At 41.6% G+C, this 560,810-nt stretch overlaps 65 protein-coding genes and 2 long non-coding RNA genes across 105 annotated transcripts in view; 28 read left to right on the forward strand and 39 right to left on the reverse strand.

The window, feature by feature from the left end:
- Positions 1 to 469: 469 nt before the first annotated feature.
- Positions 470 to 84,449, forward strand: side-VIII (sidestep VIII). Of its 20 annotated transcripts, XM_086828019.1 has the most exons (22): positions 652 to 688; positions 20,649 to 20,780; positions 30,556 to 30,913; positions 33,764 to 33,784; positions 63,500 to 63,632; positions 65,821 to 66,026; positions 68,139 to 68,252; positions 68,841 to 69,050; positions 69,149 to 69,300; positions 69,914 to 70,058; positions 71,012 to 71,142; positions 71,793 to 71,952; positions 72,394 to 72,608; positions 73,004 to 73,085; positions 73,888 to 74,047; positions 74,418 to 74,554; positions 74,847 to 75,011; positions 76,095 to 76,529; positions 76,615 to 76,904; positions 79,123 to 79,269; positions 81,416 to 81,766; positions 83,385 to 84,449. In XM_086828019.1, the coding sequence occupies exons 3-22, from the start codon at positions 30,760 to 30,762 to the stop codon at positions 83,493 to 83,495; spliced, it is 3,519 nt and encodes a 1,172-aa protein (XP_086684145.1). In that variant the 5' UTR covers positions 652 to 688; positions 20,649 to 20,780; positions 30,556 to 30,759; the 3' UTR covers positions 83,496 to 84,449. The 20 variants fall into 20 exon arrangements, with proteins under 20 accessions (XP_086684159.1, XP_086684152.1, XP_086684145.1 ...); XM_086828032.1 differs by lacking the exon at positions 30,556 to 30,913 and having other exon boundaries at positions 653 to 688; XM_086828021.1 differs by lacking the exon at positions 20,649 to 20,780 and having other exon boundaries at positions 670 to 688.
- A 1,113-nt stretch (positions 84,450 to 85,562) lies between these two features.
- LOC110182939 (uncharacterized) lies at positions 85,563 to 86,247 on the forward strand. The gene is made up of 2 exons (XR_002319591.2): positions 85,563 to 85,944; positions 86,020 to 86,247. It is a non-coding gene; the product is annotated as an uncharacterized LOC110182939 (long non-coding RNA).
- Positions 86,248 to 128,915: 42,668 nt separating this feature from the next.
- On the forward strand, positions 128,916 to 129,506 carry Obp57c (Odorant-binding protein 57c). The gene is made up of 2 exons (XM_020951059.2): positions 128,916 to 128,973; positions 129,035 to 129,506. Exons 1-2 carry the CDS (start codon positions 128,920 to 128,922, stop codon positions 129,446 to 129,448), a joined length of 468 nt encoding a protein of 155 aa, XP_020806718.2. The 5' UTR covers positions 128,916 to 128,919; the 3' UTR covers positions 129,449 to 129,506.
- LOC110182901 (general odorant-binding protein 57b-like) lies at positions 129,229 to 130,101 on the forward strand. The gene is made up of 2 exons (XM_020951058.2): positions 129,229 to 129,594; positions 129,652 to 130,101. The coding sequence occupies exons 1-2, from the start codon at positions 129,532 to 129,534 to the stop codon at positions 130,081 to 130,083; spliced, it is 495 nt and encodes a 164-aa protein (XP_020806717.2). The 5' UTR covers positions 129,229 to 129,531; the 3' UTR covers positions 130,084 to 130,101.
- A 7,535-nt stretch (positions 130,102 to 137,636) lies between these two features.
- Positions 137,637 to 138,245, reverse strand: LOC110182940 (protein transport protein Sec61 gamma-1 subunit). Its single transcript, XM_020951119.2, has 2 exons — positions 138,009 to 138,245; positions 137,637 to 137,949 (listed from the first exon to the last, which is right to left on the reverse strand). Exons 1-2 carry the CDS (start codon positions 138,059 to 138,061, stop codon positions 137,685 to 137,687), a joined length of 318 nt encoding a protein of 105 aa, XP_020806778.2. The 5' UTR covers positions 138,062 to 138,245; the 3' UTR covers positions 137,637 to 137,684.
- Positions 138,246 to 154,332: 16,087 nt separating this feature from the next.
- GNBP-like3 (GNBP-like 3) lies at positions 154,333 to 155,019 on the forward strand. Its single transcript, XM_020951111.2, has one exon. The coding sequence runs from the start codon at positions 154,420 to 154,422 to the stop codon at positions 154,867 to 154,869; it is 450 nt and encodes a 149-aa protein (XP_020806770.1). The 5' UTR covers positions 154,333 to 154,419; the 3' UTR covers positions 154,870 to 155,019.
- Positions 155,020 to 157,108: 2,089 nt separating this feature from the next.
- On the reverse strand, positions 157,109 to 158,223 carry LOC110182924 (uncharacterized). The gene has a single exon (XM_020951090.2). The coding sequence runs from the start codon at positions 158,179 to 158,181 to the stop codon at positions 157,402 to 157,404; it is 780 nt and encodes a 259-aa protein (XP_020806749.2). The 5' UTR covers positions 158,182 to 158,223; the 3' UTR covers positions 157,109 to 157,401.
- Positions 158,224 to 162,006: 3,783 nt separating this feature from the next.
- Positions 162,007 to 163,191, forward strand: LOC110182937 (uncharacterized). The gene is made up of 2 exons (XM_020951116.2): positions 162,007 to 162,720; positions 162,808 to 163,191. The coding sequence occupies exons 1-2, from the start codon at positions 162,657 to 162,659 to the stop codon at positions 162,966 to 162,968; spliced, it is 225 nt and encodes a 74-aa protein (XP_020806775.1). The 5' UTR covers positions 162,007 to 162,656; the 3' UTR covers positions 162,969 to 163,191.
- Positions 163,192 to 164,191: 1,000 nt separating this feature from the next.
- On the forward strand, positions 164,192 to 165,681 carry Bbd (Bombardier). The gene is made up of 2 exons (XM_020951077.2): positions 164,192 to 164,714; positions 164,956 to 165,681. The coding sequence occupies exons 1-2, from the start codon at positions 164,648 to 164,650 to the stop codon at positions 165,618 to 165,620; spliced, it is 732 nt and encodes a 243-aa protein (XP_020806736.2). The 5' UTR covers positions 164,192 to 164,647; the 3' UTR covers positions 165,621 to 165,681.
- Positions 165,682 to 165,761: 80 nt separating this feature from the next.
- Positions 165,762 to 168,529, forward strand: LOC110182913 (bleomycin hydrolase). Its single transcript, XM_086828036.1, has 3 exons — positions 165,762 to 166,785; positions 166,828 to 167,449; positions 167,517 to 168,529. Exons 2-3 carry the CDS (start codon positions 166,907 to 166,909, stop codon positions 168,333 to 168,335), a joined length of 1,362 nt encoding a protein of 453 aa, XP_086684162.1. The 5' UTR covers positions 165,762 to 166,785; positions 166,828 to 166,906; the 3' UTR covers positions 168,336 to 168,529.
- A 487-nt stretch (positions 168,530 to 169,016) lies between these two features.
- LOC110182960 (uncharacterized) lies at positions 169,017 to 169,482 on the reverse strand. The gene has a single exon (XM_020951151.2). It carries the CDS (start codon positions 169,368 to 169,370, stop codon positions 169,017 to 169,019), a length of 354 nt encoding a protein of 117 aa, XP_020806810.2. The 5' UTR covers positions 169,371 to 169,482.
- Positions 169,483 to 169,604: 122 nt separating this feature from the next.
- LOC110182936 (uncharacterized) lies at positions 169,605 to 170,561 on the reverse strand. Its single transcript, XM_020951115.2, has 4 exons — positions 170,374 to 170,561; positions 170,277 to 170,306; positions 169,861 to 169,929; positions 169,605 to 169,787 (listed from the first exon to the last, which is right to left on the reverse strand). Exons 1-4 carry the CDS (start codon positions 170,467 to 170,469, stop codon positions 169,713 to 169,715), a joined length of 270 nt encoding a protein of 89 aa, XP_020806774.1. The 5' UTR covers positions 170,470 to 170,561; the 3' UTR covers positions 169,605 to 169,712.
- Positions 170,562 to 178,680: 8,119 nt separating this feature from the next.
- Positions 178,681 to 179,729, reverse strand: LOC110182875 (gram-negative bacteria-binding protein 3). The gene has a single exon (XM_020951018.2). The coding sequence runs from the start codon at positions 179,727 to 179,729 to the stop codon at positions 179,358 to 179,360; it is 372 nt and encodes a 123-aa protein (XP_020806677.2). The 3' UTR covers positions 178,681 to 179,357.
- Obp57d (Odorant-binding protein 57d) lies at positions 178,681 to 181,051 on the reverse strand. The gene is made up of 2 exons (XM_020951145.2): positions 180,992 to 181,051; positions 178,681 to 180,935 (listed from the first exon to the last, which is right to left on the reverse strand). Exons 1-2 carry the CDS (start codon positions 181,049 to 181,051, stop codon positions 180,597 to 180,599), a joined length of 399 nt encoding a protein of 132 aa, XP_020806804.2. The 3' UTR covers positions 178,681 to 180,596.
- On the reverse strand, positions 179,905 to 180,417 carry Obp57e (Odorant-binding protein 57e). Its single transcript, XM_020951148.2, has 2 exons — positions 180,361 to 180,417; positions 179,905 to 180,308 (listed from the first exon to the last, which is right to left on the reverse strand). The coding sequence occupies exons 1-2, from the start codon at positions 180,415 to 180,417 to the stop codon at positions 179,961 to 179,963; spliced, it is 405 nt and encodes a 134-aa protein (XP_020806807.2). The 3' UTR covers positions 179,905 to 179,960.
- Positions 181,052 to 181,412: 361 nt separating the features above from the next.
- Cpr57A (Cuticular protein 57A) lies at positions 181,413 to 182,299 on the reverse strand. The gene is made up of 3 exons (XM_020951026.2): positions 182,162 to 182,299; positions 181,740 to 182,096; positions 181,413 to 181,663 (listed from the first exon to the last, which is right to left on the reverse strand). The coding sequence occupies exons 1-3, from the start codon at positions 182,180 to 182,182 to the stop codon at positions 181,478 to 181,480; spliced, it is 564 nt and encodes a 187-aa protein (XP_020806685.1). The 5' UTR covers positions 182,183 to 182,299; the 3' UTR covers positions 181,413 to 181,477.
- A 117-nt stretch (positions 182,300 to 182,416) lies between these two features.
- LOC110182881 (trypsin 3A1) lies at positions 182,417 to 183,426 on the reverse strand. Its single transcript, XM_020951025.2, has one exon. The coding sequence runs from the start codon at positions 183,424 to 183,426 to the stop codon at positions 182,623 to 182,625; it is 804 nt and encodes a 267-aa protein (XP_020806684.2). The 3' UTR covers positions 182,417 to 182,622.
- BORCS7 (BLOC-1 related complex subunit 7) lies at positions 182,417 to 184,203 on the reverse strand. Its single transcript, XM_020951027.2, has 3 exons — positions 184,003 to 184,203; positions 183,897 to 183,940; positions 182,417 to 183,837 (listed from the first exon to the last, which is right to left on the reverse strand). The coding sequence occupies exons 1-3, from the start codon at positions 184,094 to 184,096 to the stop codon at positions 183,658 to 183,660; spliced, it is 318 nt and encodes a 105-aa protein (XP_020806686.1). The 5' UTR covers positions 184,097 to 184,203; the 3' UTR covers positions 182,417 to 183,657.
- A 5,492-nt stretch (positions 184,204 to 189,695) lies between these two features.
- On the forward strand, positions 189,696 to 192,894 carry lms (lateral muscles scarcer). The gene is made up of 3 exons (XM_020951110.2): positions 189,696 to 190,043; positions 191,607 to 191,755; positions 191,822 to 192,894. Exons 1-3 carry the CDS (start codon positions 189,809 to 189,811, stop codon positions 192,572 to 192,574), a joined length of 1,137 nt encoding a protein of 378 aa, XP_020806769.2. The 5' UTR covers positions 189,696 to 189,808; the 3' UTR covers positions 192,575 to 192,894.
- On the reverse strand, positions 192,594 to 195,777 carry Mgat1 (alpha-1,3-mannosyl-glycoprotein 2-beta-N-acetylglucosaminyltransferase). Its single transcript, XM_020951109.2, has 7 exons — positions 194,661 to 195,777; positions 194,176 to 194,606; positions 194,006 to 194,110; positions 193,840 to 193,930; positions 193,690 to 193,772; positions 193,486 to 193,573; positions 192,594 to 193,426 (listed from the first exon to the last, which is right to left on the reverse strand). The coding sequence occupies exons 1-7, from the start codon at positions 195,126 to 195,128 to the stop codon at positions 193,313 to 193,315; spliced, it is 1,380 nt and encodes a 459-aa protein (XP_020806768.2). The 5' UTR covers positions 195,129 to 195,777; the 3' UTR covers positions 192,594 to 193,312.
- A 205-nt stretch (positions 195,778 to 195,982) lies between these two features.
- On the reverse strand, positions 195,983 to 218,920 carry qsm (Zona pelucida superfamily protein qsm). Of its 2 annotated transcripts, none has more exons than XM_020951033.2 (11): positions 218,857 to 218,920; positions 218,437 to 218,808; positions 217,423 to 217,569; positions 217,187 to 217,357; positions 216,708 to 216,798; positions 199,084 to 199,310; positions 198,824 to 199,014; positions 198,140 to 198,248; positions 197,796 to 197,917; positions 197,454 to 197,728; positions 195,983 to 196,651 (listed from the first exon to the last, which is right to left on the reverse strand). In XM_020951033.2, the coding sequence occupies exons 3-11, from the start codon at positions 217,507 to 217,509 to the stop codon at positions 196,404 to 196,406; spliced, it is 1,521 nt and encodes a 506-aa protein (XP_020806692.2). In that variant the 5' UTR covers positions 217,510 to 217,569; positions 218,437 to 218,808; positions 218,857 to 218,920; the 3' UTR covers positions 195,983 to 196,403. The 2 variants fall into 2 exon arrangements, with proteins under 2 accessions (XP_020806692.2, XP_086684163.1); XM_086828037.1 differs by having other exon boundaries at positions 218,437 to 218,768; positions 218,857 to 218,898.
- A 3,081-nt stretch (positions 218,921 to 222,001) lies between these two features.
- On the reverse strand, positions 222,002 to 223,018 carry Nnf1a (kinetochore protein Nnf1a). The gene is made up of 4 exons (XM_020951108.2): positions 222,755 to 223,018; positions 222,485 to 222,697; positions 222,319 to 222,427; positions 222,002 to 222,251 (listed from the first exon to the last, which is right to left on the reverse strand). The coding sequence occupies exons 1-4, from the start codon at positions 222,883 to 222,885 to the stop codon at positions 222,078 to 222,080; spliced, it is 627 nt and encodes a 208-aa protein (XP_020806767.2). The 5' UTR covers positions 222,886 to 223,018; the 3' UTR covers positions 222,002 to 222,077.
- An 811-nt stretch (positions 223,019 to 223,829) lies between these two features.
- HnRNP-K (Heterogeneous nuclear ribonucleoprotein K) lies at positions 223,830 to 244,719 on the forward strand. Of its 6 annotated transcripts, none has more exons than XM_020951001.2 (9): positions 223,830 to 224,063; positions 232,727 to 232,833; positions 232,903 to 232,959; positions 234,733 to 234,776; positions 235,726 to 235,798; positions 235,872 to 235,967; positions 242,537 to 243,478; positions 243,548 to 243,717; positions 244,303 to 244,719. In XM_020951001.2, the coding sequence occupies exons 2-9, from the start codon at positions 232,738 to 232,740 to the stop codon at positions 244,331 to 244,333; spliced, it is 1,509 nt and encodes a 502-aa protein (XP_020806660.1). In that variant the 5' UTR covers positions 223,830 to 224,063; positions 232,727 to 232,737; the 3' UTR covers positions 244,334 to 244,719. The 6 variants fall into 6 exon arrangements, with proteins under 6 accessions (XP_020806660.1, XP_020806661.1, XP_086684172.1 ...); XM_020951002.2 differs by having other exon boundaries at positions 223,833 to 224,063; positions 243,548 to 243,742; XM_086828045.1 differs by lacking the exon at positions 223,830 to 224,063 and adding an exon at positions 230,524 to 230,800.
- A 1-nt stretch (position 244,720) lies between these two features.
- Positions 244,721 to 261,219, reverse strand: Hil (peptidase hillarin). Its single transcript, XM_020951000.2, has 9 exons — positions 261,066 to 261,219; positions 255,604 to 256,073; positions 254,215 to 254,356; positions 253,951 to 254,150; positions 246,551 to 247,545; positions 246,006 to 246,492; positions 245,750 to 245,863; positions 245,512 to 245,675; positions 244,721 to 245,433 (listed from the first exon to the last, which is right to left on the reverse strand). The coding sequence occupies exons 2-9, from the start codon at positions 255,790 to 255,792 to the stop codon at positions 245,265 to 245,267; spliced, it is 2,460 nt and encodes an 819-aa protein (XP_020806659.1). The 5' UTR covers positions 255,793 to 256,073; positions 261,066 to 261,219; the 3' UTR covers positions 244,721 to 245,264.
- A 37-nt stretch (positions 261,220 to 261,256) lies between these two features.
- LOC110182920 (DDB1- and CUL4-associated factor 11) lies at positions 261,257 to 264,263 on the forward strand. Its single transcript, XM_020951084.2, has 7 exons — positions 261,257 to 262,207; positions 262,274 to 262,541; positions 262,609 to 262,755; positions 262,809 to 263,351; positions 263,414 to 263,569; positions 263,629 to 263,735; positions 263,802 to 264,263. Exons 1-7 carry the CDS (start codon positions 262,019 to 262,021, stop codon positions 263,940 to 263,942), a joined length of 1,551 nt encoding a protein of 516 aa, XP_020806743.2. The 5' UTR covers positions 261,257 to 262,018; the 3' UTR covers positions 263,943 to 264,263.
- On the reverse strand, positions 264,117 to 266,410 carry LOC110182919 (uncharacterized). 2 transcript variants are annotated; one of them, XM_020951083.2, is made up of 3 exons: positions 266,186 to 266,410; positions 264,652 to 266,129; positions 264,117 to 264,509 (listed from the first exon to the last, which is right to left on the reverse strand). In XM_020951083.2, exons 1-3 carry the CDS (start codon positions 266,256 to 266,258, stop codon positions 264,486 to 264,488), a joined length of 1,575 nt encoding a protein of 524 aa, XP_020806742.2. In that variant the 5' UTR covers positions 266,259 to 266,410; the 3' UTR covers positions 264,117 to 264,485. The 2 variants fall into 2 exon arrangements, with proteins under 2 accessions (XP_020806742.2, XP_020806741.2); XM_020951082.2 differs by having other exon boundaries at positions 264,117 to 266,129.
- Positions 266,407 to 271,520, forward strand: FAM21 (Family with sequence similarity 21). The gene is made up of 4 exons (XM_086828038.1): positions 266,407 to 266,644; positions 266,708 to 266,902; positions 266,965 to 267,104; positions 267,161 to 271,520. The coding sequence occupies exons 1-4, from the start codon at positions 266,543 to 266,545 to the stop codon at positions 271,383 to 271,385; spliced, it is 4,662 nt and encodes a 1,553-aa protein (XP_086684164.1). The 5' UTR covers positions 266,407 to 266,542; the 3' UTR covers positions 271,386 to 271,520.
- Rcd6 (Reduction in Cnn dots 6) lies at positions 271,378 to 277,618 on the reverse strand. Of its 7 annotated transcripts, none has more exons than XM_086828041.1 (5): positions 277,443 to 277,618; positions 276,853 to 276,901; positions 273,726 to 273,870; positions 273,030 to 273,269; positions 271,378 to 272,941 (listed from the first exon to the last, which is right to left on the reverse strand). In XM_086828041.1, exons 2-5 carry the CDS (start codon positions 276,864 to 276,866, stop codon positions 271,808 to 271,810), a joined length of 1,533 nt encoding a protein of 510 aa, XP_086684167.1. In that variant the 5' UTR covers positions 276,867 to 276,901; positions 277,443 to 277,618; the 3' UTR covers positions 271,378 to 271,807. The 7 variants fall into 7 exon arrangements, with proteins under 7 accessions (XP_086684167.1, XP_086684168.1, XP_086684169.1 ...); XM_086828042.1 differs by having other exon boundaries at positions 273,726 to 273,875; XM_086828043.1 differs by having other exon boundaries at positions 273,726 to 273,875; positions 277,439 to 277,618.
- Positions 277,619 to 278,014: 396 nt separating this feature from the next.
- Positions 278,015 to 292,802, reverse strand: rig (gem nuclear organelle associated protein rigor mortis). Its single transcript, XM_020951004.2, has 8 exons — positions 290,922 to 292,802; positions 282,797 to 282,959; positions 282,576 to 282,729; positions 279,366 to 280,273; positions 279,139 to 279,304; positions 278,923 to 279,073; positions 278,604 to 278,861; positions 278,015 to 278,545 (listed from the first exon to the last, which is right to left on the reverse strand). Exons 1-8 carry the CDS (start codon positions 292,637 to 292,639, stop codon positions 278,350 to 278,352), a joined length of 3,714 nt encoding a protein of 1,237 aa, XP_020806663.2. The 5' UTR covers positions 292,640 to 292,802; the 3' UTR covers positions 278,015 to 278,349.
- On the forward strand, positions 280,217 to 282,808 carry LOC110182863 (cilia- and flagella-associated protein 206). Its single transcript, XM_020951005.2, has 3 exons — positions 280,217 to 281,244; positions 281,401 to 281,750; positions 281,812 to 282,808. Exons 1-3 carry the CDS (start codon positions 280,608 to 280,610, stop codon positions 282,553 to 282,555), a joined length of 1,731 nt encoding a protein of 576 aa, XP_020806664.1. The 5' UTR covers positions 280,217 to 280,607; the 3' UTR covers positions 282,556 to 282,808.
- Positions 292,765 to 293,639, forward strand: LOC110182865 (mitochondrial inner membrane protease subunit 2). The gene is made up of 2 exons (XM_020951008.2): positions 292,765 to 293,006; positions 293,067 to 293,639. The coding sequence occupies exons 1-2, from the start codon at positions 292,913 to 292,915 to the stop codon at positions 293,480 to 293,482; spliced, it is 510 nt and encodes a 169-aa protein (XP_020806667.1). The 5' UTR covers positions 292,765 to 292,912; the 3' UTR covers positions 293,483 to 293,639.
- A 3-nt stretch (positions 293,640 to 293,642) lies between these two features.
- Positions 293,643 to 294,631, reverse strand: Tcs1 (Threonyl-carbamoyl synthesis 1). The gene has a single exon (XM_020951006.2). The coding sequence runs from the start codon at positions 294,629 to 294,631 to the stop codon at positions 293,873 to 293,875; it is 759 nt and encodes a 252-aa protein (XP_020806665.2). The 3' UTR covers positions 293,643 to 293,872.
- On the reverse strand, positions 293,643 to 295,020 carry Polr3K (RNA polymerase III subunit K). Its single transcript, XM_020951009.2, has 2 exons — positions 294,880 to 295,020; positions 293,643 to 294,816 (listed from the first exon to the last, which is right to left on the reverse strand). The coding sequence occupies exons 1-2, from the start codon at positions 295,018 to 295,020 to the stop codon at positions 294,631 to 294,633; spliced, it is 327 nt and encodes a 108-aa protein (XP_020806668.1). The 3' UTR covers positions 293,643 to 294,630.
- Positions 295,021 to 295,267: 247 nt separating this feature from the next.
- Positions 295,268 to 297,156, forward strand: DMAP1 (DNA methyltransferase 1 associated protein 1). Its single transcript, XM_020951072.2, has 5 exons — positions 295,268 to 295,526; positions 295,587 to 295,976; positions 296,035 to 296,624; positions 296,690 to 296,844; positions 296,916 to 297,156. Exons 1-5 carry the CDS (start codon positions 295,426 to 295,428, stop codon positions 296,979 to 296,981), a joined length of 1,302 nt encoding a protein of 433 aa, XP_020806731.1. The 5' UTR covers positions 295,268 to 295,425; the 3' UTR covers positions 296,982 to 297,156.
- A 469-nt stretch (positions 297,157 to 297,625) lies between these two features.
- Positions 297,626 to 314,090, forward strand: Lrt (Leucine-rich tendon-specific protein). Its single transcript, XM_020951061.2, has 6 exons — positions 297,626 to 298,442; positions 310,739 to 311,147; positions 311,216 to 312,403; positions 312,480 to 312,626; positions 312,695 to 312,780; positions 312,842 to 314,090. The coding sequence occupies exons 1-6, from the start codon at positions 298,426 to 298,428 to the stop codon at positions 313,449 to 313,451; spliced, it is 2,457 nt and encodes an 818-aa protein (XP_020806720.2). The 5' UTR covers positions 297,626 to 298,425; the 3' UTR covers positions 313,452 to 314,090.
- On the reverse strand, positions 305,631 to 306,176 carry LOC147644349 (uncharacterized). The gene is made up of 2 exons (XR_015270564.1): positions 305,983 to 306,176; positions 305,631 to 305,912 (listed from the first exon to the last, which is right to left on the reverse strand). It is a non-coding gene; the product is annotated as an uncharacterized LOC147644349 (long non-coding RNA).
- LOC110182908 (lysozyme) lies at positions 306,222 to 308,422 on the reverse strand. 2 transcript variants are annotated; one of them, XM_020951067.2, is made up of 4 exons: positions 308,092 to 308,422; positions 306,892 to 307,040; positions 306,679 to 306,831; positions 306,222 to 306,480 (listed from the first exon to the last, which is right to left on the reverse strand). In XM_020951067.2, the coding sequence occupies exons 2-4, from the start codon at positions 307,037 to 307,039 to the stop codon at positions 306,311 to 306,313; spliced, it is 471 nt and encodes a 156-aa protein (XP_020806726.1). In that variant the 5' UTR covers position 307,040; positions 308,092 to 308,422; the 3' UTR covers positions 306,222 to 306,310. The 2 variants fall into 2 exon arrangements, with proteins under 2 accessions (XP_020806726.1, XP_086684175.1); XM_086828049.1 differs by having other exon boundaries at positions 306,892 to 307,066; positions 308,092 to 308,240.
- LOC110182910 (lysozyme) lies at positions 308,937 to 311,360 on the reverse strand. Its single transcript, XM_020951069.2, has 5 exons — positions 311,239 to 311,360; positions 309,876 to 310,293; positions 309,409 to 309,497; positions 309,276 to 309,339; positions 308,937 to 309,190 (listed from the first exon to the last, which is right to left on the reverse strand). The coding sequence occupies exons 2-5, from the start codon at positions 310,027 to 310,029 to the stop codon at positions 309,057 to 309,059; spliced, it is 441 nt and encodes a 146-aa protein (XP_020806728.1). The 5' UTR covers positions 310,030 to 310,293; positions 311,239 to 311,360; the 3' UTR covers positions 308,937 to 309,056.
- LOC110182909 (uncharacterized) lies at positions 314,057 to 315,761 on the forward strand. The gene is made up of 3 exons (XM_020951068.2): positions 314,057 to 314,899; positions 315,024 to 315,242; positions 315,298 to 315,761. The coding sequence occupies exons 1-3, from the start codon at positions 314,764 to 314,766 to the stop codon at positions 315,390 to 315,392; spliced, it is 450 nt and encodes a 149-aa protein (XP_020806727.1). The 5' UTR covers positions 314,057 to 314,763; the 3' UTR covers positions 315,393 to 315,761.
- Positions 315,473 to 320,573, reverse strand: Fem-1 (protein fem-1 homolog B). Of its 2 annotated transcripts, XM_020951064.2 has the most exons (7): positions 318,584 to 318,751; positions 318,401 to 318,500; positions 317,824 to 318,106; positions 317,005 to 317,747; positions 316,530 to 316,945; positions 316,246 to 316,472; positions 315,473 to 316,189 (listed from the first exon to the last, which is right to left on the reverse strand). In XM_020951064.2, the coding sequence occupies exons 1-7, from the start codon at positions 318,601 to 318,603 to the stop codon at positions 316,026 to 316,028; spliced, it is 1,953 nt and encodes a 650-aa protein (XP_020806723.2). In that variant the 5' UTR covers positions 318,604 to 318,751; the 3' UTR covers positions 315,473 to 316,025. The 2 variants fall into 2 exon arrangements, with proteins under 2 accessions (XP_020806723.2, XP_020806722.2); XM_020951063.2 differs by lacking the exons at positions 318,401 to 318,500; positions 318,584 to 318,751 and adding an exon at positions 320,059 to 320,573.
- Positions 320,574 to 320,662: 89 nt separating this feature from the next.
- exu (maternal protein exuperantia) lies at positions 320,663 to 324,864 on the reverse strand. The gene is made up of 5 exons (XM_020951065.2): positions 324,402 to 324,864; positions 323,931 to 324,099; positions 323,713 to 323,865; positions 322,009 to 323,306; positions 320,663 to 321,614 (listed from the first exon to the last, which is right to left on the reverse strand). Exons 2-4 carry the CDS (start codon positions 324,081 to 324,083, stop codon positions 322,032 to 322,034), a joined length of 1,581 nt encoding a protein of 526 aa, XP_020806724.1. The 5' UTR covers positions 324,084 to 324,099; positions 324,402 to 324,864; the 3' UTR covers positions 320,663 to 321,614; positions 322,009 to 322,031.
- A 61-nt stretch (positions 324,865 to 324,925) lies between these two features.
- On the forward strand, positions 324,926 to 326,330 carry galla-1 (cytosolic iron-sulfur assembly component galla-1). Its single transcript, XM_020951066.2, has 4 exons — positions 324,926 to 325,501; positions 325,564 to 325,676; positions 325,868 to 326,018; positions 326,080 to 326,330. Exons 1-4 carry the CDS (start codon positions 325,201 to 325,203, stop codon positions 326,175 to 326,177), a joined length of 663 nt encoding a protein of 220 aa, XP_020806725.1. The 5' UTR covers positions 324,926 to 325,200; the 3' UTR covers positions 326,178 to 326,330.
- A 19,340-nt stretch (positions 326,331 to 345,670) lies between these two features.
- Gr57a (Gustatory receptor 57a) lies at positions 345,671 to 347,003 on the reverse strand. The gene is made up of 2 exons (XM_020951149.2): positions 345,846 to 347,003; positions 345,671 to 345,787 (listed from the first exon to the last, which is right to left on the reverse strand). The coding sequence occupies exons 1-2, from the start codon at positions 347,001 to 347,003 to the stop codon at positions 345,671 to 345,673; spliced, it is 1,275 nt and encodes a 424-aa protein (XP_020806808.2).
- A 6,781-nt stretch (positions 347,004 to 353,784) lies between these two features.
- Positions 353,785 to 354,855, forward strand: LOC110182876 (uncharacterized). Its single transcript, XM_020951019.2, has 2 exons — positions 353,785 to 353,863; positions 354,290 to 354,855. The coding sequence occupies exons 1-2, from the start codon at positions 353,794 to 353,796 to the stop codon at positions 354,853 to 354,855; spliced, it is 636 nt and encodes a 211-aa protein (XP_020806678.2). The 5' UTR covers positions 353,785 to 353,793.
- A 466-nt stretch (positions 354,856 to 355,321) lies between these two features.
- On the forward strand, positions 355,322 to 356,049 carry LOC110182877 (uncharacterized). The gene is made up of 2 exons (XM_020951020.2): positions 355,322 to 355,382; positions 355,481 to 356,049. Exons 1-2 carry the CDS (start codon positions 355,322 to 355,324, stop codon positions 356,047 to 356,049), a joined length of 630 nt encoding a protein of 209 aa, XP_020806679.2.
- A 5,698-nt stretch (positions 356,050 to 361,747) lies between these two features.
- Positions 361,748 to 414,251, forward strand: dpr1 (defective proboscis extension response 1). The gene is made up of 8 exons (XM_086828052.1): positions 361,748 to 362,616; positions 393,642 to 393,808; positions 401,950 to 402,027; positions 402,097 to 402,229; positions 409,353 to 409,472; positions 409,567 to 409,663; positions 411,092 to 411,189; positions 412,005 to 414,251. The coding sequence occupies exons 1-8, from the start codon at positions 362,532 to 362,534 to the stop codon at positions 412,322 to 412,324; spliced, it is 1,098 nt and encodes a 365-aa protein (XP_086684178.1). The 5' UTR covers positions 361,748 to 362,531; the 3' UTR covers positions 412,325 to 414,251.
- Positions 395,132 to 397,845, reverse strand: LOC110182980 (uncharacterized). Of its 4 annotated transcripts, none has more exons than XM_020951172.2 (6): positions 397,664 to 397,845; positions 397,081 to 397,603; positions 396,400 to 396,534; positions 395,897 to 396,116; positions 395,779 to 395,840; positions 395,132 to 395,721 (listed from the first exon to the last, which is right to left on the reverse strand). In XM_020951172.2, exons 1-6 carry the CDS (start codon positions 397,680 to 397,682, stop codon positions 395,313 to 395,315), a joined length of 1,368 nt encoding a protein of 455 aa, XP_020806831.1. In that variant the 5' UTR covers positions 397,683 to 397,845; the 3' UTR covers positions 395,132 to 395,312. The 4 variants fall into 4 exon arrangements, with proteins under 4 accessions (XP_020806831.1, XP_086684176.1, XP_020806832.1 ...); XM_086828050.1 differs by having other exon boundaries at positions 395,897 to 396,128; positions 397,664 to 397,817; XM_020951173.2 differs by having other exon boundaries at positions 397,669 to 397,810.
- A 560-nt stretch (positions 414,252 to 414,811) lies between the features above and the next one.
- Positions 414,812 to 416,035, forward strand: LOC110182981 (uncharacterized). The gene is made up of 2 exons (XM_020951174.2): positions 414,812 to 414,869; positions 414,933 to 416,035. Exons 1-2 carry the CDS (start codon positions 414,812 to 414,814, stop codon positions 416,033 to 416,035), a joined length of 1,161 nt encoding a protein of 386 aa, XP_020806833.2.
- A 516-nt stretch (positions 416,036 to 416,551) lies between these two features.
- LOC110182982 (uncharacterized) lies at positions 416,552 to 417,584 on the forward strand. Its single transcript, XM_020951175.2, has 2 exons — positions 416,552 to 416,613; positions 416,678 to 417,584. Exons 1-2 carry the CDS (start codon positions 416,552 to 416,554, stop codon positions 417,582 to 417,584), a joined length of 969 nt encoding a protein of 322 aa, XP_020806834.2.
- A 32,417-nt stretch (positions 417,585 to 450,001) lies between these two features.
- Positions 450,002 to 451,569, forward strand: LOC110182991 (uncharacterized). Its single transcript, XM_086829151.1, has 2 exons — positions 450,002 to 450,059; positions 450,121 to 451,569. Exons 1-2 carry the CDS (start codon positions 450,002 to 450,004, stop codon positions 451,377 to 451,379), a joined length of 1,317 nt encoding a protein of 438 aa, XP_086685277.1. The 3' UTR covers positions 451,380 to 451,569.
- Positions 451,570 to 452,140: 571 nt separating this feature from the next.
- On the reverse strand, positions 452,141 to 452,666 carry LOC110182992 (uncharacterized). Its single transcript, XM_020951184.2, has one exon. It carries the CDS (start codon positions 452,627 to 452,629, stop codon positions 452,171 to 452,173), a length of 459 nt encoding a protein of 152 aa, XP_020806843.2. The 5' UTR covers positions 452,630 to 452,666; the 3' UTR covers positions 452,141 to 452,170.
- A 1,381-nt stretch (positions 452,667 to 454,047) lies between these two features.
- LOC110182983 (uncharacterized) lies at positions 454,048 to 454,821 on the reverse strand. Its single transcript, XM_020951176.2, has one exon. It carries the CDS (start codon positions 454,819 to 454,821, stop codon positions 454,048 to 454,050), a length of 774 nt encoding a protein of 257 aa, XP_020806835.2.
- A 1,476-nt stretch (positions 454,822 to 456,297) lies between these two features.
- Positions 456,298 to 457,761, reverse strand: LOC110182984 (uncharacterized). Its single transcript, XM_020951177.2, has one exon. The coding sequence runs from the start codon at positions 457,476 to 457,478 to the stop codon at positions 456,330 to 456,332; it is 1,149 nt and encodes a 382-aa protein (XP_020806836.2). The 5' UTR covers positions 457,479 to 457,761; the 3' UTR covers positions 456,298 to 456,329.
- A 366-nt stretch (positions 457,762 to 458,127) lies between these two features.
- Positions 458,128 to 462,627, reverse strand: LOC147644350 (uncharacterized). Its single transcript, XM_086829159.1, has 10 exons — positions 462,015 to 462,627; positions 461,697 to 461,927; positions 461,379 to 461,609; positions 461,069 to 461,183; positions 460,731 to 460,999; positions 460,407 to 460,643; positions 459,881 to 460,103; positions 459,449 to 459,811; positions 458,679 to 459,379; positions 458,128 to 458,507 (listed from the first exon to the last, which is right to left on the reverse strand). The coding sequence occupies exons 1-10, from the start codon at positions 462,625 to 462,627 to the stop codon at positions 458,128 to 458,130; spliced, it is 3,363 nt and encodes a 1,120-aa protein (XP_086685285.1).
- A 706-nt stretch (positions 462,628 to 463,333) lies between these two features.
- Positions 463,334 to 464,305, reverse strand: LOC147644351 (uncharacterized). Its single transcript, XM_086829160.1, has one exon. The coding sequence runs from the start codon at positions 464,303 to 464,305 to the stop codon at positions 463,334 to 463,336; it is 972 nt and encodes a 323-aa protein (XP_086685286.1).
- Positions 464,306 to 464,673: 368 nt separating this feature from the next.
- Positions 464,674 to 465,330, reverse strand: LOC110182987 (uncharacterized). Its single transcript, XM_020951179.2, has one exon. It carries the CDS (start codon positions 465,328 to 465,330, stop codon positions 464,674 to 464,676), a length of 657 nt encoding a protein of 218 aa, XP_020806838.2.
- A 401-nt stretch (positions 465,331 to 465,731) lies between these two features.
- LOC110182988 (uncharacterized) lies at positions 465,732 to 466,460 on the reverse strand. The gene has a single exon (XM_020951180.2). It carries the CDS (start codon positions 466,458 to 466,460, stop codon positions 465,732 to 465,734), a length of 729 nt encoding a protein of 242 aa, XP_020806839.2.
- Positions 466,461 to 467,138: 678 nt separating this feature from the next.
- On the reverse strand, positions 467,139 to 467,901 carry LOC110182989 (uncharacterized). Its single transcript, XM_020951181.2, has 2 exons — positions 467,218 to 467,901; positions 467,139 to 467,147 (listed from the first exon to the last, which is right to left on the reverse strand). The coding sequence occupies exons 1-2, from the start codon at positions 467,899 to 467,901 to the stop codon at positions 467,139 to 467,141; spliced, it is 693 nt and encodes a 230-aa protein (XP_020806840.2).
- Positions 467,902 to 468,748: 847 nt separating this feature from the next.
- On the forward strand, positions 468,749 to 469,414 carry LOC110182990 (uncharacterized). Its single transcript, XM_020951182.2, has one exon. It carries the CDS (start codon positions 468,749 to 468,751, stop codon positions 469,412 to 469,414), a length of 666 nt encoding a protein of 221 aa, XP_020806841.2.
- A 30,968-nt stretch (positions 469,415 to 500,382) lies between these two features.
- insc (spindle orientation adaptor protein inscuteable) lies at positions 500,383 to 517,554 on the reverse strand. Its single transcript, XM_020951163.2, has 4 exons — positions 517,229 to 517,554; positions 504,766 to 505,001; positions 502,777 to 504,597; positions 500,383 to 502,040 (listed from the first exon to the last, which is right to left on the reverse strand). Exons 2-4 carry the CDS (start codon positions 504,997 to 504,999, stop codon positions 501,498 to 501,500), a joined length of 2,598 nt encoding a protein of 865 aa, XP_020806822.2. The 5' UTR covers positions 505,000 to 505,001; positions 517,229 to 517,554; the 3' UTR covers positions 500,383 to 501,497.
- On the reverse strand, positions 507,067 to 517,574 carry sktl (skittles). 2 transcript variants are annotated; one of them, XM_086828053.1, is made up of 2 exons: positions 517,229 to 517,574; positions 507,067 to 510,163 (listed from the first exon to the last, which is right to left on the reverse strand). In XM_086828053.1, exon 2 carries the CDS (start codon positions 510,153 to 510,155, stop codon positions 507,705 to 507,707), a length of 2,451 nt encoding a protein of 816 aa, XP_086684179.1. In that variant the 5' UTR covers positions 510,156 to 510,163; positions 517,229 to 517,574; the 3' UTR covers positions 507,067 to 507,704. The 2 variants fall into 2 exon arrangements, with proteins under 2 accessions (XP_086684179.1, XP_020806823.2); XM_020951164.2 differs by lacking the exon at positions 517,229 to 517,574 and adding an exon at positions 511,808 to 513,607.
- A 13,262-nt stretch (positions 517,575 to 530,836) lies between these two features.
- Positions 530,837 to 532,753, reverse strand: LOC110182975 (luciferin 4-monooxygenase). Its single transcript, XM_020951168.2, has 4 exons — positions 532,393 to 532,753; positions 532,130 to 532,322; positions 531,942 to 532,064; positions 530,837 to 531,888 (listed from the first exon to the last, which is right to left on the reverse strand). The coding sequence occupies exons 1-4, from the start codon at positions 532,736 to 532,738 to the stop codon at positions 530,913 to 530,915; spliced, it is 1,638 nt and encodes a 545-aa protein (XP_020806827.2). The 5' UTR covers positions 532,739 to 532,753; the 3' UTR covers positions 530,837 to 530,912.
- A 233-nt stretch (positions 532,754 to 532,986) lies between these two features.
- Positions 532,987 to 534,928, reverse strand: LOC110182971 (luciferin 4-monooxygenase). The gene is made up of 4 exons (XM_020951165.2): positions 534,506 to 534,928; positions 534,251 to 534,449; positions 534,070 to 534,189; positions 532,987 to 534,011 (listed from the first exon to the last, which is right to left on the reverse strand). Exons 1-4 carry the CDS (start codon positions 534,846 to 534,848, stop codon positions 533,042 to 533,044), a joined length of 1,632 nt encoding a protein of 543 aa, XP_020806824.2. The 5' UTR covers positions 534,849 to 534,928; the 3' UTR covers positions 532,987 to 533,041.
- A 13,512-nt stretch (positions 534,929 to 548,440) lies between these two features.
- Positions 548,441 to 551,726, forward strand: CAH14 (Carbonic anhydrase 14). Its single transcript, XM_020951169.2, has 2 exons — positions 548,441 to 548,582; positions 550,714 to 551,726. Exon 2 carries the CDS (start codon positions 550,716 to 550,718, stop codon positions 551,592 to 551,594), a length of 879 nt encoding a protein of 292 aa, XP_020806828.2. The 5' UTR covers positions 548,441 to 548,582; positions 550,714 to 550,715; the 3' UTR covers positions 551,595 to 551,726.
- Positions 551,727 to 553,582: 1,856 nt separating this feature from the next.
- Positions 553,583 to 553,912, reverse strand: Dso1 (Daisho1). The gene is made up of 2 exons (XM_020951170.2): positions 553,778 to 553,912; positions 553,583 to 553,709 (listed from the first exon to the last, which is right to left on the reverse strand). The coding sequence occupies exons 1-2, from the start codon at positions 553,845 to 553,847 to the stop codon at positions 553,657 to 553,659; spliced, it is 123 nt and encodes a 40-aa protein (XP_020806829.1). The 5' UTR covers positions 553,848 to 553,912; the 3' UTR covers positions 553,583 to 553,656.
- Positions 553,913 to 555,521: 1,609 nt separating this feature from the next.
- On the forward strand, positions 555,522 to 555,797 carry Dso2 (Daisho2). The gene is made up of 2 exons (XM_020951190.2): positions 555,522 to 555,612; positions 555,684 to 555,797. Exons 1-2 carry the CDS (start codon positions 555,546 to 555,548, stop codon positions 555,755 to 555,757), a joined length of 141 nt encoding a protein of 46 aa, XP_020806849.2. The 5' UTR covers positions 555,522 to 555,545; the 3' UTR covers positions 555,758 to 555,797.
- Ipk1 (Inositol phosphate kinase 1) overlaps positions 555,694 to 560,810 on the forward strand; it is a 9,170-nt gene continuing 4,053 nt past the window's right edge. Inside the window, exons 1-4 of the mRNA XM_020951186.2 lie at positions 555,694 to 556,095; positions 557,080 to 557,781; positions 558,468 to 558,620; positions 559,442 to 559,542. Coding sequence (XP_020806845.2) covers positions 557,442 to 557,781; positions 558,468 to 558,620; positions 559,442 to 559,542 — 594 coding nt within the window. The 5' untranslated portion in view covers positions 555,694 to 556,095; positions 557,080 to 557,441. The remainder of the gene's footprint in view (positions 556,096 to 557,079; positions 557,782 to 558,467; positions 558,621 to 559,441; positions 559,543 to 560,810) is intronic.

Consider the following 560,810-nt stretch of genomic DNA (forward strand, 5'->3'; position numbering starts at 1 on the left):
AAACACAGCTGAGCAGCAAACTTGATTAAATGTTGCGGAGCAAGACATTCGCTCGCCAGACTGTCAAAATGCGGGCGACCAAAGGACTGCGATGTCCTGGCCCAGGATGACAGTTGCCACCTTGACGTTGACTTAACCGCTCGCTGGCAGCTGACAAACAGGTGGAAAGGCAGGTGCAGTGTGATTAAGCTGTGGTTCCTTGGCGCTCCTGGTATCTCAATTAGGAGTCACACTGAAGGTTCCTCCGAGGGGCAAAAGTTAGCCTCCATAAATAATAGTTTTTCAGAGAGAGAGAGAAAAAAATAAAGCTACACCGACTTCATTTAAAACTAATTATGCCACTGCATGCATTTGCCAGAGAGTCGGCATTTTATTTAGCACATTTAACTGCATTACGTAGGCAGGCAGCATTTTGCATGCACACGATTTCAATCTAACCGAAATCTACTTACTGTGAAAAGTAGGCAGTCGTCTGCCGTCTTCTGGCCCGGCTTAATGGGTAATTACACAGCACAGCAGCCGTTAAATGAGCCAGAGCCATGTGCAATGTGAGTGTGGATGTGATTGTAAATGCTTTGGCTCTGGAGTGTGTCTCAAATTGCACTCAACTCGATCCTGGATAGAGGATGGAGGATGGAGGATGCAGGATGGAGGAGGAGTGACAAGTGGCAGCACAAAGTGCAGACAGGTTAGTCAAGAGCTGGCAGTTTATTTTAAATGATATTTATTTATAATGCCTTCTTGTTTGCCACACGGCCTTACTGGCAAAAACTCATTTAAGTTGTAGATTACTTGCTTCCCAGTCCCTCTGAGCAGAGTCCTTATTCGACTTGACTCCGCTTGACTGTGTGCAGTTATAAATTAAGCAGTTGTGGGTATTTTTTGATGGAATTAGATCGAGATGATTGCGAAATGGCAATTTCCTCGGTTATTTATGCATGATAAACTGGCCTCCACTTGGCCCCGATACATGGAAAGCATAAACTGTTTTGTTTTCTTGGCCAAATTAATGCACAGTCAAATGTGAGTTAACACGCGTTCTGCCAGCAAATGGTGCTTCCACCCAAAATGTCCTTAAGTGGAAAATATAATTACCACAGCCTGCAATCTATTTTTATTCTATTTTCAAACTGATAAATAAAATTTGAAATATGCCCATTATGCTGGCACTAATTTCCTTACAGACCCCCGGCAATTATCTTTTTAATATTCCGGCAAAAGTCCCCTACCTCCTTAAATCTACTTAATAAATTTCGTTAGAAAATAAAAATGTGCAACTTGAGGAGGAGCAGGAGAAGATCTGACAGCACCTGTGCCAAATAGACGCCGTCGGGAGTGGGAGACGGGAAGTTGGTCAAACAAAGTTGGTCGCCAAGGGGCATTTGTTATGTTTACAGCTACAACGAAGTCCGATTTTCTCCCCTCCAGCACTGGCACTTTATTAGCGCCCTGACAACCTGAGATACAATAAATAACATTCTGTGCCCGCCATTTTGTGTCCTGCTCAATCTTTCTTTGTTTGCTGACTTTTGTCCGAGTCCAAAAATATAATGTGTAGGCAATAAAAGTCGGCTATGTTTCCGTCAAATGTATAGATGGTAATATGATCACGTTTCCTGGACATATATTAAATGAAATGCAGACAGACTCGGTCGTCTGACTAATTCTTATACTTTAAACGTATAGATATTTGGTTTGTGGATTAAACTTTTCCCTAGATGTTGTTTCAAGAGCTACCATCATTCCTAAGCTTAAATAGAATTCAATACGCAACTCTCTACACCTTTGTTAAGACCTTTTCTAGACTCACTCTCTCTAATAGACATTTTCGAGTTGAAAGATCAAGCGAGTGACTCGGATTACTTCCACTTTTCCATGGCTGGCTCTCACCCATCTCTAATTTCGTTTTCAAGTGGAAACACACTTTTTCCCAGTTTCATATTTGCAAACGTGGCCGCAAAACTGTGGTGCCGTCTAAGCCAGAATCAGATGCAAAGCCGGGCCAATATGACATTTCAATTTCCATCAACAACAGGACAGCAATACCCGGCGCAGGGACACCTGCACAGTCTGCGGGGAAACAGAGAAGGACTTGGACGCACTCCTAATACAATACAAACGCAATAATATCGGATTTCCGTTTCCGCATCCGTTACGCAGCTGAGCTCTCGGTACCCAGTGAGTCCTGTCTGGGCCAGGGGATTCTTTCTGCTTTTTTGTTCCAAGCCGCTCCACCATTCGATACAATTTGTTGTGGGGCAACAGGCAATGGTAGCAGCTAGCATAGCAATGGAAAAACAATTTAGAGTTCCTAGCTTTCTGGCTTGGCTGGTACTTTTAAGCACGCCGAAGCAATAAAAACTTGTCGGGCATTCGCACGAACGTATGAGCATATGAGCGTGAGTGTGAAAGGATTTCATGAAGTTGCCATGGCACACGGGCCCGGAAAAGTGAGAAAAGCGTGCAGATTGGCGGTGGGCGGTGGAGTGCTGCCGTCTTGCAATCGAATGCATGTTGACAATGACGGCAATCTGCACAAAGTTCAGGCGACAGCAAAGAGTGCCGTTGTGCCGGGCTGAGCGCAATAAATCGCGCCTTGCCTTCTAACCCGAGGGCTATAATGGATATTGATGGAAAAGTTTGATTGATTTTCTGTTTCTCCGTTTGAATATGTGAGAGACCGAGCGAGCGAGCTAGCGTTGGACAGAAACTTTTCAATTGAATTCATTACCAGCGATAAAATCACTACCTCTTCGAAGTCCCAGCATTGCAATCAGTTCGCGGCTGCTGACGGTTTTTGTACCGTGTGTGCGGCAACTAATAATGATCCAAAACGAACTGCAAAAGCCACTCAATTACAAGTAACAAGGCAGAGTGTCCTGAAACCGAGACCAAACCCCGAACCGAATGAGAGCCGCAATATACAAAATGTTTTTTTAATTGTTTTCCATGTCGACCGAATGGGCCAGGGTTTTATTTAACAAATATATGCATGTGTGTGTGTGCCGGTCAGAAAACAAGAGATTTAATTTCATTTGGTTTTTAAAATGGCAGCAATTTCCATATGCCACAAATTGTGCACTACATTTTTGTACTCCTTTGCCGGTATATGGGCTTTGTCGTGGGACAACGTGACGTATACGTGATGTGGCCTGGTTGAGGGGGAGTAAAACTTTTAGTTTTGGCTATGGGTTTATGGCCTGCTCTTAGGCGCCCCAGTGAACTTTATGATTAGTTAGTTTAGTTTTATTGTTAATAAATTTGGTTTATTTTCAATAACAAACAAAAAGCAAAGCACATAAAATATTTCCGAAAAAAACACAAAACAAACAATAGAAACTTTTGTGTGCCGCTGTACCGATTTTTATGGCATTAATTTGTTTAATGCACAACTTTAGCCAACAGAAACTTGTCTTTATATTCAAATAGGAGTGGTTGGGGTACATACTATATGTGGCATTCAACTTTTGCCCTATCAGTTGCTCAATTTCACAGAGACCAAGCACACACACGCGCTTTTGGGCCATTCTCCACCCTTCCCTGAAGATTTGGCCCGGTTTCCATGCGTTAAATCAGCATATAATCCCAAAGTATTTCCAATTTTATACTCACCCATACCCACGCACTCCGAGTCATGTCAAACAAACTTAAAAACACACAAAGAAAGGCACTCGGGCACCCACCCCAGCAGAGACACAGACACAGTCACAGGATATGCTGACAATTTGCAAGTTCTTTAAGGTATGCGCCAAAGTGGAAGCCACTCCCCTTTGGATCCCTGGAACCCTCTGAGTCCTGCATTTTGGGATCCCTGAATGTCTGGATCCCTCGGATCCCTCGCATTTCTTCGGGGGCGTAGAGCTCGAGCTGAAAGGCAGCCTTTAGATTCGGGTATCTCGGTATCTGCGTATCTGCTTATGCCTCGTCAATCTAAGCCCCAGAATCTTGTCGCTGTCATGTTGTATAAATTAAATGTGTTTATATTAAATGTGAAAAAATACAAAAAAGTAAGAAGCCAGTCAGACAGAGCCCTGTTGTTTTGATTTTTCCCGCTGCCGCCCACTCACCCACCGATATATATATTATAATAGGCAGTGAAAGTTCTGAAGGCTGAGGGTTATCTCTGATAAATATTGACATGTGGGGACTGTTTTTGTTTCGGGAGCAGAAAAAAAAAGAAAAGAGGAGCCGGGGCGAAATGTTGACACGCAATCAGTTGAGATCAGTTAGCATTTTGTGTGGGGATTGGCATCGGGGATTGGCTGTCGTGTTTGGTTTATGCTGACAGCCAAGTGACATGCACTGCGAAGGCGACTCCTGATTGTGTTATTAGATATGATATTTATGCGAGTCCTGCGACAGAGATGGAGCCATCGATACCTTAAAGTTTTCAGTTGCCAGGCAACCTCTGGCCTCTGCCTTTAATATTTATATTCTCGGACAGTGTCGAAGCGCATTACGGAATATATATTCGGATAATTCCGTTTGCTCTTTTCATATTTACCCGCTCGATTTCGCTTTCTTTCCGACACGCTTCGCTTTATTGGCCATCGTTGTTAATGTTGCTGCGCTCAATGATTACACGGTCGATAATGTTGATAAAAGTAATAATATTGATGATAATGATGTCTGCTTTTACGAAAAAGTCAGTTTCACGTGGGAACAGCAGTAAGCCTTCGGTATTTGCATTCTCCACTCTCCATGTGTGTTGAATGCAATTTTTCTCTGTTACGAACTGAAGCATTTTAAGCGGAAGTTTTCCCTTTTTGTTTTGTATGCTTCACTCGATATATATTTTCCTGCTTTGTCTGGTTGTTGTTCTTGTTGTTGTTCATATGTAATTCCTGCTGCCCAGCCCGGTAATCCATGGCAGAGATAATTAATTACTTAACAGCCAGCAACCTTCCAAGTTTGCCATACTCTGTACATTGTGTATACGCAATGTGTGCTGGGTCGGAGGTCGTAATGCAATATATTTTCACATTGCCAGAGCTTGGGGTTAGCTCTCGCATCGAAATCTTTATTAATTTGACCGGGAACAACATTCAACCCTTTATACCCCGTTCAATTTCACCTCATTAGGGAATGCCGGCGATGAACAATAACCTCGAGCTCAATCAGAAAGCAATGCCAACCAAAACCTGTCTGTCAGCAGTGAGGAGCCGAGTGAACCCAATGAAATTGAAATTGAAATTGAAATATCATGGGCGAGAGCACTCTGTGTGTGTGTGTGTGTGTGGCACAGTAAAAATTTGAATTTAATTTCTGGCAATTGAAGGAGAGACGAGAGACAGATGAAAAGTGACCGCAAAATGTCGGCTACAGTCAGCGGACCGGAAGGTTCCGACCAAATACCGCTTCCGTTGTCTGTCCGTGCTCCCAATCCGCATCTGTATCCGTGTCCGTATCCTATGACCTGCGTCCCTATGTCCTGCTTCCTGCTTCCTGCTCCCTGGTGTTTGTTGTTGGTCATGACGATGCCGTCACCGATGACCATGAGCGGGGAAATTGTGACTCGCAGCATTTTGTGGCACGCAGCACCACTCTCCTTCTGGGTTCACAGAGCTCAACTGGCACGGGTCACATGCATATTTAATGCCGGCAATTTTTGGCCATCGCAGCTCCGGGTATTAGCAGCATATTTCGTCAAGTTTTTGGCAGCTGCTACTGGCTGCTACCCCGACATATGCAATTGCCGCGGTCCAGACTTGGCACCGATCAGCACACAAAAATAGAAACGTATATAATATTCGCATGTGGAAAGTTTCGCTCAGCGAGATTTGCGCTAAAACCACTTTGCGGTGACGCCAAAACTTCTAGCCAAGTTAAAAACTATTGTCATTCTCTTAAGTGGTCACATTTAACACTTGCGGCGCTGACAACCGATGCGGAGGGGTGATGGCCTGGCCCAAACCAATGAGTTATGGCCGCTGGCTTGCATTCTGCGCTTTGGCCAGATAAATGAGCGCCTTCCATTGCTCGTCCACTCTTGTTGGCTTGTTTTTGCCGCGGAGCGTATGTGTGATATTTAAGCTGGGAAAGACTTAAGTAAACCCTGGGGAGCTAATGCTATCCAACCGCACTTAATTTAAGCCACATATTTATGAGCTTCATATTAATATTTACCTATTTCTCGGATATATCTAATACCGTTTCATAATAAAACTGAATTAAATTTGCCGATTGTCAACATGGCAACGAATTCAATTTGCTTTTTGGTCAACTTTGCAGCCTAAGCAAATAAGTTCCAGGCCGCTTGACTTCCTGCCTAATATCTTCGGTGGCCTCTTAACCAAATATTAGTTTAAGATTGTGAAAAAATCTCATTTCACGCTTAAATGGCAAAGTTGCGAGAATCAAACAAAAGTCAAAACGAAAGGGCTTGATCGCTGAACTTTTGTGTTCGAATTGGGGATGCCCTACGCTGCGTTCTCAGTTAATTATTTCATGGGGCAATCAACGGCTTTATTAACTTCACTTTGTATCGAAGGAGGCAGGACTTTACGGCCAGGATAATCCCCTCACACACACGCACAAGGACAAGGACCAGGAACCAGGAACGAGCTGGCCATGCATAGAAGATGGTGCCGTCAGCGGGCAAAAGTGACCAGGAAGTGCAAGTGCCAACGGAAACTTTTAATTGTTTCTGCCGTTGCCTTTGCGCTTCCGTTTCTTGCTGCACGACCAAGAACAAAAAGCCAGTGACTCCAGAAAAAACATGAAGCCGAACGATGCAAAAAAAAAAAAAATGGAGGAGGAGGAAACTGGCCAGAGGGCTTGGGGTGGGAAAGCTCCTCCAAGCCGCACATTGTTGCTCGCGGTTATTTGGCTACTTCTTTTGGCCAACTCAGCCAAGCAGCAAGCCCGCGCATGTCGTTCCGGCTTTCTTAACTTTCGTCGTGGCCATTGTCACCGCCTTAACCGGATACGGAACCGGACTCGGCGGAGAGTAAGGCGACGGCGAACGAACGAACGCTTTACGAGGTTATTAAAAATCTCATTATCATTGTCGCTGCGGCGTAAATTTTAATTGTCCGTTAAAATTGTCCCTTTTTTTTGTCCCGTTTTCGCTGCGAAATCAATTTAAAGTTGTTTGACCAACCTGATTAGACCGGAATGAATTTGCTTAATAACTGCCCGGCTCCTCGGACCACGACAGGACCTTGACAAACTGCACGCAGGACTAGCAGGAGTGCCTGTCCCAGTGGCATTTTGCATGTTAAACTGTGCATAATGCAAATTGTTCGTACACGAACAACATCGCCCCGTTGTCCACATCCCTCCAGCTACATACATATCTAGACATCCGTCAGGTATCGAGCTATGGGATTTGCCGGGCTTGGCACCACAGCGCAGCTTAGCTCCGCTCCGGATAGCCGGCCGAACGTGTCATAACACACAAGCTGGGGGCTCAATGGGAGAGCTCCTGGCTCCCGGCTCCCGGCTCTTGGCTGCGGATCCTGGCTCCTGGATCCACACTCTATCGCAACAAAGTGGCACGACGTGTGCATAAGAAAGCAGGTAGAGAGTGTGAGCCACAAACAGCAACAGTCCTAAGCCCCGGCTTCCCCTTTTTTGCCCAGCCCCTCAGCATTTCACGAACTTAACCCATTAAGCGCACGCAATAAACCGCTGAAAATTTTGCAATATGTAAGGGGATATGTTTAGCTCATTTTCAAGGGAATGAAATTTCTGTGACTTATGGGGCCCATCCACAGTAGAACATGTTGGCCGAGCATGTTGAGCTCGACGAAATTTTCACCGTTAGTGCTAGTGCTCGCGTACAAATTTCGTGTTCGTCGAGCCGCTCGAACAAAATAGAAATCATTCTATCTTGCTTGTGTTCGCAACAACATGCTCGACAATGGATTGCAACGTTGGCACGAACATCATTTGAAGCAAACGTTTGAAGCGACAACACCTAATAGAGCAGCTCTAAGATGTCAAAAAAATTTATTTATTTTAATTGAAAACTTTATTTTCCAGCCAAAGGCGCAAACATTAATTGCCAAATGTGCAATTAAAGTGCAAAAAAAGTGGCGCTGTCGTTGTCCGTTGCCATGTTTGCTTCTCAAAGATTTGCCAGCAAATGATGTTTGCGAGCATGTTGCCACTAGTTGGTGGCAAATGAAATTTTTGCTCGACGAGCGGCTCGGCCAACATGTTCGACTGTGGATGGGCCCCATTAGTAAGCTGCAGCAAGACTTGACAAGTTATTTAGTTTGTATCAAGGGTTTCTCTATGGATGTATTAAGTTGATTTAAATTTAGGAGTTTCTTACGTTCTATGTTTTACAAAAGAAACTATTTGTTTAAGTACTTTAACTAATAATGAAGCCGTGAAATTAAGAACCATAAAGTACTACTTTTTGTGTACAAATAATTTTTAATTCATAGGGTTATGTCTCGCAGTTAATTTTCCATTAAAAACCAAGATCTCTTATAGTTATATATAATAGATTACATTTAGCACATTCAGTATAATATAATTAAAATTAATAATCTCTCCCAATCCTAAGATGAAATCTCCAGTGACCGTCTGGAGCTGATAAGATCCTCGAAGAAATCTCTGGTGTAACAAAACTTCCCCTGGGAATTAATGTGCAGGAATTCTGGCCAACTTAACCCATATAATTAAAGAGTTTGATGCTGTAGAATCTAACTCGGCCCATTGGCCTGAGGGTTTCATAGCTTGAGAGCCGCCAGGGTCATTAGTCAATTTCCATGCAGGCAACAAAAACAAACTGTTCTGGCTTCCGAAAAGTCACGCAGCTTGGCCTTTTGAACTGATTTACTTTGCCACGGCCTAGACAATGGCAGCGGCCTCAAGAGAAGAGTTGGCCGTGGCAGGCACTTGAGCACAAAATAATCCTTAATTACACATTGGAAGCACGTAAATGTAATTTTTTGTACACTGCCCCATTGTGTGTGTGTCTGTGTGTGTCCTGGGACAGGGCGGCTCTAAAGCATAAGAAAAATTATGTTAAGACACGCTTTGGTGATTGGGTCTGCGAGGGCAGAGGGCAGGGAGGGATATTCGGGCTGATTGGCCGACTTCTGGGCCTAAGCCGGCCATAAATGATTGTGTCTGCCTTTTTGGCTTTGGTGATTGCCAGCGATGGGATGCTGGCCAAGTGGCCTGTACTGGCTAATTTGTACGCATTTTGTAAGCTCCTCGGATATCCTCGGGGGAGTCTAAGCCACCCTTTTGGGTATTTATTGTCTAGGTAATGGCTACATGTGTTGCCAATGCCAATTGACTGACTTTTTTTCCCCCCATTGGCCATCTTTAAGCCTTTAGAGTGTGCGTTTTCGCGAGCCTAGCTGATTTTTTTCCCGCTAAGTGGGAAACTTTTAGCCGGCTCGCCACACCAATGGACCATATTTGTTCAGCTGCCTTCATATTTTTTATGCCCACTGGGCAATGTGTGCTTTTTTTCCCGCGTCCAGGCAATTATGTTGTATGATAACTATTTTATTTTTTCGCTGCTCTGTAGAGGGAACCTTAAATGAGAGAGGGCGATCCGAGGTCCTGGCTCTGTATTTTTAAGCTGGCTGTTTGCTTTGTAAATTAACTTTAACAAAAGTGTATGCCAAATAAAACAAAGAACGAAGCTCCACTGCTTGCTGCCACAACCTTCTTCTACTCCCACACTCCTTCCTTGATTCCAATGCGAATGAAAATCAATATACATATGTATATAGGAGGGGAATTGCATATTCAAAGCGAGCATACAGATTGGTAAATTGTGAGTTATGGCATGGCGATGCGGGCTTCTTCTGAACTTTTCAAATTGAATTTCAAATGAGTCGGATCGTAACATATAGAAATCGGCTTTGGATCCGACCACTGGCAATTATGCCGTTATTTCTTTGCGAGCCTGGTTTCCGCTTTCTTTTTTTTGTGTGTGGAATTAATTACTTATAAAAAATGCACGGCAATGAAAACCCGCATGCAAACAAAGCTCACGTAGTGAAAACATATTGGAGTGGATCGAAAAACAAACAGATAAAAAATTAGCAACCGCATACAAAGAATTTACAATTGTCCATCGATGGTATTCCACTTGCAGGTGCAGCCGGAAATGCACATAGGCAGGTGAGCAGGAGCAGGATCTGGGTGGGGGCAGGGCAGGCTGGTATCCGATGGCAAGTGGCATTATTGTTGGTCTATTTGTTTAAGGCAATTGGCCAATCGAGCGCTTCAGTGGCCGGCAGGGGCGCTTAACATGGCCCCAGAGGCGGGTGACAGGACGCAACCCTTATTCTGTGCAATCCCTCCGATTGCCTCTCCTCCTGTTCAAAGGGGGGTGGGGAGGTGGGGACTGTTGTCATTGAGCATAATACCGTTATCTCTCTGTGACAGCAGCGATGTCGCAACTCACATGCACGCAGCAGGGGACACGCACACACGCACACACACTGGTGGGCATGCATGGGTTAAAGCCGGCAAACGATGGCAATGGTCAAGCATATTAAGCGGCGCCGAAAAGTAGGCAACGAATTCCGGGCCGTTGCCATTGATGATTTTTAATACCCTTTCGCAGGAACGGGGGGCATTTAAATTATTCGTTTGGGTTTGTGAGTATTTCGAAGCGGTTCTTATAATATTTACATAAATACATTTATGATGATTAAATTACAAAATTCTGATACTCGTAGGTAAGTGCATACATTGTTTACAATATTTCTAATAAGGTTTTTAATAGAACAACAAAATTATTGGAAATTATACTGTTTGTAAGCCTGTTTTAGGCCTTTCCAGGGTATTCCCATATACAACAAGGATTCTAGTTCCTCCACTCCTTGTTTGGCTTGGTCTTCTGGTCACCTACCGGAAATTGTTAGCCAAATCGAGTTTACGGAGCTTTAGAGGTCAGGCAATTGTGATGCTAATGGCCATAATCTAGACATTCCCCTTGTTTATCGAGCCGTGTGTTCATCCCACTGAGCCGGGCTCACTGACCCGGCCGGCCAGCTTCATTGGTGGAAAGCTCTAGGCCGACACACGCCAATATCAATATAAAAGCCATTTAACTTATGCTCTACCATTTTCCACCAACTCACTCTCTCTCACACACACACACACCATTTTCCAACCCCATCCAGGGGCCCGGCGGAGTGGCGAGCTCAATTTATTTGGACCGCACCGCGTTTATTTCAACGCTTATTAGGTTTAAATTTATTTTCAATTTGGCCTGTCATTAAATAATAATTTACGAGCATTGTGACAGAGCTACAGCGCCATTTCCTTGGGCGGCTGCACATCCAGACATTCGTTTTCAATTGCTTTACGTTCAATTTAAAGCCATTTGCTTTGTTGACCTGAACCTGAACCTGGACTGGGACCAGGACCTGGAGCAGGATTTGGGACACTAGACTCGCTCATTGTTGTTGTGTCTGTGGCTATTGTTGCTGCAAGGATCTGAGATCTAAAGCTATATAGCTACACTGACTGCTTATCGACATCTCCGGTCTCTGGCTGCTCCTTGCTCCTGACTCCTAGCTCCTGGCAGCGTTTATTTGTCTTCGCCAATTGAATTTACGCGCTCGTCGTGTAGACAATCGCAATTGCGAACAGAACGGACTGAAACGGAAGAGCGCCCCCTCGGAGCGTTTGATTATTTTAAAGCTTTAAAATTATCGCTGGAGGATTCTTTTTTGTGCTTGTTGCCAAATTATAAACGAATTTGTTTTAGATTAATTGCGCGTAAAGTTGCAAACAACAAAAATGTCAGCGACTAGAGCCCAGTCCCTGGTTCCATTTCCAAAAAACAAGAGCGCAAATTTGTTCATTTTAAATGCGTCTCCGGCTTTGAGCATCAAATGGTATTATTTATTATTTCACCAGGCACTGGGCCCCCTCAAAGTCCTTTAGTGTTGTTTTAAGGCTTCTGTTGTCTGTTCCCCTTCCAATTTTCCGCTGTTTGTTGTCTTTTGTTTTATGTTGCGGAAAATAATCGGAAATTTTTTCCCTTACTTATTTAATGTTAATAGTTATCTCGACGCGGTCTCTGTAGCCACCAGAATTTTCCTTTTTTTTTGTTGTGGGGTTTTCTGTCTTTTTTTTGGGTGGGCTTTGCGCTTCAATTGTCCTCGACTCCTGGCTCGGTTTATTTGTAATTTATGTAACTATTTCAGTTAATCGAGCGTAATTGATTTTATTTTGAGCTTTATTACGGCGTTTGGCGGTTGCCATTTTTCTCGCTCTCATTTCCCCGCTCTCGATGGGAGTTTGACTTTAGTTTTGTGGCGGCGAACCATTTGTATTTGATTCACGATACGAGCATTTGACATCGAGGCTTGGCTTTGATGATTTGCCCGTCGCATTAAAGCAATTGCTGGTTGAATTATGGCATTACATCGCACTCAGTGTCGGTCTCGGTCTCCGGCAGGACCTTGTCTATAACCATCGCCGTTGCTAGTTGGGTTCGCTTCATAAATCGCCCGCTCGACTGATATTTTGCCCTCGCACTCGGACATGCACATGACTTCATATCCCCGTCGGGCCATAAATATTTTAGGGTGCACTGGAAAAAAGGTTATCCAGAAAATAATTAATAATAAATGTTAGGAAAAGAAAATAGTAATATATTTTGTAGAGCTCTTTAACACGTAAGAAAACCATTATGAATTTCGAATTCTAAGAATGTGTCCTTAAAATATTATTATTTCTCCAAGTGTCGAAAGAAGCTCCCTGCCGAAGGTCCCCTGCCAATAGCAAGTGCTGGCCACTGGACGCACTTACTGGCCCCCGGGCTGCTTAAATGAAAAGCAACTTGTGGCATTCCACCTCATTCTACCCCTACTCAAAGCCACCCAATATCCTTGCTATGCGCAACAGCGTGAACAGTCGAAACAGAATTTGGCATTAGCCCCGTCCAGGTGTCCCATAGACCTGGTGTCCAGGTGGCAAGTACTTGCCATGGATGTTGCGCCATATTAGCGCCGCGTGTCTGGTAATTTATGAAGCGACATCGGCCACAGCAGGCTGCCAAGGATCCAGGACTGAGCCGGTACTGTGTCCTGCTCCGGCTGTAAATATCTTTAAAAGGCGCTGTTAAAACAAATTACTGTCTGGTTGCGTGTGCCATGTACCTGTGGGGGTGGTGGCCCGCTCCGCCCCCACCCCAGGCTTGGCTGGGAAAGTTATTAAGCGAATTTCTTGCAGACAAGGAGGCATGAAAATTCCCGCGGGAATTTTCAACACTCCCCAGAAAGAAAAGAAAAACTCCGGTGCGTGTGGATTTTCCGTATTGTTTTCCTTTAAGGGGGTACTCGGTGGGCGAAGTTCTGGGGTCTGACAACTTCCGGGGTCCCCCCAGTAATTTTTGTGCGTGCGTGACAGGAGTGTAGGCGGGTAGACAGCTACTCGACAGTGTTGTCAATTTCATTTTAAAGTTGCCCCATATGCAACCATCATTTTCCACGCAGATTTTCCGCCATCATTTTCGACGCAGATTTTTCCTCGCCACCTCCCCCTGTAAGGGTCAGGCATGCTGAATGTGGTTTGATTATGCATAGATGAAGTTCCCGTTCGTCCTCAAGGGAATGAAGCGGAACAACTCCTGGTGGATGAGAGTCTATTAATAGCAAGGACAGGAACTTGAACTTGAGCAGCTCTCGAGACGAGTTGCTTCGACAGGCGGTGGGCGATGTGGCTGTAGCCTCCATCTCCACCTTTAGACTCAATAAATTTAATGCAAATTACGAATTTGTGCCAGAAATTAAGTTAAATTATGCCAGAGACGAATAAACCCACAGAGCAAGGAATACCGCAGAATGTGTAGAGGCAACGCCCAGATAACTGCCACGAAGACAAAGACGGGCCCAAAAAGGAAAACAGCAATTTTTTGTGGCTCCCTCAAATTGAAAATGAAAAGTCAGAACTTGAAAATGATAATCAACGTCAACAAATTGTGGGTGGGACCCGAAACCAGGCTCGGCACGAAGGCAGTATGTATAATGATCTAATAAATTTCATTACCGCAACAAAGCGAGAGCTGGGGAAAGCGGGAAATGCGGGAAAGCTGGAAAAAGCTGGCTTTTTATCTATTAAAGGGCCATGTTCGGGGCGTTCATTTATCCCGCATATCTGGGCCAGGTATGGAAACTGCTTTGCTCACTTGAGAATCAAATTGGCGGCAACTCCACCCCGGAAAATGGGAAATGGTGAAAAAGCAAGCGGCGGAAGCGGAGAACGAAAGTCGCGTTTGCTCACTTCAAACTTGGGAAATTTGCTACTCGGAACTCTGTCATCGAGCCACGAACTTTTGTGGACTTGCCAATGCCTGTCCCTTCGTCCTTCGTCCTTCGGCCCCGCCATCCTGCATATGTCAGCAGTTTTCCATCCCGTTTTTTGCGCTCTTGCTTGCTGCTTTCTGCTTTTGGCAAAGGATTCGACGAAGGCTTCCTCTCCGGCTTCCTGCAAATGTTTTGTATTCATTTTCGTTATTTGGTTTATTGCGGAAATTTGTAAATTTGCTAAAGGGGTTTTGTTGTCAGTGAAGTGGCTCAGGTAAAAATAGAATATTGATATTGTTATGGGTAGTGAGTGAGTGCTGTTGGCACTGCGGGATATTCGATTGAAATTTAGAGGAGTATTCAAATTGTGTGCGGTGATTGAGGGAAGCGCACTGAATGGAAATTGTGTCCGATTTGTGTAGATTTGATGGTGTTTTGTGCTCTGTGCAATGTATTCCTTTGATCCCCCCTCCAGATGCGGGTTTATTAACAAATTGAGAAGCTCCCCTGGGAGTACCTAGAGATGTACCCAATCTTCCCGCTGTAAATTCCACTTCCGCCTCAAATTCGAGCCGCTAATTAACCGACAAACCGAACAAATAATCACTTCCTGCGCGGAAAATCCCCAGACTATTTAGACAATTTGTTGTTCGCCGGGACCCACCATTAGGTGGAGTTCATAAATACATGGCAATTCCCCCGGAGAAGGCTCGAAGGCAATTACGAGTATCCTTGCCAGAAGGGTGGGCTCGAGGAGGCCATAAATAATGTCACTTAATTGTTTTACAAAGCATAATTTTATCCTTTCGCAAATCCAGTGTTTTACAAACATTTTCAAACAAAAAATATAAAAAAGTAGGAAAAGTATGAAGGGCTGAGGAAAATGGCGCCTTTTTCTTTTGCCGCACCAGCTTAAATATGAATTAATGGCCAATAAAGATAATCTTTTACACATTCGCGTACGCAGAGCATTAAAAGTTAAATTTATGCGGCACACACTCACCCATCTCACAAACTCCAGTACGAAAATACTGGCACTAAGCTGGTTTTTATTTTCGCAACCCTAGCTTATTTTAAGACCAAGTTATTATGCTTAAAAAATATATATATTTAAGAAGTTTTGGTGGTGATCAATAACTTCGAAGAACTCTGCCTCTCCTTGCATCATTTGCTGCATACTCAATGTTATTGCGTATACGCAATGTGATACAACAAAAAAAAAAGGCCACAACCGCTCATTAATATTTCATGTTCGAATGCGAATTATTCAAAACAATGCGGCGAACCCAAATGAACGCGAGGAGCATAGCCAAAATCTCGGACCAAGACCGCAGTCCTTGGGATTCCTCGAGTGCTTCTCAACCACCTCCCTCTTCTTGGGGGAGAGAGGCTGACATCCTGACAGAAGACTCTGGGTCAGCGAAGATGACTTGGAAACTGGACTCGGGGCCGTGGCTGTATCAATATTTGTGTTAATCTGTCATTTTTCGTCGTTTATGAATATTTGAGTTGGTCCACTGAAGAGGGGAGTCATGAAATTTTCATGTGACTTGCGGATAGGTCCTCCCTCGCTCGAGTGTTTGCGGAAATGTGATGATTATTGGTTGAACAAACAGCAGTTCGGAGTCCGTTTTTATTTGAACAACCTGCCGTCGGAATTTCAGGCGAAATAATATCAAACGGATACCACGGATCCCTTCGCTTATTAATTTCCTCCGGCTGATGGTGTCACTGCTTGGCATTCCCATCCAGCACCGCACTTACTTACGACAATTTGCCTATCTCAATTCCCTCATTCTAAGATAACGGCCCATCTAAAGGCCACATTAAAATATTTTACACATTCATTTTCTTGACCAGACAAAAAACTCGTATCGGCCCACGCAAAAAATAGAACATGAGAAATGGGACAACAAAAGTAGTAGTTCCCTCCCGCACATCCAAAATATTTATTATATTTGCCAAATGGAGTGTGCAGATGCCCCTCGAGTGTGTGGCTGGTCCGTCTCAGATTATTTAGTTTGTTTTCTTTGGGTAGGGAAAGCAATGAAAAGGGTTAAGCGGGAGAATAAACAAAAGGCAAGAAGACACCAATTTGCATATTTTTAATATTTCTCTTACAGCCGGAGAGAAGGACAATCGCCGAATAAATTTATGTTCATGCGTAGGAAACACTTAACTAAATTACATTCGAGTGATTGCGAGGGTTCTCTGAATTTTATTTGATACTCTTAAAGATTTCTTTGTGTAGAGAAATGTAGGTAAAATAACTTACTTTTTATATGTATATATATAATTTTTTTAGTTTGCTTTACAATAATGTCTTGTATACCTTAACAAAACCCTTTTCGGTTATTTGTTATCTTCCCCTCTTATATTTATCTTACCTTTACGATAAATACTTTTTCAAACAATTCCCTTATTCACAATATATGCTGTGTCCATAAATTTGTTAAAAAGATCATCCAGTTACGCTTTTCACGCTTGATTATGGTCAGCATAATATTGAACGAAATAATATTTAATCTGACAAAAAAAAATGATATAAATATGCACACGAAATTGAACCATTTAAATAGTTGTATGCTGATATTTTGCAGCCTAATAAATCCCGCAGAGATGAATGCATAAGCGGGGCAATATGCAAAATTGATTTCGCAACAATTAAAAAACGCATCGTCAACAATCCAGAACACTTAAATATTTAAGCATTTTTTGTGGCCCTTGTGCTGATTTTTTTATTTTCACAGAGAGAGGAGAGAGAGCCAACTGTCGCCAATGGAATTGTCATGGTACTTCCATTCACTGGCAGTTTTTGTGGGCAATAAACAAAAATTATTATGCTCAAATAAGCGTAAATGCATGCGAAATACAACGGGAGAGGGGAAAAGGGTTTGCATTGTTGCCAAAAAGTGTCTGAGTGACGATGATGAAAAATGCAGCAAGGCAGCGATGCCAGCGTGTATTATGGGATGAAAATGAAATGAAACGGAAGTTGCGAGCTCTGAACACGTTTTATTGGCACACACACACTCACACACACACCAGGCTGATTTGACAACAAATCTGAATCCACACACACAGTTCGGGGGAAAAAAAAAGAGAGAAAACCTCGTCGCTCGAGTAAAAACGATTGCAATGAATTTTTATAACCGCCAAACGGCGAGCAGGCAAATGAAATCAATCGAATCGAATGCAGTCAACAGCGCCACAATTGAAATGGAAAATGTTATAAATCGAATGTGGCGGATAGGTGAGGTGAGGCGAAAGCCAAGGGGGAAAATCTGTGGGAAAATCGGAAAATCTCCTACTCTGACGCCAATCGTTTAGCGGCTTTTGTCTGAGATTTTTTTATTGTTGCGCAAACTTTGAGCCCTCCGCCGTTTTACGGCTTGTCAACACTGAAAACTCAACTCGACTCGCGCGGCGCTCTAATTAAGAAACCCTGATTAATGACGCTCACTACGATTTGACTACGAGCTTTGTGGCCAATGCGCTGGCTCCTGGCCAGAGCTAGTGCCCCCATCAATCATCAATCATGCATTATGTCTGGCAACGTCACAAACTGAACTTGTAATTTGATTAGTGCTAGTTACGAACGATACTCGATATTCCCTGTCAGGCGGGGCGTCTTAATTCAATTTATCAATTCATTAGAGAGTGTCGCCGTTCGCTTGCGTCACCAGTAATCAAGTAGATTTTTTAATGGCAACTTAATGCATAATCATTAAGTTGCCGTTGTTGCCACTCCCGGGCTCCGGGCTCCTGGCACACCCCGTATTTTGGCCAGCTGCTCTTGGCCAACATAAATTCCCATTCGCCGCAGAGCAGTAATAATTTTTATGCCTACTCGAATGTTTACACTGGGACAGGACATTTATATTGAGTCTATTATTAGAACCAGAAAAGCAGAAAAGTTTGGGAAATCGAAGAATTAAATACCCTAGCAGTATCGAAAATTACTTATTAAATCTCTTATTAATACTATTCAATATAATATTTCATTTATTTAATTTTATACTTGAATGAAGAGTTCTTATTTGATTTATTAAAGGAAATAATATACAAATGGATAATATATAATATACCTTAATTATCCTTCATTGTATTACAAAATTTTGGAATAAAGTAATGATACCCTAAAAACAATAGGACCAAAAGGTGGTTAATATCAAGAAATAATTGATAAGTAAGGGAGTAGTAAATTCTAAAATTTTTCTTAAGTACATCCTAAAGAAACCTTTGAAATGTATAATAAATTTCCAACATAATGTTATATACTGTATAGGAAATACAATAACATTATGTCCAACTTTATTTTCTCTGTAAACATGTCCGAAAAAGGGGATTCCTTTTCGGGGGCCATATTCAAAGTCACATAATTTTCCAATCAATTAGCTTTTGTATTGACTTTAGCCGGCAGCAACAGCCGGTCTCTGCCCAACGGAGCCCCGAAAACTCAATTTGTATTTCGGGGGGCCTAAAACATGCGATTCCACCCTCAGAACAACCCATTGACAGCTCAATGGAAATGGAAGTGGAAAAGCAGGACAACATTTGACCGGTGAACCTCAGTCAGGATGCAGTGACTTACGACCCCAATGGCCAGCCCTTTTCCATTTGAATACACCGAGGGGGAAAGGAAAGGACTGCAGAGTGTGTTAAGATGACTGTGGAAACGAGTCCTGGACAGCACTAAACTAACTGACACCGAACTACTTACACTACTCGTACTATACAGATGGAACTCAGCGTTACTAATTAATACAAGCAACTTCGACCAATTAATTAGTACTCGGTGGGGCCAGGTGAACTTTAAGCTAAACATGACACGTGAAAAGACCAGGACCAGGGTTTTTGGGCATTCTCATATACAAATACATATACTTTTGGCCGGCTATAATTGGCCTTCGGTTCGGTTTTCCCTCCCCCGGCATGCGGATGGTGGGAATTTATGGCCTAAGCTCGTGACATTTGAGCCCGCATCCTTCGTCAGGACGAAGAGAGAGCGAACACATAGCATTGGCCTTTGGAGGGCGTGGCCGTTGCGATGACATTTTAAAGTCGTCTTTAATAAGCTTTAACGAGCACCATCCGCATTCAACTTTTCCCACCCCCCTCCTCCGGCGGAAAAGCGAAATGCGAAAAGTGAACGCGCGACTGTGAACGCGAGCCTCAAGCGTATTGAATGACAGCGCTCGGAGAGCAAAATTTGAGGGCGATCGGTTGACAAAGCTGCAAAAGTCGCTCCAAGGACTCGACTCGGACACCCACGGAGGTGGACACGGGGAGCGGGGTCTCGGTTTCCGACCCAGGGAGCGACCTCGGCTCCGAATCAAGGTCCACCTCCGGACTGCCATCAGCTTAATTAAGCGTCCAGGGCATTTACGTGTTTGCCGCTATTCTTTTGTGTGTGCGTCGTGTGTGTCGCGTTGTGCCAATGCTTTTGCTCGTAGTTTAGTTTACCGCAATTACAGCAATTAACACTAAGCAATTAAAAGCAACAACAATGCAAATTACGTGCAACATGCAAGTGCTCAGCGAACCAACAACACCAAAAGCACTACAGAGGAAAAATAATCAAATGGGGGCAGGAGTATCGACTTGACGGATACTCTTGAAATTTGAGTTGGATGAGGAAGGAGATTGAATCAGGGGTACTTTAACTCAAGAGCTTTTGATTGTAAATGTTAATGAGTGTATAATGAAAGGAAAGGTTTAATGTGGAATAAAAATCAAGTAAAGAAATACATTTTATATCGAAATTATCATGATGTCTTATTCAATATCTTTAAAAGAGCGTTTAAACTAGCATCTAACAAAAAACGGTGTTATTTTAAGTAAGTAATTATAACAAATAATAGGAGGGTTTATATATAGAGAAAACATCTCGTGCTCATATTGATATGATGAAGTTGGATACCTGAAATAATTACAACTACCCTACATATTTGTTAACTTGTTTATATTTAATTCCAACAATAATTGTATAAACTAGACCTGGCTCTTCTTTAAAACAGTTTGTTAAATATATAAAAAAAGTAGTATATAGATTTATCGCAATTAATTTACATTTAGATATTCTTAATCCATATATAATATATTTTTTTGTCCGAAAATAAATAAATTCTTTTTGACATACACAACTATTGTTAAATTAAATATTTAGATTAGATTTAGATTGAAACTATTTCTAGACTTGTTGCTGTTTCAGTATTAAGAATTCTCCCAAAGTTTTGCATATCTAAAGTTGCCATTGGAACAGTTTACTTCTGAACAACAAAAACTTATGTTTTAGAATTTTATCTCTTAGTTTATATTTAAAGTTTAGCCAAAATCCTGAACGAAAATCTTGACACAGCACAATCTTATTTATATCAAACAGTTGTTTGCGAATTTTTGCAGGGTATCAAAACAAATAAACAGCTTGAAATGTTTGGCTAGAGCAGAGCGACAGCCTCCGGCCCTGGCGGAAATAGTTGTATGCAGTTTTAAATCTGCGCCCGCGGAGACAGACGCCGGCTGGAGGAAGCGCAGGTGAGTGGCGGGGGAGCAGCAGGGGAGCAAGCGGCTGACCCAAGGCAGGTGAGCTAAGGTGAGGTGAGATTAGGTGAGGTGAGGCCTGAGGCCTGAGGATTGGAACGGCGGATCGGTGGGGGCCCCATGGCCCGTTGGCTGCGTTAAATGAAGACCACAAAATGCAGCGCTGCGCAGCTCTAATTAAGTTAAACCCAGACACTGGCAAACAGAGGCCAACGCACACTCGTGCATAGCGGGGTGTACGTGCTCGTGGCTCAATAATTAACTAACTGGCAATATATGCAACGTACCCCCACCGTCCCCCCCAAAGCCCACCCACCCGGCAAGGACATCCAAATGGTGCATACCAGGAAAATCCCTGCCAGCCACTCCCTACGGGATGCTGTGTCCTCACACTTTGTTTACTGACAAGGACTTCAAATGGCATTGCACTTGAACTATTTGTGCATATTTTATTTTTAAATTCCCAGAACCCAGATTGCAGATTGTTTGCCTCTCTCTGTGCGCCGGCAATTTGTTGGTGAGCAGGCAAATTGAATTAAATTTAAACAATTTCATTTTATTTTCGGACCGTCCGACCAGAGCTAGTTGTTCCAGGCAAACTTGAGCGGAGACAATGCAGTCATGTTTCCGTCGAGACTGCCGTTGGTAATTTTAATTGCCAGCCCGCCCAATCCATTTGCAGTTCCCAAAAACCAAGTCCAGTTTGGTCTTTAAGTCTCAAAGTGGCAGACAAGCATTTCAAACCAAATAGGTGTGTGAAAAATTCTTGAAATAATTTCTGGAATTTAGAAAATAGTCTACTATACGTAACGTTATTATTTCAAGTACTTATAACTAGAGCTTTGTCTCTTATTAGGGTTTGATTAAAAAAGCAGGAATAGTACTTAGAGGACCTAAAATAATGTCTAAAATAACTTGAAAACAAATACAAATCTACCATAAAATAGAGAATCATTCTAACATAGTTCAGTCTCAATTTATACGCTAAAGTTAACGAGCTAAAAATATTCAGAAATCCAATTCAATACGAACAAAGTAAAGCGAATGTATTCAGCTTATTTTTATATATTGCAAATATTTGAAATCTATTCAGAGCTGTATACTATAGCATCTGCATAATACCCGTGTATTAGTGGATTTACCGCCATAAAAAACCGGACGAAACGTGAGCGGGCATAAAAAAAGGACGTTGCCACAATATGACAATCCATTGAATGACCATGGATCCTCCTCATATCACAAACAATAAACAGCCACAAACGCCAAAAACAATGGAACATAAAAATGCACACACAAAAAGATGAATGAAAATAAAAAGTAAAACTAAAACAATGTCACGGAGGAAGAGAGTTGGAAAAGAGTTGGCCAAAAAATATAAATCGCCTGCCAGCTAAGCAAAATGTCAGAGCCATAAATATCATAAAAAATATATTATCAAGCGACCATGATTTCAAAATGGGAACCAGCCTCTGGTGTATACACGCAATATCCGTATATATACGTATCCGGGGGATATATATCTACATATATAGTCCTGGCTACAAATTGTGTGTTAACAGACACTCGAAGGAAATGCAGGCGGGTGACAAAAAAAGAAGAAAATATTTTAATACGTGCAATAAAATTAGAACAAAATACGCAGTAAAGCTAAATTGAAAAGAAAATCGTTATGGTTGACACAAACTGTGCCCATAACCAAATAAAAGCAGGCAAAACCAAACCGAAAGCGATTCGAGCGCGTTAAGCAAAACGCGTTTTAGTGGCGGCCACAACCAAAAACTACACACAAATATATATATCTATGTGTAATCGGAACGGCGAGAAAACTCTGGCAAAAACACATTTTATATGCTTGTTGTTGGCTTGCTAACTTTGGAACAATTTTCGTATTTTTTATGCGAGATTTTCCCCCTGCTGCTTTTCACTCCCTTGCTCTATTTTTTTATATTTTCCATACGAGTTAGGGGAGAAAACTTCTTGGGTTTCCAATAATTTGTTGTAGCGAACTTGTTTTGCATGTGTGCGTGTGTGTGGAGGGAGTGCGAATGTTGTTAGCCGCTCTCCATATATATCAAAGAGCGGCAAAAAACGAGGCAGGCAAGGAAAACTCTAACAATACGGCGGGACGAGAATAAAAAAGGGGAAAAATCCTAAGCATTTTACCAGCAGTAGCAGCAGTTTGTAAAATATATTTTTATTGCTATTGCACACACACACTATATACACACTATACACACACAATACGGCGGCAGGACCAGCGACTCCTTTGGCTGGTCGACGTTTTGCCATTGACTTCTTCTCGCTATTAAAGCGCTAACAAAAACCAACAACAAGCACTGCGGAAATAGCGAAGCTGTAGCATGCTTTTTGTCATATTTCACCGCGAAGAGCAGGAGACTCGGCGGAAGCAGCAGCAGGAACAGAACAGGACAGGGGAGCAGGAACGGGAGCAGGATCAGGACACGCATGTTGCGTACGAGGATGCGAACACTTCATAAAAAACACTTTCATTACAACTACAATGGCAACAAGAGAGAGAGAGGAGAGTGTGTGAGCACAGTGGATTCTACTTTATTAGAGAATATAATATTTACTTTTATTTGCAAATTTAAATAAGATATATATAAACGAAGATTAGAAGAAAGCAACAGTATATCAAAATCTGTTTAAACTTATTGTAAAAGCCTAAACTAAAGAGGTTAAAGTTGAGTTGAAATGTCACTTTAATCAATCATTATAGACAGAATAGAAATAATTATATTAAAAGAGTCATTTAAGCTTTTTTCGCAACTAGTTGCCTTTCAGTTTAGATTCTATATAATTTGGATTCCGTTCAAAAGCTAGTTTAAATTGGCTTTTAGCATTGAAGCTTATAACAAAGCGCTTAGGATTGGCTATTTATTTTTTGTAACATTACAGTTTTTGTATAGATTGGTTACTTTATTTCAATTTCTGCCATTACTACATACATTTATAAATGATTTCCTCTAAAAGTCCATCAATATGAGCTCAGTGTGGCTGCCTTGAACCCTTAGAAATTAACTGTATAACTTCATTTATTTTTAAGCTAAATAAGCCTGCCTTTCTGGGTATTACATCTAATCTTTTAGAGGAAAAAAGCGTCCAAGGACCAATAGTTCTTACCATTTCTCGGACCTCGAACCAGGGTGCGTCATCTGTTTGGGTTCGGTTTTGACCGGACTACTTACTACTTTTGCCAGCATTATTTCATGTGCAAAAGTCGCTGCGTGTTGTGTTTGCTATTAAAAATGTCAGCCAACGAGAGTGTGTGTGTGAACGTGTACGAGTGTGTGTATGCTGCAGCTGTAAAATGGACACACACACACTCACACACACATGTGTGTGTGAGGGAAACACGCTTTTAACACCGAAATGAACTTGTTCGCCATGTTTATGAGCTGATAAAAAACAGTTGACCAACATTTGCGGAAGTGGAAATTGACTTGAACGGAGAGGGGGGTCAATTAAGGATATTTTAGAGGGGCTTGTGTGGAGAGGGTGGAAGCGGGGGATTAAAATAGTGAAAGCATCGCCTGTCTCTTAGTTTCGGGCGGGGACTTCCCCAAGGAACACTCTGTTTTGGCCTACTTACAGTGCCCAGTTAACATTGCCTTACAGAGCCATAAAAAGCTCAGCAAGAAGTCTGACAATTTGGCACACTTTTCGGCCAGATTCGACTCTCTTTATAAAGAGCACAAGGCTGTTACGTACAGAGCTCTGTAGTAAACTCGCTTAACAAATTGTTTATGAACCTATGTATGTGCCATAGAATAATGAGTAAAATTGGATAAATATTTATTGGAAATTTGTATTTAAAAACGTAATTTTTTGTTTAAAACCTATACATTTTCTCTCCGTTCATGGTTTTTTAGTGCACCGCCAACTGATTGATGTTCCTATCCTCAAAGAGCAACAGGTTGTTTTTTGATTGATGTTGAAAACCTGTTAATAAAATGCTGACTACAATTTTACATAAATTATAAAAAATATATGTTATATGTATATTCGTTCATTATGTAAAATGATATTACTTTACTTATTATTAGCTTGAAAATAATAGTTAATAACATAAGTTATAGCTACTCGTTCCTAAGCATTAATTTACTAAAACAATGTAATCTTTACTTAACTTTAATTTGCTCAACATTTAGTTACTTCTTGGCATCTCTTTACTTACTTCAAAATTAGGCAGTAATTTTTAAATTCGCGCTTTGTCTAAGCAGATGACAAATTTAGAACATTCATCAGCTGGTTTTTAGCACAAGCTGCGCCGCAGAGAGTGCAGAAAGTGCTCTCGGGAAAATGCTCCCGAAAGCGTCATAACGAGAGAAGCCGAGAGAGTGAGCCAGAGAATTGCCGCAGGCTAATTTGAAATGTAAACAAGATTACCAGATGCCATAAAGCATCTGCAGGACAGATAGTGTCACAGGCAATAGTTCATGGTATAGATGCAAAAAAAAGAACACTGGTGACTAAAGTCCAGTCTTTTTAAGTTTTTGTCATTTCGAAAATTCTTTTCCCAAAATAAGCTGCAGGAAGTGTGCCCCCAAAAGCCTGCTATAAAAACCGTAAGCCGCCTTAACAGACCTCTGTTATTGTACAGCATCCGGTGACAGAGTCGCTTCGGGCGACCACATCGTGTGCCCTGAGATGCTCTCTCTCTCTCGGCTCGCTCGGCACCCTCTCGCCCATTGGATGGCCGTGAGCGACTTCCGATGGTCGCTCGTAACCGAGCTCGGCACGGATGCTGCCGAGCGGCTCTGCATGGCGCTCCAGCCTCTCGGTTCCGGCGTGTGTACCATAAAAATCGGTTCAGTGAGAGTTTGCGATCCCGCGGGTACGGTCGGAACTGACGGGACTTGAACAGCGTGACGCGAGCAGTGCGAATTTGTTTGTGCGGCCAAAAAAAAAGGAAAAAAATCTGCGGAAAGCCAATCCAAAAACGCAAACCCTTATAATTCGTTTCGGTTCAAGTGTGCAGATATTAAATAATGTATGTAAATTTCCAACCGGTCAAGGGATAATGCCAAACTGATTAGTGGAAAAGTGCGTTTAGAGAAGTCGCAGGCTAAAAGTCGTGACAACAACGTAAGCAGCTGCCCAATGTTGTTACTATTTAAGTTGTTTGTTGCCGCTGCCGCTGCTGGAACACTAAATCCGCGATTTGAGACTGATCTGACTGCAGTGCAGTGCCCTCAATGAAATCATTTCCATTGAAAAGCGTCGTCCGTCGTCGTTCTCGTTTGGATTATTTCGCCAGTTAGACGGGAAAGGGGGGATGAGGTGCCTCTACTTCTCCGGCTATATGCTATGAGCTATATCTAGCTATATGGCCGAGTGCCTTGGTTCTTGCTATGCCGCATGGCCGGCAGATAAAACGATTTCCCCGCTCAGCTGAGCTCGTTTCGGCGCTGGTTTTTTTTCTCGTGTTGTTTCACTTGCTGTTGGAATAGATTTTCGCATACAAATTGCACGAGAATGGTTATTGTTGAGCGCTTTAGTTATTTATATGAGCAGCAGCGTTTGGTTGGTTTGTTTTTTGTTTCGCAATGCAATGCTCTTGTGGTGGCCATCATATTTCACGGCACTCGCACATAAGTGCAAAATTGCTGGCCTTTGACGGCCATTAAGGCCCCGTACAAAGAGCAGTGAAATGCGAGCCATAAACTAATAGATAAATAAATCCCACACCCTTGTTGTTTAAATTGCTAAATTGCTGAAGTGTGCGTGTAATGAAATTACACAGATGAATGCCACTTGAAAGGCAAAACTGTTGAGGTCTTTGATGCTGTTGGTGAGGAATTCAATGTGCTGCAGTTGACGAACTTTACGACTGATTAAGACGAGTGCCCTGCGACATGAAAATTGGTTTAAGGAAGTGTGAATCTCTGAAGCTAGACAAGATTTTGCAGCGTAATCACATCACGGCAACAAAATTAAATGTAATTGAATTTGAAGTCTCAGATCTAAGTTTTGAGAAAACACTTTTGTTTTTATGCTGGCGATAAGTAAACGTAATAAATCAATTGATTAAATCAGTTGGGAATGAGTACTTTACACTTGAAGCTCACTTTTCGGTGTGAATAATTTATTTCCATTATAATAGAGTGCCTGGAAACACATTTATAAGTGTTTTAGTTTATTTAATTTATTTGCCATATAATCTATAAATAAAGATATTAATTTCTCTGCAATAATAATTTTAGTTACTTATCTTTTGAGTGTGAATGTAAATATTTATTTTCGTGTTTTGCACCATATATTAAATATTAAATTTAATACCTTTAAATTGATGACAACATATAGTACTCGTTATTATTATAAATTTCCCTTTGATCAGCGCATATATTTCAATTGTTTTCATTTCATTGTTCGCACATGAAACCTAATCCCCGCTGCTCTAATTTCAAGCCGAATCAAAATTGCTGTGCAGACCATTAATTGCAAATTCTGACACAAATTCGACAGACGAACATGGGCAATTGCAGGGAACAATAACCACACGATTTGGCGACAAAAGCAATTTATAAACGACACACGATACAACATAAACAAACTTATTGGGGCCGTTGAGAACAAAGTGCATCAATTCGGCATGGAAATGCGAGTGGAAGTGAATTTTAATATGCAATTAACTCTGCGGACAGCTGGAGACCGAGCGTTTATTTGCATATCAAAACGCTCATCAGTTGGACTCCGGGGCACTCCACGGGGATTGGGTGTGAAGGCCAACCAAGCAGGATCACCCAAGTATGCAGCACAATTAGCAGAGCCCGAGGAGGAAACAGCTGCTGGGGCGATGATGATTACGTTGATGATGCTGATGATGGCGCCAAGTGTTGAACGCTCTGATTGCTGCCCAGTTCAGTGCCCCCTCCTCCCTGAGCACACACACACACACACACACACACACACTGGCGGCCATTAGAATTTTTAGTATTCATAAAATTGCACTTGAACCCTTGCGAAACGAGGCAGCCATGCATGGCTTTTTATAGGCTCACTTAGCGCACATAAACCGCGCGCGAAAAAAATGCCAGGCAGGTATCCTGCTCAAGGGCTCTCCTTGATGCAAGCACACACACATACACTTGTAGATGCCATAATAATATTGTAACTTTGCACTTCAAATTGCATTTTAATGCAAACACACTTCATTACATTACAAAATAAAAGAGAGCGAATGGGGAATAAGAGCGGTGGGGGGTGGTGTAACGCAAACTTGCATGCCGGAAATGGAAAAACGTCGACACACTTTGCCGCAGCTGCAGCCGGAAAACTCATCGACACACACACAACACACACACACCCCACACACACACACACCCACTTCCCGCTCAGATACTCACACAAGTTTGTAAATTGAAGTGCATGTCGATCGTAGGCGAAACTGGCACAATGTGCCCATCGAGGTTACGTATACGCAGCGTTGTGCTGGGGAAAAACCCTTCACCTTCGGCCCTCGGCTTGCATTAGCTAATGTGACTCACATTTTATTGGGAGCGCCTTTTATTGGCTGCACACAAGTTTTTCCATCCTTGCATAAGCCATTCGGTAAACTGATTTCCAGAGTTTGGCCGGGACTCTGGGTAAATGGATTTTGAGTGGCTCATATTTAATTTAAGACCGATTTCCAACATTAAAGGCTCTCCCATTTGAATGTAAATTTAATTAACTCCACAAGAGCATTTGTTTAGCATGCGCTTTTAATTAAAGCTTTCATTTCTCGATTCAATTAAAGTTTTATCGCATATCCCAAACTGCATCTCGAATGTTTGGTTATTTACCGATTAGATTTTTATACGCATTCGGGCGTATTTTATTTTTCACTCTGCCACAGGACTTCGTTATGAAATACATACCACTCCGCCTCTATTGACAAACGATTTACAAATATTTTTACTTTATCGGCATGAATATCCATTTGCAGGCACTGCGCTGCGTTGTAAATACATTTAGACAGATTTATTAACGCCGCTTTAAAAAAACAAGATTAAGTGGGCACTCCGCCACCTGTCAGCTGCGGTCGCGGGGTCACCGCTGTCCCAATAGTTTATTTCGGTTTATATTCACGTCCAACCTGAATGATACATAAAAAAAACTTTGGGAGCTGAAATAAAATTAGTGCAGCCGGCTAAAAGCATTTGGTCCTGTAATGTTGTCGATAAAAACCGTGCTCGAGCAAGTCAATATATCATAAAAGCACGTCGCAAACCCAAAGCCTCAATTCTGTGGCGACGAGTGTGTGTAAATGCAGAGGAAAAAATAATTATGAAGAATATTTTTATTGGAATAAATCTATGACACATTTTTTAGAATGTACATGTAAGGGATCTTTACTTACAATTAAATTTACTGAAGTGATTATGAAGTATCTTCATACTTTGAATCCTTTTTCTGTAAATATTCTTATATAAGTTTTTCATGAAGATAGCGTTTGTAAATTCTCAATTATTGCAAAATATAGGCCACAGTATATCCCTTAAAGACTAAAATTTTCTTCTTAAAGCCCTTATATTTCCAGTGAGTGTAGTTATTTGAGCCAGTGTATGTAGTCTAGAAACATGAGCGTATACAGTTTCCGATTTCCGCTTTCCTGTTTATCGTTTATTGGGTTTTCGCAACGTAAAAGTAAAAGCACTGCTGGCAGACCGAGGCGGGGAAAAAAGAACAAGAAATCCGAAGAGAAATTTGCACTCGTTAGCTCTTCAGCGGGAAGCTTCTTCTTCAGCTACTGCCATCATCGTCATATTGAACTTTGATGCCGGCACGTTCCTCCGGACCCGAAGCCGAACCCAGAACCCAGAACTCAGAACCCAGAACCCAGTACCCGGACTCGGCTCCCCGTTTAAAGATCTACACGCGCGGATACTTTGGCACATGTTTCGCCAGGATGCCAGAATGCCAGGCTGCCATCTATTCCACATCCTTGTTCTTCCATTTCTACTGCCATCTCCTTGGCGCGTCCTTTGCCAGTGGGCCGTGTGTTGTTAGTCATTTATATGGGCCACATAAATTATAACAAATATGTACGCAGGCGGCATTCGAAATGATTTCTCACTGTTCGCTGCGAGTTATAAATAATCTTTAATTAAAAGAGCCTCGCAAACGGAAGAGGGAAATATGTTTTAAAATATTGAGGTGTACGTGCTGTCGTGCGGTTGACAAAACGGCTAAATGCGATGTGATTTGTAGCTGTCTCCCCCCAAGACATAATTTCTACAAATTTATTTCCGTGTCCAAAAGGCCTGGCTTTAATTGGCCAAAATTACTGCCGCCCGGCGCACTGCAGTTGATTGTGTAATTCGATTTGATTTTACGGCGTGAATTAACAATTGCAGTCGCATAAATAACGCTCGCTTAAAATTGCCATAAATATTAAAACAAACAAATTAACCCAATAAAATTTGTAAAAATCACATAAATTACATTTCGCATGTTTTTGTGTGTCGGTAAGAGAGAGAGAGTGTGTCTGTTTGCATGTTGGACTGGGCGAAAGTGCAATGAATTTGCTTACAAATTTACCAAAACCGAAAATAAAGGCAATTAAATGAATTTCCAGCAGAGAAGCAACCAGCAATGGCAATGGCAACAAACTGCAATTACCCAAAATGGCATGGAATTGTATTTTATTTTGTTTAACTCGCCTTTGTTTTTACTTTATTTATTGACATGTCAACAAATTTTTGCTGACTCTGTCTATCCCTTTCTCTCTTTTTCCCACTCTCTCTGTCTCACTCACTAGCAGCCATTGCGAAACAATTTAAATCAAATTCATGCATAAATAATTCCCTCGAAAGAACCAAAAATGCGCGCAGTGCCAAGTGTAAAAGAGTTCTGAGCCGGAAAGTAGGCAACGTCGGTCGCGCCAGGATCAAGGATCCCTGCAGTCACTGCCCGCATAAGCACCTCGTTCATACACACACACTTTCACCTCGAGGGCTGGGCCACCATGAGCATGAGCCGGCCCTGCAGCCGCTCGCTCGTCCTGCCGCTGTTCCTGCTCGTCGTCCTGCTGTCCGCACTGAATGGCCAAGCGGCAGCGGCATCCCGCGTCCGCGTCAGCTCCTCGACGACAATGACACGCAACATTGAGGAGGAGAACGGTAAGTGTCATTCTTTATATATTTATATATATTGCAGCCATATTCATATCTCTGGGATTTTTTAACGGCATCTGAAATCGATTGAGCCTGGCGGGGAAGTGTCCTTTCAAAATTGTCAGCTTTTATTACAATGTATAGGTCCTGAAAAGAAGTACAAAAAATATTTTAATTCATGCTGTGAATATATGTGATGAAGGACACAATGTTAAGATAATTCATTTAAGTTTTACACAGGAAATATATTTTTGGAACATTTTTCAGATAATAAACTTAAAAAATATAAAGGCTTGGAAATCTATTTGAAATAAATCAAGTATTCTATTGGAGTAGTAGAAATATTGTTTAGATTTTACTATAATAAACTACATCAATTCGAAGTATATATTCTATTATAATGTAAAACAAAGATAGCTTTAGAAATATTGCGGTTGTTAAACCCTAAAAGATGCGTTCCAAAGTATGCTATAGAATTTGTATTAAAATTCTCTATATACTGTAATGATATCCTGTAACATTCCTTTTTATATATTATTGATTATTGATTAGTAATTTCAATACATATATTTAAACTATAAGGACACAATTATCACAGATCAATGAAAGAATTTTATATATCCTACGGTTTCCGTTGACTACTAATAGTATCATTATTTCTCTTTCATAATAGTTATTCTAATAGTTCAAAACATAAAAAATATCACTTTGCTGTGCCCATATCGAACTAATGATGTTGTCAGTTTTTCCTTTGTGCTTAAAAGTTAATTTAAAATGAAAAGTTTTACTGCCATTAGGCAACTCTCTCTCGCTCTTGCTCTATGTATGCGTGTTCGTGGTTGTGTTTATGCGAGTGTGTGTAACTGTGTGTGTTTGTGTGTGTGCCTGAGGCAACTTTTATTCAATCAACATAAAGTTTATTGAGTGTAAAGAAATTGCGTTTGCGTTTGCCTTTGTGGGCTGACAAAGAGAGGCCTTTGTCGCTGCATTATTGAGTAAATGAAATTTTCGGTTTTATGCGTGCAAATTATGCCAAATTGTTATGGATTTGAAATTGATTTCACTGCGATCCATGGTGGAGTCAGAGCTTTCGAAAATCCTTCTAATCGTCCCCCCTTGGTGGCTGAATTGTGGCAAGAACTTTCGTTCAGGGCCATCACTTTCGTTGGCAAATAATAAAATGTTGCTAATAAATAAGCCCAAGGCAGTGGCTCCAACTCAAGTGCGATGAAAGCCACAGAAGAGCGAAACAAACTTGGCAAAGTTTTTTGCCCATCGAAAAGTTTTGCAACCAGATTGGACATTTGGGCCTGCTGTCAGAGGCACCAAAGGAAAGGAAAGAGTGAGTGCTCAGGTCTTGAAATAGTTATCTATTAGCTGGTTCCGTTTCCATCTCAATTAACCCAGAAGCGATCCGGCAGATCACGCATACGCCATGTGTAACATGAACAATCTTTCGAGTAGAGAAACTGTGCAGCATTCCGGCATGCCTTGGGCGGAGGTCCTTGGTCCTGCTTGGTCCTCAATCCCGAATGCATATTGTTCCAGTTGCTCGCTCGGCCTTTTTGATGCCAAAGTTTTCGACTGACGCAAATTGCCGGCCTGGGCATATGGGGCGGGGGGTCTTCATAAATTCAGATTTTATATGTTTTCAATTGAATTTCGTTGTTGCGCCAGCCAGCCAGCCAGCCGAAACTTTTTACTTTGGCATTTTAATGTTTTCCAAGTTAACTTTGCCACACGCCGCCACTTCCATCTTCACTTCCATGTCCACTTGCACTGCCCTTGGCTGTGTGCCTTTGCCTTTGCCTCTGCCTCTGACTTTGACTTTGGCTCCAACTCTGCCTCTGGAGTAGTTCCGGCCGCTTGCCGGCTAAGCCAGCTAGGAAAAGTATTTATCGCATTTCTGCGAAAAACAACCTACTCAACATTTTGGGCAGAAACTTGGAAATTATGTTTGGCTTGCCGCTCCGATTCCTTGTTGTCTGTTTTTGGGGTAAAACTTTACCAGTGTTCAGTTGGGTTGCCGCATCGCAGCTCTATAAATGCTTATTTAGAGGCATATCTGATGAGTTAAGTTTCGGCCCAAAACACTGTAAACTTCGATTCAGATGTCTATATCTAAGCTGGTGTCTTGCGAACTTTCGCAAAAGGATTTAACGCCAGATTTACAGGATCTTTCAGCCCGTCAAGTCGGCCTGCTAACTGGTTTTGTTCATCGACCACGCACTGGATGAAGTTGTTTCCTCAGATTTCCCAAGACCATAAAGTTCTGCCTCCGACAAGTTTTCAATTATGCTGGTTTTTGGCAAATCTTTGGCAAACTACAAAATATTCTCTACACAGTTTGGCAACTTGATTGATTTTCATTTGCAATTGTTGATTGGAGTCTTTTCAAGTGGAAATATTTTATATAGTTCTGAGGGGCTTTTTATGGGTTTGTGTTTATGTCACTCAAAAGCTTATTTAAATTTATTTGACTGAGGATCAAGTGTTTGCAGAGGATTTCTTTTATAAAGTTATACGTACTTAAAAACAAATAGTTATTCTAACACATTCAATTTAACAGTTTTCTCAATTAATCATTTATTTATATTTGAATTTTGAAGTGTTTCTTAAGCCTTATTTAAATTTTATTATATGTATTTACCAATAATATAAAATAAAGGTGAATTGAATTCATATTTCATACTTTATTATTATAGTATAACCTTCTTCTTTAGTTTACAAATGTTTATTTTCCTTTCATCATTTTCTTACTTTAAGTTGTATTAACGTTACATAATTTATTGTTAAATATACCTTTGGTTTATTATTTCTTCATTAAACGTTTATTTTGTTTTTCTTTATTTACAGCCTTACTTTTACTTCTAGCTGGTAAGTTGATGACCCATTTAATTTATTTTCAAAGCACCTTTTTTTTGGGCAGCCTTTAAGTTAGGAAAACATTGTTGGTCTTTAAGCCAGGCCAACCCAAACAATTTGGCCATCAGATTGACCGGGCCAAGCGGAAAGGCGGCGGCAACAGCTGCGACCACGCCCACAACATGAATACAAACACGAAGGCCCCAGTTAAAAGGCATCAAAGCAGCTAAAAAATCAGCTTTGCAGGGCTAGAGGGCAGTCGAGGGGAAAAAGTCAAGATTCAGCGAGGATATATCTCACTGAAGCCAAGGAGGACACAGAGGAGCAGAGGAGAAAAAAAGTATACCAAAACAACTTTCAGCTGGTCAAAGTCCTTGGCCATGGCTATGTGTGTGTGTGTGTGTGCGTGTAGTTGACCGAAAAAAAAACTTTCCCTCGAAACTTAGCCCGAGAGACTGAAAAATTCCAGTGCAATCCAGGAAGAGAGCTGACAGCGCGATGAATGACAAGCAGCGCCAGTTCAGTTTGTCAAGAGTTTTCTTTTGCTGCTCGATTTCCTTGCTTTTCGTTTTTTTCCCCCTTTTTGGCTTCGTTTGGTTTTGGTTTTTGCCGCTTTGGCGATTGGCTCTGAGTTGGCCAGAAAGTCCTGGCCGCTGGGTGAGTGGCCCACTAGTCCGTGGAAGTGTTTCGGCGGCCTCAAAGAAAGAAAAGCGACTGTCGCCAGGACAAGAACTCCGCCTCGTCCTGCTCCGCCTGTTGTGATTTTTGGTCTCCCTCTCTCTCTCTCTCCCTATCTGTTGTCAGGTTTCCTTTTTGTTTGCCCGGGAAATTCTGCCTGTTTGCCTTCGGCCACACATAAATGCGTGGCCATACTTCATTCATTTCATGGCTTGGCAAGGACATTTATCATCTGCCCCTCGAGTGCGTCACAAAAAGGCACAGCTTCTCCTCCATGGCCTCCGTCCTTGTTGATATTTCTATATTTTGCGGGAAGGCTGAGTAAATACTCGCCCCCAGCAAACAAAAAAAAATTGCGCAAATTTCACCCAAAATGTTAAATAGAATTCGTTTTACTTACTCACTCGCCCCCGCGATTCCCCGATGGCTTTTCCCTCGACCGCATTTCCTTCGCTGCCGTTATTCATGGCACTTTTTGCCCTCTTATCGCTCGTGTTATTTTTGTATATGAATTTCTGCGGTTACATCGAATGCTAAGGAGCAATTGCCGGGGCGAAAAAGTGGAAAATTTTAAGCCTACTTGAAATTTATTTGGACTCATTATGCCTGACAGTTTGCAGATATCAAGGCGGTGTGAAAAGGCCGAGATAAATTCATTTCGGAGCTGGGACGCTGGCTCGACTGGCGGCGAGCCATTAAAGAGTTTGCAGTCCCAGTCCTTGGCCGGCTTATGGTTTAAGCCCATTGAACGGGATCGAGTCGGGCTTAGGCGGTGAGCCTCCTATGCTATTTTCAATAGAATCCGACCCGGACCTCGACAGACTCACTAATGAACAAATAAAGCTTAGCGGGCCAGGGAAATAAAACCCAAACCGCATTAATAAATCACGCCGAGAAAGCGAGAACAGAACACAAATAATGCAAATGCCTAGCGACTGGCGGCGAGAGGGAGGTCCTTCTATATCTGTTTGTAGAAATGACAAAACACTTTTTCCCTTCCAATCTCCATGTCTGACTTAAGGGATTTTCCACGCAAATTCCGCAGGATGCATAGCATGGCCTGGCATGGCATGGCATGGCATTCGTTGTCCTCATTCTAGAAACACTCCCCACTCCAACAGATGAATATGCCATGGAGTCGTCACCAGTTCCTCGGCAAAGTTATGTCTGCTATCTGCCCCAGAAAATCAACAGAAAAAATCAAACAACTTCGTTGGCCCAATCCGGGGGAAGTTTATTGTCGGCAACTGGCAACTATTATGCCATGCTAATCGGCTTAGACTGATTCCGGACTCCAGTGTCCCTGGGTCCAGGGTCCTGGGACCTGCATCCTGACCAGGTCTGTGACTCGAGCAAACACGGTTGGCCAGCCACCGAAAGATGTTGCCATGTGGGGCAGCCTGATTGTTCATTTGCCACACGCGCCATAAACACAAGCCACACACAGGCACACAGGAAAAACAACAGATTGGGTTTGGGTTTATTATCTAAGGAAAGTTATGAAAAATTTGAGGTATTTTTGCTATATGAAAATATATTTATATCTAGAAAAATTTATAAAACCTATAAGATATGTTCTTCTACTCTGGGTACAGTAAATTACTAACTTTAGATGTCTTTACAATAAGCAATTTTCTCCAAGTATTTCTGGTCCTATTCTTACATTTCTTTCTAAGATCCTTTCTACAAAATTTAGCTTTATTTTTTTTAGTATAGAATTTTCTCTTGGTGCATGACCTCAAGCTAAAGAACTCAAGCGGATACCTGCTCCGTAGCCGTGTGTGTGTGCTTGGAAAATTGCGGCCTGCCCTCATTTGGCTGACAGCTTAAGACGGCAGCCATCGCAGAGCAGCCCCAAAAACAAGGATTTCTCCCTTGTGGCTGGGAAAAAATCAGGGGGGTGTATGTGAGTGTGCTTTCGTTAGCATTCCGTGTGGAATTTGATACTTGATTATTTGTTGCTGGCCTCAAGCGTGCATAATATATCAAAGTGGCGTCAACGTCAACCGGAGATGTTCGGCCGAGTCCTCGCCCGCTCGGTGGCTCGATCCTTTTGGCCCGACATGTGTAGACATCGTGTGTTGGCTGGAATCTTGTTTTTAGTTACAGTTTAGTGTTGGCCGCATAATAAATAAATAAACAGTTGACTCAGACCTGCCGCCTTCTCCACCTGCGGGGCATTGGGCTAGCCCACGGCTCCTGTCAGCTCCTTTCGTGCATGTCCTGCCTCGTTTCGTATGCTAAAGAGCCGCCTGCCAGGGATGCGGGAATTCCTCTTAAAGCTTTCCCCTCACTCTCTCTCTGTTTCACTGGCTGCAAAATCAGATTCAGCCCATGAAAATTTTTACCCAAAAAAATGCCAAAAGTTTTTCATTAATCTTTGGCAGTTGTTGTCGCTGTCGAGGATTTGCATACTTAAGTTGTTGCTGACTTTATAAACAGGGGAATTTAAGAGCATTTTTTATGCCGGCCAACAGCAACAGTTGAACTTTTGAAAAATAAAATCCGACATGGTATGTGCTTATTTGCGAAATATGCATGAATTTAAAGTTTTTCTGTGCAATATCATATTTATTTTAAGGCCTTTTTATATGCAATTAAATATATATAAAATAGATGAAGAGCATCCCCATAATACTGATATAAACACATTGTCTGGCAGCAAACATAACTTCCCATTGATTTCCTACATAATCCCTGTGCACTTGCAGCGGGGATCTGAAGAAAATTCCAGACAATTAGTGCTGGAAAATCCTATTCCTGGCTGCACTAATCATTGAGTTTCAGTCCTTCAGGCCTATGGCTGAACACTCAAAGAGGCAGACAAGCCTCCTGCTGGGCCAGAATCCTTGCGGGCTTAAGGCTCTAAAGCCACGTGATGCCATGACATAGTTCCGCAAATGGCAACTGTAACTTGCAATTGCACATGTCAGGCCTAAGGACTAAAGGACTAAGCCCCGGGCACACAAACATACATCTCGGTCGTAGACACCCGCACACATTCATAACAATTTGTCGACCAAGAATGTAGCCAAAAATCTCGTACTCTCTCTCAATTGTTATACAACATTTAGGGTCATTTGCATACAGAACCTAAATTAAAATTTGACCGAGCCGAGCTGAGCAGCACACACATCCTTTGATGTGGCAGCAGCTTTAGCCTTTCGCTCTGCAATCTCGCCCCGAACCCCTTGGCCAGCGGGTTATTTAATTCAGCAATCCAACCGACAGTTGTTGCACTTTTCTAATTAGACGAGCCAGGACCAGAGAGGTGGGGGAAGTCGAACCAGTGGCCAGTCATAACAAAAAGTTAATTAAACATGTAATTGTTGCACAAAGCGAGCAGCGAGCAAAGATTTCCCCATGAGTGCAGCGAGCAGATTGGGTTGCCGGGATCGAACGAGAAGCTTGTCCTGGATAAGCTTGGAGTTATTATTTGCGAGATTTTCCAGTTGGCCATTTGATTAAGTTGCAACGGTGCAACGGGGTCCTGAATGGCGGCCATTGTTCTACAGGACCAGGATCGAAATGAACGGGAATTAAAACTGGAACCCGGCTAATGGCTGCGACTAGAGCTAGCTAGCTTGAGAGCACAATAAAAATTTTACAATTCAATTTCGCTTTTATTTCCCAGATATTATGCCCCGCAGTTGCGCCAGTCCCACCCACTTCATATGCTCTCTTTATTTTATTGCCTCAAATTGTTTGTTGCCATTTCGCATTTGTGCCGCCCGGCTGCGCAGGAACATTTAACTTTGTGCAACATGACGACGGCACAAAGCAGTAGAATCTAGGGGGGTTGGAAAATGAAAACATAGCGGAGCAGCAACTAAAACCAACTATACTTAAAAAACTGAAACTAAAACAGCGCGGCGACAGCGACAAAAAAAAAGTTGTCAACTCTCTCCAGTAGCTGTTTCGGAGGAGTGGAAGGTGGCGAAGGACTCCAGATTGGGGGTGGGAGTGGCACATAGCTCCACTTTCTGTTCACTTTGAGCTCCAGTCGAAGTAAAGTCAAGTTACGCGTAGAACTCGGTGGCCACGGGACACGGGTAGCCAAGTAGCCAGGCACACACAGGACACTAGTAGAGGATGCACACAAAAAAATGGAGCAGGGAAAAGAACATAGAGATTGTAGGTTTTGACCAAGAGATGCTCACTAGTACTCCATGTCGTACAAGATTGTATGTTATAAATAATGCAAAAGCAAATTTAGTTATATGATTTAATACTTTAAAGTATAGTTTTGGGAAAATCATCCTTTTATAGTTTGCCGAACTTCTTTAAAGTTAAATACCTTATTATCTTAACGAAAAGTAAACTCATTTTCCGTGAATTTAAATTCCAATAAATTCCCATATATATTAACTATATAAATATCCTTTTTTTTGCAAAATTTCTTATCATCTATTACCAAGTTTCTCATAATTCCATCATTCCTTTTCCTCGAACAATTACTGAGTACCAAGAAGACAGCGAAGCGGAGAGTAAAGAGTGGCGAATGGCAAAAGCACATTTCAGCTTGAACTCCCACGGAGACCCGGGCGAAATGAAATTGCCAACGTGAAAAGTGTAGAAAAATGCAGGCAGCGGGAAATGGTACTATGTAGGATGGGGACGAGGAGCTGTTGCTGGGATTGGAATCCTGGTGGGAGTTGGCCCAAAGGATTGGGGCTAACAACAGACTGCTCCTGTCGTGCGTCTGCCGCCTGTTAAACTGCAAAGTAAACGGACAAAATGTTAAATCAAAGCCAAACAAAAGAGGCGTAACGCGCCGGCAAAAGGTGCAGTGGGGGAGGAGCAGGAGAATCCTGGACAGGTGGCTGTTGGCCAGGCCAAGTGGGATATCCCTTGAGGAAAAAGTTTTGCGTGCACTTTTGATAAGTTGAGTGCGACTCTCGGGCTCTAGTTCCAGGCTTAGATGATATTCAATCCAATAAACTGATAATAAATATTAAAGTTTGGCAGCGCATATTGGTGTGTAAAGTCATTTCAGTTTTCAGTTTCAGTAGCTGCCTGGAAAATCCTTTAAAATTTCATTTCACGAAATGTATGTCAACCTGGCATTTGCCGAATGAATCTTTTAGTGGGGCATTAAGGCTGCTGTGGCATTATTAATGCGGCTTCATTATGAAATTGTGCAACAAATAATAAATCGATTAAGCAAATATTTGCCAGTGCTAAAAGCGTGAATTTTTACAAATGTGTAGCAGTTGGTCCTTTTTTTTTGGCCTTAACTGAGGGACAGGATGCGGAAGGGGTCTCTCTCTCGGTCCAGCCATATGCATTTTCCGTGCGTCATCCATTTTAATATTTCAACAAAACCAGAAATGACGCTGTAAAACCGACGCGGTTATATGTCAAATATTCCCCCCAAATGCATATGCATGACAGGGGTTGTGACAGTGGGTCCGGGCGGGCTTTTAAATTTTGCATGTAAATTCCATCGCACACACATGAGAATATATATTTTGCTTTATGCCCCAGCATAAGAGAGCGAGGGGAACTGGGACCCCGCTGCTGTCTGGTGCATTTTAATAAATTTATGATTTTATTTTGAATTTTTTACCCCACACGAATATGTGTCATTCGCTTGACAATTTCCCTTAAACCAGAAAAAGGAGCACCAGAATCGAAACATACAGAACAGAAAAAAATAGAGGAGAAAGGTCCATAAATAACGAAGCATTTTACTTTGTATTTGCTGGATGAGATTTATAAATGCGTTTCTGTTTGCCGTTGTTGTTTCGCCAAATCGAGGAGAAATTTCATCGCGATGCCCGTGCCACATTTCATTGAACGAAATGAAAAAATAATTGAAATATTTGCCAATCAGCAGAGCGAACCAATGCCAGAGAGGAGAGCAGAGAGCTCACAGCTCAGAGCCCAGATAAGGCGAGCATTTCCCAGGAATTCCCAATTGCTGTCTGCGGCACGTTAATAAGCTCTTTGTTGACACGCACACAAACAGCCAGCTCCTTCGCAGCCCAAGGACTCACGTGCACGTGTGAGGGTGAGTGTGTGTGTCTGTGTGTGTGTGTGGGCAAGGACCTTGTGTTATCTGCGCTGACATTGTACTGGCCCTTTCAGGCTGTCATCTGTGGCACGGGTCCTGGCGGGCTGTCGATTATCGAGTCGAGATTATTAACCTGTCAGTTTAGCGCTTTGTCTTGCCAATGCCACTGCCAACTTGGTCCTTTCGTCCTCGGCAACACTGACAGCTGCAGAGCATTAATGTAAAATATTTGTTTTATTGGTAACAAACAATTTTTTCCAATTCTTTTCGGTACTAATTTTCGTTCTTTAAGGTTCAAGGAAATATTTTAGCCACACAAGTGAATAGGGTACATGTTGATATTACAAAGATTAGATTTTAAAAATGGGTTTTTATATTTGAAGTAAACTAAATCATTTAATCCAGAGTTGGCCAAGTTAATCTCCTGAAAACTCTTTGCAAAGAATCTGTAGAGTAAAATTGTTCAAGTTAGAATTCATCTAATGGACCCTGAAGCTTCCTCCACTTGGCCCTGAAATTTAATAACAACAGAATGCAAATAACTTCCCACCCATTAATGTAAATTATTACTTTTATTAGGAACAACAGTTTTTCTTTCCACATTTATTCCGTGCTGTGTTTTTTTGTTGCCTTTTTGCTCGCCGGGAATCGCATTCGAAACGGCGGATTGTGAAACCTCGACACCGCCACTGGCCCATAACAGTAACAGTAACAATGGCCGTAACAACGGTGGCAGCCATTCCAGCCATTCCAGCCCTTCCAGCCATTCCAGCAGCCATTGCAGCCATAATAGTAACAGTTACAGGCGCACAACTTGTACATGGGTACATTGTAGCCGGTACATGGCAATTGCAATTGCAATTGCAATTCCCGCACGAGTGCGGCTGCTTTTAAATTTTAATTAACTCAGCGCGCCCGGCTGCGAGCAAAAACAAATCCGAGAGTCCGCCGCTGTCGTGCAGAAAAAGTTATTATTTATTTCATGTTATTTTGTGCTGTTTCAACGCGCCATAAACGAGCGTCCGACTGAGGCCACTGACTTGGCCCAAAACTGGCCAAACAGAGAAGAGGGCCAAGTGCCAAGGATGAGGTGATGGACTGCAACTAGGCTGGTGGCCATTGCCATGTTCATTTATTTATGAGCATTTTACACAGACACACACATCCAGAGAGAGAGAGAGCGGCACTTTGAGGAAACTTGTCTGGAAATTATGTAAATTTTTCAGTTATTTTTCGTAGATTCCTGCCAGAGCCGGGTTCGGTTTAGGTTCCATCTCGTTGCCCATGTCCAGCATGTCCTTAAAAAGTGCCACCGTCGCCTCTGGCCGCTCCCTTTGCCTGCCATTGTTGTGGCTGGGGTCAAAAGTTCAACTGCTGTTTCGTAGGTGGCCCTTGTCAACGCAGCTTTTGTGTCTGTGCCTAGAATATATAACCCATTTTTGGCTTTTCACAACAACCGGCCAGGCCAGCAACAACAAATTGCCATCCTGCGGTCTCAGGCACATGCAAAATTCTGGGCCACTTCCTGATCCTCGTTCCCGTTCCCGGTTCAAGTCCTGGTTCCTCTGCAGGAACCCTCCCGCACCCATTGTTGTTCAGGCAAGCGAATCCCGACAAGAGTTGACTCAAATTGCATTCGGTGTTTGCTTTAGGCCCCTCCAGCTGACATTTACTGCAGGACTCAGCATCAACATCAGCTGAAGTAGTATTTTTTGTTTTTGGTTACTTAAATGTACATCATTTCCATTTCAATTTCATAATTGTATTTGCTTTTTACCTGTACGTTGTGATGTATGAGCCGGGCCGCCAAGGAATGTGACAAATGTGAAAAATGATTGAATGTCTTCCGCTCGTAATTTGAATTTGAACTGGCCGACCTGGAGCCGGAAGGAGACGAGACAGAGAGACACGGGCTTTCGGCCTGATTAAAGTTCGGGTGAAAGGAAGAAGAAGGGGGGGAAAAGGCTTTAACCTTTGGCTAACCCATGTCAAATCGCCCACGCCACACTTGTGTCTGGGCCCTTATCCATTTAATTTGCCTGACTTATTGTCTCGCAATCAAATATAAATTTCCTTAAATCGAAATTAGACGCACAAAGGCCATTAATCTTTTGCCCTCGCCCCCCATTATCCATTATCAGGGACCGACCAGAAGCTCTGGCTGGAGTTTGTAAGCAGCTAATCTGGCGAATGGCGAATGCAATCTATACGCTCACACACTCCACGAATTATTTATTTTAAATTGCAAAATTGTCTGTGGCCAAATCGGTTTTCATATGCTCTCGCTCCTGCCCTCGCCCCCTGCATTTATGGCTATTGTTTTATGCCATTTTGTTTGTGTTTTCAACTAGACAATAATAATAACAAATACAGGCAGTCGTTTATGGCCGTTTATGTGACTTTATTTACGGGTTTGTTGTCTGCCGCTTTTTTGGTTTTTATAATCTTTTAGACGTTTTTTTTTTCTTCCTTTTTTTGTGGCATTTTTAATTTGATATTTATCAATTTGGGTTTTATCTGCTTTTGTATTCGCTTTGATTGTGTCCCACATAAGTATGCTCTGCCGTCTGGAGTTTTTCACTGCCAATTACATTAGTCCTTTGGCTTGTTGACTTGTCTAGAAATGCGTCTAATGGCTCTTGAGTTGACAAAAGAAAAATCACGGGAATGGGAAGGAAGTTCGACATCTTCGATACCCTGTAGGTGAATATTAACAGGAAGAGATTTAATATCTTTAAACTTAATTAAATTAATCCAATCTGCAAGAAAGGGAAGATTTGAAAGCACTTTACATGTTAATAAATACTCAAAATGTTAGTAAAATGTTTATAAGCTCACAATCATCTCACTCTCTTTCTTCAAATTACATCTTTATTTCCCCCGAGTGTTTATTTAACTCGATGTTAAACCAACCCAAGTTAAGCTGATAACCAGACATTAGACACAAAACATTCGAGGCACACTTTCCCACAGCTGAATCCCGGCACTCATTCATTGTTTGGCACTAGTTTCGCCCCCAAATGTCATTCAGATTAAATTTGGCGTGAAAGTAGCATTTTAAAATTGTACAAAATACTTAAGACGAAGGCGAAGGGTTCGTTGTGTGCGTGTGAGCTCGCGCAGAACAACGGGAATGGATGCTGGTGTTGTTGTGGCTGACATTAAAGGCAAAAGGCGCGAGTGGTGAAGCAACAGTCGGGCTCAGGACGTGCCACACACATACAAATGCCACACAGCTGTACCATAACTTTGTAGTCTACTTTGGGGCGGGAACACCCACATGGATGTTTATGAGAGGCAGCACGTGACGGGAGGAGCGAAAGGACTCGCAGCTTGGAGCTCACAGCAGCTCAGTATGGCTCAGGACTCAGGACTCAGCACTCAGGACTTTGGGCTCTGGGCTCTGGGCTCAGTGGCGGGCTTTCCTTTCTGCCATTCCTTTGTGGCGCACGCACTTTGCCTTAAACAATTGTTTGCACCACCTCTCTCTCTTTGTGTGAGCCGCCTTTTCCGGCGCTTTTCCCATGTGTCCGTTTCCAGCTGAAAAGGAAGGTCTCCGTGCTAGCCGTGTCCTGGGCCTCATTTTGCTTTTTTACGTAAGTCGTAAGACGGCGGAATCTGTTGTTTGTTTTCCCTCGGTGGGAGGGATTGCGTTGTCCCTGCCCGGGACTCGGTTTAAATCAATGCTAAGGATTTGCCGCCGTTTAGGCGTCCAGTTTTGTGGATTCTCTGGATTCTTTGGGTTCCCAGACTCAGCCAGGCCTAATTGATGCGCTTTTACCTAATGATCGATTCGAATTATTGAGAAATTTTGTTGTAATAACCCTAAAAAGTCTGAACCGTCAAAGCAGATTTATTTCAAAATGTTGACGGAGCGCAAATCCGATCCGATATCGAAAGACACATCAAAGCAGTTGCCTAGTCAACCAGCCGCAGAAAAATGGAATCGTTCCGACCCGCTCCCTTCAATAATTCGGGATGCCTGCCTGCCAGCCTCGCCATCTGTTGCGCCCGTTGTCCTGGCTGCCACATGCAAATGTTTTGGGATAAAGGAGACCGAAAAACCCCAACACAATACAACACAACAAAACTGAACACAAATGTGGGGCTACTTTGTGTCTGATTGTCGGGCTGTGAGCGAGTGTTTGCGGGTTTATTCCCCTGCTTTGTGGGTTTATTTTCGGCGAAAAATAAGATGAAAATATTATGTCACGGCAGCTATATATATATGTACCTTTTTTTTCGATAACCATATTTACGCCACATTCCGCTCCAGTCCTTGTACCCCTCAAAGCTGAGAGAGCTCAGAGAGAGTGTGTACATAAAATATGGGGCCATGTTTTGGCCAGCCATCGGCATTATTTATGCCGCCATCCGCCTACGTGCATTGTTTGGCTAATAAAGCAAAAAAAGGATGGGCACGGAAGCTGTGGGGATATTTTGGTGAATATTTTCGCAGCTAACAACCGGGGAAACGACACCGATACACCCGCCTTTTCACACCTAAACGAATCCGTACACACGGGGCACGGTTACACACACCCCCATCAGTTGCAATAACAATGCACAATGTCAGTGAGGGGTGTCGGCGATGGATTGAGTAAACAATAGAACGCTTTCGATCGAGGCATGCCGCAGGGATCATTGCATATTCAGCTCCCGAATAGCAGCAGAAAACGCTTTTGACGTGAAATTCAATCTATTACAAAACGCCAACTTCTCGCTCAATCATGCTCGATCATTTACCTGGCGGCCATCAAAGGATATCGAGTCCTGCCTATCCTGCGGAACTATCGCGCCCTGTGCCGCACGCATACTAAGGAAAGCCCCGAAACGGAAGTGCGTGCTCACGTAAGTGTGTGTTGTGCTGCTGTGTGGGTGAGCGAGCACTGACGACATTAGCGCCATTTTGTCGTAATTAATGTGCGCCATATTAGTTGCTATTTGGCCATTTTTCACACACACACAAAAACGACGGCACAGGCGCTCGCAAAACAGTTTTGTGGGGGGAAAACTTTTGCAATTTTAGTTGAAGAATTTCGCACAGCTGCCTGTTTCCTGTGGCTATGGGGAAAACTGTGTGAAAGCCGGGCCCAAAATAGCTGTCTGCCTGTATGCGGTAGAGTGTATGTGTCTCGACATCCATCTTCCTACAAAAGGAGCCACCCACGACACACTCACAGTCCCATATACACAGCATTTTGAGACGAGTTTTTATTGCCGGCATAATTAGCCAAACTGGAGCAGGAGGCGCCTGGCCAAAAGTCAAAGAAAAACACCAACGAAATGCCAGCAGACTGCGGTCGAGTGGCTAGATTTGGGACGGAGTTTACTGTCCTTGAAACGTGTATCTAATCCACAATATGATTCAGGCCGAGGGGAGATATCAGCCCACAGAAAAAAAAATAAGAAGAAAGGAAAATATTGGTATTAGGGCAAAAATTGAAAGGGAAAATCTAGGAAGCATTATTACTTGGCTTTAATTAATCTTATAGGGAAAATTTTAAAAGGTTTCTGTAATACCTCTATTTTGTTATTTAAAAATGTCAAATTAATCTTAAAAATTTGTGTGAAACTAATCCTCACAAAATACTTTTTAGGATTTAGATATATCTACTTCGAAATTGACCTTATAAAACCATTTCCAAATGATTGATTAACTCAATCTTTATATTATTTGTATTAGCGTATTGTAATTTTAGTCTGAAACTTGCAATTCAGTGAAGGAGTCATTTCCGATCCTATATATCATATAAATTCTTGATCAGCATTAAAAGCTGAGTCAATCTAGCCATGTCCGGTCGAAAAATAAATTTTGAAAATTTTTTTCCAATTTTCTGAAAAAACGATAAGGGGTTACATCATTAAAATTCCCAAAATTTGGCAAAATTTTTGATGTTCCAAAATTTTACATTAAGTATGCAGATTAATTAACCTTCTAAAAACTAACATCCGACAGCTTTCCGAATTAAAATTAATGCATTTTTGGCTTAGCTATGAGATTTTTAAACTTTGGTTTGTCGAATAATTTTAATATATAAGTATTTATAAATATCTTAAATTTGAAGCTCATGTATGATCGATTTCCCATTTGATCTTAAAATTGAATTTCTAAACTTGCTTTTTAGCTCGAACTACTTATTTTTATACATTTTTTAACTATTTTTCCTTAATACACACATGGCGTATACTTAATTTATGGGTTTTCATGTTAAGTATACGCCATGTATGCTAGCTATATCTTAAACCGAAGATTATTTTATACCCTTTCAGGGTATTATAAGTTTAGTCAGAAGCTTGAAACGCTGTGAAGCAGTCATTTCCGACCCTAAAAACCATATATATTCATGATTAGCATCTTTACCGATTTAAAGACTACAAATAGTTTAAGCTTAATTGCATACTTCAAGAGTATGTAAACATCGGTTTCCCCTAGTTTGTTTCCCTTCGGATTTTCTAAGAATTTTCCCAAAGTTCCGACTATACATTAAATGAACTCCTTCCTGCTGGAAGAGAATCCTGGAACCGCCCTCGCCGGATGCTGCTATTCAGGCTGTTTATCTCACGCTGCCTTTCACAAGGTTAGTTAGCCAGTTGGCTCTCCTCCACCCTCCCTCACTCCTCCTCACTCCCCCAAGCTGCGTATATTTAAATGATTTGCTGCTAATGCGTCTGTTTATGTTTTATGTTGATGTTGCCAGAGTCTGCGGCCCTTTCTGGGTCTGCTGCTGATGCTGTGCAGGGCCTATCCTATTTGACTTTGTGCAATATTTATTTGCGGCGCTCTCACAGACACACACAGATACACACACGCACACACTCAGCGGCCACACCGACAGCGCCACAGTGTTTATGTTTGAGCAAACACACACAGGCAGCGGAGCGGGAAACGTGGTCACATGTGCGTGGTGCGCATTTAATTTCTATGGCCGGAAGTTGACTAGACAGTTGACTGCCTCCTGTGTCTGCCACACACACATACACTCTGTGTATTTGTGTAAGCGTCTTTTTTTCCATTTTTCCATCTCTAAATTCTGTGCTGTGGCCTCGATTCCACCGCTCAGTGTGTCAATATTTGCCGATGGGCTTTAGAGGTCGCGGAGAAAGACAAGCGATGAGCTCGGCTAATTGCCACCAAAAGTTGTATTGGATTTGCCAAAGCCACAGCATAGATAGTTCAAGTATAAAATCAATTTTCCAAAGAGCCATTGAACTTGGTAGGTTAACCTGAACGTAGTTCATATTTTTCAAATCGTAAAAGAAGAGCTTAATTTATATGTTCTAGAATGGTTTTCATACCATAGTTCCCATTAAATCAAAGAGATCTACATGTAAATCTGTAAACTTTAATTCACTTACTCCATTATATTTAACGATGCTTAAATTACGTGCTTACCTTTTTCATCCTTTTCCAATCATCCTTTTGAAAACTCTCTCTCTCGCAGTGCCTTTAGCTGCCCACTTGAGCTGTGAGCTTTAACGACCCACACTATCGATTCGTTGGTTTCAACCGATTTATAGCCACATTTATTGCCATTACTGAAATATGCTGCATTAAAAAATTGGTGACTTTCCCCAACCCCCACGGTCGCCATAAATCAACAGGCCAAGAGGAAAACTACTTAAAGCGCCATTACAACAAATTTAAAGCAATTTCAAACTTAGGCCAGCCGCACACGCCCCGATCCCAATTCCTCTTCCGCCTCCAACCCGAACATCATTTGGTTTGGAAAGTTGTGCCAAATAAAAAGGCCAGCAGAGCAGCACAGAGAAACCAAAAAAATGAAAAAGAAATGAAAAACCAGGGCCAGGAGGACAAGGCAAAAAGAAAACAAATGTTTTGGACACTTTATTATGCGCATTATTCACTGCTACAATGTTTTATCCCTTTTCGGCGCAGGACTGTTGCTGCGGCCGGTGATTTCTACTCCATTAACTTGACCCAAAGGTCCACTCAACGGGAAGCGCTTCAAGAAATCACTCTCACTCCCACGCTCCTGCTCCTGCTCCTGCTCCTGCCTCCCTTCAGCCAAGTCCTGTATAAATGTCAAAGCAGGAGGAGGCCCAGGAGTTCACCATTAGCCAAGTATTATGATTTGATGTGCCTCGATCCCGATCCCAATTGCGATCCCCTTTTGTGCCAAGTCACTTGTGCAGCTGAAGGCTTTCGGGGCCAGGACTCTGAACACGAGTTCAGTGAGCCTGAATTGCAGGCTCAGCCCCGTTTCCAGCTGAAGTCACCGCCGAGGCCGCACATCATGTGTAAAATTAGCTTATTCTGTTGGATAACCTGCAAGCCATCCTCATCCTCCAAGTTGGTCCCAGCCGCTGGGCATAGAAATAGATTGCTCCGGTCGCTGTTGCATAATTCTCGGTGCGCTTAATGCAATTTTTATGTAGCCTGTGCATTAAGTCATAGTCAGGAGCCGGAGGAGGACACATTTCTTTTGCCTGTTGGCGCATTAAATTTATATGGGAATTGCTCTGCCAGCCATATGGGACACCGGCAGGAGCTAGAGCACCAGGCAGCAGCAGGATAGCCCCTCTACACCCACAAACTTTTACCTCGACCGCAGCTCCTTCCTATTTTGACTTGCTGCCAAGCATAAATTTTACAAAACTCAACAAATAACCCTCGGGGCCGCACGGATAAGGCAGGATATGGCCAAGAGGGATCCAAGGACGGTTGGGATGGCTAGCGTGGACTCCTGGACACTGCCAGGTTTTTCCCCTGATGCCATCTCCATGCCCTCGCTAAATTTATTTTGTGGGCGTGCAGTTTTCAATTTGGCAGCTGCCTGGGCCCAAAGTATACGCAGAAAAGCCTGCCAAAGGCGTGTGTTCAGCAAAATCAATAAAAACACATTTAAAACCGCACCACGACACTAACACGACACAAAAACCGGCAGCCCCATGGATGTGTTTTTATGTCGAGTCAGCGGGACTGCAGTCCGTTGGAGTCCGGAGCACAATGCTAATTCCAAGCGGATTTTGTCGTGCGCCCTGATGATGTGATGGTGGTAATGGTGTAGAGAAGAAGGCTTCCCGGTCAGCATGAAACGAATTACTGCCTCCGGGCGAATGTTAATTCCATCAAGCTTTCCCACTCGCTCGCTGTTTGCCCAGCCCGATTGCATTAGGTTCTACCTCCTACCTCCACTCGTACACCATGGCGTATACGCATTGTTGCGACTTGAGTGCGCTTTCGATTTACGTGCCACGCTTAAAAGTTGTTTGACCCATTTACAGGCCATATCACACCTTAAATGCATTCTCATCATGAAATCTAAGGCTGCTCCCCTGACTCGTGGCAATAGGAGTTTGTCAGGCATTTATGTTTGCAATTTAAATGCTTTTCTCCCAGCTGGCTTTTCATTTCAACCCGTTGACATACTCCGAGGCCTGCTCCTTGTTCTTCTCGGGCGAACTTCCACCTGGAGGGCTCTCGCTCCCCGGGGCATAAATACTTTCGTTTGTCTCCAGATGCAGATGCAGATGCGGATGCAGATGCGGATGCGGATGCGGATGTGTTGCATAGTTTCGAGTGCCATTCAATGGAGTGTACAGCCCCCGAACCACTCCACTTATTTATGCATTCGTGCGCACTTTTTCCCTGCCGCCTCTGCCAACGTTGTAGTGCATTTTAATTTCGTTTGCATATGACAGGCAGCGCCCGAGCCATCGTCTCCCATCGGCCGCCCATGGAATCCAGTGAGACTTTCATTCATTTGCCTGACGCTGCTTAAATATGCACGAATCCCCGCTCCCGTTCCCGTTGCTGGGCCCAGGTTCAGGCCCACTCACTTTCCCATATTTGCAGCATACAAAATTCATCGAATTCATAAAATGGATTTATGAAGAGCGCTCTCGATTCGATTCGGCTTCGACTCTGTCTGGCCTGCCTGACGTGGCGAAAATTCAAGAGATGCCAAAAACAAATTCGAGTGGATACATTAAGGCTTTGCAAATGTTGTGTAAGCGTTGGAGATGCTCTCGCCAGCCTTTCAGTTCAAACATTTAATGTCTGCCGTTGATGGAGAATGCAAACGATGCCAGCTGCAGCCATTATTTTTTCACGAAGTATTGACTCGCCCGTCGAGAGGCGGTAAGGTCAGGGGAGTTCATTCGGCCTTCGAATTACTGTCAGGACACACACACAGACACGGCCTTAATATGGAGTAATTATACTGGAGAAGATAAAGTCAAATAAACTTTAAGTGTTTAAAATAATTGGTAGAGTAAAGTTTTCTTATAATTATTTTAAATCAATTCAACTACAGTAGAACTTATTCCATTCACATGACCCTCTATTTTTATATATTTAAATTAAAAATCCATTGCTCAGTTATTAAAAGGATTTTTGTGTTATATTTATGTGTCTTTATTTTCGGTTCTACTCCATTATTCAGACCCTCAAAATGCCTTTAGTCTTTACAGCCAAAAGTAGATATATACATAAAACATAAAGACTTGAGAGCATTGAAATGTAAGCACCAAGGCTTTTATAACCTTTTTACAATCTAAGAACCCATCTGGTCAATTATCCACATCGGGCCCCTTGTTAGTCCCAATAAAAATGATACAAATTAATGAAACATAAGTCAAAAGCAGCGACGAGCAGACATAAAATGCCAATCAAAAGCCTATCTGCCGAACGGAACCAGACAGCCGCCATCCTGCCCGACTGTCCGGCGTGGTCCCAAAAAATGTTTGAAGGCAAGGACTCCTTGCCCCTCTGGCAGGATACCACTTCAAAAGGCGTCGCAACGTTGCACAGTCAATTTGCGTTCGAGATTTATAACAGTCACAATGCGCTGTTCCATGGAAACAGTTGACTCGGCACCCGTCAGACCCTGCGCCCACTCGAAAGGAGCACAACCAAAAATGGGACCAGGAGAGACGTGTCCTTGAAGCGGGCGCCCATCGAATCATCAACTGGGCCGCTGGTCCCGTTTCGGCTAGCGCTTTGCCATAAATATTTTTTGCTCGATCAAGTGTACTAATTTAATGTGTTGCCATGGCTATATATGCCATATACCTAACTATGTGTGTATGCATGCGAATCGATGACTCGACTGACTTCACCAAGGCTCCCTCCCATCCACTCCCCGCGCGCTATCAGCGCTGGCAGGACATTCAAAACAAGATTTATGACAGGCGTGCGCTAACTGGAAGGCGATGGGGGAGCGGGTGGCCCGAGCAGGGCAGACGGGCAACAATAAAATGAAATCAACGTTACGAAACAAGAGAAATGACAACGTTGCTAAATGGGCTTATCTGAGCAGCAAGCGGGTTGGAAAGAGAAAAAGCCAGCCAGCTTGGACCGTGCAAAGTTTTTCGATTGTCTGCCCAGCTCAACTTAGAGAATTTTTCGCTTGAAAATTTGATTAATGCTTTGCTCCTCTGACTGACGGCTATTAACAACGAAGGGATAGGATAGCCAGCGACAGGGGCCAGAGATCAGGAGTGAGTGTGTGTGTGTAGCAGGTCATGATTTGCCGACTGAGATTTATCTTCTGGGATCCTATTAAATTTCCAAAAGAGCAACAAGCCAACGGGGTCACTTAAAAGTCCATGATGAGTGTTGTTTACGCCGCAAACTGCGAGGAAATGTTGTTTGGATTACACTGGGGAAAACAAACAATATTTTTTTCAGGGTTTACTCAGGGGATTTTCTGAATTGACTCATTTTTTAAAAAGCATATAAACAATTCTTTATATCTCCTCAAAAATAAATCAATTTCAAAGAACTTAAACTATAAGTCTGCGTTTTCTGTTTGTGTATTTTCCAAGATTTTTCATTTCACCTTGCGCTTCTTTGTCTGCGTTAAATTAAGCCTTCTTTTTGGGCAACATTCTCCTTTTGTGTTTCTTCTTATGCAACATCCTTGTGTGCGGCGGATCTGGGTGCACGGTGGCAGGTGCAGTTCAAAGCAATTTCATTGCTGAAACAAAAACCCGATCCTCTGTGAGCTCCTTTCCACCCGTGTTAATTATGTGCCCTGTGCAAGTTTCGCCGAGCATTTGTCTTTATTATGGGCTGAGCCTCGAGCTGATGATGCCAGGTAGTCACCAAGCAGGCAGCAAGGACATCTGCCGCAGCTCCTTGCCATCCCGAGCCTGTCGCCTTTATTATCATTGTTGTGCTGCCGCTGTCGCTGTCGCTGTTGCCTTTGTTTTTCCGCACTGACATTCGGGCGAGGGACAATGCGAGGGAATGGGGCAGAGGGTGTGGAATTCCGGGAGCATAAGCTCGGTAAGCTCACTGGAATGGAGAGGCAACAATACATCATGTATGCAAAATGATGTATGCATGTAAATGACGACGACGACGACGACGCACAAGTGTTGCGAATTAGGCCAAGGAGAAGCATTAATAAACGCATTTAGTGGGCGCTGGCATACGCGTCGTATGCGCAATGCCAAAGAAAAGGCAACGTGGGAGGTGAGGAATAAGCTTAGATAATCGCAGGCGCAGGCAGCAGAACAAGGATAAGAACAAGAATAAGAACAAGAACAAGAACAAGAACAAGAACAAGAACAAGAACAAGATGATGATGATGATGATATAGACGACACATGCAGGCTTATAATTTGCACGTGGCAGTCAGGCAGGCATTCGCCGCCATATTTTTCCCTCTGAGCATGCTATATAGTAGTAGTATATAGTGTGTGTGTACTTATTGTGTCACTGAGCTTGACATACTTTCCACTTAGGCAGCAGCAGCAGCAGCCCCCACTCTTATTTCTCCCCCATGCAAGTTTATCATTTGCAGCCTTAGTTATGCATAGTGTTACAGCCCGCGCGGCACTTTCACCCGCCAGCCAAGTCATCATTGTCGTCTCTCAAGTTGCTTGCTCAGTTTTCTTCAGCGACTCGAGCTGATGCTGATGCTGATGCTGATGCTGAGGCGACATTAGTCGTAATATGTCAGCCTGTTACTTTTAGCAGCCTAGTTTTAAGTCTGCTATCTGCGACGAGCGACGAGCGGCGAGAGTGAAAATAGGAGAAGGCGGGATGCTGCGGTCTCGTGTGTGTGTGTGTTTGCGCACACATTTCATTGCATATCTTGAGGCGCACTGCAGGCAGTCCAGGATCCGCTTTCAGGCCCCGGATCTATCTCCTGTCAGCAGAGAAACCATTATAATTAACGCCTCTCGCTCCGCTTTAATTTGCCCCCTCCAGCATCCCGTTCGCCCCCCACTCAGCCACGCATAATTAACGTATAAATTACTTATAGTGTGACGTTAATAATCCGGGCGTTAATAGATTTTTCCTCTGTTTTTCCGGCCCATTTCCATTTGTTTATTCTGGCTAACGCACACGCAGGCTGCCAGCTGTGGCTAAAACGGAAATCTCCTCTCCCCCTCTCGGGTCTGACGGCCTAAATTATCGATAATCAATGAATTTGGTCCTTTATTGTGCTTTCCCAATCGCTTTCAGGGGCAGTTCCAGTGTGTGAGTGTGTGTGTGTGTTTGGGTTCGGTGGAATAATTGTTTATCGAAATAATGGAAGCATTAATTTCCGCTTTATTGCAGTTGGCTTTTAGTTTATACTGCTATACCTGCGACTATGTTTTATGCTCCAGTAGGCCAGACAAAGTGATGCTGGAAGGATAATTAAATATTCAAGAGGCTCAAGGGAACCCAAGCTCTTTATTAAAATCCAGCACACACACACGGATGGAGACTCATTAAAAATCCTCACTCAAAAGTCATGTTGCTGCCCTGTCAAACATTTTGTAAGCAATTTAAGTGCAAAATCATGCGACAAACTATAAACCAACAAGCCGCAGACCCTCCTCCCGTCCCCGGATCCAATGGCAGGGGCGTGTCCGACAACTAATGAGACCCACAATCCTGGCCGGGTGGAAATCCTGAAGTCCTGCTCCCTTAGCCATTGTCGCTGAGCCGCAAGGCATTCGAAAGGCAAACAAATAGACATTAAAAAAGGCAAAACCAACAGCAATAATCAGTTGAGGGTCTGGCATTCTGATGCTCCCTCCCTCACCCACTGCATTATTATCACTATTCCGCACCGAACCGAACACCCCGACAAATGGCACCAAATTGTAGAGGTTGACGTTTAATTTGCCACTTTTATTAACAGCGCTCATATTAGGGACTCATTTATCAGGTCCACTGTCTCTCTAGCCGCTGTTGCTTTTGTTGTTGGACCAACAAAAAAACGAAATGAAGCCCTGGAAGTGGCAAGGTGGGTGGGTGGGGGGATTACACCCTCCACCGCCAGCAGCAGACATGACACACAGTGTAGCAGTTGTGGGAATTATTTAATTTAGACACTGCATTGCTCTTGGAAATGGGACGAGCACAGTGGAATGGATAAATCAAAAGTGCTCTGACAGTCTTCCAATTTATATTATTGAAATATTTCTTAAAATAAAGCAACTTTGTCGTATAAATTTGCTGATGAGTTAGATCAACTATAAATAACACATTAAAAAATGTAAACTAGTCTTAAATTTCATTATTTTCCTTCCCCAAAACTTCTTTAAAATTCAACTGACTTTAAAATTGAGGTCAGTTTCTGATACTTTATACCCTTTAAGTGCCAACTGCTCATTCAAGCTGTATTGCTGTTACAACCATTGTACAAGAACTCCCAGAGCTGGGAGCACCCATTTAACTGGCAAGTTGTTTTTGCACTCTCATGATGCCACTGCCGCAGACAAGGACTAGGAAGAGGACCGGTATCTGGACCGGCAAACGGGAACAGGAACCGGCCCGGGCATAGACCAACTCCTCTAAGCTATTGCTTTGAGCCCGAGCCGGGCCAAATTAATGACAATGACTCTGAACGCCGGGCCAACGGAATGGCGGAGTGGGATGTCGGTGTCCGTGTACCCACTGATTGTTCGGTGGGTTCTCCGGCCCCCAGTTGCTCCTCCTCCTCCCTCAGCTACTTTTTCAGTGTTTGTCTGCATTTGCACTGACACATGACAGAGCGTTTCATTTGTTGTGCGGCACTGGCAGAGTGCCGGAGCATGACGCGGAGGAAGTGGGCTCTGATGCCTGGCCAGGATTAAATATTGCATTGCAAAAACTCAAGGGTTCGAAAGGGCAGTTATGAAGTGCCTGCTGCTGTCTCCCCGACTATTCCCCAGTTAATTGAGAGGAAGGAAGGTGGTGGTGGTGAAGTCGCTTATTGGCTCGCAAACGATTGGGCCAAGACACGCAACCCAAACGCGGTTAACGCTTTACTTATGAGCCGCTGCGGATGCTGGCCACTGACCAAATGTAATTGACTAACCGCTCACGTTCCGATTCCTCGTCCATGGACTCACATTCATCATCGCCGATGCCGAGCCGGCTAATTGGCCTGGCTGGCCAGCATAAATGGTTAGTGGCTAGGCTACCAATGAGCCCGCTAATGCCAATGTGCAGGCCCATTCTGCGGCTGCGGCTAATCAGTATTAAGCTGCGGCACATGTCGAACAGGACTGATAATGCGCCAAACTGGGAGACGTGAGAAGATCTCCCTCCACGTTAATGGGAATTAAATTCGGAAATTAAAAAACTTCCTTTGCGGATGCCGAATCGCTTCATTGGCCAAATATTTGCTGCCTGCCAACAGACGCATCATCAAAATGTTTTTCTTCTGCCGTATTTATGGCCGTGCAATGTAACAAACACATCATAAATGGGGCACAACACATACTTAATGAAATATTTATGTGCCCTCAGTGCGTGTGAGTATACGCATGTGTGTGTGTATGCAGTGAGCACATATTTGCCATACATTACGCACACATTACGGTCTGCTGTATTTGTATTTGCTTTACTCACAGCAGCACAGGGATATGAATTTTTTCTGGGCGCCAAAATAAAACAAAAGATGCTGGGGAAAAAACGTGCTGCATACTTTGCTGCGCACTTTGAGGCCAGAGGCTACTGCTACTCTCTCTCTACGGTTTCATATTTTTTAATATATTAGCTAGGAAAATATTATATTATATTATGTCGTACGGCATAGAGGGAAAGATGTATGCGCAACGACTGCCTTTAAATGGGCATGTAAATTTTATTTGTTTTTTACGAGCGCATAAATCAAAGAAAATTGTTTTTATACAAAAAATATGTGCGTTGCCCCTTTCAATGGCCGGACATTTCATATTTTATGCGGTCGGCGACCCTTTTCTGCAGGCATTTTCTACCAAAAAAAAAAAAATAATAAAAAAGGGCAGCACGAGTCCCAAGAAATCCCTGCTAAAATTCCAACCATTCGCAGTCGCTTTTCATGCAGCGATTCCACCTACGATCAACTGCAGTCGATAGGAGGATTTTCAATCAATACTCGAGTACAAAATAAACGCCTTCGGGCGTCGTTGCTCCCATTTGAGACCCTACGCATCTGGCAGTTTTCTTCGCCCGGGCCCCATTTGGATTTTTTCGTCTTTGTTTTTCCAAAAATTGATTTCATTAATTTCTAATGCTATCTGAAAATATACAAGGCACAACACCCGCGGGCTGTTTGCACAATGAGAGAGGAACCGAGCTGGCAATACATCAATGGAGAATAAAAAAATACAAAGCAGAGGGCAACGTATTTATTTTTTCACAGAAAAACGAAAAAGCACATTTTACTCCACGAATTATATCAAAAACGAAATGAGCAAATGTATATATGAACAGGAACAGAATGGAGGCGATAACAAATCCTGTATACCCTATAATATTAAATATATATAACACAAATTAATTAAAATAGTTCAATTGATGAATACCATTTGGTCACGTTATTTAAAGTAATTTCAAATCATTTGTCATCACATCAAGGTCCCATAATTATGAGTATTCCGGGGGACTCTTTCAGTTCTCTCACAGAAAATGGCACAAAAACGTATCAAGTAAAAATGAGATGAGGAATTAAATAAAATAAGATACTCTTGTTGAAAATTTCATTTGGAAATTCCTTGTGCAGCAATTAGGGGAAATTCGTTTGGGTTTTTTCCCTTAATTTGCGTTGTTTGTGCCATCTTGGCTTTTGGCACAAGAAAATTAATTTAGCCATGTAATTGTGTTTCTCTCTTATTTTTTGTTTTGTGTCCTGTTTCATAAGGACACTACAAATCCTTGAAGTCACTTTCCATTTGTTCTTCTTCGCTGCTACGTTTTCATTATGTAATTATTTCCACATGCTCACGTTCGCACATCGAATTCATTTCTGGCTTATCAGATTCACCTTTTTGGAGAGGAGAAGAGAAGAGAACTAAAACTAAACCCCTGGCCGAGCGTTTGTCGAGTCAGCAACGCATTACCCGATCCCACTTTTAGATAAAAGTAAAAGCAGCGACACGTAAACGGTCACGGCTTCGCACACAGACAAACCCTGCTCCCGAAAACTCACACAGATTCGCACACAATCGCTCTAATACACGCAACGTGTTGGCACCCCTTTCTTATGCAACAATTTTCGAACGCTGGCTGAAATCACAGTCTCTCAGACGGGCACAGAGAGCCGGCTTAATGGCCTCGGCGGCTAGAATGGGCCTGGATAGAGCCGAAAGGACGACGGACGAGGGACGATGGGCGAAGGACGAAGGACGACATAGAGACCCGCATAAAAGGCTCTCCAAATGCAGGCGGCCCTTTTAAGTATCTATAAAATGAAAATGTTTATAGAAAAAGTGCTCAAGTGACTTGATTTGTGCATTAAAGATATGTGTATATGGGTTCCACCTGACACGGAGTATTTCCTCAGCCATAAAATGCAAGAGATACCGTTGAGCCCGGTGCCCCGTGCTTGTATGTATCTTCCAGATACTTATGCTCGGTGGATGGCATAATGTAAATGCGAAAAAAGGGTAGACCGGCGCACACACTCACAATGGCCACTAAAATTCGGCCGTTAAGAATCCTTTAAGGGGCATCGGGACCGGAAGTGAAAGTTTTCCGTAGTCAGTCAGTCTGTTACTCAGCCATTTACTGCATTTTTATGTGACCGGAGGCGGGTCAGGAGATGATAGGGGATAGGGGCTGGAAGGACCGACATATGGAGATTGGCCCTTGCCATTGATGGTTTATGTAAGAGCCGGTTGTGTGGCCGAGAGTATGGATCGTTATAGTTATGTATGGGATGTAAAATGAACAGACGACATGGGAACTCTCCTCAAGATGGGCCACAGTTCGTAATGAAATGAAGTGTATAACATTTTATTTTACGATTGCGTATTCAGTTTGCTGAAATATAATGAATACCATTTGATGGAGTCAATAAAACTATTGATTTTGAATCGATTTGATGATGGTTTATCAAGATATCAGCAACTTTTAAGGCAATCATTCATTGCTTTAACAAATTCTATATGAAGGATGCTTAGTTCAGGAATAGTTTCTGTAGAGTTAAGTAAACACAAAATCATTTGCTTTGCAACTAAAACATTAATTAAGCTAATGAAAAGGATATACTATACAGCTTTATCCATCCATGAAAGAGTTCTTCCTGAAGAAATCCCATTTTAAAGCAATTGTCCTGCTTAATATTCCCTTAAAGTAGCATCCCTATTTCCGTAATCCCATTGCTTCTCGCCCGTGTTAATGGGATACGAATTAAATTTAATATAAAATTCATTTGGCCAAATCAAGGAGACCGAGACAAAGCGATTGCTTGTTACACTTTTCGGACTGGCCGAGAGCGAGCACTTTCAATAATTGCCACTTTGGCGCCCATTAAAGCCAACTTATGCCCACGATTGACTGCTGCAACAGCCGAGGCCTATCCCCCGGCTCCTCCTTCCTTCCTCGAGTCCTTTCTCTAGGACTCTGTTTCTGGCCTGCTCCACCTAGAACGCATAATCATTATCGTTACAGTTTATTGCACATTAAAACTGCGCCGCTGTCGCCCTTTGCTTTTATGCCACCGTCGCTGGGCCAAACACTTGGCATTACATAAAGCAAATGGCCATAAAACGGAACTGGGAACATGGCCGAATCGAAAGGAAGAAGAGAGAGCGAGAGCGAAACTCGACCGAGTCTTGACCGACTCGTAATTGTCACCCTCAGCGCCTTTTGTTGGAATTTACACATGAATAGTTGCCGGACCTCCTGCCAGTGGGAATTTAATTTAATTGCGCCTGAAATTTGCTTCCATCTCGAGCGCTCTCTCCACGGTTCGTCGTCGTTCGCCTCAATTGTATTTGGAGATTTTTATTTGATTTTTATTTAATTTTTAAGTACTCCCAAGGGGACTTCCGAGTGTTTTGCAATTAGCGGGTGTGTAAGCGTTTCAATATGATTTGCAGTTGGCCAGAATTTGCGAGTAACTGAAGCTGAATCCTTCCGTTAAGCCAAGACTAAAAACCAAATCCAATAAAACGGGGTTAGAGATGTCACGCTTATTTTATTTGATAGCTCCATGATTTTAGCAAATTATGCAAATGTTTGCACTTATTTGAAACAACATTTTTGTTACTCATATTGAGTCGCACTCGTTCTCGCCCCCCTCTCGGTCGCTGGCAAATATTGACAAGAGTTTTATTTAAATTTGGCTGCCAATTCCTTGGCAGGAGTTTCCGGCAATGTCACTGAGCTCCTTGGCTTCCTCGACTTCCCCTCGTCTGCGCATATTTTTGCGAAATCAGCAAATGTTGCCGTTGTCAACTGAGTTGGCCCCGGCCATGTCTCGATTCGCAGATTTTATTTTTTCTGCCGTCTTCACTTCTGTTGAAAGTCGGAGCGGGGCAGGCAGAGCGGTGGCAAATGCCACTAATATGAAAGCAAATTTGCATAATAATTTTTGCCAGATTCTTTTGCTAGCTGAGCTGCCGTCATATTTAAGTTGAATATCCTTTAGTTTGGCATCTGAATATCCTGATTTTGTTCCACTTTAATGCTGGAACCCGTTTTGTTTATATTCACAGCGGTCAAAGCACTTGCCACTGCTTATTATATTAATTGAATTTAATGGCATTTAATGAGAAAATTAATTAAACTGCTTTATTTATGGCGTCACATTAAACGAATATACTATTTTTTTCTAGCCTCTGACAAAGTGAGTGGTTTTTTATGGAATTTGCCCTGTGGCTGTGGTAAATATGACAACTGTTGGGGTAAAAAAACTGGTCTTTTTTCTTCTATTCATAAAGTGTGTATAGTTGGAGAACCAGGAGGTTTTGATAATTTATTATATAATTGCATTAATCTTAAAGCTTAATGCAAATATGGGAAATATTTCATAATTAAATCGCCGCTTTGGAGGATTATTGAGCTCAAGATACCTATTGTTAGTGCAATAAAATAAATGTCCCAATGTTAAAGTTCATTTATCTACACACCTTACGCCTGTTTGCCCCTTGGCAATAAAAATAATTGGCTATAAATGCGCCAAGAGTCAAAACAAAATGCCAATTGTCAAGGAGCCAGGGAGAGCGCACCGAGTGCCTGTCGGAAAAGGAAACTGGGAAGGAATAAGAAATCAACACATTGCTTTTAATTAATGGAAGCTGCACACACACACTCTACCAAGTGGCAGTTACCGTGGCGTTTTTATGACTTTTCGCCTGGCATCTGGAAAGGCCATCAAATCGGAGGGAAACTGGGGTGAGAAAGTCACCGTGTCGCTTGTCAGTTTCAAGTGCGTTGAGTTATAATTTTATGTGCAATTAATTTGCCACCACACACATACACACTCGCTTAATGTATTCTCTGGCTTGTACGTGGGCCAACTAATGAGCCAAACAGCTACTGTTTTGGCCTGTCCTGGCTTGTTTGAGCTAGAAATTGTTGTTAAGCCAGGACCCTGCAAAAGCAATTTTAATGGCCGCCGTGTTGTGGCAATTAATGTTGATGACTTTTTTATAGTTCACAGCAACACGAAAAAAAAGAGAAACAACCTTAGTAGAACCGCTTTAGATGCATTTAGAATGAAATCCATTCGAACATTTTCCGATAGCTGGAAAACAAATCAGCACAAGTGGACAAACGTGGCCGAAATTGCAAATTCCAGCACAAAACCACGCACAACCAGTGGGCATTTTACGATTGATTTTTGTTGGGGCGGCGAAAAAAAGGGCACTGCGTTCTGGGCTCAAAACGAAAATCTCTAATTAGCTAATTGCTATAATTAAATGTTTTGCCAATGTGAGCATTCGTTTCGTTCATTTCGTTTAACTCGGACGCAAGGATAATGTAAATTCTGAGAGCTGCCCTCGCTCAGCCAGTGCCTGTGTATGTGTGTGTGTGTGTGCTTGTGCTTTGTTGTCCTTTCCCCTGCAAATGTGTGTGTGCGTGTGTGTGTGTTAGGGGCCGACGTCATCATCATTACCATCATTGGCATTGTTATTATTGCGGTTGCCCTCGTGCCTCGGCACTGCCTGTGCTCGTTCCGTAATGGCAAATCGAACATATTTGCATATGAAATGAGCGAAAAATCGAAACATGGCGGCAGCCAGGCCCGGGCCATGTGGAGCCCCAGCAAAACAGAGAAAAAAAAGAAACCAAAAGAGGAACCCGGCGATTTCCGGCTTAGGAGCCATCACATTTTAAACGAGTCTCCTGCCCCCCTCCCGATTATTATGCAGAATCGAAAGTCAGGCGGCAGCACAAAACCATTTATAATCATCATAAATTATGCATTGCATTATCGCTACTGCCGGAGTCCTGCTTGCTTGCCTTTTTCCCCAGCTGATTAGCAACTAATTCCGCGGAGCGGCCACGGGGCGTATGAGTAATATGCGCCGCCTGCAGTTGAGCTGTGAGTTGGGTTCGCAATTAAATCATCGCTTGCGGTTGGCCAGCGCATGGGGGACTCTCGACAAACTGTAATAACTTTGTTTGGGCCACGTCAAAACGCTGAGCCTACGAAATGCAAATGAGTTAACAAGAGAATTTAAATGAGATACAAACAACGTGACGAGGGACCGACGCCTTTCCTTTACCAAACAACAAAAGGGCTAACAAACTTTTTCGGCAAAGAAAGTCTACGGGAAAGGAAAATTTTAAACAGGAAAATTAGACCGGCTCTCTGGCCCAATCTTATAAAATTTAAATTAAAATCAGACCAAACCCAGTTGGAATAAGCCTCGGTCTGCGAAGAGTCCCCGAAATTAATGTCAACTTCAAACAGTAATCTCTCTCTCCGTCTTTCCCGTTCGGGGCTTTAAACAAAGCGGCAAAAATATGAGCGGACAAAGCAACTGAGAATAATGAAAAGGCAAACGAATCTTAAGTGCAGGCCAAAAATAACACAAATAAATGCCCAGCCAAAAGGGAAATTGTTAAGAGCAAAGACTCGGAAAATAAGCCAAGCCAAAGGACATAACTCAAAAAATGGCTGTGCAAAAGTAACACACAAAAAAAGGGAAGGCAGCAAAATAAAAGAAAAGAAGAAGCCGGCGAAATGAGGAAGAACAATCCCCGCTGCCGCCTTGAAAGCCGGACGAAATTAGCATAAAAAAAGGATTTGCTCGCTAATTTCACTTTAATGTGAGAGGGCGAAAGAAAGAAAGGCGCAGGACAGTGCGATGAAGACGTCGCGCCCATTACGTCACTTTTATCTCACTGACTTTCCCCTCGATTTTCCATCCCCCCCTCAAGTCTTTTCGCCTTTATTTATAGCATTATTAGTTGGGCCAAGCGAAAGATCGCAGCATGCTCCCCGCTACTCGGCTTTTCGGGGGGTCTCTGGTCCCAATAACAAAGTGCTAATGCCCTCGGCTAATTATACATCATTTGTTAGCCACATTTTTTTTTTCATCTCAGCCACTTTCCTGCAGCTCCTGCTGTTGATTTTTTTTCGTCTTCCGTCTCGGGTTCTAGCTAAGGAGACTACGTTATAAATTTCAGTTTTTTCTTCAAAGGAGCTCTAATATTGGATGTCTTTTCTCAAAGTCTATTTGTGGAATTAAAGGGAATCTTCAGAATTAAACCTTTATTAAATGACATAAGATAGTAATACATATCGAAATGAATTGATTCCAAAGTTAGTTTCCCTTTAAATTGTGTTTAAATTTGTCTCCTCTATGACTTAACCCAGTAACTCTGACTAATCCCCTAAGTTTCTCTTAACTTTCAGGTCCTCCTGTGCTATCCGAGTCCATAATGGGCACTGTTGGCCGACTGCCCTGCAACGTCACCCCGCCCATCTACGAGGATCGTGTGGCACTGGTCATCTGGTACAAGGTCGGCCTAAAGACACCCATTTACAGGTGAGTCTCGACACGTTTTGATAGATTTTAGGGAAGGGAAATCGCTTTCCAATAACCCTTAAATCTTTAAGCCGCCGTGTCAAATACAGAGCCACAAGCCGCAGAGGAGAGGAGAGTTGATGCGGGGGAGAATACCCACCTGACCGCAAACATTTTAACCGCACACACTCAGACAGACACGCACGGGTCCATAAATAAACAAAATTGATTACCGCAGACAACTTTTGACGCACTCAACCCGCTCGCCATCCGCCATCCGCCACTCGACACAAACAAACAGATGAGGCGGGAAATTGGATCGGATGATGTCGGAGACCTGCACATGTCAGTTGCCCCATTCGAGGGGAGTTTTCATTCTGATTTAATGGCGGCTAATTAAGCCGATTTTTTCTCTGTCCCCTAACCCCAGACCGAAGTCCGCAGTCCAAAGTCCGAAGCAGTCCGTCAGCCTGCAGACATGAAATTAGCATAACTAGAAAATTATACACAGAGGAGCTGCCGAAAGTGGGCAAAGTTTCTTGGCGGTTCGCTCCAAGGTTACATTCGCCAGCAAAAACTTTTTCAATTATTCATGTCTAACATTATGTCGTTGTGGTGGCTGGCAGTACCGAGTATCTTGTATCTACCAGATACACGTCTACATCAAAGGCGTGAAACTTTAATTGGATTCGTCTGACTGGGATGTGTGTGTGTGTGGTGATTAGCTGATTGCCAGCCCGGGCTGCCTTCCTGCCAGCTAGCCAGGCATTGACATGCGGCCAAAACTAATTGAACTTCGGGCACTTCAAGGACTTGCAAATGACTCGAGCGAAAGTAGTAATTAGCGTTGCATAACGACCGGCAGAGCCACGCTCGAACTGAGCTCAACTCTTGTTTGTAATTAAAAACCACTCAGCAAGTAAATTAATCATAAAAGAAACCGCTTGCCCGATGCTGGACCAGGCCACGCCCGGTGGTAAAAATTTCATTTTCACCCAGCATTGGCAGGACGCGATCCTGTCCCTCCACGACATTGACTTTTTATTGCCCGGCTGACATACGAGCTTCGGTTCGGTTTGGTCCTTCTGCAGAACCTCATTATCCGTTCGAGGGAGCGCCATATGTTCAAAGCAAATCAAAATCGAAATGCAATAAAACACAGGCTTGCAATCCGAGCAGTTGTCGAGGGCGAAGGATATATGTATATGGAGATGCAGGGGAATTTATGGAGCATTTCTGGCTGGGGGAAAAATTATGTACTCGGCCGGCCGTTTGTCGAACCTAAGTTAGGTGAGATTTTCCCGGGCACCAATAGCAATTTGAATGCCAATTGAGTTGGCAACTCGGCAACGTCCTGGGGCCAGGCACTAAATGATTAATTCATAAGTTGTAGCATATCAGTGGGCGAGGTGGCGCTTAAATCGGGCTCTGAAACTTCGTTGCCCCCGGGCTGGGATTACTCCGGTTCTGGTTCTCAATTAAAAACGCTTTCGGCCACTTTAAGGATTGGCCAAAATAGAATATTACGCCAGAGCTTGCATAATTAACTATGTGTTGCCAGGAAAAGTGCTTTAAACCCCAATTAACTTCGCCACTCGGCTAAATGTTGACCTAAATCGGCTATCACAGCGAACTTCCTACGCTTCGAAACTTTTTAAACCCAACGTCGTTGGCCTGAAGTTGGAAACAGCGGCAGCACGGACACTTTAAGACCATTGATTGACCACCAAAATGAGCTCATTACGGCCAGTATCGGCAGGATGGAATAATCAATAATTGGGAATTTCAAGCGAAAACAATAAATTACAGCATGGGAGGGCGGGTGTATATTATTAATTCATTGCAGAACCCAATTACGCCGACGGCGATAATAAAAAACTTCAACATGGCGTGAGAAAGTAATGGGCACTGGGGCGACTCTTGTTTTCCTTTTGGCACAGGCTGATATACAGGAATTCTTTTCATTTTTCCCATGCCGACACTGGGAGAAAATTAGCGGGGAATTAATTACAAACTTTTGAACTTTTGTGATGATTTTATCACAAAGACAAATGGTAAAGCCTAAACCTTAAACCTAAAACTTATACTAAGCTACAAGCAGTTGAAGTATTTAAGAATATATATTAATCTGTAAGATGAATGCCCTATTTTAGGTAATATTTTCATACCAGTGCACTTCTGATTCTCGTCTTCTTTTGCCCCATTTCAGTGTGGATACACGCGACTCCAACTTCGCCCAGGGCACGCACTGGTCGGATGAGACCTATCGGGAGCGCCTCTCCTTCTACGTGGAGGGACGTGCCGGCACGCTGACCATCAAGTCAACCACCGAGGACGACACCGGAGAGTATCGGTGCCGCGTCGACTTCCAGAAGAGTCCCACGCGTAACTCCAAAGTGAATTTAACTGTCATAAGTAAGTACCGGCATGGAGCCACTCTCCTTGCTCCTTGTTTGGCCATTCTGTTTGCCCACGATGTGCGGGGCAGCATAATTGAGCAGCTAATTTGTGCGGCGACATATCCTGGCCGGGTGGGTGGATGTTATATCCTCAAACCGCTTCTGGCTTCATTCTTCTGCGTTCCGGTCCAACCACGCCACTCAGCTCTTGGACAAACACATTAGTTACAGAATAAGACGCCAACTATATGTTCGGGTTGCCAACTTTTTCCTTATTTTAACCCACTGCCTGCCCGGACTGCAGTCCTGCACTTGGCAAACAGATTTTAAAGTGCCAACTTGGCCAGAAGTTTAAACTTGGCTGGTTAAAGCTGCTCGAGGAGAAAGCCCAAGTGTGCGGCGGGTGGCAATGGGTTCGGTTCGCTGGTTGCGAGTGCAAAGTGCAACTTTTGAATTGAATTCCTCGCCTCTTAAATGGATTTCAGATTGGGAATTGGGCAAGAGTATGCGCTGAAACGGTTAGAATTTTCCAAGGCAAGGATTTAAATCGATAAAAGTCGAAATTGAGAAAGGATTACCAGCATTCATCCAATTCTCTAATCTTAAATTGTATTGTTAGCATCTTAAGGCAGAAGAACTTTATGCAATATAAAGAAATATATTAAAAGAGTCCTAGAATTCTAAAACTTATTTATACTAGAAATCATATATTGTATTTGTTAGTATCTTTAAATTAGTAGTTTCTGACTATCAATTTCAAATTAATTTAACAAAACCTTAAGCAAGTAAAAGGCACATTTTATTGCTGTTTTCTTAACCCTATTTTCTCTCGGAATTGTCCAGAAGGAAAAGCGTATTCCACCTTCCATTTTACCCACTTTCAAATGGAATTCAAGTCCTGTTTTTATTTTAAGCTTAAACCCACCGCGAGAAGGATACCTGGGCATTGAGGCGGCCACAGCTTGCAATTTACCATTAAAATTTATATGCGTTTCCAGCGGCGTTTAGCTGAAATATATGGCCAGCAGAGTTGGCCAGGCCAAATATTGTTGGTAAATAGTTGCTGCCGACGCCGAAGTCGCCGTCGCCGTCGCAGTTGCCAGATGAAGCGTGTGGAAGCAAAGGAGGCGGTGGCGGGCCGAAAGGGGCGTGGCTGTGTTTTACAAACTTCTTGAGCATGTTCAACATGCTGCCGCTATGTGTGTGCGTGTTTGTCTGTGACATGTGAAGCGTAAAACCAAGGCAGGATTTAGAACTTTGTACGTCGGTCGGGAAATGGGAAAAGGGGGAAAAAAAGGAACAGAGGGAAAAACTTTAAAGAAGATATTAGATTAAAAGTTGCCCCAGTTCAGGGTGGACAGTTTGGACAACTTGCCGCTGCTGCTAATGCGCCGGTCTTTGGGGAGAGAGCAGGAAGTTCCCAGGATTTGATCAGGCCAAGCAAATTTGCCAGCAAAGCGATGATAATCGGGTCGGGTTCCGGCTCCAAATAGTTGGCCAAGCGCCCACCCCCTGAAATAACCAATAATAATAAGGAACAGACCAAGTAGTATGGGGGAAAACTAAAGAAAACAGAGTAAAGCAGTCAAAACAGGAAGGTCTTTAAGCTCTAAGTGAAAGAAAGCATAAAAAATAAATGAGGTGCAAGTAAGAGTAGTTTGTTTTTGTATTAATTATTTGCAAAAGAATTCTGGAAATACTTAAGAGGAAAGACAAATATTTTTGGGATAATAGGATTTCTTCTATTTTACTTCCCACAAATAAACACACCTCTTTTATCGGATATCTTTACTAATAACAATACAATATACCATTATCCGCTTCGAATACGAGGTACACAAGTAATACTTTTACTGAACTTTGACTGCATCTGCCCGAAGAAGACTTTGCCATTCTTTTTCCTGGCTTTTCTTTGCCAAAGTGGCAACAACATAAGCAGCTCTTTAAGGCACCGACAGCCAAGCTCTTAAGGAGCTTGCTGGCCAAGTATTGAGCTGACAGGACGAAGACCGGCTAGGTGTCATCGATTTGACACTGCAGAAACTGCATTTTAACAAGCTCAAAGTCTATGATTTCCATTTTCGAAACTCAATACTAATGCGCAGCGTTGTCCTTCCTCTCCTTGCAGTTCCGCCCGAATCCGTGATTATATTGGACAGCAAGGGGGCCACCATCAAGGATCACACGCTGGGGCCCTACAACGAGGGCTCCGGCATCAACATCACGTGCGTGGCCATCGGCGGTAAGTCCTAGATATATATATACAGTATTTACTGGGGAATTGTGGGTTTGTGTGTGTATTGGGGAGAGAGTGTTGATGCTGGCTGCCGCTTGTGTCTGACAATTAAAAGTGATGAGCGTGAAAATGCAGGCGAAAGATCTTCACATTTTATTTAATTTCCACCCGCCTGTCTCCTGCACGAAACTGAACTCAAGCTGGAGCCAACGTGCAGACAATCGAGGAGCTCTGCCACACACAATGCCCACACAAATTGCATTGAGAGCACTTGAAAATTGCTAAAAGCCAAACAAGACAACAAATGAAACAGCGAAAGGCACTTGTACACACACACACGCAGCCAGCCACAGCCACAGCCACAGCACCAGCTACACACATTCCATCCCAGGAGGACACACTCATCCACTCCTTGCACTTGTGAGCACATAAACAAACAGGAGACCAGCTAAAACGCTGCCGGCTGTTCAGCCAGAGACAACTCCGAGTCTAAGCCGTTTGGCAAACATATCAGTTGCACACACACGTCCCCGATAATTCTTTTTCTTCCCTTACCAATCCGCATCCACCACGTTCTCCTCCTGCTCCTTGCAGGTCGCCCGCAGCCAAGGGTCACCTGGCTGCATGGGAACACCGTCTACAAGGATGCCAGCGTGGGCCATCCCCTCTCCGAGCGACGCGTGGCCAATGTGCTGTCCCTGCCTCGACTGGAGCGACGGAATCTCCACATGCAGCTAACGTGCCGGGCGGAGAACAATAATTTGACAACGCCAATTATCAGCAGCGTCGTCCTCGACATGAACCGTGAGTACCCCAAGCCCGAGGAGCCATCCCCGAGTCCGTGTCTGTGCCTAACTAATTAATTCTATTGCTTTTCACCCTCCTTCGACAACCCGATGCAGTGCGTCCTTTGATTGTCAAGCTGCAGGGGGAGAATCGACCACTGTCGGCGGGGAATTCTTATCAGCTCAGCTGCGTTGTCATCGGAGCACGTCCAGCGCCGACGATTACCTGGTGGAAGGGCAGTACCCCCATGAAGAATACTCACGAGATTGTAAGTGGAAGCATGGCGAAACAGGGGCTCGACTAGAGAGTGTCCTTTGCGGTATTCGATAAGGGTGGCAAGGATTTCTATAAATTACAAAGCAAATGTTTGGACTTGTCTTGCCCATTTTATATTGAAAATCTTAACTCTCTAGCTTATTAACTTTCAAGATTTCTTTGCTCAAAAAGCAAAGTTAAATAATCTTCCAGTCCTTTAGTAATTTAATTCCTTTGAGATATTAAAACTCTACCTTAAACTCTTTTAAATATCCCCAATTAAACACATACCGTAGCAGACTTCCTTGCAGGCCCAATGCTACCCTGTGTGAAATGTTTATAAACATGCAAATTTCAAATGCCTGTCATCCTTGTTAATGGCCGCCCCGGAGTACAATTTCCACTCCCCATTTCCCAGTGGCAGCCGTACACATGCTTTGCGGTAATTGAAGTTGCTCGAACGGCAGTCACGTAGCGAGGACCTCAATTAAAAGCCACCCCTATCTGGGGCCGCAGGACGTGCGGGCCAATGCCAACCCTTTCCGTTCGCATTGTCTTGGCCAACTTGGTCGACTTGCTCGGCTCGGCTATTAACTTGCTGCTCTCCTTCTTGTCTCGTTATCCAGGCGAATCCGGACGGGAATATGACCACCTCGGTGCTGACATTCACGCCAACCATCGATGACCGCGGCAAGTTCCTGTCGTGCCGCGCCGAGCAGAGCATGATACCGGAGTCTGGCATGGAAGATGGCTGGAAATTGGACATCTATCGTGAGTACTGATGCTGGCCTGGAACAAGAACCCGCTTAATATTTAATTCGGCCTGCCAAAGTTTTTAATGAAAACGAAAGCACCAAGGCTTTGGCTTTAAGAACTGTGTAAGGAATCGCTGCACTGGGCTGGCTCTCCCTCTTCCAGCGGCTGCATATTTTTCTTCGATTCTCCTCAGCTGCGGCAAGTTTTGGCAAATTAATTTCCAGCGGCGGCCGGTGAAACTTTTGCACAAAAACTTGCGAAACTTTTTAACCCGCCACAAGCACCGCAAGCGGAGCGAAGCCAGAGACGCCGCCGCCTCCTGCAAAGTCATCTTTACGCTTTTACAGTTTTCGACCTGTTTGCACAAAATTTAAATGGCAAAACCACGGAGCGAGGAGCGTCCCCTCCCGTGGCCCGGACCGCTTCCTGTTTGCCTTGGAAGTGCGGTCTTGTTGCTTACCTTTTAACTTTTCCCCTTTTTTCGGATCCGCCCAACGGCGCCAGGCAATTCGATTGAAATATCTGGCTCTGCTTCACTCGCCGCGAAAGGGGAGAGGCACGAGCTGGGCGCTCTGTTTGCCCAATTTGATAGATTGCTTAATAAGCTTAATTGATTCGCATTCGCGAACCAATTCTGAATTAATCAAGTTAAAATTTTAGCCCAGTTACCAGTTACCTTTTTGCTCTGGCGAAACAGCATTTCAAAAGCCTAATTGGGCGAAAAAAATTATATAATAATAAACAAACAAGCAGCTGGCGCAGAGCACAGGCAAAGCTGGTCCTAGTCCCTAGTACAACTTAAATTGGCTAATTTGTGCGGCTTACACAGTAATTACACCTTTGGCCGGTGCTCAGGCATTTCATTTGCCTGCCAGCCAGCTTTATTATTTGTCTGGCAGCCGATTTAAAGTAATTAGCCTGCTCCAGGGGCCATGGCAGCTAAGCCTTATACTTGATTTCCTTCACAGACATACCGGTGGTGAGCCTGGAGCTGGGAACCAATTCCCTGAACTCGACGCTGCGCGAGGGCATCGATGTGTTCTTCGAGTGCAACATCAAATCGAATCCGTGGATATACAAAGTTAGCTGGCGGCACAATGTAAGTGACAGACAGATGTCGGTTTTACACGAGTTACCTTAACACCCCAGTGTGGCTAATTTATGTGCCACCACCCACTGACTTGGGGCACTTTCAAAGAGAGCAGGAAACCCAAACTGCTTACATACATGTATGAATGTATGTATGGCGGCGTTATTATTATTATTATTTTCATTATACGCCCCTTACATACATTACCCTGCGGCAGCGAATCGGGCCGAGATGGAGCGTATAATTGTTGCATATTTTAGGGCTGCCAAAGGGCCAAAAAATGAAGTTCTCTACGTAGAACACACCCACACACATAGAGCGTAGATCGCACAATTTATTATTGAATTACCCGGCAGTGGGAGAGAGCACTTAGCAATTTATGCAGGCTTGGTATAATTTATGCAGCCACCGGGGCTTCAATCAGCCGCACACCCACCCACCTCAATCCGCCTTGGCCTGCGGGGCGTATGCGCAATGTAACGCAACATAAAAGTGTTATTAGCTGTTAGAAATTAAATTTATTTCAATTTAGCAGTTATCGGTAAATTGAATTCGATTCAATAAATTATTATGCCACACGAGCAGCCACCTAAAATTTGCGAAACCTTTTCAATTTGCGTTCACTTACCGCCCTCACTGACTTCTCCTTTCGATTTCAGGGCGAGATTCTGGCCAACAATCCCGCCGAGGGCATCGCCGTATCCAACCAGAGTCTGGTGCTGCAGAATGCAAGCCGGGCGAGGAGCGGCATCTACACCTGTGTGGGCAGCAATCGGGAGGGCGACGGAGAGAGCAATCCCGTCCAGCTGGACATACGATGTGAGTACTCTTCCAGAGCCGAAGTCCAGCAGGCAGAGTGTTAATTTACATAACAGCTTAATTAAAACGAATTGGATCTTTCGATTGCAATTTGTAACTAACACGTTACACAATGCAATTACATCAGGACTCAGCAGGACGACTTATCCTGCCTGCCTGCCTGCCTGCCTGCCTGCCTGCCAGGGACAAATTGAGTTTTTCCCGTAAATCAGACAAATAAATCAATTAAAGAGCAGCAGCAAGTTGGCCACAAAACGAGGCAACAATGCCGGAGCCTTTTCGTTAAATGTTTAATGGACGAATGCTGACAGATCTGGCTGCAGGCCAATGGCAAATGAAGTGGGAATCGAATCCAATGTTTTTCTTTAACTATGCAGATGTCGTCTTGGCCATTCAACCCGACTTCAATCCTCCACTCTCTCTCTTTGTGTATCGTTGCAGTTGCGCCCGTGTGCCGACCTATTCAAAAGACCACTTACAGCTCGGGCAGGCATGAAACCGTTAAGGTGGCCTGTGAAATTGATGCCAATCCCGCGGAGGCCACCTACGTCTGGAAATTCAATGCAACGCAGGGCGAAACCGTGGACATACCAGCCTCGCAGGTGGCCGTGGATCGGGGACGCAGTATTGCCCATTACACACCAATGACGGAGAATGTAAGTGCTCTGCCCCAACTCCAACTCCAACTTCCAGTCCGAAACCATTCCCATTCCCAATCCCTTTGCCGGGCTCCTGGAGGTCAAATAAATCAGTCCCTGGCACGCCCTTGAGGGCCAGCACATAATTTTCCAAACGAGTTGCGGTTTTGAATTTTCAATTAAGGTTGAAAAGGTGTGTCGCCATCGGCGTCGCCATCGCCGCAGTGCATGCATAAATTAAGCCAACGAAATGCATTGTCACTCAGCCCGCAACACCCACAGGCCCGGACCGGGACACACACCCGAATCCGAGTCCGAACCAGAACCCAAACCCTTTACAACCTCCTCCAATATACACAACCCCCACTCATCCTGTCGTGTGTGTGTTTGCGATTTCTTCTTTGCATTGCCAGGACTACGGAACGCTGCTCTGCTGGGCCACCAACGAAATTGGCGATCAAAGTGAACCCTGCGTATACACAATAACCCCGTCAGGTGAGTACCATCGCTGGGGAGATGAGGTGGAGGTGGTCCTCGATTCACCTGTCATTGGGACTATGTGGAGCCATTGCCTTGCGGCTCGCGTGCCTGCAGCTTTGGCTTCATTTCAGCGATTGCAGGGCAAGTGAGGTTTATTTGGGACTGAAGGATACAATGACACCCAAGTTGTGGCAATATATACATGAAGATATATCCGATATATATGATACGATTTAATAAGCTACACTGTTTTCAATTGTATTTAATAAATCAAGAAATTCGTTAAAAAATTGTTCAATTAAAAAGTATGTGGTGCTCTCGAATCCCTTTTAAACTGTAGAGCATACCATTCTGATATTTTCCATCTTGCTTTCAATTTAATAACCGCTTCCATTAGTCACAACTGAATTTATCGCTTAGAAACCTGCTCTTGGTTAGCCACACGGTATTTGGAACTCCGTCAGGCGGATTTCCAATGGTGGGAACAAACTCTGGCTTTCAGCGGGGTTTTGTTTATGTTTTGTTTTGGGTTTTGCAAAGTCCTGCTGTGCCGATGACTTTGGCACTTTGGTGCTTGGCTTTCCTGGCTCCCGGCTGCTGGATGCTGGTGGCTGATGGGTGATGGCTGCCGGATTAGTCAAACCGAAGCCGCCAGTTGGCTTATTGATTTTGAAGCCACCTCGGGAAATATGTACACGCAAAGCTGCAGACAAATGCTGCGAGTCCGTGGCATTTGTAGCTTGATCTGCTTCTGAGCCGGAATAATAAATATTCTTTGGTTTTTTCTTTCTTTCTTTTTTTTTCGATGGGATTGCAGGCGAACCGGATCCGCTGCTGAACTGCACGGTGCTCAACCAGACATCGACGGGATTCCAAATCGAATGCATCGAGGGGTTTGACGGTGGCCTGCAGCAGGACTTTATAATGGAGGTTTACATGAATGGAACGACACGCAATCCCAAAATTTCCAAATCAAAGTGAGTATGGAGATGGAGACGGAGTCGCAGGAACAGGAGCAGGAGCAGGAACAGGAGCAGGAGCAGGAGCTGGAGCAGCGGAATGGACACAGAGCAATCAGAATCACACGCCATGTGACTTCTGCATTACAACAAGCCCAACGAGGCGTGGCATCGGGCGGAACGCATGGCCATGGCAATGTCCACGTCCTCTGGCACTGGAACTTGCACATGCATATCCTTTCGGCCTCATCCAGCTTCGGCTGCTCCTCCTTCTGAGCTCTGCTCTGTGCCTGGCGAAACCCATTTGTCCGGCTCTTTGGGCTTCCCTTTTTTGCGGTTCTGCCGCTCTTGATTTGGACATTCAGATATCGATTCAACTTCGTTGCAGGCGACCGTACTTTGAGGTGAGCGGCCTGGTGCCGGGCCTGGGCTACAATGTCTTCCTCATCGCCCAGAACGGCAAGGGCCGTAGCAACGCCACCATTTTGCAGGTCTACACGCTGAAGGATCCGGAGAAGCAGACGGGTGAGTTTAATCACAGGGGAGGGCCCAAAAATGAATCCTGATGCGGGCTGCTCGTGTCTCTCGCTCTCTCTCTTTCTGTATCCTTCTGTATCCCCCTTCCCTCTGTGCGATTGCAATTTCATGCATGTCCTGGCTCCGAGTCCTGGCGCTCTGCCTACAAATTAATTGGCGAAGGCCCTGCACTTACAGCTGCTTCATTTGTCTTTTAATTTGCTTTAAGTTCTGCTAACATGGTTTTCTTTCCTTCTCGGTTCGTCCTGTCGCCTTATTTCGATTGCACGCTTCCTTTTAGTTAAAATAACATTCACTAAGTCCTATCAGAGATTCAGGCCAGCTTTTCCCAAGCCCAAGGCTACGGCCACCACCACAAGCGACTGCATTTGCGATGAGGATGAGTTTCTGAACCTGGGCAAGGGGATAAGCCACGACGAGGGCAAGGACGTTGACCAGCAAGAAGGTAGCGGTGGATATTATTTTCATTTAATTTTCTATTAATTAACTAACTCTTAGATGTGGTTTGTTGTTAACCCTTAATTTGGTTCTGTTTGTTATTTAATAATGTATTATTTGTTTACATTACGTTTGTTTATTGTCTTATGAATTTTTCTAGTTTTGATTTATGTTTTGTGTAAGTTGAGTTGCTTTTTATTTGTTATTTATTTATTATAAATAATTTATTTTATGTTTCGTTTTTAGTGCCTTTAGTTGATTTGTATATTAATTGTGACTAATTTTGTTAATAACAGTTTTGTTTTCTTGTTTTTGAATAAATTTCACTTTACATTTTCACCCCAAAACACTCCGCACAAATAAATCCGGATGCCGAATGGTTTTATTTTCCATTCTTCCACTTTTTTTTCTGTGGGGGCTCTAAAAATTCCTGGCATGCCCGACAAGGACTGGGACAAAAATTAGCAAGCCCAGCGGGGAGGCGATGGTGGGGCAGACAAGGCGGATTACAACGCGCAGATATGCACAACTAGACCCACATATGTACATGCACACACCCACACCCACACCCACACACATGCAGCTCATTAAGGCGGCACTAAATTCGAGGCACGTGCGCCAGGACCTGCCACCGACAACAATAACAACCAAAGGACGCAGACTGGACCAAGAACGGAACGTAGTTAGCAGCTCATAAAACAATGCAGACTTAGGGAGAAACAAGAAAAGGGGAGAAAGAGAGGGAGATGGGTAGTAAGAAAGAGAGACAGAGCGTGCACACTGGGAGAAAATGTTGTCTCATGTTCTCATAAAAGGTTAAACATCACCAAACTTTAATAGAAATGTAAACTAAAAACTATTCATCATATCCTTAAAGATGTACAGAGATCTCTATGCATCTTAAAAGCTTAGAACAATTAAATAATGTATATTATTAGTTATAAAATTCACGAGAATTAATGAGAATCTTAGAAGCATTTTCTTCTGTGCATAAGGAATATGTATATGTTGCAGCAAATGCTTATCCTCCAATCCTTGGTCTCTTTCCGGCTTCCATTATTCTTCACTCTTCTACGCCGCTCTCACGCAGACCTCTCGCTGGCCTATGCGCCCGTCATCGAGGACATCCGGCCATTCCTCGGCATTCTGGCCGGCATCGTGGGCAGCGTTTTCCTGGTGGCCCTCATCATTGTGATTGTGGTGCGTGTGCGCGGCTCCTCGGGGCGCGATCGCAATAATTACTCGCATCCGGGCAGCGGCGTCGTTGTCGGCGTGTCCGGCGCCACCGGCACCGGCCCCGGGTGCGGTGGGGGTGGCGGCGTGGGCGGCACCACGGCCAATGGCAATGGCAGTCTGGGCCTGCTGGCCAGCAACAACAATGGCAGCCTCGTCATCGGCACACTGGGCCACAATGGCGGGCAATCAGTGCAGGACATGCATCGCATCGGCCGGGAGACATGCCACGTGACGAGTAGCCTGGACAGCATCGACAAGAATCCGGACATCATACCGCAAGGTGGGTTGGGTGAGTTTCCACAGGTGGCCCAGCTTGTCACCTTTTGCCACCATGATCCCCACCTAATCCCCAACATTCACTCCTCCGCTTGCAGACGGTCACGACGTGGACGATGAGTGGACGACGAAGGGTCATGGCCGGGCCTACGCCACCGCGGCTCTGGCCGAGCAGAATGCCGTGATTAACTCCGGCACCTATGATCACCTGATGCCCACGTACGCCGTGGTGGACAAGAAGACTGCCCCGCCCCCGGGCCATGGTCCCTACATCCAGTACAACACGCTTATCCCCGTTAGCAAAATGGGCGCTTACGCCAATCAACAGCAGCAGCAGCAGCAGCAGCTCCATCATCAGCAGCAGCAGCAGCAGGCGCCGCAACAGAAGGTGAGTTATGGACACCCTAATCCACTTCCCCGTCGGACACTAAACCTTTTACAATATGCCCGAGCAGCCACCGCCAGGGTCTAAATTTATGACCCAGGGACACCAGGCCACTGGCCAGGTGGTGGTCATTCCTGGCTGGTTCCCCCTCGGCAGCTGGGCTCCACATATTTTGGGTTAAGTGGTTTTTATAGCCAGCAGTTTGTTGCTTATCCTTGGAGCATAGCATAGTAGATGAAGCCCAGTAGAAGTCCTCTTAAGCAAGCTAAGGTTATTGGAAAATAGGTCTCAATTAGCAAACAAAATATATTCCTTAAAGCTGATTCAACACCCTCAAAGAAACTTTAACGTATTTGCGTTTTGTGCCTAGTGGTATGCTTATAAATTCAAGACATCAACTATTAAAAACTCTCTCGAAAACTTCCGAATACTGTCATTGGAGTAATCGCAAAATATTTCCCCAAGTAACCACCCCAAGGAAATTCCCTTTGAAAACTGCTGAAGGTCGTCCGTGAAGTAAGCGAAAACAACAATGACTCGGTGGGGAATAGAATAGCAACAGCATCATCTGCAGTTGCAGCAGAAGCGAAGAAACCAACATAATTTGAAAATCATTTAAGGAGAAATTTCTCTTCAGATGCCACGCCCCCGAGGAGCTGGTGCAGTAAGGGCCGAAGCAGCAGCTGCGGCAATATAAATTTTCCATTTGCGAATTTAATAAAAATAAGTTGCAGGCGGATCTAGCGCGACTCGACTCGGAACTGCGAGGCAGAAACCGCTAAGGATGCAGAGAGAGATGTGCGCATCCTGCAGCCAGCTCGAAATGCAATAAACGGCCAAGTGTGTGCCTCGTCGGCGGAAGGGGGAAACCCAGTCGGTTGAAGGGCCAGACACATTACGGACAGGCGCCGCATGTGGGTGTTGTCTGGCCTAAACAAACAGGCCAACTGCAGCAGACATAAAGCTGACGGAGGCGATCCGACGAGAGGTGTAAAGAATACCCGCTAACTTTAACCTGCTCGGGGCTAAACGTGGGCTCAAAGGCTAAACGAGGGCTCAAAGTGCTGGTCACTTAACACTCGAGTTGTATTAAGAAAATATTAGTGAAAAATCACACTTAGGAAGGCTAGTTATGCCCTTCCAGGGTACTTTTTGTCAGAAGCTTCGAACGCAGTGAAGGAGTCATTTCCGACCCTATAAATCATATATATTCTTGATCAGCATTAATAGATGAGTCGATCTAGCCATGTCCGGTCAACAAATAAATTTTGCAATTTTTTTCCATTTTTCGAAAAAACGATAAGGTTACATCATTAAAATTGGCCAAAAATTGGCAAAATTTTTGATGTTTTAAAATTTTAAATTAAGTATGCAGATTTATTAACCTTCTAAAAACTTGCTTCGGACAGCTTTCCGATTTAAATTTACTGCCTTTTTGGCTAAGTTATGAGTATTTTAAACTTGACTCGGTCAAAAAGTTTTAATACACAAATATTTATAAATATCGAATATTCGAAGCTTAGTTATGATCAATTTCATATTTCATCTTAAAAATGATATGCTAAACTTGCTTTTTAACTGGAACTACTAATCTTTATAAATTTTTAAAGTATGCTTCCTTAATACATACATGGCGTATACGTAATTTATGGGTTTTCAAGTTTATGTTATGTTATGTTATTATGTTATGCCCTTTTAGGGTATTATAAGTTTAGTCAGAAGCTTAAAAAGCACTGAAGGTGTCATTTCCGACCCTATAAATCATATATATTCTTAATCAGCATCAACAGATGAGTCGATCTAGCCATGTCCAGTCAAAAAATAAATTTTGCAATTTTTTTCCATTTTTCGAAAAAACGATAAGGGGTTACATCATTAAAATTGCAAAAAATTGGCAAAATTTTTGATTTTCTGAAATTTTAAATTAAGTTTGCAAATTTATTAAACTATTAAAAAGTAAGATCGGACAGCTTTCCGAATTCAAATTAAATTAAATTAATTAATTTGGCTAAGTTATGAGTTTCTAAACTTTCATACAAGGGAAAAATAACATCAAAAAATATTTTAGTATTGTTTTAATATTTCCGATTAGATCTTGCAAAACAATTAAAAACTGCAAGGGTATATAAATTGAGGCTTTCCTAAATTAGTTTTCTTCCTGGTTTTTACAAGTTTTTAAAATGTGTATTACACAAATCGTTCACTATCTTTTCGCCCTTAGACTGAGCTCAGCTATAGTGAACTCTCTGCCCCTCTGGTGGGCAGTGCCGTGGGCGTTCAGCGGATGGCCCCCTATTGCAGCGCGACCTTGGGACGGCCGGGCAGACAGGCGGAACTGAAGAGGGCCGAGCCGAACATCTACTCGCAGGTAAATGTGATGATGGACGACGAGATCCTGGCCGACCTGCAGGCGGCCACAGCTTCCGGCAGCAGCTATGTGGCCGGGGCCGTGGTCGACAATGTGGGTGGCGCCGCCAATCTCTACGTTCAAGGATACGCGACGCGGGTGTAGCCTTGGATCCGTTAGCCTATGATTTCATTTATGATTTTGTTATTGCCTTAGCTATTTATTTTTTGTTAAATAAATGTTATTTATTTCTCTGCTTATTTCCTTCGCTTTAAGTTGAGTTGCATTGAGTTCTGTGCATTGTGTTTCGGTAAATTTTAATTACATCTGTCGGTGGAACTGCAATACAGAGCTGACCATATCAATAACCAGGCAGAAAAGAAAGCATGCTGCACTGGATGGCAAAATATTTGCCTTTCATTGTCCGGCCCTGCTGAACACATTACACATACGCACTGTTGCACAAACAAATCGAACTGCAAGCAAACGGACTGCTGAAACCTCAGTTTACGCAAATCTGATTTAAAGAGACGCCGGACAACAGACAGACGTGAAATAATGACCAAGAAATATCCTCGATACAGGCTGAAAAAGTATTTGATGGGATTGAACCAGAGAATTGAGTACCTGGAACGGCTGAGCGCAGATTTGCAAAGAATCTGACTGAGGGAGATATATAGACTTGATAGATATCCACCTCAGCAAAGCATTTTTCAAATTTGTCTGGCTATGGCAGACAAGTTATGTTCCCATTTTGTGGAACAATCCCCACTGGACATTGTTCCGGTCTTCTTTGTTTATCGAACCAGCTTTCAGTCCCTTTAATAATTGAAATGACTTGAGTTATGACCAAGTGCGGGCGAATCGATGTACATACATCCCGGCTGGACAGGCACAAATGCACTTAAACAGCACTCACTCGGTTCGGTGGGAAACACGGACTTTGGGAATACAGGGCTGAAACAACAATTACGGCCGCAGGAGCACAGTCCTGGCAAACCATTTCACCTAATGACATTGTTTGGCTTTATTATTGTCGTTTATCGAAAAGTTTTACACGACATGCAGTTGGCTCTCGACTTCCTCTGTTCTGCTGGCAAAAATTCTGGTCATTGATTTCAGTTTTTAGTTTGGCAATTATTTTAATTCGATTCTCTATAGCTTTCTGTTGGGGACCATATTGTTGTCTGTATGTTATTCCCGATATTAGTTTAGAATATTCGGAAACTCAGCTCTATAAGCCAAGTTTTGTGGCCATAAATAGTTGAATTAGTAGTTACACAACCGAGACTGGCAAAGCGCACATTCAATGTAATGAGACGCTGTCTTTGCTTGTTTACTTACCCCTTCCCGGGGGTCAAACCATCAATTTTAATATATATGGCGCTAAAAATTAATTTCATTAATATCTCGTTGAGCGCACAACAACGTAAATATGCCTCACCCTGGCACACACGTTAATTACGGAAATAAGCATATAAACATGCCGCACATACACACCCATTTAAGCCATCTCGCAGCTACATGGCCCACCCATGGGCCAATTATTGTAGTAGCTCACCGCATACAGTCCGGGCCCGGCTTCTTGTTCGCCACCATGGCTACCATGTTGGCTAAATAAACGCCGGGCGCGTTGTTAACTATCAGTAACAACGTTACGCGGGGCAAGTGTCGGCGGCGGTGGCGGTGGAACCGCAGAGCCAGCGATGGCTGCAATATGCGCGGGCAACCACACTGGCCACTGGCACTCCCTTCAGATATATATACATATATATATATATGGCGAGTAAAACATATAATTACACATACGAATATTGGTTCACAATGTGGGAGTGTACTTCAACTTTGAGTAACTTGTTTATTTTGCATACTATATTGCTTGAATACATATGGATACCTGTTTAAAATTAATATAAATAAATATGGTAGTAATTACTAATACATCTGATTATATTTAACTAAAATTGTAGAAAAACATGACATAGTTGCTTTCCTTTTAGACGCTGCATTATAATTTTAGTCTCCCTTTTGATCAATCACTTTTGTTTTCAACCCACCAACTAACCAACTCGTCCTCGTCTAGAACTCGCGACCAACTCGCAGCATATAACATAAATCATCACATGACTAAAACCTCATTACCTACTCCTCTACCTGAATGCCGCAGATCGATCTGGCCCATCATCCCATGCCCATGTACTCGACGAGCCCGATGTTTGGCACGAACACCACCATCACCGGAGTCACCATGTCACATCCATCACAATTGGCCACCTTCTCGCCGACGCCGCCGCCGCCCATCTTTGCCCACAGCGTGGTGACCACCAGCGATGGCCTCCTGCAGCCAGTGACGTGCATGGGTCTGGTGGCAACATCTTCGGCAACGGCCTCGGGCCCCATGCCAATCCCCCAGCAGCAACAGCAGCAGCAGCAACAGCAACAGCAGCAGCTGACGGCGGCCAATGGCGGAAACGGAAGCATCGTCGGCATGGGCATGAGCCTTTATGGCAGCGATGTGGTAAGTGTCAGTTTGATGTACTCCCCAATTCCTGGAGTGGACGGGAATCGAGCCGCTGCTGCTGCTCCTTGTTGATAGCGCTCCGGTCGTCAAGGCAACCTCGCCTAATGTCCAAAACGTTGAAAGCATCAATATGCAAAGTGGATTTTCAGGCAAGGATTTTTGGCATCGCTGCAGGCAAAAGGCGAGCAGGATGGGGAACGGGAACGGAACGGGACCGGGAGCCGGCAGCAGGAAACATTTATCTTGGGGCCCCCGTCCGCCCTGCCACCCCCGCCCGGCATCTTTTGTGCCCAATTTTGTTTTCGTTTTTCCCTTATAAATGGTAGCCGCTGGGGCGGAAAATGGGTTTTTGCGGTTGGCCTGATAACTGTTCAAGTGATTGCAGCCGCCGAAAGGGTATCCAAATGTAGAAAATTAAGAGCGGAAGCTGTTCGAGTTCAGATATTTAACAGCAAAAAAGTGTATGCCTATAAGCAACTTAATTTCGGGGACTCGGAAGGGGCGCCGTTTTCCCTTTCCAGTATTTCCCCTACATTAGGTCCCCGCTTTCAATCGATTAGGCCACCCAGTGCGTCATCGATCAACAGATGACTCAAAGGCGAACTCACTCTCGTGACAATGCAATTTTCTGGCCATCCATAACCCTTGATCCCCCTACAGACAGGTTTAAAGCTCGGCACTAGAGAGGAGCTTGTGCCGGCACTTTCCATGGGTTCGAGGCGACGGTAAATGACCTCTGAATGTGCCGCAGGATAATAAAAAGCAAAAAATCCCGCTGCCGCTTGTCCTGCTCTCGCCGCTGGTGACTGCCATTCATTGTCTCTGTCAGCCGCCTTATAAATACGCCATTATGTGTACATACCCTCGACGCAGAGAGCATTGCGTTCGCAGTGCCTGGCCCGTCCGTCGTTCGCTAGTCCTGGACCTGGCTTCAGTCCCTGCATTGTCCCTGCTGATATTCGCTCCACAAAAAGAATTACGTTTTTACAACAATTTCATGCCAAAAGGACACTGCGGTGTGGCAACTTTTGACTCTAATGATTGCAATTATTATGACCCAAATAAGAGGAAGAACGGCAGAGCAGAGAAAAAAAGCCAGAGAGCACAAGCAACATCATCATCAACAGCAGCAACAGAATTCACAATGTTTTATTCCCACTCTCTGCCTTGGTTGCCACATTTTTGCCTTTTTGCGTTGCCTTTTCTTGAGCTGCTCCTTTTGTCTGCCACTGATGTCGGCATGTCCTTGTTGTTTTCCCCGCTCGATTCCCAGCGGCAGCACAGCCTGACACTGTTGGCCCAAGGGAGTTGGCCAAAACACAGCAAATGGCTCCGAGACTTGTTGGTTTCTTACTTCTGTTCATGGCTCGCCACTGATGCCACTCTGCCAAAACCAAATATTACGCATACGCAACGTTTTTGCTCCTGACATTTTCTGGCCAGGCTGGTGGCGGGGAACGTGAATTCGTAATGACTGCGAGAGTACTCAAATAATGTGCGGCTCATTAATTTTAAAGCAGCGCTATTTAGTGTGTTTCGGGGTTGTTTAATTGTTCCCAATTCGTCCCCGAAAATGTTTCTCATCTGGCCTCCTTCTCGTTTCAACTCTCCCCAGGGCAAGCCACAGCTGCTGAAGACCGTTCCCGAGGAGCTGCACCATCAACTGAACGGCGAGGATGTACTGATCGCCCAGGATCGCGGTCTCGGAGTCGGAACACGCTTCTGACGCTAAGCTCGCACCCAGGAGGAGGAACTAATCTAAAGTCAGAAGAGCCAACCACACAGGAAATGCAAATCAAAAGAGCGTACTATGGAAAGCTAGCGAAAAATCGGGGAATAATTGGTAAACAAATTGACTATAAGTTGTATGTGATGAGGGCAGAGCAGGAAGCCAGCTAAATCGGAGTTGATTTTAAAGGAGCTGAGCTGCGCGGAAAGAGCAACCTTAGTTGGCACTTTTTTAACAAATCAAACAGAATTATATGAGATGGGAAGAACCTGTAAAAAGATAACAATAAACAGTGCTTGCCAAGGATTCGAAGCGAATGCGAAGCTCGACATTGAAATTCCAGTAGGCCTAAGCAGACATGTGTACATTATGGAATACAATTAACATGGACAGCTATAATTACGACTAACATTAAAGCGAAGACACTGAATTGTTAATATATTTTTAAACAACAGCTTTAAGCGCCAAACGAGATGGAAAACTTTTAGCTAAGTAAACGAATTCATAATTGTTGTTGACCTTAGTTCGAGTGACCTAACTCCCATTACCATTTAGCTTGTAACCTAGACTTAACTACGGCATTTACCACATCTAAATCAAATTCATCTAGCTGTAAGCTCCAACTTAGCATAGTTCAAATTGTAATTAAAAAATCATAAAGAATTTAAACAAACCCTAACCCTAAGCCGACTAAATAATGAACGATTTATAAACGACTCTAATTAGCAGGCCACGGCTCGCATTTTATACGTAACAAAGTATGAGAAGTGGAAATCCAAGGAGGTTGGCTGAATAACCCGGAAATTCCAGGAAGAAATGAACTCTAGCTTAAGACAGCTTAAGCATTAAAATTGAATAAAATAAAAATCTAAGGAACTGCATGTAAAATATTTAACTGAATATTAGGCTAACGTTAATAAATTAAATTTAATAAAATGTATGAAACAAGGACGAAGGAGTGTGTTGATTTTACGGTAGGGGGTTTTGCCCCTTTAAATAATTTTAGAAACCATACTAAGAAATATTATTAATTAGCATAAAAGATAGATGAGGAATCTTAGTTTCCCCTCCAGGGTCACTGATCTCAGTCCCACTAAATTAGGCCTTTTTGGGCGATGGCAGAAGCAAACATTAGCAGGCTAAAATGTTACAAGCGGATGTCCACAAACACGGGCTGCTGCAGGTCCTGTGTGTTCGGTCCTGCCTTGTAGCAAGCGGTAAATATTGACAGGCCGCGTGAGCAAACAATGACGGAAGCGGAAGTCAAGCCGGGCCACGCAACCGCAGAGGAACAATAACAAAAACAGGCGACAATCTGCATTGAGTAGAGTAGCAGCAAAAGCAGCAAAAGCACCGGCAACAGCAACGGCAACATCGACTAACTGAAGCAGCAACATGGCCGATACAGCGCTCAAAAATTGTCAAACCATGTAAATTTTGTATGCGAAAGCACTTAACACCGTTTTCGCTTAAGCAACGCAAACATCGGGGAAATAGAGGCGGCCAAAGGAACTGAGTTAGATCGCAGTAGACAGCATTTATGGACGGGAATGGGAACGGGAACGGAGGGAGGCCTGCATGGCGAGCAAATTATGCAAATTTCGACCGCAGCACTGTCAGCGTCACCATTGCTGTCGCAGTCGATGACTTGTAAATTTTGGGGCTCCGGGTAGCCAGGACTCTGTATCCCAGAGCACCTGCTTAGATTTCAAGATATGCCATGCCATGAGCTGAGCAAACCCATATAGGTATGCCTAGATCAAATATTTGGGGCCTGGGAGCCCTCAAGGAGCTGCCGCCCCAAATAGATTCCGAAATTGGAGTGGACCACATGTCAGGCCGCAAAGCCGCAGGATATATGGGAAGGGGCTGCTGCCAGCTGGCAGCCATTAACCCGCCAGATTGAAATCAATTAATCAAAATACACCGCATAAATTATAAATTAAACGCCGTGTTTATGCTCATTTCGTAGCTGTGGCTGCCGCCAAGTCACTTCTAGACTTCCCCTCCGGGGGCGGCCATCAATCAGGCGGCGGCAATAAAGTCAGTCCGGCTGAAATTCATATTGCCGATGACAGGAAAACGGCATTCAATTGTATTCTAAATCATAAATAAATATTAAAAATCAATTTGAATGCGATTTCATCCCACACGAGCCCGAACACTCTGCACAAAGCGGAGAAATATAGTCGCTGCGCAAAATAAATAAACGGAATATATATGAAAAGAAAATACATAGGAAAGCGCACAACAATGCAGAGGGCATTGACAGCGAGTTGCAGTCTCAGTGGAATTTTTCATAAATGAAAAATATCCCAGCGTTAAGGAATTTTATATAAATGAAAACTAAGCAATACCGGCTAAAATCGCTCCGTTTCATTGACAACATTTAGACTTTCCTGTGGAAAACATTTCCCATCAGTCAGGCCATTATTCTGGCCACTCGGTGAGTTCATTTATCGCTCAACAAATTTTTAGTTGTTTTCATTCCTCGTTGCCATTTTTTTACCTAAATTAATAGTTTGGACACAAAGAGTTTTTATTGCTGGTTGCAGGCTCCACGATGATGAATGATGGATGAATCGTTTCGTCACAAAAGAATTCGTGTATTTATGCGACATTTGCTTTTAATTGATTGTTCGAAATGACAAACGACTTTCCGTCGCCGACGCATTTGATTTATGCCCCGGGCGAGCTAATAAAACTTTACTACGAAGTTGTGCGAAAATTAAACGAAAATGCCCGGCAATTAAGCGAGTTCTTTTTCGGCGGTGCAACACTTAAGCCGCCATTAATGCGGAGCTGCGCTGTGTTGTCTGTCAGCCGCTTTTGCACTGCAGTGGCCTGATTTATAAGCCAACACTTACAGCGCAGCAGACAGGGATACAAGGATACAGGTCCGGATGAGGACGTGGACGACAGGCGACTGCGAATGCGAACCCTGGACGGGGACTGACCACAGCAACATTTTCTTACCACTGATTTATTTACATTTAAGCAATTTCGTCGCCATCGTTGTGAAGTTTCCAGACGGAAATTCGCAGCATTGCATCCGGAAATTGGCAACAAAAAGGGGGTGGTGGTCAGTGCCCCCCACTGCCACCTTTCCCATTCAGTCTCCCCATGGAGGCAGGGGCTCCACTTACCATTCGCGAGAGGGTCTGAGAAGATTAATGCCGGCGCTTTTATTGTTTGGTCAGTCGCGTGACCATTTCTGCAATTTATATCGTAAATAAAAGTGACGAAGAAAATAAAGAAAACTTTTGCGTCGAGGCTGTGGGAAGGATGTAAATAAACCGCATGAAAAGTGAACTCATCTTGGTCTTTGGAAAGCCGGGTGGTAAGATTAAGGCTTTATACTACCAAATTGGGTTAAATTGATCTGAAATAAGTTTATTTCGTATGAGTTTCTTAAGAGTTTTACTAACTAATTGGTATTCGAATGAAGAATACAGGTTGTATTAATATTTAATAGAAGAAAAACTTTTTTCGTCAATCTTAAAATCCTTTATCCTTTATACCCTTTCAGTGTATTATAATTTCAGTCAGAAGCTTGTAGCTGTGTGAAGGAGTCATTTCCGACCCTATAAATCATATATATTCTTGATCAGCATTTATAGCTGAGTCGATCCAGCCATGTCTGGTCAAAAAATAAATTTTTTGAAATTTTTCGAAATTTGAAAATTTTATAAGGGGTTACATCATTAAAATTGTGAAAAATTGGAAAAAATTTAGATTTTCTGAAATTGTAAATTAAGTATGCAGATTTATTAACCTAATAAAACCTAGCACAGGAAAGCTTACCGAATTAAAATTAATGTCGTTTTGGCTTAGTTATGAGTTTTTTAAAATTTGATAAGTCGAACAAATATGCATATAAAAAAATTGGATAAATATAGATACAAAGAATGCTTCTCGATGTTCTTGTTACTAAATAAAGGAGTTGTGAATTAAAAAAGTTATTCCCATCAAGCTTGTTTTTATATAAATAACTTTAACTAATTTTTCCATTCAAATGGAAACGCGGTACCGAATTGATTGCGGAAACTCATGCCTTCTGTCCTATTGATTTCTTGGCCAAAACCCAATCGTATACAAATTTACCGACAATCCGCCATTCACCACTTCAACTGGCAGCCACTAAGCCTTGGCCTATAATGTGTAACAAATCTAGGCAAATTTTTCGGGCAAACACGAGGCGACACCTTTGCCACAAATACCCAAATCCTGGAGTGGGCCAAAGAACAACACAGTTTGAAGGTTAAATAAATTGCTGGATCCAAACATATGCCCCAGGGCCATAAATATTTGGGAGACGGAAGCTGGCAAACAAAAAAAGGGTTTAGCCAGAGGCGGTGGGGCTGGGGGAAAAGGGTAACAAATGCGTGTATCCATTTACATAGAAAGTACCTGGCGTCGCACATTTCCTGCCTTTCACCGGATCCAGCCGGATTCCCGCCTCCGGTTAATATGGCGGCGTCAAAACAACATTAAACACGAGGCCTGGTAACCGGGAACCAGTCACCGGAAGTGTGTATATAAAATAACCCACGCCCGTGCGCACACATGCGCCTCCGCAGACACGCACTCGACTCGAACACGGTGCGTATACGCAATAAACATCAAAATTTTGAACAGCGACAGGCGGTGAGGCGGAGGGGGGAGAGGGGGAGAGGGGGAGAGGGGGAGGCAGCGGCCGCCCGTCGCTCTGATTTCCCTTTTGGACGTTCACCTTTTCGTTCTTTATGCGCTGGGGCCCCCCCAGAGGTTGCAAATTATTTTTTTAGTACTTTATTCAATGCGCATTAGGCGCGCGCTCCCCGTCTGTTATTTTGTGCCCTGCGAATTTCGGCCATAAAATGAGTGAAAGGTGCGTGAGCCGGGTCGGATTTGCAGACTTTTCGGTGAAAGTGCAAAGCAAAAGGAGAAGAAAAAAACTACCAACTAATGTGGGTAGACACTTAATTTATGTTGAGTTTTTTACAACTCAGCGTGTCTGCAATGATTATGGAATGAAGTTACCCGGCGATTTGTCAGGCGGCACACGTGCGGAAAAGTTTAGCCTAATGAAATGGCACAACTCTTTGGGAGCTGTAAATCCTTTTATCCATTAAAATAAATACATATTTCACCTCAAACCGTGCATTCCAACCTTAATGAATTGTGCCAAATAGATTGGCAATCAGTATGCATTAGTGTTTGTTTAAGTTTCTAAAAATACTTTGTAAACTAATTAAAATATTGAATGCCTAAGCCCTAATTGAGCGCTTCGTCCTCCCCTGACAGCTGCAGGGACCGCAGGACATTGGTATTTATCTGTGGGCAGTTGGCCAGCGTCAAGTGGCTAATTGACAGAGTCGTGCAGTGCATCCTTTTTTTTCATTTTCATTATGTTGATTGAATGTTTTGCCGATCGACTATCAAAGTCCATACTAATACAAACCGAAATGCAAATTAACATTTTTTGCTTGCATGCAAAACTAATAAACATAACATTTATGAATTTTATCGAATTTGCCGTTTGTGCACGCTTGTAATTCGGTTTATTAAAAAGGGCTTCATGGATAATTAATAAATTGCGCATCATTTGCAAAATGCAACTGACAGGATCCATGCATGGCGAGATAGGAAAGACTTTTCACTGTTTATTGCTGACCAGATGCCAGACCGCTGCGGTCGAGTTGGTAATTCGAAATGATTTCATTGACATTTATATGATTGCATTTAAATTCTAGTTTTAATATATATTTAATTATGTTGCGAAACGCTCTTTAAAGGGGCATAATTAAACTGACAAAGAGCGTTGGCAAATTTATGCAAAACTTTCGCTGAGCTCGGAGAAAACTCGCAATTACAACTGGCTGTGTTGCCTTAGTGTCGAGAGTCTATAATTACTCGGTGCGAAAATGTTTTTGCAATTATGAAACAAAAAAAACTGCACCAAGGATGAAAGTGAATTCCGTTTCTCAGAAAATTACACGGCGTGCTAAATTATATGACACGAAAGTTTTGCTCGCTGGGCGTGGAGACCTCTAATTGGTTTTTGATTTCGCCTTCTTTGGGGCAAGAGAAGGTCTTACAATTTTTGCCACACTTGCAGCACCGTAAACTAAATTGCTTCAGGAGTTTTGCACATGCCTACAATTTGGGCAAAGTTTCCGGCAAATAACAAAATTAACCCCAAAGTGCCTGCCTGCCAGCCTGCCGTCCTGGCAGCCAGTCGAGTGTTAACTCCACTCCGCTCCGGAGTATGTGTGCTTTGTAAAGTTGACTACGCTAATATGTCACTTTGTCGTGGGCAAAGTTAACTTTGCTCTCACCTAACGCTCGCCATCTCCATCTCTGTCTCGATCTCTCTCTCCATCTCTATCTCTATCAGTGGCTCCATCTCTTTCTGCACTTTGGTCCTGCACTCAACTTGGTTTTTAGCTTGCTGCATGCATGCATAAGTGTGTGTGAAACCAGAAACCAAGGCGGCCGAGGGTCGGAGGAGGATGCTGGCACTGGGGCGAAGGTCCTAGAGGGAGACCTCAAACCCCACTCCTCCCCCCTCGCACTCACATGATTCGGCATTAAATTTGCAGTAACACAAATTGTCGCTTACCAAAAAGTCTGCATCTACAGGTAAAAAGTGGCACCGCTAAAAGCTTCAGCTCAAAGACAACAAATAAATTCAATTGAATCCAGACGAGACGCGACGACACGAGCTGAAATGAAATTGCAAGAAATGGCGTAGCTCAGCAAAAGGATATATCCTCGTTTCCTCCCCAAACATACGTGCTCTTTAATGCCAAGAAAATGATACAGAATTTAAGAATTGCTTGAGATATTTTGTTATACTGATTTTATAATATTGTAAACTCATATTAAAGAGCAGTCTTTTCCTTCAGTCATAGTCTATGTGCTTAATATTCTTTAATAATATTCATGAAGCTAATGCTCCATATGATATGACTATAAATCATTTATACCATTTATATTTGGGTATATACATTTTACATTTATAATTTAAGTGGCCTGAAACCAAACGAGAAGGTAAAGATATAATAAAATATATTTTTGAGTTCATTGCGCTGTTACATGGCATTTCCAAGGCAATATTAAATATTACAAAATATATTTGCTCTAGGCAGTATAAATATTTGAATTTGAATTTCCACATTAAACAATACAATTTTAAAACGCAATTACTTCTCTGATAGATTGAATTCAATTTAATGAGCAGGAAATACGATTCGAAATGTATGTTGTACGAACACACATGAAATGAAGTCCATGCTTACAGTAAATATATTTCTACTCGGATACATTTTGATTCTGATTTAACAATTCTTGGAAATATAGCCGTATGATCAAATTTCCTAATTATAAGCCAGAAATATCGCAATCAACTGAGATATTTAACCTTGCAAGTGTATTAACTTTCATTTTCCGTTAGATTAGATTCAATGCTCTAAAAAATATGATATCAAATTAAACTTGCATAGCCTTTGCAGGCGATTCCCATCGGTGTGGAATAGTTTTTGGCCAATCAACTGCAGCTAAAGGCCCAGAGCCTGGTAAAATCACTTTCGAGCCTTTAAAATGCAGGCAGCGGTTTGTTTATTTATTTTACATGCTTTTTCACACTCACCCACACACACTCACACACTTCTGGCACCTTTTTGATTATAATTTACGACTAAATGTTGTTGTTGCCGAGGGGAAATTCGTAAACTTTTCCAGAGAAAGCCAGAGCGAGAGAGAAAGGGGAAATGGCAGTGGATGTGGAATAACTTCTTCATATTGCAAACACATTTACTCGGCAGTTCTTGCAACTGCCAAAAGGTGTGTGCAAGTGTGTGTGTGTGTGTGTGTATCTGTGTGTGCATCAGTGTGTGTGTGAGTGTGTGTGTGAGTGTGGTAAAAGTAACTTTTAAAAGGCAAGCAAAAAGTTGGGATTCCTGGCTTTTCGGCTTGCTTTTTTTTTTTTTTTCGGCAGCCAGACCGCACCCCCGTAACGAATTTTTGCTACATTTTATTAGAATTTAAAATACACGCAGACGCCATAAATTTTATGAGTTGATGCGACAAGCGAAAGTTGCAGCAAAGTTGCCGCTGCTGCTGCTGCAACTTCTGCTGCCTTAAATGCGCCTGATGCCGCTCTGTGCATAATTTATGCTCATTAAGCGCAAATGCAATGCTGACCCACATAGGCAATTGACTGCACTTACAGTAGCCTGCATTCCCCAGAAGGAAAGAGAGCCAGGATCAGAGGCAGCCACAGGCAGAGGAGCAGGAGAAGGAGGTGGGGCTGCAGGACGAGGAGCTGCCTGGTTGGGCAAACGGATTCACGCTGGAATAAATGCCTTTTACTGTTTCGGTATGCAAACTTTTTCGCACTCAAATTGCAGCAGCAGCAGCAGCAACTGCAACTTTCACACATTTTCGTTTGTTGCACAGAGAGAAAAATAATACAGAGTAGAAAGACAAAAACTTGTATAAACTATAGATACAATTTATAATAGATTGTAGCTTAAAACTGTAGGATATTTAAGGGGTTTCGAAGATACGTGCTTGCTATCGTAATGTTGATTAAAATAAAATGTAAGATCGCAGAACATTGATTTTACGCTTCTTCTTAAAAGTATACATTATATTTATGAAAGAAAAATATTTATAAATAAGTAAATATAAATCCATAAAAGCAGTTTTCCAGTCTCTCTCTGTATCGCTCGTCTTCTGGCTTTTGGCTGGTTGCACATTTGAATGCCTCAAATTGTTTGCTGTTTTGTTGCCGGGCTGGCATTGTTTGAGAGCCGAAGGACGAAAAAGAAAGCTGCAATTTTTTGTTGTTCTGTGGCTCCCCTCGCTTCCCTGCCCCCGCCCCCACCCGTTTTTCTTGGCCTCTTCTATTTTTGTTATATTTTTGTCACAGGCAAAAGCGGAAGAGGAGCTGCGACCCGACTCGAATGAATTGCAATGAAATTTTGAGGCTCGCTCTCGCCGCCATGGCAACGAATTGAATTTGCTGGAAGGAGAAAGGAGGGACGGGCCAACGGAGAAGGGCTTGAAATTGCTGAAAAAGCCAGGAATGGTGCTGCCGGTTGTTTTGGCTGCCTACCAGCCTGCCAGGCAGTCGTCAGTCAGAACGGGAACTTTTGTTGCGGCCTGGCGCCAAGCCAAAACGGAAGTTTGGTGTTAGAAATCGAGCTGCAGACGACTCCGAAAATTCCCAGTCCCTAGCCCTGTCCCCTGCCGTGTCCCTTGGCCTATTCCTGCCCCTTGCTCCACTCCCTTTTCCATCCGCCCGCATCTGTTTCGGAATGCCTGCCATATGCATGGCAGGGTGGCGGAACGGCAGATGTAATGAATTTTCAGGGCAATTCCTTGCTAATTTTCCAAGTAACAGCGGAAAACAGTGGCAGCAGAAGGAGCCTTTTCTGTCCGCTTTCGGTTAAGTTATTAACATGACTTTATTAACACTCAATTTGTGGTCATTGGTAAGTTGTGTTGGCGTTGGCTTTGGCTTCGGCGAGCAAGTGCAGTTGCAGCTATTTCATTTCATTTTATTTGCACACCCATCGCAAAGGCCATTAAAAGCACGCAAAGAGGAGCAAAGAAACCAACTGTTCAAATAGAGCAAAATGTTAAATATTATAGACACGTCGGTATTTGTTTAAATAACTCCACAGATACCCCCCTTTCGTTGCATCAATCCCTGAAATGCCGCAGAAAATTGGCCACCAAACACCGCTGGAAATGCAGACCTCAGACAGGCTGCGGACACTCAACCCCCACTGCCGCTGCTCTCCGCGTTTAATATCCCCTCGAACTCCGCTCCTGACCGGAATGCATTTTTGTTGCTGTTTTTGGCCGCGGTTCGGAGGTGCAACTGCATCTGTTGGCGGTTCCCTCCTGCCTGGTTTTCCATGCGGGGTTTTTTGCAGTCAGTTTTTAACGACAGTCAGTTTGCGGCTGGCATCGTCGACGGTTAATCTCGCACGGAAAATGTGGCTGTCGAGGTAGCATCTGTTGTGTGCATCTGATGGGACAAATGCCGAAGCGTAAATGCAGCACACTATTCACAGTAACCATTTTATTTTGTCAGATTATGGTAGTAAGTTGAAGTAATCTTCAAATTGTTACACAGGAAATGTGAGGTGGATTTAAGCAAATTATTGGAAAGTAGTCTTTACAAATATTTGGTACTAATTCCACAGTCAATACATCTCTTCTGAAATATTAACCAAACATCTTCGAAGAATGCCACTTTGAATTGAAAAAAATTATCTGGAAATCATTACATTACACTCTGCTCTGCTCTTTCTCTCTCTGGTTTTCGTTCGGCCCCAAGGGGCAAGTTTTCTGCTTTGAATTTCCCTTCTTTTGAGCTTTTTCAATTCAATTTTCACGTTAATTACACAGAGTTGAGGAGGCAGTCGTCGAGTTTGCTGCCGAGAAAAATAACACAAAAATGTTGCTTCAAGAGTTGGCACTTAAGTCGGCCAACAACAATCAGCGAAGCGCACCTGTCCCACCTCAGAACCAGGCCCTGGACCAAGCCCTCACCATCACCCTCACCCTCACTTAACCCACCCGGACCCGGCATCATTGCTTTGTCCATTCATTTCGGAATTTTGAGTGCCTAAAAGGCATCAAAGCAGCGCTGGAAACTACGTAAAACTAATTGCAACTACACAAACAGAAGAATACACAACAAACCAGCAACAATTATATACAAAATTGGGGCTAAAAAACTTTATTAATTGCAAAAATTCCCCCGAGTTGTGTAAAATAGTTGAAACCGAGACAGCAGGGGAGGGGGTGGAGTGGAAGGGGTGAAAAGGGGATGCCTGGTATGGGGGGGGTGGTAAAAGTTGACAACTTCATTTACAACGTTCGGGTCGCCTTTAGCATATCCCCTTCCGTCGGTACGCCTCCCAAGATCGTTCCGGCATTGTTGCTCGCACCTACTTAACTTTTAATTAAAGCAAACAAAAGCCAAGGCGGTGACAAACCGGGACGAATACGGGTGGCCCCGCTCCACACTGGAGTCGCAGATGGAGATGGAGATGGAGATGGAGATGGAGATGGAGATGGGGAGTTGGATCCGGAGTGGTAGCCGAAGCTGGAGAAATATCGGATGACGGCAAGTGGCAAAAAACCGTAAAACGAAACGTGCAAATAAAATGTTGACTGTTGTAACAAAAGCTGTCTAAATTAAATGAGGCCACCAAAAAACAAGAGGGGGAAAAACGAAAAAAAAACAAAAGCGCCATTAAACCTGGGAACGATAGTGTCCTGGCCTGGGTCATTGTCTCCTTTAAGCTTTTGCCTTTGATGTTGGTTCTCATCGCCAAGCTTCCCTCCTTCGACTTCTGGCGAGCAATTTGCATATCATGATATCAGCTTAAACTTTCACTTTGTCAGCTTCTTCGATTTTCGTTTTTTTCCTGGGTTTCTGGAAAATTAAAGTGACACCTCAGCTTCCCCACACCACAAAGTCTGGCTGAAAATAAACATTAGCTGCAACGGCTTAACAAAGACAGACAGATAGAAAATGAGATACAATTAAGGCAAATAATAATAACAATGCGTCAGAGTAAACATTGATTTAATAAATATTTAATGCATTGTAATTATTAAAAACAAAAACATTAAATGCCGCTTATGGAGCCTTTGTTTTGCATTTTGTGGAGTAGCCAAGCAATTAAGCTGGGCAAATAAATTCATTTATTAATTGATTAACCCAAGAAGAAAAAACGCAACAAAACCCAAACAGAAAGCCTCTTCAAATGGAAGCCATCAATTGCTGCAAATTACAAATTATTAAATGTATAATAATGCATCCAATTAAGAACTAATAAGTGATATTAATATGGCCTGGAGTGCGAATAAGTTGTGCAGCGGTCGCAAAAAAGTTATAACAAAGGCGGTTAAATAATTCGAATAGATTAATAATTAAATTCAAATGATAAACAGCAGCCATGGGCCATATCAATTATTAATTTCTATGCTAAAATCCAATATATCAAATACAAAACCAAATTAGTTGTATTTACATGAATATTTGCACAATTTAATTAAAGGCGATGGGCTCCAGAGTTCTGGCTAACTGGAAAACCATATAATGAATGATATATATAATATATATTTCAACTGTTAAATTAGTATTTAAGCAAGCGATTGAAATCTTCAAAAGAACTTCATTTCCAGACAGGTTCCGAGATCATTCTACTTATGAATGTTTATCAAAAATACCTAATTACCCATACGCCACGTTGTCTGCCCCAACAAACATTACGCAAGATGTTCTCCAAAAATTTCTGGCAAATAATGAAAATGAAAATGGCCTCGTATGTATGTGTGTGTGTGTGTGTGTATTTGCGTGTGTTACGTGTTTTGCTCTCGTGAACCAAAAATTTGTTGTTTGCCAGCGATATAAAAAGATACGGAGTGCCATGCCGAGAAAGGCAGGGGAAATGCTTGGGCGCAATGGGGAACGGGGAGGACGGGGACGCTGGGGGACGGAGAGTCACGGCCGCAGTGCATGGAAATTAAATGGCGTGCCATTTCCGTGTCGTGACTGTCATTTCCGCTTCCTGTATTTATACAAATCACAAAGTAAGCCAAAAATACATGCCGGGCACGAAGCGGCCGCTCTGTCTGTGTGTGCTCGCTCCCTCGCTTTTATGGCAGTCAAAAAGTTGGAAAAACACAAGCGAACGAACAACTTTAAATGTCTTTATGTGGCCAACAACAATGGGGGCGCGAGCATAAAACTTAAAACGAGATGAAATCAAATCAAATCATCAGCAAACGTGGCCCAAATTTTAAGGTTGGTCCAAAGGACACGCATGCAGCAGCAGCAACAGCGGCAGCAGCAGGACATTAACGAAATGTCAACATGTTTGACTAAGTGAAAATTCAGGGCCGGGAAAGTACTATACACAGAGCGGGAAACGCGAGGGGAAAACGAACGAGAACGTGTCAGACAAAGCCATCGCGCATATAAAAAGCGCACCGCTTAATTAAATTGTTTGCGGGTATTAAAATGACAAAAAAATAAAAGGGGAAAAGGGGAAAGGCTAAAGAAAGAAATGAAAACTTGAGCTGGAAAGGCATGCGGGTCACAAAGAGTCGCGGAAAGGGCGCGGAAATCGTCGCGGGCAGTAGACAGAAAAGCAAGGAGAATAGATACGAGAAAGAGAGAGAGAGAGAGATTAGACTGAAGAGTGGAAAAGGTCAAAGGCTATATAGGAATCTCCATTGCGATGGCGTGGGATTAGCTTGTGACTTTCGAGGGAATTGTAAGCGTGTCAAAGCGTGGCGAAAGGATTAAGCAAACGGATTATGATATCTGAAGAGAGGAAACCTCTAAAAGAGGAAATTAGCACAAACAAACCATATGTATTGTCATATATTTTAAGAGCGGACTAAAGTATTTTTAACCCCAAAGGAAGCTAACTTTATATGCTAATTTGTTGGGTAAATCAAAGTTTTTCAAATATCATAACTCAGTCAACAATTCATTAATTTTGATTCGGATAGTATTTATTTTACGACAAATCCCAATGTACAAACCTCATAATTAAGCCAAAATGCATTAATTCCATTTCGATAAGCGTACGTATGTTAATTTTTAGCAAGTTAACAAAACTACATGCTCCATTTCAAATGTGCATTTTTGGCCCATTTTTGAAAATTTTAAATGATGTAACCCCTTTCCTTTTTTCCATAAAATGAAAAATTTCTGAATTTGTTTCTGAAGCTTGTTACGCTGCGAAGGAGTCATTTCCGACCCTATAAATCATATATATTCTTGATCAGCATTAACAGGAGAGTCGATCCAGCTATGTCTGGTCGAAATCTATTTTTTTCCAAATTTTCCAAATTTTAAAATTTTTATAAGAGTTACATCATTAAAATTGCCAAAAATTCGATAAAAATTTAATCTCTTTAAATGTTAAACTGAGTATGCAGATTTATAAACGTGATAAAAACGAACATAGGAATGCATTCCGAATGGAAATTAATGCGTTTTTGGCTTAGTTATGCATTTTTAAAACTTTGATTGGTCGAAAAATTTTGGTATAAAAATATAAGTAATTATTGACAAAAAGTGGTATTCTAATTTGTTTCTGAAGCTTGTTACGCTGCGAAGGAGTCATTTCCGAGTATGCAGTTTTATTACCCTGCTTAAATATAATACAGGAAAGCTTTCCGAAATAAAATTAGTTCATTTTTGGCTTAGTTATGAATTTTTTAAACATTGGCCGATCAAATTGTGGTATGATAATATCAATAAATATTGACTAAAAAGTGGTATTCTAATTTGTTTCTGAAGCTTGTTACGCTGCCAAGGAGTCATTTCCGAGTATGCAGTTTTATTACCCTGCTTAAATATAATACAGGAAAGCTTTCCGAATTAAAATTAGTTCATTTTTGGCTTAGTTATGAATTTTTTAAACATTGGCCGATCAAATTGTGGTATGATAATATCAATAAATATTGACTAAAAAGTGGTATTCTAATTTGTTTCTGAAGCTTGTTACGCTGCGAAGGAGTCATTTCCGAGTATGCAGTTTTATTACCCTGCTTAAATATAATACAGGAAAGCTTTCCGAGTTAAAATTATTGCATTTTTGGCTTAGTTATGAATTTTTTAAGCTTTGGTCGATCAAATTGTGGTATTATATATAAATAAATAATGACAAAAAAGTGGTATTCTAATTAGTTTCTGAAGCTTGTTACGCTGCGAAGGAGTCATTTCCGACCCTATAAATCATATATATTCTTGATCAGCATTAACAGGAGAGTCGATCCAGCTATGTCTGGTCGAAATCTATTTTTTTCCAAATTTTCCAAATTTTAAAATTTTTATAAGGGGTTACATCATTAAAATTGCCAAAAATTCGATAAAAATTGAATCTCTTTAAATGTTAAACAGAGTATGCAGATTTATAAACGTGATAAAAACGAACATAGGAATGCATTCCGAATGGAAATTAATGCGTTTTTGGCTTAGTTATGCATTTTTAAACTTTGATTGGTCGAAAAATTTTGGTATAAAAATATAAGTAATTATTGACAAAAAGTGGTATTCTAATTTGTTTCTGAAGCTTGTTACGCTGCGAAGGAGTCATTTCCGAGTATGCAGTTTTATTAACCTGCTTAAATATGATACAGGAAAGCTTTCCGAACTAAAATTAATTCATTTTTGGCTTAGTTATGAATTTTTTAAACATTGGCCGATCAAATTGTGGTATGATAATATCAATAAATATTGACAAAAGGTGGTATTTTAATTTGTTTCTGAAGCTTGTTAAGCTGCGAGGGAGTCATTTCCGACCCTATAAATCATATATATTCTTGATCAGCATTAACAGGAGAGTCGATCCAGCTATGTCTGGTCGAAATCTACTTTTTTTCCAAATTTTCCAAATTTTAAAATTTTTATAAGGGGTTACATCATTAAAATTGCCAAAAATTCGATAAAAATTGAATCTCTTTAAATGTCAAACTGAGTATGCAGATTTATAAACGTGATAAAAACGAACATAGGAATGCATTCCGAATGGAAATTAATGCGTTTTTGGCTTAGTTATGCATTTTTTAAACTTTGATTGGTCGAACAATTTTGGTATAAAAATATAAGTAATTATTGACAAAAGGTGGTATTCTAATTTGTTTCTGAAGCTTGTTACGCTGCAAAGGAGTCATTTCCGAGTATGCAGTTTTATTACCATGCTTAAATATAATACAGGAAAGCTTTCCGAATTAAAATTAATTCATTTTTGGCTTAGTTATGAATTTTTTAAACATTGGCCGATCAAATTGTGGTATGATAATATCAATAAATATTGACAAAAAGTGGTATTCTAATTTGTTTCTGAAGCTTGTTACGCTGCGAAGGAGTCATTTCCGACCCTATAAATCATATATATTCTTGATCAGCATTAACAGGAGAGTCGATCCAGCTATGTCTGGTCGAAATCTATTTTTTTCCAAATTTTCCAAATTTTAAAATTAAAATTGCCAAAAATTCGATAAAAATTGAATCTCTTTAAATGTCAAACTGAGTATGCAGATTTATAAACGTGATAAAAACGAACATAGGAATGCATTCCGAATGGAAATTAATGCGTTTTTGGCTTAGTTATGCATTTTTTAAACTTTGATTGGTCGAACAATTTTGGTATAAAAATATAAGTAATTATTGACAAAAGGTGGTATTCTAATTTGTTTCTGAAGCTTGTTACGCTGCAAAGGAGTCATTTCCGAGTATGCAGTTTTATTACCATGCTTAAATATAATACAGGAAAGCTTTCCGAATTAAAATTAATTCATTTTTGGCTTAGTTATGAATTTTTTAAACATTGGCCGATCAAATTGTGGTATGATAATATCAATAAATATTGACAAAAAGTGGTATTCTAATTTGTTTCTGAAGCTTGTTACGCTGCGAAGGAGTCATTTCCGACCCTATAAATCATATATATTCTTGATCAGCATTAACAGGAGAGTCGATCCAGCTATGTCTGGTCGAAATCTATTTTTTTCCAAATTTTCCAAATTTTAAAACTTTTATAAGGGGTTACATCATTAAAATTGCCAAAAATTCGATAAAAATTGAATCTCTTTAAATGTCAAACTGAGTATGCAGATTTATAAACGTGATAAAAACGAACATAGGAATGCATTCCGAATGGAAATTAATGCGTTTTTGGCTTAGTTATGCATTTTTTAAACTTTGATTGGTCGAAAAATTTTGGTATAAAAATATAAGTAATTATTGACAAAAAGTGGTATTCTAATTTGTTTCTGAAGCTTGTTACGCTGCGAAGGAGTCATTTCCGAGTATGCAGTTTTATTAACCTGCTTAAATATAATACAGGAAAGCTTTCCGAATTAAAATTAATTCATTTTTGGCTTAGTTATGAATTTTTTAAACATTGGCCGATCAAATTGTGGTATGATAATATCAATAAATATTGACAAAAAGTGGTATTCTAATTTGTTTCTGAAGCTTGTTACGCTGCGAAGGAGTCATTTCCGACCCTATAAATCATATATATTCTTGATCAGCATTAACAGGAGAGTCGATCCAGCTATGTCTGGTCGAAATCTATTTTTTTCCAAATTTTCCAAATTTTAAAATTTTTATAAGGGGTTACATCATTAAAATTGCCAAAAATTCGATAAAAATTGAATCTCTTTAAATGTCAAACTGAGTATGCAGATTTATAAACGTGATAAAAACGAACATAGGAATGCATTCCGAATGGAAATTAATGCGTTTTTGGCTTAGTTATGCATTTTTTAAACTTTGATTGGTCGAAAAATTTTGGTATAAAAATATAAGTAATTATTGACAAAAAGTGGTATTCTAATTTGTTTCTGAAGCTTGTTACGCTGCGAAGGAGTCATTTCCGAGTATGCAGTTTTATTACCCTGCTTAAATATAATACAGGAAAGCTTTCCGAATTAAAATTAATTCATTTTTGGCTTAGTTATGAATTTTTTAAACATTGGCCGATCAAATTGTGGTATGATAATATCAATAAATATTGACAAAAGGTGGTATTTTAATTTGTTTCTGAAGCTTGTTAAGCTGCGAGGGAGTCATTTCCGACCCTATAAATCATATATATTCTTGATCAGCATTAACAGGAGAGTCGATCCAGCTATGTCTGGTCGAAATCTACTTTTTTTCCAAATTTTCCAAATTTTAAAATTTTTATAAGGGGTTACATCATTAAAATTGCCAAAAATTCGATAAAAATTGAATCTCTTTAAATGTCAAACTGAGTATGCAGATTTATAAACGTGATAAAAACGAACATAGGAATGCATTCCGAATGGAAATTAATGCGTTTTTGGCTTAGTTATGCATTTTTTAAACTTTGATTGGTCGAACAATTTTGGTATAAAAATATAAGTAATTATTGACAAAAGGTGGTATTCTAATTTGTTTCTGAAGCTTGTTACGCTGCAAAGGAGATCAGCATTAACAGGAGAGTCGATCGAGCTATGTCTGGTTGAAATCTATTTTTTTCCAAATTTTCCAAATTTTAAAATTTTTATAAGGGGTTACATCATTAAAATTGCCAAAAATTCGATAAAAATTGAATCTCTTTAAATGTCAAACTGAGTATGCAGATTTATAAACGTGATAAAAACGAACATAGGAATGCATTCCGAATGGAAATTAATGCGGTTTTGGCTTAGTTATGCATTTTTTAAACTTTGATTGGTCGAAAAATTTTGGTATAAAAATATAAGTAATTATTGACAAAAGGTGGTATTCTAATTTGTTTCTGAAGCTTGTTACGCTGCCAAGGAGTCATTTCCGAGTATGCAGTTTTATTACCCTGCTTAAATATAATACAGGAAAGCTTTCCGAATTAAAATTAGTTCATTTTTGGCTTAGTTATGAATTTTTTAAACATTGGCCGATCAAATTGTGGTATGATAATATCAATAAATATTGACTAAAAAGTGGTATTCTAATTAGTTTCTGAAGCTTGTTACGCTGCGAAGGAGTCATTTCCGAGTATGCAGTTTTATTACCCTGCTTAAATATAATACAGGAAAGCTTTCCGAGTTAAAATTATTGCATTTTTGGCTTAGTTATGAATTTTTTAAGCTTTGGTCGATCAAATTGTGGTATTATATATAAATAAATAATGACAAAAAAGTGGTATTCTAATTAGTTTCTGAAGCTTGTTACGCTGCGAAGGAGTCATTTCCGACCTTATAAATCATATATATTCTTGATCAGCATTAACAGGAGAGTCGATCCAGCTATGTCTGGTCGAAATCTATTTTTTTCCAAATTTTCCAAATTTTAAAATTTTTATAAGGGGTTACATCATTAAAATTGCCAAAAATTCGATAAAAATTGAATCTCTTTAAATGTCAAACTGAGTATGCAGATTTATAAACGTGATAAAAACGAACATAGGAATGCATTCCGAATGGAAATTAATGCGTTTTTGGCTTAGTTATGCATTTTTTAAACTTTGATTGGTCGAAAAATTTTGGTATAAAAATATAAGTAATTATTGACAAAAGGTGGTATTCTAATTTGTTTCTGAAGCTTGTTACGCTGCCAAGGAGTCATTTCCGAGTATGCAGTTTTATTACCCTGCTTAAATATAATACAGGAAAGCTTTCCGAATTAAAATTAGTTCATTTTTGGCTTAGTTATGAATTTTTTAAACATTGGCCGATCAAATTGTGGTATGATAATATCAATAAATATTGACTAAAAAGTGGTATTCTAATTTGTTTCTGAAGCTTGTTACGCTGCAAAGGAGTCATTTCCGAGTATGCAGTTTTATTACCCTGCTTAAATATAATACAGGAAAGCTTTCCGAGTTAAAATTATTGCATTTTTGGCTTAGTTATGAATTTTTTAAGCTTTGGTCGATCAAATTGTGGTATTATATATAAATAAATAATGACAAAAAAGTGGTATTCTAATTAGTTTCTGAAGCTTGTTACGCTGCGAAGGAGTCATTTCCGACCCTATAAATCATATATATTCTTGATCAGCATTAACAGGAGAGTCGATCCAGCTATGTCTGGTCGAAATCTATTTTTTTCCAAATTTTCCAAATTTTAAAATTTTTATAAGGGGTTACATCATTAAAATTGCCAAAAATTCGATAAAAATTGAATCTCTTTAAATGTCAAACTGAGTATGCAGATTTATAAACGTGATAAAAACGAACATAGGAATGCATTCCGAATGGAAATTAATGCGTTTTTGGCTTAGTTATGCATTTTTTAAACTTTGATTGGTCGAAAAATTTTGGTATAAAAATATAAGTAATTATTGACAAAAAGTGGTATTCTAATTTGTTTCTGAAGCTTGTTACGCTGCGAAGGAGTCATTTCCGAGTATGCAGTTTTATTACCCTGCTTAAATATAATACAGGAAAGCTTTCCGAATTAAAATTAGTTCATTTTTGGCTTAGTTATGAATTTTTTAAACATTGGCCGATCAAATTGTGGTATGATAATATCAATAAATATTGACTAAAAAGTGGTATTCTAATTAGTTTCTGAAGCTTGTTACGCTGCGAAGGAGTCATTTCCGAGTATGCAGTTTTATTACCCTGCTTAAATATAATACAGGAAAGCTTTCCGAGTTAAAATTATTGCATTTTTGGCTTAGTTATGAATTTTTTAAGCTTTGGTCGATCAAATTGTGGTATTATATATAAATAAATAATGACAAAAAAGTGGTATTCTAATTAGTTTCTGAAGCTTGTTACGCTGCGAAGGAGTCATTTCCGACCCTATAAATCATATATATTCTTGATCAGCATTAACAGGAGAGTCGATCCAGCTATGTCTGGTCGAAATCTATTTTTTTCCAAATTTTCCAAATTTTAAAATTTTTATAAGGGGTTACATCATTAAAATTGCCAAAAATTCGATAAAAATTGAATCTCTTTAAATGTCAAACTGAGTATGCAGATTTATAAACGTGATAAAAACGAACATAGGAATGCATTCCGAATGGAAATTAATGCGTTTTTGGCTTAGTTATGCATTTTTAAAACTTTGATTGGTCGAAAAATTTTGGTATAAAAATATAAGTAATTATTGACAAAAAGTGGTATTCTAATTTGTTTCTGAAGCTTGTTACGCTGCGAAGGAGTCATTTCCGAGTATGCAGTTTTATTACCCTGCTTAAATATAATACAGGAAAGCTTTCCGAATTAAAATTAGTTCATTTTTGGCTTAGTTATGAATTTTTTAAACATTGGCCGATCAAATTGTGGTATGATAATATCAATAAATATTGACTAAAAAGTGGTATTCTAATTTGTTTCTGAAGCTTGTTACGCTGCGAAGGAGTCATTTCCGAGTATGCAGTTTTATTACCCTGCTTAAATATAATACAGGAAAGCTTTCCGAGTTAAAATTATTGCATTTTTGGCTTAGTTATGAATTTTTTAAACATTGGTCGATCAAATTGTGGTATTATAATATAAATAAATAATGACAAAAAGTGGTATTCTAATTAGTTTCTGAAGCTTGTTACGCTGCGAAGGAGTCATTTCCGACCCTATAAATCATATATATTCTTGATCAGCATTAACAGGAGAGTCGATCCAGCTATGTCTGGTCGAAATCTATTTTTTTCCAAATTTTCCAAATTTTAAAATTAAAATTGCCAAAAATTCGATAAAAATTGAATCTCTTTAAATGTCAAACTGAGTATGCAGATTTATAAACGTGATAAAAACGAACATAGGAATGCATTCCGAATGGAAATTAATGCGGTTTTGGCTTAGTTATGAATTTTTTAAACTTTGATTGGTCGAAAAATTTTGGTATAAAAATATAAGTAATTATTGACAAAAAGTGGTATTCTAATTTGTTTCTGAAGCTTGTTACGCTGCGAAGGAGTCACTTCCGAGTATGCAGTTTTATTACCCTGCTTAAATATAATACAGGAAAGCTTTCCGAATTAAAATTAGTTCATTTTTGGCTTAGTTATGAATTTTTTAAACATTGGCCGATCAAATTGTGGTATGATAATATCAATAAATATTGACTAAAAAGTGGTATTCTAATTTGTTTCTGAAGCTTGTTACGCTGCGAAGGAGTCATTTCCGACCCTATAAATCATATATATTCTTGATCAGCATTAACAGGAGAGTCGATCCAGCTATGTCTGGTCGAAATCTATTTTTTTCCAAATTTTCCAAATTTTAAAATTTTTATAAGGGGTTACATCATTAAAATTGCCAAAAATTCGATAAAAATTGAATCTCTTTAAATGTCAAACTGAGTATGCAGATTTATAAACGTGATAAAAACGAACATAGGAATGCATTCCGAATGGAAATTAATGCGGTTTTGGCTTAGTTATGCATTTTTTAAACTTTGATTGGTCGAAAAATTTTGGTATAAAAATATAAGTAATTATTGACAAAAGGTGGTATTCTAATTTGTTTCTGAAGCTTGTTACGCTGCGAAGGAGTCATTTCCGAGTATGCAGTTTTATTACCCTGCTTAAATATAATACAGGAAAGCTTTCCGAATTAAAATTAGTTCATTTTTGGCTTAGTTATGAATTTTTTAAACATTGGCCGATCAAATTGTGGTATGATAATATCAATAAATATTGACAAAAAGTGGTATTCTAATTTGTTTCTGAAGCTTGTTACGCTGCGAAGGAGTCATTTCCGAGTATGCAGTTTTATTACCCTGCTTAAATATAATACAGGAAAGCTTTCCGAGTTAAAATTATTGCATTTTTGGCTTAGTTATGAATTTTTTAAGCTTTGGTCGATCAAATTGTGGTATTATATATAAATAAATAATGACAAAAAAGTGGTATTCTAATTAGTTTCTGAAGCTTGTTACGCTGCGAAGGAGTCATTTCCGACCCTATAAATCATATATATTCTTGATCAGCATTAACAGGAGAGTCGATCCAGCTATGTCTGGTCGAAATCTATTTTTTTCCAAATTTTCCAAATTTTAAAATTTTTATAAGGGGTTACATCATTAAAATTGCCAAAAATTCGATAAAAATTGAATCTCTTTAAATGTCAAACTGAGTATGCAGATTTATAAACGTGATAAAAACGAACATAGGAATGCATTCCGAATGGAAATTAATGCGGTTTTGGCTTAGTTATGCATTTTTTAAACTTTGATTGGTCGAAAAATTTTGGTATAAAAATATAAGTAATTATTGACAAAAGGTGGTATTCTAATTTGTTTCTGAAGCTTGTTACGCTGCGAAGGAGTCATTTCCGAGTATGCAGTTTTATTACCCTGCTTAAATATAATACAGGAAAGCTTTCCGAATTAAAATTAGTTCATTTTTGGCTTAGTTATGAATTTTTTAAACATTGGCCGATCAAATTGTGGTATGATAATATCAATAAATATTGACTAAAAAGTGGTATTCTAATTAGTTTCTGAAGCTTGTTACGCTGCGAAGGAGTCATTTCCGAGTATGCAGTTTTATTACCCTGCTTAAATATAATACAGGAAAGCTTTCCGAGTTAAAATTATTGCATTTTTGGCTTAGTTATGAATTTTTTAAGCTTTGGTCGATCAAATTGTGGTATTATATATAAATAAATAATGACAAAAAAGTGGTATTCTAATTAGTTTCTGAAGCTTGTTACGCTGCGAAGGAGTCATTTCCGACCCTATAAATCATATATATTCTTGATCAGCATTAACAGGAGAGTCGATCCAGCTATGTCTGGTCGAAATCTATTTTTTTCCAAATTTTCCAAATTTTAAAATTTTTATAAGGGGTTACATCATTAAAATTGCCAAAAATTCGATAAAAATTGAATCTCTTTAAATGTCAAACTGAGTATGCAGATTTATAAACGTGATAAAAACGAACATAGGAATGCATTCCGAATGGAAATTAATGCGGTTTTGGCTTAGTTATGCATTTTTTAAACTTTGATTGGTCGAAAAATTTTGGTATAAAAATATAAGTAATTATTGACAAAAAGTGGTATTCTAATTTGTTTCTGAAGCTTGTTACGCTGCGAAGGAGTCATTTCCGAGTATGCAGTTTTATTACCCTGCTTAAATATAATACAGGAAAGCTTTCCGAGTTAAAATTATTGCATTTTTGGCTTAGTTATGAATTTTTTAAACATTGGCCGATCAAATTGTGGTATGATAATATCAATAAATATTGACTAAAAAGTGGTATTCTAATTTGTTTCTGAAGCTTGTTACGCTGCAAAGGAGTCATTTCCGAGTATGCAGTTTTATTACCCTGCTTAAATATAATACAGGAAAGCTTTCCGAGTTAAAATTATTGCATTTTTGGCTTAGTTATGAATTTTTTAAGCTTTGGTCGATCAAATTGTGGTATTATATATAAATAAATAATGACAAAAAAGTGGTATTCTAATTAGTTTCTGAAGCTTGTTACGCTGCGAAGGAGTCATTTCCGACCCTATAAATCATATATATTCTTGATCAGCATTAACAGGAGAGTCGATCCAGCTATGTCTGGTCGAAATCTATTTTTTTCCAAATTTTCCAAATTTTAAAATTTTTATAAGGGGTTACATCATTAAAATTGCCAAAAATTCGATAAAAATTGAATCTCTTTAAATGTCAAACTGAGTATGCAGATTTATAAACGTGATAAAAACGAACATAGGAATGCATTCCGAATGGAAATTAATGCGTTTTTGGCTTAGTTATGCATTTTTTAAACTTTGATTGGTCGAAAAATTTTGGTATAAAAATATAAGTAATTATTGACAAAAAGTGGTATTCTAATTTGTTTCTGAAGCTTGTTACGCTGCGAAGGAGTCATTTCCGAGTATGCAGTTTTATTACCCTGCTTAAATATAATACAGGAAAGCTTTCCGAATTAAAATTAGTTCATTTTTGGCTTAGTTATGAATTTTTTAAACATTGGCCGATCAAATTGTGGTATGATAATATCAATAAATATTGACTAAAAAGTGGTATTCTAATTAGTTTCTGAAGCTTGTTACGCTGCGAAGGAGTCATTTCCGAGTATGCAGTTTTATTACCCTGCTTAAATATAATACAGGAAAGCTTTCCGAGTTAAAATTATTGCATTTTTGGCTTAGTTATGAATTTTTTAAACTTTGGTCGATCAAATTGTGGTATTATATATAAATAAATAATGACAAAAAAGTGGTATTCTAATTAGTTTCTGAAGCTTGTTACGCTGCGAAGGAGTCATTTCCGACCCTATAAATCATATATATTCTTGATCAGCATTAACAGGAGAGTCGATCCAGCTATGTCTGGTCGAAATCTATTTTTTTCCAAATTTTCCAAATTTTAAAATTTTTATAAGGGGTTACATCATTAAAATTGCCAAAAATTCGATAAAAATTGAATCTCTTTAAATGTCAAACTGAGTATGCAGATTTATAAACGTGATAAAAACGAACATAGGAATGCATTCCGAATGGAAATTAATGCGTTTTTGGCTTAGTTATGCATTTTTTAAACTTTGATTGGTCGAAAAATTTTGGTATAAAAATATAAGTAATTATTGACAAAAGGTGGTATTCTAATTTGTTTCTGAAGCTTGTTACGCTGCCAAGGAGTCATTTCCGAGTATGCAGTTTTATTACCCTGCTTAAATATAATACAGGAAAGCTTTCCGAATTAAAATTAGTTCATTTTTGGCTTAGTTATGAATTTTTTAAACATTGGCCGATCAAATTGTGGTATGATAATATCAATAAATATTGACTAAAAAGTGGTATTCTAATTTGTTTCTGAAGCTTGTTACGCTGCGAAGGAGTCATTTCCGACCCTATAAATCATATATATTCTTGATCAGCATTAACAGGAGAGTCGATCCAGCTATGTCTGGTCGAAATCTATTTTTTTCCAAATTTTCCAAATTTTAAAATTTTTATAAGGGGTTACATCATTAAAATTGCCAAAAATTCGATAAAAATTGAATCTCTTTAAATGTCAAACTGAGTATGCAGATTTATAAACGTGATAAAAACGAACATAGGAATGCATTCCGAATGGAAATTAATGCGGTTTTGGCTTAGTTATGCATTTTTTAAACTTTGATTGGTCGAAAAATTTTGGTATAAAAATATAAGTAATTATTGACAAAAGGTGGTATTCTAATTTGTTTCTGAAGCTTGTTACGCTGCGAAGGAGTCATTTCCGAGTATGCAGTTTTATTACCCTGCTTAAATATAATACAGGAAAGCTTTCCGAATTAAAATTATTTCATTTTTGGCTTAGTTATGAATTTTTTAAACATTGGCCGATCAAATTGTGGTATGATAATATCAATAAATATTGACAAAAAAGTGGTATTCTAATTTGTTTCTGAAGCTTGTTACGCTGCGAAGGAGTCATTTCCGACCCTATAAATCATATATATTCTTGATCAGCATTAACAGGAGAGTCGATCCAGCTATGTCTGGTCGAAATCTATTTTTTTCCAAATTTTCCAAATTTTAAAATTTTTATAAGGGGTTACATCATTAAAATTGCCAAAAATTCGATAAAAATTTAATCTCTTTAAATGTCAAACTGAGTATGCAGATTTATAAACGTGATAAAAACGAACATAGGAATGCATTCCGAATGGAAATTAATGCGTTTTTGGCTTAGTTATGCATTTTTTAAACTTTGATTGGTCGAAAAATTTTGGTATAAAAATATAAGTAATTATTGACAAAAAGTGGTATTCTAATTTGTTTCTGAAGCTTGTTACGCTGCGAAGGAGTCATTTCCGAGTATGCAGTTTTATTACCCTGCTTAAATATAATACAGGAAAGCTTTCCGAACTAAAATTAGTTCATTTTTGGCTTAGTTATGAATTTTTTAAACATTGGCCGATCAAAATTGGTATGATAATATCAATAAATATTGACTAAAAAGTGGTATTCTAATTAGTTTCTGAAGCTTGTTACGCTGCGAAGGAGTCATTTCCGAGTATGCAGTTTTATTACCCTGCTTAAATATAATACAGGAAAGCTTTCCGAGTTAAAATTATTGCATTTTTGGCTTAGTTATGAATTTTTTAAGCTTTGGTCGATCAAATTGTGGTATTATATATAAATAAATAATGACAAAAAAGTGGTATTCTAATTAGTTTCTGAAGCTTGTTACGCTGCGAAGGAGTCATTTCCGAGTATGCAGTTTTATTACCCTGCTTAAATATAATACAGGAAAGCTTTCCGAGTTAAAATTAATTCATTTTTGGCTTAGTTATGAATTTTTTAAACTTTGGTCGATCAAATTGTGGTATTATAATATAAATAAATAATGACAAAAAAGTGGTATTCTAATTAGTTTCTGAAGCTTGTTACGCTGCGAAGGAGTCATTTCCGACCCTATAAATCATATATATTCTTGATCAGCATTAACAGGAGAGTCGATCCAGCTATGTCTGGTCGAAATCTATTTTTTTCCAAATTTTCCAAATTTTTAAATTTTTATAAATTGCCAAAAATTCGATAAAAATTGAATCTCTTTAAATGTCAAACTGAGTATGCAGATTTATAAACGTGATAAAAACGAACATAGGAATGCATTCCGAATGGAAATTAATGCGGTTTTGGCTTAGTTATGCATTTTTTAAACTTTGATTGGTCGAAAAATTTTGGTATAAAAATATAAGTAATTATTGACAAAAGGTGGTATTCTAATTTGTTTCTGAAGCTTGTTACGCTGCGAAGGAGTCATTTCCGACCCTATAAATCATATATATTCTTGATCAGCATTAACAGGAGAGTCGATCCAGCTATGTCTGGTCGAAATCTATTTTTTTCCAAATTTTCCAAATTTTAAAATTTTTATAAGGGGTTACATCATTAAAATTGCCAAAAATTCGATAAAAATTGAATCTCTTTAAATGTCAAACTGAGTATGCAGATTTATAAACGTGATAAAAACGAACATAGGAATGCATTCCGAATGGAAATTAATGCGGTTTTGGCTTAGTTATGCATTTTTTAAACTTTGATTGGTCGAAAAATTTTGGTATAAAAATATAAGTAATTATTGACAAAAGGTGGTATTCTAATTTGTTTCTGAAGCTTGTTACGCTGCGAAGGAGTCATTTCCGACCCTATAAATCATATATATTCTTGATCAGCATTAACAGGAGAGTCGATCCAGCTATGTCTGGTCGAAATCTATTTTTTTCCAAATTTTCCAAATTTTAAAATTTTTATAAGGGGTTACATCATTAAAATTGCCAAAAATTCGATAAAAATTGAATCTCTTTAAATGTCAAACTGAGTATGCAGATTTATAAACGTGATAAAAACGAACATAGGAATGCATTCCGAATGGAAATTAATGCGTTTTTGGCTTAGTTATGAATTTTTTAAACATTGGCCGATCAAATTGTGGTATGATAATATCAATAAATATTGACTAAAAAGTGGTATTCTAATTTGTTTCTGAAGCTTGTTACGCTGCGAAGGAGTCATTTCCGAGTATGCAGTTTTATTACCCTGCTTAAATATAATACAGGAAAGCTTTCCGAGTTAAAATTATTGCATTTTTGGCTTAGTTATGAATTTTTTAAGCTTTGGTCGATCAAATTGTGGTATTATATATAAATAAATAATGACAAAAAAGTGGTATTCTAATTAGTTTCTGAAGCTTGTTACGCTGCGAAGGAGTCATTTCCGACCCTATAAATCATATATATTCTTGATCAGCATTAACAGGAGAGTCGATCCAGCTATGTCTGGTCGAAATCTATTTTTTTCCAAATTTTCCAAATTTTAAAATTTTTATAAGGGGTTACATCATTAAAATTGCCAAAAATTCGATAAAAATTGAATCTCTTTAAATGTCAAACTGAGTATGCAGATTTATAAACGTGATAAAAACGAACATAGGAATGCATTCCGAATGGAAATTAATGCGTTTTTGGCTTAGTTATGCATTTTTTAAACTTTGATTGGTCGAAAAATTTTGGTATAAAAATATAAGTAATTATTGACAAAAAGTGGTATTCTAATTTGTTTCTGAAGCTTGTTACGCTGCGAAGGAGTCATTTCCGAGTATGCAGTTTTATTACCCTGCTTAAATATAATACAGAAAAGCTTTCCAAATAAAAATTAGTTCATTTTTGGCTTAGTTATGAATTTTTTAAACATTGGTCGATCAAATTGTGGTATTATAATATAAATAAATAATGACAAAAAGTGGTATTTTAATTTGTTTCTGAAGCTTGTTACGCTGCGAAAGAGTCATTTCCGACCCTATAAATCATATATATTCTTGATCAGCATTAACAGGAGAGTCGATCCAGCTATGTCTGGTCGAAATCTATTTTTTTCAAAATTTTCCAAATTTTAAAATTTTTATAAGGGGTTACATCATTAAAATTGCCAAAAATTCGATAAAAATTGAATCTCTTTAAATGTCAAACTGAGTATGCAGATTTATAAACGTGATAAAAACGAACATAGGAATGCATTCCGAATGGAAATTAATGCGTTTTTGGCTTAGTTATGCATTTTTTAAACTTTGATTGGTCGAAAAATTTTGGTATAAAAATATAAGTAATTATTGACAAAAAGTGGTATTCTAATTTGTTTCTGAAGCTTGTTACGCTGCGAAGGAGTCATTTCCGAGTATGCAGTTTTATTACCCTGCTTAAATATAATACAGGAAAGCTTTCCGAATTAAAATTAGTTCATTTTTGGCTTAGTTATGAATTTTTTAAACATTGGCCGATCAAATTGTGGTATGATAATATCAATAAATATTGACAAAAAGTGGTATTCTAATTTGTTTCTGAAGCTTGTTACGCTGCGAAGGAGTCATTTCCGAGTATGCAGTTTTATTACCCTGCTTAAATATAATACAGGAAAGCTTTCCGAGTTAAAATTATTGCATTTTTGGCTTAGTTATGAATTTTTTAAGCATTGGTCGATCAAATTGTGGTATTATATATAAATAAATAATGACAAAAAAGTGGTATTCTAATTAGTTTCTGAAGCTTGTTACGCTGCGAAGGAGTCATTTCCGAGTATGCAGTTTTATTACCCTGCTTAAATATAATACAGGAAAGCTTTCCGAATTAAAATTAGTTCATTTTTGGCTTAGTTATGAATTTTTTAAACATTGGCCGATCAAATTGTGGTATGATAATATCAATAAATATTGACAAAAAGTGGTATTTTAATTTGTTTCTGAAGCTTGTTACGCTGCGAAGGAGTCATTTCCGAGTATGCAGTTTTATTACCCTGCTTAAATATAATACAGGAAAGCTTTCCGAGTTAAAATTAATTCATTTTTGGCTTAGTTATGAATTTTTTAAACATTGGCCGATCAAATTGTGGTATTATAATATAAATAAATATTGACAAAAAGTGGTATTCTAATTAGTTTCTGAAGCTTGTTACGCTGCGAAGGAGTCATTTCCGACCCTATAAATCATATATATTCTTGATCAGCATTAACAGGAGAGTCGATCCAGCTATGTCTGGTCGAAATCTATTTTTTTCCAAATTTTCCAAATTTTAAAATTTTTATAAGGGGTTACATCATTAAAATTGCCAAAAATTCGATAAAAATTGAATCTCTTTAAATGTCAAACTGAGTATGCAGATTTATTAACGTGATAAAAACTAACATAGAAATGCATTCCGAATGGAAATTAATGTGTTTTTGGCTTGGTTATGAATTTTTTTAACTTTGGCCGATCAAATTGTGGTATTATAATATAAATAAATATAGCAGGTTAACAAAAATGCGTAATCCATTTAAAATGTGATTGTTTTGCTGTTTTTTGAAAATTTTAAGGATGTAAACACTTTTTTCTTTCAAAAAATGGAAACTTTCTAAAAAAAAATTGTTTGGCCGGATATAGCTGAAAAGATTCTCCTGTTAATGCTTTATTTATAGGATCGGAAATGACTTCTTCACTTTCATTTAAGCTTTTATCTGAAGGTGCAATACCTTTTCTTAATCGATATTAACTATATTTTTATATGAATATTTTACTACCCATAAAACAAATTTTATACCAAAAATTGTAGTAATTAGAATATTTAGTCCGTAGATAGCTGAAAACAAATTAATGTAGGAATTCAAAAATTGTATACCTACAAATTCATTACTAAAATTATTCTCTTACAAGTGTGGATTATCCACATCGATCAATAAGCTTGGATTTAAAGTTTTATAATTGTAATTTAAGACCAACCCAGGTGTGTGTATTCTACAATTAATTGCATTGACAGCATTATGAGACCTTTGCTCTCAATGCAAACTGACAGCTCCGATAAATGCCAACGGCCGCGGGTGACCGTAGGCCCAGAATCACAAACGGGAAGGTCCTGTCGCTGATTTTATCCCGCCTGTGTGTGTTCCTGGTCACCGCTGTCATATATTGCTGCCTCTCCTGCTGCTCCTGCTGTTCCTGGCAATTGCAATTAAGTTAGCAACAGCCAATGAGTTTTGGCCGAGAAGCTATGTCGGTACCTGGTTACTTATTTCACGTAGAATTTGTGTAATGAACTGGAAATGAATATTATATTTTAACCTTTATTTTGAGAGCTTGAAAATGTAAATCGTATAAGCTGATTTTTATTTAAAAGTCCTTTAAGAAGAAAGTCAATGAATTTAATGCTAAACTCTTAATGAATGGTTTATATTGATTTTTTCTTAACTTCTACCTTGATTGCACATTAACCACCGTCAAATGCTTCATCATAAAATTCAACGAAAACATTTGTCCCATATGGTGTGAGGATATCCCATTGTGTAGTTGCTGGCAAGAAGTGGAATTTCCGGATCGCATTGTCTTGGCTGTCATTGTTGCAGCTATGTCTTTGATTGAATTAAATGGCTTCGCCTTGCGGTTGCCCCGGTCCTGCGGCTGTTGTTGGCTGTTAGTCATGTCCTGTCGGCATCGGCAGTGGCAGTGGCAGTGGCATGTCCCGATGCTGCATTTCCACCCCCTGGCACCCCACTGCGTATGAGGAATTGCATCCAGAAGTTATTGGCCCAGATAGGGACACTGGACAAGCGGTGTTCGCCGATGCGTGGGCGTGGCAGGGCTTAACCGCAGAAATAGCAAAAAATAAAAATCGAAACGGAAAACAAAAAGGAAAAGCATTTAAAAATAAAACGAGGAAGCAGCAGTCTCGGGCCGCATAAAAATTGTTAAATGCCAAAAGCATCAGTGGAAATCCCAACGAACCCCACAACTCGCACCTATCGAATGCGGCAGCAATTTGGCGCAGATATTGTTTAATTTATTGCATTTTACAGCGCTCGCTCCTTTTGCTTTTGCTTTTGCTTTTTTGTCCGGGAGCTGGGCATCAATGGCAAACAATAAAGCAAGGAAGTGGAGTTGGTACCGACCCAGGGCGAGGTCAAAGGGCTGCCCGCTTCGTGGCTGGCAGTTTAAGCCTTTTGACAAAAGCATTTTCCGCCCAGTTGGGGGGCAGCGAATGTCCTCGATGTCCTCAATGTCCAGGATGTCCCAGTGTCCTCAGTGTCCTCAGTGTCCTCAGTGTCCTCAGTGTCCTGCGTGTCCCCGGCTGATGCAGCTGAGCTGAGCTGGTCGGGCTGTTTGAATTTTTATGAAACTGACAATACGACATCGATCATTGGGGCTTCACAGCAGCAGGCTGCAAGGCGCAGGATGCAGAAGGCAGGACACTGTCAGCATTTACCGCAGCCGCCCGGCAGAAGGACATTCGTTATTGTTTTTTATTTCGGCTTTTTTTCGACAGCAGCCGGTCGGTCGGTCTGTGGTGCCCGGATTTTTTTGCCGACTAGCCTGCCAATGCAGTTATATGGCCATAGTAATTATTCGCACTCGCCTCTCGCCGCAGTGTCGTTTTGTTGTGTTTTTCAGACAAGTCCTTTGTCAGGGTCCTTTTTTTTGTGGCTTCGAAACTGCATTTAATGTTGATTTCTGTGGCTTTATTTTGTAATTTTCGGTGGATAAACTAGCCAAAAATGCGGGTTAAATATTCTCCGCCCGTGCCCATTATATTGCCCCCTCCCAGGCCACGCATATGTACCATATTTGTGATTTATTGAGTGCTCTCTTAGCCAGTAGCTGACAGGATTTATGGCTCTCTTAGCGCGGCCACTCTGTCATAATCCAGGCACACAAGCGCGGCCGAATGCTCGATGGAGCGGCTCATTAAGTTGATTGAACGCACCAATGTGTGCCGCACTTATATGCTAATTTCAAGCTGACGCCCGACCGACCGAGCGGCGAGAACAACAAACGACGGCAGCTGCCCCGGCAAAAAGTGCCTGCGAGGGGTCGAAGGTCGTCGGTAATCAAACAAATTCCAACGGAAGAACACACTCCCCACTCACATACGCACACGCACACTCGCTCCCTGGCACACACATGCATATTCAATTGGACAAGTGCGTGTAATTGACCCAAATTGTGATGAAATTGCGCCAAAGGAGCACTTTGAGTGAGTGCGCTTGGCCCACGAGTGGGTCGGAGGGGCGGGCGGTTCGAAGGTCGAAGGCGAAGGAGAAGGCTGCCGCACTCAAAGCGAAATCAAAATCGAAATGGGGCAAGAATGCACAATTATAAGAACACAAAGAAAAAAAATCTTTCATTTTATTGGATTTTTAAAGCCTTTATTTGCTAACATACAATCACTATTGCTAACTCGATTTCAATTCACAGAAATCGATATTTAAATATTAAAACTAACATCAGACAGTTTTCCGAATTTAAATTAATGTATTTTTGGCTTAGTTATGAGTTTTTTAATCTCTGATTTGCGAATAATTTTAATAGAAAAAAATATTTATAAATATCGAATATCTGAAGCTTAGTTATGATCGATTTCCGTCAATGTCTTAAATTAAATCGCTAATCTTGTTTTATAACTTGAACAACTTATCTTTATACATTTCTAGACCATTTTCCATAATACACACATGGCGTATACTTAATTTTAGGGGTTTCAAGTTAAGTATACGCCATGTATGCTAGCTATATCTAAAACCGAAGATTATTTTATACCATTTTCGGTTATTTTAAATTCAGTCAGAAGCTTTTAAAACAGTGAAGGAGCTATTTCCGACCCTATACATCATATATATTCTTGATCAGCACTAAACGCTGAGTTGATCTAGCCATGTCCGGTCAAAAAATAAGTTTTTAAAATTTTTTCAAAATTGTCAAAATTTGAGGAAATTTGAAATGTTTTTAATTTAAAAAACTTGGTATACAGATTTGTTTGCCCTATAAAAACGCTTTCCGAATTGAAATTAATGCATTTTTGGCTTAGTTAAGCTATTTGAAAAACTTTGGATTTCCCAAAAAATTAGCATATAAAAATATTGATTTAATATACGAAAAATTCACATATTTTAGGTTTTCTTGTAAGCATACGATGGCCAATGATTGTCAAAGATAGTATATATTTTAAAATCGTAATGTGTAACTTGCATAAGAAAACAAAAATGTGTAAACTCTTCAATTTTTATGGCAGTACCCGGCGATCGCTTTCTGAGCACTTTGCTTGACCAATAATGACATTTTCTAATCTCTAACTGCCATTTCTGTGTAGGGAAGTGGACTTTAATAATATTGCAAAAGTTTAATGCCATAGCACGTTTAAGTAACACAAAAGCTAAAGCGGTAGCAACTGTTCAAAGGAAATACCTCCAAGGGGTCGCTTGGAAAATACCCTTACTCGTGATTGAATCAACTATCCGTTTCTTTGATTTCAAAAGCCTTTTGACCGGACTTGGGAACTCCTTCGGCAGGGCATTCGCAACTTTTGCAAGTTATCAACAATTACGCAATAACAGAAAGTAAACCAAAAGTTGCAGCAACAAGAGGACGAAGCTGGAGCTGGAAATAAAAATAAATAAATGCTGGCAAAGCGAGCGAAAGAAACTAAGACAAAAGGAGCGTTTTGCAGATGGAGCACAAGGAGCACAAGGATCGGGAACCGGGGAGTGCCTGAAACTGCAATAAAAAGCAGCTGCAAGTCAGCGACAGAAAATTTTGATGCTCACTGTCCGGGCTCATTTGCACTCAACTGCAGCTGGAAAATGGGTGGAAATGGCCCCAGTGGGAGTGGGCGGCTTTTTGAGGACAGCTTAAGCACTGTGACAACTTTTTAAGCAACTTAAGAGCGAAGTTTCCCCCGCATTTTTGGCCGCCGCCGCTTGGAACCGGAGTAAGCACCTGCAGCAGGTGCGAGTCCCGCCAGTTCGCAGCTCCTTTTGTTTGAGTTGGGCTGCGCGGAGCATCCAAATGAAGGTATCAAATTAAAATGCGCTCCGGCAGGTGAGCAGGCTAACAAGAACAAAAAACCGAGAAGAGACTCCAAACTCTAGTCTAGGCTGAGCCGATGACTGTTGCGCTTCAGTAAGCAGCGCAAACTTCTTTTTTCAGTTAAGCTCCTCCTTTGTCCGAGGCAAACTCAAATGCCAATGCACGAGGAGCTCTTCTTCTGCACGGATACAAAATATATCTATCTACTTGGATTTCGACTCCTTAAGAGTTCTTTGCTATCAACCAAAGAGGGGGTAGAGTTTGAATTTGTTTCTTAATTTTCAAGAACAAAATATACATCCAAAATCAAATATTCTTAAAAGGAAATTTTATTGCAACGCTCTGAGGCTTTCGTAACTAATAGCTCTCTAAAAATACAATATTTTCCTGATGCTTTAGTTTTACCTCTCTGTACCTTTGACTCTGCTCGTTCGCCTGGGAATAATTTTATTTGTTAACAAACAGAGAGTCGGAAACATTGATGAGACTAGCCAGAACATTTTGCATTACCTGCGGAGGTGTTTCCACCCAAACCAAGTCGGAAAAATACCTGCACGATCTGGGAAAACCGGGTAAAGGCGTCGAGTGGAAGCCGGGACGAAAACGAGTGACTGTCACTGGGTGCCGATGGTGGATGTGATGGTGTGAAAAAGGTGAAGCGTCAGCCGTCAACGAGTCAACAACTAAACGCAGACTAACTGAAAAAACGGTGGCCATTGTTCGCGATGCCTCTGCCCGTTCCCTTTCTCCTATATCTTACCCTTTCGTGCACCTAGTTGCATCGCCCACTGGCCATGGGGGTCCGCGTACTGTTGACACTTGAACGCTGCCCGCTGCAGTTGTCGCATAATCCACACAATTCCCTTTCGCCCTTTTTTCCGGCCATTTCCGGTGCTGCAGTGGTGTGGCCTCTGTTATCAACACGGATCAAAGCGGCCATCTTTCTTCTCCTGCACACATATACATACACACTGTGTGTGCAAGCGCACTCACTCACACACACACACTCACACACACACGTCACAATGGAGCGGGCAACGCGTAAAGCTTATCATCAACGCAATGGCCAACTGGAGAACAGAAGCAACAACAACAACAAAAGCAACAACACAAAAAAAGCAACAACAACAACAACAATATTAGCATGAGCAAAAGCAGAAACAATGTACAGAGAAAAAAAATATTTATACTTAGAGAGTACTAATTTCCATAAAGTTATATCACACCAACAGTGCTAAAAACATTGAAATATTAAATAAAGTTTCTTTACAGTTATATTTCTTGTAAGTTAATAGATCTCCATTCATATAACAAATATAATTTGTGAGACAATTTAAATAATAATATTTATATTAGGTTTAGAATTATCTGTAGAGCTACCCTTGCAAGGTATTATACATTTTGTCAGAAGCTTTGAAAGCAGTGAAGGAGTCATTTCCGACCCTATAAATTTAACTAAGATATCGAATATTTGAAGCTTAGTTATTATCAATTTCACATTCGATCTTAAAATTGAATTGAATTGCTTTTTAACTACAACTTCTTAAATTTATACTTTCTATAACTATTCTTCCTTAATACACACATGGCGTATACTTAATTTAAGTGTTTTCAAGTTAAGTATACGCCATGTATGCTAGATCTATTTTAAATCGAAGACTGTTTTCTACCCTTTCAGGGTATTATAAATTCAGTCAGAAGCTAGAAACGCAGTAAAGGAGTCAGTTAAGAGTCTTTAAATCTATAAATATTCTTGATCTGAATTAACAGCTTAATCGATGGCAGTCACTATGGAGCTCAACAAAATCTCCCTCAAAAAAACATAACTTGGAAAAGATATTACATTTTCTGACCACGATAATCTAGTACTACGGACTCGAATTTTCTTGCAGTGTGGGAACAACAATCAACAACAGCATTTTGTGCTGTTGTCACTTTGGATTCGAGAATTTATGCAACTTAAAAGCGGTCAAGTTACGAATTTATGCATGCCATGCATTCACAGCAGCAGAAAGGGACGGCTACAGTGGGCCAGACAGAGACGGCTGTCGAGACGAAGACAGAGACAGAAACAGAGACAGAGACAGGGACAGGCACAGCTGGGGGCGCAGACCATATAAATATATGTTTGCATGCAGTTTTTTGTTGTTGCCGATGCATAAATCGAGCAGCATCTTCCCTGTCCGCCCCCCGGGCATGGCAGTAATCGGGGGGAATTGCCCGGCTGACACTTGCTGCTTACAGCCGTTTAACCCGCCTCTGAATGGGTTAACACTCTTTATGGCCGAAATAAAAATTTTCGTTGAAATTATTTGCATTTTGTAGCCTTGCATAAATTGCACTTCATTTGGAAAGAAAGCAGCACAACTGCCACCGGAAATCGCCATTAAATGCGGAAGTTGATGGAAAATATTCAAAGAGAAGTTATTGCTGAAAATGAATGCCAAAAATAAAAACTCGAGATTAAAGCTTACAGATCTGCTGCTTTCGGGATTATGATTGTAATTGGTGGTGGGAGCGGTAAAAGGCCGAGAAAAACCAAAGCTTTCAGCGGAAGGCAGGCAGCACGAAATTAGGCCAGGCTAAGAGCTAACCAGCTCGCTGATGTGCGGTTACAGCCACTTGACCACGCCACCCCGGGACCATCCTTTTCCAGGAGCTGCGCCTAAGTGCAGCGGGCGGTGCTGCTCATCGCTCGCCGCTCGGCGCTTGCATTACATAATAAATTCCCAGCTTATTTGCATAGTTTTGCGGCGGCGAACAATGCCCGCAGCGCGAGTTAATGGAATTCTGTAATAAATTCCGCAACGAGCTGCCCGAAACGGACTTTAACTCGACTTTGGCTTATCGCAGACGAGGGGAAGACGTCGACGGACGTAAGACCATTCAATGACGCGGCGTCCCGTCTTGGCCCTTTGTCTTAGATGGTTTTCGTGAAAGCGGAGCAATTACAACAAGTGCCAAATGCACATCAACAACAGAAAACGGGGTTGGTCCTGCGGATCCTGCGAACGGGAATGACGCTGCCGACTTTTCAACAACTGTCGTCGACTGGCGGCTGTCGCCGGAAGCGAAAAAGTTGCTTCCCAGCGGAGCGTGCGGGGGGGAAAAGTGCTGCTGGAAAATCGGAAGCCGGCAGCGTAGTAAAAGTCGCACTACTTCTGCGGTTGTCAGTTGTTTTAACAGCTTAGAAGGGTGCAGGATCCGAAGATTGCCACGGAAATGTGCCGTCAATTTACGCAAAGGAGGGTCCCTCTCCCCTTACCTATTCCGCGCTCTCACTTTTTACCTCCTTTGAGGAGAACTTTAAGAGTTTCGCGATAAAAATGTATAATTGCCAAAGGTAAGATGAGCTAGTGGATAGATTTTTTTGAAAATATCTTCAGATCTCAAATGGAACTCAATAGAAAATTGAAAAATATTCATCAGCAACTGTCGAAAACTTGTCAGCTCTTATAAATCTCCGTTTTTCCAGTCTCTTTTTGTGTTGCCAACAAGTTTTAAATTAACTTTTGGCCTGTTGGGGCGCAAGTTTTGCTTAAGTCATTCGCATTTGATGAGAGTATTGTGAGAATTCTTTGACAGTTCCGGCTGCAATTTCAATTTCTGGCATAACGTCAAGCTCAAAGGAAGGAGAAGTGCTAGAGGGGCAATGATATATCTCCATTTCGATTTGAAAAATAAATATAAAGTGATTTAATGGCAGTGTAATGCCAGTGCATATCAGGGGTACTTTATGAACTGCAGCTCGAGTTATAAACATAAACACATCACCTACATGAGCACCTGAGATAAACCCGCACTAAGTGCAAAGACTCTGAACTCGCAGAATGACCCAGACTCCTCTGGCTGCGAATTATTGCAAGTGTCACAGGACGAGGCGACAAAAATTATATATATGAACATATACGTACTCAGAATGTGAACGACAGCCTGCCTATGCAAACAAAAAAAGGGGGAAAAATTGCAGGGATCCCGAGCTGGCGAGCGAGGTGAAGAAGGAAGCACATCAATCACAAAAGAATTATGTTGGGGTAAACAAAAACATTTGTCATGAAGCGGCAGACAAGAGCAGCGCACAACGATGCGAGGATATGGGAGGCAGAGACAAGGACTCCAAGTGCCAACGGATTGAGGACATTAGCCGAGGAATAGCTGCAGCAGGAAGGACCAGGGACTCAGATATGCCGGTGGTGTTAACCCGGGCTGTTGGTCAGGAGTAGCATCCTGGGCGGCCACATAAATCTGGTCAACTCAAAAAGGTGAGTATGTGTCCCGCCCTTTTGAGTAATTGCACACATTTAAAATTCTTTTCACACTTTTGATGCCGAAAGGCAAGGTACTCCGTGGCCCCCGGGCAGGCAGCGGGTTGGGTTCAAGAGCTGCCCCCGGCATGGGGTCAACACTCGCCCATCTTCATCAAGTATTTATGCATAATTTCACAAAGTGCATCGCCGAGTCGGTTTTCTTTTGCGACAGCTTACGGTGCAGTGTCTGGTCGTGCCACAAACAAAGGCTAAATACTTGGTACTTGAAAGCAGTTATTAAATTTTATGCATCTCCAGCATGTAATTTGAGTCCGGGCCCGGTCCCGGTCCCGATCCCGGTCCCGTCCGGAGGTCTTGGCTAAAAATTTGCATTTAAATGAGTTTGGCCCAAAGGCAGCGTATCGAAACTAAATATTTTCCATGTGTGCTTGCTGGCAAGTGCGGCAGCAGGTTATTTTTACAACTTATGCAACAGTGCACACATGTACACAAATATTGTGCCAGCCCCAAGAAAGGAAAGTGGCTAAGGCGGCTAATGGGCGTGATCCGGGGGGTGGGTGGGCGTAAGACTTTATGCACTCGGAAAATGCACATCAGATGTTTATGCTGCCTGCTGGGGCTCAAATTTGGACAACCTTTTGCTTTATAAGAGCTATTAAAGGATGAGAAAGATATAAAATATCTAATTATAATAATGCTCCAGACTATACAGCTAAGAAAACTTTCCTCAATTAAAATTTAAGGTTTAGTTTTGAAAGTAAATGATTTGATTTTAATCTTCAGAAATTAAGACTATGAGTTTTCTTTGATTCCTATCAAAAACAAAATATATTCCTTAGTGTACAGCGGAAAGAAAATCCTTTGATGCAATTATATTTTCGCATCCATCCTACTACCTACCTCCATCCATCCCTGTTTTATCACAGAAAGTTTTCATTTTAAAGAATTAAAGTGCAATTGCCCCGCAGGACTCTCCTTTTGCCAAAAGACAAACAGCACGAAGAATATATATAAAAACAAATAAATGAATAAATGTTTACAAGCCAAAGGAGCCCTAAGTGAAGACAAATTGTTTTTAGCAATTTGTTTTGTCTCCTTGCTAGGATTTTTCTAATATTTCCACAAATTACGTACACAATTTCTCGGACTTAAGTTCCAGATGTTGCCCCGAAATAACAAAATTATTAAGAATGCACACAACTTCAGGACGAAGACGGAGAGTGGAGCAACAATCGCTTGCGGCTTGTCTGCATTCAAAATTGGCCCATCTCGGGGGCCGGACTCGCCAAGTGTGGCCTGCAAGAGTGACCAATTTTATTTGCCAGCATACTATATTATGTGGCAGTCAGCAGTCAGCTGGCAGGAAGCGAGCTGGCAGTCAGTTTACTGTTCCAATGACCTTTCGACATGAGCCAGTCAGGCGAGTGGAGGCAGCCAGCCAGAAAGGAACGAAAAGTGGCACAGCAGAAAAAACAATGCTTTAAGTGAGGATTATATGAAGCCTAAAGGATACCCTGTTAAGCTTTTAGAGGATTATAATTATTTCATTTAATGTCGATATTTAATTAAAGAATTATTTAGATATTTCGTTGAAACCTTGAATCAGGCGATACCTTCATTTAAACTAACATATACGATGATCTTAGGATAAAAGTTCATGATTTTCAATGAATAACTTCATCTCACATTTTCGTAGGCCTCTCAACATATTTATATCTATTTTATTTACAATGTTAATATTTATTTATATTTGTATAATTACCTTCGGTATTGGTTAGTAGTTTTTCTTTTTACAAATAAATTCATTTCACAAGGTGCTCCCACGCAAAGCACAGTTCCAGAAGACCCACATCTTTGAGCCGCAAGGCAGCTCGACAACATAAACGGCGACCTTTGACTGCCACCAGACTTTAAGTGGGCTTGCTGGGGGGGAAGTGGGGAGGTGGCTCCAGTGGGTGGCCCAGGCGATGGGTGGGGCCTTTGCTCTATTCATTTGGCCCGGCGACTGGGCGCACTGCGTTGATTTCCGTTTGCTGCATGTAAGAGTGCAACTTGAGCCGGCACTTGCTCTCAAGTGAGTGTGTGGGGGTGGTGTATGTGTGTGTTGAAAACTAAACTGTTGCCATGTGACAAGTGGCAGCTTGACGACAACAACAACAGCTACAGCTACAGAAGCAGCAACAGCTAGAGCAACATCAACGTCAGCATCAATGACGCTGGGTGCGCACTTTGCAGCAAACAAAACGGGGCAGCAACGTGCACCTGCTGCAGGAGCCGAGAGCTGAAGGAAGAAAAATGACGAGGACCACGAGAAGGACTCGTCGAGTCGCCCGTTGTTGTTGTTTCAAGTTAAAAACTGCAGAAAGCGCACTCGAAAATTGCCACAAAAAGGCAGCAGCAGTGGCAGCAGTGGCAGCAGCACTCAAGTAATGAGTCGCCCATTCCACAGCAGACAGCTGAAGTCAAAGGGGTTAAGTGTTGGAATTTAATACACAATACAGGCAGTCACCTGTGAGAATGTTTATTGAACCCAACGTCAACGGCGTGGAGTCAAAGTTGAAGTCGAGGGCAGCGCCCGAGCGCCAAAGAAAGAGAATCATTTAACACGAAAATCGGATTATGAAGCTCATACGGACAAAGTCAATATCATTGTGCCATATAGTACATACATAAAAAGTATATAAGGTGTGAAGGGGGCTGATTCATAAGAAGACTTCGCTACGGTTTGGTTTGGTTTACTGAATTGTCAATGCAACAACAATTGAAAATCATTTGAAACCGTTCAAATGTCACACAAAAGAAATTGATTTGAGTTCTTGGCTCTCGTTTCATCTTTTTGCTGCTGCTGCCTCTTGGTTGCTATGAGATTGGATTTAAATTTACACCAGGACCAAGCCAGGACTTGGCAGCCAAGGAGGCATTGACGTCATCATCATTGTGTCATCTTGGTCAGATGCACTGAATAAAATATGGAGGACTCGATATGTACAGAGAGCAAAAAAAGGTTATGAATATTACCCAGAGAGAGCAAGACTGACATCTTAAGGATTTTGTATCAATATGATGAAGAATTGTTTATTATTATTAACGTGGCTTAAACTATCATTGCATTTAATAAAGAAAGATTTAATTAAATACATTTTATGGGACATAATTTTGTTTCCTGTGCAGGAAATAAAGAGTCCAGCATTCCTGAGGGATAGGAGTTGGCATGTTGAGACATCCGCTCTGAAAAGTTGGGAATAATAAGCTTGCATAAGTGGCCAGGGCTGTCAGTTTAGATGGAAAATCTCACCAAGCATGTTAACCTACTAAAGAGTAATGAGATTTCCACGACCGTAAAAAAGTAACTGACCCACCTTTGAACCCCTCGCCTTCGGTTCGGGGCAACTTCCAGCACATTAACCCCCAGAAGGGGCTTAACTAATTCCCTTTCGACTCGGCAATTCAATTAGCAGTAAGACCCTGGACATACACATACCCCCACAGCACCGAAAAAAGGACGTTTTAATCGAATTTATGGAGGCGGACTGAGTTAATAGTTCTGCCTTTGGGCCAACAAAAGGCTTACCTCAAGCCAGATAGCCAGCCAGCGAGCCATGCCCGGATTTATCTATTCTATTTTGTAATTTTTAATTTCACAACTAATGCGATTATTCACGGCTGACAGACCACGCCGGCAATAAAAATGGCCAGTGTGTAAGCCACGTTTAACACTCGGTTTATTTTTAGTTAACGAAACGCTTTCTCTTCGCCTTCCCATCGTCCTTCGTCCTTCGTCCAGCTCTGCAAATACGACAAAACTATTCGCACACAAGCTTGCACTAAGCCCAAACTTTAAGCTCTCCAGTTGGTGGCCACAAAAAATAAAAGGACTAAGGATATATATGCGAAGAATTGGCACCCTTTTTGTGAGGAGAAAATCTAAATGTGAAGTAAAATATGCCCAGAAAATATAAAACTCCAAAGTGCCTGTTTAAATTATATAAAAAGTGGACTATGTAATTATTGGATCATCAAATGTGATATCTATGAATAACTTAGGAGAGCTTAATGCGACATAACCCAACAACCCCAACATATATCCAGCAGATACTGAAAGCCATGTGTAAGCCCTCTTCCTGGCGGAGGAGGAGAATTACTCACCAAATGCAGCCAGGCGTGCAAATCTCACGGAAAGCCACGAAAAATTGCCAAAGTCCGACGGATACGGAGAACTCATCTGCGAGTCAAGTCCCATTTGCAGAGGAACTTAAAGCGTGCCCCGTCGCAGTTATGAGCGCTTAAAGTCCTCCATTCCGCGCTTAACATTTAATTAAAAAATTTTGTAATTACCGCCAGGGAAGTGGGTTTGCCTTGCTCTGCCCCACCCCGCTTTCTGCCAGCCAAAGATGCAGCTGCCTGGCACTTGCACTTGCAACTCCCCAGGATGTGAGTCTCAGTCTCCCTCCCTGTGTTTGTCTTGCAGGAGCGATTCACACCCGAGTGGCTAGGAGATGGCTCCTAACTGTTATTGCAATGAACTTGGCAGCTGCCTGCACTGCCCTCCATTTCCCACTAATTGATAAATGTAAACTCCTTGGAGGTCCTTTGTTCCTGAGAGAAATATGCAACCTGGTCATTGTCGTTAGCAAGCGCCAGGATTTTGGCCATTAATTTGTTGCATTGTCTTGGGAAGTCAAGGGGTCTGTAGAAAATCCTTCGGTTAAGCAATGATCCCTCCCCTGCCAGCCCCCTACGCATATTTCGCATTTTTCCAGAAATTCCATTGTGTTTCCATTGTGCACGTGCCAAAATGTATGGGAGTGTGGGCGTGGCATCAAAGTGCATGCAAAATACGTGACATGCATATTGAAGTCACTTACTATTTATTTTTATTACGCAAAGCAGCAGAAACTTTTTACACATATTTTTCCCTTAGTTTTTCTTTGTTGTGGCAACTTTTCCGGTAGCGAGGTAGTCGTAGCACAGGCAACAGCTGGATAAAGGGGCGAAGAAACTTCACCGGCTTCCCCCCTTTTCTGACGTGTTTAATAAATGGCAGTAGCTGTCAAAAAAGAGCGAGAGTTGTGTTTGTTGCTTTTCATTTTTTGTAACCTTCAAGGAAACTTGACTAAGCTAAAAAATTATTTGTGTGAGCACATTAAAATCCTTGAAATACTTTAAAATCCTTTTAAACTCTATAGTTTTTCACTATTTATTCTGTGCTTGCTGATTCCTAAATTATGCAACTGACTAAACTGGGAAAGCCCATTTGGGTATGAGTTTTTCATGGGCCTAATTACCGCCGACGAAGGCCGCCTATCCTGCCACAACATAATCAAAATTTCAGCCAAATTAAAGGCGTAAATAACGAGAATGTTCCATGGAAACGTGGAAAATTTCCATTAAACATCAAAAATTGATGGGCTGAGAAATGGCATCGCAATTATGCAGCTGGAGTTGACAGGAGTGGAAACGACAGGCCGGGTCGGCCGAGGACACAGTTTAGCACCTAGCGATGACCATAAAAATTTGTAATTTTCCCAACACATATTTCCTTTTTGGCAACCGGCCAAAGTATGCAGCGTGAAAAGAAAGAAAGAAACCCGGCAAAAATTTGTTCAGGCCGTAAATAACCAAAGTAAACAACGCGACAAGCGGTTTGGCGGGGAACCCGAAAAGCAGAAGCAGACAAAGTCCCGGCCGCAAAAGCCAAAACTCACTGCGAATGTGAATATTCTTGGAATTTTCATTTGTTGTCTGGAGTTGCATGGGGTTGCATAGTTAGGAATGCCATTCCACATTCCCCCATACCCCGCTTTCCCGCTTTCCCGGTTTCCCGGCTTCCCGCTCCCCAGTTTCCCATTCCGCAACGAACCCCCTTCTGTCATCGCAATTTGTCGCTTTGTGTTGCTCCTGCCGCTGCAGTTGTCGCTTCATTTTTGCAGCAAAAGTGTTGCAAAATATGTTGACAGGAAATGTTATGCGAATTTCACTGCGTATAAAACGAAATTTACGTGGGCCTTTCCACTCTGTATTTTGCTTTTGTACTTTGACTATGTCAGGGGAAAAACAAAAAACACTTGACCATGGCCGTTGAAAAATCAAATCAATCACTGATCAATCTGATCTTGTTACAGTTCCGAGTTCCGAGCGAAACTCAATTAAATGCACGAGAGGTCGCTCTCGCATTCCCATCAGGGCTATGTTATACCCAGCAACTAGTTGCTGGCAATTAATTTGTTAACTTGATTGCGATCACAATAAAAATAGACCTCTGGCCGGTTTATATAAATTTCCAAACTGCTTTTCTCCAGTTACCAGTTTAAAGTGAAGCGTTGACGGCTACAGGGTAACCTATGTCCATTTTCATCTTGAAGAAGATTCTCAGAGTTGTGCGATAATGCTGAAGCTAGGGGTTGTATTGGTCTTGACTGTCGTCTTGGAGTTTTCCCAGGTAAAGCTGAGTTTTCACCTCAAAGAGAATAGAATCTTAAAGTTTTCCTCGCCCTGTGAAGGCTGTTCCCATTCTGGAGGAGACGACTTTTGTAACGGATTGTCTCACCGCTAATAACATAAGCCAAGCCGAGTTCCAGGAACTCATTGAGCAGAGAAGGTCCGAGGAGGAGGACGACGAGGAGGATCTGGACAACGTAGATGCAAGATACAAGTGCTTCATCTATTGCTTGGGCGAAAAAGGCAACATCCTAGACTCCAATGGCTATCTGGATGTGGACTCGCTGGATAAAATTGAGCCGCTGAACGAGCAGATTCGGGATGTTCTTTATTATTGTAAGGAGCTCCATGACCAGGAGGAGGACAGATGCGAGTACTCCTTCCAGATGGTTCGCTGTCTGTCGGAAAATATCAAACAGAACGATGAAGTAACAGACCAGAACCTAAACGTGTCGACAAACAAACTAAATGAATAATCAAGCAAAAACTGGTTTATCAACTCAACCTAAATTATAAATAAGTGTGAAAACAGCATCCAACTGATAGTTTCACTTGCACAATGCTCATCAACAGACTGGCACTTTTTGCTGCACTAAGCCTGGCTTTAATAGGCTTGGCTAAGGTTGGAATAAGCAATTAGCAATTGCAATACTTTGCTTTATTTTAATGGCTTTCCTAGACTCTCGACGCATTTGAATTCCTTGATGGGAGCCTGGAAGGAGAAGAGGAGTGCCGACAGAAGAATAATATTTCCCCAGAGGAATACGAAAACTTTTCCGAGTTCGATAATGTAGAAAATGTGCTAAATGAAACTGTGGAGTTGAAGTACAAATGCCATGTGAAATGCCTGATGGAAAAACAATCAGAAAAGTGGCTAAATGATCAGGGCAAAATGGATTTGAAGCAGATGAATGTCAGCAGTGAGGCATCGGAGGATATTACCAAGTGCATGGATCAGGCCAACGAAGAGCCTTGCTCCTACGCCTTTAAACTGGTTATTTGCGTTCTCAAGGCCGATATTCAAAGCCTTGATTATGTGGAATATGTGGAAACTCTAGAAGAAGACGAAGAAGAAGAGCTTCTCGAACTCACCACCCAGTTGGGGCAATAAATTTTAATTAGTATAAAAGTACAGGCATTAATAAGCTCGATGCATTTTGCAAGCTGATTTGCATAATCAAATGGAATTGCACGGGGCGGGCCACGGGGCGTTTGAATCAAATCAAAACGATCCAAATGGAATCCAATTAATTGCATTGCTATGCCCAGCAATGACGCAGCAGGTAAACACATAGCAAAATAATTGATTTAACATACTAAATATCGGCCAGATACTGGTTGCCATATTTCTCCAGTACCGCCTCCGATTTGCCAAGTGTGTGTGTGTCGCTTTGTCGGTCCCATTTACAGGAAAAAACATTTCCCCCCCCCATACAATGCGATTCCGTTACAGTTTTCCATTCGCCCGTTCCACGGGGCGTATGAGTGTTTGTTTGTGTGCGACTTTTTGTCGCTTTCCTTTGTGCCGGCAGGCGAATGCAACGGAAGTTGTCATGTTGCATTGTTGCAGCTGCTGTTGATGCCGCTGCCATTGTTATTGTGTGAGTGTGTGGGGTCGGCTGGGTAAAGAAAAGACGGGCGCGCCACGCCCACACACTTGACTGGCCCGCTCTGCCGCCTCTCGGCTTTCGATTGTCAGCTCAACTTCACGCCGCCGTGGGGCGTGGCACATTAGTGGGGAATAAAAGATGGAAAAAAAATATAGCAACAGCAGAGAAAAAAACCCGGGAATACATGATTGTCAACACGCACACTCCCCACCCTCGAACACCTTGCCACCACCGGCAGCAGGGACAACACGGCGTATGAGTAATATGTCTGGCTGCCTCGCTGCCTCGCTGCCGGTGCCTGCGCCATGTCAACATGCAAAACAACAATGGGGCGGAAGTGCATTGTAAACGTAGCATGAACTGCACCAACCGCCCATTCCTGCACCCGTTCCCGCTCTCACACACACACACACTCCCCTTGTCCTGCCATCAGTGGGCGAGTGCAATTATAATTTTGTAAATCGACGGAAGTTCGGATAAACATACGCAAAACGTTTGCCACTGTTGGCCAAAAGGGATGGCAGAGGAATAAAAAAAGGTGAACACGGTTGCTGGCCCTCAGGCCAATGCACTTTTGCTTGATGGCAAAAATGAGTAAAATGTGTTAGGTAACCGGGAAAAAGAATGCAACAATCACAGGTGAGGACAAGGCAAGTGTTGTAAATTAAAATCAAATCAAAACGAACAACAAATAAGCGTTTAAGGCGTTAAAATACAATTAATCAATTGAAATATTATATGTTATAATAATCTTCTGATTATTCAATTTCCCTATGCGCAGCATCTTTACTTTTTATACATTTAAAGTAAATTGCTTACAAATACTGTAAGATAAGAAAAATAAGAAGCATACTTTTCATCCTAGGAAAATATCCAATTTCGCCAGGTTTACTTCAAGTTGGTCTTATCAAACTCCATCTTCCTTAAACTTCGGTCCGGTCCACACACACACACACACACACACACACTCTGGTGTAAAAAGCAATCTAATCGCACCCCTAACCCCCGCACACACATGCCAGAAATTAAATTCAACGAGCAAACTTACACTGCGCTGCATACTTCAGCAACTGCCAATAAAGTGCTTGGCGTGTGAAGCAGTCAAAACAAAAAAAAATATTAAGGGAAAACCGAAAATGGGAAAAAAGCGTGGAAAACTTATACTTCTTATTCCCTGCCTTCAGCTTATGCCGTTGCGCTACAGTTTCTGTTGCTTCGAGTGCGCTTATCAAAAGACACACGAGGCACTGACATGCAGCCAGAAAAATGGTGAGCAGGCGGGGGGGTACAGAGGAAAAGCGAGTGAGGGGAAAAGCTCACGGAATAGGGATGGAAAGGCGGCGAAGCGGAGCGCGTAAGTTTTCCAGTTTTTCCGCTGCCATTTCACTTTGGCGCAAAGCGTAGAAGAAGGAAGAAGGACTCTTTGCGAGTTCTGCATATGACTGCAGGCACGTCTTCAAGCCCCCGCATACTTCTTGTCTCCTTGTCCTTATGAACCAACTCACACACACACACACACATTGGTGTGTAGGTGAGCGTGTGTAAGTTGATTTATGCCACTTTGTACACCCAGCATGCGTATGGGTGTCCTTACACTTGGAAGAATACCTCTTGCCTTGCCTCTTGCATATACAACATATGAAAGCAAAATCAAGTTAGTATATAAATATATATCACTTAGGAGAGCTACGTTAAAAAATCGATAAGAGTTATAAATTTCAATGATCTAAAGTCCATACAAATATATACTTTATATCACATAATACTACATGTATTAAATAACAATTGCTTAAGAACTTTAATTCTAAATTCATTTTATGCAAGAATCATTACCTCTTACCATATTAGATTCCATATTTTTTCACAGTGTATTTACTGTCTGTCTGTGCATTTGTGCGTGTGTGTGTGTCTGTGTGTGTATTTGTGTGACGCTGCTGCATAAATGATTTATGGGCAACTCTCGCGACAGTTTCGTTTCGCTTTCGTTTGCAGAGAGTGCAACAAAGGGGCAAGGGAGACGCAGATAGCCGAAGTGGAAACTGTCGCATAATAAATAATTATAATTGTATTTTTCTTTCTGTCTTGCCGGCTTCTTTGTCTTTTGTCCTTTGGCTTTCTCTCGAAGGTGCCACACGCACCACATTAATAAACTTAATAAATATTTGAGCAGGAAGGTGATGGCTGGTAATTGATACAGCCACAGCAGGTGACCAGGTGTTCCGAGGTCCGAGGGACAAATGGGTAATGGGTCAATCGAGTTTGGAGAGATCCTGCCGCAGGATGCGGCACTCCGCCCCGAACTATCTCAGTTGTGGGTCAAAGAGACAACAACAGTCCAGCTTCCGGCAACTTCAAAGTTTGAGCTTCCTGCTTAGCCACCCAAAAATCTTTGCTTCCTTGGCTCGCCTATATTTTTTGGAACTTTTATTTTTTATCTTTCGGCTTTCGGCTTTTTCATGAAAGCGAAATGCTCTTCCACAGGAAACGGGAAGTGCGCCTCATGCAACATTTATGGAGGGTCCACACTTCTGCCCCTCGGAAGGGACTAAAACTAACAATGGGACACAACCAAAACAAAAAGATACAACAGGCAAGTTGACGCGTAAAAATTGTCACAAAGTGTAAATAGAAAATGAAATTGAAATGCCTCACAGAGATTTAATTAAATTTCAGGCGAGCCAGGCGAGGAGCAAAGAAAAACTGGCCAAAAACTGCCCACAAATACCCAAAACATGGAAAGCAAAGTAAAAATATATGTATGCAATATTTTTGTGTGTGTGTGTTTGCTGGGCATAAATATTTGAAAAATCTTCGCACATAAATAATTTCGTTTAAATTGCATACATAATTTGCAGCAGGCAAATCAGTAAATATTTCAATATCACCAGCTCCGAATGGGATTTGCCCTCACTTACTGCACCCATCGACCAAACAAGTTTTTGTAGACTTTTCCGGATGATTCAATGTTGGTCTACGCCAAACAACTACCTCGATTTCCTTCTTTGCCAATCGAAGTTTTGTATTTTCTAGTTTAGAAATTTATATATATTCATATATATGTATATTTTTCTTCAAGGGGAGAAACGGATTTCGTTTATTTGCTAAAGTTTATTTCTGGGAATTAAATTCTTGCAACTCTTATTCGGTCAGAGTCAATGCAAAAGTCATAAGGAAAATGTATGCCATGTTAAAGATTTTGCAAGTTTATACTTTTTGATATTAAATATATTTTGTTCTGTATTAAATCCCACAGTTACAGTTTAGCCCGCAAAGATTCCTCAATTGTTGTGAAACATTGGCTAAACTTTAACAACTTAAGCCTAAATAATTATTTTCTTTTGTTTTGTTTTATCTTAAAATTGTAGCCTGCAATTGGTGCTATCCATTGGCAAGCCAAATGCTAATGGTGGCCTAACTTAAATATGCCTTTTGACTGAAGGCCAATAAATTGAGCAATCTGTTTCTATATATTTGATATGCGCACGGTCATGCCATGGGCACGGAATATTTAATAAAAACCAATAAACGTTAAAAGCCTTTCCAGGGGGGCCATGGCCGTAAGCCACCTGCCATGGCTGGTCAACCAGACCCCACTGACCACGATTCCCTGCCTTCCCCATGTTCCTTTTCCCCTCTTTTGGCCCAACTGGCTATGCGCCCGATTAAATGCATTTAAATGTGTTTTCCTCATAATTATGCATATGCAAACCTGACTCGACCATTGGCCACTCTATCGCAGCCCGCCGAGCGTCCCCTTCTGACCTCGGCCATATGGCATGTCGTGGGTTTTCCGGCAGCTTAAGTGCTTTAATGGCTTTAATTATGTTGCATGCAATTATTGTCCATGTCCCGGCAAGAATGATCTTCATCATCGGCTTAATAATGATGCCGAAGCCGATGTCGTTGCCGTTCGGCAGCTTCTGGCTTCCGACAAATGCAACAAAAATTATATAATTAATAAATGAAAAGCAAAATGGTTGAAGCTCCCCCTTCGCATCCGCAACTGATGTATGTACGTATGTACGAGGGGCAAAAGCAGATGCTTCGCTTTGCTTTTGAGCATAAAATTCAATCGCTAAATTATGCAAATATTCCGCAACTGCGACAATCGGCTTGGGCCACGTTACGTATACGCAATGTTTGCCGGATGAGGCCTCCCTTTTTCATGTCTATGTGTGTGTGTGTGTTTGTGTGTGTGTTTGTGTGTGTGTTTACGTGCGTAAAGAGGTCGTGGAGTTCATCGATGACGATTTTACTGCAATTCCGCTCCCATTGCCTGCTTTTTGGCGCAGATGCAAGAAAGGCACACACACACAGAGGAAAAACCGCGGGTATGAGGTAAAAGAGTAGAATGCCAAAAGAGCCCAAGTCCGGCACAACAACAACTAGACAACCAGGGGGTTTCGCTTTTTGGGGCATTTGGGATTCGACCTCACTTGCAGGCTTTCCCCTCTGCGGGTTTCGATACCCATTAATTGACATGGGGTAGTTATTTTTTCACTGTTAAACTAACTCTAAATACCTAATTTTCTATTGCTACAGAGCGGATTTTTATTTAAGATTAAATCTATATCGTTGTTAGGCTTGACATAAATTCTATAAATCATACTTATATACTTGAAATTTCCTTATCTTAAAAATATTCGAATATATAGCAATCAATTTAGTTTCCGAACAGGTATATCATAGTCGATCAAATAAGAATTCTGATTCGTTTTTTTGGCCACCTCTCCGGCTTGCGTAGCCGTCACTTTTTTTGGGGTCGCGCAGCAATTTTATTTCGGCGACGTGACAAACGCAATCAGCGTCAGTCATATGTGTAAAAACGTTTTCCGCCTCACGCGGTCCCCTCCCCGCCTCCCTCTGCATGGAAATCGTGGTGGAAAAACCTGGGTTAAGATGTGCTGGAATTTTCCCACAGCCTGGCAGTGTATCTTTAACTTTTCGCACCTGGTCTAGACCGATTCGGTGTCCCCTCATTAGCTTTTCCATTCATCCAAAACCTAATTTGTAGCCTGCCATGGCCAACAAAAAATCACTTTGCTCTCGGCCTCTGTGAGCCTTCGCAGAAACTAGTTTCAAGTCCGGAAACTGGCTTTTGGGCCAAGAGTCGCACATTGAGTTAATTAAAGTTGTACATGGTAGGCGCAATCAGGAGGAGAACAAAAAACACATGTGTCCAGAAGGGCAAGTGTGCAGAGTGTGTGTACTCAGTGTGTGTGTGTGTGTGTGTGTGTGTGGGCAAGAGAAAAGGCCAAAACAAATTGCCAAAGTCAGAGCGGCAACGTAGAACTTTTTTTTATGGTGAGAGCTGAGAGCAAATGGCAATTTATAAAATCCTTTGAAGTGTCGAAAATCAGTAATTGTAGTCAAAGTGCAAATTGATTGCCAGTCTCTCGCTCTTTCTCTCCCTTTATCTACACTCTCCTTCACACGGTTCGTGCCGAAAAATCAGTGTGGCAGACATGTTTTATTGAGTGTAATTTGTAGTTGCAAATTAATGGCCGCACTTCACTTTTAATTAAAATGCATCCAGAGGAGAGCTAGAAGCAGGCAACCGTGCCACAGCAGGCTGTGCAATAGAATAGAAGTGTGGATGCTCTCTGAGCTTCAAAGTATTAAGGGAATCGGTAGCAAACATAAATGAAATCTTGATTTGAAATTGTTTTAAAATAATGTAACATTTCTTATTTGCTAACAAATAAGTTTATATTACATATGTAATGTGTTACGTACTACGATTTTTGACAAGGGAATCGCAGATTCGTGGTGTTTCCCGGTCTTCAAGATCCCTATTCCTAAGCTGCTACCTACACCAACAATTAAACATCCACAATAAGAACACCAATTGATTGGCAGAAATAAAAATCTAAATAAACCTGCAATCAAGTCTCCCTTCTTAAACGTATATTAAACGAATAAAGCCAAGTTTAAACCATAAGCTTTGTGACTTTGAATACTCCTCCGAACTTCAGAGAGAGAGAGTTAATTTCCTGCCAGCGATTCTTTTAGACTTGGCGCGTTTGACATATCAGCGAAACGGAAACACTTATGCTCAAGGGACTTCCTGTCTGATATTCCTTGGTACCTTCAGTTTCCCAGTTTCCCTTGTTTGCTGGTGTCTGCTGAACGGAAGATTCCTTTGACGCCTGTTGCATGGACGAGCCGTTAAAGGATGCAACTGCGTCGAAGTTTTGAATAAATTTTCGCCATTTTGCCAGCGGCAACAGCGGGAACAACAAGGCAGCGCCACTCGCATCCTCTCAACGTCGCAAGGACGCGAACGAGGACATCGAGGCATCATCAATTTTGGTTTGCGAGACTCATCAATAAAACATAACAGCGGCAAATGGAGACACATGTGGCAATGCGAATGCAACTGTCGCAGGGATATGGATGCCAATGCCTTCCGACTCCCTCGGCAGCTGCTGTGAGTTTCCGAGATAAAAGCTTCCTTAACTGATTTGGTCAACAAGTTTGATCGGCAAACAAAGGAAAAAACCAAGAATTAAATAGAGTTCTTTAGTACCTTTGGGAAATTAAATTTAAGTTAAATGATGGCCTAAAAGAACCTGGAACTTTTTCACACCTTCCTTGCTATCAGCCAAAAATGGCTGCACCTGTGACCTCGCCTGATGTCTCTTTTTCGATTAGGTTCACCACCAAATGCAGAGAAATACGTATATTTCTGTGTTTTGGCAAGGCTGAATGTTTTTCTGGAAAATCAAAAAAGGCAGTGTTGAAAAAAGGGATTTCAAGTAACTAAACCAAGGGATACCCAGTACTTACTATAAAGTATATCCTTTAAAACAATACGAACAAATATAATCAGGAAAATGAGATATAAAAGCGGCAGAATGTTGAAACTATAAATTCTACGTAAGGTACCTAACCGATATGCTCCTCCCACTCCTAATCACAGAGTGGTAAAAATATAGTCCTGGCCAAGAAGAGGAATGATCCTGTCAACACCCTGAGGTCAACCCAACCAGCTTGGCTCTGTTTTCAGCTGCCTTGGCTTTTGGCCAGCTAAACTCAACTCTCAACTCTCGACTCTAGGCAGTTGAATTGAAACTTTATTTCCGCTCAAGTTTCCTGGCTCTTAGGACATGAGAATGCTGGTGATGGGTATGTGAATCAGCTTGACCGCGAATCCAATCGAGCCCATGACGAGGAATCCCACACCGATGGCCAGACTGGTGCGTTGGAACTCCTGGCGACTGGGCTTGGTGCAGCGCTTCAAGAAACGCAGCGAGTTCTTGGCCAGAGCAGCGGACGGCAGGACGCGGAGCACCTGATTTTTGATGCGACGTCCCACGCCACGAAAGCCCTTGTACTTCAAATTGGGCAGCATTTGGCAGATGTTCCTGGCGATCACCACAAGGATATTGAACTTGGAGTTAAATAGTTTTGTGCACTTACTAACCCTTCATCAGCCTTGCGCTGATACCGGCGCCGACGCGCTATGAGTTGCTCCATCTTTTACTCTCCAAATTGATTTTCGAGGCTAGACTTATTCCGTATACGAGTCCGGCGACTGGACTACCCAGGCCTGTTGGGATCGACAAGGAATTCGGACTCGGTCCTAATAATTGCCAGCTGTTGTACCGAACATGGCCGTCAGCATTTGCCACATGCAAAGTGTAGCAACTTGAAATGGAAAATACTGGCCGGCTTACACACATAATCAAACTTTACGCAAACTGTTTGCCAGAAGCAGCACACACAAGAACACCAGCACACACCAGCTCGAACATTCTCTACTAGTTTTCCACTCTGAACGGCTGAACGGAAGCAGAATTTGTGGAGCAGAGTGGCAGAATGCAGGCAGGGATCCTGCCTGGAGGAGTGCTGGGACGGGACTTAAATGCTGCAATTTGTTTCACTGCCGAATCGTTGCTGTCTTCACTTGAAGCTTAACTAAATGCACAGGGAGTCAGTCGGTCCGAAAATGTACCCAGCTTCAGCAGAGTCTAAGCCAAAAATTGCCCCCCTCTCGCTCGCTCTCCCCAAGTGCCATCTCTCTCACTCTCACTCCCACTCCCTCTCTGGCCCTCTGCATCTATCTCTATCCATCTCGGAGCGTGGAGAGGTGGCTGTTGTGCTACGATTTGACAGCCTTGGCTTCGGAGATCCCCAGGACAATTCACTGCAAAATTGGTAGACAAAACTGTGCCACAACGGGCTCCTCTTGTACTTTGCCACGTATATGATACCACTGGGAGAAAATTAGAGCTAAAATTTAGAATTCAAATTTGAATTGATCAGTTCAAAGTAATAAGAAACCGAATTTCTATACCCTTGCAGCTTGAAATTGGATATAGAAATTGGTACCTGAAATCGTTCATAACTAAGCCAAAAACGCATAAATTTTTATTCGGAAAGCTGTCCTCTCTTAGCTTTTATAAAGTGAAAAAATCTGCATACTTAATTTAAAATAAAAAATTTTTCAAAAATTTGACAATTTTAACGATGTTACCCCTTATCATTTTTTCAAAAAATGGAACAAATTTTAAAAATTTAGTTTTTGTCCCGACATGACTAGATCGATTTGGGCGTTGATGCTGATCAATAATATATATGATTTATAGGGTCGGAAGTGAATTCTTCACTTTTTTTCAAGCTTCTGGTTAAATTTATAATACCCTGCAAGAGAATAAAAATTGGCATTTTAGCCTCCCTTTTTTTTAAGAAAAAAGCACAATGAACTGCTCTTAATTAATATTACAGTTTAAATATTATAAATATTTATTATGGGATATTTATTATTTTACCAATATTTAATAAAATTAATTGAATCAAAAACCTCAACTTTATTTCGCAGTGTAATTGTACGGATATGAGCGTGTGGCAGTGTCAGAGTTTGTGTGCCTGTGTTTGTGGGTATTTATGATGGTGTGCGTGCCTGCCGTTTCAGGCATTGCCATTGAGATTGAAAAATGTTAAAAAATTGCTTTTAAATGCCGCAAAATACAATTTATTATTCAACAGAGGCAAACGCCAAACACTGAGAGCACAATGTGCGCCAAGGGAGTGGGCGGCGCTTGGATGGTGGCTTGTTCCGGCCTTTCTGGAGGAGTGACACCGGGCACCGGGTGAGGGAGGGTTCAGAGGGAGGACGGAGGGAGGAATGGCCACTGTGCGTAGGAAAGCTCAACAGTGCCGACTGCTTGGTTGTAAATTTAAATAAAGCCCCTCACACACACAGACACAAGCACCGAGGCGATTGTTACTGCAGTTGTTTTGTTTATTACGCATACGCACTGTGCGCCGGCCATTGAAGTTGGTCATGAAGCGCAACGAGGCTTGCAAAACTCACTGGGCTTCTTGCCTGCCCGCTTTCCCGTTTTTAGGGTCAGCCATGGTAAGCAGCACTTAAAGGGCTCTTATACAAATTATTTCATTCACTCCAAGTCCTTGAAATAAGCGCTTAAGATGGTTGCGCGGAACTAACTTGATTTATATATTTTATTACTCTATTATTACCTAGATCTTTTTTATATGCTTTAGATTTTCTGCATTCGTAAACTTAAAGTGACAGAACACATCGTGTCATTTTTATACTTTGTTAGCCATTAAACAATATGAACATTCCTTCATTCCCCAAATCAAACTATATATTTCCACGCAAATTCATCTCAGTTTATTCGCAATCCAAGAGCAGTTAGCACACTTTTGTGTCCGACTAATTGTGGATCAGAGCGGCATCTTGGTTGCTAACTTTCTTTTTTTTTGTGTTTGCGGTGGCACTTGAACAATTTTCCATGTGCTCCAAAAACTTTGGCAATATAATTTGTTTCAAATTGCTTTCGAAAGCCGAAAGCCCCCGAAAGGGAGGCTGGATGGGCAGCACATCCGGCGTACTCGCTCCGCAGTGGCAAAGTTGTCAGCGGGAAAATGACCAAAGTGCACCCAGAGGGCCAAAATAAATATCAAATATATTGAGAGGGCGAGGCAGTCGCGCAAAAGTTAATTACATTGTGTTAACCGGGGGCGGGGCCAAGGCCTAATTTTGTAATTCTCTTTCTGAATCATTTAACCATGAAATTGCCTGCCCGGCCACGCCCACAGACCGCTGCCTGTCGCCTGCCGCCTGCCGCCCCTCGTCCTTTCATCGAAAGGACTAACCAAATGATAACCCACAACGCATTTGCTCCTCATGGATGTCAGTCCAAATGTGCAAAATTAGCCTTTCAACTGCCAGTGCCACGCCCCCTTATCATCGCCAACCATCTGAACCTCCTCTACCTCGAATTGGCCCGGGGCAGCAGCAGCAGCCACCATGTTGACAGCTGGCACGCAATTTATAATGAAAAGTTTCCATTCGCACATTCCGGTTGCGATGGGGCTCACCTATTCCGATATTTTCATTATTTGTATTTATTTTGCAATTTCTAAATAATTATGTATAAAGATATTAATGCAACTAGAGTGAGTCTCGTTTTCCCCATGCAAATCGTGCGTTGAGAAATGGGGAAAGGGTCTGCGGGCTGCCCGATTAATTTACAGTGTCTTTTGATGTTTAAGCCGCTTTCGCTTTTGGCCTTTGGCAAAAATCTGTGGCCAATTGGCATGAGTAAAGAAATTAATTAAATTTCATCAAGTCTTAATCAAACTGTGGAAATATAGCAGGGGTAAAGGGTAATTCACTAGAATTTTTAATTACATTAGGAAAGTTATTATTAATTATTAAATATCAAGAGAACTTTGCTAGCAGACTATAGAAAGCCAAAGTCAAAGTCGTAAAGAATTATTAATATTATTATAAATATATGTAAAAACAAAGCAAAAACTATATATCTCAAATTATATCTCTGTATAAAGCCGCTGCCCGAGTTCGATGGCTTTTTCAGACTCTGGCCAAATCGAAAACCTATCAGAGAAGGAATACAGAACCGACATAAAGATATAAAACCTGCGCAATGATTGCCAAAAACGGAACGGCCACAGCCACAGCCATTACCAATTTTTGTGCTTAACGCTTCAGCGAGCAAATCACTGGGACAGACAGATAGACATGGCCTGGCACAGGGACAAGCACAGCGATACATTTCCAGATACAGATACAGATACAGATACAGATACAGATACAGATCCAGAATCAGATACAGCTACAGTTTCAGATGCAGAGACACCGAGGAGCAGTCATAGTTTTAGTTCCGTTCGTCGTCCCTGCCTCCACTTATTCCATCAGCATGTCATCATGGCAAATCAGAGGACATGCAACATTGCATAAAGATTTTTCACAGCTAAGGCCCCCTCCCCCCCGGTTTTCCACCCGGAGAAAAATAGCAACAGCCGATGGGAAACTTTCGCAGGCCAGGAAGTTCGGTGGGGCTGGAGGAGGGAATGGCTCAAATCGCATTTTCGCATGCTCAAATACGACAAACTGCAGCAAGTTGCGAGATGGAAGCTACAGGATGCAGGCGGAGGCGGATAAGGATGAGGATGAGGATGAGGATGAGGATGAGGATTCGGAGGCGGAGACAGAGGCGGATGTGGATGCGGATGCGGATGCGGATGCCAATGCCGAATCCTTAGACCCGAGCAACTTGCTGCAAATTCAATTTCGTCTGGCTCGATTGCATTGCGGCACATTGCTTGAAATTCAACTCCAACTCCGATTCTCAACTCCATTCCCATCGATTCGCATTGCATTTCAATATATAAATATTTATACACAAGCGAATTTGTGCACAGCTGAGGGCTGTCAAGTTACACTGAAAAATAAGTGCACTAAAGGAATAGAAGATTTCTATTTGATTCTCAAATACATTTTTATAAATATAAATCCATTATGTACAAACAATGATCTAAACAAATCTCTTCACAAGCTTAGGTTCCTTAAATGTTCTAACTACTTACAATCTTCACTGAATCTTTAGTTTATAGAATTATCGTGAAATAATATAACCTTCAAAGTTAAGCATAATAAATCATTGATTTATTTAATCTTCTTAGCAACTCAAGTCTATTAAATACATTTATTACGATCAGTGAACTTGGTAAATATTGAATTTCTTCCAGTGAAAGTCCCTCGGGCATAACCATACTTTGTCGCCCAGTGCAAGTACTGCTAAAATGAAGATATATGAAGCTGTAACTGACGCCGATTCTCCTCTTTCGCGGACCCAGAAGAGTAATGGTCATGTCCTGGCGATGTAGCTGCATCTGTTGTTCGAGCTTCCAGAATCGTTCAGTTTCGCATTGGCCCTTTTTTTCTCGCTGGGCGTCTCCCTTGGCGACTGCCTAATTCCGTTTATTACAAGCTCTGGCCGACATTTGATGGCTGCCTTTCGCCATATAAATCATGGCAAAGCCCTTATGACATATGCTAAAATTTAATTCCCCAAGACCTTTATGCCGCGACGGGGTTAACCGGCGTTTTTGTTTAGCCAAACGCGTGACAAAATGATTAAACGGTTAGCCACGACAAGGAGCTACAAGCATCCCCATCCCCATCCTTTGCCAGTCCCAGCTCCTGGCCCTGGTGTTGGCCATTGTTTGGGCCATGACAGTGCAAAATTGCTGATGATGTTAACGATGCGATTAGATGAGTGGATATTTTTGGCAGGCGTGTGTCGCGTCGTGTGTGTGATGCAAAGATTCAACCTGTGGCAGTCGCTGCTCAAAGTGCCTCAAAAAGTTGCCTCAAAGTTTTCTGAAATTTGAATATTTAATGGGGATAATTTCGGGCGAATCTTTAAGCCATTAGCGAGAAAGGAAAAGTCAGAAGATACCGCAGGGGGGATGTGTGCTTGAAAAGTTTATTTCCAAGATTAATCCACATTCAAGGACCATTAGATCGACCCGAAATTGCACCGCATTCAATTAAATTTAAGTCTGAGCCTGCTATATCTCCCATTCAGCCGCATGTGCACTACACTGAAGTGCAATTTGTGGTGCACTTAACCATTTTCATATGCTAATTATGAGCGATAAATTTGCCGCCTGGCCGTAAATCGTTCAGCTTGCCACGATATTATGTGAGGCCATAAAAAAACACAAGACAATTCCTGCAACCAGACCACCTACTACCCACAGACATACATAGATGCCGCCGGCTCCTTATTGGGAAAGTTTTCCAGGTGCTGCTCGGAGCAGCAGGCCAAACTATATAGGCAGACAATTTCCTTATGAAATGAAAATAAACATGACATTTCTGGGTTTATGTACTTTTGCAGCTGTCTCTTTGGCTCGCCTCCGGCAGACGGTTTCTCCGGCCTCTGGCTTCCATTTCAGCTACGACTACGGCTCTGGCTACGGCTCTGGCTCCGACTCCGGCGAGGGATATGGCTCAGGCTACGGCTGCTTAGGCCAAAGGCCCAAAACCACTGAGTTTCCAGGCCCCTTCGCTCGGCTAACATGGCTATGACTGCTATAAAATGTCATCTTTTATTATGGCAAAGGCTCAACTGGCGCAGACTGCGCCTAGACCAAGGCAGAATCGTAGATGGTCGCTCCTCACACTTGCCCTGTAATAGTGGCAAACAAGTTAAAAAGCTAAAGTGGAGAGTGTTGACCATAGAATACCCTGTAGTAGTTTGAAAATAATTATTATAGCCAAAATTGGTAAGAGTAAATTTAACTAGATGATTTTCCAGGACCTTAGGATGAGCAGAAACCAATCTTTGTAATCAGCATTTGATGTTACTATAATATAATATACATTTATTCAAAATCAAAGTATACAGATTGGATAAAGAAGTATAAATCAGATCAACATCCTTCCTGTGCACATAATATACCCTTAAACTCGACAAATACCTAGTATAAATAACAATGCTCAGTCCGACCACGCCCCCTGCCTTCTCCGCCTTTATATCCAGTTTACACGCTTCGCTACACATTTTCCCGCAGACAGAGACAGAGAGACACAGAGAGAGGGACAGGGACAGGGACAGTCAGAGAGATAGAGACAGCGATGGCAAGCCAAGTCTCATGCTGTGAGTTTCATTTCCGGTGCGACATTTTGTTACAAAACTTTATTTTCAATTTGTGCACATATTACACACAGCTTGCCACGCCCCTCCGAGAACGACGCCCGATCCGCTGGCCCACTTATCCGGCTTTTGTTTTTATTTTTAGTGAAATTGTTCTATTTTTGCCTTGGCAATTGCTCCGGCGAACAGAGATCCGCAAAGCTGCAAGTGTCCATGCCCAGGTCCGTGTCTACTTATCATCTTCTGCCACTGCCGGCTTCCACCCTGCCTCTGGGTCTGTTGATTATTATTACAAGCATTATGACCGGATTTCATTGGGCTGGGCCGAGGATATGGACAATCCATGTCGGTGCCAGCTGTTCGTAATGAAATTAGTTTGTCACTCGTCCACGAAAGCGAAGGATTTCGTTCGTTCCTTACTCCTTTGCGGAGTAGAGCCTAGATCCGGGCTGAAACGTCTCCTTCTTGGGCAGCTAAAAACTGGCTGGCTTCTTTGATGGCTGCTTTTGTTAAGGTCAAGAAGAGCCATTGCCTTTACGCTTCGTTAAAATTGCATTATAATGTGGTTTTAATGTTTTATTTAAGTTTGATAACAAAACCAGTCCTGTATATTTTTTCTTCGTATTTTTCTTGCTTGCTAAGCTTTACAATTAAATTTTAATAGTTGTGTATATTTACCGAGATTTAAACCATTGTGTTGTATGTATATTAAATCAATATTTGTATAAGCAAACTTATTGGGTAAATCAAAGTTTTTCAAATAGCATAACTAAGCCAGAAATGCATTAATTTCAATTCGCATAGCATTTTTGTGTAAGTTTAAATAGGGAGAACAAAACTGCATAATAAGTTTAAAAATTAAGAAAATTAAATTTTTTGAACAATTTTCACAATTTTAACGATGTAACCCCTTATAATATTTTGAAATTTTGAAAAAAATTGCCAAATTTATTTTTTTAATGGACGTGTCTATTTCGGTTTAGCTTTCAATGCTGATCAATAATATATATGGATTATAGGGTCGGAAATGACTCTTTCACTGCATTCCAAGCTTCTGAATAAAATTGTAATACCTTGAAAAGCTATAAAATAGTTTAAGATAAATCTAGCATACATGGCGTATACTTAACTTGAAAACCCTTAAATTAAGTATACGCCATGTGTGTATTAGGAAGAATAGTTTTAAAATGTATAAAGTTACAGTTAAAAAACAAGTTTAGCAATTCAAATTTATAATAGAATCGGAAATCGATCATAACTAAGATTCAAATATTCAATATTTATAAATATTTTTATAATAAAATTATTCGACAAATCCAAGTTTTAACAACTCATAACTTTGCCAAAAAGGCTATAATTTTAATTCGGAAAGCGGACCGATGTCAGTTTTTAGAAGGTTATTAAATCTGCATACTTAATTTAAAATACAAAATTTTGCCAATTTTTAACAATTTTAACGATGTAACCCATATCTTTTTTTACAAAAATTGGGAAAAATTTTTTAAATTTATTTTTCGACCGGACATGGCTTGATTGATTCAGTTGTCAATGCTGATCAAGAATAAATATGATTTATAGGGTCGGAAATGACTCCTTCATTGCGTTTCTAGCTTCTGACTGAAGTTATAATACCCTGCATAAATATAAAACCTCCCATGTTTGTTAACCAAATGTGCTTAAATTTTACACAAAAATCGAATTATTATAAATATATTTGTTTTTCAAGCAAATTAAGGCTTTATTATCCTCTTAATGGTGATTTGTGTGGACGATAGTGGTCGGGGGGGTAAATATGAAAACAAACTTAATCTGTGTTCAACCTATTATATTGTCAGATTTCGTGGCTCTTACATTCAATGAACTTATAACAAAGATTTAGCTAAATTAACTCACCTGATGATGCTTACCATATTCTGCATGGAAATTTAATTGAAATTTATATATATAATATAAAAATAATTGAAAATTAACATAATTGAATTTAATTTGATTAATTTCTTATCCTAACGCAGCAAGCTGGATTAAAAAGGATGACTGACTAAAGTCCCATTCCTTCAATTAAACCAGATATGAGAATCAAAATAATTGTAGGAATAAATGTATATTCTATTGTTCTCTCTTTAATTTCAAGGATTCCCCTCTAATGACTAGCCTCTAGACAACGCAAAGCGGCTTATACAACAAATAGGCAAAATAAACTTAGGGACAAAGGCCTTCCTGGAAATTGTTTGGTTACTAAGCGGCTTTACCTGAGCAGGGAGAATTAATTAATATATTTTGGCACCCACATCAAAACAGAATGTCAAAACTAATTTGCGACTAAAAAAAAATGATGATTAAAAATTAACGAGACTGAGAGGGATGAGAAGAAGGAGAATGGAAGCATGTCATCAACCCAACCGGACGATGAGCTCACGTAATCAATCAACTTTGATTACGTCCAAGAGACATAGGCATATGACCCTCATAAGAAGGCCAATCCAACCTTTTTTTTTTTTTGTTAGGTTTGGTTGATTGGGCGGCTGTAGGATCCAGCAGATTATCGTCTCTGGCGGGCAATATTTTTTGGCGCCCGGCAAAGACAAAAATCAATATGTCTTGATGCCTGATAAAAGTGAAATAAATTGTATGGCTCGCAAAGTGAAAGTGTTAAATGACCAGGATTCCCCACACTCACACACACACATCGAGTGGAGCAAATGAAAAGTGAAGATGTATGATGAGCTCCGAAATAGTGATCAATCCGCCACTTGACCCCAGTTTTCCCAACTCCCAAAATCAAAGGATTTGCCATTTTCTTTAAGGTTTGCTCTTGCGGCCGGCGCGGCTTTAATGCGGGACAATAAATACGCTCTTAAGAGATAAATAAATCCCTGACACTGGCACCAATCACTGTCAGAGGCGAGGGCCAAAAGCAAGGCTCCTAACCGCATTTCCCCTAGGCAGGATAAGCAGCTTAGCCCCGAACACGCACCGGCATCACCTATGGCACAAGTTTAAAGTCAACACAAACAGAAAAAACAACAACCACATGGGAGAAACACTGGCGGGCCAGGCCGCAAGTGGAAAAAAAGAAAGGAGGAATTTTTCCGACTTCGGTCATGTGAAGCGTAAATTACCAATGATCGGGAAAGCCGCAATGGAATGAGACAAACGAGAGCAAAATACCGGGGATAAGACGGAAAGCCAAGCGTCCGAAGAGGCAGAGGAGACCAAGTGAAAAAACCTCAAAGAGTTAAAGGACAATGGTAGAAGGCAGGCAATGACGGTACTTTCGTACCTGGCAAACCGAAATTTAATTAACTCACCTGTCAAATGGCGGCCAAGCAGGAAAAATGTGCCCTCAGCTCTAATTGCCAATTTTGCAGGAGGATCTTAAGTTGAGAATTAGTTAGACGACTTTTATATAGTTAAGTGGAAATGTATAGTACCTTAATTTAAATTTGTCTACTTTCAGTTTTATGCATTTAAAATCAACCAGAAAATAGTATAAAGAGGGACCTTAATTTATTAAGCTCGATTTCGCATTTCCCCGAATTCTCCAACCCCATATATACATTCACTTGTGAGTATATCCTCGCCACTCCGACGGTTTTCCATGTCGCGAACTTTTATTAACTTGCCCCTTTTGGCCGCTTTTGCGCTTTTCCCAGGGCCGAGTTTGTTTGCTCTTGGCCTTTATTGGAAAACGGACACAGACACAGGCGTGTCTACGGGCTGCTCATTAACTTGGCTCTGTAGCGGCGGCGTCGACCAGATACAATTGAAAACCTAAAATCTCATTTTGAATGCAATCGAGTGATGAATTTTTGCATACAATTCGTCGACTTATCGGCGATTGGCCAAACACAAAAAAGAAAAAAGTGCCTTCATTAAAACGTAAATATCAAATTGGCAACAATTGCGAAATTCCAAATATATGCGAATGAATGTGCTTTGTGTGTACATTGTGCTCTCCAATCAAGAGTCCGGTTTCAATTGCAGCCGCAATTACGCTAAACAAAATTACGTATTTGTGAAATAACAAAACGAAGAAGAGTCGGGCGCTAACACACGGATTTTTGGTTGTGCGAATTCCGCATTTACCACAGATATAAATTTGACTGATTTTCATCGAGCGTTGGACAAAAAAAATACTAAAATATCAGGCAATTTATTGAAGGACCAACAAAAGCCAATGCTTTTAATGGTTAACTGGCAGGACCATCGATACTGATATAATAATTTTCGGCAAATACGCGGCAATTTGGACGGACCAAGCCAGCAGCAGTTTTGTGAACCGCAGCACGGCCGACCGGATTGGCTAAATGGAGTTTACATAAATATCGCATTCGTCTTTCCGGATGAATCAACTGCGTATGAAGGTGCCTCCCTCCAGGACAATGCATGCTCAACAGTCCCATTAGCAACTCGCCAGGATAACTCCCGAAAAACGAAGCCAGCGGCATGGCACACACACTGGAGCACGCACAGTCCCTTGAATTCATATCCTGACCACGCTTCCTCCTCTTTTGGAGGGCAGGACAATGGCCAGGACTCCAGTTTACACCCTTTTTAGGGGGAAGGCGCGTGCAAAAAGAGTCGGTTTTGACTAAGCTACAAAGTCCCCAGCCACGGATGCTGCTCCTGTCCCGGCCCCTACTCCTGATCCCTGCCTCTGCTCCTGCTCCTGCTCCTGCTCTTCCTCTTTGTGACTGCGCATAAAGCAACACTTTTCCAATTTCCGGCTATGCGAACGGGAGCGCAACCAAAACCATCGGAGGCGAATGCAGCGGCAGCAGCCAAGAAACAGAATGTATGGCCATTTAGTCAGTGCATTGTAATAATTTCAGAGATGCCAGCGTGATCCGGGCACGAGATATGGTATGGTGTGATTTCGATTTGCGATATATCTTTTGCAAGCGAAAATCAGAAAGACGATTTCTCGACACTGTCAAATGGTGTCTGATAAAGTTTGTTTAAATTATAAACTTTCAAGTGAAATTTAATATCAAGGGAGTATAATGTACAATATATTTATTAGGAAAATAATTCCCATATAATCAGCGAAAAAGGATACAACTAAGGATCTCCGAAACATTACACAACTCCGTGACTCATCCCCATCATCCCGCATCTCTATAATAATGACCATTTTGGCCGCTTTGTTGGGCCATGGACAGCGTGAAGCATAACTCACAATGCGCACAAATACATGGCCAGGATCGGACCAGAGCCCATTATTAATGAGCTCAGCAATCGAAAATGCGTGTACACCCTTTTCCAGAAGCAGGATGTGCACAGAGAATGACGAGAATGGCGATGGCGATGGCGATGGCGATGGCGACTTGGTAACAATATGCAGCACTCTAATGAGCAGCCGCTTGAGCAGAAGGAAACCGCGTATCTGCGGGGTGACGGAGGCATGAGGCATTCCACCACTTGTGGCAAGGAGTTACACTGGCATTGGAACGCTTGTAAAGTTGCCAAGTAATTAATTTGTTCAATGGCATGCTGAAGGTGTAAGCGAAACCATTTAAAGTTGACGATGCCAGACACTTGGGAATTCAAAAGCAACTACAAAGTGGCAAAGTCCTCGAGGCCTTGCCTCGGAGTTGGGCACGGACAGGGACAGGGACAGGAACAGGGGCAGAGACACTATATAGTATGCCGGCGGGATCTACAGAAACTTGCGTGTATGCCCGACGGAGTGTGTATCCGGCTATGTGACGCCCGAGGTGGGTAAGGAGAGTTGCTATGTTATACTATTTATGTGAAATTGAAATCGTAAGTATAATAAATAATTACAATAGTAGAGGCTTTAATATAAAATATACAAAAATTGCAATAGGTATGCTTGAAAATCAGCCTCTAACTTTGATTTGTAGAATTAATCTTATTCCGAAACGATTTCTTATAATTTTTTTACTGGATTTCAGACTTTAACTCCCTCTTCAACCTATTTATATTTTAATTTTTTTGCATCAATGATGTAAGAGTCATACAAAAAGAATACTTTTTAAACCACCCTGGCAATATCTAGCGCTCATGCTCCCGTTTCGTATGCGTGTGAAATCGGAAGTGGATGCCAACCCTCCTCCACGTTCCCATCCCTCGCCGCCATCGCAACTCCTGAGTGTCCCCGAGTCCTGGGTGGAACATCTTCGAGCCGTAGTCTCCGGGTTGGGTTCCTTTGGCTGGGCGACAGGTGCTTCCGCATTTGAATGTCAACGGAAACCCCAACGGTACAACTTAGATAAACGTTTGCTCTTTAAATATGTGCGCAATGGCGTCGGAAAGGGGATGGGGCCAGGCGGGGAATGGAAACTGTCCCCATGTTTGAGCAACTGAACTTATGTGTAAGGCAAGTGCTACATGCGAAGTGGTTGCGGTTTGCAGAACGGGCGGGAGGAGCGAGGAGTGGGTGCAAGCCATGTATGACAGGTGTATGCTTGGATAGATCTTGGCTTAGCTTATTGCTTACTCTCCAGATATACGTACTTTACGTGTTCCGTACACTGACTGTGCGTGAGTGAAGGTAAAGTGCCAAGGTGTTTGCCTTTGCAGCAGCTCTGTGAAATTGATTATGGGGAAATTGAGATGGATAAGCAAAGACGGTGTCGAAGTCAGCAGGGAAGGCTAACATAAGGTAGCTGTTGAGGCCATTGATACAACCACAGAATATCAGGGTTATAGTGCATGTAAAATCAAGATCCAGGCTTTATTATAATTTTAGAATAATTTATATTTACCAGATATTGGATAACTTTTTGTTGCTGCTTTTTCTCTCAATTCTTTCGTAAGTTTTTACTTAGTTAATACTGTAATTTTTCATGAAATGAACTTTAGCAACATCACTGTTCAGGTAATATTTAAAATATAATAAAAATATTGCCTCGGAAAACAGAAGGTATGGTGTACATGCGTGTGTGGCTTATGGGCGACTTATTATGAATATTAAATTTTACATTCCTGACAAGTTGATCCATCACAAAAAGCATTACATGCTCGCAGCAATGTATATGAAATTATTCACAAAAATATTGTATCAGCCCGTTGATTGAATTATGCTCATCGGCTAAATGGGATTCCTGAATCGAAAGCCCTGCCCTTTCTGTTTTGTTGCTGTGGCTTCTGACCATGCATCATTGACAGTTTCAAAAAAAAAAAAAAAAAAATCAAATTAAGTTTAAAATCAATTTTCATTCAATTTAGGCAAATACCAAACAAATTAAATCACGCCCGAATAAATCGCCAAGCACCTGAGTGACTGGCCAAAAAAAAACCACTCCATGCTAAATGGTAAAAATAAAATCAATTAACAATAAATGCAAGCAATTAAATTCAATGCTGCGAGAGGGTGGAGAGAGGAGAGGTAAGGAAATGTTTGCCACAGATAAAAACAGGCCACTTAATTAAGCCAAAAGGGTGTGAGGGACTTTGGGGGGCGGAGGAGAGAGTGTGTGCTTTCCGACCCACTTCTACACTGGCCGGCATGTTTAAGTGCGAAACAATGTAATTTCATGGTAATCAGTCGGGGACCTGGCCGGCATCTAATGCCATTCCGGCAATAGCAACACAACTACACAAATTTCCGGCTGTGTGCACAAAGCCAGTGGGAACCGATGGAAAAGATGGAAAAGGGCCAAACCGAAGCTGAGCACTTGGGCCAGAAAAATGTCAGTTTGCAATTTTCTATGCCATTTAAAATAAATGAAAATTGCTCTTCATTCCCCTTTTTTGTTTTTTTTTTTTTTTTTGCTTTTGGTTATTTTTGGGTGTGGCATACTTTGGGCCAGCGCGTGTTAACGTAAATAAATTACACACACGTGCACTTGGAAAAATACCTTAACTAAACCTAATAGATAACTTTAGAAAGAGTCAATTGATAAATTCATAAAGTTCTTAAAAATGAAACTGAATAATAATAATGAAAATGAATAATAGGAAATTGGTAAACTACACATTCTGTTTACTAAACATTGTCTATGAGGTGAAACTTCTTAGAACAAAGCTGTTCATAAAGTGTCCTTAAGGACATGAGAGGTTTTAGTTTTTATAGAGGCGATGAAGGCAATCTTCACTATACTCAATTCTTAAGAAGTATATCTATAACTATAACAACCATCCTTTAGAGAGTTACAATGAATCCATATCATGTTTCTCAATATATATATTTCTTCACACCTTTTCTATAGATTTCATGGCGATTTCTATGGCCCCTCGTCTCAAGTCTCATCCTTCTTAACCCATTTTTTTCTCGAGTGTGAAGAGAGTGAGCGCGGGACACAGATACGCAATCAAGTGGTCAGTGGCATGCAGCTTATAAATCAGCGCCAGCCGCTTGGGCGCAACATCAGCAAACATTTGGAGGATAGATGACCCAGGCATCGCGACCCGCATTGCGATGGACAGCTGAACGAATGACCGAGTGAGTGGATGGCCGAATGACTGAATGAATAGATTGAGCGGGCCAGCAGCTCCGGATAGATTGCTTGTATAAATGTTCAGCTATTTAGTTTCGGTTTGCTGTGGTTTGACTTTGCTTGTTTTTCCTGGTCCCCATCCTCATACCCCATCACCATCCCCATCACCGTTCCTAGGATTTTTTGTTGCCATTCGGGGGACAAAGTTGATATTGCGCTTTTGTGTTTTAATGTTGTTTCTGGGACAATTGTCGGTCCGGCGAGAGCCGTGCGTCCGAGTTGGTTAGCTGAATCATTTTGTTTGACAAATTGCAGAGCAATTAAGAATTAACTACCATCTGGTTAGGCCAAGCCCGGGGACATAAGCCGCTTTAAGAGCGCTCCTGGTTTGGTTTTGGGTTTGGGTAGAGTGCTGATAAGCCAGATGAAAGCCCGATGTTTGGGAGTCTGTCATAGTCTAAATGCCACTTCGAGTGGGGTTAATTTAAGCACCAATTGTTTCTGGCATAAAAGAAGCACTAAAGTCTGGACAGAAATATATACAAAATAGTCCACAGTCAAATTGAATTAGTTTGTACATATAAATGGGCTAAAATATGACAACAAAGATATAATGAAACATAACTATAAACAATAAAATTTAAGAAAATGTATTAGGAGTAATTTCACAATTTATAAATATAAATTATCGTTATTTGTGTAAAAGAGAGGACATTAGACCTGGAAGCTGGAAGGTGTATGCTTATATTCTTCTATAGAAGCGTTCCTAAACAACTATCCCTAAACTATCAACTCTTGTATCCTGAACCTTAAATGCCTGCTGACTGGCTGCATAGTTAACATTGCCCCCTCAGAGTTTGTGCCACTGACTGCAATTGACTGTCTAAGTATCTCCTACTGGCTGCAGCTTTGCCCCTTCACCTCAGCCTCTTTATCTTTCGCTTTGTATGGGACGCGAATGCCAAAGAAGGATGCCAGCCTGTGTGTTTTCTGTGGGCTGTGGGAGGACAGTAAGTACTTATAGTGTATACTTACAGCCAAAAGTAAAACTGGACCGGCAACAATGCCACAAGATTGCTGTGTGGCCAACGAGGCGAGTTGCCAGGATCATCTGCATACGAGTAAGCGAGTGTATATATGTGTGTGTGTGTGTGTGTGTGTGTGTGGTGCATGGCACAAAGGAGTCGCTGTCCCAAAGCAAACCGCACTCATGCGGTGTGGCTATAGCTTTAAGCTCTACCCGCTCATCTACCCGCGCCCGTTCTTGAGAAATATTGCTATGCAAATATTTGTATTGCATACTTTGGGGCACGCGGCAGAACCCGTCGCGAGAGGGGATCCCCCGCCGCGGCGGGAAATTCACAGCTTATGGCGGCTAACAAGTAGGAAAAAAAAAGAAGAAACAACAGACAACTAGAAGAGATAAGCTCACCGAGTCGAGGTACAAAAGCCGGAATCCAGACGTCGTCTCAATCCAGTTAGCTTCGCCATGTCTCAGGCCACAAAGGTGCTAGTGTTTCTACTCTTAGTCGTGGGTATTCTAGCCTACAATGTGCCCCAAGCCACCGTCAAGGTCAATTCGCCGCAGGGCTTTGAAGTCTCCATACCCGACGAACCTGGAATCTCGCTATTCGCCTTCCATGGCAAGGTCAACGAGGAGATGGACGATCTGTCCGATCAGACCTGGGCAGCGGATATAGTGAGTTCCCGGAACGGTCGCTGGACATATCGGAACCGGCACCATCGACTGCAGCCCGGGGATGTGCTCTACTATTGGACAACGGCAAGGTATCATGGCATCGACTATCACAACTATAACCAGCGATATGTAGTCGGTGCTGGCGGAGATTCCCAGAGGATCGATGTGCATGGCTCCAATGGCGGACACCTTCCCATTGTGGCCTCTGGTCACAATACGATCAATATCCATGTACATTAAACTAAGTGTGAATGAAGTATAATTGAGATTAGAAATTAAATCCACTTTTATCTGTTATAAATTTCATTTGTGATTTAATATTACACCCAAACTATTGACAGCTTTGATGAAAAAATAAGTGGCCCAATTGCAACAAAATATTTCAATGCACAAGCCTGGTTTTATTTTTCATGCTTGCCTTTAAGGGCTATAAATCAAAGAGGCACTTTGTCACAGATATGCAGGTAAGCATCCGGATCGTATAAATCATGCTGAAAAGTTCCCGCACCTCCGCTCATCAGGCATAGAGACACCCAAAAATGGCAGCCATATATTCCAGCGACGATGGCATCAAACAAGCAAAAAAAGAAATGCACCACAAAATCTGGAAAGGTACGAAACTATCGCCTTCCATAAACAACTGCATAAAAGGTTACTCTTGGACCATTTAACTTTCCCTTAAGGCCAACAAAAAGCAGATAAAACTTTTTGCCATCTTAGTTTCAGTTCAATTTGCCCTTGGTCCTGCTCCTGCTCCTGCTCCTGCTCCTGCTCCTGGTTATTTGGAAGTTTTTTGGTTGTGAGCGTGTTGAAAGGTTGTCCCTGGATATAACCAAAAAGATGCAAGCGATTTAATCGACTTGAAATTGGCCTGATTAGAGTTTAGAATTATATGCTTGGGATTGCCTTCAAAATGTAAAGATAATAAGTTCTGAATATGAAGAAAGGGATTTACAAAATATGGAATTAGATTAGGAATTAACCCGTATTGATGTCAGATGTTTATGAAAGCTGCCGACATATAATAATTATAAACACGTATGTAAATACGCATTAACTTACATCTTTCACCTTAAGAACCAGTTTCTCTTTTAAAAGCAATTGACTAAAATTGTCATTTAAATCATAGTTGGCAATGCACAAGTAAATCAGCATCTTATTAGCTCTATGTGTTTAATAAATTTTGATAAATTTACTGAAGACAAGTGATTATTTTTTTAATAGACTTTGTATATGAAATTTAATATTATTTTCTTACAAACCCTCGATCCGGTCCTGAAGCCTACTGCTTTGTGTTAGTCCACCGTTCGCTTGACCTGGCTCGCTGACCGCTTTCAGCCAAGAAAGTTGAGCCTGAACAGAAGCCGAGAAATTAGAAAATTATATAATGTAGCAGGGGTACTTGGGGTGGTAGCCATAATGCTGATATAAAAAATCATAAATACATTATTATATGCCTGGTCAGCCCATTTGTCTCCACTCATTTTGTGCTGGGTGTTGAGGCATGATGAGGTGACTGCACTTTTTCGCACTCGGACATGCACATATTCACACACATATACACCCATTCATATGTACATAAGAGTCCTGGGTGTATCTGCGGACTAAGTGACGCTGTCAGCAACAAATGCGAGCTGTGTGCTCGCTGCTCTCATTTTCCCATTTGGCTCCGCGCAAACTGCCAGCCAGCGGCAAGATTGTGGCAGTTGCACTTGCACTTCCACATACACCCGCTCCACGCTCCACCTCTGCACCATCTGCCGTCCACCACAGACTCATGCTTCATTTACCGCCCCCAAATATACACACCCACACACACACACACATGTTGGCCAACGTTTTTCACCTGGCAGGCGCTAAAATGACTTGTGACGACAGCTTAATGCGGCAAGTAGGGGAAGAAAAATATATATTTAAGTCCACACAAACGCACCTCACACTTTTCCATATAAGCTTTAAGTGGAGAGCACTTAATGTTCTACTTAAGCTTCTAATGTTTGTCGTAGCCATGATTTTTTTTATTTAATGTCCTTATTTTTTTATTTAATTCTTTAAAAAAGTGTGAACTTTTATGTGTTTATTTTTAAATAGTTTTATTCAATAGAATCTTGAATATGACTTAAAGTGTATACTGTAATGGAATTAAATAGCGTTCCATGTCTCCCTCTTTCTTTATCTCTCTCTCTCTCTCTATCTATCTCTCTCTCTCTCTTAATTTGTCATGTCTCTCTAGAGATATCTCCTATTCTCTTGCTCTAACTTTCTCTGTTCTTCTCTTTTTTGGGAACTATAAATACAAGCCCTAACATCGCACTTACCTCATTCTGTCCGCGGCCTTCCCACTGTTTACATCTATAGTGATATTGGTAGATATATTGATTTCAATGAGTGTAACATCATTTAAAATTGTTAATAGTTCATAGTATTCTTAATTTTACATTTAAACCCATGATTCAATGAGTAACTGCGAGGGTATTCATACATACATCGACTTCTTGAACCCTCCATTATTTTGTTTTATTAAATTTGCTAACTTTATTCTTTTAAAATCGTTAAAATATTTCTTATTTTTTAAATAATTTTATTTAATAGAACCAGAAATATGACTTCAAGTTTGCAGTGGCATTCAATATCTCTTATTTAACTGGTTATAAATTGTTTACTTAAGAGGTTCTGAGATGTGGCTTTTACTGATCAGACAGTTCGTGCATCCTCTTTAGATATTAAGTTGTCTTTAAGTTCTTTACTCTGAATAGGACTTTTATTTCCGATTTAAATTATCTTTTCAGTGGTAGAAAAGATAAAAGGACCTCCAGTACTACTGCCACTGATTAGATCACTTTCACTTTCTCCTTTGTCGGTTTTACCTTCTTTCCCTTGGTAACTTCCAAATGGACCTCCAGTATTTTTCCCAGAAATAAGTCCTCCATGAATATTACCAATGATAAATGGACCTCCAGTATTTCTGCCACTGATCAGACCATTTTCACTCTGACTACAAGGTCCTCCAATGCCGTTTCGTTTTCCAAATGGACCTCCTGTATTTCCTCCAGAAATGAGTCCCTCTTGCTGAGAACCAGACACAAAAGGACCTCCGGTATTTCTGCCACTGATCAGACCACTTTCCCTTTGACTAAAAGGTCCGCCTTTGCCAGTTTCAGCAACCAAAGAGTCTTTTCCGTGATAGCTTCCAAAGGGACCTCCACTAGCTCCTCCTGAGATGAGTCCTCCTTGATGATTACCAGTGATAAAAGGACCTCCGGTATTACTGCCGCTGATCAGACCACTTTCAGCCTGACGAAAAGGTCCTCCTTGGCCAGTTCCAGTTATCAAGCCATCTTTTCCTTCATAGCTTCCAAATGGACCGCCACTTACTCCTCCAGTAACTAATCCACCTTGCTGACCACTTCCACCTTGAGCAAAAGGTCCACCACTCTGGGCACCACTTATCAAGCCGCCGTTGAAGGCCTCAGCAGGTCCGTAGTTTCGGTAAACAAGTTGCGCCGAACTTGAACCAAGTATGAGCAGCATCACAGCAAATAGCGAACTCATTGTAAACCCCGCCAATCGATGACTGATCTTGCTAAGTGATTTGCCATCTGGTTTTTACTAAGCTCAGTCAGCCGAAATAGAGGGAAAACAAACAAAATTAGACAGAGCGAAAAATAGCAGAGCGAAATATGCCAAACAAAAAATAGAAAACCAACACCATAAATCAGATAAGAAATCACTCAAAAGATGACGTCGATCCAAGATCGGAGCGTCTCTCAGCATATTCCCAAGCTTTAAGTAAGCATTCGTGTTTGGACATTAAATTAGTGACAATAATATTCTCAGATTATACAATCTTTGTGAGCTCTATTCTTGTCTACTCAAAACAATGCATATTAACCTTTGAATATTTTAAAATTTGTATTTAACAGTTTTTTATATAATATATAAAACTTCACCATCTATGACAGCTCTTAGTAAAATAGGCCAAACATTATTAACCTTTTTCACCTGCCTAATCTCGTGTTGAGGGAAAGGTTTTTCCCTCCCTTTCCCTACATGCGTATGAGCATTTCCCATCCAATCGACCCCCATAAATTGCAGTCGGAAAACTTAAAGACACCGAAAGCGCCCAAAAGAAAATGTTACTTTCGCCCATGAATATAAATACGTGTCCGGGGCTGAAACTATTTCAAGAAAATGCGGGCATCCTCTAATGGGAAAAATATGAAGCCGCCAGCGGAGCCTGCGGGCCGCGCTCCGTGAGACGAGAGCAAAAAAGAGCCGACAGAGTGGCAAATTAATTATAAAAGATTCCGCTGCCACCAAGTTAAATATTTTTGCTCAACTTCGGTTCAAACTGTGGGCGGACATGGGGCGTGGCCGTGGAAAATAAGTTGCCAGTAACTTGACGCACATTTGTCAGGGTTTTCCATTCCATGAAAAAGGGGTTACTGGGGAGGAATGGTGCGAGTCTACAGGTGTCTTTTCACCAGCGGAGAGAGTGGAATTTACAAAAGGCGTCGGTGTATGTATGTGGGTGGGCCTGATATATGGCTCTTTGAAATTAGTCCAAGTGCAAAATGTCCTGAAAGGAATAAAAAATTGAGCAAAATGGAGAATAATTGCATAACTTTGTCAGACTGTTGTCGATGGGGGTTCTTTCCATGTTTATATGGAAATGAAATGGAAAATCATGGCCTTTACATTATATATTTATATAGAATTTGCTGATATTATGAGTAAATACTCAGGGTTTAACTTTCAAGTTCCACAAAGCCTTACCCATAGTGAAAACCTGTCTGAATATCCGATAAGGAGCTAACTATCAAATTAGATGCTAATTTATTAGCTATTGGCTCAAAGTGGTTGAATAAACTGTCCTAAAGCAGCTATATCTAAGCCACTCTATCACTTAACAACTACATTAGGCGGCACGTAGATAAATTTGCATCTGCAAAATGTAATTTGCGGCCTAAACATTTGAAAACACTTCTGGTTTCTGGCCCTGGATCATAACATATGTGCGTAATACGTGTATATATATATATATATCTATGTATATATACTCTTCGGTTGTGTACTCAATTAGCATTAATGAATCCTCATCCTCTTGCGGGTAATGCCTATAAAGCTCGCCTCAATAATTGAATTAATGACGCTCACTTGGCCCAAAGTCGTTGTTTACTTATTAGGCTAATTGTGTTCATTAAGGCCACCTGCCTATGTGCAAGTACTTTAAAGTTCGAGATTGTTGCCATCTTCGATTGATCAAATGCACTTTCCGTGTATTGAGCTCTCCCTGCCCCCTCCCTGCCCCTCTCCCTCTCTCTCTCTAGTGCTGCTCCAACAATGGTCCACGTCGCAAGTCATCTGCAGCAGCACGACATCGTCGTCTGCATTTCAAAATCACACACAAAACATTTGCCAAATGCGAAAATGCAGTCAAAGTCGTGCAATATGCAGTGCCACCTAGGTAGCTCACCACTAGAGCAACCCTGAAGGCTATACACTGGCAGAAAATAGGGTAAGGAAATGTATAATTTAGAAAACTATCAAGGACCTTTTTGAGAATGAGCCTTGTGGGATTTATCATTTGTATGAAAACTTCTACAACATTATTTCTTAATATTTATTGAGTCAACTTTTTGCATTTATAAAATTAACTTAGCTTCTTAATACCTATCTATCTCTTATTTTATATATTATTATTATTTGATCCCTTACAGGTTTTTAAAAACTTCGAAATCTAAAAGTAGTTAAGCGTTTTAAAACAAAATAAAAATGTTAACGAAATATTGTAGATATTCACTAAAATATTGTTTGTAAATCGACATAAAGGTGTTCTTTCTGTGCCACAGAAATTGCTGTTCATCTTTAAATATAATTAAATAATTATATAATTATACAATTAATTCAATTTAGTCTGTAACAAAACATAAATCTATCCTTTTAAAATTAGATCTCAACATAATTTAATATTTTCCAATAACTCAAGGATATATTTATCTCAGTGTAAGGGGGATCCCCCACAGAACAATCTTTTTTTGTGCTTGCTCAGTCAGCCGTTGATATAGACATTGGTGGCAAGGGGGAAAAGGGACAAAAACACAGAGAGAAAGAGAAAGAGGAAATTCCACTGCTATTTTCTAGCTTTGCTCTGTGGCAATGATTTTGTTGTTGCTGTCGGTGCTAACTCTGTGCAATTGTTGTTATATTTAGCATCGCAGACGCAATTTATATAAAGTTTAATTGATTGGAAAATCAAATCGATTCGATTCGCACTGCAGCAGCAGCAGCAGCAGCATCGGCACCAACAACACAGACACGCATTTGCCTTTGACCGAGCGCAGATTGTAAGGGGAATCCCCCTGGCCCACATCCATGGCTCAGGCTTTCAGCCGTATTTCAGACCCAAAGTCGTTTATCTTGCCGCTGTTTGGATACATTTCTGATCTCGGTTTTGCAGTTGGGCCAATGTTGGACACACATAAGCACATTAAAGATTGAAGGATGGGAGCAATAAAAGACAAAGAAACCCATTGTGGTTGAATTAAGCTTCTTAACCTGGACTCGACAGCCGGAATTCAATTACATCCTTAACGCGCCAGAACAATGCTATAAATAATTCAACAAGTAAGTCAATTTAAAGTTACAACTTTCCCTTTTATGGCAGAGCGGGAAAATGGCCTTGTTAAGCGGAAAAACTTTACACGATGCGGACAAAGGAAACACTAATAAGCTAAATATGAAATAGAAAATGCAAATTGATTGAAAATAAAGCAATATAAAATTATTGATGCATCAAATTAGAGTTTAAACACCCAGGAAATGATAAATATATGAAAAATGAATTAAACCAAAATATATTTATGTAAATAGTTCATTATTTAGGACAAATAGTACGATAACTTTGGGCTAAGCTCCTTCGAATACGGAAATGTGTTTAGAAATCAGTTTAAATAATTTAAAACCTATACAATTGATAAGCTTAACATATCAAACTGTAAAATTAAAATACCTTACTCACTAATTAACATAAAAATCAATAACTAAACAGTTTATTAGCGGTCAGTTTCAAGTATCAGATATTAAAGGTAGTAGAATTTTAAGGACTGCAATAATTTGCACTCCGTGCTAATTAACTCCTCCCCGCCATAATAGTGCTACTTCCGGTTGATGGCATTTTATTTTCCACTTAACAATTGCTCTATTTCACCCAGATAAACTCCATTCTCCCCCTAGTCTCGGACTTATCCCGATCCACACCCACCCAACGACAAAGCACTTGTCATTAACAAAACAGCGCAATACCTGTTTAATTTCTATTGTGAAACTTGGCACTGCGAGAGCTTAACTTTTCTTTTCGATGCACCACCAGCCACGCCCACTGCCCATGGCTGATGTCACTGGCCGGGTCCTGAGAGTGAGCAGTTCGACGATATGTTTAATGGCAGCTACAATGGAAAAACTTTTACGTATAGCAAAGCAATTCAATTGAAAATAATTAGAAACGTAGCCACATGGCGAAACTTCTTAATTGCCCGACTATTGTGCGTCTACACTGAAGAAAGGGTATCAACTTTACAACTACCATCACTATAGATTTAAATATAAATAAATATAACGCTTAAGTTAATATATATGCAAGAAATACTGGACAGGTAAGAACTGTCAAGCTAAAGTGTAATAAATCCGATTGAAGCCAGGCATAGCTTTCTCCAACTGTACGTGACAATGAGAGGGGGGGTGGAGGAGGATGGAGCAGAGATTGACCGAGAATTAAAAGAGTGCAAGAGACAGCAAATTGCATTATGCATAATGCCGGTTGAGCTTGAGCTTGAGCCATTATCGAATCCCCCTCCACGTAGAAGGAGAAGAGGGGGAAGCGAGGGAGCAAGAGACTCTGGCCATTCAAGAGAAACAAATCCACTGAGCGACAGAGAGAGAGGAGAGTGACTTGGCGATAGGAGCCGTGTGTATAAAACAAGTGCGTATATATAACGTTGTCTCATTTGGAACTCCTCGCCTTGACCATGCACCTCAGTCAGCATATCGCGGTGCTCTTTCTCTGGCTCTGCTTCGCCCTTATCAGCAGCGGTGAGTGACGTCGCCCACCTATTTATATTTTATATGTAGATTGAGCTTCTAGGGTTTTAATCTTCAATTTATGTTTACTCCCAAAAGGGCACGCCAAGCCGTGGAAATGGGGTCCAGCCTCGAATAGCGGCCCCATTGGCGGTCCCGCCTGGAACGGCGGCAATGACGAGTCCACCGATAACATAATCATCCATTCCAATGGCGGCGGCAACCGCGGCAACGGAGGCGGCGGCAAGTGGCGTTACTAACTTCGCCCCAGTGGGAGGCGTGACCAACGAGGTGTATTTTCCAGTAACTCTATGAATAACACTGCAATTACTTTGTTTTCAAGTAGATTTCTAAGAACTGACGCACGATTATACACCTCTCATTGTCATAGTCTTACAAATATGCATATATCATACCTTGAAATGATTTAAAACCCAATAAATACTCACAAGAATATTCATAGAATCACATAACGAATTAAAATATATTCTACTTTTAATTTTCTGTTTACCATGTATATGATAACAAAAGTTTCGATCAAAATGCAACATTAAAGCTTTGTTTAATGTTTTTTATTACTTTTAGGTATATTGTGTGATTTTCTTATACTAATTACTAAAGGTTGTATAAAGATAAATTGGACCAATCTTTTCTAAACCTTTGTCTTCTTTAAATAGTTTTTAGTTTAGAAATTTAAAAATAAAAATTGTTTTTTGACAGTTGTGTCACAGACATGAGCAGATCAAGTGCATCAATCTATAATCGACAATTCCATTTTCCAAATTTATATTTTTTTGTCAATAAGTGAAGTTCAATATTTTGGTGACATCATATTTGATATAGATTTAGATAAAAAAAGTTATCTTATAACGAAAGTAGTATTATAGTATAAGTAATGTATAGTATTAGTAGCTATAGATACATTTTGCTCAATATCTTTGGCTTAAAAAGGTGTTAGTTATTCTCCTAAAGTTTCTCTGACACCTATTAAATATAGTGTCCCGTGTTTTTTGATAATTTAGATAGAGGTATGTTCTTTTAAGTATATTTAAAAATAATCAAACAAAATATCTTTGTCGTAAAGCTTAAAAGTATCCCCTAATTCAGAATTGGGCCCCAATCTTGACCATTAAAATCCACAGCAAAAATCAATCTTAAAGTCATCAGCCTGGCATTATCAACAACCAATTAAAAAAATCAAATGTCATCTGCATCAGCGTGTGTGTAGTCCTCAAGCGTAGGTTGCCCCCAAAAATTGTGCTGATTTTGTTTACACTTAAAACCACAAATCTTTTACAATAAATTGCAAAGGCTTTGTTCAGGGAATACCTGTAAATGCAACGATCAGGACGTATGTGTCGATCTTTTGCCCTTTCAAGGTATATATAATCTAGTATCTGTTTCCCGAGACGATAGACCTAGGCGTCACAGGGTTCATTGATAAGGCGAAATACTCGTTTTGTGGTATTGAGCTGGGAATTTCTCAGACTCGCCATATGCGACGTCAAAACAAAGTCGGCGCGGCACGTGCTTTAGTATGTGAATTTTTTGCAGTACAGTGTGAAAACATTGCAGCCCGCCCATCTGTCCGGTTTATGGCTAACGTGCATAACACTGGTACTACCCAAAACTTAAATGCTATATCGCGTTGACACGCTTCGCTCTCTCGATTAGCCAAAAATCAATAAAAGTCGAGTGTAGCTTGGCGAATCGGTGACTCAATGCCTTGTGTTCCGCTCAACCGCAAGTAAACAAAACAAACTCGTCGCTGGCAATTCCCCAACAAATGCACCGCTCCTGACCTCCTCCCCTGTGTTATCGCCCAAAGTGGGAGAGGATCGGAGCTGGTAGAATATATAGAACGACGTGATGATCCGATCTTGCCTGCACTCGTATAAATAGCTCACACTTGACTTGGCCCTCGTATAGTCAATGCGAAATGGGCTCGAGCACTGGTAGTTGGATCTTACTGGGCCTGGTGGCCAGTGTCGTCGCTCTGGCTAGCGGTAAATATATATATATAAACTATTATATCCATAAAATTAAAATTTTACAAAGTGTTACATTCCATAGCGAAGCCAATTCTGAGACAGATATCATATAGATTTCTAATATCAGCTGACAGTTACATGCTATAAATCTTGATGGAAATTCCAACTCAATATAGTTGTATAATCCTTAAAGACTAATAATCTAATCTACTTATTAACTGAAATAATAATGATAGAATTATAAATCCATTTACAGCTGCTAATATTCAGCACAGCGATGGCCAGTCGATTGTCCAAAACAATGGAAACACTTTTCTGTCCAACGGAGCTGGGCAAATCATCCGCCGATCCGATGGCAAAACCGTCCTGATCGGTTCTAATGGCAACCAGATTGTCACCAGTGACGAAGATGACTCTCTGGATGTTGATAGTTCCAGCGGTGGAAATCACAACAGCAACAACATCATCATCAATGGACAGAGCACCATGATTCAGAACGATGGCAAAAGCTTCATCTACGGCAATGGCAGAGACGGAAGTTATATCAACAGCAATGGGCGCACTGTGCGGATCATAGATGGAGGTATTGAGCTCAATGAACATGGACAGGTCTATAACTTCCGGCCCAAGGCAAGGACTGGGAATCAAAAGGAAACCATAATTGTCAACGGCCAGCCGGCCCAGGTGGAGTACTCCAATGGTGATATAATTGTCGAGCTGGCGGATCACACGGTGATCGCTAAAGTGGGTGATCGTACCTTCCTGGGGGATCGGCACTCCTTCGATAATCGCGACAAGCTGGAGGCAGAGGCCAAGAACCATGCCCACCAAATCCAGAAAGAGGTCCATGAAAGTATCAAGAAGTCGATGGATGACCTCCATGCCCAGCTCAAGCACACTTTTGGCAATCTCTTTACCTAAAGGGGGAAAATGTATCAAAGTGTACGAGGGTCGCTCGAATAAAGCGAATTTGCAGCATTTATCTTGGCTAGTCGTCTTTACATCTTTTCTTTTTATAAAAAACTTGGCATTTTCCTAGCCCTGAGAAGCTATTGTTGTTGTCGCTGGGCAAATGCTAATTTCGTAGGCAACTTGTGCTGGTTTCTCGTCAATAATCTCTTGATTCGCACAACCTGCGGCCACAATTGTGTGTGTCAATTACATGGAATTGCCGCACAGCTTAACATAAGTTATGTGATTGATTAGCGGGAAATTCGCCGGACCGTGGTCTTGGGACGCTGTTAATTCTAACGCTTAGTTGGGCAGCCCAGACAGCTTGGCCCGTGGGCGGATGGGAATACATTAGCCGGGTGGTGGGGTAATATCTGTGCCCAGTTTCCAGTTCTCAGTTCCCAGTATTTAGACAATTGACCCGTCATCATGGGGTGTCATGCCTGTTATAATATTTAAAAGCTAATTCAACGTGCTTGATCTTTTGATCCTATAAATTGGATCACAATTAGATTTAGCAAATGTTGCAAAGAATCAACGAATGCAATTCCAGGGTAGATATTTGAATACGTAAATAATCCTATAATATATACATTTGATATACGTATAGGGTTTCTGTAGATCTACTTAGATGGAATGAAGGATTAGATAATACTAAAATACTTAATATCAATTGAATTCATATGCAAAGAAGAACTTTACGTGACTCACAGACGTGTCACAATAACTTTTAGGAATTGTTTCATGCTTAATAAACTTAAATTAAGTAAGTCACGATTCCGGGGTGTTTTCTAGTTTTCACTAATAATTTCAAAACAATTGTGACACCTTGACCCTCTGTGCTCTATATCCATCGTTTCACTTTTTTTGCCTATTTAACGTTGCTACTTTGACCCACATAAAATGTATCGACTTTGTACCTGTCAAAGTGTAATTCGATTAAAAGTTCGCACTACCTTAAAACCAAGTAGATTTTGGGAAAATTCCTTGAATTTATGTTATTATAGCAATGCTGTTGTACATGTGTGAAAATTGCATTGCATAGAACATACTTCAAATATCTCCAGCAAACAATTAAATAAGAAAACCCAACAAGGAAATAAAAGTTCAACAAAATTATTACAGCAAGTGCTAGGTAACAACGTTATACATTTTATCTTAGTTTGTACAATCCCAGGTTATTTTGCAGATTTTCAGACTCTTAAACGGCAACCCGTGTCGATGACAAAAACCTTATCAATGAGAAAACCCAAGAAATGAGCTTTTCTCTGACCAAAGAGCAGGTGTCCGCCTGGCGGACCAACTTCTACAATTCGCCGCATAATTGCCTGGCCCAGAATGTGTGTTCATCCCACGATCCCATGCAGATGGCCCTCAATGCTCCGGTGGTTCAGAACTCCCTGGGATCGGGCGTGAAATCGTGGCATATGGTAACCGGGCCAGGAAAAGCGACCACTGGCGGTCCCGGATGGATTTGCACAGGCTTGGATATGCTACGACTGGCAATGGATAAACAGATTCCCCTGCCCGTGGATTTTGAATTCTCCGCCAGTCATTTGGTCTTCTACCACAAATTGGAGCGTTGCAATTACTTCCTGATAAAAGTATGCGAACTGCTGGAGTCAGGTGAGCCTCTGGAAGGACGGTTGTTTCAACACCTGCTGAAGAACGCAGTGCCAGACGGTGGAAACTTTGACATGTTCAGGAATCTGGTCAAAAAGTATGGTATCATGCCTCGATCATGTTACCTGCACAACACCAGTTCGATTGCCCAAGTCAACAAGATATTGAGGAGCAAGGTGCGTATGCTATTAATACTATATATTTTATATAATAAGATTTATAAGCTTTACTTTCCCTTTACAGCTCCGAGAGTACGCTTGTCGTCTTCACCAACAGTTCACTCTCGAAGGTGACAGCAAAAGCCTACCCGAAATCATTAAGGGCATGCTCCCAAATCTCTACAACGTTCTGGTCATCTGCCTGGGGGAGCCGCCTGTGGAATTTACCTGGGAGTTCCTTGATCAAAAGAAACGCTACCAGTGTTTGATGAACATAAATTCGGTGAATTTATATGATGTGATTGTAGGACTAGAACTAGACTCCTGCATTTCCCTGGCTCACGATCCGCGAGAGACCTCTAGCTATAACACCAACTACAAAGTGGCCCACAGTTCCAACATGGTTGGGACGAAGGACCACATTTACAACAACCAACCCATGGATGTGATAATGAAGATAATAGCGGACGCTCTGAACGGCGGAAGTACAGTGTGGCTGGGCTGTGACCTTCGCCATCGGTTCAAGGCCAAGCCTCTTGCTTTGAGCCTCGAAACCTATAAGTTTGATATGGTCTTTGGCCTTGATGTGGGCAAAACGCTTACGAAAGCAGAGAGACTCATGTACAAGGACTCACGCCAGGATTCCACCTTACTTCTGACGGGGATAGGATTGGATTCTACGGAGCAGCTTGTACAATTTAGCACCATTACGGCATCGGCTGTGGGCAAGGATGCGATAGCGAAGAACAAGATCTTCACTATTGACGCAGATTGGTTGAGGGAATACGCCTTCGAGATTGTGGTTAACAAAAAATTTGTTCCAAAGGACGTTCTTGATGCCGCCAAACTACCAGATGTCACGTCACTGCCTCCTTGGGATCCCATGGGAGCCTTGTATGCGTAGTACGAGTATTTTATACCGAAAAGTATACTTTAAGTAGATTGATTGCCAAAATCCTGCCAAAACTTCTTAGATTGAACTCTACAAATTATTTTGTATAACTCTCGACTTTGGCTTGATTTCAAGAACTAGTAAAATAAAACTCTTTGACAGATGTAAAGCTATTCCCATCAAGTACTTAAAGTGGCTCAAACTGATGTCTCCCATCTTGTATAAAATTATTTAAAAATCCCCCAATGTTGCCGCCTTTTGAGGCAGTTCTTGTCATCGTCACCGAGGCGCGACCTTCACTAAGTTTTTCGGGAATCGGTCCTACGTGCCCGGCATGCCTAATTAGGCATTAGAGAGTTGCCAAGGAGTCCTGCTGATGGTTGGAGTAGCCAGCAAGACGGCAACTGTTTTCGTCTTAAGGGATTTACGCTAAGGAATTTGACTTTGCGAATAATAAAAACAACAGCATTTATCTTTGACTTTAAGGCCATGTCTTTATTTTATTAAATTTGCATCGATTAAATCTTTAAAATCTGGTAGCTAGGATAGAAGTGAGTCTGGTTTTAATACTGAATTCTGAATTTATTCCCTGCACTTCTTGAAAAATAATTCAAAAAAACACTTTTAATAAACTTAAAGTCAAGTCATATTTATTTATAAAAATACTCTAGAAGTACATCTTAAGGTATCACGCTACCAATATTTGCCAGATCTGCCCTCGTTGTAGTACGGATAGGGTGCCCCGTATCCAGGATATGCTCCAGGATACTGCCTGGGATACGCTCCTGGGCTCACAATAATGGGCTGCAGGACCACGGGCTTCGGGTACAGGAGTTTGCTCAGAAGATGACGAGGCCGGCGAATGCTGTTAGAGTCCTGGTCTGCTGATGGCGATTCATCCGCTGATCCCTCATCTGCCGGACTGGCCAGTGCAAGAGCATGCTGGCCACCAGTTGGCACAGCAGCATATGCATCGTGGTTATCAGGAAATGCCACCACCATCGCAATGGTGAGGATGCACATCAGAAGAACGGCAACGAATTTCATCTCAAGGCGGGTGCTACGATGTGTTGTCAATTTTGAACTGATTTGTTTTCGGTCCTACCTTTCCTTATATAGGCAGCACAGGTAGTCGAGTGAAACCTTTCTACCTGTCCTTCCACAGGAGGATTATGACCCTTCATCCCCTCTACAGCTGCAACAGGTAGTAATTATCTAGCTACATTTTCCCAGAACTATTAAGTACCATAAGGTTTTCCGGCTTAAGAAGATTTGTGTATGTTTTATGATTTTTGGAATGCTTGAAACGAGTTTTATTAGCTTCGATGTGGTTCCCATTTACTTGCACAAACGCCCAACTGTATGCTATACATTCAACAATATTTTTGTTTAGTTAACGAACTGCGGGGGTACTGGCATACCCTCTGGTGGCGGAGGCAGGCCAGGTGGAGCCTGACGACGTTGCTGTTGGGGATAGATAGTCAAGTTTTATATTACCAATCAGTTGGTATTAAAAAGGAGTACGATCTATCCTTACCCTGAACTGTTTGGGCGGCGGCGGCGGCTCGTTGGCCACCAGCTTTTCGTCCAAGGCACTACGACGAGCCTGAGGAAGGGAATTATAAAGAATGTAAGTAGGGCAAATAAATAATCAGTTAAAACCCTACATAAATATAAACACTAGAAAAACGTAATGCAAATCTTAACCAAACTAGGAACCCATTTACACATCCTTACTCGGAGGTCGGAGGTGGTTTCATTCTTGGCGAATGACGGCTGGCCCAGAAGGAGGCATTTAACAAACCGTTCGATTAACACGGCTAAATTGTGAAGGCGCCGCCAGTGCTTCGCCTCCTCTGGATCGAGCTGCTGCATCTGCTCTGGCGCCTTATGGTTTTTAGGACCAAGAAATCTTAGGATTCATTGCCCTTTGGCTTAACCCTTTGCACTCACCCGCTTGAACAGCCCCACGAACTTGGGATCCTGAAAGGGAGGACGGAAACACAGGTTAAGTTCGCCAAGAGGTCACGACAAAACCACCGGATCTCACCTCCACTCCGTTTGTGGTGCCCCCCCCGCGTCCATCGACTCCGAAGAGGGTCAGAGCCACAACGTAAATAACCAAAACAAGGCAAAATAGCTTCATTTCCGAGCTGTCACGTTCCTACGGCTCACTAAAATGTTGAATGGTGAAAATGTCCGGGACACTTCGCTCCGCTGATGCTGTACGGTTCGGTGGCATTGCTACTTCTTTATATACCCGATAATTCCGCCCCGGGGGATTGCATTTAATTGGCTTGTTGGGAGCGTTATCCGGAATCTTGTAAAGTTGCGGCCGATACATGGCCGGCGATAAGGAAAACATGTTAATTGGATATGCAGTAGTCATATTTACAGATGCATCTTGCAGATACAACGGAAAAAAACACAATGTGGCCGCATCGAGTAATATAAAACTATGGCATGATCCGGTGATTCTACTCCGATACAGGGAGATTATAGGTTACCTAAAATTGGTCAATTTTGGTGTTGCTTGTTAATGAAACCCGATTCCGATTCGACATTTCATTAATAACTATAATTAAGTGGTTTTAAAAGTAACTAATAATTCCAGTACGATTCAAACTTGCAAACTGTACTTAAGAACTCTTAAGTTTTCAGAAAAACCAATTATTAAAGAATAGAAAGGTGGAACTTGAGTAGTAGAAAGTAGTTTATATAGAGAAAGTAGTTTATAAATTGCATTGACTCATTCTAATTAAAAATTAGGAACATTTAGTTTAGTTAGTGTAAATCTTTATATAAAGTCTTTATTTTAAGGAACTAAAATATACAATTTTTCTCAATTAAAAAGATTGGTTTTGTAGCTTAGTTATGAGTTTTTTAAACTTTGCTTATTCGAATAAATTTTCATTAAAAAATATTGATAAATATGTATTCAAATAATAAAAATTTTTAATCTTATTTATAATCGTTTTCCGATTCGATCATAAAATTTAATTGTAAACTGCTAGGATTTTCATTGAACGTAAATTGCCTTTGAAAAGTGTCACCTATTTTTAAAAGTGTAACAATTAGATTGCATGCAGCGAAGATGTCGCAGCAAATTCGCTTTACAGGTGCAATCTCCGTGTTTCGTTGCCGTTACCTTTATTTACACCGTTGCCGTTACAACGTTACGCAACAATCTGCTTCCTCTCCAGCATCCTCCAACCGCCATTCTCCGCTTCCGCACCGACGGAAGACAAATGATTCTGCGTCTCGCGCTATTTTTCATTATTTCCGCTTGTAAACGCCACAATGCGTCCACGTTTGCTAAGCTTTGCATAATTCCGAATTATAACGCGCTTTGATGTCGCCGCCAGTGAAGAGACCGAAAGGATCTCTCTGCGTCCCTTTCCCTCTTTCCCTCCCTCTCTCTCTCTCTCTAGCTCCTATCAAGTCAAATAGAAGTGCAGGCGACAACGGGAAACTGTCAAGGAGGTGAAGGTGGAGTGGGCGGAAGGGATGAGGCGAAAAGAAAGTACAAAAATAAATAAGCGCACTTTTTTCTCATTTCCGTTGCTTACTTTGACGTGTTTAGTTTTTGATGTGCACACACACTCGCACACCCCGAGAGAGAGAGAGAGAGAGCAAGGCGAATGATTAAATTCGCCGCCAACATGGACAACGCTCCCCTACTTACTCCTTCGGGATATCCTTGCTCTCCCACTCTCCATCTTTATCTCAACTCTCTCTCCTCCTCTCTCTTTCTCTGTCTGTCTCTGTCGCCGGCGCTTCCTCTCTTTGTCTCTGTGGAAACTTTTCTCATTAGAAAACTTTTACTATTTCCGCTACTCAACGCCAAACGCAAACAACAAACGACAAAAATACGAAAAACATAAAAAAGTGCTACGCTCGAGAGACCGAAATGCGTAAATGTGTTGTAAATAAAATGTTTGATGCGCCTAAAGCTCCAAAAATGTATGTAGTACTTTGGCAAGTGCAATTGAAATACAGTAGAGTTTGAGAAATGGCAACCGGAAGTGATCTCAACCCAAATATCTACGGTTCGATATCCAGAGAAAAAATGTGATAAATTCATGCTTGACATCAAATCGAAAATATATTAATAATAATCTTTAAAATTATGAAATATATATAGTATTTTTATTATTGAAATCGCAAGCTAAACAACAAAGTTGGAAACTTATGCCATACATCAAATACAATTTCAATTTGTTACACATATTGAATTAAAGAAAACAAATAACGAAATCATCCTGCTCATGGATCTAACAACATCAATGTATCTATATCAAGAATATATATCAAATGTATCAACTACCAAATAGTTTTTGATTTAAATTTGATGGATATTAAATCCTCATCCGATTTCTGCGGCAACTGAATCGCTTTAAAAATGATCGTTAAAATATTATTAAAAGTTATCTAAGCTTTTAAAATCAAATTAAATAATATCCCTACAATCAAACTTTAATCCCAAACACAGATCAGTATAGTAATATAATTGTTAACACTACAAACTATTTTTAAGTCAGTGTTTTGCGAGTGTAAAACTATTGAGCTGCGAGAATGGAGGCACCTAAAATTTCGCTTTATTCAATTTGCAAGCCAAGCTGAAAATGCTGCTTGAAAATCAATAAATCAGTTTGCTCGGCAGCTTACCTCAGTTTCAATTCAATCAGATTTTGTTATTTGATTTTACCTTTGCCACCGCGTCCGCCTTCGCCTGCGGGTCACCCCCTCCGCTCCTCCTGAGGTACGCCCGTCTGCACTTCCTTCTTCCGGTTTCCTGTGCTTGCAGCGCATTTCCTTCAAGTACTTCGCATTTGCTCTAATTTGATTTTGAGCGGCAGGCAGCTTCTTGGGCTGTCAACTGTCATCGCGAATTTGAAATGTTCCCCCGTTTTGAGTTGCAAATATTGATTTTGAAGCTAGTACTCCAGCTAGGCAGGAAGCTGAACTTACTAACTATAGGTACTAGCTTAGTGCACAAGATCCAACTTAATTTCCCTGGATATATACACAAAGTTCTAAATGATCGTGAGCTTCTAAAGCCAAATACTTATTTAGCTAAAAATAAAATATTAAAAGTATTATATAAGGTAACCGAAGGAGCATCAAACCTGCAGCTTCTCGATTATATATATAGTTCTATAGTTATATTTACAAGTGGCATAATCAGTATTTAACATTAGGCTAAAGGTTCTAACCTATCCACTTCGTTTAATCAGGCATTATAAATATTAACGATTTTATCAAGTTTTCCCTTATAGTATAAGGTGATTAATTAACAAGTATTTCAAATGATTTTAATAATTCCGTTTTAGTGTGTCATTAAAGGTGTAATTTTAAGCAAAAATAACGAAGTATTGAAACGGAATTACACAAAAACATCACAATTAGCACTCATTTAGATTTAAAATAACTAAAAACTGATAAGTTTTATAAGAAAAATTGCAATAAATTCACATCGAAAGCCTATAAATACTCAATGCAGCGTAGAAATATTCACAGTCTGCATCATCTATTTGCGTGTTGATCTTATTAGTTATATGTGTACAGGGGTGCTCAAAAGTATTTACACTCACAATAATTTTCATTGCCAAACTACTTTTAATTAATATTCTTGGTGTTGTTAACCGATTTCCCTGAAACTTTATCTATCGTATAGATTGATCTATGCAGAAGCCAACAGAAAAGAAAGAATTAAAACGAAAATAGTAAAACGCTGAGTATATAAATAAGTTGTTCTGACTAATTCTAAGTGTAAGATAATACTATTCATATATTAATACATTTTAAAATTGATTAACTATTTGTAATCACAAGTTCTTTTCATATGGTTCAAGTAGGCAATTGAAATTACGATAAATAGTTGGTATAAAAGCAGCATATTCATTGCAATTCACCATTACCACTTTAGTGGCATTAATGGGAGTGAAAAATTCAATTACCACCCTGGGCCATTAGTGGCCCATAGATTTGAAGCTGCCATTTAATGCGCCATAAGTAGCCAGTGAAATTAATGCCCGACTGCCCCAATTGACAAAGTGCCGGGCCCAGGCCGAGCCATTGCGCTAATGCAAAACATAAACCAGGCAGTCCAGTTGCAGGCAGCATTCAGAGGGCAGCCGGCAAACCCGGTGAAATGTGTTTTAGTTGTCGATGGATATTTCGCCCAGATACCCATGCCCAGATACCCAGATACCCAGATAGCCAGATACCCTCTCCCGGGGTAATAAGTTCAATAGCGCCATTTCAACTCCGGGTATGCTGCATCACGTCGCCGGCAAACGAGGGCATCACGAACCGGATAATGATCAACGAACTGTATACGTTTCCGCAATCGTAGTCAAATCGACAAACATGCACATAGAGTGCAGCGTCTGGTTCGACAGCTCCTCGGTGCAGTTCCTCCAGTTCCTGCGACTCCTCCTTCCTGCTGCTGCCGCAGATCCTTGCTGCTCCCACTGCTCCTCGCCGCTGTCACGGGGGACTACTCCGCATCGGAATGGCAATGGCATCAGAGGGCCAGGAGGAGCTTTAGAGATGTAGCCCAAGCAGCTTATGCCGCTTCGCTGGGCGACGCTAGTGCCAACAATCACACTGACTGAAAAATCGACCTCAAACTAAGCTAATAAAATAGCTGATAGAGCAATAAATCTAAAATAATGTATTTTCTTTATAGTCTAAAGATAAACTTGAAATGATTCAAAAACAAAAATTTAAAGTAATCCAGAAACAATTTGTAAATGAATGTCAAAAATGATGATTGTTACCCCCACAATTCTTACAAATTATATACACTTTACAGAAAAGCAAACAACCTAAACCCACACAACAATCAAAATTAAATTTCTTTTAATTATACAATCTCTGCATTTATTTCCCTCAAGTATGGATTGATTTCTTTCAGTGATCCTGGGGCTTCTAGGAGTTGTGCCCCTTCGCGTTGGAATATTTTGCATTATTGATAAACTGCTTTCCCGTAGTCGTCATCGTTGTCGCTGTCGAAGCAAGAAATAAAGCAGCGGCAAAGAATATTTATGACACCGCCATGCCCCAGCAAACACTGTAAAAAAATATACATGCATATGGACAAGAATTCGCATTGGAAGCCAGCGGAGCGGACAGATAGCTCAGCACGCCCCAAGGCTCGGAACGTGTCGGGCATTAAGCGTCGGAACGTGTGTAACAGGCTTCCTAAGGAGCACCTTGCCATGATAATGGATCTCCCAGTGACACATACTCAAGGCTTTCGATGGGAAAAGAATGACCCAGGCGTATATTTTAGTGAAACAAAAGAAAAGGGTTTGGAAAACGTATGCAAAATTATTCATCATTGGGTTCATTTGGCAATTGTTTTCGTCTGATGATTGATTTTTTAAATATATATTTTATACAGATAAATATACTCTATCCCATATCAAAGCAACAAATGAACTTATAAATATAAGTTTAACAGAACAGAATTACTCTTAAGAAACCCTAAATGATACTGATTAGCATTACAAGTAGAGTTGATCTAGAAGATTGCAGGATCACTAGATCCCTGAAATAAATAAGAAAATATGCACACTAAGAGCATTTCCGATCCTTACCACTTAGACGACATTCGACTGCGTTTTTTTGGGCAATTTCTGACCTTCCTGACGTGCAAATGGAACGCTGCAAAGACAGAGTAAAGGCGCCAATGAAGCGTTTAACGGCTGCTCCGCAATGTTCCAGAAGACTGTGAGACTCATAAGGGTCCTGGCGCAGCGAAGGGAGGACAGGATGCTGTGTGGAAAAGCATTTGCCAGACCAATTTAGCGTGGCTCCAAACTCTCAACTCGGCGCACAGTGAGTGCAAAAAATGTGCGCTCGTTGCGTTGTAATTGCATTTGCCATAGCTTTGTTGTTGCTCACAAAAAAGTGCACCGCAGCAGCGGTCGGAGCAGGAGGAAGATGGAGCTGAGGCTGAGGCCGAAGCAGCAGCAGGAGCAGGATCCAGAGCAAGAAAAAGTTAACGAACGGGCACAAAGAGCGGCCAGGACAACGAAGGACACGCCATGTATGTATGCACGCTGAGGGCGTGGTCGCTGGGCAGTGCGTCTCTGTCTGGTAACGCACACATCACGTAGCGAAGTTGCCGCAACTAAAACTTCATCAATTTGCCTTGTGAATCCTTGGCAACTTTTTGCCATCCCATTCGCCTGCCGTGTGTGAGTGCGGTGTGCGAGTGTACCGAGGGTGTGTGTGTGTGTGTATGTGCAGCTGACTGCAAGTACAACGTATTTACAGCAGCGGTTAAGATAATAATAATAATATAAAAGGTGAACCAATGTCTGAACAGTTTTTATGATTTTTTAGACCCATTTCTTTTGAAGTCTCTTAGAAATACAGTATGCACTTTGTCATTTTCATGATAATATATTTAAACCATTTAAATAAATTTACATTTGATTTAGGTAATTCGTAAATGGAGAACAAACTAATAAATGTATCTTCCAACTAGCTCATTTTCAAGGAATAATACTATTTGTAAAAACTCATAACTACGCCAAAAAAGCATTAATTTTAATTCCGAAAGTGATCCTATGTTTTTTTTATTAGGTTAATCTGCATACTTAATTTTAAATTTCAGAAAATTAAAGATTTTGCCAATTTTAAACAATTTTAACGATGTAATCCCCCATTCATTTTTTGAAAAAATTGAAAAATGTATTTTTCCACCGGACATGGCTGGACTGACTCAGCTGTAAATGCTGATCAAGAATATATATATGATTTATAGGTGCGTTACAAGCTTTTGACCGAATTTATAATACCCTGAAAGGGTATGAAAAATGCATACATGGCGTATACTTAACGTGAAACCCCTTAAATTAAGTATACGCCATGTGTGTATTAAGGAAGTATAGTTTGCAAATGTACAAAGATAAGTTAATAAAAAGCAAATGAAGCAATTCCAATTTAAGATAGAATCTGAAATCGATCATAACTAAGCTGCAAATATTCAATATTTATAAATATTTATACCCCTGCAGGGTATTATAATTTCAGTCAGAAGTTTGCAACGCACTGAAGGAGGCACCTTCGACCATATAAAGTATATATATTCTTGATCAAGAATATATATGATTTATAGGGTCGGAAATGGCTCCTTCACTGTTAAAAATTATATTTTCCTATGCAAGATTCCTGAAATCGAAATATTTACTTGATAATTTTGTAGTATAGTATAGTAAAAGAAATATATTATTATAATATATATAATAATATAGTATAATAATAATTAATAATAACATAAATAAAAATTTCGATTTCAAGAATATTTATATTAATATTAATATTATACGAAATAATATAATAATTATAATATTGTAATGGCAGTGAATAGCTTACTCTCGCCCTCTCTTTCTGTATGCCTCTGTAAGCCTCTGCCTCTCGCTCTCTTTCTTACTCACAATAACATTTGGTATGTCTGACTCCCTCTGTTACAGCTCTGTTGCCTCCCTCTGTTGCAGCTCTAGAGATGGCGCTTACGCTCTATCTCTCTCTGTTGCAGCTACAGAGGTAGCTCTTTCTCTCTCGCTCTCTTTCTCTGTTATCATTGATCGGGAAGTATAAATAGAGGTGCTTCGATCGCCGCGACATCAGTCTGTCCTAGGGGTACCTAGTGTTAACATCGATAGTGATAGTGATAGTGATTACCCTTCGACCTGAAATATATGACGTGGCTATGGAACACATCCAGATAAACAGGAAGAGATCTTCGATGCCATGATAATTCTAATTGAAGTCACCACGATTATAAGTCGATACTGGAAGGAATTACATCTAAAGTGATAGTGAAAGAAGAACACTTCGATGAATCCATATCGTAAGATGATACTTAATTAACTCACCAGGAATATAACTCTACATCGGGCGGAATCAAGAAATGACGAAAGATGACGTGTCCTCTACTGGGGTAAGTCTTTGCTTTGACAATTATATCATTATTATATTTTAAACATTAAGAGAAGCTATATTAGTGATCAGGCCTAGGTCTAGAATAAGTTGTGTTAGCTATGAATTTATTTTTTCATTAATTTCCTTTTTGCCATGGACCCCATTATTTAATGCTGATCAAGAATTTATATGATTTATAGAGTCGGAAATGACTCTTTCACTGTGTTACATCTGCAAAAGTAGACCACCTAATATAAAAATTACAATTTGTATAAAAAAGAGCATGTTGTATGTTCTATTGACTTCTTTTTGTGAAATATTTTTTTAGCTGTAAAACCCTCCAAACTCTATTTTTATGAACTCGTCTGTTTTGGGCGACTACGTGCATTCTGGCCAGTGCATAAAGCAAATTATATCGGTTGGTTTGAGAGCGAGCTTTATTTTACGCAATTTTCAGACCATCGCATTGCAGGGCCCTGCGCTCCATTTGGCCATTAATGCCTTGCGTTTTATTTATGATTAATTACAGCGTTTAAAAGTGCATAAATTTGCATTGGATAAAAGTGTTTTTACTAGCGAAAATAATTAAATACGTCACGGCCACAATGGAATCCGGCAAAGGATGAAGGACGAAGGACGATGGTGACGATGAGCGGGTCGGCAAGTGCATGAAATATGAATTTGCATTAAAGCATTTCCATTCCTTTGATTTAAATATCAATTGACTCGATTACATTATGCTGTTGCACATTAAAAATATACATAAATATACGGAAAGGATTCCCAATTAATGACTGATTTTGAGAACAAAAAAATTAAATATTTTGACCATCAATTTGTTTCTCATCCAGTTACTATAAAAACAAAATTAACATTTTATTTAGAGAGATGCTTGTTTTTAAAGGGGCTGCTAGAGAGTAACTTAAAGATGACAATAAAATCATCAGATAAGGAGCCATGAGACTTTAAACATTTATGAATTGAGAGCCCAATCTCTGTAAACAAAGGCAAAAGACAAAGCTTAAAGCTTAAGATCTTTATTGATTCCTTTCTGCAAATAATGAAATTATAATTTTATAGAGAAAATTCAGTCTATTGATTGTCATAACTCTGCACCACATACGCTCCATCGTCCTGGCGATAGCCAAGTCCATTATACACCACATAGGTCCAGAAATACAAAGTATCTCCGAGCTCCAGCTTCGTCTCGCGGTCCCGGAAGGTCCATCGTCCCCGCTTGGCACTCGGTATATCCCGTGCCCATTGCCCCGCCTCCAGGCCGTCGAGCTCCTCGTTCAGCTTGCCATGAAAGGCGAACAGCGAAATGCCCGCCTCATGCGGTATGGAGACCTCGAATCCCTTGGGATGAAACACGCGCACCCGGGCCTCAGGTGCCTCGTAGGCGCCACCAAAACAAATCGCACTCGCCAGCAGCAGGAGCAGGCACACCGGAAGTCGAGCCATCACGGAGCTAAATGGAACGTGTTTCCCGTTTGGTTCCCCGGACAGAACTGAGCGAAGATGGTTTCATCACATGGCTTATCAAAGCAAACAGCGAATAGATTAAAAAAAAGTTCAAAATATTTGAACTCTGAAGAGAAACTCTGTAAGAATAATTCAATAAGTCATTCTTTGAAAATTCAAATTAATGTAACCTTTAATTTCAATTTAAACATTTAAACACTATTCAATTTCTCAAGCTTTCCCCTCTGCCGCAAGTTTCATCTCTCTAAAACAATTGAATATTCCGAAAGCATATTCACACAGATCCTGCTCATCATGATATTTGCCGCGACATGAGGCCAGGTCACTAATCACCCATTTCCCGTCCAAAGCTCCCGATCTCACATAGTTGTCGATCGTCACCCGTCCTATTTGATTTATCAATCCCAAATCCATCAGCACGCAGGTCATAGAGCACTTGTAGCTGTGCTCAATGAGAGAAATATCTTGGTTATCCGGCCAGTTTTCCAAAGCAATGAGTTTTTCGGCATCAGGTAATTCTTTTTGAGATGCACAGGGATTATAAATCACAGAGTCTGCCTAAAAATATGGTAAAGAACTGAAGAAGTTTGGTAAATTTATATTAATTTACCTGGACTGAGGCACACAGAATAATAACAAAGAGGAAAAGAGTTTGTCGGACCAGCATGGTTTCTGTAATGAAGCTGGAACCAAAAGTCCCCGCGTGCTTATAGCAAAGCTAATTAAATAAAATTACATTTATTTCAATAAGTGATTATATTGCAACTCATAGAGGTGATGCTACACAAAAGAAGCCTTAATTATAGATTATACAAATTTAATTATTGTTATATTTGAAAATCTGATTTAAATTGTGCCTAATTTCTCGAGTCTAAAACAATGAAACACACCAAAAGTACGCTCGCATAAATCGGTCTCATTTCTATACTGGTAGTTACAATAGTTAAGAGTCGGCGCAAATGCATACTCATCTATAATCCCCAGATCGAAGTATTTATCCAGGCGAACATTTCCCAAAGAATCTATAAATCCATAGTACCAGAGAATGCAAGACACATAGCACTTGTGGGTTTTATTAACGCTAGCCACTTGCAGATTTCTGGGCCAATCCTCCATCACGGCATTGGCTTCTTCATGGTCTATTCCATTTTTATCTCCACAGGGATAAAAACCTCCAAATGCAGGCTATTAAAGGAGGTGTTTATAATATTTGTAGCAGTCAAATCGAGAGATTAACTTACTTTTATAACTACAAAAAGGAAAAGTAACCAGAAAATATTTGGGACACGTTCTACAGACATTATTCCTGATAACTAACTAACGAGAGGGTCTACAATATAGACTCTACTGCTCTATTCTACTTAAACCAAAATGTCGTGACGAATAATTAAATAATAAACACAATTTAATAAGTGCCTTCCCAATTATATTTTTAAATGAGAAGTAGTTTGATTTAAAATATAAAGCATACAATTAGTTTAATTTAAAATTGTATTTCAATTCAGGCTTCTCATTAACAAAGTCTAAACGATATAACAGAATAGAAACACCCGTTTTTTTGTTGTGTTTTTTCAGCTTCGACAGAGCAACGTTGAACCTCTTTGATTCTAAATTTAAATAAAATGGCTACTATATAATTTATGTAGATTAAAAGCAGATAGATATTTTCGAAATTTCCGTTTAATTAACATTCAATCAAGTGAAATCCAATGTATTCATAGCCAGACCTATTCCGGGTGATACTGCCCATTGTCCACCTCTCCATGCTCGGACTGAGCGGCCAGTGCCAGACGCTGTGCCTCCTGCTGACGGCCTATGGCCGCATGCTCCGCTGCGATCCGCTCGAAAGCGCTCAGATGCTTCTGGGTGGCATGTGCAACAGCGGCGCTGGCATGTGGAGCGGCTGCCAGAGACTGTGGGGGTGTACAGAAAACAATGCATCATTACAAACTATTGCGGCCACACCTGTTGTCAGGTGAATATACTCACCGCTTGGCCGGGCGTCTGACTCGCATGCTCTTGCGCAATGCGGTTGTAAGCCTCGAAGTGCCTCCGCTTGGCTGCTTTAACGGCAGCGCTGTCCTCCAGCTTGTGGCTTAGCTGCGGATGGAAACCATGCTCATCGGCCACATACTGAACGGTGCGCACTTGGTTCTTGGGATCCACATAGGAGAAGGCCCCACGGATGACACCGGAGCCATCGGACACCTCAGTGTGCTGACGATCCACATGGCCGGGAGCTCGACCAGCCTGGTAGCTAAACACATACGGGCTAGCCGGGACCTTGGGCTCCGGGGTAACCAGATGGGACACATCCGCCCTCGTGGCGCCGAGTAAGCAAACGACCTTGAAACACAAACAGGAAGAGTCAGAGTTGAGTAATGTCGCTGCTGAGGCAATAGTTTACTTACAAAAACTATAAACTGCTTCATTGCTGGTTGATATGGCCCCTCTCGAGTCGAGGTGCGATTGGTAACTGGCGGAGACTTGGCCAACCGCTCGCTATTCGCAGTTCGTGAGAGTCAAAAACTGGTCTTTGGTCCGCCGAGATGCGCATTTTATATGCGACTGCCTTCGGCTCTACCAGCCACGATCCCAAAACTTGTTTTTTACATTTTGCATTCATAAACAAGGTAATTTGGCATTAAAATTGAATTAACAAATTGTTTTTCGATAAGTAACATTTTATGTTAGGGATTAGTCACTTGAACTTGAGAATTTGCAAGTTATTAGCACTAAAGACGTTCATTTACAGCGGAGAGAAAGCTTAAGTCCTAGGATTACTATGTTATAGGAACTTATTAGACAATAACTTAAGCATATAGCGTGGAGTCCGGTCTATTCCGTCTATTAATTAGTTGGGGAAACTAAGCTAATCCAGCTCTTTTAATGTCTCAGCCACCCAGTCACCGTACTCGGAGACTTTCGTGTAAACTCCCGGATAGAAGGCATTGGCGCAACCAAAGCCCCAGGATACGATGCCGTAGAGCTTCATGCGTCCCTCGATGGAGGTTACCAGTGGACCACCGGAATCTCCTTGGCAGCTGTCCCTTCCTCCAATCTGGGTACCCGCACAGAACATGGTGCTGGTCACTGTGCCAGCTCCGAAATAGTTTCTGGCGCACTGCTCCTGATCCCTCTGCTGGACTACAGTGTAACGCAGTCGCTTCTCCGGCTGCATCTGCGCAATCGATAGGCTGCCCCAGCCGCTAACAAAGAGTTGAGCTGTCGGCTGTATCCTGTCATCCTTGGTGGCCAGGGATAAGGGTTGAATTTCGCGACTGTAGACCAGAGGATGCTGCAACTGGACCAAAGCTATGTCGTTGTTCATTCGCGTGGGATCATTGAACTTGGGATGCGGAATAATGCGACGAACTCGAATATAGCTACCGCCTTGGGCCCACAAACTAGATCCTGCACGAACCACGTAGTACTGCGGCTTGGAGTACTCCAGGACACAGTGGGCAGCAGTCAGGATGATGGTAGGTGATAGAATGGTTCCGCCGCAGGCGTGGCGAGTGCCCAACTGAAGGGATACTTGGTGTGGAAAGAAGGTAATGTGCGTCTCCCAGCCTCCGACAATGCGGCCATCCTTCTCGTCTTCTGTGATGTTCTGGGATGCCGTCACCCAGACCAGCCACAGAGTGATTACCAGTCTCAATTCCAAGCTGAACATTTTGAATGCCGAAACTAACTGCGGTGGAATCCCCTGCTGGCTGGCTCTTTTATGCAGAACCCCACATCACGGGTTATCTTATCTTCACTTACAACTCTTGTGGTGATCTTGACCTTGTCGGGGCTATCATCTGGGATTTATGGATATATATGGATGGGGCTGGCGCTGGGCAAACTAAACTGGGGGACGAGGGCGAGGGTGCTGCTAGTTTCTCGGCTTTTGCTCTTCCAATCATCTCTCCATGGCCGTGACCTGCTCCTTGAGGTAATCCAAGTGGTTGACACTGTCCTGCATCACATCGTACTGGTAACCTACATGCTGGAGGATCAGCGTCATCTTCTGCAGATTCTGGTGACTGTAATCGGAGACCACGTCCACCTGAGTAAAGTTCTTCAGGGTTTGATGCATAATCTGTGAAATAAGTTAGGATAAGCAAAGTTCCGTGTTTGGAAGTTGTAAAAATAGCTCACCTCGTTGGTCTTGGAACCCCTAACAACCTGTCTGGCCACAGAGCCTGAAAATAATTAGTTTAAATAATACATACAAACACAACTGGTAGGAAAAAGTAATAATCACCCAAATTATTCACATTTACACCCACACGGGCGCACAAACGCTTCTTCGACTCATCAAACAAATGTCGGGCACTTGAACTGGAAGCTGAGGCCATTTTATTTATGGTTAAATTCTACGCAAACGTTTAATAAACTTTAATAAACTTGGAAAAAAGTAAACAAAGTCAAGGAAAAACAGCTGATTGTGATGCAGTGTTGCCAGATTAGCTTTTTTCAGGCTATTTGAAAATGGAAAAGCTAGAACATTTTGGTATAAGTTGGTGCAAATGGTGAGTTCCTTTGCACTGCTTTGTCAATTGTAATCTGCTTGCAAACTGCCTTGCCGACAGTGCAGATGGTGCTAGTGGCTACCGCTAGATGCCGCTTAAAAAAAATCTTGTACAATTTTATTTTAAAATTATTTAAATAATTTAAAATTTTTGATTTTCTGATATTTATAATTAAGTATGCAAATTTAACCTTCTTAATACTGACATCGGACAGCTTTCCAAATTAAAATTACTGCCTTTTTGGCTAAGTTATGAGTTTTTTAATAATTAACTTGCTGAACAAATTGTCATAAAATCATAAATAATTTTTACTTGAAAAATTGTATTATACTTTTTGTCAGAAGCTTGTTAAGTTGTGAAGAACTCATTTCCGACCCTATAAATCATATATATTCTTGATCAGCGTTAACAGCCGAGTCGATCTAGCCATCTCCGATCGAAAAATAAATTTTCAAAATTTTTTCGAAATTTTTTTATCGTTAAAATTGTCAAAAATTGACAAAATTTTTAATATTCGGAAATTTAAAATGAAGTATGCAGATTTATTAACCTAACAAAAACTATCATAGAACAGCCCTCCGAATTAAAATTAATGCATTATTGGGCTAGTTATGACATTTCAAAATTTGACCTACTAGGCCAAATTTAAACTGCAAGGGTATAAAAACTTCCACTTCCCGAAGCTAAATACCTTTCTTGTTTTTTGCTAGTAAATGTATATATATATATTTTTCAAGCTTATATCCAGAAGCTATTAAAAATGTATCAATAAAGTAAAATAAGTAATATATAGAACCCATAAAAAGAACAACATTTCCCAATGACTTCTAAAATGATCGATGGGTTAATTTCCAAACCCTCAGTCCCGTCGGCAGGATGCTCTAGTCTCGCCACACTGTCGACAGAGTGGAATTCCCTGAACCTGCCCCCTGGCACTGATCCTGATCTACATACATCTATTCTTCGTGCGAGGCACCCACACAGACTTGCCCCCAAAAAAAGTGGATTCATTCCTGGCATTCCAGGCTAGCTGGCGCCAAAAGGCGTGTCGCTAATTGTCCCTAAACGACGGCATTAGGCGCCAACTTTGAAAACAGGAAGTGAGGAAAAGCCATTGCTGGAGGTGGAGTTGAGCGATCCAATTCGATTGGCTGTGGCTGTGGCAGCGGCCAGCGGCTGCTACACTTGGCCACTTAGTTGCCACATCATAGCTAATAATAAATGCTAATTAAGCGATTCTGTGACAACACCTGTAGTTGGTTACGGCCCCTCTCTCTCCCCTCTAAACGACAATAAATCGCCGCTAAATGTCACCAATAAGCATCTGCAGCAGATTCGAGAGATGGAACTAAGACTGGCACTGGGCCGCGTCTAATTAATTTATGATTTTCCTCACCGCATTAATCTCCCTCGGATGGCGTCTCCAGAAAATGTCGCGAGCCCCAAACAAGAGAACAAGACAAAATGTCATGCAGATGTGGCCGCGGGGAAATCCCCTTCCAGTTTTGTGGCTTAGTGGTATTAGGGAGAGCTCATGTTCGGGTTAGACATTTGTCATAATTATCCAAAAGGGAAAACACACACCTTAAATATTGGATATACATTTTGGCTTAGGAAATTTAATCAGAGATCCGCAAAAGGGTCTGCTGTGAGAATAATTTCTTGGAAATTAATTACAACATATGCTCATCACTTACCCCATAAATCTGCCCCGGCATAATTATCAGTTTCAATTTGTGCGTGAAACTGTTTGATATCGCAGACTACGACGAAGGCGACGACTCTGCCGATGTCAATTAGTAGGAGCCACTAGAGGATCTGCTCCACTTTACCCCTTTCCATGGGTGGAAGGCAATTTGCCGCCACTCGAGGGGAGATGCCATCGCATTTGGCTCATTAAAATGCCGCCGCAATTGTTGAAGAGATCGAGGAGGAGAATCACTGCCATCGATGCGTTGAGGTGGCAACACAGCGTCCTCCGCACCCGAGACACGTACAGCCACGACTCCATCTCCGTCTCCAGATCTGTCACTCCGCCTGACGCAGCCCTGAGTAATTACACCAAATTAATTGCCCGTAGTTGTCAGGCTCGCATTGTCTGCTAATTTTTCCAATTGCACAGCTTTTTTTTATATATATATTTTAAATGCCGCCATCAACAGGCCATGAATCCCGCATTGATTCTACATTTGATCCGAAAGAAAAAAGAGTATAAAAAAGTCATGGAAACATCCACTGCGCCTGATTATGTCGTAAAAAAGTGTATTCCAAGCACTTCTATATGATTTAAACTGCATGTTTTGTAAAAATCTAATTTGATAATTGGTTGTAATTTATGAGTCTTGTCTGCTCGCCTGAAACATAAACACGGAACGGGACGGGAATGACGCCTTTTACTCCTCGTGCTCCTCCCCAAACATGTTTCTCGGAAAAGTGATCCGAGAAGTGGGAACTCCGAATTCGAAACGAGCGCACATTAAATTAATAATATGCAGTTCATTCTCTCTCATTTTTTCTTAATTATTATTTATATCTGTCAGTTTATAAGGCGTAGGCTGGTCTGATTTCGGATGATTGCCTTCTCTCCCAAAGAAGTTTTTCATGAATGAAATTAACAGCAGACTTTGGCAGGAGGGAAGGAAGCAGTCGTGATTCATGGATATTACTCAAGGAAGCAATCCAATGTGTTAACCATTTTTTAGTTTAATTTTAGTTGCGGAAGGTATATGGTAACCATAAACATACGAATTCAATTAAGGAGCAGTTGAAAGGTACAAAAATTAAGATTGTTTTAAAGTCTTGAAAATATCTTTATATCTTCAAAGAGAATCAAGTGGGAGAGCTATCAAAAGATATATAAATTTAAGTGTTAAAATACAACCTGTAGAGTTATTACTCTAAGAAAAACACTTTACCCAGTCTCTGTAAATCCAGGAATACAATTTCCATATCCGTGCTTGTTGCTCTATTAGTTTTTCACACAAATTAGCCTCGGGAAGAGCAAACAGACAGCCCAGAGAATTAATCAGGATACGATTTCCCAAAGAGTTCAATGTACGCCCCGCCAAGGAATCCCTTGGAATCGGAGGTATGACGTCCAACTCCTCCACCTTTGACGTAATCGGAAACCTCAACAATGGCGTGGGAGTGCCCCAGGCACAGGCACCAGCAATGATACAGATGTTCGACCAATGATCGATGTGCCAGGGATACCCAAGTTAGATGTAGCTGACACCCCGCAGGACTTGATGCATCATTAGCTGGATGCGATGACAAAAAGAGGGGACACAAAAAACAGAAAGTAAAACTAAATACAAAAAGCAGATACACTCCAGCCGGAGGACGGACTGTTCCACGCGACTGCCAGTGCAGCTCCGCCCGGGACTCACTCGGATCTCTTTCGGCTGTGATTTATGCTGCGTGCGCCTGACAAACACTTGAGAAGTGATGATTTATAATGGAGATGCATGCTTCGTTATTAATTAAATTCTGACACGGCTGCGCTCCATTTAGCGTTAAATGCGATCATCAAACGAGAGGATCTGGTTAGGTCAAGGGTTGGATATCTTATGCAATAACCGGCCAAAGGGTCAATTGGATGGGAGAATCGACTTAAGATTCCAAGACTTGACAAGGAATGTGGTTGAATTCCACTTTTTCTCAAGTATTTTTGGGATCAAAAAAAGATAGAGGTTCAGTACCTTTAAAATAGGTTGGATTCGAATGATGGTTAGTATCTTAAATCTCATAACTTAACCCCAGGGGACCGGGAAATAATTCGTAATGCCAAGAAGCTGAAACAAAGTCTGCACTTCGTCTGGCAGCGGAATTTGAAATATGGCAAGCAATAGTCGAATATTCATTAAGCGCAATTATGAAAATTAAGTTGTCATTTTGATTTGAGTGCCCGAGACACTCGGGCATGCGGTCCCATAAGCAGATCCCCTCGTCCCGCCACTATTCTCATTAAGTTAAATCAAACTGACAGCTCCGCCGGCTAAATGGATGCCATGCGATTCGTCCTCGCCGCCCTTTCGCTCTCGGATCTTGGCGACTAATTAACGTGTTTTCACATATTTTGTTCGAATCGCGCCTGAATAATTAAGACGTTATCACACACGGCATCCAGGCACCGCCGGGCACGGCACCCTGTAGCTCAGTAAATGACGTGGAGTTGGCTGCTGGCCAATTGGAATGGAAACTAGTGTCGCCCATGCCGCAGGCTAATTCCTCAAGACCTACCCCTTCACTTGGATCTTGCCTTCCCATTTTCCTGGTATATTTATTCGAGGGGATCGCATTGAACTGAATTATGTGTTCATAATTTCGAATTAATGAATGTTTCCAAAGGAGCAGGCAGGGCTTTGCTTACTCTAGTGTTGTTTTTATTCATTTTAGGAAGGAAGAGTAGATTTTTCTTGAAATATCAATACAAGCAACAACAAAATACAAGAAAATTAAGGTTCAGGTCCATCTCCACAGATTCATGTGTAACCAATAATAATAATAATAATTATAACTTGTATTTCTTAAGGATTACCTAATATTTCCTAAGTCATTTAAATATTATTTACATTATCTTTTAAATTATATATTATTATAAAAATACACATTCCATAAGCAATGACATTGGATAATTTTTTTTGTAATTTATTCAAAATAATATTACGTTTTTAAATCATAATTAAATATCTCTCATATACGTGTAAAAATATTCTACCTTAAGGTATATTTTTAGTTTTTATTCGATATTGATCGTTCATATTTCATCGTTAAATAATCTGCATCAGTATAATAATAGAGAACCAATTTAAAAAGAAATGCATTCATTTCCTTGCGGTGACATAAATAATATATTGTAAAATGTAACATAATTTCTTTTTGCCAACTAAAAAAATGAAAAGCTCAAAACTCCTTCCTTAAAAATAATAATTATCGAAAGATAAACCCTCCCAAAACTGGACACGTGCCCGCACACCGATGCAATGAAACCAAATCCAGAGTCGCCTCACATTGGCCGGCAGCTCGTTAATCAGCCGAATGAATTATGTTGGCAAACGTATTAAATATATTTAGCCAGCCATCGAAATATTAAATAGCGCTACTTGTAGACAATTAGCCAAAAATTATGACTTTTAATCACGGCGAGGCGACAAGAAACGAGACCGAATATCCAATATAATAGACGGCGATGTGAGCGCAGGCCACGCCTCCGTCACCACAATTTCACACATGTTTTAAAAATAAATCCCACATCTGTTCGTCTTCCGAGGGAATCGGAATCTGTTCCTGCTTCTTTCTGTCCCACAGCAGGACTGGCGGGAGTGAGCGGGAGGCAGCTAGATGGGCTCAGGCCACGCCCCGCCCGGCGATCATCTTGAACGAAATCGGCCAGTGAGCAGGATGCTCTGAATATTCAAATTAGTTTTCCGTAAGATCTCGACGCGTGTTGTTCTCTGCTCGGTGCAGTCTTCCGATACAGCAACGGATCTAAAAAATATATCGTAATCGCACTACATAAATAAAATCACCGCAAATATGAATTCGCAATCGGCGGTGCGACGGTATCCACACAGTTTCTCCATTGAACAAATTCTGGCCAAACCGGAAATGCGCACTTCTAGTACATTTCCGGATCCGGTGCAGGATGAGAGTGGGCGTGGCAGTGCGTGTGATGTTTCGCGCGTTTCGAGTCCTGCAACATCCAGTTGCTTGGATGACACTCTGGATGACGGCAAAAGTGATAACGATCTAGCTTCTGACGACGGCAACGGTGCGTATGATTGATATGCCATTGCATATCAAACGCCAGCTTTTCTTTTAATTAAAGTTTTTAAATTAGTTCAAGTTTTTCTACTAAAAAAATAATAAGAAATGTTATATGACTCAATCTACTATATGTATATGTATAAATATATTTTTTAATTGATATTATTATTATAATCAAGATCATGTTAATTGAATATGTATTAAAAAGAAACGTTTTTATATGGAAGGTTGATTCACTTGAATCTTGTGTTTCAAGATTTATTAGAAACGCTATTTAATTTAAATTCATTATTAAAATGTATTAAATTTAATTCGGAAAGCATCTATATGCTAGTTTTTATCAGGTTTACAAACCAGCTAATGGACGTTAAAATTTAAAAAATGCTAATATTTTTTTAATTTGTAACAATTTTAACCACTTATAAAATTTGGGAAAAAAATCGCAAAAATTTGTTTTCTTGCGGACATGACTAGAACGATTCGCTTGTTGATGCTGATCAAAAATATATATGATTTATAGGGTCGGAAATGATTCCTTCACAGCGTTTTAAGCTTCTGACCATAGGTATAATACCATTTTTTGAGTCGATATTATTTAAATTTTAATATGACAATTTGTTTAACAAATCAAAGTTTTAAAAGTTCATTACTTAGCCAAAAAGGCATTAATTTTAAATCGGAAATCTGTCCGATGTTAGTTCTTAGAAGGTTAACAAATATGCATACTTAATTTAAAATTTCAGAAAATCAAAAATTTTGGCAATTTTAACGATGTAACCCCTTATCGTTTTTTAAAAAAATCGAAATGGAAAATGGAATTTTCAAAATTTATTTTACGACCGGACATGGCTAGATCGATTCAGCTGTTAATTCTGATCAAGAATTTATAGGGTCACTGCGTTTCAAGCTTCTGACTAAAATTTAATATCCTTCAGGGGTTTTTGAAGTGAAGTAGTATTTTTTCTTGGGAAAGTTATGTTTATTTTTTGTTTCCATAATAAGCTCAAGTATCTAAGAAAATATGCTCCCACCTGAACGAAAAATGCTCATGGCTGAGTGATCTCATCTGTCATCTGTGCGATCAAGAAACAAATGGTCAAAAATTAGCTTTGCGAGTGACAAAGAAGAAGGCGGGCCACCGTAATTTTTCGCACCCTCGCAGCATCCTCCACCGACATCCGTTAATGATGCAAATGTCAAAAGCGAACAAAGAACGATGGCGATCACAGAAAGTGCGCCTTCCACCCGTAAAGGAGGAATTTATATGACAATTTGTTCTCGGTCAGCCAGGAGAATGTATTGTATGTATGACCAAATGGCCAATTAGACGCCTTGGCTAAGTGAAATACAACTTTCTGATTGAGACGTAAAAGTCTCTTTGGCGAATTCGGGGGATGCGGAATGGGGGTAACCTTGCCCAACCGGATCGACAAATTACAATTAGGCGAAAATAGTTGGCACCGCTTCCGAGAATGGCCGCTGTCGGTAGCAATAAATGTCTAATTTAAATTCTGGCAATCTTATTTTGAACTTTTTTTTGTTATCCCAATTTTAATTCCGTTTGCAGCCCTTGGCGATGATCGCAAGAAACGTCCAAGAACTGCCTTTTCGGCAGCCCAGATCAAGGCTCTGGAAACCGAATTCGAGAGGGGTAAATACCTATCCGTGGCCAAGAGGACGGCGCTGGCCAAGCAGCTGCAGCTCACAGAGACGCAGGTGAGAATGGAAATATATTAAAATTAAAATTTAAATTTAAAAAGTATATTTCTTATTTTAAATTAGATAAAAATCTGGTTCCAAAACCGCCGCACCAAGTGGAAACGCAAATACACCTCGGATGTGGAAACGCTGGCCTCGCATTACTACGCCCAGCTGGGCATTGGGGGATTGGCTCGTCCAATGGTGGTTGGCGACAGGCTGTGGCTTTTTAGTCAAACGCCCACGGGTCCCACACCCATTCAGTCCATTATGCTGAATGGCAGCGGATCAGCGGCACCTCTGGCTGCTGCTTCGGCCACTCCTTCTCCCATGAGACCTTATGCCACGGCTGGCGGAATGCCTCCACTTCCGGGGCCCAGTGTCATGGAGAGTGCTCGTAACGCTATCCTGGCACGAGGACAACCGCTCAATTTTGCCCTGCCCTTTGGAGTGGCCAAGCCACCGGCGGCAGGAGGTGTTCCCACCTCCGCTAGCTATATGCCACGCTGCAAGTCGTATGCGGGAAGCTATGTGGATTATGCGCCGCCACATGCACAGAACGAGGCCTATCTGCAACTGAAGTATGCCACTCTGCCGCCGGAAGCGGAAACAGGATCCTCCAATGGCTTGGCCGAACTGGAACGGGTCTTCGGGGATGCCAATGCCAACTTCCTGCAAAATCGGAGCACTCCCGCCAGTGGTGGAGCCACATCCTACGGCCACGATGGATTAAACCAGGCCCAACGCAGCCGGAGACCGACGCAATCCGAGTCAGAGTGCAGCGACATCGATTGCGAGCAGCTAGACGAGGATGAAGAGGCGCCCGCAGCAGAGTGAAACTGAAAAACTAGAGGCGTCTTGTTATCTTTAGAATTTATGTTCTCACACACAAAAATATGCTCATACAAAGGGTAGTCATAGGGGGTAATGTGTCTCGTCTGTGTAGATTCCATTACAACTATCTGAGAGTGGCACACATTTTCAGACCTGGCCGACGCGACGACATGCTGCTGCTCAGCACTGGTCTGGTTCTAGTTATAGTTCTAGCGCCTAGTTATTGCTATTCTATGTTACATTGTGGGTCGGGTATGGGTTACTCTCTCAACAATTGATAAATGTAAATTAAATAATCACAAATCACAAATATTACATGCCCGTTATGCAGCCTAGAACTCGAGAGTTGATCCAACTTAAATGCTATGAGCTACACGCGGAATACTATAACTTAAACTTTGCTACAACTATTTGCAATTCAACACGTTAGGCTGAGAAAAGGAGAGTTCTAACAGAAGCGAACGACACTGACTTATGTACAATTCATTGCGTTGCAGTTAACTATACTATACATAGTGGAGACTCTTTTGATTTGATTTTGTTACGGTCACAGCTGGCCGTTAAAGGAGATTCCATAGTTACAACTTAGCTAATTGGTCAAACAAAAATAAAATAATTCATAGGACTATTATTTGGTATAGCGAGCACACTGGGCTAGCTGTGTGTGTTGGTTACGGTTTGGAGTTGAAGGTGGAGTTGCAGTTGGAGTTGGCGGATGTATGTCTCTTTTTTTTAGCGTCGTTAGCTCCACGATAGTTCGTAGCCCTTCCAGTTGACATTAGGCGCCAGGTGCACGCGTCGTTTGTTGTAGTAGAAGGAAACGATGCCGTGGTAGGCAGTCCGGGGAACGCCGCTCTGAAAGGATTAGGAGGTAAAGCTTTGTTCAGCCAACAGATAACACCCATTAAACTCACCTTGAAGTCGTCCATTAGCCCCAGCATCTTGGTTGTCCGTTTGTACTGCTCTCGTGTGGTATACTGGATGCGCACAGGTCCTTCAATTCTATACAAAATAAAACAAAAATAAGCAATGAAATAAATTCACAAGCAATGAACGTGACCTTGTAAGAACCTTGTATTGTCGTGGAATGTAAAATCTAAATCAGCTAATATACTCACCTTATCAGGTTACGTCGCAACTCGTCGTACGTGACAATGGGATACGTGTAGACACGCCGCAGAAACGTATTATCGTAATTGTCCTGTAAAGGGCAAAGAGAAATAGTAATTATTGTGGACATGCAATGACCGCTCCCTCGATTTACTAACCTTCAGCAGATAGCTCGTATCAATTTTTGTAAACTGCACAAAGTCCTCGCTGAGTTTAATGTGCTTTAGATACTTATCAAAGAACAAGCCGCTGATAAAAGAAAAACAAAACATGCCCCATTAGGAATCATATGTACACATATGTATGGTGTTTGCTCTCGCTTACTTGGATACGCCTATTTTTCCAAATGTTCGAGTTCGCGATATTTCGGGCCTAATGCACACGCGATCTTTCCGCTGGGCCGGGTGACGTATCCAATCATCCCAGAAGCTACAATGTTTAAATATCAATTAGCGAACAGTTGACAAACGATTTGTATGTATGTGTTTACTCACGATTTAGGCCATTTGACCGATAGCTCGGCCCACAGGTCTTTGGTGAGCATCCAGCCGAGACCGGGGAAGAAGTCGGTACGATAGAGCAGCTCCGGCTTTGAGGCATCCACAACGGCAGCCTTTCCATTGTCATTCCAGGCGGACACACACCACAGGCTGGGGTCCTGCTTGAGCAGCTTGTGAGTGCCCAGGAAGTATTCGAAGAAGTCCGGTGCCACATTCAGATCATCCTCCACGATGATGACGAACTCGAAGCCCACGCCGAAGGTGGTATTCAGTGCCCAGCCATAGTGACGTGCTATCTTGTAGTAGCCCTTGAACTTCTTCTCCTTGGGCAGCACCTTAATGTCACTTAGGTCTGGCTGCTCGATGAGGGTTACCTCGTTGCCGTACGATAGAATCACCTCCTTGGTGGGCTCATCCCCACAATCCTAACCGAATCAAAGTTGAGATACATTTGAGGAGGATAATTCAGATGTCCTTACCTGTGACACTATAATGGGAAACTGTTCGATGCTGGGCCGGTATTGGACCAGATTGTCAATGCACTTCTTCACCGACACCCGATTGCAGGCGAAGACCAGGACAGGGAAGACGGGCTCACCGTTGGCCAGATATGTTTTCGTTGGAATGCGCGCCGACGTTGGCTTGGCCGCCAGCTGCTCGGGCAGTTCGCCGGATATCTCGGCGGCCACAATGCTTATCTGCGGCGTCGTTGGCGGCGGGAGCGGTGCCTGAGACTCCAAGTACTTGAGCTTGACGAACTCGAAGACGCTCTTGGCCAGGTGGTGGCTCTTCTGGTTCACCTCGCGGGCCTGAGAATTAACGCGGAATGCCTGGTGTGCCTGGTTGCGGCTATTGTGAACGCTCGTGTTGCGCAGCAGCAGGTAGTATGTGGCATAGGTCCACGTAACCAAAAAGCCGATCACCAGCAGCACCTTGCGTGAGCGCATCTTCGAGGGCTTGGAACTGGGCTTGGGGTCGTGGCTCGGGCTGGGGCTGGGGTCGGGGTATTGGTGGGGTGGCGTCGGCAGCAATGCGTCTCTACTCCTGCGGCTATGGCTGCTACTGTGGCACTGGCATTAAGCCGGCTGATCGGTGGGATTGGAAGCCCTCTCGCGCTGCTCTCTCTAATGTCGCGAACGCAGAGCACCGGAGTCAAGCGCCCGTGTCCAAAGAGCGTGTCCACCATCGGGCACGGGCCCAGCTGGAGTTGTCGGCATCCACGCAATATTGTCACAGCCGTGGGTGGAAAGTCGCACGTCACACACCAGCGCTCAGCTCAGCTCGAGCGCCAGCCTGGCAGAATATGGGCTGCGGGTTCGCCGATATTGTGCCAAATCGAATTGCGGATAAGCGTTGCCTGCTCCGCTGGAAGACTGTTTGATTTCTGCGCCCGTCCGCTGCTCCTGGGTTTGGGGGTGTGCGTCGCCGCTTGATTGTTCGCCTGGCTGTCAGTGGTCGGCTCGATTAACTGCTATTGGTTACGTGTTTGTTCGTAATTTGTTTGCATATTTTAAAAAATAAACCATATAAATCGCAGTGTGACCGCACCGCCACTGTCAAGAAATACCACGTAGCGGTGGAAGGAATATCGATTGTGCTATCGACTACAGCTAGTAATCGGTTTTTTTCTCCGCTCTGACACTTTTGAACCGGAACTAAAAAGTTTACAGAATTCAAAAGTTACTTATCGGAAATATAAATCTGTTTCTGTTTCTTTATATTCTGGTCCCAGAAGTGTTGTATTCCGCAATCAATGATTTTCTCCATACAATATAGAAATAAAACAACAGGTCATACAAAGTCCTTTCAGAGTTCTGTTTAATCAATTAATTCGTTTAGTTTAGTTGTTAATTAAATTAGCTTAATAGTTACACTTAGGAGACTAGTAGGTGCTTATGAGTTAGACCGAGTTCATCAAGTTCTCCAGATATTTATATATATATATATGTAAGAGTTTGTGTATTTTTATAAGAATCACTGTTGTCTGTTGTCTGTTTTGTGTCGCAATGCCGCAACGTCGCCTGCCATAAGTCGTAGAAAACTTAAGCTACGCATACGTTTAAAGTTAATTACGTTTTGTAAATGGCAGTTACATCAAGTATAGGTATATATTAGTAGTTAGGTAGTACATTAATATTCCCTCCTTCCTTCATTGCCACTGCACGCAATTCCGACCTGATTAGCATTCCTCGCACTCGCACGCCGTTCACACCTTGAGAGATTTACAACTTCTGCATCAGCCGCCAACTAAGGACAGCACCGAGCAGCGTCCAGAGGGCCAACGGGAGCCCCTTCCATGCCGATCCCGATGCCGAGCTGAGGTGTCCCAGCTCTCGTTCGTCCACCACAAAGGCGGGCTGAGCACTGGCAGGCGTCTGCTCCTCCGCGAAGTTGCCGCGACTATTCCTGGCCAGACGCTGGTTAGCCAGCTTCAATTCTCGCAGTTTCTCCTCCAGCTGCAGGACCTCATCTTAGAGAGGGGTAAAGAGGTGAAGGAAATGAATTAATTAATTGGTTTTACTATATGCTTAGAAACATCTCCAACATTACTTGAAAGGAGCTTTGCAGAAAGCAGTAAATATTCAAATATCATTCAAATATTCAAATATCATTCGCTATTATCTATCATTAGTATTTTTATCACCATGCCTAACTCCCTCTCTTTCCCTCTCGGTGTGTCTATCTCTCTCTGTGTATCTCTTGAGATACCTCTTTCTCTCTACTTCTCTCTGACTATCTGTAGAGGTACCTCTTACTCTCAAGCTCTCCCTTTCTCTGCTCTCTTTACTCGTAGAGTATAAATACAGCCACAGACACCGCTCTGGCCTCATTCTGTTCCAGCATCCTGACTGTTAACATCTCAAGTGAAAGTGGCTGTGATAGTAAGTGCCCTTCAACCCCAAAAAATATTCCATATTTATATCAATACATCTTTGGCTTAGTTATGATCGATTTTATATTCGAAACCATGATACTACAACTGTAACAGCATGGGTATACAAGCTTCGAAGTTAGTTTCCTTTCTGCTATAAAATAATACTCATAGAATTTTTATAACTTTCATTCTTTGGTGTGAGTTTACTTAAAGAGAAGATAATAAAGCCATATAACACCTATTTTATAGTTGTTTTTTATGATTATATGGTATTGAATCTGACGCCAAGTGCTAAAGACCACCCATGTTTTCGAATACCTTTACTTAACATTAAATACTTCTTAATTAACAATGTCTTTTAGCTAAAGTATGGTAAGATATATATTATAAAACCTACTTTTGTTGACTCCTTCAATGTCCTCCACTTGCAGGAACATGGCCAGTGATATTTCGTAGACCTTGTTCGCGGCGCTGATCTCCCGCTTGCGCCGGCCGAAGCCCACCTGGTTGTTGGAGCACTGGGTGCCGAGGCACTTGTCCAAGCACACGTTGACCGTGGCACGGAATTGAACGTAAGACGAGTCGGGGAACTTGAAGGCCTTAAACTTGGCACTTAAAATATCACCGTCGATGGTGTTGAAGTTCTCAAACAGATACGGATCCACAGTGCAGCTGTGAAGAAGTTACAAAATTTAACTAAAGGTGACTAAAGTTTATGTTAAAATAAAGATATTCCTACCCCTTGAAGATAAGCGTTTCCGAGGATGTATGGGTATCCGTTACATCCAGATAGTTCACACCCAGGCCATATACTGGGGCGGAGTCCTCATCCAGGTTGATTTCCATGGTCAAGGGGGTTCCCTATGATAATTAAAAATGTATTTGAATACAATATGGAAGTCTATATGCAAATCTGGAGAAAGAAATTCTACAGCTTCTATGGTTATTACAACTTTGTTTTCTCTTCCCCCATTTTCCATTTTAAGTACTCATTAAACTACAAATTTAAATGTTAAATAGATAATATTCAGCTTGTCTAATTATTAAGCTGTTATCGTGTAATTACTTGAGGCAAAAACTCACCGACTTGACTGTCAAATCCCTGGTGAACTTCTGTCCGTCCTGGCTAACACCGATGGAAAGCCGCGGCTCTGGGGCTCGCTTGGTCAGCGATGTGGTGATCTCCAGATCCCTGAAAGAATATCAAATCAAGTGGTTCAGTACCGCGTAGCCAGGCAATTCCAGCTCTTAATGATCGGTGGGGGAAGGACCCGGCCGTAGGTAGTAAATCAACGCCGGGCATTGAAAAACAAACATTATATTCGATCAGGGGCGGCAGGGGAGGAGCTGGCGGAGACCAGACGGATCGCGACACGCCCCGCAATTAAATTGACTGTGGCGGTATTAACGCATATGAAGCCGCCGGCGTCGATTTGGCGGCTAATTACCTCCTGGTAATGGCAACTCTTCGAAGAGCCCAGAGACAGGGACGGGGAAAGATACATATACAGAGCGACGGAAGTGCCCCAGAGAGCGGGGGAGTGGGAGGCAATGAGCTGGGATAGGTTTGATTTATGGCCCTCGGTTTGATCTTGGCCTGGCTGAGAGCTGGGCTGGACTCGGCATTTAATATGCCATAAACTTTTGCATAGATTGCCCATAAAAATGTGCATAGATGCAGTTTGCCTTTATGGGCAATTAAAAGCGGGGAGACAGCACCAGATCCGGAGAGCGTGTGCCTTAGGGGGGGTGCGGGAGGAGACTTACTCGGGTTCCTGGAAACCCGCCGGCAGCACATCCCGCTTGACCAGGCCGCGGCCGCTGGAGCTGGAGCTGGTGGTGGTCGCATTCATCATGACGTTATAGGCGGGACTGCTGCTGGTAATGCATTTGACGCTGACGATCTCCTTGCTGTTGGCGGACTCGATGATGATCTTGTGGTAGTACACCTTCTTGCCCTGTAAGTGCGCAATGGAAGAGAAAGTACAGGACTCGTTCACCACCTGGGTGTGATCTCTGCCACCTACCGTTAGCTGGTTAACCATTCTCGTGACGCCGCACTCGTAAAAGTCACTCAACGACAGCCGGAATACGGCTAGAGAACCATCGATCTGGGGCTGACAACGCACATCCGGATATCCCTTCAGTCCCTCCAGATATATCTGCGGTGCACTCTGGTCCTTGGAGTCTGCCGCCTCCGGCAGACCAATGTCCACCCTCATCTGATCCTCGGAGCAGTGTACTTTGTGGGAGCCTGGAAGCGAAGAGTGGAGAGTGGGAAAGATACTGGATAAATGGGGCTGCTGCTTCCACATTCTTCTTCGTGTATAGTAAAAAGTGGGCTAGCATGTCGTTCAGTGATCGCAGCTGGACTGGATTCTGAACTGGCTAGCCGGGCCACGCCCCCCATCATCATCATCATCGTCATCGTCATCGTCATCGTCAGACATTGACGAGATGGAGCAGCAAACACTAAACAATTGCCAAACATAATTGCCATGTGTTGAGCAGCGAGTTTGTGGCCTAAGTCTTTTGTTTTGCTTCCATCATTACACTCGAACAAATGACTAATCAGCCGAGAAAAGTAGTACTAACGATAACAGAAGATCACATTGTGCTCAAGTCTGTAATTTAATATAATTACACAATGCTCTTGAAAATGATGAAGGCACTTTCCTAACACACATCTCGTTAAGTATTTGTTGTTTATCAGTTAGAACCACAGATATTCCCGAAATATTATCTATATTATATTTGTCCAAGTGCATCGCTTGGTGTTGTCGTTTTTGTTTTTTTATCGAGGCGGCTTAATAAACCCGCAGGGCTACTTTCTGGGGCCCGATGGAAAGCAAAAACCTGGCATTAGCCCAAGGCACACATCAGACATCGCTTTGGTTTAGTTTTACTTGTGCGAAGCTGTCGTCGTCCATGGGTCTCTCGGCTTTGGCATAATTTTAGCTCGGGCCGGGCAATCAAAATCTTATTACCGTCGAACATGTGTAGGATGCCACAAAATTATCGGCTTAAATGCTTTGCCGACGAGGCCATTAGTTTGTCCAGGATTTGGAGCAGCAGGCCGGCCACCATTCCTGGTGGTGCCATTGCAGATGGCAAAACTAATTTAAATAATTGACTCTAACTACTTAATCTCGTACTAATGGCCATGGCAAATTTCGCAATTTCTGGGCGGAATTTGCGTTCCGCGTACTCTGGGAAGTACTGGGATCGGTAATGCGAGTTGTGGACATGCAATAACTCGCCTTAATTAGCCATTCGCGAGAGTGAAATCTAAGCTTAACAATGAGATCGGGCATTAAACGCGGAAAAGCACTAGCTGCCGTGGTAATTAAAAACTGCAGTGGCGTTGGCGATGCAATTGCAATGCCTGTTGTTGTTCTTCTTTCACAAAATCCCAGCAAAAGCTATGCAATCTGAGCTCAAAGAGCAGCAGCTTCAAGGTGGGCGTAATGCAAGTGGCGCCCTGAACAAATTAAAATAAGAGATGGCTCAGCCCACGAGCTGCTCCAAGACTTCCTCTGAGAATGCACACAAGACCGGCAAGGAACATTGATAATAAAGCAAATACAAAAGTTAAGAGCATTAAGGCCGCATTAAGGATGCCGGAGATGAGGTGTTGAAATAGCCGCCTGATGGACTCTCCAAATTAGGGACGGACATGGGTCTTTTTATTGCCTTCAAGCGGATGGTATAAGATTGTAAAGGAAATGTGAATGAACACGTGAACATATTTCTTCTATAATTGGGGGGCAGAGTCTAAGGAGGAGCAGGTTTACTAGAGGTGAAAATTGTTAATGTACAATACACATTTTGTATTTCTTCGAACTAAGATAATGTCCTCAAACCCAACTTTAAGACTTTTACAAGCCTTTAATTTACTTAAATTTACTTTTTTTTTACAGTATACTCTAACATTCCTAACTAGGAACGCCCACGAAAGGATGACCAACGAACGTAGACTTAGGATCAGAGAGCTGGACAGAGCTGAGCTCTAGGCCCTGAGCCAAAGTCTTGGCCAATAAAGTTGTTGTGCCAAATGTTGGCCGGTGGGCGAGACTGCAGACGGCGCATTTGGCTTGAAATAATTGAATTTCCAAATGGTTTGGCCCTTGCCTGGCTTTGCTGCAACTTCTTTTATTGAATTTTTATTGCAGGCCGTTGATTACAATTTATTTGACACCATTTTTATGGGGCAAGCCAACTCGTGAGAACCCTAAACCGCTTCGAGACAAAGTGCACAGACGCCGAGCGAGAGACAAGAGACTTAACCCACATTCGGCAGGAATCTAATGCTGGATGGATCGGAGGAACTGTTCTTGGAATCGGATCGAGTGGTCGAGTGGGAGTCCGGATGGTAGAGGAGGAGGCATTAGCATTTAACCTGCGAACATGACAAATCAGCAAAACGTGCCACATGAGCATGCCCTGCCGCCTGGTCGCAATCATGTTTGCAGCTTGTTGCCGCCACCGAGGAGCGGAGCGGAGCGGAGCATAAATTTCCATTAACAATAAATTTAAAAGAAATAACATTACAGCCGAAAATGACCCGTAGCGAAGTTCCATGGAAACTTGCCGTCTTCTCGGTAGATTCGGGGAGTCATCAACAGGGGCAAACACACTCGTAGACGGGACTGAGACAGCCTGGCAAGCAGCACCACCACTCTGCCAGGAGGTTCTTCTTCTCTCTGCCATTCCTATCGCAATCAGCAGCCACGACAATGTTTCTGGCCCGGCTCTCCTTCAAACAATTTGGCAACAAATGCGCGCGCACAATCAAATGAATGCACAAATCAATAAGACAACAACTGCAGCAACAACTGCTGCAGCATCAGCAGCAGCAGCAACAGCAATTGCAGCGTGCAAAATCGTTTACAAGCCACGCCAAGTCAAGTCAACTCCAACTCCAACTCCAACTCCTTCTCCAACTCCCAGCTCCAGGACAACGGCGAGGAGGCGCAGCTTAGGCCAAAATAACCAAATCATTGCCATGCAAATGGCATCGTTTTGTGGCCGCAGTCATCGCCAGCTCTCCGCCAGATCCCCACTGCCTCCCAGACTTTCCTCCGGAGAGGAGCAGTCGTGAAAGGTGGGAAAGACATCTCCTCCCACTCCACCACTTGAGCAGAGTTCACTCTGTCCATACTCCTCAGTCAGCTGGTCTACACAGAGAGAAAATTAGTGATATAGAAACCAAAGTTGCCTGAACATGCTGGTTATTATTATTTTTCTATTAGCATCTCTTCAAAAGCACTAAAGTTAATCGAATTATACTAATATTTCTTCAAGTCTTAAATCTAGTCTAGTAGAATTATCCCAGGGGGAATATTGTAACCCAGAAATGGTGATTGATAGATCCATAAACTCTGCAAGATAGTACTAATTTGAGCAATATATATATATTTGCTGGGTTTCGGCTAGTGTAGCCTTGGGCTACAGGCGATGTTGCAACAATTGTTTCATGGCCGTGCCCACCGCGGATGTTGGGGTTGTGTCTGGGATTGCAAGTGCAACTGAAATTGCAATCGCAATCGCAATTGCCATGGCCATGGCCACGGCTAGATTATGCAATTGTCTGACTCAGTGTCTCCGCTGTTTCTCCTCCTCTCTCTCTCTGTGTCACTGTTCCCCGGCTCCTAGTCCTAGTTCCAATCCCAGTCCCAGTCCCAGTCCCAGTCTTAGTCCCTGTGTGGGATTCCAGTCACGTTTCTGGCTGCTGGTGGCGGATCGGTACGGTGGATCTGGGCGATCGGCAAACTGTTTTCGGTACTCTTCGCGGAGAAGTGTTAAGCCTGGAGGCGTCTCTGGCCACTCAACGGTACACACGCAGGCGGCGGAGGAGGTTTCCCCGCCATTCACGAGGAGGAATTAAACAGGCGATTTGTCAGGTGGACTCTGGCGGGGAGCAGGACTAGAGGACTAGGAGTAGGTGCCATTTGTGACTTTCACATTTATGACAAGCCTTCAGCTGTGATAGCACATTCTGGGGCCCCACCGCAAACATATTCACTTGGACGTACACCCGCCTGGTATCGCCGAGATTATGCCCGGCCTGGGCCACTAACTTGACACACACGACGCACGATTATCATCAATCTTCTGGCGGAGCCACAGGAAATACTGGTAATTTTCCCGGTTCTCTCATCCCCCCTGGTAACTGGCCTCATCATCCTTTTCAATGACCAATTACACTTAACGGCCATGCATACAAAATAAATTAGAAAACCTCAACTGCAGCTGGGCAATGAGTTTGGTATCGTTGGAGCGGGACTGGAGGTCAGCGCCAGTTGCCTTCCAAGTGGGAGTTGTCCGCTCCTAATGGCTCCCCCCAATATGCTAAGCAGTGTCAATGTGTCAATGTTGCCGCGTAAATCCATCAAAACAAAAAAAGCGACGGGAACTCAATAAAGAAACTTGTTTAGCCGCCTCGAGGGGGAGGAGGAGGGTTTTGGGTGAGGTGGAGCCAGTGGGGGTCGACATGAGGCTACAAATGTGATAATTGCACAACATTTAGTTGTACTGCTCAAGATCCTCTAGAGGTCTAGGCGTTGCACCTCTCTTCTTGGGAAACCATCTCTCAACACTAAGAGAAATAATTGTTAACATAAATATTGTCACTTTGTCTTTAAGATTCTATATTTTTTATCGTTCTTTTAGCAATTCGATGGGAATAATAATAATACGCAGAAAATATATAGAATACTGACTTCTTTCTATGCTCCCTTTGGTATCATTTGTAAATATTCTTAAGACCTTCCTTGTGTGATTCCCCATTCTCTCGTATACAGTGGCCTGTGTACACTGTACAGTGGCTGTCAGTTATATGCGACGAGCGGCGCAAATGGCCATTCGTTCCATCTCTCAAACGCTCTGTCAGTGGTGTCGTCTGCTTCTGCTTCTGCTTCTGCGCCTCCATCATTATCGGCCAACAACTTTTTGTTGGTTAATTGTTTCCAATGACGCAATTGTTGGTTGCCATTTATAGAACTTGAACTGGGGTTCCGTCAGCTGATTGCGTCAACATCCAGCATCCAAGTTGTCTTGGGTAGCAGAGTCATCAGTAGCCGGACACTGGCGGTTCAATCAATAGGCACACATTAAGGCCAAATATGAAACCAATGAGTTGCGGTTCCCAGATCTCAAATGACCGCTTAAATTAGCGGCCTAATCGATTAAGCGGGCGATGCTCAAAACATACAAAAACTTGGCTGACAAGTGGCTGCGCATTTTGGCCATGTTAAAGTGATCCTGCCCCTGCTCCCCTGCTCAATCACTTGGGAACGGTAAAACCGAGTGGCACTTGGCGTGAACATTATGCGCAGCTGGCTAATTAAATTACACAACAGTTTAGACATCGGATGAGCGGTAAGAGCGACCAGAGGGGCATATGTTAAGAACGGATGCCGCCGGCCTGACCATGACTTTGAGCTAAGCTTAATGCTCAGTCGTCGGCGTCAACAGATGTAAATGTAAGCGTAAATGTTGCATGCAAAAAGCGGCTCCAACCTGCCACCTCATGTGGCATTGTGCATACCCACGGAACACGGAAACCATGACGGGCCACCTGACTGACTCTCCGACTCTCTGACTCCGACTCTGACTGTGACTGTGACGATCCCTCGTTGGTTTTTCGGCGGGCTCCTTGGCCATATTTATTAATTGCCAAGGTGAGAGGCAGTCAGCCTATCAACTCTCCTCCTGCTGCTGCTGCTGTTGCTGCTGCATGCGCATCTGCATCATCTTGTTACGCGACGTTGCCTGCTTGGCAGCAAACTTGGCTTGAATTAATTTGGCCTTGTTAGCCCGACTTGATGACAAATGCGTGACGTAACTGTAAACACGGTCGGTCTTTGGCTCTCCCTTTTTTTTTTCTTTCTCCAATCCCTTGACAATTTGTCGCTATTTCCACGTCACGTTCATTGTTCACCCATGAAGCCGGCTCTAAGGTTGCAACAGTGAAGATCCACAAATCTCTGGTTCCATGTGTTGCAAGCTGGAAACTTATGTTGCTTCAATAAGCCAATGCAATTTTAACAAAATTTAAGAATATGTTAACTTTAGCAGTTAAGTTTGCATAAGTAAAACCTTAAGCTGCAAGTCACAATTGCAATAATAAGAGAGATTATGCCACAGCCTCAGTTTCTTTTCTTATGCATAAATAATATGTCTTGTGAAAAGTATTACTACTTCGGTTAAATGTTGTATATATCCTAAATTTTTTATTTTAAAAATACAATACCCTTGCTTCTGACATTAAATCCGGGAACTCCCGCTTGCAGATCTATAAATCTTCCCTTCAAAAACGCTCTTGGTTAAGTTAAGTTAGATTAAGCGCTATGAAGAAAACATAATCTTGGCTCTTCCTAAATAAATACACTTTGATTTAATGTCATATAAACATATGAAATCCCCAAGAATCTGATAAAGTCCCACATAATCTAGTCACATCCATAGTCTAGATTATATTCACTCATTCGACTCTCATTCGACTCACATTCACTCCCATTCATTCGCTTATTTACACATTTTTTAGCTAGCGGCGCCTCGGCACTTGCTAAATTGTTGGTTTCCGCTTTGGCCAGCACGCCTGGCTCCCTCCACAGTGTTGGTTGGCAGTGTTGTTTAAGCCAAATTGCTCTTACCAACAAACAAGATCAAAATCGAGAAGAAATGGTAGAAGAACAAGCCGCATTTACCGCTAAGAAGTTTCCAACGAAAGCGAGTGGCATTGTTCTTCTGAGCCTATTGAGTCATTTGCTTAGGGAGGCGGAATGCGTTTACAGAGATGATGGGACTCTGGGACCGAGACTGGGGGCTGACTGCAAGAATTCTGGGATAACCACCGACTACGAGCTAATGGAGCTTCGCTTCGTGCCTCCGCTTCTGACTAACTGTATAGCGAAGACAAATTAATAAGAAAATAGTTGGAAAAGGCTTTAATCATACGAATTAATTCAATTGCCGGCACGAGAAAGTGTTGTTCTTGTTGCCTGTTCTTGCCATACTCGTTGGTATTAAACGCATGAGATGGCAAAGACGGCCAATAATTGCATTTTCTTTTTTATGTAATCGCCAAACGACAGTATATCTGATTCTGCTGTTGCCAAGGCTTGATGCCTTTTTACGCTTAATTGGCCATAAAAGTGGTTGCCGCAAACGAGAGTTTCATAGCCGACATCATCGCTGCTGCAAATCTCATTTATCAAATCAAATGGATTCCATTCGTTGCCCGATTTCAATCTGACACATTTCTGTGGGCGATGACACACAAAAATTTGTTTGGTTTTCCAATAGCCGGATCGATCGGCTATTAATCAAACGATTATGGGGAACCCAAATCCCCCGACGAGGATCGAACACCTATTGAACCCCTCAACCCCAACTCCAACTCCGACTCCAACCCAGTTGCTAATTGTGGCCAGAACGCGGGAACAGAGTCTTGGCCTAGTAGAGAGCTCTCACAATTATCGATGGGGTCAGCACATAAATCTCCTCGGGGGTTAGGCTAATCAACCCAAGCGCCTTAAGCAAACCGCCAAAGGTGTCCATACCGGCAACAAAATAGAAACATTTTCGAGAAGCACTTGGGAAAAATTCTATTTCAATCTTAATAGAAATTAAACAAGCATGGGATGCATAGTACTACATATAATATATTATAGTTGAATATATATTTCAAATTTGATTTAATAGTATTTCGCATGAGACTCATCTGCATCTTTGTGTGTTGCCCCTATTTGTGGTTCAAATTTGTTCTTACAAATTATATTTATAGTCTCGCATTTATCTCCCCTGAATTCTATTAATTTTTCACTGTGTTCGCTCCAGCTTGCACACACACATTGTATATATGGGACAACCGACTGACCAAGTGACCGCCAGCCAAAATAACAACAACCTGGAAATTTATTACACTCGCGGACTCCACAGACCACAAGGAAGGTTTCGCAGAGGCAGACGCAGGATGGGTTATTTGAAAGCGGTAATATTTTACTTTGCATGGCCATGGAGCCTTAATGCCCAAAATAGTTACCCGTGGGCGTTGTCTTGGCCACATTTGGGCATTGGCCATTTAGCATTCGTTCGCCGAATGGCGGAATAAAGAGAAGATCAGGAAGGAGTAAGCCAAGAGCCGGTGTCGTGTTTTGGCCCACACCTGCAATTGACATTATTATTTGGCCCGAGTGTGCCAGAGCCCAGAGAATGCCGAAAAGGGAAGAGCTCTGAGCAGCACAAACAAACCCAGAGCCAGAGTCAGAGCCAGAGCCAGAGTTAGACTCCTGGCCAGCTTGATTTATAATTGTCCAACTGGGTTTTTGGGTAGACATTCCATTCTACGCATCTTGATAAGTGCGTAGTTTATGGCCAGACTGCGGGTTAACTTGCATCTGGCCACGGTCATCGCTTGTCCGCTCGTACAAACTTGTTGAAAGGCACTTGGCCAGGTACTATGGTGGCTGGTGGATGGTGTGTATGGTCCATGGAGTATGGTGTATGGAGTGTGGAGTACTCTCCTGGCGTAGATCGCATGCCTGGCCATCTGGCCACGTTAATAACCGTTTTTGACATGCCAAGCGGCATTATTAACAGCATTTTCTTCTCCTTTTATTTATATCTCTACGTCTATTTTGTTTGCGTTTGTCTGCGGCTCTTTTAATTGCGGGAACGAAAGGGAGGAGAGCAGCGGTCTGGGCGACATTTTAATTGAAATTCTGCGGAAATACTCGTAGCATGAATGAATGCCACACTCATCCATCCATCCACCAGGCTAAGGTTATGGGCTTGTCCCGCTCTTGGGCTCTCCATTCTACCAATCTGGTTGTCCAGTGCAACCGCAGAAGGCATTTTGTGTCGCGTCAGATGGCTCCAACTTCAACTTCAACTTCAATCCAAATCCAATTTGCCCTTGAAGAAAAGCGAAACCATTTCGAGAATGGAATGTAGAATCGCCTGCTTCCTGGATGCTCTGGCATTTGGCAGTTGGGCTTTGGGTTGGGTAAATTGCTTGATTTGACCGCCGGCTAACTGTCTTCGCCCGCTGCCGTTTCCTGATGGGTTTCTTCTTAGACAGGGTAATACAGAAATCGGATGGTTTTATAAACCATTCAAATCTGAATTTAAAATATACGTTTCTACCTTTGAAATAATATTTAGCGTAATGGTAAAGCTAAAAGAAACTTCTGCTAGGTTTAAACCTTCACTACTCCTAACTGGCAGTTAAACAAACTGGACATTAAGAAACACAACAAAATCAAACAGAATTCTTAAAAACTCATTTTCGAAATAATAGAAAATAAGATGCTTAAGGTAAAGTTAATATTTTTGAATTGTAAAAGCTGCAAATGCTATAAAAGACAACAAAGCCTAGGTAAGACTTAACCAGACTCATATCAAGTTGTGTTAAGAATATATATTTAAATAGTAAATAAATGTAAAATCAAATAGTTTTGATACAATGCAATTTCAACAGGTATCTTTCAGTCGGGCTTCCTCCCTGAGTAACCAAACTTGTTCATTTTTTTTGGGATATGCATCTTGGGCATTTCTTTTCAATTACCAACCCACCGGCCCAGCCGCCAACCGATATCCCCGCCCCATCTAAGCCTTGTGGTTGCTGCGGTTAACTCCCCGTTTGCCATGTAATTTGGACTTCAAACGCATTCACGTGTTGCTGCTGCTGCTGCTGCTGCTGCTGCTGCTGCTGCTGCTGCTGCTGCTGCTGCTGCTGCTGCTGCTGCTGCTGCTGCTGCTGCTGCTGCTGCTGCTGCTGCTGCTGCTGCTGCTGCTGCTGCTGCTGCTGCTGCTGCTGCTGCTGCTGCTGCTGCTGCTGCTGCTGCTGCTGCTGCTGCTGCTGCTGCTGCTGCTGCTGGTGCTGCTGCTGGTGCTGCTGCTGCTGCTGCTGCTGCTGCTGATCTTTTCCTCTGTGAGCTCTGTGAGCAGCTGCAGGCGCATATCAAAAGACTTGGGACACGAACTGGCTCCTCGTTAGCTCAGCGGCTAGCTGGGAAGCTCAGTCCTCAGTCCTCATCGCTGGCGCTTTATGAGCCTGATCCAGTTCATTTGGCGCTGTCTGGAATTTTACAGTTGCCCGCCGCATTCACATTCGTAAATTGTGTCGGGGCTCGAATTTGGACAGAAAGGAATTCAATAAATTAATTAACAGCATTTCTTACTGATCTTATCGCACGCGAAGCTGAAGATAGTTTTCCATGCACTGATGAGTTTTGCCATCAAGAGCAGCGAAGCAAGTAATTAAATGGCAAACTCTTAATCAGGTTAACCGAAATGAATGACAGAGAGCGCCCAGATAAGAAAATAGAAACCACATTGTGGCATTAAAAAGTGCCTTCCCATCTTCTGGTCGTTTTGTCGTTTTAATACTTTTGTTATTGTTGTCATTAAAAAGGCAACCATAACAGCAACTCTCTCTCTATCTACTTTTCTTGGATATATGTATATATACTTTTTGTTTTTTGCAATGTCATTGACTTTGGTGCGTGCGTGTGCAAATTGTGTTGTGAATTCAGCTGAAGCCACATGCGATGACAGCGAGGCAGGTACAGTGGATATCCGTGGTAAAGAAACCTCGCGAAAATGGTTAAGGATTTATGAATTATAGCTTAATGTGTATATATTTTTTCATATTGTTAACTGATTAAATCGAAGCAATACAAAACATAAACGTGGGTGTAATGCAACATATGTACTAAGCCAATCCAAATATTCCCTGAGTTGGTAGGAAGTCTCATAAATATTTGTATAATGTCAGAATTTTAAATTAAAAATGTAAAGAGTTTAATTAAAATGATCCCCAATGCAAATAAACAATTTTAAAACAAAATACACATGCCTTCGAGGCATTTTAAAGTATCTAAAGTAGCTTGATAATAATAATAATAACCTTTCAACATGTATTTAATAAACTATTTCAAAACCAAATTAACATTCATTTGACATTTCAAAGTATCCAAAGTCTCTTTATAAGATCTTAATAAGATCTCTTAATAAGATTCCTATATCCAAAAATAAACTATTTCAAAACAAAATACACATGCCTTCGAGGCATTTTAAAGTATCCAAAGTCTCTTAATAATATTAACCCTTCAACATGTATTTAATAAGAATGGATAAACAAGTTATAACCTATATTTACTGTACAATGTTAATACTTTTCGCATTTTGGTATGCCGCCTTTGGACATGTAAATCTTTTTCGCATTCAAAGGAAAAAAAAAAGATAAACATAACCGAAACGGTCAGTGACTCCTCCCTCACAAAGAACCTAAACAAAAATCTATTCATGGCAAATCCAATTCAGTTGAAATTTCGCTGAGAACAAAGAACTATATATTCTTTAGCTCATAGCTTACATAACACCATAGCTTTTCATATGCGAATCAGAATTGATTGCCCAACAATACCATTATAACCCTTGGCCTTCTGGGTGATCAATCTTGGATTTCCTCAAATGTGCAACAACCCACATCAGGCAGGGGAGTCGGACAACAAATAAATATGATAAATTTGCCACATGCAGTTAGACATGCAATTTATCATAGAGAGTGGAGAGTCAGAATGCTCCCCACCGTTGCGGGTCAGAGCTTCTAATAGATTAAATAAATTTCGCATAAATTATGCAATTGTGGCAAGCCATATTTCTTCCCGCTGCCAGCCCCAGGGGCTTACGCACTCGGCGGCGGCTCCGCTTTCCCCTTTCTCTTACGCCTTATTAATTTCCATCTGCAGCTGATCCTGTTCTGGCGCCTCTGTGGATGTGGATGTGGATATGGATGTGGTGGACACTGGTGCTCCGTTAGCTTGGCCTGTCGGCTGCGTTTGAAACGCTCTATACGCAGCTTGCATTTCGCATTTGGTAATTAAAAACCCAACGAGCCAACTTGGCTCTAACGGTAAGCAGGTTGCTCTCCACCAGCGCCCACCAGGATTAGCTACAGGTTTCCAGCGCCTACTACTTCCTGCTCCCCAGCTCTCCTGCTGGCCAGCGGGGAAATTTACATAATATTTGCTCTAGATTCCATCTTGTCCCCCCTCGGGCGGCTTTCACACGCATAAACCAAGTTGCTTTGGGGGCAACTCAGGCCGGGATCTGCGGCATCTGTCTCCAGTTGGCGGCTTATCAGGCCTCATAAATATGCTCGCCATGCCTTTGGGCCACTTGGGACGATGCTTGACAATTTCTTTTAAGCCATGCCTCGTGTGTTTTTTATTTTTAAAAATTTCCTGTGAGAAATGAGAGCGGAAGTTAATGACCAAAGTGAAAGAATCTGTGGTATGCCGCCACCAGCAGCAGGTGAATTTGATTGGAGTTTCAAGTGGTTTTTGCGAAAGTGGTTGTCAGCTTAAAGACTGTCTTAGAGATATGCATTTCTTTTAAGAACTGATCTTAAAGAGTGTCTTTAATATAACTTTCATGGGGGTTTACAGGGAGACAATTAGGAATACTGTTTTATAATTTATAGAATTAAAATAAGACATATAATTGAAGTACAAATAATATAAGATAAATAAAAGGTAAAATATACTAACAGTATAAGTCGCTCTTACTCAACAACATCTGTACAAGAATTTCTGGTCTAAAATCCCTTAACTCTTTAAATAACACTATCAAAACAAAAAAGAATATAGAATGTATATATTTAGCATAGGAAGTGTCTATTAAATCGTAATTTTCCCCAAGAAATAAGAGAACTCTAATTGATTTGATTTCGTGTTCACATCCAAGACTGTTATTCCTTCAATTGTTGCACTCGTATTGAATATTGAATCCCGTTTGGTAGCACTATTACCAGTATATGAATCACTTGCCACAGGCCTTTGTCTGGGGTTCCCATAAAATTATTCAGTTTCGCCTTCTTGGCAGTCATGTCCACATGCAAAACATGCAAATTTTGTAGCAGTTACTGGCCATTGCGGTTGCTGATGTGGCCTTAGCTGCAAGCAGTTAGCTGTTGTTGTTACCGCTTTTGCTTGCTGCGGCTGCTGCTGCTGCATCTTGGCCTAATACAATTAGTCTTGTGTAATACGCATGCCTTATGCCCGGCTAGCGGCGATCGGTTGCCGGAGGAGGAGTGCCAAACCCGTTAGTGGTCAGAGTACATATACAGTTATCCCCCAATACCCCTTTCTCCTGTATACATATATATATATATATCTTTTTTTACGCAATTCGCGCCGCCACACGCCGCAGCACACACATGTGTTTCGGAGTCGCCACCACCGATCGGTATTGCCTTGGGAGCGAAGCGCGAATTGATTGTGGCCCAAAACGGCAACAGCAACAGCAACAGTAACAGCAAAAGTTGAAAGCCTTTTAGGCCGCTTTTCCCCCCTTCAACCGCTCGATTTTGTCAGATTTTGTGTTACTGCAACTGCATACAACAGGAGGCAACTCCGATTTCGACTGCCACCTTGTTGCCAAAACGGTCAGTGCATAACGGTACACGCCAATCGCTGCCAAATACCTCATGCCCCAAAAGCCGCTGAACTAATTAAAGCCACAAAAGAACCAGGCTCTTGGCCAATGCAAGTGAAGTTGTCTTTGTCCGATCGCTGGGCAATCGGATTATTATTCAATAAAATGCGCCGGCATACAAAAAGAGATGGGCCAGCACTCGATGACAAATGCCTGGGCGGCCACAAGTTGGCCAAAAGGGCGCACTCCTTTCTGGCCCGAAGTACTTGCTCCAACTCCAAACTCCATACACCAACTTGCTGCTCCCAGTTCGATCTGCGATCTAAAGGTCCAAGGAGGAGCCCTTAAAGCAAGCCGCCTCTATTCGATTTGCTCGTTTTCTTATCGCTAGCTTTTAATCTGCCCATTGCCGCGAAGGTCTTGGCCAGGCCGACTGCCCCTCCCCCTTCTCCTCCTCCACCTCTTACTCCCCTAACTCCTCTATTGCCTCATCTCTTGGCCACTTTTGCCGCAGAGTTTAGGCTTCGCTTTTCCAGCTAACTCACAGCGGGCATGTAATGTGAGAGGAGTCGAGTGCAGGAGGCATTGTTAAAGCCCACAACCTTAACCCCTGGATAACCTTGCCGGAATAAAGAGGAAATTATTAGTTAATAAAATAGAAAGTGTTAAATTAAAGGGGAATTCAAGAGAGTTCTGAAAAACTGTATTAAATCAGGAACTACTTCTTAAGTTTTCCTTTAAGATTGATCACTCAAAAAGGTCCAAACATGTTCAATTAAAACATTTCCCTGGGTCAACAGCATGGGGTTAAATAAGATAATGGATAGATGGCAATATTACCTCCTAGTAACCTTCCTAAATTAAGTGAAAAAGTTATAAACAAACCCAAAAGTGTCCTGTCTATGATTAAGAGTGTAAAACTCTTCCACACACCTCGCTTCCTATTCATAGTTTCCCACACAATTCGCATAGATTGATCACGGCAAAGAGGACCAAAACTTGTTCACCAAAAACATTTCTCTGGGTCAACAGCAACACTGAGTGCCATTAATGGGTTAAGTGTCCTGGTGGCAGAAGGACAGGTTCGAGGGGATCGTTCAGGAGCATCAATGTAGCAGACACGAGTCTGCGCCAAGGCAGCGGCTCGATTTTATTAGCTTAGCAAAAGGCTTTGATTGTTCTTGTTCTTTCCAATGTTGCACTGTTGCTGTTGCTGTTGCTGCTGCCACGGCCTGTTGCGCTTGTCTAGACGGGCAATTTTTCACACACACTGAAACACACACACACTCAGTTGGACAGCACAAGACACAGACATTGGGGAGCTGGACTTGCTCTAAAATTGGCATTTTTCGCACACATAAGGCAAAAATGTAAAGCGAAGTCAAGAGAGAGAGACCTGGCCAAAGCCGCATCGTCCAGGTCCAAGCCAAAGCCAAAGCGGTTTATTTGCCTTGTGTGGCATCAGCTTCATCATCATCATCATCGTCATCGTGGTCATCCCAGAGTTAAAGCCTGACTTCGACTACAAGTCCAAGTCTTAGCCAAAGTCAAAGCCTTGTGCCCGCTGGCATAATGTGGCGCAACTCGAACATGGACTTGGCTTTGAACCTGGAGTCCCGAGGAGGCCCAAAGACTTTGGCAATTTCTTTATTATTACGAGCTGGCTGTCCTTTTGGGCCGCCGCTGTGGCAAAGAACAGAGCCGAAGAGAACTCTCCGCCGGCTGTCACAGATCCGCTGCTGCTGATCATTATTGTTCTGCCCTGGCTGCGCTCCTCCATGTTCCATGCGCAGCTCCTCCGCCCGCTCACAATGCAATGTCAATGTTTTGTCTTAATGCGACAATGCTCGATCGCTGGCCTGTCTCGCATGTTATTTAAATGGAGACTCATCCGTTTGGGGAGTGAGGATTTACAGACCCTGCAGCCGGGACAACGACAATTTATTATATATTTATATGGCCAGCTTCAGTTTGCTTCTTAAGTCATATGTTCGTTCTGGCCATAAATTAAACGATCTTGATGTTGATGTTGATGTTGCTGTTGATGTTGCTGTTGTGGACGCTGCACAAGGTCGCGTGTGGTTGTTGCACGCCGCCCAGGCGAGGCAATTAAACGAGTTAATCACAGTTCGATGATTTGTCAGTTGCACTCCAAGTCCGGCGGGTGAATATAATCGGTCTGGGGAAGGTCGTCCTCCCTCGGCCATCAGCGTGTGCACTGGACTGTGGAGCTTCTTTTTACTCCGGCGATGACATCATCCGCTTACCCGATTCTCGTAGAATTTGCTGCCAAGAAATCCAGTAATTATTGGGAATTAAGACTGCCGACTGCAAGCTGTTTTTATGAGCATTTTAAATACAAACAAACACGTTAAAATTTTAATGCAAATCTAAACTAAGTATACTGCCCTTTAAGTCTCATATTCTCATATAAATTGAATTAAAAACGACTTCGTGTTTAGTTATAATAAAAAAGGAAATATTCTTTTTAATTAATTCCAAGAACATATTACTATTTATAGACATACTTCACAGGTGATGATAAATTAAGCCATTAAAGCAAAGGGTATTCAGTTTTAAAAGTAAGCTAAAGGTTCGTTTTTTTATGTAGCATTAAAAATGCAATAAAATAAGCCATAATACAGAGATTTACTAGAAGAGCTTCTCCTTAATGGACTTGGCTCTTAGTTTAAACTGTGGCTATATTAACAAACATAGTCTGTATAGTAATCTTATTAAAACTGTAACCTTACTTAACTCGAACAAAAAAAAATAATATTGTTTATTTTCTTAACATTTCATAAGACCCAAGACTTTGTAATTCTTTCGTTCGGTTTCGAACTTTTACTTTCCCTAATGCTGTGTGCGCAGACAAATAAAAAAGTTTCGCTTTAGTTATACCAGCAGCCACGCCCCCATCAGCGGCCCCCAAGTTGGCAAGTTATAATTTAGCTTTCAGCTTTGGCTGCCGCTTTTGCTGACTAAGCGGAGAACACCGCCGAGGCTGGGAGAAGCCTCTAATCGGACGCGTACTCCGACTCCGACTTGGACTTGGACTCGAGCTCGGACTTGGACTCTCGGTCTCGCTTGGTTCGCCCGTAAATTATAGCCCCGTCTGCAGCTTTCCTATATAAGTATATTTCTGTGTATCCACAGACAGAGAGATGTATTCGTATCGGTGGTGGCTTTGTGTATTTTTAGGCTGCATCTTAATTCCAGAAAAAGCCAACCAGTTCGCCTACACGAGCCGAATGTCGCCAGTGTTTGGGCTGTGTGTATATATTTCGCTTTTATTTCTTCATTTTTTCTCGCGTAATTCTTTTGCACTTGGCATTTATCAAGCTGCCTGAAGGCCAAAGGAGGAGGAGGAGGAGGAGGAGGGGGGGGGGGAAGTGTGAGCTGTTAATTCTCCTCTCTGATTGCCTTTTAATAAGCCAACAAACCAGCCGATACTTGACCAGAATGTGGGGGCTGCTTTATGTTATGAGTTTATATATTTTCATTTTTCTCGTCGATATTATCTTGTTGCCTTGTCTGTGTTTTTTATTTTTTCGTTGTTTTTTTATTATTATTTTAGCGTGTCATGTTCCTTTCCCGGCAGTTGTGTTTGTGTAGGTGTCTTGTTTGGTCTTTTGTTTTTTTTGCCGCGCTCGTTGCTCGGTTTGTTTAGTCGTCTTGCCTGTGTAAGGCAGCTTGCAGCAGGGGCAGCCTTAAGTTAATGACTAATGTGCCAGGGCTGGCGGGGAGTGTGGAAGGAATATGTCAGCCATGCATATAAGGCAGGAAGAGCGACGGCGACTGAGTGAATCATGACAGGGCCACACTTGAGACGAAGCTCCCAACTTCATTAGTCTGCGAGCGAGCGAAACCAAGTTCGTTGCCTCAGTCTTTCGTTTTTTCGGTCCAAACAAAAAGAAAAACAGCACCAACGCCGCCCCCGCCACCGCCCAAAACGAAGATCGTTAGATTCGGCCATCACTCCAAATGGCCACAAATTGTGTGTGTACCCCACGACCGAAAACGAGGTCACTTTAGCGGGTTTAGCAAAACGAAAACAAAAAATAAAAAAACGATCCATTTTGTGTTTCATTGCGCACCGCGAATGACGAATGACATCATGAAGCTCCAGCTTTTTGCCTGCACTCCAAGCTCAGCTTATACATTTTAAATAAATATAAATAAATAGAATTAAGTAGAGACTTACCTTTGGCCTGGGCTAATCCGCAGAAGAGGGCCGCCAGCCACAGAGAGCGCCACATTTGCATTGAAAGCAGCATTTCCCCAAAATTTCGGATCTAATTGGTCGGGGAAAACGGAAAGACAAACGGCATATTATTATTTTAAGCATTTCGACCGAACGAACGGCACATGCTCCACAAGCGGGCCAACATTTCATTTGTATTCTTGGCCTTTTGTCGTTTTCACAGACACAAATATATATTTTATATACATATATATATAACGCTTGCTGCTCGTTCACCATCGCGCGCACACACACAGTAAATTATTATGAAACAAAGCCAGAAGAGAATGCCCGGAGCCGAGAGCGCCGTCAAGTGGCTGGAGGCGACCGCTCAACAAATCAAAAACCAAATGACAACGGCAAATAAAAAACGAAACTAGCCGCGAACCACACATCACATCACACAACTCTCAACACACTCGGCACGGAGCGGGGCTTACTTGTCGGCTGGCTGGGAGGAATTCAAACTCAAGGCGGGACCGACGAGCACGTCCAAGCTGTTCGCTAGTCGCCAGGCAACTGAGGCTCCGCTGGCACTTCTGCGTCCGCAATGGTGGCGGAGCGGCAAAGCCAGTGGTGCGGCTGTCGTTATTTTCAGAGTTTAAAAAAAGCTGGGTGGAAAAAATCGAATGTTAAAACTGAGCGAGTATAATTAAAAATATTTCTTAAATCTTACTTGAAGCTTAAGGAAAGTTAGTTGACCAATATTGAAAGTATTAATGATTTCCAGATAATATTGCCATTGTGTTTCCATATTTTCCATATTTCCAGATTAAATCTGATCTTCTGGCTTCAGTTTCTGTTTTATGTGAACGTCATGTGTCTGAAATAATATAATACACAAATTTAAATATAATAAATATACAACATACTTCAATTTTCTTTAATCACTTCTGAATTTTAAAGTCTTTGATAATTATTAATATTGAATAAATTGAAATGCTTTTGAAATTGTTGTAGAATTATAAATTCGAGAATTAGTTTGGAATACGTGCAAAATTAAGATTAAGAGAACAGGAGTAAGCCACTTAATATATAGTTATAGGATATATGTTTTAGGGCTATCATATAACCCTAGTCCCAGGGTACCGGCGTCTATAATCGAGTTGAAGTGCCAACACAGCCAGAACAGCAGGCAGAGAGCGTGAAGACTGTGAGTGGAGCGATAGCTTGCCGCTGACTGTTCACAGTGCATAAATAAAGCACACAATTACGAAAGTGCTATTTCAAATTTATGGGCATATTTGAATAAGTATTAAGATAAACCGCACAAATATAAACAAACATGCAACAAATGGCCCACTGTGCCTGCCTCTCGCGCCGGGCCTTCGTAGCTTGTAAAGCTTTACGAACGAGAGCGCGGCTTAAAACTTGCAGTAAAAAGGATCGCTCTCTCTTGTTCACTCGCAAGTTTGCTCCCTCTCTCTCTCACTCTCTCACCTGGAAGATAACAATCAGCCGGTTGGTTTGTCTCATGACTAAAATGAGAAATTGTGGGAGCGCAAAATCTTACAAGCAATTATGCAATCTTGTCTCTGCGGCTTTGTTTTTGCTGCCGCCTGCATTGTTGTCAAAACAAACATTTATGTAATTGTGTTTGCTATCAGCACGAACGGCAAGTTCTCACCGCCAGGAAGTATTTGTTAAAAATCGGGCAGGTAATGCTGCGGATAATCGATGCGGTACTTACGGTAGTTGCACTTCCGCCAGAAACCGTTCCGTTCCTGCGCTGCTGGTCATCTGGTGCAGTTAGGACCTAGAGAGAAGCTCCAAGTAACGCCCAAGTGTGCCCAATTTCACACCTCTTGGCTACGCGCGTGCTTTAGCATTATTCATTATTCATTACGCTCGTACTTGTTAGTTTTCCAAACCAATGGCCATCCCGTCATTAAACGGCAACAACAGCCCAAATAGACCAGCCGGCCAAAGGCTCGTCCAGAACGGTAAATGACGTGCAAATAAATGCACCCAAGCGAGCGCACTAATTTAATTTGCTTATTTCGCCTCAACCGGTTGTTATTACTTAGTTGCATCATTTAGAAGGGAAGAATAAATTATGCGCCTAGTTCAAATAAAATAAAAAAGGAATGATTACACATTTATCACTCACAACTCACGACAATATTAACCAACGACGTCGCTTCCTCTGAGCTTATTGTCGTATTTGACGATCTGGCAACACCAGCGGTACAAACACGAAAGGCAGAGATAAAATGAAAGACGAAAAGAAGGAAAGAGCAACAAGAAAAAAAGCTCTGTGCGGAACTGTTCCAGACGCCATCTCGCTTACTCTTGCAAGTGTTCGAAATTAACGGAATTGCTAAATTTCAAAGAAACATAACGGCATTATATAATTTAATAATGTTTTGAACAAGTAGAAACATTTCACATTTATAGGCCGGAAAGTGTGCAATACAAATATTAAATTAAAAACATGTATGTATTCACGCACAACCCAGACTGCAAATGCTTGTGCATTTGTCCAACACTTTTTACTTTCACTAAAAAAAAGCTCATAAAATCTTGGCGAATAGTCTAGATATTATCAGGCCGGTAACAGTGCAATATGAATATAAACAACGTATTGACACAGATCCCGTCCTGAATATACTCTAGTTAATATTTTAAATAACACTGTTGCAAATGCTCGTCCATTTGTCCGACACTTTTCACTTTCACTTAAAACTAAAGCGTATAAATTCGTATAGCCTAGGTATTATCAGGCCGGTATTTGTGCAATATGAATAATGAATAAATAATCACGTATTGACACAGATCCCGTCCGAAATATAGTCCAGGAAATTGTTAATATTAGACTTCTGTAGATTGTTGCCACAAATCCATTGGCCGAGGCAAGTGCAATAAGTTTGCTGGTAAGCCCATTGCCACCTGCACCGGCATACGGATTGGTGAAAATTTCAATGTACCACAAAGAATTGTTTAATATTTCGACGTTTTTATGTTTTAATCCGCCTTGATCTGGCCGTTTCAAGTGCAATTCTAGTCAATAACCAAAGATTTGCACTTAAAACCGCACAGACCACTACGGTGCTTTTATTTATGTTTTTCACTGATGAAGTCTTAGTCAACATTGCTGGGCAATGGAAGGTGCAATACTGGAAATGATATCGTAGTACTTGCAAAACCCGCAGCCTAGAAATGTAAACCACAGATGCCAAAATTATTCACTTTTATCGACCACTCGCGACAAGTTTTAAAAACCGAATGCCGGGCAACGATCCCGAGAACCACACGACGGCGCGAAAAAAACATTTTGACATTACTTCTTTGACAGCGACATTCGTAGCAGGAACAAAAACGAAAGCGACAAATTAGAACGAGATGGGTATAGTAAGACGCAGTTTAGGCCGAAAAGAGAAAGAGATAAAGTTCCACGAAAGCTAAGGGAAACATTTAAACGAAGAATAAATTCTTTGGTTCGACTATTATTTTGAGAAGATACATTTTTTCTTAACTACATATTTTATAAGTGCTTCGAAAATAAAAACAAAAAATATTATGTTTGGATTGGAGCAATTTTAAAGGAATTAAAATACTTACATATACATGTGTAATACATGGGTTTAAGGTTTTTTTTTTAGTTATTTAACAGCGAAGTACACTTTTGCAATTGCAGAATATAAATTTCTCTTTGAGTAAGCTTTAATACAGACTTAAAATAGGTACTTAAGCAAACGCAAAGGGAAACCCCCAAGCTGCGATGCGCTTCTCACTTTGATGACCGTTTGGATTGTTTTTCAAAATGTCTAGACCCAGAAATCTTCATTTGCAGCAAATACACAAATTAAAAAATCCATGGTTCTACACACTTGGAAAACCAGAGCTCTTTCACGTTGGGCAGATGAAATCAAAAAGAAACACACACAATTTTGGAACAGTGTTACCAGATGTCTCTTCAAACTTCGGGTGCCACGAAGGTTCACGACTGCCAGTTCAAAAATCGTGTGCTTGTGTGCGAATTGAACAACGACCGAAATATAACCTCAAAATCTATATTCCTGTATATTTTATATTCTCTAATGCCGTCACAATTTTTAGATATTTCTTTAGAAAATTCGATTGTGGAATGTTAATAATTTCTTTTTATTTTTACAAATAAACTTAAAAGAAAAAGCAAAGAAATGCTTACATTTACGCATGCGCATAAGTGCCAGCTTTTACTGCGTATAATTTTGGCGTGCTTATAAATTTTGTTTTAAGAACAAGTTTAAAGACTTATGTTGCTGTATGTTACTGCACAAATTAAGAAAAAAAGAATGTAAATATCTTCTGCAGCTTTGCCAGATCTAGGGAAGGAAATTAAAAATTTTTCTGTTTAATTTTACCCGTACGAAAAGTCCATCACACTTTTTCTTTTATCTTTGCACTTTCGAATTTGTAGCACTGAAATTTCCGTTCAAAAATGCCTTAAGTACAGACTTAAAACAGGTACTTAGAACTATTCTGAACGGATACCTCAATACTACGTATTTTCACTTCTTTCACTTGTTGCCGTTTAAATTATTCTTCAAAATGTTTAGACTCAGGGTTAGTTAATTGAAAAAATTAAAAAAATTAAATAACTCTTGAATCTACACACTTGGAAAATGCCGTCTTCCAAATGCTGTATGTTACCTCACGAGCTGATGAAATCGAAAAGAACCGGAAAGACATTTTGATTCACGTTGAAACCTTTGGGACAGTGTTGCAAAATTTATTTTTAAACTCCATACGCAATTTGCATGTGTGCGAATTTAACAACGACCAAAACATAACCTCAATTTCTATATTTCTGTATTAGTGTAGCCTTTTTGGCATATTTCAGGACTTTTTGAAAATTACAAATCTTGTAAAAGTTCCTAATAGCTTATAGCCTTAAATTATGTATGTATGTAAAGGTTCCGAAACTTAATATTTATTTATTTATTATTTATATATACATACATACATACATATGTATGTATTTATGATTTATTAAACATCATAATTAAATATTGTTTCTGAATTTTTCATCAAATTATTTTTAAAATGTTTCACTCACGAAATATAGATTTGTTTTCATCTCTGCTGACAACCATTATTAAAAGTAGTCAAGAATTAATAAAAACTCATGAATTCTTAAGAGGGAAGCTCCTTCCTGACAGGCAGCAGACAACAGGGAAATTAAAGCTCCAGCTGGGGCTGCTTCAGATCCACCAGCAACGCCAGAAAAAGAAGCAACCATATCTGCACTTTCCTTAAATTAAACAAAAGTGTTTTCCCAAAAACAATGCTATGTAACTTTATTAATTGAATGGTATGTATGTACATTTATGTGTGTGTGTGCATTATTTAGTTTTCAGGTGGCAAATGTGAATTATTTATTGAATGCTGCAGCTCCAATAGTTGTGGTCTAATTTCCTTGTACTGGGCCGTCTGCTGCTCCATTTTGGCCGTTAGTTTCACTCGTTCGTTCTGGACGCTTTGCAGCCGCTCTCGATTAGCTTTGCTTTTGGCCATGGAGATCTGGATGTTTAGATTTGAAAGTTAAATAATAATATAACAACCACTTCAACCAACGATGTGTGCTTACTTCGAGTTGTTTTTGCTGTGCCTCCAGCTGCCTCTCCATAAAACGAATGCTGGAGTCCAAGAGGCGCATGCGCACAGGCCGTGTGAGCTCCTCCGGGGTGAGACTAGTCCTGAGGGCGCAAAGAAGGTCAAGTAAGTGCAGAGGAGATTCCTAATTACCAACTCACCAGTCTTTGCCCTCGTAGGGAGCAAACTTTTCCTTGAGCACCTCCAAGGTCACCAGCTTGTTCTCCACATCGTTCGTGTCGAAGAAGGATTGATTCATTTTGCCCAGAACGATGGTCATCTGAGTGCGCATGTTGGTCACCAGCTCCTCAGTGGACAGGACAGAGTTCTCGTGCTGCAGGAGGATGGCAGAAAACGCCTGTAGGTCTGAGGGACTACGATAAACAATTGTTTGTATCTTTTGTTTACATTTAGAAGCCTTCTTGGCTTACCTCAGATCTGCATACACTTGTCCAATGGCCTCATCGTACGCCTTCTTCACCTGGGGTATGATTCTCTGGTGCCGTTTGAAGGCGGCTTCTACATCGTCTTCCATTTTGTGGACTTGTTCGGCGTTCTCCATTATATTTCACGAAATTTAAAACATATTTTGAAAACAAAACAAAATTGGCTGCCAAGCGCAAGAGTGGCCATTCGCAGTTTCCTCAAAAATACCAAGCCCATAAGCATATCAAAGAAAGGTTTGAGTATGAACTAAGCTATTGCCACAACGGACCAGGGCTGCATTTCCAATCAGAAGGAGCAGCGATAAAAGTTGTTCCTTGTTTGCAAGCTATTTTCTTAATTAATATTTAACATATTCATTAGTTTACAACATTTTTTGTATCTAATTAGATGTATACCCATTTTGAACAATTTCAGAAATTCGTTTTTTAATTTCATTAAAATCTTACTTCTCTATCAGAAAGGTGCCATAGGGACCATCTGCATTTTTTTGGGAAATAAATAATAACTTCGAGGTTTTTGAAAATATTTTCATCTACTCAGAGATGTAGCCTTGTTTAAATATTTCAGAACTTCAGGTTTAATTTTATGAAAATTTAAAAGAAGGATGCTAATGTATTAACATAAATCGCCGAGATCTGCTTTACAGAATATTTAGTATTCTGCACTCTCGGAAAACAAGGCGGTGGGAAAACTTTCCCAGGGACTATTGCAGCGCGGGTATTAGCAAGCAAAATGCGTAATGAAAGTAGGCATTGCTTCAATGCTTTTAAACTGAAATATTTATTAGTTATAATGTATTAATTATTAATTATCTAAATGTAATATGCTTAGCAACGTTTTCAACCTTCTAAGCAATGTCCGCAACCTTTTATAGCATTCACTATACCCCAGTTCTTAATTATGCCACAGTTTTTATTTTGTTATGTTTTCCTTAGTTTTAGAGAAAATAAATATTGAAACATTCAGCGTCAACATATTCCAGATAAAGGTAATTTTTGATACAATTTAACAAAATAGAGTTGGTATTTTAGGGTATTTTTTCTGAGGCCGTATATCGTTATCGATACATCCGCAACTATCGATAGCCGACGCCATTTTGCAACTCATCGTTTTGTGCATTTTAACTCTCAAAGTGTGTTTGTGCTATAAATTTTAAATAATAATTTCGCAGGCAGCGCAAGGTAGACAAAACGTGTTAAATAACAATTGGGTGTTTGTGTGTACCGGCAGCAGATCGAGTTCAGTGACAGCAACCGCATTAGTCGCCGAAGAAAAACAAAGGCATCCAGATAGGTGAGTTGTTTTTTTTGCCTGGGGACGCTCGAGAAATGGCGAAAGAAAAGTGAATTAAACCAGGCAAAGATGTGTGCAAATGTGTCCGGGTGTCTCTGTGTGTGCGCGCGGTGTTGTGCTTTTCCCGAATACATTTTCTACGAAAAGTTTTTCCAATACATACAGTACTTGCATGCCGATTTTTCTTACGCTTCAGCCTGCCCGCCGCCCCCCACCCTCGACTCGTTCTTTTGGCTTCGGCGCTTCACTTTTACATTTTTTTTTTTCGTACAACCACCAGGGCACACAGAAATATTCCTAGCTCTTTCTCGCTCTGCCCCTGGCGCTCCAACCCGCCCGATTGCCCACTCTCTCTCTTGCTCGCACGCGTACCGGCTTTTACTAGAGGTACAGAGTCGCCGTTGTTGTTTTTGTTGCTTTTGCCCCTTCCGCTTTAGTAGCTTGTTTTGTTTTTTCTTTCTTTCTCGTATTTCCACGCGGTAACCGGCGCATATAATTTCATTATAATTTACAGAGATAAAATCAAAACAAAATAGTTTCGTTACTCCAAAAGCGAAGCTCCCACGCTGCTGAGCTACGATAGCAAAAGTCGAGTTCAACGCTCGCGCCAGCCTACAAATAAGGAAAGAGCCTAACCTATATTTTATTCATACATAGTTGGGGGCCCATTGTTGTTGTTGTAGCATCAATCGATGGGGGCAACGAAGAAGAGGAAGAAGAAGAAGACCACGAAGAGGAGATAGCGGAGGAGCAGCGCTAATGAGAGAGGCAAATAACCGTTCAATAAGAGAGTTGCTGTTGGGTGCAGCTCGTTACCAACGAACCTCATTGTGTCTCCCCGAAATCCCCCTCTCTGCGCTCATCCCCCGCCCTTTCACCCTCTGGCATTTTGGCTCTCTTTTTTCCAATGCTTTTTTTTGCTTGCACAACTTTTGAGAGGCGTCGCAGATTCCAACTTTTGCTTTTTGTTCTTTGGCTGGCGATTCTACTTGGTCTTTGTTTAGATTTCCAGTTTTGTGCAAAAATTCGCTTTTATTTGCCTTGTTTGGTTGATTTATTTTCGTGTTTGTTGGCAGCTTGTTGCTGTTGTTGTTCTAACATTTATTTCGAGTGAAGCAATCGGAAAGATATTTTGCAGCTATTCGCTCGCGCGTTCATTGACATTGAACTGAATTCTCGCATAAATGCTGTGCAGCTAAAATTGTGCATAAAAATATTTGTGTTTTTTTATATATATTTGTTAAATTTAAATTCTTGTTTAATTTAGCAAACTTCCATCAGAAAGGAGTCAAATACAGGCTATTTACGATCAGTTTCCTATGGAACAAGGGTGAATAAACAATTAAATCATTACAAATTGGTGCTTATTAATTGAACTTTGAACAGTTCTATATGAGGAAGGGCAAAATAGATTTTAATTCTACAGTATGTATTTACATAACATAAACAGCGGATCAGTACGTTCTTAATTGCAATTTATTTTGCCTTATTTACTTTCTTTTATGAGTTAAATAGCAAATTTATTAGTCATTTGTTTTATATCTTGAACTTTTTATAATTTAGCTTACTCTTGATTGATAAACATCAATTTTGATAATATGAAAACCCATTAAGAGTTGGAGAGCTGTTTATTTTGTATGTTTATAGTTTAAGGTGTGGAAAAATCATTCATAATGTAATAATAATTTATCGCTTTCTACACTTTTACTTAGCCTACTGAATATTGTGGATTGATGTCTGTATTTTATTATAAAGCGAAGAGTATTGTGTCTCGTTTTTCATAATTATCATAATTATGTTTTATAATTATCGAACCACAAAAGTGTATTGTTTCAGTTACATAAAGTGAGTGTTGCAAATACATTTTCAGAATTATTTCCAACTTAGTTTTATTATAATTTTTATTCCTAAATATTTTATCCATGAATATATACTCTCTGAAGCTTAGTTAGTAAACTTTACATGTTGTTATTGCTGAATACAGACAAGTCTTGTGCTGTTTGTTTGTTTGCTGTTTTAGCCAAAAATCAAGAATGGCAAATATAAAATGTGAAATTTCCCTCTCCCTTCGGTAGGGCCTTGCTGCTAGTACATTCTCATTTATTTTATTTGTTCCCCTCGTTGGTTTTTGTTTCGCTGCGTTCTATACTGCTCGTATCATGAAAAATGTATGCTGTTTGTCATATTTTCAATGCAATCAGCTTAACATGGGCAAAATGAAATAAATAAAAAGTATGTAGTATTATTGTGGTGCTGCATTGTGCCGCAAATTCATTGTTGTTGTTGTTGTCGTTTTTGTTGGTCGTGCATGTAGGTTGCTTTGATGTTGTTAATTTCCCACATGAATCTATTTTCTGGCTGAGATACGGCGGAACGAGAGAAATCTCTGCTAACTTGGCCCGCATTTAGGTGAATTTAATAAATTGTATGTTATGTGGAGCTTATACGGGTTAACTATGCCTGTCGCCCCCAGTGAAATGTAGATTTCTACGGAGAGCTTTCCAACGTCAAGAGTGCCATTCGATGATAATCCCTTCTCTGTACTTCCCTTCCCCCTTTTGATATATGTACATATGTATAGACAATCACATTCGCAAAACATGTTCCACTCAATGATTTTCGACGACAGAGCTTTTGTCTCGAATGACAGACGAAAAATGTTGAAAAGCAGAAGAAGCGGCAATATTTTTATGCAAATCGTAAAAATAGATAAATAAATAAAACGCTTGAAACACGTTTCGTAGCCAAGCAGGCCAGTCTTATTGAATTCGAATGCCTTGACTGGTATTTCCATTGCTGCGAAACGATTCTTATATTTCCAATTAATTAGCCAACGATGGATTGTCGAGAGATGCAGTTGACAAACGAAGAACTAGATAAGGCCAAAGTAATAAAGGATGAAGGTGGAGGCCACTGGTGGCTCCAGTGCCTCTGGTGGGGGTGAAAAGAAGGAAAGTACTTTTCAATCGAAGTCTTTTAATAATGCAACAACTTGGGGGTTGTCCGATTGGTAACGGAACAGGTATACTTGGGGAAAAAAAGAACTACACTGACGCATAAGATAGGAACTATTAATTATTTTAAATGAGATTCAGCAAGCTACATCTTAAAATTATCATAGAAAGTAGTGGGTTATAGGGTTAATTGATATTTTAGTGGGTTGTATGATTAAGAAAATTATATATTTAGTGACAGGGCTTTAGGAACCACAGATCTATAAGCATCTTATAAGCGTTTCCCTATCAAAATAAATAATATTTGATCTTGTTAACAAATTTCGTTTAATGAAACTCTTTCCTAATATAAATAACATCTTTAAATCAGTAGCATAACTATAGAAACATCTTCTCCTACCTATTATCCATATAAATTAAGTTAAATATGAAAATTATTAATTGTTTTTACATTAATTTTTCCTATGTGTAGCACCCAAAGGCAAGTCAAAGTAGAGTCGGCAGTCTGTGGAAGTTGGAAGAGAACAAAACAGGACGACTGAACTGAGCAGAGTAGTCCCGGAATGGAATAGAATGGAATAGAATAGTGTGCGATAGAGCAGGAGCAACTACAACTACATGGCACACGCCATAAGCACATTAGTTATTAGCGCAAGGGACCAGCTTGAACACCCCCACCTACACCCACACCCGCACCCGGTCCGCCACCCAAGCCTTAGAGACACACGCGATGGCAGAAGTTGGTCGGCTCACCCGCCCCCGGACTCACTCGCTAAGCACGCTGACATGTCCATAAAAGCCTTGAAGTGGACAGGCCACAGAGCACAAAACAGGACACACAACACCAATACACACACACACACACACACACACGCACTGTGTCCGAGGGGCGTCTATCTATTCTCCCGGCACGGGGCGATGAGAATTGTCAATTGTATGCATTTCCGCTTATACCCCCAACTTTTTGTGGCCTGGGTTCCTTCCCCCTTTTCTTTTCTTTTTTTTTTTTTGGTTAGACATGACGTCCATTAGCTGTTTTTCCGCTAAATTATAGAGTTGGAACGCATATACCCGCCGCCCAATTACGCTGGCAAAAAGCAGGGCCAGAGTTATGGAATGGGGCAGTATGTACCACCAGGAGCATGAGCATACACGTGGGGATATACATTTATAAACGTGACACGACTGCTTTAAAAATATTATGAATTTAAGCCTACAATCCAGGGAGCTTTATATGATCTAGATCTTTATCTAGATTCGATAGGAAGAGATATATGTTTTATATAGAAAAGAATTGTGAAGGAAGGAAATTGACTAGTTTCAGGCGATTTAATTTCTATTTATTCTATTCTATTCTGATAATGTTATAAGCTTTCATTAGTTTTTGCACTGGTAAGACAGTGAATTAAGGATTTAGAAAATATGATTGTATACAATATAGCCATAAGGTTAACCATACTAATTCCAGTTATAGAAGCTATGCATAAAGAGATCTATATAGAAAAACCCTCTGAAAATGTCCTGAATTAGTTTGTAACCTAAATGATCATATCCCAAGGATCACGCTCCCATCTCTGATATTCGGGAAAACCTGAAAAGGTGGCAAAAGGAAGAGGAACAGAAAGGAAAGGAAAACGAGAGCTTACGAGTGTGCATGTATATATTTTCTTATGCTGTTTTTTTATGTTTTTGGTGGGTAACCACGAACCGCGTTTTCATGTGGCCTGCCACATTTCGCTGGACATAAACTCTGCAACTGTGCTGCCCCCTGTCCAGCTTGGGTTCTCCCTTGCCACCACCACCATCATCATCATAGTTGTTGTTGTTGTTGCTGGTGGTGGTGGTGTTGTTATTGTGGTGCTTGCGTTTTTGTGGTCAGCCTATACACCTGTGTATTAGTGTATTGGCCTGAGGGGATACATACATGCACGGGAAAAAGGTTTCCAGAGCTCAGAGCTCACCTGGCTGAGCAACTTAAATTATTGTCCCCCTCGCTGTTGTGTTGCTGCTCCTGGGTGGGTAGGTGGGTGGGATTTTCGGTTTTTTTGGTGGGGATGATGATGGAGTTGTAGGAGGAGGAGGAGTGGTGGTTGCTTGGTTGGCTGGAAGCGTGTGCGCTGTCAAAAGCTATTTGAACAGGATGTGGACAGCAATCAAATGATTTTCACATAATTGCTTACCTGTCATTTATGTCACTTTCAGGAATGCAAGCTTACTCGCTTCGACTCCTCTGGCGGTGTCTGTCCCTCTTGCCTTTTGTTGTTCCTTTTTTTGGAGTAACTCGGGAGAAGCTGTGTAAATGTTTGCAGAGAAAGCTTTTCTATCGCCACAAAACTGCACTCGAAATCAGGTGCTGTTGATGGGGGAAATGGGGAAAAAAGGATGTGGGCAGTGATTATTGCCACCCCCTATTTGCCACTTCCGCTTCTAAATTGCTCCTGCGGCCTAAAACTTCCCTATGGCACACTGAAATTGAGCTCTATAATTAGATCTCGAATCCATTTGGAACGGCTGTTGAATTTCTCAGACAATCATTAATTATTAGACAAGTGCTGGGGGAAGGCGGCAACTTTGTGGGGCATACAAATGTCTTGAGGGAGTTCATCCCAAAGTGCTGTAGAGTTTTAAAATTATTGCAATTTGCCTGAATAATGCATATGCTTTAGATCCAACTGTTGGGACAGTTAAGGATAATGATGGCACTGCCATAAGCCACGTCATCGGTGGAAGCCCGTCTCTGTCGTCGGTGCCTTCTCCCCCCCTTAATGATATTTGATATTTGTCCAGGTCAGCGCAATTTGTTGCATTTCACAGGCATTTAATCCAAGGAACTGTACCGCAAACGAATTGCTCTATCAATAGTTAAACGATTTGCTATCGTAGACGAACGGTGGGGTTACGCCCATTAGTGCCTCCGTTTAGTTAGATCCCTGAAATATGCATAATGTGAAAACATCAGCTGAAGTTCCATCGAAAATTCATAAGAAACTGCAGGAAAGACTGCTGCAGTTCTTCAAGTCCGTGGGTCCGTGGGTCCGTGGGTTATTAGTCTAATGTCGAACTATAAATTCATTACGCAGCCCACACATGTACGGGAATTACTGTACAATTTGCTTTGGGGATATTTATTATATATATGGATACCATATAGAGTATGTATAATTGGGGGCTTTGCGAAGGTAGTAGTATATAGTATAAATCCATATTTCACATATGTAGAGTGTTAATAAAAGTGCAATGTTCCTCCCTCTATAGTTATATATAGTTATATATATCTGTATATGGGGTATTTGCCCGCCTTTCGTATATAGAAACTTATCTATTCTATGGTTAGTATAGAGCTTCTGTTGTGGTCAGTCCAGTACAATTATCCTGGTTGCCTAGCATCCGGTGTCCATAAGCGGTCACTTCCCCTATTTTTTCGGTATTGTCACTTGATTTGTACGATTTCTATTGGTCGAGAACTTCCGCTGTCTATATAATGATCCTATAGCTTCCGATTGGTCAGCCCTTAGGCATCATATTGACGGATTTCCGGTATAAATAGCGCCAGTTTGTCTAAATTGTATTCATTAGTTTTTGTTCAGGACCCAAGGGCCGTGCTTCCTGCACACTGGCTCTTTCGAGTTTTGCTGGATCCTTTTGAACTTTGTGTTATGTAACTGCTAGAAAAGTCTGTGAATGTGAATGGAAAAAAATCTATAAGATATTTGCCAAAATTAAAGAGGAAAAATTAAAAACCCAAGTGAACTATTGTGATACTAATTAAGAAACCAAAAAGAGGTAAATGTTGTGATGAAAATAATACGATCGTTATGAACTCAGTGATGTAACGAAATCTTAGAAAACTTAATTACACTCGCTTGAGGGTTCTTAGAGACCTTAGAGATGACATCTGCTCTCTGATATTCTTGGAAAATGTAATTAAACAAGGGAACAGCTCATGAAAAGAGTTTCCATTTTGATGGGCAATTTCTAGAAATTTCCAATTGCATCACCATCCATCCATCCGTCTTCTCCGAATCGAAGGTGGTAGCGGTGGCAACCCTTTCTTTAAGCTCTTCCCACGCACACCACCTGTACTCCATCTCGCTCGACAATTTCAATTTCAATTTCAAGCCGAGTCATATTTTTAGAGCCTCCTCTTGGGCCCTCGACAAAAAAATTCATTTAATCTGCCGTCGCTGCTGTTTGCTCATTGTTATATCTCACAGATTTTTGACAACTTAACAGCAGCAGCAGCAGCTCGGACAATTGATGTTTTGACATCTGAGACCTCGTAAAACAAAACAATATGCCGAACTCTGAGTTCGAGACCGACTTTGAATGTGCTCTTAAGATTCAAGAATTACATGATTATACTTTAAAGCAGAATCTAGAATTTTGTGTTTGAAATTTGTAATGTATGATTAAAAAACATTAAACCTAAACCTTCCCAAAATAACTTACAATACAAAACCTTACTCTGAGAGAGTGTATTTCAGAAATGTCAAAACAAAAACTGAACCCAGCTTATTGAGATGGATTTCATGTTTTATTTTTTTTCCTGTGGGCAGAGCACATTCCACACAAAAGGCCCACAATTGTTGGATCATATATATACACTTACCCGCTGGCTCTTTTTGTATAAATTTATAATTTTTCGTTACATTTTGTATTATTGCAACTTGCTGCTGCTGGTTCGCTCAATATACACATATATAAATCATTTCTGCACTCCTATAAGAGAATACCTTGTGTACTGCTCGCATATGGTTTTAGTTATTTGAGCGTTGGTTGTCTGGCATTTCCGCTTTCTGGGCTTTAAGAGGGAGGTGACGAGGTGGAGGTGGCACTGAGCGTTTGCCCGCTGATTGATGCTACCCCAGATTGGGAGCTCGAGATGCTTGATCGACGGCAAGTGCAGCTGCGGCACGAACCAGATCGGATCCAGCCCAGAGCTTGGCTCTGAAATGGAAACTGAATTGAATTGTTATTCAATTGCGGTGGGCAACAACAAGCAAACCTGCCACTCACCTCATGCCTTCTCGGGGATCTGTTAATCAGTGTTGAACGATTTTGAAAAGGAAAATGATTTTCTTTAATAGGTTGAGAAATTAAAAAATGCATTTAAAGGTCATAGAGATGATATTTACATTAAATTTATACAAGAGAACGAATGATGGTATTTTTAACCCTTGTTATAAGATAACTTTAACTTATTTTTAAGACTTAATGAAGTCAAATTTATTTCTTTAACATATTCAGGCATTATAAATAAAATATTGCTCTGAATTTTCATTTTTATCAAGCATTCCCAACTAGCAAATCATAAGAGATATATTTTTCTACTCGTATCTATTTATAAACCAAATATTTCTAGCTGTTGGCACAAGTTTACAATTGTCTACATTGCTGGAAAATTTAAATTGTATAAAAAATATATAAATAGAACATCGAAACATGTGTAATATGCTAAGGAAATTTAATATTCCAAGTACCATTTTGGTTTAAATTTAAAATTTAAAACAAAAGCTAGGTTTAAAAAGCTAAACTGTCAACTCTGTTATTCAACCCACAATCGCTTACAGTTGCCTAGAGTTTTGTGACTTGAGTCGAGCTCGATTTTATGTGTCAGTTGAGTCGAAACTGGCCTGAGATCAACATTTATAGTTGGCTTAAACAATTGCAAGCCTAATTGAATTCCGAATTCCGCATTTTCGATTGCAGAGAGACTGAGAATGAAGCGTGAAATGAACGATGCAGGGGAGGGACCACAGGACCAGAAGCGCAATCGCCGCAATGAGGAGACAGTGCGCATACTGATACCAAGCAGTGTAAGTGTTTAGTCCCAATTGGGATCTTAATAACTTTATATTAACTTTTCCTTTATTTTATATTCACAGATTGCTGGCGCTGTTATTGGCAAGGGAGGACAGCACATTCAGAAGATGAGGACTCAGGTAATACTATAGAATCAAAGGTCCCATAGTTCATGTAATCATGAAAGTTATAGAATCACAAACTGCATAATTCACAATTGAAGCGTCTGGTATTATTATTTACAATTATGTTTTATTTGTTGCACCACAAATTAGAAACTCTCAAGCGAAAAGTAACCTAATCGAATCGAATCGAATTGAATTGAATCCATGTCCCCATGAATCCCGAAAGCGTCTGCCTCCGTTTTTGTGTGTCTCTCTAGCGAACTCTGTCTCCTACTCTCACTCTCTCTCACTCTGTCCATCACTATCTCAAATTCTCTTGACTTTGTCTCTGGCAGTCAGTTAGTCAGTCAGTCAGTCAGTCAGTCTCTGTCCTCCCAATCTCTAGCTCGAACCAGAGTTCCTAAAAGCCCTAAGAACCAAAGAAAACCGAACCGAACTGAAAGAGAATTCTGTCTTGTGTGCCGGTCAGGTTCCCCACCTTTTCCCTACTCTTCTTCTCTTTCACTTTCTCTCTGAATCTCTTTTCCCTCCTATCACTCTTTCTCTGGGCGACGGATCCCAGAGTATCCTAGAAATCAAACACGCTTCTCACTAACTCGGGTCTCTGCACTCAGCTAATGCTCTTTCTCACAATTTCTGTCTTTGGCTACCGTTTTTGAGTCTATTTTACTATTTATTTATCGTTTCGTTACTCAAAATAGGAAGCTTTTAAGTACAACAGCATTTCGATAGGAAATTAATCCACGAAGCTTGGGTGTTTAATTAAATATACTATAGGCGCTTTATTTAATCGGGACAATTAAAAAAAAAAACGAATAGTTTTTGTTAAACTTAATAAGAACCACATGAAAATAAAACGATAAATTTACACGCTAATTAACCTTTTAACTAAATGAACAATTTTCTCTCTCTCTCTCTTCTCTCTCTCTCTCTATTCTTGCGTACACCCCATATGTAACCAATGAATCGATCGATTTTGAACTCGATTTGAAACAATAAAATATATATATATATAATATATCGTCGGTTCGCACGCCCAACATACAAAACCAAATCTTCAACCGCTCATCTGAACCGAACTCTAATCGAATCTCGAATTGAATCGGATCGAATCGAATCGAATCGAACCGAACCGAACCGATTGAACCGAACCTCCGAACCAACCAAATATATCAATCGCCCGCCCGCCCGCACCATCACTCTGCACCGCTGGTCCATGGTCTCTGGTCTATATGTATGTCCCGCCCGGGTACTGGGTAACCTTGGATCCATGTCTGTATCCGTATCTGAATCTGAATCTGAAACCGAAACTGGCCCGATGTCAATATCCGAATCGAATCAAATCGCCTTGCACCCCCTGTTGCTGCTGTGCACAATATGCTACAAAATCTGCCTATGAACGCCTATATATATATAATATATATTCTTATATTCATATATATATAAATGTTTTGGGGACTCCCCTTCCCATGTGCCATGTGTGTGGGTTTCCTATATATATATTTTATATACCCCCTTCCTTGTGCAATATCTCTCCGAATGAAAACGGCGAATCAATCAATCCAACCGATCGAAAAACCGAACCAATATCGGACGCCCTTCGACCGATTGACCATACAACATATAACCGCCCGCCCGCCTGTCTGCCCATCGACCGATTACGATACCGAATCTGAATCTGAAACCGAACGCCCGCCCGCCCATCAAAACGCCCGCCCAACGCCCACCGCCCAACAACCGCCTGCCTGCCCGTCTCCGAATGAATAATGTGTGTGTGGTGCGGCACAGTATAAAGCCACTGTGTCTGTCGACGATTCCCAAGGCCCCGAACGGTAAACCACAATAAAAATCTTTAACCTCTATTACCAATTACTAGATTATAACCACCGCATTTCTCCGCCGGAGGGAACCGAAGCGAACTGAGCTGCTCAGCTCAATCTCTCCCTCCCTCCCCCTCTCTCTCTCTCTGTCTCTATTTCTCTCTTTGTATGTCCTGTATGCGCTAGTTAAACCCATTTATAGATATATATACATATTAAATATATCATGAACATTGTGATGTGTGATGGATGTCTCTTCCCCCGAAGCAGGCACCCGGTGTCCCAAAGTATCTATCTATAGTTGTAGCCAGTCTGTATCTGTAGTAGTTTGCGCTGCCCAAGAAGCAAGAAGCACCCAGATCGCCATCCAGGTCTAACTCGCTCCGTCTCGCCCTCGTTCTTCGGCTAGTAATCCTAATCCTAATCGCATACTAATCCGCAATGCACCCCAAGTACCACGATTAACCACCCATCCCCGAAATGCACGGCCTGAGGTATAATATATTCCATTGAACTCGGCAAGGAGCCATGAGCCAAGAATCGAGATCCGCATCCGAGATCATGCATTTGTCCACCGATCCACACACCCGAAATCCTTCCAGCAAGCGTCTTGTGTGTCCTTGTGTGTGGTATATATATTGTTGTTTGAAACATGGCAACAGGGACTGAATCTCATTCGCTCTCTCCCTCTTGTTCTCTCTCTCTCTCTCTCTCTCTCTCTATTTCTCTATCTAAATCTCACCGAATCTCTCTGTACCAAAAGTTTGTTCTCTAGTCCCCCGAAGCAAACAAAGAAACAAAAAACAAAAAGAGCAATGTTTAGACCTTGAAATAATATCCAATTAATGTTCGATTCTAATATGCGTTTCCCCTCACTCTTTTTCTCTCTTTTTTCGCCATCACTCACTATATCAAAATAAAACAAAAAACCAAAACCACTTTCTATGCACGCTCGAAACAGAACTATCCAAATTTCGGCGGATATCGAGTCCACATTGGAGATAATCACCGAAATGCTGAAATACTTTGAGGAGGTAAGTACGATGCTGACATGCGAAATGTGATCTGTACTAATGATAAAGTGTCCTTTCATGATCTCCGACCCAGCGTGATGAGGACTTTGATGTGCGTCTACTCATCCATCAGAGCTTGGCCGGCTGTGTTATCGGCAAAGGTGGACAAAAGATCAAGGAGATACGCGATGTGAGTAACTGAATCCGATATAATTTCAATACATTATACGACGGGGTTAAGAAGGCTAGGTCTCCGAGTGGGTAATAGGAATGAATAATGAGTGTTTCTATTAGCAAGTTAGGGATTTATCAAAGTTCATTTTATTTGAATGAGTAGTAAAAGTATATACTTGCTTTAGTGGTTCATTTTTACAAACTTAAAACGTGGTTCAAGTTGATTTAAGGCACTGACATGAATGAAAAGTCTTAAGACCTCAAAGTTATATTAATATATAAAGCCTTTAGCTAATTATTCATTTCAAACAATTGTTTCTCCACTCCTACAATCATTTAGATATCAGAATGACATAGTTATGTTTATATTGCCATCAGTATAGGACTTTATTGTCATACCTTAATTACCACATAATTATGTATCGATCCTGGTAATTTCCATTCGTTTCGATAATGAATTGGGTCAGCATATTACTTTGTGTGGGAAAACCCAACAGCTGACAGACGGGACCACTCGATGTCCTTCTGTGTGTGTGTCCCACCCTACCAAAGTCTTGGCTGATTACATATTTATCTCAAGTATTTCCGCTATTTCTCATGTACATATGTAATTGTAATTTTGTGTGTGTGTGTGTTTGCATGTGAGATGTGCGTTCACACGGCTATCCGTTGTCCTGCGGTCAACTAACATCGCTAGCCAGCCATGACGAATGAAGGCTAACTTAATTGGGCCTATTACCACCACCGAATGGTGCGACAGCGACGGCGGCTGGAGATGCCGGTCAGGACGTGAGGAAGCCCGCATAGTTAGTGTGAATTTCTGACATGTTTTTGACGATGCCAAACGTTTGCGGCAGCCACGTGAAGCTGAAACCCGTCAACATAACTTTGCGCTTGGTTAAATCGAAAACTTTGTACGAGTTACGAGTCTGCCAGCTCTCGGCTCCTGGGTCCTGGCTCCTGGCTCCCTACTCCTTTTTTGCGCAGTTCCCAGCTCTCTCTGGCAGCGACAGCAGAATGCAGTTCCATCGATGAGAGGACGGTTTGGTATGGCGTTCAGTTGGGGAATCTGTTGCTGACGCCAGAGCCCACCGCTTTCATAGCGCACTTGTCACTTTGCCAGCCTCTTCACCGGCAATCTGAATGGTGCGGAGGCAATGGATCCACCATCCAGGATCCTACATCCAGCATCCGGGACATGCCGAGCGTTTTTCAATTGCGCAATTCGCAATTCGAGGCAGTTGGAATGGTGGTGGTGGCGGCAGAGTTGCGCCCTATTTCTAAAAAGTGGGATGCGTTCGAGTGAGTCAATTGGCAAAACTCGACTCCCTTGAACCGAACCACCTACACCTCCTGCACCTCCAATTAAAAGCAGCGCGTGTCCTTCCTGGTTGCGATTTGGCTTGGTTCATTAATTAGCGATGAGTGGGGCTGCATTTTAATTGGAATGATGTCCTGCCTTTTGCGAAAGGTGCCTCCTGAATGCACATAATGTGGCACCCCCAGACACCTTCCCAGCTCATGCATATTCATCTTTTTACCCATTCGCAGCGCTGCTTTTATGGAGGTCAACAAGTCCGCGGCGGCAAACAAAAAGCTTACTTCTGTAAGTTCCCACAGCCTCCTTCCTCTCTCACCCTCCTTGGCGTCGCTTGGCTTGCCGTTTAGTTATTATGAATTTTCTTAGATGCGACGCAAGGAGATGAGGCTCGCATCCTTGCAGCTGCCGTATTCTATGCTCTGATGGCCACGGCGGATGATCAGGAGCAGCGGCAGTGGAGCAGCGTTTTCAGCTAGCGGAGCATGTGTTTGTCGTCTTGGAATTTGTACCTTTTTCTCTCTCTCTAGTCCCTTTTCGTTGTGGGTCCTTCTGACTGAAAAGGAAGTCGTCCTCGTTACTTTGCGCTGTCTTCTTTGTTGCAGCGAAAGAGAAAAAACATAATAAAACAGGCAGCCACAACTGGCCCTGCAAGCAGCTGTTTCCTTTCCTGGCTTCATCTTCTTGCCGCTTGCCACTCTGACTTTCTGTTAAAGCCGGTTTTGCCCGGCTCATTGCTTGGGGTTATCATAATTTGCTGACCCGGACTTCCTTCTATCTATAAATGTATCTGCTTTCTTGAGGAAACTCTTGTTTCCAAGAGATTCAATCTCTCTAAGAGCTGCATTCTCTTTTGGCAGGATTATTTTTAAAGTATTTCTTCCCCCCAAATGCCGAAAAGAGCTCCAAATTTGTCGCATTATTGGTACATGTGTTGTCTATATATATAATATTATAGAATGGTCATGGTTCATAGACAACTGTTTCATGTTTCATGTTTCATGCTGCTGCTGCTGCTGCTGCTGTCCATTAAAATGTTGTCCTGTGCCAAGAAGTAGAGGGAGATGCAGGAGTTAAGGCATCTGCCGGGGTCTTCTTATAATAATGAGCGACAGCTGCTTCTACTTCGACTCCATCAGGCTGATCCTGCAGCCGTCATCCATTGTGTATGTGTATGTTTTAAATCCAAAATGCCCTAAAATGCATTTGAGGATTGAGCGTGCCATCGGCTTTTGTTCCAGGCCGTGTTGCCTGCTTGCCTGGCTCTGGCTTTCCTTCTTGCTGCTGCCTGCGGCTTACAATTGTTGCTTGCTGTTCGTCTTAATGAATGCCAAACAGGTGCTACTCACACACACACACAGAGGGACGTATGGTACACACATCCCTCCAGGATATAGGGTGTTTCTTCATCTTCGATTAGAGATGTTCCTTCGCCATCCTTAGGGCTTTCCAAACTCATTTGGAGAAGGTATACAGACTCACGCATGTCTCTGTTAATTAAAGCAAACTTTTTAAATGAGGTCAAAGCACTAGCTGCTATCTACTGCCTGAAAGTGGTACCTAATTTAGTTTAATTTGCCTGAAATTCCATTTAAAATATAATGACATTAAGAGCAAGGTTCCCACCATCGTGTGACCTTGTATAGCAACTGAACCGAAAGAAAAGGACACCCTTTGTGTGTAGGCATTCCTTGGATAGCGGCGGCAGCTGAGACGAACAGCAACGAGTCCTGTGGCAGGAGCGACATCTGGTTTCCTGATACAGTTTTTTTTTTATTTTATTCTGGCTGCTAAAGCGAGTTCCTTGCTGGGTTTTTGGGCTGGTTGGCTCCCTTTGATCATTTGATTAATAAGTTTATAGAGGAAACTTTCGCGGGCGGAAGAGGAGAAGGAGCAGGAGGAGTCTCGTCAATATCCGGTTTATTTTTCACTGATGCGCTCAGCATCAAATTAGTAGTTGGATGCTTCCTTCCGCCTTGTTTGCGCCATCCTTGACAGCTAGCTCATCCAAGGAGCTCTCTAAATAGTTTTCCCCTCTAACACCGAAAGGAAATTACATTTGCTGGCGTTTAAAAAGCAAGACTATTGTAAAATGTTGTTAGAATTAAAAGTATAATGAATAATAAACATAATTGTAGTTTGACATTTATAAATGTATCTTACTGAAAATATAATTTATGGGTTTTCTATAAATTTGTTGAAGGTAATATTTGAGATATAGATCCTTGAGATACTCTGAAATATCTGTTTTAGTTCCCTAAGATCTTTCAGACTCCAGGGAAAGATGAGGGCTTTGAGAACCACTGTTCTAGATGTTTGATACCAATTATAGTTACAAATAGTTGGTTTATTAATTTGTTACAACAAACTCACCTTTAGTTTTGTTTAGAAAAGTTCCCCTGTACACAGAAACCCACAGTATTTAAGGTAAAGAACTTGTAATTTGCGTAATTGATGCCTTGTAATTTAACCCAGTGTCTTAGAGGAGTTCTCCAATTATGTGGGTTTCCTCCGGTTGTTTGCTTCTCGTTCTCTTTCCCTTTCCCTTTCCCTTTTCTGTTCTCCCTTTGCTCGTGTGTGTGCATAAGAATGTAAAAGTTTTTTAATTGCAGTTGTCGTAAGTGAATTTTGATTGCCATTTTGCAGGCAGAGAGAGTCTCTTTGGGGAGCATCATCCTCCTGCATTCCATTGCTGCTGGTACTGGTGCCCTGATCTTAAGCGCATTAGTAAGCTGCCAGCAATCCTTTAATGGAAGAGGTTTCCCCGGATATGGCAAGGATGCTGCTGTGCTTATACGTTCTCCCCTTTGCTGGGTTGCAGGATGTTTGCATATCAATCGTAGGCGATTTGTTGTTTAATGGTTGTCCTCATTTCCTTCCTCTCAACACTTGCACACACTATACATAGTTATGTAGTGTTGTGGGATTATGCTCATAACATTTACTTTCGTTTTGTTATTTTTTTTTTTTTTGCGCTCCTCTGCGCATGCGTTTTAAGAGAAAAAATAGGAGCTTTCTTTTTTTTTTATGTAGTTTTCGTTCATTTTTAAACGAGGCAAGCTGAAAAATACACCGGTTCCGTTTTGCTGCCAGCGGGAGCTGAATCGAGCAGCAGCTGCCCCAGCAGCCTGCGTGCCTTGTTGCCTGCGTATCCTTTTTGGCCTGCCATCACACACACACACACACACACACACACAACGGCAGGAGCAGCAGCCGCAGGACGAAAGCAGAACAGCGCACATGCTCTGCCTCTGTCGCTGTCGCTGCCTCTGCTTTCGGTGTTTTGCCTGTGTATTCCTTTCTGCCTTTCTGGCTTTGTGTCTGTGTGTGTGTTTCCTTTTTTTTTTTTCCTCTCTCTCTCTTTCCCTCTCTCTCTCTGCCTGCGTCTTCTTCTCCTTACATGGCAACTGGCAATCGTTGAACCCAATTAGTTCGACATTGGCGCTGGTCGGGCACGGTCCTCCAGCTCCTGTTCCAGATTCCTGCTTCAGCTATTTTGTGCTGTTTTTGCTCTCGTTTTTTAGTGTCCTTAAGCAACAAACTAAGCAAAATATATAAAGGATAAATATCTAAATACTTAAAATTCAGAGTGAAAATGTGCGTGTTTCAACTGGTTGATGGCCAGTTGCTCGTCCTTCAGAGGTATAAAGTGCTTATTAAGTTACTCAATCGTACAGAAAGATTAATATAATAACTAAACTAAAACCAAATAACTTTAATCGTGCTAGAAACAAATAAAATTAAATATAAATTACATTTTTGGTGACACACTCCTGCGCTCAGTGGCGCCGACAAGCGTCGGTTTGCCACAACTAAACTTGACCCCGTGGGCGCCAAAAAATGATTACCAAAAATTATTAATGTAATCTTTTGAATCGCGAATTGCGCCATTAGTTTTAGTTATTTTACATAATTTTCACATTTTCGCATTTGGAAAGGCGGCCAAAAAGTATGCTTCACACAGACATATTTCGCTAGCCAAACGCACACACACACAGGCAGTCAGAGGAAATGGTAGATACAACAGTCTGTGTCATGTTGTCATGTTTAAATTTAATAATTTTTGATTCACCGAACGACCACTGACATGGAACTTGGTCCTATGGGCCCGGTCATACGCCGCTCTTGTGTGTTTATGTGTGTGTGTGTGTGTGTGTGACTCAACGCTTTCCCTCCATTTTGTGGGGCAACAGTGGTGGTCGAAAGAGGGGATACACTTCAGAGTTTTGATGTCGCCATTGTTGTCTGGAGCACACGCAACGAGTTGTCGCCTGGGATTGGCAGGGGCAGGGAGGAGGCAGAGGCAGAGGCAGAGGCAGGCATGACATGACGCAGCCTTTGGTCATTGCCACACTCACACACACACTCACACACAGGGCACGCAACGGGCTTAGGAATGATGCAATCGGCGACGGCGGCCACAAAATAAAAATGTGGAAACGCGGGTAGGGTACCGCCACAGGGACAGAACAGGAAAGCCCAAGGGAAATGAGGAGGGGCGGAGAGAGGTCTCCTCCAAACGCACACACACACTCGGAAATCAGAGCGAGCCCCTTATTCTTCCCCTTGTCGTAAGTGGCTATCGAATTTCTCATTTACACTTCCGCCGCAGACGTGGGGAACATGAAGGAGGGAGGATGGCGGAAGACAGGCATTGAAGAGGATACGAGATGTACGGGGGGAGAAGGGGGACAAGGCAGCAAGCACTTCCTGCCACTTTACATGCATCGCCGACAGACAGCTGCCCCAGCAGCGCAGGTAGAAACTACTGAACAACATCTGCCGCTGCCGCTTCATGCTGATTAGGAGCCATTGCCCGCTGTGGCAGGATGCAGGATGCGCACACACACACGCTCGTATATAGTACACTCTCACACGGAGCGGGTTTCAGGTCAGGACCCAGGGGCAGTGTCACGGCCAAATTGATTTAGAAACGACTCGGCTTTCAGCAAACCTTGACCAGCATTTGCCCCCGCTCGCTTGCACGCTGTGAGTGTCCTTTGTCCTGAATTCTGTGGAAACTGCAGGCACTTGGCCTAAGGACTAGAAAACTGGTTTTCAAAATGGTCAATGAGCGCATTTCAAGCGAATACAAGCGACGCTGTGTGTTCCTTAATTATTTGCAACAAAATTATTGGGAAATATAGACATAAGGAAACCCCTGAGATTGGTACCTGAATAATGTTCTTTAGAAGGCAGGAATATATAAGAACCTTTGTTTTAAATTTATTATATCTTTACTAATAATATTTCATTTCTTTTAACAGCGCATCGGTTGTCGCTTCCTTAAGGTCTTCTCAAATGTGGCACCCCAGAGCACGGATCGTGTGGTGCAGACCGTGGGCAAGCAGAGCCAGGTCATCGATGCGGTGCGCGAGGTGATCACTCTCACACGGGACACGCCCATCAAGGGCGCTATACACAACTATGATCCCATGAACTTTGATCGCGTCTATGCGGATGAATATGGCGGCTATGGCACAGGAAGCGGAAGCACCCGGCCCAGTCAGCGCGGCAACAACCGTAATGGCGGTGGTGCTGGTGGCGCGACCGGTGGAGCAGCCGGTGGTGGCAATGGCGGCGGCTTCGGTGCTGGCGGAGCACGTGGCAATGCCGGTGGCCGAGGGGGCGCTGATCGCTTTGGAGGAGGCGCCGTTGGCGGAGCAGCTGCTGGTGCTGGCATGGGACAGCGTGATAATCCGTTTATCAATCCCTGGGCCAATGGCGGCGGCGGTGATGTCGACGGCTTTGGCAACACGGGTGGCGGTGCTGGCGGATTTGCGGGCAACAGCTTTGGCGGTGGCGCTGGCGGACCCTTTGGCGGCGGCAGTTTTGGCAACAACGGTTTCGGAGGTGCTGGACCCACAGACTTTGGCGGTAGCTCTGGGAACTTTGGCCAGACCCAAGGTGCCACCGGACTGCCTAGCCTGGGCAGCTTCACCCAGAGCCAGGGCGGCACAAGCGGCCTGCCCAGCTTGAGCAGCTTCGGCCAGAATCCCGGAGGAGCAGGCGGTCTGGGCAATGGCCTGGGTGGCGGTGGAAGTGCTAACAACGGCGGTGTAGGTGCCTTGGGCGGTGCTAATGGCGCAGGCGGCTTTAATGCCGGCGGCGGTGCCAATGGCGGTCCGAACGGTAGCCCGAATGCTTCTACAAATATACCGCAGGGCCATGACCCCAACAACAGCACGCAGGTCACCATTCCAAAGGAGGTAAGTTCCACAGAAATTAAGTTTTAATCTCTTTTAGAATGATACTAATCATATTTTCTTGCTTTACAGTTGGCTGGTGCCATCATTGGCAAGGGAGGCGGCCGCATCCGTCGCATTCGGAACGAATCCAGTGCGTACATAACCATCGACGAGCCCCTGCCCAACTCGAACGATCGCATCATCACCATTTCGGGCACGCCCAAGCAAATACAAATGGCCCAGTATCTGCTGCAACAGAGGTTGGTGTCGCAATCAGACTAAGAAGTATGCACTCCTTCTCATTTGACTAAACCCCAACCGAACACAAATAACACTCGTAACAAGGTCGCTTCGCCTCGCCACCCAATACCCGATTAACTACAAAATCGCGATTAATTTTGGAAAGCGGTGAATAAGTGTCAGGCTAAGTGCTTCCATCGTAACTATCCATCCAGACTAACCGATTGGCCTCTCCTTGGGAGTGCATTCCGTATGGAAGACTAGTGATTTTGTTGTTTGGTCTTTGGTAATAACAATAAATCCCTTGTCTTCTTACGGCGTGCACCTGTGCTCTTCATTCTATCGATTAAACAGAACTCCTCTCGGCATTGGAAATAATCTAAACTAAACGTGTCACCACCACCCGGTTCATTCTCGCTCGGTCATCATCCCATTCGCATCCCAGACAGATACGAGAACCTAACTTCCCATTCCGCACACCAAAACCTCCTGCCAACACCCCATATTCATTCATCTGAATCTCTGCTGTTCATTAAAAAGTTCATTAATTATGTTTTCCTTTGGCTTGTCGCCATCCTTTCTCCCACTCCTCTCTCTCCCTGCAGCGTGCACGAGAATGGCAGGCGAAACATTTAAGTGGGCAACTTGGTAAAGCTACAAACACAGGAATAGCAAGACCAGCATCCGACAAACACCAACATGAATAACCATCGGGATGTGCTGCTGCGTTTTCACGTTTAAAATTAAATTTACTAAAATGAAGAGCTGGCGCGAGAGAGCATCCTCCAAATACGAAAGAAATTTATGTATTTCTTCTCTTAACTTTAAGTGAAAATAATGCCCAAAACAAAAACTAAAAACAACAAAAAAGAAGAATAAGAAACTGGAACATCCCCTCCCATGTGCCCCTGTCCCTCAACCTCCCCCCGCGCACCAGTTTGCGCTCTTTTTGGGGGGAAAGTCAACCTTAAAAAACTCTGTATGATAAGAAGAATGAACAAATAAAATATACACACAATAAACTATTTGTATAATAAGGGTTTATTCACATTATTTTATGAACGCTTAAACAGAAAAACATTAAACATTTTAAATCAAGGTCGTAGGCATACACGATATGTATAAAAGTTGATGCATAAGGGGCAACGTTGCGTTTTATATAATAAATTATTAAGCATTATTCAGTAGATGTGTACAAGTTAATTAAGAGCTGCGTTTAGGGTTGGTATTACTAGGCATCTTTAAGGTCTAATGATTAGAGTCTAGAGTATTTACAAGTTCCGATTGTGGTTGAGCAAAATCAATGTTCATTTTCGTTTTCATTGTCTCTCGTGACCAGGGATTATTCAAGTGATTCGCCAGATTGTCCAGGGTTTTCATTTTTAGCACCTGCTTAATGAATTTTTGTGATGTGGTAAACGTTTGTTAAATTTCCGCTTAAGTGTAGGCTATAATTAATATTGCATTTTGTTTGTGTGTTTGCTTAGAATGCCTCCATCAACCCATCTACCCATCCATTCATCCATCCCGTTCCCGTATCCATTCCTGCGTCCGATCGGCAGCCGACTTAATTCCGCTTCGACGAGTTGATTAAATATTTACAACAGTGCGTCAACAAATGTTTCTCGCCGGAGGAGGATGAGGAGTTGTTGTTATTATGGTGCTGATGGTGGTGCTGGGGGGCGCCCAATTCACGCGTGTATATGTCGAGGCCATATTGGCCCTCCTCGGGGAAGCTATCGCACAAAGAGAAGGAAAAGGAGAGTTGATTGCAATGAGCGACCATTAAATTTTCCATTTCCCTGTGCACTCACTTAATGATGAACGTGACAATGTCGTCCAGCGTGCTGTGAGTCACATACTTGGCCAGCTTCTTCTCCTCGATGCCATTCTTGTGCAGCGTGGCCATAAAATCTGTCAGCGGACGCGACATGCGGAATTGCAGGTCCAGGCTGCGTCCGGCAAAGATAAGCGGATCCTGCGGAGGCAAACAGAGCGAAGTGCTCGTATCAAATCACCCAGTAGAATAACCAATCACCAAGCCAAACCCACCTGATGCGTGATGGGTATGAGCCCGAACAGCCGGGTGGCCTTCGTCGGTCCCCATTCTCCGCTTGCGCAATCCGGCAAAGGAACCATAACTGTCTGCAGCTCCTCGCAGCAAATCTGTAAGTAATAAAAGGAGTCACAAGCTGCACATCTAATCTGATGAGTATTCTGAACTCAAAATGAAGCATTCTCCCATTAAGTTACCACAAATTCGTTTTACTTTAAGGTTGGCTTCACGTCCTCTTCAATCATAGCTCACCTTGAATTTGCACACCGACTTGAACTTCATGGGCTCGCCGGTAAGGTACTCCTGGGGTGTCACTGCATTGGCGAAGATGTCTAGCAGAAAGGCGCCGGAGCAGGGCGCATGTACCCGGAACGCCACAATGTTGCCAATGACCGACTGCATCACGAATCTCTTCAGGGAGACGCCGTCATAGGAGAGCTCCTCATCGCTGTCGTAGAACTTGAGATTGTAGTGGAAGATAAGGCAGCTCTGCATATCCGTGGGCATGGCGATGCGCACTGTGGCTGCTCCTGTGTCATCGGTGAAGACCACAGCTCCGTATCCCTCATCCGCAAAGTGGAGGCCATAACGGAAGAAGAGGGAGCGGACAAAGGGCAGGTTCTCAAACTCTCGCAATGTGATGGGACGCTTTAGCAGTTGCCATTCCTCCTGCAGCGGATAGAACTCGTAGATGAACTCACGCGGATCGGTAAGGAAGTAGTGGTCATCGTACTCGTAGCTATAATTATATAAAGATTAATTAATAATCCCTGTGGGAGTTATACAACTTTTCTTACCGCAGACTGTCGTTCTTTCCGCGTCCCTGCTTGGGCGCCTCCTTGGCATTGACCAGGTGGCGTGCTCCCCAGTTGCACTGGACAAAACGCCAGGCTCCAGCAACGTAAACTGCATTCCAGGAGTTGCGGAAGCGTGAATCCTGGAACTTGACTCCCGGCTGATAGCCGGCACTCTTGGAATATCCCTTAATGACGACGCAATGCAGACCAGCATAGCTGCAAAGGCGCTTGAACAGCACATGGTAGCTTTCCGTTCCATATTTGATGCCTCGCAGCAGACCCATTGGAGTGTCGCCTCGCAAGTCATCGTCGAAATGCATCGCATTCAGATTCTTAACCGTGATCCAGCGGAAGATGGTGCGAGCCTTCTCAATGTCCGTGGTGCAGCGGCCAACCAGCTGGCGCACCAGGTCTGTGAATGTCTTCTGATCCTCCTGGGCCACCGAGATGGCAATGCGGTCCACGTCCTCGAACTCAATGGGATCGGTGTATATCTGGAATTTGCTGACCGCCGGTGGAGCTGGAATCGGGGCATTCAGCGGATACTCGATGGGCACGGCTCCCTCGCTGAACTCATCGTCCAGGAAGATGCTCTCGCTCTGCATGTACTCCGATCGCCGGGCACTGATCAGCTCCAGCATCTCGCTGGACTGGCGATCCACCAAGGCGGCGGTCTCGTACCTCTCGTGCTCCAGCATCTTGCGGGTGATGCTCTCCTTTTTCTTGCTGCGCCGCAGCGTCATGTTCTTCTCGAGGTCCTCCTTCTGCTGCTCGTGTCGCAGTGTAAGGATATTGGCTTCGTCCCGGCTGCGACGCGAGGTGGCCAGCTCCTTCTCGAATTTGTGGGTGAGCCGCTGCAGCTCACGCTCCCATTCGTCCTGGAATTCGTTCTGGATCTTGCGGTCCTCCTCTTCTCGCTTGCGGGCAAACTTCCGGTACAGGTCGTCCTCCTCCTTGCGGTGCTTCATCTCGAGATGTGCCTGCTCCTCTCGAGCCTAGAAGGTGGGAGAAAAGCGAATGAGTGAGTTGGGATTTTTTTTTTCTTTGGAGAAAGCTGCATTTTCGTTGATTGCATTGCGAGCGTTTTGTTTGTTGTTTTTGCAATGCTTGGCTTGTTAACTTGGCTAATTATAATGCCACGCTTGAGCTGCCCCCAGCCCGGCTCAATGTCTGACATTAGGCCCCACCCCCGAGTGCAGTTGCATCTTCTTTAAAGACTCCCCACCACCCACCTACCCTTTTTCCTCCCACACAGATTTTCTGCACCACGCATTGCGTGCTTCAACTGATAATTGTGGCTCTCAAAATCGATAATAACCGGTGGTCCAGCGAACCTGTAGCTTAGCCAAGCATTAACTTGAGGTCGGTAAAAAATAACAGTATACAAATATATCTTAATGTGTTTAGTTTAATTATTATTATAACTAATTATACTTAATTGAATGTAAAATGAAAAAAGGGGGCTGTATATATTTTTTTAGCTCGATTTCAAGCAGTTTATGAACCTGTTCAGGCGTTTCACAGCTTTGCCTATTGGTAATATTGTAATCTAATCTATTTTATCGAAAAACTATAACATAATTGCCAATGGAAAATATCAATTAAAATTTACAAGAATTTATTATTACGATCTTTATAATACTTTAAATGTTATATCGTTTTTAGCAGATAAAAACAGTATTTTAGATATTTATACCCTTGCAGGGTATTATAATTTCAGTCAGAAGTTTGCAACGCAGTGAAGGAGGCACAGACAGGTGTTACTTCATTGTTTTTAATCATAAATATATATAATTTATATTGTAGGGATTCATACTCATAGAAGTTCAAGGTAAGTACACTTCATATTTTAAAAACTTATTTTATATACAAAAAAAAAACATAATAATTTTCTTAATACCTTTGAAGTTAGCTAAGTATTAAGAGGTCAAATATTAAATATATCATAACTAAGCCAAAAATGCATTAATTTCAGTTTTTATTAGGGTAACAAATCTGCATACTCAATTTAAAAATTAAAAAAATTCAACTTTTCGTAAATTTTTCACCATTTTAACGATACCCCTTATAAAAATTAAAAATTGTCAAAAAATTTGAAAAAATTAAATTTATGCCGGACCTGGCTAGATCGATTCGGCTGTTGATGCTGATCAAGAGTATATATGAATAATAGGATCGGAAATGACTCCTTCACTAAGTTTCAAGCTTTCGACTGAAAGATAGGCTTTGCTTAATTATTTGGTACATAGAGCGCTCTCCTCTGCGATTCTCAAGTCTTACACTTAAGCAAGGCTCTAGCTAGAGGAAGTGTAGTTTTCTTCTTCTTCTTTTATATAAATTACTAATTTAGTGCTTGGTGGTTGATAGACTTTGATCAAGTGGATGTGGCAACCATGGCTAGATCGAGTCGGCTGTTGATGCTGATCAAAAATATATATGAATAATAGGATCGGAAATGACTCCATCACAAAGTTTCAAGCTTTCGACTGAAAGATAGGCTTTGTTTAACTATTTGGTACATAGAGCGCTCTCCTCTGCGATTCTCAAGTCTTACACTTAAGCAAGGCTCTAGCTAGAGGAAGTGTAGTTTTCTTCTTCTTCTTTTATATAAATTACTAATTTAGTGCTTGGTGGTTGATAGACTTTGATCAAGTGGATGTGGCAACCATGGCTAGATCGAGTCGGCTGTTGATGCTGATCAAAAATATATATGAATAATAGGATCGGAAATGACTCCATCACAAAGTTTCAAGCTTTCGACTGAAAGATAGGCTTTGTTTAACTATTTGGTACATAGAGCGCTCTCCTCTGCGATTCTCAAGTCTTACACTTAAGCAAGGCTCTAGCTAGAGGAAGTGTAGTTTTCTTCTTCTTTTTGTGTGTTTTTTATATAGATTACTAATCTAGTGCTTGGTGGTTGATAGACTTTAATCAAGTGGATGTGGCAATCATAAAAATTATAGTTTTCTTATTTAAGGTAAGACGTTAATAAAATATCTCTTGATAATTGAAACCAAAACAAGGCCCAAAAAAGTCAAGATACATGAAAATATGGTTTATATTAAATTATTGTTTGTTTCCTTTTCTTTTTTTATACCCTTGCAGGGTATTATAATTTCAGTCAGAAGTTTGCAACGCAGTGAAGGAGGCACCTCCGACTATATAAAGTATATATATTCTTGATCAGGATCAACAGCCGAGTCGATCTAGCCATGCCCGTCTGTCCATCTGTCCGTTTCTACCCAAACTAGTTTTAATTGACTTTTAGTAAATACTACTTTAACCCAGAAGCATGCACATAATAGAAGGTTTCGCATACTGTTTACTAACAATTGCCTGACTCATTTTAGCCAATTCTCAACGTTGGCTTATACATTTGTATATAATAACCATTCTGCAAGCTGCATTTAATTTCCTTTCGTTTTTGACCACATGGCTTAATGGCTAAATTATGACTTCCGCATGGGAATATGTATCACTCGGAAAGCATTTAGCGCCATGCAGCACACAGTGGTAACAACAATGCGTAATTAAAACCAAATTTCAATGTCAAGTTCAAACAATAAATATGAAACAAAGCCAGCAAAGGTAATGAGCAGCCGCAGAAGCAAAAAACAACAACAAAAAACTGAAAATATAGAAACACCTGAAACTAAACGGTTCAAAGGCCCAGTGACAATGGTCAAAAGCGATGACGACGGGCATTGCGTGAGCGGCTTTTGAGCGGATTTTAAATATGACCATAAAGCCCGGGCCAGAAACACCGACAGTTATGCGACGCCCACGGTGACAAAAGGCGGCGAAAAGAGCAACGCTGTGGGGGGAAAATCAAATCAGAGCCAAAACGAAAACGAAAGTCCAAAAATGTTGAAATTAATTATTGCGCAAGCGGGCCCAGACCAAAAATACAAATAAATGGCAAAGTAACCAAAACAGAAACCAAAACAGTGGCATAAATCGTAAATTGGCAAAGAGCTTTCCAGCTATGAGGAAGTGTCTGCGTTTGCGGCTACGGCTGCGCCTGCGTGAGAGTTTTTTATATGGAATTGCCGCGTCAAATTACACGGCGATTACATGGCGTTTAAAAACGCGTGCATTGCATAAGGGCGGCCGAAGAGAGGTGGAAAGAGTGGACCAATACAGAGAGAGAGAGAGAGAGAAGGAAAAAGAAAGCACAGTAAGAAAAGATATGTTTGAAATTTATAATCATTACAACTACAGTGTAAAAAATAGCTCACAATTTATAAAGCTTGATTTATTTAAGAACCCTTTGCGGAACGAATAATAGATAAACCTAAGCAATCATATTGATTTTTACTAACTTAAACTTTGCATTTAAAATTAGTAGACATTATCCAAAATATATATAATCTTTTACGAGATATTATCTCTTAATAGGTAGATACTAAATGTTTTCATTTACCGATTGGAGAGATAATAAAATTTAGATAAATTATCCTAAAATCCTGTTTGATATATGTGCAATATGTTTTTCTTTCCGTGTAGGGAGAGCGACAATACAAGCTACTCAAGCTTAGCAGAATGGGGCGCTCCACTCTCTGGTAATCACTGGAAAAGCGGCTGCTGGCTTCGTTCGCCGTTACTTTCACTGTGCTGCGCATAATTTAGATTTAGCAAACGGCAGCAGCGCAGCCGGAAAAACAAGTGACGCCGAGTGTAACTGTGGCGGTAGCATTGTCTTGGCCGCGTCTGTGCCGCTGCACTCGCGGTCGGACAAGCACGGATAGCAAAATAGTAAAGCAGATACTTTTAATTATAAACAATTCAAAAAATATGTTAAGCTATGGAGCGAATCCGACTTCTAAATATTTAATAACATTTGTCAACAAAAAATAATTAATTATACCCTTGTAGGGTATTTGAATTTTAATCCTAAGCTTATAACACTGTGAGAAAAGCATTTCCGACCCTATAAATCATATATATTCTTGATCAGAATTAACAGCCGAATCAATCTAGCTGTCTGGCTAAAATTTATTTTTTTCAAAATTTTGAAAATTTTATAAGGGGTTACATCGTTAAAATTGTCAAAAATTAATAAAAATTTGAATCTTTTTATATTCCAAATTAAGTATGCAGATTTATTAACCTAATAAAAACTAACATGGGACAGCATTCCGATTTAAAATTAATGGATTTTTAGCTTAGTTATGAGTTTTTAAACTTTGATTTTTCGAACATTTTAATATACAAATTCTTAAAAATATCGAATATTTGAAGCTTAGTTATAATCGATTTCCGATTCGATCTTATAATTGAATTGCTAAACTTGTTTTTCAACTACTACTTTATACATTTTTAAACTCTTCTTCCTCAATACACACATGGCGTATACTTAATTTAAAGGTTTTCAAGTTACGTATACGCCATGTATGCTAGATCTACCTAAAATCGAATAACCTTTTTAGGGTATTATAATTTCAGTCGAAAGCTTGTAACGCACTAAAGCAGTCATTTCCGACCCTATAAATCATATATATTCTTGATCAGGAGTAATAGCTGAATCGATCTAGCCCTGTTTGGTCGAAAAATACATTTTGAAAATTTGTTCAATTTTTTGAAAAAACGATAAGGGGTTACATCATTAAAATTGTCAAAAATTGGCAAAATTTTTAATTTTCTAAAATTTTAAATGCAGATTTATTAACCTAATAAAAACTAAGACAGGACAGCTTTCCGATTTGAAATTAATGGATTTTTGGCTAAGTTATGAACTTTTAATTCTTTAATTTGTGGGACAAATTGTCATATAAAAATATGAAAAACTCAAAGAATGGGAATATTTTAAGTTTAATTATTATCGATTTCCTATTCGATCCTATAATTAATTTGCAAACGGCAAAGGTATATAAAATTCGGCCTACTGAAGTTATTCTTCCGTTTAGTTTTCATATTCAAATGGGAGATGTTAATTATAATTTTGGCCTCTGCTGTGTATGGAAATCCATGCTGCCGAAATAGTGCGCCCAGCCCAGCCCAGCGTGAGGGTGAGGGTGAGGGTGAGGATATGGGGGCGTGAGTACTTGTGAGTGTGCGTGGCAGTTGTAAAACATGTACAATTTTTAATGATCGCATGCATGCAGTTTTTCACATATTTTTCTTGTTCGCTGTCTGGCGGCGTCTGTTAGTGCGGTTCATGTGTGCCATCAGACACCTGTTCGAAATTTGTTAAATTGAGCGTTGCAATAAAATATTTGCCGCTGTCTCTGCCCGCGGTGGTGCTGGTCTCAGTGGTGTGGTGCTGCTGGGATCTTGGATTCGGATTTGGTGGTGGCGGTGGCTGATGGTGGTCAGTCGCGTGTGGCATTCTCGAAAGTGAAAGAAAAATCGGTTTTCGGCATTCGCAATGGCAGGCAGCAGCAGGCAGGCGAGTTGTGAGTCAAGGAAAGGCAAAACGTGTGCGATTTGAATTTCGTTTTTACGTAAAATGCGATTATAATGCTTTCACCCGAGCATCAGGCGGGGATTACCATTCCAGTTGTGGCAAGTGCCAAGTCATGGATAAAGATGCGAGCACCGATAAACGCAAGCAACTTGTACCCGCTCCAAGTCGAACTAATAAATTATAATCTGTCCGAGAGATCATCCCGTCAAGACTGCCGGATTTCCACTAACTAGATCAGTTGGGTATTAAATTTAACTGTCTTGGGTTGGAGTATAAAATGTTTAATTTAAATCCCGGTTTCGATTTTTAAACCCCCAAAAGGATACCTATTTTATGGCAAAGATGTGGGGTCATAACTTCATGACTTCATAACTTCAGATAGTTGTATACATTATCCGGATTTATATAGATATATTATACAGAAATTTAAGGAATCCATAAATTGAAAGAATTATATTCTAAATAATTGATTTGGATATTCTTTCTCTTTTCAGCAAGTGACCTTCACTTAACAAGGAGTCTTTAAGAATATATTAAGAGCAATGCTTAATATATTCTTAATTTCCTGTTTCACCCATCTTTGTTGCCGTTCTAACCCGTTCTTGGCTATATTTTGTTTACGGATGGTTCGGGAATCGGTCAAAACACTTGGGTAACAACAAACACACAGATATGGGAGTTTAAGGCACACTAGCCTACATAATCACAACTCTGCGGAGGCAGTGCATTAATTAAGCTCTCGACTACTGAGTGTGTGTGCCCAGGAACATTGCACAATCGGTGAAGCTTGGAGAGAATGGGAGATACACACTTGACCAGCTGCTGGCCCCGCTAGCCACTTAAAATTTCATTAGATGTTCTGCACTAAATATTCTCTTAATTTGCGGCCACTTGGCTCCGCATCTCAGCGGATGGATTGCCCCTACTTACAGCTATTAAATGCATATATATACATATATATGGACATTCTGATTTGTAACCGAGCAGCGCTTACCAGGTAGAAATCGATGGGCTTCTCGCGCGCCTTATTATAGGCCTTTTGGATCTCCGTTTGCTTGAGGGCGTGGGCGATGTGAAGGGCACTGGCATCGAAGCGCCCATATTTGTAGTCGGAGTCATTCTGCGATGGAGAGCTCACCTCCCTTCCGCCGTAGCCATTGGGTGTGGACTGACGTGAGCCTCCCAATGGGCCACCTGCAGAAATCCCCCAAAGAAGAGCTGAGTTACCAAAGGAATCAATCAAGAGATCCAAACTAACCATCGATCTCGCTCCGTGTGCCCCGGATTTGCTCGTTCACAAATTTGTTGGTGCGCGGCGCATTCAGGGCCTGACGAATGCCCACGGAGGTCTGGTCAAGATGACCGGGTCCGCTCTTTGGTACATGTGAACTGCAATATACCTGAAATGGTAAAGTATTTCAATAGTTATTGTACACATTTCCCATTGCTTCGTAATTCAAGTTAATTTTTAAGTAAGTACTCTGAGGCCATTGAACCTAAAACCCTCCTCTTTAGGTTTTCCTAATGCTCTCCAGATAGTCATCTACAATTAACGTTTTTCCTTAAGCATAAAGGAATTTTCAGCTGAATCACTGTACTGTTACAGGCACCGACCAAATCAATATACCCCCTTAGCCTTATTGGGTTTCGCTTTGAGTGCGTGAGCAGACCCCAAAAGTCAGTCGCTTGCAAATGCAACTTTAACCGCTTCACCTACACACAGCAGGTGGTAATAGACATGCAACCACAAACATGGGCCTGAGTACAGTGAGTACAAACAACTTGGGGTATAAATTAATAAATATAAATAACTTACAGGAATTTATAACCTCTAATAAATAAAAAGAAGCTATATACTCTGTATAAGAAAGAGTACTTCAAATTAATGGAAAATTAAATAGATAGTTGTAAAGTTTATGTAATATTTTAATGATTAGCTGAGTTAAGCTTCTCCAATGAAGAAAGTTGATGCAAGTTTTTATATCTAATCATTATATTTCAAGTAAGTTCCTAAACATAGCACCCACCTTCTAAATTTGTAGATAGATAGATAGCAAAGTTAACTGCTCGAAAGTATCAGGTTTAATATAATAAATTAGAGTCAGTATTTGGATATGTGAATAGTTTCCTAGATCTGGAAGCTCAAACCCATGAAAAAACAAAATATTGTGGCTGGGAGTACTGATTAAAGTTATTTATATTGCAATAATATTTCTGCATACAAATAAAGGTTATAGTTATTTAAGATATTTGTGCATTTGCAAGATTTTAACGATTATCTATACCTTTTCCTAGACTTTAAGCTATTCGCTCACCGCAGTCATTTTAGCTACGAAACGCACTGTATATGCATTACTGAACGTCTATCTATATTGCATATGAATGACAGACCGCACTGACACACATTTGCGCCTCGGCACAGTGCAATAACGAAGTTATTTATTATTATGCATAGGCACACAAAAAAAAAAAGAGAAAAAGAAAAATGTGTCGTTCGAATTCCATTTTTGCATATGGCAGCTGTGCAAATATTTAGCCTAGCGCGTTTGTCGCCTAAGTCTTTCGTTTCAGTTCGTCTCCGTCTCCGTTCCCATCTCTATGCGAGGCAGACTCTCACTGGAGGCAACTCTCTGGCGGTGGCACTTACCTCTTTGTCATCCTGCTTGTGCTGATTATTGAAATACGTCTTGAGCGTCAGCTTGGTGCCGCAGTGCACGCATTTGAAGCAACCGGAATGGAAGAATGTGAAATCCTTGAGAGGCCCCACACGATCCACCTGATAGACGGTCTCGCTGCACCGCAGGCAAGTTGACTCGTAGAAATTTGGCCGATACATAGTGCCGCCGTGTGTGTGTATGTCTTTTCTTGTCTTGGCTTGTGGCTTGTGGCAGCTTCCGACTGGTTTCGGGTACCTGTTGAGTTTGTCACTTTTCTTTTCCTCTTCTAATTTCACTTGGCGCGGAATTTACGGGGTATTCTGCGAGGCGGCTGCTGCTCCAGGCTGGTTTATCGAGTTTGCAGTGAAGCTTTTGGTTCTGGGGGCGACGCAGACACTTTCGGCCATCATCCGCTCATCCGCTCATCCTCGTCATCCGTCCAAATCGCTGCTGGCAGAAGCTGTCCAACGAAAATGACCAAAACTATTACTGGCTGAGTGGGATGGAGATTTCCTATTCGAGCTGCGATTAGACTTCTCGGCCAAGACCAAATCAGGCCCAAAACAACACAAGTCTGCCAACTGCGCAGGCGTCGGCCGAGCCAAAAAAAAACTTTCATTTATTTTGGCTCTGAGCAGATTATTAATGAATTTTAATTAACTGGACACGGTGGACAAGAAATTGGCGCGGAAAAGGGTCGCCTTGCTGGTGGGACCCGAAACCGTTTCGCCTTGCCATTGACCTCGCTGGGAGAGTTCGAGTTTGCCTCGAACGTGCCACAATTGAACTTGACGTTGCTGCTGCTGCTGCTTTTGTTGCAACTTGCAACTCGTGCAACTGCCGCCTGCCGCCTGGCACCGACAAAAGTTGCATTTTCCATTTGATTAATTGACGCGATTGTTGCTGGCAGGTTTCCTTTCGGTTTTCTATGTTTCTTTTTGTTTGGTTTCAACAATTAAATTGAAGTGGAAAAAAGTCAGACTGCATGTAACTTTTATTGAATGCATTGTGGCTGCTGTTGCGGCGTGAGTTGCTTTGACCAAAATTAAAACAAATGCGGCTCACTCGGAGTCATCGTCATCGTTTTGCTTTCTTTCCAAAGTTTAATGAACGCCAAGACGGGTTGGACTGGGGGGTGGCAAGGCCTCCTTACGATTAGCGCCAGTTGCAACACCGTTTCCCCCAGCGAAGGTTGCTGATCCGCGGATTGCATGCCCGCCGCAGCTGCTGCACTAATGGAAAATGCCTCGAAATGGAAATGGGGAAAATGCAAATGCGGCGAAGGCCGCTCGTCGATTTTGTAACACCAAATTATTTTGATTGGCTGTGAATTAAATTTTGTTCCGCTTTTGAGGTCGCCTCCTGATCGAGCGCAGCGAATGTGAGGCAATACAAATTGATGTGTGAATCGGTGGGGCGAGGGCTGACCACCACTCGACACCTCTCCGATGGTGACGCTGATGACTAACTGATCAATAATCTCCCCGCCCCCCCTGGTTTTGTTCTCGGCCCCCGCATCAAACCGAATATCAATCAACAGTTCACGTTCCATGAATGGCAACGCCCACGAGTGCGACGAAAAAGACAAACTAAATAAGAGTGGCTCAGCTTGATCTCTTGATGCGATCGCAATCGGTGTGATTGAATGGTCCAATTATGCTATGCCTTTGGCATAATTAGCGTGTAATGATAATTGTAATGGACATGGATACGACAGCCGAGGGAGGACCCTCCGCAAAGCTGGGGAAATTAGCTAGGGGGGCGGCATTGACAAAACGCCTCGTGCGACTTACATCACACTTGGTGGTGGCAGCCAGCATGGTCACTTGGGTGTGACTAAGAAGCCAGGTAAAGGTGGCAGCAACCCGAGAAGCCGCCTTGCTCACATAGAATAATTCTCCAATGGCATCGCATTATCTCCGCTGTTCCGTGCTTGCTTTTGGTTTCTTTTCCACCTGAATGCGGATGAAATGCCACGAAAATAAACAATAATAACAAATGACAAAAGGAGAAGCAGCAGCAGCACAATGATATACAAAAGGCAAAAACGAAAGTTGCTCTACACAGACAATTGTTGGCAATCGGGAAATTTAAATAAATTGATAAGCGGTCGGAAGCATTTGCATGGGGCGAGCCGCTTTGGATTCAATTTGGCCGAACGAGTTTGTTGCCTAAGTCTTTCGTTTCGCGGCCGCTATTGGTGCTATTGCCTTACGAAACGCTAACAATGACAATTAAATAAATACCAATAATAACAGTTAGCTGCAGCAGCAACCACATCATCATCATAATGAACTTGAATTGGCATAATTGCCGCGGCTAATCACATTAAAGCCAGATACAAAGTTTTGATAGATGCAGGGAAACACAACAGCAAAGCAGAAACAACGCGACAACCAGCAACTGGTTATTCAGCCAGGCAGTGAAACAATCATAGAAATTAAAATAAAATGCAAATGATTGCGTCACTTCGAAAGAGTGCAGAGGGAGATATGAGGAGAAATACAAGCTAACAACACTCAAAAACAAACATCACAGTCAAAGTCATGGGTCCCCCAGCACGTTGATAGGTTTTACCTGTGACTTTTTAATAAAATTTAGTGATATCAATTCATAATGCATGTATTTACCTAATTGTATATGTATTGGTTATTTCCCTAACATTTTAAAATTAAAATAGAATGCATATGAATTAAGTTAAGGGAGAAGAACTGTGAATGCTGTTGCTCAAAGAATTATTATATTACTGGAAAATGCAGATTTATTTCCTAAAAAGAGGTATAAACATTAAAGGAAACTAACTTCGGAAAGCTGAAGTTTATATACCCGTGGAGTTTGTAATTAATTAATAGGATCCAACCGGAAATTGAGCATAACTAAGCTTACAATATTGGCATTCTTTCGATTCGATAGTTACTAATATTTTTATATGATAATTTTCTCAAGAAATCAAAGTTTAAAAAACTCATAACTTAGCCAAAAAATCATTAATTTTAATTCGGAAAGCTGTTCTATGCTAGTTTTTAGTAGATTAACAAAGCTGCATACCCAGTTTTCAAATTTAAAAAATTCAATTTTTTGTCAAATTTTGGCAATTTTAATGATGTAACCCCTTACAAAATTTTCAATTTTCGGAAAAATGTCAAAAATTTATTTTTTGACCAGACATGGCCAGAACGACTGGGCTGTTGATGCTGATCAAGAATATATATGGTTCATAGGGTCGGAAATGACTCCTTCACTGTGTTTTAATCTTCTGACTGAAGCCATACTCTGCCAAAAAGGTATAAAAACTGACAGTTTTCTTTAAAAATCTAAGTTTTTCAAACATCATAATTAAGTCAAAACAGCATTATTTTTAATTCGGAAAGCTTTTCTGTGCTAGTGCTGTTTCTGTAGTTTCTGTTTCTAGTGCTAAGACATCTGCATATTGCGTTTGTTGATGCTGTTATAAGTTTCTGAATAAAATTATTATAACCAGCTAAAAGGTATAAAAACAGACAATTTTGTCCCCAAATCATAGTTTAAAAATCTCATAACTATGCCAAAAAATCATTAATTTTAATTCTGAAAGCTGTTCTATGCTGGTTTTTACTAGGTTATTAAATCTGCATACTAAATTTAGAATTTAAAAATATTTAAATTTTTATAAATTTTTGGCAATTTTAATGATGTAACCCCTTATAAAATTTTCAAAATTTTGAAAAAAAATACATTTTAGTCGGATATAGCTAGATCGATTCGGCTGTTAATTCTGATCAAGAATATATATACTTTATAGGGTCGGAAATGCTTTTTTCGCTGCGTTTAACCTTATGACTAATATTATAATACCCAGCAAGGGTATAAAAATACTAGGTTTGATATCAATTAATTGTAGTGTCCACATAAACGCAATTTAAATTTAACAAGTAAAATAGAATTCTTTAAAATTTAATTATAAAAACCAAAAACTAATGCAAATGATGTAAATTGAGTAGTAATTTTAATTTAGAATCAGACTTAGATAAAAAAAAAACTTGTTCTTGATCTTGAAACCTATGAATTTTATAGCTGTAATAGAATCTTAATGAGATATACTAAACAATCTGTTAGAATATATAAAATATAAATAGTGCTTTTATTTTATCAGCAGCTCTGCGCTGTAAAATATCTAAATTAATTGTAAAGTCTATAGTCTTTTATCAGGAACTAGGTTCCCAGCTTTTAAAACACCTTTATATATATCATAAGTAAAGGCAGTGATTCTAAATCTATGTAAAGTTAAACTAGCAGATTTAAAGAGCAAAAAACAAAACGAAAAAAAAAAACTTCAAATATTAGAAAACACAACAACTTCTCCTTTAGAGAGTCTCCCCCGTGCTCGAAAAGCGTGAGAATTGCTTGCGCAAATTCAAGATCAGCCAGGTAAGGTACTTGGCGTTGTGCCAATTGCAGAGTCGCTAATTGAAGGGAACAACGAAGTGCTTTTAGAAATCGCCCATTTCGCTGACGATAAATTAGAAGCACAAACACCGAAAATTATTTATGAGCCGTCCGAAATAATTGGCTAAAACAAACACACAAACAGACATGGGTGTGGGGAGATAGGCAGTGGCAAAGGGCGGAAAGGGTGGTGCAACCAGCGCCCATGACAGGTGGTGGTGGCTTCTAACCGCCCTGCTTTAGTGTGTGTGTATGTGTGTTACAGCGGGCTGACGTTTGACGTATGCCAATGTGTGTGTGTGTGTGTTTATGCCGTGACGCAGTCGCAGCTTCAAACGTCAGCTTGCAATCTTTCACTTTTTCGTGTCTGCCGCGCGGTGTTCGTTCCAGTTTTTCCTAAATTATCTCCTCTAGCTTCGTTATTGTTTTTGTTACGAGCATTTTCGCCTTGATTATCCACACGCGACGTTTGGGAGCAGCTCTCGTTGGACCATTGTGTTGTTGTTGTTGATGCAGTAAGTTCTAGGCCCTTTTTGACACACTTCTGGCTTCCTCTCTCTCACTCTCTCGCTCTGCTTTACTCTCCCTTCTTTCCCCCTCTCTTTCGTCTTGCACTGGGTCTCCTATCGCCTCTACTCTATTACTTTTACGCATAAACTATGCTAAACAACTTTCTTCTGCAGAGGGGCGCGCTTTGTGCAAAAGTATTTATGATAAATTTCATACACCACACACTCACACTAACTCGCTCGCACTACCACTAACCCACTCTCACTCACACACACACACACGCACCCAGAGAAATAGACACACTCGTATCGAGAGATCCGAGTCCCAACGAGATCCAAGCACATATACACACACAAAGGGGGAGAGCAGAGCTTAACTCGGTTCGCAAGGTCCGTCTTTGAAATTCCGATTCTGCGCTTTGTTTTATCACATTTTCGGCATTTTTGTGTGGCTCCATCAGTCTTGGCATGGCGGGCAGCAGGTTTCGGGCATTGGGAATGTAACAAAATTTCATTACCAAACACAGACACAGGCGCAGGCGCAAAAACAGAGACACACACTGGAGCGCGTTCAGTAACACAGGCACAAGATTCGAGCACACGCACACCGACCGCCGCTGAACCGTTCAGTCCGTTTCCCGATCGCTTTGAGACTGTAAGCTACTCCATCGCTGAGCCGAACCTCAGAAAGGTAAATGAGTCCATGGTGCAAAAGTATAAGGTGGTCTGAGCTTTTATTATGTGCGAATGAAACGCCAATACAGTGTGTTTGTTAACCCTTATGTTGACTATAAAAATATGTATTTTCTAATCCAAATAATATAAATTTATTTGAGTTTATAAATATTGTTATTTAATTTCTTAGCTCACGTTCCTGCCTAAGTTGTAATTTTTCTTTTCTAAAAGTGTTGAAAAAATGTCTCCTATCAAAGAGACTACCTCATTCTTATTGCACCGTGTATAACACGAATAGAAAAATATACTTCAATGCGGTAGAAAAAGTAATAGAGATTATGTTATTATTTAGCGTTTTATTTTAATAAAAGTAATGCTAGTTATTCATAAAAAGGAATTACATATAAATAACTAGGGCAGGAATCTGACTCTTTTGCTCCTGTAAAATATTAAATAAAATTTCTAGAAACGGATAAAAGGAAAATAATATTACACAAAAACTTACAATTTTGACGTATGTATTATTACAATTTTGACGTATGTATTTTATATATAGTTCTTGTTTAGTTTTTCTGTAGCTTTTACTTTTTGTTAATCCAGCTTTTCTTTATCCGAAAAAATGGCATCACTGCTGCTTAGTTTCACAAAGACTTATCGATACTCGTGAACTTTTGAACTTTGGTGTGACCACAAAGGATTTCGACTAGTTGGTATTTGGCCGAGCTGCGGTCTCACTAAACTCAACTTAATAACAAAAGACGAAATTACAATTTCTAAATTGACTAAAGAGCATATTATGGGAAATCGATTAGGTATCCAGTTGAGCAGTGACGACGAGGACGCTTTTGATGGTTCCGACAACGAGCTCGGCTTCAACGTGATCAATTTCACAGTAAACGCTTTGGATATGGAGCTGCGTACGCCCTGCTATCACTCAAACGAAATGCCTGTAATACGGAGCAAGCCAGATTTGGAGAAATTTCAGGTAATTATGAAATACCCCGCCCCTCCGACCAAGGACTAGTAACTCTGCTAACCATTTCTGTTGCAGGCCAGCGACATTTACAAGGAGATACGGGCCTCCAGCGGCCTGGGGAGCCTCCATCCGGACAATCGTTGGAACCTGGTGCGTGCCCTTCAGCAGCGGGAAAATGGGCTGGCCTCGCCCCATAGCGCTTCCTTCTCGAAGAATCAGCAGCGCTACATTTCCAATCTGTACATACCAAATAAAAAGTCAACGCGGCTGATGTCGCTTGACTCCAAAGTGTTTGTGACCAAGTTTAATCGCACTGGCAGCAAGCTGCTGACAGCCTGCCAAGGTCAGCATTTGGTTGTACTTCGGTTGTAGCACAGATGGTCTTGACAAAAATGTCTTATCCGTTGCAGATGGCTTTGTGCGAATCTACGACGGTGAAAAGGGCACATACCATCTTCTTAACCGCATACGGGCACGCGACGTCGAATGGAGCATCATCGACGCAGATTTCAGCCCTAATGGCCAGCACTTTGCTTACAGCACATGGTCCCGTTCATGTAAGTGGCCGTCGTTTTTCCCCAATGGTGTATTTACCCCAGTTCTCTTTCAGTTTTCGTCATGCCCGTGAATGGCGGCGAAGATGACTGCCAGTGGATAGACGTGCACGGCCTGCCCAACCATCGTCTAGCCATATTCTCTCTGCGCTACTCGCCCACCGGAGACAAGATCGTCGGGGCCAGTAACAACGCCATGGTCATTGTGACCGATATACGCACGCGGTCTACCCAGATCCTGCGTACCCACCGCATGCCCGGCACCGATGTAAACTCGGTGTGCTTCCTGCATGACAAGGACCCAAATGTGATAATTGCCGGCTGCGACGACGGCTTACTCAAGGTGTTCGACCTGCGCACCACATTTCGCTCGCGCGAGTTCTCCAAATCGGTGGCCTCCTTCATAGGCCACTACGACGGTGTGACGTACATAGACTCACGCAACGACGGCTACCATGTGCTGTCCAATTCCAAAGACCAAAGCATCAAGATCTGGGACATGAGGAAGCCCAGTAATCTGCGCAACCGCAGCCGCGCCAGGCAGCAACAGCTGGATCTCACCATGTGGGACTACCGCTGGAATCGAGTACCTCGCGAATGTACGTATTAACTCTATGCAATCTGGAAATTTTTCCCACTTTCGATTAACATTGTATTGCAGTTTACAATCCTCATAAGCCGCTGGACGGAGACACAAGCATAATGACCTATCGCGGTCATCGAGTAACCAAAACCTTGTTGCGGGCGAAGTTCTCGCCGCTGGAGCAAACAGGCCAGCGCTACATTTACACAGGCTGTGCCACGGGACGTATTATAAGTAAGTTTCTAAATATAATTCAAAGTTTTCTCTTCATCATTGTATGGTCTATTTTACAGTTTACGATGTGTTAACTGGTAAGATAAAGGAGGCTATTGAAGGACATAGGAATGTGATAAGAGACCTGGACTGGCATCCAGAACGCGCAGAGATCGTGTCTGGTTCGGTAAGCTATTCGGATAAGTCTTCCAGTTGAATACCTTCTAATGAAAATATCATTCCATTTCTCCAGTGGGACACCCATGTTCATCTCAACAATTTCAGCCGCAGCAATGCCAATCGATCGGTGAAGCGAGCCCACAGCTCCGATCCGGATAAGAGGCCTTTGAGACGCTCACGCCGTCTGGCGAATCGCAATTTGACGCCGGATTAGTAGTGTTAACGGTATTTTATTGCTTAGCTCGTAAGTTCCCCATTGATATTTCCCGTTAACATGGACAGAGTACATTACATTCATTCATACATGCTTGGACGAGGAGAATGAATATTATTCACCAGTCAGGCCACATGGTTCTATGAATAAGACTGAAGATGAATATGGCACAGCTTGAAGTGTAAAATTCAGTTTAATTATCTTGTTACACACACTTAAATGTAAACCATGAAGCTTACAAACTACCTTCTTAAGTTGTTTATGTACAAAACAATGATAATAAGAGACACGTTGAATTATATTATGTTTGCCTAAACTAAATTGCTTGAAACGCAACTCTTTTCTTCACCGCGCGAATAGTTGTACGCTGCACGGCCTTTGGATATCGTAAGTTGTTAGTTTTCCGGTACTTGGTGGCTGCTCTATTGTGCCAGAGGTCTATAATGCGCTTTTCGTCATCTTGACTCTGCACCACCTTCAGCTCGACGTTCTCGTTGGTCGCGTAGCCCTCGATTTTACTCAACGTCGAGTTACAAAACGCACTCATATCGAACAGTTGGAATTTTTCTGCACAAAATTGAGAGATTATAAATGTATTGAATGATTTTAGTCTTTCGTTGATCTCTTCCAGTGATAAGAGGTCTTTTGGCAGCTCTTCATCGGCTGACTGATCACTTTTATCTCCGAAACTTCTACTGGCAGGACTTACATCTGTATCAATGGTATCGAAGGCTGGTTCTAGTTCAGGAGTGGCATCTTCGGGTACGGGCTCATCAACATGGGCCTTGGACTTCTTCTTTTTCTTTGAGGATTTCTCGGCAGAATCGGCATCAGGTGAGTCTGTTTGTATGGTCTCTTCGGGTTTAATATTAGTTTTATCCTGCTTTGACTTTTTCTTCTTTTTAGGAGGGCTTTCCTTTTCTTCACTAACAACGTTTGTGTCTTGATTTTGAATTTCTTCGCATTTCTTAGACTTCTTTTTCTTTATTCTAACAAGTTCATCCATGACCTCCGATTCGTTTGTCCCATGATCATCTCTGGAGTTTGAATTGTCATCAATTAAAATTATTTCGGACTCTGTCACCTCAGATTTCTTAGACTTTTTCTTTTTGGGAGCGGGCTCGTCGACTATTTCGATAGTTTCAATCACTGTATCAGTAGTCTCTTCTTTCTTGTCTGCCTTATCCTTCTTATTTTTCTTTTTCTTTTTGACAATAGTTTCTTTATCTTCCGCAGGTTTGGGTTCCACGAAAGTTGCTTCCAGTTCTTCAGCCTCATCTGGAGAGGAGCGTTTCGATTTCTTCTTCTTCTTTTTGACAATAGTTTCCTCGCCTTCCACAGGGTTTGGGTCTACACAGGTTTCACCCACTCCTTCAGTTTCTTCTTGAGAACGCTCGGATTTCTTCTTTTTCTTCGGCTCAGTAATTTGAGGCTCAACTGTGCTTTCTGCGTTCCTCTTCTTTTTCTTTTTTATAGGCTCCTCTGAGACATTCTCGGCCTTGGGCTCCTCGACATCTACCTCGCTGCCGTTTACCTGAGCCTCACCAACCCTATTCTCTGGGGTTGATCCTATTTTAAGTTTGTTCTTTATGGCCTCCATTTTCTGTTTGAAATAATCGTTTACAGACAACCCAGTGCTTACTGTTTGAACGCCACCGAAATTGGGAGACACTGTCTGCTCTTCCTTCGGTTCTTCGATCACTACCGGCACTGCGATATCTTCGGTTGCCTTTTTGCCAAATATGTTGGCCAGGTCCTTTTCGCTGTACTGGGACAAGTCCTTGCCGCGTGTGAACTTCTGGTAATGAACTCGAGCCTTACTTTGCTTCGACCGCTGCTCCAGCGACATCCCACTTATGTTCTCCTTGAGCTTCTTTTTAGATGGCGGCTCCTCTGGATCATCGGCCTTGAAGCCAAATCCCATTGGTCTGGTTTCCTCTTCTGACTCCGATGCTTTGCCATTAGCCTCCTTATCGTCTTCGCCGCCGTTCAAAGACTTTAGTAGCCCATTGAACCCTTCCTCGTGCGTGGTCCACTGATCATCCTTTGCCTCGTAACCCAATCCCTCGGCGTCGTTTTTGAAGCGAATGCGAACAAAATCCTTTTCGCCATCCTGCCTGGCGCCCAGGCCATTGCCCTTGGACCAGCCCATCTTCTCCAGCATCTTGGTGCCAAAGCGGTTGTCATCTAAAAAGAATATTTTAGGAACATTGCCACAGCGTGTTTATTAATATTATACTTACCCTCGTACAGCGCCTTGCCGCGGGGGCACAGGTTGTACCGCTTGCGGCGTCGTGGTTCTGCCAACATAGCCATTTGTAATTATAACTATATTCCCGTAGGGCGTCGAAGTTTTTAGATGTTAAATTATTTCTTAAATACAGTTTATAAAACGCGAGTGCATCCAACACGTGCTATCAGTTATCGATTGTCCAACAGCTGTTTCTTACATTGTTCGATAGTTCTTTTGGATAAGAAAATCCGTGCAAAACTATCGAGATTCGAAATGCAATCGCCATCACTGCGAAAAAAGGCAACACATCTCTAGTTTGATTACTATTTGTTATTAGTTTTTAAATTAGCTTGTTGAGCGACTGATAATGGATATAAGCGCCGATGTGGATCGGATTATAGCCCAGGCGCCGGACTGGAATCTTGCCGGTGACTGTGACCTCCTGGCGCTGATGAAGCGCATTTCTGAGGTCCGTGCGAATGACTGACTAATTGCTTATCAACAAACCAATTTGGTTCAATTTTCCTTCCAGAACTTGTACGAGCGGGGTGAGCGAACCTCTCGCAATCTCCAGGAGTTTGAGACAAGTGTCCGACAAGTGGACATATCGCTGAGTAATGCCACCAACAGTCTGCGCTCCCTGCAGTTCGGCCACCAGTTCGTGGAGTATCGGGTGGAGGAGGTGGATGACGCCGATTTGGCTATGCCCGAGGAGAAGAAGAAGAAGGTGCAACAAGCCAATGAGTTTTGATGAGAACTTGTAATTACTGATTCAGTATATACTTGCAGCCTGATCCACCGCCCATGAGCTCCGAGGAAATGGCGAAGGGATTTCTGGACAACAATCTTCGAATGTTTAGAAAGAACTTTGAGCCGGTGACTATCGATGTGCCAGATTCGGATGACGAGGACGCGCCAGTCAGCTCGACGTACGTAGGACTAACACAATTTATTTATTGTTTTTAACTCGAATTATTGCTTACAGTACCGTTTTCCGAGCTAAGAATCCGTACGATGCTATTCCTCTGCCCTACATTATTGGAACGAAGGAATGGGAAGAGCACAAATACGCCGGTCTGTACGACAGCGGTGAGAATAGCGGGGATGACAAATCCGATGAGTTCTCATCAAGTTCCTCGGACGAAAAGGAGCCAGTATCCAAGGGAAGTACGCAGCCAGAGAACAAATTTGTGGAGCCCCATCTATCGGACTCCTCCTCGCTGGCCTCATATGCAAGAGAACCAGAGATTGTGTCACCTGTGAAAACTCATAATCCTGCTATGGTTGTCACTTCGCCCGTGCCTCCTGCTCCGGCACCTGCTGGACAGGTACCGGAAGCTGCCATCCGCACGCAGCCGCGACCAATTATAAGCAGTCAACGCAATCCTCACGAGCGTGATATGTTTGCCGCGCTTAGACAGTCTCCACCCAGTGACGATCCACCATCTACTTCATCCTCACCCACATCATCGCCAGCATTTAGAAATACCTCTGGTGGCCGCTTGCCCATAGCATCGACGGCATCGCTTAGTTCCAGCAGCAGCAGTCCCGCCCACCAACCGCCTCCGAGGCTTTTTGAAGACGTAGAAGCTGTAGTTCCCACACAACCTTCCAAGGAGATTGCGGCTAAGCCAGGTCAAATTAAGCGGAAGCCAGTAAACCTCTTCAACGACGATGAGTTTAACTCGTTTATGTCGGAAATTGTTGACAAAGTGCAGGCTAAGGCAGGTGCTGCAGAAACCAGCTCTGTGAGAGAACCACCAAAGGAAAAGAGGCCAACGGAACCAACTGCAAAGCAGGAGGCACCGCTCCAACGTAAAAATCCTGCTGTGGTCCCCCAAACAGTGCCCAGACGTGTTAATCTATTTGATGACAGTCCTCCGCTAAGTCCTTCGAAGCCAAAGCCCTTCTCTAATAACGCTCCTACCGTGGGTGCCATTCCTAAGCAGACACCGCCCAAAGAGGTCCAGGCTGATCAACCGAAAGCTTTTATTGCACCCAAAGAACCAGCAAAAACATTACCGAAATCTCTCTTTGATGATGATTTGGAAGACGATGACTTTTTGAGCTCCCTTGGACCTAAATCAAAGCCTGTAGATCAAAAACAAAGCTCAAAACCAAAAACCTCCCTATTCGATGATGATGACTTGGACATAAATGATATATTTACTAAGCCAACGTCGGCAAATACAAACAAACTCTCTGAGAGAGTGGCAGGAAAGACCAGTTTGTTCGACGACGATGATCAGGAAGATGATGCCGATTTATTTGGTTCCAAAAAGCCCCTAAAGGCTACACAAAGCGAATCAACAGTCAAAAAGGTTGAGCCTACAGAAACTCCAAAGAAAAGTCTTTTCGATGACATCGAGGAAGAGGATTTGTTTGGAACGCCAAAGGCAAGTGCCAGATATAATGAGTCCCAGGCACTAGAAACGGATGTTGAAATTAAAGAACAAAGCAAACATATTGAGATTGAACCAGAGACATTAAGAAAACAAGAAATTACTATTCAACAGGAGCAAGAATTATCAAATGCATCATCCCCACCAGTTTTTAGAGAATCACCTCCACCCATTGAGAGTTTTGAAGCGACTAAACAGGAAGAAAAGAACATTAATGATGGTGAAACCCCACCCAAGCCACCAGCTAAACTTCCTAATTTATTCGTTGAAGACTTTAGTGATGAGGACCCTTTTCTGGAATCCTTAAATGTAACTACTAAGCCAAAAGGTGCTAGTGAAACTAATGAATTTATAAGGATTGTAGTGAAGAGTGATGAACAAATAAAGGAAGTAGATAAATCACCCGCAGAAGCGGTGAGTAAATCTTCAAAAAAACATACAGATTTGTTCAGTGAAGATTCCAGCGATGACGATCCTTTGTTGAGTATATCATCCAAAGCTAAGGATGTGCCATTGGGTGAAACAGACACCAAGAAATTAATTAAGACAGACGAAGACCACTTGGAAGAGATTAAGCCAAACAAAGATCAGTTGGTTGAAGAGATTTATCCAAAAGAGCTACCTCAAAAACTGCCGCAGGAAGTCCTGCCAGAGAACAAAATAGATGATGAACTAAACGTCATGACAAGAGCTAGCGCAGAAGTGGTTGTGCCAGTTTCTGAGACACCTCCGCCAGATGATCACCAAAGCCACCAGGATCCCATTATAAAAATGGTAGCCGATATCACCAATAAGTCCCCCAAAGATGATGCGTCTAAAAGAAAGCCAGCAGATCTGGCTGCCGCCCAGCAAATCATGCAAAACTATTCGAGCCTCTTCTCAGATGAGCCACCGGATGATAGCGAGTTTTTCCAAACTCTCGGCAGCAGCAGCAGCGGTCTCAGCAGTCTAAGTGCTTCGAAAATCTTTGACAACGAACATGATTTCTTTGAGCCAGCCTTGCCTAAGATTCCCAGTGCCACAAAGTCATCTGCTACGACGCCAGGAGACCAACCTTCAGCAACATCGGATTACGGAGGCATGCGTCTATTTAGTGACGTTCCACCCGAAGACGAGGATGATATCGGTGAGCTAAGCTCATCAGCTGTCAAGCAGCCCGAGGATGTTGCACCACCCACTACAACCCGTATACATACAATTTTCTACGATGACTTCAGTGAAACTGCAAGAGCAGGATCCATGGAGCCATCGCACCAAACTTCCCCTTACGACGAGGAGCCACCACCGTCAGAAGATGAACTTGATCGCAGCAAAGCCAAGGAAACATCGGATTCACGCAATCCCTCGTCACCCATCAAGAAACTAAAAATGCCCAACATCAACATCAATGTGCAGGCCCTGCTTCCTGGCTCAGGGGGAGGTCTTCCAAAATTGCTTAAGAAGCAGGATTCATCGAGCTTTGAAGAGAGTCATCCAGCGGAATCCTCTCAAAGAGAAACGTCTCCAGAGTCTATCAGAAATCCCACAAATATACAACCTGCAGAGGGTGGCTTGCAGCATGTAAACAAAACACGGGCTCGAGGGCCTGCCAAGAGAAGACCGTCAACCAGAAAGGGAAGGCAGGAGAACTACGTTAAAAGCTTGATCGAAGATGAGCAAGAACCACCACATGCCGCTTTGACGCAGGTACAGCCCTCTGTGGAAAGCCCCGACAATGAATCCCAGCCTCTTCCCTTCTCTAAGCCGGTTGCAGTTGGGGAGGTGAGTGCTCCTCCATCTACCGTTTCAGCTTCCAGACAAAAAGTGAGTCCGCCCAAGGCAAAGAACTCATTTTTAGATAGTCCTGATGATGATGACTCTCTTTTTGGTCCTGTCACAACAAAAACCGTAACTTCTGCAAAGCAAAATGCCGGAATAATGCCTGTAACTGCAACACCTGTTGCTGCGCTGACACCGAATAAACCACCAGAGGATCGTAGACAACCAGTCATCCCCAGAAAGAATAATGATCCACCCGCGTCATATCGTTCGTTTTTGGACAGTCCTGACGAGGATGATTCCCTTTTCAGTTCTGCTGATAAAAATACGGCATCTGTTTTAAAGAATTCTGCAGCAGATAAAAAAATTGCACTCCCGAATGATACTCCTCAGGTGCAACAAGAGGCGGAAAAGACTTTGCTTCCACCGAAGGTGGCTAACACATTTTTGGACAGCTCAGATGATGATGATTTCCTGTTTAGTCCAGCCAAGACACCTATTGCGCAATCTAAATCTATAGTTCCTGTTCAAGAGAAGCATCGTGATTCCGACAGAGCGGTACCAGCTTCTTCAATGCTCCCTAGAACCGAAGAGCCTTCCAAAGAACAGATTAAGCCCAAGGCACAAGCTGTTCCTAAACTCTTTGATGACAGCGACGATGATGATGATCTGTTTGCAAGTGCAGCGGTGCCTGCTCCTCTTCCTTCCTCCAGCAGGCCAGTTCAAGCTAAGCAGCCACCGAAACCGGCTGCAAGTTCTCTGTTCAGCAGCGACGAGGATGATGCAAAGGCGCCAGATAATTTGCTCCCAAAGAAGAAGTTGCCCATAAAACCAGCAAAAAGCCTCTTCAGCGACGATGACGACGACGATGATGATTTGTTTGGAGGAGGCGGCATACGCAAAGCCAGCACAGCCAGACATGCACAGAAGACAAAACCCAAAGCCCAGACTGTATCAAAACCGGCTGCGAGTAAAACTCCCACGGCCACAGCCACCATTCCCGATAGTATCAGCGATAATCCCTTGGCGGATCTTCTCGATGTTGAGTAAAAACACATGTTTGCCTTTAATATCAAATATTTACAGTAGTCGATCTCTGGATGGTTAGACTGTCGACCAGAGTATTGTTATTCGTATCCCTAGAAACTATATAAAATAAAACGATGAATGTATCAGTGTCGATAAGTGGTCGATTCTTAATTCTAAACATGGATATATGCCAGTGACTCGGTCCTCTCTTCTAACGGAATAACCATTAATTTTGAGACCCGATCACGAGATTAGTATTTCCCCAAAGCGGTATGTGAATTCTCCCAGTTAAACATTAGTCTACGAACTGAAACTGAGTTAGTTTGTGGCTCTTTGGTCGTTATTCCGAGGAATCTCATTCTAAATCGAGCATCTCTTACATATAGTGTGTTAACCTAAGCGCTGACTGATATTCTACTTCGGATCCGGGCCCCGGGAGTGGCTCAGAGTGCAACGTCGCGATACTTTCGGTAGTCGTCGGACTCATTGCCCAGTGACAGTTTGCTGTTGGCCGTGATGTACGGATTGGCATAGTTGGCGTAGCCAAAGCCTCCGTAATACTGCAGCTGTTGGCTGTGGGCAGAGCCACGTCGCTGGAGCGGTTGTGCTAGCACAGTACCGGCGAATCCTCCCGTGGAGCTGCAGTTGGATGGCCTCCGGTAGATGCCACCAGCCTGTTGGTGTAGCATGTGTTGCTGCTGCTGCTGATGGAGCAGCATTGCCAGGTAGTACTGCTGCTGCTGCGTGTAATTCTGGAGCAGATTATTTCCATAGGCGTTTAGGTCATTCTGCACCTTGCTGATCCCGTCCAGATTCTCCAGGGACACACAGTTCCGGGAGAGCTTGCCCGGCGGGGGTTGCTTGTGGCTGCCCCGAGGGCGATGGTGGTTCCTCTGCTGAGCGGGTGGTGGTGTCAACTGCTTGGGCTCGATGGAGCAGTATATGGGATCGTTGCTCGTCGAACCGATTAGGGAAGGCGGCGAGGGTCGGTGCGAGTCCTGCAGATTGTTCTTCAGATCATCAATGGTTATGTTAAAGTACTTGGCATTCTTGTCCTCTGTATCCAGGACATGTCGGGGATTGTACATTCCCGGCAGTGTGCAGCGCAGATCCATCAGAGACTGGGCTCGGTGACCACCCGGTGCTGCTCCAGACCCACCCCGTTGCATCATCGTAGCGTTATTAAACTGCTGCGCCAAAGCTGGCGCAAACATGCTGGCGTTGAACTCATTCTGGGAGCCGAACGCTTGACTACCGCCACACTGGTTATTTAGTCCCAAGCCCGGACCGAGGGGCAACTTGTTGCCTCCAGTCTCGTCGCACAGCTGGTAGCCGGCATTCTCGAATCCACTCATACGCTGACTGGAGCGCCGGGAGTCTGCCTTGGTCATTGGGACACTGGGAGCGGGCGTTTGTAGGGATAGCCGGGTGGCCAGTCCCTGCAACTGGCTGAGAACCTGGGTCTCACGTCGCCACCGAATGCCCGTGGGAATTACGCAAATCAATGCAAAGCAGTTGATGATCAGGCGAATCAGGTAAGAAGTCAGCTCCGTCAAGCCATGCACCGACTGTAAGCCCTAGAAGAGGATTGAAATAATTCGAAAAGTTGGATAACTTGTTCCTCCATGGATTGCTCCTTAAAAACCTGTTGGCTATTAAACTTACCCAGTGCTGGGTGGTCATGAGCATTACAAAGACCAGCTCCGGGATGGACAGCAGCCCGATGATGCCCGACCAGGCAAACAGGGGCCAGCACAGCCCGCTGACCAGGCCGTGGATGAGGATCGTGGTCGCTACGAACATCACGAAGTAAAGCGAGCACAAGGTGTATGCGGCAAAGGGCAGTTCCCCATGGGCCTCCAGTATCCAAGAAACTTCACATGAGAAGGCCCCCAGATAGACGATCTGCGCAGTGGGAAGAGTGGGAAAAGAAATGGAAATTAGCCGAGTTTCGCAAAAGAAAAGCGAAAACATAAATCAGGCAATGGCAGACAAGCAATGGGTAGGAATGCATACGAAAAACAAACCGGAGACAACTGTGCTCCGCAACCATCCATCAATCAATTAATGAGCTCCCATCTCTCCGCCACCCCCTCAACGGCCGACTGGCCTGTCAACTTGGCTGGTAACAAAAAACGATGAAGTTTTTACATCTGGCACGATGAGCAAAAAACGATTTCATTTCATTTTCACTTAATGGAGCAAATACGTTTTCACACTGATAACGGTAACGGACGGACAGTGGGACACTCGGACGGAGAGAGAGAAGATACAGAGATCTTCGTGTGGAGGTGATATGATGTACATATATGACGGACATACTCGAATATTGAATATCACCGAGGCAATCGAGTTACTTACCAGCAGAAGAACTGCCACCACACAGCAGATAATGAATAGATTTGCCTTTATGAAGCGCTCCATAATGCGTTCGTTCCAAAAGTTTTGTATGCTATTGCCGTTGCCCGGCGGCCGCTTCTTCAATGAGGACGGCGACTGCTTTTCACTGGTCTTTTGATAATTCATTATTCGTGTTTCGGTTTCGGTTGCGGTTGCGGTTCCGATTGCCGTTGCGATTGCGGTTGCGATGTTTGTCCAAGACGGTGGAAGGAAGATATGTGTGTTCAGACAGGTGTGAGTGCGGTTTTCAGAGAGAAATTATGCTGGCTAGCGGGAGGATGGTGTGGCCGGTGGCCTTGGTTCCCCTTTCCGGAGGAGGTCAGTGGTGCGTGTGAGGCGATGCGATGCGATGAGATGTGGAGTTCTAGTTCTTGGTTTATGTTTGAATGGGTTTCGAGTCCAGACCGCGCTCTTGTGGGTTGAATGAAAGCGTTAAGCGGCCTAATTGAGCCGTGTCATGCTAGGCTGATGCTGAAATGAGAATCCGAATGAGTGCCAAGCTTCGCCGATGAGTCCAGTTCGATACCCAAACAAAAGACTTAGGCAACGAACTTGTTTTGGATGCCACACATACTACGAACGGAGCAAGCAGAGAAGCACATCCACACAGCGTATCTAACACTGGGCTAACGGCTTGTTCCATATTATTAAGAAGATTTTCACTTTTCTACAACAAAAACCAAGTCAGTTCGTTGGCCAAGTCTGTTGTTTGGCCACAAGCCCCGCATTTATGAAGCAAATATTTGACTCTAAACAAACAGTGGAGCGTGCGCTATGTTAGACAGTAGAAGAGGAAGCTTCTGGTTAAATACCTGACACTGTTTAACTGATGTCAGTTACCTACTGCCTTATGTCATGATAAATGAATTCGCCAGCCTGGCAATTCCCAAATCAATTAATCAATTACACTGAGCTACAAAATAATGAAGTGCTTCACCCATTTTTTATACCATTGCAGGGTATTATGATTTTAGTCAGAAGCCTGTTACGCAGTGAAGAAGTCACTTCCGACCCTATAAATCATATATATTATTGATCAGAATTAACAGTCGAATCGATCTAGCTATGTTTGGCTAAAATTTAATTTTATCATATTTTGATAATTGATAAAATTGTCAAAAGTTTATAAAAATTTAAATCTTTTTGAATTCCAAACGTAGTATGCAGATTTATTAACCTAATAAAAACTAACATAGGACAGCTTTCCGAATTGAAATTAATTGAATTTTTGGTTAGTTATGAGTTTTTTTAACTTTGATTTTTCGAACAAAAATATTTATAAATATCGAATATTTAAAGCTTAGTTACGATCGATTTCCGATTCGATCTTATAATTGAATTGCTAAACTTGTTTTTCAACATTTATACATTTTAAACTCTTCTTCCTCAATACACACATGGCGTATACTTAATTTAAGGGTTTTCAAGTTACGTATACGCCATGTATGCAAGATATACCTAAAATCGAATAACCTTTTTAGGGTATTATAATTTCAGTCGAAAGCTTGTAACGCACTGAAGGAGTCATTTCCGACCCTATGAATCATATATATTCTTGATCAGGATTAATAGCTGAATCGATCTAGCCATGTTTGGTCAAAAAATAAATTTTGAAAATTTTTCCAATTTTTTGAAAAAACGATAAGGGGTTACATCATTAAAATTGCCAAAAATTGACAAAAATTTAAATATTTTTAAACTCTAAATGTAGTATGCAGATTTATTACCCTAATAAAAACTAACATAGGACAGCTGCTTGATTTTTAGCCTAGTTGTGATATTTTTAAATTTTGATTCGTGGAAAACGCAGTCAAGACAAGGAAAACAGGAAAAATAAACAGACAAGACATAATCAAATATTCTTAATAAGGAAATAAATTTATAAAATGATTATTTTCATTCAAAAGATACAACAAGCTCAAATTTTACAAAGAAGTGCTCACAAAGAGGCTTTCGGGGCCACTCCGGTTGACAAACCCGGCCAATTATACCCTAAGGCTGTGTTGCCGAGTGTAAACAATTGAGACGCCTCGCCAACACATCACTCAGAGCCCAGTTAGCCGCTTAGTCGGATACGGCAATCTTGCCCATAACAGACGGCGTCATCAAAATAGAGGCGACGAACTTGCTGTCAATGCCGTCAGCACGCAGGTGCGCCGGCTCATCATTCTCTTCTGCTCATCGCGGTCTGCGCTAATCCCCCTCGCGTGCGTCTGTGTGGAGGCGTCTCCTCCACTTGGCGGGCATGGGTTGGGTGCTCCCCAAAAAGGAGCGACGCAACGCTACGCGCCGGATATGCGCACCTTAAAGTGTCAAGCGGTGACTTGCCCCATTGACATTCCTACAACGTTGCAAGTTAGTCTCACAAGAGACCCCCCCAGGCTTGGGCTCTTTCCTGTCCCGCTTTTGGCTTTCTTTTCGCTGGCCGGAAAGAATTGCAAGTCAACTTCGTTTTTATTGCTAATTAGCTGGACAAACTGATTCTCGCTGGGCTGTCCGGTTTTTCGCGGGCAGAGCTCTGTCTCTGTCCAGTGTTGAAACGAGTTTCGGCGGGGTTCGAAAGAGACTGCTCTCAGCAATTAGCATCCGTTGCCGGGAAAAAGGTGGCAAACGAATTCGCAGCGCCCTTGAGTGAATGCCACACCCATGCGGATACCCAGCGAGATGGTTACGAAATTATGCAGATCCAGCATAATCTTTGTGAACCTCGTGTGACCGAAAAATGCGAGCAGCATTTCGAAATATTTCTCTGTTTTTTTGCATTGTATTCCCCTACACCGCTGCGGGCAATTAAATTAATTTAATTTCGTTATTGTTGGTCGTATTTATGCATTCGCTGTGTGTCTGCATGACGAGTTCAATAGCATAAGTGCAACAATGGACGCGGGCAGGGGCAGTGTGAATGCATGAATAAACACAACAATGCAGCGGTGGGGCAAAGTTATGCAAATTGTTGTTATGAAGTCGCTGTAAATCGGAATGGAATCGAAATGAATAGCCGCCCAATGCGTTACCGTTAGAGTTATGCTGTGCGTTTCAAAATGCAATCATCTATCAGGCATATGTATCGATGCGATGTAAAGCCTACCTTTCACTTCGCATTATTACTTTAATTTTTGTTATGGCAAGCAGTTACACTAGGCAGAAGAGGAGATACCAAAAAAATAAATAATAAGTGAACAATAAGCGCGGATCGTAGAAATTATCAGTCAAGCAAGAAACGATTTCTCAGCGGCGACGACGCACACTCACACGCGTACGACCAAATTGTTCAGCGTTGAGTCATGCCGCCAGTATAGGTATACATATATGTACATATATATGTTGTAGGAACGGCTCTCGAAATTGTCGCTCATGCAAATTGCGTCGCCCGACTTCGAGGGAAGCTTTTATGGGCCATATAACACCACCACACACAACAACAACAACATCGCCTAGTGGCGGTTCTTGGCACTTTTACTGCTCGCACAAATTGAATAGAGCCGGAGAACTCGTTTGGATCATCGCGCAAAAGCGAAATGCGCTCCGTCCACAATTATGCTTTGATTGTTATTTAATTGTACAACGGTTAGGCCACAAGCACAGGCAGAGGCAGAGGCAGAAGCACCAGCACCAGGTCAAGTCATCAAGTCAAAGTTGACGAACGTGAGAATGCCTGTCTTTGGGTCACTCACTCACTCGCACTCGTGAAAAAGCCGTAACATACGCCGCGCTAACGGTACGCTTCAAGTTGGCGCGCTTACAAACAGTTAAAAGTGAAATTCGAATGACTGAGGAAACGAACTGCGTTCGCCGAACGATCTCTGCAAGCACCGCGCCAGCTGAGCGAGCGCTACGACGTCTGTTTGGCAACTGAAGAGCGCTTCCAGCCGGGAGTCTCGAGCCAAGCTCGAGCTCTGGCCTGGCTCTGTCGTTTTGTTGTTTGTTGATTTACATTTTTCTGTGCCTGGGTTTCGTTTATTTTCGCTGCCGTGCAGCAAGTTCACTCGCCCTGCCTCCTGTTTCAACAATTAAATCTTAATTTCTAACTGCCAATGATGCTCTCTGTGACTGTGTGCGGGGGAACCCTGCCATTTGCATAATTTGACGGCAAACGGGGGACCACAAAAAGCAACAAAAAAATAAACAAAGGCCAGACAAAAATGAGGCCTAACGGTCATACTTTTGTTTGGGCCAGCTTTTGCGCCTGATAACAAATGGTTTTGGCCGCTGCGGCAGCAGCTGCTTGTTCTAATTAAAGCTCACCGGGGTTTCTTTTCTCTTTATCTCGTTTTTGTTTATTCAAAATTCAATTTGTGAGTGTTGTTTCTTTACTAGCTATTGTGCCACTGATATATGTGTGTATCTATGTGTGTAATTCTTTCGTTTGTTTCCCCATTTCTTTAGGGTTAATTAAATTAATATATGGAATTCAAATGACAACATAAATTGGATTCAATTCCACTCAGTCTCTAGCTATCTAAGAGTAACAAAATCAGTTAGGTTCCATGGCCTTTAAATGCCTAGCTAATAGCTAATAGCTTCAGGATTGTTTTTGGGCAATTTCAAATGCGTGTAAAACTAATTTTTGACAAAAACATTTCAATTATGCTTCCTCCTCGACAGCGGCTGCAGCAGCTCCATTATGTTCAGGCTGTTCAGCGGGAGCGCAGTTGTCCAGCACTACGCCAAGCTGTCCAATGCGTTTAATCTGTTCCATTAAATCGGCAATCTCGGGTGTGCAGTTTCGGAACTTCCTAAGAAAGGTGTAGCCACGCAGCATCTCGTTGTCCAGCACGCATCTGAGGAAGGGGATTTTTTTAGCCTTTGCTTTAACTATGAAGCATAAATTTCACTTACATTAGGGCCGCTGCTGCGTAGTTTCCTGTCCCCTCCAGTTGTTCTAGCCAACGGTTAATAATGGTTTTTATTATCGGATCTGTGGCTGGCAAGCAAATTCGGGCATGCACTAGGGCCTCCTTATAATACTCATTGGCCAGGAATAGCTCGATGGCTTCCTTCTGCAATCCCAGGCTAAGGAGGTACGTGGCTGCGTGCATTATGTAGCCCTTTTCCTCCATCTGCTTGGCATAGACGCGGCAGCAGTCTTGCCAGAGTCTGGAAATAGATAGCGTAACTAGTGAATGCAGCGATCGGATATTAAGAGTTAAGAACTTACGCAAATGACACCGAAGGAGCTACGGATAGATGCCACTCCGTGAGCGTCTTGTTGGCCATATGTTCCTCCAGTTCCTCACGCAGCTTGAACGTGGATATGAATAGGGAAAGGGGAGCTATGTCCTTCGTGTTTGACTGCTTGAGGTTGTTCACTGAAATATGTTTTCAAAAGACCGTAGAATTAAAGAAGGAAGTCATTTCTATAAATTCAACTTACATTCTATGGAAATAAGCTTTTTGGCCGTCACTTTGGTACTAAATAGCTTGGACATAAGCACTGATTTGTCGATCTTAGCCGCATCCTCGGTCAGCACAATGGCTAGCTTCTCAAGGGCGCTCTTGTTGAGTTCCTTTCCGGCGAGGTAGAGACAGGTGCGGGAATGCTGTGGGTTAATAAATTATTAATCTTATCTCACAATGCAGTGGTTCCCACTCTAAACTTACAATAAGCAAACTTTCAGGCGGGTTATTAGACTCCAATTCCTTGCACTTCAAGCACTCCTTTGTTGTAGTCACATTCTGCTTTTTGTCCAGGCTGAGGGATTTCATCATGTCTTCCACAGGAGTCTCATGGTCTGGTGAATCCGTAGTTGGATTTTCCTTTGCTGGTGCATCTGTTTCCTTAGCCATCTCCGTCTCCTTGTTGAACGCTACAGCTTCCTTTCTAACTTCCTCTCTGCGTTGATTTCGCCGCTGTCGCTTCTTTTCCGTCCTGGTAAGAACCGGAGCATAAGGCATATTTAGGGACTTGGAGGCCCACTTAACCTTAAGCAACGCATCCACCTTGGAGCAAATGGTTATTTCATTTTCGGCCAAAGCACTTTTGATGTCAATCAGTTCCAAAGAGATCGCCTTTCCCGAACACATGATGATGTTCTCGTTGGAGGGAAAGAACATGCCGCACCACATGGGGCAGTGGTATGTGATGGTTAGCGGTGGTTTCTCTGGCTCATTTGTGTTCCACATATACACCTTGCCTTCGATGTGGAAGGAGAGCAGGATGTTGATTTTGCTGTGACTCCAACGCAGAGAAGTTACAGACGCTTTGTCTGTCTTTGCCGTGAAAGTGTGCTGAGTTGTCCAGTTGCGGTCCTCCGGTTGGAACTTCATTATGTATATAAATTTGTCATTGCCGGCCACTGCGAATTTATTATTGTCCACGGGATTCCAGACAATATCGCACACATAACGTGACAGCAAGGCCGATTGACGAATAAACGGAGTCCAGGCCTGGCCGGATCCACCGATGCGTTCATGGAGCTGCAACATACCATCATCAGTGCCAACAAAAAGAAACGATCCACGAACGCTGAGGTAGCTTGGCCGAGAGATGTGGCTTAGCATATAAGGATCTGTTAAAGCAATTAAATAAAAGGAATCCACGTTAAAAACTAGAATTAATTAAGCTTATAAAAGTACAAAGATCTTGAAATACAGAGCCCATTGTCTTTTAATTTAGTTTTAAAACTAATTGTGGGACAATTTCAATTGTGGACCTAAATGATTAACCCAATGAGCGCACCAACGTTGACCTTGCATTTTACAAAGAGGAAAGCTCTCACGTAGGTTAGTAATTGGTAACCAGCGGCAACCAAAAATAACAAATCAGTCAGTACCATAGCTTTTACAGTCGTGTTTGCCCCTGAAATAAATTATTTGTCCGTTTTTTGCTAACAAATTGTTAAAATGCCGAGACACAGGACACTGGTGGACATTAGCCATCGCATTATGAAGCGTTTTCAGCAACTGGACCTGGATGTGGGCGAGGAGTTCATCGTCTTCGCAGTGCACCTGCTGGCCAGAGATTCACGTCGGGGTCTGCTTAAATCAGACCTGGAGAAGCCCACAGCCTGTGTCATTAGCACGTTTGAGAATCGCATTGTAGATGGCTACGTAGATCCCAAGGATTCCACCATGGCGAATATGAAGATGGCGTGGGTGATGAAAAAGGGCCAGGCCATCGATTTGCAGTATGTGAAAAAGCAATATGAGGATAAGTTTCAGAGGGAGCTGGAGCTGCTCATAAATGATATTCTTCAGTATCCGGAAACCTGCAGCAAATTGCAGCTGGATCAGCTCTTCGCCAAGATGCAGGTTTTCATCGTGGCCTGCTATAACTTGGGCTCGCCCAAGAATCATGTCCTGCTCAAGCTTACGGCTCAGGCCCTGAACAGCGTCATCGGCCGAAGTGATTTGCAGAACTATGTGTTGAAGAAGAAATACCATCGACTGGAGTACTTGCAGCGATTGGCAGCTACGGTGGGTGGCATCGTGATCTACAACAACGATGGCCCAGATGGGGATCGGGAGAATGTGAGAAGTGGTAAGTTAATGGTAATGGTATTATTTGGTCTTTGCTTTGGGAATTCCCGTCTGTCCCTCTGTATAAACACCCTTATCTTGGAAACTATTCAAGACTTGGGCTTGCATCCTTCCACTTAAAGCGATAAACAATGAACTAATAATTAATATATTTTAGTGGTTGATGATCTTGCAATGGCCCTAAAGAACACAGATGCCGCCTTCACAGCCAGTTTGAAGCATTCAGTCGACATGCGTACCATGTGCCAAACGGCCGTCGCTGAGCTGATTCATATTGATCACAAGGACGAGACCCTCACCTACCGAGTGCCATTGGAACACATGGATCGTCTGAATCAGTTCACCTTGACCTTTTTCATGCTGCATCGTTGCCTGACCACGCTGCACGAGAGCTTCCAGAGCACTATGTACCTGATCGAGGTGGAGCAGAAGCGCTACAACTGCGTGGTGGCCAAGATAAATGACGCACTCTCCATGCGCACCGCCATTGATTCAGAGCTGATCTTCGTAAGTGAACTATATTTTGTATAATTCGCTTTAATCTTTAACCTTTAATCCCATTCCTTAGCCGCACTTTGTGTACTTGTCCCAGGTGTGGGGCAATCTCAACAACTATTTTTGCCACATTGTCGAGTTGAACAAACTGAGGGAGCAGGTGGAGGCGCTGGTTGTCGAAGATTTTACGACCGCGGCCAAGGATACCATTGCCGAATTGCAAGCTCTCAATAAGCGCATTAAAAAGCCAAAGATATGCGCTTTTGAGGAGAGAATGGAGGCCGTAAAGGAACTACACACCGATGGAAACTTTTGCAACCTGGCCAAGGCGGACATAAAGGAGTTCTGCTCTTTAGCTCTGACTGTAACCAATGGCTTGTTGCTGCCGGCACAGGTGACCAGGAAACTGTGCTCCAATGTGGATATAACATTTGGCTTTCGGGAACTGAAATTCACTAGGTTTGCTGAGCTTCGTTTCGAACCATTCATCGCCGCACTTCGGAAGGTTATTTTCAACAGTGCCAACCTAGCGCTGCTTTTCAAGCTGGATGATGATCTCATTGCCCAGGAGATACAGGACCTGATCGTCGAGCCTCCAAAACATAGTGATTTCAATGGTCAAACGGAAATGGTCATCACTAACGACCTGTCGCCATCCAACTGGATCAATGTCACGTGGAATGCATGGGACTACCATAGGGAGACCATTCACTTGGCCAACATCCGCAAGCGGCAGACCCACGACACGCAGACCAAGGTCAGCTACGGGCAGCGAAACGCCCAGAATCAAGCCTACAACGCTCGACAGCACATGTGATGAATAGGATTCAAACTTACCACCATTTGATTTGTCCAAGTCGAAGACGCCGAGCTGACGATTCACGATAAAGTAGATGTAGTGGTCCTGCCAGACCAGGGAATATACTTCCTTCTTTTGCGACGTCTTCAGAACGGTCTTAATCTTCATGGATTCCACATTAATGATGCCCACCTATTTTTCGCGTTTGATTTATATTTGGTTAGACTGTGAGGTACTTGTAGTTAATAAAGAAGCTTACGGTTCCATCAAAGGTGCCAAAGGCCAGTTGCAAACAGTCGGGACTCCAGGCCAGGGTGTACACATTACTGTTGACAAACACGCTATCGATGGGAAGGCAGCTGGTAGAGAGCTTGGAAATGTCAAAGATGGCAATGCGGCGGTCGGAGCATCCCAAGGCGATCCTACACGAAAAAGATAACTAGTTTTAGAAAAGAATTAAAAACAAGGACAAGTTTTCACACATCATAATTAAGCCAAAATAGCAATAATTTTGATTCGGAAAACTTTTCTGTACCAGTTTTTATAGCACTAACAAATCTGCATACTGCGTTTGTTGATGCTGTTATAAGTTTCCGAATAAAATTATACAAACCAGCAATAAGGTATAAAAACAGACAATTTTTCCCAAAAATCATAGTTGTAGAAAACTCATAACTAAGCCAAAAAATCATTCATTTTAATTCGGAAAGCTGTTTTATGCTAGTTTTTAGTGGATTAACAAAGCTGCATACCCAGTTTTCAAATTTAATAAATTCAATTTTTTGTCAAATTTTGGCAATTTTAATGATGTAACCCCTTACAAAATTTTCAATTTTCGGAAAAATGTCAAAAATTTATTTTTTGACCAGACATGGCCAGAACGACTGGGCTGTTGATGCTGATCAAGAATATATATGGTTTATAGGGTCGGAAGCGACTCCTTCACTGCGTTGCAAGCTTCTGACTTAAATTATATTCTTCAAAAAGGTATAAAAACAGATCATTTTTTAACAAAATCAAAGTTTTTCGGACATCATAATTAGGCCGAAATTGCATTAATTTTAATTCGGAAAGCTCTTCTGTGCTAGTTTTTATTGCACTAACAAATCTGCATACTGCTTTTGTTGATGCTGTTGTCAGTTTTTGACTAAAATCATAAAAACCGGCAAAAAGGTATAAAAACAGACAATTTTTCCCAAAAATCATAGTTGTAGAAAACTCATAACTAAGCCAAAAAATCATTCATTTTAATTCGGAAAGCTGTTCTATGCTAGTTTTTAGTGGATTAACAAAGCTGCATACCCAGTTTTCAAATTTAATAAATTCGATTTTTTGTCAAATTTTGGCAATTTTAATGATGTAACCCCTTACAAAATTTTCAATTTTCGGAAAAATGTCAAAAATGTATTTTTTGACCAGACATGGCCAGAACGACTGGGCTGTTGATGCTGATCAAGAATATATATGGTTTATAGGGTCGGAAACGACTCCTTCACTGCGTTGCAAGCTTCTGACTTAAATTATATTCTTCAAAAAGGTATAAAAACAGATCATTTTTTAACAAAATCAAAGTTTTTCGGACATCATAATTAGGCCGAAATTGCATTAATTTTAATTCGGAAAGCTCTTTTGTGCTAGTTTTTATTGCACTAACAAATCTGCATACTGCTTTTGTTGATGCTGTTGTCAGTTTTTGACTAAAATCATAAAAACCGGCCAAAAGGTATAAAAACAGACAATTTTTCCCAAAAATCATAGTTTTAGAAAACTCATAACTAAGCCAAAAAATCATTCATTTTAATTCGGAAAGCTGTTTTATGCTAGTTTTTAGTGGATTAACAAAGCTGCATACCCAGTTTTCAAATTTAATAAATTCAATTTTTTGTCAAATTTTGGCAATTTTAATGATGTAACCCCTTACAAAATTTTCAATTTTCGGAAAAATGTCAAAAATGTATTTTTTGACCAGACATGGCCAGAACGACTGGGCTGTTGATGCTGATCAAGAATATATATGGTTTATAGGGTCGGAAACGACTCCTTCACTGCGTTGCAAGCTTCTGACTTAAATTATATTCTTCAAAAAGGTATAAAAACAGATCATTTTTTAACAAAATCAAAGTTTTTCGGACATCATAATTAAGCCGAAATTGCATTAATTTTAATTCGGAAAGCTCTTTTGTGCTAGTTTTTATTGCACTAATAACAAATCTGCATACTGCTTTTGTTGATGCTGTTGTCAGTTTTTGACTAAAATCATAAAAACCGGCCAAAAGGTATAAAAACAGACAATTTTTCCCAAAATTCATAGTTTTAGAAAACTCATAACTAAGCCAAAAAATCATTCATTTTAATTCGGAAAGCTGTTCTATGCTAGTTTTTAGTGAATTAACAAAGCTGCATACCCAGTTTTCAAAGTTCATAAATTCGATTTTTTGTCAAATTTTGGCAATTTTAATGATGTAACCCCTTACAAAATTTTCAATTTTCGGAAAAATGTCAAAAATTTATTTTTTGACCAGACATGGCCAGAACGACTGGGCTGTTGATGCTGATCAAGAATATATATGGTTTATAGGGTCGGAAACGACTCCTTCACTGCGTTGCAAGCTTCTGACTTAAATTATATTCTTCAAAAAGGTATAAAAACAGATCATTTTTTAACAAAATCAAAGTTTTTCGGACATCATAATTAAGCCGAAATTGCATTAATTTTAATTCGGAAAGCTCTTTTGTGCTAGTTTTTATTGCACTAACAAATCTGCATACTGCTTTTGTTGATGCTATTGTTAGTTTTTGACTAAAATCATAAAAACCGGCCAAAAGGTATAAAAACAGACAATTTTTCCCAAAATTCATAGTTTTAGAAAACTCATAACTAAGCCAAAAAATCATTCATTTTAATTCGGAAAGCTGTTCTATGCTAGTTTTTAGTGAATTAACAAAGCTGCATACCCAGTTTTCAAATTTAATAAATTCGATTTTTTGTCAAATTTTGGCAATTTTAATGATGTAACCCCTTACAAAATTTTCAATTTTCGGAAAAATGTCAAAAATTTATTTTTTGACCAGACATGGCCAGAACGACTGGGCTGTTGATGCTGATCAAGAATATATATGGTTTATAGGGTCGGAAACGACTCCTTCACTGCGTTGCAAGCTTCTGACTTAAATTATATTCTTCAAAAAGGTATAAAAACAGATCATTTTTTAACAAAATCAAAGTTTTTCGGACATCATAATTAAGCCGAAATTGCATTAATTTTAATTCGGAAAGCTCTTTTGTGCTAGTTTTTATTGCACTAACAAATCTGCATACTGCTTTTGTTGATGCTGTTGTCAGTTTTTGACTAAAATCATAAAAACCGGCCAAAAGGTATAAAAACAGACAATTTTTCCCAAAAATCATAGTTTTAGAAAACTCATACCTAAGCCAAAAAATCATTCATTTTAATTCGGAAAGCTGTTCTATGCTAGTTTTTAGTGGATTAACAAAGCTGCATACCCAGTTTTTAAATTTAATAAATTCGATTTTTTGTCAAATTTTGGCAATTTTAATGATGTAACCCCTTACAAAATTTTCAATTTTCGGAAAAATGTCAAAAATTTATTTTTTGACCAGACATGGCCAGAACGACTGGGCTGTTGATGCTGATCAAGAATATATATGGTTTATAGGGTCGGAAACGACTCCTTCACTGCGTTGCAAGCTTCTGACTTAAATTATATTCTTCAAAAAGGTATAAAAACAGATCATTTTTTAACAAAATCAAAGTTTTTCGGACATCATAATTAAGCCGAAATTGCATTAATTTTAATTCGGAAAGCTCTTTTGTGCTAGTTTTTATTGCACTAACAAATCTGCATACTGCTTTTGTTGATGCTGTTGTCAGTTTTTGACTAAAATCATAAAAACCGGCCAAAAGGTATAAAAACAGACAATTTTTCCCAAAAATCATAGTTTTAGAAAACTCATACCTAAGCCAAAAAATCATTCATTTAATTCGGAAAGCTGTTCTATGCTAGTTTTTAGTGGATTAACAAAGCTGCATACCCAGTTTTTAAATTTAATAAATTCGATTTTTTGTCAAATTTTGGCAATTTTAATGATGTAACTCCTTACAAAATTTTCAATTTTCGGAAAAATGTCAAAAATTTATTTTTTGACCAGACATGGCCAGAACGACTGGGCTGTTGATGCTGATCAAGAATATATATGGTTTATAGGGTCGGAAACGACTCCTTCACTGCGTTGCAAGCTTCTGACTTAAATTATATTCTTCAAAAAGGTATAAAAACAGATCATTTTTTAACAAAATCAAAGTTTTTCGGACATCATAATTAAGCCGAAATTGCATTAATTTTAATTCGGAAAGCTCTTTTGTGCTAGTTTTTATTGCACTAACAAATCTGCATACTGCTTTTGTTGATGCTGTTGTCAGTTTTTGACTAAAATCATAAAAACCGGCCAAAAGGTATAAAAACAGACAATTTTTCCCAAAAATCATAGTTTTAGAAAACTCATACCTAAGCCAAAAAATCATTCATTTTAATTCGGAAAGCTGTTCTATGCTAGTTTTTAGTGGATTAACAAAGCTGCATACCCAGTTTTTAAATTTAATAAATTCGATTTTTTGTCAAATTTTGGCAATTTTAATGATGTAACCCCTTACAAAATTTTCAATTTTCGGAAAAATGTCAAAAATTTATTTTTTGACCAGACATGGCCAGAACGACTGGGCTGTTGATGCTGATCAAGAATATATATGGTTTATAGGGTCGGAAACGACTCCTTCACTGCGTTGCAAGCTTCTGACTTAAATTATATTCTTCAAAAAGGTATAAAAACAGATCATTTTTTAACAAAATCAAAGTTTTTCGGACATCATAATTAAGCCGAAATTGCATTAATTTTAATTCGGAAAGCTCTTTTGTGCTAGTTTTTATTGCACTAACAAATCTGCATACTGCTTTTGTTGATGCTGTTGTTAGTTTTTGACTAAAATCATAAAAACCGGCCAAAAGGTATAAAAACAGACAATTTTTCCCAAAATTCATAGTTTTAGAAAACTCATAACTAAGCCAAAAAATCATTCATTTTAATTCGGAAAGCTGTTCTATGCTAGTTTTTAGTGAATTAACAAAGCTGCATACCCAGTTTTCAAATTTAATAAATTCGATTTTTTGTCAAATTTTGGCAATTTTAATGATGTAACCCCTTACAAAATTTTCAATTTTCGGAAAAATGTCAAAAATTTATTTTTTGACCAGACATGGCCAGAACGACTGGGCTGTTGATGCTGATCAAGAATATATATGGTTTATAGGGTCGGAAACGACTCCTTCACTGCGTTGCAAGCTTCTGACTTAAATTATATTCTTCAAAAAGGTATAAAAACAGATCATTTTTTAACAAAATCAAAGTTTTTCGGACATCATAATTAAGCCGAAATTGCATTAATTTTAATTCGGAAAGCTCTTTTGTGCTAGTTTTTATTGCACTAACAAATCTGCATACTGCTTTTGTTGATGCTGTTGTCAGTTTTTGACTAAAATCATAAAAACCGGCCAAAAGGTATAAAAACAGACAATTTTTCCCAAAAATCATAGTTTTAGAAAACTCATACCTAAGCCAAAAAATCATTCATTTTAATTCGGAAAGCTGTTCTATGCTAGTTTTTAGTGGATTAACAAAGCTGCATACCCAGTTTTCAAATTTAATAAATTCAATTTTTTGTCAAATTTTGGCAATTTTAATGATGTAACCCCTTACAAAATTTTAAATTTTCGGAAAAATGTCAAAAATTTATTTTTTGACCAGACATGGCCAGAACGACTGGGCTGTTGATGCTGATCAAGAATATATATGGTTTATAGGGTCGGAAACGACTCCTTCACTGCGTTGCAAGCTTCTGACTTAAATTATATTCTTCAAAAAGGTATAAAAACAGATCATTTTTTAACAAAATCAAAGTTTTTCGGACATCATAATTAAGCCGAAATTGCATTAATTTTAATTCGGAAAGCTCTTTTGTGCTAGTTTTTATTGCACTAACAAATCTGCATACTGCTTTTGTTGATGCTGTTGTTAGTTTTTGACTAAAATCATAAAAACCGGCCAAAAGGTATAAAAACAGACAATTTTTCCCAAAATTCATAGTTTTAGAAAACTCATAACTAAGCCAAAAAATCATTCATTTTAATTCGGAAAGCTGTTTTCGGACATCATAATTAAGATGAAATTGCATTAATTTTAATTCGGAAAGCTCTTTTGTGCTAGTTTTTATTGCACTAATAACAAATCTGCATACTGCTTTTGTTGATGCTGTTGTCAGTTTTTGACTAAAATCATAAAAACCGGCCAAAAGGTATAAAAACAGACAATTTTTCCCAAAATTCATAGTTTTAGAAAACTCATAACTAAGCCAAAAAATCATTCATTTTAATTCGGAAAGCTGTTCTATGCTAGTTTTTAGTGAATTAACAAAGCTGCATACCCAGTTTTCAAATTTAATAAATTCGATTTTTTGTCAAATTTTGGCAATTTTAATGATGTAACCCCTTACAAAATTTTCAATTTTCGGAAAAATGTCAAAAATTTATTTTTTGACCAGACATGGCCAGAACGACTGGGCTGTTGATGCTGATCAAGAATATATATGGTTTATAGGGTCGGAAACGACTCCTTCACTGCGTTGCAAGCTTCTGACTTAAATTATATTCTTCAAAAAGGTATAAAAACAGATCATTTTTTAACAAAATCAAAGTTTTTCGGACATCATAATTAAGCCGAAATTGCATTAATTTTAATTCGGAAAGCTCTTTTGTGCTAGTTTTTATTGCACTAACAAATCTGCATACTGCTTTTGTTGATGCTGTTGTTAGTTTTTGACTAAAATCATAAAAACCGGCCAAAAGGTATAAAAACAGACAATTTTTCCCAAAATTCATAGTTTTAGAAAACTCATAACTAAGCCAAAAAATCATTCATTTTAATTCGGAAAGCTGTTCTATGCTAGTTTTTAGTGGATTAACAAAGCTGCATACCCAGTTTTTAAATTTAATAAATTCGATTTTTTGTCAAATTTTGGCAATTTTAATGATGTAACCCCTTACAAAATTTTCAATTTTCGGAAAAATGTCAAAAATTTATTTTTTGACCAGACATGGCCAGAACGACTGGGCTGTTGATGCTGATCAAGAATATATATGGTTTATAGGGTCGGAAACGACTCCTTCACTGCGTTGCAAGCTTCTGACTTAAATTATATTCTTCAAAAAGGTATAAAAACAGATCATTTTTTAACAAAATCAAAGTTTTTCGGACATCATAATTAAGCCGAAATTGCATTAATTTTAATTCGGAAAGCTCTTTTGTGCTAGTTTTTATTGCACTAACAAATCTGCATACTGCTTTTGTTGATGCTGTTGTCAGTTTTTGACTAAAATCATAAAAACCGGCCAAAAGGTATAAAAACAGACAATTTTTCCCAAAAATCATAGTTTTAGAAAACTCATACCTAAGCCAAAAAATCATTCATTTTAATTCGGAAAGCTGTTCTATGCTAGTTTTTAGTGGATTAACAAAGCTGCATACCCAGTTTTCAAATTTAATAAATTCAATTTTTTGTCAAATTTTGGCAATTTTAATGATGTAACCCCTTACAAAATTTTAAATTTTCGGAAAAATGTCAAAAATTTATTTTTTGACCAGACATGGCCAGAACGACTGGGCTGTTGATGCTGATCAAGAATATATATGGTTTATAGGGTCGGAAACGACTCCTTCACTGCGTTGCAAGCTTCTGACTTAAATTATATTCTTCAAAAAGGTATAAAAACAGATCATTTTTTAACAAAATCAAAGTTTTTCGGACATCATAATTAAGCCAAAATTGCATTCATTTTAATTCGGAAAGCTCTTCTGTACTAGTTTTTATTGCACTAACAAATCCGCATACTGCTTTTGTTGATGGTGTTGTCAGTTTTTGACTAAAATCATAAAAACCGGCAAAAAGGTATAAAAACAGACAATTTTTCCCAAAAATCATAGTTGTAGAAAACTCATAACTAAGCCAAAAACTCATTAATTTTGATTCGGAAAGCTGTTCTATGCTAGTTTTTAGTAGATTAACAAAGCTGCAATTATAATTTTTAATAGAAGAAAATTGAAATTTGTATCAATTTTTGCCAATTTTAACCCCTTATCATTAAAAAAAAAAATGGAAAAAATTCTCCAAATTTATTTTTCGACCGGACATGGCTAGATCGACTCAGCTATTAATATATATGATTTATAGGGTCGGAAATGACACCTTCACTGCGTTTTAAGCTTCTAACTTAAATGATAATACTCTTCAAGGGTATAATATTGGAGGGCTTACTTGTTCATATCATCCGGACACTCTGCCATTGCGCGCACCCCGAGAGACACTGTGCCATAGGTAGCACCCACTTTGCCGGTTTGGGGATTTAAAGTGACAATCTGGCGGTTGTTCTTGCACAACCATATCTCTTTCTTATTGGGGAGACAAGCAAACGTAAAGATATCTTTCTCTTGGCAGCTGTGGACTCGGTCTTTGCTGATTTTGTAGCGCAACATCTTTTTGTCAAACTCCAGGGACCAGAAGAACAACTGGCTACGACTAAGGGTCACTATGGTATCGCTGCTCAGCCAATAGACGTTGCTGAGCTTGCCGGTGACCTTGCTCCTGCTGTAGTTCTTCCCGGAATGAGCTCCCGTGTTCGCGTTCCAGATCATCATGACCTCATTCGCATCAATAGAGGCCAGCAGAGTGTCGGGCCGTGTGGTTACTGACGAACTAAGTGTTTCCGTGCTGCCAGTAGCTGTCACTTGGGGATTGCTTGGCGGCTCGGGCTTGGCGTGAGGGGTCTCTGAGGCATGGACCTCTGCCTGGTGGTAGATGTGATGCAGCACTTCGCGCTTGGGCTTTGCCGCCTCTCCATCGACGATCACAGCGTCGTCGCTGGAGGAGCTATATTGAATAACCTCAAGACTGCCTTCGGTGGAATCGCTGATATCCTGGCGGTTGCTGGCGGTGCTGGCATCGCTCAGTGGCCCAGAGGGCTTCGTGGGTTCACAGTCGTTCAAGGTGACCTCTACGTGCTCAACACTATCGTCCTGACTATGCGCCATCAGATCTGCCTTCATGCTCTCGCAGGCTTCTACGTAATCGAGGGCAGCGGTACTGGCTGGCTTCTCCAGGCCCACAAAACCGTCTTCGGAAGATTTGCGCCGCTCTGCTATGGGTGCCCCGAACTCACACTCCAGATGATCAAAGTTGTAAATGTCGAACATATCGTCGGACTCGGCGGCACGGGATTTAAGCAGCGGTGGTGGCTTCGGCTTGGCCTTCTCCTCCTCGTTACCATTGCGACTGCGCCACTGCTCAGCTCTCGACGATAGCTCATTGAGATTCTCCTCCAGGGGAGCATTCACTTCTTGCCAAGACAGGCCGCAGATGGGCGCCTTGTGGCCAGTGAACTTGTAGACGACGCCCATCTTAAGCAAGTCACAGATCAGAACGTTCCCCATAGCAGTTCCCACGGCAAATTGGTTGTTGTTGTAGGGGGAGGCGCGAAACTGGGTGAGCTGATGGTTCTTTGGCGACAGGAACGTCGGCCGGCGGCAGTATGTGTTTGAAGCCACGCAAAATATTACCAGGTCGCTGGCATCTATCGACAGTATATTTCCGTTGGCCATGTAGCTCATCAGCACGGAGCTGGTGGTTGGGTAGACTGATCGTGCATCGCGTGCTTCTTGCTGATGCTGGTGCGCCTTGTGCCCGATGACAGCCTCGCCCAGAAGGCAGTCCCAGACCTGCACGCTCAAGTCATCGCCGACTATGGCGAACGGCTTGCTCTTGCCGCCCCACGAAGGACTCACGTCGAGGGCCAGGATGTTGATGCGCGTCGACATGGTCGCCACCTGAACCTGCTTATTGCTGCACGCCGGCGGAGCCGCTATGTAGTTAATACACCGCACACCGACGTAGAGAAAGCCCCCATCGGGAGCTGCCGCCGCCAGGGCTAGGCTGGACGGCGGAGTGGGCACATTGTGGTACGTTACCTGCGAGTTCATGGCGAGGAATCAGAACCCAAGATAAAACAGAAATAAACACAATTCTTCCCGCTAACATTTGGTGTCTAGAAAAAGCTTGGCAAGTTTTCCAGCGATGGCTATGAATCGATTTCCAAACCGATACTGTACATATCGATATATTTATATCGTCGTGCCTGCGAATGTCAAACTCGGCCAAAACAACAACAATCAACAAATATCAACAAAATAAGTCGAAAATTGCGTAAAAAGGACAAAATCAGAGTCGAGGGCTGACACGGCTCTAACAGACACATGGCATTTCGCTTCTTTGGCAAATCCCTTCTCTACGGGCTGCCCCTGGGGATCACGTTTCTTGACTGCGTTGGCTATGTGGCCAGGGTGGAGGGTAAGCACACGGGTTACATATACATATGTTTCCGATTCAAATACGGAACGTTTTATACAGGAATCTCCATGCAGCCGGCGCTGAATCCGGTGGCAGATGAACGGGATTACGTCTTCCTCATGCGCTGGGGCACGCACAACAGTCAATTGGAACGCGGCGACATAATATCCCTCATCTCCCCCAAGGATCCCGCTCAGAAGATCATTAAGCGGGTGGTGGGACTCCAGGGCGATGTGGTGTCCACGCTGGGCTATAAGCAGGAAATTGTGCGAATTCCTGAGGGCCATTGCTGGGTGGAAGGCGATCACACCGGGCACTCAATGGACAGCAATACCTTTGGGCCGGTGGCCATGGGGCTGATGTCAGCGCGAGCGGTGGCTATTGTCTGGCCGCCGGAACGTTGGCAGCTGCTGCACAACGAATTGCCGCGCCGACGGAGGCCTATCCAGGCGGCCAAGGGCAACTACTATAACTAGACTGACCAGGAGCCAGCTCTGCACCGAGGATAGTTCCAATTGTGTACATACATGTGTTAAAGCCACCAAACAAGCTATATATTTTATAAATAATTGTGTTCCCGCAAGCGAGGCACATAGGACGTTCTAAATTAAAAATTATAGTAAAAAATCCAAAGAATAACGCTTAGTTAACATCTCGTTATTTGACTTTTGATTCATTGTTTTGGAGAACTATAGATGCGAATTGAATACAATTATATAATTATTTCATATCAACGTAATAATATTTAAAATGCGAGTCCTGGCGTCGCAATTGATTTTAAAACTATAAAAACTATAAACTGTTTATGGAACTTAACATTATTTCCAATTATGATTTTTTAGGGAATTAACAAAATGTTTAGTATTCTAAAGCATTTTTCTCGACCGGATGCCGAATTCCTCCATTACGGCCACGGTTTGCTTTAGGGCCACTCCTGCTCTAACTATCTCATAGTAGCCCGGAGTGGCCAAGTCGATCACCGTGGAGGCCAGACGTCGCTCCTCCGTAAGACCAATTTGGCCGGCATCGAAGACAGCCCCCAATTGGGGCCAGAGCGACCGGAACTCAGACACTTGCAGACTGCTGGGCGCACTGGACCGGTTGGCGCTGGTCAGAGCCAGCGGCTGCTCGTGCCACACGGCGCACAGGTCTCGCATAAACTGGAAGTCTGGAATACGTATACCGATCTTGGAGGTGCTGGGATTGAGGAACCTATTGCTCAGCGCGGGCGTCCGCTCGATCACGATGGTCAGGGGGCCCGGGAGCAAACGAGTTAGCAGCTCGTCGCTGAGGTGGGCAGCCTGGCCAAAGCGACGGAGGGCAGAGTTGTTGTGCACGCAGATGGCTACCGGCTTATGTTCGTCCCTGCCCTTGATCTCGTACAGGCGCTGGATGGCCTGCTCGTTATTGGCGTCGCAGGCTAAGCCGTAAACGGTGTCTGTAGGTAGGCCAATTACCTGGCCACTAAGCAGACAGTGGCGGGCCAGCTGGACAGCCGATCCGTCTGCTACTGGGCACACAGGGGTCTTCGCCTTCTCCTTAGGCTGTGGCAGCATTGTGGTGGACTTGGGGCGGGCCTGTTGCCCTAGGAGGCGACTGATTAGCAGCGCCTGTGTGTGGCGCATTAGTCCCGCCAGTTGTGACCGCACTCGTGGTTGCAGCACTTGTAGAATGTGGTCATGGGCTCGTCAGCAGACCGCGTCTGGATCTGCATAAAGTACGCCCGCTTGTGGCTGCACGACGGGCACTCGGCGTCAGTCGAGTCCACGTTCTCCCACGCTGCCTTGCCGCCCAGAACGTGGTCAACCTCCTGCAATTACAGAACAGAACGATATGATCACAAATTCAATCCAAATTGCATCATCGAACATACCTTGAGGCGTGGAAAGGTCTTGGTTGAGATCTTTCGTTTGATCTTTGAGATGTACGGGCAGGTGTTGCAGGTAAAGCGGTGGCTGTTGGTGTCCTCCTCGATAATCAGTATATTGCCACACGACGGGCAGAAAAACAACATAATTGTTGTTCACCACCGGTTAGTTTTCGAGCACGTTTTAGATAGAGGTGGAGGGAACACGGTTTCAACATCAATACCATCGATATTCGATTTGGTTTTCGATATATCGAAAACGCCTTAAAAATATTTCCATATGTATTTATATTTTAATCATAATTAATTGATTGGTGCACAATTATAACCATTTATTTGTAATCCTAAGAATAAACATATTTTTTAAAAATATCGATTGCTCTCTAATAAGATCGAATACAATCGAGTATCGAGTAGCACTGAGAATCGATTTTGCCGCACCTCTAGCTGTAGAACTGTCATTCCGCGATTTTTTGCAAAACAATTGTAAAATTAAACAATAATACCAAGAATTTACGGTTAAAGTTAGTGAATCCCCATAAGTAAATCAACATGTCGGCCGATGTGCGTGATATCCTGGACATGGAGCGTGCTAACACGCCGGAAGTGACGAGGGATTCCTTTCTGGCCACCAAGAAGCGCAACTTTGAGCGGTAAACAAACAAATTTCCTTGGAAGCGAGGGTTGCAATTAAAATGTGTAATTCTTTACAGAACCAAGAACGCTTCGCGACGTCCCGAAGGCATGCACCGCGAGGTGTTCGCCCTGCTCTACACAGACAAGAAGGATGCTCCGCCCCTGCTGCCCACGGACACGGCTCTGGGCATCGGCGCCGGCTACAAGCAGGCAAAGGCGCGTCTGGGCATGAAGAAGGTGCGCAAGTGGGAGTGGGCACCGTTCTGCAATCCGGCGCGTAACGATGCCGCCGTCTTCCATCACTGGAAACGAGTTAGCGACAATTCGACGGACTATCCCTTCGCCAGGTTCAATAAACAGGTGGAGATCCCCTCCTACACCATGACAGAGTACAATGCCCACTTGCGGAATAATATCAGCAACTGGAACAAAGTGCAGACCGATCACCTGTTCGACTTGGCAAGGCGGTAAGCTCTGTTTGGCCCCTAAAATATTCAAAAGAATTATAAGAACTGCTTTTTCCAGATTTGACCTCCGTTTCATTGTGATGGCAGATCGCTGGAACCACCAGCAGCATGGCGCCAAGACAGTGGAGGAGCTCAAGGAACGCTACTACGAGGTGGTGGCTCTGCTGTCCAAGGCCAAGAATCAGACCAGCGACAAAAAGGTATTCACATATGACGCCGAGCACGAGCGTCGGCGAAAGGAGCAGCTCGAAAAGCTGTTCAAGCGCAACCGCCAGCAAGTGGAAGAGGAGCAAATGCTCATTAACGAGATGAAGAAAATCGAGGCGCGCAAAAAGGAGCGTGAGCGAAAGACGCAGGATCTCCAGAAGCTCATCTCGCAAGCTGATCAGCAGAATGAGCACGCCTCCAACACGCCCAGTACACGCAAGTACGAGAAAAAACTACACAAGAAAAAGGTCCATCCCCAGCCGCGACCCTCCAAGGTGGACTCGGTGGTTAACGCCATCGAGATTGGCAGTAGCGGCATCAAGTTTGCCGACCTGCGTGGCTCCGGAGTCTCACTGCGCTCGCAAAAGATGAAGTTACCAGCCAACATTGGTCAGCGAAAGGTTAAGGCACTTGAGCAGGCCATCCAGGAGTTCAAAGTTGGTAAGTTGTAACGAAACGCCAAAGACTTTCGCCTGGCGATGCTAATTGTGCTGTGTACTTTGAAGATCCCGCGCCACCGCCAACGGAGGAAATTTGCAACTCCTTCAACGAGCTGCGTTCCGACATGGTACTCCTTTGCGAGTTGCGCACAGCGTTGTCCACCTGCGTCTACGAGATGGAGAGCCTCAAGCATCAGTATGAAGCCGCCTGTCCGGGCAAGGTGGGTGTCCACTAACAAAGTCCGCAAGCATGTTGTTTGATTTCTGTTTTCCTTTTATAATCCCGATGCAGACACTCAACATACCGCCCTCACTGGTGCCGATCAAGACCGAGGCCCTGGACAATAGCTCAAATTAATTAAGTTAACGCGGCCCGCTTACCCTAACTCTGCACAGACAGAAAGAAAGAGATTCTCCAGACGCCGAAGTGTGTGCGGCGTGCTAATCATTGTAACCCGTTTTCCACTATTCCATATTTGTGCATTTGCGCTACTCCCAGTCCGCTTGGGGAAATAAATGGATAAACAAGAAAATTGTTTTGCGGCACACTCGATGTGAAAATCAAATAGCCCACGGCCAGCGGTGGCCAAGCAGCAGTTGGCATGTCGAGTGTGAGAACTTTTTCCCAACCATTCGGCCGTGATTTATTTTCCAGCTAGCCGTGTGCTCTGTTAGTGGCTCGTATTTGGGTTAGGCAAGCAGCCATAGCCGCAGCAGCAGCAACAACACCATGGGATGCGATCTTTGGCGAACCGAAAAGGAGAGAATCGAACTGGGCTGAGCGCGCTGATATGTTCGATTCGATGCCTGCCCACACAATTCGGATATACAGATGCAGAGGCGGAGGCGGCGTCCCATTCATCGGGACCAGTATTTGTGAATGAACCGAATGCGAAGGCAAACACTCAGACTTACACACACACAACACCTATACGAAGGCGAACGAAAAGCGAGGTTCGGAGGAGCGCCGAGGGAGAGGCGACGGAAAACGCATATGAAATCATTCTGTTGGCGGTGGCTCGACCTGCCTTACCTGAGCGTAGGCCGCTCAGTCGAGTTTCAGACGTCGTCGGGTCCAGTTCGTTAGCGCTACCTCGTCGTCTCTCAATTTCTGTGAGTGTGTGTAATTGTCGGTGGTTCTCTGCCTCACCTGGCCGCATGCAACCCGAAAACAAAGTTCGTCTGAGCGGCAAACGTGAAAATGCAAATTTGACCATACTCGAGAGTTGGTTGTTTGTGGTATTACCTACTTGGCATTCCTCGGTCACAGTCATCGTCATTGTCAGCGTCATCATCCCTCCAGAATCTCTGGGAATCCTGGCGGCCAGGGGCAAGGCGCACAAACACATCAGCAGAGTCGGACTCGCATCCGTTTCCGGTTCTTTCTGTTCTGTTGATTGTTCCCTATACATACTTGCAGTGCGGCAGTCGGTAGTTTTTCATGAATGAAATTTTAATTTCATGAGTGCGCGAGTGTGTGTGCACCGCATGTCCAGTCACAGTTCCAGTTCCAGCCCGAACTCCAGCGGTGTCAACTGACGGTGCCCTCCGATCGCATTGTCGACGCTGCCGGGGCGTCAGTGCACCGTAAAGATCTTTATCGCATTTTAAATACGTTCTGAGCAGAAGGCAGAAGGCAAGACCCGGCCGGCAGGCAGGTAGACGGCAAGCGAGCCAGGTTAATGCGGTTTATTGTTCTATGAACGCTGGCTGGCACCGCTCTCTGTTTAAGTTTCGCACGCTGATAAAGAGGAGCAGCGACAACACACACCAAACGCACGGACTTCGCCCTGGCCATCAAGATGTGGCCTAAGCTCAGGTGAGTCTCTCTGGCCCAATTCGCTGGGCAAATAAACATTTATGTGTGTGTGCTCTTGATGATGGTGGGGAGACACCCACAAGGCTTTATTTATGTGTTATGTGCGATAGAAATCAGTATCTGGCATTTGCCATTTTCTACAGCAGCGTGTGTAGCAGAAATTAGCACCTTTTAATCTAATAATAGCGCTGGATTCGAACGCAGCCTAATCGCAGTCTTAATCGTAGCCAGCCCGTGGGCAGGTGAGTGGATCGGATTGGCTAAGCTCGACTCCTTATGAACTCGTATTAAAATTCAAAGCTATAATGATTTCAATCAGCTCGCAGTCATTTAACGCCGCCCAAGCGTACGGCACTTCCGTTGTGTTTTGTCTCAAATTTCGTTTAATTTCACGGGCTAATGTCTTCCCAATTCACCCGGGAAGCCCACGCTTTTCGAGGGCCAGACACAAGAGGCATCCAAGAAATGGGAAGAGACAACATGGAGCAGGAATGGAACGAACCCACACACGGTGCCTCCATTGACTCTCTCTCTTCCCCCTCTCGGTTTACGCGCAATTAGCGCTTTGTTGTTGCTGCTCCACTCTCTTCTAACTCATCATTTTCACAGCGGGCAACCATGGATCTTCGGGCTCTGCTCACAAGCGACAATGTAGGAAAACTCTTTTTATTTTTATTTTCATTTCATTTTCAAAAAACGCCCACAACAACAACAATGAAAGCGGAGAAAAAGATTGCTCATAATTAATGTTTATATAATTTTTTACTGCTTTACATGCGGCTCATTAGCCGCCGCCTGGCTCGGGTTGCCTCCGCTGTGGCCGCCGTTTCTATTTATTTCAGTTTCTGTTCTTCTTGGCTTGACATGGCAGGTTCGTTGCCTAAGTCTTTTGTTTGCCAACTGCCAACTGGCAGCCGTGGGCGTCCGCTTGATGCGGGAAGCGGAGTGACTGCGACTACAGCAGTCACCGCAGCAAATGCCCAGGGAAAAGAGATAAAATAAGAAACATTTGTGCTACTTACCAGCCGCTGTAGCTGCTGCTGCTGCTGTTGCTGTTGCTGTTGCTCCACAACAAGTTGCCAAATTTGGCAATGGGAGCGCAGAGCTCAGAGCTCAGAGCGATGCCTGCTGCCTGCTGCCTGCTGCCCACTTACTTTTGTGCCCAAAGTGTGTCGCCGACATCCGAGCATCCAATGAGCTAATGTCTCTTGGCAAAGATGAGACTCCGCTGACACCGCTTGTCACAGGGAATAGGACCTTCCACTGGTTTCTGGCAGTGCATGCATAACTTATACACAGAGACATTCACTTAGCATACTCCTCCGCAGCATCCGAGCAATTTCTTGCCATACAACTCTAGTCTGTCTCTGGCATTTGCATTTGTGTGTGGGCCGCCCACGGTGTGTTTGGTGTGGGCTAGACCAAGTGTGTTAGTGTGTGTTTGGGGCATATGCCAACTGCTGTCGCATAATATCTTTAATTTAGTTCATTTCCAAGCCCATTTTCGTGATGCTCCGCCACACTCAGCTTTCTTTTCGTCGTATAATTTCCCTCAAAATTTCATTGATTTTTCGGCTCTCGTCAAGCGTTTTCCACTTTTATTTATTGGTTTCCTGTGTGTGTGTTGTCTTGGCTTTCGAAATGTCGCAATTAACAGTCGATTTAGCATTATGCACATGCGTTGGCGGCCTCCTCGTGCCTCAACTGGCTTTCTGAGGTTTTGTGTGGGCTGTGAACTTGGTCTTTAGGTTTTTTTCATTCGAATCAAGGGAGATGGAGAATGTCATGTTTTTTGGAGGAAATACTACATTTATCCATGCTTGAAAAGAGTAGAAAAATGGTACTACGATATAAGAATTAATCATTAAATTGCATATTTGATATATGAATGTTTTTCGAGGTCTGAGTCTGCCTGATTAAAGACACATAAAGTTAGTCTCGACTATAAAGCCAGATTACAGAATTGTAACAAAAAGTATAAGAAAAGAGATATTTACTTTATAAATAAAACCGTCTTTGGTGCTTGGTTTTAATGTATATATTAATTGAGTCCTCAAAGTTGCTGATTTACGTATAACACACATTTATTACATATAATAAATGAATATAAAAATGTTTACTCTCCTTCTTAATATTATATTCGCATTGTCCATCAGTCTATTAACACGATATCTTTCTGCTTTACCATTTAATATTTTACTGCCTCATTCAAGTCAATGTTAAGAATATATAAATACCTTTGTATGCATTAAATTTGTTGCCCAAAGGCAAGTGAAATGAGCTTCAGGAGCGAAACGGACGAGAATCCCAGTCATGTCCATAAATTTCGGTCTCAAATTGCTTTTAGTTGTTCGGCTGCCGCTGGACTGCCATCGGCATATTCATATGCAAATGGCAGACACAACACACAGAACTCAGACTCCTCTCCTCACTCAGACCTGAAGCCTCTTTTGGGCCAGAGTAAAAAGGCATCGAGAAATCCAATTTAATTTAAATTAAACACACTGCCTGGACACCAAGTTCATTCATTCATGTTCATGCTCGGACCGGGACCGTATTCGGGGGCTCATAAAATGCAAGATTTGGTAAATAAAATAAAAATGCAAGCGCACAAAGCCCGGCTTATGGTTTGTTTACCTTGCCCCAGGGGAAATCGGAGCAGATCTCATCGGATCAGCCAACTGTTTCTCTCATTGGGATTTGGATTCAGAATCGGACTCGGATTGCCCGACCGTCGTCTCGTTTCATGTTTTGTATTTGGACCTCATCCGAGACGGGGGCTTGAGGTCCGACTTGCAATGACTGCTGCTGTCACTTATCGGTTACTTGGCCTGCGATTTGCTTAATTGTTCGAGTACTTGGTCGAGCACAGCTGCCCACGTGTGTGTTCAATTAAAAAGTAATTTGCCCAACGAAGGCAAAACAAAAGGCAGCCAAATCCGTTGCGAGCCACCCACACGTTTCCGCTGACTTGTCGTCTCGGCCCACTCTCAAAAAATAATACTTACTAATTTTATTTCTCGGAGTTGTTGCCGTTGTCCGTTCCTCTGTTTTGGTTTGTATTTTCTTGTTTACAGCAAAAAACGAGTTTTTGAGACCTGTGATTTGCAGTTCGCTTTGACAATATTACCAGCAATTCGAGTCTGACAGCGAACCCACATAGAGCGACAAGCTCTTTGCTGCATGGAACACACATATTTGGGGGGCAGAAGTGGTCGGTATAAATCAGAAATTGGTTAATTTTTCAATTAAATATTAATTGGTTTTTTAAATACTTTCACTGAGAATTTTGTAAGAGCAATTAGGAGTCCGTACAGCTTAAATATTTCTGTACACTTTGGATATAAATATATGATTTTAAAATAAGTAACAAGAGAAGCATGGCTTTAAAGTTATTTGTATGTTTTGTATTTTAAAATTCCTGAAAGTCAGGAAGATCAACTTGGCATTATCAATAGGCATTTATTGAGTTAAAATTAAAAGTTATTAATTCACGTGACTGATAAGAACGATGATAATACTGACAGGTTTTGCCACCGGTTTACTGCAATGATATAACTTGGTGGACAGGTCTTACATTGACTTGTATAAATTATATTTGTCTAGGAAGAAATACAACAAGCTGGTTAGAGATGGGAAGAAATAGATTTAGTTACTCTTAAAAATACTACATTAAGCCTCAAATTACAACTTAAACGCACACGTTACTTACTTTCTGTTTGAACGGACTCCCAAGTCAAGGCATTTCCACTGACATAAAGATAGTATAAGCTTATATGTATATTCTTCCTATACTCCAGTGCTATGTTTATTGTTTTGATGGTCTTATAATTGTAGATGGAAAAATAATATTTGCGCTCCTTGTCAGAATGCCAGCATCCGTTTCCGTCTTACAAGAAAGACGCCTTAATGGGCAGCCTTCCGATGCGAGTCATTCACGCAGTCGGTTCTCACAGGCCCAAGGGGGAGGGTGAAACAAGGAACCAGGGACCAGGGGCCAGGATCACAATTAAATCCCTTTTGGTTTTCAGTTTCCTGTCCCCTTTTGTCTACTCCTTTTCGGCATGCTAAATACCCAGGCAGACCACAATGGTCGGACGTGGATGTGGATGTGGGATGTTTGCTGTTGAATGTTGAATGTTGAATGTTGGTGTGGCTACTTCAGTTTCGAAAGCAGCTGCTTCGGTTTTCCACCTCTCTCCTGGCCTTTTTGTGTGCCGCACGTCTGTGGTTGCCACTTTGCGTGACATTTCGACCTTTGGCTGGCTTTTGCAGCAACTTTTACTATTTTCATGCTAGGCATAAATTTCATTTGCCACACACACACACACACACACATGAGCCCCGTTCGATGCGCTTTCAACAACAGAACAATGCCCCAGCAGGTTGATATTCAGCATGGCCAAGCTAGAAATAACAAAAAAAGATTAAATAAAATAATATAATATAGAAAAAGCAATTTACAAATTTCGCCTTTGGCCTATGCAACATGTTGCTGTCATTATGATTAGCAACATGTTGCCCAATTTGCCCGCCGCTGCCGTTTCGGCAATTCATGTCACTCGTTGCGGTTGCTTTAGCTCCTACAAAAAAATAAGTTACTTTATGTATAAATAATTAGGCAACTGCAACTGCAGCTGACGCCGAAAATTGTTTCCCTAAATTGCCGTGGAAGTGGGTACGAGGACGAATTCCCCTTACTTTATAAATGTAATTTACTTTTGAAGTAAAAACAGACTAGATTTTGTTCATTTTAGTAAAGTTCCTTTAATTTCTAAATAAAAATAATACTTAATATTACTAATTGCTTGTAATTCGAGCTAAAATATTTTTTAATTTATTGAAATTAAATTTCTTAAGTTGAGATTGAATGAGTTCTTCCCTACTATTCCTCTGAGAATCTTTCGAAAGTGTTGTTTTTGACTTACTAATTACTCTTGGAGTTTGCAATTGAGTTATAGATCGATCATAACTAAGATTAAAATATTTGCATGTTTATCGAATATAATATATTAAAAAATTCATAACTAGGTCAAAAAAGCATTAATTTTTATTCGGAAAGCTGTCCTATGTTAGTTTTTATTAGGTTAATTAATATGCATATTAAATTTGGAATTTAAAAAGATTCAAATATTTATCAATTTTTGGCACTTTTAATGATGTTACCCCTCATAAAATTTTCAAAACATAGCTAGATCGATTAATTCTGATCAAGAATATATATACTTTATAGGGTCGGAAACGACTCCTTCACTGTGTTACAAGCTCCTGACTAAAAGTACAATACCCTGCAAGAGTATAATAAACAGTAAAGAGCACCTAAAATTCGCTATCTACTTGGCCACAATTACTGGCTGTTTTTTCTCGAATTTTTTGTTGTTCATTTATTGCCAAAGAAGGCGAGCTAACAAAAAACGCGTTTTTAATTGTTCGGTGGCTTATCGCAGTTTTGGCCATTTTGGGAGCGCAAAAATGTTGAGCAAAAAGGGGAAAGAGAGGAATGAAACCCAAAAACAACTAAAAACAAAAATATCCGAAAATAATAATATATGGTGCCAGTTAAGACTAAAGTTACGTGCGAAACACATAAGAATTGATTTGTTTTTGCTTTTCTAATTTGTTGTGAGCAACTTTGATTGAAATTCCCAATCAGTTGTGCAGTCAGCTGCCAGATACACCCATTTTGCGGCGTCATTATCATATGTATCTGTATCTGTATCTTTTGATCTTCATGCAGCATCATTAGGCAGCCAAGAAAACGATGCAATGCCGTTACCAGCACCATTGCAAGCCATTTTCAGCCGTTTGGCCTGGCTTACTCCCATATACTCGTACCATGCGTACATATACATATGTATGTTTAGGCATCCAAACGAGAGGGTTTATTTCCGCTGACGTGCCTTAATTTCAGTCAGTTTGGGACTGGCTCTTGCCGCCGTTTCAGCCGTTTCAGCCGTTTCTGGTGTTTTGGTCTCCATCTCCACGCAGTGCGTCTGCTCCGATGATGGCGATGGCGATGACGATGACGATGACTATGACTATGGCGCTATGCGCCTACACATCAGACATCGCAGGTTTTAGAATCGTCTGGCAAGGGGCTTCTTAGCTAGGCTACTTGGTTGGTAAGATATCTAAAAAAAAAAGACTTTAAAACATAAGACTACGGATAACGAATTAGCAAGGATGCCACAAAAGTTGCTTTGAATTTTACATTATTTATAAATGCAGAATACCCATCGATATGATTATTGTTAAGGATTCCATCAAGACTTCCTTGATTCCCAAAATCAAATAAAGACTTGAAGAATAATATCTTATATTTAATTTCCAAGTTACCTAAAATAGTTTGATTTAAATTCCTTGTGAGAATTAGGAAAGAGCATTCAAAATTCACCTACAGCTTGCATTTCCAACTCTGATGTGTGTGGGAGCTGGCAGCAGCACCCTGCCCAGATGAATAATCAAACCAAGTTGGCGTCTCCAGTTTGCACACGGAAAAGTGATGGCGACGATTGCCTTGGGTTTCTTTCCGTCTCCGTCTCCGTCTCCGACACCGACACCTCCTGCTCCTGCCCCGCTCCTCCGACCTCCAACCCCTGGCTATATGTAGTATCTTGATTAGCGAGTCCGTGCTAAGTCTGAGGCCAAACAGGCAGCGTGCAGAAGAGCACCTAGTTAGTTAGTTAGTTGTTCACAGCGGATGGTTGATGGATGTGCTTTGATTGAGTGCCGGGACTCATCGCTTCGCTGAGTCAGCGGCGACAGGTCAGCCAGCGGAGGTATTCAAATCCGGATCCTGGGAGGTGTGAGGCGTGGCATTTTATGCATAATTAGCCACACTGAGCACCGAGGGAGGAGGCATTGGGCAGAAACCTGGGCAAAGGAAGAAGCGAGCGGAAATTGAAGGCACTCAAACGTTTCGAATCGCTGGCCAGTTAGCGTGACAGAGGTGGAGTTGAGCTGAGCTGCATTTTAAAATATATATTTTTTTATTGTTGAGGACGTTGCCGGTGTGTGTACGCAGTGGTCAACACTATGCTTAATGTGGGCTGCACAGAGAGAAATATTTGAGGATATTTCTAATTGAAATATGGTGGCATATATCATAAGATTCTGTTAAAGAAAGTCGGAATATATTTAGAAACAATTGCAGCTTAAGGCCAGGCTTAAAGAGTTAAACGACAGGCATTTAAAATGTATTATGATTCAAGAAACAATCTGTAATTCATTATTGTTCAGTGTGTGTTGATTTAGCAGGAAAAAAACAGATTTATTTTGACCACGTACATATGCAAAGCGCATTCTAATGGAACCGTCTATGCCAGTGTTTCCTCTGTCCATGCCTGGCCATTGTAGGTTGTAGTTACGCTCTGATTTTTGAGCCTCCACCTGTTGCTGTTATTGTTTGCATGCTTCCCTGATGCCCTGCGGTGCGTTTGCAATTGTTGCTGCTGCCACTGCCACTGTTTGCTGGCCCCAAAACGGAAACGCCGCCTTTTGTTGAGCGGAAATGCAAACCGATATTGTTCAAGAACCTTACCACTCCATTCGTAACAATGATTGACTTTGAATGGGTCTCGTCTCGGGTTGCACCGTGTTGCGTCGCAGCTATCAATTACTAACCCCAGTCCCAGTCCCAGTCCCAGTCCCCGTCGCGATGTCATTGGAGAGTGCCATCAAGATCCCAACGCCCAAACAAAAGGCACAAACAGCTCGCCCACTTGGCTAAGCTCCCTGTGTGGGCAAGCCGCAGATCGAGATCCAGATCCAAACAAGCAATTATGCAAAGTATTCAAATATATCTCTCTTTCCCGCTATGAGTAAGTACAGTATACATACATATATACAATATGTATATAGAAATAGGATCAGCCGCTGGGAGAACGCAGGCTGCGAAAGTTGCACACCACGCGAAGATTGGGAAGATTCTGCTGATTGCGACAGAAGCGATCCCAGCCCTTCCAGTACTTGAATCCCTCGCGCTCCTGGATCAGTTTGGCACAGGCAATGTCATCGCCAATGTCGTCGTTGGAGAAGTCTGCAAATATTTAAAAAGGAAAACATATTTAGATTCAAGTCTTAGGAAGAAGTCTTCTATTTAAAATGTATCCAAGTCTAGTACCACTTTATTATTGAAAGGTATTATAAGCAGGACATATTCAACTCACTCGATTTAAAGGATGTTATTTTAACTATAAAGTTTATGATTTGAGAGACTAGTTAACTTTCATCTCACCTTCACATTTCCTATTGCACAGACCTCCCTTTCGTCCCTCGGCACAATAATCCCTACTATTGATCTGGAACAGACCATAGTTCTTGCTCTCATTTTCCTTTTTCGTGATCTTCCCGGTGTCCAGGTAACTTTCATGTTCCACCAGACATATCCCTGGAAAGAGTAATATCTGAATTTACAAAGGATTTTCCTTAAGTTAATATTTAAACTTACAGTTTGAGATGAAAGTCTTGTCAAAGTTGTAATTTTCAACCAGGACGCGGGTGAGTTCACAGCGTTGATATTTCTTGGACTCCACTACCTCAGATCCCACCAGCAGCAGGATCAGCAGTGGAAGTAGGCACCTTAAAATGGTATTCATTCTGAAAGTAAATAACAACAGCGGTGTCTTGGATTATTCATAGAGAAATGTATACACAGGGTTTCCTCATTAGCTATGGACTTAGTTAACCAAACAGTTCAGTGATTGTATTAATGTCCAAGTTGTTCCTAGGAAGCACCTTATCGTTGGAGATCGATGTTACTTCTTCGAAAACTAGAGTCAAATGAGCTTTAAAAGTGTTGAAACTCTATTGCACATCTGGCTTTTTTTGGGTTGGTGAAGGTGCTTTCACAGTTTATTGGTTATTCACAGTTTCCAATGACATTTGTGTTCTTTTTTTTTTAGCACCAAACAAGAATCACTCAATTGTGGCTAATGATGAGCCCACTAACAATACACCAAAGCTTTTACCTTTGTTTACTCCCACACAGTTTCGTGGGTTGAAATCGTTTCTGGTTTTTGCATAGAATGTTTTTTATTATATTGTATTATACAGACTATCTATTCTAGCTTCATATATTTAAATACCTTTCATGTCACTTTGCTTTAGTATCATAGTGACTTAATTGATTGAAAAGTTAATCCACTTACTAAGCCTAAGTGATTTGAATAGAATAAATTAAGGTTTCACTAGAAATACTATAAGGATGATATATTACATATATTTAAGCTAGTAATTTTCTGTCAAGTTATGATAGTTCCGAGAATAAAAATGTATTATAAATTTCCATTAAGAAGAGATACTAAGAAAAGCAAGTAGTCCCTTAAGTAGTACTATTTATACATTCTATATAGAATCTGTTCCAGATAATATTCTGCAGGGTATTTTGTGTCTCTACCAATTTATAAAGATATGATCCAATCTATCTACCATCAAGGTTGCCAAAATGTAAACAAACCAGAAAAACATTAAAGTTTGGAGCTCTACGCAAGTACACGTTTTACTTTTCTCATACTAATGAGATTGAGTTACTTCCTCTGGCAGAACACTTTTACTTCAGCAAACAGTTTGTTTACTTTGTTTACTTAATTATCGCAGAGAAACGAAGTTTGTTTAGGGGATTGCGAGAGTCTAGAGGTATGGCGATTACCTGTATCTTCTTGCCGCGTTCCGCGGGTATTTCGTGAGCTTGGCAATGGCGTGCTGCTAAATATCATTCGCTCAACAACAACACCCAAGATCGGATCCGGTGCGAAGCTAGCTCACCGGTGCTACGCCGCTGACCCGAGTTTAAGTACTGAACGCCCGAATATTCCTGAGGTACAATTGCGACTCGGTTCGCGGCTGAGTCGGGGAGGAAATTCTCTCCCAGAACGCCCGATCGTTTGAATATGCTCTGCGGTGGCCGATAAAGCTGATAAGGCACTAGCACGCCGACACGGCTGACTTCCCTCACCTGAACAGGTCCAAAGATCTGGTCTGTAGAGATTCCCCCCTATTTGAGTTTTGTCTTCCTCGGAAGTTTCATAATTACAGCGATAAAAAATCAATATATTTAGCAATCAATTGCATTGTCGGGAGTTCAGTGATCCAACTTAAGGAAGGTCTGTGTTTGCTTAAACAAAAGTTTCAGGTAATATGAAGCTCTGGTATTAAAAATAAAAACAATTGTAGCAGAAACCAATGAGGGAATTAGTCACGATTCGGCAATCAAAACTTGAGAGAAAGCTGAACTTATAAATACAGAGATATGTATATTTATACTAATTTTACTTTTACTGTACCCAATAGTTCCGGATTCCTATTCCCCCAAATGAAGATAATTATAGTCCTTGGAACAACTGAATTTAAATCTAAAACATATTTAATTTAGTTATGTTTTTAACTTTAAGAGGTAACTGATTAGCAAATAGAGAACCCATCTACATTGCCATAGCATCTTCCCTACGCTGATAGCGACAGATTCCTGGAAATACCCGCAAATAATCACTGTGATTTGAAAAATAAATATACTGTTTTCTGTTTTTCTCTTCCAAACAAATTGACTTAAGCTTTATGTGATTTAGTAGCTATGTATACAGTTAGTTAAGGCTAAGAGCAAGTCAAAAAGCAGTCCTAGCAACGCGAGACATCGGGCAGCGTGCGCCCACGACACTTGCTCATCCAACCGGGCCAGGCCTGGAATCCATGGCGGTTGAAGATCTGCATGGCACATCGTGAGTCATCCGAGATCTCGTCGTTTAGGAACTCTGGAATGGAAAGGTCCGGAAATCTCTCCACATTAATATAACTGTGGCGTGGGCGAATGTGGAATGTGACCTTAGGGGGACTCACCTTCGCATTTGATGTTGCAGATACCACCGCGACGACCCTTGCGACACCAGTTTTTGCTGTTTATCTGTGAATTGTGGCAGATTCGTTGAGTGGCACAGGAGAAACTAGAAGAAGGGAATTGGGGCTAACCCACCTGGAAGAGTCCGTAGCTGACACTCTGGTTGGGCAGCTGCATGGACTTGGACGTGCTGCGTCCGCTCTCCGCTTCCACAAGACAAACCCCTAGGTGTATAAATAAATAATAAATTGAATAAGATAATTAATGCCTATTAAATGCCTGGGAAATTAAATGCAACTTATGCAAATTGAAGTTTATCTAGTTATTTAAATTCGAGACATTTAAGTTCTAGTGAATTTAATATATTTTCTAGTCTGTTTTGTTGACAAGGAAAATATATTACTGAACATCTCTCAAGTGGACACACTTTTAAGATTCAAGTTTTGGTACCTTATGTGTTAAATCAACGACTTTAAGATCACCTTTATTCTAATATATAATATATTTTTTAAAACTTTGTATACTTTTTAATTACCCCACGATAAATACTTTGTAATCAAGAGTCTCTGTTGTTGACCCTTTGGATTTTGGTCCATACTTACAGTTGGACAGATAACTGCGGGGAAAGTCGTGACGCAACAGCTCCTTGGCCAACTGACACCGTGTCAGCAGCTTGGACTCCGTCTCCCATTGCGAGAGCAGGAGGAGATTCAGCACCAGGACGAGGGCACCGCCCTTGGGCAAGTGACTGGCCATGTCGGGTTAAAAGAAGGGATTAATCGTAGGTTGTGGGGACCACTGCTAATCCTTTGGACTTGACTTGAGAGAGATTCCAGAAATTCCAGAGCTTCCCTCCGCGGCAACTGCGAGCACTGTGCACTTTGCTGCGGTATTATTTCTACGAAACTGGATGCGTAGCGCCCGAAATCTGGGTTTTTAAAGCCTCGCACGCAGTTTTTTTTTTTCTTGAATCCACTCTGGTGGTGTCTGTGGAAGTGGGAGGTGTCACTGGGGAATGACCTGGTGACATGGAAAAAATGTGAAGGGGATTCAAAGATGATGAAAACATAAACTATCACTAATACTATAATTTAATATTGAAGTGCTTGAGATTTCGGTGTTTTTATAGCTCAAAAGAAGGGAGGAAATAATTTCAAAATCGGTCTGTAGTATCACATCTGTAGATTATCTCTCAGTGCATTCCATAAATCGCTCTGATTGCGTTAAGCTCTAAATTGGCAAATTGTCTTGCAGAGATAACAATGGGAATCTTAAGCCCGAAACGCATGTTTGTGTTTGTGTGTCAGAGTGTCAGTGACAACTGCGGCTTGACCTAAAAACGAACGATCTGATGATGTGCGGGGAGTGCATCCAGTGCATCCCAGCACACTTGGTCTCCGTCTCCAAGTGTTTACGCTTTCAATGGGCATGCCACTAATTTCCATGAAAACTTTTCCACTTACAGCCTACTTGCACTTCTCCTGCTCTCGCTGCAATGCGATTTGATAGCGGCCAATGACCTCAAGGATCTGTTGGAGGACAGTACCACGACCAGTAGCACCAGCAGCTCCACCCCACGAACCCGTTTGGCCGCCTCACCCACAACGCCTACGGCGTACGTGGTGTCCGCAGCGGCAGTGCCCGCCACTGCCACAGGCAAGATTAGATCCAAGTCCTCCTCCGGGAAATATGTGAACAAGAGCTCGCCCAGGAAGCGCAAGGCGGAGCAGGTATCTTCGCTACCGTTGCCCGTAGACGATGGGCTCACGGAATGGAAGTGTCCCAATATAACAGGCACCCGGAACGCGGAGCTCGAGTGCGGCTGTGATCTGCCCCACACCCTCAGATGCAACATTGATCTGCACGGACTGCTGGTAAGGATTCCTCTTGCTAATACCCTTAATAATCCTAAGCTTTAATAACCTTTCTTAACATCTTTCAGCTCCTTGCGGACAGACTGCGTACCTCTCCATACTCCATCTCTCTGCTGGACTGTTCCCTGCGCAATGTGACCTTCCTGAGCGATGCCAAGATCTTCGACGGAGTCTCGTTGCACGGTCTGGTCATCTCCTCCGGCGAGATCAAGCGGGTGCACAAGTCCGCCTTCTTGGGCATCCGTGGGCCACTACAGGCCCTTGGTCTGCCTGGCAATGCACTGATGAGCGTGCCCTGGAACGCCCTGTCCACATTGGGGGCCTTGGAGCGTCTGGATTTGGCTAACAACAAGATCAAGGCTCTGGGCACAGCCGACTTTGTGGGCTTGGGCAGCCTGGTTTACTTGGAGCTGAGCAACAACCAGATCTCGAGCATCTCCCAGCGAACGTTCGGTAACCTCCGTAAGCTGGAGGTGCTGAAGCTGGGCGGAAATAGGTTGGGCGACTATCCGCAGAGTTTGCGATCCTTGAGCCAGTGCCTCAGCCTGCGCCAGCTGGATCTTCAGGCCAATAACTTGAACGGACCCCTCAGTGAGCAGACGCTGCCCGGGATGAGGAACCTGGAGAGCTTGAATCTCAATCGGAATCTGATCAAGAGCATCCAAAACAAGGCCCTGGCCAACTTCTCTCGATTGGTTAGTCTTTCGCTTCGCCACAACCAGATCGATGTGCTGCAGGATCACGCCTTCTTTGGCCTGGGCACCCTGGACAGCCTGGATCTGAGCTACAATGGCATCGTGGCCATCTCCAGTGCATCGCTGCAGCACCTGAGTCGCCTCACGGTCCTGGATCTCACGCATAACTTTCTCAGAGCCCTCACCTCCGATCTGATAGCACCGCTACCCTCGCTGAGGGAGCTGCGATTGGCGGGCAACGATATCTCCATAGTGGCTCGGAATGCTATGGATGGGGCTCGGGAGTTGGAGAGCCTCCAAATGCAGGAGAATCCGCTCTCTTGCGACTGCAGCATCCGTCCCTTCGCTGAGTGGCTGCAGGTGTCTCAACTACATTCCAGTCTCACTGCCTCCTGTGTGACGCCGCCCAGGCTGGAAGGTGCTCCACTGCTGCAGGTGCCCGTGGAGACGCTCAGCTGCGACATGGACAATGTGGAGAAAGATAATGCCAACATTATGCAGCATCTGGAGTCGCTGGCTAAGCCCAACCAGACGTCGCGCGTCAAGGACTTGTCTGAGGAGGTAAGAAAGGTTTTGAAAGTTACAAAAGGAACTTGATATTCATATTAATATTAATTATCAAATTTTATGATTATAGATTATTCTGCACGAGCTCCACTATTCGGCGGACTATGGCCTCATCCTTACCTGGCTCCTGAATCTTAGCAAGAAGGACTACATGTGCGATGCCATTTTTGTATATAAAGAGGAGAACATAAACGAGATACTCATAGACAACTCACCGGTAATAAGCTTAAATAAATAGTATAATATTTAAAATCCTTGCTGAATCTTCAATCCTATCTGTTTTAGATCCACTGCGAGAGCAAAGTGGTCAATGGCCAGAACACAGTCAGCGTCATTGTGCCGGATAGCTCATCCCTGGAAATAGGCGAGAGGTGAGTTGCTGCATTCCCTCTTTGCTAGATGAACATATTAATAATTACCAATCTTTTCCAGCTATCGCTTTTGCCTGGTCATGGTCCAGGAGCCGAATTCAAAGAATGATCTGAACATCGGTTGCTCGAACATCACCCAGCTGCAGATGAGCAGTCCCGGCTCCATTCCCGTGTCGCGGCAATACCAAAGGCGTCCATACTACACGTCCAATGAGCTAAAGCCGGAGGCAGTGCACGAAGCTAGCGAGGATTACCAGCTCAATCAGCGGCGCTTCAATCCAGTGGTGGTGGTGGGCAGTCAACAGCAGCAGACGCATCCTCATCAGCAATCGACCCTGTTGCACAGCTACACGGTGATTGATTCGCTGAACAAGAGCTTCCTTCCCGGCCTGGGTCTGGGCGTACTGGTCACCTCTGTGCTGGTCCTCATCTGGGGAGCGACCCGCATCCGACACTCGGGTGGCAGCAATGGCGGAGGAGGCGGTGGCGGCGGTAGGGGCAACGACAGCATCGGCAGCAACAGCAGCAGCATGCACAACAATAACAACAACAGTCGTCCGGGCACTCCGACGGCGACCACCTGCTATGCGGCCTCGGATCACATAGCCCGGCTGGCGGATGTGGAGAGCGGGACGCGCTACCTCAAGCTGCAGGCCACGACCAGCCTGTGAGGGAGCACTGGCAGGACGTTGCACCTGCCCACTCAATGAACCATGTGATAGTACAGCGGCAACTGTACCGACTTGCGTAGCTTAGACAATAGACGTAGCCCTAAGGTCCACTGCACTAATCCAAATAGTTGGCCCACACACTAACCCACTTGTGCCATAAGCTAATCGATACGTATCCCGAAACTCCCATATATGAATGAAGAGTGTACAGCTGTGGTCAAAAAAGTACTTGAAACATATTTGAATTCAGTTGAATTGTTTTTTGATATTTAAGTTTAGCATTATGTAAATTCTTTTGAACTAGCCTTCGACAGAAGTGTTGTCTAGATATCCTTTATATAAAGACATTTTAAAAGAGCAATCAGGGAGATTTTAACCTGAACTTTCACATCCATTCTTTTGACCTCAACTATATCGATTCCCTCAAATGTCGGACCTCTTTTGGTCTCATCCAGAACTAGTGTTAGCTTAGTGTACGCCTCCTTCGTGTTAAGAACGGAAAACGTAAGTCATGACCCCTTACAAGTAAGGCTTTAATAATTTATTAACCAATTCAAAGCACACAAAATAGAAAAGAAAAACATAATAACAACAAGTAAATAAATGTGAAATGAGAAATAAAAGCCAATTTCAATCGAACTGAAAGAGTTCCTAAGGTCAGTTGGCCAATTTTCGGAGGTCTATTTTTGGGGCTAGGCATTACCACATAATGCTAAGTGGGATATTAACCTCGCACATCCGTGACGTCACGAATAACACGCCACAAACATATGTATGTATTTGCTTAGAGGAGGACCGTCAACCGTCAAATTAGCTCATTTCTCATGGTCACCACCCACGCTCCCCCGGGAAACTACAACCATGCACACATTCACACTCCATACAGGGTACTCCGTTTGGCATACGGCTTATCCTATCCTTATCAATCATTGCCCAATTTATCGACCTAATGAGAATTTTTAATGCTTATCCAGAAATCAAAGTTGGCAGCCACAAGAGCTGGACTTCGGATGGCGCCCCCAACCATGGGCAACTCCTCTACTGGCTTCTAGCCGCGTTATTGTTGTGGCCATCCGCTGATATGGCGACCGTGCGTCGGCCGCTCGGTCCCGAGTTTCTGGCTGGGTCAGTCAGTTGTTCCGTGCCAGCCGTCGGGCGACAACAATGACCACTCGACGACGCAGCCAACGTGACGGCATTTATCGATTTTTGTCACCACCCGTGGAGCGCTAGCCAGCTCCCCAGAGCACCCAGTCAAGGAAAAGTTCCAGCCCGCAGACCCATCGCTGGGTCGGACATCTACGGCCTTCACATGAGCATGCTAGGATTTGTGTATCTCGTTCTCATCCTGGGCTGGATACTGATCGTGCTGTTCCTCAAGTGCAAAAAGTCCTTGGCCGCTCCTTTTCGATTTGGCGAGAACTACACTGATGCCATCGCCGATACGGGTAGGGTGTCGTGTCTCTGTCTCCACACACACAATATACGCAAGGCAGATAGGAGAAATCAGTGTTGCATCTGAAAGAATAAACTTTTAAAGGTTATGTTATTTCCATATACTCATTTTCGCAGACCGTCGTCCCTCGGTGCATGTAATCCAACTGCAGCACGATGATGTGGAACGGGAGGATCACTATCTGGACAGTTTTCACCAGAACACGGAGAACCTGCAGCGCTACTCTCATCGCTCGCAACGCTCCACCCTGGAGGAGCGTACCGTTGAGCGCACCTATCCCACGGATGCGGTGATAAATCCGGCCTATATGCACGACGAGGATTACGTGATCAATGGTAAGCGACGTTGTCCAATCCAGAAAGAGTTCCCTCTAATCAAGTTTTCCTGAAGCCCCGCCACCGTCGTACGAGGAGGTTATGCGCCAGCCACAGGTGTATCCGCAGGTGCGCCACAACAATCACAAGATCAGTGATGCTAATATATAATTAGATATAGAGTCTAGATATCCCTTCTTTCAAATTGTATATACTCGTTCTTTCGTCTTTGTCTCAGCTGTGATTTACAGTTTTTGTATACGTTATATTTTGGTTGATTTTTTATTTCACATTTCACCTAAACAAAACATAATCAATTCGATTGATTCAACTTAGGTGGCCTGCGCCCTCTTGCACTGCGAATAATAGTAGTGTTTACATAGAAAATGTACAAAATGATTTTACGCGTAATAAGGATTAATAGTTATGTGATTACGATTAATAATTACAAACAAACAGTCAGTCCACACGGATTGTAATTGTAATTGTAAATAAATTAAGAGTGAAGATTACTAAATAAAATGTGTACAAAAATAAAAACGTTCTACTTTCTTGTATTCTTTTGGCTAGATTAAGTCGCTAAATTCGATATACATATATATTGATACATATAAATGTGTTCCAACTTGGCTCAGTGCATTCACAGTTCTAATGACTTTAGTTGCGGCAAAGACTTTAAAATAAAATGATGAGCAACGCCGTACTAGAGGCTCCCTTGAAAGCCATATTGCAATTCGATGTATAGTCGTCTTCCATCTAATTATTGTAAAGTCTTTGGTTGCGGCTAGTGCCTATGGCAAATGTCTACGGGAGCACCTTGTGCACGCTGTGCATTTGGATAAAGGCCTCCAGTTGCGTGGGTATCAGGCCCTTAAAGTTCAGCCTGTGGCTGGCAATGGTGCGTGCAGCCAGACACTTGAGGCTGGTGTGAGCATTCTGATAGGCATGCAGCCGATTGGCTAAGACAGCTAAAAGGCAGAAATGTATTATAATATATATACCCATTATTATTCCCTTAACTTACGTTGCTTGCAGGCCGTGGCTGCTGTCTGTCCAGCCGCATTCACCGCATCCAAATGCGCCCCGGCCTCGACGAACAATTGGAGAATGCGTGCCATCTCCGCCTGACGATCTTGCGTGGTGTTCACCTTGGTCACCAATATGTGCAGCGGGGTATTGCGTGCCGCATCCACAGCCACCACGGAGGCGCCGCAATGGACCAAAACCAAGGCAGTGGCATAGCAGGGGAATCTAGTTGGGGAATTCTTTCAGTTTATCTTGGTTAAAGTTAAGTATAAGCAACAATACCTGCACATTTCATTTGTATAGAACTCATCCACCGGCATTACTCCGTTGACTGCGATATGCAGCAAGGTCTGACCGTCCTGAAGGCGCGTGTCATTCTGTATGAACTTGCGCACCACAAGAAATAGTTGCTGGATGTGCTCCTCGTTGATGTCCTGGTCCTTCTTGCGACGAGCCAAGTGCGTCACAATCTTGATGAGATACAGCGCAGTTATGCAGTTCTGATTGTTCTGGTCCTGCCATAGACTGGGACAAGCGTTGGGCTTGGCTTCCTTTATCTTGAACTTGTTGTTCTCGATCTCCTGCTGGCACTTGGCCAGAACGGGCAGCACGTGATCCAAGGTGAGGTTGTGGTTCTCGACGCGCAGTATTTGGGCGAAAAGTTGAGCGAAACGAAGGAGATCGCGATCTACAGAGACCTAGAGCAGAATTACAAAGTGTTAGGAGTATTGAACAATTAATAATTTTAATAACTCACATTATTTCGCATTCTCAGATCTATGGCATAGTTCCAAAGCACTTGGCACTGATAGAACCTGCCCTGATCCGCCATTACTGCTCCCCGGTAGATGATGGCCTGCGGCAATTCCGGATTATTGCGTCCCAATATCCGCTCTCGAATAGCCAGGGACTCCATGTGAATGGAGTGGTGGTTTAATTTGATGGCATACAATTCCGGCAGGTTTTCAGTCTCAAACCAACTGTCATAAGCGGGCACAGAGGGCTGAACCCGCTTCCGGATAATGCGTCGCGGATCGCTATATCGCATCTGCATGGCTCTCAGCAGATAGCAGTACGCCTTGTTCACATCGTACTTAGTCTTGTCATTCGCATAAGTGGCCCCTAGGAGCTCCAGGGCCGTAATTTGCTCCTCTAAGCTCATCAGTCCCGGCCTTTGAATGAACGCCTCGAGAACATCTTCGTGGAGCCGTTCGGCTGCCTGCAAGGCTGGCGTAATGCCCAATTCATTCTTTTTGAGAGTGGCTCCATGGTCCAACAGGGCAACCACAACATCCAAATGACCGCTCTCAGCGGCATAGTGCAAGGCAGTGGCTCCACACAACGCCTGGTCGTTGGCCCTGGAGCCATTCTGTAGAAGGGTGTTTACCACCAAGTGGTGACCCTTGTAGGCGGCAATCATCAGTGTGTTGTTATTGAATAGATTCGTGGCATTCACATCCGCTCCATTGTCAATAAGGAATTCGACAATGTCCAAGCGACCTGGAAGGATATTCACATTAGATGAAATATAATGAGAAATTGCACTCTTTTTCGATCAGTATCGACTGGTTCCTACCCTCATAACAAGCTGCTCTCAGCGGCGACGACTGCGCCTTCGTATTGTGGTTAATGGCCGCCCCCGCTTGCACCAGCATTTTGACAATCTGCAGATGCCCCATACCGGCTGCCACCCAAAGGGCGGTGGCTCCGTATACCACCATTCCGTCAAAGATGACATTGCACTCCCGCTCCAAGTCAACGTCATAGTGCGATAGCAGGGTCTTGACGAATTTCACATTGCCCGACATGGCTGCCATGGTGAGCGGGGTCAGCGATTGTCCATCTGGCTGATCGAAATTCTAGGGAAACCGAAAAAGATATATAGAGAACGTTAGAGGGGCCGTAGGCGATGGGAAACTTATGATGTGCGTGCGCAGCCGTTTCACAGTCAAGGTTGGACGAAAATAGTGCGTCGCTAGTGTGAAGTGTATAGCATATGTATCCATCTTGGTGGAAAATGTGCAGCAGGCTTTCTTTGTTCGCTTTACAATGGAAAGTCCGCGGACCAAAGTCCATAAATGGAATATTGCGCTGTGGCCACAGAAATAGCATCTGGGTCAAGAAACTGCTGCCCAGGGACTTCGCACACTCACCGCCGGGTACGTGATGTAGTTGGTCACGGGCAGCGTATCGTTAGCTCCTCGCCAGAAGCCAGCTCCTGGCCAGGCGGACTCATACCAGCGCTTGCGAGTGCTGCAATTATGGTTTTTGGAGAAAGGCAATGATTCAAGCTCTAAGAGGATCGAAAAAAGGTCTATCTATGTATCTTCTATTACCGATACAACTCCGCGTGCATGGCCTGGAATCTGAATTTTAACTGGCAGCTGCTGGCTGTGCAGCATAGGTCCTGCCGAGCACCGAAAAACTCGATAAAACTTCGCCAGGCACACGATTCCCAACCCTAAGTTTGCATATACGGCCATTTCTGGGGGTTGAATCGAATCGAACCGAGTCAGAGACATACATAGATCCTGCGCAGGGCCGAACAGCTGTTCACCGAGAGAGGTCCTTGAGGGTTTGTTTACCACCCGCAGCTGTTCGCCTGCATTCCTGCCACTCGCAGAGAGAAAGAGCGATATCAAGGGTGGGGGATTTACCCGCATTCCTACACTTAGCTTAAATTGTTTGGCATTAAAATTGATTTCATTTCATATTTATGAATCTTATTTTATGAAATATATTATAGATTTGTGGTGGAATTAAAGCATCTAAATTTGTTTGACCTTTTCTTGTCTTTATAGCCCAGTTTAAATTTATATGGACTAATTACGTAGAGTATTCGCTTTTTGAATTAATTATATTACATACATAATTTTAAATAGATGATGTTAAAATCTCATTATTTTTCCTGTGTTCTAATCTGCAATCCCAAATCTAGTCGGTTTGTATGCAATGTATAATTACTTCTATTGTGAGCAATGTTTGCTCTACAAAGTTCGATTAGATTACGACGCAGCGTGATGGTGGCGAATATATTTGGTTAATAAACAAATTAATAAACGCACATTTCACATTCAAGATTTCAGGAAACTGTAAAACATTCGGCGACTGGCAACCGGCCAATTCCGTGTCCAGAGAGACACGCCACCCATGAGTAATTGGTTAAAGATGGCCCACTACTGGGTGTCACCTACTTGATGTCCCATTGATTGTGGCACTGGGCATCTCTTGGTGCCTCGAATAGGGCTTGGATCTCTACGGTTTGGTCATTAATTCCCCCCTTTCGGGGCTCTTACTGCGGATTGCCGATTTTTGCTTGTCTTTTTGGCAGGCAGTAAAGTTATAAACACACAAGAGTGGAACAGTGACAGCTCGTTAAATACAACTATTAAGGTGTACATCTAAACTTGAGATTCAATTCTAATCAGGCCCAAAAATAATTAAAAATGCTTTAATTTACACAGTGCAAACGGATAACCATTATTATCGGATGACAGCAGTTAACAGATTATCACTGTTATGGAATGACCACTGTAGAATGAACAGAGCATATGGCAACATCCCCCTCCCTAACACTCCCTGTCTCTTTCGCTCACTCGTTCCCTCTCATAAACAATGACAACAAGTAAATACCAAAAACAAAAACACCAGCAATGGAGCGTTTAAATGCGCTCTTTGGGGCAGCACAGACAGTGGGGTTTACATATAAACCCAATACGTATACGTGCGGCAGCGATTTTCATTAATGACGCAGTAGTAAATTAAGGCAATTACGCAAAGGAAGGCAGCGTTCGCTCCAACGGGTACTCACTGTATTGACCAGGTGCGTCTGCACCTCCCTGCTGCTGACGGTGTTCAGGATTTCGACGAAGCTCATCATCTGGCCGCCACGAGCAGCCAAGTACAGGTTGTTTAGCTGCGAGAAGCGGAGGCGCTCCTGCGGGAACTTGGCCCGAATCTCCTCCGAAATCTCCACCAGCATGCCGTGGGCAATGTTGAAATAACCAAAATCGGGTGGGTATCCGTCGTATATAGAAGTGTGCTCCTCGTCTTGAGGCTCATCCGCCGGATCGATCTCCATTCTGATCGCGATTTATTCTCTTTTTTTCACGGCGAAGAATTCACGGAATCTTTCGGAATGCGCTGATCATTAGAGATGGAACCACATCGATGATTTCGATGTTAAAAACACAAATATCGATCATATTTTTATAATAAAAGCTCATAACACGATATTTTCCCCACCTCTAATGTATCGTCTTTTGCTAAGTCCGCGATAACGATGTCTGTGCCGCGAAATTTAAATATATACATTTGAACTTCTCTACCTTTTACACTGCGTTCTGCTATAAATACGGAATTTCAAAACGCGTTTCTGTTTTATCCTAGTACCCGTGATATCAGATAATCACACCTTTTACATTTTAATCGTTTATTCACGCATCTTATACAGATTTACGTTGGTTTTCACATTGTCATTTTGAATTTGTGGTACGTATGGAATTATGAAATATGACAGCTGAATTATTTGGAGTTTACGTGTACTAGTGAGTGGTAAGTGTCGGGAGTTATCCGTTCTCATGTACATAAGATGGGATTTGGGTCTAGTCATCAATGTGAATGTTTTGAACATTTACGTGTACTAGTGAGTGGTAAGTGTCGGGAGTTATCCGTTCGCAGGTACATAATATGGGATTTGGGTCTAGTTCATCAATGTGAAAGTTTTGAACATTGGACCAGGCCTGGCTGTATGGGATGGGAATATTATGTTGGTTCTTGTGTGAGCGGAGGCCTGTCCAATGCAAAATTTTCATCGAGGCGTTTTCTGGCTCTATTTTTCCGATCGCCCATCCTGGGGCGATATTGTGCATCTGTTCGTATGGAAAACTATGCCTAAACGCTGCGGTTTGGTTTTTCTGTACAATCATATTATGGTTTGCGGCTTTTTCCTTCTTCTCCATCATTATAATGATATAATTGCATGTTGCTCTCGTGTAGTTAGTGCAGCATCCTCCAAATGCTTCGCCCGGGTTCTACAACAACGTCTCGATTAACAGTTCTTGCTTTTAATTAGCAAATTGAAGCCGTGCCACTCATTACCACACACAGATCACGATGACGATCACGGTCACTTCACCCATTCTGCATCCATTCACCGACATGTTCGTGAGTGTGGCTTGTGCAGGCTTTCGTACTTGTGGTAATAGTTAGTACACTGAAATTTTGTGCTTACACAATAATTTTGAGGTTGTTTCTGATCTGTGGCAGTTCTTCAATAAGGAAAAAGTTCGCTTGTAGTCTTTTCTTCTTCTCCCGTTCATTTTTTAATTGGTGTTATACGTGTGTTCTATCATCCCGAAAGTTCTACTGAAATGTTAAATTACAAATTAGAATTTTAGCAAAAGCCAATCGACTACTTTTTACTGAATTCAAAAAGCGGTAAAGGTATTTCTATAAAACTTTGATTTATAATAAAAGTGTACAAATGTGTAAAAGTTATGTATAATTTCAGCTTTCATGTTGCTCGATTTCAGTCTTGTCGAACTCAGTAAATTGGATAATGTGGTGTATAAGTTTTGTTAATAGCTGGAAAAAGCTATAGATTTGCAATCGAATTTTCATTTCGATTTGATGTAAACAATTCAATTATACAAGCATAGCGTAAGTCGTAAAAATAATTAACAATCTACCCGAGTGATTACACCCTCGGCAACTACTTGATCTACAGAGCAACTGGCAAAGGATTAACTGGGGTATTTACTTTACAGAGCCACCAAAAGGTGTTTAGTTTGAAGCCACAATGGGCACCGGGGCGGGCGATGGCGGCTGTATGGCAGCTGGGGCCGTATTGTTGAGATCCGCCTTGATGGGGGTTGCATCAGCATCCAACACCTTCGACTCGTTGACACTGCCGACACTATGGCGGGTGTTGCGCTTGCGCTGTGGACGCCCCGCCGCAGTCTTGTTGGGCGATGACGACTTGGTGGTGGAGTCCGGCAGCGAGGACACGCTCTGCGACTTGTCCCCTCCGGCTCCGAACTCGGTGCTGGTAGAACGAGAGCTGATCATCCCGTTCTTATGCCCGGGCTGGTTTACGTTGCGGCGATTGCGGCGACGATTGTTGTTATTGTTGTTCGACTTAACCACCGGTTTGATTGTGGTCTTATTGGGATCGAAGAAGCTGTCCAATAGCTCTATAAGCTCTGACTTGTCTTCGGTCTTCAGTGTTTCGATCGACTGCAGGGCCATGTCGAGACCCTCGGTGCCCTTATCCGTCCAGATGGCGTTCAAGGAGTTGAGATCAAACCCGTTCTCCGCCAACACGATGCGGAACTTGACAGCGCGTACACGGTGGTACAAAGTGGTCTTAAAATAGTTGAGAAAGACCGGACGGAAGGAGTTCTGGCGCTCCAGGTTCTCGTTCTGGGTGTCCAGTTCCTGGACATCGGATCCAACTAGCTTAGCAAATGGCTTCAGAGCGTTTAAAAGGTTCTCCAGAGCCTCCGAGGACTCTGGCTCAGACTTGCGCTCTGCATTGCTCAACTGGAGGGCAACATTGAAAGCCATCTTGGCACGCACGCTAGCATTTCCTTCGAACTGTTCACGCTCGTACTTAACGCCACTCTTGACGGAGCGTTTCTCAAAGTTGCTGCTGCTGCTGCTATTGTTATCGGCAGCGGTGCTGTCGATGGCCTCCGTGGATGTTGATACCGATCCGGAGCCGGAACCGGATGGAGAGACCGAGCTGCCTGACGAGTCCTCCTTGGACTTGGACAAGAGCTTCGAGAGCTTGCGCAGACTATAGTTTTTGATGTTAGTATCGCCAATGGAGGCCTTGGCCAGGTTAAGGCTGTTGGCGAAGGCCTTGACGGTCTTGGTGAATCGGTCAAGCAAGCCGTACTTCTTAAGGGACTCCAAAATCATGTACGGAATGAACTTGCGCTCCTCGTGGTAGATCAGCACAATCCCTTCCGAGCGGGAGCCCTCCTTCGCCATCAGCTGCTCTAGCCAATTGAGGAAGTCCTTCAAAGCGGCGATCTCTGACTTTGATTTGATGATCTAGGAATGAGAAAATGTATACAAATTCAAGGAATATTTATTTTGTATATAAATCGATTAAATGTCATACGAAAAAATTACATGTTCTCATTTTCTTTTATTATTATTATTGCTATTATATTATATTTTAGTTTCCTGAACCTTTTATAAAGTTAATTTTAAGCTGATACATATGTATTTTTAAGAAATAAGCGATTTTAGGCAATTTCTCTAATTGACAGCTGTCAGATTTTTGTAAAATTAAAAATAAGCCTAAAAAAGATTTTCTAAAAATGCATGGCATCAAATTAGATCCAATTTTCTAAGGAAATAAGATGCAGAGGCATCTTCTTCTTACTATATTAGAGGGGATTGACACCTTCATATTTCTAAATTCCCAATATGAAAAAAATCCCGAATAACTTACCTTAAAAGTCTGCATCGACTTAAGCATACGATAAAAGCCAATCGAAATAACACGAACTTGATGGCGCTGGCGCGCAGCTGGATTTAGATTCATATAGGGCATGATGTACTGTTCGAAGTGGTCGGAAGGTGTATAGGCAGCCAGCTGGACGATCTGTGGGCATAGCAAAAGTGGGGTTAGGTCCGACTCCTTCCAAGTCGCGGACGAGGGGATCTTACCTCGTCAATTAAACGACGTCCAGTGGTGTCTATGTCGATAGCCACCAGGAGGTAGTCGCCTACTGGCAGTTCATCCTTCTCGACCAAGACCACCGAAGACTGGTCGGCGGGGGCAATGGTAACTCCAGTAGCATCGCTGTTATCGGCAACCATTTTTCTCCTATACGAACTGTTCAAATCGAGGTGATGAGAAAATGAAATGAAGGAAGAAAAAAAAAAATAATGACGTTTGACGTTTAATTTCTTTTCACAAAGATGGAGGAAAAAATATTTTCTCCAAAAGACCGCGATCCGCTTTGAGATTCGTTCACGAAGTGCCGGCCACTGACTTCTTGGAGTCGGTTGAAGCCACAGGGAGAGCAGCGGTTCCCTTCCAGGAACGCCATCTTCCTTCGGCCCTGCTCCACTTCCACACGCACACACACACACAGAACGTACTCACCGCAATCACTGATTTTATTTCACACTCACTTTTATTAAATTCCTTTTCGTGTTAATTTCGATGGGCTCTTTCGCTTTTTACGAACTTTTTCCTTTATTTTTCAAAAGGGTAAAGCGAGATTTGCTTCCGTTCGACGAGCTTTCACAAATAAGAAACAAATCGTAGGACTAACTAAAACGGAATGAATTATTTCAGAAGGCAGCTCCCGGCTTGACAAGTCGGCTGAAGTTTGCTCGAAGCCCACGGCCTGCTTGATGATAAAAGTTAACTTGGGTACGATATGAGCTGCACCTGTAGATTTTGGCAAAAAGCTCTATGACCACTTTGCGATTTTATAAAGAGTGTATAAAATTTAATGTGGCTGTGGATGTGGGTCGATGGAATAACCCTTGAAACCAACGATGGCTTATGCCAAATTCTAATTAATTTCTGCAAATAATTACGGCTGAAAATAGCCGGTGAAACTTTAGCCGCAACAACAAAAACTAAGCTGGAAGCGCACTGCAGAACTGATAACAGCCAGTGTTGGCAAACGGTGCTGCCACCTTCACGTGGCCTTGCCAGACTGTCGCGCGCAGAAGTCCAGCTGTCAGAGTAGTTGCACACAAACAAAAACCAGCTGATGCGCATCATTTTCACAAATCAAAGACCTTTAATGAAATTATAGTGAAATTAAGTGCTTAAACAAGCAAAATATAGTATCATAAACTAAAACCAACCTAAGGAATTATGCTCCATTGATTGCACACCATCGCACACCCGCATACACCCGTGCAGACACAGAAAAAGATAAAACCGTGAGAGATAAGCGGTCCCAAGGTGCCAAACATGCTGTCCTACATCAAGCGTAAGCTCTCCGAATCGGACAGCGGCAGCGTCAGTGCGAGCACAGCCGTGACGTCGTCATCGTGCGGCGGTACAAGTGGCAGCGGTAGCGGCATCAGTGCCAGCGGCAGCAACAGCAGCGGCAGTATCAGCAGCAGCGGCGGACGCGGGAACTCTGCCGACGAGTTAGTGCGCAAAACGAGCCAGATGTCGATGGATGATGAGGCCATTGCCTTCGGAGAGGATGCGCTGCTCCACGAGCTGGGCTACAGGAATGCCACAGACCTGCAGGAGACCATATACGGTTTGAAGACTTTACACCTGACCAAAAATTATGTAACCTTAACTTTCTTGTGTCGTCCATAGATCTGTTGCGAGGGATTCGCGATCCGGAGAAGCCGTGCACGCTGGAGGATCTGAATGTAATTTACGAGGAGGGCATCTTCGTGATGCCCCCCACGCGCTCGAATGTCTCTGTGGTAGGTTATTAATTTCGTTAAACTGATAAGTGATAATCCTCGTGATTATTTTCACAATAATTCACAATTTTACCGTAGAAAAAATTCCTTTAATAATCGCTGTTACACTACGATTTAAAGTTTATAACATTCTTTTGCTCATAAGAAGTACCTAAAGCACAATTTAATGACTATCCATGTAATTAACACAGGTGCGCATCGAATTCAACCCCACAGTGCCCCATTGCTCCCTGGCCACTTTAATTGGACTCTGCATACGCGTGAAAGTAGAACGTGGTCTGCCGCACAACATCAAACTGGATATATACATCAAGAAGGGAGCCCATCAAACGGAGGAAGAAAGTGAGCCTAAATCCTCCACTAAAAGATATACATTTATTCATTTATTGTTCTATCCAAACAGTCAACAAGCAAATTAATGACAAGGAACGCATAGCTGCGGCCATGGAGAATCCCAATCTGCGGGAACTGGTCGAGAATTGCATCAAAGATGAGGAGTAGCTGTACCTCACTCTCGATTTTTGTGTGTATATAGGGATTTATAAGGAATGTCTAGGGTTAAGTCTAACAATAAGTTGCCTAATGGACTGTGTGCATAGCATTAAAGCCCTTCAAATCTGTTAATCGCCCGGTGCTTGCTGCGGCGTGATTCTACCTGGGTATCGATTGCTTAACCTCCTATCTATTTTCCCCCGTTTGTTTACTGATAAGGCCCTCTGGTTTCAACGCCCATTGTTTACATTCTGCCGGAACGATATCGCAGTTCGACGGACCGGACACTTGGCCAAAGAACACCGTGTGCACAGCGCTGTCATGGCGGACCGGATCGTTACGCCGGCCATCTTGGATGAGCATGACGTGCGAGTGGATTTATCAGCACCAGCCAGAGAATGTTTGGGCCGGGAAAGGGCACTCACCTGGCGCTGTTAAGTTGAGTGCATGACACACATTTGAATCTGCTAATTTCTTTGCAACTCTCCGGTTTCAGTGAGCACTTTGTTGCCGCTTTCTGCTGTCGCTGCTTCTGCTCCAATTTGCATTTCCGGGATTTTCCATTTGTTAAATTGCACTGCCAGCCCCACTTCTCCAACCCCCAGCCATAAATATTTAGCAATATCAATTAGTTGCTTGGCCTCGCTCTCAAATGCTTTAAACTAATTTTCAAAGACTTGGCAAAAAACATCCCGAGGAGCAATTAAAACCATCTGCCGCTGGAAACTTTTTGCCATGACACTGCCGGTCAATATGCGCAGGATGGGAATTGGAATTGGTATAGGAGATGCCTCTCAGGCTTACTGCTGCTTCTGCTGCTCCTGCTGCCTCAAAGGGCGAAGGAAAAATAATAAAAATGAATTCACAGACAAAGCATATTGCGAATATTACGCTAATTGGTGACTGCAATCAAAGCGGACCACGTCGCGGACACGTTGTCGGAAGAAATAGGCGAAGCCGGGCAGGGACTTTGAGGTAGCCGTGACTCCGCCTGGCCATGACCGAGCTGTTGCCATACCCTTCCGTTCCACTGTTCAAATGACCAGGCTTCAGGTGATTCAGTGTCAGGCGGGTATTAATGTCTAGGTAAGAGTGTTTGAGAGACATTTTTACTGTTTCATTTTTTAAAGAATTAAACGCGTTGCTATAGATATAATTTAGAACTTTTAAACAACACTTTTTATGTAAAATTCTATTTTAAAAATGAACTCAAACGACCTGTGTTTTAGCTTCATCTTTTTCGTCTTTTTTGGTAATAAAACATGGTACCTTTTGCAGGAGGTTGAAATATTGAGATTTTTTGCCTGTCACCCGGTTTGTTCATTAGATGCAAGTCCGCCCAGGCTGCCTGGTTTCCAGGTGACACTTTAATAACCACGTTGCCGACGGAAGTAGGCAATCTTGGGGGAGCCATGTCATGATGACTCCGTTGCTTCTCCGGCCATGTCCCATGGCAGTTTCGTGGGAAACCCGACTGCGACAGAATTTTATGTGCGAAAAATGCATAATTTATTTGGTTAATGCATATGCATTTAAGCCGGGCCAACAACTGCAGCAATTCCCCAGGATTTGCTGACCGGCAATTGTCATTTGTGCAGCGGTCAAAGTGACCCATTTAACCGGGCTGCAGTGCCGGTGCCCGAGCCCGGGCCCTTCATCCGCCTCCGGCCAGAGTACATACATAAGTAGGCAAATGCAATGAGTCCGGTTGCCCAAGTCGCAGTTGCCCGAAGACGAGAGGCACAGATTGCGGCCACCGAGATTTCCTTCCGATATGCAATGCTGTTAAATTGTGTGCCATTATTATGATTGCCATCGTCCCGGGGAGACGGAGAGACGGAGAAACGGAGAGCCGGGGAACTGCCGGATGGACGAACGGACGGACGGACGGACGAATGAGCTGCACAGGATGCCGGAGCCACGACCGGCTGTGGAGTTGCATTCACACATTGTTCGGCTGCTCCGGGTCTCCGCATATGCCATGTATTTCATTATGGGCTCCAATCCGCAATCCCATTTTCTCCCCTCGTTTCTTAAGTGAGATCGAGGGTATCCTCGGTTTGAGGTAGGTTTGATGGGTTCACATGGAGTTTGGTTAGTTGTATGAATCTTTTGATCACAAAAATCATAGAAATGCGAATTAAAATTATAAATTAATATAGATTCTGTTAACACAATCGTTGAGTTATGGTTTTTATACTCTTTTTCAAGGTATTATAATATTAGTCAGAAGCTTGAAACCAAGTGAAGGAGTCATTTTCGACCCTATAAATCATATATATTATTGATCAGCATCAACAGTTGAATAAATATAGCTCTGTCTAGTAGAAAAATAAATTTTGATAATTTTTTCAACATTTTATTAGGGGTTACATCGTTAAAATTTTAAATTTTGATAAAAGATGTAATTTTTAAAATTTTAAAACTCAGTATACAAATTAGCCCTATAGAAACTAGCAAAAAAATGCTTGCCTAATTGAAATTAATTCATTTTTGGCTTAGTTATGATAATTGAAAAACATTGATTTATCAAAAAAATTAGCATATAGAAATGTCCATATAATATATCTAGAGTTCGCTTATTTTAATTAATTTTTTTTTTTTGTATATTCGATATATATATATATATATTTAAATTAACAATTATAAATTAAAGCCCATTGTGCTGCTATTCTATACAAGTCAACACAAAAAAAGATTTCCAAAGAAACAATATATTAATGACTAATTGTAAGATCGATTGTACGTTCGAGTCCTTGATCCTATGTCTATCTGCAAGGGTATACATTCTTCGGCAACTCGATAGCTTTCTTGTTTATATTTATTTATAAATCAAATGTCCAATTTATTTATATATGCTAGTAAAAACCTACAATTCAATGATATTATTAATTTTTTCATAAATGTTTCTGAACTTAAAAAGTGAAAAAAACTGCTGCATAATGTAATAAGTAATCCCCGGTCGTAGCTCCAAAACTCTTAACCAATCTCAGTTGCTATTTTTTCAGGTGACTATGGTGTTATTCGCGTTGTTACAACCAATTGTTGTAATTGTCCTAGCCAGAGCAGTTGGCCGTAGCTCCTTAAAGCCGGAAGTAACACTCAGTGGCGTAAAGCTGCCGACGGCTTTCGCAGCGTATGCGCATTATGCAAAGTCCTGGTCAGTGGTAAAAGCAACGCCAGAGCCAGAATCAGCCGCAGATGTTTCACAGGAGCAGCAAGGACAATGGGGCAGGGTAGGGAGGGAGGCAGCAGAGGATCAGGCAGCCCACAACTGGGCTGGGCCATTCAACAACTGACAACTTACGCATCAGCGAAGGCAGAGACACAGAGCATTTCGGGGTGCAGGAAGGTGGGTTCGGGTCCAGGTCCGGGTCCGGGTCGGGGTACGGGTACGGGTACGGGTACGGGTACGGGTCCATAGTGCAGCGGGTAGTCCGGGACTGAGCTCTGTCTGAGCCGGAGCCAGAGCCGGAGCCAGAGCCAGAGCCGGAGCCGGAGCCTTTGGTCGGAGCAAGAGGAGTGGCAAGCAGGGGCTTTTGTTGTTTGCACTGCCATTAATTTCTGTTGCACTCGGCTCGCCATTTATTTCGTAAAATGTGCCACCGTTATGAGTTGCCGGGAAACCCTTTTTATCTCTGCCATTTAACCCTTGGTTGCCCCGCATGGAATTTTACAACAAATTTCGTATTTAAAATCGTAGGAAATATGGATAATAACAATGATTTAAAGTTTTGTATATTAATAAATACACATAAGAGTATTTAATTTAATATGACAAATAATCAATCGAAATTAATATCAATTTTATATTTGCTGGGGAAAATATGATACTATTTAATAATATTTTTTTTTGGCTATTGAAATTGATGGCTGAATAAATAAATAAATGAAAATACGTTGCTCTTATTCTAAAACAGGATTAAAACTATACATTTTAGGTATATTAAGACTACAGCTACAAAATGTTTTGCATAAATACAAAAATAAAGTTTAGTGGAGTTAGCACAATACAGAAATTTAACTTTTCTTTGTGGCAAAGTTATTGATCAGTTTGTTCACTATCCTATTCCACACATCCTAGGGCCTGAATAATTTGCACTTGGCTTTGGGCGTGAATGGGTTAACCGGGCCAGGAGACCGGAATGGCTACCGAGGATGGAGCGCCTGCCAAGCGGAAGTAGTCGCGTGCGTTGCATCCTGTCGGCAATTATCCTGCAGGGGCAACAACAATTACAGTTACAGCTGTTACCGCTCCTGCCTCCTGCCTCCTGCCTCCTGCCCGTACCCGCCCACGATTTACCCCTTGTCCGCCCGGTTGTAAGCCATTTTAATTGCTTGTCTCTTTTTAATTTTCAGCTCTTTTGTTATACTTCACCCTTTGGCCCCACATCCCACCTGGCATATATCCTTCCATACAAATATATGTATATATATGTACTTGTATTTAGCCTTTGTCTGTTAGTCCTTTCTTTGCCTCAAGTTGACATTTTTGCTGGCTGTGCTGACTTCTGGCCAAGAGGTCGCCGCTCCTAGGGGTCCTCGAGGGTCTTTGCTGTTGACCATTTGCCGGTGCTAACGAACTAATGTCGAATGCACAGCAAGTGCCATTCGAGCTTCCGCCGGCTCATTGACCAGAAGACGCCAGCAACTGCAATTAACAAAAGGTGCAGGACCACGTTCTATTGTCCTGCCAGGAGGTGAGGTGAGGTGAGGTGAGGTAAGGGGGCATTCAATCCGGAATCGGAATGGTGTCCGATGGCAGCTAAAACGTGTGTAATCAGAACATAATTGTCTCAAAAGCCACTTGCTCGGTGTCACAAAATGGGAACGTTTGCTTTCTGCTCAAGCAAATCGGAAATCGATTAAGTTCTTACTCCTAATGGAAGCTATGAAATTGTAAATTTATACTAGAGATAAGTATAAAGTTAACAAATAGATAAAATATTTAAATTCAGTATAGTTTAAGCTTATCAGCCTGAATCTATTTAATAGTGTTGCTGATTACTTATTGCTAATTAATATAAAATGGTTGACAAATAAAAATATACCAAGGAATATGTATATATTATTAAGCGTCAGGACAAAAAATAAAGCACTCATATTTTAATCAAACATAGATATCACATCGGCAATTAATTATTTCCAATAATTGTTAGCCTTAACAATTAATTGATGTTTAATTAAATAATTATACCACAACTCAGGGATATATGTCATACAAAGGCTCAACACCTCCCAATAATTTTGTGGTTTACTTTTTAAGAATTGAAAAATGCCCAACAAATAAACAAAAGTTTAACAAAGCGAAACGAAAACAAAGTGAAATCGAGTTGTGCATTCATTTTGCATAGAGCAAGGCCTGATGGCCAAATTGTTTAATCTAAATTCATAACGCGACACAAGCAAACTCGGCACAGATTTGGCTGACATTTTCCCTAAATAATTGATTTGGCCACGAGAGCAGGAAGAAGTGCAGGCGCTTTTTGCCAGCTTGAATTCTGTATCCTGGATGCTGCTGTTCTCGCTAAGTGGCGTGGCAAATAAAATGATTTAAATATTCAAAACAGCATGCAACAATTCTTTCTCTTTCTCATTTTTTTTTAACGCATAATAAAAAAGCTGGGCGGAAAAGTTTAAATTTCTTTTACGGCCCCAAACCGACTCTAATCCACTTTGGCCAACAATTTTCGAGCGACCGCAGGCGAAAAATAAATGAAATCATGAAATAATAAACTAAATTAGGTGCGAATTGTTGGCCAGCCTGACCTGGGCAACATTTACACGTTTTTTACATTTTATTTATGCCACTAAAACAATTTCAACGTGCAGGTGGGTGGAACAATGGAATGGAATTTAAATTTCAGAAAAACAGTCAGAAACATTCAATTTGAAAGTGCTGCAATCTACCACCTACACAAAAGTTTCGCTCGATTTCCACAGAAAACATAATTTAATAATTAAATGCCAAGCTGAGTGACTGGATTTGAGCCGGCTAAAGGTAGCAACAGTCAAATAACAAAAAACTAGGCTACTCCTCCTGCAATTGACTCCGGGACTTTGCCACTTCATCCTTGCCTCCTCCCACCGGTGGGTGGGTGGTGGTAGAAATTATTGTGGCATTTGTATGGCAATCCCAGGATCGTATATAAGTTTGAGTATGTTGTTCAGCTCACACACACACACAGCACACAAAAACTTTTATAATAATTTGCGCAACAAATTTGAAATTGTAATGCCGACTCATTAGAAAGTTTTTCATTCGAATTTGCTGCCTTTGCTACTGCGGCTTCCCGCCCTTACCCCTGCCCTTTTCCGCTTTTTTATGCTTACTTGTTGTTTTACATTTTTCTCGTTTTTTTTGTATATTATTTTTACTCTTGCACACTCTATAAAATTGCCTACAATATGGAAAAGACAAGAACGAGGGAGCATAGCACAGTTTGTTTATAATATCCTATCGCTGACTGTCTTTCTGCCAGTGAGTGTGTGTGGTCCTGGAAACTGAAACTGTGCCAGGATGCGCTACAGTAATCTGGTTTATCAGTTTTCCCAAAACTTTCTACAAGCCCCACAAGCTGCATATGAATGGCTTTGGTCGCGTCTTAAACTTGCCATCGAAGCTTTGGTAGTTTTTTGTTTTCACTAGTTTATTAAAAGTAGTGTGTGACTTAAAAGATATATATGTAAAATATGTATAATATTATGTAGTTATTAAATTATTTTAAAATGACTCAGAGACTCTTAGAAATCGAGGTGGACTGATGTCTATAAGTAGCCAGAGGCAATACATCTATTTAATTTAGTTTATTTCATGTTTTGTGGAGCGTAATCTTAAAAAATAAAGTTTTTTAAGTTTCTTGTGAAAAAAAAATCTATGAAAAACTGAAAACAATATATGTCAGCAAATTTTTGGTCGCTTTAATGAAAATCTAAACAAGAAAGGAAACTAACTTGGGGAGGCTGAAGCTTGCAATTGAATTATAAGATCGAATCTCAAATCTATTATAAAAAAGCTTAAAGTATTTTCATTCTTTGAATGAATTTTTTAATATGAGATTATTTAAATAAAAATTAAACCCAAAAAATCCTGAACTTTCCTGTGTACGTTTACATAGATAAGATATATAGATCTAGCATACATGTCGTATACTTAATTTGAAAACTCTTAAATTAAGTATACGCCATGTATGTATTTAAATAAAATAGTTTTAAAATAAATAAATATAAGTAGTTGCAGTTCCAAGTTTAGCAATTCAATTAAAAGATCGAATCGAAAAGCGATCATAACTAGGCTTCAAATATTCGATATTTATAAATATTTTTGTAAACAACTCATAACTAATCCCAAAATTCTTGAATTTTACTTAACTTAAGCTTTCCTGTGTTCGTTTTTATAATGATAATGTCTGCCGTATTATTGAAACTAATAAAACATTTAGCTAAACAATAATTCATATTGCACATTTGCTAAATATTTTTGCAGTCAAATATTAAACTCATTCACTACTTGTCAAATGATTGGCAAGACCAAAAACCCCGAATCGTAGAGAACCCGACTTATTGTTTTCCTCTGCTTTTCGGGATTAGTGTCAAATTATGCCTATGCAACTTTTCGATATTTGTGCATATATACATTTTTTTGTTTGTTTCTCTGGCTTTGGCCTTGAAAGCGTTTGTTTCGGGGCTTTAGATTCGAATTTGGATTCTACATTTGTTATGCAGATTGGATCTGACATGGTTTCCGAGTGTTTAGCATTCAGGCGACTATTTGCTTGGCTGTCGAGTCGCTTCGAGTCCTCCCGCATTTGGAAAACTTGCCAACTGGCAATCTGTCCGTTTTCTAGTTAATAAAATTCTAATTAGTTGAAATTGCATCACCTTTTTGCGGGTGGGGAGGGGAAATCCAGCGTTAGCACACACCTGTGTGTGCGAGTGCAAATGTGAGTTACTAAAGTGAGTACAAATATGAGCAAATGTGGGTGTGTGATTTTAATTACGTAGAGGCTCATTAGCATTTTTCATACATGTTTACTTGTTTATTTTCGGTGGCTGGCGGCGAGACAAACTTTCTCTGTCGCTCTGCAAAAAAGAAAAATCCAACACACAGCATTGACATTTGCATTTGCATTTCCATTCTCAACGGTGCAGCCCCGAAATCGAGAAAGAAAATGAGTTGATTGAATTAAGTTTTGAAAAATGTATATAAGATAAATATAATATCAAGAAAATAGAGTTCTTGTAGCAAAAGATGATAAGTTCAGATGATAAGTTCAGGTAGTTAAATGGTTATAAACGCAGTTATTTAAGTTCCTAATCAGTATTCATAGTATTTTTCACATGGTTTAGATTCCTTGGTGTTTAAAGCAAATTAAACTTATGTAATTGAATTGCTAAAATTGTATCCAAAAGAGTTATTTGGTAAATGAAACCTCAGCTTAAATAAAAATCCATTCAGGACACTCAAACCAAATAAAAGTATTCCCAACCGAATTCCTGCCATTAAATTTGCGTGCATATATATTCAGCCACATTTCTCTAATTCAATTCACTTGTTATTATCATTTCGTACTCATCTCTGTCGGAATGGATGTGGATATATGTGGTAAGGGTAGAGAAGTACTCTGCTGAAATCCTCTTGCACACCGCCAGGAAAGTTCAAATAAACAAAATGTTATTGCAATGAGAAGCAGTGCGCAATGCAGTGGCACAGAGTGGAGGGGTCGGAGTAGTTGGGACTCAAAGTACTCTTACAGTTGGCATACAAAATTAACAACTTTTTTGCTGCGGCAGTTGGGAAAAAGACAGGGCAAGGGCATAGTTTTAATATGAATTTGCATGTAAGATTAACGATGGCACAGAGCGCGCGATTCTCATGGGGATTCTCTCGGCTTCTTTGCGACTCCTTGGATTCGCCGGCTTAATTGAGTTCTTGAACTTGGCGGCTGTTGTTTATGGCATTACAAACTCACTTATTATGAAATTGAGTTGCTCGAAATAGCAGCCGACACACATGCGACAACTCATGAATAATGCAATTATTGTTGCAGGTGCCTGGGATGTTGCAGCAGCAGCAGCAGCAGCAGCAGCAGCAGCAACACCAACAGCATCATCAGTTGTTTAATTAACTATTAATGCCCGTATGTGTGTGCATATGTGTTGCCTGCTGGTTGAGCCTGAGCCTGGCTTTGACAAATGGTCATGTCACGCCACTGAGCCCGGAATCTGGCCAACTCCGTGCCAGTTTCGTCTCCAGTTTCAGTTGCGGCCATGAGAAATGGCAAATTCATTTACGCGACGTTGCATTTCTCACGCTGCTAAACGGAAAATGCAAAATGAAAGTGTGGGGGGGGGGTTTTCCCAACGATTTGGAGTGGGCGGGAAGCGGAAGTGGCTGGCATGTACGTGAGGCAACAGCAGCTCTAACAAGTGACAACACCCAACCGGCTCTTGCAGGACCACCGAAAAGGAGAGGAAATGCCTGGAAAATTGCATTTTGAGTGCAAATATTAATTTCAGCTGCTGCTGCTGCCGCCACAGCAACATACAAAGGCGAAGCAACATCACACAGAGAAAATAATAAATGATGTTGAAAAATATTTATAAAATGTAGTTGTAGAGTGTAAGAATATGGCATCATCCAAGGGTAAAATCTTTCTCCTTATAACTTCAAAAGACTATAGAAAATATTTCCAGAATGTTTTAGAAAAATAAGAGTTACTGTTATTATAGTGATATTTTTCCTCGGTGTACCCCGGCCGAAACTGTAGCACCATCAGTGACTTTGGCAGGAGTTGCAGCCTTTTGTGAGGCAATGTCCGGAGCTGCAGCTCCATCTCCTGGTATTTGTGTTATGTAATTTTGAAAGCGTGGCCAGCATTTGCTAAAATGCATTCCGCAGTGACAAATGCATTGCATATCCTGCAGTGAGCACAGGATCCTTCTTCTTCGCACGGCACTTAGCTTAATGGAGCAGAGCTGCTGTTGCTGCTTCTGCTGCTGCTCCTGCTGCTGCAACTCGGACATGTGCCACTTCAAGGGGGCGTGGCACCCTTACATATTTCCTCGGGGTGCGGCACGCATTTTGCGGGCTTAAACGAATTAAAATGAAAGGCGTAAAAAGCATAAGTCAAATGCAAAGCTTGACCAAATGTGACGGCATTTGGTGAAGTAGGGGTTCCTGAAGGGGGGTCCCGGAAGGATATTGCGCGCACAAAATGGCTCAAGGACAGCTGGCCAGATATATGACCCACTTGCAGCTCAGCCCTCAACACCCTTGATATGGTGGCTGCACTCGTCCTTCGCCGAATCTCAGCTCCGATATCCTGCCTGATTCACTTTTGGTTGCCGAAAAGGGTCGTTAAGCACAAACGAAAATTGATTTTGTTTTCGGTACTTTACAGTTTTTAAATCAATTTATATACATTGTTTTGCTATGGTATTTTTATACACTTTCAGGGTATCAGAATTAACTATGAGCCGTAAGTAACTATGAGCAGTAAGTAACTATGACCAGTAAGTATCTATGACCAGTAAGTAACTATGACCAGTTAGTATCTATGACCAGTAAGTATGTATGATCAGTTACTAACTTTGAAAACTTTACCAGTTTGTAACAGATTTTCATCAAGTTTAAAATATAATTAATCTAGAATTTTGTGCAAAGTTTTATGAAAATCGGACTTCTATATCATAAAGCTGCCATACAAAAGATCGTTCTCTGTTTACAATTCATCTTTAATTTTTTGATTCGTCTAAAGCAAACTTCCCCTTAAATATTCCCACATAAACAGCCTCTTAAATCTCAAGATCATCAAGTAACCCCAAAGGAGTTAAATGATTTGTTACTTACACTCTCTCTGCAGGCTTGGTGGAGTACAAGAAACAAGGCCACGGAGTTGGCCTTGGGATTTAACACAGATTTTATAATAGCCAAAGGTTGGATTTAAACTCAAATTAGAAACTTATAATTTCAAGAAGAAGAACAAAAATAATTGTGTTTGCTACGGTGCTTAAGTACACTGGTTGAGAAGCGCAGAGGAGGGCACTTTTTTGAGAGATAGTGAATACGAGGAAAGTATTATTTTTGAGAGAGAGTAAAAGAGAGGCAAACAAAATTTGGTTTTTTGAGTAGCGTAGGAAAGGTCTCATTGTTTATTTTGGAATAATGAGAATTTGAGTTAGTAACAAAAATGTGATAAATCCGTAAAATTGATCAAAAATATAACATACTGAACCTTTTGTTTTTGTTCTTTTTTAACTATCTATTACCAGTAATTAACTTTGAACACTAAGAATCTATGAGCATTAAGTAACTATAGTCAGTAAATATCTATGACCATTAATTAACTAAGTATCTATGACCAGTACGATCAATAAGTATCTATGACCAGCAAGTAAGTATGATCAGTTACTAACTTTGAACACTTATAAACAATGACTTGCAACTTTTGTAACACAACACATTTCTGAGACTTGGCCGGCAGCAGTCACTTCGTTCCGGGGATGTTTGAACCAATTGGGAATTATATGCATACATGTTCAAGATTTGTTTTGGAACAAATTTAAGCTATTTCAATGAAACTATGGAGTTATTCTTCTATATAATTTAACTAGTATACAAGTCGGAGCATGGCGAATCGGTGGACTATATACATATATTTATATATAGCTGCCATAGGAACGATCGGATATTTTTCGGATAAATAATTATAACTTTTCCAGTTTTCAACAGATTTTCATCAAATTTAATATATACCCTTTATATATTAATCTAGAGTTTGGTGTACAATTTTATGAAAATCGGATTACTATATCATATTGCTGCCATACAAACGATCGTTAACAATAGAGGAAAATGCAAAATGGTGAATTTAAAATTGTAAACAGCGGGCATTACTATATTGTTTTAAAATATAAATATATATAATTTATATTTTACTAATTAAAGCAACGATATACAAACTACGGCGTGCAGAAGTTAGCTTCCTTTATTGTTAAGAGGAAAGCCATGTTAATTGCAGCAACAAAAAGTAATTATAGTTAAATGATTTCCCATTTATATAATCAAAATAATATGTATTCCTAAAGTATATATCATATTTCTTGGGTTAATACAAATAGAATACAAATCTAATCATTATAACTTCATTAATATTCACTTACATTCGCTGGAGATTATTTTTCCTACATGCCAGTCCCCTTTAAATAAAATAACAACCAAATGGACTACACCTTCCCTCAGTTCATCTATAATCCGAATTTCATTAGTTGAACTCTTTGGCTTTGGGGGTGTCATTTCATTTGTTTTGCAAGAACTGCACGCATTTGGCCCAGCTGGCGGCATCTTGGCTCGATTCAATTAAAGTTGACTTAAACCACACACGCAAGCCCAGGCACTTGCCCCGCTGGCGGATCCCCTTTTCGGAGAGGACACGGAGTGTTTGCCGGGGCTTTTGCTGCAAATTGCATGTTGGTCGCGGTGCAACACAAGACAACATTTTCACTTTCCCGGCTAGCTCAATGTTGCGCATACGCAGCGTATGCCAGATGTTACAATGAGCGAGCGGCACTCGTTAGAGACGTTGACACAAAATGCTATTTCACTTCAATTAAATGGATGCCGAGAGGACGGGGAGGGAGAAGATGGCGCCTAAGCCATTATGCGAACTTTGCGCCATGTGTGTGCCAGAGTTTGTGTATCTGGCTGTGTGCCGGTGCATTGTCAGTCAATTTGGCAAGTGCCGTAACCGCGAAACTTTCTTAACGCTTTTGCAGCTTGTTGCTACATGTATTTTTAGAGTTTGCCACCGGTGGAGAGGAGTCCCGTCTCATTGTTGGCTTTTCAGCAAGAGCTCTTCTCAGCCTGTAATTACGTAAGCGGAGAAGTTTCCTCGCACAGCATGCGCTTTCAATTTCCGCATTCCGAAATTGTTTGCCAAAATCAAATTCAAATTACAAAACGATTTTGTCTTCTGTCGCTGGCATCTCCCGCTATCTCTCTAGCTTTACACAGAGGGAAATAAGGGTAGATAATTATGTCAATTTTAAAATAATAAAATGTGGATTAAGCAAAAGTATTTGGTATTCTTATAAATGTTGAGTATCTTCAAAAGGGTTAAGGAAATCTGATTATCATAATTTATAAGAAAGCAAGCTATCTTCAACTGTTTTATTATTTAATGATTAAGATTTTGATTGCAAATAGAAATCACTCATTTGGCAATTAATATTTTAAATATGTTAATTTGATATTTTTCTATGGTCATTTTTTGGTTAAATCAAAGTTTTTCATATATCATAACTAAGCCAAAAATGCATTAATTTCAATTTGGAAAGTAGTTTTGTGCTAGTTGTTATAAGGCTAATAAATCTGTATACTTAGTTTTAAAATTTAAAAAATTCAATTTTTTTTTTGTCAAAATTTGACAATTTTTTAACGACGAACCCCTTATAAAATTATGAAATTTTGAAAAAATTTATTTTAAAACCAGACATGGCTAGATCGATTCAGCTGATGATGCTGATCAAGAATATATATGGTTTATAGGGTCGGAAATGACTCCTTCATTTAGATTCAAGCTTCTGACTAAAATTTGAACAACCTGGAAATGTATAATTATTTAGCAAAAGTTGGCGCCAAAGTCAGTCTCAGTTAGAAATAATATTCGTTAATAATTTATAATTAAGTTAAATTGTTAACTTTGCCTTATGCCTGTAGAATAAATATTCTAGGTGACTTCATTTTGGGTTGCTATGATCGAAGTGAGCTTCTTCCTGTAAGAAGGGTAATCATTGTCATTATCACTATCATTATCACTATCACTATCACTATCATTATCACTATCATTATCACTATCACTAAAGGTGTTAACAGCGAGGAGGCTGCGGACAGAATGAGGTCGGAGCGAAGGCTGTGCCTCTATTTATAGTCGCCGAGTGAAGAGAACAGAGAAAGTGAGAGCTAGAGAGAAAGAGATATCATTAGAAATAGGCAGAGAGAGGTAGAGAGTAAGGGATGTCTCTAGAGATTCACAGTGGCAGAAGAGAGAGAGAGAGTGAGTGAGTGAGGGACTGAGAGATAGAGACAGAGCGAGCTATTAAATAAACATCTAAAATTTACATTTAACAATATTTTAGAGGCAGCTTTTATTTATTTTATAATTAAGTACAATAAATCTACACATAAAATAACTACAACATTGAAATTGTGTTTTTGCAGTGCATTTCTTTGCTACTCACTTCTACCTGACTTGTTCATAGACTTCGGCACAGACATCCGGCGGATGTGTTTGTCTCAGATACCGCTCTTCAAGTAGCTGGAAATTCGGCGCTTAAAATTATTCCTAAATTCTGTTTCCCAGCGGAATGCTTTCCTATTTTAAATCAGCGCCTGCTGGGGGCCCAAATGCAATGGGAGGCCTTCGATTGGCAATCGAATTAGCGTCGCTGACTTGTCGCTTTGTCGACTCTGATCGCATTTTGTGCGAAAAACACGCATGACAAACTGCACTCACAATCGACGGGGCATATCCGAGCTTTACATACATCCATACATATATAGATGGGGGAATATTTTTTGGGGGGTAATGCCAGGATTTGGTGCCCACATGCGACGGAGATAGGCTGCAGCTGGCCGCTGGTCCCATTGGGTGTAAATACACTCGTATACTGGCCAGTGCACTCTGATTTTTGACCATTTCTGGCCCAAAGGGCTTTTGCCTAGCTCATGGTGTTGGCTTAGTGGGTTCGATTTGCTTTTGCCACCACTAAGCTAACTGATTTTTACGGTCTGTGTGAGCTCCATCAATGGATTTGGCTTGCAAGGATGCCATCGAGTAAATGAAAATATTTGATATTTGAATTTAGACCAAGGCTTCGGTTTTGAGCAATTTCTAAAAGAGTAATTAATTGCTGATTGGGTTTATCATTTTTCGCACTAAAATATGGAATAAAAAATAAACTGAGACAGATAGTGCGTATACATATATTTGCTATCTACTTTTATTTGATTTCTTGTGCTTTAATCTTTAAAAATTTATTTGTTATGCAGGTTATTTATTTTAAGGTTATTAATTTTATTTTCCTTCTTGGAAATTTTTTTGTGTTCTTTTCAGGAGTTGAATTAAATATTTTCCTATGCTGTGATTCATATTTGCATTTAAATTGAAAAATTCAAGATTTGCTATGGATTGTTTAGGGGATAGCTTGAATTTTCATTAAATTAGAAAATTCCTAAACAGAAAAGCATGCACATCTCAAAGTTTTAACCCTTAAGAAGGAGAGTTTTCAAATTTAAAATAGGTAATTTTCGTCTCCCTTTTAATTGTCTTAAATTCTAGTTTAAGGAAAACTAATACTTAATGACCCCGAGGGCAAGTGAACGCATTAAAGCCTTGACACCTGTTCGACCCTTTAAGACGTTATTCAATTCAAGTTAAATTGCTGGAAATATTTGCTTTGGGTGGCCGAAAGTTTTCGGCCCTTGGCCAAAAGTGGCCTTAACCCTTAACCTTTTTGGTTCTTCTTGTTCATTTTTGCTGCTTAGGCAGAATGCGCAAAATGCTTGTAATTTGCTTGTTTCTTTGCACTTGAATTAGACGTTGATGTGTGTGTGTGTGTTATTTTGAGCCATGTCCTTGCAGCTGCGCCACTTGTAAAGTCGTTTGCTTGGACTGTGCAAACAAAATGAGCGAGCAGCGAAGGAGACTAGTAAATGCATTAATGGATGCACCCAGCTCCAGCTTCACCTGTCCCACCTGGTCCGCCTCCGCCTCCTCATCATCATCATCCTTTTTTAGCACGTGTGAGTGGGCCAGGTGCTCTTGACATTGCCCTGAGTGAAAGGAGGCTTCAGTGTTTACGCTGCGACATGGCGAATGCTTCAGCCTGAAGAGTTCTCGCTGCCCTCGTCGTCTTTGATTGCGTGCTCGTCTCGCTGGGATCAGGATATATATGTGAATATGTATTTATATATACAATATATGTGTAGTGTGTATGTATATATAGTGGGACTCGTCTTGGGCTCGTTAAGTGTCGCCTCCTTATGGCATTTCATGCTATTTTAAATGCATTTGAATAAATAAACACTCCTACGGTGGCAGTCGTAAAATGTTTATTACGTGGGCAAATGTTTGTGTCTGGCCTCATTAGGAATTGAAGCCGAGGGCGGTGAGTGTGGGCGACAATGGAAATGCAAATGCAAATGCAACTGCAGCAGGCTACATTTCGCACTTAATGCATTTTTAAATCAAAATACACCCGAACGCATATCCCAAAGACGTTTGAAATTGCATTGAAATTGCTTTAATTGAGTGGATTTGCAACCGAATCAAAGTGTCCCTGAAGGCATTGCGAAGGTCCTGAAGGGAATTTCCAACGAGGTGTTAAGTAAATAGGTACTTAACATAGTTTAGATAGGTTAATATTTGAGTTTCTTTAAAGCAATAATAGAGGTGATACTTGAAGGATATTGTAATGAAAGTAATAACTCTGTTTAATTGTAAAAGAACATACTTTTAAGGAATAATGACAGTACGAATGTCAGGACCTTAGGATATTTTTGTCTTTCTCTTAAAATGTGCTGTTTAATCAGTGCTTTATGGTCTTAGTTGTTATTGGTTGAATAAGGAGTTTAAGCTAGACATTTTCCTTTTAAGACAATAAGTTTTTAATGCACAGAAATGCTAATAATGCTAATAATATAATTTTTGTGAGAAACAGAGAGTTAGGGAGCTTTAGCGACAACGATTTAATTGATTGTCCATCAATTATGCATATCGCTGTGCTCACGGGTGGTATGCGTGATATTTCATTTGGTCCTTGATTAACTCACTGCCTCAAATATTTGCCAGCAAATACATATTTACGTAGTATATATGCTTAAATGTTTGCCCCAAAAGAGTAACGAAACTATTATATTTGCATATGAATTGGCCCAGAGCCGACTTGCCACCACCACCCATTGCCGCCTCTGTGTCCTCTCTGTTTGACTGTCAAATGCTGAGCAAACATGGCGAAGATTCATGTATCTCAACTTCTGGCTGACACTTTAAGTGGAAGTTATGCAAATAAATAAATGTGGATTGACTTGACAAGCAGGCAGATATATAGACAGACAGTGAGAGTTCAAGATGGAGTGGGAACAAACATGCAAAAGTAATTAAACGATATGGCCATAGAACGCAAATAATTTATGGTTTTGTTTTAGTTCAAGTTTAGAGAATATCTTTGAATACATTTAATAGTTAATGAGTAAACAATACATACATTTAATAGTTTGCAATTAAGCATTTTCCAGGGAAAGGCATTTAAACATATTATTGACAAATTACTCTGCATGTGGGTCTCGAATAAAGGATTCTCTTTATAGAGTCACTGGGCCGCATAATTATAATGAATCCTTTTTGTCAGCTTAACTTAACCCTAATTTGCGCCAGCTCGCATTATCCTTGGGTGTAAACACATTGCGTTTCCCCATTGTCTTCTCCCATGCAGGTGCGAAAACAGTTAAGACCGGCGAATGCAAAAACGTTACCGCCTGCCGCCTGCCAAGTCTGCTAATTAAGCTCCAAAATGGTAAATGGGAAACCGGAGAATGGAAAATGGAAAATGGAAAATGTAAAGGCCGAGGAGGAGTGGCTGAAAAACTCAACTATTTCAGCATTGTTGCTGCGACTTTTGTGCATGAAGCTGCAGCAGATGCTGCCTCAGACTCATCCCCATCCTCAGAGCCCTTCTCCACCCCATCCTCTCCAGCTGATGCGGGCATCGCGAGAGTTGTAAAAGCTTCAGCCCTGACCACATTTTAATTGGGCTAAGCACACGCCATGTGCCTTTGCCGGTGCCGTGCATGTGTGACATGCTATTAGTGAAACTTTTAAATGAGTTAGTTAAGTAAAGCGGGTTACGTTATTATGAGTTTTTGGCTTGGACATTACAAAAGCTTGTCAGCTTGGTCTGAGCTGGGGGGGACTCTACACTTTTTCAGGCTTTGCCAAGCCCCCTCTGACAATGGGTAGAGCAGAGGTCCTTGAAGCTATACGGTCATTATAGAGAGCAAGATGTTGCTGGGATTTATCATAATAGTAGAAAAGACTTGAGATATTAATTATCAAAGTATCATGCAAGGTTTAAGAAGGTTCTTTAAATGAAGCATTGATATTTCATTAACCATTTTGACTTAAATGAAAATATATCATCTTTAAGTAAAACCTTAAAACACTTAAAAGACAATGATTTTAGTAACAAACTTTATTGAATTCAAATAAAAGCTGCCTGCCTGCAAAGTAAATGCGTAGAAAATGCCCAGTAAAATCTCTATATCTCGACAAATTGAACACAAAATATTCCATAGCCTTGCTATTGGTTGTTTTATTGGGTCAAATATTATTCTCGTAATTATATTTCGAACCTAGTGGGTGCAATCAATTTTCAATTAGTAACATGCAATAACTCCGAACACATTTCTTGAAAGGCAAAAAGTTGTGGGTAATGCCATTGGTAATTATTGCAAATTATATGGCACCGAGCATTGGTGTATGTACATCTATAAACGACGACGATTGCAGTCCTGCCAAACGAATTTACTTGAATACAGCCAAAAGGAATGTGAGGGGAGAAAAAATATTATTCAATTACGCGTCATATCCAGGACAATGGTAACGATGAGCATAAAAGCAGCCGCCGCCATTGCCATCGCCATCGCCATCGCCTTCCAATAAATACACAAAGTCTCCCATTCAGTCAGTGTGCCATAAATTGAAGTAATAACAGTCATGTGGGACACGCGGCATACCCATAATAGTTTCGTCCTTCCTGCGAATCTTTCAACTGTAATTTTCGAAATTAAATCAATGTATAAATGGTTGCCCAACAAGCGCAAGCCGGACCGCATTCCGATTCCCATAAAGAAGCAAACATTCCATAGTCCTCTGACATTACCGAGAACTCCTTTTGATTTATTTTCACCTTGGCACATTCCTGATTGACTTACAACAAAAAAAAATCAATAGAAAGTGTATTCCACACCTTCCTCCTTTGGAGGCTTTCACCTGGACATGGACTGCATTGATAAAACTGCCTACCTGCCTGGCGACTGGCCGGGTCATCCCCCTGGTGGAAATTTACATAAAATTCAAATAAAATAAAACGACAAACGTAATAATCATTAGTCGACGCTCTCCTGGGTGCAGTCCACACAGTGGACATTGGGCACAAGATGCCTGCAACTGGGAGTTGGCAGCAGGAGCTGACTTATTTATGGAGTTTCCATGTTAACGAGCCACTCGCAGTAAATTAATTTGGTGCCGGATAAATAATACCTACGGGTCCAGGGGAGTTTTAAGGCATCCAAAGGTCAGAAGTAAACAAATTTAAATATAAAATGGGGAGACTTGTGAAGTTTATTAGCCTATTTTTGAATATTTTCCTATTAAAACAATTTTAAATTCTGTATTAATCTAAATTTTATTCTCAACGCTAAATGTTCCTTAACACTCTTCTTAATAACCAATCCAATCCTGCAATGCAATTTTCTGTTGTTCGATTTGCTCACCCATTTTCTGGGTCATGGCAAACTGAATAAGGATAAGCAAATAGTTGACCAGGATCGAGATGAACTGAAAATATTTAACCATAAAAATAAAATATAACCATTTTTATTTAAAATATGGTTACCAGAGCAATAACCTTTCTGTTGAGAACCACATCTAGGCCGCTGGTGAACTGAATCCTGGCCTGCCTTCGCCAGGTCATCAGGGACTCGACCAAAGGACGAAGCGAAGGGTTTTGGGGAAACCAGTTGTCCAGTTGCTCCACAAGACGGAGGCATCTATGGGCCTCGCGAATGGTTCGATCGCAGTAAAAAGGCGCAATGAGGAGCTTGTAGAGTGGAGTGACCATGCAGAGGGCCACATATCCGAGCATTCGATAGCTGCTGCCCTGCTCCTCCTCCTCATCCTCCTCATCCTGCTGACCAGCAGCTCCTCCAATTCCCACAGACTGTCCAAACAATATGTACAGCTCACTGGTACTCATGGCCAGGTCATGGGCCATGGCCGACCAAAGGCTGAGAGCGTAGACAGCATTGATCTCCTGGACAAGGTTTAGCAATTCCTGGACCATGGCCACCACCTGCCGTATGCGCACTTCCCTCAGTTGCTTTTGGGGGAAGCGCCACTCTAGGTAACCAGGATTCAATATCTGCTGCAGCAGCCGGAAACGGATGCCCAGCAACTCGGCCAGAGTCATGTGCACATAACCCGTAAAGTGGGGTCCACCCGTGACTACAGCATAGCAAAATGCTGAGATCAGAAAGAGAACTCTGTGACCACTGCCCACCTGAAAGGCGGCGCTGTTGATGGCCACCAAGTATAATCCACTGACCAATGCCAAAATCACAATATTCTTCCTCAACATTTTCCTATAGTTGAGATTAGCACCAAAGTCCCGCATCAACCTAAGATCCAAGGCGGCCAATCTCTTGTAGATTCCCAGGTGACGACGTGCCGCTAATTGCAAGGATGCGACACTGGCCACAAATACTAATGTAGACAATGCCAATTCCTGGACAGCGATGCTAAGGACCAGCTTATCTGCATGTCTTAGTTGCTCTCGGATATCATCGACGGCCAAAAGGACACTCAGGGAACCGAAGAGACCCAGTAATGTCAGACCTGTAACCGCCCAGGAGTAAATCCTGCGCCAAGGACTTATCCTGAACTGTGATCCTCGACCGCTGAAGCCGCTGCAGCCCATCATGAACTGGAGGCCACAGACGAAGCTGGCACAGTCGTAGACCGTTTCCGGTTCGCGGAAGAAGTACAGAACGGCCATTGTTTCCGGTTGAGGGATATGAACTGATTGTAATAGGTATTACGTTCAGGTTTAATCCAAATGTTAGCCTGATCATATTTTACATTAACACAGATATCGAATTTGTAATTTTGTAGGCGGGAGGTACACTTGAAATAATAAATGGAAACTCTTGAAAGTCTCTTTGAAAGTCTTAGAACAAATATACTAAAATGAGCACAGAAAATATTGTTAGGTCGTAGAAGAATTTGAGACTAATTAATCCCTTTTTGAAAAGATATATAAGATATATACTTCATTTAAATTTACACAAAACTCTCTCAGTGTGTGCAATGGCTGCACACCTTTGCGTGTGTTTAAGGGCCATTAAAGTAATTCAGTAATTACCACGATTACTTTTGTGATAACTCTAGACAAGTGCTTTTCCTAATTTATGAACAATTTCCCCCAATCTCGGTGCGCGCGGTTAAGTAAATATAAATGAATCTCAACAAAAAACAATTCCTGGCACAAAACACAGACATTTCAATTGAAAAGTTGAATTTCAATTAGATTGGTTTTGCGGCTGCAAGTTACTTGCTTTTATTATTATATTATATAAACTGGTGAAGGGAAAATAATTTAATTTTTGCAACTGTGAAAGTGCTGTCAGAACAAATACCATAATCCAAGGGATTATGGCCAAGCTGGCCAAGTTGGGAAATGCTGTTAATACCCGGTGACAGAGCTCAACCCTTCCGAATTGGGCCAGTTCGGAGATGATATCCGGCTTGATTTACAGTTGGCATGGGAAGGTACGTCATCGGTTGGCCATTTTGTTGGCTTTAATTAATAAAACTTGATTAACGGAAATTTTATGATTGTCCAAACGGCAGCGGGAGGCAATCAATCATCGCCTTGGCCCGCTCTCGTTCACAGTGTTCACGTCTGTTAATTATTTTGCATTAAATATTTATGAAATTCCCGAAAGAAAAAGCCAGAGCACTGGGACCAGTAGGGAAGAAGTGTAAAATTAATTAGGTTGCGTCCGGACGAAGGACGGAGGAGCGTCAAATGGTTGCAAATGACAACCGAACGGAGTTAATAAATTGTTTGTTGCACATTTGTGGTTCAATGCACAGGACACACACACACACACGGGCATAAATAAATGCGAATGCGATTCCGAAATTATTTATGCGCAACTGTTGATTTTCTGGCTGATTAACCTTTGGGAGCTTAACTAGGAAATATATTTTATAAATTAACTGCATGCCAGAAGCTGGATGCTCTGTTCAAACTGCATTAGAACTCTGTGAATATAACTTAATTCCAGAAAGTGAAGAGACTCTTATTTCTGATTAGAGTATGCCCTTGTAATTACTATGTATTTTTTTCCCAATTTTGTTTATTATTTATCGCATTTCGCTTCAACGCATAGCTATAGTAACATATGCGCCCACATTTGCATTAACAATGGCAATTACCAAATCCAATCGGATACAATTGGTTGGGATTCATTGGACTTGACTTGGGTCCAGTGGAGGAGCTCCTCCTCCTCCCTTTCGACCATTTGTCCTTGTCACTAGCCACTCATTTTCTACTTTTCTACACATATCCTGGCTGACAGACGGCTGACTGAGTGATTGACTCGCCGAAATGTCCAAAAGTAAAACAACACCGGGATACCAAATACAAAAAAATAAAAGGGAAATCAAATCTCCGCCCATACGGATTCAATTAACGCTAATTTAAAATGCCAACATATCTGGAGAGGCCTTTTTTGGTAATAGGAAAAATGGGGAAAATTCCCAGCCAGTTTTCCACATGACCCCCATCAAAATTCCGTTGTCAGCGGTTCGGGCTTTGACACTCCAAAGGGCAAAGTAACAACAACAACTTTTCCGTGTCAGGCCAAACGAGCTTTGATTGAGGGCAATAAGCGAGCCAAATCGAGTTTAGAATGTGTTAGCCATGTTTATAAAAAAAGGATAGATGGATCCTATATAAATAGTATAGTATGTAACACTTTCAATAACCCTTTTTACGAAGGTGTGTTATGGCAAAAGTGAGGTAAAGTGAAGTATTTTGAATACCTAATTTATTTATTCTTTTAGTTTTATTTATTTTATTATTAACAACGCACAGAGAGTTTAAGAAGAAACTTTTGATCGTTTGCCATTGTTTTTAGTTTTTTATTAAAATTATATCTCTATTGAAAATGAATATCATAATAACAATCTCAAGACCGTAATCATTTATATGATTTTCTGTACATAAGTTTAATTTGAGTTCACCTCGCCTCTCGCTAATTATTTCTCATTATTTATCTATTTATCATTAGAGTAGCTTCCCCCGTTTGTGTTTTATCTTTAAAGTTAATTATTTATTATTTATTATTTAGCTACATTAGAGAAATAGTAAGCACTTGTTTAAAATTAAATACATTTAAGTTCGTTATACTTATAAACATTTGCTTATGTTTCACCTCAATTCATGTTTGTTTATTTTCAATAATCGTTTGTTATTTCTGTAGTGCTGCTTTCAACATAGATCATTTATAGATTTAACTATTGATTATAAAATCCTCTGAGTGGCAAGTGTGTTTTTCCATTAGTTTAAAAGAGTGTGCCCCCGGAGGGTCGGAAGGGCAAGGAACCCATTTGTAGGCACTTGCCCGACTGAGTGCCTCCTAATGCCGCTCACAATTAAATTAAATAACACCATAATTAATTACTGCCCACGCAGGACTCCGAACTTGGGACTTGATTTGCTGGCCAAGAAGGTGCTAATGTCCTGGCCCATTCATTGTGGCTTGAGGATTGGTGTGCGTGAGTGAAATAAAGAATGATTTATGGCGGTAAGCTAACTAGCGTTCTGTTCCCAAAAGCGGGCCACGCATGTTCCAGTTCTCACAATTAGGCGGTGACCCCCAGCGTGGAAATGGGTTGGAGGGGTTGCGAAAAAGGGGAAAGTGGAATGGGATGCCACTCGCTGCGCCATAAATCGCATCATAAATAAAAAGGGCAGAGTCGCAATGGAGCCATCAAGTTTGATGCAACTTATAACCGTATTTGGCCATAACCGAGCCAATGGGCCTGCATTGATTGGATATATCGGGCATCCTTAAGCGTCGGCCGCCCATCAACATCTCGAATGTCTGCCCATCAAGGAGCAGTGATAACGCTCCTCTGCACAAAGGCGTTTAATGTTAACGAGCAAATGGCCCCCAAGTAACTGCACTCCTCTCCTTTCTCCGGCACTTTTATAAATTGTGTTATGCATAAACTTTATGCGAACGTAATACATTCAGATATATACTTAAATATATATATATACATATATACGTATTTATAGTCAAGGGTTATCATCGCAGCTGCTTTATCTCGCCCAACCGTTGAAATATGCGCCTGTTCCTTCTCCGCTATCTGGCCGGCATCTTTCCGCGTTGCATGTTCATTTGATGCCGGTACTCTCGCCTCCTGTTGCCGCACAGCATAAAATCCACTCAACCATGCCACATAAAACACGCAAAAAAACGATGGAATTATGGTGCCTGCTCATTGTGTTGCAGCTTCTCACCTCGCGACCAGAGCGTGCAACAACGCTTCCAAGTGGCAGAGATCCCAGCATTCCGCAAAAGGGCTGGGATCCTGGGCGAAATCAAGAGTATATTAGTTTTATCTGTGGAATTTCCACAGAGAGGGGAGGCCTTGACAAAGACTTCTCAATTTAAATGAAGACGAAAGAGACTGAATACACTGAGAACTAAAATTTCACATTATTAGAGTTAGTATGGCTTCCGGGAGAGTGTTTAATAACACTTTTCCAAACTGGTGTCCCTTCTTTTACGGTTCCTTGAAAGGGAGAGTAACTCATTTGCTAATGGTTCCCTAGGTGAGAAGTCAGTACAGACAAATAGAGTCTCCTTGTGAACATTTAGTAGTAACCCTTTAAAATTGGCTTTCCAGGTGAGTGTCTATTAGCAAGTCATTTGCATGCACTAACCAATTTCAACATAGTTTCTTGATAATTAAACACTTCTAAGACATTCAACTTTTGATCTTGGGCGAGCATTTCAAAGGAAAGTGCATAGATATTGACGCACTTCAATCTGGTTACCCGTATGAGATATATAGATAAATAATAATATATAAATATCATAAATATCATTATCTTTATCAATATAATTATATTTATTGTATTTTTTTGAGTGTTTTTAGAATATTGCAAAAAAAAATCCCATTAAAAAGAATTGTGGTCAGGCCAGAGGCGTAATCTGAATCCCGATCCGCTTCCTGAGTTTAATCTAAATACATTTTAATTATGTGAAACACAATATATTGATGTGATCCACCTTATGCACACTTTGGGCACTCCAGCCACAAGGCAAGGAGTTGCCTTCGAGGCAGCAGGCAAGCCGATTATGTTGCACGTTCCCCGGGAAACGGCAACTTGGCTGCCACATGTCGGTTGTTGTTAGCTGGATGCTGGGGCTCGACGTGTGTCAGAACTGATTAATGAGCTGCAAATGATGTTATGCGCAACGCCCGCTGCCAGGGTGTAAATCAGAGAGATGCTGGATGCTGGATGCTGGAGGCTTGGAAGGTGGTCTTGGGGGTGCGGTGGCTGAATGCAGGCGCTACATATTGATGCTAATGATGCTGCCGATGTGGCATTGTTCGCGTGCGCAGACAGCTCGGCATTCGCCGCCTGCCCTTGCATTTGTCACTTGTTGCCGCACAGCTGCTCTTCCTTTGACACTTTGAGTGTCCGCCAAATATAGCCTCGGCAAAGTTCTATTCCAAATAACATATCTTTATCAGATTTCTCCCCCGCCTCGGGGGGCGGCCAGAAACTTCACCACAAATTGGCAGATGTCAGCTTTAAGCCATTTTAAAAGGCAAATGTCTGAGAAAGCTGCAACTAAAACTTTTTATGCGCCACTTTGCCCGGCCATTCACAACTTGTACGTGGCAAATAAAAGTGCACCCGGGGACCGCCTGCGTATCGCTTGCCAAATGGGATAGACAACACACACTCCCCCCTCGGAGCTCCAGTTCCTCCTTCTCGGCTTGGAAACAGATTTAAGTATGCAGTTGTAAGCCATAAAATCAGCTTAATACTTCCGCCGAGCCACAAAATCTGAATTTATAGTCAACACAAGGAGTACAAGCCATAAGAAGAGTTTGAATTCGAGGCTTTGATTTGGGTGAATCTCTCTGGGAATACCCTTTGGTCGGGACTTGGGAATAAATGTAAGGGTAGGGTATTGGCAGTAAGTCTAAGATAAATGGTTAAATTTAATGCGGTTTATGATTTTAATACCTATTTTCCTTATTTACAGTTTGATAACTATTTAAACCTTTCAAATATTATCTCGAAACCAGTTGGGAAATTTTAACTTATAAATCTCTTTCACTATTATAATACCAATATAAGTTACAAAATAATAAAATCCCTTTTAGGGTATCTGTGAAGGATTTACAAAAAGAATGCAGGACACTAACGAGGAGAAATGTGCTGTCACATTACATAAGACCAGTTTCTGGGTTTCTGGTTTCAGCGGATGAGGAGCACCTTGTGACACGGCTCGATGGGCAGGTCAAAGAATATATCTGCGGCAAAATGCAAATCGCGGTGACCCCCATCGAGATTGCTTTCGCCTTCTTCGCCACTCATTTGCCATAATGTTTCCATATTCATATCTGGCAAAGTGAAAGTGCTTGATTAGCAAACAAAAATAAAGAAATCTGCCTGCTTTTGTGGCGACTCCGAGACTTAGACACATGCCGAGTGACTGATTGCTTGGGCCTTGTCAGTGTTTAGTGATTAGTGTTTATGCAAATGAGTTCTAAAGACCTGGCCGGGCCTGGCATATAAATCAATATGGAGGTGAGGAGGTTGGGTCAAATCAAGTCATCGAAGCGAGATGGGCGACAGCCACAAGTTGCTCCTGGTGGGGCTTATTGTTTTGCTTAACTGCAAATGGAATCCCTTAGGTGGAGAGACTTTTAAATCCCTTTTCTTTCATCAACTAATGAATTTTCTTTTCCACACAGCAAGGCGACTAAGATTGCGTCCGCTGAGTGCCACGGAGCTTAGGAATTTGGAAAAATCTCTGCCCGAGGGTCGATCTGTTTCCAGTGGATTTGCTGCCCTCACCGGTTTTGCACTGGGTTTGGGAAAAGCCCTGACAGGTGTGATTATATATGACGTCATCACTGCCAATATCACCGAAGCTGAGCTGAGAGCAGTGTCCCGGCAAGTGGTTCATCCTTAAGAGAGATCTGTCTCAATACGGGAAGCTCTAGTACTGATATCACTTGCATAGTTTATTACACAAACAATTAATATATAATAATAATATAATATGTAATATAATATATACTAATTCTAATCAGAATATCGTAAAACTCAAGAGTTTCCATTTTAATTAAGAGTACTTAAAATGATTAACTTTTCTCATTGTATTTATTAATATAATATATATTCTGTTTGTATTTTATTAATTCCTGACCTGGGAAATAATATTCCAAAGCAGATTGTTTACTCTCCCAAGTTAAATCGAATTTGCAAATTAAGAACAACATATTAATTTTGGCTACCGCGTGGCATGAAATTATTCAATGTATCGCATATGAAAACCAGTTTTGGGGTCGCCACTTTGTCAGAGGTCAAAGTTTTTATTTTTTTTTTGGAGGAATTTGAGATATTGGAAATGGGAATTTGCATATATGCAAAACTAGGCACTTTCTTTGGGGCTACTCGTCCCACATAAAAGTGACGCAGAACTCGCTGGCCGTGTCAGTTGTGAAAGATCTTTATAAAGATGAAGTTGTCCCGGAATTTGACATTTAGCCTACTTATCCTCATCGGAGTTATCACCGTTGGCTTGGAAGGTTAGTAGTGAAAGTTGATCTATAGTAAACAGGGTGCTTTATTTTGTGAGGGAACACAGTCGCGGTTAGAAAAAGTTGTTAGCTTGAAATCGATATTAAAAACAGGAAGTAGATTATTGCAGAAAATCTAGAGAGAAGATTTGAATAGAAATTTAAATGATATATTAGGACAGAGAGATAAAATTCAATCGAAAATAATAATACTTAATGAATAGATAGGAATAACTTGCTAAGAAACAGATAATTCGCTTAAAAGGCCAAATCTTTGCCTGTTAAATTTAAATTCCATCATACTTTATTGAAATTTAATGTGTCTAAGTTAAGTTACTTTACGTTTCCAAATAGGAGAATGGTTATTGCATGGATGTACTTAGATATTGAATATATCACAGTATTAATCCCCTTTCGATTTCAATCCTTTTGCAGCTCGTCGCTTGGTCCTGCGACCTCTGACGCCGAGGGAACTACGTAATGCTCTGGAAGAATCTGGAATTGGTTCCGAATCTGCAGCTGGAAAGTCCGTGTCATCGGCTTTCGCAGGACTAACTGGCTTCGCCTTGGGCATTACCAAGGGCATCGGCGGCTCAATCCTGTTCGATGTGGTCACCTCGAATGTCACCATCGATTATATTACGAGTTTGCTAAACTCCACTGCCAATTCCACCACTAGTAGTGGAACCGCCCAGGAGATCTGCTTCAATAGTCGCAGTGTGGACGGGGATGTCATTAATGGCAGGAGCGACGATGATATAAACGAAGATATAAATGTAGACGATAGCGTATATCCTTCGGGAGAGTGGAGACAAACTGGTACTTCTACTTCTGTTCCTAGCGGAACTGGGACTACTACTACTAGCCCCAGTAGTGGAGTCACCTGCATTGTCCTGGGATCGAAGGGATATCGTCGCAGGCGCCTTCTGGAGATCAGACCAGGAACACTGCCTATTCGATCCTCAAATCGTTTGAGAAAGTATCGCAGGAATAGGTTTTAAGGCAGAAAATCACGATTAGCGTAGTGTAATTTTAAGATTATTTATTTATTTATTGAATTTGATTAGCCAATTAAATTTTAATTGTGAAGTGATCCGACTTTATTACTGATGAGAATGATAGGGAATATCTGCAACTACTTCCGAATTTATATATTTAATTATTGGGATAAAGAAATAAGTTGAATGCATTATATTACATAATCCAGAAAGGGAATTATAATATATTCTATATATATACTATACTTTATATGGAATATATTAAGCATATCGAATAATAATTCAATGCAGCAATGCGTTGAATAAAACCTCTTTTGGGGTCACTACCAGGTTAGAGATCAAAAGTTTTTATTTAAAAAAAATTTGCATATGCAAAGTTTTAAACTTTCTTTGGCTTTTCTCTACGGATAAAACTGAGCATAACCCATTTGCAACTTCAGTTGTGTTTCTGATCGAAAGGATCGTCACGATGAAGTCTTTTTTGAGTTGGATATTTTGCTCACTTATTATTATAACTGCCGGGGTGGAAGGTATGCTCTATACTATAGGTTCACCTTAAACCTATACATAAAAAACCAACAGAAGCTCGAAATATTTATATAAAATATATTAAAATTCAATAATACAGGCCGTCGCCTGGTCCTGCGACCTCTGACGAAGAGAGAACTCCGCAATGCTCTGGAGGAATCTGGAATAGGCTCTGAGACGGCGGCTGGCAAATCGGTAGCTTCTGCCTTCGCAGGACTCAGTGGACTCGCCCTGGGCATTACCAAGGGAATCGGCAGCTCAATCCTGTTCGATGTGGTCACTTCGAATGTCACCATCGATTACATCACAAGTTTGCTGAACGCCACCGCCTCATCGACGACCTCGAGCAGCAGTGGAACCGCCCAGGAGATTTGCTTCAACAGTCGCAGTGTCAATGGAGATGACCTTAAAGGCGGGAGCAAGGATAACGCACTTGTGGACGACAACGTATATTCATCGGAGGAGTGGAGACAGTTACCTAGCAGCTCCAGCACAGACAATTCCTGGACTGTCATTAATGGACCAACGGATACGACCGCACCAACAACAACAACAGACAAGCAGCGGAAAGGGCTCAAAGGGACATCGTCGAAGGCGTCAGCTGGAGATTCGACCAGGAACCTTGTCTTCTCATGCCTCAAGGCGCCTGAGAAAATTCCACAGGAATAGGTTTTAGTCCCCGTGTATTTTTATTGATTTCGATTAGTTTATTAAATTTTAATTGTTCCGCCTTTTGTGGGTCCTCTTTATTAATGGTCGGATGACTTGGTAAAATCTTGGATTGACATATTTTATGATTTGCTGACATGCACTCTGGGGTTCGCCCCAAAGGGATTTTACGGGGCGTGTGGGCTTGCCTTCCAAAAATAAACATTCATATGTGTTATATACATTTGCACTGGCGAAAAAGGAACTTGGTCCCTTAACTTGAATTCCAATAAAATTATTTTAATATACAAAAAATAAATGCAATGATTTTAAAGCATTTTATATAAAGAATATAGGTTTTTTCGTCCCAGAGAGCGTCCCCAAAGGGTTCTTGATGGACTCTGCTTATCCCACATTGCTTGAATTTTCCCTTAGCTGACCGACAGTTCCTTGTCATTTCTTCTCTTAGGAAAAACTCAAGTTTCTCTTGGTTTTTCTTTCCGTTTTCCTATAACCAACACCTTTTCGCTATGTGCACTTTTGCAGCGTCACGCATATCGCCGTGGCAGAATGGTTATTAATACAAACAGCCACCCACGCAGCCGTCCACCTTCGCCCTTACCCTTTGAGTGGCCCACACACTCCTCCTTGTATCCTTGCATCCTTGTATCCTTATGTAAACATTGAAATGTCATTGCCGTCGAGGGCAGCAGCCCGGCACATAAATCCTCCTTGGCCACAATTTATTAACTTTAACACTAGCCGATGTCAACGGCACCCCCAGTTCAGCTTTCAGTTATTGATTTGGATGCGAAATTTATGTGGTCGAAGGACCTCCAGCCAGGACTCTGTTTAGCGAACTATTAACTTTGAATCTTCTTGGAAATGCAGTGTTTATGTTATTGTCTGATCCCTGCCTAGCCTGGCAAACGACCGGAATTGCATTAGGGACCATTTATTATTTATGTTAATGCCAAAGAAAGTTGTGCTTGGATCTGAAAAAGTGGTTAGTGATTAAAGTGCGGGACGAAGGATACAGGAAACTATTGCTTGAAGAAAACCAAACTCAAATTACCATATCTCTGCATCTTCAAAAGGCCATTGAGACGGAATCTGGAAATGTGTACATATTGTATGTACAGTGGGAACTCTATGATAGTTAACAAAGTCTTTTAATTTGATAAGAAAATAAAGAAAATCTATATGAAAGTATTTATAAATAAGTAGAAAGAACATTAACGAGCAAATATACATTTGTCTTTATTAGAAACAAAAGTTTTCAAGTTAGGAAAAATTCCTTTTAACCCAAATCCAACTGTTTGAGCTTCTGTATGTATATTCATGAGAGAATCGGCAGCAAAACTACAATTATTGTGCACTTTACCATCGTTGAGAAAGCCGGCTTAATGACCAAGGCCGTGACCCCAGTAGGGCTGTTGCCACCCCCCCTGCCCCCCTTCTTCCTCCTCTCCCTCAGAAATTGCGTACTAAATGCGCTAAATTACTAACTAAATGCCGCAAGTGCCGCCCCTGGGCATGGCTAGAATTTCACAAATGAACGCCCTTTTTTTTTGGGGGGAGAGGTTGGTGGTTAAAGTGAGGGGTTGGTTGTTTTGGCCCAAAGCCGAAAGCCAAAAACTGAAGTCGAAGTCAAAGTGAAAGCGAAAGCGAAAGCCAAAAACTGCCGACAGTCGATGACATTTGAGCGATAAGAAAAACTGTTGTGTGGCTCCCCCCTTGTGATTTCCTATGGGGTGGGTACCAGGCCAGGGGTCAGGGGTCAGGGGTCAGGGGTTCGGGGGTCAGGTCCTTGTGGTTGTTGTTGGCATTAAGTATGCAGGCGTGTGAATTGCGAGGAAACTGAAATACAAATAGTAAACCACCCACTTCTGCCTTTGGCTTCATCCAGGGGGGTCTTTTCTTGGTCTTTTGCAGGCATTTTTACATTTATTTTTACAGCATTGAAAATTGTTTTAAATGTTAATGCTGATGTCGTTGCCGCCGAGCTGATAATAAAAATCGGGGCATCCCAAAGCCAACGAATAATTGAGTTGTTTTTCGCAGGGGTGCCGAGTGTGACATACAACACACACACACACACACCCCCCCCCCCCAATGGGCAACCTTACCCCCCCCCCAGAGAGGGGAAAGCACTCGCACTTGTGTTAAATTATGCGGGTTTGATTTTTATTGCAACGCCGCTCATTTCGAAGCTGTTTTTTGTTTTGTTTTCTTTATTTTTCTTTTCCCTTTCCGTTTGTTTGCCTTGCCAGGGTTTCCTTTGTTTTTATTGCAGAAGAACCTCTCCGCTGAGGTTACGAGGTGGCATATAATGCCCAAGCCCCCAAATCAAAATCATCTCGAAAGTATAAACAAGTCACAGGACCCCGCCGAGTGGAGTGACGAGCACGCGTGTGAGTGCGGCTGTAATTTGGTCATGCCTCGTTGCCCCAACGAGCTGTTGCCTGGCATTTCAATTAATGCCACTTGCCACCCCTGAATTCTCTCCATTCCCTTCTCGCTTTTAGCTCCAAAAGGGTCATCCCTTTCACCGCTGCACTCCTAATGAAGCCATCTCCAGGAGTTCCAACCCTTGGCACTTTTTTTTCGGGGTTGTCAACAGGAGTCAAGAGATATTTATCTGTACACTTGCAAAAAAAAGATGGGGATTTGCATGGGCTTAAGTCAGGGATAAAATCTGATTAAAAAATGGCTTAAAGAGTGGTTAAATATACTCCTAAAGTGTACATTTCTGTTCTTACTGGTTAAATTTAGGGGCGTTAAGACCTTGGTAACATAACTTGGCTTTTAGAGCTATTGTTAAATATCCTGTCAAGTTTTTTTGAGAGGAGCTTTTTTTAGATAGAATTATAGCTTAAGAAACCGATCTTAGGACTTTCTAGAAAAAATATACAAATATTGTTGACTATGAGTATAAATTATAAATTTCGAAATGATGTAGAATAGAATAATAATAGTATCCGAGGGTTAATAAAGCAAAAAGAAAAAGGTTTATCGATAACTTTTAAAGGTAAAAATCTTTTTCCGTACTCCAAAGTTATAGTACTTCCTCTGACTCCCCTTAATTTTTTCCAGTGCACAATTGCAACTCCGCGATGACACGTGACCGCAAGGATATCGCTTGTGCCCGAATATGCCGCATCGCACGTCTTAATAGATTTTTGATTTGTTTGTTCATCCCCTCAACCCCCTCACAGTCGATTTCACTCCCTGCCCCCCATATCCATAACCCAAACTCGAATCCGAATCCGAATTCGAATCCAAATCCAATTGTGAGCCGCGCGTGCGTCTCTGATTGGAATAATGATTTGGCAAACGAAGCTAGAAAACAAACCGTGGCCAGATTTTTCCAATTTTTTTTTTTTTTCGGGGAGTAACTTGTTTGTCAATATGGAAAATCAATACAGAATATTTTTGTTTTTGTCTTTTGTTAAAGCAGGCGCGTAATTCAATAAGGAGGGAACGAGGAGGAATATCCTTGACTGTGGATACTGCTAGGTGAACTAAATAACGCTCAAGGCTCCAAGGACGAAGATTAAAAGCGCGACCTGAAAGTTTGTCTGCCTCCATTTTGGGCTTCCTTGGGGGATGGGCCCAATATTGGGCTACATTTTACAAATTGTTTCAATTAAAAAGTTTACTTCCTTTGGTTTTTCGCCTTTTACTTAATCTATATAATCGGCTTGCGATTGACACGTGCTATCGAATGGGAAGTAATGGCGCTTTTTGGAGGGGGAGGGGCGCCGCTAATTGCGGCGACCTTGGCTGTGGGGCAGATATTTATAATAAGTCCACAAGTTGGTTGCATAATGCCCGCGTTACGTCCACAAATGTCCGAGTTTCGTAAGCTGGGAAAGCCAAAAGCTGGGCCAATTAATTAAATATATAATCAGTGGGAGAAAAAGTTGGGTCAATCCGCAATTGGCAATAATTAATTTAATTGATTTAAACGATTCGACTTGACCCATCGCCGGGCGGGTCAGCACAAGGGGGGAGGGGTTATCGAGTGCATTTGATCTGTTTGTTTGTTCAAAATTAAATTGACTTGTAATTAAAAGTTTCGCAAATTGATTGAAATTCTCGTGTGTGTATGTGTGTGTTTGTGTTCTTTTCCTTTGTTTACGTGTGGGTGGTCATTGGGTTGCAACAGTCAAGGGAATCCCCGCCGAAAGGGAGGTAGAAGCGAAAAAACGGCTAATTACAGGCATTAATTAAATATGCACTTTTTTTTGGTCAGTTGGATTGCAGAGAAGTTTAGATAAGAGTACGAACAAATAGTTTTCTCGAACTGCTTTCTGATTTGGGATATTTTCTCTTTGTCCTGTGGGAGTATAAGAGTAAGAGTGTATTCTCTTATACGCATCCTTAACTGACCTACGCCAGGACTTGTTCGCATTGCCTAATATCTGATGTTGTGTTGTCCTTTTCAAAGCATCCTGGATTGGGCAGGACTTACTCTTATTACATTTTAATTACTGAAAGGGGTTTTAGGTACACTATGCGAGTTATAATTACAAATACCTAATCTGCAAGAAGTATATACATTTATTAGTATCTAATTTAGAAATCAATTACTAAAGCCTCTTAGGACTATGACAATATAGTTTTTTTTAATAATTATTGTTGGCTTAATATTTTTGAATCGAATTACTGCAATTTCGTTTTAGCTTGTCTTTTGATATGACTAAATCGATTCGGCTGTTGATGCTAAATAGAACATATACAGTAAAAGGTACGAAATTACTGCAATTGTGTCTTTACTTTTGACTTAAATTAAAATAACTTTCAAGGGTATACTGTAATGTATATTATTTAAACAAATTTAAAGTTTAGTATACACTTCACTACGCTAAATATTTTGAAGATCTTGCATTTTATTTTAGTTCATATTTATTAGCATATAATTTATATGAGCTGACAGGTTAAGTTACTCTAATTTAATTTTGAGATAATATTTTCTAAGGAATTTAATTGTTAAACCCATTAGGCAGTATTTGCATGTTGCTTTATACATTTAACTCATACTCTAAATCTGTAACATATTAATCGAATATAATTATATACATATTTATCATTTTATTTTAATAGTTATTAACAGTGAAGATTAGGCTACGATTGGACTATATTTCCTATATGTATGAATATGTTAAAAAAAGCATCATTCTAGTGATGCTATATTTATAAAAGTATACATTATTTTAAGCTTAGAATTGAATCTATATTTCTACTTACCAAATAACACATTATTGAAAGCAGATTAAACATAAATGCGTAAATTCGTAAATACACATTTCCAGCAGCTGAAATAAATACAAACAGTGAGCATTCAGACAGCAAATATGAAATTTTCAAACACAAATTGCATGCAAATTAAACAGTAAATATGAAATTTTCAAAACACATCCTTAGAGAAAAATAAGTAAAGAATTATTTACAAATATTTCAATGCAGATTGAGTGCCTGGGCAATGCACTTGCAATAAACAAACAAAGACTCTTAATAGCTCCACTCGAAAGTTGCTTGGCAATTTCGTGCTCCAATAACCAGGCCTTAAGAGCTGTCGTCGCTCGCTCGCTCTCTCTCCCGCTCTCTCTCGCTCTCTGTGGGAGCTCTCGCAACTCTCTTTAGCCGCGGGCCGAGCACTTACGAAGGCCCGAGTAACGGCAAGTCTTCGTCTGCGATGGCGGCCGCATTCGTCACACGAGCGCCGAGCGGCCATTCAGTCACATCCTGCGGCTCGAACGACTTGCACGCGTCCCTCTGATTTATGTGCGCGAGCTAAACTCGGATTCAGATTTAGATCCAGAACCAGATCCAGCTTTAGTCGCAGTTCAGACTTTTATTGTGTTGAGAAAGAGAGAGGGAAAGAGGGAGAGAGAGAAAGAGTGCCTAATGAGTGGACGGCGGCGGCACTGCGTGTTAATGGCGAATTAATGACGGCGATTAAAATGCAATAGCCACATGCATAGGCCCCATAATGAGCAGTTACAGTTACAGTTACAGTTACAGTTACAGCTAGAGTACAGTGAAAGAGTGCTATAAATTAACAAAAAAAAAAAAGAAAGTAAGAAAAAGCCGCGCCAAGTGCTGCCTATTTAGCGGCTCGATCTGTGCGGCCAAGTGCTCGTAGGCCATTAAAACGAATAAAAAAAGTTGTGTAAAACTCAATCCGCAGCAGATTAAGGACCCCCACAGAAAAAAGAAAAAATAATAATAAGGACAGACCTGACTGTCAGTGCGAAAAAGGAACGAAATACTTTCATTGCTCCCCAGGCAGAGCTTAGCCGAGAGTGTGCCCGGCTCTAATTTGACGGAATCGTTAGTTGACCGGCCAAGTTCCACCCGGATCGCGTGCCGAGTACAAGCGTAATAACAATAAACTTGCGGATAACAACCACGGACACAGATACAAAGATACAAAGATACAAAGATACATTCACTGGAACTCAGATACAGATACAGAAACAGAAACAGCAGCAAAAATGTCCCTGCCATCCAGAGCCAATTTCGGATTACTCAACTGGCTCATCGGCTGGCTGCTGCTGCTGTCGATGGTGCTGCTCAGAGGTGAGTCGCCGCCTCGCTTTTTAATTAAATAATCCAATTTATTTTCATTTAATTTCTAATTAAATTTAATTTGTTTGCGCCAGGCGCGCTGCCTGCTCTAATTGCCCCCAACCACCGCCACCGTTGCCCGTTTTCCCACCCCTTCTCTCTCTCCCTCGAAGGGTTTTCCCCTTTTGTCGCCTAGGATTTCCCTTCTAATTTCCGGCAACCAGCGAACGAGGTAAAGCAAATGTCGGGAGGGGGGAGTAATGAAAATGGGGGGGAGGGGAGGGAAATGCGAATTGAAATTCTTTAATTTTTGTGCTAAGAATTTTAATTCCGCTACAGAGTCGAAAAAAGTTTCCTTTTGTCTCTGCTTCGCCCCGACGCAAGTCAAAAGGTGAAAGCATTTAATGCCCATCTGTGTGTGACCCCCCCCCCCAAAAGCGTAGAAGCCACAAACGTTCTAGGAAAACTGACACACAGAGGAAAAGCTGGAAAATCCAGGGTTTCTTTTTCGGAAGATGGAATATTTGCCAAGACCAAATAGTCATGGTCTGATTTCTTCCAAAAATATTTGAGTTTATTTTACTTTAAGATGTACATTTTATTTGTTTAACATTTTATGCATTTGCTAATTTATTTGTAGGATTTAATTCAAAGGTATTTAAAATTTTCTTGATATGAAATGGGGTGATAAATATAACTTCAACTAAATTCAAAATAAATGATGAAGAGCTTAAAATTCGATATATTTGAAATATTTTTTTTAAAGAATCATTTGCGGCCCTATAAATCGTATATTTTCTTGATCAGCATCAACAGCCGAATCGATCTAGCCATATTAGCCAGTGAAAAAACTTTTTAGAAAATTTTCAAAATTTTATAAGGGGTTGCATCGTTAAAATTCTCAACAAAATTTGGAAAAATTTTAATATTTAAAAAATTTTAAAATGAGTATGCAGATTTATAAATCTTATAAAAACTAACATAGGTAAGCTTTCCGAATTAAATGGTTTTTTGGCTAAGTTATGCGTTTTTTTAGCTTTGATTTGTCAAAAAAATTGTAATTCAAAATATCGATTACTATTAATTAAAATAATATGAATATTTTAAAATTATTTATTGGATTGGATCTTATCTTCGGCTTCCCAAAGTTGGTTTCCTTTCCTTTTCAAATTCCTGTCTAGATTTTATGAGAAAAGTAATTGATTATTTTTTTAACTGAATATTTAATCAACTCTTTTTCTAAGCCTCATTGCAATATTTAATTGACTTAAGGGGTAATTTTTCCCTGTGCTATCCTGGCTCTGTCCTGCCTCAAGACCGGGTGTTAGTCCTAGTTCTAGTTTCGCAGCCATCAAGGTCGGTCCGGGGACCATTTGAAGGGTCTGAGGATGAATGGCGAACCGCAGAGTGTATCCTGCCACATGCAATGTCTGATTGTGTGTGTTTGGGGGTTGGGCAAACACTTTTATATAATACTCTGCAGCACACACTGGGCCGAAAAATCTCACTTTCAATGCATCAAATGAGAGAGGCATGGGCGCCGCGATAGAGATAGAAATGTGGCAAGTAAAAAATAAAAAATAACGCAAAAACTAACAAATACTAACGAGCGGCAGACACTTGAAAAATGCTGTTGAAGCTTGGTCAGGGTCAAAACGCTGCAGGCTGCAGTTGCCGTTGCCGTTTGCTGTTGATGTTGCAGCGTTGCATGTGGCATGTTGCAGTTGACACACGAAACTATGGCTTGGCTTTGCGGGATCTCAGTTTTCAGTTGAACGTTTTCAGTTTCTGGTTCTAGTTTCTGGTTTTTGATTTCAGCTGTCCGCTGGCTGGCTTTTCCCGTTTTCAATTTTCAGCTTTTTTCCGTTTGTCATCGCAAAAAGCTGCAAATTGCATCTTTATATAATTTTCCATCATTTGCCTTGCAGTTGTTCGTCGTCGTCGTCGTCGCTTTGTGTTTCCCAAATGAAATACTTTCCAAATGCAATTCACTTTTGCGCAAATTGTTTCCTTTTGCCTTCGCCGCCTTTGAGGCGGTCCCTCGTCCCGATCTTGTTTGCTTTCCCCCCTCTGGCATCATCTGTCTGTGTCTGGGCATTTCATTTGGCTAAAAGCTACTTGAAGTTGGTTAAGCGCAGACAAACAGAAATTACACATTTTGGCAATTGAAAATCTGCAAAAAGGCAAAGCAATCAAAACAAATTCCAGCCGAATTACTCTGTGTTTGTGCAACCAAGGATTTTGTTTGGCTTAGTTGATACATTTGGCCAGAGGCGGCAATTGTTTGAAATAATTAACATTTTGGCATTTAGCCTGAAACTGCTTTTGACATGGCAATATATTAAAATGTAATCATGAAGCAGCATTAACTCAAGAATGTGTTTATTTTGTTTACAAAATGATTGAAGCTTGTTTCATTTCCTGCTTCCATTGAAACTTGGACAGGTATTTCCGGGTTCAAACTGTCATAAATTTCAGGAGTAAGCTCTATTTTCAATAAACTTCCCCGTGGCTTGAAAATAGTTCATTTCATCTACAAAAAATCGGCATTTTTTATAAAATAATTTCCATATATGTTATGCCTTTTATATTGTTGTATTGGCTTAATTGAAAAAAATAGTGTTGCCTTTATTAAAAAGTGTACATATTTTTGTGTCACTTTTTCTTCAATTATCGGGGACAGGGGGAAAAAACTCGATAAATGCGTGCGCATATTTCCATAATGAATTCATAAAAGTTCCGATCGTGTCCTTACGCGGTCTCGTGTTATTTGGTTTGCTGGTTTATTAATAAATAAATTTTGTCCTTGCGGTTTGCCCGTTTGCCAGTGCGTGTCACGCGGTATGCAAAATTGCAGTTATTTGCACAGCTGTTTGCCATTTAAGGCAAACCAACGCTTTTCCCCCCACATAACTCTCGCACGAAGCGCGGTTTTTCCGAGTCTCCCGTTTAAGCATTTTTGTAAATATTTTTCCGTGACACTAAAAAAAAAGGGGAAAAATTACACAGTGAATGGTGCAGAATACAAACAAAAAGGATATGATAATAGCTGACGTGATTTTGCAGTTGAGTCCGATTAATGCAAAAGCCATGTGGCTGGTTGCAATAATAAAATAATTGATTGCGAATCGCTGGAGTGGTAATCAGTTGGAGCACATCATTCAGCGGTGTCAGACTGATGAATGAACCTACGCATTGGGCCAGACAAGTGCCTGGCATCACGCACACTTTTCCAAGGATAGACTCCTTGAAGTATGCAAAGCACATACTCAAGGGCTTCCACCGGGGGTGGGGGGAAGAAGGAGTGTCTGCTGGCGGTTCCAGGTTATTTATACAACCTCACGTTATCACTGATTTCCCTTCTATATATTCACATATGTATATATCTACACCCACCCAAAAAAAGGCTCTTGCAAAAAAACGCACATATTTTTTATTCCCAAAAGCGGCTTGAAGAAACAAACTTTGTCTGTTGTTGTTGATTTTAATGGCATATGGCTTCGCTAGAATCTGTGATGAATGTGTGGTGAAAAGTTCAGCCGGAAGGGATGCAGACTTCGTTCTTTAGCATAAGCAACATAGATACATAGAAGCTCAAAGGGCACCATTAATCATTTAATTGACAATTGGGCTTCATTCAGGCTGGTCAAGGGGTAAGACTAAGGGGAGTTGGTTAGATAAGTGGATGTCTTGAAGCTCATTTAAATAAAATTTAAGCAAAGATTATGCCCCGGTGCCTTGGAAACCTCTTTAACCTCAAAACGGAATATCTCTAGAGACCTTGTGGCTTAAACGGATGCCGAAATGTATTATTAAAACTACCAACTCCCAAGCTCTCAAGCTAAATTTAAAATTCTTAGAATTTGTGATGATAGCCTCGTGCAAATTCAAGGAATGAAAGTGTATTTTAACTACAATTGAAGAGTTTTAAGAGATTCGAAGATAATCTAATTGCTTAAGTTATAAGAACCTTAATTCTGAGTAAAATGAATGAATAATCTCTCATAATAAACCAAGGTTATATACCTATTATATTTAATAAAAAACACGTGTAAACTTAGGCTCGAAATATCTTATAAAATACCTCTTGGCACCCAAGTACCCAAGAGTTTTTCCGAGTTGTCAAGGGAGTTCTCAGAGACTGGAAGGAATTGCCAAGTTCTGCACAACTAGTTTGTTAATTAAACTTGTACTACAAAGTTGTTGCCACAGCAAAAATGAAAAGTTCCCGGTGCCGTGAGCATATCTAATATTATTTTTTTAAAGCAAATCCAAAAAGTTTGCCTTATTAAGAATCCGTTTCTAGGCAGGTCAAACCACTGGCATTATTTTATACCGTTGCCTTCGTAACACTTATGGATTTGACATTTATATAAATGTCAAGCCAAGGTTTTTCTATGTTGTGTGTGAGTGTGTGTGTGTGAGCAAGGTTGTTGCAGGTCCCCTGAGTGTGTTCTTTGTTATTTTTTTAGGTTTTCACCAAGCAAAAAACAAGAAAAACATGGAAAAATAAAGAAAATTGTTTTTATTTTGCTTGAATGGGAATGAGTGGTGTGGTGAGCATTATTTTTTGATTCACTTGGCACTGCTCTCTGCCTTGCCTGGAAAACTCAACTATTTTGGTCACGTAACTGAAGCGCAAAGCAAAAACGATGCGAAAACTGAATCAGCCGAGAAAGAAGAAAATTTATGCATTTGATTTCAACTAATTTTCAGAGTCCAAGCATGGCTGCGAATTGTTTTGTTTATTGTCGGCCAAATTAGATGCTGCCATAAATTAGCCTAAACTAGAGGGACGGGGGGGGAGGCGACGCATTCTCTAGAGATCTAGAAGCTCCCCATTCTCGCTTCCTGGCCATTGTTGCTTTTACGACCGCCAAAAGCCTTCGGGCCAAGAAGGAGAGAGAGGGACGTGGCTATTAAAAAGCACTCCGCAATCGAAAGCGGGCCAACTCTTCGCCAGCTGCGCTTTCTCCCAGCTTTCAGCTGTCGATTTTAAAGCCTTTAGCCAAAGTGCCAGCCCAAATTGAACCAAAACACTCACAGGACTCACACACAGACAGACAGACAAGTGTCGTAAAAAGGATATTCTCGCCATAAGTTTCGGGCGGGGCAAGGGGTTGCCTGTCGATAAATCCACAGGAGCAACATAAACCAGTTGCGCGGCTCTAAAAATCGTGTAGGCCTCAATCATTTTCTCCAAGTAAAATTCGTTTTATTAACACGGGGACACCGGGACACATCACACGTGCTGGGGGACAAAGTTTTCGCCATCCACAAAAGGCCAGGAGTTCCTGGTGTGTCTTTGTTGCTGTTTTTTTCCTTGGGGCGTGCCAGTAACCTACATGAGATGTTGCTTTGAGCCGCCTGTCTGAGCCGCTTTTATTAAAAATTCCTCACACAAACGGTCGGGCTATGGGCGGGTGTATAGGATAGAATATAGTCGGAGTCGGAGTTGGAGTGAGAGATGCCGAAATAAGCATGTTTAAGGCAACCAACTAGCAGGAAACAACCAACAATTGTCTATGTTTGCCGTTGGTGTTGCTTCTGGCGTTGCTGCTTCTGCTTTTGCTGCTGCTTCGTGCTTCGTGCTTTTCCTACGAAGCAGTTTTATTGCTTTGTCATTCCAACATATTTCACACAGACACATCAGCAGCAACATCGCTGGGAACTGAGCCGCATCGGCTCCTTATCCTTTCGTCGCTGTATTTTTGGGTGATATCCCCCAAAAGGGTAGCCCAGGGGTAGCAGGGACCATAGCAATGGATCATAAAGATACATTTTATATATTATTTTATCGTTACTTTAAAGATACTAAAAGTTTTACACGTATTTATTTAAATTTAAAAACAGTGTAACGATATTTGTGATTAGATTGTATAGCCTATAGTCACCCATTAATTTCTAACAAATTTTCTATATTGTATCTAAAAGATACAAAAGTAGGCTAGTGATACAAATCTTCTTAGCATAAATAATTGTATACAGAACCAAATATATAAACCACCCATTTATTTAATATAAAATAAGGTAAATAGTCAAAATATATTTTCATAGTAGCAAACTAATTAGCTAACAGTTTTAATGGCTTATAATTGTTCAAATAATCTATGGCCTTTCCATTCCAGATTAAACACAAATAAGAAGCACTTTTATAAATTAGAAAATCGAAATTTTTATTGCCGCTCAAACCAATCTAAGCTGGTATTAATTTTCAGTGTGTGCTAAAATTTATGATTGTTTAGGTAAAATTATTATGGCCAGAGTAACATAAAATTTAATTGTTATCAATTTGCAAAACACAAATATGACTTAATTTTCTTAAATTAATGGTTAGGATGTGGATGTGGTTTCATTTAGATAACAAATTACCAAGTTTAATATAAATTGAGTTATTTTTGAAGGGAAATGTATTAATTTTTGATAATTGAACTGCTTTGTGTTTGCAATATACAAAGTTTTATTATAAAAGTAGCTCAGCAAGTTGTTGCTTAATGTTTTTATTTGAATTTGTAATTAAATTTGAGCAGAAAACTGTGTAAAATTGATGGTTATAAATTTATTTTTAGTTTCGTCTTTCAAATGTAAGGTTTTAAGGTGAAATAAGAACCCAATCTCTTTGTATTTTCATCTTGTTCTGAGTCTGTGGCCTTGAAGGGGTATCAAATAGTCCAAGTTTGGTATGAGTTTTGCTCAACTTGTCCCTTATTTATTTGTTGTACATGTCTGCCTCACTGGTTTGTTATTGTTGCTGCAGCCTCCCGCTGACAACTCCCCCCTCCCGCCCCCCTGTGTTGCCAGTTGCTGGTATTGTCAACAGCGTTTGGCGCCCGGGGGCCTGACGCATTTCTCATGCGCTCGCGCGTGTCATATTTATTTATTTCGCCTTGGATCGCCCCTCCCAACATTTCGCCCACTTTCGTTTTTTTTTTCCGCTGCTGCTGCTGCTGCTGCTACTGTTGCTGCTGCTGTTACATGTGTGCCTCACATACAAACTGTCTGCAATTGTGTTGATGTGTCATTTCCTTTTTTGGAGCCCTTATACAGTCAAAGCGTTTTTCATTTCCCGTTTCCTCAGCCATTGTTGGCCGAAAGTTTGCCACGCCTCCCTAGTTGATTTCGAGTCCTTTGATATGCTGAGTGTGAGTGGTGTGGAAGGGGCATCCGTTTTGCATTGATTTGCCCCAATCCAGGAGAGAGATTGTGATCGGGGTGGCGGAGAAGCGGAAAACAGAGCACACTTAATTAAACCAACCGAAAAGAGAGAGAGTCGCAAGTGGCAAGTGGCACTCCTGGCCAAAAACTTCACTGGGTTATCCAGCTGCGAACACGAATTGACAGCCAACTAACATTTATGGGCGCTTGTCATGTTCTACATTTTTATGGCTCGCTCTCGACAATTATGCGCATTTGCTTTCTCTGAAAAGCGGAACAACACACACACACACACACACACACAGCAACATATTTTGGTACAAAATAAAAATAAAAACAAAATATATGAAAAAAGAATTAATGAAAATACAAGCAAGCAGCCAACCAACAACTGTTCCATATTTGGTTCACTGAACTCAAGCATTTGCCTTAATTTTGTGGTGTCCTTTGGCGAAAAAGCGAAACTGATAAAATATCTAGCCGAGTCCTGGAATACTCTGAAGTTACTTTATTTATTTATTTCCTCAGAAATACCTTTTATTGTAAGAAAGCATAGCGATCTCTAATTTATATCCCTGATTCAATGAAATGTATGCAACTTTTGGTTTCTGTTCCTGCCCTTCTTTCATATATAAATATATAACTTTCCCTACTGCCGAATATTATTGACAAAATATGATAATATGCACTGTATTTTAGGTAAATTTTAGGTGAATTTGCGCATACTTTGAGAGTATTTCGTGTGCACTTTTTTTTCAGTGTAGTTTGTGGGTTAGTTTTCAATATTTTGCAAAAATATTTATGTTAAAATTAGATATAAAAGCTAAAAATAATACTATTTTCTTAAGCTAAGAATAATACGCAAAGGTCTTGTCAAACCCTCTCCCAAAACCAAAGTACCCTCGTCTTAGGGTATGAAATTTCAGTGCCTGGGAATATGCAACAGCGGCTGCAAATGCAACTGCAACTGCGTGCAGTTGTGTGTGAATTCGAGTGCATTGGCAAGTGGCCAAGAGCTTCGGCAATGGCAACAACACGAATAAAGTAACAATTGGGCGGGCCGTTAAAAACAGCAGAAAGCAATTAAACTTGGTCACGAAAATAATAATAAAAAAAAGAAGACGACGGCGAGCGGAAGACGCTGCGTATACGTAATAAATGATATCGAAAAAAGGTTGCTGCAACTCCCACAACTCACCACCCTTTTGGGAGCTGAATTCTAAGTAGAAAGGGTAAGAGCGTCCCGTCTAGTCTGGGCCAATTACCAGATTGAACGGAAAACTTTGCGCGAGCGATGACCCCGAAAATAAGCTTCTCGCCTGGCCTATAAACATTTGAATTTCATTTCATATTTCTCCCCGGGCGATGCGGGTTATATGTTTGCCGCCAGCTCGCCCTCTCATTGACATTCATGGCCGGCCATCTATTGAACTTTTTACGCTGGCAAAATGTCCTTTTATGTGGCGAGGCTGCCTCGCAGGTCCTGCACTTGGTCCTGCCATTTTGTTTTTGGGGGCCGCAGTAATTAAGCCGCCTCAATGGCTGATCAAAATGGCATCGCTCGCAGACATTTTGCAGCCCCAGTCTGAGCGCGACAATTTGCTGGTGTTGTTTTTTTTTTTTTTTTTGGTTTTCTGTTGCGTGGCGTTGAGTAAATGTTTGTTTTGGGCCAATTCCCATAACTGCCAGCCATTTTTGGTTATTCCTTTTTTTTATTTTTTTGTTGTGTAGGTTTTTGTGTTTCGCGTTTTGTGGCGTCTGCGTGCATATTAAGCTAGAATACGTGGCAGTTTTGTCGGCTTTGTTATCTGCGTGCACGGTGCTTTGACAGCTCTTTGAGTTATCAAATGAAAAAAAAAAGTATAGCGAACGAATTAAAAAAAATGGAAAGCCCCCCACCGGCAAGGCCGCTGTGTAATTAAAGCGAGTCTGAGCCGGGCCAAAAAATTGCTTCCATCTGCGTTGTATCTGCGTTTTATTCGAATATATATCGACAAGCGTCTGAGTCAGCGGAACCTTGAGCAAATATGGATTGCTGCCGCCTCTGACTTTTGATATTAATTGGGCAAACAGCTAATGACCGAGGCCAGCTCGACTGTGTCCTGGCAGGACCTCAATTCAGTTTCAATTTGTTGCCAAGCATTCGCCGGTCTGCTCACAATAAATTACGGTATTAAATAAAGTTTGTCAAGAGAAAAGAGGCCGAGATCGAGAGGAAGCTCCTCCGGCTTCCATCTGGTCACAATCTGATTATCCCTGGGGCCCGATGGGCCTCTGTGTTTGCGGCCTGAAAAATTGCACAATTCTCAAATACACAGGACACACATACACACTTACAAATTGGGGCACATATGTTAAATTTCACAGGACACGGGTGAGAGAGAGAGAGAGCTACTACGTGCGGACATTAGATGACTCTCCCAGGGCGGCCAGGAGGCAGGACCAATCCGATTCCCCGTATCCTTCGGGCAGTCCCCCAAGCCCAGGACGACAGTGCGTAGGATGGATTTGATAATTTGCCGGCCGGGTCATAAGCAAAGCTTAGCCAAAAGCCGAGTGAATGGCCCCTAGAACGGGCAAAGTCCTGTGTTTTGTGTGTGCCACCCATTTACACAGCCCTTCTGTCCGAACTTTGAGCGACAATCTAAAATAATTTCAGTGGGAGCAGGCCCCCTTTTTGCTAAATGCTTGTCCTTGTCCATGTCGCACTTAAGCCACATCCCATTATCAGGCCGAGAATTGTCCACACGTGTTGCCACACGAGGCTGCCTCGAAGGAGCGAGAGTTTTCCCCCATGGAACTGGTTTAATTATAATTTTTGTTTGATTTTCGGAATGCAAGATTAAAAGTGCCACGAGTTCCATGAAGCTCAAGGACATGTCATAAACCACAACCTGAACTCTAAGCTGGTGTGAATTTTTGAAAATCTGATGGAATACTCTCAGTACTCTCAGTACATCGTATGTGCTTCTGACTTTGTTACGAACAACATTGCGTATACTTAATGTGTGGCCTTAGCATGTAGCAAGGAGGAAAATAGGAGAAGAAATCTCCTGCAATTGCTGTTATTACGAAACTGCTGAAGTCCTGAGAATGCATTGCACACAGCTTCTACACAGAGAAAAATGTTTAATAAATCAAAGAAATACCTTAACACAGAGGAAAGTTTAAGAAGATTAGGAATGTAGGTACATTTATTGCAGTTCTTTTAAGATTTTCTATAGTTTCTTAAAGACTTTTGACAATTTAATTTATGTTAGTTAACTTCTTATTCATTTCTTTAAGTTCTAATTTAATTCCTTTGAGAATTTGTACCAAAACTTAATCCCATTTCTTGGCGTGTACTTTACAATGGCTGCTGGGAAGAAAATCTGCAAAGAAATGACAGGACTGCCTGTAAGCTGTGTCCTGTGTGCTCCCTTTTCGGCTCGTATGTGTAGTTATTAATTTTACTGCAACGACTACGACTGAGCCTCCAACTACGACTGTCATTGGCCGGCTCACAGAGAGAAAGACTGCCAACCTTTTGGACGCAATTCCAACTTCATATCCCAGTGCGATCCGGCTGTGGCTCCTGTTTGCCATCCTGGTCGTAATTATTTTTAATTATTTCTCTTGGCAACCGCAAGCTTGCTGCAGTTGCAGGTGCAGCCGCCCTGATGTATGCTGGGAAAGTTGTCAGGCAGTTAATAAGCTGACTCTTTTGTGGCTGCAGCCGAGAGGCAATTTGCAGTTGGCTTAACATGCCTCGATGGCTGTTAGTTTTATGTTCTCCTGGATCCTGCGTCCTGAATCCAGAATCCAGCATTCAGAGTCCTGAGAGTCCTAAATCCAAGCTTCTGCCTTAAAGTTGATTTGTGTGCACGAGCTGCAAAGCAAATGTTGACATTTTGCTGGGCAACAGATACAAATATAGAGACAGACGGCCACAGCGGGTAAGAGAAGAAGTGTCACACTCATGGGTGGATCATTTAATAACCTTCTGAAATAAAAATCCAATATGGGACCGCAGTCTAATCCCACTTTGGCTTTTAGCTGCCACGAAAGTCGCTTAATGTGCGGGCCGGGAGTCAAGTCGCCTCTGTCTGTTGACAGCTTTTGCGCAAAAAAGTGGCAGCAGCAAAAAGTTTTGCATACTTTTGCCGCATTATATATTAATGATACATTTGCCAACTGTCTGGCCCCACGGGGGGTTCCCAAAAACAGAGGATAAAAATTGGAAAGAAAATGTAGCTGCTGACTTGTTTCTTTCGCCGGCTCATTTCGCTGTCCTGCATCAGTCAGTCAGTGGCACATTTTATAATCCACAATGATTGATATCAGTGTGTGGAGTGTGTGTGGAGGGGGATATGGGGGAATATGGTCGCATTATGTGCACTCACTTGACGGCGGAAGCAGCGAGACAAACGAGAAAACAAAGAGCTAGGCGCCTAAAAGCCAGCAACACGAAAAATATCGCCACAGTTAAAAATGTCACAGTAAATTCATATTCATTCATTATGTTAAAATCCCCCACGGGACAAACACAAAAGGTCCATGGAAAAGTGCACAAAAAACCCAGGCACCGAAAGGGAAGGGAAGGATATGTGGCAGAAGGACTCCCTACACCCCATACACCCCATACACAGTCATGTGCATAACGTAGATTGTATATGACAAAAGTGTTGAGCCCGACTCGGAAGAGCTGCGAGTGTCGCATTCATTTTCATTAACCCGTTTTTAGGCCTGTGCCCCGCCCCCAATTCCACCCCCAGCAGCAGCTGATGTATCACTTGCCTAAATCTCCCGGCATTCCAGGCAGCATTTTGTTGCTGCCTTTTGTCATGCCCAGATACATACCTCTTTGTACTATACATTCAACGAAAATGTGCCTCTTCACATGGTGCCATATACATATTTTTTCGTTTTACTTTAATTTATTATATTTTTTTTATAAAGAAATGCATTTAATTTATTAAAGGCTGGTAATGTTTAAATAAAAGGGGTTTAGTTGATAGCATAAATTAGCAATGAAATTTTCTGTTTATTAATTATAAATGATAACAAAACAACTAAGAAACTTAAGAGAGGCACTTCCTTATAATCTGTTTATATAAATGTGACAGCAATTTATAAGAATATATAAATCTTTGGTTCTATCGATTAGATTTATTAATTTTCTTTCAATGATTTTTCTTAGAAAGCGAGTCAATGATTCTGCCTCTGAAAATTGAACTTTTTCCCTATTTTTCCAAGTTATATCAATGAAGATTAGGTCACCTTAATCCCATAAAGGATTACAAAGAAAGCATTCTTGATACTATCTGTCATATAGAGATCCCGAGTTTATAATTTGACCGGTTCCTGTGCTAGAGGTCTTAACAAAGTTTTAACATTTCCGGCAAGGAATATTATTTATATAATTTTATAGTTTTCTAATCAATAAATAACCAGAATTACCGCAATATTTACCTTCTTTAATCAGATATATAGTATATATAAGCATTTTCCTGGCTTTCTTAATCACTATCAAAATTTTCAAATATTTTTTCCTGCTAGTTATAACCTTCGATCCTTTCTCCCTGTGCATTCATCGGCATCCAAAGGATGAGAACACTATGGGCCGGCCTGTGACTTTCTTTGGCTCAACAGATTTGCCAGGACTAAGGGATGGGTACAAGGACCTCCTATGCCTGGGAGGGAGACAAGTGTGCCATGTTTGGGGATAATTGCTTGTGTGTGTGTGTGAGTTGTGTGTTTGCTGTTTATGCGAGTGACACGATTTCGTCAATTCAATATTCAAGTAGTGAGCGATATATCGATGAGGTTAGGCCTCGCATCGATTTATTGATTTGAAAGAGACACACCTTAAAGCAACTTAAAATTGCTATGCCTAAGGCTCGAGAACCAAATAATTGAAATGCAGCGAAGCGATGAAACGTCTATTTGTATGAATGTTTGCTTAGCTTAATCATCTGACAGGCGACTCTCTCTGTGTGTACTTATGGCTTAGGCACACACGTAATTGCACAGATACACAGCTATATAGCTATACAGATTCACGGATACACACAGCTATGTATGTATGTATATAGCAGCAGGAGAAAGTCGCAGCTGCCATTAACCAATCAGGCGAAAATTCGCCAAGGCTCTCAGGCATTGAGATCCCTATTGATGTCAGGTGGTTGCCGTTAATTAAATCGCTCAGATAGAAAATTAAAGCAACAGATGGAGCTCTGTCCTGGCCAGGCCATTGAACGTATCAAAAGTCTAAGCGACATTGCAGCTAATTAACATTTTCTACTGCAAACAAGGAGCGAATGAGATACTCCGTTTATTTGCAAAGTTAGGGGGTTGCGTATACGTGATGTGGCCACAGCAGCTCCCTTCCCCAACTGCCAGCGTAAATATTTAATATGCTAATAAACAACCATATGGCATTTCATTAAATACATTATCATAAAAAAATTCCGCACGCACTCTCATAATTTCATTAGCACTCTCGTCCCGGAGTTTTGTGTTCTCGAGAAATTTCTCTTTAAAAACAGGAAAGGAAAACGGGAAAGCGGGAAAGCCGGCGAGGAAAGAACGAAGAGAAAGAAAGCTGTGTCAACATACCCGAAACGCCAGATGGAGTGGGCCCAAAACCCTCTTAGCCACATCAGAGGCGTGTTGGAATTTAATTCCGCTTAATGTTGTCGAAAGAGCGGGGGATTGAGGCGGCCTTCAGATATGGTGAAGTATTTCTTCTTTCTTTTTTTTATATTATTTTTTTTGGGTTGGCTCTCGGATTGAATTAGCATAGATTGCTCATTCCGAAATGAACACCGTATCCGCTGACCCAAGCTGCGATTGGATCTGGAGTGGTTTTCAAAAGATATACATTTAGCACCACTCACACGCGCCGGCCAAGGAGTATCCACTCCTTTTGCTTCCACTATGCTTTTGCCGCTTTCCTGTTTTTCCCTGCTTTTCTTTTGCCTTCCCAGAAATATGCAAATAATAAGCCCCAAAGAGCAGCAGCGTAGAAAGGGAAAAGCCTCTCAGCGGCAGCTCTAAACAGCATTTACAAATAATTTCCAAAGGATGAGGACTCGCGCGCACCCAGCTACAAAAGGGAGATCCGTTTTTTACACATCCTACACTTGTAATCATTTTTTTTGTACCACCCCGCTCCTTTCGCAGGCTAAAAAGGATTTATTCTCGTGCTTAACTTGGCTTAGCTGACGGTTTTAAATGTAATTAGTATGCATGTTTGCATTTCGTTAGCGCTGCCGACCGGCGACTGTGAACTTTTCATTATAAATCACGCTTGCACAGCCACCAGGGGTGGGGTGTGGAGGGAAAAGGAAACTTGAGCTCGAGCGCGAAACGTATCCTTGCAGGCATAATGATTGCCGAAAAAAAAAAATGTATTTAAATAAATTTTAATTAAAGCCGGTACGCAATATAAAATAAATAAATAAAATGAAAGCGAAACTGAGTCTCAGACCGCGACTGAAATGCCAGCAAAAATTGCTCGAGGGGCTGTTGAGTACGGTAGGAGTCGCAGGAGGATCTCCAGGATCTAGAGTCGGAGGCGTGCCAGTGGCTGCTGCTTCTGTTGTTCTACTTACTTTGACTGATGAAGATTTATGCGGCAAAGTCGAGGTTATTGCTGTGGTTGCCAAGGTGCACAAACCCCAGACGAGTCGAGACGAAGACGAGCGAAGACGAGACATCCAGGATGTGGCAATTTGTTTCGAGTGCTCCTGCTCCTGTTGTTGTCTCATTGGCAACCGGCAGGTGAGGCAGGTGAGGTGAGGAGGCAAGCAGAGCTGTCAGCCACTTACTGCCAACAAACCGCGACAGTGACAAATTCAAAATAATTTCATTTTCTCTTTATTTGCACTCGATTATTCATGGGCCCGACCGAAAGTGGCGTTTAATTAAATTTGACAACATCTACAAATTTCCATTTGCCAGTTATGAGTCTATGGCAAATGTGTGGCTTGGTTAGACCATTCCCAATAATCTGCATTGAGTCCTGTTCAATTTGCCGCCAGTCCACCTAAGAGCTTTATATCTTAATTCTGCATGTGTTAAGACGCTTATAAAGGCTCATTTTCTTGAACAGCGTTTCATTGTTCAAGTAATTGAATATTATTAAAGCGTTTCAAGCAATTAAATATTGTTGAAGTTACATTTAAAGGTCTTACAAGATTTTAACAGTCTTTAAAATGAACTTTTACTTTCCTTTTTTGTTTAAAAATGGGACTACAAAATATTTTTCATTTATAACAAGGAAATTAACTTCGGGAGGCCATAAATTTGCAATTGATCGAATCGGAAATCGACCTTTGAATCGATATTTATCGATATTTTTATATAATAATTATGTTAATAAAAACCAAAGTTTTAAAAACTCATAACTAAGGGAAAAACTAATTCATTTTACTTACGTAAGCTTTCCTGTGTTAGTTTTTTTTATGGTTAGGCTAGGCTAGCTAGGCTAAAACGGCTCGGCTGTTGATGCTGATCAAGAATAAATATGATTTCTAGGGTCGGAAATGACGTCTTCACTGCGTTATAAGCTTCTGTCTGAAAGGATATAAAATAGTCTTCGATTTAAGATAGATCTTGCATACATGGCGTATACGTAACTTGAAAACCTTTAAATTAAGTATACGACAAGTGAGAAATAAGAAAGAATACTTTAAAAATGTATAAAGATAAGTAGTTTCAGTTAAAAGACAAGTTTAACAATTCAATTTCAAGACCGAATCGGAAACTAAGGGTATTTACAAATATATGTATATTAAATTTTTTTATAGTTTTTTTAAATTTCGAGAAAATTGCGAAAATTTATTTTTCGACCAGACATGGCTAGATCAACACCCCTTTTGCGCTGATTAAGAATATATATGACTTATAGGGCCGGAAATGACTCCTTCACTGGAGTCTAATCTTCTGACTGAAATTATATTCTGCAAAAAGGTATAAAAACAGACAATTTTTTCCAAAAATCTTAGTTTAAAAAACTCATAACTAAGCCAAAAATCCATTAATTTCAATTCGGAAAGCTGTCCTATGTTAGTTTTAATTAGATTAATAAATCTACATACTTAATTGTAAATTTCAGAAAACTAAAATTTTTATAAATTTTTTTAAATTTTAACGATGTAATAACCCCTTATAAAATTTTCAAAATTTTGAAAAAAATAAATTTTAGCCAGTCATAGCTAGATCGATTTAACTGTTAATTCTGATCAAGAATATATATGATTTATAGGGTCGGAAATGACTTCTTCACTGCGTAACAAGCTTCCAAATGAAATTATCTTAATTTTAAAATAGTGCAAAATGCATCTGTTTCGTAAAGCTATTAAATAATTACACCACTTTCAGTTAATCCAAATATACCATAATAGTTCTCAATTACTTTGCAAATCATCATTTAAAATTCTTTTCTATGTAGCTGTACTGCGATGTTTATCCGCTTGTTGTGTAACATTAAGGGGGAGAAGCGCACTTAAGTCCGGAAAAGTGTTGGCCAAGCAATTTGCCATTTGGCATCGGCTATTTCCACCCTTTTTTTCCTTTGCCCTTTTGCTTTTACCATGATTTTTGCTTGCCAGCTGCAATTTGCAATTTGTTTGTTTTGCCTGTTTTTGGTGGATCTGCCACCTCTCTCTGGGGCCTCGCCTTAATGAATCTGGATTATTAATGTGCTCTCGTATTTCTTCACTTGATTATACATGTAATTTGCGCCCAGTTTTCGCTTTGTCCATATCTCAGTCCCTTCTGCCTTCTGGTTTTCTTCCGCCTTTTGCCTTTGCCGTTTTGCTGATGTTTCCCTTTGGTTTACATTTCATGATTTCCCATTGTCAGTATCCGCATCCTGTCCCTCCTCCACCCCCCCTCGTGGTGACCATGTCCTGTGAGTATCCTGTTTACCAGAATGTAAACAAAAACTCGGCATCAGAAACAAAGTGGACACCGACAGCAGCTTATAAATTAGTGACTGACGCAATTAATGAATGGGCCAAATTAATGGAACTTCTGCTCAACTGAAGCGGCCTGAAATGGCACACAAAAAAATTTGAAACTGAACCTGGCCGGAGAGAAGGTAAAAGCAGAATGAAGGCTGAAACTCGGTGTATCAACCAATTAAAGCTTGGCAGTGTGTTTTTTATGAAAAACATGGGCGACTTTTTGACGTGTTTTTTGTAAAAATAAATATGCAACACCTGGCTAAGACAGTACAATAAAGAAAACCCTTAAAAAGTGTTAACTATTTCAGAAAAAATTTAAAACAAACATATTTTTTGTTTTATTTATTGTTTTTGCACACTTTTCCGTAATATTTATACTAGTTTTAAGTCAATGGATATCATAGAATTCCTTATCGTAGAACTGTGAAAACTTTTGAGACTTTAATATAAAATATTTAGTTGAAATTATTAATCTAAACATAGAAGTACAGCTAAAGTCTTTATTAGACTCTCGCCAGGTACAAACCGCTTAAGTTTAACCCAGTTTTTGCGTTAAATTGTTTCCTAGAACCATTTAATTGACTTCCACGAGGCGTAAACTCTCGGCAAACGTAGTTGTTTCAATGAGTTACTGGGAAATGAAATTTCATGAAAATTTTAAATCACTTCCCGGCTTAGACTGCGTTGCACTCTGCAGAAAAAATACTTAATCATTTAAATTGCATCAAGGGCCAGCCAGCCGGGCAATCCAAATGTATTTAGCCACAGAAAGTATGCCACAGCGCATTCCGTTCGTTCGTTGGCCATAAAGAAACCAAAAACAAAACAAAAAAACAACATTGCAATTCAAATGGCCGCAAGGAAGAAGGAGCCAAAAGCAAGGAAGGCGAGTCACAGAGATAAGTAAATCATGCAACAAGAGGAAGCTGAGAGCTAAAAACAAGCTACAGGAGAAGCGGCTAAGAAGGGGGCGGGAAAACTGTATATAAATAAGTTTTGTATTAATCATAGAAATAGCCGGCAACAATGTGCCTGCTAATGGCGGAAATTTTATGGCTGCTCTTGTCCGTTCGCCCCAAAGTATGCAACATTTAAATAGGGGAGCCCGGCCAGAGAGAAGCGCGTAAAGGACTCGGAGGTGTTTTAACTGCATTGTGCTGCTGGCTAAAAATTTTATTACATTTTCTGCTCAAAAAGCCAAGTAATTAGTTTGGATACTCGACCCTCGTGGCTGGGATACTTTCTCTGTACTCGGGTTACACGCCAACGCTTTTGCGGCTTCCACAAGCGTCGGCGGTCGGGCGTTATCCTTTGCCCATGAGTGGAGTGTCCTTTTTATACGGTCGAAGCAGGCTAATGAATAAGAATGTGTCTGCCCTCTGTGAAGGCGATAAACGTTTGCTGTGATTATTTGATTGGAAAGCCGTAAAAGCCGGCCAGGATGTGTCCGTATGTGAACACACATCCATTACCCGCACGCACACACACACAGGCTGCTGCTGCCCTTTAATGGCCACTTTTATGGATACAGACTGCAATGCGACGTATGCGTACTTGCCTGCCATTGATCGCCCTTTTCGTCAGTCATTAAAATGTTTATGCCCCACGACCGTCCGCCTGTCTCTCTGTCTGTCCTTCGGTCCGATTCGCATGGCCTAATTGAAGAACTCTTGAGCCGTCTCCATACGTTCTGGTTTCGGTTCGCTGGCCTTAATTAGGTTGTAAAACTTTAATTACGACTCGTCGCAATCAGCGCAAATCATTTGGAATTTATACCTACGGCCCGACTCCCAGATCTAATTTGAATGGCCATGGACTGAGTGACAATCCATCCATCCATCTGTCCCTGTCGGCGCATTAATGGAATATTCAATGCCTGAATCCTTCATGGTCAGCCTCGGGATCTGGATCTCGTGTCTTCCAAGTGAAACTGAATGATGAGAAGTGCTTAAAGTTGCCTGCACAGCTCCATCAGGGCGTAAAATCGATTTCGTGATATATTAGAAGCACACATTAACGTAGACACGGGCTCGGGATCCGGCTCCTCCTCCTGATGATGGTCGTAGTCAGACGGAAAGAGCCGTGGGCATAAATTGGATAGGCGACCGGCTCACAGACACAGACAGACACAGATACACGGCGCAGCGGCAACTCATCAAAATGCAAAACAAAATACGCAAAAGTAATTCCCATCTACATCAAGTTATTTATTTTCTCATATTGCTACAAGATGTTCCAGGCTCTCGGCATCATTTACTTTAATTGTGGGGAATATACAATCAGAGGAGATGATATTCGCATAAGTTTGATGTGGGGATTTTCCCACACTCGCCGCCACAGTTTTCCCAATTTTCCGGCTGGCTTTCATGTGGCTGCTGCCAATTGAGTGCTTGACAACGTGGCCAGAACTGTAGTGACAGGCAGGCAGTTGAAACTGTGAAATGGCGACCGCAAAACGTTTTTGCCCATATTCATATAATTAAGTAAACTATTCAAATATGACGCATACGCCATGTGGTCGGGGCCTCAATTAGCGCCGCCAACTGACTGCAGTTAAGCATTTATAAATCAGACGTTGCGTATACGCCACGTGGCCGCGACTGATTCAACTTACTTGTGTCAGACAGCGGCTTAACCAACAACAACAACAAGAGACAATACAAAATGGTTGACAACTACGAAAATGGCATCGAATTGCACTTACATATCAACTGCCGGCCAAGGACGGTGTTCGTGCCAATTGACTGCGTTTTGACTTTAATCCCTCGTTTGCACTCAATTACTTTGGCCAAGTTAAATTGGCTTTGTCGGATAGCCAACAAAGACAAACTTAAAGTGGCTTTTGTTAGTTGACCCATTGCTGGAAGGCACTTCCAATCCAATTTTGACTTTGTCACTTAACATTAAACATTTCCAATCCGCCACTCATTTAATCAATTATTAAATGTGACTGACTGTAAATCTGAATTGATTAACATATAATTAGTGCACTTTGCAATGCATTTGATGAATAACGCAACTAATTAATACGACAATTTATAAATTATTGAACTAATTGATGGCAACGCGGGAGGTATGTGTTCATAATTAATTTAGGCCCAAAAAACTGAGCCAAAGTGAGGGCAACTTTTCAGTTTACAAACGAGTGGTGAAGGGGAGCCGGGCATCAGCCCAAGATTAAAAGTTTCTGGGCCCAGGGAGCCACAAAGAAGTGTAACCCAGGCAGGAAATCAGGTTTTTGGCCCTACGCTGCCAAGGGTTAAATGAGCCATGCTTTCTAGGACTCAGCCAGTGTGTGGAGTTCAATTAGTGGCCCCAACAATGAGCTGCACTCGCTCCTAGATGTTGTCCCAGTTGCTGTTGTGGTTTTCGGGTTACATAAGTTTCCTTCTAGTAGATGGGCGGATACGGGAGCCACCACCGAGTGCTAATTTCCAACTCCCGTGGCATATTAGTTGGCGGTGCTGCCCCTGTTGCTGCCTGGGAAATGATGTGGAAAATTATGCGGAGCATGCCTCATGCAAATTATGATTGTGTTGATTATGACGCATTAAAGCTAAACGAAGCAGAGTCTTTGTTTTGCAGCTCCGGCAACAGGAATTAGCATACAGATTCCCATTGGCGACACGTAGCCCAAACGTATTTTGAAGACTTAAAGTTTTCCGCTTTTCCGCTTTTCCTGTGTCGCTTAGACGGCTGCTACCGACTGCCGTTTCGGTGTTGATGTTGATGTCGCAGGCCAGGCATAAAATTACAAAGGCCTCCTGGAATGGCATACTTTCAGGCGCTTTTATGAGTGCTAACAAGCTCATAGAGCAGACCATGCCATACCCGGCCAGACGGGACGAGCCCCCGCATCACACCAAAGTGAAGACATTAGCAGTGAGCCGGGCAAAAGTAACCCAAAAATGAAGTAGAGTCCCGGCACAAAGGAATCTAGGGGCGAGCTCCAAAAATAAAAAACAAGGAAATAGCCAGCAATACAGAGCAAGGAAACGATATTTTTAGTAAGTTATTTAAAATCTTAAAAGTCTTGAAGCCTATAAGAACATCAATTGAACAGCAAGTTAGCTTAGGTGTTTGCTTAGCTTAACTTTAGGTACCTATTAATGGATTCTATTATAAATAATTAATGAACTCTAAGGTACTTTGAGGAGATTAGTCAAAAACTATGAAGCAGATAAAATAAAAAATAATAAATAGGCTTCTATGCATTTTAAATCAATATTCTATTAAATGTAACTATTCGATTGCCATTTTCTCTCTGTGTAAAAGCCAACAACACACCCTAAATTCCACTTCTCAGGCTGGAGAGAAAAAATGCCGTCATTTGCATGCATTGTCAGGCGCAGGTTGTCAGGGGGGGAGGGAGTGGTGGCATCTCTACAAAAAAAAAAAAAAAGGTCAACTTGGGTCCCCAAATTGGCACAATAGTTGCGTAGGTGTTGAATTTGTGACCGGACTATGAATAAGCTTCATTCGCTCCCTTCCCTTGGATAGCAGCAGTTTTCCAATGTTTTTTTCCTGTCCTTTTTTTTACCCTGCAAACATATTTATTTGCACACTTTCATTCGTTCGAGTCGTTATGCGTTCATTGTATAGTGTGTGACCCAGGCAGGACAACAACAACAGCAACAAAAATGATACTCAATGCAAATTGAATAGGAGATAGGACCAGGACCAGACCAAAGCAGATCCTTTGGACGTGGCAGGATGAACTGTGGCCCCAACTTGTTGACTTTTAAGCCCAATAGAGTCGACCATTAACTTGAGAGTTTTGTAAGTAGATATATTTACTTGGCCCCTTGTCCGGTATGGCTTTAAAGTGCCACCTCATTGCGGCAGCGGAATATTTAAGAGCACAGTGACGAGGCATCGTTTGTGCCGAAAATCAATTCCAGGGAACACGAACAGCTCTGCGCCATTAAAAACACACGAATATGCAAAGTGGCCGCGGCGGGAGATGAAGTACAAGCCAATTTGCATTTACATACGACTGATTTCCATGGAAGGCTTAACAAAATGATGCTTTTCCGAGAATTCAAACATGCCCTGCGTTGTCTCTATTCGATGAATTCAACATGAAACGTTGTTATTTTTTCAGTGAATATTAAAAGAGGAAATTAAGTCTGCTTATTATCATGGAAAAATAGGACAGAAAAGTATAATAAATCTTTAGCATAAAGCATTACTTAATCCAAGTTCTTATATAAATTAATAAAAAGGTTCTAGCAAAATCATTTCAAAACATAGATAAAACTTATGGAAGAAACATAATTCCCAAGTACTTTTTCCTTTTCGTTTTGTTAAGAGTCTATGCTCCATTAAAAAATAATCAAGAAGACATGCGTTCGGCAATTAAATATTTTTACAACTTTCAATAAAAACTCTAGGACTTTCTCCTCAGCTGTCGATTCGAGAAAAAAAAACACCTTGTCAGGCATCTGATTTCACTGGAATTTTCCCTCACTAATTGCTTCAGCTGCCAAGGAGAGGATCCTACGTTGCAATATAATTATATTGCTCGGCGGTTGTGCCTATGTCAAACCATTAACTGTAAAATTATGGCTGTCATTTACAAGCACTTTCCTCCGCTCCACGACAATTTCTCCTTAATCCCGCTTGCCCTGGAAATTTATTTCGCTTTCATTCGACGGGCCAAAACGCCGCTAAAAATTTCAATAAATGCTTGGGCCATTCATTACAATTTATTCACGGGATTTTGTTAATATTTTTTTTTTTTTTTGCAAGTGAAATTATACCAGAAGCGTTTGGGAAAATCGCACCGCTGCTGAAGGAGGAGAAGTTGTTGTTCTTTGGCATATTTTTCGGTCGTGAAAACGAGGTTCGCCCCATCCTGTCGCGAGTGTCAGACATTCAGCATGTGGAAATTCGTGCCACACAATAAGCGAATCAGCACGGGAATATCCTGCAAGGAACTTTCGAGCTGACTTGAGCCTGGCTGAGTCTATTGTCTCCGCAAAGAGGATGTCAGCGACAGACAGTTGGAGCAACGCAAACTGCAAATGCAGTAAATCCATTTTAAGGAGCATGTAAGACGAGGGAAAGAAAAACGAAAGCGAAAGATAGACAGAAGTCAAGTCAAGGGAGGGGGAGAGACTCAACGAAAGGGATCCCCCGATTTCCCTTTTCCGCTGCCAGTTGCAGTTGAATATTTTACGCACTGATTAAAGCAAACGAAACGAAACTTTGCCATCGCCATTTGCATTCCCCCATTCGCGGAATCGCAAGAGACTTTTCCCCCAGCGCACATGCATATTAAATGAGATTTTTCCATCGCTTTTCTTTCGCTGATGCAGCATTTCGTTGTAAGTTGTTTACTTTCTTCGGCGAAAACTTTTGCAGTGTTAATGTGCTCAACAGTTCCCGCAAAGGTTTCATAAACACCGCGGGCTAATGAGGAGCAGCCAGGAGGATGCCGTCTAGACAAGGCTTAGTGGGTGCGCCGATTCCAATGTAAGCCCTCAATCCTTAATCCTCAATCCCTTGGACCAAATAAAAATGCCATAAAAATCACTCATACGCAGCGTTGAACCCCCTTTGGGCGATGAGCGAGAGTGGGGTAACCTAATTTGATGTGAGAAAGTCTTCAGGACACGATACTAAGAAGGACCACGACCTACGTTCGATGACCAAGGAGTTTTTCACTTTAAGAAATAGTTTTAAAGTCTTAGCAATATGATTAAATTTAAATAGATGTATTCCATTTAAATTATAAAGCAGGAAATGATTACCCAATAGATATGTCTTGACTTTAAGTCTGATAAGTTGGAGCCTTCGTTTATACTACTCTCATGCAAAGGCAATTGTTTTGCCCTAATTTTTTTCTTTCTGTGCATGACTGCCTGTTCTTATCGACCAAGCAAAAACGGCTAATAAAATGTGCTAAATTATGACAGGACACTGCCGCAGAGTGAGAGAGAGAGCGAGGAAGATAGGAATGCGAATGAAAAAATGGGAGCCGCAGATAGAGCGACACACACTGTGTTGCGATACCACAGTCGCATAGGAATTGACCAAATGGCAATGGCCCGGAGGCCAGAGTTCTTAGCTGGCGGCATTTTGTTAAAATAAATCAGAGCGGCTATAGCTGTCTCCCTCCAAAATGAGGCACATAATCATGAAAAAGTCAGCAATAACAACAGCAGCAACAACAGCAGATAGCCATAAAAGCGTCGCCCAAAAGTCTGCAGCATTTTTTGTGTATGTGTGTGCTTTGTTTTCTGTCCTGCCTTAACTTTTGCCCTCACAGAAACAAACACACACATACACACTCACAGAGAGATACGTAATAGTGGCCCGTATTGTATTGTTTCCTCATTGTCCCCTTGATTCAGGGGGGGAAAAGTCGAGGAAAACTGTGGAAAGTTCAATGCCTGCATACAATACAATTCAGCTGTTTGGTATTGGCTTGCGTTTGAGTGGGGCACTACTACAACTAGTTTGTGAATGTCATTTTTGCATTTCTGCTTTGAAGTCAACCGGAAAATTTTCAAGGCGAACTCTCTCCTGTATACTTTTTGGCCAACTTAAAGGCAGGCCCAAACAAAAGCGACCAAGAGATGGCACAAATGGAAAGTTTTGCCAAGATAGAAATCAATGCCAGGACTTGTTTATTGTTCAGCCAGGACACTTTTGTTCAGCTGACTGGATGCCTCATCCCTGACCTCCCCCCACCGAAACTATGTCATTGCCGACTATCTTCAAGTGGTCTCAGATGAGACCGATCCTGTAGCTTCCAGTGTTTCAAGGCTTTAGTGCTTCAGTGCTGATTGCTTTGAGTTTAATCTGTCGGATTCAATCAGCAGGCAATTAGCTGCAATGTAACCAAAACCTGCAATGGACAAAGCACCAGGCAGTTGTGTTACCATATCAGTAGGTAATTAATCAACAACGATGGGTTATGGCTACTTATGTGTGGTGCAGAGGGAGAAATAGGGGGTAAAGTGATCAAATTCTACAACAAATCAACCTTTAGGGGTGTTTTTTTAACCTATTTTCTATATTATCTTTTATTAATTAAATATAAATCATTTTACAGATGTTTTTTTATGCACATCTCGACTTAAATCTACATAAATTATACCTTAATTGTCTAGTAGATACTTTTTTTGCCGTGCAATCGCCTCACTGATTGTGTAACAATCCCGGGTATCAACTGCCGTTACTCATACGCCACGTTGTTCAATTATTGCGACCAGTTGGCAACGCACACTTGCCTCACTCTCGGACTCGTTCTCATTGGCATTCGGAGGCATAATTTATGGGCTGGCAGAGCGTCTAGGCCATAAATTAATTGTCGCGCCTAAGTGCGCACACTGTCGTCTGAGCGAGCACTCGGATCGACCGAGTGGAGGCAAACTTAATAGAAAATTGCCAGCATCGGTGGCATATCGGGCGTATAGGGATGGAGGGTCCTGCGTCCTGAGTCCTGGGTCCTGCGTTGCAGAGCCAATGTGAAATATGACCGCTGGCAGAATGGCCTGCAATATGCCAATGATAATTGCACGAACATTACACATACGCCGTGTGGTCGAGACTTTACGGTTTTATCTCCGCCATTAAGTGTAATCAATTTTTGCAAAAAAGGCAAGGCGTTGCAAACAACTTTTACCCTTTTGTCGGTTAACCAATATAGGATTTCATTTACAAACAATAAAGCAGCTGAAATTGTTTTCACAATTGCTTTTCGTACAGAATGCAATCGCAATTGCAATTGCAATTCAGATGGCGATTTCGATTGCGAACAGGAAGCGGAGTCAAATCGATTTCGATCATAAAGTATGTGTCACCGGGTGTGGAGCATGTAAACATCTTGAAGAGGAGATTTTGTGCTCCGATTAATGTCTGTATTTAAGTGAAGCACACTTTGAGATGAAACTGCTGAGCTCAGCTCTGTGGGAACCTAAGCCCGAACCTGCCAACGCCAGCAGTTGTGGCCCCTAGAAAATAATTGTGTATGTGCCTTTGCTGGTGGCGTTGTCAACACACCCGAAGGATGCAGGGAGCCATAGGATACGTACAAGTATCTGTGGCAAATATCTCCTTTGGGCCTTCACACCTTCTCCGTATCCTTCTCCTTCTCGAACACACTCGAAGGTGAGAGTGTGCCGGCTGGAGTCCTTGAAGCGATTCCTGATAATTCTTGACTTTTATTCCTCATTTGCTGGTCGATCTAGCCTCTTCACACATCCGTCACATGTCCTAGTCGCATTCATCGGTCGTTTATCTGATTTCGCTTTCGATTTTTTTTGTATATTTTTCTTGCTTTGGATTCAAAGTTTTTCGTGCTGGGATTTTTTTTGGGGGGTTTTCTGCGTGACATGTGATGCGCATGCAAATGCCATCCAAGGGGGGGAAGGCGGTTTTTAAATAAGGCACGACTCTGGGTGATAGAGCGGTTCATCTTTGCAACATTTTCATGGGATTTTATGCTCATTGAAATGCGACATTTGCCGGGCGGCTGTCTAACGAAGTTCGAGCTCAACACACAAACACATATGATGGCCTAATATGTCGCCGCTCTCACTTATCGTGCCTCATTGTGAGTCATGACCGCCTCTTTTTATAGTTGGCCCCGATTTGTATGCGTATTTGTATTTAAGCATTCATATGGCCACATTAGCTATGCTCTCGAGAGAGGGAACAGGGTACTGGGAACAACGATATGCGAAAGAAAAATAATCATAAATTCCAAATGCGGCACTTATAATGCCAACTGAGTGATGAAATAGACTGGGCGGAGGAAAGGAAAGAAAAGGCGGTGGAAAGCGCAGAAAAGCAGACATTGTTAGCCATAAAAATGGCGACACACAAGTATATGAAAAACCAAGAGAGACCCAAAGGACCTTATTTAAAAAACAACACGATCTGCTGGGAGACAAATCTCTTTAATCCCGGACCTTCTTTGACTTTGTATCCAAACAGAACTCTGCTGATTAGAGATACCCCCAATATTTTGATGTCAAATTTTCATTTTGATTTAATTTTCCCGGGTAAATAGAGTGGCAAAGTGGCAGGAGCAATTTGCTGCACAAATATTTAGATGTACATCCGCTTGCTGGGAGCCAAAACGGAAACATTTTGCCAGCATAATCGATAGTGGAGCATATTTAAGGAGCTCCAGCTGTGTGTGTGTGTGTGTCCTGTTAGTCTAGACTAACTCTGGGCCAAGTTGAAAGGATGCTTCCCCCCCCCCGTTGAGTGCATCGACTGACTGCCACTCAGCGCGTCAGGGCGGTGTCAGTGCAACTTAACCTTAAGTGCCCGGGATCATGGACAATCCAAGGCATCTCCTTCTCCAAGGCTGCTCCTGGCGTTCGTCTCCTGGCTTGGTTACACATCCCGATTGAGATTAAGTGAGCCAAAGGCACAGAGAGAGAGAGAACAAACTTCACCAGTCACATGTCAATTTATCATTTGACTTTAATTGTGTTGTTAAGGATGTTTGTTTGTAGGCTATAATCAGGCGCAAGTGCTGACTTATTGACCATGTCTTCAAAGAATAACTTAAATGGGAAAAACTACTATATATGAGAAACTTTTAGTTAATATTTCCAATTATATTTCTTCTTTAGTAATGACGTTTCCTAGAATTTCTCACTGCAAACACTAAAGTTTTCACGCTCAATTAGAACGTCCTTGATTTAACAGTTTTGCCCTTCGATTTTCGGTAATTTAAATTTATGTTCATTCGTCGCGAATTGGCTCCATAAATATTCATATGTTTGGCCTCACACACACACACACATGACCGCAAACATTTTCCACCACATTTGCTAATTTTCGGGTTGAAAAGTCGACAAATATTTTGGGTCCTTCAACCGCAGCTCAGGACGTGGCAGGAAGGGTCCTTTCCCACTCCCCCCCTCTCTTTGGCCGGGCCATGCATCATGTTAATTTGCAGGCGCCGAGCGTTTTTGATTAAGCGCACGCTTTAAGGCCAAGCCAAAATCTGACAGCCACCAGCTGCCGGCTTGGCCGTTATCGATAGCCAAAGCGGGCCAGAATGGCAGGACGGCAAACAACAAACAACAAACAAGCCTGGCTAACAACAAATCGGTGGCATCGACAAGTTGGGCAAGGCATTTCCCGGCCGCCGCATCGTTAATTTTCACAGCGTGAGCAAATTTTCCATGCATAAACTTAAAATTAGCCCAAAGTTCCAAAACGCACCAAAAACAAAATTGGCAAGAGAGAGAGAGGCTGGGCCTAAAAATGTTGTATGTGAAAATCTTTGGCAGTGTTGGCTATAAATTGCATGCTCGCTGATAAACAATAAATTAAGTTCAGTTACGCTGTGAAGCTGGGCGTTTTTCCACCCACCGAATTTCCCACGCTTTTCCGCACCGTTTATGCGCCACGCACGCATACGTGCAGCATTCCTAAGCTAATTTTCGCTCGCTTTTGATACCCTGTTACCTATCTTTGATCTGCGGGAGAGGGAAGTGGCCCATGGTAGGGTATTACAGGGTCCTATTCTTTTCGAAATGGGATGAGTTTAAACCAGATTAAGCTTTAAAAATGGAATATTTTCAAGGATGTTGCCTCAAACTTCAGTTTTCTTTGAAACTAAGGAATTTAGAACAATTAAATGCAGATTTTAAAAGACTTTCAATTGAAATATAATAGGAACTTCTAGTAAAAACTTGTTTTAAAAAGGAATTCGTATCTATTATTAAATTAATTATAAAACAATTGCTAGAAAACCATAAAGAATAGATATATATCAAAGAAACCTAAATGGAAAATCTATTTTCCTGAATAGAACATGCCAGAAAATATTCCTATAACCTTCTGCTTGATATTTTCAATACAATATATGTATATTATATTGAAAGAGCAACTCCTCTTCGATTTTTTTTTCATTCATTGAAAAAGGTCTTCTTATCAATTATAAAATAATTAAAAAACAACAATTGCTAGAAAACCATAAAGAATAGATATATATCAAAGAAACCTAAATGGAAAATCTATTTTCCTGAATAGTACATGCCAGAAAATATTCCTATAACCTTCTGCTTGATATTTCCAATGCCATATGGATATTATATCGAAAGAGCAACCCCTCTTCGACTTTAGCCACAAACTTTTACACCGATGCTCCCTCTTACATTATTATCTATGCTGAAATGTTTTGCATATTGCCCGAAGATGGAAAGCCGCACGTACGCAAATGTTGCGGGTGCGCATTAAATTTAACTTTGTGTTCGAAATTTTTGAAAAAAAAAAAAGAGAAAAGTGAGAGTAAATCGTAAAATTTGTCATGTGCCACATAAGCAGCCCAGCACAACCCACATTTCCACATCCCAAACCCTTGTGGTGGCGCCGATTCGTGTTTTCACGTTGCTACGCATGTGGAAAAGTTTGCGTATGTTTTCCAGCCGTATGTGTGTGCGTGCCTTGGCGAAAGTTTTCACTTCTTTTTTTCGATTTTTCGCATTATTTTTTTTATCCCTCTGCCCAGTTTTTTTTGGCGCGTGCGGAAACGGAAATGTGCAACAGCAGTTTTCCTTCGTCTCGGGCGATGGATAGCGGTAGCTCTTTGATTCCCGGCTGCCAGTTAGTTCAGTTCAGTTCAGTTCAGCCGTGGGAGTTTGATAAACCGAGGAGCCAGCCAGCAGGAGCTGGTCTCGTATCGCCTCATTCAATTATTCGTATTCCAGTTGGCTGCATGCGATCTACGCCGATTTGTACCGGGCTTTGATGTGCGAAACTTTTCCCCAGCTTTTCCGTCTTCCTTTTGAGCCACAGCTGCCCGGGCGCCACGAATTGATGAACTTATTTCACCCCGTTTTTCCCTGTCCTGCCCTGAGTCCAGGCCGTTATCTAACTTGTCTCTTAGCGGCTGCAGGACACAACTTTTGCACTGCTTTGACATATTTAGTGGGCCAACTTTTGCGTTGGCCATAAACTTGACCAAAGTGTGCTGATGACCGGAAAACATTTTTACCATCATAATTAGCATCTTTTCTGTTGACGGCGAAACAAAAGCGCACATAATTGAGCATATAATTCTTATGGCAAGTTCTTTTCTAGCAATACCTTCCTTATCACATTATCTTAAGATCATTTAAAAGGTTAATCGTTAATTTAATATTATTTTTAAGCACGTAGTTTAGTGGTTCATATGAGGAACAATACATCTGAAACTGAGATCAACTTTAAAACCATTTAGAATAACGAAAGTTATTAAAAGACAGCTTAAATTGAATATATATATATATATAAAGAAAGTAGGACAAAAACATATGAAAAACTTTTAAGCGTAATTTAATATCATTCAGAGTGTATGCTCTCTTTAAACATAAACTTGATTGTTTCCAAAAAAAACCCTATAATTTTGATCTTTGCCATGGTAATATATGGAATACTTTTGCATAAGCTATTGCTTTATTATAACAAGGCTGGAAGCTTAAGTAAACCATATCTAAGGCTTAAAAAGGACATCATCGATTCCTTTTTTGAGTATTTTCAAGTTGAAGTCTCCTTGCCTTTCTCCCGATTTTTTTCAGAGAGCACTCCCAAAGCAGCAAACAAATGCCGAAAGAAATAAAAAAGAAAGTATAATTGTTTGTTGAGGATTTTTTTTTTTGTATTTGTTTGTTGTTGTGTGCCACACACACACACTCATACTCAAACTGGTCCATCCCTCTCTCAGTGTTCATTTATTTGTTTTCCAGCCTCGGTTTTTGAGCAGAATTTTTATGCGAATTTTATTACTTTTCAGTTTCAGTTAGGACTTTGGCAGCCACCAAAAGTTGTGGCCCTGCTAAAAACCAACAATACGCCGCTGCGTATGTGCGAATGAAAATGAAAATAAATTTCCATTTGGCACAAGTTTTTTTTTTTTATGCCTCTGAACTGCTCTAACATTCTGTTTTCTCTCCCTCTCTATCCTATTTCTAGGTTATAGCGCAGCAATTGCGCCCACGCCGCCCACGACGACGACCACCACCGTCTCGCCCTCGAACCTGCTGCCCTACTTCGACTTTGATGTGCCGCGCAACTTGACCGTAACCGTTGGCCAGACCGGCTTCCTCCACTGCCGCGTGGAGCGGCTCGGCGATAAGGATGTAAGTACAAAGTTCCAGCGAAAAAATTGGTAGCTTTTTTCGCCCTAAAGGCATTTTGTAGGTAATACCTCTCTAAGCCAAAAAATACCCTAATTAGATATTGAAATGATTGGAAAATTCGAATTATAAATGATCATTAATTCCAAAATCCATAAATACATAATCAAGAAATAACAATAACGTATCAGTAGAAATCCCATTATGATCTCTATACAAAAACTTCACTCTGTATTTCCCTTTAATCTCATAGTTTTCAATACATTTTATACCCAGACTTTTCCCATAGTTTTCTTATATTTATACTAAACTCTAAATACTACCGCATGTCTTCACAAATATGCCTAGAAAGTTATCCTGCAGCTAGAATATCCTTTCATAGGATAGGGTATACAAAGTCAATGGCTTAACATATGGAAATTGTGGAAAATAAATGAAAATTCCGCTTGGGATTTGCAGACACTCAATCATTCTGCCTGCCCGTGATTGCCAAGGCAGGGGGCCTCGGTGCCTGCTTTCGGTTCGTTTGGGTCCACTCCAATTCAGGGCGAAATGATTGAAGGTCGCAATGGGTTGTTAACCCTTTCCAGCCAAAATGTGGGGGCGGACTGGCGTTGCCGGGGCTAATATGTCAACATCACGGGGCATATTAGGTGGGCGGCCAGAATCTCTCTTAGCCGGGGCTTAGTCCTTGTGGCCAGTGGTCCTGTTCCTGGTCCAGGGTGGTGACAGATAGTCCAATCATTCAAAATTCAGGCACTCACGCTCGGTCCTTGAACCAGTGTGCATTAGCAGGCAGGACTCGTGCTGTTATTAAATGGCAGAGAGGATGGTAATACGGGGGAGAGGAGCCTAGACCAAATTACCGGGTGATTTCGAGGCTGCACTCGAGGCTGTGGAGAAAAATTGCCCAACAAGACAGGCGACAACTGAGCAAACGTCCTTTGGGGGGTGTTGCCAGCCTTAACGAGTGCCCCCTGCCCCTGCCCCTGCCCCTGCCCCTACCCACTCGCACACACACTCTCAAATAGACTGCTAAAGCAAAATGACTAATTTATGAGCCATCAATCACGTGACTGGCTCAGCCATCAGCCTCGTGCGCCCGTGTTATCGGCTTTAATTTGCTCGTTTTAAGGCAAGAGCGAAAGGATGGGGCGTAAGCCGAGGCCGGAAACCGGAAGTTGTGCGCCTTGGAGGAAGCAGCCAAAGTGCAGGCACGAACCAAGACAGGAAAAGGAAGAGCAACTAGAACAGGAGTTGGAACAGAAGCACCGGCAAACATCATCATCATCATCATCATCATCATCATCAACTGGGAACTGGGACTCAAGTTTACCCATTTAATTCAAGCTCTCATCGGGAAAAGTTCATTAAAAGCATTGAAACTACATTAAACAAATGACACGCAAACAGCGAAAGCCAAGGAAAATCCTTGCCCTTGAGCCTTAATTACTTGTCCAGCCCAAGTCCCCGTTCTCACATCCCCAGAGTATTTGTCATTGGCCTTTCAGTAGAGGCCTTCCGGTTGAGGTTGCTGCTGAGGATGCTGCTGCTGCTGATGATGCTGATTCTGCCTTTGCTCCAGCTCTTCCTGCTCCTGCTCCTTCTTGTCGCACTCGCTGGCACTGGCGTCAGCTATTGATTGCACGGTGGCTGCCACAACGGCGGCCAGTACCTCGCTATCCAGCCGGGCGCCCCATCTATGTGGTGCCTTCTCATCCGCTGGCTCATCGTCGCTCGAACTGACCGTTAAGGATGTGTTCTGGGCGGGCACTTCGAGGTGATCGTGGTGGGTGAACATGGAGGCTGTAGTCGAGGCCGTTTCCAATTGGATAGCTCGCAGCAGGCGACTTGGATTAGGGAAGGGACGTCTATTCTCCAGGATTAGCTTGATATCACGAGCAGATTGCCACCAGCTAAGGGAATATGATAACTGCAACATATATGATATTAGATTTAATAATCGGACTAACCGATACCAAGGCGTTAGCTGGGACTTGATCAGCATGTAAATGTTGGCAAAGTACACAGTAATCTGGGGGTGGGGCAGGCACATTATAGCTGCGAAAATTACAAAGAGATCAACTTCACCGTCATGAACAGAAAGAACATCATCCATGACTTGGTCCACAGCTTGCTCAGACCCCAGGAGTGAGTGTTCATGGCGTAGTATTGGATGCCCACCAGCAGAGTGCCAATAATGCCAAAGGCCACCAGGGTGAGCAGCGAGAACATCTGGCAATCCTCCTGCAAAGCCCTGCGACTCATGGCCCGCGAATACCACAGGCGCAGCGATTGCAGACAGGTGTACCTGCAACGGAAGCTGGCAGGTGAAGTGAACATCCCACAAAGCCACTAACAAAGCTGGCCTAGCAATTAGGAGGCGCCACTGAAACAGGAGCAGGAGCAGGAGCCAGCTCAGCTGATTAAAAAGATCTGAACCGCAGGCGTCTTTCATCTGCTGCCGCTTCGAGTGACACCTGCCAAATGCACTCGAAGAAATAGTCAGGAAATCATGATATATTCATTATTAAGCTTCCTAGTAATTTCCCAAGGAATTTTCTTCGAGTATAAAGTCCTGTTCTTAAACTTACCGCAATGTCTGCTCCGTGCTGTACTGGAACTGGCACAGCTCGCAGGTGGTGCATCGCGAGGTGCTAATCCAACGCTCCAGGCAGTGCACATGGACATATGTCAGGGAGCCTTTGCACAAGCACGGCGACACGAGTCTGCAAACAAATCGGGAGCGGAAAAGGCGAAGGATTGACTGTAGGTGGCCGTTGGTTTAATGGGCAAACAGTGGAAGCAATGAAAAATCAGGGGGATTAAAAGCGACAGCCAACCAGATAATCAGGGATAAAGTGCTCGATGCGGGGAAAAGGTACGATAGAAGCTCTGCTCTGCTCTGTGCAGTGTTCAGTGTTTAATTATTAAAATAAATAAATGCACTCGCTGGCTGACCGTGCGCTAAATGCATTAAATGCCATGCAATTAATTTCTTGCACAATTTGCGGCTGCACTTTTGTAATTAAATGGTAGTTACAGCACCCTGTGCTTGGATAACAGGGTTGAAAGGATTTATATAAGAAATATATTCATGAAATTAAGTAATAAGATCATCAACTTGTCATTGAAATCATAATTGATTTACACAATTCTGTAGATGGAAATGAAACCTTATAGGTATTAGCTTAACATTTTGCAGAGAATGTTTAATGGAAATGTAAGAGATATCGATACCAGAAATATCTGTAATGCAGAGATAATACACTCACTGTTCGGGATTATCGGCATTGTGACAAATGCGACAGACTAGCGATCCCACAGAGGGCATAGACTCATTAGACACGGACTCGTATCCCAGGCCCAGGTTGTTGCACTGCGTGGTGCCATCGATGCAATGCCTCAACGTGGCTATGGACTCTGTGCCACTGACTATGCACTTAGGCTTAAGCGGAGGCGTGGGTGGTCCGTAGGTGGAGCAATTGGCGGCAGCCAAGGCGGCTTCGGTGCTAACCATCGGATGACTTGGTTGCGGCACCTTTTGGAAATGGACAGTCGACTTCAGGCCCAAGGGCACAGAGCAGGCGGGTGTTTCGGTTACTTCTGGTTCAAGAATGGAGACTTCCTTGTCGCTAGACTGATGGGGCTTCAAATCCCAGTTACTGATGCGCGTCTCCACCACAATCATGCCCGGTGGAGTGTCATCTGCACTGCTCGAGGACAGAGCCTCCTCGAGCTCCATCTCCAGGGTGGTGGCATCCTGCTTGAGGTCCCCAACATCTCTGATATCGGTGTCTTTAGGGGATCAGTAGGATTTTCACTAGAATCAGTTGAATATCTATAGTGGTTACTAACCGCACTTTTCGCACTCCATTCCTTGATCTGTTTTGATGTGTTTTACGCAGGTTGTTACCGAAATAAACAAGAAATTTTAAAACATTTTCTGTTCGATCAGAAAGGCTGCTTTTGTTTTCACTTAAGTTTTTGGATGAAAACATTTATCCAGATGGCTTTGTGTGTCGTCAAACTCAAGGAATACTTGCTAAGTCTTAAATAATATTTATCCTTTTCGCTTTAAAGTGGAAAGTGAAAGGAAAAATCTTTCCATAATACGTGTATTTAAAATTAATACTACTGGAATGCATATGCATATTTCTAAACAATATCTTTTTATATCATTTATTTATTAATTTTTTGTTTAATCTTCTTTTTGCTAGAAAAACTATACAAAAAATTCCTGTAAAATAATTACCAACACTTTTCCAGCATTGCCAAACGCTGATGGTGACCTATTTTCCTCTCATCGACATCCGCTGATCGATACCCAAGGCCAGACTCCCCTTTCCTGGTTAGGTACATGGCCTAATGGAGGCAGTTAAGCATGCTCTGGCTGGAAAACAAACTTGTCCCGCAGCCAAGTCGCCCACATTAATTGTAATTGACAGACTGGAACCGCGCTGTCAGTGCCCACGCAAAAACTGGCTCCTCGGGACAGCTCCTCCTCCGGCCAGCTCCTCCTCCGGCCAGCTCCTCCTCCGGCTAGCATCCTTCTCCGCTGCATCCATAAACTCAAAATTGAAAGTGTAACAGTTACGGCAAATAACTTTGCCGGCGCTTGGCTTCCATTACGCGCCACTCCACGCGAAGCAGGCTCCTCGGGTAATTTATGCCCGTGCCGTTAGTTCGTTAACCGTGAGTTTTCCTCGCGGAAATGCCAAGGGATCTTTTCTTGGAGGAGGGTTTTGGGTGCTATTTCCATATCAGCTGACACTGCCAACGCTCTGACGTTCTTTATACACTTTTTTGAGGGGCGAAATTTCTATGGCATAAAATATTTGCAGTAACTTAAATAAGTTTGGAGGGTATTTCCTTAAAATGTTTAAATATTTCTAATTATTTAGAAGCTCTAAAAATAACTTTTAAAGTAATGGGAAGTTTTCTATATAAAGTTTTTAGATCGAGTTTCTTGCTGCCTTTAGTTCTAGATGCTTTAATTTAACAATTTAAGGATTTTCTTAATTCTTGTTTATCACAACTAATTTCCTAGGTCTTAATTAGTTAGTTTAATGTTACTTATAAGTAAATCACTTAAAACTATGACATACTTCCTTAATTCTAGACAGTTTTCGTATTATTTTTATGAATTAAAAAATGAAAAGCAAGATTAAGTCTACTTTGCTGCTTTAAGGCGGTTTTATTTAGGATTTTTCCTATTTCCCTAACCAATATTTCAATAAATCTTCAACAAAGAATTCAAATTAAATGTATTTGAAATCCCCCCTTTATAGATTACCCCCCAAAGATAATTAATTCCCCCTGTTAGGGTGCTTCACAATTCGATCCCCGAGGATGCCACCTACATTCTTGTTTTTCGACTGCCCTTGCCGGAAGCTGGCGCTGAATCCGCTTGTTCAACTTGACTTCACAGGATTGTCCGTTCGCTGTTGATTTATTGCGCGCCGAGTGCCGCCAACATTTTCATAAAACGCTCCACGGCCACATCAGCGAACATGAGCACGAGCAATTTACTCGTGTAATACCAAAAGCGGCAACAATAAGGCTGAGGCTGGGCCAGAAAAAAAAAGTATATTAAACAAAGTTTTAGGCTTTGTAAAAAGGCAGCGAACCCTTTTTAATGCCAACAGGCCAGCAAGCCATCCTTCCCAGAAATGCGGCAGCGGAGGGGAACAAAAAAAGAAATCAAAATCTGTTTACAACTTTGTTTACAAAATGCTGCCATTGAAGTCTCCATTTGTTTATTGTCAAACCCGGGACGGGATCGGGGTGGGTCTGGCTTTAAGGGAAAACAATTTAATTTGGATCAAGTTCATTAGGCGATGCCCCAGTAATTTGCGAATACGAACCGCTTTTCGCAGAGCTTAATGGAAGTTTTTCACACCATTTTCTAAGCTCGCACAAAGCCAGTGGCTACAAACTAAGAAGTGCAACTGCAACTGCAACTTCAACTATTTTTTGGCTCCAAGTCTAAAGTCTCTCTCTCTCTCTCTCTCGGTTAGAGACGCAGAAAATGCGTCAGCAAAGTTTTTAATGTATTTTCGCCAAGTTTTCCACACGCTCGCACACATAGAAACATACACATATATATATTTATACTTATATATTATATATATATGTATGGTGTAGAGAGGCAACCTCAGCTGAAAGTTCTTTCATTTGCTGCCGTGCTGTGAGATGACAGAAAAACAAAGCGAAAGTAAGAGTCGAAGGAAAGTGGAAAGTAGTGCGAGGCTGGAACTGAGCGAAAGTTTGCCGGCCGCAGCGAACACAAAGTGTTAAATAATATAAAACTATGCTTGTGGTATTTATTTAAACCTAAAGACATTACGAAAATTATACCCCGAGCAAAAGTTTCGCCACTCACGGGGGACTCCCCTTAACCTGTCCCTGGCCGGGGTGAAGTGGAAATCCAACGTGCGACAGAGATTGGGATTGGGACAACTTCTTGACAGGGGATAGCGCTGGGAAAACGGCTTTAGCTCAGCCTTGGCTGGAGTTGTAAAACTTTTCACTTTTGATTTTAAGCGTTTTCCAGTTGGAAAATTAAATATTTAAGTGCTGGCCTGGAATACATAAATGAGGGGCTTAATCCGACCCTGTTTGGTTACCATTGCGATAGTTATTTAGTTCGATTTCGCCTTTTGCTTTATGACATTGCTCATACGCCGCGTGAGCCTTGCTTTACAGTATTACTCATACGCACTGAGGTCCCAGGCGACAATTGACCGACGAAATAAACGAACGGGTAAATCGCTGCTGAACTGGGTTTAACTTCTCGTATGCCGAGATTTGACCTTTTCCCCCCAACGGAGAGAGGCTATTTTCCCCCTCCAGTTTTCCCTTGCTTTTCCCCCCACTTTGGATCGGTTTAATTTACATTTTGGCCGAGACAATTCGCCTATGATCCGGAGGGGCGTAAAAGCAGGCAAACGCATAAAAGTTTTACAAGCGAATGATTTTTATTTTTACGTATTACGTGACCGATTTCATCCTGCTGTTTGCCGATTTCGCCTTAAATCGAATGAATTTATTAGATGGCCAATAGTTGGCCAGCCATTTAGCCGGCAAAGAGCCGACGAAGCCACTGGCAATTGGCAAATAGTTGAATAAATGGCCACCTCAATTTAACCCCAAGCCCCACGGGGGCAAGGTAATTAAATTTATTAATGAGGTAGCATATTTTCAACTTTAATGTTGACAGCCAGCAAATATTTAAAGGAGAGAGAGAGAGAGAGAGAGAGAGAGCGAGGGAGGCTAAAACTTTTTCCATGTAATTAAAATTGAGTATCACAATAGCCGAGAACAACAACGGAAACTAAGGTCATCAAATAAATTGGAAACAATGTGCCAAAAAGGGCACAAAGTGTGTGTGTGGGCCCCAAAGAAATCACAGACAGTTTCGAGCGAGAGAAAGAGAGACACAGAAAATCATGGTTAATGGCTTTTCCCAAAAGATTTTCCAGCCGAGGGCCGAATGGGAATGCGAAGGCAAAGGCGCTAGGCAATCAAATGAAAATGTAATTCAAGCAATAATAAAAATGCTACCAAATAAAGGCTGAAAATGGCGTCAAAGCTGTCTCCCCCTGCAATGGCTTCACAAAAAGGATTGAAGGCTATTTGAAACAATTGGAAATCGGGCTGAGGCAAGCAGCTTTGACAAAATTGGACCGTCGCGACGACCCACTGACAGACTGACCTTTTGGCTTACAGCGTCTGCAATTGTCGATGGCCATTTGTGCTCATCTCTCATCTCGTAGCAACGCGGCGTATACGTAACGCCGGCCTTTTTGTACGCTCTAATGTACTTTGGCTCGCACCCGACTTTGCTTTGGCTTTGTTTGTCCACTGATTAAATGCCTCAAACAAAAAGCAAAATGCTAAAGATTAACACGAAAAAAAAAGTAAGAGGAAAGTAAACTTTTCGCTTTGTTTTCATTTTGCCACCTCATCCTGTTCCGCCTGCTGGAGTTTTGGTGAGCGAAAACAGCAGACAAAACACGTTAAACTCACGGGTGGCAGAAAAAGTTTTAAGTGCGGAATTTGTAATGCTCCACAAACTTTTTAGCAGCAAAGCGGTCCAACGACTGAGACTGAGATCCCCCCCGTTCTTGTTTTCATTGTAGGTTTCCTGGATACGAAAACGTGATCTGCATATCCTCACCGCCGGCGGCACCACCTACACGTCCGATCAGCGTTTCCAGGTGAGTGTGTTACTTCCGGTTGTAACGGAACCCCCTAAGGACATCCATCTGTTCTTCGTACACCCGCAGGTCCTGCGACCCGATGGCTCCGCCAACTGGACACTGCAAATCAAATATCCGCAGCCACGTGACTCCGGCGTCTACGAGTGTCAAATCAACACGGAGCCCAAGATGTCTCTGTCCTACACATTCAACGTAGTGGGTAAGTTGAAGTCCTTTATCCTTATAAACATTTATAATTATTTTTATTTGATCATGACATAACACCAAGACTTTCTGTTAAACAATCCATAACTTAAATTAAAACAAGTTAAGTATAAGAGGTTTTAAAAATCATTTAGGTATATAGTTATAATGAAAGAAGTCTAAAGTCCTATAGCACAATGTCTTAAAGTTAAAACTTAGTTTCTTTTCTATAGTGGACTTCATTATTTTCAACTTTATACTTTATTTTCCCAAGTTTTCTAGAATTACAGTGAATTTTTCTGCACTTAATGCGGAAAGCTTAAGGCGGCTTTTACCCGTTAAAATGAAAAGTTTTCAGAAAAACTTATTAAATATGAAATGAACCCCAAACTCCACGCTATTTCTTGAGCAAGCTTTAATGAATGTTTGAAAAATACACTTTATGGCTTATTTTCAAGCCAAAGAGAACCTTTTTTTGACTGATATTCCGACTTGGCTTTAATATATGCAACAGTTTTTGCCCATCCCATAACCATTACCCATTATTTGTCTCAGAGCCTGAGCCCGATAATCAGAACTTTGGCCCATTATACGACACAGCAAAATAGGCCAATCGAAATGGAAGGAGATGGCACAAGGGGATGGCCCCAAAATTTTGGTCGCAGGCCACTGAAGTGATTACTTTTACGGGCTGAGAGCTTTTGAAACTTGCTGGCAGTTTTTGAGCCAACTATGCAGGTTTCATGGTCTTAAGGAAGCCATACAATATGCATGTTACGACTATTCTCGTAGCGTGTGAGCCACGTTAGCAGCAGCAACTCCCCTCTGTACGTGATTATAAAATTTTCAATTCGATTATGTGCAAATTGGCTGCAGCGGGGGGATTTAAGTACGAGCGAGTGCTTACCTCTTTGTCTTGGCAATTGGCCGGGTAATTAGTTTGCTTTCGGGTCAGAACCCTTGTCAAACATCAGCAGTTAAGGAAAGGATGCCTAAAATGGATGGATGGATGGATGGATGGGTTAACTCGGCTCCGGCAAGACGTTATCCTTGGGAGAACACACTTTCGGAGCCCAAAATCCTGCCTTTTGCCTTGTCGATTTTGGGCTTCGTTCCGTTCCTGTTCGGTGCATTTTTATCGCTTTTAATATCAACAAAATGCATTTGGCTATGAGCCTCTGGTGCGGAAGAGTGCCCTCAATGAGCTTATTTGATCTCTGATTTTCCCCACAACAACAACATGTGTGTGTGCGTATATGTTTTAGCCGCACGGACAAACGACTTTCAAGCCAGCATAAAGCACTACGGTCAGCCCCGGACTCGGTTATGAATCTTTTAGTGCGAACGAGAACTCTGAATATAAGTTTACACCCAAACAGTACCGGCAACTTGACAGACTGACAAGTCGCCATCAAACTCGCACACACACACCCAGAGAGCATCATAAATATTACATTTGCGGAAATGCAAATGACTATGAAACGGCTGCATGCACCCGGCCACGCCCACATTAGTGGGCTGGCACACACACCCACACGGTCTGGAACTCATTTGAATGCCCAAAATACAAAAAAAAAAAAAGAAGAAATGTGCATATAAAATATTCGACATGCCACTCACGCGGAAACAGCAAACAGCAGGTCAGTGGACACAGTGGAGGGAAAACAATCAACTCAATAGGGTTCTAGGCCCCTTAAAAAGCAATTCATTTTGGTCGCTTATATATATATATTATAATGATTATTAAAGCTATAGCTGAAAACAATTAAGAAATGGTGCAATATGCCCTTTAAGTAGGGTTATTTATCATGAATACAGAGTTTATAAATATTAACAAAGTCCTTTTAATTATAAGATGCATAACTTTTCCTTATTTTTGATTTGCATACAACTGTAAGTCTTTCAGCTAAGTGAAATGTAAACATCAGAGAACTTAAAAGAAATATTCATGCTTTCTGAGCAGTCCTTCTAAGAAGCTTACAGAAATCAATTAAATTTGAAGAGAATTCTCGAATTATTTCCCAGTCCCTTTTTCGTCGCTTAATTGTAAGCTCCACTGTGCTGTATCTGCTGTCATTGTCGGTGCAAACAAGTTTGTTGTTATGCCAAAATTTTTATGCGCTTATGCAAATAAAAAATTGTGCACTAAAAATTCCATAAATTTGTGTGTTTTTCTTCCACTGCTGCTGCCAGTGAAAATTCTATTACACGCCTCCTTCCGAGCGAGATAAAGAAGAAAAATATATAAATAAAATGGAGAGCGCGGCGAGTGATAAACAAAACAGCGCCAAGTTGACCAGAGAATCATAAACATAAATCGCCTTCCGCCTGCGACGCCTCTTCCTTCCTCCTTCCGCCTCATCCGCAATATTTTTGACATTTTAATGCTGCAGCAGCCGCTCCAATTGCTTAAATTACCAACTTTATGTACTCAACTCGACTCCAGAAAAAATGGCAGTACAGGATACTGCCAACTAGGTGTCGGCCATGGTAGCATGTTTATATGAACATAGATAACTTCAGACGACTGCGAGTTGTTGCCCCCAGACTCGATTTAATTTTGAATTTAAGGCAAATTACCAAACGCTCTGATAAAGCGAGCAAATTGTAAATTAAATTATGTCTCCCTGTCCCACTCAACTTGAGCGACAAGAGGAGAACAGGACCCCATCAGACGGCCGAAGGACATGGAATAGGGGACAAGGACAGGATAAGAGTGCTGAAGCAGAGGCGAAAATAAATCGAGCAAGAAATTTTACCTGGCCAAAGTCGCAGGTTAAATGCCCTCACAGTTTTCTTAAACTAAAAATATTCCCGTAATGAATAGGAGAATATTTTATTTTTACACAGGGATATTACTAATAATATCAATAAATTGCATTTTGAGGAGTTTAGTGTAGAAAACGATTGAAATTTAGTAGAATTGTAGAAGTAGTAATGGATTTTTTATACCCTATTATACTTTATTATTATTTTTCCTTGTTTATAATTTTTGAATACTAAAATCTAATTAAAATCAGCTTCAAATTGGTTTAAACTTAACCTTTATACATCATAAATCTTGTCGAGTCTTCACTTTAAAGTTCCCTTTACCTTTTACCAATTTATAATACCCTCTGAAAGTGTGCTTATATTAAGAAAGGTGTTGTTGATGCTCCTTGAAAAAAATTTGTTTACCAACGCGAATGTAATCAAGCGTGAGCGCTACCTGGCTTAGTCAACCTGGCGAGGGGCGAGTGGAAAACAAATTGCACAACCGGAGCACCGGAAGAGCTGCAGCAGCTCCCAGCCAGGAGAGCTGGGGATGAGAGCTGGAATTGAAGGCAATTTGAATGCGTAGCTGACAAGATGGAGATGCCAAGTAGATGGCTCATTTTGGGCTCCATAAACCAACACTTTGGCCCAAGAAGCTGTTGACATTAGCAGCCAGCAAATTGCATGCAATCAAGCGCAAATAATAATCTAGAACCCGAACGAGCAAGGATCCATGATTAGCTAGGGACTAAGGCACTTTGTTCCTTTATTATCTAAGGTATATAGTTTGAAGCAGAGGGGGGAGTTTTAGAATGGGAATATGGTGACATATGGTGAATAAAATCATATGAAAACGTCAAGGAAAGACGTCCATTTTTAAATTTACAGTACCAAAAAATTACGTATACGCATAGGTGTAATTATACACTTGTAGGGAAATCAGGTGCTACTATATATATAAAGCCCACTAAGGTCTTTCGAAAATGCATGATTATTTTGGTAAGATCTTCAGATATTCACAATTGCTTTAAAATAAATATAATTACATGTTGTGATCGTCAGACAAATACAATTCTTCCCTTATTTATAAGTTCCTGACTTTTCTTCTCAAGCAGCACTAAATTAGTTTTGTGTTCTGTCATCTTGAATGGCAAAGTAATTGTGCGCCCACAAAAAATCCATTAACGTGGCCTTGTCAAAAACAAAGAAATCTTGAGCTTCCTCCCCGGTTCCTTGAGGTTAATAGACGAAAACCAAGAAAATGTTGGCAATTATGATGCACATTGAATGCTCAAAATGCGAACACTCAAGAAGCTTGAAAGTTAAGCGATTCCCATTGTCTTGGCAGCAGGAATTTGCTAGCTGCAGTTGTTGATTGTGCGCCCACCTGACCCAATTCGCATGCAAATTGAACGTGAGCAAAAGTTTACCTTTACCTGTGCCATTGCCTTTGCTTAATATATACAAAGCACCGGGCCAGGAAAATGCCCAGGCGAAACGAGTGGCTGTAAGAGATAGAGCACTACAGCAGCAGCTTTGTGGGGAGGATAATGAATTTTTATAAATAAGTTGCCGTAAGGACTTGCCGAGGACGACGACGACGAGGAAAGGACTCCAGTGGGGGCTCAGACCCAGAGACCGGGGCCGCACAATTTGCCCGGCAATCAAATGTTTTACTTCCCATTTCATTCATTTGCGCTCAAATTACATTCTACGGCAAATGCCTAGACCAAAAAATGCCCCAATGATAAATTACTAAGATATTGCTGAGAAATGGGATAGGAGTCGAGCGGAGGAGGAAATGATTAATGTCTCTGCAGCAATGTCGAATTATTAATAATAATAATCACAACAATGGGGACTAACTGAAAAGGATCCCGAAACGGGATCCGGGCAATGATGATGTTTTGGCATTTTCATTTCGCCATTGTTGGGCTTAGGAGGCTGAAGTCCTGACAGGCAAATGGAAATGGAACTTGCGGAAGGGGGCGTGGCGGGGCCAAATACTTCATCAATTGTGCTGGCAATGCGGCTGACTTTTACAAATTGAATTTGTTTATTTGATTTGACAATTAATTCCGAGCAATTGCACGTCCACGACCATGTCCACATCCGATTAATTGTCGGTCGCTACCCCCCCCCCCCCCCCTCGAATTTAAAGAGGCTTAAAGATAATGCCCGCTCAACACGGCCCAGTTTGATATTGTTTTTCGGGCAATAAATACCGAGATGTTGTTACATGTGTGCAAACATGCATCAACACTGACGTAGGGTAATAAATTTTTACGGCCCGGGCCCCACAAACGAGCATAAGGGCCCAGAGAGCGAGACCGAGCCGAGAGCCAGGAGCCAGGAGCCAGGAGCCAGGATCCAGAGCTGGCTGCAGCGGCGGCCCCAAAAAGTATGCCATGTTTTGTGCCCGGCCCTAGGCAAAGTTCATCGCTCCAAATGTTTATGGCCATATAGGCTTATGCGCATTTTATGCGCGAAATCAAGAAAAATGGAAATGCATTTTCCACACACACACACACACACCCCTTCCATGGCCCATCTTTGGCCGCATCCTTTCCACTTTCTGCTGCGGCTGCACAAAAATTCGAAAGAGTCTGAGTCTGTGTGTGTAAACAAGGCTCGGTAAGGACTTTTTGTTTGCCAGGACGACGATGGTTGGCATGTGGCCAGGAGTAGACTTTGCAACTTTTCGGTTCCTGGGTCAACTGCGGCCAGGTCTAATGAAAACTTCAAATAGGACCAAGTGGCTCTTGCTTGACTGACTGACTGACTGACTGACTGAAGGACTCACCTGGCTCCCCACCCCCTGCATAATGCAGCAGGATCCCACTTAATCTAATTATAGTTAAATAAGCAATTTCCCATTTCCCGTTCAGAAGGACTCACATTTATTCAGCAGCAGCATGCGGGTTCACACCTGCGAAAGAAGCCCGCTTCTTGTGAAAACCCCTCCTATTCGTGGGAACCGCAGACGCATTGTCAGCTGCATGTGTGTTGGTGTGTGTGTGTGTGTGTGTGAGTTGGGGTGGCAATAATTTTCCCGGCCACGAGTCCTTGCTCTCTGCACCGATGCTAGCAAAAGTCATAGACGGTTAGCTTTCGCTGCCACAATTGTTTTGCCAGGTACAACAACAAGGTGCCACACTCAGCGCTTTCCACGGAAGATGGGTCCTACCCACACACCTATATATATATATATGTATATATATTCACTCCTATATATGTGTGTGCGGGTCTATAAAACAGCCAGATAATCGCCCAGCATGTTCGAATTCCATTTGGGGTTGCTCCAGCCCATTCGTTTGGCTCCGCTTTCCTGTTCTGGCCTTCTTTGTTTCGGGCGGTATATTACTTTTTCTACTTGGCATTTCATTTAGATTAACATTTTTGGGACGCGGACCCCAAAAAAAAAAAACGACACAGTCACACAATCGCACACACCTGATTTAAAGACCGACTTAAAGTTGAAAAAGAATTAGAGAGATGGGAGAGTTATGGAAAAGTCATCAGTCCTAGTTTTTTGTTTCTCCCCTTTGGAAGCCTCTTGTAGCATTCAAATTCGGTTTTTGCCATACGATTGAATGGCAGGCAACCCGCAGCAAAGCTTAGCCACATCTAGGATGTTTGTACTATACAAATGTGCCAGTTGCAATCCGTTTTCCCTCCTTTTTTGCCCCCGTTGTGGCTGCAATTTATTTCCACGGGCTTTGCGGTTGTTTAGGACCTGAAAAGTTTCCATTTTTTTTAGCTGCTTACGAGAGCGAAAGTGGAACAGAGAATGGAGTCGCATTTAACGCTCACTTTTGGGGAAAGCTCGAGAGGCGGCTGAGACGTTTTCCATTAAGGCAACTGTCAGCCATCATAAGCTTTAAGTACAAATCGCATTTCGGGGGGGCTGTCCACGATGATATTTCGCAATTGAAATCATTGACGCTGTAACAACAAAAGGCACTTCAATGTTGACATTTTGATTTTGTTCCCCAAAAAATGGAAAGCAGAAAATTCTTTTCAATCTGCCAGCCGCGCGAGCTTTTTGTCTTTTTTAGACAATTCCGCTGAGAGGCGGAGGGAGGGGGAAGCCAAAGGAAAAGGAGGCAGGTACCACGGGGCGTATGAGTCCCGACTGCCTTTTATGTGGCATAACAAAAGCTTATCGCCAGCATAATAGAGACACGCGTCTGTGTAATAAAGTAGAGCCCAGCTCGCAGTATCAGTCCCAGTCCCAGTCCCAGTCTTCCACTCCCAGACAAACGTGCACTTGGACGTTATCATTAACATTATTATTATTATCATTGTTACGAAGGCAGACTTGACTTTGTGTGGCAGCAACTTAAGTGACTTTTTGTCCGCTTGCTCTTCCTATTTTCTCACAGAACTCAAAGCGGAAATCTTCGGGCCCAGCGATCTGATGGTGAAAACCGGCAGCGACATCAACCTCACTTGCAAAATTATGCAGGGACCCCACGAGTTGGGCAACATATTCTGGTACAAAGGTGCGTATGCGTAATGAACTCCAAGCCTCGGTGGCATGCACCTCATTTACGCAATTCAATTTGCAACTACCACGCATACCATTCCCTTTTGCAGGCAGCGAAATGCTCGACGGCAAGGGCGAAAATGAAATCGACAGCTCCATGGCCCGGATTCGTGTCGAGGATGATTGGACCGACGGCCTGACTTCGAGGTATGTACAAATATAGTAACGACTCCCCTTGCCCATCATCATTTCGCCATTCTGCCACCTGGAGCAAACGTGCAAATGTGTGCCGAGCATTTCAGTTATTTCGCATTAAAATACCGCCTCACTTAATTAAGGCCAGGGCAGGCATTTGGAGCGGGGAATTTAAAGCACAGCCGGTAGTGGATGTGGCCTGCAGTCCGTGTGCAGCATGGACCCCGACTTTGAATGACATTTTAAGGCCAAAGCGAAGGACGAGTCCCGGCTGTAGGATCTTCCCCGCCAGTCTGGGTCCGAATCAGGATCGAGGGTGGATTAGGCAGGAAATAATGCCAGTCTGCATAGCAAAAGGGAGCCAAGAACTAGACTTAGAGAAGGTTCAAGTCGAAGGAAATGTGAAAGAAATACGTTAAGCGATATTAAAGTGCAAAATTAACAAAATAAATAGTAAATATATACACTTAAATTCAATAAGAATTTTTATATAATTAATTGAGCTAGGTAACATCCGAGTTTAGCCTTTTTAAAGTACCCTGAAGAACGAATAAGAAAAGGAGAACTGATTTGTAGCCTAAAAACTTGCATTAATAAACAAAACATTGCTAAATATATCCTTATATTCATATCCTTGTAGCTAAGCTGCTCTAAGTCTCCCTATGAAGTTTAGCTCCTGTAAGTAGGGTATCATCTGGTTTTGATTCCCATTGAAATCCCCTTCCATCACTCTACTTTGTGCTCGAGTTAGCCGTGTGTGACTTTTAATTTGCCTTAGTCAAAGTCGCAAAGTCTGTGGTGTCACAGTAGTTGCAGTCGGATTTGGATCCGTATTCCGGATTCCGGGAACTTGGGGGCTTGCTCTGTTTCAGTTGCTGCCACGTGATCATTGCCCATTTATGCTGTTAACTAACGACGCAGACGACCATAAAATGCAGGTGCCGCTGACAGAGATGAAAGGAGAGTGGTAAAAGCAGGGATTAGGAGCACTCTGGAAAAGCTAAAGCAAAAGGCACTGGGAAATTATCTAGGAAAATATAGAATAACATATTTTACTGCTTACATATTTCAACAGTTTTTAATCTACAAAGCCTTAATACCAGCTTTAATAATAATAGTTGCAATAATAAATTGAATAATAGTTTTTATTTTGTACAACTCTAAGCTTCTTCAATTTCTTCAAGTGCAAAGTGACTTGGAATTAGAGTCAGTGGTGGAGTCAGCTCGGTACACATTATGCCATCGCATAAAGTAGCAAAAGTTTTGTATTTTTTTTCCCCCTTGATGTTTTTCCCCCGACATTCTTTGGCCTTTTCCCTTTTTTGCCTTTTGTTCCACATGCATTCCTCCACAGCCATTCACTTTCTCTATGCTCTTCTCTTTTCCTGCTCCTGCTCCTGCTCCTGCTCCTGGTTATACTGGCCCTGCTCCGCGGCACAGATTAAAAATCAAGCGCGCCATGCCCGGCGATACTGGCAACTACACCTGTGTGCCGACGGTGGCAAAAACCTCGAGCGTCTATGTGCACGTAATTATTGGTAAGTAACTAAGGACTGCAGCGGGTTACCTGTGCTGTGCTGTGCTGTGTGTGGAAGCTCCTGCCGGTGTTTGAGCTGTCAGAGAGTTTTGCATGTTTATGACGGGAAGTGGAAGTTGCCTGTTAGCAGCGCCACTTTCGCAATTTGTAATGCCAAGTGCAAAACGGGGCGTGGCCGTGCAGTAATTGCATTGCAGCCGACTCGGCGAGAAATTGCTGCTTGCCTCTTTTCAGATTTTGTAAAACTTGTTTTTATATTTTGTTTCTGTTTTTTTTGCTGCTGCTGCTGCCGCATGTTTGTATTTGTGCAGCAGCACGGAAATTATTTCTAGTTGCTACTGCAGGCAGCTAGAAAGTTTTCAGCCAGCCAGCCAATAACCAGAGGGGCATGTGAGGGCTCGAGGAGCTTGTCAGCTTTATGGCAGCAGCTTGTGTGCTCGAGAGCTCATCGAGAACTATAACAACTTGAGCGGCCGATGTTTTTCTTTGGCATAAGCAGGGAAAAACTCGATGCTATCTGGCGAAAACTCAAAGGCGTCTGATTGGTGGCAGGAAGCTGAAGCTAGGTCTAACTAACGCTTGTTTAATTTCCGGTCGTTAGATATATGTGTCAATGGAAAATGCAATTATTATTATTACATATATTATTTTCCTAGTGAAAATTCTTCTTTTTATTATGATTTTACCTAGTTTAATGTTTAAAATTCCCCTACTTTGGGTTGACATTGAAGTGTTGTGCCAGGAAACTATGCTGCAATTAGGACACTAATGGCTTTTACCATACCTAATCCTGAGCTTGCTTTCGCTTTTCAACAGGCGAGCACCCGGCGGCCATGCAACACAACTCGAGCAGCAACAGCAACAGCTTCTATTGCGGCATCTGCTGCATGCTCCTGAGCATTGTATCCTGCTGCCTGCAGCACTTCTACGAGGCCGGGTGTGGATACATCCATGCTGCGGCAGCGGCGGCAAATTCGGCGGCACTGCGTCCCCCGAAGCGAACGGCGCTAACGAACAGCGAAGCACGAGTAACTGCAGCAGCAGCAACAACAGCAGCAACTGCAACAGCAACATCTATGGCAGCAACGTGCAACATGTTGAGAGAACGCCCAGCGGCTGTTCAGTGCATGAGATGAAGGAATAATCAACACGCAGCGAAACACTAAAAAGGCAAAGTACACACACACAAAACACAACACAATTCAACACACAGTACACAACATATTCAAGGTGATTTAAGTTTTTTATGTATCGCATGGGGGGTCAAACATAAGTATTTACTAACTTCTAAGATGAATGCACTTAGTGGACAGAAAACATATATTAGACGATAAGCAAAACAAGTATTTAATGAAGATAATTAGTTATAATTTGCCAGTCGTTCTGATTAAGTTTAATTACCAATAATCGATAGGCAGTAAGTGATCATCACTGATAGACTCCCCACAACCATACGAAGATATTGATTGAGCATTACTTCTATATATCTGATTCTAAAGCTTAACTCCGGACTGACTGTATCAATTTTTCCCCTTACAAGTGACAATCGATGGCCGTCAATAATAACCGAAATATCTATCGATTTCCAGAATACGGCTATTGGCTATCAGATAATACAATAATAAGTTGGGTAACGCCAATCGAATGCAGTCTCTATTAAAAAGCAAGAGAGAGAAGCTTGGTTGCAGAAACATTTCTTACTTGTAGAATTGGCATTATCCAACTTATTTTTATGTTATGCCTTTGATTGATGTCTATCTTCTGCCAAAAATGGACTGCACAACCCATAGCAAATGAAATGCCCCACACTCTCATTATGAAGTAAGACTTACTAGCTATAAAATACTCTGAGATGCCCGAATCACTCCACATGCCACATGCCCTATTCCTTGGACTCACAGTAATCTTCTTCTATGCAATCTCTAACTGCCAGCGACAACCTTGCACCCCTTAGCCCATTGAGTCAGAAATTGGATTGAAATTTGCTGTAAATAATTGCCGTTCGATGGGAAATATTTAACGAAGAGCACTTGGAGGAGGTATTTTTTGGAAAACAATTAAGAGACGAAGCAAGGCCATTGTTTTATGTTCGAGTGCGAATCGGTTGCTTTGCACATTTATCTGTTTTAGGCATTAGCTACGTTAGGATACGATTGTGAATGTGTATAGTCGATAAGCGGATAACAATGAGAGCCAACACTCGCTTTCATACATACATACATACGTCAGCACTCGAACCTTGTTTGTGTCAGACCCAATTGCGGGGTAAACTCGTTTAATTGTATATAATTAGTTTTGGCTAGAAAAAAATAAAAAAGAAAAACAGAAAACTAAACCGAAAACCAAAAGCAGACACACACAGAAACGAGGGGGGCAAAATTTAAAAATAAATGCAATTTATAATTGTGCTTATCGATATAATTGATACGACTGCCATGCAAATGCGCAGGCACTGTAAATAAATTCATTAGTAGACGAAATTGTAATTTTAATTAACTCTTAAATGATATAAACAAGCCGATAAAAGCTGATAAATTGCGTTTTAGTTGGTAAGCCGCACCCCGATGCGAGCCTGGAGTGCATCACACGCAACCTAAAATTAACTAACACGCAACACGAGACATAAAACAATTTTAATAATAGTAAAAAGAAAACACTAGTTAAATTTAATATGGATGGACCCCTGGGACAGGATCTCCTTATGTCCTGCAATTTGTAAATAGAGTGAAATGGATCTCGAACTAATCAAAGCTGGCAATTAACTAGGCAAAGTCGGTTCCCGATCGAAAAATAAAAACAATAACGAAACCCTAGCAAAATACATTTACCCATGAGTGTATGTCGCAGCATTGCAGCTACAAGTACATATATATACATATTTAAACCAGGTACTCTCAATACATTTATGTGTGCGTATCCATAGGTACCCTACATATGCATATACAGATAGGATTGTTTGAACAGCGACAACTAAAACACACACACACACTGCAGGCGAGAGTTTTTGTGAAAAGAAAAACCAAATCGATTCAATAAAAATATGATTTAGAAAATTTAAACAAAGTGTAGAGATTATTTTCCAAGAGGAAACATCTGGGTAAGTATTTGCTTGGGTTATCTTTTAGCCATCTCTATTAACTGAAATGTTTTTAGCTAATTAAGATAGCTTAAGCTTAGAGTTTAACTTTAAGAAACTTAACAGCTTAAGTCGCATTCTTTTGCAGATTTCCATTAACATGCACCCTTTTATGAACCCCTATATATATTCATCCAGATTGACATCTGATCTGAGCTCACCTCTCAGGTGAAACCTGTTCGTCTCTGCTTGACTAGGAATGCTAATAATGCGTTCATTGACTCTGCTCTCGGAGTGTCATCGAATGTGTATCAAATTTGCCTAATTTATTCAAATCGATTCGGAGCGATGTTGTCGAGAGTGATGATGATGCCGCCCAATATTTATTTAATTGCAATTCGTCTCCAAATTCGGGGCGTCTCTTTTTGTACCGTTCGATTTTATTCGTTTGATATAAATTCTAGCAAAATGTATAAATAAAACCAGAGCGGAGTGATCGCATTTTAGTCCGTTCTTGTCCAGGTGTTGAAGCATATTGCAAATGGCAATGGATAGATGCCTGTACCTGCTGGTGTTGCTGGCCCTCTGTGCCAGCCTGGAGACAGGTGTGTGTGCTAGCAATTGGAAAATTCACTTCCAGAATTCACAACGAACTATATAATTTCCAGCCCCACCACCACCTTCATCGCCTGAAGCTAACCAGGGGGAGCAGCTGGTGCGAGTCTATGAGATCAATCAAAAGCAATACGATCGTATGCTGCAGCTAACCAAGGGCAGGAAGGTGATATCAGAGGCCAGGGTTATCAATGGGGGCTTTGCCACCGTCAGCGAGTCGTTCAGTGAGACCCTTAGCTCTGGCTGGCATTCCCTGCTGCGGATTGTGGGTCTCACCACGGTCAGCAAGGCCGATGAGACCGAGAAAGTGGACTTTGAGAGTCAACCCTTGTGCGTGATCAAGACCCGCGAGGATGAGCCTGTGGGCAGAGATGAGGAGGTGACATCCGCTCGCAGCTCTGGAAAGGGAATTGAGGCCGATGACGAAGACTCCGCCATTCACTGTATTGTGGTGTTGAAGAAGGAACCTGAACAGGAGTTGCCTAGCCAGGATCCTCATCCAAATTACGCTCAATATTGGAATCCACCACAAGTTCCTCAGCCTGTGGAAGATTCCGTTGCAGAACAGGTTAAGGAGGAAAATGAGGAAAAAGAGGAGGTGGAGGTCACCACTTCAGCCCCATTGAAAAGGAAAACAATGAACAAGAGTACATATCCCAAGTCAGCAAGCCAGGATGATGATGATTCCGATGGTTCCCGGCAATATGGTGGTTATCCATTGCCACCTCAATATGGCACGCCCTATCCTCCCTCTCCCTACGGTGGCTATCCCTATAGCCCCTACCCAAACCCACAGCCCTTTGGTCCTCAAAGTCCCTATGGACAAAGTCCCTATGGACAAAGTCCCCATGGACAAAGTCCCTATGGATCACTGCCACCATTTGGGGCACCACAACCTTATCCTCCCCAGCCACAATTTCCACCACAACAACCCTATGTCAATCCCTATAACCCACAGCCTCAGGGATATCCCTATGGTTATGGATTTCCCTACTTTGATCAGAATCAGTTGGCTCAAGCGAATGCCAATAAGGTAGTGGAGAAACCCCAGGCCGAGGAGGAGGATGATGAAGATGAGGACTCTTACGAGGAGGAAGATGACTACAAGAGACGTTTCTATCCTTATTATAGCGAACCTTATAATTACAGACAATAAAAGACAATGGGAAAAATATAAAAAAACTATTTTATTTAATTAACTTTGGGACTTAGCTACTAAGCTAGAATATGTACTGGTTAAAGATGATGTGTTTTTGCTATTTGATTAAAGAATCGTAGAGAAGATTTCACTCTGAATGATGATCCATTTTCTAAGCTATGACTAAGCTATCCAAAAACGATCCGTTGATGAGATGGTCCAAGTCATAACTTCTAGATCGCTATCATTCAGTCAGTGAATCGTGTTTTGGTCAAAAAGGTGCTTCAACTAGCCATTAGCGAGACCAGTATGGGTAAGGCGCTGTTTTGGGCCAAGAGAGAACTGGGTCAACGCGTATTTTATGGAGATTGGAGTCGATTAGGGTGATGCCTTAACTGTAGATGAGCAGTTTTGGTTGATCCATTTGAATGACAATGCCGAAAGGGAATTTCATTCCGTCTGCTTACCCAAGAGCAAGATTTTAGAAATATATAAGCGAGTGAGCGCTGCCAATGGAGCTTATTCGCAATCGGCATGAAGTTCTTTCCAGTTCTAGCAGCGATTGTGCTCAGCCTTGTGGCTGTCCAAGCGGGTGAGTTCTCCTGATTTGTGGTCCCAGCATTTGGGAGGAAGCTCATCATCTTTCCTCACCACAGGCAGGAGTCGTCCCCAGTTGGTGAAACTGCACCCGGTGACGCGGCAGGAATACAATGAGCTTCTCCGGCTAACTCAGGGCAAAGAGGAGGTGTCCGAGGCTCGTCTGCTTAGCAGCTCCATTGCCGGCATTAAGGGTCTGGCTTCTGGCTTTGCAGCCGGCAGCTTCATTCCAGCCATCTTCAGCTCTGGCTCCAAGGATCAGAACAAGAAGGGACGTCCCCTGTGCGTGATTTCCACCAATGATCTGGAGAAGGGAGAGGAGGACAGGCGCCTGGGTCGTGTGGTGAGCATTGAGTATGAGCCAAACACCGACTCCAACTCGGGTTCGGGTTCGGGACATGGCAGTGGTCATGGCAATGGTCATGGAAGCGGACATGAGCATGGAGACGGAGATAAGGATGGTGATGAAGATGATGTGACCACTGTCAACTGCATTTTGGTGGTCAATGGCACTGATACCACCACAACGACAACCACAACTACACCAAAGCCAGGTCATGGACACGGTCACGGTCACGGTCACGGTCATGGACATGGTCATGGCGGTTATCCGTATCCACCTTTCCCTCCGTACTATCCCTATGGTTACCCGCCCTACTACTATCCCTATCCTCCTCCACCACCACCACCCAAGCACCATCGCTCCGCGGGAGAGAAGCGTTCCGTTGGCAATGAAGTGGAGTTAAGTCGCCTGATTGACGCCTACAATGGATTCTACCAGCAGCCCAATGGTTATCCCCTGCGTAGCGTCAAGCGTCCCAGGGCCAACCAGGAGGTTTCCGCCTATCAGCCAGCCAGTTATCCCAAGCAGGAGTACGCCTCCAACTATCCCAAGGTGGTTCGCAACTATGGACTGACCCACCCGGCTCCTGTCTACGTTCACTCTCCTCAGCTCGAGAGGGAACAATAAGTGAAGCATCCGGCTTAGAAAAATTATCCTTGAAATCTAAATAAATTGACAAAACTCTGAAATTTATATTGACTTTAAATGGGGGAACTGATGATCAAGAAGTATATCTGATAATATTTCTTTGTTTAAGGTTTGCAGAATATATCTTCACAAAGAACCTAAAGTAAACTTAAATATTTATGCAACAGGATACAAAACTTAGAGCCATAACCCGTCATAATTGGACTTGGAATTGAGTTGCAGAAACGTTCATTTGTTGCACATTTCCGTGAGTGGATGTGTGTTTGTGTTTGTTATTGTGCGTGTTTGATCGAAAGTGTTACAAGGTCCTGCCACTAACAATGCCAGAAAGAAGCGTTGATCTAGGCAGCAGAAACAGAACAGAGCCACCATGTAAACAAGGAGCATTACACACATCGCACACACACATGGCAGTATTGAGGTACAGCGACAATTGAAAGTGTAACACATCGTTGCCTTTTGTAGAGCATCTGCTGCTGTTGCTGCTGCGACAGGCTCTTTAGTGGAAGTGCACCGAGAGAAAAGAGCTTAGGAAAATTATTCATAATAATATTTTACATTTATTAGAAGCATTATTAGATAGGAAATGGGGGAAAAAACTTCAAGAGCCCAAGGGATTTTAATATAACAAGAACTTGGCAAATAAAGACAAGCAGAATGAGGTTTAAATAGATATACAGTTACAGATTTAAGTATTTTCACTTAATTTATCGAATTTACAATGCATTTACCCACACTTTTCTCTCAGTGCTCGTACTAATACACACATCCGTTCACTTGGCGAAGGACAACGAACGCACAGGCATGAAAGAGAATAAATTAAAGAACAACTCAAAATAACCGCGGGGCAATTGACAGTGGTGCATCGCATCGCATGTGGGCGTGGCAGTGAAAGTGGGCGTGGGCGTGGGCGTGGGTATGGCGATTTGAACGCCCGTTTGCTGTTAAGTGCAAGTGCAACGGATCGGATGCAGTGAGGCAATGACTAAAGAACACCACTCGCCTTTGGCCTCATTGCGTTTTTAGCCAGGCCTGCTACAGTTCCACACACACACAGCCAAAGAGCCACGCCCAGTGGCACGCTTACGCCTTTCTCCCCTCCAGCCCCCCTTCCCCCCTATTCAAGAGGACGAGCAACTGGCAGTGTTGTGTCTATGCACTGCAAAATAATTACTTTCATATCCTGCGGCAATTAAATTCATTTAGTTTGCCACCAATTTCCCACCCGCCCACACACACACACACACACCCAGCACTCTGATTAAGACATTCATTCCGCTTCTCATTCAACGCGGCTTACGCTTGTGGCTGTTGAACCCAGAGCCCAGCATCCCGCCGCCCTTTTTGCAAATCCCCTCGAAACCCCACGAAACCCCTTGAAACATCCCCTTGACAGCCTTCGTCTGACCAAGCAACTCTAAACTATGTCAACTGTTAACTTTTCCTTTCTATTTGTTGCTATTTGTTGCTCGCTGCTTGTTGTTTTTGCCGCCGCTGGCATTCCGCTCCCATGGCCTGCATGTTTTTCAAGGACTCTACATAGTTTATCCAACAACATCAAGCACACACACACACCCGGTCCGCACACACACAGCAGAAGCTTGTTGCTGCCATTTTGGACATGGCTGAGTTGAATGTTAGCAAATTGCTGAGAGCACTGCAAGTCTGTTGCTGGATCCAAAACAAAGCAAAAAAAAAAATATATATACATATATGGAATTGCCCAAAAATTGCACAAGCTTACTGCCAAAAAAAGGCTGTAAAATGTCAACGTCAGGCAAAAATAGATCGATTCATCGAAGTGATTAGTTTGATCAAAAACCTAATGTTCAAATAGAATAAATTCAAATCAAGTCAGTTATCCTTTGGTTGCAGGATGCAAAGATCCTTCTCTGATGAATTTTACTTGTAAATTATTATTTCTAGTCAATCTACAAGTTCTTCTCCTATTACCTATTGTTTGTTGTTATTGGTTTAATTATAATGTTAAATTTGCTGGTAGTATGAATAGAATTCCTCGATTCAATGCATTTTACTGGCTCATTATATTTGGAAAATAATATACCCATACTGCAAATGCCATAATAATTAATTAATAATTATTATACAAACTCTTAGTTAAGCTTTAGTGTTATTAATAACTTAACTAAAGCTTTTGTGTCTTTAACATGGCAAATAAACACTTGTAATAATTGGTTTTTGCTGCTAATTTTCCCTTAGAATGTATTGCATTGATGAAGATAAATTAGATCCAGAATAATTTCACCGGGGGGGAAAAGTCAAGCAACCATTTAGAAAGCACGTCACCAGTGCCAGTGACATGATCATCGCCTTCATCATCATTGTCTTCGTCATGTAAATGTCAATTTAACGGAATATTAATGCAGGAACGCCATTGCAAAAGAGACACACACACACACACAATACACACACATACATATGTCTTTGATATCAACGGAAGTGCGCACACAAATACACGCTCGAGTGCCATTTTGTTAAGGCGCAAAAATTGATAAGTGCCTTGTGGTTATTGCGGTCTTTGGCGGCCATTAACGCAACCAGTCGGTGGGAGCAAGGGAGGGGGTGTAAGGAGGTGTGCACACACACACACGGATAATAAAATGTATACAATAAGAGGCTGCTGGAGCAGCATCAGAAGCATCAGCAGGCGTTTGCACGTCAATCAAACATGGCGTCAAATAATCATTAACAAACGCCCACACATACATACACAAACAAGGGTGTGATTTTTAAGGAGGAAGCATCATTGCAAGGATCTGGTTGTGTGTTTGGTGTGTGTGTGTGTGTGTGGTGTGCCTGTGTCGGCTGTCATGTAGTTGTCGCCGGCATTGGTTTTGCTGGCTGTTGATTTGGTAGCTCAACTGATTTGCGGTTGCCAAGCCATCGAGAGCAGGTCTTGTGATAAGTGCGGTATCGGGGTATTGAGAAAACTCTGGAAATCCACACTAACCACATAAAAAATTAAATAAATAACCAATTTATTGGGTTACGATTTGAAAAGATTTCGAGGTAGAGGTTTTCCCAACAAAAAATACGATTTTTAAGAAGCATAACACATGATAGGAAGTAATTATAACCTTGCAGGGTATTATAACTTTAGGCAAAAGTATTATATTATACAATATTACATATCTACGCTGTTATGAAGTCATTTCCGACCCTATAAAGTGTGTATGTTCTTGATTAACATTCAACAATCGAGTCAATTTAGCCATGTCCACTAGGGTCTCACCTTTAAAGCTAAACTAGATTCATTTGTAATGATTCTATTCGGTTATTTTTATATAATTTGTACTAATCAAATAGAAGCAAAGAATTTAAATCCGATATATTTAATTCATACAAAATAGTATGCATTAGCTTTCCTCTTTCTAAGAGAAACTCAAAACCCTACAAACATCCTTGGAAAGTGCCTGCCTCTGACTGGCATTTAATAATCTGTTGTCAAACCTGTGTGCTAACTGAAAACCGGGAATGGCAATTTGGCATCAATGGCATCAATGGCAATGGAGAACCTGCTACCTTGCTACCTGTTACCTGTTACCGGTTAGCTCTCACCTGATTTGCCCACTCCTCGAGATGGAAACCCAAAACGTATGTTCGCAACACTAACGAGCTGTGATTTTTCTTGCCATCAGCAGAGGCTGAATGGAGAGTGACTGCAAGTCAATGCGATTGGCGTCAATTAAGTGCCATAAGCGACACAACAAGCCGTCAGTCGGTCCGCCATCCGGCCGGAGTTTAACGCTCTTCAAGCTCACTCCCGGCTTAGTTGGGCAACGCTTTTGACACACTTTCTGCAGATTGATTGGCGCCACTCAATTGGCAACCTTTTTGGCCTGGCCCGGCCCGGGTCTGGTCTCTGGCTTTGGTTTACCGATGACTTCGTGTGCTGCATCGTTACACGCATCGCCTGCCATCATCCATCGGGGTTCGTTTTTTTTATTTCTTTCTCCGACAAGCGATTAGAATAAATTGCAACAAGCCGGCAAAACGACAGGCCTCCTTCTGCCGTGCTGTGCCGTGCTGTAGGGTCCTGGGAATCCGCTATCGGCAACGGTATTGAGCTCAACGTTATGCATTTGACACGAGTGCCGATTTCTGCTTCAATAATTTCCCCAATATCTCAACGCTGCCTGCAATACAGATGCGAGAATGTATCTCGAAAGTTTCGCCTCGAGTGTGTGGCGAGGGGGTTCTGCTGTGAGTGTAATCAATTTTAGTGGCAAACGCAAAGTTTTTCAATGCGCTTGCCATTCAATTAAAAATTTGCGCGAAACTTTATTTCGCTGTTAAGTGGCAATCTACATGCATCATCCCGCCCCCCGGTCCACGCTTTGGGGTGCATCGGTTGCACATCTGTAAATACAACTATAAATGGCTTTGAAGAGTTTTCCCTTTTCGGCTATCCATTTTTTTTTTTTTTGCCATGGTTTTGTTTGGGTTGATTTATGTGCACATGCCAGTCAAATTGATGAATTGCCCCCTTGAAAGACGATCAAATAAAATCAGAAGCGAAACGTTTCGGTTGCATAAGTTGGCCGATTGAATTGGTAAAGGTAAGTTAAGTGTTCCGGTTAACAAGAAACTTAAAGCGAATTTAATGGCCAATAGTTCCAAATTTAATGCTAATGAAAATCAAGCCGACTCCCTCACCTTTGACATCTGTGGGAAATGAAGAAAAATAACCTTGCCACTTCATATTGTTTTCGATGCGGCCAACAAAATTGAGTTTCCCAGCAAAACATAATCAAAAATTGTTTAGCAATGCACAAGGCTACGGCAAGCATACACATAAGCCACTTGAAAAATGACATCAATTCTTTGGCTAAGAAGGAAACTGAACAACTGAACAACTGAACAACTGAAGAACTGAGAAGCTGAAGCAGCAGCAGATGACGAAGAAATTGAAAAATAATAACAAAAAGTTACCTTGGCAGCCGTTGCTCAACCTCCGCTCTAATTTAATGCGATGAATTTCTCAGTATACATATATCCCCCATACTTTTTGTTTTTAATTTATCCACCAGCCCGCAGCACTTTCCCCACTTTCTCCGACGAGAAGCACCTGTGCCATTATTCAATCTGTTGGTGTGTCCTGGCTGGCGCTGTCATAGTTGCTGATGCCGCCGTATTGGTGGGACTTTGTTTGTGTTTATGTTTTAATAAAACATTGCCTGCTGCCACGCCCCTTTGAAGGAACCTTCTCTGGCAAAGTCAAGAGTAAGTCATGAGTAAATCTTATTATTTTATCCTTTGTTATTGCATTGCTGGGAAGAAGGCTCCGCCTGGCCAGGCTCAGGTTCTATATCTTTGCCTCAGGCAGCACAGCATCTCCTGTGTCCCCCTCCCCTTCTTCTGTTATCATAAATCTGCATGCTGGCGAGGCATGTTTCGACTGCTCCAAGTTCGGCTCCCAATCCGATCCGGTTGCACACAACGTCATATGTCAACTGCATCAATATTTGCATTTTGATTGAAACTTACAAGGAGGCAAAAGTCTGTCCCAATTTGCATATCCTTTCTTGCCAATCTGGCTCCAGTTCCAGCTCCAGCCAACAGACCGTCCTAATCCCCGGCCAACAAGCAGCTTAAATGGCTTTAAGACATGGGTCGGGGTTGACTCCTTTGCCTATTTATGTCTAAATTGGCAAATAGCAAATGGTGATGGCCGAATGCAGTTTTGCTGTTAATTTCACTTACAACGCACATTAAATGCAGACACCAGCAAACAGCAGCAGCAAAAGCCGGCAAAAAGCTGGCTGTTTGTCCATAATCAGTGCAAAGTGCAGTTGCAGTTGAACAAGAATGGAGTGCATCCAGAGGGGGAGAGTGCCCCTTGTTGCCCAATGTCCAGTGCCAAATGCCAAACGAACGTTGCGTTGTTGTCCCAAAATTAGGTCAAAATTCGTTCAATTCCGCACGAAATGTCAAAATAAACAAGTTAGCCAATGGCCCAGGGTTCCCATATGAAGATTTTGGAGCTTTAACAGTGCTAATCAGTGATGTCGTTGGTCTGACAAACAAATTAAATTGGTATTAATTAGCCTTAACTAGTTAAAGGTTCCTGAAATATGATAATAATCGGTTGGGAATAGGAACTTTGTACTATACAATCTTCAAAAGAAGCCTGCTCTAAGTTATATCTGTATATCTATATATCTGTCTAAAATCCTTGATCGCCAGAGCGAGTAAGTGGCCAGTTTTGGATTATGCAAGAGCCTTAGCGTTGGCCAGGTATTGCAATTAATTGGCACTTGCAAATGGCATGGATTCAAAGCCTATCCTCCTTCCAATCAGAGGAGGAAACTACCCAAAAAGGGGGAGGAGATGGGCGGGACAAGACATATGCCCAACAATAGTGCGATAATTTCGTTTAATTAAGCCTGGGCCAAGGCTCTCTCTGCCTCCCAGTGCCCCAGTGTGTAGTGTGTATCCCATAATCCCGCACAATGACTGTGGAGGAGGCCCAATTTGAATGGGAGGAGCAGAGGAACGTGTTCTGGGACAACTACAACAACAGCTGCATTTCATTACAATTTTTCAATTACTATTAACTTGATGCGGACTCATTACAGGACTCAGGACTACGCGCCCCTCCCCCCGTTCTCTGGTTTATCGTAATTAATTTTGCGGCTTCTGCTTGTCTCCTGTCCGTCCCTTTTCTGGTTCCAGCTCCCGTTCCCGTTCCCTCAGGCAGACATTTCATTAGGAAAATTGTTTATTAAAAAATAAATAGAATTAAACAATAAGCAAGAAGCAAATGGCCAGGACGTCCTCCAAGTTTTCCTTTTTCGCATGCAAAGTCACGCCCCCTCAACCTTCCTTTTTCCCGACGCCTTTCCCGGCCTGTAAGTTGCGCTTATCACGGAGCATAATCATAAAAAGTTATGCGCTCGCTAATTTGATTAATGGCATTTCCTTGGCCGCAATCCAAATTCATAATGACTCTGCTCGGCTAGGAAATTATTATTACTTCTAATTACAACGAGACAACTTCATTAAGACAGCTTTCCCGACACGGCTGCGGCTTTTCCTGCGGCTGCTCGCGAAAAAACGGAAACCCAACGCTGGGCATTAAAACAATCGCATCTGGCAATCAAATGACGTAAATCATAAAATCCAATTATTGTCTCCGGCGGCGACCATTCAGCAGCTGCAAAAAAAAAATCGAAAACCAAATCAAATTCAACTTTTTCCCCGGCCTTTGATTGTTCGAGCGTCGGAGCCAGAGCCGCAGAGCGTATAAGGTAACTCAATTAAAATCAAACAATCAGTCAGTGGCCATAATAAATTCCAACAGAATCGCCCACAATCAGGCCAAATTCCGGTCCCTAAGCCCCATTGAAACTTTACATTTGACTGCATCAAACAATCCAAAAGTAAATCGCTTCAAATTGACTATTAATAAAAATTCGCGCAATCGCTAACAAAAATAAGCGAAAGAATAAAATATGAGCTGAGTTTAGAATTATCAACGATTAAATACTCTGCCAAAAATTGTATAACTAAAAACTATGAATTTGTATTTAGAGTTGATTAAAGCTTAATATTTTTATGGCTTTACACAACACCATATTTGTTGCCTAAATAAATTGTATTTTTTCATCAAAATAACTCCCTACTTTATCCAAGATTATCCATATATATTGACTAACTAAATATAGAAACAATATCTGAATCTAAATTCAAACACACAACTATTCCTGTATACTTCATGAACTAAACTGTACACAGCTTAAAATGAATATCAATTTAAAGGTCGCATATAAATATTGGCTTATAAAATACATGCATGACAGCATTTTTGGTCAAAAAATTAAAACACTTATCGACCGATTTCGTCATAGGAATCTTAATTGATTGGTATTTCTAGTGGAAAACGGGGGAAACCTTTTAGTCGATGTTAATTATGATATCTGGTGCCTAATTGAACGCACCACTACTCATCTTGATGGTTGCCTAATGTCCTTTAAGCTGTCGCTGAGAACTCGAGGGGAAAGCAAAGTGTTGCGGCAAACAATTGCTAAGTTTTGTGTCATCTCCGGCGATTGGATCAGCAAATATTTGCATGCAACCAAGCGGGGCAGTGACGAGCAACATGTCCAGACACAACTGTTTTCCCTTACTGCTCGGGGCATGAGGGTGTCTCAAGCGGAAATCTGTTGAGAAGTATTAAGGATAACTACTAGAAAATATGATAATCTTTGAGACAATACTTTATACACCGTATATATACCATTATCTATGATATTTTCCTAACAAATTCGGACTTGTGGGAGTATCTATTGTACAACCTTATTCCTTTGAATACATGTAAATTTATTATATTATATATATATCAATATATTCATATTGAACCACCCTGCTAAAAGTGCGTTACTGTCGGTTAACAATCCAGTCGAAATGGGGCCCAGAGTTAGCGGCACTGCTGACAAAAGCTGATTATTATGGCAATGACAAGCATATTGGTCACGTTAGCACGCCTGGCCAGTGTCCAGACCGTGTGGCATGCACTTTACAGAGGCAGCACGCTGCCGTTAATAACTGAAACGTGCCTCAAATTGGCCGTACAGCATTATGGCCTATTTGCCTGCCAACTGCGATTGTCTGCGACCATTTCGCCGAGCGGCCATTGCCGGTGATGGGGGACTGTGGGGTTAGTGGGCTCATTGAACTCCAGTTGACCACCGCATTCTTTTTGATGCTCCTTTTGCCTTGCGTGCGAATTTCTAGTCCCCAGTCTTGGGCTCCTCTCACGTTTCCTCACTTATTCCCTGATTAAATTGCGTATACGCCCTGTGTACATTTTGATTTAATTCCGCCCACTGCCCGCTAATTGCATGCATGACTATTGAATAAGTGTCCCAAAGTCGGGTTCTAGATGCTGATTGATGTCCCGAAGTAGCAGAGCAGAGGAGCACATAATAGCATCAGCCATAAAACCCCGAAAGCCAGCTGGGGGACAAGCGGAACCGATGGCGAATGCAAAATTGCATAATTAATCATGCGCGCATAAAAATGTCAACTGTTGGAGCAAAGGAAGAGAGGCAAGAAAAGCGGCAACATGTTGCTGATGTCCAACTTCGTTTTCCCTTTTCCCATTTTCCCTTTTTCCCTTCCCTATGAAAGGGAGATGCTGCAAAGTTCGCCTTTGGCTTGGGGCCGCATTGCAACGTCGAACATTTACAAACAAATCAAATTTGCATCAGAATTTCATTTATCTTGTTTTGCTACTATTGTGTGTGGATTTTGTGCTCACACCCACACAGCAGGACTGGGTGGAGGGGCCAGGAGAAAAGCATAAAAGTGAAATTGCATTTGGCCAGTTGTAGAATCAGGAATAACAAGTAAAATTCCTCAGGCCAAAGACAGAAGTACCTTTTAAATTTTTTGTGTATGTTGCTTAAGGTTTGTCGCACTTTTTATACCTGTGCAGGGTACTACAATTTTAGTCAAGAATGATCAAATTCCAAATGGCAAGAGTATACAATAGTCACCTTATTGAAGTTAGCTTTCATGTATAAATTTAACATTATAAATGGACAAGAAAGGAAAAAATCGAAGCTAAAATACCCTTGCAAGTGAAATATAGGATCAAATAATAATAAGAGCATAATATGAGCAAGAGTATATCCATAAAACCATAAAAAAATATATAAAAATAATATAAATATCAAAACATGGTAAATCAGAATAAATAATATTTAAAATAAAATTATTAAAGGGATTTCATTCCTTCTCATTGCTGTTTACAAATAACTTCCACCCACTAGGACTTACAGTCCACAAATGTAGATCGTAATCCGGGATCAACTTCCCGTAAGAGAGCGCTTTTCGTTTGTTTAAATCTAATTTGGAGACCACCCATATGTATGTTAATCCGGGATCAACTTCCCGTGAGAGAGCGCTTTTCAATTCTTTACATTTAATTTGGAGACCACACATAGGTGTCTTAATCCGGGATCAACTTCCCGTAAGAGAGCGCTTTTCGTTTCTTTACATATAAATTGCAGAACACACATACACATGTACCCAATTACGCGATCTACTTGCATTTCCTTTTCAAGGGGAAATATCAGAGACACAAACCATAGTGTTGAATCGTAAGGAACATCAAGGAGGTGGATAGAAAAAGCTTTACCCTCAATATTACTACTCAGAAATAAAATAAAGAAAGACATAAAGGAGATCGTCACTCACTTTGTTATTTGTTGCTGGAAGTTGAAACTTAAAAAAAATGCGCAACATTAACACAAATATATGCACAAAAAAAAAATTACAAAAAAATTTTAAATATGCACATGCACATGGATATATGCATATATGCACGTGTTGAACCACCGAAAAAAAAAGTTGAAAAAATAGCGCTTCCCTTGCTTCGCTTTTCTTCCTTCTTATTTTCCTTGTGTCGGCATACGCCGCATGTAACGGTTTTACCGATCGATGGAAGGAGATGCGCACAAAAGCGAGCCACAAAATAGCGGGACTTTAAATCACTTGCACATTTCGCTCTTTCATTCTCTCACGTCTCCTTCATTCTCTCCCGCTCGACAGATACCGAAAATTGCGAATTAGAGTCATGAGTCATCACTCAGGCATTCTGGCTCTCTCCTCTTTCTCTCTTTCCCTCGCACGCTGCGACATTTTAATGGCCATCGTTGGCCTTGTATATATTGAAGGATACATATAATTTAGCACTAATTAAACACTTGTGCTACACTAAAAGTCCGCGGAGCTGCTAAATTTGTTTATTTGTAATTGCACTTTACTTATGTATGAGTTGTGTGCTTCATTTATGCAGCTGCAAACGCACCAACTCCTTCGATCCTAACTGCCCAATAAGATTTCGTATATACACACCGGATGTGTTATCCAATTGGACTAATAGGTTATTCCACTTGATTCACTCGCGCTTAATTAACAATTGGATCAGTTTTCGCACCTAAATTGGTTTTTTTTCGCACGTCTTTACTCCGCAAATTTTCCGTGGCCATTACGATGCCGTGAATTTACGATTGTGATATTGGTATATCGATGCTTGTAGTCTGAGCTGGAGTATCGTTAAAGGAGTTGAGTATCGATATATCGGGATCAACTTCCCGTGAGAGAGCGCTTTCGCTTGTTTACATCTAATTTAGAGACCACCCATATGTATATTAATCCGGGATCAACTTCCCGAGAGAGCGCTTTCGTTTGTTTACATCTAATTTAGAGACCACCCATATGTATATTAATCCGGGATCAACTTCCCGTGAGAGAGCGCTTTCGTTTGTTTACATCTAATTTAGAGACCACCCATGTGTATCTTAACCCGGGATCAACTTCCCGTAAGAGAGCGCTTTTCGTTTCTTTACATATAATTTGCAGGCCACACATACATATGTACCCAATTACGCGATCTACATGCATTTCTTTTTCAAGGGTATCAGAGACACAAACCATAATGGCGGATCATAAAGGACGTGGGAAGAAAAAGCTCTTCACACAATATTACTACACAGAAATAAAATAAAGAAAGACATAAAGAAGATCGTCACTCACTTTGTTATTTGTTGCTGGAAGTTGAAACTGCGAAAGCGCTTTTCCTCTGCCGTGTTGCAATTCTCCATTTACAGACATTTTTCACAAAAATATGCACTTAAAAAAATATCTCAAAAAAATGCACAACAATATCACAAATAAATGCACATCAAAAAATTTTAAAAAATGAAAATTTGCACATACTTATGTATATATGCATATATGCACGTGTTGAGCCACAAAAAAAAATTGAAAAAAAATAGCTTTTCCCTTGCTTCGCTTTTCTTCCTTCTTATTTTTCTTGTGTCGGCATTCGCCGCATGAAACGGATTTACCGATCGATGGAAGGAGATGCGCACGAAAGCGAGCCACAAAATAGCGGGACTTCAAATCACTTGCACTTTCGGAAATTTTCCGTTCCACTTGCACAAAAAAAAAAAAAAAAAAACGGCTGCACACATCCCGCGCGACGTTTTTCCCGATTTTCGCACGTTAAGTCCGTTTCTATGTCTTTGCACGGCGAATAAAGCTCACGATGGCGAAATTACCCGTTTTTTCCCGTTTTTTCCACACCTTTTCGCTCTTTCACTCTCTCACGTCTCCTTCATTCTCTCCCGCTCGACAGATACCGAAAATTGCGAATTGGAGTCATGAGTCATCACTCAGGCATTCTGGCTCTCTCCCCTCTCTCTCTTTCCCTCGCACGCTGCGACATTTTAATGGCGATCGTTGGCGTTGTGTATGTACATATTGAAGGATACATATAATTTAGCACTAATTAAACACTTGTGCTACACTAAAAGTCCGCGGAGCAGCTAATTTTGTTTAGTTGTTATTGCACTTTACTTATGTATGAGTTGTATGCTTCATTTATGCAGCTGCGAACGCACCAACTCCTTCGATCCTAATTGCCCAATAAGATTTCGTATATACACACCGGATGTGTTATCCAATTGGACTAATAGGTTATTCCACTTGATTCACTCGCGCTTAATTAACAATTGGATCAGTTTTCGCACCTAAATTGGTTTTTTTTCGCACGTCTTTACTCCGCAAATTTTCCGTGGCCATTACGATGCCGTGAATTTACGATTGTGATATTGGTATATCGATGCTTGTAGTCTGAGCTGGAGTATCGTTAAAGGAGTTGAGTATCGATATATCGGGATCAACTTCCCGTGAGAGAGCGCTTTCGCTTGTTTACATCTAATTTAGAGACCACCCATATGTATATTAATCCGGGATCAACTTCCCGAGAGAGCGCTTTCGTTTGTTTACATCTAATTTAGAGACCACCCATATGTATATTAATCCGGGATCAACTTCCCGTGAGAGCGCTTTCGTTTGTTTACATCTAATTTAGAGACCACCCATATGTATATTAATCCGGGATCAACTTCCCGTGAGAGAGCGCTTTCGTTTGTTTACATCTAATTTAGAGACCACCCATGTGTATCTTAACCCGGGATCAACTTCCCGTAAGAGAGCGCTTTTCGTTTCTTTACATATAATTTGCAGGCCACACATACATATGTACCCAATTACGCGATCTACATGCATTTCTTTTTCAAGGGTATCAGAGACACAAACCATAATGGCGGATCATAAAGGACGTGGGAAGAAAAAGCTCTTCACACAATATTACTACACAGAAATAAAATAAAGAAAGACATAAAGAAGATCGTCACTCACTTTGTTATTTGTTGCTGGAAGTTGAAACTGCGAAAGCGCTTTTCCTCTGCCGTGTTGCAATTCTCCATTTACAGACATTTTTCACAAAAATATGCACTTAAAAAAATATCTCAAAAAAATGCACAACAATATCACAAATAAATGCACATCAAAAAATTTTAAAAAATGAAAATTTGCACATACTTATGTATATATGCATATATGCACGTGTTGAGCCACAAAAAAAAATTGAAAAAAAATAGCTTTTCCCTTGCTTCGCTTTTCTTCCTTCTTATTTTTCTTGTGTCGGCATTCGCCGCATGAAACGGATTTACCGATCGATGGAAGGAGATGCGCACGAAAGCGAGCCACAAAATAGCGGGACTTCAAATCACTTGCACTTTCGGAAATTTTCCGTTCCACTTGCACAACAAAAAAAAAAAAAAAAAACGGCTGCACACATCCCGCGCGACGTTTTTCCCGATTTTCGCACGTTAAGTCCGTTTCTATGTCTTTGCACGGCGAATAAAGCTCACGATGGCGAAATTACCCGTTTTTTCCCGTTTTTTCCACACCTTTTCGCTCTTTCACTCTCTCACGTCTCCTTCATTCTCTCCCGCTCGACAGATACCGAAAATTGCGAATTGGAGTCATGAGTCATCACTTAGGCATTCTGGCTCTCTCCTCTCTCTCTCTTTCCCTCGCACGCTGCGACATTTTAATGGCGATCGTTGGCGTTGTGTATGTACATATTGAAGGATACATATAATTTAGCACTAATTAAACACTTGTGCTACACTAAAAGTCCGCGGAGCTGCTAATTTTGTTTAATTGTCATTGCACTTTACTCATTTACGAAGTGTGTGCTTCATTTATGCAGCTGCGAACGCACCAACTCCTTCGATCCTAATTGCCCAATAAGATTTCGTTGATACACACCGGTTGTGTTGTCCAATTGGAAATTTGGGTTGTTCTTATTGTTGCACTCGCGTTTAATTAACAATTTGATCAGTTTTTACCAGTTAAATTGGTTTTTTTCCGCACGTCTTTACTCCGCAAATTTTCCGTGGCCATTACGCTGCCGTGAATTGACGATTGTGGTATTGGTATATCGATGCTTGTAGTCTGAGCTGGAGTATCGTTAAAGGAGTTGAGTATCGATATATCGCTGTCACAACGTGACGTAAGTGAATAAATATTACGTTATTAGATTTTATTAATATTTCGTTGGGGGAATGTTAAATATACATTCGTGACATTGGTGGCCTTAATTAAAACTTAGACAGAGACTTAAATATTAAGTAAATAAATCATTTGTTAAGGCGATTTATCACGAAATAAGTATGTTTGTGTGCTATAACATTTATAAACTGTTCTTTCTACTGTTGTTATGTAACTAATGTATTGTAATCTAAGAAAACTAATTAAGGAAATCGTGTAGCATGATCAGTGATCTTATGCGTTATTATACCCTTGCAGGGTATTATAATTTCAGGCAAAAGTTTGCAAAGCAGTGAAGGAGGCACCTCCGATTATATAAAGTATATATAATCTTGATCAGGATCAACAGCCGAGTCGATCTAGCCATGTCCATGTCTAGTCTCTCTCTTATGAAAACCGGTCGACTATATCATATAGCTCCCATAGGAACGATCGAGAAATTAATACAATTAAAAATTATAACTTTTCCAGTTTTCATCAGATTTTTATCGTGTTTGAGATATAGCATTACTATATCCTATTGCTCCCATAAGAGCGAGCGAGAAATTAATACAATTAAAAATTATCACAGTTTTATATTTATTTACAAATTTGTGTAAAATTTTATAAAAATAGGACTACTATATCCTATTGCTCCCATAGGAACGATCGAGAAAATCGATTGCAGAGGAAAATATAGTTTGTATCAGTGAAGGAGCCATTTCCGACCCTATAAATCATATAAATTCTTGATCAGCATTAAGTAATAAGGTCCATGGCAAAAAGGAAATTAATGAAAAAATAAATTCATAGCTAGCACAACTTATTCTTGACCTAGGCCTGATCACTAATATAGCTTCTCTTAAAGTTTAAAATATAAAAATGATGTAATTGTCAAAGTAAAGACTTACCCCAGTAGAGGACACGTCATCTTTCGTCATTGCTTAATTCCTTCCGGTGTAGAGTTATATTCTTGGTGAGTTAATTAAGTATCGTCTTACGATATGGACTCATGGAAGTGTTCTTCTTTCACTATCACTCTAAATGTAATTCCTTCCAGTATCGACTTATAATCGTGGTGACTTCAAATAGAATTATCATGGCATCGAAGATCTCTTCCTGTTTATCTGGATGTGTTCCATTGGCCACGTCATATATTTCAGGTCGAAGGGTAATCACTATCACTATCACTATCGATGTTAACACTAGGTACCCCTAGGACAGACTGAGGTCGCGGCGATCGAAGCACCTCTATTTATACTTCCCGATCAATGATAACAGAGAAAGAGAGCGAGAGGGAAAGGGCTACCTCTGTAGCTGCAACAGAGAGAGATAGAGCGTAAGCGCCATCTCTAGAGCTGCAACAGAGGGAGGCAACAGAGCTGCGACAGAGGGAGGCAGACATACCAAATGTTGTTGTGAGTAAGAAAGAGAGCGAGAGGCAGAGGCTTACAGAGGCATATTTTTTATAATATTATATTAACATTATTATTATTAATATTATATTATATTATTAATATTAATATTATATAAAATAATATAATAATTATAATATTATAATATTGTAATGGCAGTGAATATATTAATTATAATATATATAATAATATAGTATAATAATAACATAAATAAAAATTTCGGTTAATATTAATATTAATATTAATATTAATATAAATATTCTAATATTATATATTTTAATATTAATATTTATATTATAAATATGAATATTCTTGAAACCGAAATTTTTATTTATGTTATTATTAATTATTATTATACTATATTATTATATATATTATAATTATTATATTATTTTATATAACATTAATATTAATAATATAATATAATATTATTAATAAATAAATATAATATTATAATATTGTAATGGCAGTGAATAGCTTACTCTCACCCTCTCTTTCTGTATGCCTCTGTAAGCCTCTGCCTCTCGCTCTCTTTCTTACTCACAATAACATTTGGTATGTCTGCCTCCCTCTGTTGCAGCTCTAGAGATGGCGCTTACGCTCTATCTCTCTCTGTTGCAGCTACAGAGGTAGCTCTTTCCCTCTCGCTCTCTTTCTCTGTTATCATTGATCGGGAAGTATAAATAGAGGTGCTTCGATCGCCGCGACCTCAGTCTGTCCTAGGGGTACCTAGTGTTAACATCGATAGTGATAGTGATAGTGATTACCCTTCGACCTGAAATATATGACGTGGCCATGGAACACATCCAGATAAACAAGAAGAGATCTTCGATGCCATGATAATTCTATTTGAAGTCACCACGATTATAAGTCGATACTGGAAGGAATTACATCTAGAGTGATAGTGAAAGAAGAACACTTCGATGAGTCCATATCGTAAGATGATACTTAATTAACTCACCAGGAATATAACTCTACACCGGAAGGAATTAAGCAATGACGAAAGATGACGTGTCCTCTACTGGGGTAAGTCTTTACTTTGACAATTACTTCTTTTTTATATTTTAAACATTCAGAGAAGCTATATTAGTGATCAGGCCTAGGTCAAGAATAAGTTGTGCTAGCTATGAATTTATTTTTTCATTAATTTCATTTTTGCCATGGACCCCATTACTTAATGCTGATCAAGAATTTATATGATTTATAGGGTCGGAAATGGCTCCTTCACTGATACAAACTATATTTTCCTCTGCAATCGATTTTCTCGATCGTTCCTATGGGAGCAATAGGATATAGTAGTCCTATTTTTATAAAATTTTACACAAATTTGTAAATAAATATAAAACTGTGATAATTTTTAATTGTATTAATTTCTCGCTCGCTCTTATGGGAGCAATAGGATATAGTAATGCTATATCTCAAACACGATAAAAATCTGATGAAAACTGGAAAAGTTATAATTTTTAATTGTATTAATTTCTCGATCGTTCCTATGGGAGCTATATGATATAGTCGACCGGTTTTCATAAGAGAGAGACTAGACATGGACATGGCTAGATCGACTCGGCTGTTGATCCTGATCAAGATTATATATACTTTATATAATCGGAGGTGCCTCCTTCACTGCTTTGCAAACTTTTGCCTGAAATTATAATACCCTGCAAGGGTATAATAACGCATAAGATCACTGATCATGCTACACGATTTCCTTAATTAGTTTTCTTAGATTACAATACATTAGTTACATAACAACAGTAGAAAGAACAGTTTATAAATGTTATAGCACACAAACATACTTATTTCGTGATAAATCGCCTTAACAAATGATTTATTTACTTAATATTTAAGTCTCTGTCTAAGTTTTAATTAAGGCCACCAATGTCACGAATGTATATTTAACATTCCCCCAACGAAATATTAATAAAATCTAATAACGTAATATTTATTCACTTACGTCACGTTGTGACAGCGATATATCGATACTCAACTCCTTTAACGATACTCCAGCTCAGACTACAAGCATCGATATACCAATACCACAATCGTCAATTCACGGCAGCGTAATGGCCACGGAAAATTTGCGGAGTAAAGACGTGCGGAAAAAAACCAATTTAACTGGTAAAAACTGATCAAATTGTTAATTAAACGCGAGTGCAACAATAAGAACAACCCAAATTTCCAATTGGACAACACAACCGGTGTGTATCAACGAAATCTTATTGGGCAATTAGGATCGAAGGAGTTGGTGCGTTCGCAGCTGCATAAATGAAGCACACACTTCGTAAATGAGTAAAGTGCAATGACAATTAAACAAAATTAGCAGCTCCGCGGACTTTTAGTGTAGCACAAGTGTTTAATTAGTGCTAAATTATATGTATCCTTCAATATGTACATACACAACGCCAACGATCGCCATTAAAATGTCGCAGCGTGCGAGGGAAAGAGAGAGAGAGGAGAGAGCCAGAATGCCTAAGTGATGACTCATGACTCCAATTCGCAATTTTCGGTATCTGTCGAGCGGGAGAGAATGAAGGAGACGTGAGAGAGTGAAAGAGCGAAAAGGTGTGGAAAAAACGGGAAAAAACGGGTAATTTCGCCATCGTGAGCTTTATTCGCCGTGCAAAGACATAGAAACGGACTTAACGTGCGAAAATCGGGAAAAACGTCGCGCGGGATGTGTGCAGCCGTTTTTTTTTTTTTTTTTTTTGTGCAAGTGGAACGGAAAATTTCCGAAAGTGCAAGTGATTTGAAGTCCCGCTATTTTGTGGCTCGCTTTCGTGCGCATCTCCTTCCATCGATCGGTAAATCCGTTTCATGCGGCGAATGCCGACACAAGAAAAATAAGAAGGAAGAAAAGCGAAGCAAGGGAAAAGCTATTTTTTTTCAATTTTTTTTTGTGGCTCAACACGTGCATATATGCATATATACATAAGTATGTGCAAATTTTCATTTTTTAAAATTTTTTGATGTGCATTTATTTGTGATATTGTTGTGCATTTTTTTGAGATATTTTTTTAAGTGCATATTTTTGTGAAAAATGTCTGTAAATGGAGAATTGCAACACGGCAGAGGAAAAGCGCTTTCGCAGTTTCAACTTCCAGCAACAAATAACAAAGTGAGTGACGATCTTCTTTATGTCTTTCTTTATTTTATTTCTGTGTAGTAATATTGTGTGAAGAGCTTTTTCTTCCCACGTCCTTTATGATCCGCCATTATGGTTTGTGTCTCTGATACCCTTGAAAAAGAAATGCATGTAGATCGCGTAATTGGGTACATATGTATGTGTGGCCTGCAAATTATATGTAAAGAAACGAAAAGCGCTCTCTTACGGGAAGTTGATCCCGGGTTAAGATACACATGGGTGGTCTCTAAATTACATGTAAACAAACGAAAGCGCTCTCTCACGGGAAGTTGATCCCGGATTAATATACATATGGGTGGTCTCTAAATTAGATGTAAAGAAACGAAAGCGCTCTCTCACGGGAAGTTGATCCCGGATTAATATACATATGGGTGGTCTCTAAATTAGATGTAAACAAACGAAAGCGCTCTCACGGGAAGTTGATCCCGGATTAATATACATATGGGTGGTCTCTAAATTAGATGTAAACAAGCGAAAGCGCTCTCTCACGGGAAGTTGATCCCGATATATCGATACTCAACTCCTTTAACGATACTCCAGCTCAGACTACAAGCATCGATATACCAATATCACAATCGTAAATTCACGGCATCGTAATGGCCACGGAAAATTTGCGGAGTAAAGACGTGCGAAAAAAAACCAATTTAGGTGCGAAAACTGATCCAATTGTTAATTAAGCGCGAGTGAATCAAGTGGAATAACCTATTAGTCCAATTGGATAACACATCCGGTGTGTATATACGAAATCTTATTGGGCAATTAGGATCGAAGGAGTTGGTGCGTTCGCAGCTGCATAAATGAAGCATACAACTCATACATAAGTAAAGTGCAATAACAACTAAACAAAATTAGCTGCTCCGCGGACTTTTAGTGTAGCACAAGTGTTTAATTAGTGCTAAATTATATGTATCCTTCAATATGTACATACACAACGCCAACGATCGCCATTAAAATGTCGCAGCGTGCGAGGGAAAGAGAGAGAGGGGAGAGAGCCAGAATGCCTGAGTGATGACTCATGACTCCAATTCGCAATTTTCGGTATCTGTCGAGCGGGAGAGAATGAAGGAGACGTGAGAGAATGAAAGAGCGAAATGTGCAAGTGATTTAAAGTCCCGCTATTTTGTGGCTCGCTTTTGTGCGCATCTCCTTCCATCGATCGGTAAATCCGTTTCATGCGGCGAATGCCGACACAAGGAAAATAAGAAGGAAGAAAAGCGAAGCAAGGGAAGCGCTATTTTGTCCACTTTTTTTCGGTGGTTCAACACGTGCATATATGCATATATTCATGTGTATGTGCATATTTAAAATTTTTTTAAAATTTTTTTGTTGTGCATATATTTATGTTAATGTTGGGCATTTTTTTTTAGATTTTTTTTAAGTGCATATTTTTGTGAAAAATGTCTGTAAATGGAGAACTGCAACAAGGCAGAGAAAAAGAGCTTTCGCAGTTTCAACTTCCAGCAAAAAATAACAAAGTGAGTGACGATCTCCTTTATGTTTTTCTTTATTTTCTTTCTGAGTAGTAATATTGAGTGTAGAGCTTTTTCTATCCACCTCTTTGATGTTCCTTAGGATTCGCCATTATGGTTTGTGTCTCTGATATTTCCCCTTGAAAACGAAATGCATGTAGATCGCGTAATTGGGTACATATGTATGTGTGGTCTGCAATTTATATGTAAAGAAACGAAAAGCGCTCTCTTACGGGAAGTTGATCCCGGATTAAGACACCTATGTGTGGTCTCCAAATTAGATGTAAATAATTGAAAAGCGCTCTCTCACGGGAAGTTGATCCCGGATTAACATACATATGGGTGGTCTCCAAATTAGATTTAAACAAACGAAAAGCGCTCTCTTACGGGAAGTTGATCCCGGATTACGATCTACATTTGTGGACTGTAAGTCCTAGTGGGTGGAAGTTATTTGTAAATAGCAATTATATTATTTATTTATTTTTATATTATTTTTATATATATTATTCGGATATATGGATATACTCTTGCCCAAATTGTTGGCATAAATACTGAATTTGTCGTTGCTTAACCTTTCTGCTTAACCGTTATGAACCTTAGCAACATGTTGCACAACATGTTCTTAGCCACACTTAAGTTTTTTTTCTTTTTATACCAGAAAGGTGGAAGTTTGTAACGCTATGTTGCAGTCAATTCCGACCCTATGATGCTGATCAAGAATATTTATGCTTTATAGGGTAGAAAATGTGTCCTTAAATGCGTTGTAAACTTCTCACTAAGATTATAATACCCTGAAAGGATATACATTTCGGGAAACATTCTTATTATTTTTATTTTATATATCCAATATATTTACAAGACCTATTAACTAATCCACCTCATTTACAAATTTCCCTTTATATTTGAGGCACAACTTCAAAGTTTTCTACTCAAACCCAATACCCAAAATCTTCCATCTACCCAAAACCTTTCCCCAGGGCCATTTATTAATGCCAAATGTTATTTTATTTTTCTGCAAGGCGAACACAAAAGGGTAATGGCAGCGAACTATGCAAAAAAAAAGAGAGAGAGAGAAAACTCACATAATAAATTGAGTCAGTGTCCAGAAACGACTTTAATGAAATAAAACATTGTACATTGTATCCGGTCTTGTTTTTCTATGCGTATTTGTGTGCAACAAAGTTAATAACCGTTTTATGAGTCTATTAAAAAGGGATAATCGCCGGTTTCAGACTGATGTCTGGGCCCCCGTGCATGTGGCACTTATGTAAATGGTTTCACAAAAACAGAGAGATAAAACCGAAGGAGAAGGGCCACAGCCACCACACATCATCAGCTAGGAGAACTACGTCCGAGAGCTCTAATCGCTTGCCCTGGTCCGTCCGTATGAGGTCCGTATATTACCAAGTCGGAGTAACCTTTCCCCCCGTCCACCCCGCCTCCTCCTGGCCTTGGCCAGTGGACCACCTAAAATAAATAAACAAGTTAAGCGGTCGAAACCCTTGAGGGAGGGCAACTTAAAAATTGTTTTTTATTCGCCGCCCCGGAGCCTTTTTAATGATTATACACACTGTGTAAATCAAACCGCTTGTGAAAGGGACCGAAAATTATGTAGATTAAGCAGCAGCAGCAGCAGCAGCAGCATAAAAAAGGGTTTCACTACATGGTATATGTGGTCATATATACACACACTAAGAGTGTGTGTGTGCTCGGGATAGATATTATTTATGGTGATATGTGCCCGACAAACTGGCAGCATAATAAATTATGAAAATGCCACAAAATCTACATTGAACTTTTATTTTTTTGTATTTGTTGGCCAGGTAACAGGGGGAGCGTGTTGTGGTCTAGGTAAATGGCCCCCCCGCCCAGCGCTCCCAGAGCAGAAATCAATAACCAAACCGGACAGCTAACAAGGGACTATTTAATTAATTGTGTGCCTTATAAATGGTTTTCTAAACGTCGCTGCAAGCGATTTAAATGCATGCGGCAAGTGGCAAAAACTTCCGTTGCCTCTCTTGCTTTCTGGTTGCGGCGGAAAAGTTCTCTAAATCTAACGGCTACGAAGCCAACTTCCCTTTTCCGTTAGGCATAAATAACAACAAAAAGTCGTTGCCCCAACACGCTGCCGCAACACGCATACGCCGCGTTGGCCCAAAACTATGCAACCAGCAGCTGCCACTAAATATTAAGCATAAATACACGTATATACATACGACCAAACCGACCGGCAATATCTCTTTGGCCATACATCTGCATATGCATGGTGCTGGCGGAAGGGCGAGTCCAGGACACAAAACAGGACCCTCAGACACTTCCGCCGGCAGCAGCAGCAGCAGCAGCAGCATCGCCAAACACTGGGCTAAGTTGGAAACCACTTGGCTTCTGCCTAGCCAGGATTGCTTCCAGAGAAGGCAATATTCCTACACACGGGAAAAGTAAAACCCCTCAAAATGGCTTAAATTATTAAAGCAAGCTCAAAGTCAAAGGGTAACTATATTATTCATTTCAAAACTGTAATCAAAAGTGGGAGCATATTTTCGAACCAAAAAAATATTCCAGGGTTTATCAATCAGATTTTTTGATCTGTTAAGCAGAAAATTCTAAAATATTAATTATTCCATTTAGCCAGTATAAATAACCATATAAATACGAGTGCTTTTGAGGAATTTCCCCGAATTCAAGGGCCGCAAATTTCCTGATTTTCCGAGTGCACAAATATTCATAACTCCAAACTTTTTCGCCTCCACCCACACTTCCATGTGCATATGCTTATGTTTATCTCTTCTGAAGCTGGACCGCAACGTATGCTGATGTGAAAAATATTACATCCGCCGTTGCGTTTGGAATTTTTCATGCCCCGGCCACAAAGGTCACCCAGCCTCCAGAGATACCCAGATTCCAGACCCCAGTGTCGGTTCTTCATTTGATTTCAGGAAATAGGGACTGCAGGCAGGCAGAGGACATGGGGTTGATGTCTGATTTCATTAAAATCCCCCAAAATTCAAAGGGGAAGACCCTACCTCCTTGCTTCGCCTGAAGGCACTTTCCAGAAATTACCTGCTCTGTGTAATTAAGGACGTTCGGCAGTGACCGCTGGCTGGAAGCATTCAACATTCGGCATTCGGCAGTGTCTGGAGCTGCAGCCTCAGAGTGCGGCTAGACGGCATAAATCTAGGCAATTGCAGGGACGCAGCTGCAGCAGTGGCACCAACCCACAGTCCCTTGGTCCTTGCACTTGCCAAATGGACATGTTTGCCCGCTTGTTTGGCTAAAACGGGTCTACGTCAGCTTGGCCCCGAGTTGAAAAACAAATATGGCAGTTGGCAATGGGTTTGTCTGTCTGTCTGTCTGTCTGTCTGTCTGCCAAGGGTTCAGCTGGGAAGTTCCAAAATGCCAGTCAGCCGGCTGGTTGGAAGTTCTTTGAAAATTGGCATAGAAACCGCCTCTCCCTAACACATTCAATCAACCAATTAGATGGTTATGTCCTGGCCGGAGTTTGCAAATTTCCCCCCGTTTAATGCTCTGATTAATTTTGAAGTGGAAATCGTTTTGCGCATTCGATTGAATCAAATGTTTGTGGATTATCTATTTGGATTTGGAAATGCATCAAATTGGCAGGCACTCGTCGGTCGTCCGATCAATTTGCGGCCCTCTCTTGCGGTCATTGGGGCGTGTCCCTCCTTCTACACTTTTGTGAAGCCAATTAAATATGCAGCTTTTTGCCAAACCGAAAAACACCATGCAACTGCACGCAGACAGCCGGATATATATTCGCTGCTGACAATGTTGCACGCACTAAATTGCTAATTGACATGTAAACGCATCGATTGCCCATCAGCTGCATCGCCAAATTGATAAAAACACCAGCAAATGGCAATGGAAATGGGTGACCATAACGACGGCGTTGGACAAACAATAACACTGAAACATAGATATCGAAAAATGGGAAAATTCAATTGTTGTGCAAATTGATTTCAAATGTCACATAAACGTCAAACTTTGTGCGCTTCAAGGGTGTCCCTTTTTCATCCTCCTCCCTGGGTCTGTGTCTCCATTTTCAACTTCCTTCCCCCCCTTATAGTGGCCACACACTAACAAGCCCCCTCCTGACTTTCGCTTATATGTAGTTAGATAAATGGTCCGTTTTGGGTGCGAGGGCAGCCATGAATTTAGGTGGGCACCAATCAATAATCACATTCGCCCAGGGTCTGCACCGCCAACCAGCCACATGGCAACATGAAAAATGACGGATGCCAGCGACGGTGAGGCGGAAAAGTCCAGCAGGGAGAGCGGACAGGATTCGGGGTGTTGTTGCAGGAGCCATTGGCCAGATGACTTTGATTTACTTGGCCAGTATCGACAGTTTGACACAAATCACATCTGAGAGGCATTTTAAAAAGTCCACATAGCCTCCACGTTGGAAGTGAAAGTTGGTATCGACTTTAGTGAAGGTTTAAACCCCACAAAAAGTAACAGTGATGCCTAGGTAAGGTGAACAATATGGAATAAAATAAGTTGGCAAAAAAGGGAAGGAAGCTTAATTTGGAATTACAGAATGCGCCCCAGTTTATAATGAGTATTATATTATAGTAATTTATTATAACAAACCATAAATGAATGGTATTTTATACTCTTCCAGGGTATTTTAACTTTAGTCGGAAGCTTATAACGCAGTGAAGGAATCATTTCCGGGCCTATAAGTCATATATATTATTCTTGATCAGCATTAAAAACCGAGTCGATGTAGCCATGTTTGGAAGAAAAAAATTTTTCTCAATTTTTTTTCAATATTTTATGAGTTAAAATTTGTCAAAAACTTTAAAAAAATTGGAATTTTTTTTAATTTTAAATGAAGTATGCATGTTTATTAGCATAACAAAAACTAGCATAGAACAGCTTTCCGAATTGAAATAAATTTATTTTTGGCTTAGTTATGAGATTTTTAAACTAAGATTTTAGGAACAAATTATCTGTTTTTATACCTTTTTGCCAGTTTTTATGATTTTAGTCAAAAACTGAAAACAGCATCAACAAACGCAGTATGCAGATTTGTTAGTGCTATAAAAACTAGCATAGAAAAGCTTTCCCACTTAAAATTAATGCTGTTTTGGCTTAATTATGATGTGTGAAAAACTTAGATTATTTAAGAAAATTGCCTGTTTTTATACCTTTTTGCAGAATATAATTTCAGTCAGAAAATTAAAACGCAGTGAATTCCGACCCTATAAATTATATATAATCTTGATCAGCATTAAAAACCGAGTCGATGTAGCCATGTTTGCAGGAAAAAATAATTTTTGATTTTTTTTCAAAATTTTGTGTCATTAAAATTGTCAAAAATTGGAAAAAATTTCAAATTTTTTAAACTATTAAATTAAGTATGCAGAATTATAAACCTTTTAAAAACTAAGACAGAAAAGGTTTCGGAATTGAAATTAATGAATTTTTGACTTAGTTATGCGTTTTTTAAGGCATTGATTTTCCGAAGAAAATTATTTATTACCTAGCAGGATATTTTAGATCTTTTTGGTGACTTCTGAGGGATAAAATTTATTTCAATTCACCATTAAAGTTATAATTAACTGCAATTTTTTTATTAAAGAAAAAAAAAGGGTAGAAAACAAAAAAATAATTATTCAAGAGTTATAGAAAATCAGAACAATTTCTCAATTACCCAAATATGACTTCCATCAGTGAGATTTTCTTTGCACATCATTTGTGCCCCAGCAAACCATGGACGGTGTTCGCAATCATAACAAACAGGACTCCTGGACGACAAGGACGAAAGTGAGTCCAGGAGTGAGCGGCCTAACGACTACCTGTCGGGAATAACAAAAATCTGGCCAAAACTTTCATTTTGCGCCCGGAGTCAATGTCGCATGGCGCACTTAATCGTTATTAACGCCAACTTTTTGCGCACACGTGTGTGAAAAAAAATCATCATAAATCTGTGGCGCCACACATATTCCCATACATTCATATATGTACATGTATAGAGCAGTGTGTGTGGAGCCTCTGAGGAGTAGCGGAAAAATGGAAACAAGAACCGAGTGGAGCAGAGAACTCCCAGCAGATGAGCGGAATCACGTGCCGGAGATTTTCCGTCGCACAGTGACAGGTTCCGGTGTCCGGACCCGGATCCTTTTGTTTTCCTCTCTCTCGGAGACGGAGAAGCCCGGCTAAGCAGCAATTGGCTTTCATTAGCCCTACTAGATGCGCCGCTGACGGGATTTGTCAGACATTTGTCAAGTTCGTGGCCATATCAAACTTTTGTCAGCATATCAGCTTTTCATACCCATTCCATGTCCCATGTCCATGGGCTTTCCGCGTTGCCTTTTGTTTGAATATTCGACTGTTCGGCACGGCGGGGCGAAATTCAGCGATAAATCTGCGGTTCACATACGCACGTGGGCGTGTTCACCTGACATCCAATGCAATGGGCAGGTCATTGGACAAGCCTACCAGGAACAGTGGTTAAAAATCAAAGAACTGTAAAGTTATGATGGAGAAGATGGTGATTTTGTAAAAGAAGAATTCGAGATTTATATAATTATAATTATTTTAAATATTATTTGAATGTTAATGTTAATAATTCTACTTTATTCTTATATATTATACTTTTAATGAAGTAATTTAGGGTTTTTAAAGCCCTTAGGGCCCACTGTCCCCGGCTTCTGTGGTTGACTTTAGTTTGGCTTTTGTGTCATTGTGTGGGTACAATTGTGTGTATGTATATGTGTGTGTGTTGTGTGGGTGAGTCGTGGCGACAACTTCATCACTCAATGGACGCGGTCGCAGCTTGCGATGACAGTTACAAATTATGATTGATTGGGGACAAATTTCCGCACTCCACCGCGAATCCCGGGGTCTCCTCCTCCGCCGATTCTCTTGAGAAGGAGCAGCATTGCCGCCATAAATATGCATTAGAATTAAGTTGCATAAATTTCACATGGAAATCTGTGGCAATTTATTGCAAGCGTTTTAAATAAATTTAGAGCATCACTTCATAAATAACTCAGCTTCGGTATTATTTTGCTCCAAGACGAGACTATTAAATTTTAATGCCCAAACAGAGAGAGAGAGAGAGAGAGAGAGAGAGCATTTATTGAAACAACCACCACGCCCCAATAAGCCAGTCACAGCGAGCAATCATAAATCATCTCTGGCCAGGCTTCTTCAATACAGGACACAGGCACAGGACAAGACAGCGGCCAGGATGCCAAAAAGTAAGGAGGGGAGAAAAAATTACAAGGAAACAGAAAGGATTCGACTATAAGATACCTGGGCGTCTCTCTTTCCATTTAGGAATACTTTAATCTCTTCTCAGGAACTTAAAAGTGAATAGAAGACAACTAAAAAAGATATTCTTATTATTTATATAAATGCTCCTTAAACATAGTTAAGTGTCATACTTCCTGTAAGCTCCAATATACCAAGGGGTATAAAAAGAAGTCAACTGCCCTCTGGGTCCATTACACGCTCACTTGCTTAGATAATTGGCAATGGCGAAGGGAAGTGGTGCTGGTGAAGGCCAGAGCTCCCCCTTTAATCACCAGAATTGTGAATTTGCAACGCGATAAATCAAACAGAAATAGTTCACGGCGCAAGACGGGGAAACTTCAGGCGGAGAATATACCATTACAGAGCTCAGCTCAGTGCTGATAATTCTCAATAATTAAAATCATTTAAGTTTATGAAATCCTTTTAGCTGACTTAACGGACTCAGGGCCCGAAAATTGAGTTTCGCTCGTTTGTTAATAAATCATAAATTGGCCGGGCAGCCGATGGCTTGCTGCTGCTCGTCTGCTTGTCTACTTCCCCAGCTGATTGCAAAAGTTAAATGAACTTAAAGTTTCTCCTCTTTTTTTCGTGTTCTTTTGTGTTTTAAGCGGCTTAGTGGGCGGTTCGAGTTGCCCGAAACTTGCTTACGGCTTTGCATATTGATGCGGCATTAGGTGGCAGAAGTTGTGACTCCGTTGTAGCAACAAGTTCTGCTCGGATATAACTATGAAACGCTGCGGCAAGACGATAAACTGTATCGCGCATACGCACTGTGTGGCGCCTTAGGGCAGGCTGCACATTGACATTCAGGCGGCGTCCGACACAGATACAAATACTGGCAAGGATAAAGAAATAGATAAAGATAGAGATGGTGCTGGGAATGGTTTTGGGGGGGAAATGATGTTGATCATCATGGATTGGGGGTGGCTTTTATGTCAGCCATAAAATTGCCGCCTGCATTTCGGTTTCGTTTTGTTTGGCCATTAGCTTTTGTTTTGTTTTATTGCGGCTTCTGGGCCACTGTTTCAACTTGGTGCTATTGTTGTTGCACTAAATCAAAGTGTCGTTTGTTTTGCGGCATGGCAAAGGCCATCCGGCAAATCAAACACGATCCACCCGGGAGGGGTAAATACATCCAGATTCTGTTACCGATTTGGTTAACGCATTTTTATGTCCTCATTTTGGCTTTTGCATAACAATTAGCCAGGCACACAGTTGCTCTCTTTTTCCGCTTGCTTATTGCTTGCGGAAATTGGAAAAGGAAAATAATCAGAGACAGATAAAAACATGGGGTAAATGAGAAGGATAAACCATGTTTCCGTTCAAACGAATTACGATTTCCCTAATAGCAATCTTAGGTACTTTTGCAAATTCTTTTTTTAATCATTATCAAATCAAGACCAATTCGAAATCAATTTGAAAAATATACACATCTTTCTCTTTGATATTATTTTGATTTCAAATCTAGAGCAATTCCTGTGGCACATCTAAACTCACCAATAATATATATATTTTATTTTGTGGATTCATCAAATCTCTTGCGTCAATTTTCAAAGTTTTTCTTTATTATTGACAGTCAAATAGTGTTAGTTTTAAAAGCACAAGCTTGGATATCTATGGAGCAGAATGAACGAATAAAAATGCCAAGTTGAAGCCATCCATCCATTTGCTTTCCATGGGGATTCCCCACGCTGTTAGACAGTGGAACTACCTTATCGGAGGATATTTCCCAGCGAGAGGAATACAAATATCAAATAAACGACAGCGCACTGAATCGCGAGAGCTGCAAAATGTGCAAAAGTATACAAAGAAAATTGCAATAACAATTTGGCGCAGACAAAAGCAGGGATACAAGAAAAGAACAAAAATAACCGAAAATAAAATAGAAATATTTAACGAAAAACAGTTGAATTTTTTTTTTGGAGCAGAGTGCAGGGCATTTGCATAGAAAAATTCAAATTAAGCGAAAATGTGCGAAATGCTGTGAATGGTTCTCTGTCCTTTCCACATCCTTTTCGTCCTATTTGGGTTTTCGAATGCAACAAATGAATGGCCAAATAAAAACTGGACAAAGAAATGGCAAAGCTGGAAATGAGCAGCCAAAGCAAAAGCAGTTGACAGAGGGGCCCAGAGGGGGCAAAGGAGCCTCATTGAGTGCTTAAAGTGTGCGTCTAATGACAAAGCAAATTGTGTGTATTTGCCAGAACAACAAACAGAAGAGTCAGCAGCAGCAGCAGCAACGAGAGCAAAAAGCTAGCTTTTGCTGAAATTGGAAAAGTTTTAAAGTTTCCTGCAATTTGCCTGCTGAAATTTCAATTGAATTAATCATGGAATAAGCCTCTTGGAAACCCGACCGCAAGTGCAAGCAGTGCAGTTGTACCACCCACCTTTTTCTGCCTCTCTCTCTCTCTCTCTCTCTCTCTCTCTGTTGCTTATCCTGCCATCTCTTTCGAACACTCAGTAGTCGGCAACAATAACAATCAACAACGCTTGAGTCGCTGCACAGCTAATTGTTGTTGCTGTTTGGGCTGCTTAATTAAGACGTCGACGACAGCATTCGCTCGATTGCTTTCTCCCTCTGTCTATCTTTTTGCCTTCTCTAAATACACTGCAAAAAATATCTTAAAAGTGTTATTAAATTGATAGTTAAGAACATAAAAATGAACTATAGAAAAGTGTAGAAAGTAGGGAGTTCTGAATATACCTTTGCAAGGTATCTTTAAATCTAACTATTTTGGCTTCCGTTTAATTTTCTCATAAGAAATGCTTTCTTTTTTATACAATTTCTAAATATTTTGATAGTGTAAGTATGGCTCTTTTGACTCATTGTTTCGTTAGTGCACTTGCAATTCTACAAACGACATTTTCTCTTCTTTTCCTCTTAAATTGCCCGGCCTCTCCTTGTTTTTATTTGCATAGGCCAGCTTCGGATTCACTTCCGCATTCCGCATCCGCAGTGCAAGTGTCCAAGGGAAGCCATTTCAACGTCAGCGGATATGTCAACGTCTTTCCCAAGCTCTCAGCTCGAATGATGAATGAAAAGTGCCACTTCAATTCAGGGATCGAAGTTATTGTAATTGCATCCATTTTTTGACTTCAATGCCGCTTGTCCATCGACTTTATCCCTTTTATAAGGACACTCCACTGGGCGGCAATCGCATTAACGCATCAGTTTCTTATTTTTGTAAGGTATTTACATAACATTTGAGGCCACTCCAATAGCATCTAGGCCACAGTGCGGGTAAAGGCTATGGTACACTCGAAATAATTAAGTTGAAAACTTGACCAACCTAAAACTATAGAAATATTATGTATCTTCATATTATTATATTACAAACTCCTTTTGCAATGGCTTAAAATTCATGCTTTTCTCAGGTTTCTTAAATCTTTCAACCCATTTCCCTCAGCGTATCAAAGTTGAAATAGAAGATGGATAACGATTTTAACATTTTTTTTGTTCCTATTTCACTGATTTTTTCCTCTTGTAGACCGACTTCCTTCACATGCCAGGACAATTGCCTTTGTCCGCCTTCGCTGCTGTCATCTGGCTTTTTTCACATTTCCCTGCCAGGCAGCCTGCTCTTGGTCCTTTTGCTCCTTTTTGCGATTCCTTTTGCATTATGCCCGTGCACTGCGGCCTGCATTGTTCGAATGTAAATTCCGCTGCCTTGAGTCCGCTCAGAGTTTACGGTTCGAAGGACTAAATGTCAACAGTTTTCATAAATCTGCCACTGCTGGTGGACATCATCAACAGCACGGCTCAGTCCTCGGCGGTCCTCCTCCGGACGCCAGAGTGACTGGTCTCCTCGACTCGTCTCGAAGTTATCTTAAGTGCTCCGAGTGGAAACTGTCAGTGCTTCTGTTTGTTCGCTGTTTGTTTGCTGCCTGGTGACTCTTGGTCAACTGCTTTTGACAAGCTCTTTAAGATAAATCAGTTTTTCGATTGGATTTTCGAATTGCAATGTCGCCGTGATGATGGGGTAATTAACCCACATTGAGCATAAATCATTAATTAACGCTTTTCATATTAAATACTTCAATTACCAAAGTTATTTATTGACAATTAATCGTGTTACATTCCAACTTAACTGGCGTCATTTTAAATTCAATCAATTTATTGGGATTTCCCTAGACTATGTAGCTTAACTGTCTGTTTATATTTTGATACTGAGATGCACCATAAGAACACTTTAATCAGGGCTTGTCATCGCATTCTATGGAATTTCTAGACAATTACTTTCCATTAGCTGGCCATTGTAATGCTAAGCACAACTTTCAACTTTCGCTGCTTTTGGCCAAGCAACCGAAACACACAGAATTTGGCCAAGGCTCGGCCGAGGTGGCAACACAATAATATTTTATGGCCGAAACTAAAGCATTGTTTGTCAGCAAAAGTCAGCCAAATGTGCCGTTGCTTGGAATCGATTCGCTGGGGAAACCAGTTCCCGGGAATGGACAGTGAAGCATTCCATGTTCGATCTTAATCGGCGAGAGTTCCGGGGGGGGGGGGGTCCACTGTGTTTTCACATTCCCAGAACATTGGCCAACATGAATCGTCAATGCAAATTAGTTGCGGACTGACCCAAATTGGATGGCCATAAAATTGGTCGAATGGTCGAAAATCGGTTTAGTCGTAGACGAAGCCAACGCCTAAAATATGTATTAGCCGCCATGAGACTGCCACTGCTGCTGTTTCTAGTCCATTCTTGTGCCCTTCTGGCAATCCGAGGTGAGTCTGCCTTGTCGCTGAAGCGAAAGTACAGTGAGTGCTCACTTTCAACTACACACAGCCACGCCCGCCAAGCACTGGCGACGAGCTCCCGCCCACGGTGTCTTCAATGTGGACATTTATGCCTACAATAAACCCCGAATGAACCTGGCCCGACGCCAGGTCCTGCTGCAGGATCCTCCTCCGATGGGACACCTGCTGCAGCAGATCGCCCAGCACAGTCGCCGATCCACCGAGCAGAGGTCACACTACCGAAACCTCAACGAGGATGTGGAGGTCCTGCCAGAGAAACAGAAAACAATTGAGGAGCAGGCTATAAACATGCAATTAATGCCGCTGCAAATGAACTTGGGTACGCACGCACGGGAGAATTTATACTCGAACGAGTTCCATGTGCAAAATATAGGGGTCAAGAAGATAGTGCAATTGAATACCCTGACCATTGGGCATGAACATAAACCAGTCGGCGAAGAAGTTATGGCCCCAAGCCAGCAGCAGCCGCTGAAAGTGAAGCTGACACTGCCAGGACTGGCCGAGAACAATGCAGGAGAAACAGAAATCGTGTCGCAAGGGGATAAAATCGGAAAAGTAGATACCTCTGACTTGGCCTCGGCCTCTACTCTTGCTCCTGCTCCTGCTCCTGCTCCTGGCACTAAAGCCTCCGTGACAATGCCTGCAGGGGAATCCCTGACAAGTGTGAAGAAAACCATGGCACCGAGTGGGACAATTATCGATATGGCATCGACAGGAATGCAACAGCTTGTCAACCAACCGACAGCGGAGAATGCCGGTGACACGAGCACAAAGGCTCTGTCCGGCAAGAAAAAGAAGGACGAAACCAGAGCGCGACCCCCTCGTCCGAAGACCAGGCGCAAGCCAACGCAAACAGGACCAAGGACTTCCAATGAAACTGATACAAAGATGACAGCAAGCCAGGCTGTCACTACGCCAGTTCCTATTCCAGCTACTGCTCCTGCTCCTGCCGCTACTAACCCCATCCTGGCAGCAAGTCCAGGTCCATCGAATGTCATGCAGCCGACTAAGGAATTGGAAACACAATCACCGGAAATCAGCACGCATCGTCCCTTAACAACGAAGCGGAGCAGGACCAAGTCGAAGGGCAAGGGTAAGGGAAAGGATAAGCGCCGTCAGGGCACCCAGAGACGTCCTGCCAGCGCCGGAGTAATGGAGGAGGAAATTGAAACTACGACAAATTGGTGGCAGATTCTACCGTATGCGGAAATTAGAAAATTTTTGAATACGATTTATGACACCATCGCCGACGATGTTGACGACGACCGTGCCACGGATGATGTGTGAATTCAATGACATACATTTGTAGCTAAGGGGCATGGTATTTGGGGTTCCGGGGTTAGGGTTTATCAAGGGTCCGGCCAGGCGTCGAATTGAATTTCCGCCCGGAACTTGACTTTGTGTACTGATCAAATAGCTAGTAAGTCGGGGATGTGATTCGATTGGATACGATTTGGGTGTCTTATGGTCACAGTAATTTGCAATAAAACGAAAAATTTAGATTGATTAGAACGCTTGTGGAGTTTAAACTATTTGTGACTTTATTTGCTCCAAAATTTCTTACCATTTGGGGACTTTCACTCTCGCTTAAAATTTCCACCCCCATTAATCAGCATTTGTTCAAATAGTACAGTCATCAGCGTCTCATTTGGGTGCGGGATGCTGTGACAACAAAGATGACTTAATTAAATGCTCCCCCCGATTAGAAAACAATAACGCGGCTGGGCACTTAAAAAGCCATCTATTAATATTTGAATAAACAAATAGAGAGAATGCGAGAACCCCCTCGGTTTTGTGCTTAACGCCAAATAAAACTCTTATAGACAGCTTAATGGGCATTAGACCCGGGCCCAGACCCCTGGCATAGCAGGTTAAAGTTGAAAGTGGTCGGACGGCTTCCATCCTCGCAGGTAAAGCGTGAATCCAGCCGACATTAATGAGCTGAGAATTTTGTTTATGGTTGCGAAATGTATTTCACAGACTGGCAGTGAGTCAGCCGGAATAAATCTCCGACAACTGATGGATTTGGTCTTAATGAGAGATAATAATATTAATGATTTGGTTATTTATTAAGCCTCTTATTGCAACACCATCAAGATAAATCTATGTTTACTCAAGTAGTTAAAAGGAGTTTGTCGCGCTAACTTTCTTTTGCGTCGCATTTCCTTTTTGGGTTTGGGCTCCACCTCGGCCACAAGGAATAGCTGCGGTCCAGCTCCAGAAGGGGTCAATTCAAAGGTTTCTCGAACAGGAGCTGTGGTTGTTTGTACGATGGAACCTTTTCCAACTGGTTGAAGTGGAACACTGAAGGAGTGACCCCCGTACAGATGCAGCTGCCAATCGCAGAGATTTGGTGTAAGACTGCACTTGATGGTGGAGTTATCCGCGACGAGCTTGGCCTGGCTCAGGTTCAGCTTCTTTAGATCCTGCAGCACTCCATCGTTGATCACTGGACTAGTTGTGCACCAACGGACTGTGAGGCAGATCGTAAATATTACTTGCCACGCAGAAGCTCTGAAGGCTTGGACGGAGCTCATTTCAATTTCACCTACTACCTCCCCGTGGAGCTGAACTTGGACTGGCCATTGGACCAGCTGAGATGGTGGAGTGGGGCAACTGAAACCAGTTTCCCTGAATAGATCCAACCCGAGTGCTGCTGTCATCTTTCATCTTTTGTCATGACAAACGAATTGCGGCTGAGACATTCCAAAGCTTTGTAATAATCGGGTATCTTGGATGTCAGATAAAGAGATCGACACGAGGCCCCTTGTTCTTAAACTTTATTTCAGAGAGAGATTTTGATTGCTCTGCAGGGTATCTTTCTTCGATTGCCTTTGCCAAGCAGGTCTTCGTGTGGGTCCCAACCATCCAGAGCTAGAACGCTCTAACTTATTTCCTCGTAAACCTGGTGAAATCAGCAGCAGACGTCCCTGGCTATCGACAATAGGAAGAATTGACGATTCCTCGGGACTTGAACACGAATTTGGATAGTACAGGCAAAAGTTGGGATCGGTGTTCCATCGAAGCAATTCAAAATCACTGACTTTGGAGTTCCTAACACTTTCATCTTGACACAAAGGCAACTGTGGATAAGTATCACAAATTGAAGGTTCCGGTTGATTCGATTCCTCTTGACACAATGGAAGTTGGGGATATATATCGCATATTGAAGGTTCTGGGGTTACTTCATCTTGACATGCTGGAAGTTGTGGATAATTAGAGCAGATATTAAACGTTGGATTTGTCGGCATAGTTATTGGTTTCTTAGATGTCGTAGATCTTGTAGGTTTTGTGGAGGTTATTGGAGGCCTTGTAGGACGTCTTGTTGAGGTGGGACGACTCTTAACAAAGTCTGAAAAAATATTCCCTACATTCCAAACGGGTATTCTGACTTGTATCTCGTGTCCGCTTGAGAGCAGAGCGAACCAGCTGGGCACCGCTATCAAAAGCGAAAACAAAGCTTTATTGAGCAGCAACATGCTCCTTGTCTTGTGACAAACTAATGCTAATACTCTATTGACACCTATATATATTCTATTCCTATTAAATGTATACGAGAGTCACCACAATAGAATGATCGTTAAAAAAGAAGACAGCAGAAGAAAGTCCAATAAACAATGCAGATCAACATCCTACAACTTGCTTATATTACTTTTTTAAAATGCTAAAAAGTGAGATCTGATTTGATTCTATAAAAGCATTCGCGAATCTATAAATTCCAAAAAAAATGTTCACGACACATTCTTCATATAAATTATCTAATAAATGGGTGTGTCTCAAGACAGGAAAATACTTTACCATTTGGTTTTTGTAGTTTGAACTCTCTTCTCTTACAAGAATTATTTGATTTGTTTTGTAGATATTATATTATTATTTATTGATTGCATAAAACATTTTTCGACCATCCTTCAAAGTCATCAAAGAATCCTTTGACCGGCAAATACAAATACGAGTACTACCCTTTGGAGTGGACAGGTTTCTTCTCTGCTGGTGATATCAACAGCAAAGGTCTGCCCTTCTCATCCGACAAACTCACAAACTGAGCTTCCTCTGGTTTCATACAAAGTCTAGGATAATAGAAGCAGAGTGATGTCACTGGATGTGGCTCCGTCTCAATGGAGAGCTTCTGGTCCGGCTGGAGAACACTGCTCGAATTCTTTTTCTTTGTCAGTTGCACCGACTTAATATCCCGGCATTCTGGAAGAAGAGGATAGATTTGGCATAGATCCCGCCCAGGTGGATTCGTCGTGGGTGCTTCAGTTGCTGCCTCAGTTGTGGCAGCCATTGTTGTTTCGGGGGGAAGCACCGTTGTAGTTCCAGGTGCTACGGTTGTAGTTCCAGGTGCTACGGTTGTTGTTCCTGTGGGAGGATTTGTGGTCGTTTCAGTGGGTGCTTTGGTGGTCGTCTCTGGAGGTTTCTTGGTTGTGTGAGGCGGGTATGTAGGTGGTGGATATGGCGGATAGGGATAATAATAAGGCGGATAAATGTGAGCCGGATTGTAGTATCCATAGGGCGGCCAATACTCTTCACGATGAGGACGTTCCTTTTTCTTAGGAGGATTTCCCGAGTCCTGCCCTGTCATGTAACCAGTCACTTGTTTGATTGCTCCTCCAAAATCCCAAAAGGGTAACCGAACTTGAACCTGATGGCCATTGGTGAAGGAACGGAAGCAATTGGGTCCAGCAGCGGCAAACCAGACCCAGATTATAGCAGTTTTTAGCAGTTGCATACTCGCAGGAAAATGTTTGACTGTTCTCTGCTGAACACAAACGCCTTATATATCCATGGATGACCAATAAAAAGTAGATTATCAATCATTGATCGCAATGAATTCTAAGGGCAACAAACTAAAAACTTAACCATAAATCGGTCAATCACCAAAAAGATCTTTAGACTGACGTTAATACGATCTTCACTTGGTTGTTGATATCTTCATGTGTACAATATATTAAGACAGATTTTGCAAACTAGAACAGACGTTAATTATAGCTTACAAACACATTTTCAGCTTGATCTTTGTTTTGATCAAAAAATTAATGTGATTCTTTCCCTTAGCTGATAATCATTGGAGGTTTCTCCATGTCTTTTATAAAATGTTTAAATTATTGATATAATATTTACAATAATTAATGTGTTTTATAATCATTTATTAAAAAATACTTTTAAATAATTTTTTAAATAAAGGTCTGTGACATAGATTTACTATTTATAAACCATCAGTTATATCTCAAGGAATACCCGCTATCAAAAGCCATTGTTTTCCATTGGAATCAGACAACTTTACGAACTGTGCTTCATCGGGCTTCGTGCAGAGCTCAGGAAAATGATCACAAATCGATCCAACGGAGTGAGGTTTTGAAATAATCGATAGCTTTGGTGGTTTGTTGAGTGCATCCATATTCTCCAAGCCTTTATTGTCACTTGTTTCATTAGCTTCATCGTAGGTTCTTAGGTATGGATAGAATATGCAGATTGAGGGATCTCACCTAAATGTCTCTTCAGTTGGTTTTGGTGGCATAGTTGGTGGCATAGTTGGTGGCATTGTTGGTGGCATTGTTGGAGGCATTGTTGGTGGCATTGTTGGTGGCATTGTAGGTGAATCTGTTGGGGGCCTAGTTGGTGGAATTATAGGCGGTCCTTTTGGCGGTGGGTAAAGAGGATGCGGGTAGTAAGGCAGCAAAGGGGGAGAGTGCATCAATGGCGGGGGACCGTAGTATCCATAAGGAGGTATCCAATACTCCTTCTTCTGTGGACGAACCCTCCCCCTTTTAGTGCTCCTGTGTCCATTAACTTACCCGGTCACTTGACCTATAATATTTTGAACATTCCACGGGTATTCGGACCTCAACCTGAGTGGCAGTGGACTTGGCGAAAAAGCAACTCAATCCAACTGCGACGAGCACTAAAATCACATTCCTCAGTAGCAACATGCTCCTAGTATAAACACGGACTGAGGTCCAGGTTCCATTAATGGCTTTATATATTCAATAGATTGCCATTAAATTAAATCACAACAAAAGAAATCAGCGGTTTAATAATCTTTGATCAAGTAAAAGAACAAAAAACAAAAACAAATCATAAAATAAAATCGTCAAAGTCATCGAATGTGCTAATTTATTGTTTGCGATATTGAATGACATTTAATTAATGGATAATATAATTTTAATTGCATTCCCAAATTTCTTATTAAAGCCCAAGTATTAAATATTAGAATACTTTTCTTTTATAAGAATGAAATTAATCAATAAAAGTAATGATTTTGTTGCTTAAGCCTAAATTGCTGATTAAATTTATACATTTAGGCGCTTTGTTTCTTTTCTTGATTAATCGGTAAACGTATCTACTCCTGGAGGGATTTTTTCGACGGTATGGTCGAGATCGAAAAGGCCGCTGTATAGAGTTTATTGGCAGAGGATGCTCCTCCACTGCTCCAGGCAATATGAGGAGCATGGGTTTTCCAAATCCATCTGTTAGCCGCACATACTGCGCCTCCTCGGGTTTGGCACAGAGTCTTGGATAATTGTGGCATAGTGAAGTCATGGACTGAGGTGGTGATTGCACTGTAAGTTTCTGATCAGGTCGTAGTTCACCAGGCTGAGATCCTTCCATACTGAGCACCGTAGGGCTTCGAATGGGAGTCTCTTGGAGCAGGTAGAAGGGATCTGCTGTTGTAGCTTGCACATTTATTTTGGGTGTACTGATTGGTAAATATTTGGAACTCGAAATTATAGTCGATGATGGGAAAGTTCCTGTTGTTGATGATCCTCCTGTTGTCGTGGATCCTTCAGTGGTTGATGATTCTGATGCAGTAGAATTACTAGTTGGTTCGATTGTTGTGCTATTTATTGCCTCGGTTGTTGTTGGAACACTGGGAGTCGAAGTACTCGAGGACGAGGAGGATATTGGAGATGCAGTTGTTGTTGTCCGAGTGGTTGTAGTCCTTTCAGTAGTTGTTGTAGGCCGCCTTGTTGTCGTCGGCCTTCTTGTGGGCTTTCGAGTTGGTCTGGGCCATGGTCGAGTTGGTCTTGGCCTTAAAGGCCGCAGTGGACGCGGAGGCCTGGGAAGGGGTACTGGAACAGGTATAGGCAGGGGCAATGGCTCCACCGGTATAACCTCGCTCGCCGAATTTGCAGCGTATAATCCTTGCTTTTTATTATAGTATTCCTGCAGGAGCGCATTGTAGTAGTCGCCCCAAGGATTGGCGACAGCTGGATTTGCAACCTGCGGCGCTGTCGTGGAGCTTGTTGCGCCAAAAGCATTTGAAATACGGGAGTAAAGATCACCCACATCCCAGAGGGGCACGTTTAATCTTAAGGACTCCTTTGGGTGTTGGCTCCTCACCGCGATTGAAAGTATTAGCACAAGAAAGGTGAGCTTTGGTATCATTGGAGCGTATTGATTTGAATGACTAAATGTCTAAAGGAAAACTAAACCTAAAGCTGCGTCGAAAGAGCGTTTTTATAGACAAATCAGAAGTTAATAATGAAGCCACTGATGATGCCTTAAGGCCAGCTTTGACCCTAGACCTTTGTAAACTATAGAATTGTCTAATTAACTTACTGTTTGTTTTTAAATATACGCAATAAAGTTATTTGTAAGTTATTCTGCCGATAAAGCCACTTTCTAGACGAGGGTCAGCGCTTTTTAATAGTTGCACCTCCAAGTGAGTTATTTTCCATTGCCAACTTAACTTAGACAGAAAACTTAGAGAGAATCATATAAATAAACTGATTCATTAAAAAAACACGAGTAATACGTCAATGAAGCTACTGAGCCTTGGAATATACAAATGTTCTGAAATATAGAATGTAATTCCAAATAATCCATATTTCTACCGAATTCGATTAAATACAAATAAAGATTAGTAGTTATAAGTTTAAGTATATTAAACTAATTATATTAATTAACCCTTGAATATTTAAATAATCTCTCTGACTATTATACATCATAATTACTAAAGTAGAACAAATTCAAGATTTTCAAATGTATTTTATAAAAGTACTTCAGGTAGATAAAATGTATGCAAATGAATACATTAATTCTTGTTTTTTCTGACGGCTCTTCTCATTGCTCGCCACAGAGCAGGTTGAACATGACTATGAGACCTTCCTTCAACTGATGATATTAGCAGTAAGGGTTTTCCATTTTTATCAGCCACTCGCACAAATTGAGCTTCTTCTGGTTTTGAGCACAGGCGAGGATAAAAGAAACAGAGCGATGTCACAGACTGAGGCTTTGATGTGATCAATAACTGTTGATCTGGCTTGAAAACTGTGCCCGATTCTCTGATTTCTGAAAATGTTGGGGTTTTTAATACCGTTTCCCCAAAATGTTCTGATTTTGCAGTTTGACAAAGAGGAAGTTGGGGATACTGTAGGCAAAGTAAATTATCTGTCGTTGTAGAAGTTGGAATCGCTGTAGATGTTGTTACATCCGTAGTCGAGGATGAAGATTCTTTTGTCGAAGATGTTAATAGACTTGCTGTTGTTGATGTTGGAGCTGCCGTCGTAGAAGTCGGTATCGCTGTAGATGTTGTTACATCCGTAGTGGATAATGAAGATTCTGTTGTCGAAGATGTTAATGGACTTGCTGTTGTTGATGTTGAAGCTGCAGTCGTAGAAGTCGGTATCGCTGTAGATGTTGTTACATCCGTAGTCGAGGATGAAGATTCTGTTGTCGAAGATGTTAATGGACTTGCTGTTGTTGATGTTGAAGCTGCAGTCGTAGAAGTCGGTATCGCTGTAGATGTTGTTACATCCGTAGTGGATAATGAAGATTCTGTTGTCGAAGATGTTAATGGACTTGCTGTTGTTGATGTTGAAGCTGCAGTCGTAGAAGTCGGTATCGCTGTAGATGTTGTTACATCCGTAGTCGAGGATGAAGATTCTGTTGTCGAAGATGTTAATGGCCTTGCTGTTGTTGATGTTGAAGCTGCCGACGTAGAAGTCGGTATCGCTGTAGATGTTGTTACATCCGTAGTCGAGGATGAAGATTCTGTTGTCGAAGATGTTAATGGACTTGCTGTTGTTGATGTTGAAGCTGCCGACGTAGAAGTCGGTATCGCTGTAGATGTTGTTACATCCGTAGTCGAGGATGAAGATTCTGTTGTCGAAGATGTTAATGGCCTTGCTGTTGTTGATGTTGAAGCTGCCGTCGTAGAAGTCGGTATCGCTGTAGATGTTGTTACATCCGTAGTCGAGGATGAAGATTCTGTTGTCGAAGATGTTAATGGCCTTGCTGTTGTTGATGTTGAAGCTGCCGTCGTAGAAGTCGGTATCGCTGTAGATGTTGTTACATCCGTAGTCGAGGATGAAGACTCTGTTGTCGAAGATGTTAATGGCCTTGCTGTTGTTGATGTTGAAGCTGCCGTCGTAGAAGTCGGTATCGCTGTAGATGTTGTTACATCCGTAGTCGAGGATGAAGATTCTGTTGTCGAAGATGTTAATGGCCTTGCTGTTGTTGATGTTGAAGCTGCCGTCGTAGAAGTCGGTATCGCTGTAGATGTTGTTACATCCGTAGTTGAAGATGAAGATTCTGTTGTCGAAGATGTTAATGGACTTGCTGTTGTTGATGTTGAAGCTGCCGTCGTAGAAGTCGGTATCGCTGTAGATGTTGTTACATCCGTAGTCGAGGATGAAGATTCTGTTGTCGAAGATGTTAATGGCCTTGCTGTTGTTGATGTTGAAGCTGCCGTCGTAGAAGTCGGTATCGCTGTAGATGTTGTTACATCCGTAGTCGAGGATGAAGATTCTGTTGTCGAAGATGTTAATGGCCTTGCTGTTGTTGATGTTGAAGCTGCCGTCGTAGAAGTCGGTATCGCTGTAGATGTTGTTACATCCGTAGTTGAAGATGAAGATTCTGTTGTCGAAGATGTTAATGGACTTGCTGTTGTTGATGTTGAAGCTGCCGTCGTAGAAGTCGGTATCGCTGTAGATGTTGTTACATCCGTAGTCGAGGATGAAGATTCTGTTGTCGAAGATGTTAATGGACTTGCTGTTGTTGATGTTGAAGCTGCCGACGTAGAAGTCGGTATCGCTGTAGATGTTGTTACATCCGTAGTCGAGGATGAAGATTCTGTTGTCGAAGATGTTAATGGACTTGCTGTTGTTGATGTTGAAGCTGCCGACGTAGAAGTCGGTATCGCTGTAGATGTTGTTACATCCGTAGTCGAGGATGAAGATTCTGTTGTCGAAGATGTTAATGGACTTGCTGTTGTTGATGTTGAAGCTGCCGACGTAGAAGTCGGTATCGCTGTAGATGTTGTTACATCCGTAGTCGAGGATGAAGATTCTGTTGTCGAAGATGTTATTGGACTTGCTGTTGTTGATGTTGAAGCTGCCGTCGTAGAAGTCGGTATCGCTGTAGATGTTGTTACATCCGTAGTTGAAGATGAAGATTCTGTTGTCGAAGATGTTAATGGACTTGCTGTTGTTGATGTTGAAGCTGCCGTCGTAGAAGTCGGTATCGCTGTAGATGTTGTTACATCCGTAGTCGAGGATGAAGATTCTGTTGTCGAAGATGTTAATGGACTTGCTGTTGTTGATGTTGAAGCTGCCTTCGTAGAAGTCGGTATCGCTGTAGATGTTGTTACATCCGTAGTCGAGGATGAAGATTCTGTTGTCGAAGATGTTATTGGACTTGCTGTTGTTGATGTTGAAGCTGCCGTCGTAGAAGTCGGTATCGCTGTAGATGTTGTTACATCCGTAGTCGAGGATGAAGATTCTGTTGTCGAAGATGTTAATGGACTTGCTGTTGTTGATGTTGAAGCTGCCGTCGTAGAAGTCGGTATCGCTGTAGATGTTGTTACATCCGTAGTCGAGGATGAAGATTCTGTTGTCGAAGATGTTAATGGACTTGCTGTTGTTGATGTTGAAGCTGTCGTCGTAGAAGTCGGTATCGCTGTAGATGTTGTTACATCCGTAGTCGAGGATGAAGATTCTGTTGTCGAAGATGTTAATGGACTTGCTGTTGTTGATGCTGAAGCTGCCGTCGTAGAAGTCGGTATCGCTGTAGATGTTGTTACATCCGTAGTCGAGGATGAAGATTCTGTTGTCGAAGATGTTAATGGACTTGCTGTTGTTGATGTTGGAGCTTCCGTCGTAGAAGTGGGTATCGCTGTAGATGTTGTGACATCCGTAGTCGAGGATGAAGATTCTGTTGTCGAAGATGTTAATGGACTTGCTGTTGTTGATGTTGGAGCTTCCGTCGTAGAAGTGGGTATCGCTGTAGATGTTGTGACATCCGTAGTCGAGGATGAAGATTCTGTTGTCGAAGATGTTAATGGACTTGCTGTTGTTGATGCTGAAGCTGCCGTCGTAGAAGTCGGTATCGCTGTAGATGTTGTTATATCTGTAGTTGAGGATGAAGATATAGCTTCTGTGGTTGAAGATGCTGTTGTTGATGTTGAAGCTGCCGTCGTAGAAGTCGGTATCGCTGTAGATGTTGTTACATCCGTAGTCGAGGATGAAGATTCTGTTGTCGAAGATGTTAATGGACTTGCTGTTGTTGATGTTGGAGCTTCCGTCGTAGAAGTGGGTATCGCTGTAGATGTTGTGACATCCGTAGTCGAGGATGAAGATTCTGTTGTCGAAGATGTTAATGGACTTGCTGTTGTTGATGCTGAAGCTGCCGTCGTAGAAGTCGGTATCGCTGTAGATGTTGTTATATCTGTAGTTGAGGATGAAGATATAGCTTCTGTGGTTGAAGATGCTGTTGTTGATGTTGAAGCTGCCGTCGTAGAAGTCGGTATCGCTGTAGATGTTGTTACATCCGTAGTCGAGGATGAAGATTCTGTTGTCGAAGATGTTAATGGACTTGCTGTTGTTGATGTTGAAGCTGCCGTCGTAGAAGTCGGTATCGCTGTAGATGTTGTTACATCCGTAGTCGAGGATGAAGATTCTGTTGTCGGAGATGTTAATGGACTTGCTGGTGTTGATGTTGGAGCTGCCGTCGTAGAAGTTGGATCTTCTGTTGTCGTTTGGCAAACTGGAAGCTGAGGGAAAACTGTACAAATTGGATTCTCGGTAGATAATGTGCTTGGAGCGTCCGTTGTGGTTGGAAGTGCTGTTGATGTAGTTGGAGCTCCAGTTGAGCTCGGAATAGCAGGTGATGTTGTTGGACTGTTAGTAGAGGTTGGAATAGCCGTAGATGTCGTTGGAGGAACTGTTGTAGTTGTTGGTGTAGTTGTTGTTTCTGGCGCCGGAGTGGACTGAAACTGGTTAGGATCATACGGTCCATATGGTCCATACAGCCCATAGGGCCCATAGTATTCATACGCATATGGGTTAAAACCATCTTGATTCTGGTATACATTCGCCCAATAGTTATAATAGTTATTTAGATAATCATTGTATTCATTTTCCTGCTGATTGCTACTCTGTGGCCGCTGGTTATTGTTATTGCCCGAATTTATTTGAATGCCGGTAAGACGCGTAAACAAATTAGAGGCATCCCACACAGGTATCCGTATTTGTAATGATTGACTCCGAACTTGGTTAGCTAGCAAGAGCCACAAGCTTACAGTGATTAATTTCATTCCGAACAGAGATTAACCTGCGACTAGGTTAGTCTAGAACTGAATTGGTAGCCACTAACCACATGGAGTTTTATACATGCCAAAGAAGTCGTAAAATCAAAATGACACTCTACACAAACAATAGTCTGGGTAAATATAAATTAATAAATTTGAAAGGTTTTTTAGAATTTGTAAGAAAGAACGAAGAATAGCTACCAATGCTAATTTGTTCTATACTAACCACTAAGCTTTGTCCATGCAAATGGCGCATGATTGGGGTGTGTCTACTGCTTCTGTGGAATTCTCTAAAAAGATTCTACTACACTAGTCAGCAAATTTTAGGTAAAATTTAAATGAAAGTGTAGTAAGAACACTGAAATATATATTATTACTACAGATATAGTAAGTACAAATAAAATGTATATGCAGAAAACATAAATTAACCAATTATTTATGATTTAAAAAAGGAATTATAAATAAAAGCAATAATTGAATACCAGATTTAGCTAAAGTAACAAAATTATAGATGCGAATAACCAACTAGTTGTGATTTATTGATTATTTGGTGAGTTCTGCTCTACCCCAAAGTCGGCACTTCTTCAAGGACATATCTTTAGTTTTCAATCGTATGTAAGCTAGTGTTTCTGGTAAAAGAAAGTCTCTTAGCTACTTGAATGTTTTTCCGTTCTTTTATTAAATAAATTAATGGTCGTATGGGTAAAATACTTTATTTCCTGGCGTCGTAACCAAAGTAAGGAGCTGGCTGTGTCCTGCGGTAGATGCCATTGTATGGTATATACAAGGGAGAGGCCTGTGCCGAAGAGGATGCAATAGCTGCTCCCCGGACAAAGATTGGATTTGAACTGATTCGGTGTAGATCATAGGGACTGATGGGTGAGTTGGGCACGTAATGGAAGGGAAGTGGTGTCGTCTGAGCTCGTCCTGGGGGATTAACTGCATCCACAGTGGTGTCGGTGTTTTGGGTGCCCACAGCATCAGAAGTCATTGTAGAAGGTGTTGTGGATGTGGTTACCGGATTAACTGCATCTACAGTGGTGGGAGTAGATGCTGTCGTTGTAGTAGTTGTTGTTGTTGTTGTTGTGGTTGGGTTAACTGCATCTACAGTGGTGGGCGTAGACGCTGTCGTTGTAGTAGTTGTAGTTGTTGGGTTAACTGCATCCACAGTGGTGGGCGGTGAAGCTGTTGATGATGGATTAACTGCATCTACAGTGGTTGGCGTAGACATTGTGGTCGATGAAGTGGTAGAGGTTCCAGGAATGGCATTCGAAGTTGAAGTTCCACTATCGGTTGTCGTTGGAATCGCTGGAGATGTTGTAACCGGCGCTGGTGTAGTCGTTGGCGGATTGGGTCCAGGTCCAAAGTTGCCATTTTGGCCATAGGGTCCATATGGGCCGTAAAGGTAAGCTATGTACTGAACGTACTGTTGGTACTGAACGTACTGGTTATACGCTGCCTGGGCTTCGTAGAACTGTTGCAATTGGCTGTAATAGTCGTAATAGTCTCGAGTGGCTTGAGCATTATTGTTGCTATTGCTGCTGCTCGAGGGGGAGCTGGGACGAGAGCCACCGCCTCCGGTTAGGGCCGAAACAAGGCCTCCCGGTGAGAGGGGAATAGTGAAGGTCTGGCTACAGGCCTGGCCGGCCAAAAGGAAAAGCAATCCCAATGATGTGATCAGCATTGCGAGCTGGATTCTACGATGCTCCGGTTAGTTTAGAACTAATGCGGTGGGTATAAGATGACAAGAGTTTTATATAGTCTCTCGGGTGTCATAAATTGGATTGTGTCTGGGAGCGACAAAAGATTAGACTGGAGCTTCGAATTTGGAACTAAAGAAGATTCACATTTGCGATTTGAATTTTTATTGTTTTGGTGAGCGAAATCACAGAATTTAGCAGAAAGCGACCACTGCATAACTTAGTAGACTGATGACCCGTCATAATCGGAGTTCTACTTAACGGACCCCTCTATTACCAAACCTCGTTAATTTGCTAATCATCTTTGATTAATTTATAACTTTATTGATCTCTACTGACTGTTAAAGCTCTTTTAGCCAACTCTATTGTAAACTCCTATTGGTCTATAGACGGGTCTATAATAAACATATCTTACTGGCTGTCTATAGTAAACCACATTGCTTTGGGTTTGACTTTGGGGACGAGCCACTGTCGGACGGCTTGTAGTCTGCTGAAGAACTTTATTCACCGGCTGCTCTGCTCCATCCAGATCGTACTTGATACGCGATCCGTTCTTAAAGTCTATATAGTCGTAATCCTCATCGTTACCAGGCGCATTCAAGTCCTTTTCCACCGCTGGCTTTCGCGTCGTGGTGGTGGCCTGGGCAATAAAATCTGCCAGCATGGCAGCTGAGGGTGAAGTTGCTCCACTTCCAGGTTGCCGTAAGCCCTGTAGAATTCCCTGGAGGAACTGTTCACGTACCAAATCGCTGGCTGGTTGGGAGTTTGTTGTCTCATCTGAAAGCGGCAACTTCATGGTGGCACTGGAAGGAGGTAGCTCGTCCAAGGGTCTACGGATGGGTATTCCAGGCAATGGGGCACCAACTTGTGGCAAGCCCCCGGGATAGGACAATAGGAGCAGCCATGGTATCGCTGTTCGCATCTGTTCCTGCTTGGACTCTAGGTCAGTTGCACCCGAACCAAGACTGGTCAGAGCCAGTAAACACAGTAGAAATCCGATTACTTTCATATCGAAACACGTTCGGTCATCAACTAAGTCTACCGGGGCATTGGGTTTGCATATTTAGGAGATATCTGCACTCGGCGAGACATAAATGCTAATTTCGATCCATTAATAAGTTGGCGATCAGAGAAATCGATCGCGTCTCTCTTTTTTCTTTCTCTTCGCGCTTTTGTTTACCCATTTAATTCGATTTAAATCTGTTTATAAGAGCTAAATCAGCTAATATGATAACACGTCGGAAGCCGTCAGCTCTGGAAATGTTTTTGGTTTTTGGCTAATGTGTCTTTCTCCCGCGATTACAAATATCACTCACTTAGATTCTTTTAAATCAAAGTTAAATAAAAATAAATGTACATTTCTTTAAGGGTGTTTATGATTTTACTAAATTTGATGTTCCATAAATATTTCTATTTCTTTCCCACGAACTGAAAGTATCTACCTGGCTGGTCTCCTTGGTAGAACTGATCATATGGGATATATACTGGGGCTGGTGCAGGTGCTCCCTCCTCCGTTCGAAGGACATAATTGGGAAGCGGTTGCCTGCGACCCGGATTGATTAGATGGAAGGGTAGAGGCGTGGTTCGAGCCCGAACTTGTGGCGCAACTGCCGTTGAGGTGGTGTCCGTGTTCTGGGGAGCCACAGCTGTGGAGGTCGTTGGAGATGGTGTCGTTGTGGGTTGCGTTGCAACTGCGGTGGATGTGGTTGGGTCTCCGGTCGATGTTGGAATAGCAGTTGAAGTGGTTGGTGTACCCGTCGATGTTGGAATAGCAGTTGAAGTGGTTGGTGTACCCGTTGAGGTTGGGATCGCAGTGGATGTTGTGTCTGTGTCGGGAGCTTTGGTTGTCGGTGGCGGTCCATAGGGAGGCGGTCCATAAGGTGGATAGCCACCATATGGTCCATAGGGCCAGTAGGCATAGTAAGCTGCCTGGGCTTGGTAGTACTGCTGCCAGTAATCACTGTAATACTTATTCAGATATGAGTCGTACTCCGACTGGCCCTTGTGCTTATGGGGACGAGTGCCAGAGCCACCTCCTCCGATGTGAATGGTGGGAAAGTTGGGAATACCGAAGTGAGACAAGTCTCCGAAGGACTGACCCGTAAACAGGAGAAGTAGGCCCAAGGTTTTGATCAACATGGCGAAAACTATCTTAGAACTGAAGAACTGATGGCAGATCACCTCACTTTTATACAACCTTAAAAATTCTATTCTGAATTTTAATTTTGCCGAAACATGAACTTTGGCCAAATAATCGATTTATATATGCATAGTCTTGGCTAATAGATAGCATATCTTAATAACTAAATGAGCTTTCATAGCACCCCTGAAGATCTGGAGTTTTGGTATATGTTTGAATAACTTATCTATATGGCCCCCACAGATTGACATGGATTTAAAGTAGGCCTTGTCTTTGGATCTTTTAAATACATAATTTGACTTCTAAGCTGGGTGCGTAGAAATTTCAATGGGATGAGTGCCATTGGTCGATTCGATGGCTTATTAATATGTATCCCAGGCTGCTAACCTTAAATTAGAAAATGTCAGAATCTTAAGATTTGCTTCTTTAACATTCAACCAAACTTAAAATGGCTTTTTTTCATACCTTTGTATATTATATATGCATTTTTATTATTTTTATGTACGTATATTATACATTATAATATTATTCTGAAATTTGTAAAACAGTGAAGAGTCATTTCCGAAACAAACATTTCCAAATTAAACACAATTATATTGTTAATTTAATAGGTATTTGTATTTTTATTTATCTCCAAAGCTGTATGAGTTTTACAAGAGTTTCCACATATATCCAGTCTAGGTCATCTAATGTGAAAAGAGATTATAAATATATAATACAAAGGCTCCTATTCCAAGGCATTTCTTAACCCCTTACCTGCCACTCATCCTCAAAGACGGGAAAGCTGAGAGTCTGCATATTGGTCAAGTGAGCTTGGCTGCTCCTGAGATTCCTTACCATCATCCTACGGGGCACATTTTGCCGTATAATCTTGACCCGAGTTCGGGGTACATCCGGTTTAGTGGTAGCCACCAGATGGCTATAATCTCTCCTGTCCTGCTCCAAGGGCCGGTGATTACCGAGATCCCTTCCTTGGAGATTCAGAAATTGGGAATTGGAGCGATGGCCTCCTCGTCTTAAGCCAAATCGGAACATTTTGAATATTTTTCGCAGTGCATTATCATCGTCATCATCATCATCATCGTTGTCGTCATGGTTACGCCTTCTATGCGGACCATTGTCACCACCCAATTGGATAACTTGAAAACCGGATGGGAATTGGTCCTTCGTGATGTTTTGTAGTTTCAAATAATCCCAGATTCCGTACGGAAGGTTCGAGTCTCTGTTGTTATTTTGACCATTGGAACCTCCCAATTGGATAACTTTAATGCCGTCTGGGTATCTCTCCTTATGTTTGTGTTCTGGCTTTGAATTTGAATCCCCAAATGGTGAAACGAAAACCACCTGTCCACCTCCCGGTAAATCGTATACTTTATTCCCGCGTCCAGCTATAAAAGAAGCTTGGAGGATCAGAAAGAAGCCGAGGTAGGCGACTAACATGGTGCTTAGTTCCAGAGTTTAATTTCAGACTAAGTCCTAAACGAAAATATGGTAGAGTTTTTATACTAAAAGTATAGAGATTTATCTAAATTGTTATTAATGGTTTAGTTTTTACGGTTCTTATGCGTATTAAGTACAGCTTCTCCAAGGTTGCTGGAAGATTTTTATTTAGTAAAGATAAGAAAGGTTAATCCATTCTTTATTCCAAGAAGATAATAAATGAATTATTATATTGAGATTTAATCTAATGATACCCGAATCACTCAAATAATTTTACTAAGAAATGAATGTAAAGTGTGCCACCTTATAGGAAGTTGTAATGATTTATAATTACAAACTTAAATTGAAGAACTTTTAAGTCACAAATAAAGCAAGTCATAAGTTTTCTTTAAGAATCCCAACAACACCTGGAATGTAAATTCTTTCTGCCATCTGCCGAGCTGTTGTAAAAAAGATTTAATCACTTTGATGGTCCACTGGGGCCAGCTGGGGGTCTTGAGCAATAAAAAAAACAACCAAAATGAACCGTTAGACTAGCTAACTAATCAGTGACGACGATCTAAGCGAATAAAGCCGCGCGACTAGTCACTAAGTTGGGCGTGTTCTGAGCTGATTTTAATAGCCGAATAAATTTGCATGCTAACTGGCCTGGTGACTTGTCATTTTCTTGGGAGATCTTTTGAAAAGCTTGGCTAAGTGGGTTAATGTTCAGTGGCTCAATGGTTCGTTACCGTTTTTGGCAATAACTCAGGGGGCGCGATCGCATTTCTTTTCGCGAATTGGCCAGGTATAAAAAGCGCAGGTGGTGCCATCTGTCAATCAGTTCGAAGCGAACACCTATCACACCATGAGCCCCAAGTTGGTTCTCTGCCTGTGCCTGGCGCTCTGCGGAGCCCTGGCGATGGCCCGCCCCCAGGAGGAGGAGACCCTCGGCCAGGAGTCGAGTGTGGAGACCAGCCAGGAGCTGAATAGCGTTGAGAACGACGCGGAGACCGATCCCTCCACCTGGCGCAAGCTCTTCGGCAGCGATGGCAACCTGGTCGTCAGCTTCCCGCAGCCCAGCTCCACCAAGAGGCCCACCAAAACCCCCACGACAACGAAGACACCCTACCCGCACTATCCACACTATCCGCACTACCCGCACTACCCACCACCACCACCACCACACGGCCACTATCCCTATCCTGGCTACCCCTATCCTCCGTACCCGTATCCTCATCCCGGTCATGGACACGGCGGCTGGCCTCATCCCACGACGAGTTCTACATCGACAACTACTACCACCACCACCAGGAAGCCACCAACTCATCCCACTCATCCTGGACACCCGTATCCTCCCTTCCCCCACTACCCGCCCTTCCCGCCACCACCACCACCACCGTACTACCCACCCTACTACCCTCCGCCACCACCACCACCACCACACCACCACCATGACTCTGATGAGTCCACCGAGGCCCCCATCAAGCTCTGCAAGAAGTTCTTCGGCCCATCCTGGTGCATCTCCCGCTAGATAGTCTTTCATCTATTTGTCACCCATCGAAAGCTCAATATTTATTTATTTATAAAAACAAATTTATCAAACGAATAAAAAATTGGCATAAAAACACAGTGATTTTGATTCTATATTAAGAATTTATAAGGTTCTATATTCATTTCAGAACCAATTAGATTGTATTGTATTATATTTTCAGTCAGAAGCTTGAAACTCAATGAAGGAGTCGTTTCCGACCCTATAAATCATATATATTCTTGATCAGCATCAACACGCGAATCTTTCTATGCATGTACAAAAGAAATTTTATTTTTTTTAATTTTTTCCAAAATTTTATAACCGATTTTTACATCTTTGACATTTTAAAAAATTGATAAAAATTTATATTTTCTTATATTAAAAATTGAGTATGCAGTTTTGTTAATCTACTAAAAACTAGTATAGAACAACTATCCGAATTGAAATTAATGATTTTTTTTGCTTAGTTATGAGTTTCTTAAACTATGATTTTTGGACAAAATTCTATGTTTTTATACTTTTTTGCAGGTTATTATAGTTTCAGCCAGAAACTTATAACAGCATCAACAAACGCAGTATGCAGATTTGTTAGTGCTATAAAAAATTGCTCAGAAAAGCTTTCCAAATCAAAATTAATGCTAATTTGGCTTAGTTATGATGTGTGATAAACTTAGAATTTTTAAGAAAATTGTCTGTTTTTATACCTTTTTGCAGTGTATAATTTCAGTTAGAAGATTAAAACGCAGGGAAGGAGGCATTTCCGACCTTATAAATCATATATATTCTCGATCAGCGTGAAAAGGCGAATCGATCTAGCCATGTTGGGTAGAATATTTTTTTTTCGAAATTTTTCAAACAATTTTTTTGTTAAAAAAATGACAAAATTTTACAAAAAAATTATTTTTATTTAACTTTAAAATTCAATATGCAGATGTGTTAACCTTATAAAAACTAGAACAGAAAAGTTATCCGAATTGAAATTAATGGATTTTTGGCCAAGCTATGATGTTTGAAAAACTTTGATTTACCCAAAATATTAGCGTATATAAATTATAGATTTAATATGCGTAGAACAAACATATTTTAGGTTTTCTTGGGTGAGTTTAGGAGAATACACATTTTGGCTTCTTGAATTCATCTTCATTTATTGTTAATTATTGAAAGAGTAAAGAATATTCCCATGCCTGATATACACATTTTCAAGCATACAATCCAAACCGAATTTCACAGAGTGTTCCGCATGAATTTGACACTTGAAAGAGGCGTCTCGAACCTGTCAACCAAAGCACCAAGATAAACTCATTCAGCGTGGCCCCAGAAGACTTGTTCGATTTGATAAAAGGCCTTCATAAATTCTGGATTTACGTTTTGCTGCTCCACAGGTGCGCCCTGGAGATTCATCTCTAATTGACAGCGACAGCCTCATTAACATGATTGTCGGCCGCGGAATCGGTGTAACCAAATGTTTTGCTTGTCCCCCGTTTAACATTTCCAAATCGCTTGCGGCACATACTTTACATATTCAAATTTTATTTAGTGGCCAAAACGAAATGGAATGGGATGAGATGGGATGTGGCCTCCAAGAGAGAGAAAGAGGGAGGGATGACTTCACCGCCCAGTTGAGGTGGACGAGCGGCGTGGAGCTCATTATAGAGATAAACTTCGAACAATGGCCAATGTCTGTCGGCTTATTTATCGGGATCTGGCCTGCGTGCAGACTTTCTGGCGACACTAATTAAATGTCCGCCCGCCATTACTAAATCAAAACAATTCCCAAAAACAGGACAAACAACAGCTCCGAGATGCAGATACTTGCCACACAAAGGCCAGACGGAGCAGTTAACTATTTTCTATACAACTCAGCTCCTTGTGTTCCGAAAATCGTAAATTTCGGATGTTGTTAAAAAAGTTTTTGGCAGCGGCATAAATCTGCGGCCAAGGGGGGCAAACAACAGTCACGGCAAAGTCGGTTCACTAACGAGCCAAAATCGTTGACTGGAAATCCTTGAGTACAGCAATAATGCCTATAAATATATGCTGAAGGAATTGTCTTGTGCCCCTTTGTTGGATTCAATTGAAAGTCAAAGGGAAAACTTTTTTGGCCAACCATGCGAAGGTCAACAGCGCAATTTGTTTTCCCCGGAACATGAGTATATGGTGATCCGTGGGGCTCAGCAGCTCCCTCTCCCAGTTCCTAACTCAAGTTGAGTCGAAATTACCACTGTTTGCGATGCCTCCGAGCGATCCATCCTTCCCAGCAGGGAATCGAAGATGGGTTATGAAGTGCCGTGAAGCCTGATTGTCCAAACAGTGAACGTAATTACCCAGTATCGCTCTCAGGAGGAGGGCGCAATTACACGCAGATTACCACGTAATTTATGAAATATGCAGGAACGAATAAAGCGCTGTAAAACACGTATACACTGGACCCCATAAATATGCCAGCCGGCTTAGCCAAGCTGCCCATAAACTATACATTTGCCGGGGCCATCTTCCAGCCTCCAGCCTCCATCCTCCATCCTCCGGCGTTCATTCTCCGTTCAAATGTAAATAGGACCCCTGCCAGCCTTTTGGCCATCTTGACTTTGAGCCTGGCAACCGGCGGAAGTACTTGGAGCAGCGGAAATACAAATGAAGTTGGCCATATCAGTGGAACTTACTTAGCCAACATTTTTATGGCATTTCGCATTGTTAGGACAACTTTTCGGTCCGAAAGCCGGCTCGCGCGCTTTATGCTCTTAGAGACAGTTATTAAAAATCTGATCTTCCTGGAAGTCTCCCTAAAACGTACTTAAATTGGATGCCGCCCAAATCGGTTCGAGAATTTGCTCAGAAAAAACAAGAAATAGGGAAAAAACGTAAAGCAAATTAAGAGCGCCGTTGAAATGAAACAAATTCCACTTGATTCGTTTGTGTAACGTTTTTTGCTGCATCAAATTGCTCGGCAAATTTTGTACATTTCTCTATGGGATCCCAGAGTGTGTGTGTGTGTGTGTGTGTGTGTGTGTGTTTCAAATATAATTTGCACTCAACAAATAAATCGCCCGACTCTCCTTCAGCCAGGACCCTCGTCTCCTCTTGGCCATTGTTCGCGACAATAGACGTCTGCGTATGGCTTTTCACTTTAATTGTGTGAAATTATTTTGAAAAAGTGTTTCGCTTTTTATTTCGTTGTGCTCTCTCCTTGCTCTCCCCCTATATACATTTTTTTTTTGTTAACGATTCGTTTAGCACAAGGCCATATTTATTTGAATGGCAGCCTTTTAATGTCGATTTTTATTGTGCGCTTTATAGACACAAATTGCCTAGACAAATGAGACAGGGAAAAACAATTTATGGATACACATATATATAATATATATATTCGATGGCGGAAAATATTAAATACATTACGTTTGATGACAGAGAGCTCTTCGAGTCCTCTGCAAATATAATTTCATACTTATGAATGTCTTTTGCCATTGCCATTGAAGTTTTTAATTAAAAAGAGAAACGCAGATCTATGAATAGGTGAACGTTAATTAACACTGTTGACCCAAAAGCTCCGCTCTCTGACCCCCCCCCCCGCCCACTCAGACGGCATCGTTGTCGAATTTTATGTGTTGGCCATCCTTGTGGGCCATTAGGTCTATTTTCCTTGGCCACATTTACGTCAGAAGTGATTGTAATGAGTTTTTGATATTCGCCCAATGGCTAGAACTCCCTTTTGGGTTGGCCAAAACCCCCCTCCCCTCCCCCCAGCAAGGCACTTCCTGTTCTTGTCAATTTGAAAATGGCCTCAGTTTGGGCCAACTGTCGGATTGTCAGGCTCGGACACAGTTGGCTGTCAAACGTAAAAAATGGCAACACACAACACAGAAAATATATGTACAGTCCTGCCTGCCAGTTGCTGTCGAAGTAATCAAAATGTGGCCAGAGAAATCAAAGCATCCTAGGATAAATACTGAATTAAATATCAGCAGGATGTATCCAGCCAGTTTGGGGTATAAATTTAAAGGGGCCGCTTAATTCGGATCCCTGAGGTTTTTCTCTATATTTTGGCGTTAAGCGAGCGAGTTTAGGGACAGGACTTTGGGGTTTTGTTTTCGCTGAGGGCTCGCCAACAAAAACAAAAGTCGTCTTAGGCAAAGGCGCCAATGCGAAAGGCACACACACACACACACACACATAGACACCCTCAAGGACCTTGTTACCTCGCGGTTTGCCGCGTCCCTTTCTCCGCTTTCACTTTCGCGGGCTTCTTTTTTTTAATTTCTTTAAGAGCTAAACAGAAATGGCGAAATAAGCATAATTTCAGGCGCCATAAAAACAAAGGCAGGAAAAAAATAAATTCACACAATTTGAAAAACGCAAACACTCAACACGCCAGCCAGGCTACAGACTACACAGCTGCTTAGCTCCGCTGCTTCCACATTCTAGCTTCCTTTTTTACACTGCCAGAAAATAGAGGTATATTCGAGATTTAACTTTAAATATATATAGTGTTCCATTTATTAATTGTGTTTAATTGATTACTACTTAAGCTATATAATGATTGGAGCCATCTGTTTCTTTGAATACCTTTCAAAACTCAAACTTGAAGGAGTAATTATTGACCCTCTTTTATTTATGATATTTTTTTTATATATTTAAATACTTTTCTTTTATGGAATTTAAAATTTTTTCCCATTTTCCATGCTGTTTCTGCAGCTGTTTAATGGCTTTTCCCTCTTCCTGGCTAGGTGCGGGTGTTTGTGTGTGTGGTTGATGGCCAACATTCTTGGTTTTCCTTCTAGTGTTGGATGAGGATGAATTAAAAAAATGTTTACGACTCGACCGCTTGATTTTCAGCACATTGGTAAAAATAGCTGGGGCCAAGGAAAAGCTGAAAAACAAAACAAAAAAAAAAACCAAGAGCGTGAAGGACCATAACCGAAAGAATGTGCAAAAGCACACCTCCCCATTAGCAGCCGTTGCCCTTCATCCCCTCATTCCCATTCTCATCCGGAGCCACATCCTCATCCTCATCCTCGTCCTTGTCCACCAAACCTGCTGTGGCCATTACAGAGCCAGACCAAACCGAAGCGAGTGTGTAAGTGTTTGTGGTGACGGTTTTTTGGGTTACGCTTAAATTTCACCCACAATGTGGATGCCCGGGATGTCCGAGGTGGAAATTTATTGAGTTGCACAGGCATAGATCTCACAAACTTAATCGAAACTAAACAAATACTGCTACTATATACAAAAGTCACAAAAAATATTAATATATATTGGGATACAAAGTAGATTCTTACCTTTTCCCAATACCTTTAAGCATTCTCTTCGCAACAAGGACTCCCTCTTCATTGCCCCACTTAATTTCTCTGCTTTATGGCCATCTCTCAATTGGTGGAAACTCATCATCAGCGAGGGAAACTGAGAGTCAGCTTGGGATAATTTTTATATCTCTCCTCCAGGCTTTTGATTCGTTTGTATTTTTTTTTGGTTGAACCCCCAAAGTTTTAATTATTTCATCGACGCTTGAGAACGCTCCACCGCCGAATGGTCAGCATGTGCGGTAAATGAGGCTAGAATTTCCCAGCTAGGAAAAACAATTCAATAATTGGAAATCGTACTGTAGGAGGCTGTAAAGCTGAGAGGCATGGGATAAGCCCGAAAATTAATATTGAGTAACTTCGATGGCTGCCACGCGAACTCGATAAACAGGCTAATTAGTTTCTGCTCTTCGCCAATGAGATTGTAATTAGCGGTCAGCTGAACTACGGCCCCCGATTGCGTTTGCGATTGGGGTTCAAACTCGGGCTGGGAATGAATAAATTGTTGCAGTGTAAGGACGCTTAACGAAAGTACCCGCAACCAATTAACGGTCACATAACCCCAGCGAATGGCCAAAGCGTGTTGCAATTGCAGTTTAATTGAGCGCACGGTGTGTCGGTAGTGGGTCCTTTCGCAGGACAAGCGTACCAAATGCGTCTCGATAAATTTCAGGACACCACCCCGTGGCATTTGACAAATTATTAGCGAGTTTTTGTGTGCGGCTTTGGCTTAAATTTATGCGCCAGTCCGTGTTACAGGTAAATGCTCTTCAGTCTATTAAATCAGTTGTGGAAAAGAACTGAACGAATTATTTATGGCACGCATTTAGGCAGTGATAAAATATGATAAATGCTCGTTGGGGGGGGGGGAGTACTAAGATCCTGGCACTAGGCCCTAGGATGCATCGCCTTTCCCGCCATTATCTGGGCCCCTCAGCTGCCTCATGCCACATGCATAATTTAAGACAAATTGACTATAAATCAGAGGCCCGAACATTTTCGGCTGTCTCAGCCACCTTAACGATGTGGGTGTGGGGGGGAGGTACTTCACATAAAAATCGGAGTACCAGCGACAGATTCGACATTGGGCTGCACACCTGGACACAGGTGCCACAACAGCGACATCTGAGGCAGGAGTGTTGCAGGAGAGATGGGAACCGCATGGCCCATTGTGATGCCACAAAACAAGCGCAGGCAGCCAACAGACAATGGCAGCAAAACCAACAATTTATTTTAAAATGTTTTTATAATTGCGATACCCTAGGCTAAAAGCCGACCCCAATGATTTCCAGCAGAGGAGCAGATTCCGGACATGGATAAAGCCTTTTGTTTGTGTTAACCAATTCAAAATCAGTGATTGTAACTGAACCAATAATTGGTAGAAATTAATACTAGAGAAGAACAATTAATTAAAGAAATATACCACAAATTCGTTGATAACTATTGCAGTAATTAACACTCTTTAGATACTCGAAGGACCTTTACTTAAATGGAATCCCTTAAATTATTGGGAAACGTTTAACAATTGTTTCAAATGAACTTTTTTAGAGTAGTTATGTAAGCTTAATAATAACATATATAAGTAATAATTACATTTCATTCGAATTTAGCTACCAAAAAGAGATTTCCGTATGCAAAATAACTCCCGAAAGGGAAACTCAAACGTCGTTATGGAAAACCTTTTGGGGACCAATGTTTCATGTGCTATCTAAATAACAAATACATCGTATTTACTTGAATTGATCGATAACAACGATGCAGCCGCGCAATGCAAATTTAGATTTATTTTTAGTGAATTTGATGGCCTATTGCCAGTTTTATGGTTGTTTACGTTTTTGCCTATAATTGCCGTAGAAAAACAAAAGGGAAAAAGCGACATATAAATCTGCTGGAGAATACGAGGAAAAATGATTTTTCAGAGCGGTGCACACGTGCTTGTCAGCTATATTCCCCGGGAATCCCCGTTGGGACAACCTCCACTTCCGGCCAAGGGCTGCAGCTGCTGTCCCCTGAACGCAATTAATCACCTGGCTGGCGACCCCAGCGTACGGAAAGCGCTGCCCCGAAATTCAATTTCCCAGCCAAACAGGATTCCTCGTCCTTCATCCTGAACTCTGCACCGTGGGGGAAATATTGAGATTTTAAAGAGTTTTTTGAGATGAGAAAGATGTTAGACGGATCTCTGGCAATACGTAGATAACAGAACTAAAAGGTTAACAAAAGACTTTGAAATTAAATCAGTTTCAGTTATCAGTTTTTTCCTAGCTTTTATTTGCAAAAATTAAGCATGACTAAAACTGGGTCATTAAGAATAAATGAAAACTTGACTACAATTCAGGGATGTTTAGTTTAAAATGCCTGAAAATGTGTGTTATATAATTAGCTCTCTCATTACCTATTAATGAATGAAAATGTATGAAAATGTTCCACAAAATAAAACAAAAATATCCCATGCATATTCCATCGTCCAGAGACTGCATTCGAGCTTGGCTCGTTTGCCTTTCAGAGTTCTGCAAATGTCTAAAGCCGCTAAATATGAGCGCAGTTCCTCTAGCTCCTCCAGATCCTCCAGCTCCTCCAGCTCCTCCATCTCCCCGCGCACTCGAGTAGCTGAAGCACCTTTTAGACAGCAGCCAGGCACTTAATTTTGCGCACTTTTTAGCAGTTTGCCGGTCGGGCCAAAAGCGGAATCCCAGAGCCAAAGTCAGAGCCAGGCCCCGGACCCAAACCCGAACACACAAACCAAGCCAAGAAGCTGGCGCGTCAGTCAAAGTGCAAGTGGCACTTGTTGCCACTCCAAGCGTGCGGCACAAAACGGAAGCCAGCGTTCTTCTACGGAATTTAATCCCCCCTTTCGCCCCTAAACGTTTCATTCTTGTGCCTCGTCACTGGAAAACTAACCCTAATTGCATCTACGTTGCTTGGCCAACATTCACTCATTCATTCATTCATTTATGGAGCGTAGAGAAACAGAGGGCAAAAATGTATTTTCGGTTTTCCCCCAGGTAAATTTGGTTCACACACAGATACTGTAAATAACAAACATCTCATGGTGCCCCGGCAATTATTTGCCCAAAAAAAAAAAAGAAAAACATTCAAAACGAATTTTCCCAAAAATCGTAGGAGAATTTTTGCTGACAGGCCAAGAGGGGGGAGAGAGGGCAGCTCGAGACACTTGGCTGAAGTCCGGTTACTCTACAAATTAAAAGTTCTGGTCCGGCTGCGGCTCCCCAAAGAAACTATAAATTTACAGACAGAAAATATGTTAAAGAAAACATAAAATAAGGAAATAAAAGTTCTGATTTAGGATCAATTGGTGTTTAAGGGATACACTTTGAAATATTAACTTTTAAATATTTTTCTCTGGCTTGCATTTACATAGCTCTAAAGTGAAAGCTGCCTACATTTAACTAGAATTTCTGATGGCCACAAAACCCATGGCAATTTGGTTTTGTCCTTGAGTCTCCACAAACACACACACACACACACAAACTAGTGTGGTATCGATGAAGGACATGGGGAGCAACATGGAGTTCGTAGGCCTTCTGCTGCATTGTGTGCAAGGATATTCATGCAAGCAGCAAGCATTTCCCAGGGGAAATTTATGTAAATAAAATAACAAATAAAATTTACAATTTTACAATCATGTGCATTCGCCAAGTCCCTCTTTCATTCATTCATTCGTTCAGTTGATTTCGTTTCGATTCGAGCATTTCACAGGATTCCATCCACTTCCTCGCCCTTTGTGTCCCGCGAGTATGTCTCAATTGGTTTGTTTGCTCGAAGAAAAGCGTGGAAAATCTGGCGTCAAGGCCGGCACTCTATCAATATCATTAAGTGTGTAGGGAACTGGCAGTGTCGTCTAGACGGTGACCTTAGAGAACTCGAGGGGGTGAACAATAGTTATGCAATCAGTTTGATGGGCCGAAGAACAAACTTTAATTGCTTCGAGGCAGGAAAAGTTTTTTAATCATGATTTTGCGCATTTTACAGATGTGCGAGCTTGGCTATTTTTACACACACATGAGCCCCGGGACTATAGGAATTTTCACACCCAACTAGATGTGTAATAAGCGCAAGCTTCGGCAACACAACCTCCTTGAATGTCCGCCCACCCGTCGAAATGGATTAGAAACAACTTTGTCTGCGCCAGAAAGTATGCAAAATTATTGAAATTGAGCATTCAATTTATTTGCAAATGGCTTCCCATATATATTCATCCGAACGAACAGCTTTTGCCTTGTTTTCCGTTATCCGTTCCCAGGACTTTGCTTTTTTTTTTTATCCCCCCACCCCGCATACACATATGTATGTATGTGCCGGCAGCGGGTGGAAAAGTTTAAGGATAACTGAAATGTACGCACGGAGGCGCCAACATCTATTAAGCTCCAATGGAGAATATAATACATTATACATATCCCATATATACGCACACTTTCCTGCACAACTCCCGGGGCCAGTGTGTGTGTGTGTGTGTGTGTGTGTGAGTGTGTGTGTTGCCCGCACAACACAATCAATAATTATTTCCATATCATTAGATGCCAGATCGCAAAATGAAATGCAAGAGCAAAATGTATGAGCAAAACAAAAAGTCGTAGATTCCGCTTCTATATTGGTTTATGAATCACCAAGCGGAGGCTGAGTGCCTCCTAGAAAAAGTTGAAATTTCTATTTTTCTTCTTGTTGGTTCCGTTCCGCCAGATGCTTCTACATTCCGGCCATAGAAAGCTAAAAACAATCACGGGAATTTGTTGGCCAAAATTGTTTCTATTAATTTAACAGGAAGCGTTTTGCCTGTGCAAGCTGCGTGGGCCGCTCGAGGATTGTTTTCATTTCCACCGAGTCCTGGTCCTGGTTCTGGTTCCAAAGTCTAGACTAATGCCGCACACACACACATGTGTGTGTGTGTGCGGCACCATCAAAGTTGAAATTTAAATGAACCGACAAAATTAAGTTCATTTCCAATTAAGGCAAATGCAGCAAGGTGGCCAAAAAGAAAACCCATAATACAAAATAAGAAAAAGAGGCGAAAGTGTTTTTGAAATTGATTCAGGAACTCTGAATACCGTGGGATTGAAAAAAAAATATAATAGAAAATAATAACAACAAAATAGAGAATATATAAATTTAATTTCTGTAGAAACTTTAAATAATCTTTTAATGGTCAGGAAATTCTTAGCACAAGTTTTTAATAGTCCATTACTAAGGTTTTTCCAATATAATAACCATTTTAAATAGAATTTAAACTCTAATAAATAATCTTAAAATATAAAATCGAAAAATATAAATATGAAAAACGAAACACCTTTCAACTCTAAGATACCCCTTAAAAAAAGAAACAAAAAAGAACGCTGGAAAAGCCATAAAAACAAGTGGGGAAAACACGTGGCAACTGCCGGCAAGAAAAACAACCTTCAAAAAGGTGAAAATTTTCTGATTGCCTGTGAGTGTGTGTGTGAGTTTGTTGAGTCTCTTGAGGCGACAAATATGCACAAGCACACACACACACACACACACATGTCGACACATTAAAGCTGATTTTGCAGCTGATTAAAAATGAATGGCGGCGCACAGTGCGTATACGTAATGTGATACATTATTCAATGGAAAGGCCTTGCAATGGTTGCCTTGGAGAAATTGCAATTAGAACAATGCGCATCCATCTAGCAGCAAACACTTGAACAGTTCAATAATTAATAAACGAGTCCCTTGTACTTCTTGTTGTTGTTTGCAAAGGGGAGTGGGAGGGGATGGGGCTGTGTCCTTTAACCCCAATTAATCAAGTTTGATTTATGGCGGGGCTGTAAGGTGCAGCAAGCGTTTGACCCAGCCACGTTTAATTGGGCCAGGCCAAGAGAGCCATTCGGTTAAAGCGCAAAAAAAGAGGAAAAAAGGAACAGGAATGGCCACAAAAAGCCAACAGAAACAGAAAACAGAAAACATCCAGCAATTGCACTCTGCTCTCCAACCCGATTAAGGATCATTGGCAGCAGGCAGCAGGCAGCAGGCACCAGGATACGAGGCACTCGCAAAAGGTAGAAGAATAATTGTATGTATAAATAATTGATGGCAATAAACGGAACGAAAGGAAAAGAGACCGCAAATGAGAGCCATCGAGTGTCGATGTGGCAATTGTTTCGCATTTGCTTTAATGCCCCTCACAACAAAGGTGGGCGAGGGGGGGCCTATTAAGGCAATAAAGCAGCGGGGGGGCCCAAGAGGTTCACATCCAAATATCTGGATTCCCTCCTTCGACCAGTCAGCCTGGCACAAGGATAAACAATGCATTGATCCCTGTTTGCTTTAATTGACAACATCGTTTGCAGCTCGTATATACGTAATCATTTATGCATGTGCAGCTTTTCTGCTGTAATTACATTGTAAATTTACGTCCCAAAATCCAAGCGAGTGCGATTCAGTGACAGTGGTGTCTCTTCAAGGGGGGAGATTGTTGAAGATACTTTTGTAAAACATTCAATGCCAGGAAATACAAAGTAAATAGTAAATAAAAATTGCTCTAAATATATATATTACAATTGCAATTAAAGAAGACATGTTTAAACATCTTGTAATATAGGTATTAAGCCAATTTAAGGAAGTTTAATTAAGTAAAATTAGTAAAATTAGATATTTTCTGTAATATACCAAGACTTCAAATGCAAAGCTTTTAAAACAATTGCATTTCGACGTTACCAATCTTTCGTTTTGCTGACTTTATCAGTTCAACAAAGACTTTTAAGAATATATAGTACGTATAAGTCATAGAAATCCCCTTGACTCTTGAAAAAATATCCTTGGCATGCCACTGATTTATACATCACTCCGACAGTGGAAACAAAAGACGCAGTCTTACCCCCAATTCCATGCAACTCCACTTGACTTTGCTTGTAAGAAGCTGTTGGCAACATGCTTGTAAAACTGTAAACACACCGAGGCAATAACACACACACACACATACAGGCAGAGACAACCGCCTCCGCCTTCCGGGGTTATGGCGAGTGGGCGTGGTCGTGTCATTAGAGGCGCTCAATCTCAGTGGTCTGTTTGCTCACGAGACGCAACACAAACACTCTGATTCAATTTCACTCAAGCAACTGTGCAACTGCAACTTTCCACCCACGACACCCCGCTTTGCTTGCCACTTTAACACCACTTTCCTCCACTTTCCCCCCACAACCCCACAGCGAGGAAAAAGTTTCGGGTGGCACTAATGCAAAAATTTAAGAGAGCACAAAATGCCACGGAACGGCACGCACAAGTTAACAATCATTTAATTTCCATGTTTCAAATAACAATTTCGCGCGGCGCAAACTTTCGCCTGCCTGATAAACTGCCATTGCCGCAGACTTCTAATTACGAATGCAGAATAATGGCTCTGGACTCTGGTACTGAGCCCCAATGGAAACTTGGTGCTTCGAACCGGTTCAGGACCCACCATTCACCATTCGAAAATGCTTTCAGCAGCAAAACTTAACCGGCGAAATAGTTTTGCAGATATTCAATAGGCTTCATTGTTCAGCAAAAGCACAAAATGATCCGAAAGCCAAATTCACAAAGGAGGAGAGTTCGCTTTTTGCCCAAAAAATTCGCTGAAAAGTACGGATGAAATATTTTCGCTGGCGAAATAGTTTCACAAAGCGATGCATTCTCTACGAATATTCGATTTGAACAATTAGTAATTCGGAAATTTCGAGGAGAGCAAAAAGGTTGCAAACTTTAAAAGAAATATGAACATTTTAAGCAAGATATATGAAAGCAGTTATAATTAATATATATGTACGTATAACATTTGTTAAATATTCCTAATGACCTGGCATTAAAAATGGTATATAATAAATATGGTTCTTATAATAAATATTACAGGAACTATATTATATTTATATTTAATATATATATTACATTTGTATGTAATTTATACGTATATCAGTTTTTAAATATTCCTAATGACCTGATCTTAATAATGGTATAGAGTTCTCCACTTGCATCTTTCGTTTTTCAAGTGAAAAGATTAGAGGTTCTTAGAATAAATATTACAATAAGTATATATTATATTTATATTTAATATATATATTATATTTATATGTAATATATACGTATAACAGTTGTTAAATATTCCTAATGACCTGGTATTAATAATGGTATAGAGTTCTCCACTTGCATCTTTCGTTTTTCAAGTGAAAAGAAAAGAGGTTCTTAGAATAGATATTATTATATTTATTTCTAATATAATTCAATTGTATATCAACCGGATATACCCTTTTCATCTCCTATATTACCGATCCCTGGTAAAATGTTATCCGTCTCCATGTAATTGCATTGAATAGTCAGCACTTTATTTACTCGGTGCACCCGCCCAGTTCATTATGGGTTTCGATGCGAATTTCCATTGCCTGTGCACTATTTTTATTTGGTCGATGGCCGGATGGGCGGAGAAGTGCATTCATTTCATTTTGATGTGGCCTGGAGGGTTACCAAACCATTCCATACCATACCATACCATATAAATACCGCCTGACATAATGAGTCTGTCCAGCGACTTTAACATGACCAGAAAGCCGTTTTTACATTCTAATTTGTTACAATTGCATGATGAATAGTGCCCCCTCACATATACACTGTTACATTTTTTGGATGGGAATAAATGAAATCATATATGCCAGCCCCATCAATTAGGGACAAGGCATTCGAATTCGCTTCCTTATTATTATTATTATTATGGGTATGGTTATGGGGCCATAAGCGGAACATGCTACACACATCCGAATGGGGATTGGCCTCAACCTTGGCATTTGGTATTTGAATTTAGTAACTGATACGAATATCGCAACAATGGTCCGGCATTGGCAACAGGGCCCCGAAAAAGAAAGCCATTACGGGGAATCGCTTCTTGGCGAAATTGCCACAATAAATGCTAAAATGTGATTGTGCTTTAATAGTGCCGCTTTCCACTTTGACTTTCTCTCCATATTCTATATGCTATATGCCATAGAACATTTATGGGAATCTTCTGGGGCTCTGGGCTCCACATGTGCCTGCACTAGACAGCACGTGCCAGACCGAGAAAAAAAGGTTTCATCCTGGCCAAAAAACTTGTCTGAGTCCTTTGAGTTTGGCTTGTCACTGACCGAATTGCCGGCGCCTATTTGGCCAACTCTCCTTCGCATTTTGTCGCCTTAAAGAGTAAAAGCCAGAGGAATGCGTATGCAACTTTAATAGACTTTCTGTCCAAAGGAATTTGAGGCCATATGCAGCATTGCCTGATCTCGGGACAGCTGTCCTTCAACGTTAGCTTTGACATTAGGGTATGTCCTGGTAAGTAACAGGGAAATATGTACAAATGTATTCAAATACATACACGACGTGTTTTAAAAGCTTTGCTAAATTATTTACACCAACTAGGTCAATATACTTGGAAAGACACATTAAACTAGATATAATAAATGCAATTGATAAATCATTTCTGTAATTTAAATGAGGATAATACCTAAAATTTACTCAATCAGACTCTTAATAGTCTCCCCTAAGTGCCTCCATCTCCTCTACAACTTTTTTTAAAATAATAGATTTATTTTTAATGAAGAAAGAGCATCCTGTGTGTTTGCTTCGTTATCAGTGCTCCACTTATTACCACTTCGTTTCGATCCTGGCTTCCTTGGAGCGTCTGTCTCTGTATGAATGTCGGCTGTCAATAACCATTGTGGTGCTCATACATTGCTCTTGTCTAGCAAATTGGTTCAGTGGATTAGTGGTATGGGTGTATATACATATATCTGCTTGTCAGGGTGTGTGTGTGTGTGTGAGTGTGCCTGTCATTGTGTTGGGACATGACTCTGACAGCGCCACAAAATGGCGATCCACTCGCACCCCGCACTCTAAATCCTGGAAGCTCAGTGGTATCTGCAGCGAAGGTTTCTTTTAAGTGGCAGGCCGGAAGAAGGAAATAATTGGGCAAGCCACTGACTGGACTTGCCCCGAAAAGCCGCATCTTTCAAAATCTATCAAAATCTCGCTTGTGTGCACAATGAATCAAGCTGACTTTGGCTTTAAAGAGGGCTTTCCGAAATGAAACCAAACGAAACGAAACGAAGCGGAGCAAGCACGCTCCATTCCATTTGGACAATTCACACACAGCCGTGTTAATCCGCACTAATTTGTTGGCCATAATTCACTGGCCCGGTCGAAACCAAAACCGAAAGCCAGAATCTACAGCAGAAGCTGGAAGCCATTTTCAAGTTGGTTCTCATTCCCTTCTCCTTCGGCTAGTTTGCCATTTCCTGGGTGATGGATATCAGGGAAATTATCCTTTTTAATTGACAGCTGTTATGTGGATTTGGTCTCAGCCTCAGCATTAAACCCTGATTACGCGCTAAATTTATTTTTGTTGGGGGACTTTTATTGCCGTAACTTCTTGTTCTTGAATTTGAACGACGACTCTGACTTGGAATATCCTTCGAAGCGCATTAGGCTTTTCCTGGCCATTCCTTTGGTTCTCCCTTTTCGCAGGCGATACTATCGCCGGCATAATGAAGGACTCCCCCCCGAGAACACCGCATAAATAAGGCACCGAATAGCCAAAACCGAAACGAAAGAGTGGGCTTTATGGGGGATATGGCGAAGGGAAGGACAACAATGGAGAGACAGCGTCGAGGATAACTAAGCCGCGCGGCCTTACGTGCGCAGGATTTAATCGATGGACTTAGTTTATTGTTTTCAAATTGAAATTGCAAATTCAAAGCGCAACCCCCGCGACACTTTGCCGGTTCTTCCCCCTCAATAAATTTCGAAGCCTGTCCCCAGGAGCCGAATTTCTCCTCATAAATATTTCGCATTCCCCTTGACTCCCCCTCTCTCTCTGCCTTGGTTATTAAATTCTGCAAAATTGAAGTTTGAAATTGTAACCTTTTAATAAGAAGGAGCAACAACAGCACACGATGTAATTCAAATCGGAATTGCAGAGACCGAGTCTGGTCCTGATTCTGCTTTATGGCATCCCTGCCTCTTTTAGCCAACATCTTTCCTTTATTTTCTTTTTTTTTTTTTTTTTTTGTTTTTTTGAGTGTGTTTTTTGGGCCCTCTGGCACACCTTTTACTTTTATGGCAAAACAAGAAACTTTGCTGCCTCACCGAAAATATTTTTGGCACAAATTTCGAATGTTGCATAAAAACTTTGGCTATTAAATGAAAATAGAAATTGCCTGCCTGTAAAGTCAACTTTTTTTTTTTTGGGGGGGGGGGATTCATTTAGTAACAACATGTTGTTAGTGTAAGCTATGCTCTAAATAACCAAACTACAGAGCAGTATCAACTTTGCAGAAGTTTCTTTAGCATTTTGCAACTAAAGTTGACTGACCTGATGCGAATATTATAGTCTGTCCTAGCAACGTCAGTTAAGTGTAAAAGAGAATTGGATTAGTTGTAATTAAGGTGACTTATATATTTACATTTTAATATATTTATATATATATTTAACAATTAGAAAGCATATACTCGTAACTCAACTTTTAGGCCACATCAATCGGTGTGGTATTTGGCCATATATTTATGAGCCTCTGGGCTGGCCAATGATTTGGCCCTGATAGCCAACTCGGCTAATAAATGTTGCGATTACCATTTGTCTTGTTTCAGTTTCATAGATTTCCAAGAACACAAAATATTTGTCGCTTGACAGCAACTAAAGGATATGCGTGTGTGTGTGTGTGTGTGTAAGCCGTAATAATTTATGGCCAAGTGATATTTCAATTTGCCCAAAATATATGTGACTACATTAATTTTGCTTTGTTTCTGATTGCAACTTTGTATTCAATTATCGCAGATGCGAAACCGAAGAGAAAATTTCCCCCGTCCGCAGGACCTTCGCTCGCTCTCTGCAGCTGCGCAACAAAGCCAGGACTCGACTCTTACTTGGACAACGGACAAATGAGCTTAACTAATTTCAATGCACATTTATTACCTGCCTTGGGGTAATTACAAATACCAAGGGTGTCGTTGGATTCCGTGCGAGCTGTGTCCTTGAAAGTCCACACCTCCAAAGTCCAGTACCAAAAAAAAAAAAGTTCAAGAAAACTTTTCCATTTTTCTATCAATTTCTGCAGGAAGGTGCAAAACGGAGAAAGGGCTGTGTGTATGTGCGCCTCAGGGCTACACATTGGCGATGAAAGTTTGCCACAAAAAGAGCAGGATTTTCTGCCAAATCGAACCCGGCTCGCCTCGAAGGCTCCTCCTCCTCCGCCTGGTGACAGACTTAACAAGCACACGCACTGGTGACCACGACACCTTCGACGTCCTGGCTACGTGAGCAAAATGAAGAGCTTAGTGCGACATGACCTTAAGTGTCAATTCATTGAAAATTTATAATTCACCAGTCGACCATGAGTCGTGTGTGCGAGTTTGTCCTTTAACAGCGAGAAACGGCCTTCAAATAATTTAAAGGTTGTAAATTAATCAAGTTTAAACTTAAGTTCTAGATTATATTGTTCAAGTTTTTGGATTTAAATCTATACAACACTTTGCCAAAAGGCTTGTATTTAAGAACAAAGCTAACTAGCTTTGTTTAATCAAGTTGATTACCATAATTCAAGCCTTAAGGATTAAGTCTTAATTGCTGTAAATTCTTGTAATTAAAATCTTCAGTAGAAGTGACGAAAATTTAAAATACCTTCGATGGACTATTTGCTCAATTTTAATTAAATATGAAAGTCTACATACCTGAATCCAATTAATCCAATTCCTTATGAGGCATTATTATAATGAATTTAGGTGTAAATATTGTTCTTCTCAGTGTGTTCTTTCCGATTTGATAGCTTTATTAACTAGTTTATTTCTGTGGCTTTTGCTTACTTATGTTTGTCCTTTTCCAAGCTCTGCCAATTTAATGTGATTACGCTCACAATTAAATTTATTTTGGGCTTTAAGTAATGCACATTAATAGTGCTTGTGTACATGGCACAATCAATCAAAGGGAAAACGGAAATGTTTAACATGTCAAACAGCTCATGATTTTCCCGAAACATTTGTCACATCCTTGCGGAGCCTTGGATGAGAACGGAAAATTACCCTGTGCGAAGTATAAAGAGCCGGGTAAATATTTTATTCCAAATACTTCTACTCAAGCACTGTTCGGTCTCTATCTGCATCTCTTGGATCGACTTCCACGCCCACAAAACTACTACACCTGATGCACGCCTCCCCTCAACTATGCATCGCAGCATCCCGACAAAGGCACAGAACTTGCGGCGGAAAGCGGAGGAAAAAGTCCTGAAAAGCCGAGAAAAATGGTGAAAAATGCAACCTGCCTGCCTGCAGAGGGCGACGTTTTGCGGCATCCTCAGCATCTTCCTTGCCGTGCGGCCTGTGCCTGGTGGCTTTCCAATGCAACTTATGCAAATTTATTGGAAAATACTTCGTTATTTTTTTCCTCAGTTCTTTTCTCGCTTCGCTTTGCTGCAGAAAAAAGCGAGAAGGCGTTTCTCTTTTTGCGGCATAACTTTGAATACCCTTTTGTCGTACAAAAAAAATATAGCTGGGGCACTTTGATTGGTAATTGTTGGAAAATGATGCAGGTTTAATCCTTGAAATGTGACTAATATCTCTTGAGATATTTCTAGTTTCCTCTAGCTATCAATTCCTCAAGGATTATGTCTCATAAAATATATATAATATAATATCTTAATTACTTTAACTAGATTGGTTTTGAGGCCTTTAAATTCAAACCTTTAACTATTTTCTTGAAGGGAATTCACTCTTCGACTGAGAATCGTTCCACCCTTTCAATAAATTTTTTCTCCCACCGCCATTCTGCATTTTATTTATACATATCTGACGTCTTTTGCAGTTCGTCTTCAATTTTATTGTGAGAAACCGAATTGTGGGCGTTTTACATTTATTTTCCATTTGGAATGCAAGTTATTTCGCCGCGCAAGACAAAGGCCGATGTCTTTGCCTTTTCCTTTTGCCATCACAAGAAGCAAAAAAAAAAGAAGTGGGGTGGGGGTGGAAAAGTGGGCGTAAGCAGGCGGCTTTCCCTTTGACTTTCTGGCAAGAAATACAACTGCATTTTCCAAACGGCAAAACGCATCTGCATGCGGAATCCGGGACTCTCTAAGCCAGCAAAAGGGCAATTAATCAAGCTGATCCGAGGATTCCAGCTCCTCATTTGCTCGGTTCATTGTTCAGAGCTGTGCCATCATTAATTCGTTGGCCAATTGTTTGCTCTGGCTGACCCCGTCGCTCCTCCCCGGGGACTCACAGTATCCACCGCAGAGATGTTTACAGCATTTTGCCTTTGTCATCTTGGCCATTTTCCGCACGAAAGCACAAACTATTTGTGCGGCATTTTTATTTCACTTTCTAATATGAATTGTTCCGCCCCTAAGCCCCCTCCTAAGCGGATGAGATAGAAGTGGAGTGCCGGACTCGGATTCGGATTCGGATTCGGATTCGGATTGGTCGGGTGTTCAACGTAATTAATTATAACGGAATTCATTTATTTTCCTCTGTGCAGCATCTTAGAAATGCCATCAATGGCCTCGCACTTGCAACGTGTAGATGTTGCTAATTAATGGGGGGGATTTCTTTGGAATTATCTGAGATACATTCAAGAGCTGGGAACTTTATCAACACGAATGGAGTTGATCTTGAAAAGTTGTTGAAGGTAGGCAAAGCTATTTAAAAGTATAGGAAATAAATAAAATAAAGAATAAGAAGTGCAAAAAGTATATTATTATTATTGTATTATTTACTTTATTATTTAGTTTTGTTTACTTTCAACCAAAGAGTACTCTTATTTAGTATAAAAGTTTATTTACTATTTATTCAATTTGGAATACTGTATAAATATATATTTTTGTATTAACTAAAAATTGGAATAAAACTATAAAGCATAAAATAAACTTTAGCAATAATGCAAATAAAATGGTTTAGGTAAAGAACTCAACTTACATCCAAATACTTGTTAGGTTAATATTTTATCAAATCCTTAAAATTCAGGAATCATCTTAATTTAGTATAATTAAGATTCATATTAATGTAACCAAGAAATTTATAATTATCCAGCCATGTTGGTCACTGCAGAGTTTCGGAACAAATTGGCATCGCAGATGAATCTGTAACCCTTCCAGAGCAGCATTTCCTAATTTGGTTTCCTCTGGTTACTTATCAAATCCCTCATTGACCTCAAACCTGGTGAATTACCGCATTTTGAGGTGAGGCAGGACAACAGAGAATGTAAACTTGGGTTGAAATGAAGCCTGGTACATAGATATACATACTAATTTGCATAAGCAGATGGAGTGAATGTTGTAATTTAATTAGCTGCCACTTCCATTTCACTCAGTGGTTGGCATCAGTTGTTGCAACCTAATTGAAATTACCTGCGCTAATAAACCGAGGGCACAGGTGCAGCGTCTCGTGCATGACTGTGAAATGCATTTGTCTGCCATAGATCTTCGATTAAAATTCCGCCAAAGAGCGATGCTGCTGCCAAAAGAGATTCGAGTTTCTCGCACACATAATTGGAAAGCGCTTTTGACGGGTCGAACGATTGACTGACTGACTGACTGACTGAGCCATCAATCAAACGCTTAGCGAGTACATCAATCGCGGAGCGGGTCCATTGCGAGAGTGCTGTTGTGCGGGGGGATAAATCACGGATGCGACGGGTAAAGCTATGTTGCCATCGCTACTGTTATCCGAAACTATTCATCAAAGGTTTGGCCAAGTATTTGGCAATTTGGCCAGCACATTAGTTCTTCAGGAGCTGAAAGCGTCGAGATGCCCATTAAATTATCATAGAAATTCAATTATTCTCCGTTGCGCGATGGTAAAAAGGGAATACCTACTGTTTTTTTTTAAAGGCCAGCTCATAAAAATTCCGGGGATTCGGTCAGGTAAGCAGCAATCGATCATAATACAATTTTTGATATCGTTGTTAAGCTCGCGGCGCGCATAAAAACTCACATTATACTAAATATCTAATGACCAAAAAGTATGCAAACCGAAATTTATATGCTTGTGAATGTCTCGAAATTGCTGCAGCGTGCTCCATTAGCAGCGATGGAGTATGGAATGTCGATGGATGCAACGCTGAACCTCCATCGCTTGCCTCGTGAAGCGAAAGCCCTGAGAAGTATGCTATTAAAATTATACCTTGCTAAAAGGCGAAATTACAAGCAAAGTTAACAAGAGGAGCGACTGCCTCATAAAAGTTTTCCATATTAATGAGCTTTCCCCCACCTTACACAACCCCCAAAAAAGAGCACCCACCCTCCCCCTGCGTCCATTGAGCGCATTAAAATTGTTGAAACGGCAAAAGGGGAGCCGCGACGCGAAATGGGTAGATTCTGCGGTTGGTGACCATCTCCTCAGGGTGTCACTGTCTGAGCCGGGTAATGGAGTTGAGTGAGTTTTCATAAGCCATTTAACGGTCTACAAAGCTGCTGTTGGCCACAATTTTCCCGGGCTTCCAGAGGCGGTTGGGATGGTCAGAGACAGCAACAATGTTGATTGGCTCTGAATGGGCGACCATCAACATATTGAAATAGAATAAAGTTTTTTGGGTGCCATTTAGGTAGAATTTATGCACGTTAATGGGTACTTTATATAGGGGAACCAAGTTTACACTGAAAAAGATTGAAAGCCCCCTTTAATAAATATGCTAAGATAATTATATAAAGAGTAAGAAGATTATTTTAAATATTGTTTATTATTTGCAGAAGAGCAAAGTTCTTAATTAAATATAAAACATTATATGTCAAGCGCTTACTTCAACCAATAAAGCAAAGGATATGTTTTTCTTTTAATTGGAAGTCCTTATTAAGTTTTAAATCTTGTCGTTTCTTTTCTTCTTCCTTCTTCCAAAGTAGGCCATTATCTGTAATTACAGGCCGCGAGGAAAAGGGATTTAAGTGTACTTGACTTCTCTGCAACTATTTTCCTTTAAATTATCAATTTTTTCTGAGTTCTCTCACAGAAAGTGAGAAGAGGGATTTTATTCAGCTTTCACAGGCAGCATACACAAGCAAATTAAGGCAGACGTACGTACTTACACATTGGATATGTGTTTTCAATATAAAACGATGGCAGGGAGAAGGGCAGGCAGGATGCTCCTCATACGTTGGCTGCTATTTAAGCAACGTAACTTAAAATAATCGCACTCATATATAATCCGAGGCATGCAATGCCACCCACACACACACACACTCTCATCCGATATCCTGCACCTATATATATATATATGTGTATGTATATTTGCTGCTCCTTAGCATAAGTAATAAATGTACTACGCCGCATGAGAGAAATCGCTTGGAATGGCAGGAAAATAAATTATCGAACTTCGATTTCACTACTCGTCCTTTCAGGACGATGCCTGCCTCCACCTCCTCCCCCTCTCTCTCAACTTGCCTGCTCTATTTTCATTTTGTATTTTGTGATTTTGTACGCTTTTCGGTCTAAGGTTATAAAATTGATACGTAAAGAGAAAGAAATTTCAGCTGAGTTCAATTTCTTGGCCACCTTCTCCCCACTATCGCCGATAGTTTAAAGGGAAATTCAACTCGAATAGCACACACACACATGTGTATGGATGTTTAATGTGAGGGGTAACCAGATACCCCGCACATCAGGGCTTTTCAGGTTAGCCAAATATTATTATTTGCCTGCGCATTGGATTTCAATTTCATCTTCGGTCCGGCAAGGTCACGTCGCTAAGCGTTTCCAGAACATATATAGCACACACACATAGTGTGGCTTATAGTTAGAGAGCGTATTTTTCACAAATTGAACAATTGAACCAAGGAGCCAGCTCAAGGCTAACAAATTGAACGATGTCGCCTGCAGTCGACGCCGAGTCGAGTTCAATTTGTGTTGCAAACTAACGCAAAACCACACCAGTTAACAAATAAGACTTGGAGGGAAAAATGGGTTACATATTAATAAGAAGTTTTGAAATTTTTACTTAATGAAATCTTGGAAAAGGCTGAAAGAAATAAGGCATAAACTATATTGAGTTTAATTCAAGATGTTACCTTTATATATCCTAAAAATAATTACAAATATATATGGCTTAACCTTTAAAACTTAGTTTGATAAAGTATTATTTATGAACCACAAATATGATGAAATTTGAAAATAATTCATGATTCACACATTAATTACATAATTCCTTTCAATCCCTACAGCTTTATTCCCTCCAACTGTGATATTTATTGGATCTATTGTTCTACAATTTATATAGAGAGTGAGTATTTACCATATTTAACCTACCATTATTGACATATTTATATTAGTTTTCAATGAGTTAAGCTATCTAAGCCCAAACTCGATGAACACGTTAACAAAAGGATTTCATTTTTCCTGTGGCCTAGTGTCACTTCCTGTGTGGATGTACTTATGTTTGTGTGAGTGTGGCTTTGTGTGTGGCTGGGTCATGTCAAGCAAACGTTCAACACCGTCTCATTAATCATGCCGGCCACACACACACACACACACACACACACACACTCTTCCAGAGACAACATGTGGCCTCTTTCTTTGTGTCTCTGCGGGCTGCAGCTCCACCCACTCAAGCGTTTTCTTCTTTTTCTTTTACTTTCCTTTCCTTTCTTTTTTTTTTTTTGATTAAAATTCAACTTTTGACTCTTGCATTGTAATGGCTGACATCATTTGCTTGCCACTGCTGACCACCTGTGCCAGATCCTGGATGCTGCCCCACACAGACAGACAGACACACCGGGTATTAGCGAGCGGGGGGGTTGCGGCAGGATAATGCTTTGTGTAACTTTCTCAGTTTGGTAATCTCTTAACGCAAACAAAAATGGAAATCTGTGTTTGGGTGAATCACAAAATACGCTTTCTCTTAGGTGATTTTTTCGAGAGTGAGCTTAAGAGTATTACAACAGTCATAGAAGATATTATTGAAAGATAATTTATGGTTTTTAGGTTCTTTGTATCTTTTTATATATAAATAAAATCTCTACAACTTTTCTTAATGAATTTGTTTAATGACTAGAGGTAATTATTTAATTTTCTAACATTTTTCTATGACATATTTCAACGCAAATATATTATATAGTATAAAAAACTCTAATATTTTATAGTATAAAAAGTTCAAATATTTTATAAGCCAATTCTATCCTTATTAAATCTTCAGAATTGGTTAATTTTCAACAAAAATCCAATGTTTACTATTTTTAATACAAATTTCCACAAATTGATTTTCTTCATTTAGCAATGCTGCTATTTCTTTAAATAAAAAATGGAGCAATGTTTCTGCTTCTAATTTATTCCCCAATTTAAGCCAATCTTTTGTCTCAATCAAAACGTTTTAATTTTAAACCATTCCTGCTATATCGCTGCAACTTTTCACATCCGCTTCAATCAATTAGTTAAACAAAATTGATTTTTATTTAAACGCAATCTGCCAGCGAATGGACTCGATGCGTGTGGCACATCTAAAACACACGGTCTGGGAAAGTTTTCCATTTGATTCATTCGCTCGGTTCCTTTTGTTGCGGCCAAAACATTTTTAACTTTCCGCCTGCCGCGTGATATTTTCGGGACTCGCATTCATTTATTTAAAAAAAGAAAACCTTTTCATATAAAGAATTCATTTCGGTTGCCTACTTTCGGGTCGTGGCGGGCCACGGTCCGGTCCGGCATTGTTCAGCTGTCACGTCCGTCATCAGCATCAGCTGTCGGCCAGGACGAGACCCTGTTTTTGGCCAGGCCCTCGGACCTACGTGCTGCGAGCCCTGCGGGAGTGTGTTTATATGCGGTTCTAATGTTTTGCCAGCTTTCATTACATGCATCCACTCCCGGCTCACTCAAATTGCCATCAGTGGGGCGGCAGGACGAGGAGATCTGTGCCGTTTGCATTTGACAAATGACAAACTCCAATGTCCTTGGACGTTGCCTCCATGCCGCCGAAAATTGCTAATGATGTCATTAATTTTGCACAATTTTTAATGCGTTTGCAATTGAGGGGGGAAGGGGAGAAGGGGGAGAGGTTTATTTTTTGTTGCTTGCTGTCTGCGCTAAAAGCCTCTCCAAATGTTTGTGATAGAAATTGCACAAAAAGGATTCGCTTCTGGCCATTTTATTTTTGCCAGCAGTGTGGGTAAACGAAAGAAAAAGCATTTGCCAAGCAAATACAAGGCAGCAGCATCAAATTTGCACTGCAGCAATGCAAATGCAGCATCAGAAGCTTCCTGACTGGCACTTTGCCCCCTGGGCTAACGACTTTACCCGCTCGCCCCGTTTTGGCCCTGCCACATTGCCAATGGCAATGGCAATGGCAGCCGCAAAATATTTGCGCTAATTGAGATAAAATACAATTTAATGGGCCAAAGAAGGGGGGGTGCTATTATTTCGCATTGCACGGCCAAAAAATGGTGTTTGAAATGTGGAATTTAGGTTTGTTTCATCTCATATCTAATGTAAATAATGCAGCATGGGATTTTGGAAATCACTTACAAAGCGAAGGATAATATTATCAACAGTATACCTAGTTTACTTTTAATTAAAGCATGAAAAGTATAACAATATCTCATGGTGATAAAGAGGTTTCAGAATGAAACTTTCTCAAAGTGCAGACTGCTACAACTCCAGATGTTTCCTTAATATAATTTCTAAGCAAATAACTTTCTAATATAATAACTTTTATTTACAGAAGATAACGACTTATTTGTGAAAGAGATCTATCTATAAATAGTCCTTAGATACTTTTTCCAGTGTGCTGCTGAACAGATTTTCATCAGTCCCAAATATTCTAGATGGATTCTTGGTGCCTGCAATTGCAAGCCATGCAACTTAATATCTCTTACCAGTATTTGCAATTATTTGGCATTCTTCTCCATCTTTTTCCATCCCCCTCTTGACGCTTCTCTTGGCCACATTAACCAAACCTCATCGCTCAATGTGTCAATTTTCGAGGCAGGACACTGAGCTGGGCAGCAGGGAAGCAGGTCCGGGAAGAAGTAGATGTTGATGTAGCAAGATACTGCAACCAGATGTGGCAAAACAAAAGGCAACATCAGCCAGCGCACAGACACACAGTTTGCCAATGACAAGCAAACCGAAGACAACACAACACGACTGAAAATTGACTGCATTTTCCCCAGTTTTGTTTGCACAATTTTCAATATGCATTTTCCAGCAGCTGCAGATGGATAAAAAAGCAAAAAAAAAAAAAAAAGACAACAATAAAGCTGAGCAACAATGAAGCTGTTTGCCTGTCTTGTTTCATATCTCTGGAAAACTGTGGCAAACATAACTTCCGCCCCTCGATTTCCCCCCCTGATCCGCATAACCGCAGAGCTAAAAACTGGCAAAAAACGAATGGCAAAACCAATTGCTGCGAATTGCGGTCAACAGTTTTGATTGTTTTTGTGGCCAAGCCAAGGGTGCTCAGCCTACGACCATGGCCAACAGCCACCCCTTCCCCCCTTGATAACTGCTGTCTTTCGGTGGCAAACAATGCCACACTTGAACAGGAATCAAACAGAAACAGTCGCCGGGAAATTCTCCAGTTTTCGTTATGCACTTACAATCAATTTGCGGCCATAAATTCAGCTGCCACGCCCAGGCGGGGCCTCCGCCCACCCCACTCGATTTTTGACGCATCTTGTGCACGTCTGCGTGCGAGGCAAATAAAACCAGGACGAAACCCCAAAAAAAAAAACAGAAAAAACGAACACATAGCAAACATAATGGCGACGCTTTACAACCCTTTGCTGCAACAAATAAAAATTTATGACCTTGCCAAGAGCGGAGCCAAAGTAATGTGTATGCTTATGGCTGTGAAGCAAATGGTGTAAGAAATGGTGCGAAATAAAATATTGGCTAATAATCGCATGATAATGCCAAAGGATTTGGGCCCCCATCGGCCTGCGGCAAAAGTTCTCACTCGGGGGACACGTTGCGTATACGCAATCCATTCTCTCCACAGTTAATAATGCTTTGGTTTATAGGGGGAGGGGGGAAAAAGGAAAAGTGGGCGGTGGGCGGTGGGCGGTGGGCGGTGGGCGGTGGGCGGTGTGTACTGGGCAGGCATTAATAATGACAACTCGTTTATAGCCGCATCAAAAGTGGAGCTCAAAGCCCGGCACTCAAACTCGCCCTTCGCGCTTTATCCTAATTGCACTGAAGTCCCCGAAGTCGGAGTAAATCTCATGTGTGGGAGGGAAATGTGGAAGAGGAACTACGGTTGAGGAAGTAACCCAAGTGTGTGTGTGTGTGTTTGCTTGGCCCGGCGGCAAAAGTCTGATAAGCTTGCTGTTCAGGAAAAAAAAGGAGTGTAAGGAAAACACTGCAGGAGTTGCATTTAAGTGCAGTTCTCACATCCTGCATGTCCTTGGCTTCAGCATAAGTGCCTATGGTAACTGCAGCCCCTAAGTGGAGTGACGTAAAAACTTATCCCAGGCCCTATTATCTCCCAGGCTGGGGCATCCACCTCTGCGGGTAGAGGTTGAGAGTTTATCCTGGCAGTGAACTTTAATGGATCTCTCACCCGAAGGCTTAAGGATATTTTTGTAATGATTTCAATTTGATTTTTATTTTATTCTCTACTAAAAGTTGTTTACCATTTTCCATCCATTCATATAAATAAAGATCTTCATAAATAATTTAATGCAAATGCAGAAACAAGTTGCTTGATAACTCCTCTAACTTTATATCTAAAACAATTTACCTTCAACGAATCCGAACTTTACCAGGACCACAGAATACAAGGAATCCATCCAGTGACTTGGTTTTAGAGACAATTTAACACGGGCAGATCCATCCACAGTTCTGACAGAGTAACTTGGCTTCGTGGTGCCGCCCCCCTTTGTTGTGGCTTCCAGGACATGGAGTTTCGCCGGCTGATTGCCGCTGTTGCACCATCATTGTTGCACTGCCGCCGCCTCGGAGGTGCAACTTTCGCCCAAGTGGCAACTTTTAACGCTTTTAGCTGTTGATAGTGGTCGGAAAAGTTTTTGGGGCCAACTGTTATCGCCGCGTTGCCGCCGCCCTGAGCACGTGCAAAAGGCCCTAATTATGACACAAGAACTCGTCCCAGGCACTCTCCCAACTATTTAGCCCATAATTGTTTCAGAAATCGTTTGTTTACGCTTCACTTGCCAGCTTTTGCCTCTTGGAAACGTGTTTTTTCCCCGCCCGTTCCATGCATTTTTCATGGCGTTTGTCTGAAGCGTTCTTATTCCGGTCTCGGGCACTTTAAAGTCGGTGGGGAAAGGAAAACAGAAACCAGAAAAAAATAGAAAAATAGAAAATACAAAAAAAAAGGAGGAAAAGCGAACACATTTCAAAAACATAAACGCACAAAATGTGTCAACCGCAATATGCTCGCTGTGTAAACAGGACCGAGGCGGGCACATGCGGAAATCACTAAAGGCACTTCCTGCACCAGCAACAAATGCTATAAAAATCATGAAAGCAGTGCCACAGAGCCCCGTTCCTTTGCCACTCCACCTATAGAGCACACATATAGATAAGCCAGTCACGATAAACGGGCTTTAGACTGGAGACTAGAGTCGAGGTCAATGGGTCGCTTTCCACGTGGCATAAGGTGGTTTTCCAGGAGGAGAGATGATCACGTGATGAGCCAGGGGACACGATACCTCTAAGGACATCTTGAAAGGATCTTGAATTATAAGTGATTTAAACATCTTATCTTCATATGGTATAAATATGTTTTTTAAATTAGATTTCAAGCTTACCTTTTTTTACCGTTTTAAATATTTATTAAATCTTAGAAAATCTTTTATTTATATTAAAGTTTTTTACGTGTATTAAATCAAAGTTTGAAATATATATTAATACAAACACAAAGAGTGCCCGTTAAAGTTTACTGCAAAAGTGTTTTATAGAAAAAGTTTTTGGTCTCGGACATTTCGTCGCATATGTCCTGTGTGTGCACCTCTGGCTAAGATCCTGTTTCTTTACTATTTCCTTGCTTTCCGCTTTCCCCCCCTCCCCCAGATGTCAGCCATACTTGTCATAATACGCACACACACACACACACACTTATGGAAGAAGGCATCAAATGCCGCAACACTTTGGATCTGAGTCGGGCATTCCGCATGCCACAAGCAAACACACTCAAGCTCGGGACAGGGTCTCAGGATTCTCTCTCTCCGCTTGTGTGTGTGTGTGTGTGTGGCACATTTCAATGGAAGCACACACACACACACACATTGCCATGGCATAGCATCTTTGCTCATTCCAGGCTCAGCCATGCAAAATATGCCAACATTATAAAACTTCAATCTACTCTAAAGAACTTGTTTATGCCCGATTCGGATATCGACAGGCAAGGAAGGATTTCGTAGTGAGGGGATTGGAGCTGAATGGAGGATGTGAAGTTAGCACGCTTTTTGACATCTAAGCCAGGCCAAAGCGTTTTGCATAGTTTGAGCTACCCTATTTAAATAAGGAATCCAAACCGAGATAAAATATGGATGGATTCACTTCAGTGACTCACAGGTTATGAAATATTTTACTACTTAGAACTGGGTTGATAAAGAGTTTTTGAAAAGTTTCTCTTTATTTAAAAAAATATTGAATTTTGCTAAAAATATTCCACAGTCACAGAAAATATAGAATTCCTCTTGGTTGAGAGTTTAAGAGAGGGGTCTTATTATTCATTTTTAAATAGAAAATATTCAAACTAAATTGCTTTTCTGATATTGAAAAACGAATATATTATTTGACTATTGCAAACATAACTTTCTAAATGTAGCTTGTATTTGTTTAATGGTAGAAAATGTTAAATTTTGATACATAGCACAAACTAACATACTTTAAATAATAATATTTTCATTTACTCTTCTTGAAATCCCAATTAAAACTACACTTATTTTTTAAAGTTGATGAAACCCTTTATCTCTTATAAAAATGTGAAATAAAACTATTTAAAATCGCTTAACGGCTTTAAACCCTTTAACTTTCCTTTGGCCTTCAGCTTCCAGCTTTGCTTGTCTCCTGTCACTCACACACACACACTCACAGCTTCATGGCTAACACACACTAAGCTCTGATTTCCAATGTCCGATAAAGTGCGAGAGTGAGTCTGTGGGAATCTGTGGATTTGCACGCCGAGATGGCGATCAGTGCAGTATTTACTTTTGTATGTTTTCATTTGGACTCCGGGCGATGTGAGAATTTTTCCGCAGGACGAGGGGGCAGGAAGCCCGGACAGGGATAACAGTAAAAGTGTGTCTAACCACCGTAAGCTTGCTCTACTGCTACAAAGCACACATAATGTTGTGAACAAAAGAATATAAAAGAGAACTAGTCAGGGGAAAAGCAAAACAGCTTTGAGAGCAGAGAGCACAATGTTTGTTGAATTTGCCAGTAATTCCCTGTTATTACAGTATAAATCCAATGAACGTTTACTTCAATCTATTGTTTCGACTTTACAAGCATTAAACTATGTGGATATTCGTATTCATTTAAACCTTAAAGCTAAAGATAGGGAAATTCAATGGTAATTTATATCTGCAAATAATAATATTGCACTCGCTTTTCCATTTGTATTTAAACATTTATCTTTTATGTTTCGAAGTATTCGGGATAAGCTTGGTCTAAGAAACTATTAAACCGATAACCAATTATGCCTAAAAACCCTTAAAAAAATCATATTTCAAACCACTTTTCACCCAACAAACAAATCACTTAAAATTTGTAGTTTAAACAACTCAACGTTTTATTTCATCGCATTAATTACAATGTAAGCAATGTGTAATTTTAATATTTAGTCTTATAATAAACTTAGGCTAGATACATACATACATACATATATAATACAGTGTGTGTTATGCAATACAATTGCTTTAAGTACTGAACAAATAAATTGTTTGAATTTTGCTCTTCTCAGTTTATTTGGCACAAAGGACTTTGCTCCTACATCTAAGGAATTTTCCGAGTTTTTGGTTTTTAAATTGCCAGCCGTATGGGTTTGGTTTTCGAACTGGGATCGGGGGAAAAATATTTACAATGAGAATGCAAAATGTCAAAGTTGCATTTGCATTGAATAAAACATAAAACAAATCTGGCTGCCGAGAGAGAGAGAGAAAGAAAGCACTTTAAGAGCATTCTTGTTATAAGCACACAAGAATACCAAAGTTGCCTCGGCAACAGCAAAAATAACCAAACAAAAAAATTGTATTTCTATTTATTTTGTTTCTCGTTGCCCCGCCCCCTCAGTTTGTTTTGTTTGCCTGAGTGGAAATATAAAAATTACTTCGTTTACATCCAGCAGCAAGGATAACGTTGAAGCGAGAGGGGAGGAGGGGTGCGAGCGAGAGCGAGAGCGAGGCCAAACGGGTCACGCAACATCCTAGACAAAGTAATAACACTTGACGCACGTCTGCGTTTCCGGCTTGTGTCCGGTCAAAGGACGTGTCTGCACAGAGAGAAAAATCTTTGCAAAATATGTGTGAAATTTTTGGGTATTTTTGGTAGAGAAATAAGTAATTTCTGAAGGAAATTATGATATTATATTCAAATAAAAATTGAATAACGCACAGCCACATTGAAGTATTAATAGGTTTATTAATAAATTGTAAAGCTGTGCGTTACGTCTTACTACTTTACAGGATAATTTAATTGAGTTTTTACGTTTTAAATCAATTTCAATATATAATAGCAATAAGCTTTAAGGAAAGTGATTTGGCTTTAAGATTATGTGGCTAATATAAAGAGTAATTAGATAGTTAATAAGCATAGATTGTTACATTTTCTCTCCGTGTAGCTCCCTTATCCTTCCAAAATAAACTCTACTCAGGTGGTGAACACTAGACGAAACTCTCCTGACGTGTTAAATTGAATTTGAGCAACGTCGACGACGCCGACTTGGCCTTGGTTTTCGAGTTGGCACTGGAACTGGTCTGCGTTTGGGCCTCGGGCATCTGATGGCCACTGGAGAAGGTGCCCACCGGCACGGGAGTGGCCAGCATCTGCTGCTCCTGCTGGTGGACACCGAGCAGTTGTCGCGCCAACTGGGATATATCCCTGCCGTGCTGCTGCTGGGGAGAAGGCAATGTGGCCGAGGCGACTTGCGGCTTGAGGGCCAAGGACTGGCGCAGCAGATCCGGCAGATGCCACTGCTCCAGGAGCTCCGCTCCCAGCGTGGGCGAATCACTGGCCAGGCGCGTCAGCGTGTGCAGAATGGTCTTGATGCTGCGGCGCTGGGCATCGCTCTCCGCACGTGAGCCGTAGGTCTTGTAGAATTCCGTTTGGTACACGGACGTGATGAAATTTATGATGACGCCGTTGGCCAAGTGGCTGTGGCACTTCTTGTTCAGCGACATGTTGTGCAGCATCCCAACGATCTGCTCCTGTGCGGATGAAATAAAACAGAGAGAGAGGGTGGCAAATGTTGATGAGTAAAAAATAAGCAACTCAAAGTGGGTGTGTGTGTGTGTGTGTATATTTGGGACGAGGCCTGGGCCAAATGAAAAATCGTGGCCAAGATTGCGAAAAAATTGCTTTGCAAATGCACAAATAAATTTTACGAGCCAACGCTCCGAGAAGCTTTCAATAAAATTGCCCAAAAAATTGCAGGAAATCGATTCAGGCGGCTCCAATCCAAGGTCAGGTTCGGAAACACAAGGATATAAAGGATATGGGGAGGTTCTTCAGGCATTACATTTGTTGCCATGAAAATTCATTAAATATTCTCTTAAATTTTCTATATTAATTTATATGTATTGAAAGCATTTCATTTGAATTAAGTTTCATCCTAAAGATAAGTTAAATTTGTGATTACTAATATTTTATTGGTGATTACTTTCAAATGAATTTAAATTAGTTGCCATTTTTGCGTTGTAATATATTTATATCGATTCGGTAAATTTGTTTATTAAGAGAATTTTAATTGTTGATTGCAAAGCTGCACATGAGAGGATAATTTATGTCAGGAAATTAAAATTTTATCGGAAAAGTGGCTGGCCTGTTGGGATTTTGGTTTTTGGATTTCAGTTAGAATTTAATAACGAGGAAAAATATGTACATTCTATTTATGAATTTATAAATGAGCTTAAATAGTTTTCAATCATAATAAACACTACTTACATAGAGAAAGACACTGGTGCCGCAGTCCTGGTGTTCCAGGGTATCAATCAACCGAAATATGGCCTCGTTGGACATGATGGAGTAGTGTGAGGTGGCCTCCATTCGACTCAAATTATTTAAAGCAGCGGCACAGAGGAGCAATGTCTGGGCACAGCACTCCGGTTGCAGGAGGGCAGCCAATCCAGCCACCAGGCTCTCGGCACAATCCCTCAAGCCGGGCACTCGGTGCTCTGGTCCATGCCAGGCGGCTGTGATCTGGGCCAGTAGGGATACCGCCTCCCTGCGCTCGATGGCTCCTCTCTCGCCGGCAGATTCCACCTGGAGAATGTCCCTAACGATCTCAATGCCGCCACAGCTGCCAAGTTGATTGATCGCCTGGGGAGCACAGCACAAGGTAGCCAGTGCTCGAAGAGCCAGGGCCCTCACGGAACTCTGTTTGTGATCCAGGACAACGACCAGGAGAGTACGCACTGCCTCGTTCTGGACAAAGGCATCCGACAAGGAGGCAAAGCCATCGTAATCAATGTTCATCAAAGTGGCCACCATATTGATATTGGCCCTTAGGAGCAGATCACAGCGACTCTGTTCGATGCTGACCACCAGAATGCGAACCAATCGCTCGAAGATCAGGCGCAGCGTGATCAGAGTGTGTCTCTTTAGGAGTTGCACATCATCCAGCAGGGACTCCAAGTTGATGTAATGCTGCCGCTCCAAAGAGTACCTCGTGTCCTTGCTCACCGTCCTGATCTGCTCGAGATGCTGTTCATAGCGTCTCCTCTCGATCTTGGCATCATTGAAGAATATCGCACGACGCTCCAGCGTGCTGGTGAAGTCGTCCAGGTGGGAGAGCAGCTGAGTGGCTCCAGCGAGGGCCTCCGGCAGGGAACTGGCCTGCAGTCCGCTGAGCACTCGCTCGCTGCGCTCAAAGTGCACCTGAAGCGACAGAGCCTGCTGCTGCAGTTGCCGCACCAGTTTGCATACCGCACTTGTGGTGATGGTGAAGTTCTTGTACGCCTCCTGGGCAATGGACTTGTGCTGCAGGGTGCACATCACTTCCGGCTCTCCGGCCCAGCGCTGCTCCTGCATCCAGCTGGCCACGGGCTCTGGATGTTTTCTCGTCTTCTTTGCGATCCTCGAGCGCGTCTTTGGTGTACTTGTGCTGGCCGTGAATCGCAGAGCACTCACTCTTAGGGGAGAGGGCTGGGGCTGCAGGGTCTCGTCCTGCTCGGTGGTGCCAAAGGTCACGGTCTCGTTGTTGTAGGGCGGTGGTGCCTCGCCCAAGTAAACGGTCTCGTTATTGTATGGAGGCGGTGGTGGCGCAGAAACCTGCTCTTGCTCCTCCTCCTCGGTGGCCGAACCCTCTTCCGGTTCCGGTTTGGCTTTTCGCATAATTCGCCGACGGCGTCTTATTGCCGGACGTGGAGGCGGTGAATCCTCCTCCGCCGTCACAAGCTCCGCCTCATCGTCCAGCTTTATGCTATCCAGTTGCTCGAAAAGCCGACTGCGGCTAGCCGCCAATTCCGCATCCACAGCATCCTCCTCGTCCTGGTCTTCCGCCTCCTCCTCTTGCTTGTCAGATTTCGCCTTTGGCGTCTTTTGGCCGCTGGTGAACGAAATCCGGCGGGAGACACTGATCAGCGGCGAGTAGAACGCTGAGTTGCCCACGCGGCGTACCACAGTTGGGGGCGTGGCCACGGAACGCACCGAGGTGGGCGTGGCCGTGGGGGTTTGCTTGTCGTCCGACTGAGGCGATTGCGGGGATTGTGATTGTTGGCGATGCTGCAGCTGATGTGATTCCTCATTATCCGAAAAACCCGAATCCTGCGAATAAGTAAAAGGGTATTCAATTTCCTTATTACACAATGAAAGTCTGCCTAATTATAGCAACTAAAGCCTCTTAGAGCCACCACTAATCGGAGCTTTCCTCAACTTAAATTGGAATAACGCCTCTGGGTTGTACAATCAAATGGATTGCAATAATATGCTCACCTGACTGCGCAGACTGCCGGGACTATCGTGCTTGTGCCAGGATAGCTTGGAGCTATTTTGCTCATCCTCCACCTCTTGGATGCAGGAGAGATTGCCCAACGGGCCCAGGGAGGTGGGTTGCCTCTGTGCTCCGGACGAGTGGCTGCCACTGAAGCTCGAATAGATGCCGCCGCTGGTCAGGGAGGACTGCTCCGAGCCCCACCACACTTTACTGTAGCTACGCTGGAAGGACATGCCTGAAATGGAAAGAAAGAGAAATGAAGGGGATATCAGTAGTGTCCATCATTTAAATAAATTGAACTCATTCGTTTAACAGGCTTAAAATTCATTAAATTTAATGCAATTGCCGCTTGGCTGGACTTGTGGATTCATTGCCAATACACTCGGGTTATTCCGGGGTCATTCATCCCGCTGCTACGAGGGGAGAGCAGACACACACACACATGCCTGAACATTGACGTAATATCCGTTACAAAAAACATTAAATTTCCGCCCGAAACTGATAAAAATCATTATTTTAATCAATGAAATGCTGGGACTCCCCCCCCCCCCCTCAATTTCCATTTAAAATTTCATCTCAACTCGAGTGATTCAAGGGAAAGCTGGAAAGTTGAAGGAGACTCGAGGCCCATCAAAATGATATTTGGCATATGGCCGGCCAGGTGTCCAACTGTTCCACTGTGTATACATTACGGTGCAATAATTTCTAAATAATTGATGTGAATGCCCCAAATTGTGGGCCATTTATGCAGATTTTACAGGCCAAATCTGTTGAGTTATAAGCATAAAGAAGGGGCGCTCCACCGGACTCCGGAATGCTGGAAATGCAAATGAATTTCTGGGTGGGGGGAGCGGAGGACAAGGTGGTCATGGGGGGGAATGGAAATGAAAATGGACTGGAGTGAAAACCGAATGGACAAAGCATTCACAGATTCGGGTCTCTATTATGCAAATGGAATAAACTAATTATGCTGCAAAACAATTTTCGTGTGACATCGCAAAACCCAACGAACTCGTGTTTCATTTTGTTTAATTTTGTGTGGTTTCTGCACTTTGCAGTTTACATATTTATTAAACTTTGTTTTTGCCATAATTACATAATGTGACATACATACATATGTATTAAGAGGAACTTGTTGGATCGGTGGGAGAGAGTGCAACTATTTGTGTTATGCATGAGTGGGGAAGTTTATTTTGCATGCCCAGTGAACTCTGACCTCTCACACTATGTCTCTCTCTATCACTCACTCTTTTTTTGGCCCACAAATGTGGCATTTGGTCAACTTCTGCCTCACTCTCAGTGCAAATATTGACCAAGTGTTTGTTTCAAGTAAACAAAATGAAATAAATAAAGGACGAAATGTATTTGTTTTTTTTTCTTCTGCAATTTTTCCCTACGGTCAATGCACCCACACACAAGCACCACCACTCTTCGCTGCACACGCATATTTATCGAATTCATTAAGCAATTAATTAAAATTGTATTCAATTAGTACAAAATGCACGACAATAAAAACCCAACAAATATTTGCTGCCCACTTACAGTTAAATATGAATACAAAAAGTATTAAATGCTTCTAACGCATTTCGTAATAATATTGTTTTTTTGCGTAATTTTATGTAATAAGGATTATTATACATATGTATGTAAATGGATGTGAGAAGTCAACTTTTAAAACGCTAATTATTATAATTAAAAGAATCCCTTTTGGGTAATGACTATCAAAAGAATCTCATTCTTTTTATAGATTATAAAATAATTTATAAACAATTTTAAATAATTTTAACACTCTTTAAATTCTGTACATATTTGGGGTCTTAGTATACCACTGATCTTGACTCTTTCACGTTTTATTAGGTATTTTTTGATAATATAAAATAGTTCAATTTAATTGGCCATAATTTCGCCATTTAAGACTCCCATTCCATGCTCATATATCACTAAATATCCCCCTTCTTTTTTGGTATCCCGAATCACGGGATACACAAAATGAAAATCACTGTCCCTGGGCCGATGGGCTAATTAATGGAGAGCTCTCTCTGTTAGCTCCATGCCCACATTACAATTTCGAACCGGGGAAATCCTTTTTCGCTGGCACAATAAATATTGCACAATTGACGCCGGCTGGCTGGCTGGAGAGGCTTAACAATGCTGCAAGGCGATAAAAATTAACGGTGCTTAATAGCAACATTGAAAATCATTAAGTGATTTATGGTCAGCCGCAGACAGAGCTCCAATAAGTGTCAGCGCCCGGAAAATCCCGTCCCCCGTCCCCCCAAGGACACTGGACATTGGGCGTATAAAATGTATATATATATATATTTATTTATCGTTTCGTTTATTTACATGAGCATCTTAGAATACGTAAACGCACTTTATAATACAGCAACATACAAAGATATTTATAGATTTAAAGACAATAACTGAGTTTTCTTCTCGTCTTTTTGATCCCCTCCCCCCCAGCATCTCCACTTCGTCCAAGTAGTTTGATTCCCGTTCACAATGATTTCGAGATTTTAAAACAAAGTTCAGTTAAGGCCACACACAAACGCAAAAACAACAGAAAGAAAAAAAAACGTAAAGCCAAATAATATTTATAAATTTTCCTAGGCTGTATGTGTGTGTGTGTGTGTGTGTGGAGGGGGCGGCGGCATCGGCATCTGAGAGGCGTGGCTGGTTGGCAGTCAATTAGCACAGGCGCCACATAAATTTTAATATCGAATACGTATTCGTTTTTGGTTTTTGTGTTTAATCAAGATAAACGAGCTCGTTTTCAGTATTTCCATTTCATTCTTTTTTTTTTGTTTTGTTTCGAGATGGGGAGACTGGCGCTCTTACACCTTACAAGCCCCCCACCCACACACATACCCGAAAGCTGTACATATATGGATCCTTGCTGAAGGACCTTGTACACCCAATGCCAGTCCCGCTTCCAGTCTCAGCGCGGCAGGTCGTTGAGCACGAGCGTGGATGTGTAGCTGGGTCCCTGAATGTGAGCCGTCTTTGTGGTCGTCATTGTGGTGGTTGTCAACGTGACCTTGCCGTTGACATCTGCATGCACCTGCTCTGCCTCGTCCTGTGGCGCTTGGAGTATCTGCTCCACATAGCCCGTCGTCACCTGGACACTGTGGTGGGCACGATTCAGAGGCGAACGGGAGCAACTCAATCCCGGTCCCGTCGACTCATCATCGCTAAAGTCGCTGGTCAGGGCACTGCCCGTCCGTATGGAACCATCGTAGGAGTACTGGGTATGATAGGTGCTGCTAGGTTCCCCGCTGCCACCGGTTGTGCTGCTACCACCTGCTGCACCTGGTGCACCCTCCATCTCCCCATGGATATTGTTGTTCGATTGGCTATTGCCGTTCTGTCTTTGCTGACGCTGCAGCGTCGTTGTGGAGGTTGCCGTAATATCCTCCTCGGAGATGTCGTCGAAGGCCGGCGGTGGTGTCGACATGCCGGAGAGCATGGTCAGGACCGGTTGCCGTCCACCGGTCGGCGTACTCAGTGGTGGCAGACGCGAGGCTGGCGAGCGCAACAGTTGAGTGGCTGAGGTCTTGCGCTTGGAGGGGGAATGTTTCAATGGAAATGTGGGCGTCTTCTTGAACACCTGCTTGGCCATGGCATCTTGGAAGCGCTTAGCATAGAACGAGGGACGGCAAACGGACACCGTGTCCCCATTGTACAGGATGCTCTTGAACGTGTGCTCCAGCTTCTTTTCCAAGCGATATGACTGCAGGATATCGATAATGCCAATGTATAGGATCAACCTTTCGTCATTTTCCGATCTTGCGGGTATACCGCCCGAGGGCACATCCTCGTCCTCCTCCAGAGGTACATCCATGTCAGCTGTAATCGATTCCAGGGCTGTGGAATGAGCCACCAAACGCTGACGATTCATACTGCGAGTGCGATTCAATGCCGTTCCTCCTGTCCCAGCAGATGTGCTCGGAATGGAGGCGTATGAGGCTACCGTATGGAGTTGATTTTGATCCGCCTCCGGGGCATCGTCATCGGGGTTCAGAGATGAGGGTCCCTGGGTGGCGCTCTCCTTGCGCTGCAGCTTGGCTCGTGCATTTAGAATGCGCTCCTCCCGCTTTTCCTTGGCGGCCAGGTCCAAATTGTGAATGCCCACCAGCAGTGAGTAATCCATGATCTGGAAGCTCTCCAGCACCATGCAGTCCCGCTGTATGGTGCGCATCAGTGCATTGTACTTGTCCGTCTCCAGGAAAATGCCGTTCGGATGGTGCTCGGCAAAGTCGAGATCCTTGAACGTGGGACTAGCCTTCTGTCGCTCCGCCTTGGAGGCCTTGCGGCGAAATGATGAGCCCTTCAGGTCGTACTTGGCATGCATTTTGATGTCCGATGGCAGCAGATTGTTCATGGCCACCAATCGCACATTCTTCGAGTTGTAATGAAAGCAATAGAGTCCAAAGAACTTGGGCAGCAGGGTTCGGGGATTCTGCGAGAGGTTCATGTAGTAACCGGGCAGCAATTTCTGCAGAAATTCGCACTCCTTTTTCTGCACCGTTTTGATGATAAACTCGTCATCGTCTGTCAGATAAAATATAGATCCAGAAGCGCCTGGATTCGAGAGCTCTCTCAGCGGTGAGGCACACATGGACATGAGGAAGTCATCGGGTGCGATGCCAAACAGATCCCGGAAGTAGCGAAAGGCAATGGGCGCATACACCTTGAACCGGAAATCGCTGTAGTGATGAGCTGGTGTGATCGAGGAACCATCTGGCGGAAACGATATGGTCTCCATTTCCCAAAAGTCATTCATCAGCAGATCCCTCTTCGGTTTGCTGGCCAGACTGCCCACCGTATGCTGGATGCCCAGCTGTATGGAGCCCATAATCTGCTTGGACTGGATCTTCTTGTAGGTCACCTCGCCACCCTCGGCCACTCGCCGGTGTCCGATCTTTTTCTCATGCTTGCCCCCGGTGGTGGAGGGATTTCGTGAAATACTGGCATCCAGCGTGGAGCTGGCACTACGGAGCTTCGAGACCGGCGTCTGGGTGGCGGCAATATTGTTTAGTTCATGCTGCAGCAGAGCTGTGGATTTCTGGGCACCGTGGGCTAGAGCGGCGTCCCTGAAGAGCTGACGGGATGTTCCCGGCTGCATATTCATCGGGGGCGGCGTTCTAGGCGTCCGCGGTGTGCCCTCCAGGTCTTGAATGGAGTTGCCACTTGGTGACTGATTCGAGGCATTTATGATCTTAACGGGCGTTAGCAGGCTCTTTTGTTGGAGATGGTTATCCTCAGCCTCCTGCGTTTCCTGGGGCTTAGTGTCATCCTCATGTTGCTTCTGTTCCGGCTGCTTCTGCTCCTGCTCCTGCTCCTGCTCCTTGCCAACCGGCTGGAGCTCCAGTTCGATGCGGGTGTCCATACTGCTTTCTGCGGAGGAGAAAACCACTTATTGCAGTGCCGCTCAAACTGTACAAAAGGCAACAACAGGCAACGCTTTCAATGGCAGCTCGAGTAATGCGAAATTGTTAGTGTTTTTATGTTTTTCTGTTTTTCTGTTTACTTTTTTGTTCTTTTCAATGGGTGGATGAGTCAGTGTGTGAGATGGGCTTTTGAGCCAATGAGCGAATGATTAAGCATTCGAGCAGCAGTTGGCACGTTCGTCTGCTTTACTCGACACTTTCGAGCTTTCGAGCAGCTGCTGCCCACAAGCAATTGTGTGGCTTATCTTTTGTTTGCGTAATGAAGACCAGCTACAACATCAACAATAACAACAACAACAACAGCAACAGCACCAAGGCAAACATTAAGCTTTTATCGAGAATAGTAATTAGCACACAGTGACTGCAAAACTGACTGAAACGGTTGACTTCCAAACCGTACACAAGTGCATGCAAATACAGCAGGGGAAAATCGCACGAAATCTCATGAAATCACTCATTACGAATTTCCAAATTGCAAGCAAAAACAGGTAACAAAAACAGCCGAACCATAATTTCAATTGTTTGCATATGGGAATCCTAAATACCCGACAGACACGTTCGAATTCATAAACAAACGTTCAACAATATACACAGAGAAACCCAAAAAGAATAAACAATTTACAACTGAAATAATACGGGAAATCAGCTTCCCGGTTACCTATTAATAACAGTTTTCCATAGAAATTATTGATTACAAAACTGTATTGCTTGAAATGGATAAATAAATATATAAACTATTACTATAAATCAGAGACGAGAGAGTCATTTGATTTCCTACTCATCTAAAGGCCATTTTAAACTAATTAAAGCTCTTTTTGACAATAAAACTAGAGAACAAACTAAACCTATCAAATCTCTAAAAGTTCCGAACTATTTGCAATATTTTCTCTCTCTGCATCCAAACGAATGGCAAACGGTTGCTGAAAACGCAAACAATTAAGGCCGAAATCCTCAAAATTATTATAGGAAAGTCATTATTTTTGCGTGTGTGTATTGTGGTATTATTTCGAAAAATGGAAAATGAAACTAAAACATGGTCATGGGCGTAGAATCAGAGCGGCGGAAGGGGGTCTGGCTGTATGGGAGGGGGTTGTTGAGGCCATTCAGCTGGCTCGTGTGTGTTTATTTTCGTAGATTGTCGCTCGGCGGATATAGCGTCGGCATCTCCTCTATATCTTCCCTCCTCGTGTCTTTTTTAATATTTTGTCGCACGCATGACAGGCCAAATAATAGTAATAATAATACAAAAAATAGAGAAAAGCGAAAACAACAAAATATGTAGCTAGAAGTGCTTTGGCAGCGGAAAGTTTTTCCCGAAAATATTCAGTGAATGAATATGAATTATGGGCGTCCTTTGGCCGATAAGCAATATAAACACTATGTACCGTTTTGATTACTAATACGTTTGGCATTTAACAGTGGCTGCTAATGGGTCTGTTAACCTTCCAAGAGCTGTTAGTTCTCTGCTGTTACTGCTGTTGTTGTTGTTTATCCATTGTTGCGGCTTTTACCTTGGCCATTTTTTTTTTAACGATGAGCTTGCCATTAAAGCGTTTTGCCATTTTATTCGTGAATTAATTAGCGTACTTACACAAAAACACTCGAGATTTAAATTATGGCGCTCCCAAAGGTCAACTATCCAGCAACAAGTACATGGGCACAACTCTCTCGCTCTCTTTGTGTATCTGCTGCCGATCGAGGCGCGTTTATCTCTTCCGCTCCCGTAGCTCAAGTCGCTGTTCTTCTTCCTTCGCTTTTGTCGCTCTTCCTTCGATTTCCAGTTTCCAGCTCGGGGTTCAGTTGATAAATTGCTTTCATAATTTACAACAATCTCAATGAATTCTCTGTGAGCACCTTTAGTGTCGTTGTGTCGGTGTTTCGGTGTCTCGGCGCGTGTGTGTGTGTTTGTGACTGGCGATGACGTCGTCGTGCGGCAATCGACTTGGAATTTCCACTTCAAAGCGGTCTCATTTTCACCGTTTTTATCCGCCACCCGCCGCTCGCGAAGAATGGGAAATACTGTGGACGTTTCCGGGCAAGTAGCAGCGGAATTTGTGGCCGCGCCTGTTTCGTTTTGTTGTTGATTTAAATAAACTTTGCGATTTGCAAAAAATATTTTATTTCTACGCGATCAGAGTGACCGAAGCTTTATTTCTCGTCGAATGCGATCAGTGTGACTGTGTTGTTTTAAAAGAATTTGGTACAGGACGTGCAGCGAAAAGGTGCAAAACATTGATAAAGAGCGGTAGAGAACGTATTCAGACAAAGTCTGTGATGTCGCGTAATATTCGTGACGTTATAAAAATAAGAAGTGAAGTGGCTATTATATGACCAGTTTCCTTTAAAGTGGCCCGAAAATAGAGATAAAAGTCAAGATAACAATGAGTAAGTCATTTGCGCAGTATGACCAGTGCTGTCACGATTTAAAATACCACGTTTAGTATAAAATAATACTAATTTTTAAATTATTTCTGACCATTTGTTAATATATATTTGTTGGCTTATTTAATGTTTTCTAAATCATATTTTGAACTTTAAATATTCTTGTACATTCAATGGGAACCTTCACAAGATCTTCAAGAACATTTTGGAATAAAATTGGTTCTAGTTTATGCTATAAAATATATGATCGTCGACCAAACCAAAAGGTGGTGCTTTAGTTATTTTAGGAAATGTTAAGCCACTCTATTGGCGCCATCTGGCCACTTGGTGACTCGTGTAAAATTGATGTAAAATGTTTGAATAATTTTTTCGATTTTTCTAAAAATATTTTGAATAGTTTTAATAATTTAATGGAAGTAGTATCTCACTAAAAAACATATATGTCTTATATATTTTTTTTTTTTTTGTTATTATTGTCCTCAAAGAGCATTATTTTAACAATATAGTTTGTGTTAACTTTTGTTGAATATAGAAGATTCTAATTAAAAGTAATTTTAACTTTACCTTTGACTTCTTTTTACAATTTATTTCGTTTTTGTTCATGAAAACAATAAATGAAATGGAAAAATACCCAGCAATTGTCGTTCTATTTCTGGATGAAAAATGTCTGGATTTCTAGACGAAATATTAATTGAATTTTTTTACGCACAGGAAACCGCCTGACCGGCGTGAATCTAATTAGGGAACACCTACAAAGGCGACTTCCCGGCCGGCGGCATAATTCTAATTGGATTAGTAACCGAAGCCGGCGAAGGAGCGTTTTTCAGGACCCCTGTCTCTGCCCCTGTCACTGCCCTTGACCCGGCGACTTTACTTCTGCAGATTTTTTCTTATTTAACTTGTCTCATTACCACTTCTCCGCCCCCTTTTTGCCGCTTAAATTGATTGAAAAACCTCCCCCTTAATCGATATTTATGGCCAGCCATGAGTAATTTTAATAGACGGGTCCCCTGCCCCTCATTAGCGGTAGGCAAGACGAAATGTAAAAAATGTTTAGCTAACAATCCGGTTTGTAGCCAAAGCCGGAGAAATACTAATGGCTGGGACGAGATGAGTAGGTACGCCTCATTACAAATGCCCAAGAGCTACAACAAAGCCGGCCACAAATTGCACTTAATTGGGTGTGTTAAATAGTGTAAAAATTGATGTAAATTTAATTTCGAATAAGCATCGTTCAAGCCAAGTTCTAGCTTCTTGGTTAATTAGGCAACACAAGCCGAAAACCCAAACGAATTTCATATGCAAATGCTGAATAGAGATGTTAGCAAACAAGTTTTGCGACAAAAATGAAAGAAATATAAATTCTGCCAATTAATTTGGAAATCTAAAAAAAAAGAGTGGAACACATAATTTATGCAATTCGATGAAAGACAACAACGGAACCACGCCATATCGCATTGAAGACCCAAACAAAAGCTGAGATAATGCTTCGTTATCAAAGGCATTTTATTTCGTAATAAAAAGAAAAAATGAAATGTGAGAGAGCGAATTGAATAATAAATTGATGTTCTGGTCAGCTTAAATAGTGGCCATGTTAAAAATACTCACATATATATTATACATATTGAAAATTGCATTGAGAGCGGTGGCAGAAATTACACTGAAAATGTTAATCATCATAATTAAGTTAATATGCGGGGTGGTTATGTGTTAACTGAACTTGGCTCGAATGGGGTCGTTGGCGAAACACGATGGATGGAAAGTGGGAAAACCGAGGTAGGCCAGTTTAATTAACCGAAAGTTAAGGCCCAATACGAGATCAAAATCGATGGGGGAAAATGTAAAGGCAAAGCTCTCAATGATTAATCCCGCCATCGGCCATAATCAGTTTAATAGTTTTGACATTTAAGCGACAAATTAAAATGGAATAAATGCAAAATAAGCGTAATAAATTTTAATTGCCGCATCACCACTCCCCACTAGCACTGGCAGCTGTTGCATTGATTATAATGAAATTATTATTTATTTATTTGCCATCTTTTTGTTATTGCATAATTAATTGTTGTCGCTCGAGTGGCAAACAATTAAATAATAAATCAGTTTTTAAACAATCATTTAATTATGTAAAAAATGGCCCCCACTCCAGAGGCATCGAAATGCCATTTAGTGAGTGCAATTATTCCATCTATATTGTTCAATATAGAATCGAATTTCGCCATTGTTGCAACTGCCAAACCTGACACATTAAAAATAAACACAGAGTCGGTCGGCGGATTACAAAGCTTATTCATTAGAAACCCCCCTTTTTACACTGCTACTCTTCTCCATTTACGGCATTGCAGCAGCGGCTTCAATGGAAAATCAATAAACTAAGCCAAATTAAACATTAATCCCATTCAATTAGACAATCATCATTGCTTTGGCATTTCCCCAACCTAACGGTAGCCGCATATCGGAGATGCTGCCGTGTGGCTGTTGCACGAGTGTATATATACAAATGTGTGTATATTTGTGTTGCCATCGACACCAATTGTCATTGATATCGATCTCTGGACTGGAGAGTGAGCTAGTGAGTGAGTGGCGGCAACAGGTGACTGACTCCGGGACTGGTTTCTGGCCACATCGAACCTAATAACACCTCTCATGCTGACCGGTGTAATGGCCAGTGTTTAACACTCTAATGGAGCAATCGCGGAGCGCAGATCTTTCAACCGCAAAAGAACACAGACTCACAGACTCTCCCCGTCATCGGGGAACTAGATCAGTGCAATCAGTGTTCCCTTTGATTATTGCAATTAGGTTTTTGGTTGTACGGAAATTATGCGAATTTTCTTGTGGTGCCAAGTGAGGAATTTTGAAAATTCTACAGCAGCCAAGAGCAGTCTTTGATCTTGGGTTAAGGGGTGTTATTACAAGTTTAGTGAAGGGTTTTAACAGGGAATAATATATTGTTGGTATAGTAAATGCATTAATTAATGAGGTACATACGTACTTTGGAATTTACCTTTAGGAATAAATTACTAACAAATAAAATAGATATAGATGTATCGATTATTTAGTTTTTCCTAATTTTTATACCCTTGCAGGGTATTATAAATTCAGTGAAAAACATGAAACTAAGTGAAGGAGTCATTTCCGACCCTATAAATCATATATATTCTTGATCAGCATCAAAAAGAGAATCTTTCTAGGCATGTACAAAAGAAATTAATTTTTAAAAAATTTTTTCCTAAATTTTATATCTTTAACATTTTTAAAAATTGACAAAAATTTTATTATTTAAAAAATTAAATACAGGTATGCAGATTTATTAACCTATTAAAAACTAGCACAAAACAACTTTCCGATTGAAAATTAATGCATTTTTGGCCTAGTTATGAGTTTTTTTTAAGCTGTGGGCTACAGGAGAATCGTCATATAGATATATCGATAAATATCGACCTTGCAGGGTATTATAATTTCAGTCAGAAGCTTACTATTCAGTGAAGGAGCCATTTCCGACCCTATAAATCATATATATTCTTGATCAGCATCAACAGGCGAATCTTTCTAGACATATAGAAAATAAATTAAATTTTAAAAATTTTTTTCAAAATTTTATAACAGGTTTTTACATCTTTGACATCTTGAAAAATTTGAAATTTTTGTAATATTTAAAAAATCTTATTTGAGTATGCAGATTTATTAAGCTATTAAAAACTAGCAGAGAACAGCTTTCCGATTGGAAATTAATGCATTTTTGGCTTAGTTATGACTGATTTTCTCTGCAAGGGTATACGAATTTAACTTCCTTTCTTGTTCTGATTGAATTATATCTTTATTTACCTATACAAATTCCATTAACAACAATAAATAGTGATTATAGTGACTACTGCTCAGAGATAATACAGAATTGTATCAATTATTTCAACATCAACAATGTAAACCATTTATTTGTAATCATAGCTAATTTATTAAAGTTTAGATAGGAATGTCAATACAGCTGCAGGTTATTTTTAATTAATTCTCAACTACCATTACGTCTAGACTATATATTCATTGCTTCCCAACCCGTATCATTCGTATTCCTTTACCTAACCCAATTAATGTTATGTCAAGCCAGGGCTTAGTCACCACCCCACACGAACATTTCATTCACCATCAACCTGATCAGTCACCTTTTGCCCACTCCCCCAATTATAGTATATATCTCCACAGAGTTATGTATCCATTCGGTATCCCCAAGCTCGTCCGTGACTCATGTGTGGGGGATCTACGTTATAAAGAACATTCAGAGGAAAGCCGTTCGAGAAGAAAGAAATGAAAATAACCAAGAAAACAATCATTATGCGGTCTGACGACTCTGGGACGCTCCTGAGTCATAAAACCGAGCTTAGCAGAGTCCTCGAAAATACCGAAATAAAAACAATATTGTCGCATTTAGTTTGGGTTATGAGTTCAATAAATATATAAACATATATAGAGAGTGTGTATTAAAGCGCGTGTAATTACAAGGGGCGTATGCGGAATCGTATTAAATATTTGTGTTTATTATTGATAAGCTTTTTTTGGGGTCAAAGGGGGCCCATAAACAGTTATGTGTCTGTTTTGGCTGGCATCCCAAATGCGGCTTTTGGTGACCCAAACTTACCGTTTTCTTCTTCTGAATGCCGAGGTAATCCCAAATAAAGCCGTTGTTATTATTGTCGGTCGCTGAATGATAGTAAAATTTATATTTCAAGCACGTGTCATTTGATTATTATTTTTTTCTTTTGGTCACTTGGCACTTGGTGGCTGGGGGGGTGGTGGTGCTGGTGGTGGTGCACCCACAAAACAAAGCGTAAATAGTTTAACACTGCACAACGGTAAACGATAAAACACAGGCGATAACGTAAACGAAACACGTAAAACCCGAACGAAGAAACTGAGCGAGGAAAGACTCGCGGCGATCGCAGTGTGTTGCGTCTGCGTTCTTCGAATGTTAACAAGCGAATGACGAAGCTATAGCTATAGACTTCTGATTCCAAGGGAGGGAATAGTAACTTGGCCAGCAGCAAAAGAGAGAGAGAGAGAGAAAGCGAGAATGAGAGAGTGAGTGAGCCCGTGAGCGAGTCAGAGAGTCACATTACCTGAGTGAGTAAGGTGCACTGGGAGAAAAGAAAGTTAAAGCAAAGTCAATGGAAGTTACTCTACAATAAAAAGATTATAAAGAATCTTTAGAAAAAGCATTTTTGTCGTTTGAAGTTATTTAAAAATTGAATTAAAAATGTGTTCAGTTATTTTAAAGTATTATTTACGCTTTAGGTAATTACATTGTTTTTAAACAAAATAATCTTAAATAATTTATTCTTATCAGACTGATCTTATGCCAGAAGCTTAAAATTTTTAAATTTATTTAATATATTAAATGAAAATGTATGCCAACCTAAATTTATTAAATTTATTTAATATATTAAATGAAAATGTATGCCAACCTAAATTTATTAAATTGATTTAATATATTAAATGAAAATGTATGCCAACCTAAATTTATTAAATTTATTTAATATATTAAATGAAAATGTATGCCAACCTAAAAGCTAAGTAATATATATATCTTTAATATTGATAATAAAGGTACAAAAAAATTATCTTATATGATTTCAAATTTTTCTAAATAATACAAATAATATTTGATGTAATCAAGAACTTTTCTCTGTGTATAGACAGCACTATCAGCAGCTGCTCACTCTCTCTAAACCGACTCTCTCTTTCTCCGACCCTCTCTCTCCCTCTCTCTCAGCTTGTTTGTTTAATCATAATGTACATATGTACGCTTCGCATAATGCATCGCATTGTTCACATTGTCGCCTTCGTTGTTGTAGTAGTTGGTGGTAGTTTATGCTTTTGTTGCTATTTCGCTTTCTTATCACCACCCGGTCTCCCTCTCTCTCGCTCCCTCCGTCCAGCTGTTCGGTAGCATTTCCAAAGGTGCGATCTTCTCCCCCCTTCCACACCTTTCCTTCCCCCGAGCGCATGCGCAGCTGCCTGAGATTTGGTTCCTTGATTGGATTCGCTTGTTCCTCTTCTGGCTGTGATTTAATGCTAATTTTTTGCGCCATTCCAGAGAGTTACTGACATTGTTTGCCGATTAATTTTCACCCTTAGGAATTTCCGTTTCGAAAATTTGTTTGCCAACTTGCGCAAGTTTGTCCGCTCTCCGCCTGATAAGATAACCGAAAGTTTCGAAGGGCCAGTAAATATAGTAAATGTGGACTCATTCAAGATCGATCAACGGCGATAAGACACAAATATGGCACACATTTTTATTTTTGGCTGTTGTAACGCGACCACAATTAGGCAATTGAACAATTGGTGCAAACACCATTAAAGCGTTGAGAGATCGCCATCGCCCACCTATAAATTAAATACAAAAAATTAAGAGCAGCCCACGGTGTGTGTGTGTTTGTGTGTGCTGTTTTTTTTTTTTTTTTTTTTTTGCTATTGCCAATTTGTAGCAATTTCCAAATTGCGAAAGTAGTTAAAAGTATCGGGATGAGCTTGGTGGAGGAGTTGGATAGCAGCGTAAGCAAATTAAAACCGAAAACAAATGCTAAGAAATGTGCACTGGGAAAACTTGCTCATTTTTATCACATTTTTAGTTAGAATCAGTTTTAAAATTTAGTATTTTTCAAATATTATGCTTAAAACAGGTAACAAAACTAAGAAAAATTAACTGCTAGAGATAAAAACCGTAACTTTCTTTAAAAAAAGCTGCACAAAGATTCTTATTTTTGGGCTTCCTTTTCTTTCTTATTTAAGATATATTGAAATTAAAAAATAAACCAACAAATTAATACTTAAATTTTATTAGAAACACATATTGAAAACAAACTCAACCTCAAAGTGAATCAATGTCCTTTTTATACTTATCCTCTGACCCGAATCTTTCACATGCCAGTCTTGGGTTTGAGTTACACAAGTTTCCCTTCGATTGTGGAACTAGCAAAGAACTGTCTTGTTGCTGACATTTATTTATTTTATTTATTTATTGACAGCTAAGCTTAACTTTTTATTGATATGAAATGGCGTGACATTGACCCCAGGCTTTTCACTGTGTGCAGCAGCAGCAGCAGCAACTCCATAAAAAGCGACAGTTTCAGGGGGCCAAAAAGAAGTTCAGAGTGCAAACGAAAGGAATTTCCCTCCCGCCATTCGATGTCAATGTAATTTGTCAGTTCAAAGACCCCGTACGACACGAGGATTCCGTCGTATTTTGTGTACCATGTAACCGGGATGCACAAGGACCCGTACGTATCCTACGTGCAAGATGTTTACATGGCGATGCCGCTCTGACAAATGTGCCAAGTGTGCGGACGTGCGCCCAGCTCCCAGAGTTCCAGAGACGAGTGCAGCTACACAAAAAAATGTAATCAATGTATTTTTGTCACGTTAACGAAATGCACGAGGCTCACATCTCAGCTCAGTCACATCTGCCTTAGAAACTACACAGAGAAATAATTAGTTGAACCCTTGGGCTAGGAACTATATTTGAGATTCTCTAAATGTGGATTTCCTGTTCTCCCTGGAATTTGTAACATTTTCTCTCTGTGGTATTCACCTCCTTCGTCACCGCTCTCCAAACATAAATTCTGTCTGTCTCTCAGTCTGTTTGTCGAGCTGCCTGAATTTGCACGGCACAGCAACAACTATTACAACTATAACTGCATCTGCAAGTACAACTACAGATGACGGAGAAGAATGAGTCCAAATCCCAGGCAGCAGGAGCAGCAGGCACAAAGGATTGTCAGGGAGAAATGTCACTTCGTTTGGCAGCAATTATCCCCAGAGCTGAATGAGCATTGACTGAGCCAGCGAATGAGCCTGCAAAGGATTCAGGATTCCTGTGCCTTCCGAATTCTAGACGGCAGCTGCCAGACTTTGGCGCGAGCTAGCCTGCAATTGCCCAAACAGTGAGCACTGGCTAAGGGTGGCAATTGCGGTGATTTGTCGAAAGTAAATAATAATAGAAATGTCTTTGAAAATTAACAGAAATATGATGTAGTTCCTCTTGATGATTAAACAAGTCTTACTACAAATTATATGAAGTTTCCTAAAGCTCTCTTTATTGATTTCCCTTTGCCATATTGCTTTCCATCTTTCCTAATAAATATCATTTAATTCCCATAAATTTAGTGAACATGGAATATGTGGCATGCCTTTGCTCAATCGCGCAAAAGGACTCCCTTTTCGCTGGCAGTGATGTGTGCCTTATGCCACGACTTCCTCCCCGAAAATAAAAGCAGAGCCCAGAGCGAAGAAAACTTAAGTGCATTTGTGGCACTGCGAGTCGCGTCGTCTGCCAGCTGTCTGCACCCCCTGTGCATCGCAACCCTCGTGTGTAATTAAGTCGAGCATTATCGTTTCGAATGGAGCAGCGTTTTCGATATGCTGCATTGGTGGAATTTATGGGCAAGGCATTTGCTTTCCCAGCTCTATTTATAGGCAAAACTAATGGCAGAGCCCTGGGTCTGAAAGATTCGAGTTCATAGCCTTACCTATGCATATCACAGTTGGCTATCAAAGTGGGACAATGAAGTAAAAAGGAAATTCTGGGTTTGTATTCGATGAGTAATTCTTGTTTGACTGTATATCCAGTGTAATGTCATTTAACCATCAATATTATCTGAGGAATACTTCAGTAAAGCAAGCAGATAAGTTGCTCAAACAATGAGTGACTATGACATTATATTCAGTTTGATTAGGTTAGTTTAAAGTAAATTTTTCATTTTGTTTTACAATTTAAGTACCTTTTATATTTCATATAAATATTAATAGTATGCAGAGAACTTTAGTAGTATCAATTAGAATGATATAGAAGCTCATTTGTTTATAGTATACTATCGGAACTCAGAGATCTCATATGTGATAGCCACCAAACTTTCAGAGACAAAACTTCAGACATTCTGACTCCCGCATACCAAAATTCAAACTTCCAACTCCACCAGAGAACACTCTGAGCTCGGTCAGACTTTCGGCGGCATATTTGCAGCATGAGTTCAAAGAGATATCTCTGAAGAGTCTTTATAATGTCCACTCTCTGTGTGGTGTGTGACTCACTGGCAAACTTTTCGTGTGTCTGCTTCAAGAAAGAGCTTCGGAGATCACCAAGTGATTAATTGTCTGTATCTGACAGTCGCAGATTCACCTTTCGAAGTGCCGAGTTGGCGGAAATTGTAAATAAGGGAGCTGGCGAATATTCAATAGCCCGGATCGAAGCGGAAACCCGACGCCTTCGCAGGCGCCTCCGGTTGCACTTCGCGCTGCCTCAGCTTTTCCCGGACTAGTCTCCCTCCTCCTTATCGCCGCGACTGTGTCATCAGAAAGCCATATAAAGAGCATGCCGCAGCAGTAAAGAAAATAATTTAACGACGCCCAGCGCAAAGCGACGAGCTCCAAGCCCAGATAGAAGATAGAAGATAGAAGATAGCAACAAGTCGCTGGCAGCCCGCTTGTTTACCTTGAGTTAGTTGGTCGCAGCGGCGGAACAGCCAGCAGAAACCCTAAACTTTCAGCTGCAACTCTTATCAGGTGCACAGTGCATTGACATTGTTTTGAGAGCGTTTGCTGGAAAAGCTCTTCAGAGTGCCCACACAAGTGGGCAGAAGAGAAAAGCAATGCGCTGGGAAATTCGGTAGTTGCATTAACTTATTCCCCTGTCTTTTGTCGCAGAAATTGAGGAGCGGAGATAAGAAGGCAGTCTGTATTCAGAGGTTTTTCACTTATCTTGTTTTTTCTTCCTCAAAGGTCTTGGGTTTCTTAAAGAAAATAGAAAATAGAAGGAATTAATTAAATAAAGTATTTTGATGGGTGTAAGGGTAAGACAAAATTGTTCAAGTTCTGAAAAAACCCATATTACTGATTTTAAATTAAATTTGGGTGCCTCAACAACAGTTTATTAAAGTTGTTTTAGGGTGTAATAAAAGCCAGATAATGTGTGCAGAGTGTGAAGACCTCTAAAAATATCTATATATCCCATAAAAGCAATCATAATTACTAAATTTTTATAATTGATATATAAAGTAACCTTGCGATTTGTTATTAATTTATGGCTGTAGGTTAAAGTTGTCCGATTGGTAAACCAATTTATTATTTATTTATAATTTCGAACTCTATAATGTTTCTATTAAATTAATCAATAGTAAATATATCTGCCTGCTTAAGCCTCTTAAGCATTCCGTTTTTATTTAATCTATATTTTTATGTAATATATATTTATATTTTTTTTTTGTGAATTCGTTCATTTGTGGCTTAAACCATTTTTTGTGCTTATGTATTTAGGTTTTTTCCTAGGAACCAAAGGATTTTAAATCACTCTGTGTTAATTAACAACAAAGTCAGTAGCTTAAAAGTTTTGTGAATTCTTTCGCAATGATTTCTTCTTTGTTTATCGAAACTTGGCATCTTTTTAATCGCTATTATAAAGTTTGCATGTTAATGGAGTTGTTTGCTTGCTAGCCAGCTGCCTCTCAGCCTTGACCATATGTGTGCTTGGGTCTTAAGAGAATCCCCTGCCAGACAGTGGGATGTCCTTGCCATGCCTCCTCTCTAGCTCGCAGCTCGAGAGGACTGCTTATTAAGTCATAGCCAATGCTGAAGGCAAAGTTCACAGGCACTTGGCGCCCCTATAAGTATGCAGCGCGTTTATGTTTGTCTCAAGCGGTGCATGCGGCAGCACTGCCTTTGTGTTTGTATGTGTGTGCCTGCTGCCATAATTTACTGTTACACACACACACACACACACTGCGAAAGACACTGGAGGAGCAGCTTTGTTGACTTTTGTTTTAACGCCTCTCCCACACACACACACACAGGCGATAGCACTCACGTACATGCTTCACTTGACGCACATTGTTGTTTAAACTGGCGCTGGGGGGGAAATCACACAATTTATAAGTGCGGACCAACAGAGCGAAGCTGGCCTATCTGGAAAAAACAACAATGCGGCGGCAATGGCGCCTGCTTTATATTAACAAGCCCAAAGAAAGAGCGCGAAAGGGGGGCAGGATATGGCGAGGACGAGTAGAATAAAACTGTTGACAATGCCGCAAAACAAGCGAAAAAACATTGCATAAACTCGGGCGTACGCACCGCGAGGATGAGGCAGAAAGTGGATGTGGTAAAAGAGATGTTGTGGGTGAGAGTGGTGAAAGGATAAAGGATACTGAGGCTGAGTCTAGAAGGAGCTAAGCTGGCGGAACACTCAGAGAACAGTGTGTGCTTTATGAATGGAAATAAGGATTAATCTGGTGATTGTAGGGGTTTTATTATTAACCTAAGGTTTGATTATTTTATTTTATTTTATTATTTCTTAATTTCTCCTTGAAATCCTTATTTTCTCCCAGTGTAAGTCTGGATTTATGCTGTGGCATATAATGCGATGGCAGTTTGCGAGTTGGCGCTTTAAGAAGGCCGCCGAAAGCAAAACTCTTTTCACTTTGCCATTATGCGGCTTCAGCAGGGGGTCAGCACGTGAAGGCGGGTGGGGGGGGGGGGGGGGCGGACTGTGCAATAACATATGTTTTTGGAAGGCAGCGGGGATTATGTAACAACTCGCTGCATTTGAACAATGTTCGCCCCCAACCCCCTACCCCTTTGTTCTTCGGTCCACCGGCGAAAAGAAAAGAAGACAGCAATGTGGGCTGGAGGGATGCTGTGCTCCATGTGCCTGTGTGCGTGGCAAAGCCAAAATATTTGAACAATTTGCGCTGCAGATTTCTTTGGCAGCCGCAAAAGCGAAGCTAACAGCCTTCGCTCTCCATGTGTGTGTGTGTGTGTGTGTGTCGCATCCTTTGGCCTCCCTTTCGCTCCCCGTCCTTGCAACCATCCTCGTCGCACTTATACACGCACAGACTGCACTCGTTTAGCATCGTTAAGCTTTCCACTTTCCGCTTTTGTGTGCCGGGCCACATTTTTCGTGCTAATATCGTTAAAATGTTATTACAACGTAGTTTTTGCTTTAAGCTTTCCTTTGCCACGGTCCCGCTCTTGTCCTGGAAAATTATCGTTAGTTTGGTTGTAGTTCGGAGCCCCCCCCAGCCCTTTTCCCCCCTGGGATATTCTTTTATGTTTCTGGGCTGGATTTTCGCAACATCGTGTAAAATTAATTGAATGTAGCTGCAGCGCAGCAGCGAAATTCAACCCGGAACAGGCCCAGATGGCCAGGAGCGGCTGCAGGCCAGGATCTGGGCAGCCAGTTGGCCAGTTGGTCACTGGGCCATGTAATTTAGGTGCTGCCAAAGCTACTTGGGAGTAGCAGTAACTAACTAAAGAACAAAATGTCTTACCAAGAGAGCTTACAGCAAGTTTTATTTACCAAGAGATGTACATTATATTTAATCAAAACGTAAAAGAAATGCTGCATTACATTTCAACCTTTCCATATATTAATATCCAGGAATAGGCTAAACCAAGTTAATGATCTTCTTTTGTCCCAGTAAATGTTAAAATATTTATTGGCACAACAGTCTTCAAGTCAAATTTCGTTTTGATCGTATCGAAATACATTTTTTTTCCACTCTAATTTAATATTGTTCCGTGGAAAATAAAGGACAATATTTTTTTTGTAAATTACGACAGACAGATGGAGAGTAAAGCTCAAACCAAGGCAGTAATTGATGATGTTCCAGGCAACAAAAGTGCCCCATAGTGTATTTTTTTATTTGGGAAAAAGAAAATAAATGTAGTCACTTTTTATTCATATATATTTGATATTTTTCTCTTCGCTTTACCGCGAATCATCGCAATCAGAAAGTTATTATAGATTAAATAAGGAAAAAATAGTTTTCCATGCTCTCTTTTATGCTGTTTGCAATAAAAATGCAATTTCTTTTCGCTGTGTCGCTTTTCACGCTGAAAAAGTGTGCTCAGTTTAAATTCGTGCCGGCTAACAAATAAATATAAAGGAGGAATAAACGAATAATTTGAATACTAGACTGTATCGTTGTTTTTTGTATGAGTGCTTGTTTTCTGGAATTCATGTAACAGTTTCGAGTTGGAGGACCAATATGCCTTATCATAGGGGGACGATTGTTTGCATAACTCCGACTCTGACTCCGACTCCACCTGGCCTATCTTATCAGCCCGCTGAGGCCGGGGTTCTCGTTTTCCCAAACCCCCGGCATTCCCCGAATGCGATTAAAAACCCCGCTGGATGTGATGAGTTCCCCATTCGCTGTGACAAATATTGATTTATGCTTTAAGCTCTCAACGTTTGCTCTGCTGCATCGCAGGGCTCTGGAGCATATCAAATATTTGCTTAAATAAAGCAAAGGCAAGCTTATTTTTCTGCCAGCAAATGAACTAAGCTTCGTCCGGAATTGACGGGCGGGGGGTTTGTTTTTCCCTCGCATTGCATGACAAACACGGTGCGGGAAAATTCTATGAAAATTTTGCTTCCTTTTCAACCGAGCCTTGGTCCAGGGCCAGGATAAATGATTTCTTTTTTCTCATCTTCTACTGGTGCGGCTTCCTTTTCTCCTCATCTTTTTCTTGGCAGGCGTAATTTAATGATGAATTCCAGAATACACTGAGGAAAATGATTACAACTTGAAACTTGGATTTATTTCCTGTGATTTTCCTAGATTTTTCCTATGTCTAGTGAACTTTTAAGGGTAAAATGTATTTAATTGTGAGTTAAATAAAATGAGTAACAAGAAATCATATAAATAAGGAATACATTTGTATAAGAACTATATAAACTATATATTTTAATGCGTTAATATGTTTTTTTTTTTTCTTACAGGAAAATCGTTTCTTCAATTATTTGAACAGGTAAACTATATCAAATTTATATATAAATACCCATATTTTCTTAATATAAAACAATCTCAAACTATATACAATTTATATATAAATACCCATATATCCTTAATATAAAATAATCTCAATAAAAAGTTTCCCATTCGTGGTACAGTTTGATTTCTCTCAGTGTAGATTCTGGCCTAAACGTGGGCGTTTGTGGGCGTTCAGTTGCGTGTCTACAGAAATTATAATCCACATAGAAGAAATGTGAGAGAAAATGTGAAAGACAGAGGGATGGTGGCGACTGGGGAGGGATGGATCTGCCATTCGTGAATGCTTATTTATATATTTCCTTATCTGCGATGAAAAGTGAACTATTATTCAGTGGGCCCTGACCAAGACGCGCTCAACTGAGACGCCAGCGGCGTGTGCCAGGACCTCGTCCTTGCCCTAAGACGTATGTATATGTAGCCTACCCCTATCCCGCTATGGTCCTGCGTAGGTGCTGCGAAGCGTGGCCAGACAGACGGCTGGCAGGCGTTAGGACACGCGTCCTTTTTTTTTTTCCCAACTACCGCCTTGCTGCTGCTGTTCTGCTGCTTTTCTGCTATTGTGCTCCCATTCAGGCCAAGAAAGTTTTCCGGTGGTGGGCTTCCTGTCCCAAGGAAATTAAAGCCAACATAGCAGCTGCGGATCCTCACGTCGGCCGCAAGAAGGAACTATTGGTTAAGGGTTCCAAACACATTTAACTACATATACTGAGAATCGAAAGAGTATGGCATTTATTTATAGAACTTGAGCTTCGCCTTATGATGAATTCCAATTATATTTTCTCTGTTCCTGATTCTAATCACTTTAATTAATTAATTAATTATTAAACAGAGCAGGGAACAGACTGAATATTGAGAAGAATGCAATGTCTTTGATAGGTTCTCTGCATATAAAATATAATATAATAATATAATTATAGAGTGCATTATTTATCACAACTTCCTTAAGTTCTTAAAAGTTATAGTTCCAATAAGTTAGAGCATAAGGTAGAGCATTTAAAATACTGTTTCAATGTGGTTTTGCATTTTTTCAAACGCCTTTCTTTGGCTTATCTTATCCCGGATGTGAAAGCGCTTTAAATACTTTGCCACTCTGGCCGAGCTTAGAATGCACCTTTTCCATTCAAAGTCTTATCGGACCTACTTTTGTCACACCAACACACAAAATATATACACGCATTTGGATTCTATTGTGTGGGGATAAGTTTTCTGTTTATCTTTTGGAGGCCCGCAGCTTTACATCGAATCCGATTGTAATTTTGTGTGTTTTTGGCGCTTTTGGAGATTTTGGAGAGCCTTAAACAGCCCCGCATTCTTGAAGATGGCATTAGACCAGTATCATTTGTACACTGTGGGAAAATAAGACATCATTTACATATAATGAACATAATTTAATCACTGCCTTAATATTCCTTAACTAGGAAATATGAATCAATATCTCAAACTGTATTGATAAAGTTTGCAAACAATTAAAATGTAAAGAACGTTTACGTTCCTGACCCATTTATATGACTTTTTCTCTCTGTGTGGTAAGGATTTTCGCACTTCCTTTGCCATCAATCAAAAGTGCGTGAAATCAAGAATTTATGCCTCATTGGCAGCCAGGGCACGCTCGAGCGCATTGAGCAGATAAAAGCATCAGCCGCAGCAGGTCGACACCGGGAAATCGCATAAAAATGCTCGATAAAAGGGCGGGTAATATATGCACGCTCCTCCGCAGGGCGGTGGTGGGTGTTGGGTGGCTCCGGCGACCGCAGGGCAACAAAAACATACAATTTATTAACCGACAAACATGGCGAGATGTCCCTGACCATTCCTAGGACCACGCTTACTTGGTTCACTCTTTTGGGACTGCTGCCGAATGACCACAAGTCAGATGCACGTGTAGGCCCAAAGGTGGGTGGCGAGTGGTTGAGTGGCTCCGTGGGTGGGTGTGGCATAAAAATTGCATGAGCTTGAAGTTGATTTGAATGTGGCCCTTGCGCCTGGACCCTGGAGGTGAGCTAGCTGCTATAAATATCACCTTACCACAGACAATTCACATTGCAAGTTCCTGGCAGCCCAGTTTGTGGTTTCAGTTGCCTGTGTCACGCGTGCCTCAGTTGGGGCACTTACTGCGGTCCTCGAGGCAAAGCTCCAACTAGGCTTTTATTGTGGAAAATTAAGGTTAAAAGTTGGGCTAACATTTGAGGCAATATACCTTAAACTGTGGGAGTTCGATTAAATAGAAATAAAGCAGATAAATTGTATTAAGTAAGTGAAAGTAAGTGAGTGAGGTGGGTTGATTACAAAGTCTATTAAAGAATATGGCAAAAAGTTTGATATAAAGATGCTCAAGACCTATAACTTATAAAAAGGATCTAATCTAAATTAAAGGAAACTCAATTAAATATTCTTTTCCTATTCTTTTTAACCAGTTTCAGTTCAACAATCCATTTCTATACTTAACAAAGGAAAAGCATAAGTAAACCCTTTAACTTGTGATGATTTCTATTTGAATGAATAATTTAACAAGGGTTTTTAAGTTATCCTTTAGATCATCAAATGTTTTATTTTGATAATAACTCTTCTTTTATGTGTACAAGTTCCACCAGCAGACAATTAAAAACTCATGATAGTTGCATTTGCATGAGGACTTGTGCCACTCCATAGTGTTCCAGGTGCTCTCTGAAAGTAACGGCTTTTTTCCACGAGTCAGTCCTTTGTGGCTGCAATAGTTGCCACCACTATGAGCTGGGCAAACATTTTCAACCCTCCTCGGGGCGAAATCAACGCACGGCAGATGTGTGCGAGTTGAGCGATCGAGGCGCAGGACATGTTCCCTGGCGCAGGACATATGCGGGATATCTCTCTCTCTCTTCCTCTCTCTCGCTCTTTGTGAATAGATCCATATGGGGGTAGCGCCAGGACCAACCTGGAAACATAACAAACTTCCCCTTTATCCCGATTCGGGTTGGGTTGAGTGGGCTTGGTCCTGTTTCTGTTGCACTTTCCGTCGTGCTCCTGTCGGTACAGTTTTATTGTTGTCCTTGTTTACATGTGATTCCATATGCTGCGCATTTCCTTGATGAAATTTTAAAGCATAAATTGTTGCTTTTCGTTTCCTGAAAATATTTGCTGTACGCAAAAAGCAAATAAAATGCAAACAATATGGTTGTGAGCATGTTATTTTTATAATGGTTACCTGCTGGTCAAATCCAATTGCATAACCAAATAGTTTTCCAAGAGGCATTTAGGAAATGAACATTTATTTGAAAAAAAAAGGAATGTCTCCTTACCATATTTTAGCACATTTCTCGAAGGAAAACTTGGCATTTTATTATTCAATTTCACAAAGTGAGCCACTAAATTGTAATTGAGTTTTAGTTCAAAATAAACAAGTGGAGGTTTTAGGTTTTCAAAACAATTTTGGTGTAAACTAAAAATATTGATGCAATTTATTTGAAACTCAAAGTTTTTAACCGAGTCCAGTTTTGCACATATATTATATTTTGTTAGGGGAAAGAGGCTTAGGAGTGAAGGGAATGTTGACCTCCTTGGGTTTATCCTCTAGCAGGAAATTGTTAAGCAACTCACTTGCCTACGTCCATTCATTCACTCACCCCATTCATTCACTCACCGACTTATCTATGGCTTGATTCATTCAGTTATTCGTTGGTCATGCAAATCCCTGGCACACAAATTTACACCTTGGGTGCAGTTTGCAAAGCCCGGGATAATCCGCATTAGTTGCAAGAATGCAGACGGCCATAGACACCGAACGAGACCAGGCCGGGAGAGGCTAAGACCCTCCCGATCCGAATGGACCATGTGGCTATAGGGCTTAGTCTCCTCTCTCCCGCTAACTGATGCTATTACGCTATTTCCACAGGACACTGGCAGAGGCACCATACCATCACTGGCAAATTGAATCGTGTTTTGTCGAGCATTTCATTTCGGCATTTGTCAAATGTCGAAAATGTCCGGACTGGCTTCGGTCCTAAAAGTCCTTAAAACCCCAAAACAGAAACAGAAACCAATAAAATATGTATGTTTTACCCATCGCCTGTCGCTGCCCATTGCCCATTGCCCATTGCCAATTGCATATTGCAATTTTAATTTTTCAATTCATTTTATGTAGAATATCTGTCCGAGTCCGATGTTCCTAGCTGCCCGCCATCAACTAGAGTCGGAGAGCCACAGGGGTGCCACAAATAACAAATTGCTTGTCATTGGCATTGCCTCAGCCTCAGCCTCGGCCTCGGCCCCAAACTGGGGCCATTCCTCGCAGGGCCTGGCCCAGAGCATTTACAATTTGAATCTCGATTAGAATTCATTGAGTTGCCGGCATTAGTTAGCCATCAGCCCCAAAGCATGCACAGTGGGTTGGCATGGGTGAATTTGCTGATGAAATAAAGGAAATGCCTTTCTTGCTAATATATATACTATTTTATCAATTGTATTAGCTTTCAGTTTTATCATTTAGTAACTTTAAATTACTTCTTTTGTATTCTTAACTATCCTTCATTGAGCTTTTATTCCCAATTCTCGCACGAGGTCCAGCACCTTGCGTCTCTGCAGCTTGTCATTGGGGGTTTTCGGCAGGCTTTCTATAAAATAAATGCCACCCCTTATGTGGTAGGCTCCACTCAAGTGCCGCTCCACAATGTTTCGGATTTGCTCCGCCTGCAGACGTTCGCCTTCCAGGCTTTTGGTTCTCACAACAGCGCAGGCCGTGAGGTTGGTGGACACCTGATCGGGGATTCCAAAGACACAGGCTTCACTTACGCCTGGCAATCTAAGGATGAACTCCTCGATTTGCTCGGGATAGATCTGAAAGTTGTTGAACTTAAAGACATCCGTGTCACGCGTCTGAATGTACAGATAGCCCTCGCTGTCCAAGTAACCAATGTCGCCGGTTCGAAACCACAATCCATCCGAACTGAGGGCTCTCCTGGTAGCCTCCGGATTCCGGTAATAGCCTTCCCACTTGTATCGCAAACGGGCATAGACTATGCCCACCTCATTGATACCAAGGGGCATCTTCAGTTTGTCCAGAACGCGCAGTTCTACATTCCTCATGACCTTGCCCTCACAGCCCACCGGGCCGCCCACATTTTTGCTCAGTCCTCCCATCTCAGAGAGGCCGTAGCCGACGATGAATCGCTGGTTACCAATCAGTTCGTACATCCGCCGGGAGACCGCCTTACACACTTTAGAACCAGCTCCGATCAGGACTCTTACGGAGCTGAGCTGAGCCTTTAGCTCTACAAGATCGCAATTGTGCTTGGAGAGAAGAGCTATTTGATGAGAGGCCAGAAAGAGGAAGGTGACCTTGTGATTGGCCACCAACTGGAGGAGGTACTCCACACTGTAAGGTCGGTTGGTGATGATGCGTCGGCAGCCGTTTAGGAGAGATGCCAACAGGATTATGGTTCCAGATATCCAATAAAGGGGACTAAATGAGAGCAGTATGCTGTCCCTGGTGTAGGTATTGGGGCTGCAGGAAAGAAAGAGGAATTATTTTTAGATAAGCTTCCAATTCTTACTTACTTCTTGCAATTGCACAGCAGACTCCGATGTGATCTTGTCACACCCTTGGGCATTCCTGTAGTTCCCGAGGAGCAAACAATAAAGGCCGTATGATCACCATGCAACTTGGGACAAGGCACATAGCTGTAAAGAATTTATTAATAAGTATATTATTATATAAATTATTATTTATAAAACGATCAACTTACGCGGCAGCTGTAATAGATTCATCATCATTGAGCAGGACACTGATATCTAGTACTCCTTCTATTTGACCATTTACCAGATATATCCTGGCAGGATTGATCAATTTCTCGTTGACTGACTTGATAATGTGATAGTTTTCCACATCGCAAAATATGAGCTTTGGCTCTGTGATATCGTACATGTACTTGACAGTCTCTGAAAGAGAGAAATCCCAAACAAAATATAACTTTATCTTATTGATTTCACAATACTATGTTCTTCTTACCCTCTGTAAACTCTGGATGCAGTGGATTGATGGGTATGCCTCTTAGGAGAGCTGCGATGACCACACTGGTCAGGTAGGTGGAGTTATTGGCCGAGATGCCAATAACATCGCCTCGTCTCAATCCCAGCCTCTTGAAGGCCTGGGCAAGCCGGGCACTCTGCTGAGCCAACTGGCTACCGGTGAGCTCCTGACCCGTGGGATCACAATGCTGCATCACCTGGTCGGCATTGATCTGCAGCACACGCATGATGACCTCGCCGAGGGTCATCTCCGGACCGTAAAAGTCCTTGCCCCGCGGTCCAAACCAAGTCCGCGATGCGGCGTCGTAGTGCACCTCACAGCTCATCGTGCTGGCAAACGAATAAGTGCTTTATTGCGCCTCATTTGGTTCTTATATGGCACCGGCTAGAGGAAACAAAAGCGGAGCTGCTAATTAGTCGGACATGCCGCATCCCAGTCCCCGGTGACATCTAAAATAGATGCTGATTTACTCATTCGCATCTCAGCCGGACTGCTAATCAATACCAGCAGTCCACCAGACAGAACAGATATGGAAACTTTCAGCCTCTTTGGCTGAGTCATTGTGTTTACTTCTTCAGTGCACGACTTTGTCCAACGGGTGACGTTTATTTTTGTAACAGAGATTGCCTTACAGATGGGTGGTGGCCTCGCTCAGCTCCGGCCAGATTCTCCTCCGCTGCACTTTGTTATTCTGCGTCTTTGGGAGTTTGTCCACAAAGAAGACACCGCCCCTGATGTGGAAAGCCTCGCTCAGATGTTGCTCTACGATTCCCTTTACATCACGATCTGTGAGCTGCTCCCCAAACTCATTCTCCTCACGAACCACAGCACAGGCAGTGAGATTGGTGGAGATCTCATCGGGTATTCCAAAGACGGCCACTTCATAGACTCCAGGCAGGTGAAGTATAACATCCTCGATCTGCTTGGGATAGATGGGAAAGTGGTTGTACTTGAAGACGTCGGTGTCACGTGTCTGATAGTGCAGGCAGCCGTCGTCATCGAAATAGCCTTGATCCCCGGTCAGCAACCATTTTCCATCGGGTGTAACCGTCATCTGAGTGTCCTGCGGGTTGTGGTAGTAGCCTCCCCAGCGAAAGTTAAGTCGCACCAGGATCTGACCCGTCTGGTTGGGACCCAAGTACTGACCTTGTCCATCAACCAGTCGCACCTGAATGTTACGCAACAGCTTGCCCTCGCTGCCCAGCGGACCGCCCACATTTTTCGAGATTCCTCCGATCTCAGAGAGACCATAGAGTACGGCGAACCTATCGGCGCCTAGCAGTTCATACAACTGCCGCCAAATGCCCAAGGGAACCTTGGATCCGCTGCACACAAAGGACTGGACACTCTGCATTTTTTCGGCTAACCGAAAACGTTCGGGACTTCGGGCCAAGAGAGCCATGTGGTGGGGCACGGTGAGCACAAAGGTCACCTTGTGACGCTCCACCAGATCTGCAAAGTACTCCACACTATACGGACGGTTGGTAATAATCCGACGACACCCATTGACCAGGGAAGCGATCAGGGTGAAGATGCAACTGATCCAGTAAAGAGGACTGAAGCAGAACAGCACTGTCTCCGAGGTGAAGAGCTGAGGGCTGCGGGGTTATTCAACATTATGGAAAAGTTTTGAGGGAATGCCGCAAAACAACTCACATTTTGGCATTGTTCAGGAGACTTCGGTGCGAACGACTTACGCCCTTGGGCAAACCAGTTACACCCGAGGAGGTGATTATGAAGGCCGTGTCATCGCCGCTTAAATGCGGGCAGGCAAAACTACAAGGGTACAAAGTAAATTAGAGGTTTCCTTTAATCATAAAAAGTCTGGTTTACATACAGGGTCTTCTCATCGTACTCGGTACAGCCATCTGCCAGTAGATCCTGAATGTTTCGTACTCCAGGCAGTGTTCCGGTAAGCAGGATGAGCTCTGTCTTAAACTTGAGACTGCTCTTGACCGCGCTCAAGGTCTCGTAGTTGTCCAGGTCGCAGAATATAACCTTGGGTTTGGTGATCTCATACATATAGGCCATGGTTTCTGATGGTTATATAGTAAACAATATTTCTTTTTTAAATTCTGTGTTCGAGATTTACCAGAATCAAAATCCGGATGCAGTGGATTGATGGGAGTGCCATTGAGCAGGGCTGCAATAACCACTTCGGTGAGGTAACTGGTGTTTTTGGCCGAGATGCCCACCACATCGCCTCGCTGCAACTTCAGACGCTGAAAGGCATGGGCCAGGCGACGACTCTGCTCCAAGAGCTGTCCTCCAGTGAGCTCCTCGCCCGTGGGATCGAACACCTGCATCACTTTGTCCGAGTAAAGCCGCAGGATGATCAAGGCCACCTCACCGAGCGTCATATCCGGACCGTAGTACTCCTTGTCCTTTGGGCCCGACCATATCTTCTCAAAGCTATCGTATTTGGTGGCCGCCATTTGAATCTCACTGATTTCTCAATTACTGTTGGACGGGACGACGGACGGGACAAAACAAAACTTCCACACACCGGCAACTGAGTTTTGGCGAGTGTGGCCTGGCCTATATATATAGGCAACCACCACCACCTCAGTGGGCAGGCAGAACTAGATGTGCGATCTGCTAATTGCCCAGACACGTTCTCCATAGCCATGGCCTACCCCTTGTGCCCTCTTGGCCCCTCTAATAAACTCTGGCGACAGTTGGCGCTGTCGAATTGTCAAATGTGTGTGTTTGGGGCACATAGCACATGAGCCTGAACGGGAACTGACACTGGTATCGGTTCCGCAGGGATGTCTGAATCCCAACTGGTTTCCAAACTCCAATTATTTGGGTTTAAAGCCGTTGCCAGAGGGAGTCTATGCACATAGATTTAGATGTCATCAATAACCATTCATCATTTTATACCAAACTATCCAGTGATTTTATTTATTTACCAAAGGGGCGTGTAAATAAGGTAAATGTTATTCTTTGGGTAACATGTTCCGCATGTTCATCGTGCTTGGAACCACAGTGCCGGGAGAGGGATTCAGTCCGCCGCCTGGCAATTGCATAATTTCTACGATTAAACACGAACTGAGCTTCAGCCCCTCTGGAGTCCGGACTACTCACTCTATCTCTCTCTCTCTCTCTCCTCTGCGGTTGTCGCCACGTTGCACGATTCCGGGTCCTTGTGCTGCTCCACCAGGTGGATATATACGCGCAACCGGCTATATATGTATGTATAAATGGCATGTGCAACCGCAGAGAGATAGAGTCGCATCCTTGATGGGCACACGCTTCATTTGCGTGCTTAGTTAGGAAATCAAGCGTATGGCTCCGGGACACCACCGATAGAAGGGGGACGCGGGAGCAGTCAGAACTTAAAATGCAAGGAGCATCCATTCACATTCACCTGCAGTTGAGGCAGATTGGGTTCAGTTCTCTTTGAAACTTCGTTGCGTAGCCGGGTAAAAAGTTACCCAACATCAGCGGCCGGAACTTGGGGCAAGGCAGATAGAAAGTCCTGAGTCCTGAGTCCTGAACCGAGTGAAAAGCACGGAGTTGCCAGGGCCTTTGCCAGGGGGGGACAGATTCATTGATTTCACTTAAATTCTCTTGATGCCTGGAAACTAAACTTAATTAATTACGCGGCCGGGCCAGAAATGTGCAACAAACTGGGAAAGTGGGAAACTGGGAAAACTGGAGAGTGGGGCGAACTCTGTGATCAGCAGCTAATAAAAGTTGCGAGCAACTTTTTTATTGCCGTTTTATGACCTGGACTCGACAACGACAACTTGACTGAGGAACAAAACAAGGCGACTGCAAACAACTTGTGCCACATTTAACTAACTTCAAATCTCGGCAATTAACTGAAAGTCACCCACAGAGTGAGAGAGAGTCCCAGTCGCCGACATGGCAAATGTAATCAGGCCCAACATTATAATTAACCGCAAAATGCAGTTCCACCAGCCAGGAGCTCCAACATCCAGGATACCCATCCTGCAGGATTCCTCCTCTCTGCCCGCTGGTCTGCTATTAAAACTTTTACGACAAGTAGGCGAAAAAAAAATTACTTAATTAAAATGATTGACTAAACAGAAAAGTTTGTGCGAAATCATTTTTGCTTTTTTTTTTGCTCTCCCTTTCTGCTCGTAACTAGCTGGGCATACTTTTCCGGAACAATAGTTCTTTCCGGTTTGCGGTGCGCCCTATATATCTGGCCCTCTCCCTCTCTCTCTCTCTCTCTCTCTCTCTTTCCCCCCACTAGCTCTTGCTCTTTTGCGCTTATTTATTGTTTGCCTTTGGCCGGAGGCTGTGAACATTTTTTTTCTACTTCTTGAAGGGCGGAGGGGTTTCCAGAACCTTAGATGCGACAGCAGCTTGTTGTTCATCTAACAAATTAACGAACGCCTCGAGTGTTGTTGCGTGCTATCGCCCTCTCTCTCACTTGCTCGCTCTCCCCTCTCGCTTGCTCCTTAGCCGAGAAAACTTTGAAGTGTTAATGAATTGAGCGGCAGTGAGAGCGAGCGAGCTGGGTCTATAGAGTGAGAGAGAGAGAGACAGAGAGTCAGAGTAATGACCGTTGGCCGCTTTTGTGGTCAATTTTCTGGTAATTGAAATTATGATTTAATTTAATTTGCCACAAAAAGTGTTGAAAGTAAGATAGGAATCAAAAGAAAACGCCAGGGGGAAGCAAGCAAGCCAAGCAAAACAGAATAATATCACATCTTGATGGGAAATTATATCCGATTAGGGTTAATGTTTTTGTCGGAAATGTCAATGTTAATATCTGTCAGAGTCAACTTGTTTTGGTTTGATGTACTTAACGCTTCAGGTGTGTAAGAAACATAAGATAAGAAGATAAAGTCTTGATTTGTAAGAGAAAATTAATAAATTTATCAATGCAGACTGGAATTATGTATCTTTCTTTACCTATAAAGGAGTTCCTCGTTTTTTAGTGGAAATTTAAACTAGAGTAAATACTATTAAAAAAATCTACAAAAACTAATTCGAAACTTGGTTCAATATTTGATTCCTAAACTTCCCCGAAATGCTTAATGTTTGACCTTTCATTCTTTCTCCCTTTCTCTCTTTCACATTTACATAAAGTTTGTTTTAATATATAAGAAATTTATCTTTAACTAATTCGTTTAAAGTCACAAATTCAAGACTTGATCCTTTTAAAGCTGTAATTAAATTAATGAACTTAAAGTCCCTTATTGACCCAATATAGTATGTTTATGCTAATGGCATTCAAGTGATAAGCGGCCCAACAGATGATTTGGTGCCCGGTCTGAATAATTCAAATGGGATTATGTAATGTGGCATTTAATAATTCACATGTGTGAGATGTGTTTTAGGCGTCATTACAAATCGTTACAACACTAATAATCCGTCCAAATGAGTCATTAACAATTAATTAGAGCGCCTTATAGATGCTCTCAAGTGTTTGTGTCTGCAAACACACACACACACAGGGACGTGCATAAGGAACACACACACACACATACAGACACACACACTTATGCATAATGGATGTCGTGGAAGGCGGTGGAAAGCGAAGGAAAATGAAGGAAAATGGAGTCCCATTTTAGTGCACTTTCAAAACTGCCTTTGTGTGCGGTTGCCACAAAACCAATTACAGCTCGATTCGAAAGCGTTTTCACTTTGGGGCCAAAATCGGTGCCACAAGCACACACACACACACACACACACATACTTAACCCCAAGGAAACTACACAGCTGCCTAATGGAGCAAAGTCCTGGAGCGAGAAGGACTTAGTCCCTGATGGCATATAAAAAGCATTTAATTTAAATGATGTTCAAATGCCTCGAATGCCAACTGTTGATACAGCTGAGTAGCTACTTACTGCTGTATTTTACGATTATCCTTTCGAAGAAGGATGAAGTATCTTCGGTTTATTTTATAGTGGCAGATAATTGCATTCCTATTTGTTTAAGGTACTTATACCCGAAAAATACTGTTTTAATAGCAACCCAAAATGCATTTTTAATTTCACTTCCAGAAGCACTCAGGAACTTTTTGTTTTAACTACTGATCTTCTTGCACTCGCTGTTAAAGCCTCCACACAATCTCAACCCCCTATTGCCAGCACCTGCTCCTAAAGTCCAACGTTTACGGCTTTTCCAGCTACAGAAAATGAGTTGCCAAAAAATTTTAATTAGAAAATTCGCACATATGCACCTAATGTGCCTCGTTAACGATGCCATCGGGCGGAAGTGAGGCAGGAGCGTGTTGCAGTGGGACGGGGCCGGGAAATCGCCATTTCCGATTAGGCACCTGCCAGGACTAACTGGCAATTGTTACCTGGCAACTGTGCCACCAGCCCATCGACAAAGGCCATTCACAATTGTCGCCGCTTTTCGAGGTGCATGAGTGTGGAAAAGCGCTTGCCACGACCCCCAGCGCACAGGTGTGTTCAACAGAATAGTTGTGACTTTAATAATATGTTTGCTCCCACTTGTGGAAATTCGAGTATTTTTATAGAAATGGCTTAAAACTTTAACTTTGAGATAGAAAATAAGGCTGTTTAAAGTTTATTTAATCAGATACTTAACATTAAATAGTTCTATATTGAATTTGAAAACAAAGTTGTTCAAAACAATTATTATATTTCTGCCTTAAATTAAGAGTCCATTGTTCTGCGTTCGAGTGTCAATGGAAAAGTGTAACAAGTCCTGGCCATAAGTGTGTGAGTGCACATGTATGCTGTTGCCAATTAAACTGTTCATTTTGGCGGATTTTCTTTGTTTTGAGCCACTCGCAAGAGCGTCATGTCAGCCTTGTTTGCCACTGCCAATTGATGCCTCATAATTGCTCATTAACCCAACAATCGAGGGACTAGCGAACAATTGCCATTTAATTACACAGCATTTCGATTCAATGCCGGACAATTTAAAGCCCAAAGACAATAAAATCAAGAATATGTGAGTATTTAAATGAATACACTTCGTCGCTTTTACCTTGGTCAAATAACTTTCCCTTGTTCCAATTTATTCGGACAATAAAATAAATCATACTATTTTTACCAGATTTTTATTTGTAAAACCAACTCCCTTGGCTCGTTCCGGGCCAATTGAGCTGACAACGAAAACACTTTGCCGGCTATTTAAGCCAACTGGCAGACGAACAAAACAAAACTTTAATTTACTTGTGGTCAACTTCTGTCCCTCCCCTCAGTGTCTCAGTTCGTCCTTTTCCATTAGTGTCTGTGCTCGCCGTACATAAAACATAATAAAAGCAAATACAGCAGAAAAACCAGGCGACTGCAGAGATAAAAAAAATTAATTTTGCACAAACTAAAGCCTTAGAAAATTTATGCTCTGCCTGCATAAACAAAAGCACATAACGAAAGGCAAAAGGCAATGCAAAAAAACGAAAAACAAAAACGAAAAACAAGCAACAATTCAATTCATTGGCTGCGAAAGATGCAGACATGGGCATGCTAGTGGTCAAAACGCACTCCTGACCGAAGGACAAACTTTTTGCTGGCAAAAAAAAATATGGGGGGAGCATAGAAATGAAGGAAGGAATATAGGGACGGACCAGGAGCTGTGCCATTCCTGCATTGCAAAGACGACGTTGCAGCTAACCGCAGGCATTCAATTCAACTAGAAAATACAACTTTGCTGCTGCTCCAGCTCCAGTTCCTGCTCCTGTTCCTGCTGCTGCGTTTTTATTAGCTCAGACACAATGCAAAAAGCCTCTGACTGCCAGGACCTGCGTATAAATAATGAAAACGCAGCAACAACAAACAGGGCCAGCAACATCCTTACGCAGCATTAACAGCCAAAGAAAAATGCTGGAAAAGTAATTCCCTCGCAAAAATAGAAACATACAAAAAAACAGGACGAAAGTCAGTTTGCGTTTGTATCGAATCTGAAAGTATCCTATTTGTAATTTTATAGTAAATCTATGGCAATAAAATATTATTCTTTGTATATGAATTTTTATGAATACATTTCCAAGTCAATACATTTCAAGGAAGTCTTTCAAAACATACTTCAAATTACTCTCGGAAAAATGCATCGTTCTGAATTGGTTATGAGGTACAAGGATTCACTTTCTTCACCCTCAAATTATTCCTTCTCCAAAGGCTCTCTTGCGTTACGAAAAATACTGGGTACTGTGGTGGAGAGAAAAATAAAAAAATGCATTTAAAGTTTCCCCAAGCAATTGGAGCGAAGCGCAGAACTTTTTACTCCTGCTGCTGTCAGTGGGTTAAGTGCACGTACACCAATGGTCCTTCCACCAATACAAACTTATACACAAACACATACACATATACAGACACGAGGGCACATAGTCATGCTGCAAATTCGATGCATTGAAACCATCATTAATCAAGCAGTAGCAAAACGGCAAGAATCCTCGCAGAAACTTCCCTACCTTCGCTCTCTCATCAAGGACTGCCGCTCCTTTAGGCTTCCCCATTTCGGCCCTGGAAATTATGCAGTATTTTCCCAAGAAATTTCAAACAAATGTTGATTTAAGATTGAAATTCTAATTTGTGACTCTGTGAGAGAATATATTTGACGAAAAGTTCACTTAATTTCAGCATCCATTAAATCTTTGGATAGCTGATACTTTTTAATGGAACTTTCTTATCCACACATACCGAGCATGTCCTTGAAATTGGGATTCTGTAATTTTTGTTTGCTAAATACCTGCTTTATTAAACGTTTGATTCTTGGCCAGGTTTGCGTGTGACTAAGCTGTGGAGTTTTCGGGGGGGCAGTGAAAATGTCACAGTCGCGTCACACGAAGTGTCCTTGTCGGTCTGACGTCCTTGCGTGTGTCGCATGTGCTCTTCGTCCTTGCGCCCGCCAACGAGTTATAACTTACTCCCAGCTGCCGCAGCACCTGCAACCACCCAGCCACCCACTTGGATAAAATCCTTCTATATCCTGCCGAGTGTGTGTGTGTGTGTGCGAGTGTGGGTGGTGCAATTTATTTTGCGCTCTGGTGCTCGACTACGACGACGTTGACTGCGTTCTACTCCTGATGTAATTAGCGAAGTTTACCGTTGTGTATTTTTATAATACTATTTCCCCCCTCCCCCCGCAATCCTCGTCTCCGGGTTAACAAATTGAGAGCTCGAAGGAGGATTTACTTTCATTAGCGTTTGATTTACGCTTCCAATTCCGCTTGGAGTTATAGCTCAGCGTCCTGCCGGGATATATGAATATGCAGGATCAGAGATGGGAAGCATAGCACTTACTATATTACCTTAGTTCAGGTACATTTATGTTGATTTAAAGTACCTAAAGTTGCTCGAAAGTGGTAAAACCATTATGTAAATGCTCTTCCTAAAGTCTTAACTTAAATTTTAAATATAAACTCAAGGTATTTGTATTAAATAAGTTACTCAAGGGAAGGGAAAGAAATAAAATAAAGACAAACATTGTACATGGGTACAAAAACAGGAAAAAATTCCAACTCTGGCGGCTTGTTTGCCTGGCCCTGGCAGTGAGTGGAAAATTGTATGTCAATTGAATGGCCAGAAATCACTGTTTAAATTTGCATGCATTTGCAAAGGCAATCGGGCCAAAGGACAAAGGACGAAGGCCGCTGGCCAGGCGGAAGCAGGTCAGCGGGATAACAACCAGCGGACTCTTAGAGCCGGCAACTGCGATGGCAGAAACCGGCAACGGTTAACGCGCAGTTGCCGCATGCATAAAACATAAGGATAACGAACGGAGCACCCACAGGACAGCATAGGACAATCAGGACAGGGACAGGGACTGGGACAGGGACCGGTACCGAGACCGAGACCGGTTGCTGCTGCTGATACAGGACCCTACCGGAGGCATTGTATAATTAAAATTGCATTCAGATGCAAATGCAAATGCGAGGAGTGTAAGCTACAAAGCGTAAGGCGAGCAAACGCTCACAGATTAGACAACATCCTCCCACTGTCGCTCGCTCCATTCATGATCCTGTCCAAGACTTGGCACAGAGGTAGTAGGACCTTTGTTTTGTGGGCCGGTCTTTCGAAATCCTATTAGCCGCATATCGGTCCTGTTCAATGAGGCCATGAGGAACACATTAGTGCTCGGGGATTTACACGGACTTTGGCCAGTTTAGTGCTGCAAAGTCCTGGCCAATTGTGCCCAAACGGATGTTGGTCCGAGCACAAAACGCATCCGTTTTACCTGAGAATGAATTACAGCCTCCTTCCTGGCATATCCTTAAGCTCACCCATTGCCATCGCTCGCATGCCTTGTGATAAATTTCAATATATGAAATAACCTCCCTCGGGCATATTGCATTCGTGCCGCAGCTAAGTGCTTTTTTATCCCATGCAAATCCCAGGTTAAGGGGCGTACGCCAGGAATTCAAATGGATATATCCATTGATGTCGGGCATACTTTCCGAGTTCATTGCAATTTCGCACCTCGGATTAAGTCAGCAGCCAGCAGGGGAGGGGAGAGGACAAATGCGGGGCACAGGACGGCACGTCACCTCTTCCGCTCTCAGCGGCTTAGTGCACACGTGTCCCGGCAACAGGTAACAATTGTTGCACTGCCCGCAGGTCGTGTGCCGCTTCACCTGGACGGGCACGCGCGCTCCACACAGCCCGCCAGGTGACTCCTTGGCCGGAACAATGTCAAAATGCGGGCCAGAAGGGGTGGTGGCACACGTGCGACTCTAATTGAAATGCAATGCGAGTGCTCCACACACTCGAAAACCCAGTTCTCCCGGCAATTTTGTTAAAAAATATACATTCGTCTGCGAGCAGTCACCTGTCGAAACCCTTAAGGCACCAAAAATATGTACATATTTATTTGTAGAAATTTTTGAAAAATATTTAAGATGTTTTGTACCATTTGTTTGCTGATTTAGAGCTTTACAAATATTTTTTATCATGAAAAATATTAAATATACTATTATTAAATATTTGATTACATTGAATTGCTTTAATTCTATAGATAAATTGTAACTTTTTATCCAACTTCTTGCTTATAACCATATCCTCATATTGTTAGCCCATTATCTACATATACAAAATTATGCAAAAAAGTATTTTTTTTAATTGTAACAACCTTATAAATTGTATTTAAATAAAAATCCTTTTATTATCCTTTTCTTAAGTGCATAAAAACCCAAGCATAAACTAAAGCTTCTTCAGCTGCCTTGGCTGATGTGCTCCGCAAGTTGCTCTCACAATGCACAAACAATAATGCGATTAGATTTGATAAATCCAATTTCAATGACACTCGCACTAGCACAACATTAATGAACTGCAAATATTTGTCCCTCTCTTTGCCCCACCCTCGCCCTTGCCCATTGCCCCGCCATGTGGCACGTGGCTTGCGTTTCAATATTTGCCGCATGTAAATTTAAGCTCGTCCAATCGAGTGCAACAAATCGCAGCTCAACAGCATATCATACTTTGCATATTAATGCCACCGGCAGAGGCAGCTCCTAGTCGTGGCGAACTACTCCACGGTGGATCCAATGCAGCGACTAGGAATGTCACCGCCAAAGCACAGTGGAACGGAAACCAAAACCAAGGGCATTAATTAACTTGAAGGGGAAGCAAATGTTTGATGGTTTTGGTAGTAATAGTAAGCAGTTTCATTAGATTTAATATTTATTAAAATTATTTAAAATATAAATATTAGCATACTTTCAGGAAGTAAAGAAATTATAATGCCATTTCAGCTTAAAAACGACATTTCATAACTCCCCACAAATGATCTGCGAATTTAATATATAAAATATATTTGAAAACGTAATAACCTGAATATTAGTTACTCCAATTAAAATAGAAAGTAAACTATAGATAAATTGAAACCATTAAATTCAACTGATTTGGAAAAATATTTATAGATCTTAACAAAAATCCTAGGAAAATGAATTCAAATGTTAATAATAATATTTGTAAGTACCTGGCAAGCTAATTTCCTTAGCTAAATTACACACTTTATCCACTGTGCTCGCTCCAAGGGCAAGTGCAAACCGAATGGCAAAGCATCAGCTCCAGAGCAAATGCTGCAAATGAAAGAAGGAAAATTATTTGTTTTCCCTCATTGAAAATCGCGCAGAGTCCGCGCTGCACTAGAAAAAAATGAGAGAATGGCTGAATAAAATGTAAATGAAATTGTGTTGGGATTGGAAATGGTAATATGAAAGTGGCAGTGGGGATGAGAAAGGCCATGATAGCGAATTGATTGCCGGAGATTCACGGAGAGGCGACTTTGCAAAAGTGAAATTTCAATGAGTTTGTTGCACAAAGATTTTTAATAGGACTCTGCTGGCTAAGTTTCGCCCACAAATAGACCATGAAGGATTTTTAATATTTCCAAAGAATAATTATAGTGGTTTTGTTTTGGGATCGTATTAGAAGCTGATTAATCCAGTTGGAAGTGCAAGCAGTGTTCCTACGAACCTGTATTTATGAACGTTCCAATTAGAAATTGCAAGGAATTGTTTATTAAAAAAATTCTTAAAAGTTGTATTTAATATACAAATTATAATCCATTAAATGCTATGCATTTGTGTATAGTTAAATCATATAAGAAATAGAGTAAGCTAGTTGGAAGAGAGTACACAGCGTGTCCAAGTAATAATATAATATTGTGAAGCTCTCTCTCTTTCTCTCTCTCTCTCTTTATATCTCCGCCTCTCTTATCTCTATATGTTTACGTATGCCCGTCTCTCTCTATTTCTCTCTGCCTGTCTCTTGAGATGACGTGTTCTCTCGCTCGTTCTCGGTGACTATAAATAGAGGCACTGCCGTCCCGCCGACCTCATTCTGTTCGCGGCCTCCGTGCTGTTTACATCTATAGTGATAGTGGCTGTGATAGTGATTGCCCTTCGACCCTAAAAATATCTCCTGACAAGTGCCATACATTAGAATTCGCTAAAATATCATTTAAATATATACAATATCAGTTAATATTTTTGAACAAAACATATACTATAAGTCTAGAGATCCCTTGCTAACTAAAACCGATAAACTTTTAATCTGTTTCAGACACTTTCTCGTTATTTATCAGCCTTCACTCTTCGGCTGTTTGCCATGGCCACTGGTGGCACTCAAGTCGAGTGTCTCTCCCGGACCCCTTTTTTTTATATTTTGACACATTATTTTCGCTTTGGCACTTCCCGAACGATCCCCCTGGTGTCGCCCCCCAGAGCTGAGATCCAAGGATCTGGCAGATGGCAAGGTTGAAAGGCGCATTTAGGACCCATTACCATTAGAGGACACTTTGCTTTGCTCGAAATCAGCCATAAGCCGGCCCTGGCATCCTTTTGGCCAGGACATTTGCATGATTTTTGCAAGAGTAATAAACGTGGCAAGCGAAAAGATGGAAAAAAGAAATGGGAATCGACGAGGGGCGAATGGTGGCGGAAAGGGCAATGGCAATACTTAATGTCAGGCACGTAGCAGGGACACTTTGCGTCCATTGACATGACCAGTTCTTCTGTTAGCCAGCTCCGTGCCACTCTCCAGGCACTCTTTACTGCCGTCTGGAGTCATCCGCAAACTGCAGGAGTCGTGTCCTGGCATAACTGCCTCCTCCTCGGACGGATGGGTCAGTTAGTTGGCATGCAAAATGCTTTATGCCCGGCTCTAGCACCTATTCACTTTGTTATTGATTTGCAATCATGCCAGCAGACTGTAAAAAAAATATATAAACTCCGATTTGGGTTTAACTATTGAAAACTAAGTTGTAAGAGTCACAAGTAATTATACCTAATTGGTTGTCATTTAACCTTTTTGATTAATAATGCAAATACTATAAATGTATGATGTTTGTTCAATTATATTATTTTCAAAATGTAATTGGCTTTTATTTAGTTAGTTTATTGTTCAAACTTTGTTATTAAATTTATTTTTAGTCCTGGTAATCTTTAACAATTCCCAAATTCTTCTCCTATTTTTTCATCCTGTGAGTCCTGCTAAAGAGCAAAGTATAGACAAATGGAATACTAAAGTGGCTAAAACACGGTTATCACTCCATGGCTTGCCTGCCGTGTCCGACGTGTAATTCGATAAGCTTGACTTAAAAAAAAAATACAGAATAGCCATGGCTCAAATGAGTCGATACACTTTTAATAGTTTTTGCTGGAAACGCTACTGCGGCTCGGGGGGTAAAGTTCTTGAAACTTTGCAGCTTCCAACGCAAACTTTTGCGCTTCGATAAACAACAACAAAGGGTTGGGCTGGGAGGAAACACCCGATCCCGGAGTCCGGTCCAAGTCAAAGGCAATGTGTTGACAGCTTGATGCGACACACAGGAGGAACCCTGAACTTTGGACAGCTCGAATGCATTGTATACAAATGCAGTTTCTATTGGCTCAACTGCAGGCCAAGTTTTGCTTTTCAATTTCGAGGAAAACTCGAACAAAAACACACACTCACTCACACACACATATGGAGAGCAGCCAAAGCAAAAGTTTTTAGCAACACAAAGCAAGACCTGGCAAAGTTATGTCCCGCTCTCCTTGGGGTATTATTAGAAATTGAATTAGATTTCATTTGGAAGGAAGGGAGGATTGCAGGAGCAATCATCATTCGAGATCCACTTAAGGTGTGACACACTGTTGGAGTCAACCGGAAGAAGGGATGTGAGAAATGGTGTATCGTTTCAGCAGGATAAGTGAAGGAAAAGGGATTATAAAAGATTTATATCAATAAATGATTTATTATTACCTAGACTTATTTCTTTAGATAAGTTTTTTGGTATAATTTTTTTTGTTGTTATGATTTCTGTATGATTTTCTCATGTTAATTAATTTTTTTCCAAAAGGTATACTCTATTGGTATTGATAATATTACTCTAATAATTACTAATTAGCTGGAATCACTTGGTTTTTATCACTTTATGAACATATAACTATCGATAGATTATATTGATAAACCCAATACCCATCTCTAACCGGAAATTCCACTGCTTACAAGCAGTTGGTCCGCCCTCTTCATTTGCAAAAAGGAAGAAAACTACTCGCGTTGCAGTCACATCGAAAGTTTGCAATCAAAAAACTTAGCTGGAAGCCCAAAATTTGCGTGCTGAAAAAATAACCTTAGCATTAAATAGACTACAAAGTTGTTTTTAACCCTCCGCACCCACCCCCTTTCCCCTCCCTTGCTAATCCTTTTAATTTTGAACTTTAACTTTCGCCGAGGGAGAAAGGAAAATAAGATGGAAAATAACCGAGTAGAACCAAACATGCGACGCACTCGGCGAAAGTTTTTTAATAACAAGTCCTGCAAAAGGACGAGGCAGATCCATCGCAGTTATCAACGGTGTGGGCGGTGTATAAATTCCGCCCTAAACTGCACGTACACTGCACACATTTCCCTTTCCGGTCCGATGCCGTGACTTTTGTGGCCCGAAAACCCGAAAACTTTCAGTAGCCCGAGGCGCTCGAACCTCGAACCCGCTCTCATCCTTTTCCCAACTCTGCCGGCCAGTGGAATGCAAATACAAGTTATAATAATTTCTTTTCAATTTCCAGGCAAAGCAAAGCACTTAAGGGGATCTTAGTTACGGGCACGGGGACGGGTCAGGCGACGGATTGCAACTGGATATATTGCCAGGATGGCGAACAGTATTTGTCATTGGCCTCATCACTTCTGTGATTTCGCTGAAATTTGCATAATACCAAGTAAGCAAGCCATTTCATTGAGTGGGCTGGAAGTAAAAGTGAAAGGCAGACGGGGAGTCGGGATTAATAACTCTTTGCAGACAGAAATTGGATATTATCCGAGCAAGGACAATTTCATTAGAAACGAAATGAAACGACAGTCAAGGATCAAGGACAAGCGGACAAAAAAGGTGCACTATGAGAAAGCAGGTGGGAAGTATACACAAATTAGGTTTGATAAGACATCGCTTTTAAAGATGAATTTTTAACTGAAAAGTTAATAACATAATCAGTAAAGTTGATGATCTATGCTTTAAAGGCTTAAGATATTGTCTTGTATATTTTCGTATTTATTTTCAAGTGTAGTTAAAAATATTGTTAGTAGCCATCTTGGTTTGTTTTACGAAGTGCCAAGCAGGCTAGCCCCGGAAATGCTGTCAAATTTCAACTTTAATCATTTCTCGGTCGAATTGTTTTGCACTTAAAAGTCGAAATCCTTGGCGGCAAATCCCCATCCAGAATTCCCTGATATCGCATTGATTTGCTAATTCTACTCAGGCAACGCTACAGCGAAGAGAAAAGCAACCAAGTAAGTTGAGCTTCCCAAGTTCTGGCACTCGCAAATCAGGCTCCACTTTCCGACCGACAAAGTTTCGTTTCGGCAGCGATAAAAGTTGCTCCAATATACGGGTATATTTTCCCGGGAGAGAGTGCAAATAAGTGGCACAATAAATTCGTTATTATGGTACCTACTTATGTCAACTCACCTCGTTGCAGCGATATTTGTGTATTGCCATGTCAAAAGTTATCGCCCGACCAAGCCGAGCAGCAGCAGCAGCACCCAGCCCTCGGCGAGTGCTTGTGACAGGCTTTGGGAAGGTCATAAATGGAACCTGCAATAATTTCCGACCATCCCTGGTCCCCAAACCCAGCCAGTTCATTCATTTTTTTGTGTGTGTGTGTACCAGCCAGGGTCTCAATTTAATTACTGTGCAGCAATGAATATTGACAGTAGCCCACAGCCTAGAGCTCGCCGTAAAATCGTTTTAGCTGAGCGTAAACCCATAAGCCTGTCAATCGCAAACCGTCGGTTGTATTCCCCCTCCTCAGTGCAGACCTTTTTGTAAAGAAATTTACCAGGTAACCACAACAAACAAAATTGCTACATTTGAATAGGAGAGTGGGGTTATAGAGTTTATAAAGTTAGGGGGATGCAGTATTAAGTTACATTTTACTAACAGAAAAATAGCAGGATTTAATAATTTTCTAATTGCAGAGTACAGAGTTTCTAAAGTATTTACCATTAATACAATTTCAAATACATTTTCATGAGTTATTGAATTACTGCACAAGAATAGCTTAAAAATGGTTTAGAATAGTAATTACCACAATTTGAGATGTAATTGCAAATTCTGCATTGCAAAATCATTGAAATCATTAACAACAAATTAAAAACTTTCTCTCAGGTCTCGAATAACATTATATTATTCTTACGCCGCTTTAAATAACGTAAATTTTCTTCTGGCGAATATGCCATATCCTGGTGCCAGTGGCAATAGATGATTATTTTATGGATGCCAAGACCAAAATCCCAATGCAATTTCACTTCTTTGGTTTCACTCTCCCGTGCGACTTGGCAACTTTTAATGGCCTCACTAATACATTTAAGACACGGCATAAGGCCACACACCCACACACAGGAGAGAGATGGATTCGAGTCCTGTATACAAATAATTACATGGCAAAATATTTACATTTTGGTTTTGGCTTATGCACCAAATAGGCCAGGGCTGGGTCCTGCGTCCTGGCTTCTCTGCTTGGGCAGAAACTTTTTGGCCACTTCATATTTCATAAAAACATGCATTATGACTATTTTATGAAGCACGCGCCGGGAACTTTGGCAGTCAGGATGCAGGGCCACAGCCCAGGAGTCCTGTGTGCGCTTGGTATTTATTCGAGTTTGCCGTAACGCCGCCGTGGTGCGTGTGTGTCCTGGCACAAAGCCCCATAAACCGACATCGTTGTTGTCCCCAGTCCTGTCCTGTACTCGGCCTATCTGCTTTATGGCCCAGCGCTTCCAGTGCATCCAACGGGGCAAACAAAGGATCCCACATTCATGGCCTGTGGGGGTCACAATTTCATGTGCCCTAAATGGCTCACTTTGGAGCAACAAAACTTGGGGGGGGGGGGCCCATGGACGCAAATAGTCGTAAATGTGCCCAGAAACGTAACTGACCTAGCCCACGCTCGTTGGAGGCCCAGTTGGAGATTAATAATTTGGTCCAGAATCCGGCCAAGTCGGTGGTCATTCGAGTGGCCATCGGCCGTCATTTGCAAGCCACTCGAGACCATAGCAGGCAATTCAATATTGGAATACTGCACCTGACTCGTCCTGCACACTCGAGGTTTTGATTAGATTATGCTCTGCACTCTCTCTCGGAGTGACGGATTTGGTCCGAATCGAGCTCGTTGTTGGGTAATTAGTTGGGGACTCACCGAGCTGGCTAATTGAATGCAATTCACAATGCATTGGATCCTGGATCACTTATCATTTTGCTGGCCAGGAGTCCTTCAAGTGAGAATGAGCGCCAGCTTAGTTAGGGTTTTGATTACTTGAACTGCGTGTGAAAGGGAAGTTGCTTAATTATTCCTCTATTCATAGAATGGATATTAAAAGCAGCCAGGTTTCTTAGGAATTAATCTCACACTCTCTCCCATAGCCATGCTGTTTTCAATAATTCAAATATTCTGGCACACCTTCATGAACTATTTCGGAATGATGATGGAATTGGCCGACAAATCGCGCTTCGTTACTTTACTGATCAGTTGTACGATGTCCATGGCCTTCATTCTGAACATTCAGTGTGGTCGGGCTGTGTTTCATTCATTTAGATATTGGGTGACCAACAAAAGTATCAATTCCAAGCTGAACCGCTATGCTTCGCCAGTTGACATTGTGACCAGATTTGCCTGCCAGCTGCAATTGAAGCAGTCTCTGGTGTGGACCCACTACTATGACATGCCCCTGGCTATGCTTCTCGAGAACAATGGCAGCACGGTGATCCTGCGCGGTTGCTACCCACCGAATTCGGTGCCCCACCTGAGTGGCGGTGATCTGCGCGGCAGATACCATTTCGTGGAGGCCAACTTTAAGTGGGGCGCCATGAGGTCCGAGCACTCGATAGACGGACAACAGTTCTCCCTGGAGCTGCAGGTCCTTCACTACTGTCCCCAGCAAACGGAATACCTGGCGATAAGCTACCTCTTTTTGCGGACTCGCTTTAAGAATGTTCCCCTCAAGCAAGTCACCGAGAACTTACGGTGTATCCGATGGGCAGGATCCTCGATTGAGCTGCCGCCCTTTGAGCTGGGAACTCTGCTGCGTACCTTCGGCAGGAACTATTACAGCTACCAGGGCACCTATGACAATGGGGAGATGATGTTGCCAGTTACCTGGCTGATTGACCCACAGCTTAGCCACGTCCGTTTCCAGCAGGTGATTGAGTTTACAGCTTTGTGTGGAAAGGATGGAAGCCGGATCATGAGCAGCGGCCGAGTGGAGAAATCATTGGGCAATCGCTCTCTGCTGTTTTATTCCTAAGAAATATTCTGAGAAACGAGAAAATATCGTACAGGATGCATTTAGGTTTTTGGAATTTAACGAATATCAAGTATTTATAATTATTATCGATATTTAAATTCATTTTAAATACAATTTTACCTTTTTATTGTGCATACATAAGGCGTACTTACTCTTATATTTCTCTTACACAAATACCTCAGCGATCTCACTGTTCTTTATCCTACCGTAAGTTTTACAAAAAAACACAGAAACACAGTTCGTTAGTTATTGAAAATAACCTTTAGAACCACTGCTTACGACGTGTCTGACATATAGGTACCATTGCTGCAGTTCCAGTCAATGGGTTTCAATGCTGAAACTTTCACCTGTGCGACGTGCATGGGATTGCGGTGAGGTGGCCCTAGTAGGACCTGAACGCCTTCCTCCATATCCTCGATGAGCAGTTGGGCATTTCGATTTGTGATTCGCACGCCATCGGCAGTCCATCAGCCTTTGAGTCCGGATGCTGGCCAACTACATATTTGCCTATTTGACCCACCGACCGACCGACTGTCTGCAGGTGCAGCCTGGCAAACAGTCAAAGTGCAGGAGGAGGCTCACTCGGGGAATTTGTTCATTTCGCTCCGGCTGGTGGATAGAGTCGGGGAAATGCCTGCGAGCTGCAAAAGGCTAAAACAGTTGTGAAAATTGTCGAAATTAATTTTCAATAAACGCCTGCAGGGCAAAAAATCGTAAAAAGGAAAATCGAATACTGATTGGCTTAAAAGTTCCGCTCAAAATCGCTTTGAATGGAGTAACCAGAACTCATGTTGGCCAGGAGCAAATCGAAGAATTCCAGTTGGAGCTGGCGATGGCGCTACAGGAAGCCCCGGTATTCGGTTATTGACTTGGCCAGCACCCACATCCACCGCAGAACGAACACATTGGAAGGGGAAGCAGCATAGTTGGCCACTTCAAACGCGGGAATGCCTTCGCAGGGATATCAAAAGGATTAGCCCAGGGTCCGGGCGGACAACGAAATATTCGAGGGCGAGGCCCCACCTTGTCGCCGGCAGACATTCTGAGAAGCGAACTGGGAACTCCTATTACGATTTATTTCAGGCGTAAAACCAGCGAAGGAAATATTTGCGGCAAAAGTTTAAAATAATTGTTGATGTAACGAACCATATAGAGGCGGAGGGGTGTGGCCCAAAGTAAAACAAAGGAGCTGTTGCTGGATCTGTAACTAAAGCTGAGACCCCAAAACAGGACAACCAAATAGTTTTCACTTGGTAAATTGTTTAAAGTTTTGCCCGGTTTCGTTTGCATGCATATATAAATATGAACGCGTCTGTGGTTGTTATTTCCGAGTGGCCACAGTTCCAGTCCAAATCGCAACGCTGCCACGCCAGAACCTCGAATCCCAAACTCATCTCACCCATCGCACCCAGCTTGGCCGTCAGCAGTTTGCAAGTCAAACAATTAAAACAAGCTTCAAACAATTTCCATTTAGATGCGAATAACAAGTTGTACGTATACTAGACACATGTCTAGACTGGGGCGATGAGTGCGAATTTAGCTGAGATTGGCCATCAATCAGGCCTGTGTTGTAAACAAATCAGTTCCCAGGCTCTGTGAGATCGGGTGACAGACAATTTGTCCGTTGGAAATTGTTCTAAATTGGGCTGGATTTTTAATTAAACACAGTTTCCCTGGCAATATGTCCCTTGTATGCTGGAAGTAATTCAAAGTATTTCTTGGTATTTATTTATTTTTGGAGAATATCTCTTGGCCTAGACTTGAAATTGAGTAAGCTGAGACTAAGCTATAATAGAGGAAATAGAGGAAAAGAATGCCACACATTACTATTAGGTTTAAACAATACCTATTATTTGTTGAACTAATATATATAACTTTAAATCTCTAATATGAATAGTATAACTTTGTTTCTTCAATAATAAATATCTCCTGGTTTTGTTCCCATTCCAAGTGTAATGCATCCAATCCAGTATTTAAAACTCATTGTATAAATTTTGTACATTTAATTATTTTTATTAGCAATTTAAATGGAAGACATCGGAAATTGTTTAGCTGTCAAGTCCTAACCGGTGCGAATGTACTGGGTGTTGTCGGTCTGGATCAACACGGTTCCAGCTGTAATTAAGGCATATTTTGTATTAATTTATTATTCTATTTGCTAGTTTTAGTAATGTTTGACTTACGTTCGGGAGCAGCATAGGCCAGGGAAGCGAACATGGCGAGGAGGACAGCGGCGGCCTGGAAGATCTTCATGTTTGTGGTTTTGGTGGTTTTTTTGTGGTTGGTGGTTGACTTTGGGGTATGACTGAGATACTGATGCCCCACTGACGAATGCGAGCTCTTTTATAGCTGGACATTCGAGTGGCAGTGGTCTGGGCAATTCCACGATGGGGGATTGCACAGGTTCAAAGATCGGCGTAATCTCTTCACTCGTCAATCAGAGATTCGCTTGTTGTTGATGCGATTTTATGCGATTCGGGGGAAGCGAGAACCTGTCTGGGATTCTACGCAATTCAATTAGTGCTGGTTATCGGCATTCGAATATATGTGCACACGTAGCTCACGACCATTAGAATAACTGGAACTGGGTGTAAACAGCGCAGTATGCAATCCAGTTTAGTGTTGCAGCAGTCACCTGTCCGCACCTGGAGTTTCTCTGGAAATGGTTATTGTTGTTGCGCTGAGGAAGGTGTTAAGACCGACAGCAGTCGCAATATGAATTCTTAATTAATTCTTTGCGTGTTTGTAAACAAAGTATTTGAAACAAAGATTTTATTCAGGCAATGACCCTTGTTTACGGAATGGAGCGGAAAAACTTTCCAATATTTAATTATATAAAAAATAATTAATAATTAAATAATGGAATTTATTACTATAGGAGAAACAGCATGTGATGCAAAAATGTGCACGTTTTTAACATTTATTTATTTTATAAGCCATTAATATGTTTATACCCTTCCAGGGTATTATAACTTCAGTCAGAAGCCTGTAACACAGTGAAGGGGTCATTTCCGACCCTATATTTCATATATATTCTTGATCAGCATAAACAGCTAAATCGATCTAGCCATGTCCGGACGAAAAATAAATTTTCGAATTTCAATTTCAATTTTTATTAAAAAAAAAAAAATAATAATATTGTCAAAAATTTTACAAAAATGTTAATTTTTTTACATTTTAAAATTCAATTTGCAGATTTATTATCCGTATAAAAACTACCACAGAAAAGTTATCCGCATCGAAATTAATGCATTTTTAGCTAAGTTATGATATTTAAGAAATATTTATTTACCCAAAAAATATTCAAATGAAAATATCGAATTAAAGTCCTTAGAACGGGGATATATAAGGTTTTCTTAAAGGAATTTAACGAACAAAAATCAATTTATTGCCAAAAGTCATATATATTTTGATTCAATAATAAAAATTAAGTCTATTATTAATAAGTGAAACTGGTTTTATTATTTTAAATTAAACAAAAACATATATTAAACTGCGATTCGAAATAACCAGTTGCAAACTGCAAGGGTATAGAAACTAGATACCCTTACTGCTATTAAAAAAGTTAATGTTTTAAAAGTATCTAAAATATTCATTATATTCAAACCTGTAAATGGTTTTAATAAACCTTTAGACATGGTAAATAGGTAAAGTTCTCTGAGTTGCCCAGCTTAAGACATTAAAGCTATATGGCAAACCGATTAACCCCTGGGAAATATTCATTCACGTGCTCAACTTATTTACAATTAAGCACTCCCATATCAGCTATCAGCTCAGAGCCCGATTCCGAGCGACCAGCTAGCTGCCGATCGTGACCCTGGGGTTTTTCGATTCGTATTGGAAATTCCAGATTTCCAGCTGAATGCACCGAAGTCGCAGCCAGAGACTGCTATATAAGCTTCGATCTCAGCTAATGCCAATCAAAGTAGAATCTGATTTTACACTACAAACATGAACTGCCTGAAGATCTGCGGCTTTTTCTTTGTGCTGATTGCGGCTCTGACGACGGCAGAGGCTTGTGAGTACACTTTAATCTAAAAACAAGTGGATTTTTACTTATCAATTTTAAATCATTTCACTCTCTCTCAGCGACCCAAGTGTTGAACGCTGGCGGCCACACTCTGATTCAGACGGATCGCTCTCAGTACATACGCAAGAACTAATAGAATGCACAACACAAGAAATAAAAACAATTAAAATCTATATAGTTTGTTTTGGGAATTTTAAATTTAGCGCGCTTTAGGACAAAGGGTCACACTGCAGGAAAATACCGGACTATAGCGGGGCTTGTATTTCCAGAATGCGGGTGCGTGCACACTGAATATGATCTCAGTGATCAGCTGTTCACATAAACAAATTTTTATTTGCAAATTTGAAAGTGTAAAGTGATTTTAAGTGAAGCATTGTTTAAGCGATGTGCAGAATTACAAAGCAACTTGAAGCTTGAAGAATTAAGCACTGAAAGCATGGAGTAAAGCTACAATTAAACAAAACAGCAAAGGTACGTATCCATTTACATTGTTTGCAAAGCCGGTTTCAAGTTTTAACACATTTGGGAATATTTCCAAAAGTTATGACTTATAACTAGTCTTTGTTCAAGTTAGCTTTTTATGGGAAAGTACGCTTAAGTTAGGGATTATAAAATTCACATTTCTGGGAAGCAATAATAAACGACTATAATAAAAAACAGCTTGTATTCTTAGTCAGCATCACCAAAATGTCTCCATTGCCACAAATATATGGTCTTGAATCTCTGTTCTATAATTACAACATATGCAGTCTTTACTTACGGCTTACTTAGATCCTAGAAATCAGAAAAATATATCGTTAAATGCAATAATATTTCAAATAAAGTATTCTTAAGACCCACACTATCTTTTCTTCTCTTAACTTTCTTAATGTTCAGGTCAATCTATTCCTAACACTTATTCATTGCTTTTCTATTTATCTTAACATACATATCTCCTTTCAATAAATACATTAATTGAACTGGTAATAAATTATTTCCACATATTCATATATTGACACAAATAAATGTAAAATACTCATGGGGTTTAAAAAGTTTGTTTTACTTTTCCTCGTTGTACTTCTCAGGAGCTTAGCTTTATGTATTTATTTATTTATATACTGTTTGCAAATGAAATTAAATATTAAAACGTTGTAAATCAATTAACAATATTCATGTAAAAGTTTCCATTTTTCCCTAAGCTATTCACTTCTCCAATTAAACAAATTAAGTTAAGTTTGTTAACTCGTTCATTCTCTCTCTTTAAGTGCATAAAGACCAAAGAAACTAAGGAAATATAAATATTAATTTGTTCATTGAAGACTCTAAAGCTTTGATAAACAATAAACACTCTTTAATAAGATTTTATTTCGGTTAAAGTTTCGACTTGAACAACTTTAAGCATTCCCATAATTTTGTGCAATGTTGGTCCAAAAACCCTTTTAAGCACAAACTCAATTCTTATGCCACCTCTTTCAGCTCCAAGTGACCTGACCCGGTGGCCGGCGACGACTTCCTGGCTGCAGCATCTTATCGCCGGTCAATAAATGTACGTAAATGTGCCCACGACAGGACAAACAGCCATCGCAGTCGCTGTCCCAGTCCCAGTCTCAGTTGCAGCCACAGCGGCAGCAGAAACAATAACAATAGCGGAGCCGCAAACTCAACCACAACAAGCCACAATCGGCAATCATCAACACTGGCGCGCCGCAGACCGAGGAGGGGTCAGAGGGCAGCGGGCCAGATAGCGGGATAGCAGAATTCGAGGGCGCCAGTTGCATTTTGACAGCGGCAAAGAGCCGTACCAACGGCAGCGAACCAAAAACACCCGCGCATAAGCCATGACAGCTGTAGGAGAACGAGAACCCTCAGCCCCCGGGCAAGAGCCGCAGCCGGAGCCGGAGCTGGAGCTGGAGTTCCAGTTGCAGCCACATCCAAAGCCGCATCAGGCGGCCAAGAATCTGCACGCCCTGCTGGATCTGCCCGCGGCGATGGAACTGCGCCAAATTGAGTTGATCTATCGGGCGGAGGGTAATGCAAATTTGGTGCTCGCCTTGCCGCAATTTAAAAAAGTTTTACGTTTGCCAAAAATGATATCCAACAGACTGCGGAATGAGGAGGCAGAGGTTGCACGGCCGGAAGGGCAGAGCGAATCATCCGCTGGAGCCGGGCCTGAAAACGGTTCGTATATGAATGTGCTTACATTGAGATAAAATGTTGCACGAAAATATGTAAAAATGATACCCTAACTAATTGTTATTTTAAAGGATGACCCATAAACTTTGTTAAAGCAAACAGTATTGAACTTTCACTAGCTGAATTTATTATATTATTTTGTTAAAACTCCATGACCTAGTTTCGTTTATAAATTTGTAAAGTTTGATCACACCAAATGTAATAATTTTAACTGTCAGCTTTTTAAGGTATTTTCAGTTCTATAAATCCTCGTTTTCTACCAATTTTTCTTTCCGTGCAAGGCCATCGCCTGTTATTGTTAGCCGTATGTACGGCAGCCGACATTTTCCCTTTTTTGTTGGACAGGAAATGGTTGCGTGCAACTTCAAACACCCAGACAAGCTGCTGCTCCCAGGGCCCAGCTCCTAGCCAATTTGAGTATTGTGCTTTGGTTATTGCCCGCTTGGCTGGATTTCGATCCACCCATTGCCCACACCCACTTCCTTTTCCCTATTTCCTTTTTCCCTTCGCCGATTGCCCTTTGCCCTCTGCCCCTCCATCTCCCTCCCTTCGGGAATCTCTCTATCTTTGTGCATCTTTTGGCTATTGCATCAAATGTGTTTATTTCATTTATCCACATTTCTACCATGCTTCCTCCGTGGTCCATGGTGGTCCATCTCCTCCATCTCCAGCTGGCGACTTGACAATGCCGGATTTTATGGCTTATATCGGGATAATGCGCCGTCTATTAGGAAATGAGTTTGTCTGCGGAGCGGATATTGTTGCCATACCAAAGGAAGACGATAGATTCTGGATAAACGAGCACATACGCGCCCACAGACCGGGTAAGTGCACTGCACCAAAACTAACTAACTAGCAAATTGAACAATAAGAAGAGTTTGGATTAAGACTTAAGAGAAAAGAAATGTCAGTTTATACACATAGACACCTTTAATTTAGTTTTATATTATCAAGTTTTCCATGTGCAATACGACCTAGATAGAATGGGTCTTTAAGCTCAATATTTCTGTGCCGTTTGTGGCAACAATTTAGTATTTGATCAGCTTTCGCTGCAGTGCCTCCGCCCCATTGGCCTTTGCCTTTGCCGCTAAAACTGCCACATCCATCGACCTCCGCCCTGCATCCTGGTCCTGGCCACTGTCCAAAGCCTTTTAGAGCCACTGCAATCAATCATAAACGAGCGTTTTAGTGCTCCGTCCCGGGCCAGTCCCTTTCACTGACGTTTACGATGTGGAGGCACCCAGGTTCGGGGGCTATCGGTCTGCTGCTCCTTTGCTCTAGTTTCCAGTTTCCAGATCCCGACTCCCGGCTCCCGGGCTGCCAGCATCATTCAGCCCGTCCACATGGGACTGATTAGTGGCGGACGCCATAGTCGTGGCCATATATCAAAATCGGGTTTATGCCCGGCAGCGAGCAACAGGCGGCTGCCCGATCCGGTGCATCCATAGTGCGCTGGCCAGCGATTTATCATTCGCCGGCGTAGTCTAACCCAGCGGCGTCTATATATCAATAATCGCCGGATGCTGGCGCTTGCACTTTACATTCATTCGGCTTTCCCTTTTTCCTTTAGCTACCTTTAGCTATAATTCCCATGCCTGGACTTTTCCCGCTCCTCATTCCGTCTGTTTTATACCGCCCGTTGCAGTTTCGCGTCTGGATAAGGAATTTGTGGGGCCATTCGGCCTGCTGCTGCCAGATGTGACCCAATTGCCTGCCACGTTCGATGTTTTACTTGCCAATTTACAGGTGAGTTGGTCGTCGTCATCTGCTGCTGCTGCTGCTCCTACTCCTGCTCTTGAAACTGGGATGCTGATGCTGCTGTTTCGCCTGCTGCTGTCCAAATAAATTGTGTATTTTGTACAAGGACAATATTGGCATTTTTCGGCCATATGTGCTGGACACGTTAGCTGCCGTCGCCTTCAGCTCCCTGCTCCTGCTCCTGCTTGCGGTTTAGTTTGCTTTGTGCCGAGGCAACCGAGGCTAACATGGCCCCACCAACCAAATTCGTAGCTAAACCCTGGCCAAGGCCCATAAATCAACGGTTCTTTGTTTTGAATTAAAGTGGGCAACAGTGTAAACACTTTGTTGGTGCTACTCGCCAGCTACTCCGTGCCGCCCGCCGCCAATTCAACCCAGTCCGCCAAACGCCGCTGGCCGTTTCGATTCGTTCCGTATGGTTTGGGCTTGTGCGGTTATAAAAGATGCCGAAATTGCTTTGAAAGTGCCCGCCATAGCTGCAACTTTTATTATATGCCCTATGTACCCGAAAGTGGACATAGCCGGCGGTGTGGCTTAGCTGACACACATGGGTGGGAGGGAATCCTCCCCTCAAAGAAGGCCTCGGTGTTCAGGGTATTCTCCGGTTCGATCATTCCCGGTCCCCCCATTTTTTGTTTTTGTGTTGCCATTTTTTGGCTATTTGTTCGCCGTGCTCGGTGGGTACATATTGAATTTATGGCTTTGGTGCCAAAGCATTGACCGAAATAAAATTGCCAGCAAAGGAAACAAACAGCCAGCGGAGCGGGAGAGCCATTGAGAGGCATACGTATACGTAACGTGGCCATAACTAACGCCATATTGTGTGGCGGCCAGAAAAATATATATGGAAAAAGGTAAGCTGGCTTCTGAAAAAAAAGAACCTCTTAATTGCGGCTTTAAATGTTAATTTTCAATTTCAAGTTGGAAAGCGAGCGAGCGTCCATGCCGTGCCGACCGTTGGCTCCATAACTCATCATACAATCAGCGCAACAACTTTTGTTTTATGTCACAGCAAAGGCAACAGCAACAGCAGCAACAGCAACAGCAACAGGAGCAAGAGCAGGAGCAGCGATAACCTGGACGACCCCCAATCCCGACCCAACCGAACCCATGGAAGCTTTTCATTCATGGTGGCCATTTTTTTTTCCTGCTGCGCTCGGCGCTGCATTTTCAAGTCAAAATGGCATCAACGCCGGGGCCAAAAGTTCGCGGTACACGGCAGGCATAATATTTCATGGCAGGACATGCCGGCACCT

This window comes from Drosophila serrata, unplaced genomic scaffold, assembly GCF_035046125.1.
Source record: "Drosophila serrata isolate PLE 108 unplaced genomic scaffold, ASM3504612v1 contig_184, whole genome shotgun sequence".
NCBI lineage: Eukaryota > Metazoa > Arthropoda > Insecta > Diptera > Drosophilidae > Drosophila > Drosophila serrata.

Excerpts from the sequence above, each read along its gene's own strand:
- side-VIII (XM_086828035.1), top strand. The coding sequence starts at position 30,760 with ATGAGCATGAGCCGGCCCTGCAGCCGCTCGCTCGTCCTGCCGCTGTTC. Across the intron at positions 33,785-63,499 it reads CTTACTTTTACTTCTAGCTG|GTCCTCCTGTGCTATCCGAG; the intron begins GTAAGTTGATGA and ends CTTAACTTTCAG. Across the intron at positions 69,051-69,148 it reads CGTCGTCCTCGACATGAACC|TGCGTCCTTTGATTGTCAAG; the intron begins GTGAGTACCCCA and ends AACCCGATGCAG.
- Obp57c (XM_020951059.2), top strand. The coding sequence starts at position 128,920 with ATGCTGAAGCTAGGGGTTGTATTGGTCTTGACTGTCGTCTTGGAGTTT. Across the intron at positions 128,974-129,034 it reads TCGTCTTGGAGTTTTCCCAG|GCTGTTCCCATTCTGGAGGA; the intron begins GTAAAGCTGAGT and ends CGCCCTGTGAAG.
- LOC110182901 (XM_020951058.2), top strand. The coding sequence starts at position 129,532 with ATGCTCATCAACAGACTGGCACTTTTTGCTGCACTAAGCCTGGCTTTA. Across the intron at positions 129,595-129,651 it reads CTTTAATAGGCTTGGCTAAG|ACTCTCGACGCATTTGAATT; the intron begins GTTGGAATAAGC and ends TGGCTTTCCTAG.
- LOC110182940 (XM_020951119.2), bottom strand. The coding sequence starts at position 138,061 with ATGGAGCAACTCATAGCGCGTCGGCGCCGGTATCAGCGCAAGGCTGAT. Across the intron at positions 137,950-138,008 it reads CAGCGCAAGGCTGATGAAGG|GAACATCTGCCAAATGCTGC; the intron begins GTTAGTAAGTGC and ends GGTGATCGCCAG.
- GNBP-like3 (XM_020951111.2), top strand. The coding sequence starts at position 154,420 with ATGTCTCAGGCCACAAAGGTGCTAGTGTTTCTACTCTTAGTCGTGGGT.
- LOC110182924 (XM_020951090.2), bottom strand. The coding sequence starts at position 158,181 with ATGAGTTCGCTATTTGCTGTGATGCTGCTCATACTTGGTTCAAGTTCG.
- LOC110182937 (XM_020951116.2), top strand. The coding sequence starts at position 162,657 with ATGCACCTCAGTCAGCATATCGCGGTGCTCTTTCTCTGGCTCTGCTTC. Across the intron at positions 162,721-162,807 it reads CTTCGCCCTTATCAGCAGCG|GGCACGCCAAGCCGTGGAAA; the intron begins GTGAGTGACGTC and ends TACTCCCAAAAG.
- Bbd (XM_020951077.2), top strand. The coding sequence starts at position 164,648 with ATGGGCTCGAGCACTGGTAGTTGGATCTTACTGGGCCTGGTGGCCAGT. Across the intron at positions 164,715-164,955 it reads TGTCGTCGCTCTGGCTAGCG|CTGCTAATATTCAGCACAGC; the intron begins GTAAATATATAT and ends ATCCATTTACAG.
- LOC110182913 (XM_086828036.1), top strand. The coding sequence starts at position 166,907 with ATGAGCTTTTCTCTGACCAAAGAGCAGGTGTCCGCCTGGCGGACCAAC. Across the intron at positions 167,450-167,516 it reads ACAAGATATTGAGGAGCAAG|CTCCGAGAGTACGCTTGTCG; the intron begins GTGCGTATGCTA and ends TTCCCTTTACAG.
- LOC110182960 (XM_020951151.2), bottom strand. The coding sequence starts at position 169,370 with ATGAAATTCGTTGCCGTTCTTCTGATGTGCATCCTCACCATTGCGATG.
- LOC110182936 (XM_020951115.2), bottom strand. The coding sequence starts at position 170,469 with ATGAAGCTATTTTGCCTTGTTTTGGTTATTTACGTTGTGGCTCTGACC. Across the intron at positions 170,307-170,373 it reads GCACCACAAACGGAGTGGAG|GATCCCAAGTTCGTGGGGCT; the intron begins GTGAGATCCGGT and ends CCTCCCTTTCAG. Across the intron at positions 169,788-169,860 it reads CGCCGCCCAAACAGTTCAGG|CAACGTCGTCAGGCTCCACC; the intron begins GTAAGGATAGAT and ends TATCCCCAACAG.
- LOC110182875 (XM_020951018.2), bottom strand. The coding sequence starts at position 179,729 with ATGGCTCGACTTCCGGTGTGCCTGCTCCTGCTGCTGGCGAGTGCGATT.
- Obp57e (XM_020951148.2), bottom strand. The coding sequence starts at position 180,417 with ATGCTGGTCCGACAAACTCTTTTCCTCTTTGTTATTATTCTGTGTGCC. Across the intron at positions 180,309-180,360 it reads TTCTGTGTGCCTCAGTCCAG|GCAGACTCTGTGATTTATAA; the intron begins GTAAATTAATAT and ends CCATATTTTTAG.
- Obp57d (XM_020951145.2), bottom strand. The coding sequence starts at position 181,051 with ATGTCTGTAGAACGTGTCCCAAATATTTTCTGGTTACTTTTCCTTTTT. Across the intron at positions 180,936-180,991 it reads TCCTTTTTGTAGTTATAAAA|CCTGCATTTGGAGGTTTTTA; the intron begins GTAAGTTAATCT and ends CTCCTTTAATAG.
- Cpr57A (XM_020951026.2), bottom strand. The coding sequence starts at position 182,182 with ATGAAGCAGTTTATAGTTTTT. Across the intron at positions 182,097-182,161 it reads TGAAGCAGTTTATAGTTTTT|GTCGTTTGCTTACTCGGCGC; the intron begins GTAAGTAAACTA and ends TTGTGTTTCAAG. Across the intron at positions 181,664-181,739 it reads GTCAGACGCCCGGCCAAGCG|TCTCTGGCAGCCGCTCCACA; the intron begins GTGAGTATATTC and ends ACACCCCCACAG.
- LOC110182881 (XM_020951025.2), bottom strand. The coding sequence starts at position 183,426 with ATGTTCAGCTTGGAATTGAGACTGGTAATCACTCTGTGGCTGGTCTGG.
- BORCS7 (XM_020951027.2), bottom strand. The coding sequence starts at position 184,096 with ATGGCCTCAGCTTCCAGTTCAAGTGCCCGACATTTGTTTGATGAGTCG. Across the intron at positions 183,941-184,002 it reads TGTAAATGTGAATAATTTGG|GCTCTGTGGCCAGACAGGTT; the intron begins GTGATTATTACT and ends AATTATTTTCAG. Across the intron at positions 183,838-183,896 it reads GGGGTTCCAAGACCAACGAG|ATTATGCATCAAACCCTGAA; the intron begins GTGAGCTATTTT and ends CTTATTTCACAG.
- lms (XM_020951110.2), top strand. The coding sequence starts at position 189,809 with ATGAATTCGCAATCGGCGGTGCGACGGTATCCACACAGTTTCTCCATT. Across the intron at positions 190,044-191,606 it reads AGCTTCTGACGACGGCAACG|CCCTTGGCGATGATCGCAAG; the intron begins GTGCGTATGATT and ends TTCCGTTTGCAG. Across the intron at positions 191,756-191,821 it reads TGCAGCTCACAGAGACGCAG|ATAAAAATCTGGTTCCAAAA; the intron begins GTGAGAATGGAA and ends ATTTTAAATTAG.
- Mgat1 (XM_020951109.2), bottom strand. The coding sequence starts at position 195,128 with ATGCGCTCACGCAAGGTGCTGCTGGTGATCGGCTTTTTGGTTACGTGG. Across the intron at positions 194,111-194,175 it reads TCGGTCAAATGGCCTAAATC|CTTCTGGGATGATTGGATAC; the intron begins GTGAGTAAACAC and ends TAAACATTGTAG. Across the intron at positions 193,773-193,839 it reads ATACGAGCTATCTGCTGAAG|GACAATTACGATAATACGTT; the intron begins GTTAGTAAATCG and ends TGCCCTTTACAG.
- qsm (XM_020951033.2), bottom strand. The coding sequence starts at position 217,509 with ATGGAAAATATGGAAACACAATGGCAATATTATCTGGAAATCATTAAT. Across the intron at positions 216,799-217,186 it reads TCCTCCCAGCCAGCCGACAA|ATCCGAAATTTTGGGGAAAT; the intron begins GTAAGCCCCGCT and ends CCGACCAATTAG. Across the intron at positions 198,249-198,823 it reads GCGGGTTTCCAGGAACCCGA|GGATCTGGAGATCACCACAT; the intron begins GTAAGTCTCCTC and ends ATATTCTTTCAG.
- Nnf1a (XM_020951108.2), bottom strand. The coding sequence starts at position 222,885 with ATGGAGAACGCCGAACAAGTCCACAAAATGGAAGACGATGTAGAAGCC. Across the intron at positions 222,698-222,754 it reads CAAGTGTATGCAGATCTGAG|TCCCTCAGACCTACAGGCGT; the intron begins GTAAGCCAAGAA and ends TGTTTATCGTAG. Across the intron at positions 222,252-222,318 it reads CACAGCAAAAACAACTCGAA|ATCTCCATGGCCAAAAGCAA; the intron begins GTAAGCACACAT and ends CTAAACATCCAG.
- HnRNP-K (XM_020951001.2), top strand. The coding sequence starts at position 232,738 with ATGAAGCGTGAAATGAACGATGCAGGGGAGGGACCACAGGACCAGAAG. Across the intron at positions 232,960-234,732 it reads TTCAGAAGATGAGGACTCAG|TATAAAGCCACTGTGTCTGT; the intron begins GTAATACTATAG and ends GGTGCGGCACAG. Across the intron at positions 243,479-243,547 it reads AGGTCACCATTCCAAAGGAG|TTGGCTGGTGCCATCATTGG; the intron begins GTAAGTTCCACA and ends CTTGCTTTACAG.
- Hil (XM_020951000.2), bottom strand. The coding sequence starts at position 255,792 with ATGTATCGGCCAAATTTCTACGAGTCAACTTGCCTGCGGTGCAGCGAG. Across the intron at positions 254,357-255,603 it reads ACAAGCAGGATGACAAAGAG|GTATATTGCAGTTCACATGT; the intron begins GTAAGTGCCACC and ends TTACCATTTCAG. Across the intron at positions 247,546-253,950 it reads AGCCCATCGATTTCTACCTG|GCTCGAGAGGAGCAGGCACA; the intron begins GTAAGCGCTGCT and ends CCCACCTTCTAG.
- LOC110182920 (XM_020951084.2), top strand. The coding sequence starts at position 262,019 with ATGGGAAATCGATTAGGTATCCAGTTGAGCAGTGACGACGAGGACGCT. Across the intron at positions 262,208-262,273 it reads CAGATTTGGAGAAATTTCAG|GCCAGCGACATTTACAAGGA; the intron begins GTAATTATGAAA and ends TTTCTGTTGCAG. Across the intron at positions 263,570-263,628 it reads TGCCACGGGACGTATTATAA|TTTACGATGTGTTAACTGGT; the intron begins GTAAGTTTCTAA and ends TCTATTTTACAG.
- LOC110182919 (XM_020951082.2), bottom strand. The coding sequence starts at position 266,258 with ATGGCTATGTTGGCAGAACCACGACGCCGCAAGCGGTACAACCTGTGC. Across the intron at positions 266,130-266,185 it reads CGGCAAGGCGCTGTACGAGG|ATGACAACCGCTTTGGCACC; the intron begins GTAAGTATAATA and ends TATTCTTTTTAG.
- FAM21 (XM_086828038.1), top strand. The coding sequence starts at position 266,543 with ATGGATATAAGCGCCGATGTGGATCGGATTATAGCCCAGGCGCCGGAC. Across the intron at positions 266,903-266,964 it reads CCGAGGAGAAGAAGAAGAAG|CCTGATCCACCGCCCATGAG; the intron begins GTGCAACAAGCC and ends ATATACTTGCAG. Across the intron at positions 267,105-267,160 it reads GACGCGCCAGTCAGCTCGAC|TACCGTTTTCCGAGCTAAGA; the intron begins GTACGTAGGACT and ends TATTGCTTACAG.
- Rcd6 (XM_020951055.2), bottom strand. The coding sequence starts at position 273,890 with ATGAATTATCAAAAGACCAGTGAAAAGCAGTCGCCGTCCTCATTGAAG. Across the intron at positions 273,270-273,725 it reads TGGTGGCAGTTCTTCTGCTG|ATCGTCTATCTGGGGGCCTT; the intron begins GTAAGTAACTCG and ends CCCACTGCGCAG. Across the intron at positions 272,942-273,029 it reads TCATGACCACCCAGCACTGG|GGCTTACAGTCGGTGCATGG; the intron begins GTAAGTTTAATA and ends ATCCTCTTCTAG.
- LOC110182863 (XM_020951005.2), top strand. The coding sequence starts at position 280,608 with ATGCCGAGACACAGGACACTGGTGGACATTAGCCATCGCATTATGAAG. Across the intron at positions 281,245-281,400 it reads TCGGGAGAATGTGAGAAGTG|TGGTTGATGATCTTGCAATG; the intron begins GTAAGTTAATGG and ends AATATATTTTAG. Across the intron at positions 281,751-281,811 it reads TTGATTCAGAGCTGATCTTC|CCGCACTTTGTGTACTTGTC; the intron begins GTAAGTGAACTA and ends CCCATTCCTTAG.
- rig (XM_020951004.2), bottom strand. The coding sequence starts at position 292,639 with ATGAACTCGCAGGTAACGTACCACAATGTGCCCACTCCGCCGTCCAGC. Across the intron at positions 282,730-282,796 it reads TTGGCACCTTTGATGGAACC|GTGGGCATCATTAATGTGGA; the intron begins GTAAGCTTCTTT and ends CGCGAAAAATAG. Across the intron at positions 278,862-278,922 it reads GCTCCTTCGGTGTCATTTGC|ACTCTGGCAAGACTGCTGCC; the intron begins GTAAGTTCTTAA and ends ATCTATTTCCAG.
- LOC110182865 (XM_020951008.2), top strand. The coding sequence starts at position 292,913 with ATGGCATTTCGCTTCTTTGGCAAATCCCTTCTCTACGGGCTGCCCCTG. Across the intron at positions 293,007-293,066 it reads CTATGTGGCCAGGGTGGAGG|GAATCTCCATGCAGCCGGCG; the intron begins GTAAGCACACGG and ends CGTTTTATACAG.
- Tcs1 (XM_020951006.2), bottom strand. The coding sequence starts at position 294,631 with ATGCGCCACACACAGGCGCTGCTAATCAGTCGCCTCCTAGGGCAACAG.
- Polr3K (XM_020951009.2), bottom strand. The coding sequence starts at position 295,020 with ATGTTGTTTTTCTGCCCGTCGTGTGGCAATATACTGATTATCGAGGAG. Across the intron at positions 294,817-294,879 it reads AGACCTTTCCACGCCTCAAG|GAGGTTGACCACGTTCTGGG; the intron begins GTATGTTCGATG and ends CTGTAATTGCAG.
- DMAP1 (XM_020951072.2), top strand. The coding sequence starts at position 295,426 with ATGTCGGCCGATGTGCGTGATATCCTGGACATGGAGCGTGCTAACACG. Across the intron at positions 296,625-296,689 it reads CATCCAGGAGTTCAAAGTTG|ATCCCGCGCCACCGCCAACG; the intron begins GTAAGTTGTAAC and ends TGTACTTTGAAG. Across the intron at positions 296,845-296,915 it reads AAGCCGCCTGTCCGGGCAAG|ACACTCAACATACCGCCCTC; the intron begins GTGGGTGTCCAC and ends ATCCCGATGCAG.
- Lrt (XM_020951061.2), top strand. Across the intron at positions 311,148-311,215 it reads TTGATCTGCACGGACTGCTG|CTCCTTGCGGACAGACTGCG; the intron begins GTAAGGATTCCT and ends AACATCTTTCAG. Across the intron at positions 312,404-312,479 it reads TCAAGGACTTGTCTGAGGAG|ATTATTCTGCACGAGCTCCA; the intron begins GTAAGAAAGGTT and ends TTATGATTATAG.
- LOC110182908 (XM_020951067.2), bottom strand. The coding sequence starts at position 307,039 with ATGAATACCATTTTAAGGTGCCTACTTCCACTGCTGATCCTGCTGCTG. Across the intron at positions 306,832-306,891 it reads CAAGACTTTCATCTCAAACT|GGATATGTCTGGTGGAACAT; the intron begins GTAAGTTTAAAT and ends TACTCTTTCCAG. Across the intron at positions 306,481-306,678 it reads GTGCAATAGGAAATGTGAAG|ACTTCTCCAACGACGACATT; the intron begins GTGAGATGAAAG and ends AAATATTTGCAG.
- LOC110182910 (XM_020951069.2), bottom strand. The coding sequence starts at position 310,029 with ATGGCCAGTCACTTGCCCAAGGGCGGTGCCCTCGTCCTGGTGCTGAAT. Across the intron at positions 309,498-309,875 it reads CCGCAGTTATCTGTCCAACT|GGGTTTGTCTTGTGGAAGCG; the intron begins GTAAGTATGGAC and ends TTATACACCTAG. Across the intron at positions 309,340-309,408 it reads TCAGCTACGGACTCTTCCAG|ATAAACAGCAAAAACTGGTG; the intron begins GTGGGTTAGCCC and ends CACAATTCACAG.
- LOC110182909 (XM_020951068.2), top strand. The coding sequence starts at position 314,764 with ATGAGCATGCTAGGATTTGTGTATCTCGTTCTCATCCTGGGCTGGATA. Across the intron at positions 314,900-315,023 it reads TGATGCCATCGCCGATACGG|ACCGTCGTCCCTCGGTGCAT; the intron begins GTAGGGTGTCGT and ends TCATTTTCGCAG. Across the intron at positions 315,243-315,297 it reads CGAGGATTACGTGATCAATG|CCCCGCCACCGTCGTACGAG; the intron begins GTAAGCGACGTT and ends GTTTTCCTGAAG.
- Fem-1 (XM_020951063.2), bottom strand. The coding sequence starts at position 320,328 with ATGGAGATCGATCCGGCGGATGAGCCTCAAGACGAGGAGCACACTTCT. Across the intron at positions 316,946-317,004 it reads ATCTGAGAATGCGAAATAAT|GTCTCTGTAGATCGCGATCT; the intron begins GTGAGTTATTAA and ends ATTCTGCTCTAG. Across the intron at positions 316,473-316,529 it reads TATACAAATGAAATGTGCAG|ATTCCCCTGCTATGCCACTG; the intron begins GTATTGTTGCTT and ends TTCCCCAACTAG.
- exu (XM_020951065.2), bottom strand. The coding sequence starts at position 324,083 with ATGGTTGCCGATAACAGCGATGCTACTGGAGTTACCATTGCCCCCGCC. Across the intron at positions 323,866-323,930 it reads GACGTCGTTTAATTGACGAG|ATCGTCCAGCTGGCTGCCTA; the intron begins GTAAGATCCCCT and ends CTATGCCCACAG. Across the intron at positions 323,307-323,712 it reads AGTCGATGCAGACTTTTAAG|ATCATCAAATCAAAGTCAGA; the intron begins GTAAGTTATTCG and ends TCTCATTCCTAG.
- galla-1 (XM_020951066.2), top strand. The coding sequence starts at position 325,201 with ATGCTGTCCTACATCAAGCGTAAGCTCTCCGAATCGGACAGCGGCAGC. Across the intron at positions 325,502-325,563 it reads CCTGCAGGAGACCATATACG|ATCTGTTGCGAGGGATTCGC; the intron begins GTTTGAAGACTT and ends TGTCGTCCATAG. Across the intron at positions 325,677-325,867 it reads CGCGCTCGAATGTCTCTGTG|GTGCGCATCGAATTCAACCC; the intron begins GTAGGTTATTAA and ends TAATTAACACAG.
- Gr57a (XM_020951149.2), bottom strand. The coding sequence starts at position 347,003 with ATGGCCGTTCTGTACTTCTTCCGCGAACCGGAAACGGTCTACGACTGT. Across the intron at positions 345,788-345,845 it reads ACAGAAAGGTTATTGCTCTG|TTCATCTCGATCCTGGTCAA; the intron begins GTAACCATATTT and ends AAATATTTTCAG.
- LOC110182876 (XM_020951019.2), top strand. The coding sequence starts at position 353,794 with ATGAAGTTGTCCCGGAATTTGACATTTAGCCTACTTATCCTCATCGGA. Across the intron at positions 353,864-354,289 it reads TATCACCGTTGGCTTGGAAG|CTCGTCGCTTGGTCCTGCGA; the intron begins GTTAGTAGTGAA and ends ATCCTTTTGCAG.
- LOC110182877 (XM_020951020.2), top strand. The coding sequence starts at position 355,322 with ATGAAGTCTTTTTTGAGTTGGATATTTTGCTCACTTATTATTATAACT. Across the intron at positions 355,383-355,480 it reads TATAACTGCCGGGGTGGAAG|GCCGTCGCCTGGTCCTGCGA; the intron begins GTATGCTCTATA and ends TCAATAATACAG.
- dpr1 (XM_086828052.1), top strand. The coding sequence starts at position 362,532 with ATGTCCCTGCCATCCAGAGCCAATTTCGGATTACTCAACTGGCTCATC. Across the intron at positions 393,809-401,949 it reads AGCGGCTCGGCGATAAGGAT|GTTTCCTGGATACGAAAACG; the intron begins GTAAGTACAAAG and ends TTTTCATTGTAG. Across the intron at positions 409,473-409,566 it reads CAACATATTCTGGTACAAAG|GCAGCGAAATGCTCGACGGC; the intron begins GTGCGTATGCGT and ends TCCCTTTTGCAG.
- LOC110182980 (XM_086828050.1), bottom strand. Across the intron at positions 396,535-397,080 it reads AATGCCGATAATCCCGAACA|ACTCGTGTCGCCGTGCTTGT; the intron begins GTGAGTGTATTA and ends ATTTGTTTGCAG. Across the intron at positions 395,841-395,896 it reads TGTTCTTTCTGTTCATGACG|ATTACTGTGTACTTTGCCAA; the intron begins GTGAAGTTGATC and ends CCCCACCCCCAG.
- LOC110182981 (XM_020951174.2), top strand. The coding sequence starts at position 414,812 with ATGGATAGATGCCTGTACCTGCTGGTGTTGCTGGCCCTCTGTGCCAGC. Across the intron at positions 414,870-414,932 it reads CTGTGCCAGCCTGGAGACAG|CCCCACCACCACCTTCATCG; the intron begins GTGTGTGTGCTA and ends TATAATTTCCAG.
- LOC110182982 (XM_020951175.2), top strand. The coding sequence starts at position 416,552 with ATGAAGTTCTTTCCAGTTCTAGCAGCGATTGTGCTCAGCCTTGTGGCT. Across the intron at positions 416,614-416,677 it reads GTGGCTGTCCAAGCGGGTGA|GAGTCGTCCCCAGTTGGTGA; the intron begins GTTCTCCTGATT and ends CACCACAGGCAG.
- LOC110182991 (XM_086829151.1), top strand. The coding sequence starts at position 450,002 with ATGAGACTGCCACTGCTGCTGTTTCTAGTCCATTCTTGTGCCCTTCTG. Across the intron at positions 450,060-450,120 it reads TGCCCTTCTGGCAATCCGAG|CCACGCCCGCCAAGCACTGG; the intron begins GTGAGTCTGCCT and ends AACTACACACAG.
- LOC110182992 (XM_020951184.2), bottom strand. The coding sequence starts at position 452,629 with ATGAGCTCCGTCCAAGCCTTCAGAGCTTCTGCGTGGCAAGTAATATTT.
- LOC110182983 (XM_020951176.2), bottom strand. The coding sequence starts at position 454,821 with ATGCAACTGCTAAAAACTGCTATAATCTGGGTCTGGTTTGCCGCTGCT.
- LOC110182984 (XM_020951177.2), bottom strand. The coding sequence starts at position 457,478 with ATGATACCAAAGCTCACCTTTCTTGTGCTAATACTTTCAATCGCGGTG.
- LOC147644350 (XM_086829159.1), bottom strand. The coding sequence starts at position 462,627 with ATGAAATTAATCACTGTAAGCTTGTGGCTCTTGCTAGCTAACCAAGTT. Across the intron at positions 461,928-462,014 it reads TCCAACATCAACACCAGCAA|CTTCAACATCAACAACAGCA; the intron begins GTCCATTAACAT and ends CTACGACGGCAG. Across the intron at positions 459,380-459,448 it reads TCTACGACGGCAGCTTCAAC|ATCTACAGCGATACCGACTT; the intron begins ATCAACAACAGC and ends GGATGTAACAAC.
- LOC147644351 (XM_086829160.1), bottom strand. The coding sequence starts at position 464,305 with ATGCTGATCACATCATTGGGATTGCTTTTCCTTTTGGCCGGCCAGGCC.
- LOC110182987 (XM_020951179.2), bottom strand. The coding sequence starts at position 465,330 with ATGAAAGTAATCGGATTTCTACTGTGTTTACTGGCTCTGACCAGTCTT.
- LOC110182988 (XM_020951180.2), bottom strand. The coding sequence starts at position 466,460 with ATGTTGATCAAAACCTTGGGCCTACTTCTCCTGTTTACGGGTCAGTCC.
- LOC110182989 (XM_020951181.2), bottom strand. The coding sequence starts at position 467,901 with ATGTTAGTCGCCTACCTCGGCTTCTTTCTGATCCTCCAAGCTTCTTTT.
- LOC110182990 (XM_020951182.2), top strand. The coding sequence starts at position 468,749 with ATGAGCCCCAAGTTGGTTCTCTGCCTGTGCCTGGCGCTCTGCGGAGCC.
- insc (XM_020951163.2), bottom strand. The coding sequence starts at position 504,999 with ATGTCCTTCCAGCGTAGCTACAGTAAAGTGTGGTGGGGCTCGGAGCAG. Across the intron at positions 504,598-504,765 it reads CCGGCAGTCTGCGCAGTCAG|GATTCGGGTTTTTCGGATAA; the intron begins GTGAGCATATTA and ends ACTTATTCGCAG. Across the intron at positions 502,041-502,776 it reads GCACCAGTGTCTTTCTCTAT|GAGCAGATCGTTGGGATGCT; the intron begins GTAAGTAGTGTT and ends TCATCCGCACAG.
- sktl (XM_086828053.1), bottom strand. The coding sequence starts at position 510,155 with ATGGACACCCGCATCGAACTGGAGCTCCAGCCGGTTGGCAAGGAGCAG.
- LOC110182975 (XM_020951168.2), bottom strand. The coding sequence starts at position 532,738 with ATGAGCTGTGAGGTGCACTACGACGCCGCATCGCGGACTTGGTTTGGA. Across the intron at positions 532,323-532,392 it reads GCATCCAGAGTTTACAGAGG|AGACTGTCAAGTACATGTAC; the intron begins GTAAGAAGAACA and ends TCTCTCTTTCAG. Across the intron at positions 532,065-532,129 it reads GAATCTATTACAGCTGCCGC|CTATGTGCCTTGTCCCAAGT; the intron begins GTAAGTTGATCG and ends AATTCTTTACAG.
- LOC110182971 (XM_020951165.2), bottom strand. The coding sequence starts at position 534,848 with ATGGCGGCCACCAAATACGATAGCTTTGAGAAGATATGGTCGGGCCCA. Across the intron at positions 534,190-534,250 it reads GAGTACGATGAGAAGACCCT|TTTTGCCTGCCCGCATTTAA; the intron begins GTATGTAAACCA and ends GTACCCTTGTAG. Across the intron at positions 534,012-534,069 it reads CTCCTGAACAATGCCAAAAT|CCCTCAGCTCTTCACCTCGG; the intron begins GTGAGTTGTTTT and ends ATAACCCCGCAG.
- CAH14 (XM_020951169.2), top strand. The coding sequence starts at position 550,716 with ATGCTGTTTTCAATAATTCAAATATTCTGGCACACCTTCATGAACTAT.
- Dso1 (XM_020951170.2), bottom strand. The coding sequence starts at position 553,847 with ATGAAGATCTTCCAGGCCGCCGCTGTCCTCCTCGCCATGTTCGCTTCC. Across the intron at positions 553,710-553,777 it reads GGCCTATGCTGCTCCCGAAC|CTGGAACCGTGTTGATCCAG; the intron begins GTAAGTCAAACA and ends CCTTAATTACAG.
- Dso2 (XM_020951190.2), top strand. The coding sequence starts at position 555,546 with ATGAACTGCCTGAAGATCTGCGGCTTTTTCTTTGTGCTGATTGCGGCT. Across the intron at positions 555,613-555,683 it reads TCTGACGACGGCAGAGGCTT|CGACCCAAGTGTTGAACGCT; the intron begins GTGAGTACACTT and ends ACTCTCTCTCAG.